Genomic DNA, 529,523 nt, shown 5'->3' on the forward strand with positions numbered 1-529,523 from the left:
TGCGCGAGGAGTGATGGGGTGCGTATCGATCTCGTCTGTAGACGACGCCACGTAACCTCTTGTTCTTTAGTAAGTCTTTTGTCTGGAGGGGGGAAAATTCTCCTCTCTAATTTAAAATGATTGGTGAGATCATGATATGTGATCATTGAGTCCTTCGTGAAATTCAGGGAGCCAGACTCATCCACTGCCCGGTCGACGAAACCTCGGGCTTTATTGTGGGCTGCCTCGTTCCCCGGATTCCCCGAATGGGCTGGGACCCATATCAATTCGGAATAATTTGGTGAGAATTTGGTTGCGTTAAGGATTCTAAGGGAGGTGTTTGTAATTCGCCCTTTAGCGAAATTATTGATACCCATTTTGGAATCGCTGAGGATGATGCTCCCTTGGGTATGTGCTAGGGCGAGGGCTATAGCCGCCTCTTCTGCCGTTTCAGAGGATTTCGTTTTGATTGTCGCCGAGACGATGTGGTCACCATTCTCGTTCACAACCACAATTGCAAAGGCATTGGTATTTTTGTATTCTGCCGCATCTACATAAAGTGTTGCAGCGCACTGTCTGTATTTCTTATGTAAGGCTTTGGCTCGTGCTTGTCTTCTACCCTCATGGTGTAAGGGGTGCATGTTTTTGGGGAGTGGTTTGATTAGTAGGGCCGTCCTATAGCCGCGGGGTAAGTCTACTTTAGCATCGTTATTCGTAGGTTGAAAGTTAATTCCGAGCCTGGTAAGAATACTCCTGCCAGTTCTGTAATTGGCTAATCGCGCGGTTTGAGCCATTAAATGGGCTTCTTTCAGTTCATTGTAGCGCGCTGTCACGTAGTATTTTTTTAAAATCCGCGGGCTTTCATGCGAAGCATACCAGCCGCACAACCGAGCTCTTCCTTGCTGCGCCGCGCGCGGCCGCGTAGCTACCACTTGACCTACATCGGCGCACCACGTGATATGACGTCACAACAGCTGTGAAAGCTGGGGCCCAACTCGTGCGCTCGCTTGCGGACGCGCAGCCTCCACCGGCGGCCTAACACCGCTCCTTCCGCTAGGGGCGCTGACGTCACAACAGCTGTGAAAGCTGGGGCTCAACTCGTGCGCTCGCTTGCGGACGCGCAGCCTCCGCCGGCGGTATGCTTCGCATCCTAGGCTTAACCATAAGCTAAGCCAGGCCATTTTATTGTTTCTCCCGAATAAAAACGGCCACGCTAAGTCTAGCTCGTAGGAAGTGCCTGGGTTGGACAATATTTGTAGAGGTCCACAACTTTCCTATTGACGCCTAAAACGTTTCAAGCTGTATTTAAAAAGTTAATTTATTTATCTCGACTAATTATTCAAATAGCAGGAGCGAAAAACATGGTACTGTAACTTTAGATAAACCTTATCAACATCTACGCGATTTCAGTTCTGAAGAACGCTTAGTTTTTTTTATAAACCTTGGTTCAAGTTAGTTGGGAAACCCTGTATATATATAAGCAAACAAGGGGTGGGAACGAGGGGTTCGTTATAAATATGAGAGAAGCCAACAGCCACAGAAACCAAGGGACACAGGGGATTTATAATTTATTTATTTTGTGCTGCTGTTCAATCTAGAATATTACATATTCATTACATATTTAGTAATATTCTAAATCGAACAGCACAAAATAAACCAATTAATTAAAAATCCCCTGTGTCCCTTCGTGTCTGTGACTGTTGGCTTCTCTCATATATATATATATATATATATATATACACATACACACACCAGGTGTCCCAGCTAAATGTAACCAAGCTTTTAAAAAACACGGGGTGTCCTAGCCGTCTGAAACTAAATGAGGGTTGTTTTGGAGTCGCGTGACCTAGTCTGCAGCATATTTTTCGTTCTTCAAAGTTGACTAAATAGTTAAGCTTAATTAACTAACTTTTTAATTATTGACTTGAGGAACAAAGTGTGAAAGGAAAAGTTGTAGATCGCTTTGAGAAACAGCTTACTGAGACATTTGCAGCAAAGTAATATTTACGTAAAGTAGTTTTTTTTACCGGCCTTCCGGACGGAGCCGATTCTAGTTTGTGCCAGAAGGTTCTAGTAACTTCCAAAGCTTCTCGAATGCTCGCTATCAGCTTTAAAAAGAGCGCGGCCGACAGCGGCGGTCATTCTGTTCGACGACCGCCGAGAACGCTTGTTGCTACGCCGCCGCCGAGTGATTCAGTTCTTTGCGGGCGCAAGTCAGCCCGAATAAAGAGTTTCGTTTCGAAGACGTTCTCGCTGTTTTCCTGTTCGCCGTACTGCAGTCTCCACTGCGTGACATCTGGTGGAGGAGCGGGGTAGACGTCCTTCTTTGTGATGTTGTTCAAGCGCCGGTAATCAACGCAGAATCGAAGTGCACCGTCTTTCTTTCGCACTAGAACAACAGGTGCCGCCCAGGGGCTCTTAGAAGGCTGGATAACGTCATCGCGCAGCATTTCTTCCACTTGGTCCCGGATGGCTTGTCGTTCTCGCGGCGACACTCGGTAGGGGCGCTGGCGGAGAGGTCGGGCATGCTGGTCGGTTATAATGCGATGCTTGGCAATCGGCGTTTCTCGGACTTTCGGCGATGACGAGAAGCACTCGCTGTAGCTTTGAAGGAGATTGCGGATCTGGTCTTGTCTGTTCCGGGGCAGGGCTGGATTTATGTCGAAAGTGGGCGAGTTCTCTTGGTCAGGCGAATCTGCGGATGGGTCGGAGAGGGCGAAGAAGTCTCGTACGTCGAATATTTTGTCGAGGAAAGCAATCCTCGTTCCTTTGCTAATGTGCCGGTATTCTTCGCTGAAGTTAGTCAGCAGTACTTCGGCTTGGCCTTTGCGGAAATGTGCGATGCCTCTTGCGATGCCGATTCCTCGGTCGAGAAGCAACTGCATGTTCCCCTCGATAATGGCTTCAGTGTCACTCGCTTCCGTGGCGCCTACGGTGATGATGAGGCTTGAGCGGGGTGGGACAATCACTTGTTCCTCCAGGACACTAAGCGCAACGGGATGTTCCGGAGTTCTCGTCGACGGGATGGCCTCGTCCGTGGAAAGTGTGATCATCTTGGATCGCAGGTCGATGATCGCTTGATGCTCATTAAGGAAATCCATGCCCAAGATCACTTCGCGGGAACATTGCCGTAGCACTACGAAGGTCGCGGGATAGGTATGTCCCTTGAGAGTCACTCGCGCTGTGCATCGTCCTGATGGCGTGATGAGGTGGCCCCCTGCGGTGCGAATCTGTGGGCCGTCCCAAGCGGTCGTTACTTTCCTCAGTTGCGCAGCGAATGGCCCGCTCATCACCGAATAATCGGCTCCTGTGTCGACTAGAGCGGTGACTTTCCGACCGTCGATAACCACTTCTAAGTCGGATGTCCTGGCTCTAGCGTTGCGCGTCGTCTTCGGCGTCGGGTCACGGCTTCGTCGGATATGTGAATTGTGGGTGGGGCGTGTGATCGAAGCTTTTACTGATGACGGCGTCGTTTTGAAAGCGGTTCGAGTTGTGGTCGAGGTTGTCGTATGCGGAGTCGGCGTAGTGGGTGCGACGTCTTCATACGGTGTGGTCGCTAGAGGATCTTCGTCGTTTCCTCGGCAAGCAACCTGACCTCCACAGGTTGCTTTGTTTAGTTTCGCCTACGTGGGCTAGGGGACCTTCCTCGGATAGCCGCGGCGTAGCTGCGGCCCGGTGATGCAAAACGTGCGGTGGACGGCGACGGCGAGCGGGAAAGACGGCTTGTCGACGCGTACTCCCCTCTGTGCAGGTAGTCGTCGATTTCCCGTGGTCACTGGCCGGGAAATGGTCGTGGGGCGTCGATGGCGAAACCACGCAGACCGATGCGTCTGTACGGGCAGTGGCGAAGTACATGACCGGCTTCGCCGCAATGGAAGCACAGCGGGCGGTTGTTGGAAGTCCTCCAGGCGTCGCACTTCCTGGGGCTTGGGCGTCGGTCGTAGGCTGGGCGGGCGGGGGCAGGGGGACGGCGTTCGGGAACAGCTGGTTCACGTCGAAGAGGCGGAATGCGGCTCTCGCGTTGGGGCTGAGGACTGCGTAGTGCAGCAGCGTAGGTTAAGGCTGGAGGTTCACCTGGAGGTGAAGATGACGGTGTGCCAAGCGTATGCTTCACTTCTTCGCGTACAATTTCCTCAAGGGTAGCTACTTGAGGCTGGTTGAGAGATGGTAGCAGGCGACGCAGCTCTTCCCGTACAATTTCGCGGATAACATCCCTCAGGTGGCCTCCGAATGCTGTGCCATCCGAGAGGGCAGACGAGGTCACTTGGGGCTGTCGAGGAAAATGACGGGCTCGTGCTTCCAAGGTTTTCTCAATGGCGGCTGCTTCAGTGGTGAATTCCGCGACCGTCGTCGGTGGGTTGCGGGTGAGACCGCCGAAAAGTGCCTCTTTAGCACCACGCATCAGAAGCTCCACCTTCTTCTCCTCCGCCATGTCAGGATCGACTCGTCGAAAAAGGCGCTTCATATCTTCTACATATGCGGTCGCTGACTCGTTCGGGTGTTGGATGCGTGACTGTAGGAGCAGCTGAGCTCTTTCTTTCCTGATGATGCTCGTGAAGGCCTTCAGGAACTCCTGTTTGAATAATTCCCACGTCGGTAGAGAAACTTCGTGGTGTTCGTACCATATTCTCGCTGGTCCTTCCAAGGCGAAGAAGACATGGCTCATTTTAGTCTGGTCGTCCCAACTGTTGAACACGGCGACTTGCTCAAACTGTTCTAGCCATTCCTCGGGATCCTCGCTCGGTGAAGCGTGGAACGTGGGCGGCAGTCGCGGCTAGTGTAAAATAACGGGGGCTGGTGTCGTAGCCATGGCTGAAGTCAAAATTGATGGGTCCTTTTTCGCTCGCGTGCGGTCCGGTAGCAGTCCGAATCCTGGTGGACACCTCTGGAGACGACGGCTGCTTCGCCCTTCGCCTTCGGGGGGGACGGCGCCGGCGGCTTTCGCGTGATCTTCTTCGAGACGGCTCGGGCTGCTCTGACGGCTCCCAGGGGGTGAGGGCGACAGGGACATCCGTTAGCACCACCACCAGATGTCACGCAGTGGAGACTGCAGTACGGCGAACAGGAAAACAGCGAGAACGTCTTCGAAACGAAACTCTTTATTCGGGCCGACTTGCGCCCGCAAAGAACTGAATCACTCGGCGGCGGCGTAGCAACAAGCGTGCTCGGCGGTCGTCGAACAGAATGACCGCCGCTGTCGGCCGTGCTCTTTTTTAAAGCTGATAGCGAGCATTCGAGAAGCTTAGGAAGTTACTAGAACCTTCTGGCACAAACTAGAATCGGCTCCGTCCGGATGCGATCAATCGAGATAATTCTAGGCGCGTCTTGCGTCACAAACGAAGCGATAAAGCGGCGTGCCGGCAGCCTTGAAGCATGAGCAAATAAACACAACAAACAAACGCTACAAAGATTCGCGGCAATATACGAGGTATAAATGAAATGAAATTTAAGCGCACACGAAAAACGCACACAAGAGGAGATACACACAGGACAGGCGCTATCTCCTCTTGTGTGCGTTTTTCGTGTGCGCTTAAATTTCATTTCATTTATAGCTATGCACCATCTAGCCCAAACAGAAGTTTTGTTAAATATACGAGGTCTGTTAGAAAAGTACCCGACTTTATTTTATTTTTTTTTGCGAACACCTGATGGATATGAAACAAGCGCGCTTACAGCAGCCGACCTTGAACCCTCGTGCGCATGCACGAATTTTTTCCCGCCTGCCGATAGCGTCAGTCGCTGGGAAGCAGCGTTTGAGTGAGGCAGTGCGCAGTGCTCTCGTCGGTTTTTTGTTGCAAGGAAAACGGCGGAGCGAGAGGAGCAGCGCTACTACCTCAAATTTTGCCAGAAACTTGGCGATAGCCAAGTGGAAACCATTCGAAATGTTCAGACGGCTTTCAGTGTTGATGCTATGAGCAGCACACAGATTAAGCAGTGGTGCAACTGGTTTAAAGACAGCCGCACATCCGTGGAGAGAGAGCCACGCTCCGGTCGGCCATCAACATGCCGAAATGACCAGGTAATTGCCGAAGTGAACGCTGTGGTGATGCGGGACTGTTGTGTGACTATCCGAGAAATTGCGGGAGAGGTGGACATCAGCAATTTTTCTGCACATTCCATTATCACCGAAGATTTGGCCATGGAGAGAGTGGCAGCGAAATTCGTGCCGAAGCTGCTGACGGTGGAGAAAAAGCAGCTTCGTGTTGAAGTCTCACAGGAGATGCTGGATTCCACAAACAGTTACCCTGACTTCACCGACGCCGTAATCACTAGTGACGAGTCTTGGGTGTACGGGTACGACCTGGAAACCAAATCCCAGTCGTCACAGAGGACGCATTCCACGTCACCAAGACCAAAGAAGGCCCGCCAAGTGCGCAGCAATGTCAAAGTGATGCTGACTGCTTTTTTGACTCCCTCTGTGTGGCACACCACGAGTACGCACCCCACAGGGTCAAAGAATGACTAAATAGTACTACAGGGATGTCCTCCACCGCCTACGTGGTGCTATGCGGCGCAAGAGACCGGAATTGAGGTCAACAAGAAATTGGCGCATCCCTCGCGGCATTGCTCCTGCACATTCCTCTCATTTGATTCAGACTTTTCTGGCGAAAAACCAGACTCCTGTAGTTCAACAGGCTCCTTACTCTCCTGATATGTCCCCCTACGACTTCTGGCTGTTTCCTAAAATGAAGAGGCCATTGAAAGGAGCGCCATTTCAGAAAAGAAAGGACATTATGGCTGCAACGACAGCAGAGCTAAATTCCATTCCGAAAAGGGCCTTTTCGGAATACTTCCAACAATGGCAGCACCGCTGCGAGATGTATATGGAGCCCCAAGGAGACTACTTTGAAGGTTATTAGGTTTCTAACGCTCCAGTTATGCCAGTCTTTTTTCTTCGGCCAAAGGTCGGATACTTTTCTAACAGACCTCGTATATAGTCGAACAAATATGTTTCCTTTAACGAAGCGTATACTTCGCTATATACTCTTGTAAGCAGTTAAGTACTTTATGATTTAACAACCTATATATATATATATATATAAGCTTTACCACTACAAGCCTTAGTAGAACGAAAGCTCGGTGGTAGCCAGCATCTGGATAAACGGAAAAATCGTTCACCTCGCGCGTGAAACTGCCAGCCTCTCGCGCTGTGCTTTGAATATTGTCATCTCCATCAGTCTTAAACTGAGCTGTAGTCGGTCCAAACACTACAGCATGCGGACAGTTGCCCGTGCGAGGCCAAGTTCGAACCGCGGTTGGTTTTGTGCGACCTCTTCCTAGTAGGGGGCCTCCCAGCTTCCAAGCTCAAGAAAGCTCCATCTGACGAGCGCGGAGTAAGTCACACAGAACGGCAGCAAGGAAGCGCCAAGCTCAGTGCTTACTTGCGTTTAGGAGTACGGAGTACTAACCCTCACCTAACCATCGTTCTTCCTCCCTTAAGCCTCATGCCATCCCTGTCAGTAAAGATTAATGAATGAATGGGCAAGGAAGAGCCATCTGACGAACACGGGGCAAGTCATGAACCACCACAGCAGGATCAACAAAAGTGCTCACGAAATCGGAACCCGCATGCTTCCACCTCCCCCCCCCCCCCATCAATCGTACTGAACGCCCGTGTTTTTGCGTGCGTGCGTGCGTGCGCGCGCGCGGGTTTGTCTGTCTCGGTCTGCTCTGTCTGTGTGGAGCGCTCTCTGTCCGTGTCTGTCTGTCTCTTTCTGTCTGTGTCTGTGTGTCTGTCTGTCTGTCTCTTTCTGTCTGTGTCTGTGTGTCTGTCTGCCTGTCTCTTTCTGTCTGTGTGTGTGTGCGCGCGTCTGTGCGCGTGTGTGCGCGCGCGTGTGCGCGAGTGTGTACGCGAGTGTGTGTGTGTGTGTGTGCGTGCGTGCGTATGTGTGCGTGCGTATGTGTGGCTGATTCAGAAGGAGAAGGAAAGAAAGGAGCCTGCCTACGTGAAGCCAACTTCGAATTGCCCCACACGGTTGATGCTGAGACGTGCCTTGCTTACATGGTTGGTAGATTGACTTCTTCAGCCCTGAGAACAATCTTTACCTTTTATAAGAGTGGCAAGGCGCGGAAAACGTGATGGCGGCATTTCGCCAGCTTGAAACGCCCCTGTAAGACACGAGAAATAGTAGGTCGCTGTCAGAAATGGTCAAATGCCCTCATTTTCGACCCTCCGCGGTGGCTCAGTGGTTAAGGAGCTCGTCTACTGAGCCGCAGTACGCGCTGTTATGACTCTACCCCCCCCCCCCCCCCCCTTTGTGCGTTCCTGCCTCAGTCGTCTATTCCCACAGGCAATACGGGGCTGTGCTACAGTGGTGCTTCTCTGAGTACGCGCTCCCATGCGACACCTGCAAAGAACAGTGGCGTCCGACACGACGGACGGAGTCTCTAGACGACTCCTTTCTTCCACTGCGGCGTCACTGCCACCCCGTACCCAATGCAGCGGCAATGACCCTTGCGACCATGTATGTACCACCGCCAGGGAGAGGGCACTCAACGCCTGCTGCGACGCACCGAGACGAGCGGCTGTCAATCTTCCGCGCTTCTCCCTTTGTCGACGGCGCGGGTGGCACCGCTGCCACTATTCGCCTTCGGGCGTCTCCCTGAACAAAGGCATGGGACCCTGGCCGGCTTCCTGAAGGGTCATCAGCTGACGGCTGCGTTTGGTTAGCTGCGCGTCCAATTGTGGGGGAGGAGTTGACCTGAGGAAAGGACCCCCCTCGGGAATGACTCAGCCGAGGAAGACGCTGGAGAGGGGAGCGCCGTTAATGAGTGCGCGATTTCGACGAAATGGCAAAGCCAGCCAATGAGCGTCGTTGGCTACATCCAAAGGCTGTGCCCAAGACGGAGTCCCAGCGATTGTACGAAAAAGGCGGGAAGACAGGGGGGGGGGGGGGGGGGGGGCTATTTAAAGCGCCCGACATGTTCATCGGGCAGCGATTCCTTGATACTCTTCTCGGTTTTTACTCCGTTTGTTGATGTTTGTAAATAATGTTGTAAATATGTGAATACAGTTTTCCCTTCTTTCTCCTACTCCTCGTCTCCGGCCCACCTTCTTTCCTCCATCGGCACAGCGGCGGTGTTCCTGGACCCGATGCCTGGTGAAACACGCTACTAGCGCGGCAAAACATACCAACTGGTGGCAGCGGTGGTAACGCCCACGCTTGGTCCTGGCTTCAGCAGTGGTGAGCGCTTGACTTTCTTTGAGAATCTGCCAGTCTGATAACTCTGCAAATTTTACCAGAACCTGTAGATTAATTTTCTGCACGTGCTCGCTAAAGCATTTCACGCAGCAGCTTGTTTTGAAAGTCCTCGTTCGCAAATTGCCATGGATTTGAGCAAACTAAAGAAGCCAGAGTTGATTTTGCTTTGTGAAGAACTGGGTATTGAGGTGAGGAAAAGTCACAAAAAGCCGCATCTGATTGAAGCTGTTGAGGAATGTGGTGCTGAGGATGACGAAATTTCGGAGACCTGGGAGGTCATTCAGGAGGGAATCAGGAAGGCTAAGTTGGAGGCCGACAGCGTTGAAAAAGAACGCCTTTACCTCAAGGAAGCCGCTAAAGAGGAAGCTGACAGCGTTGATAAAGAACGCCTTTACCTCAAGGAAGACGCTAAGGAGGAGGCCGACAGCGTTGAAAAAGAACGCCTTTACCTCAAGGAAGCCGCTAAAGAGGAAGCTGACAGCGTTGATAAAGAACGCCTTTACCTCAAGGAAGACGCTAAGGAGGAGGCCGACAGCGTTGAAAAAGAAAGCCTTTACCTCAAGAAAGTCGCTAAGGAGGAGGCCGACAGCATTGAAAAAGAACGCCTTTACCTCAAGGAAGCCGCTAAGGAGGAGGACGACAGCGTTGAAAAAGAACGCATTTACCTCAAAGAAGTCGCTATGGAGGAGGCCGACAGGGTTGAAAAAGAACGCCTTTGCCTCAAGGAAGCCGCTAAGGAGGAGGCCGACAGCGTTGAAAAAGAACGCCTTGACCTCAAGGAAGCTGCTAAGGAGGAGGCCGACAGGGTTGAAAAAGAACGCCTTTACCTCAAGGAAGCCGCTAAGGAGGAGGCCGACAGCGTTGAAAAAGAACTCCTTTACCTCAAGGAAGCCGCTATGGAGGAGGCCGACAGGGTTTAAAAAGAACGCCTTTATCTCAAAGAGGCCGATGAAAGGCAGCTTGCTCTAAAGCGTTTGGAGTTGCAAATTAGGCGAAGCGCGCCGAAAGTAATTCGGCATTAAATCACGAGGTTTCGGCGCAAAGAAAAATTAAAATCGAAGATCTTCTGCAGCCTTCCAATGTATCACGCGTTCGACCTATGGCTAATTCTTAGAAAGATAGTCGGGTGCGCTTTCCTGCAAACGAGAGCCACGGGCTCCGCGATAAACGCGTCGTCGATTAGCCCTCCTGCATTCGAAGACGAAGATGCTTGCAGCACAAAGGAAGAGGTTAGAAAGGAAAAAGCTTTTGAAGCTAAAAAGCCGATCGTCTGTTTCCGGTGCCGAGAGCCCGGACACCTTGCTACCGGCTGCCGTAAGCCTAGAGTTGTCTGTGCGTTTCCAGACAATGGGGACGAGAACTTGCAACTCTTGCAGCCCTCTCTCCGGGAACTAACAGTAAACGGAAAACTGTGCAATGTTCTCCGTGACTCGGCTGCCACCATCAACGTTGTCGACAGTGCAATAGTTAAGCCTGAAGATTTCACAGGAGAGTATGCCTGCATAAGGCGAATAGTGAATGAAACCAGCGTGTCTTTACCCATTGCCCGCGTCGCGATCGAGGACCCGCTCGGGGTGCTTCTGACCGAGGCAGACGTCTCTCAAAACCTGCCTAAGCAGTATCCTTACATTTTTTCAAATTGCTCGGATATGCTGCTCAAAGAAAAGGGCCTTTGTTTTGAAGACAACGCTGCGCAGGTCCTCACCATTTCGAAGGCTCGAGAATTCGCAGCAACAGCAGAGCACGTTGGTGAGAGGGCAAACATGACCCTGTAAGCCTGATAAATTCTCACAGTGGTGAGCTAGAGCAGGCTCTATTAAAAACTGTCGATGAGGCGAACGCCGGCGACTTAACCTGTGACGGTTCCGCGATTGCTAGTGATGCGCCAGGCAAATCAAGAGCGAGGGTTTCCACAGAGCGGCAGCCCACAGAGGTGGCCAAACAGGAAGTGTTCATGAAGGGGAAAGTGCGGCTCATGTTGACTGCTACCCTGAGAACCGAACAAACGTGTAACCACCCCAATTTGGCACCTCAGCGCTCAAGAGTTCGCACGCGCCGCATGTAAGAAACACAAGCTAAGAAGACGCCAGGCACGAACCAAATCCGAGAGAGGCGGATACGCTGGCACTGCCTTCACTCTCGTTCCTTCCCTTCTCGCGCTCTGCTTTGTAAGCGCCAGCCAAGCTTCGGAACCGCAAGACTTCGACTAGGAACAGTTCGGGGTAGCAAGCTGAAATTCCAAACAGTGTGTAATGTCTCATCTGCTGGAGCAGCTGTCGGACCGCGGCCGCGCAGGGGGCGGCTGAAGAATAGTAATTAGTACATTCCTTGAGTCGCAACGCTATTTGTCGGCGGATACGATGCATAATCTCATCTTGAGTTCAATGCTTGTTACTTTTTGTTCATTTAACTCTCCTGTACAAAAATGAGAGCAAAATTTTGGAGTTGGGCATTGCGGGAACATTCAGTTCACATGCGTTGCTGAATAGGGCGAGATAATGGACGCTGATGGCCTCAGCCGAAGCTTTCCCGTGTAATGCCCTTCCCTGACTCCCCAGTCGTTAATCGGCCAGGCAAATTTGTACTTTCTTTTTTGTTTAGCGTGAATCATTTTTTTTTTTTTGCCTGTATGTGTGTTCAGCAGCTCCACCTTCACTTTATGTTCTCACAGGAGGTGACTTTCTGTGACATAAACCATTGTATGGACGCCATCAAAATCTTAGGAAGGTTTTCCTTTTGGCTAAACATGCTCTCTGTATTCTTGTTTGGTCAAACTTGGTAACTTTCCGAGGAAGACGTAAATTTCACGCGGTAGCTTATTTTCTCGAAAGAGGCTTTGTTGACGAAGACAGCTTGGCAGTTCTTAAAGTCGTTTTGGCGCTTTCTGTTTGTTGGGCTTTGGACTTTGCTGGCTGAGACCGTTACACCTGTCAACGAAGCAAGAAGAACCTTTGAGCCCAGCTATGACCCGAAGCAGAACGGACACAGCTCCAGATCTCTGCGGGGAGCAGCGTTGGCTGCAACCACTGCGAGACCTCTTCGGGCGCCGGACGAGCTGTTGTGACTCCCCCCCCCCCCCTTTCTGCGTTCCTGCCTCAGTCGTCTTCATTTAAGCCATTTCCAGAGCAAAGTGTATTGCTGGGTGAGTTGGTTGGGGTACATCTTGAGAAAAACAGCGCTTGCAGACAAAGGACCAGAACGAGAAGGACACACAACTGCGCAGTTGTGTGTCCTTCTCGTTCTGGTCCTTTGTCTGCAAGCGCTGTTTTTCTCAAGTTTCCAGAGGCAGTGCGCAGTTGTGCTACAGCGGTGCTTCTCCGAGTACGCGCTCCCATGCGACACCTGCAAAGAACAGTGGCGCCCGACACGACGGACGGAGACTTTGAGTCTAGACGACTCCTTTCTTCCACTTCGGCGTCACTGCCACCCCGTTTTCCTTTCTTAAGGAGTTATCCTTAGGCAGTACCCAATGCAGCGGTAGTGACCCTGCGAACATGTATGTCGTTAGGGAGACAGCACTCAACACCTGCCGCCACGCACCGAGACGAGCGGCTGTCAATCTTCCGCGCTTCTCCCTTTGTCGACGGCGCGGGTGGCACCGCTGCCAGTATTCAGTTTCGGGCGTCTCCCTGAACAAAGGCATGGGACCCTGGCCGGCTTCCTGAAGGGTCATCAGCTGACGGCTGCGTTCGGTTAGCTGCGCGTCCAATTGTGGGGGAGGAGGTGACCTGAGGAAAGGTCCCCCTCGGGAGTGACTCAGCCGAGGAAGACGCTGGAGAGGGGAGCGCCGTTGATGAGTGCGCGATTTCGACGAAATGGCAAAGCCAGCCAATGAGCGTCGTTGGCTTCATCCAAAGGCGGTGCCCAAGACGGAGTCCAAGTGATTGGACGAAAAAGGCGGGAAGACAACGGGAAGAGCTATTTAAAGCGCCCGACATGTTCATTGGGCAGCGATTCCCTGAGACTCTTCTCGGTTTTTACTCCGTTTGTTGATGTTTGCAAATAATGTTGTAAATATGTGAATACAGCTTTCCCTTGTTTCTCCTACTCCCCGTCTCCGGCCCACCTTCCTTCCTCCATCGGCACAGCGGCGGTGTTCCTGGACCCGATCCCTGGGGAAACACGCTACTACCACGGCAAAACCTACCAGCGGGTCCGAACCTGACTGCAGCGGCCGCGTTTCGATGGAGGCGGAACGCAAAAGGCGTCCATGTGCTGTGCGATGTCAGTGCACGTTAAAGATCCCCAGGTGGTCGAAATTATTTCGGAGTCCTCTACTACGGTACCTCTTTGTCTCTATCTTCTTTCAATCCCTCCTTCCTCCCTTCCTTTACTGAGCGGTTCAGGTGTCCACCGATATATGCGAGACAGATACTGCGCCATTTCCTTTCCAAAAAAAAAAACAAGTTACCAAACCAATTTACTCATTTTCGCCTTTGCTCCCTTACCCTCAAAATTAAATCATTGGCCCTTAGCCACCCTCACCCTCATTTTGTAAAATTCTCTGGCCCTTCCTCACCCTTACTTCGTCGGTCGTCCATCACCCTGACTCTCACAAAGCAGTTTTAACATATGACATACTTTTGCTTATTGCCGAAAGTGCTCATGTTACTGAGTAGCACTAGGAGCAAACTATTGCTCACTGCGTCCGCTTTCGGCAGTGTCGAACCACATGGTTCTTGTAAAGAAGCTTCGCTCTCCGAAGTTACGAGTACCGAAGAATGGCCGCATGAAATAACAGAGGGGCTACACTAATGCTGCAGCCGATCCCTCACAAGAGTCGGGTCAGTCTGCTACTCCTCCAGGCAGCGACTAAATTGAACTGAGCCGCAGAATCGGGTCCAAGACAAGGACAGCAAAATTCATCTCACGACGACCTGAATAGCCAATCAAAGGCGAATTCAGGAACATTTAACCCAGTAAATTCTCCTGCTTGCCGGTAGAATAGACATAGCCGTAAGTAATCGGGTCAACGTGTTCGCCGCTGCATCCTGCGTAAGTTTGCAGAGGGAGGAGCGACAAACAATTCCACCCCACCGGCGTAAGGAGCATTTTTGGACTGCTTACCCAAGACAGGGGTCACACCTGAATAGCCAGGCCGCTGACGGAAGGCTTGGAATGCGCACGGCAGATTGGACAAGAAAACACTTCAATCTGCATGAAGCAAGTTCCAACAGAAAGCAACTGGGTACAGAGGTCGTAATAACGTGATTACTAAAAGGCGGGGCACTGAAGCGTACGACACTAAGGAGTTACAGAATTGCATAGATAATGCAAAAGACGGGGAAGGTTAAATTAACACGCTGGTAATACCGGCATTATGACCGAAAATATGACTGAAGGAAACAATTATAAAAGTACAAGAGGAGTTTCAGAGATCGAGCTACAAAGTGAAAGGAAGAGTTTGAGAGAGCAGAGGTAAGCGGTGGCTTATCTGTGAGGTGAAAAACCCGTCACAAGGAGAGCAGCCGGGCTACAGATGCTGGCTGCAAGCGACCCCAGCTTACGCCATTCCCGAGCTGAAGTTCTACAAGACTTGCCAACTCGAATCCCCTAGGAGCTCAACGGCTATAGAACTCGCGGGAGCTCACCTTGCGTCAGCTATCTTGGCCTACATCCCACCCGGCCGATTATCCGCCACTGTATGCGACTCCAGGTCAGCACTCTTGTCAGACAGCACGATACCACCTTCACAGCGACAACCCTCCAAAGTAAGCTCCATTCCCTGGAAGACCACGGCCGCAGGCTTTCTGCCCACTGGTTGCTATTGCACACTGGCGACCCTAGCAACTAGGAAGCCGACAAATGTGCATGCCAAAGAAGCTCACGGCCTTTATCGCCCCGACTACAAAGCAGAGATGGCCTTCGACTATTCTAGGGTTGGCAACAAGAAAGCCATCGTCAGTCAAAATACAGATTATCGTACCTCATCTTGTGGCCGCTTCGAATGGCTACCTGAGAAGCTCGTCGAAAGGAATGCTTTCTCCTCCTCTGCCTGCGTATCACCTATTCTTGGACAGCGATCAGGCACCACCTAGCTCACAGCAAAGGCCTGTCTCCAGACTGTGGCCAGGACAAGACCATAGATCATCTGCTCCACTGTACAGCGCATGACCCACCTCCTGTTCCGCAGCCGCAACCACCTTCCAGAACATGGACTCCTAATGGAATACTTGGACATTATTAGGCTGGCGTTGATGTTTTTAGGCACCCCACAGTCAGCAAATCGCCAGGCTCCGAACTAGCTGGCTATTCAGTACCAGTTACGGTAGGTCACAACAGAAAACTAAGAAAGTGTTGGGACCAGGAACGTGGTGAGACAAAGGTGTCTTGGGAATTTAGTACAGCGACTGTGAGTTATGAGGCATTAATCCGCGAACTCAGACCCGCCGTTGCAAATAGGAAAGTTTGACCCCATAGGTAAGAGCGGCTGGCTAGCTTAGTGCCGTCTGCTCAGACTTATTACTCACTTTGGGCCATCGCTTCGTTAGGTAGGCTTTTCCACTGCAAGTAAGGACCCCGAAAACTTTTGAAACCGTAACAAGCAACTCTCTTTGCGAAACCATGCATAAACGGCACGAAGGTGTCGCGCTCTGGCTTCGCGAAGGTTAAGCAGCAGTTCCATTTCTACCTCAGCATGCGGAGCAGACTGCGCGGTCCTCTCGTTAATCCCAAAATTCAACCATAATGTGGCAGTCAAGTTTTTAGAACTGAACTTCCGCCCTCCGCGGTGGCTCAGTGGTTATGGTGCTCGGCTGCTGACTCGAAAGATGCGGGTTCGATCCCGGCCGCGGCGGTTGAATTTATATGGAGGCGAAATTCTGTGCGATGACAGCGCGCGTTAAAAACCCCAGGTGGTCGTAATTTCCGGAGCCTTTCACTACGGCGTCTCTCATAGCCCGAGTCGCTTTGGTACGTTAAACCCCATAAACTAAACTAGAAGTTTCTGCTCATGGCCCAGTCATTCAACTTCGGCGTTACTTTTTGTTTCGACTGTACGATTTTCTTCAGGAAAGACACCTCCTAATGGGACTGCGAAAAACATCCTCATTGCATTGCTTTGCCTGTTGATTGCAAGGAATAAGGTAGAGCGAAGCTATTAGCTTTGGTCGCACCGCGTATATTCCGGTTTTTAATATTTTAATTATCTTGCAAAAACAAATTCACGGCGGTGATGGTGTCACCCCAGCGGTTTTCTACAGTAGATGTGACATCAGCGGGTGTGAGCTTGATGATTGGACCAGCAGGGAATGTACTGAAAGTTGGGTTAATAAATGAAGATATCTTTTGTCAAGTTTTTGGGTTTTATATTATATCAACAAAATCAACACGTCTGCCTTACGTAAAAGCACTTCAAAGGAAGCAAAACAAAAAACACCATCAGAGGCTCTGGCTATTGATCTGGATCGAAGGACTTAGCACCTCTCTCTACATATCTATAACCTAGCACACAGCACTTAAGGCACTATGTATCTCAGAACGGCTTGGCGGAATCGACCTGATCGAGCCATTGCATTCTACAAGCGTTCGTTTCGGTCCCAAGGTTGGACACAAAGAAAAACACTTTGGCTTCACATTTACAAGTGCGCATCGTCAGCTTGAGGAGGATCATCGGGCGCGGCGCCAGATGGCGCCACGTTCCCGTCATCAGCGCGCAGTAGTGGCAGGGCACGCAACGCAGGGGCGGTAGAGGCCCGCGCTATGCTAAACAGTATCCGCGCGCGAGTTCGGATAAGTCAGGGAAGGCCATTGAATGTAACCTTCTGCTTCTTCGCCGTTGACGTGACGATGAGGCATCGCTGGGCCACCTGGGCGTCCACATGAATGTTGCAACCATGGGAACGCCGCTGTCAGCCTTGGCAAGAATGAGTTGAGTTATAGCGAACAGGCAACCATGATGTGCAAACTTCCGCGGCGTGCTCAGATAGGCTATTTGATTGGTCCCACCTAATGTAGTCCAATAAAACGGAGAGTTGGGCTAGTTGGTCCGTACTGCTAGGAAAAAAACAGCGCTTAGACGAGGGACAAAGAAAGAGGAGGACAACAGGACCGGCGCTGACTATCAACTGAAAGCTTTATTAGAAACAACACGCACCGACAACCAAGAGCGCATGGCAACACAGGTGACTGATGTATCACTATAGCTTTTGGTGTTGTCATGCGCCCTTAATTGTCGATGGAGTACATATTGCGTGTTGTTTCTAATAAAGCTTTCAATTGATTGTCAGCGCCGGTCCTGTTGTCCTCCTCTTTCTTTGTCCCTCGTCTCAGCGCTGTTTTTTTTCCCAGCCTAATGTAGTCATTGGGAGAGTGAAATGGGAATGAAAATGCCCGCCAAAATCGAGTTCAGGGCAGCATTTTCTTTGCTTGTGTTTTGAAATTTCTTCACTGAATAACTCGAGTTCCTATGGATCGACTCCTGTAATTCTTTTTGAGTCAGCATCAATGTGACATAAAGACTCCGCCCCAAGTACAGCCGGCATCCCTTCAAGCAGTGTTTCGAAGTCCCTTTAAGATGTTCATTTATAGGGTCCGTACTGCTACATGAGCGGCTGGTTACAAAAAAAAGGTTTAATGTACACTGTACGAGACCCTTGACCGCACTGGGACACCATATATTTCACCGATAAAAACCGAAAATTATTATCTAGAAAATATTATTCGCCGATGAAAAAAAAATCGAAAGTGGCGTTCTGAAATGAAAAATTGTGGCGAACTTTCGAAAAAAAAACAATAACCCGAAAGGTCAACCCCTATATATATATAACAGTTATTTTTCTGGTTCTTGATTTCGATTCTCTATTGCTGTCTAGAAATTAGGTTCTCCAAAATCCGGGGTGGGCAGTTTGCGATGAGGTCACAATGTCACGGGACCGCTCTCGTCCAATCAGTGAATTTCGTTTCGGACATCGGCGGGGTTTTGGTGTACATGACGAAAGCTTTACTGTTTCCATATTAAAAACAACAAAAGCACTGGGCGAAATCTCACACGAGTGGCACGCCTCCTAAAGCGTCTGCGGCGAGTAAACGCGGCCCATGAGCAATGCACCCTCAGGAAATATGTATGGAAGGTGCGGAGGGCAAAAAGTGAGCACACCGGACGGATTCCACAAATGAATGGACGCCAAGCAAAACGGAGGAAGAACAAAGACCTAAGGAAGGCTGGGTTCAAACAAATTTTGTTGCGACCACATCCGCGAAGGGCTTGGAAGGGGGTGGGGGGGGGGGGGGGGGGGGGGGGGATCAGGTGGAAAAAAGACTTCTAAAAAAACTGAAAGAATAACGGGGAAGAAGCCCAACACCAAAAGAAACACAATCTTATAAACGCTAGAACAGCCCCCCTACAGTGACAACAAGGACTGAGGAAGGAAAAAAACAACGCTCGGAAGACGGGAACAGAAGAAAGAAAAACCTGTAGTCTATGACCATCGCCGCTAGCAGAAAGGTAGGCCTTTTATCTTTCAGTGAGGGCGATCGAAGGGGCTGTTAATTTTGAAGGCTTCTATTTTCAACCCAGAGTATTCGCTCTCACACTCGGAGCCTGCAAGGCGATCGATGAAGCACTGTTCCTTTACCCCCTGTTTCAGTAACACAAAACGAAACGGTGAACAAATGGGAACCCCAAGACCCAACAATTCCTGCACTGTAGCAGAAGAAATGCGAAAGGAAGCGCCCGTCCTCTAAATGAACAGCGACCCAGCAGGGTGCCGCGGGGTTCGACACAAAGCTGCCAAGCGTCCTGTTCTTTGAAGTGATCGCCACAACGCAGCTGCGTGAATATCCCCTGTCGCCAGCATGTGTAGCAGTATCGACCGCAGCGGTGGCCTAGTCGTTTCAGCATCCACCTCACATGCGGGAGGTGTGGGGCTCGATCCCAGTGCCGCCAGTTACCCACCAGTGATACAATGGATAGAAGCTTTCCCCTGCCTGGTACTCGGCTTCCTTAGGGGGAAACGCTTAGGAAATGGGTCTTTGACCCAACCTTGAGAAGAAAAAAACACCTTGTGCCATGGCGCTCTTTGCCCACATATGACCTTGCGCCATAAAAACCCATCATCATCATCATGTGCACCAGTATCCGCGGTCAGGCGCGCGTACGGGGGCGTTTGAGCGGGTAAGGAGGCATAAGGAGGACCGTCCGTGGATACAGTCGTCCAAAGAAAGTGTTCGTACCCTAGCTCGTCTTTAGACAGTTCTTGTTTCGTTATTTTCCTTAAGTCTTCTTCCACGCGTTTTCTGGAATCGGAATGACAACCTGCACTTAAAACACCGACCCTTTCCACCACGTTTTAAGCGAGCATGTCTTTCTCGTTCTTTCCTTTTCTCCACTTATTGGTGCCTCATCTAAACAGAGCTTGGTTCTAATAACAGCTTCTTACGTACGTATATAGCAGCTGCATGGCCACATATAAACTAAGACAAGGAATTAGAGATTTCGGTTTAAACCGAAAAAAATACGGCAAAAGTACAGCGAATTAAGTATTCGAAATTTAGTTTTAACCCATAAATGTCAGTATCCTTCAGTATCTGGTCAGTATCCAAGGAAGTTGCACTCAGAGAAAAAGGAAATAATAATGTGCGGAAGCCATGGGCGAGGTGCAATGCTGTACCGTTTAATTAAGAAGCAAATTTGTGCATTTTGAGGCGTCGATCCGCCACCTCAGATGATTCTGGAGACTGGGAGACTCCCCCGTAGTTTTAGCGTTGTGCACGTTATTCGGCCGCTTAGAGTAGTCACTCGGTTAAGCACGTTTCTGCGTTGCATGCGAAAACTCTTGAAGTCATGTGTAAGTGTCGCGAAAGTGTGTCATGTTCTGGCTACCGCGACGATCCAGCGTCAGTTCCATCACTGTAGTGAATACGCAGACCACGTGATTCTCCACATTTTGGCTCATCAGCCCAGAGATAACATGGCAACCCATGTTTTAGAAATGAGCTCCCACTTGTGTCTCTGTATTACAGTTGCATCAAATCATTCACGGCACTTCCCTTACTGGAGATAGCATTTCCTACTGCAACTAAGCACTGCTCTAAGTGTTCTTCCAGTGATCCCCGACCATTTGTCCATTTGTGTGCTAATTACTGTTAGATAGAGTGCCCAGGGCAATCCATTGCACTGCACAGGAACACCAAATTATTACCCCTCCCCCCCCCCCCCCCCCCTCAAAAAAAAAAAGAACCAGTAATCCATGTGTAGGAAATATTCCAGTAATATGCATTGTGGGGCTAGTTGGTTCATTCTCAGAATTCTTTTTTGCGCACACAAAGACGACACAATAAGACAAGGGAGACAGGACGGAGCGCAAAATTTCAACTGTTTTATTCCGGAAAAGTACACGCCATTAATACAAAAAAAAATGGATAATCATCGATGCCACGTGCAAGCTAAATACCCGGGAAAAGCACATAGAAAGGACACAGGTGACTCTTATCTAATTTATCTAAAAAGGCAAAATCTTTGTCATACATTGTCTCAGATGGTGTACTAATACATGAAGTACCGCTTTTCCTAATATGGTAGGCCTCAGCCACTTCTCGCGCAAGCGTGTCAGTGCTCCTGCTCAAGACGCTAGTGCCACACACAGTTTTTTCGCTTTCTGTTTTTTGTCATTATCTTTTCCGCACTCACTGTGTACAAAATTCCGTTGAAGTCTGGGATGGTGTACACTGGGCAGTCGGGCCGATGTGTTAATGAGCGGTTACGGGAACACAATTTGTCCTTGAGGAACGGTACCGGTTCGCACCTGCCGGCGCACGTCAGTTAGTGTGGAAAAGATATGGACAAAAAACAGAAAGCAAAAAACTCTGTGATGCAACGCTCCAAGGCACTAGCACCTTGTGCAGGAGCACTGACAGGCTTGCGCGAGAATTGGCTGAGGCCTACCATATTAGGAAAAGCGGTAGTTCATGTATTAGCACACCATCTGTGACAATGTATGACAAAGATTTTGCCTTTTTAGATAAATTAGATAAGAGGTGAGTCACCTGTGCCCTTCCTATGGGCTTTTCCCGGGGCATGGATCATTATCTACTTTTTTTGGTAGAAATGTCGTGTACTTTTCTTGAATAAAACAGTTGCGCTCCGTCCTGTCTCCCTTGTCTTATTGTCTCGTCTTTGTGTGCGCAAAAAAGAATTCTGAGGAAATATTCACCGAAAAAAAAAAACGAAAATGCGTTCTCATCTAAACACCGAAAAAAGTTCGCCGAATTTTCAAAACAGAAAGCCGGAAAAGTCCAACCACACACAATCACTTATCAGACTATTCTGACAATTATCACCACGGGAGTCCGACGTACATGTGATAGTCCCATAGTCAAGCTGAGGAAAAGCGAAGGTGTCCTTAAATTAAAAGAAAAAAAAGTCGGAACATTTGGTTAATAGATGTTTACGTGCCAAGGAAATACTTTGGGCTGTGAGAGAAGTAGTAGTGGAGAGCTTCGGACTGATTTCAACCACTTGAGCTTCTTGAACGAGCGAAGGGAAAGAAAAATTAAACACATTTTCTTGAATTTAAATACCAAATAGTTTTCTTTTTTTCAGCGTCACGAAAATGTACGACATCCAGTGCGTTTATCACGCAAAGGAAGCCCGCATAGGAAACGACGCACGATGATATGATGGCGTTTAAGGCTGAAAGCACAATGAAGCGTGTATTTCAGAATCGCTGTCGACAACGACAGGAAACGACCGTTTCCTCTGGCTGTATCATGAGAAATTCCGCTCACTCTTGCCGAGGAGCAGGCGCTACCATTTAGCTTCGCAACTGAAATATAGGTATTACACAAGCGCTAAATTTAGCAGTGCGTATGCCAGCTTTTATTGCGCAAAAATAAAATTCAGGTGAAAATAAAAACAAGCACCTCGTATGATTCACTTTACGCTGCTGCCAACCCCCCGGTGTCGTTCAGCTGCTAAGCACGAGGGCGCGGGATCGATTCCATGCCACGGAGGCCGCACTTCAGTGTCCGTGGGACGCAGAAAAAAAAAAAAAAACGGTCATGAGGTGAGCTGTATCACTGCGCGGTAAATAACTCCAGATGGCTGAAACTATCCCGAAGTCCTCTACTACGGCTACTCTCTCTCTCTCATTCCGACCTTTTGCTCATGTTCCTTAATACCAACTCGTCCAAATTTCCGTATTGCCGAACTTCATCCCTTCCATCACGGCATGGTTCGATTGTCCACCGCGCATCAGAGAGTTACCTCACCTCATAACCGCCCCAACCAACCCACAACACCACTGCCAGCTTATCAGGACCAAAAGGGAGGGGAAGCCTAATGAGCTAGACAGTAGTCGCTTTTGTACGTGCTTGGAAGCACGTGACTATGTACGTATACCGCCAAAAAGCAATCTCCTATTTTTTTGCAGCATTCTGATAAAGATCTGGCCAATTCTAACTGCTCAATAGTAGGCTGTTCTGAATTTGATGACGTTGAAGGTCCAGAGCTCTGTGCTTGCTACTATCGCAAGTTACCTTGATTCTTTTCCTTATCAGAGACTTTCCATTTATTTACGGTTTTTTTCATTATTTATGTTATACTTTTGACGTTGTTGTAGCCCGCATTTTGAACTACATTTTACTGCGTTGCTTCGGTGGGGTAGGCGAGGCTCCCTCCTATCGTCATTGTTTTTTGACGATGCCAGGCCACTTTATGTAGCCTTTGGAACTACACTGTGTTGACGCGTGCTCATTCTTTTTTTTAAACAGGAGAGCTTAAGTTACAGGTAAACACCGCTCGTTGAACCAGTAATATGCGATCACATTTTGCGAGCTCTTAATCATCAGGCTTTACATACAGCTCCCGCTATCCTTAGAAAGAAAAGGGTGAGTAGGGATCGATTTCTCATTGAATCAATAACGAGAAAAAATCAATAGCGAGAAAACAAGAAAAAAAGAAGTGAATGAAAACCCCACTACAGATCCGCATGAAAAGTTGTCAGCTGGAAGCCGTAACGCATTTTCGCGGAACGCAGCCAAAAAGTCTCAGATTGTAGCACTGCTGCTTCATAAGGCGAAATATTGGGCTTATTAGGTTTTCATCGCCCTGTCTCTTTTGCACAACGTGCACTGCAGACGAGCCAGCATGGATGAAAACTGACAAGGATGAAGCACTCCGTCTGTGTCTGCTTTTTGACTTACTGTATTTTAATGTCTGGCTACAGAACAGCCTAGAACGCTACCTCAACTGTACGGCAGCTGTTGAAGAATTCGTGTCTGGGAAGTGCTTCTTCATCATCCCGAGCTGGAGAGGTAACCGTCAACAAGCGCTGCATAATGTTATTCACCTTAGCTGCAGAGTAGTAGAAACCTAAGCTTGACAAACTGAGAAAAGCATTATAATTTGTCTTGCGTTAAAACTCGAAGAACCGAAGAAGTGTTGGAAGATTTTATTCAAGTTTTATTTTTCTTCTGTAACTTTGCAAAACTGCTTCATGACATCGAAGTCCGCATACGCGAGCCGTGGCGAAATACGCGTCTGATCTAGAAACAGTCCTTTCAAAAAACAGGGACGCCAAACAGCAAAATGTTAATTGAAATTGACGTTTCGGCCCCCTGAACGGGGCCTTGTTCACAGTCTTTGCTGGTCGGCGTCTCTGTTTTTTGAAATGTATCCCCCCTGCCAGATTGAATTCCGTCACCCTCTCGACTTCAGAGAGTCCTGAATATAACGTTGTCAGGGCGCATTATCAGTGAATACGCATATTACGAGGTTGGAGAAAAGGGCTGCCCTGAGTGAATGATGTCGCTGTGGGGATAGCAGGGCCCCCTCGCTACTCAGCACGCCTTTTTCTGGCAGTTCGCTCACGCTTTCTCACATGCCGAGCAGATCGGAGCTTCCCGCCTTGTGCGAAGGCGAACGCTCCGGAAGCGTCGCGCACTGGGCTCTCCCCACAAATAAGGCCGCGCGGCGGGCGGACGCGGAAGATGCGGACGTCCGAAGCGCACGGCCACGCGGCAGAGCGGATAGGGAATCAATCCTTGCGTCTCGGAAAAGTGGCTTCCTTGGCATGGCCCAGGCGGACGCCTCTCTTATTGGTGCTTCCCCCGGATCCTGATCACACGGGGTGGAAGACGCCGCGCGTCGGCGGGCCCTCGGCGGCAAAGCAGTCGTGCCGCAGGAGTGCCGAGTGCATATAACCATCATGGGCGCCCGGTGGTTCACCATTCAGCGACCGTCGCTCGCAAGCCGCACTTGCCCCACCGCCAATAGCCATGGCCAGCGAACACGAACGTGTGGCGAGGGGACTCGCCTGGACCGCACTGCTCGTCTTGTGCACGTGCTTCGCCGTGGGACTGTGCCTGCCGCGCCAGGCACACGGCAACGCCCAATCCGGGAACGCCAGTCAGCACCTCGAGATGGTGCGGCTAAAGGCGAACTGCAGTCTTCCCCAGCAGAGGACCATCTGCGTCCAGGAGATCTACCCAAACAAGTCCAAAGTGAGTGCCCTACCGGGATAGTTTGCATTGCGAGCCTGTCACTGCTTCATTTATTGCTAGGCAACTTCGCACATAGAAGAGGGGGAGGTGAAAGTTTATTGTTTGAATTTTATTCCCCGCATAGCTGCAGGCAAAGATTAGACAGACAGACAGACAGACAGACAGACAGACAGACAGACAGACAGACAGACAGACAGACAGACAGACAGACAGACAGGCAGGCAGGCAGGCGGGCGGGCTGGCTGGCGGGCGGACGGGCGGGCGGGCAGGCAGGCAGGCAGGCGGGCAGGCAGGCAGGCAGGCAGGCAGGCAGGCAGGCAGGCAGGCAGGCAGGCAGGCAGGCAGGCAGATAGATAGATAGATAGATAGATAGATAGATAGATAGATAGATAGATAGATAGATAGATAGATAGATAGATAGATAGATAGATAGATAGATAGATAGATAGATAGATAGATAGATAGATAGATAGATAGATAGATAGATTGATAGATAGATAGATAGATAGATAGACAGACAGACAGACAGACAGACAGACAGACAGACAGACAGACAGACAGACAGACAGACAGACAGACAGATAGACAGATAGATAGATAGATAGATAGATAGATAGATAGATAGATAGATAGATAGATAGATAGATAGATAGATAGATAGATAGATAGATAGATAGATAGATAGATAGATAGATAGATAGATAGATAGATAGATAGATAGATAGATAGATAGATAGATAGATAGATAGATAGATAGATAGATAGATAGATAGATAGATAGATAGATAGATAGATAGATAGATAGATAGATAGATAGATAGATAGATAGGTAGGTAGGTAGGTAGATAGATAGATAGATAGATAGATAGATAGATAGATAGATAGATAGATAGATAGATAGATAGATAGATAGATAGATAGATAGATAGATAGATAGATAGATAGATAGATAGATAGATAGATAGATAGATAGATAGATAGATAGATAGATAGATAGATAGATAGATAGATAGATAGATAGATAGATAGATAGATAGATAGATAGAACTTTTATTCATGTCAATTCTCATACACCATAAATCAGGGCTACCCAAGCCTCGAGATATTTGAGTAGCTGCGCCTGGCAGAAAGCGAACATTGGCAAAAAAAGGAAAATGGAGACGTTGTAATCAACTTGGCAAAAAAATTTAGCCCAGAGAAAAACATACAGATATAGAAACAGATATAGAGATGTAATTATTACAACATGAAGAGGAATGAAAGTAATTAGAAATGAAGACAGTAAGGTTAGATGGAATAGTTATGGGGGAGGAAGAAACGCGGAGGCATGCCGCAAAATTTTTTCAGGGTGTATCTTGTTTTCATGCGGATTATACTAGGTTGCAAACTATCGAAACAGGCAGGTACAGCCTTTGTCAAAAGTAACCAGGCTGCATGTTTTTCTTCTCAGTCGTATATGAAAGCTGTTATGCCAGCCCTCAAGCTCTAAATCTCTGTATGGTGAGGAGAATCCCTGTTCTCACCTTCAAAGAACTTTTTGATCTTTAGGGAAGCCGTGAGGGCACTACTGGACGAATGAGAAGCAAACCATGCAGCCTGGTTACTTTTGACAAAGACTGTATATAGTGATCTGAAGTACATGAGAAATCGTGGAGCAGTTTTTTCGTTTCGCAAATTTCATTTAATTTCATTTTATTACGTTAAAGGCCCCTTAAAAGGGGTGTTACATAAGGGGTGGCAAGAATAAAATACATATTCACAGTAACAGGAAAATTTCTACATTATCAGTGAAAAGACTTGGGCAAGTGATGATGGCAACGTTGTTTGGAAGGCCGTTCCAGTCTGCGGCTGCACGAGGAAAGAAGTGATTAGAAAAGTGACGGTGCGTGGGCGTGGACGGGCAACTTGTTGGTGATGGCTGGTGCGGTGAGATATGCGTGCGGGTGGAAGAATATAAGGTGCGATGTGCATAAGGCTGTGGAAGAATTTGTGAAATAAAGACATGCTGGCAATGCGACGGCGAAGCGCTAAGGGTGACAAACCGGATGCTGTTTTTAAGGACGGAAAACTGATGTCACAAGAGTAGGATGAATGAATGAAACGAGCAGCGCGATTCTGAACAGATTCGAGGACATTGATGAGATATGCTTGATTAGAATTCCAGATGGCCGACGCAAATTCTAGTTTGGACCTGACGAATGATTTATAAGCTAATAACTTGACATGATGGGGAGCATGATAAAGATGGCGCTTTAGGAAACCTAACGTCTTGTTTGCTGACGATATTATATTAGTAACATGCAGGCTCCAAGAAAGATCGCAATAAATATTTATGCCTAGATACTTGTATGACTTAACTAGTTGTACGGGAACTTCAGATATTCCGTAAGAGAAGGTTAGAGGATTACGGCGACGGCTAATGGACAAAAGATTACACTTACGTGGGTTAAGTTCCATTAGCCCTTTATTACACCACTCCTGAACAGCATTAAGATCATTCTGGAGAGAAGATTGGTCAGCAGTGGTGAAAATAGCACGATAAAGTACACAGTCGTCATTGAACATGCGTATGTTAGATGTTATGTTTGAAGGCAAATCATTAATGTATATGAGAAACAGTAGTGGGTCAAGCCAAGATCGCTGTATGACGCCCGACGGTACTAAGAGTGAGTTAGAGTTCTTATTGTTAGCGGAGACAAACTGCGAACGATTAGTAAAAAAAATCTTGAATCCACTTCAAAAGATGAGGGTTCAAATTTAATCGAGAAAGTTTTATCAGCAGGCGTTTATGGGGTACTTTCTCAAAGGCTTTGGCAAAATCTAGAGAAATGATGTCAGTCTGTAGATTAGAATCAAGGTTAGCATGCAGATCATGAATGAATGTGGCAAGTTGGGTCCCGCAGGAGTAACCCCGGCGAAACCAGTGCCGAGCAGGATGGAAAAAGTTATTGGAATCAAGGAATGTCATGATGTGGGTATAGATGACGTGTTCCATGATTTTGCGGGGAATACTAGTTAGAGAGATGGGGCGGTAATTAAGCGGCGAGTTCTTGTTACCTGATTTGTAGACTGGAACGACCTTCCCATTTTTCCAGTCTATGGGCAGTTGACCTGTGAAGAGTAACTGAGCGAATAACAAGCTAAACAGAGATGAACATATATCTTTGGTATTAATCAGTATTTTAGCGTTGATATTGTCAATTCCAGCAGAGGATGATATTTTAATGTTTTCTATTAGTGACAAAATCCCTGCAGAAGAAAATATAAGACGAGCCATAGTATCTTGAATAACTAGAGGGTTTGGAGGAACTGTCGGATATGTTTCATTAGTAAACACGGATGAAAAGGCTGTGTTGAACATGTTGGCGCATTCAGTTTCACAGACAGTTGCACCCGAGGCATCGGTGAGGGAAACAGTGCGTGTGTGCTGGGGGTTAATGACTTGCCAGAGCCTACGGGGGTTAGTTGACAACATTATAGGCAGATCGGAGTTAAAAAAAAGTGCGTTTGGCTTCTCGAATACTTGATAAATAAATTTTTTCGGCTGCATAATATTTGTTCCAAGCGTTCTAACTAGGAAGCAACTTGGCCGATCGGAAAAGACGCTTCTTTTTATTTTCAAGACGTTTGAGTGTATTTGTAAACCATGGGTTTTGAGGGTTATTTCGTATATATATGTTAGGAATAAACCTGTCGACCAAACCCTCGATTCTCCTCTTAAACAAGGACCAGTTATCATGGATGGATCTTTGATGAAAGCTGGATTGAAATCCTGGTAAAAATGTGCGAAGTTCATTATTTATTGCTGTATAGTTTCCTTTATCGTACAGTCGGATAGTTCGTTTAGTTGTTGCGCGTAAAGATGGTTTAACCGTGAAGTCGGCATGTATGACGTGGTGATCGCTGACGCCTGGTAGATGCGTGGTTGAATGAACGCATTCAGGATTATTCGTTAATATTAGGTCTAGGATATTAGCGCAGTCTTCGGTTACACGGGTTGGTTCGGATATAGTTTGAACGAGGTTAAAATTCAGGCAGACTTCTAGAAATTCATTAGCATCCTTATTACCTGTAGCGGTTAGATTATGCCCGTCAATAGTCGGAAAATTGAAATCTCCGAATAGGAGAGTGCAGGTGTCAGGGGGCTTAGCTTTACTTTCATTTAATGCGTTATTAAGTTTTCGAGGGAAGTCTGGGCTGCTAGGAGGCCTGTAGCAAACGCCAATCACAACTGATTTAGGTGAAGCGTGGCATAAAACCCATATTTCTATATCTGATGAAAGGTGAACGGCTGAGCATGATAGATCCCGAGCTGCTGCAATCAGTACCCCTCCTCCCCTTCGATCTGGGCGATCTTTGCGAAAAACACTGAAATTAGGCAAGTCAGCAAGGACTTCACTATCATAAATATCACTGTTTAGCCACGTTTCCGTCAAGACTAATATGTTGCTAGCAGATAAATATGGGAAACAATGCCGCGCTTGGAATGAAACTTCGCACGTTAGTAAAGACTGCTGACAATGAAAGTGCTTCTTGTTGTACATGCTTCGAACGATCTGTTGATAGGTGCTGAGATGGTTGCTATTTCTTTTACTATTTGTGATGATTAATGGAATATGTAGCGTTTGGAACCAATATGTAATGTTTTGAAGCGCAAAGAGAACTTATCGGATACTGATTTGGCAAAGGCTACAAGATGTTTGCGGGCGTTACGAACGGGAAGGGAGAAGTCTTCGCCAATACTGTAGTGGGTGCCTTTAAGCTTAGTACCTAATGAATGGATACTTTCTTTAGTTTTCGATTAGGTGAATTTAACGATGATTGGCTTAGTGCGATAAGTTGAGTGGCGCCCGAGGTGGTGAGCACGCTCGATTAGATTGGGTTCGATGGCAAAATCTAGTTGAGTGGAGCAATGAAGAATGACTCTTTCTTCCGAGTCTGCATACGTTTCAGTGGGGTTAGTGTCAGGATTATTGTAAAATATGAGATTGTTACTGTGAGAGTGATTTCCTGCATCGTCCATGCGGGCTTCAAGTTTGTCGATCTTGCAGGTAAGTTTGGTGTTCAAAGTTTTCAGGGCGTCTATTTCCGAATGGAGAGTAGAAAGTGTGGCGTAGTGTGATTCTAGGGTGTCCATGCGCTTGTTTAAGTCGGTCAAGGTTGTTTCGAAAGTTTTAAGTTCATCTTTAATGTCCTGTAGATCGGAAATTAGCTTGCCCGGAAAGTATGCAGTCGTAACGGCCGGGGCCTGGGTTAGTTTAGACATCGCCTGACAATAGTAAAAGAAAACAGAGAACACATGAACACTCGGCAACAATACTACAGCAGCCCTGAGTGATCGGCAGCTGCATTAAAAAGTAGTTACTGTTTTTTTTAGCAAATAGGGAAAACTTGTTACTAACCTGCATTGCGAAAAAGCAGAGGATTAGTAGTCTTTTCTGACACACAGCTACCGAGCCCGCAGAGCGGTGGCGATGACAGCACGGGCTTTATATGCCTGATAGGATTATCGGATGCTGATGTTCCTGGCGATGGGGCTGGCCACTGATGGTCCAGGATGACGTACTCTGGCGGCGATGAGGGCAACTGATGGTGTAGCAATGGTGATGGGGCAGGCGGATGAACACAGTCTTTTTCATGATACTTCAGGGCGGCCTTAGACACTGATGAACAGGAGGCAGACGGTAGAGCGGCGAAAAGCAGTTTCAGGGCGAGGGTAAACACCTTCATTGCGAAAAGCAGAGGATTAGTAGTCTGTGCTGACACACAGCTACCGAGTCCAATAATGAAAGCGCGTATGCATATCGATCTGGGGCAAATGTTTAATTTCCTTTCTCACGTTTGCTTTTTTAACTTCTTTCTTGACAAGACGTAATGATCCACCTCTTTGGTGGCAAATATTACGTTTTGAATTTTACGTTGAAGTTGAATTCATCGACCGAACTTAAAGCTATCAAATGCATCAAGGGTTTTTTTTCTTTTTTTTTTATGAGGGTCTCTAACTCGTGCACTTGCTAAAGCGCCTGGATAGTAGAGAATAGCTATATAGGCACTGAATACATATATTCTGACTTCGTATCAGTATATTTATTTCCCAGTTATGTAATATGTCAATTCCCAGTTCTTCGCAACAGCGCAAAAGAAGGAATTAGTAGCATTTGCTACCTAAGATTTCAAATACAAAATAAAAAAGAATGTGAGGGTGTTTCGCAACATAGATGCGATTTTTCGCCTTCCTTTCCTTGATTCATTGTCAACGTCTATTTCCAGAAGCGGTCGGAGAGCGACACCAACTTTGTAGTTTCAGTGCGCTAATGTGTACTCCACTGCGGCGCCGTCAGTGACAGAGACGCGGGGGGCCCCGCCGTGGGTCTCCAAAACGCGGTCGCCATTTCACCTGAAACATGCGCTTGTCACTGCACGAGAGTGCATGGCTTGCCTAACCACCACCTCCGTTTTTATTGCGTGTGTTTCTGCAGCGCTACGTGCCACACTGCACCGTGGTGCACTGGTGTGCCCCGTACACCGGCTGCTGCGTCCACGAGGACCAGCACTGCCAGCCCAAGGCCATCCAACAGGTGCAGCGCTGGTTCCATGTGTTCGAGCTGCATGACAGCGGGGAGCTCCGCAAAAAGGAGGACGAGCGGCTGGCCTTCGACAACCACACCGAGTGCGAGTGCCGATCCTAGTACGACCACATTCGGTGATGCAGTGCGCCGCCTGGAGATGGACAAGCGACCCCGCTCTGCACGCAAACGCACCGTAGTACCTCGACTCGCCCGGCGGCGGCACGAGAGGCCGTCGCGCCTCCTGCTGTCTCCATCCTGGCCGGACAGGGCCGGCCCGTGATGGTTTCTTCACCTCACTCGGCGCGGGTGCATTCGTACCCTATTTATTGACTGTGCTTCGTCCGTCATTGTTGCACGTTATTTATTGCGACCAAGAACCATTCTCTCAGAATCTGTTTCATATATAGTAGCCGACGTGCTCCTAGTCAGATCATCCGGTATTTATTTGCAAATAAATATACGTATTTTTACAACACAAGTCACTTTGTGGTCACTGCTTTGCGCTGGAGGGAGTCTACATGCTCCAGTCAAAGTTTCGATGAACCTTGCATTCTCTGCCAAAATAGAGAACAATTTGAACGGAAGCTGGAAATGATGGGAATGGGTGGATGGTGCGATGGGGGCAAGATTTATTTTGCGGTAATGAAGAATTGCACCCATCTTCCGACCTGGGGCGCTATGCCGGAAGGCCCGAGTTTGGCGCTCGCCCGAGTTTCATCCGAGTTTGCGATGACGGCAGTCAGTGAACGAAGATAGCGCGGAACGTGCGCAGGCAGCGGACAATAAAATGTAGAGATAAAGCCACGTAAAGGCGATACAAGCGCACCCTGCGCGCCTGTTTCACACTTCAAACACAATACACAGCACAATACCAGGCCGCAGCGCTACCTGAAGTTATCAGCGCCATGTCAGCAATCGCGAAATCGTGACTTCTCTGCTATCTATCCGCACACTCGCCGCTAGCTGTTTGACACGCCTTTTCGGGCGCGTCAAAGGCGTGTCTTCTCTTTCAGGCTCTATCTGTCTCTCCATTTCCGAAGACGAACAGTGCGCACTAGGTGCACTCTTGTATCAACCCTTTCTCTTCTCTCGAATACGTTAAAAGGCAACAGATAGTATTATGAACATTTTGTTCATTTCCAAATTTATTTTAAAATCTGAATCCAATAAAGTGTTGTTGAAAAGCATAGCTTTAGGAAATTAACAAAGATTTGACACTTTCTGCCGCTAGTGGCGATAGTGAGGCCATTGCTTGCAGCGTGGCTTGCATGCGAACTAGAGTGGCAGCCCACCGTGCCGAAAATGAGAGCTCCTGCGCTGACACGCCGCCGGTAGCGCTGCCTTCGACTGGAAAGACTGGGCAACTACTACACGCTGAATCTGTCTTATTTTTCGGCCATTGCCATAATATATTTTATTGTGTCGTATATCAAAAGTTAACAGTCATGCATCTTCTGGCTTGCATAATACACAACAGCACTGCACTGAACTGCACTGCAACCCCCCCCCCCCCCCCCCCCCCCCCCGCGTCACTGCTGCTCTCTGCAGTGACCTCAGGTGGAGTTCTCCGCTGCTACGGCCAATGCCGCACCCTGCTATGGCCAACCATTGCTTTTAGTACGCTCTTGGCGAATCTCGGCGGTAGAAATTGGCCGTGCGAGCGGCTGTGATGCGGTGTGAGAAAAAAATTGCTGTTTGGCTGTATTCAATAATTCATTACGTATGCCTGTTGTGTGTGACGCCTCTTTAGTGCACTGCGGATGCGAAGAGCGTGCTACCCAGCGACACAACTCATCCTATGTCAACAGACGCTGACTAAAAGCTGTGAAGGTGGTGGCGCGCGTATCTGCGTAGTATTGGTTTACGTCGCGCACTTCAAGGTTTTGCGGACTGGTTTTGTCACTAACGTCGATCGCCGTTGTATACTGCAGTAACATCGCAATAATATCGTTCGGGCCAGTGAGGGATCCTGTTTCTAATAATGGAATCGGACTTATAACAGAGAAAGGTGTTACGGTTGTGAAGTACGCAGTGCTTGCGTGCTGGAAATTACAAACTCTTTATTGCACTGGGTCTAGAGCAGCGACCGTTTGTCGATCCCGGATGTGTTTGACACATTGATGCTGAGCTTTATCACCGATGAAAGCACGGCCATGTTGTTGGAGTGCGACGTGCTCCAAGCACCGTTTCGTCGTCGTGGTCCCTGTTTGACGCCTTGCAAACAGGCGTGACGCGCCGTCAGCGTTGTGCTGTGTCTTAGGCGGTTGCAACAGGCTATAGTGTTGTGCAATCTTGGTATGCGAGCGAAGAAATCGGCGGCTGTCGCCATGTTGCGTGTCCTTCGCAGAGGTGCTTAGATCAATCAGCGATGACGTCCGTTTTGTCTGTTATATTTCGATGGTCAACATCGTCGATGTCTGTCAGCAATCAGCACAGCCGCGCAGCATACCTGTAGCCGGCAGGGATTTTGGGAGTGGCCCACCCATAGCGCGTACGCCTATAATTTATGTACGGCACGCCGGGGGCGTGAACAATAGTTTTGATTGACAGTTGAACTCGGAGCTAAACTCGTGAACGGTGAAGTGCCCCGAATTCATCTCGGGACTGTCATGGCGGCAATAGCAGCAGCCTGGGTCATCGCTTCCTCTGATGGCAAATGTCAGTACGGCCGGCTGGACCCGTTTACTGCCATGGCCGACGACGAATTCCAGCGACATTTTCGCCTCTCCAAAACATCGGTACGATGGTTGTGTAAAGAGTTAGGCGACGACCCACGCCTGCGGATAGTGCGTACCGGGCCTCATTCGCTTTCGGTCGAAGAGCAAGTCCTCCGCGACCTCCGGTTGTTCGCGACCGGCAGCTTCCAGGGGAGCGTCGGCGCAGACCGCTTTATTGGACGCCACCAAAGCGCTGTGAGCCGCTGTGTGAGGGACGTCTCCGACGCGCTTATCGACGCGGCTGTGCAGAAGCGGTGGCTAGCTTTCCCCACGACTGCGGCCGAGCGTGCGTATGTTAATTAAGGAGCGTTTCCTTCTGCGCGGGGGCATCACAGACGTCGTGGGATGCGTCGACGGGATCTACATTGGCGTAAAGGCTCCTTCAAAGTCCATCCCTGACGTGGCGAAGGCCAACTATTTCACGAGGAAGGCACATTATGTATTGAACACAATGGTTGTAAGAATGCTCTGTTTTTGCTTTCATGCATGTCACGGTTAATGGTGTGTTCTTCCATTTATTAGTGATAGTGGTCCGTGTACTGTGCAGTGTCAGTGGATGGTAAGGAACCCCATGTGGTTGAAGTTATTGGTAGCCCTTACCATGGCATGCCTCATCGCTTGAGTTACTTTGGGGCATTAAACCTCAAAAACAGCTTCTGTTTATCTGTAACTGAGCAGTTTTATACAGTGTGTAGATAATTTTTTGTTTTACCTCATGTTTACGCACATAATAGGTGCATGGATTTTTCCAGCAATTTCATGCATGCATTTTTTAAACGGTAGCATTTCTGTCATTTGGAAGATTGCATTCGTATGCAATATTCATAGTCGCAAGTCGCAATAAATGTTTCACTTTTTCTGAAATGGAAAAGCTCCTACCGTAAGCACTGGCGTCTGTAAGCCAGGAAAACTGGCAAAACTCTTGTGTTCATTTGGAGCAAGTTGAGGCTGAAGCATGGCAAAGCGATATGATTGTTGACGCTGAAATTGAACCGGTTGTCTTGACTTGAGTGGCATCGAGGAACTTGTCTGACTTCGAATTGGTGTGTAATACACATGCTACCGAGGAAAAAGAGAGGACTCATCGGCTTGCTGTGATCACCTTTGTGCGTGTGCGGGCGGAAATTTGAAATATGTGTGCATGTGGGTGTGTGTGTTGATCAATCTACCGAGGAAATTGTAAGATTTCCATCAAATCATTGCATCATTGCAATTCGTTGCATCAAATTGTATCGGGCAGTAACTTGTAGTGTAGGTGGTGAGGTGGTCTTATTAATAGTGTCTGTATAGAAGTAGAATTTTTAAGGGAGTGCAAATAGTACTTTTTCCAATTAGAATACGTATACTGGTACACGTCGTCAATGTCCGCAGTTTTTGGAAGATTAACTGCAGAAAAATACGGTGGAGCTTAATGAAGCATTGTGTCAATTATTCGGAAAGTATCTGAAAATTTGAGAGCAAATTGGATTCATTTAAAATAATTTTGAACATGTACTCTTTGATTCGTTCGACTAACTGAACAGAAATTTATTCAATTATGCTGTCCAAAAAGTTCAAACATTCACAAACCCCTAGGCATTGGCCTCATTTTGTGTGTGTGGGTGTGGAATAGTATGTATGGGTGTCTGATCTTCATGTCCTGAAAAGGAATTCCTGGTTTGGCGTTGTCTTGCATTACTGCCAATCTCTGGTCGTTTTGACATGTTATGCAGTACCAGTGTTGAGGTAGCCAGTACTGTATGTTTTGTCCTTAATTTTTTGGAGGTGTGAATGATTTCAAGCTGGCGCTTGCTCATTTGAGTGTGAATTTGTTTCGAGTCATGTCTTTGTTAGTACATTGGTCAGGTTTTCGTTTTATCGGATAGTGTTGTTCGATGGCTCCACATTTTTTTTTCAGTTTTGGAGCACTTGACTGATTGTGTGTTGGTGTACATGCACTGCACGTGTCCTTTAATTTGTATGCACTGTAATCCATGCCACTGGCTATTTCCAGAATAAACCATTTCTCGCAAACACTGCGGGGTCAGCATTCTCTATTGTCGTGTCTCTTTTATTGTTTGCCCTTTCCAAATATTTTTTCGTAGAGTTGTACAACTTTTTCTGCATTCTTACTTGACGCTCCCACAGCTTGAAACTCTTTTTACCTGGATGCATGAAAATCCTGCCTGAGCAGCTTCTGCTCTTCTAGGAGAGCAGGGAAATCGAGCCAAGCTGACTCTTCAGGCAGTACTATTTTCTGTCACTGTGGGAATCAACACTATGTTCAAAATTTAACACTTAACACGGGAAAACAGGCCATATCGAGGTGGTGTATGCGGTATGCATCAATTGAACAGATGCATGCTGTTCATTTCAGAACACGGCATAATATTCAAGCGATTCTGAACAAAACGAGTTTTCTCATTCAAGTCACGGGAAATGCAACTTGCGATGAAAAAAAAAATGTGCGAAAAAAAGTTTGTCATGAGGAATTTGAACCCACGCACTCCCATTGCCTGTCGACTCTCCGGAGCGGCGCGTTAGACCACACGGCCACGAAACAGCGCGGAGTGACACACCTCTTTATTTTTTTTTTGCGGACTACTTCCGTAGCCTTCACAGCGTTTCACATGATGTAGCGTTGGTAGCGTTCCCTCGCGGTACAAAGCAAAATTTAACAATGCATGAATCACTCTAAAGCGCATCAAATCCAAATCTTGCACACTCTAAAATGCTTATAAAGGTGTACTAAGTGCATTATAAAATTCAACAAACCTCGTTTGTCGAATTGCACAGGCAATGCACTTGGTGGAGCGACACACAAATGAAAAGTGCACCGGCGGTTGGCTCACGTGACCCGTTCTTTGTAGACCGCCCAAGAAGCCCATGAGGTGGCGCCGACGTGATGATAAAGCACGGAATATATGCAGATAACCCAATGAAGCTGGAGGCGTGACGAGGGTGGGATTTTGTCTTGCTACCATTAGTTCGCTCATCTGAGGGCGTCGCCAGAACTCGGGAAGATTCCGAGTTTCAGCAAACTCGGGCCTTCCAGCATAGCGCCCCTGTTCACGGGTGGTACGTACGATAGGGAGTGCGTCGTCAAAAGTGGATTCCTGGACCTCCAGTTTGATGAAGGAGATTCAATCATAGCTGACAAGGGCTTCCTGATAGAAGACCTTATGCAAGGGAAAGGTGTGGTAGAGAACATCCCACCTTTCTTTAGATCTAGGCAGTTCACTGCAGAGGAAGTTGAAAAAACCCAAGCAATTGCAGCGCTTTGAAGTCATGTTGAAACGAGGATTCAGCGCATCAAAGGGTTTCACATCTTTGATCGTTTCCTTCCTATTTCGCTGGTTCCATTAGCGAACCAAATGTGGACGATTTGTGCAATACTGACAAACTTTCAGGGAGCTCTCATAGCGGGAAGTGACGGCACTTAGAATTGCAAAAGTCTGAGGAAGTCATCCTGCATTGTAGCAGTGCACAGCAGTGGACATTTATTCATCATTCTCCAAATACGCATGAGTGTGTTGAAATAAAAATCATTTAGTTTCGCCTTCATGACTTGCCATTCACTCTCACTCATTCTAACTCTCTCAATTAGAATGAATTCTTCACTGAAAACAACAAAATCCCCCCAACTTAACCCAGAAACACCCATCTGTCCAAGGAGCTGTGCATAATAAAAATGGTCCCTCTTCTGTTTTGGGCCATTTTCGCTCACTTCAGTACAAAAGCCGAATGCAGTAAGCTCGCTTCCCTTCTTCTCCCTTAATGTGTACGGACACTTGATCTCTACTACCCCGTAGGATGATTTTACGGGATCAAATGCTTGCCTGTCTGGAGAGGCACCGAGCCAAGGAAATGCTAGGTTCACTATTAGGCCACAGCCAGCGATGGCAACGTCGTGTCCAACATTTCGGAGCACCTCCTGGCAGCGCTGAGCAGCCAGCGGCTCATTGGAAATCCCATACCTGCATACAAAATACAAATACCAGTTACAATGCTGCAGTCAAGAAAACTATGCATACATACACAGCAGCACAATGTTATCTCTCACAATGTTGTTTACAAAACATGATACACGTACTTGCTCTAATTCTACAATGGCTCTACTCAAGTTGCTGGATTTGTAAATTCGATACTTTGGAAGTATCTCTGATTATGATTATTGCCAAGGATGTTTAGATGTCTAAGGGGCCACAAAAGCAGCTACACACTGGTGAATGAAAGTTTCTCTCAAGAACCTGCACTTCTGTGCTATACAAGTGTTCAATACTTACGGACAATATTAACAACTTAGATGTGTCCAGCATTACTACAAGTGAAATAGACTAAGCTAATTGCCTCTGAGGTTGCACTCCGTGTAGTGGCTACACTATTATGCTTTCTTCTGAAAAAATAACAAACTTGATGCACTATTCTGTTGACCCCTTTTATCCCAGCAACCACATATGGCCAGCATGAGCAGAGTACCATTCACGTCTTCTGTAGAGGAGATATGAGTGTGTCTTCGGTTCATACGCGAACGGGCCAGTGACGTGTGCTAAGCTGTGTAAGAAGTACCTCCTAATTTGCGTTAGGTGCTCCGCAATATTATGGCTGGGACTGTACATTGACGCATAGAAAATGTTACCATTCGCATTCCTGCTAAAGGTACCTTAGGCACCTTTTGCGTTACAATGGCATTAGCACCTCTGCATCAAACATGCACCTTGATCAGCATCGCCAGTACATGATCATGTAGCATACTTGGTTCTGCAAAGATTGTAGTGGCGTCAAAAATTGTGTCATTGCTTTTTGTCTCATAACTTGCCCCTCCCCCTCTCTCTCACACATACACATACAAAACTTTAACATTCATCATTTTCAATATTGGTTCGCACTTCTGCAAGCAAAAAATTGAGGGGGGCACTTTGTTGACCTAAAGTGCGGTGAGGCGAAAGCCTTAACTCGCCTCTAAGAGTGGAACGTGACAGCGTCTTGCAACGCTGCCAGAGTGTCCACAGAACGCCATCGGCCGTTCGGCTATACGCCTTGCTCGCCGGTAAATTGGTTTTTGAGGAAAGGAAATGTATCTGTCTTGCATATCTCGGCGGACACCTGAACCTTGCCGTAAGGGGAAGGGAGGAAGACGGGAGTGAACGAAGACACCGTAGTCACTAGATGCGCCTTTGTTCATTCCAAACCATCGAGCTGGCATGGCGGAGTGGTTAGCGTGCTGGTCTCGCACTGCGGAGGCCCTGGTTCGATTCCCAGCTCGACCAATTTCCTACTCGATTTTATTTATTTGTCTGGTCTGACTGGAAATATTAATTAGGGTAATTGGTTAATTAACTAATTGAATAATCTTAGTCCCACTTACTTGGAGCATCACTATACCATTCCTTTAATTGGTTGCATGGTTACTAGCCAAAGTACAATTGGCCCCGTTTGAACTTCGCGCACTGTGACGTCACGAGCATTTCGACCAATTGAAAAGTGACATTTTTGTTGACAACTCCTGCTTACAACGATGAGGCATAAAGGCTTCCGCCTTAAAAATTGCCTAGGATAAATTTTGCACATCCTCTTAAAGTAGGAAAACATGAAGTAAGCAACTGGGGTTGTCCAAATGTGCGAAAAATGCACCATGTCACTGGGGCTTGAAGAAAAACTATTCAGCAATTGCCATACTTAATAGCAGGAACCCTTGAAAGGTCCTTGCTGCTGCCACTGCTGCCTGGTTGCCGCACACCGAAGTTTGATGACGTCAACCGGATGCTGCGCTCCTTTTCCCAGAGAGTACTGTTAGCCTGCTGCCGTGTGTTACGCTCAAGTGCCAACGATGCCTCTAGTGTCAGGCACACTTCCTGCGAAAAAAAGAAAGCATAGCCCTCATTCCTGAATTTTTAACCAGATATATACAAGGAGGACAAAATTAAATCTTTTTTTTTTTGTATTTGTCTGTTGAAGTAAAAGTTTCACTCAGCTAATGGCATTCATCTTCAAAAACAAGTAAATAAATATTCTCAAATGTAAACATACCAAGAGTGTCAATTTATACCGTCATGTTCTGTTTGATAATGCATATGACGATGCAATGAACGTGCATAAAATTCCTAACACGTTAAGTTTTCGTGCATGCTATCATTGAAACCTTGCTTATCCCAATAAAAAGTAACATCTGTGGACCTTCAAGTATTCACAACTTTAAAACAGCCTACAGACAACTGCTTTCAGTCAATTCTGTGTTTCAATAGCAACGTTAAGTTCTTGATTGCACTGTCTATGCAAGAAAATGTCACCCACCTGCAAAATTCTCCTTCCTTGCAAGTGAGCTGGTGGAACCCATGCTGTGGTGTCCTCAAATAATTTTATAGGTTGTATACGCAGTGTCGAGGTCGAAGCAGCTGGAAATATTCCAGCCAGATACACGCTGAAACCATGCGGCATAATCGCCTGCTGGTAGCTGAGCGGTGCAGACATTGGCGCAGAGCAATATTTTGTCTTTTTGCATGGTTGCTCCGCGTCATGAGCAATGCTTCTGCAAATGCATTTTTTGGATTTGCAGGCAGCGGCTTCTTGGCCAGTGCTTTTTTTGCTTGTCCTTGTTCCTCGTCACTTCGAGGGCAGTGCCTGCGCTCCTTCGGCCTGGCAAACTTTGGCATGCATGAACCGCCTTCTCTGACACTCCTCCAATCTACTGCTGTATGGAGGTCCCCCTGATACTTGTACCACGGGGCACCCTCCATTGTTGGGGCATATCTGTGCAAGAAACCTCATCAGGCGCTTCCTTAAATCTCTTTGAATGAAAAAGTGTAACGGTCCGCAGCATGGACATCAAGGATTGCAGGCTAGTTTGCCAGCTGGGCAGTCGCAACTGCCGTCCATCAGCTTTCCCTACATGTCGACAATTGCGATTACTGTATACGGTGAAGAGTTTTTCTTTTTGCTGCGGTAGCAGGCTCCCTTGACGAAGTGGAGTCCTGCGCTGGAAAATGAAGGTTTTTATATCAGCAGAAGGCGATACACATCAGCACACATGTGATGTATAGTCATCATTTAAAGGAATACACATACCACAACACTGGACATACTCTACTTCTCAGGCACTTATGCAACACTTGCAGAGGAAATCCATTTTTTGCCGTAGCAGCAGAGAAACAGCTTTTCATAACTTCGCCACTCGGTACACATGCCAAGTCTTACACACGAAGGTGATGCGCGAGACAAGACTCGGAGGAAGGCCCCCAACATAACTATGCACAGATCAGTTCACATTGCAGTAATGCACTGTTCGGCAATGAAAACATTCATTCGTTCATTTACGTGACGCGCCCATTAAAAAAAAAAAAGTCTGAGGCACCTGTACATGACTGCAGAAAACGAGATCTCCCCTCGAAGCGTCATCTGTCAAGCGATTTTACGCTGGCACCATGCCACGCTCAACAGCAGTCCCGACGGTCAGCAGCGAAAATCTTTTTTTAAAAGTACCACGCTATGCTGCATATGACCGTACGAAACTCGATGCAAGCAGCATCTGCAACCATGCGGTCCATTGCAACCCAACAGCGACATCAGCGACGCGCATCACTTGCTTTCACCCACATGTGATTATCGAAGAGGCGCTTTAAAACCCGCACTGCATTCCAACGACCAGAACTCATAGTTCACCTAATTCGCGAGTGTCAGAGAGAAATCTTACCTCTGCTTGCTGCTGTTGGTCTTGATGGACGATGGCACAAGGTTGGACTCGACAATGAAGTTATAGCTTCGAACGAGGCAGCGTTCAGTGCCAAACCTATCGTAATAAAAGTCCAACACATTACTTTCTGTGCGAGGCGGTAGCACGCTCAAGTTGTTGTCCCAGCCCGTTATGGGAAACACAACGTTCTGCGCTGGGCCGGCCATTACAAACAGATGAAGAAGCGGTAGAACAGAGTGCAGCCAGCGTCGCACTTACTTCTGTAGCTCCTTCACTATGGCGGCGGCACACTGTTGAAAGAATGGCACGCCGTCTTTCCGACGACGGTTTTCTGCAAGCCACCTATAGGGGTTTAGTGTGCCAAAGCGACTCAGGCTGTGAAGGTGGGTTCAGACGAGCGGACCGGATCGCGGATGGTCCGCGCGCGTTATTGTGACGCGTGACCAAGCTCCGGGAGACGGTCCGGACGTCGAGCATTCACACGAACGCAGCGGACAATCCGCGCGTTCTCTCGCCCACAGCGTGCTTGCGCTGTTTGCGTGGCTTCGAAAACTCAGCTGCCGATAGTTTCAACATGAACGCCGAGAGAAAACATCGTCTCGCCGCACTGGCTGTAGCCATTGAAGCGTCTGAGGGCGAGGAGGAAGCTTTCGTGGCTAAAAACTGTTATGTTGGGCAAAGTCATGGTTGGCAAAAAAGTGCTTGGGCATGCAGGACCTGTGTTACGAGGACCTACTTGAATGCGACCCGGAGAGTACAAACGCTTGCTGCGGCTGAGTCCAGAGCAGTTCTACCAGATACTGGCTCACTGAGCGCCTTCTTTTGAAATTCACTCAAATTAGAAGAAACAGCAAAGCAAAGCGGGCATTTACGCACACGCTCAAATACAGCACGACGCAGTGCCGCATACGCGGAGTGAACAGCGCACTGAGCGAAACACGAAAAGCAGGACACACAATGCCGCACTCGAGCTGCAAATTCGGCGAAAAGTGCGCCAAAACGAAAGGCGCCAGCACGGAGCAAAGCAGACTTCATTCAGGATAGCTAGCCAGACGAGCGCGCCTAGAAGCAAAAAAGAGCAAAAACAATCCCGGTCCGCGGCGGAGGCTCGGTCTGCGCGGATTGAAAAAGGCGCTCGCCTTTTTCACTCGGTCCGCGATCCGGGCCCGGAAAAGTCTGCGCCACCCGCTCAAGGTCGCTCAGAGCCGTGACGTTCCCGTCACGTGGCGCGCGGAGAGCGCTGACGCGCCCGGACCATCCGCGATCCCGTCCTCTCGTCTGAACCCACCTTGAGGGGCGCCGTAGTGAAGGGCTCCGGAACTTTCGACCAGCTGGGGTTCTTTGCCGTGCACTGATATCGCACAGTACACAAGCAAATTCGATAGCCACGGCCATAACTGCTGAGCCACGACGGCGGCCATATATATATATATATATATTGTTACGCCCAGGGTTTATTGAGACTGGGACGGAGGACTGAAAGCAGCTGGGTCCGCTTGCCGAGCACGAGACACCACCAACCTCGTTCTCCTCATCTTCGGCTTAGTCAGCAGCGCCGACCATGTAGAATAATAATAGGTAGAATTGGCCTTTTCATGGGCGTCAGAATATATATATATATATATATATATATATATATATATATATATATATAAGTATGAGAGAAGCCAACAGCCGCTGGATATGTTACCGCTGAACTGAATATGTTATCACTTAAAGCTAATTGATTAGAAAAGCAGACGAAAAAAACAACATGCCGCCGATGGGAACCGAACCCTCGACCTCCGAATTACACGCCCGGTGCGCTACCAACTGAGCTACGGCGGCGGCTGTGAAATCTTCTGCTTTCGGGGGTATTTATGTTTAAAAGTGACCTAACCTTTGAGAGTGTTCATCAGCGCCACCCACGTTCATAAGCGGCGGACGTAGTACGTCCTGAGTCACCGCTGGTGTGACGTGGAACCTCATCGAACGACGAGGGTGGAAGCTGTGTGAGAATCTTCTTATGCTTCCTATGGCGTCAAGGCTGCCAGAACCGCGGCCCTTGCTAAGCAATTAAGCAAACAAGGGAAGGGGAATGAGGGGCTCGTTATAAGTATTGGAGAAGCCAGCAGCCACAGAAACCAAGGGACACAGGGGATTTTAATTTGTGTATTTATTTTGTGGTGTTGATCAATTTAGAATATTACTGAATATGTTATCACTTAACGCTAATTGATTAGAAAAGCAGAAGAAAAACAACCACATGCCACCGGCGGGAACCGACTCTACCAACCGAGCTACGGCGGCGGCTGTGAACTCTTCTGCTTTCGGGGGTATTTATGTTTTGGCTTCTCTCATACTTATAACGAGCTCCTCATTCCCCTTCCTTTGTTTGCTTAATTGCTTAGCGAGGGCCTCGGTTCTTGCAGCCTTGACGCCATAGGGAGCCCCGTCACGTGTTGAGAGACAGAGAAGGATGCTATCTACGTCACACAGACTCCGGAATGTCGACGAGCGGCGTTCCCACGCTTTTCGCGTGGTCGCACGTGCAGGGCCCAGGCTACGTGCAAGTCCACGCGCGGTAGGGAAAACGCTTGTTGTCAACCTTTTCTTGGAAGGCGTATGCCGCTGTCAAACTTGATGACTGGCCCCAGTGACCCCCCGGTGATCGAGCTTAGGCTTTAAACACAGCGCCTTTACCCTCTATTTCAGTAACACAAAAGGAAACAGCGAACAAACGGGAGCCCCAAGTCCCAACAACAATCCCTGCACTCTAGCCGAAGAAACGCGAAAGAATGCGCCTGTCCTCCTAATGAACAGCGACCCAGCAGGGTGCCGCGGAGTTCGACACAAAGCTGCCAAGCATCCTGCTCCTTGAAGTTATCGCCACCACGCAGCTGCGTGAATATCCCCTGTCGGCAGCATGTGTAGCAGTATCCACCGCAGCGGTGGCCTAGTCGTTTGAGCATCCGCCTCGCATGCGGGAGGTGCGGGCTTCGATCCCCCGTTTCTAACGTCTTTCACGGTACAAAGGCAAGACGAAAACATGAAGAGATCATCAGTATTCGAATCACGCAGCGTCGGATTCCTGTATTATTCCAGACCCTTAAATTACAAGATAAATCTAATTCATACAGCTGTCTTATTAAGAGCGCTTCACAATTAAAAGCTTCTTCTTTTCGCCTTGGATAGAATGACGACCTGCACATAAAACACCGAGCCCTTTCCTCCACGTTTTAGAGAAGCATGTATTTCTCGTTCCCTCCTCTTCTCCGTTTGTTTGTGCCATCGACGGAGATCTTGGTTCTACTAACGTAGGTATATTGCTGCTGCATAGTAAACTATGACAAGAGGTTTGAGATTTCTGTTTAAACGTAAAAAAAAAAACGACAAAAGTACAACGAATTAAGTATTCGAGATTTATATTTAACCGACAAATGCCAGTACCTTTCAGTATCAGGTCAGTATCCGAGGAAGTTACACTCAGTGAAAAAAGAGCAATAATAATGTGCGGAACCTCTGGGCGAGGTGCAGCGGTGTACGGTTTGATTAAGCAGCGCATTCGGGCATTTTGAGGCACCGATCCGCTGCCTTAGATGCATCTGGAGACTAGGAGACTCCACCCGTCCCGCTAGCGTAGTGTTGTGCACGTTGATCGGCCGCTTAGGGTAGTCACTCGGTTAAGCACCTTTCTGCGCCGCATGCGAAAACGCTTGAAGTCATGCGTAAGTGTCGCGAAATCGTGTCATGTTCTGGCTACCCCGACGATCCCGCGTAAGTTCCATCTCTGTCGTCAACACGCAGGCCACGCGATTCTCCACACTCTTGCTCATCAGCCCCATGGCAAATTATGTTTGAGAAATCAACTCCCACTTGTGTCTCCGTATTACAGTTGCATCAATTCATTCATGGAACTTTCCTTATTGGCGATAGCATTTCCCTCTGCAACTAAACACTGCTATAAGTGTTGTTCCAGTGATTAACGACCATTTGTGTGTTAATTATTGGTAGATAGAATGTCCAGGCTGACACAAAGACGGATAAATTCGTAATGGCTTTTCAGTGGACATGAATATCACATTATATACCCCCCCCCCCAAAAAAAAAAAAGAAAAAAAAGAAACAGTAATCCATGCGCAGGAAATATTCACCGAAAAAAAAAACCGAAAATACGTTCTCATATGACTTGTTCTACGACTTGTTCTAGAACTCCGTTTGTCGGGTGCTTGAATGTATGTTTCCTTCTGAATATTTATCTGTCCTTGGAGCATCTGGAATAATAGCTTCAGCCGATTTTTTCATCTGCGTGTTTTTAATAAATCCAGGTTACAGGAAGAGAGAATATCTGCAACTGAGTCTACTTTACACTATTTTACTGCGTTGCTTCGGTGGGTAGGCGAGGCTCCCTCCTACCGTCATTGTTTTTTGACGAGGCCAGGTCACTTTATGTAGCCTTTGGAACTACACTGTGTTGACGCGTTCTCATTCTTATTTTAAACACGCGACCTTAAGCTCTAGTTAAACATGCATCGCTCGTTCAACCAGGAATATGCGACCACATTTAGGGAGCTCTTAATAACGAGGCATTACATAGAGCTCCAGCTATCCTTAGAAAGAAAAGGATTAGTAGGAATCGATTCCTCACTGAATTAATAACCAGGCAACAAGAAAAATTGAAGAGAACGAAAACAATACTACAGAAGCGCAGAAAAGTTGTCAGGCGGAAGCCGTAACGCATCTTCGCGGAACGCCGCCAAAAAGACAGCTGTTCCATACGGCAAAAAATTGGGTCTACTGGCTTTTCATCCCCTTGCCTCTTTTGCACATTGGCACTGCGGACGAGCCAGCATTGATGAAAACGGACACGGATGAAGCACTCCGTCTGTGTCTGCATTCTGACTTACTGTATTTTAATGTCTCCCGACAGAACAGTCTAGAATGCTGCCTCTACTGTACCACAGCTGTTGAAGAATTCATGTATGGAAAATGCTACTTCACCATCCCGAGCTGCAGCTGTGACCATCAACAAACGCTGCTTGATGTTATACACCTTAGATGCAGAGTAGAAGAAACCTAAGCTTGACAAATTGAGAGGAGTATTATAATTTATCTTTGTTGAAACCCGAAGAATTATAATTTATCTTTGTTGAAACCCGAAGAAGTGCTGGAAGTTGGGCATTCGAATTTTATTTTTCTTTCGTAACTTTTCAAAGCAGCTCCATGACGTCGATGTTTGCACACGCGAGCCGTGACAAAATGTGTGGCTCATCTGCAAACAGTCCTGACGATAACGTTGTCTAGGCGCGTTATCAGTGAATACGCATATTACGAGGTTGGAGAAAAGGGCTGCCCTGTCTGAGCAATCTCGCCGTGGTGATAGCAGGGCCCCCTCGCTACTCAGCACTCCCTTTCCTTGAAGTTCGCTCACGCTTTCGCACATGCAGAGCAGATCGCAGCTTTCCGCCTTGTGCAAAAGAGAAAGCTCAGGAAGCGTGGAGCACTGGGCTCTCCCCCAAAAAAAGCCCGCGCGGCGGGCGGACGTGGAAGATGTGGACGTCCGAACCGCGCGACCACGCGGGAAAGTTCAGGCTGTGTCGCGCACTGGGCTCTCCCCACAAAAAAGCCCGCGTGGCGGGCGGACGCGGAAGATGCAGACGTCCGAGTCGCGCGACCACGCGGGAAAGCTCAGCAAGTGTCGCGCACTGGGCTCTCCCCACAAAAAAGCCCGCGCGGCGGGCGGACGCGGAAGATGCGGATATCCGAACCGCGCGACCACGCGGTAAAGTTCAGGCAGTGTCGCGCACTGGGCTCTCCCCACAAAAAAGCCCGCGTGGCGGGCGGACGCGGAAGATGCGGACGTCCGAACCGCCGCGGCGGGCGGGCCCCGGTCCCGTTCCAAGCGCGCCGACCTCCGGCTTTTCCTATCAACCTTTGAGCATTTGCCAGCGGTGGTTGCCCTCCAAGAGCCAGGGAAAGGCGCCACACTAACAAATTATACGACGTTCCAGCAGGACCCCTCGTCTTGTCTGTGCGTTCATAGAAATTATACAGCCAACCAGGTCGACTTAGACATACAACTTGAATACTCCTATGTAATGGTGACCCTCCCCCCACTCCGCAAGCAGGACCCACCGTTACACATACTCAATATATACTGCAATCCGAAATTGCCGAATGTATCATTCGCGGACCTCTTTAGCCGCGCGCTGAGAGTTGCGGGTCGGGTCCCCCTCTTGATTGTGGGCGATTTCAACGCTCCCTCTCGGATGTGGGGTTACTGCCGTGAAGAGAAGCGGGGACGCAAGTTGGCGGAGCTTGCGTCAACGCTGGGCCTCACTCTTCACACTGACCCCATCCATCCAACTCGTATAGGCAACTCCGTGACAAGGGATACGTGTCCGGACTTGACCTTCACCCACAACATTCAGTATGCAGACTGGGTCAACACCGAGGAAACCCTCGGCAGCGATCACTGCCTCCTGAACATTACGATTATGACCTATCCTTTCGCGCGACCAACACCACAAGCCCGACTCCCAGATTGGACCAAGTTCAGGCAAAATTATAACACTGCCACACCAATACAAGAACAAGGCTACCAGTCTTGGTCAGAACAATTGGTCTCTAGCGTTCGCTTCTCCGAAACTCAAATTCAGCTCTCAGAGGCGGTTTCTGATGTGGACAACCACCTGCTTCACCTCTGGGAGGCCCGGCATTGCCTCGTCCGTCGGTGGCGCCGGCAGAAGCACAACCGGAAACTTAAAGCTCGCATCGCCGAGTTCACTCAACGAGCGGCTGAGTATGCGGCCCAACTCGCCGACTCCAACTGGGTGGCACGATGCAACCCGGCCGCGCGGCAGATGTCAAGCCGGAACACGTGGCGACTTTTTCGCGCCCTAATTGACCCCACGCAAACACGCACGGAAACTCAAAAACACCTCCAAAGAGCCATACACAGCTTTCAGGGCAACACAACTCAGTTGGCGCACATGCTCCGGGACCAGTACTTGTGCACCACCCAGGACCCCCGCGGGCCGGCGTACTCTTATGCAGGTTCTGAGAACGTTGAGCTGGATCAACCGTTCCAGCTCCATGACCTGAGGGCGGCCCTGGCAAAAATGAAACGTGGCACCGCTCCGGGTCGGGACAAAATTACAGTCAAATTGTTAGCCAACCTCCCCGACCCGACATACTTGTCTTTACTGAATTACATTAACTCAATCTGGCTTGGGGAAGTACCACTCCCCATCGACTGGAAGACCGCCCTGGTCACCTTCATTCCTAAAGCTGGAAAGGCCATCAACACGGACAACCTCCGCCCCATCTCTCTGACTTCTTGTGTGGGCAAACTTATGGAGACGATGGTACGCGACAGGCTGTCCGAGTTCATGGAATCCACACATCTTTTCGCAGACACCATGTTCGGGTTTCGCACACACAGATCTGCACAGGATGTCCTGCTACAACTCAATCGGGCTGTCCTCGGCCCCGTCGAATGCCCTCACAATGACAAGGTCGTACTCGCCTTGGATTTGAAGGGAGCATTCGACGACGTTACCCACGAGATCATTCTCACCCACCTCTCTCAAACTAACTGCGGCAGAAACGCCTTTCAATACATTCGGCAATTTTTGACAGACAGACAATCTTACTTTCGAATCCAGGATAAGGAACATGGCCCTTTTCATTTAGGAACCAGGGGTACACCACAGGGCGCGGTGCTCTCTCCCCTTTTATTCAATCTGGTTATGATGCGCCTACCAGCCCAGCTGGGCGCTGTCGCCGGTGTACAGCATGCGCTGTACGCCGATGTCATCACCCTGTGGGCCACGCAGGGTTGCCTTGGAGACATTGAGGCCAACCTGCAGGAGGCGGCGACCATAGTGGACCGTTATGCTCGCCGCTGCGGCCTCCAATGCTCCACCCAAAAGTCTGAATATGTGCACATACGCCCCTCACCAAAGTGCACAGCCAAAATTTCATTGTCTCTTGAGACAGGTCCAATCCCTGAAAAAATCGAAGTCCGGGTACTGGGGCTCTTTATACATCAAGACAGACGGTCAGAAACAACATTGTCCAAACTCCGTCAGGTGGGGGACCAGGTGGGCCGCTTAGTCCGCCGGGTTTCTAACAAGCGCGGGGGGTTACGATGTAAGGACGCCTTGCGGCTGGCGCATGCATTTGTAACCAGTCGAATTCTATATTTGACTCCATACCTCCACCTGCGGAAGCAAGACGAGGATTCACTCGAAGTCATCCTCCGCAAAATTATTAAGTGGGCTCTGGACCTCCCCGTGACCACCTCCAACAAGCGCCTCCTGGGGCTGGGCATGGTGAACACATTTCGGGAGCTCCGGGAAGTTCACTTGACCAACCAATACACACGTCTCTCGAAGACATCGTCGGGTCGCCGCCTTCTTGCCCGACTACACATCAAACACACCACTCTCATGGAAGAGCGCGTACGTATTCCATCCCAGTGGAGATGCGCCCTCCACGTGCGCCCTCTTCCCGCGAACATGAACCGTGAGGACCATAATGGCCGGCGCCTGGCGCGGTCGGAAGCCCTGGCCCGCCACTATGGATCGAAACCCGGCGTATTCTACGTGGAAGCCTCCGGCCCCCACCATGGGGGATGCTTCACGGCCGCAGTCGTCCACGAATCCAAAACAGTGAACGGCCTTACTTTCCGAGCCCGTGACATAACACACGCGGAGGAGGTCGCCATTGCGTTGGCTGCATCTCATTCCAATTCAAAAACAATTATTTCCGACTCGCGAGGGGCATGTCGGAACGTCGAGCAGGGCTGGGTACCGTATCTAGCCTACCGCATTCTCCAAAACAGCGTCTATACCGGGGACCCCGCTCACCGGCGTATCGTTTGGGCTCCTGCTCACATGGGCCTTGAGGGAAATGAGGCAGCTGACGCCGCCGCCCGCGCGCTCTCTCACCGGACATTCCCCTCCGACCCCGACGATCAGGAACTCGAATTAACTCCAGCTTACCCGTTTAAAGACATTTCTTTACTTTATCAATCTGGTCATAGTCTTTATCCCCGCCCGTGTAAAGGTCTCTCAAAGGCGGAGGAGCGGCTTCTGCTCCGCCTATATACAAATACTTTGCTGTGCCCGGCAGCTCTCAAACACTTTGACCCTTCTTTCTCTGGCAGCTGTCCGCACTGTGCGGAGAAGTCTTCGGACATCTACCACATGGTGTGGGCCTGCCCCTCCAACCCTGCTATCCCCCCTCACCCCAATCCAACCCGGGAGGACTGGGAGGCGACCCTGCTCGGCTGCTCTGACCTGCAGGCCCAACGGGCCCTGGTCGCGCGAGCCCGGGCACCGGCCGACGCCACTGGGGTCCCGAACTAGGGACCTCCACCTTGTACTTGTGAGAGCTGGCCCCCTCTGGGTCAGCTCATACCTCACCTCCCGAAGTTTATCTGTAAATAAATGTTTTCCACCACCACCGGCGGGCGGACGCGGAAGATGCGGACGTCCGAACCGCGCGACCACGCGGGAAAGCTCAGGAAGTGTCGCGCACTGGGCTCTCCCCACAAAAAAGCCCGCGCGGCGGGCGGACGCGGAAGATGCGGACGTCCAAACCGCGCGACCACGCGGGAAAGTTCAGGCAGTGTCGCGCACTGGGCTCTCCCCACAAAAAAAGCCCGCGAGGCGGGCGGACGCGGAAGATGCGGACGTCCGAATCGCGCGACCAAGAGGAAGGGCGGCTGAGGGAATCAATCTTTGCGTCCCGGAAAACTGGATTCCGTGGCATGGCCCATAAAGACGCCTCTCTCATTAGTGCTTCCCCGGGATCCTGACGTCACGCGTCGGAAGACGACGCGCGCCGGCGGAAGACGCCGTGCTTCGGCGGGGCCTTGGCGGCCAAGCAGTCTGCCGCACGAGCGCCGTGTGCAATCACGGTAACGCGGGGGCATATAACCATCATGGGCGCCCGGTAGTTCACCATTCGACAACCGTTGCTCGCAAGCCGCACTTGCCCCACCGCCAATAGCCATGGCCAGCGAACACGAACGAGTGGCGAGGGGACTCGCCTGGACCGCACTGCTCGTCTTGTGCACGTGCTTCGCCGTGGGACAGTGCCTGCCGCGCCAGACAAACAGCAACGCCCAATCTGGGAACGCCAGTGTGCACCTCGAGATGGTGTGGCGGGAGGCGCGCTGCAGGTTTCCGCAGCCCAGGACAGTCTGCGTGGAAGACATCTATCCAAACATGAGCAAAGTGAGTGCCCTGCCGGAATAGTTTGCCTTGTGAGCCTGTCACTGCTGCATTTATTGTCAGTAGACTTCACACACCGAAGAGGGTGAGGTGAAAGTTTATTGTTCGAATTATATTCGCCGCACAGCTGCGGAAGAGGATGCTTCATATGTATTTCCGATATAAGCATAGGATACGCAGAGATCGATGCCATAGCAGGAGCGATTCAAGTGCTGCAGAGTCCCACAAAGTGACCGCATGCACCGCCACGTCCCTTTGCACATACATACCATTAGTGTACTCCGAGGAACACATGCTCGTACTGTACATGTACTTTTCAACTTGGACGCATGCGAGAGTGCAGCCGTTTTCCTCCAAGTGCCGTCAAAACGAACTGGTCGGAAAGACCGCGCGTATCACACCTGTAGCTCGGGTGTGCCTTGCGATTGCTGAATATGCGCCACTAGGGGGAAACGTGAGTGGTCGAAAGAGAACCGCTCAGGGTAGCTTCGCCACCAGATCAATACAGTGCGAAGGGAATTACACGTGCCACAGGGGACAGAACTGCCCTAACGCATGATATAAAACATGTACAGCAGCGCTTTCCGCACTCTGTCCCCGTTTCTATTCGCGTGTTCGTACAACCTCGTCTCGCTGCACGGTCTGATACACAGTTAAGGCAACCTTGCATAGCAAGGAGCGTTTTAACGAAAATGTATTGCATTTTTTGGGGCCAAGGTCGCCATTATTACTTTTTTTTTATTTTAAAGAAGCACTTTTAGCTAGCTCCCATCTCGCCGCCAAAACATGGTTGACGCATGACGGCTGGAATTATCATGCGCCGACGCTTCCTGGCGGAAACTCAGGTGCTTCAAAATTGCGCAGCTTGATAACCACACTGGGGATACAGCAAGGACCTTTCTAATTGTTATGGCAGGCACGTGTGCCCATGCGTGCAAGAGGCAGGCTTTGTACATTTGCACACACGTGGCCCGCTAGTGTGATGTCGGAATATGTGTATGATTGCAACGCGACCCACGTCGGTGGCCTCTTGGCAAAAAGTGTCTCATATATAGTAAGCAGAGGTGCGAAGGCTTCCTGGTCCCACTAAGTTGGCATATGGTGTTACAGAAGTGTTCAGGAAACATTAACAACAAAAACGCGTATTGATAAAAAATAAAAAGGATTGTGACTTGTAAATAAAAAGGATTGTGATGGATGTTTCGCATCACGGATGCGATTTTTCGCCTACCTTTCCTAGATTCATTGTCAACGCCTATTTCCAGACACCAACCTTGTAGCCTTTGAGAGCGCTAATGTGTACTCCACTGCGGCGCCATTAGCGACAGTGACGCGGGGGCCCCTCCGTGGGTCTCCAAAACACGGTCGCCGTTTCACCAGAAACACGGGCATGGCACTGCACCAGAGTGCGCGGCTTGCCTAACCACCGCCTCCGTTTTTTTTGTGTGTGTGTTTCTGCAGTCCTACTTCCCACGCTGCACCGTGGTGCACCGGTGTGCCCCGGACATGGCCTGCTGCGACAGAAAGGACGACTACTGCCAACCCAAGGACACCCAAAATGTGGAGCTCTGGTTCCATGTGCAGGTGATGGACTCCAGCGGGAACTGGAGTCCATCACAGGACGAGCGGCTGACCTTCAACAACCACACCGAGTGCGAGTGCCGATCCAGACCTCACGAGGTGAAGCAGTGCGTCGCCTGGAGATGGACAAGCGACCCCGCTCTGCACGCAAACGCACCGTAGTACCTCGACTCGCCCGGCGGCGGCACGAGAGGCCGTCGCGCCTCCTGCTGTCTCCATCCTGGCCGGACAGGGCCGGCCCGTGATGGTTTCTTCACCTCACTCGGCGCGGGTGCATTCGCACCCTATTTATTGACTGTGCTTCGTCCGTCATTGCTGCGTGTTATTTATTGCGACCATGAACCATTCTCTCAGGATCTGTTTCATATATAGAATCCGACGCGCTCCAAATGAGATCATACGTTATTTATTTGCAAATAAATATACGTATTTTTACAACGCACGTCTCTTTGTGGTAGCTGCTTTCCTTTGGAGAGAGGCTGCATGCTCCAGTAAAAGTTTCGATGGACACGGTACTTGCATTCTCTGCCTCAATTGAGAACAATTTGGACTGGAAGCTGGAAAAGATGGGGATGAGTTGGAGGGTGTGGTGAGGGCAAGATATATTTTTCGGTACTGAAGAATTTTGCCCGTCCTTCACGCACGAAGCGGTGCTATTGTCTCGCCACGCGCGTCACTTCTGTCAACAACGCTCCGTCAGCTTTTATCGCGCAGCACGAGAAAGCAGACTTGATAAAGCCTTCATAAAAAGCGTTGCTTTACTTTCTTTTTTAAAATCTGTACAGAGCGTCGAATCAGATTGAGCGTCATATTCCAATCTCGACCGATCGTCGCACGGCTGATAAAAAAAGCAAAAGGAAAGAGAAAGAGAAGTTACCCCGCAGACGCTTCTCCGAGGCAAAAGAAGGATATCGTAATGGTGACTTCGTGAAGTTCATATATAGGTGCTTGTACCCTGCTAGCATTGCGACTCGAACGTAAGTGGCATTGCCTCTGGTTTGCTTTCAGAGTGCTGCTGTCAAACACAGATATGGCGTCTGTAAACCGCCTACAGACCGGTTTATACGCATGGGAGAAGCTGTTGCCTGGGTCCGCTGTAGCGACCCTCCAGCAGTTCGCCTGAAGCACGGAAGTTTTAAAATCAAGTGAGCTGGTCTTTACGCTTCAAAGCTACATTAGACTCTGAGTCGTAATGGAGGGCTGCGCTTTAATTTTGACCATCGCAGGTTTACACGGTGTGCTGCAACATCAGTGCACAATAGTGCTTTTGCATTTCGTCTCCATCGCAATTCCGTAAGCTCGTGCCCACTACCGCGCGCGTACGAAGGCAAGTGACCGGCGCGGTAACGGCAGCGGTAGATAGCGGTAGCGTGGTACGGTACGTGAGAACTTTTGTGGTCACGTGAATGTGCCGGATAGCGCACGTATGCTGCGCCGCAGCACATAGTACCGCAGCGATCATAGATAGCGGATATGCTTTTTGCGCCCTTAGCGTCAAAAAATGTTTGGAGTTATGAATTCTCATTTATATCCGCAGCCTCCAATCGCGTTTTATCGCTCTACGTCTGATACTGATTGCTGTCTTTAATATTCGTTATTTTTGCCAAGCACATAAAGGTGTGAGTATGATAAAAATATACTACGTAAACACGTACAAATTTGCGGGAAAAATACGACCCACAGTAAAATAGATGGTACAGTTTGCTCGAATAGAACCAACTGTTGCCTATTAGGAATATCAGTCTAAAAACTTAAATTAATTTTATTCATAAATTCGTTTCATGACCAATATATCAACTACAAAGCTGTTAGAAGCAAAGAGGTTGCGACATTAAAGTGTTTCTCCAAACGTAGGACGAATACACGCGAGCCTTGAGAAAAAAAAGCATCGGCCGCTTTGCGCGAAAGATGAGACTGCATTAGGCAACTTTGCGCAGGCATCGGTTTGGCTTTCACGCGAAACCTATATGCTCGAGCTGTGGACCGAAAATGCCTTCTACTCCGTCGGAGAAAACTCACTATACATAGTAGGACTCAAGGAAGAAGCGGCGAATGCCCCTCAAAGAAGGCCCTCCAGCTAATGGCGTAGACTGATTCTCATAATGTCTCAGCTAATCCCTTTGGACCTGCTAGCCTGCATTCGCAGGGTGCGGAAGATCGGCTTGGTCGGCGATGCCAATGGGTGGAAGGCCTCCTTTAAGGGGCGCCTGCCGCTTCATTCTTGAGTTCCACCCGACTACAGAGGAGAGCGACCCTGGTTAGACTAGAATGCCAAGTCAGTATCACGACGGTGCAACGAAAGCAGCCTAAGTTTACACAGTTCAGGGGGGCAATTTATTGCTCAAATTGTTCTGTTCAGGAAATTAAGCGAACTCATGAAAAGCCTTCTGATTTGTGTTTTTCGCTGAAGGAAACCACGTGCGAAGTGTGCTTGGCCACCTCAAGAGTACTGTGTAGGCAGTAATGACTGCAGGCTGTACTTGTGCTGAGCAGTATTGTCCTACCCTTCCTCACAAGATGCCGAACCTTAGACAGACGATCTTTCCGTCTGTTTTGCAGACTTTCTGATTCGAATCTCTGTAAATGTTCGGAAGTAACCACCAATCTTTGTCTTCTTTCAGGCTTCTCTGCGTCTGGATTGTTGTAGAAGAAGAATAATAGTGGAATCATGTGCTCAGGAGTAGAAATAAATCAATTTCCCAGTGTCTGATGGCGTTCATTTTATGAGCTCCGTCATATCCTCTTGGAGCTGCTGCCAAACGCATGCCAGGCTACACGATTTGTGGCAAAAGAACATACTATTTGTGGAGTTTATTTTGAGCTCATATCAAGCATTCCAAACAAGCACTTTTTGTCTAACGGGGTACCACGCAGGGCGTAGAACTAGAATCGTAAGTGAACCAAAATTAATCAGAACCGAAGCGGCATATTTCCTGGAACCGGAGCAGAGCCGAAACCTCCGCTGCTTATGAACGTGGGCGGCGCTGATGAACACTCTCAAGGTTAGGTGAATTGCAAACATAAATACCCCCGAAAGCAGAAGATCTGACAGCCGTCGCCATAGCTCAGTGTGTAGAGCACCGGACGCGTAATTCAGCGGTCGTGGGTTCGGTTCCCACCGGCGGCTTGTGGTTATTTTTTCTTCTGCTTTTCTAATCAATTCTCTTTAAGCGATAACATATTTAGCAATATGCCGCCGCGGTGGCTCAGTGGATATGGTGCTCAGCTGCTGACCCAAAAGACGCGGGTTCGATCCCGGCCGCGGCGGCTAGAATTTCTTTGGAGGAGAAATTATAGAGGCCCGTGTACTGTGCGGTGTCAGTGCACGTTAAAGAACCCCAGGTGGACGAAATTTCCGGAGCCCTCCACTACGGCGTCTCTCATAGCCTTAGTCGCTTTGGGACGTTAAGCCCCATAAACCAAACCAAACCATATTTAGCAATATTCTCCACTGATCAACAGCACAAAAAAAAAATAAATGAAAAAATCCCTGTGTTCCTTGGTTTCTGTGGCTGTTGGCTTCTCTCAAATGTATAACGAGCGCCTCATTCAACCTCCCTTGTCTGCTTAATTGTTTAACGAGAGCCTCAGTTCTGGCATCCTTGTTGCCATAGGCAGCATAAGAGGGTTCTAACACAGCTTCCACCCTCGCCGTTCGATGACGTTCCACGTCACCTCAGCGGTAACTCAGGACGTACTACGTCCGCCGCTTATGAACGTCGGTGGCGCTGATGAACACTCTCAAGGTTAGGTCACCTGTAAACATACATACCACTGAAAGTAGATCTGACAGCCGTCGCCGTAGCTCATTTGGTAGAGCACCGGAAGCGTAATTCGGAGGTCGTGGGTTCGGTTCCCACCGGCGGCTTGTGGTTGTTTTTCTTCTGTTTTTCTAATCAATTATCTTTAAGCGATAACATATTTAGTAATATTCTCTATTGATCAACAGCACAAAATGAATAAAAAATCCCCGTGTTCCTTGGTTTCTGTGGCTGTTGGCTTCTCTCATATGTACAACGAGCCCCTCATTCGCCCTCCCTTGTCTGCTTAACCGCTTAACGAGAGCCTCGGTTCTGGCAGCCTTGATGCCATAGAAAGCATAAGAGGGTTCTGATACAGCTTCCACGCTCGTCCTGTCTACTTCTTCCCTGTGTATCGTCCTTTGCGTGGTTTTCGTTCTAAGTTCCACACTCGCCGTTCGATGACGTTCCACGCCATACCAGCGGTAACTCAGGACGCATACGTCCGCCGCTTATGAACGTGGGTGGCGCTGATGAAAGCTCTCAAGGTTAGGTGAATTGTGAACATAAATTCCCCCGAAAGCAGATCTGACGGCCGTCGCCGCAGCTCAGTTGGTAGAGCACCACACGCGTAATTCGGGGGTCATGGGTTCGGTTCCCATCGGCGCCATGTGGTTGTTTTTTATTTTGCTTTTCTAATTAATAATCCTTAAGCGATAGCTAAATCTGCAATATTCTTCATTGCATTTTCTGTGAGTACAAATTATTAACTAAACAAACTATTGCGTTCATCTGTTTTCATCTGACCTTTAACTTCGTTTTTTGGTCTAATTTATCGCCTGTTTTGTCTCGTCGTTCCTTTCATGGTCATATTCCTGGACTTTGTGGGGACGCCTTCGTCCCCTGCGTTCACTTTCCCGCATTGCACCCCACTGTTGTTAGCTGCCCCCGAAAAACACTCCTCTCGGTTCGGTTACTTTTAACTAACAGGGGAGGGCGCTCGCGTCGCAGCGACACCAGCGCCACGGATGGCGTTTTGCTGCGCGCGCGCGAGGGATAGCTGGCTCTCTTCTCCCTAGGACTGGGAAGCGACCGGACGTTTCGCTCTTCGTCGGCGGGCGGCCTCGTGTGGAAACGTGTTCCCCTCAGCTCGTCCCGTCCGGCCTCGGAGTTATTCCCTCTGCCCTACCGCGGGCGAACGTTCGCTCGTAACCTTGCTGGTGAGTCGGACATCCTCGATTCCTCAGTGTATTTTGTTGCTAGCTGGCGTTATAGTTGTTATAGCAATAAATGCCTTGTTTGTGTCAGCCAGAGTGTCGTTCCTTTGTTCCCGTAGAGCAAGGCACGCCGTGGTCGGCGTGCGCTCGGTAGCGTACGCGACCACGGGGTGGGGTCCGCGCGGCTTTGAACTGTGTCAGCCGCGGTTAAACGGGGAGAACGGGTTTATCTCCCCCAATTTAAACCCCATATCTGGCAGCCCAACGTGGGGCCTGCTCTTGGAACATTGGACGACTGTCAGTTCGGTTCGAGGAACGCTCTTGGTCCGGACTTGACAAGTGGTAGGCCTAGTGTGAATTTTGATCGCTAGGACCTGCGGCATGCTTTCTTGAGTGCGAGGTGTATTGCGCTGCAACATGTTTGAACTTTTCGACATGCTCAGCATGTTTTTTTGTGAAGTTTTCTTCCTGGAGTCGCTTCAAGAACCACTAGGTCCGCATCGAGGGTGCGCGAGGCCTAGCGCCCGCGGAGTTGCCGAGCCCGAAGCGAGTGAGTACGGAAGCCGCGTGGGTGGTCCGAGTTTTCTGTATATATTTTCTCGCTGTCTCCTTTTCGACTCTGGGAGTCGCGGCTCCGGGAGCCGGGTGGCCTGAGGCCACGGGTGCCTCTACGAGCTCGCTGGTATTGCAGCTCGGCACCGGGCGTTCCGACACCGTCCGATACGGTGGGCGCCGATCGCTCAGAAGCTGCTTTGTGCAGTGAGCGGGGAGGACCACCCCACAAAGCTGATGTCTCCTCGCGGCTGCGCGCACGAAACCCGTTTCGGGTCTTTCTTTTGTTGGGGGTCATCGACCGTCACTATGGTAGTGAGGCCTAAAGCTATTCATAGCTGCCTGCACCTTGTCAAAAGTGACACGACCACCGGACCGTGGTGTTGAGAGGGGGCGCACTTTGCTGGCCGCCCGTTTTTTTTTAACTTCGCATGAACCGAGCATTCTCGTTCAACTCAAGAAAGGGCTTTGTTCACTCGAACTTTGCGTTGCACGGCCGCCCGACACCTTTTGCTAGCGAGTTGAGCATTGAGCCACGAGGCTCTTGTGTACGCCGTTTCCCCTCCCGTGACCTACGTTAAAGGTGCCCTGCGACGTAGATAAAGCACGGGGTCTTTATTCTTTGTATGCAGAGTAAGGGACATTGTGAGTCCCGAACGCGCAATGAGATCACCGAAATCATAATATTTGATATTTTAATCTTCGCTATAAATGCTTGTTTCGAGCCGATGGTGTCGCAACGCGGCGGCCATTTGCGGCAGCGGAAATGAGGTGGCATCTAGATAGGGCGCTGCCTTTCTCATTGGTTGGGCGTCCAGTTTGCATATTGTTCCTTTATACTTGCGAAATGAATCCAAACTATTATGTCACTGAGTACTGAAAGCTTTTCGCATGCCACAAAAACTGGAAAGAAGCAGGGAAAGCGAACGAAAACTAACAAGAATACAGCTAGGGGCGTCATTTCCATTCCGCTTCAAACCTCCGTGGCGGCCAGCGCTGCTCAAAAAACGTTGGCTCAAACCAGAAAGCGCGCGCGTTGAGACCGGCCGTGACCATACCAAGACGGCAGCGAAAAAAAAAAAGCCAGTCGACACACCTTGCCCAGAATTGGGAAGAGAAAGGCCGGACAGGAGACGGGAGTCGAGTTTGGGGGGGAGGGGGGCTACTGCCCACAGCCTTCCAGTCCGACTAAAAAAGAAACTTCGGGGAGCTTCCTTTGTTGTTAGTCACCCCTGCCCAGACTACGGCGTCGCGTACACAGGGGGAAGATGCCGTCAAAATGCGCGGCTGTCTACAGCCCCGACAAAGCAACAACTGCATGCGCGCTTCCGCTGCGTGGGCGCTAGGAGCGGTTCTGATTGGTAGCGCCCAATCTCGGTACTGGGTGAGTGAAATGGGCGAGCGAAGTGCGTTTTCGTCTGTGCTTTTCATTTCGAATTTTCAGAGTGGAATAACTTTCGTTTGCATGCTCCGATTTCAATAATTCTTTTTGCTCTGGTCTCTGGAAAGCATGATGAATCTATTTAATGACATTAACTGGTACTGAGAAAATCATCGCGGTGCCCCTTTAAAGGCGTGCGGAGTGTGTTTCGGAAATTTTTCAGATCCAGCGGAGCCACTCCGGCTTGCTGTCTGGTGCACATCGTCTCGCTGCAGCCTGCTGCGACGGAGCGGCTTGTATCCTGTTCGCCGCATCCATCCGGGGCAGCCGTGGCGAGACCAGACAGCAGCCACCTCCGGCTGCTGTTGCCCTGGCGACTACTGCGGAATCTTGGACTGCAGTGGTCAACCGGCCCCCTCTTCGCGGGCCTGCGGGCACATAGTCCGCGGGTCATGCGAGTCGTCCCAGCGGAGACCTTCACGCCGCCTTCGGAATACTGCGGAAGACTGCGTGCACTCTGTCGGCGTGACCTCCGCTGCACGACCTGCCTCAAGTGCATGAAGACCAGGAGACTCCTCCATAGCATGTAACTTGCAGGCGCGTGGGTCTATTTAAGGTTGGGGGGATGTGGGGACGCCTTCGTCCCCTGCGTTCACTTTCCCGCATTGCACCCCACTGTTGTTAGCTGCCCCCGAAAAGCACTCCTCTCGGTTCGGTTACTTTTAACTAACAGGGGAGGGCGCTCGCGTCGCAGCGACACCAGCGCCACGGATGGCGTTTTGCTGCGCGCGCGCGAGGGATAGCTGGCTCTCTTCTCCCTGGGACTGGGAAGCGACCGGACGTTTCGCTCTTCGTCGGCGGGCGGCCTCGTGTGGAAACGTATTCCCCTCAGCTCGTCGCGTCCGGCCTCGGAGTTATTCCCTCTGCCCTACCGCGGGCGAACGTTCGCTCGTAACCTTGCTGGTGAGTCGGACATCCTCGATTCCTCAGTGTATTTTGTTGCTAGCTGGCGTTATTGTTGTTATAGCAATAAATGCCTTGTTTGTGTCAGCCAGAGTGTCGTTCCTATGTTCCCGCAGAGCACGGCCCGCCGTGGTCGGCGTGCGCTCTGTAGCGTACGCGACCACGGGGTGGGGTCCGCGCGGCTTTGAACTCTGTCAGCCGCGGTTAAACGGGGAGAACGTGTTTATCTCCCCACCCCACAACTTTCATCGCCTACATTGTCTGATATACATTTGTTGTTGATGTAGTTTAGTGGATTCAGCGTTTTTTCCAGTTAACTGTGAAGTGTGATGTGTTTCAACGTTTTTTTGCTGTTCCTATTTTTCCATTGCTTTCTGCTAATCTTAGTTTGTAAAGCGCCGCACGCGACTTGCCGCTACCTGCCAGGCGCTGCCATACAAGCTCAATGAGGTTTCGGCAGGCCTGAATCTGTAAAATGTCTTTGCAGTGCAGAATAAACTGATTGATTGATGAAAACAACACAATAAATAAATATGAAAAAATATTCCGTGTCTTCCTTGCTTTCTGTGGCTGTTGGCTTCTCTAGTATGTATAACGGGCCCCCAAGCCCCTTCCATTATATATATATATATATATATATATATATATATATATATATATATATATATATATATATATATATATATATATATATATATATATATATTGTTACGTGGCAGGAGGCGTTCACGCCACGAAGAACACTGGTGCACTCACGCTGAACAGAACACAAGCACAGGGCGCACCGGATGCCAAAACACAGGCCACCGTCCAGGATTCGGAGCCCGAGCACGCGCCAAGCGCCCTCTCACTTCGTCGGCCTCATCTTCTCTGAGTCGACCCGTAGCATGACCCCCGGGCGCAAAAGCACCGTCGCGGTGCTGCTTAGCAAGTGTCAGAAGAAGGTAGGTGGTAGGGCTTGAGGCGCGACACGTGCACAATATCGGAGGGTGGAGTACGGGAAGTGCACTCGGGGAAGGCAGGCTCAATCTCGTATGTGACGGCTGTGACTTGGCGCAGCACACGATACGGGCCCACATATCGAGAAAGAAGCTTTTCCGAGAGCCCTACACGGCGAGAAGGCACCCAGAGCAATACAAGGGACCCAGGCAAGAAGGCACTGTCCAGGTGGCGGCGGTTATAGTGCTGTTGCTGAGAAGCTTGGGAGGCTTGCAAGCGGGAACGGGCGACTTGGCGAGCATGGTCGGCATGGGCAATGGCTTCACGGGCGTATTCAGAATGTGGGGGACGAGATGTTCGATACAATGTGTCAAGCGGCAGTTGAGGCTCGCGGCCGTACAGGAGGTAAAACGGAGAGTAGCCGGCAGTGTCGTGGCGGGATGAATTATATGCAAATGTAACGTATGGGAGTGCGACGTCCCAGTCTCGGTGATCAGAGGAGACGTACATGGCGAGCATGTCGGTAAGCGTGCGATTGAGTCGCTCAGTGAGGCCATTAGTTTGGGGGTGGTAAGCGGTCGTCAACTTGTGCTTAGTTGAGCACGCGCGAAGAATGTCGTTTACCACTGCTGAAAGGAAGGTGCGGCCTCGGTCGGTGAGCAGTTGGTGGGGTGCTCCATGATGAAGAATGACATCCTGAAGAAGAAAGTCGGCGACATCAGCGGCAGTACTCGTGGGGAGCGCACGTGTTATCGCGTACCGGGTGGCATAGTCTGTGGCTACTGCAACCCATCTGTTCCCAGAAGTGGACTCAGGAAAGGGGCCGAGAAGATCCAAGCCGACACGGTAGAACGGCTCCGGAGGGATGTCAATGGGCTGAAGATAGCCAGCGGGAGCAGATGCAGGGCGCTTGCGACGCTGACACTCATCGCAAGAACCAACGTAACGGCGCACTGAGCGGTAGAGGCCAGGCCAGAAGAACCGACGGCGGATGCGGTCGTACGTGCGAGTAACGCCTAGATGGCCAGCAGTCGGGAGGTCATGGAGTTCGTGGGGAACGACTGTTCGTAAGTGCTTCGGGACGACGAGGAGAAGGTCAGGACCAGTTGGTTGAAGATTCCGGCGGTATAAAATACCATCAACGAGAGCAAAGCGGTTCAGTGAAGGGTCGGTGTGGGCGGACGTTAGGCGATCGATGATGGAGAGAAGCTCCGCATCCCGACGCTGTTCTTCGCCGATAGTTGTAAACGGCGATAGAGAGAACAGGTCAATAGCGCTTGCGCTCGTCACAGTATTAGTGTGGGCAACAGGGTAACGAGAGAGGCAGTCGGCATCTTTGTGCAACCGTCCGGACTTGTAGATCACAACGTAGTCATATTCTTGGAGTCGTAGCGCCCAACGACCGAGGCGACCGATAGGATCCTTCAGAGAAGAGAGCCAGCACAGTGCGTGATGATCTGTAACAACTGTGAATGGCCTGTCATATAGGTAGGGTCGAAATTTGCCAACAGCCCAGACGAGGGCCAAGCACTCTCTTTCGGTAATAGAGTAGTTCTTCTCGGAAGGGGATAGGAGGCGGCTAGCATAGGCAATTACGCGATGTGTGCCGGATTGACGCTGGGAAAGGATTGCCCCGATTCCATGGCCACTAGCATCAGTACGGACTTCCGTAGGAGCTGACACATCAAAGTGTGCCAAGACCGGTGCAGTGGTAAGCTTCCTTATAAGGTGGGCAAAGGCGTGGTCTTGAGAGGACCCCCAGGAAAAACTGACATCCTTTTTAAGAATATCGGTGAGCGGCTGAGCAATGTCGGCAAAATCTTGAATAAATCTACGAAAGTAAGAACAAAGACCCAAAAAACTTCGAACGTCGTTGCTCGTACGGGGTACTGGGAAGTCCTTTACTGCTCGGATCTTGTCTGGATCGGGACGAACCCCTGTAGCATCGACGACATGGCCTAGTATAGTGAGCTGACGACGCGCGAAACGGCATTTTGAAGAGTTGAGCTGCAGCCCGGCATGACGGAAGAGGGAAAGAACTTGTGAGAGGTGGTCCATGTGGGACGAAAACGAGGGAGAAAACACAATTACATCGTCTAAATAGCAGAGGCAAGTGGACCACTTAAATCCTTGCAGCAAGGAGTCCATCATGCGCTCGAAAGTGGCTGGGGCGTTACATAAGCCGAAAGGCATAACCTTAAACTGATATAATCCATCAGGAGTAACAAAAGCAGTCTTCTCCCGATCCTGGTCATCCACAGCAATTTGCCAATAGCCAGAGCGTAGGTCTATGGAGGAGAAGAATTTGGCTCCGTAGAGGCAGTCTAAGGCATCGTCGATTCGAGGAAGCGGATAGACATCTTTTTTAGTGATCTTGTTCAGGTGACGGTAATCCACACAGAAGCGCCACGAGCCATCTTTCTTCTTGACCAAGACGACGGGCGAAGCCCAAGGACTGTGAGAGGGCTCAATGATGTTCTTCTCGAGCATTTTTGCCACTTCCGCCTGGATTACCTGTCGTTCTGCATGGGAGACCCGGTATGGTCGGCGGCGGATCGGAGGAGCGTCGCCGGTGTCGATGCGGTGCGTAACGGTAAGAGCTTGGCCAAGGGCGCTGTTATGGAGGTCGAAGATGTCGGAATAGGACTCGAGAAGCGCACGCAACTGACAAGATTGAGCAGGGAGCAAATCGGAGGGCATCATTGCCGTGATCGCGTCAGTCGAAGTAGGAGCGTGAACAGGGTCTGCAGGAGCTGATGCATGGGCAGGGTCCAATGGGGTAACTGGGCAGGAGCCAATAGGGGAGAACGTTGCCACGCATATGCCAGGTGGAAGGACTTGGGCTGAATAGCTGAAATTAATTAACGGTAGTGACACGCTGTTTCCCCGGATTGTAGCGACAGTATGGGGCAGTGCAACGTTGCGGTGCAGCAAGACATCTGAAATAGGGGCGACTAAGTAGTCACCATCGGCCACTGATGAGGTAGGACGAAGGGTAACGAATAAGGCGGCTAGTGAGGGCAGAGAAACTTGGTTGGGCGAATACAGTCGGGGAGAATGCAAGGGTTCAGGATCGATGGTTGGGAGATCGAGGTGTAGGACGCCTTGCGAGCAGTCGATCAGGGCGGAGTGTTCTGACAGGAAATCGAGGCCGAGGATGAGGTCATGAGCACAAGGGTTCAAAACAGTGAACTGCACCGGAAGGTCATGGCCAGCAACACTAACGCGTGCAGTGCAGAGTCCGTCAACACTAACTGTTCCACCGTCCGCGACACGCACTCGAGACCGAGCCGGCGTGAGAACTTTACGTAAACGACGACGAAGTTGTGCACTCATGACAGAGATATGCGCACCAGTGTCGATAAGCGCACGCACGGGGACACCATCAACACAAACGTCTAGTTGGTTCAAGTGGGAGGTCTGTAGAGGATTTGTGGGCCTGGTCGTGGATGCAGCGTCACCTCCGGGAGCTGCATCAGCTAGTTTTCCAAGTCAGAGCGGTCGTATGAGGCTGCCGAGGATCGAAGGTGCTGCGGGGATCGGAAACGCCGGCCTCGGGGAGATGGAGAGCGGGAAGAACGACGTGGTCGGGAGCTGGCGAGATCATTGGCCGAATCTGATTGGTCATGAGGTGGTCGGGGCGGAAAACGGGGGGGCATATCTGAACGGTTGGCATAGGAAAGCTCGGTGCGAGGAGTCGGAAACCATCTATTGCGACAGTGCCGGGAAATGTGGCCGACACAGGAACAATTGAAACATATTGGGCGATCATCAGGCGTCCGCCACTCTGCTGGATTACGGTAGCGACGAAAGTACGGAGCCCTTGGACGAAAAACATTCCTGGTTGGTGGTCGGACGCTAGAGTTCCCGATGGAACAGATAGCATGTGAGAGGTCCAAATTTGCGAGTTCCTCTCGCACGACGGCTTGAATGAGGGAGACATCGGGCAAGGGGTGACTGGGGGTGGTAGGTTGAGGGGCCGCAGGTGCACAGGCCTCCATTTCGCGGCGAACGATCCGGGTGACTGCGTCGGTGATATTGAGAGGCGAAGTGGGAGGTGGGCTAGGTGGTGGCTGCTGCAAAACACACGTAGATGTGGCGGCCGTATGGGGAAGTCGTTCAAACTGTGGAAATATGCGCCGGCTCTTGACTTGCTCGAAGAGACGGCACTCCTTAATAACGGCATCCACGGTATCACATCCTTTGCACAGAAGCAAATGGAAAGCGTCGTCCGCGATCCCCTTCAGGATGTGGCCCACCTTTTTGTTTTCCGACATGGAGGTGTCAACCTGGTGGCATAAGGCAAGGACGTCTTGTATGTACGTGACGTAACCTTCACTGGAGGACTGAGCACGCGACTCAAGGTGTTTTTGGGTTGCGAGCTTCGAAGCATCCGGAGGTCCGAACAGAGCGCGAAGCTTTTCCTTGAAGATGTCCCAACTCGTTAGTTCGTCCTCGTTGGTGTCGTACCATTGCCGTGCTGTGCCAGATAAATAGAAAATTACGTTTGCCAGCATGACGGTGGGGTCCCACCTGTTATGGGTGCTGACACGTTCGTACATGGAGATCCATCTCTCGACGTTTTCAGTTGAGGCACCGGAAAAGATGTCGGGGTCACGGGGATGAGCCATGACCATGAATCTAGTGGCAGTGGCAGTGGAGGTACCCAGCACCTCCACCAAGATGTTACGTGGCAGGAGGCGTTCACGCCACGAAGAACACTGGTGCACTCACGCTGAACAGAACACAAGCACAGGGCGCACCGGATGCCAAAACACAGGCAACCGTCCAGGATTCGGAGCCCGAGCACGCGCCAAGCGCCCTCTCACTTCGTCGGCCTCATCTTCTCTGAGTCGACCCGTAGCAATATATATACATATATATACATATATATATATATATATTGCGAGAGCCTCCTGCTGTCTCCATTCTGGCCGGACAGGGCCGGCCAGGTGATGGCTTCTTCAGCTCATTCAGCGCGGGTGCCGTCGCACCCACCTGCTCGTTATCACTGAGTGTTCGTCCGTGATTACTGCGTGTTATTTATCGCGACCATGAACCGTTCTCTCACAATTTGTTTCATATATAGAATCTGACGCGCTCCTAGTCAGATCATACGTTATTTATTTGCAAATAAATATACGTATTTTTACAACGCACGTCTCTTCGTGGTCACTGCATTTCTTTGGAGAGAGTCTTGATGCTCCAGTCAAAGTTTCGATGGACACGGTACTTGCATTATCTGACTCAATTGAGAACAATTTGGACTGGAAGCTGGAAAAGATGGGAATGGGTTGGAGGGTGTGGTGAGGGCAAGATATATTTTTCGGTACTGAAGAATTGTGTCCGTCCTTCACGCACGATGCGGTGCGACTGTCTCGCGGCGCGCGTCACTTCTGTCGACAACGCTCCGACAGCTTCTCTCGCGCAGCACGAGAACGCAGACTCAAGTCTTGATAAAAAGCTTTGCTTTACTTTTTTCATCTGCGCAGAGCGTCGAGTCACATTGAGCTTCATATTCGAACCTCGACCGGCCATCGCTCGGCTGACAAAAACCAAAGGGAAAGGAAAAGAGTAGTACCCCGCAGACGCTTCTCCGAAGCAAAGAACGATGTCGTAACTATGGCTTCCTGAAGTTCATATACAGATGCTTGTTTCCTGCTAGCGTTGCGACTCGAACGTAAGTGGCACTGTCTTAGGTCAGTTTTCAGTGTGCAGCTGACAAACACAGATATAGCGTCTCTAAAAACCGCCTACATACCGGTTTACGCATGTGAAAAGCTGTTGCCTAGGCCCGCTGCACGCACCCTGCAGGAGTTGTGCGCCAGAAGCAAGGAAGATTTGAAATCAAGTGAGCTGATTTGAACGCTTCAAAGCTACATGCGACTATGAGTCGTAATGGAGGGCTGCGCATTAATTTTGGACCATCGCAGGTTTTACACGTTGCGCCCAAACGTCACTACACAATAGTGCTTTTGCATTTCGCCTCCATCGAAATTCGACCGTAGCGACCAGAATAAAGTCCGTAAGCAGGTGCCCAGTACCACGCGCGTATACGAAGTGACCGGCGCGGTGATGGCAGTTGTAGCGTGGTACGGTACGCGAGAACTTCTGTGGTCACGTGAATGTGCCGGATAGCGCACGTACGGTGCGCCGCAGCACATAGTACCGGAGCGATCATAGATAGCGGCTAGGCTTTTCGCGCCACTAGCATCAAAAAATGTTTGGAGTTAAGGACTCACAGTTATCCCCGCAATCTCCTCCCGCGTTGTATCGCTCTACGTTTGCTACTGATTGCTGTCTTTAATATCCGTTACTTTTGCCGACTACATAAAGGTGTGAGTGGGATAAAAGTATATTACGTAAACACGTACAAGTTTTGCCTGAAAAATACGAGCCGCAGAAAATAGATGGAAGGTTTTCCACGAATAGAACCAATTGCTGGCTATTCGGAGTGTTAAACTAAAACTTAAACTAATTTTGTTCATTAACTAGATTCATGACCAAGATAACAACTAGAAATGTGCGAGAAGCAACGAGGTTACTACATTAAAGTGTTTGTGTAAACGTAGGATGAATGCCCGCGAGCCTTATGAAAAAAAGAACAGCCGCTTTGCTCGAGGGATGAGACAGCATTAGGCAACTTTGCGCAGACATCAGTTTGGCTTCCACGCGAAACCGATATTTTTTATTTCAAACAAAAATCCATTTACAACTGTACAGTACGCATAATGGTCTAGGATCCATAGCCAGAAGCTAGTTTCGGGTCCATCTCAATAACGTACAATTTAAATGCGGCACGCGAAGACGACTCATGCATTCATAAAGAAAAGTCACATTCTCAACAATTTAGAGATAAACAAGAACAAGCGCACACAATACACACATCCTCACAAAAAGAAAAACAATACACCATAACTTTACATATTCATGAGGAACGTTTTCAAAGATTGCACAAAGTTTCTTTTCAGTTTAATATCGTCAGGTATACCATTCCAAATCAAAACTCCACTGAATTCAATTAGTCTTTGCCCGTAACTATTGCGACACACTGGTAAGTTGAAATGTTTGGCACTTCTTAAACACTGAAACGAATTTTATTCATAAATCCGTTTCATGACCAAGATATCAACTACGAAGCTGTGAGAAGCAAAGAAGTTGCAACATTAAAGTGTTTCTGTAAGTGTAGGACGAATGCACGCGAGCCTTGAGAAAAAAAAATCGGGCGCGGTTTACGCGAAAGATGAGACTGCATTAGGCAACTTTGCGCCGACAACAACCGATATGCTCGAGCTGTGGACCAAAAACTCCTTCTACTTCGTCGATGAAAACTGACTATAGTAGGACACAACTCAAGAATGAAGTGAGGAATGGCCCTCAAAGAAGGCCCTCCAGCTAATGGCTTCTGTTAATCGCCTTGCACCTGCTAGCCTGACATCGCAGTGTTCGGAAGATGAAAGGGGTTTAACCGCGGCTTAATCGGATTAACGGCGGTGTCATGATAACTGGTCGATGCCATTGGCTGGAAGGCCTCCTTTGAGAGGCGTCTGGCGCTTCATTCTCGAGTTGCGCCCGGCTACAGAGGACACCGACGCAGGATATACCAGAATGGATTGCCACGCCAAGTCAGAATTGCGACGGTGCTACGAAACAACCTATGTTGACACAGTTCAGAGGCAATTTATTCCTCAAATTGTTCTGTTCAAACAATTAAGCTCACTTATGGAAAGTCGATTGCGATTTTTGCTCAAGGAAACCACGTGCGAAGTGTGCTTTGCCACCTCAAGAGTGCTGTGTATACTGCGGGCAGTACTTGTGCTTAGCAGTATTGTCATACCCTTCCTCAGAAGTTGCCGAACCTCAGACAGACGATCTTTCCTTCTCTGTTGTAGTCTCTCTGATTCGAATCTCACTGTTTCGAAGTAACCGCCAATCTTTCTCTTCCTTCAGGCTTCTCTGCGACAGGTTTGTCGTAGAAGGTGGCAGTCTTACAAGAATAAAAGTAGAAGGATGTTTTGCTCAGGAGAAGAAATAAATCAGTTGGTCAGCGTCACATGGGATTAATTTTATGAGTTCCGTCATATCCACTTGGAGCTGCTGCCAAACGCACGCCAAGATACCCGTAATGTGGCAAAAGAACACACTTTCCGTTGAGTTGATTTTGTGCTCATATCAAGCATTCCAAACAAATGCTTTTCGTCTGACGGGGCACTATGCATGGTGTAGACCCCGAATCAGAAGTAAACCAAAATCAATCAGAACCAAACCGGTATTTTTCCTGGAACCGGAACAAAACCGAAACTATAGACGCTTTACAACGCGCGAGCATGAGCGCCGCCATATTTGGTCACGTGACCATTCCGCCATCGCCGGCCTTCGGGCCTTCTCGTTTCGACGGCTGCCGGCGCGCTGGTGCCCGGCTGCAAGACGCTTCTCCGCCTCTCACTGTGGATAACGAGCTGCTGGATGGCACAAAATCTTAGTGTGAGTCCGCACAGAACGTGTTGGTGCTGAAAAAATGTTTGCTTCAACCAAATTATTTACTCGTCCCTTTTAGACTGCCCGCATCGGCTCGAGTGTGCCAACAGACCGCGGTCAGCTACCTGCGCGTTCATATTTATTCAGACAGTTCACCTTCTAACACTATTGGTGGACTGCAAAACTTGTGTAACTGCCGATTAAAAGCGGGCCAATGCCTTAAAGCTTGCGTTTTAGAGCTCGATATTTTTGCCGAAGGGAGGGATATTTGTTCACCGCTATCAAGAATGTTCGCTGCTCAGCACTGCACGCGACCTACAACCAAACGACCGCGTGCGTGCGATCGCCGACCGATTATTCAGATATTTACTTTATCCTCCGTTAACATTCCGGCTTCCAAAGAAAGAGTATGGATGTTCTTCGAGGACTCTTTCAGAAGCTCGGCGACCTTCAACCATATGCTCCCTCGCTAAGTAAAACTGAAAACAGCTCCGGAGTTCAGCCCCGCAGATGTAGCCAGCCGAAATAAGCGAAAATATGCAATGTCTGGTCATGATAAATTTCCCCGCTGTCCCATGCATTAGCGCACTTCTGTAGAGATTTGCACTGGGCGACAGAATTGCATGTCGAAGCGCCTTCTTTGCGGACTTTTACAAAAGCTCAGTTGCCGCTTCCGCCGCGCTAGTGTCAAGTACGATGACACTTTTTTTTAGTGAGCACTGTGCCGACGCCAAGGAAGCACCGATCATTCGATGTATTGGATCAGTGTTTGTCAACGGTGAGAAACGTGACAGGCATGTACTGATGTTCTGCTATTCCCGCAGCTAATGCTGGCGCTGAAGTAAACTGGCTCGCGGCGTTTGTGTTATGTTTATTTTTCCGTGGAACAACACATTAACGTTCTGTTCTGCTTGGAAGCAGCATGAACTGGCAAGACAGCTAATCCAAGAACGACACCAATTGTGTAGCGGTTTCCTTTATGTAACAAGCGCGTCTATTTTTCGACACTGCACCACACGGATATTAGCTCTAGATATTAATTCAACAAACAGCAAAATTCATTTGCAGGTAAATTAATTCAATAATGCGCATGATATTCGTATCACAGCTGGGTTAAGAGTCACTTCACGTTCGTACACAAGCTGCGCAGCAGCGTTTCGCACTGCGCGCCGGTGCTGCTAAAGCCGGCTGCGAAGGCCAGAAGTGGTGGACCTCCTAGTGGCGCCATCTGTCGAGTACAAAGGTAACTGCGCTCTGTAAACTGTCTACATATCTTTTTCAAGAGATCGGTCGTGCGATCGAAACTTCGAGTTAAAATAGTTGTTTCCTTTAATGAAGCGCATACTTCGTTATATGCTGTTTTAAGCAGTCAAGTACTTCATGCTATCGCAACCTATGTATATATATATATATATATATATATATATATATATATATATATATATATATATGGGATGCGATAGTATGAAATACTTGACTGCTTACAAGAATATATAGCGAAGTATACGCTTCGTTAAAGGAAACATATTTATTCGACTCGACGTTTCGACCGGAAGACCGATCTTCTTCAGGAGTGATTTTACTTTGTTAATGCATCCCCTTTTATAGGGGTGGGTACAGAACAGGGTCGAGTCGAATAAATGTTTCCTTTAACGAAGCGTATACTTCGCTATCAACATATATATATATATATATATATATATATATATATATATATATATATATATATATATATATATATATATATATATATATATATATATATATATAGCTTAGCGAGGGCCTCGGTTCTGGCAGCCTTGACGCCATAGGAAGCATAGGGTTCTCCCACAGCTTCCACCCTCGCCGTTCGATGACGTTCTACGTCACATCAGCGGTAAGGCGCTGATGAACACTCTCAAGGTTAGGTGAATTGCAAACATAAATACCCCCGAAAGCAGAAGATTTGACAGCCGTCGCCGCAGCTCAGCGGTAGAGCACTAGACGCGTAATTCGGAGGTCGTGGGTTCGGATCCCACCGGCGGCATGTGGTTGTTTTTTCTTATGCTTTTCTAATCAATTAGCTTTAAGCGCTAACATATTCAGTAATATTCTAAATCGAACAAAAGCACAAAATAAATTTAAAAAAAATCTCTGCCTCTCCCGTAACCGAGAGTAGAGTAAGCATAAAATGTTTACGGGCATAACACATGGGTTGTAGATGGTACTAGCCAAAATCTTAAAATGGGTCTAGTTGTCAACACACCACACCACACCACACTCTTCTGGCTGCGTCGAAGCGATCGCCTGCAGTACTGCGGGCTTAGGCAGGCAGCCGCGAACCGTGGTGGCCTTGTCGCTTTCGGGAGCGGCCGCATAATCATGGCGTTGTCGGCAGGGGCGAACAGTCTTCCGCTGTGGCGTGAAGGCGCAGCGGCCAGTCTTTTACATGCGTGAGTGTGGGACCGCAGCGCCATCCTTGGGGACGGCGCGGAAGAATTTTTTCAGCCCCAAGGCCCACCTCGCCCTGGAGCTCCCCTCTTGCTCTAAGCGGCCCTCTCTCAAAGCCCCTAACAGATCACGTATGAGTCTCGTTAAATCTCGTACGTTGACCGGATGTCCTCATGAGTGGAATTCAGTGCCCGGATGTTGGCTCTCGGTCTCGGCGTGACGTCACCACACTGCCGACAACTGGAGCTAAAAGCATTTCATGCTTAAAAAAATCCCCTGAGTTTAACGTCCCAAAGCGACTCAGGCTGTGTGATATCGCACGTACACGCGCAAATTCGACCACCACGGCCATAACCGCGGCGGCCATATATATATATATATATATATATATATATATATATATATATATATATATATATATATATATATATATATATATATATATATATATATATATATATATATATATATATATCGCGAAGAAAAACTTTCTCGACTGCTGTTTATAAGTTCAGTAAAAGGAGAACATCGCTTCGTATCGAAACATTTATTAGGCCGACGTTTCAGCCAGAAGCTGACTTTCATAAGGACTGAGTATGAAGGTATTGCACATGGGTTTAAAACGGTTGGGGCAAGAAAGAGGGGGAAGAGAAGGAAGAAAAGCGGGGGGGGGGGGATAGGGGTTGAAAGCAGGAGAGAAAAATATACATGAAAAAAGCCCCGTTGGCCAAGTTTGGACAGCTATGTTCCCTTGTGGCCGGACCAGGAGGGGAAAAAAAAAGAACGCGGTGGGTTTGGGCCCCAACTTTCCGTCCTCGACTGGTCAGGTGAAAAGGAGGAAAAAAAGAGAGGCGAAAGCCGGCACGTACAGGCACGTAATTTGGCATGACCTGAGGCGACGCAGGCAGGTGGCTTTCTTTTGCGTATGGAGGCTGTTGCTTCGAGAAAGTGAGGTGAATGGTATTTGTTGGGGGAAGTGTTGGCGCCGCGATGCGGGGGCGGAATTTCATCAGGTCTCTGGCCTCTGAAGGGCGGACAGGATGCCGAGGTTTTCATTTATCCTGGCCTGGAGTATATTAAATTTAAAAATAAAATATTACTGCCGTTTCTCCCGCTCACGGGAGCTGTGAAAACCGCTCTGTAGTAGCGTAACCCTCAGCTTGTCGAACTCGTGATTTTTTTGGCTAAGGTGCTTCGACAGAGGGAGGTCAGGAAGGGATTTCGCGTGAGCGCGATGGTTAATAAATCTAATTCGGAATGAATTCTCAGTTTGAACCATGTATTGCATTTGACACCTGCTACACTCAAGCATGTACACAACGTTGCTACTGCCACAATTCAAATTTCCACGAATGGAGAGCTTGAAGTTGGAATGTGTGCTATGAGCTAGCGTTGTCTGCATGTACTTGCAAACTTGACACCGATTCTTTCCGCAAGGTAGGCAGCCTGCATACTTTCATCCACTGATAGCAGAGTGGACTACCCAATTTTGTACATTTTTTGTTTGCTTGTACGTAACCCGCGGAACTGTTTGGAAAATTTTGGAGAGCCGATCACTTTGCTCGATGACGTTGAAGTGTTTTCTTAAAATTTTGTTGATGTTCGGAAGGCTACTTGCCAAAGTTAAGCGCTGGTCGTTTGGGGTTGCTGACCCAGGCTCATTAAAGAGTTCATTACGATTTATTGTGCCAGCCTTTCTAATGGCGTCATCAATAATAGAGGGCGGATAGCGTTGATGTTGCAGAACCGCCCGAATACCATCAGAATTTTCCACAAAGTCCTCCGAACGTGAGCACATTCGTTTGAACCTGGTGGCCTGGGAATATGGAATTGAAGTTTTGCAGTGGCGTGGGCGACATCTATTGAAATGAAGGTACTGCTGCCGGTCAGTTGGTTTTCTGTTCACACTGGTGATTAAGGTACCCTCCTCTATTCGAATTAATACGTCGAGAAAGCTAACCTGATTGGCGGAGTACGTGCGGGTGAAGCTAATGTTTGGATGTACGTTGTTGATGGAGGTAATAAATTGGGTGAGTTGGTCCTCGGTTTCTGTCCATATCATGAATATATCATTTAAGAAGCGTTTGTAGAAAGCCGGTTTTATCAGATATGAAGAAATTGGGATTCAGTGCTATGCATGAATATGTTGACATAATTTGGTGCCATTTTTGTGCCCATAGCTGTACCACTCGTTAGTAAATAATAAGAGTTGTTGATTCGAATGAGTTGAATTTGAGGACGAGATTTGTAAGTGCCACTATGGTGCTTTGGCTAGGCGAGTCTCGAGCTTTGTATTGTTCATAGGACGGAACAAGAGCTCGGATTCCGTCATCATGCGGTATGTTAGTGTACAGCGAAACCACGTCAAGGGTAACTAAGAGAGCGCCTTTTGAAGGAGTAAATTCAGATAATTCTCTAAGAAATGATTAGTATCACGTATTTAAGATGTATATTTTGGAGGGATATGTTTGATGAGGGAATGAATATAGCTTGAGATCGGTTCTGTCAGTGTGCCGATGCCAGAAACTATCGGCCGACCAGAATGGTTTTCTTTGCGTATTTTTGGGAGCATGTAGAAGCGCCCTGGAGGCGGATTTATTGCCGTCAACGCCTTATTTACTCGTGCAGGTATTTCGCCTTCATCGGTGAGCTGTTTTAACGTTTTTGCTGCGATTTGTTGGTGTTCGGTGGTGGAATCAGATGGGAGTCGCCTATAAAAATTTGTCGTTGAACTGCCGATATCCCTCCCGAATGTAATTTTCTTTGTCTAAGATTACTGTGCCACCTCCCTTGTCGGCGGGTTCCGTTCGTTCGCTGAGTGACTCTGAGGGCATTGCATTCTTTTCATGAAAGATTGGGCGGCCCAGGTTTATGGCTCTCGAAGGCGTGAAGGATATCTCGTTGTATTGCTTTTATATACATGTCGAGATACTTATCCCTGCCGGACTTCGGTGCCCACTGTACCTGAGACGTGGGGAAAGGGTTATAAGTTTGATTTGGTTTGTTCGCAAAGTGTTCCCGGAGTCTGAGGGTTCGAGAAAAATTGTCGAGATCCTTCAATAATTGGTATTCGTCATATCGGCTCGTATTGGGCAAAATTTCAAGCCTCGTGACAGTACGAATTTTTCTTCTTTGCTTAGTGGTGCCTTTGAGAGGTTAATGTTGTTTTCTTTGACTTCTAACCTGCCTAATGTTTAAAATGGTTAGATAATTTCCTCTGTTCTGAAGGGTAAGGCTGCGTTGACGTACATTGTTACTTGGTTGTGATGCCGCGGTAGGCCCTATTTTTTTTATCTAGAGGGATGTTATCTCGCGAGAATTTCTTACACTTCTTAGCCCAGATTTCTGCAGTTTTGTTGGACTGGAAGACCTCAAGCTCGTCAGGCTCTGTTGTTGAAAGCATGACGTTGTGATGAGTCCGCCTCTCCTCCCGACTGAGTGATGCCAGCATCTCTTCTCAATGATCTATAATTATTTTTAGAAGGTTTAGGGACGCGTTAAGAAGTTCCTGGCTGCAGGCTAATCTATGGGGTTTCTAAAAGTTATTCATCGACGGTGTTAAAGACACAGAAAGGCCTTTGGGTTCCGTGTTTGATTATAGTTATATCTTAAGGGACTTTATATGGAGCTCGTGCCGGATCAGTTTGTCGATCATTTTTCTAAATTTTAAGAAATTTGGAGAGTGTATGGCATCAGTTGAGGGGGAAGCAGTAGGCGGGTGAGCTCGGCCAGCCCATTCCTGTTTCAGCCGCTGGGCTGAGCCACAACGTCGCCTCAGGCAAGTCATACCTTGCTTTCGGTGTGGTAAGGCTCTCCGTGCACGGTTGTTTCCCACGGGTGATGTCTGCTGGTGTCCAGCCGGAGGGGTTGAGGATGTTTTTGGAGCCACCAATGCACCGGCGGCTGAACTTCAGGTTGTCGCTGGAGCATCCGATGTGGGCTTCTTTGCTTCGCTTGAGTTCTTCTTTAGTCGAGATTTTGGCGTTGCAGAGTATTCCAGATTGTTGCCCACCGTGGGGGAAGGTAGCTGTTGCGATGAATCAGATGGGCCTCGAGCGGAGTAGGATATTGCTGGAAATATGGCATCCATTGCGCTTCCCCCGTACAGGGTTGGTGTTGGCCGAATATCTGTTTTTTTTTTTTTTTCCGTTAGGGGCGTTCGACAGAAGAGTCTTGTGGGAGCCCTCGGTCCCTCGTCCCTGTCTCGTGCTTCCGCGAGGGTAGGAAAATCATTCCTCTCCGGGGTCGTGGCAGTACCTGGATCAATGACGGCCCCGGCGTAGGAAGGAGGTACTGGTCCACTGTTTTCCAGCTTGGAAAGTTGTACATTGTCTTTAAGGTCCAGAAGGAGGTCGCGACTAGGCGTTTTTTTTAGCTTGTAACCCGTGCCCAAGGCATCGGTCAGGCTTTTTGATACCAAGAACGGAGATATCGTTCGGGCAGCTTTATCTCGCTGTGGAGAACATGGAATTTGGCGAAAGTTTCTTTAGATTTCTGGATGTACTGTGCTGTCACATAGGTCCGCACTCTTTTTTGAGGGCGATCATTTTTTTGGGAAGGGGGAGCCATAAAATATGTTTATTGTTCGGCCACGGTGCCAGCCGGCCACCACAGAACCCAACGAGGGGACGGGACAGGTACTTGCAAGCAAGTCCTGCCCACGCCAGCTGTACACCCCACCTATAACCTAATATGACTCAACTCAGGGTAGTTGGCCACACAAGGTTAACCCACGCCACCAGGGAAAAAAAAGAAGAACCAAGAAGTGAGTAGGAGATAGGAGAGTTGTGGGAAAGAGATAGGAAAGTAAAAGATGGAGAGGAGCATTCTGGGTTTTTTGCGCAAAAGACACGACACAAAAGAAACGAGGTAGACAGGACAAGCGCTTACTAACAACTCAGGTGTTTATTAACGGAACATTTGCTTAAATACAGCAGCTGCTCTTATCAAACAAGAAGAGGGAAAGAAGAGACTTCGCATGCATATATATCAGATCAGCACAGATCCCATCATCGCACGAGTGAATGCATGTTTTGAGCTCTAATTCTGCGCAAGATAACTGATTTCTTTTTTTGAGAGCAAAATTGAAGGATTGCTGACACACGAGTTACCCGATTTTCCTATCTCATTAGCCTCAATTATCTCTCTTCCAAGTTGTGTCTTGCACCGGCGCAGTACTGACGTTTTTTCGAGCGCGGGAGTGCAGTTGCGGCAATTCCGAATATGGTCAATCATTTTGCTACCTGACTTGTTCTTGACATCTCTTGCGTGCTCCCTCAGCTTTTCATTAAGGCACCTGCCAGTTTGGCCAATGTACTGCTTACCACAGGCAAGTGGTATCGAGTACACAACGCTCTTTTTACAGGCCACGAATCGCTGCTGGTGCCGCTTCGAACGAGCGACGGCCGCATCCTCCGCATTCACTCTCTTGCATATCCTGGAGAGTTTTTCAGGAGCGTTAAAAACCACTCTAACACCAGCCCTAGCACCGATCTTCTTAATATTATGCGAGATTCCGTGAATGTACGGAATAACCGCCACTTTTGCGCAAAAAACTCAGAATGCTTAGGCACCAACTAACCTGCAAAAACATACTCGCATGGAGAGGAGGACTGGAAAAGGCGCGCCTGCCGATTTCCCCCGGTCGGGTCTAGAGTCACTGGACAAGTGACTCTAGTCGGGTCAGGCCGGAGGTGCCGTCTACAGGAAGCTGGGGCCAAAGTGTTGTGTGGCCTTAAAGGTCCAAACACTCGGCATCGGCTCAACCACCAGGATCCCCTTTTCCCCGGGCACGGTGATGCCATGTACGGGTGCTCGGGTCCGTGGTGGCGCACTGCTCACCATCAACTAAGAACGAAAACCGCGCAAAGGACGATACACAGGGAAGAATTAGACAGGACGAGCGCGGACTTGCAACTGTTTATTGAAACACATCTTCCTTCCATCACCAACCCTACGCATGCGCAACAAGCAATCTCTATCTAATCGAGTTCAGGAACTTCAGTTCCTTCTTGTACAAATGGACCGAAGCCTCGCTTACACACTTTTCGGGCCCATATCTGTCAATCTGCCAGGCTTCGATGACCTCACGGGTTTTCTGGTCTTTTGCCCTTCCGATTATCTTTGTGCGCTCAAAGAGTGGCGTGCATTTATTGTCACACGAAAGACAGTGTTTTGGCAAATGCATGCCGCTGTGAGAGCCCAACGAATTTTTATGTTCTTGTAGGCGCTTATTAATGCAGCGTCCCGTTTGCCCAACGTAAACTGAGCCGCAACTAAGCGGGATTTCGTACACTACTCCCATTCTACAGGACACAAACTTGATTTTGTGGTTAACACCACAGCCTGCTTTTGTTCTTGATTCATTGTTAGTTAGCGCGCACAAACGGGACAGCTTACAAGGCGCCGAAAAGAAGATTTCCACACCGAATTTCCCTGCCACTCTCTTCAGGCCATGCGAGGTCTTATGTACATAGGGCAGTACTTCAAACTTCCGCCTCTCACGAATGACAGGTTCTCGAGCACTAGAAGTTGGGACGAGGGTTTTCAACAGAGACCCGGCAGCGGCCTGCAGAAGCGACGAGGGAAACCCAGCAGAACTTAGGCGTGCAACTTGAGCGGAAAAGCTGAGTGAAATCTTGTGAAAACAGGACTTAAATAACGATGACCTCAAGCAGGATGAAGCAATTCCTCTCTTAATAAGCTTGGAGTGACAGGAGTCATAGGGTAAAAGGGCCTTTTTTGTTCTAGGCATGTACATCCAACACAAGTGGTCCGGTTCACTGAAAAACAATCTCAAGTCCAAGAACTGTAAGCAAGAGTTCTCAGGCAATTCTACAGTAAAATTCAAACTGGAAGCCTTGGATTTAAAAGACGATAAAACTTCATTAGTGACCTCTTGTGGGTTGTCATTGGGATTCATTTTTAAGAGTATTAAAAAATCGTCCACGTATCGGAAAACTCGCGCGATGCGGTCGTCAGTTAGCGCCTGTGAGAGTGAACAGTCAACTTCCGCTAAATATATTTCAGTGAGAACTGGTGCCACACTCGACCCTATACAAATGCCTCGTTTTTGCACATAGAATTTATCCTCAAAACTCACTATCGTTGAGGATAAATTCTATGTGCAAAAACGAGGCATTTGTATAGGGTCGAGTGTGGCACCAGTTCTCACTGAAATATATTTAGCGGAAGTTGACTGTTCACTCTCACAGGCGCTAACTGACGACCGCATCGCGCGAGTTTTCCGATACGTGGACGATTTTTTAATACTCTTAAAAATGAATCCCAATGACAACCCACAAGAGGTCACTAATGAAGTTTTATCGTCTTTTAAATCCAAGGCTTCCAGTTTGAATTTTACTGTAGAATTGCCTGAGAACTCTTGCTTACAGTTCTTGGACTTGAGATTGTTTTTCAGTGAACCGGACCACTTGTGTTGGATGTACATGCCTAGAACAAAAAAGGCCCTTTTACCCTATGACTCCTGTCACTCCAAGCTTATTAAGAGAGGAATTGCTTCATCCTGCTTGAGGTCATCGTTATTTAAGTCCTGTTTTCACAAGATTTCACTCAGCTTTTCCGCTCAAGTTGCACGCCTAAGTTCTGCTGGGTTTCCCTCGTCGCTTCTGCAGGCCGCTGCCGGGTCTCTGTTGAAAACCCTCGTCCCAACTTCTAGTGCTCGAGAACCTGTCATTCGTGAGAGGCGGAAGTTTGAAGTACTGCCCTATGTACATAAGACCTCGCATGGCCTGAAGAGAGTGGCAGGGAAATTCGGTGTGGAAATCTTCTTTTCGGCGCCTTGTAAGCTGTCCCGTTTGTGCGCGCTAACTAACAATGAATCAAGAACAAAAGCAGGCTGTGGTGTTAACCACAAAATCAAGTTTGTGTCCTGTAGAATGGGAGTAGTGTACGAAATCCCGCTTAGTTGCGGCTCAGTTTACGTTGGGCAAACGGGACGCTGCATTAATAAGCGCCTACAAGAACATAAAAATTCGTTGGGCTCTCACAGCGGCATGCATTTGCCAAAACACTGTCTTTCGTGTGACAATAAATGCACGCCACTCTTTGAGCGCACAAAGATAATCGGAAGGGCAAAAGACCAGAAAACCCGTGAGGTCATCGAAGCCTGGCAGATTGACAGATATGGGCCCGAAAAGTGTGTAAGCGAGGCTTCGGTCCATTTGTACAAGAAGGAACTGAAGTTCCTGAACTCGATTAGATAGAGATTGCTTGTTGCGCATGCGTAGGGTTGGTGATGGAAGGAAGATGTGTTTCAATAAACAGTTGCAAGTCCGCGCTCGTCCTGTCTAATTCTTCCCTGTGTATCGTCCTTTGCGCGGTTTTCGTTCTTAGTTCATGGATTACCAACTAGCCCCCCATCGTACACTCCTTCTGCTCACCATCATCCCCCTGCGGAGATGTCCCTGCGGATGCTCAGGAACCCGCGTGGTGTCGCAACTCACCAACATCTGAATGAAGCAGATGCCCCTGCTGGCAGTGCATAATAAAGGATTTGTGGGATCACCGGAGGCGATCAGGTGTGTTCACAGGCAGATCAGAGTCTCTCGCAACAAGTTGACGTGCTGAAGAAAAACTCGAGGCGTTCCATGATGGATAAAAAAAATAAAGAAGAGTGCCTCCTAGCAGCGAGTGAACGTTCGCTGAAATTCGAAAAGTCTATCCTTCTCGATACCTTTCAAGCGAAGCGAAGAGTCAAATATATTGGAATTTTGGGAGAAGGAAAAGTCAAGGCGCCCAGAGCTTTTATTTTTGCCCCGATAGCAATTGCGGTGGCGGTCGACCAAATAAGCTCATAGAGGTAGCATTTTCAGGACTGAAATAATTTTGTTTGGAAATGACTAACCCCAAGCTGCTTTAGTGCCACCGCGTTGGCTCTGCTGACCCGAAAGACGCGGGTTCGATCCCGGCCGCGGCGGTCGCATTTCGATGGAGGCGAAATGCTAGAGACCTGTGTGTTGTGCGAAGTAAGTGCACGTTAAACAAAATCCAGGTAGTCTAAATTATTTGCAGTCCACCGCTACGGCGTCCCTCATAGCCTGAGTCGCTTTGGGACATTAAGCCCCATAAACATGCAACCAAACCAAGCTGCTTTACTTAGCTCTGGGGGTCAGTAGCTTCGGAATAGCAATAAAAAATAATGCACGGGACACAGGTATATGCCGCCATTTACGACCGGCCACCACCTTTTATTCTAGCCAAGCACTGCACTGAACGTGCGCAGTAAACAAAAGCTCTGATTACAGGCAATATTTCCTCTATGCATGTAAATTCGGAATTCAACAGGTTGTCATTACTGATGCAAATGCAAAATGAGCCACATTGCATGGGCTACCTGGTCGGCTTCCATATGTTTCCTTAATGCTTTTGTTTGTTTGTATTTAAAACAAACTGGGAGTTAAATTTTGAACACCATGCTTACAAACTGTTCCCCTGTTCACTGGGTTACCCTGTTTACAAGGTGTTTAAAATTAGGCATTCAGTATTTAAAAAACAAACAAGGGAAGAATTAGTAGTACGAAAGCCCCTTTTTGCACGTAGGTTATGGAATCAGGCGAGACATGAAATGAGAGGATAATACCAGTTAACTGAAATCAATGAATTCTTTTCAAGTCAGTGCGGTTAGCGTGCATGGCTGTAATTACTGGTTATGAGGAAAGAACAGAACTTTCGATGGATGCCTCAACCGCGCCGTGAGGGAAGGGACAAAGAAGGAGAGAAAGAGGCACCGTAGTGGAGGACTCCGGGTTAGTTTCAACAGCTTGGGGTTCTTTGGCGTGGGCTCACATCGCACGGCTGTCTTTTGCTTTTCACCTCCATCGAAACGCGGCCGCTGCGGCCGGGATTTTATCCTAAGTCCTGGGATCAACGACCGCCTCATCAGTTTCCAATTATTGGGTTTCAGTTAATGTTTCCATGATCATCAGGGCTCATCAGTCGAATGCATAACTGAGCCACCACAGTGGGTTGTTCATACTGGAAATAGAAACGGTCGTATTCATGGACTATTCCAATTAGCATAATTATCCACTTACAAATTTTCAACTCAGTCATAGTTACGCATGCAGGGCAATGACGATTGACGCAAAACTCCTCCCGGCGGGACGCAACTTTTGCGTATGGCGCCTCTTCTGCCAATGGAGTGGAACAATAGGTGCGCTTGACAACTGTTCCGCTTTCACTTCCAGCTACCAAAATCATATAAACGTCACACGCATAACACAGATCGTACAGATTCGCGTGTGACGCAGTCTTTACTCTCTTGAACAATCTCAACGCTGTGAAAAAGAAAACTGTCTTAATGCAAAAATTCTTTCTTGGGGTACATCTGGTACAACGCAATTTGGGCGTCCGGCGCCTCAGCTAGAGAGAGAGAGAGAGTTTCGGGGGTGTCGTCCCCCTCCTCTATAGTTATTTGTTTTCAATCCTTCCGCCTCCGTCCTTCCCTGCCCTGTATTTTGGTATTTATTTCTATTCGGAAAAATGGTGGAAGCTGAGGGAAAAACTGCACAGAAAGCACAGATCACCTTGAAAGCCCTCAACCAATACACCTGGCTGTTGTTCCCCTTCATTCTACCCCGCATCTCAGCTCCCCGACCAGGCTCGCGTTCGCTTGGCACTTATGTGGGGCTTCTCCCCGCGTTTGTTGTTGCGGTTGTTTTTGTTACTGTTTCGTTCTTGTACAATGAGCGCTCACGTTTGTGGACCTTCGTCTCCCTCCCCGTTCCTGCTCCTCGCTGCTCAGTTGAATGCCATCGCTCGTCCGTGTCTCCCCCTCACTGTATCACATGACTATACGGCATAACGTCGCGCTTTACTATGGAATCCACTTTTCAATTGGACGAAGACGCTTCCGCTAGGTGTCCAGATTTATCAGCTATGGACCAAGTGCAGGATTCTTAGAAAAAAAATGAATATTGCAATATTGTAAAGTACTGTTATGGATGGTTCATTCTTCAGATGCGTAGCAAAATCTTTCTTTTAAAATATGTCCATCGCTCGCATCGAGTAGTTAAAATTGCCATTGAAAACCAATGGGGAACGTTTTTGACGAGAGTAAAGATGTTAACAATAAAAAAAAAATGCAAGCCTGCCGAGGGGAGATCTGCGGATATATTGATTATATAGTGAAATCGCACCACGTATAGTTTGGTTTGGTTTGTTAAGATTTAACGTCCCAAAGCGACTCAGGCTATGAGGGACGCCGTAGTGGAGGGCTCCGGAAATTTCGACCACCTGGGGTTCTTTAACGTGCACTGACATCGCACAGCACACGGGCCTCTGGAATTTCGCCTCCATTGAAATTCGGTCTCCACGGCCGGGATCGAACCCGCGTCTTTCGGGTCAGCAGCCGAGCACCGTAACCACTGAGGCACCGCGGCGGGTCGTACCACGTACGAAAAGACTGCGTTCATAAGCTATTTACCGTTGAAAATTGCGCTGGTCCAGAATTTCTGGGCACGAGAAAGCGCCGTGCAGCTGTACGAAAACGACGACCTCGTGCATCAAAGCAAGCCACAATAGGAGATGTTTTGCAGTGACCCAGGAACGGAAAAAACAGGGGCGGCCAAAGAAAAGGAGCGCTAACGTGTAAGAAAGAATAGGCAGAGGGCGCAACAATGTCGCTTTAACAAAAACAAATTGGAAGCAGGACCTTCGACGGCGTTCCAGACGTTTCAACGCCCCAGCCTGTATGACAGTGCGGACACTCGGTTCAAACAAAAGTTCTTATAGTTAAGGAGTATATATGCATAGACTACGTCTTCGTCGCGACCAGACTGGCTTCCAAAGTGATGGTGTGCATTTTTTACGTCACTTACCATATTGCCTTGCAAAATGCAGGTTGAATTGCAATGAAAAAAAAAATGAAGAAAATGGACTCGCCGATGTCTTGTGTGTCAGCGTTCTAAGGTTTAGCGTCCCACTGTGACACCGTTGGAGGAGTCCCAAGACCAGATTATCGATTCGGCCACATTCATGTGGACTTTGTCGGACCGTTGACACCTTGCCAAGGCCAAATGTACTTGATGGCTTGTGTCGACTGCTTCACGCGTTGGGTGGAAGCTATTCCGATTCCAGACATTACAGCCGAAACTGCTGCTCGCGCTTTCGTCAGCCAAATGGCTATGTCGTTTTTGGTGTGCCTTCATCCATTACAATAGACAAAGGAAGCCATCTGAGTCTGCGTTGTACGCCAGTCTGACAAAACTCATCTGTACCTCGCGCCTCAGGACTATATATGGCCTACCACCCGATGAGCAATGGAATGGTTGAGAGATTTCACCGGCAGATGAAAACATGGACAGCGAGCAGCACTTTTGAGTGGAAGTATTGCCCATCGTGCTCTTGGGCATACGCACGGCGTTCGAGGTAGACATCGGCTGCAGCGCTCCGGAACTTGTCTATGGCACGACGCTATACGTCTGCCCGGCGAGTTCTTTGCGTCTGGCCAACAGCATTTCCGCCGGCGACTGCGCATATTGCCTCTGTGACATCATGAACAAGCTCCGAGGTACACCTCCGCGACAGCCCATGGAGAGGAGGACACACGTGAGCAACGAACTTGTCATGTAGTCACGTATTTCTGCGGAACGACGTAGTACGACGTATGATGGGCCATTCAATGAAGGTTCTCTGTCGTGGGCGGAAGACGCTCACTATCAAAGTGCAAGGCCGGCGGGAAGTTGTCTCGTTGGACGGAGCGAAACCTGCGTTCATGGAAACCCAGTCCACTACAGGCACCTCCACCTCGTCGCCTGGAATCCGTACAGAAGCGCCTCGTTCCACGGCAGCGGATTCCACCACGGCAGAGACTGCACCCACTCATGTGATTGGCACTTACCACACGCGCAATGGCAGAAATCGCCTCAGCCTCTAGCCGCGCCAGTGTTTCGTTTCATTCGTTGTGATAGTGTTCTCACTAGGGGTAAAGTGTACTAGAATATTGCTGGGGAGGGGAGTGCCGGTCGGTGCTGTGGTGAACACAAAATATGCCGCGGCTAAGCCGTGGCGCTGCCAGCGCGTGAACCTAGTTGACAGTTCACGTTGACAGTTGACAGCCGTGCTGTGCGGACGTGCGTTTTTGGTGCTCTTCGGATCACGCGTGGAGACCGGGACCGGACAGACTGCGAGAGCGTCTGCGTAAAATAGATGAGTACTTTCCTTTAATAGTTTTAAAAGTGCGTTTAGTTTTTTAGGCTGTTAGGGGAAGTGCAGGTTAAGGAATAGAATTTAGGTCAGTGACCTAATTTCGGCCGGGACTATTTGGCCGACAGTTGTCTCAGTGTTTTTTTTTTGTGTGTGTGCGTTAACTTTTAGAGAGATAGCTATTTTTTTCCAAGTGATTGATCGGCATTTGCGGTAGCCAGACTTTTATTTGATTTTGCACGTGTTTTGAAGTGTTTTCGTCTTGAGCGTGTAGATATCTGGGCATTTGGTGCAAGCAATAATCGAGTGTTGCTACGATGGTTAAGTTACTGAAGGTTAGATGTATGGAGTGTGAGGAATCGGTGAATTTAAAAGAAACGCGGTTCGATTCAGTGGAGGAGGCCGAAGGCGCAGATTTTATGTGCAAATTCTGCGTATTAGGTGCACGCCTGGACAGGGCTGAACAGGCGAACAGCGAACTAGTGCTAAGGATGGATGCTCTAGAAACAGAGTTACAGATAGAGAGGGCAGAGAAGCGTAAGCTTCAAGTACAGCTATCTCAGATCGAGTCAAAAACGGCTGACACCGCCATTGGAAGCCACAATGGCGGGCATTCCAGCGCCAGCCACGTGGATGGGGCTTGCACTGACATGGACAGCGAGGGGCCAGTAGGTCAGACATGTTCAGGCAGGAACAGCTATGCACAGGTGGCAGCTGGGAATTCGAGAGGCGGTACTGAGAAGGGGTCCGGGCTACTTCCAGGAAATGAGGGCACAGTCGCTGATAAGAGGCAGCGAGATCCGGAAGTTAGGAGGGAGTGGCAGAGTACCCTAGTGCTTATCGCTGGTGACTCAAACATGGGGCGCTGCAAAAGAGCTATTCTGGACCGGGTGAAGGGTGATAGGCGGGTAGCAGTCGGGGTGTTTCCAGGAAAGACAATGGACGATGTCCTGACAGCGACTAAAAGTGAACTTTCCGAGAAGGCTGCAAGGCGTAACTTGGTAGTGGTAGCGGCGGGGCTAAATGATGTCCTGAATGGTAACGCCGCACAAGTAGGGAAAACATTAGCTGAGGGAGTTGACGGTACAAGGGCGATAGCACAGCAAGCGCAGATCGTGGTGTGTACAGTGCCTGAGGTACAAGGAAGGAATGCAGAGGTTGCTAAAGACGTTGTGAATCTTAATCGCGAGATAAGGCAGTTAGGTCTCGAGAAAGGCTTTGAGGTGGTAGAAATAAACAAGGAAGTGCACAGGGCAGGTTCGGGCAGAGACTTTGGACGAGATGGCATCCATTTCAGTGGAAGGGTAGGAGAAGAGATAGGCAGGCGCCTGGGAGGCCGAGCGGTAGCTTTTTTAGGGGGTCCACGGTGGCTCAGGGCGTAGGGGTAGGTAGAAGCGATGTAAATGTAACAATGGCGGCTGATCCCAACAAAATGGCCACTAGGAGGCCCAGAAAGAAAACTACGAAAAAGAAATTTAACGCCAGGATCAGTTACATAAACATGCAAGGGGGTAGAAAGAGAGCGAAATGGCTAGAAATAGAACAGCAGTTAAAGGACGAAGCAGTAGGTGTGTACGCTCTATGCGAGACACATCTGAGGGATCTAGAAGATCCACCTTTCATCGATGGCTATGTCTGGGAAGGGTGCAACAGAACAACAACGGAGAAGAAGGGAGGAGGAGTAGGTATGCTGATACATCAAGGAACAAATTGGCAAAGAATAAAATCAACTTGCAAAGAACATGTCTGGGTATCAGGTACAATTGCTGGCAAAAGGACATGGCTAGGGGTAGTTTATTTAGGGACCGGGGACAAATGCAGGCAAGAAAACAAGGATCTAGTTAAGTGCCTCAATGACGATATAAAGCAGATTGGAGACGGTGTCGATATTATTTTGCTTGGAGACATGAACGGCCACATCGAGGATCTGGATGGATACACAGATTGTAACGGGAAGTTAATGCTAGACTTGTGTGAGCGGCACAACTTAGTTATTGTCAATAGAGAAACTAAATGTGAGGGACAAATCACGTGGGAATCCCGTAACAGGCAAACAACCATTGACTACTGTCTAATGTCGCAGGGCATCTATAGCAAGCTCGCAATAATGGAAATAGACGAAGAGGGGAAGGACAGCCTAGGAAGTGATCATAAACGTATTAGTCTACAGTTGGGAGCCCTAGTCAAAAGAGAAATGCAACGAAGTCCAAAAGACAACGCAAAATTAAATGATGAACAAATAGCGCTAATATCAGCCGATATAGAAGAAATAATTGAGAAACGCCACATGGAAAATTGGGATTATAATCAGTTGGAACTGCTCATCGCTACAAAAATGAAACAAGTGAAAGGAGTTAACCGCTGGAGAGGAAAGAGGAAGCCACGAAGCTGGTGGAATATGGAAATTAAGGAGGCCATCGAACAACGACGGGTGGCTTCAAGGGAACACAGAGAAGCAAAGAGGGCGCAGTTATCTGTAGAGGAAATAGGAAAAAAATGGGAATCTTATCGTCAAAAGAAACAGCAAGTTCAGGTCCTAGTCCAGGCTAAAATAAAGCAGTCCTCTGATAAATGGCTGGCTGAAGTTCGCGAGGCAAACAAAGGGGGGCCAAGAAAATTCTGGAACCATATAAGCTGGTTGGGAAAAACAAATCAAAGAAAGCAGGAACAGATTATAGATGCTGAGGGAAAATGTTTGGAGGGAGACGATGCTGTGGACTACATTACGTCATTTATAGCTGCGTCTTTTAGCGACGCCAATGGGGTAATCTCCCCAAGTGAGGCGGCAACACAGGACAGCACAAAAGAGAACAGCTTAGAACTGACTAGTCTTAACTGGGAAAAGGCGGAAGCGAATATTCCTAAAACCACATCCGCAGGGATAGACGAAATTCCAATTAAGCTGATTAATGAACTTGGCCCAAGAAGCAAGGACGCGCTGATAAAAGCATTGGAGGCAGTCATAACAAATCAGCAAATTCCGCACAGCTGGAGACAGAGTAAAATGAATTTGATTTATAAAGGGAAAGGAGATAAGATGAACATAAAATCCTTCCGTCCGATTACGATAACATCTGTTATGTACAGGCTGGCAATGCAGGCGGTGAAATTAAAAATGCAGTCATGGGTAGAAGGGAATAGGATACTCGGAGAACTTCAGAATGGGTTCAGAAGGGGTAGGCGGTTAGATGATAGCCTGTTCGTGCTTACCCAATGCATAGAAATAGCTAAGGCGGAAAATAGACCTCTGTTTATAGCCTTTCTAGACATAAGCGGTGCATACGATAACGTGAACAGGGAACTCCTGTGGATCATATTGAAAGATTTAGGTATTGGTGATGAGGTAATTGATTTTCTACAGGAAATCTACCGAGATAATGAAGTTGAAATTACATGGGAAGGGAAAAAAAGTACCACAACTGTAGGGGTGCACAAAGGATTAAGGCAAGGTTGCCCTCTATCACCGCTGCTGTTCATGCTTTACGTGATAAATATGGAAAGAAGGCTAGAAGAAAGTAATCTGGGTTATAATCTATCGTACAGATTAGGCGGAAATGTAGTTGAGCAGCGACTCCCGGGTTTAATGTATGCGGACGATATTGTACTGTTAGCAGATAGCCAGGAAGATTTACAAACTTTGGTTAATTGCTGTGGAGACGAAGGAGACGCTCTAGGATTCAGTTTTAGTGCAACTAAATCAGGTGTGATGATTTTTAACGATACAACTGATCAGGTGCTTACAATACAAGGCCACGAAATACCCAAAGTGGCCGAATACAAATACCTCGGGATATGGCTAAACGAAGGGCAGATATACACGGAAAAGCATGAACAGGCTCTTAGGGCAAAAGGACGAAGAGACGCCGGGATAATGAAACATAGGGCATTATGGGGGTACAACAAATATGAAGTACTAAGAGGTATTTGGAAAGGAATAATGGTGCCGGGACTTACTTTCGGCAATGCGGTTCTGTGCTTAAGGGCAGAAGTTCAGTCGAGATTAGACGTAAATCAGAGAGCTGTTGGAAGATTAGCACTAGGTGCCCACGGCAAAACCACAAACGAGGCAGTACAAGGGGATATGGGCTGGGCATCGTTTGAGGCACGGGAAGCTAAGAGTAAAATACTATATGAAGAACGCCTGAGGAAATTGGACGGTAACAGATGGGCAGCTAAGGTATTTAAATATTTATACAGAAAGAACGTTGACTCACAGTGGCGGAAAAGAACTAGAAAACTAACCAGTAAGTATGCCGGTCATGAGGACGGAGAAAGAAAGAGCATTAAACGACAGGTTAAAAACGCGGAAGTTAAAAATTGGATGAATTCAATGGAAAAGAAACATAGTGTAGAACTATATCGATTCTGGAAAAGGCAGATCAGGAAAGAATTTTTCTATGATAACTCAAGAGGCAGTGCCCTACTTTTTGAAGCTAGATCAGGGTGTCTTAGAACGCGCAGCTACAAAAAGAAATTTAACGAAGAAGATGACACATGTGCAGTGTGTGGTAGATCTGTGGAAACAATTGAACACCTCATAATCAAATGTGATGGTATCCATCCGGATGTCGATGCAGGCACAGTCACTCTTTCTGAGGCCCTAGGGTTTAAAGATAACAATGGTCATGTAAATAGATCTGCAGTGGAAGTCAGCAAAAAGCGATTGGAGGATTGGTGGTTGAAAAGCAGAGATGTGGCATAAGGTTAGAATAGTAGGAAACCGTAGGCAAAGTTGATGGAGAATCTTAATGAGAATTGCCAACACAGTAAACAAAAAAAATAATAAATAAAGAAAAGCTGAGCATGGTGGCAATTGCCACCACCCCGTTTCAAAGGGGGCGCTCCTATCCATCCATCCATCCATCCATCCATCCTAGTCGACCGTAGCCAACCGGTCACCTGAGAAGGGGCTGGCATACAAAAGACTAAAACTAGCTGGCACCGTGACTCCAAGCTCCACGCTTCGCCTCTGCTTTCGTCGCGTGCGCCAACAGCAGCAGTGTCTGATTTCGCTCCGCGACATAGAGCTCCGTGGCTGCTAATAAAGAAGGAAAATTCTGTGCTGCGCAGCCGACGTGGTTGTAGTAAAATTCATGCCTCCAGTAAGGCCCTAAATAATAAGCACACCTGAATAACAACAGCTAAATGCATGGAGTTCATGAAATGCAGTATGTACGTTCGTTTTAAATTCCCGCACTATGGCACATTGGCGCAGCTTTCGTTTCTCGTTAGTGGCGCTGCTGCGGCTTATGGGGCACATGCAAACAGACAAAAATTTAGGGACAAAGTTTAAATGAAAGAGAATATTTAGCTGCTTTTTAAATACACACTGTATGGTCTTGCAACCATATCGATGCAAAATTTTGCAAGCCCATTGGAAAAAAAAGAAAGAGAAGAAAATAGCACCCAGTGCTATTTTGACAGCCGGCGTTATATCGACCAACCAAGGCACCGAGCGCACATGGGCGCGTCGCGTATGAACGCACTGTTTCTTACTTCTGGTTGGAGCTAATTTAAGAGCGAATACGTACAATTTCAGTGGATGCAGCAGCCTATCACTTCTGGAACGTATATACACTTCAGGGTACTGTGAATCGGTCAGAAAAGCTGTTTGTGATGGACAGCGTAGTAAGCGTTATTTTGCCAGCGGCAGGAACTGGCGAAAGGATGAAGATAAAAATGCCCAAGCAGTTCTGTGAGGTGCAAGGAAAACCAGTAATCTGTCACACAATTGATGCGTTTCTGCAATACAGTTGGATATCGGAAATAGTTGTTGTGTATCCTCCAGATAAGTACTCGCTAGTAGTTAATACCTTGAATACTGCCGATTTGCTGGAAAAAGTTACGCTCGTGCCTGGTGGTGGAACTAGGCACAGGTCAATAATGAACGGTATGAAGCATCTTGAGCAAGATCCTCCGGACATCGTGATCATTCACGACGCCGTGCGACCCATCGTACCAAAACACGTAAGAGTGTTGACGCTTGCTAGGGCGCAGTAACTGATGTGTGGTTCCGCATTAAAATGAATAAAACATATATGTTTGTGGCTTTTCTTGCAGGTCTTGGAGGAAGTTGTACAGGAAGCGAAGCTGCACGGTGGAGCAGGGCCGGTAGTACCCCTTGTGTCGACAGTACTGAAGATAGACGACAAAGGATTTCTCGAAGAGTCACTAGATCGGTCCAGATATGTTGCGAGCGAGACGCCGCAAGCATTTCAGTACCCATTATTGATGAAAGCATATCAGAGGTCTACAGAAGAAGATTACTCTAATGGTACAGAATGTCTTGCACTTTTGCACAGGCACTGCGGAGTGGCACCCAAGTTAGTACCAGGGACTGATGAGCTGTTTAAGGTTACATACCGAAAAGATTTGTATTCTGCTGCAGGAATGATCCAGGATGCACAAAGCGCAGCCATACCTCAAGTGGCTGAATGATTGTAATTTCTTCTGCTACAAGAGGTGCATGCGAAGGCACCTATCGCAGCACCTATTGTCTATGACATTCTGCAAAACCATGCCTCATCGTCATTTGCTGTCATTGCTGGGGTAAAGAAAAAAAAAAAGCACGAACCTACCATACTAACTGTTGCATATTGTACATGAGAGGCTTGCTGTACCCAGCTTTCTCACATTCATATTGTTCAAACATAATGAAACCAGTGAAAAAAATGAAAACACAAGAGGAAGTACACAAGACAGCACTGCCCTGTGTACTTCCTCTCCTTGTGTTCCCGTATTTGTTGCTAGTTTCATTATGTTTCATTACTCCGCAGCGGTGGCCTAGTGGTCTGAGCATCAGCGGGAGGTGTGGGGTTCGATCCCGAGTGCCACCGGGTACCCACCGGTGATACAGTGGGCACAAGCTTTCCCCTGGTCTGGTGCTCGGCTTCTTTAGGGTGAAATGTACTTGGGAAATGGGCCTTTGACCTCACCTTGAGTAGAAGCAAATACCTTGTGCCAAGGCTTTCTTTGGCCACAGATGCCCTTGCGCCATAAAAATTCATCATCATCGTCATGTTTGATTCACACCAACTAGCCCGCATGGTTGCCCTGTTGCTGTTCATATTTTTTGTGCGTCCAGTTTTCTTAGTGTGAATTTTTAATGTCCAACTTGATGTAAACTGTCAAACATTTTTGCCACTTCTGTGCAGCTATGGTGTGTACATGATGCAGCTGTGTATTGCATCAGTGCAACTTTGTTGATGTTGCAGTGCAACGTGCTCTGTCATGATTTACTCGGAAAATACCCAAGGTAGCAGCCGGCTTTGCTGTGCTTATGTGCTTTGAGGTATGCAATTTTGCATTCGTAAAGGAATACATCTGAAGCAGATCTGTGGATAGATATACTCGGCTCATTGAAACTGCACAAAAACGTTTGCATTACCCATGACCACTTTTATGCCTGGCATTGTTGCTACGTCACCAAGAATGCCTTCTACTTTACTGACTTTAAATAGGAGTGATGCAGGCTCGAATTCAATCCTATTATGCTCAGTGCATGACAAGTGTGATAACGATCAAAATTTTGGTATGGGCTAGTCGGTGGCTCATCTTAAGGAAAGTGATATACAGCGCAAAAAACAGGGACAGCAGAGAGACACAAACAGCAGGACTGGCGCTGAACTAACGACTGAAATTTTATTGAAAACGGCAGAGCTTTAAATACAAACAGGCCATCACAATCCCAAGAAGCTAATGACTCGCCATAAGATTATAATGCAGTGCAATTATAATCTTATAATTATTATTATTATTATAATCTGCTGTCCCTGTTTTTTGCGCTGTATATTACTTTCCTTAAGTGGGATAACCTTTGTGATGAAGCTGTACTCACTTATTGCACTGTAAATGAAAATGTGTGTTGAAGCACTGCTGCCACCAAGGTGTATGTTTTAGCATCATGCAACACTTGTGGCTGTCCTCCCTAATTCTTATTTGAGAGGAGGCATTCTTATTGTGGACCGCATATTTGCAGTACCAATCGGGGCATGTTGTACCCATATTGTTCATTTTCATGTAACATCAGCTTTAATGCCTGGGTTAACCCATCAACTCATTTAACATGCTTATTCAAATAATTAGTTTGGTAGGCAGTGTTAAGCAGCTCCCAGCCCAATGAGACTATCGAGCAAGTAGTCTCGGTCTGCAGTGGTCGCACTCAAAAACTGTGCTTATCATGTGACTGCAATGCATCATTTACAAACTTATTTGATGGAAGTGATAGTATAGAAATCGATGTCAAAGACTGTCTGTTCACTCATATACCTATAGAGAGTTCATTCATTATAAGAGCTTGTTCACTGTGGGAGTAAATACAGTATGCTATGATCGTCCTGTTTTCATTTTCACTTTCAGTCCTATGCACACTGCCAATGATATGCTTATCCTATGATAAGCCAAAATATTTTAGTTCGATTGCTCAATAAGTATTCTAAGCACACTGCCGCAAAACTGACTTTTTTCTGAAGCAAGGAAAGAGTTAGTGCCCAGTGTTCCAAATTAGCGGCGGTTCAAATGTGGGCCAAATTCTCATTTATAAACAGAGCTTGGGGACAGATTTCCATGTCGATATGTTCTTGTAAGGAGCGTTTTTTAATAAATAGGCATGTATGGCACCATTTTAAAGAAGCTGTGTGGACCAAGAGGAGGCATGCATGCACAAGTGCCAGCCAGCATACTACGATTCGTTTCCCATCCAGTGGAAACTGTTGCTAAAGAATAAGGCAAGATTTAACGCACGAAAAATTGCTTGTGCTCCTGAAGGATGTTTTGACTATCTTACCGGTTTCTTGTCAGTAGTGAAACCATGACAGTGGGCATTTCTGCCACTTGTTCTCTCGTTCAGAAAACTTACTGAAATTCGCTGTGCTGGAAAAACATTTGCATTTCGCCTAATGAAATAATTATGGCCACAAGATGTTACGGATCCAGATGGCTGCAGATATGCGTTTTGCCAGAAATGGGGTGACAACTGCTGTCCAAGTGAAAGCAACAATGATGGTCTAGCCTGCATGTGCATTTAAAGCACCTTGACCAGTGCAAAGTAGACAAGCACACAGAGAAGGGCAGGCACATGCTAAACTTGCAACTGATATTTTACCACGAAACGGAAGTATTTACACAAACTCGCTTGCGCCGCTTGGTGCCACCTACCAGCTGCAGTCATGTCACATGATAATTCTGTAGAATCTTGTTGATACAAATTCCCAATCTCCTGTGGCACTTCGGGTGATAGGAACGCGTGAGCTGTGACTGCACCCTTCAGCACCAAGTGCTGTTGACACATCGCCAATGCGCGATGGCCAGCCACGTGGTACGCACCGCAAGTAGTGAGCGTGGTGCGTGGCCCCTACATCATCAATGTCGCGATTGCAGTCACGTGGCACCTCGCACAGTAAGCGGTGGCACAGCGCCATAAATAAATCCTCTCAGCCATAAACAGATCTGCGTGAATGCATTTCCCATGCTTCTGCATACGGATTCTGCTCATTTTGGATTATACGAATATTTTTAGAGACCCCTTGAGATTCGCAACATAGAGATTTCTACTGTAATGGTACACAATAAAATTAAAAACGACGGTTCATCAAGAAGAAACACGATATTGCATGCAAACATGAGTAAAGCGGATAAAAAGGCAACAGTGGAAATTGAGTAATACCGCAACATGTTTCTTCTAGATGACCTGTCATTTTTCATTATTATCACATGATATGACTGTAGCTGAGAGGTGGCACCAGCAGCGCAAGATAGTGCATGCAAAAAATACTTCTGTTCTGTAGTAAAACATCAGTTGCAAGCCTAGTGTGTGTACCACGCTTCTGTTTTGTGCATCGAAATGCCTCAAATATAACCAACTGGTGTAATTAAGTTCCTTGGCTGCATGTGCGCTTTACAAAGGGATGAGTCATTGAATAAGGCAGTTGTAGCACCAGGGAGGGCTGAGACGAAATTGGAGGGGCACTTAAGCCCTGCTGTAAGGATATGATGCGATAGCGTTAATGAGTTAAAGTCCATATATGCGAAATTGGTCATTCTCAACTCTACATTCATAGGTCTCTGAGAGTCCTCGTACCACTCCTTTCACCATGGTGCAGCGGTTAAGGGATGCACCTCTGCGCCGCGATGGCAGGTGCTGCCACCGGTGGGGCTTGTGAGACTCGGGTTGCTTTTCCCGAGCAACCTCTCGCGATCAACCATTAATCTAACCGCTACCTTCCAGGATGGTTAGTTTGCTCACAATCCGTTGGAAGGTCACGTGACCTAGGTTGCTTCTCCGGGGGTTGGCCACCTAGGCCGTCCTGTGCCATCCTGTTTATTGCTCACAACGCAGACGACACCGGGTTTTTTACACAACTGGAACCTTAATGCTGTCACGTTAAAAGCCAATATGCCACTGTTTGGTTTTCGCACTATCTGGAAAAGAATGTCTAGAGCAGACTGCTCAGAGACCTTCGAAGTGCCACTGTAGCAAGTTGCAAGCGATTGCTTTGCAGTGGCCAAGTAGATTTCAGTTATTACTAATGCAATGTGCACCTCTGTCTAAGCAAGTACAACACACCAATTTGCAAGATATTCATTAAAAATGAAACCCTAATTGTTGGTCCTCTTCATAACCAGTGCTAGTTGTGAGAAATGGACTTGATGCCCAGTGTCGCGAGTACACTACTCACAGATTTCCAAAATAAAATGGCAGCAAGGAATTTGAGTTTAGGTTTTCGGTATTGCTGCATTAGCTTTTATAATGTGGTAGTTGTGTTCTTACTCTCATAATTTGGTCATTATAGGGTTAGTGTAACAACTGCCTAATTGTGAAACTGCATAAACCCAGCGCATTTGAATGAATTTTGTACAAGCTTTGCAAGAGGTTCACACACACACACAAAAAAAAAGGTTTGGGGTACAACAGATGCACAACATGGAAAGCCATCTTCAATTTCTGGCCAACTGTAATTCTTTACTGAAACAGACACCAAAGTTTTCGTTTTTTCCTTTGGAATGATGCATGTTACAGTAACAAGGGTTACCACGTGGAATTTGCGTGTCCTCGGTAAATAATTCATAATCAAATTTCTATCATGCACTTTCAGTTATGGTTTTTAGCATCTGGTGGTTGCGACATTACAAGCAGGTATGAGTAGAGATGTAAAATTTCAAGAAATTTTGAATGGCGTGAAAAAAACCATTTTTTTCGGGTTTTTTTCAAGAAAAAATGGAAATTTTGCAAAACGTATCAAAAACCGATTTATTTGCAACAGCACAATCAATAATAGTTCTCCGAAGTTCAGTCGAATATGCAGTTATAGATGTCATATTGTGAAACGAACTTCTTGTTCTATTGCACCGAGAAGATAATGATTTGCGCTTCAGGCGAATATGGAGATAAAAATATCATATTTGTGGAACGAACTTCTTGTTCTATTGCACTGAGAAAGGGAACATGAAAACTGATCTATAAGTCACTCCATATCAGACTCAGAGTCACTGTCGCTGGATGCGGCACTACGCGCAGCAGCATGGCCTGAAGTTGTGTCCACAGCTAGGTTCGAGTGCCCATACACAAGCTTTCGAACGCGTTCCCCTGAAAGCCTGTTGAGAATCCTTGTTGGCACGTTTCCAAAACGTGACCAGTTTCGTTCGCAGCTGGCGGTTGATTCTGGTATCTGCAGCAGTCGGCAAGCCAGACGAGTTAGCGGCTGGTTGGTGCAAAGGCCTTGCCACCAGGTAGATGGGGCCACGTGCATCGCTGAGTCCCAGACCCCCGTCCTGGATCAAATTCCTGCGGATGTCCTCTACTCTGCTACGTTGGAAATCAAGAAGCTAGGCTTGTATTTGGCTAAAACCGCTTACGCGCACACCAGCCTATGTTATATATGCCGTGTGTGCCGCGCTGTAGAATTTGCAGCTATTTTGTTCTACTTGAGCCGTGAGTTCAAGTATTAGTGTGTTTTTAAGTCAAGCCTGGATCTTATATGTGACCTGGCCTTCAACCTGCGTTCTCGCAGCGCGAACGTTTTAAAAGCCCTACCTGGCACCGGCGATGACGACTGCTCTCCAATCGTTCAGCTATGCACACTGCAATGGTTTTCAAAGCAAAATCAAAAGCCTAAACTAAAAGCAAGCAATTATAAATCCTTGAAATTGCATTGTGAAATTTTAGATGTTTCTTTCCATTTTTCCTCGTCTGAAAAAAACGAAAAAAACCGGTTTTTTTCCAAAATTGCAGTTTTTTTTTCAGGCCTTCACATCTCTAGGTATGAGATCACACTGGCCACTCAAAAACTGAAGTATAATCACTGCTTTGTCGTTTTATTTCACTCCAACTCTTATGCTAGCCTACTGCAGAAGTCTGCATGGCAGTGAGTGAACAAATATCTATTACATTAGCTTTTGTGTGCCTCTTGTGATGTAGAAACCACCAGTTAACTGCTGAAACTGGAACTAACACTACATGGGAGAAGAAATTTAATTGCAGATTATTTACCGAGTGCGGGTGCATTTCAGATGGTGATCAAGCGCTTGCGTTGTTCGTGTCTTCTTGTGTCCTGTCCTGTATTCTCTCGCAATGTTTAGTAATATTTCATGCATCATCTGAAAGCAAGAACACACTGAAAAAATGTAGCCTTAACTGTATACAGTAAAATCCCTTTAAGGTAGACTTGACGGGACCAGAATATATGTTCATTTTATCAGAAACTCACCTCCACAGAAGTGCCCGCAAAAAAGTTATGCGAGCATGCTAGGTGTGTCCATATACAAGTTACTTGAAAACAATAAAATAGCCTTTCAAAGGGATAATAGCAAATAGAGCATTTATTGCACTATGCGTGAAGTGAGCGTTTCGAAGGTGCCCAACAGGGTAGCCGTGCATCTCGCTCCTTCTGCAGCAGGCGTCTTAGCGCCCTTCCCTCTCCTCGTCCCTTTATATGCTCGAAGGTCGGTGAGGGCAGAGCTACCTGACCTTCTGGGGCGATGCTGCTGATTGGCCACGGCCATGGTAGCTGCCTGACGCCTGAAAGAATCTCTCCAATAGCATCTCTGAACAGAATTACGCAGAAACGGGCAACGGAGGAGGGTGCGAGCATGAAAAAGCCACCGGAAAGGACTCTCCAACTTTTGCGCGCAATTGTGGGTTCTCAGCTGCATGTAGAAGTGTATTATTTGGCTCAGCTGTTCATGACGAGAGAATGTAGTGACTGAGCAAATTTGCGTACTCTCCTCAGAAGGTGTTTCAGAGCCCCTTTGATGGGAGTCTACTGTATATATGAACAGTTTTATGAATTCTTCAGTAGTTCAAGTCATAGCACACGACAGCATTCGTAATGCAGGTTTAATACTAGTATTGCGTCTGCAGAAGCACATGATACAGGAATGCACAATGACAAGACAATGTCGAGCAGGCTCCTGTACAAATTGCAAGCCTGGATTACACGTAAAATTTATGCACAAATAAAGCTTTAAGAGGCTTGCACAGAAGTGCAATGTGATAGTTAAAAACGTGCACAACAGCTAGACAATACGACATTGGTATGCTCTACAGACAAAATGGTCTGCGTACATTATATATAAGGTTCTTTTTAGTTCACAGGTATAAACATATAAAAAACAACTGGAATGCAAACCATAAGGCTGCATACGTCTAAATCTTTGCTCATAAGAAAACATGCATCCACTTTTAAGTTCTGAATAGTGTACCTACACATCTCCACATTCACAGCAGTAAGCTCTGTGGCTGTAAATATATACATGAGCTACAGTTATGGTTGTACTGGGCAGTAACCACTAAAAACATTCAGGCAAAGCAAGCTTGGCAAGACGGTACCGGTAAAATAATACCAATCAACAGTAAAACATAAAACATGCCCATTTCATGTAGTGTAAAATCAAGGATGCTTAAAATGATATATGCACAGGTATTATGTACGACTACACTATATATATCAGAGCAAAGCATGACCTTGAGCAAATATGCAGCGATGACAGGCACAATGATGCACACAATAGAAGGACACAATTGTAAAGCAGTGGTTAAGTTTCTACAGCGTACTCAAACACAGCAGGATTGTTCAAGCATTGGCACATTTAGAGATCAAAGCTGGTATGCATACACATAGCTGGTTCTATGAACACTGTCATTTGTGCCATGCAATTATTTATATCAATGTAATGTAGCAGCAACTTTCCGAACAAAATTCCCCACAATAGTAAGTAACTAAAATCAAGCCTGCCTAAATAAAAATTAAGCTTCTGGACTTCACATGGATGCCTAGTAATGTAGTCTTGCCATCACACACAAACCTTTAAAAAATCTGGTTCACACAGTATGCCAACAATGATGTTTGTCAAAAAATGCAGTGAGTTCTCTGAAATTAGCACATCACAAGGGGAGCATACTGAGCCCACTTCCCTCTGCACACAGAAGTCAACCTTCTGTGGCCTCAGATGCGGTTCGTGTCATCTTTTTTGTGACGTCCTGGGGGAAGCTTAAATTTCGATTTGTAGGTGGCCTTTCAGGTTTCTTCGGCAATACTGGTGTTCCCTCCTTACTACCCTCCTTGGCAGGCAGAGGGGGCTGTGGCTGAAACAAAAAGTTTTAATATGCATTTTTATGTTTGTTGTGTCACCATCAGCACAGATCATAGCAGCACTTGCAGGAGCAGCAAGAATTTTTATTGCAAGGGAAGCTTTGGCCAAAGAGCACCACGACATAAGGTGTTTTCGTCTACTCAATGCAGGGTCAAAGACCCATCTCCCCAGCATTTCAGCTCCAGAGAAGCGGAGCACCAGGCTAGGGGAAAGCTTGTACCCACTGTGTCACCAGTGTGTACCTAAAAGCGCAGCATGAAAATACCGTATAAACGTGTGTAAGGGCCGCACCCGTGTATGGGCCGCACCCCGTTTTCCCGAAGGAAATGTTTAAAAAAAAAAATAAATCCATGTAAGGGCCGCACCCGAACTTTCCATGACCCAGGCGGGTATAGCCTTCTAAATGCACGCGCCATGGTCTCTGCGATCGGCTTCGGCTGCAAACAACGGTGCGCTCGATCGCGGAGCGCTTGATCGTGGAGGCCAAGCACGCGCACAAGAGCTTCCAAAAACCGTCCATGGATGGCGCCCGAGGCCAAAGCCATCATCATCATCGTCAATTTTTTTCTGCCGTGCGACTTCCCGCTATCCACATCGGCGTCAGTATCGCCAGCTCCAGACTTTTATGGCGTGTGGGCGCGGTCGCCGTAGCTGTTGTGGCTTTCGCGTGCTGCCGCCGAGTAATGTAGTTTTAGCACGATGGGCAAGCACGTTATCAGCTACACGGCTGGGAGTTAACTCTCGAACGCGGCAAGCGTGCGGCGGACAGGGAATTCGATGTGGCCGAGAAGTGCGTCCGATGATCGTGCTATCAAAAGGGTGCATTGAGGAACACAAGCTGCAAAAAGCGCGCTTTACGAGGCGAGCCGTGCGAGTTTCCCGAACTGCAAGAAGAGCTGCTCTGCTATGTGATGGAAATGCGGAGCAACGGCTACGCGTTGACAGCGGACATGCTGCGCGGCTTCTTAGAGATGAGCGTGCACCAAAGCACAGCACCAGCTCAGAGTCGAAATACTTCGCGAGTGACGATTGAACATAGAATAAATGCTGCTCATTCCCTGATTGGTGTGTTTTTGCTTTAAAAATTTTTTTTTTTTTTCGTACGTCGTGTGTATGGGCCGCACCCCGAAAATTGGCCCCTGAATCTCGAAAAAAAAGTGCGGCCCTTACACCCGTTTATACGGTACATTTGCACTTGCTTATACCATGCTCTCTGCCTGGATACAAGGGTTTGAGATTCAATAGAAGTATGAAATGAACATGTCCTGCTCACTCTATTTTTGGTCATGCCAGGAATGCTCAGGGAAGGCTTGCGTGCTGGTAACACTGGAGTATCTTCAGTCACATTGGTGTAATCAGCGTAAGCCTGCTTCTGAGGAAGAGGTGGTGGCCTGTCAACCTCCTGCGGAGGTTCTGGCGAGCAAGCTGGCCCAATGGAGCTGGCTGGAAACATGGGGAAGCTTATAGCAGTAGCCAAGCTTGGTGTAGTCGCTCCTCCAGTTCCTGCTACAGAATGCACATCACAAGCAGACAGACAGTCAATCCACACAGTGCATGGGCAAGCATTTCACAACTCGACCATCATTCACTAAGTGTCGTGAACGTGAGCTGCAAAAAGGTGAACCCCAAATGTCGAGCAGTGTGTACAGAAATGGAAGGTCACGAATGCTAGCTTGCTTTCTTTGTTTCCCTGCATTGCTGAGTACTAAGGTGGGTACTTAAGTGCCCAAAGTCTGCAACAATCCCTAGTTTTCGGCAACTTGAGGGGAGGTGTGATGCAAGAAATTAAAATATTCAGCGAAAAAATATGTTATCACTTTTATAACAGTTTTGAGTTCCTTAAGCATTCAATAATTTGCAAGCACAATTCATAACCATGACCTAACGAAGCAGAAATTCGTGTTTTTTTTTTTTAACAAGTCATCACATGCCCACTGGAAGCACTGAAAACTCGATTTACCCAAAGCACTCGCAATATAAGACAAATATGCCAACAGCAGTGTCACTACCATCATTAGGACGGTGGTTTCCCAAACTGCCATGAGCAACACAAACATTATACTCCTCCTAAAATGTAATCAGCATGAGGCTCTGGTGCCCACAAAAATGGGACCAACTTGACTGTGTTCGCATAAATGTGCTGCTTCAACAGGTGCACCAGCAAAGCTGGTCATGGATGCAGATAAGTAATGTGAAAAACAACACAAAGTGTCACATGGGCATGAGCAGTAGCAAGTAGCATTGCAAAGTGGTGAAGGAAGAGCAAAAACAAAGCTACCACCCCGGAAAAACATAGAAAAAGAAGCCCTGATATGGGCTCCTTTGAGTAGCGCACCTGAAATAGAAACAGTACTAATATAGGTCACTTCTGAAGCTCTAAACCTCGTTTTAGTCATTTTGCACTCCTTCTGTAAGCGTTCAAGTTAGGGAACACTTTTTTTTTTTCCATTTCAGACAAGACAGACTGAATATTATTGAGATCTTGGGGGTGAAACTTTTATACAGCACACAACTCTTCACTCAGATTTTGAATTTTAACTTTCTTTGAATGGAGACTGCAATATTTAAGGTGACATGCAGGTAGCAAAATGGTAGTGCAGCTTCTACACTACTGTTTCTTATTAAAAAAACATTGAAATAAAAGAAAATGGCTGCACAGCTGCAAATCCTACTCTGCGGCCACACTAAAAACACAACAGTGCATTTCTATAATTTCCAAACAAAACTTTTTGTAACTAACCATGCACACTAAATAGTAACTTGTATATGTGTTAGCCTACAGTGATGATGTTGAATTTTAATGGCACAAGGGCAGCTTTGACCAAAGGGCGCCATGGCACAAGGTATTTTTAATACACAAGGTGGGGTCAAAGACCCATTTCCCAAGTACTTCACCCCACAGAAGCCAAGCACCAGGCCTGGGGATAGCTTGTATCCACTGTACCACTGGTGGGTACCGAGTGGCACTGGGGATTGAACCCTGCACTTCCTGCATGCAAGGCAGACGCTCGAACGAACCACTAGGCCACTGCTGTGATCTACGTATTCATCTGCAGCACGGCATTTGTCTCCAGGGGTTTTAGTGCCAATACTATAAGCAGCCTCTCCAAATTTCACTAAGATCGTGCAAGATGTACAGAAATTTACTTTTTTGGACAATCTGGGAAGACTGGCTTGCCATATTTTTTCATCATCATGATCATCATCAGCCTGACTACGCCCACTGCAGGGCAAAGGCCTCTCCCATGTCTCTCCAATTAACCCTGTCCTTCGCCATTTGCGGCCACCGTATTTCCGCAAACTTCTTAACCTCATCCGCCCACCTAACTTTCTGCCGCCCCCTGCAACGCTTGCCTTCTCTTGGAATCCACTCCGTTACCCTTAAGGACCAGCAGTTATCTTGCCTTTGCAGCATGGCATTTGTCTCTAGGGGTTATAGTGCCAATACTATAAGCGGCCTCTCCAAATTTCACTAGGATCATGCAAGAGGTACAGAAATTTACTTTTTGGGAGAATCTGGGAAGACTTGTCTTACCACATTTTTGCATTCTGAATAAATGAATTTGCAGGTTTATGGCACCAGGGTGACCAAAGGGCAAAGGGTACAAAAACTAAGATGTTTACTGTAAGTGAGGTTTAAAAACTATGCTAGTGAGTGGAAATAAATACTATCTTGCAGTAAGGGGATGGGTACATATTAAAGCATCTAGAAGCTTTAAATTTCAATTTGTTTAACTATTCGAACCAAATATTTGTAACCTGAACAGTTCCTGTTACTGTGACATGCCACATTTTTCCTAGTGACTTCATGAGAGAGAGACACAAGCACTGAGCACGCATATACGCACACATCACAAAGGATATCTACATGGTGGTCATTTCACTAGATTTGAATCAAAATAAACACGCCTGAAAACATGGGTGCTAACTGATGCAATGCTGAATTTCGCTGCCAAAAAAAGCAGTTTTTGAGTTCACAATAAGTGCAATAAGATTGAACGATATCATCTGCTATTTTGTATGACAGAGAGGTGGTAATGTGCCTCATGTGTGTCTTGGCTTAGAAGACTGTCAGTAAAGTTGTGAATGCTTTAATTTATCAAAAAAAAAAAAAAGAAAGCCTTTAAAAGTAACCTTGGTTCAAAATTTGTGTGTGGTATTAAATTTTGTGCACAAGGTTAGCAAGGTGTCGTTAACATCAACTATGAATCAGACTTTCGTTCCCCACGTAGTAACACATCACCAAACAATATGTCATATGTCAAGAGCCAATGTACAGTACGGTCCACTGTTAAAGGGAACATGCGATCGCATGGCCTCCGCGCTTCACGAAGCCCTGCTGCCTAGATGCAGCGAGAACAGACGGCATGAAGCGCATGTGTGGAAAGACCAGCCTTCATGCTTACTGCGCATGCATCTTGTGCTGACAACTCCCACAAATTCTCGGTGGCAGAGCTCCGCGAAGCACGGAGGCCACGCGATCGCATGTTCCCTTTAACAGTGGACCGTACTGTACACTAGCTGAGAGTGACACTAGATTTTCCCAGAGGGCTTTCGTATCGATGCTTGAAGAATATGGTGCTAGGCATGAAAACAACAAAAACTAAGAGAAAAGAAGTGCTAGTGCTGCTGCTACGTGGCTGGCCGCATGATGCTGCATATCCATACACTGTCACTGATGGTGCACATTTAATTGTCATAGCACAAAAGATAAATATGTTCATTTGTTTGCGAGTTTCCTGGCTAAATAAACACCTTTCAATACCACACAAGCACATGCATAATAGGTGATGGTGGCACCTCTTGTACTGGCAGGCTCTGTTTTTGTTATGAAATTCTGGGGGAAAGCTTTTTACCTGTCGGATGATATGAAACAACCCCACGTCGCTAAACTAACAAAAAGCTATGCATGCCACGCACATGACTGTGGCCTCAACAGAGTGATGACGCCTTGCACAGAGCCTACTGTCCCAAATCCTTCCATTACCTTGAGATGGTGGTGTTGAAGGGGGCAGTTTGAACTGGCCACTGGATGGTCTACTGTGCCTCTTTTCAGCCTCAGACCTCAAGGGGCGATGGGGAGTCAGCTGGTGAGCACAATAAGAAAGCATGCTTAGAAGTGTGCCATCGGGTACATGACAAAATCATTTTTGGTTGCCTTGTAGTGTAAGGCTGTAAGGCTATACGTATGATCATCGCTCAATCATCTACAGACCATCTCTTTATACACGGCCATGCATAGAGAATTAACGTTCTACTGCACAAGTGATGCCTTTTTTTTTTAGAACGAATGATGACCAGAATGTTCCATAATCACGACAGGTGAACAAGTTACTGTACAGCACTGAGTTCACTGCAAAATTACCACGGGACAGTGAGGCACTACTACTACAGCCTGGATAAGGAAATGGATCTCAAGATTTAGTTCCGAATGCCTGTGTTGCCTCCTGGTTGTTTCTAACAGATTTCATCGTCGTCTTGCACTGCAGCACTTGTGTACACTGAAGTCTCCAGGTAGTATTATCCTAATGGGTGTGAACTGTCCATTTATGTATGTCACTATTTTAAGGCAATCGATTAAAGGTCCCCTGCAACAGAGACTGTGCACATACATTTTGTTTGCTGGTTGCTTAGAGGGGGATGTGGTAATGCTATTAGCTTCAGTCCTAGCAATAATGCTGATGTATTTAACATTTTAATTACCTGAAGAAATCAACATCCAACAACTGACAATGTCAAGGCCCCTAGTTTAACATGATGCCGCGAAAAATAGCAGATTTCAGCATTTTTCGCGCAACTGTGTGTCAGCAGTCACATTCTCTCCTTTTTTTTAATGATACTGCGTTTGGACACGAGTAGGAATGATAGAATGATGGCAATGTGTTTAATTTAATAGTCTGAATTCTCTAGAAACGTAAAATCTATTAAAGAACAAAGCTCTGCTGATGCCTTGACATGTCTGTTCCCTCATCTGTTCAAGCAAGCAATCGCACGAGGCAGCACACTCGTGCTTATAACAAGCATGGGATGAACCATGATAGTGGCGCCTCTCGAAAGCAATATTACCATATTTGTATGCATATAAAGAGTTGTTTCTTTGAATCATCTGCTTCAGAGAGCACCTTGCATTATATATGGAACCAAGCTACGAATGTAGCGCAAATTAAATTTTTGTTTCTTGCTGTTCTTTCTGATAACCACAACAAGCTCACCCACCAGGCTCGTAAGCTGTGACGAAAAGCCAACTTCTCAACTACCTTGGTCACCGAGTTGAAGTGCGCGGCACGCACTGCTGAGAAAGGGCTGCTACAAATATGGAGACAAGGCCGCGCGGGCTGTTGTGAAAGAGCCGTAAAGAGCAGGGAAGGGAAGAAAAGGGCTAACAGGCACAGAAATGTGCAGCGGGGCAAGAAAAAGCGGAACGGCAACCGCTGCTACATGAAAGGCTGTACATTTTAAGAGGCTTCCCGCAAAATATTGCAGATTTTTCGTTCTAAATTCAAGCGAACTGAAAATTTCCCACTGCAGAAAATTAGGGTCCTTAGTCATCACTGTCACCAAAATCACAAACAAACCATTCCCTGAACCCAAGAGCATAACATATGACTGAAAGCCTTTGCAAATAACCTGGTATACCAACTCCTGTGGCTACTTCTTTCTTTTATTTCCATTGTTATGTTGAAGTAAATATCAGAATTCATACTACCACTACAATGTGCGTGCAAACGCAAGTATAATATAGTACTGTTTCTTGCAAGCTCTATCGCATCACGTTTTAACTACTCACATATTTAATTCATCAATTATTATAAATCTACGGCATTTTTCGTGAATCACACAAACAAGCGTTACACGAAACTGTTGACAATGCTTCCAAAAACATTTACTACTACATAATTTTTATCCCTTCAACACAGCTGACATATTCACACAAAGATATTACCTGTTAGTCACTGATGGGCTGTATGTGACAGAGGCATAAGTCAGAAAGTTACTAGCCTTGTTTTGCCTTACATTGTAGCCACTGGGCAATGTTCACAAGTGAACTAAATAAATATTCTCAAAATGGAAGTTTATACTAAGCGGCATTTTTTTCTTTCTTCATCTTGCTCAACATTGAGCACAGCACTTCAGAATCCAAACAATCCTTACTGCTGTATACGATCCATGTAAAATTTGTCACCAGAAGATGGCATTCATTACCTCCCAAAAGTTAAATTAATGTGGCAGTGAAAAGTTTAATAGGTCATTCATTTCATACAATGATTTCATAGTGAAACAGTACACAGTTTAGTCATGTTGCTATGAGCCGTTTCTGCAAAACTCACTCAGTACACTTGTCTGCTACCTAATTACTAAAGACAGCATTAACATCTATAATGACGACGCAATCTACCCCAAAACAGTGTCGCAAATTTTGATTCAAAACTTAGTCATCTGCCATTTTCAGCAGACAACTAAGGGCACAAATCAAGATCAACTATGTGAGCATGAGATTACCTGTTCATTCAGCTCAATAATGGGTGCCTCTGAACCTTTCTCAGTTGTCAATGGCAGGTCGTACCACTGGGACTGGGACGGCCTCTCCTCATGTTGCGAACTTAAAGACACAGCCGAGCTGCGCCTCAACGTGAGACCTGTGCTGTCACGGCTCTTCTTCCCATGTGCTTTGTGTGGCGACACAACTGAGTTTTGCTTCACAAAAGGCACGTGTGCTCTCTGTGGCTTTCCAGGTACACCTGGAAGGCTGAGGTAAAAAAAAAAAAAGAAAAGAAAGACACAACTAGTCAATATGCGACACTGTATCAGCAACAGCACACCATGACCCCGTGACAAAGACAGTAAAGCTACCATGAAGCAGCTGCAACCAACACATTCGATTATCTGTTATCTGTTATGGCAAACAGACCGCTACCTTATGTGCAATTTCCATTTGGAGTAAGTTTCCAACTTACATTACAGAGTCCAGTTCACTAAGCCTGTTTAAAAATACTAGTTTGTTTTCTTCTTCACACTTAATTCTAGATACTTGATTGCCCATTTGTTTCTGTTAATAATCGATGTCAATTTTTTAATTGTTTTTTCATGCCAAGATTGCTGTTCTTTCACTTGACCGTTTTTATTTAATAATTATACAGGTCCCTCCAACACTCATTGGCTCTGGAAACCTTTCTGAATTCTGAACATGCACTGCAACATCGTTCATGCCATAAAAAAACTCAAACCAGAGCTAATGATTCCGAGATCAGAGTTGTTCTGAACAAATGAATACAGCATTTGGACAAAGAGTACCAAATTGATGACAAGAAATGGAAGATGGAAGGCTTCCCAGACGTGAAAAGAAGATGGGCATGGTGAGAATGGTGCACTAAACATAACCTTATAAAAGGCGCACTACAGCCATTTAACATAAAATACAGCAATGCCTATATGTTCAAAAACGGATGCCAATATGAAATTCGTGCTTTTGCAAGACTGCTACATGCTTACGTGATCACTTTGGTGAGCCTGGCTGCAACATACAAGAACAGTAAAGTGCTGACATACACTTCCTTGCTGCTTTCAAACCCACACATAATGTTGTGAAAAAGTTGTAAATATCCAGCTCTAACATGTTCAATCTTTGACTTTGGGTAATATGAACCTTCTGGACAACCATTAAAAGCACGACACGAAGAATCAATTTCTTGCCCGATCATTTCCTCTGTTCTCAACACGTCTATGAGTTGATACGACCATAAAGCCACAAACATGGTAAGTAAGGCCTTTATGTGTGCATTTATATCCTAAAAGTAACTGAAGAGTCACAATACCATTTCAAGCAAGATTAAAAACATGTACAATGTAAACTCCCCCAAGCCGTAATTTATGACTACTACTCCCATTAACTGCCGATGAACTGCAGCTTGAGCTATGCATAAATGTGCAACACAGCACTGAAGGGACATAGTAGTAATTAAGTAAATTTCTAGAAAAATTACAGTCAGCTCGCTATTTTTTATTTTGCCACATGCATTACACCAGTCTTTTTCTTCACTGATATTCACCAGCCGACTGAACTTCTTTTCAGAATCTGCACCAGCATAACACATATAATACAAGATGACAAGGCTGCGCATGTACTGACCACTAGCTCAATGCTGTACACGCACGCAGTAAGAGCTTACTCTCAATGCATAGCAAGCCTCCTGGCACTGTACCTAGCTCGTGGCAGGGGTGGCAATACACAAGCTTATGTATTGTTGCCTTGGACTCACTCTTACAAAGCTGCAAGTTTACTCGGCACATGCAACTACAGTAGAACCCCTCTAAAGTAACTTGGACCGGCAAAAATCTTTACTATGTCAGGGAGGGTCTTTATAATTGGTGGTGGCATGGCTCTGAGGATGCTCTTGGGCTACTTGCTAAACACGGAGTGTTGATTTATAAAAGACACTCAGAAATACCTTCCATTCTGCTCTTATCGTCTCTTTATGCGATAATTATTTATTTTCTGTTATGAGATTTTGTGTTATGTTTTCGTTTACATCTTGTGGAAGTACTGCATTTGCACGAATACAAAGCGGCTATGAATATAAATGAGTTTGATTCCACATGAAAACGAAAGCTTTGCGTGAACACGGCACCGCCTCTGGCAACCTTAGCATAATATAAGAGGCAACAGCTAAGAAACATGCGCTACACAGTCGAGTGTAGCAAAACCACCCACGCAGTGTCGCCACCTCCCGGTGCTTCGCACTGCCGTGCTGCAAACGTTCGCCCCTTTTCTTCCTTTCCCTACACCTCATTGCACTTTTACTGGCTCTCCTTTCTCAGCTAGCTGCACTGCCTTCTTTCAACATTCTTAGCCAGCTTTACATTTTTTGTGTGTGCCGAGCGCTTTGTTTCATGACCTCAAGGCCTTCCAAAAGTTGGCTTCTCCACGCAGCTTTACAGCTTGGTGGTGAAGCCACCTAAAAAAAAAAAAGAAAACGCAGTCTTACCCTCTTTGGTATCTATTTGACTCCGAATGTTTGCCTCGCGATCCTAGACTTCGCGCATGCCGCCATGTCATTATTCCGCAAAAATATGTCGCCACAGCCCGACGCTCTTTACTATAAGTGTTTTATGACTCAATAACTTTGTAGATGTAGCGGGCATCACGAATATGTGATGTAATTAAGAGCACGAGTAAAATGCAGACCTACAACATGAAATCTGCGATGCTGCCAGGAGAAAAGAACATCCTTTCAGTCAAGGTCGGTCGGTCACTGGGTGTGCTCGTCGCGAACATGGACGGCGCTGAGCAGCAGCTTTGTCTCGTCTTCTACAGCGTTGCCACCAGCGATGGTGCGCGTTTTAGTACTGGCGGCCACCGAATGCCGGCGCCACTACACCAATCAGTTGTGCCAAGCTGCCATGCCAGCTGAACAATCTGGGATTTTAAAGCGATGGCTTTTCGCTCATGGCCAACACACAGCCAACGCTGATGACGCTGGATTTTCTGCATAACGGGCTCCTTTAAGCTATTGCTTTAAAATTTTTACCATAATCAAAAAAGAAAGTACAGTCATATATGGAAGGTGAAATGGGACCGCAGTTTCACTGTACTATTTTGGAGTTTATTACAACAGGGTTCTACTGTACTAATCCCACTTTCCATCTCCTTTGTCACTTTTGTTATGTATACTTGAAGATAAACATAAGGCAGTGGCACTTTTACTAATTGCTTTTACTAATTACCAATTACAGTGCAATAACATTAAAACATAATTAGCTTGTAATGAATGCCTTTTTCACTCACTCAGCATTATAGTCATAACCCAGAGCAAAAGTTTCGCCAGTCAGCGTTAATCGAAATAACATATTTAAAGGCTTGGTGGTCCCGTGAATGTGCATAGAAAAGTTTGCAGCCATAGGTCCAACAGTTTCTCTATGCTCACTGTGGGCCTCTGGGCCTACATAAACACGCAACAACATCTTATGATGTATATTTAGTTAAACACCGGCATGATGGAAAGCATATTTCGATCAAAATTAGAAAAAAACCTCATGGAAAAGCACGGGAGACTAGGGAGCTGTTTGACCGCTCGCAGCAGAAATCTGGTTTGACAAATCAACCCACTTGGAAGGCTGCTCAGAGCACTGTTACTGTTACACAGTTCTTGAAAAGCTGACTATGTGGGAGCGCAGTGCGTAAGTGATGCATTTTTTAAGGATTCCGTAAAAGACAAATGTGCATTGTATTGTATGCGGGGTCTGAAGAAAAAAAAAATTAAAAAAATTCTTCAAAGGATAGTTGCATCCAACTATAGCAAACTACAAAAAGATCAAATATGCAGTACCTGGAGATAGAGGCTGTTTTCTTGTTACTGCTACAAAAGAAAAAAAAAAAGGCAAAACAAGTGTTAGTAAATAAGAATTAGAGGGAACACAAGCCCTGCATCTGACCGTGAACATCAACACAATTCACCTCCTCCTCACTGTCTGCAGCTAGAAGCAAAGCTTGTGCAACAACTGTACGCATTTAGCGCACAAAAAGGTCTATAACGTCTACACTGCTAGGACAAGTAAGGTGAGAAAAGCGCACCAAAAATAGCAGGGCTGCAGTTATCAAGGAGAGCCAAATATGTACAAATTCTACTGAATATGGTCACATTAAATAAATCTTAATGAGTACTGCCAGGCAAAGAACAAATAGCATAAAGTGCCCCGTTTTGAGCTGTATCAGGTAAGTTTAAGGCACAATGACACCAGACAGTGAGCTTTAGTGTATTATGTACAGCACATGCAATATTAAGAGGCCCTTCAGAGGACTGCAGGAACATTATCGCAATACGCAAGTTGCATAATGGGCTCCTGTGTCTGGCTACTACACTGTGCTACTTCAGTATCCAAACTCTATGCCAGAAGTATTCCACAGGACTCTCTAGAAGCAAGGGTTCTCAAATAACTGAAGTTAGAAGTTTACGGTTTAAAACCAGTAGGCATCTTTCAAAATGGCTTTAGAAACACTATGACCTCATCCATAAAAATGCAATGTAAAGCCTCTAATTACAATTTCTAGCTTTGCAACCCAAACCTTCGTTTAAAACCACAACTGTGTAAAGCCACATCTGAATGTGCACTTTAAAAGTCAAAAACCTGTTCAGATTCATGTATGATACGAGAACAAATTCCATGTGCCAGAGCCTGAAAAACATCCTCTTTTACATGCAGGCCTACAAGGTATAATTTCACAGCCCATCTATTCTTGGCACATTTCAAGATGAATATCCCTTAACAGATGCAACAAAAGCTTTGAATAAACATTCAAATCCCGTAGGTAAGCTGCCAAAAATACTGACTATCAAGACTCAATCTCACTCAAGCATTTCTTACCTCTCTGGTGCAAAAACAGAACTGTCAGTACGTTCAGTACGAGACGACTGAGTAGACATGGGCACAACCTTGTATCGCCTAATAAGTATGGGGTGTTCGTTCAGCTCTGGAGGAGGGGGCTGCAGAGAAATGAGGCACCCAGGTTTTGAAATTAAAATGCAGACTTTGAAATGGTGATAGTACACGTTTCTACACTCGCAACAGATACTGCACTTTCTTTTTAAAGGCATAAAACAAAGAAAGCGTTCTGATCTAGTGAACAAATCTTACAGACACAGGCAAGCGCACACAAATATCTAGACTAATCAGCTTTCCACTTGAAGGCAAGTTGTTTCGACATTTCCCAGCTTTACTTACCACTTTGCCGTAAGTTTTTTCAATGTGTGCCTTAAGCTTCAGATACTTCTCCTGCATGTGTGAGTGGTAGGGCTGAAGGCTTTCAGGGGCCTTATCCCTGTGAATTTCAATGCCAGCTTCGAGAAGTGGTATCTGCAGCAAAGACACACAATGCCTTACAAAGGTGAAATCAAGAATGAATGTATTGCAACCACTGGGTAACCTACAGAATGAATGTTTTCGAAGGATTCTGCAGAAAGATATCAGTACACAGCCATTTAATTCACATATTGTAAGCACAGCACACAACTACCAAACCTCATTATGGATGATCCTTCCAACGATGGTCTTAGAAACAATCAGGTACAATCAGGTAATGCAACTAGTTATAGTTTAATTACCCCACTGGGCAATTTTCCAGCACAGAATTCATGTGAAAATGCTAAAGTTCTAAGCATGCCACAGGTCGAATTTGCTGGCCAAGAAAAAAAAGCAAAGCTTAACTTCTAAAACCTTTAATAAGAAGGCGCTTCTTTCAATTTTTCGAATGAATAAGTGGAAGTGAAAGTGAACGACCACTGCAAGTGACAGCACATATTTTGAGGAATACTAAATTATGCAAGTTTTACCTACAAAAGTTTCTGTGTACATACATCAAGCATTTAGTGCAGCAGATAAGATGGAGACAATAGGCAAAGGTTATACAGAAACAACAAAGTGTTAACAAAAGACAATTGTTTGAAAGCATGGACAGTCCTGCAATCGGAGGCATTTATAAAGCAAAGAGAAAAGATGATCAGAAAAGGCATGATTTGGCCACAAGCCGTTTTCAGAGGCTATACATACTGGAAGAAATAAAAAAACGACAAAATGAAAACTGGAAAAAAAAAAAGAGAAATGAGAATGACAGAAAAAAAAAATAATTGCGTAGAGACATACAAGAAAGGATGTATACAGCACTGTCACAGCACTTAGCTCGAAACTAAGTGGCAGACGAACATAAATATATGCAGTGCCTCAGATTGCATCATAGCTGAGGACTGCTAGACAAACCTCTCTCCCGCACACACCCACCCCAACCCACATAGAGAGGGAGAGAGAGATGGTGCTCATTTTCTCACCACGGGCATGAGTCTGATATGACAGACTATCAGCTATTTCCATGAGAAGTGAAAATTTTTTCTCAAGAGCAATGCTAAGCCACACAGCAGGGTCACTTCACGTCAACAGATCACCTAGGAGATTTCCTGAGTGTTTCCTCGCAAACCAGGATCCCTACATAACTCAGGATTAGTAGCTCTTGTTTTGTGACCTGCTGCAAAATATCTACGAAAACTGAAAAGAATCTAAAAGCACCAAACTTTTCAAGCTGCATAATAACTAATCACGAGCAAGTATATGCCACATTTACTTCTACACAAAAAAATCGATATTTTTCCCAAGAAACTATGAAAGCTTTGGAGGGTGCATTCATTATATGGAGTAAGATCTTAGTAAAAATTCACATTTTGACAAACAGAAAAATGTGCGACCTTACTATAGGAGTGAATACAGTATACAAGCAGACTTTTCTATATGTCACACTTAGAGCTCAATATATATATAAGCATCTACTCAATTACAACTAGATGCTGTTTGTGCCAAGATAGTGCCCATAATGATGCAATTGCGTTTGGAAGTTAGCACCAAAGGAGAAAGCACATAAAGATAAGCTAAAATGCTAGCGTGTAACACGAGTATTATAGAAAAATTAATGCCCTGAAGCATTACAATGGCAGTGACAACTGAGCTAGTTGGTTCATACTTCAGGGTGGTTGCAGCAGAAGTACAAACCCAGAAACACATTTTGGAAACATTAAATATAAACCTGCTCAACTGTTAGACCCGAAGACCATCTGAAGCAAATAAAGCAGTAAACCTACAATCTGGTGCCTAAGACTGCTTGTTAATTACTGCACCTATAGCAAAGTCATTGGGACCACGAAAGATTTTCGAATGAACCGAGCACAGCAAAAAAATGGGCTGGGACAAAAAATTCCGTTGCAGGAACGCGCTATCTGTATCGGAAAAACTGTGATTTCCATATACCACGTAAAAGTCTACCCTCCCAATTCGTACTACCGGCTAACCACAAAAAAGAAAAAAAAAAAGCCGACTCCAAATACAGGCCGACAATACACTTTAGAATCCGGTCTTACCTGGCAGGCAATGAGCTCCTTCAGTCTATTAATTCCATCAGTTGCTGACCTGTTTGCGTCCAGAAACTCCTGAGTGAAGAATGCCTGAAAATTTTATTGTTGATAGCTATTGTTAACAACACTCACAGGTTTCCCAAATTACACGTTCTCCTGCTCATGCCAAGCAAGCACACATTTTTGTGTGTCATGAATAGCAATTCTTTGTAAACAGACACAGCAAGGAACTCTTTCCATGATACCATTTTGTGCAGTTTCCTTTTTGAGAAAATGCATAGAATATCCAATATATTAGCCAATCCCGGACATTTGTTTGAAGGCTGAAGCCATCTTATTGCAAGAGAAGCGATCGACCAGTTATTTATAATCGTCATAGAAAACCAATCACTCAAAGCCTAAAAAAGGATAAAGTCATGACATACAGCTTACTACCATTAAGTTAACACCAGGTGTTCATGCTTTTTATGATAAAAATACATTGTTTATTCGAAAATGAAGAATATGAACTAGAACAGCTACCAGTGGGCAGGGTACAAGTGCTACTGGTCATTGCAAAGGCACCAAGAAAGAAATACGCAGTCGATGATATGGGGACTGCTTTCATAAACACAGTAAACTTGAACCACATGCTCTCAAGCATATTTGTTACCTGCCACACCTGTAAACCACAACAAAAAAAAAGTGACCAAGTGGAGTACAGGAGCAGTTGAGAGGACATGATAAGGATATTGCTATATACTGAAAAATGGCACAGCTCACTAAGGCCAGCAGGATAGCAGAGGCCATTTCCAGCAGTAGCTAATGAGCAGTTGAATTCACAAAGCCACCCACAAATAAAAATGGTGAGTAACGAGTCGTTATAGGTAGCTAACGATGTGACTACTGGCCAGTGTAAGGGCTCTGATGAGACATCCACTATTCTTAAGTGCAAACAGGTTTGAAAGCTCAACCCCTGATCAGCTGATGCAAGCTTTAGAATCAGCAGAGCTGCATGGTTTTAGTAAGACATCAGCAGTGAAGTGGCAATGGCAATGTTCAAGAATCGTAACTGACTGCACCTGAAGCGCAAGCATGAACAGTTCTTTCTGCACTGTGAACTCGTCTCTATGGTCTCTACTCAGAGAAAGTATGAACCACCATAGCAAAAGAGAGAAACCTTGCTGATACAAAAAAAAAATGAAAGGAAAAAAATTGTCCGGGAAAACGAACCATCCAACCACCTAATTTTGAAAAATGTATCTGTTGAATGAGGTACAAAGGCACCTATTGACAATTTCAATGCATGAAAATGTCGATTAGCATTTTTGGCACAAGGTCCGAACAGCTCCATTTTTAGTGCTCGCAGAATTTAGTCCACATTTGCGTTGCTCTGAGTGCGGAAGTAACTCCAAAACAAATTATGGCCCCAGATCCCAGCGGACCAGAATACGGAACGCTCCCAGCCTGAATACAGTCCCAAAACACGTGGTAAGGGCCGACCAATAGGAGCGGGGCTTTGAGGGCGTTTTGAGACTGTCTTCAGATTGAGGGCATTCCGTAATTTGGTCCCTGTTCCTCATTTTCAGAAGCTTCAGCCCCTTGTAACAATGCAGAGTGAAAAAGCCACCATGGCGGCTGACTATTGCAGTGCTCTAACTCTTCATGCTGTGTACTCAAGATCTGGCCTGCTCATATGTAAGCACATTGTAGTAATTCTCAGATGCTTCACCCCTTGACCTTGGGCACTGTGAAGAAGCCACTGTTTCTCCTCTTTCAGTCATGTCTCCGCGAGAATGACCCGCTCATCTTAGCACATTTTTTTTAAGCTTCGCCCATTTGCACCTAGGCACAACAGAGAAGCCACCATGGTGAGAGATTGCCACTGCATTCCAGCACTTCAAACGTCGTGTGCCCCCAGGTTCAGCCCACTCGCATGTTTCCACATGTGCGGTCGGCCGCTAAGCGTAACATACAACCAGAATTTGTCCAAATTTTGAATGCTGTAGCCGGGAAATAATGTTATCCAAAAATGTATTAACCACAAGAAAAATAATGTAACTATGGGAAATTATTACAGCCCGCAATTTTCACCATTTCAAACCAAAAAATCATATGAAATGGGAACATATCAACAAGGTTTCACAGTACTTTGACTGAACAAAGGGTTAGAAATTTGTTGCAAATTTCCAACACATCCGTCAATATGACCAGTGGGTAACTGGAGGTGATTTTGCTTGTACCGGCTCCAATTAATTATAGTACACTGCACTAAAAAATTTTAAAAATTACACTACATGTTACACGTAATTACACTACATGTTGCCAATGTGATAGCATCAGAATCTGTGCATCCCTTTACAGGAAGTGCCTTTTGTTGAATGAACATGATGCATGCAATTTTAGGTTTAGTTTACGGGATTAAATGTCCCAGAGTGACTCAGGCTATGAGGGACGCCATAGTGAAGGGCTCCAGAATTTTTTTTTTTTTGCAATTTTAAAATTTGCAGTGCACTTTGTAATGGCACAAGACAAAAGATGACAACCTGTTGACTTTAAGCCCATACCTTCTCGTAATTGCCAATGCCTCCATTGACAGCCGCATCAACAATGCCTCCCAGCAACATGCTCAGTGGATTTAGTGGAAGGCTTGCGTCAGCCCTGTACTGCAGCACCATGTCCCTAATCTTGGTGTTGGTGGCTTCCATGGTCTCAATGGCATTTTGCAGTGGGCTGACCTCAACAGTGTGTGTCTTGACCACCACAAACCAGCGAAGAATACCAGGCAGCTTATGAGCAGTCTCAAGGGTGGTCCGCTCAAGCCAGATGTTGCCAATGTCGCTGTCGGAGTCCTTCTCACCTCGCCGCAAAGGGCGCGAGTAGGTGAACTTGTTCACCTCATTCACCTAAACAAGAAAGAGGCCTTAGTGATGCTTCTCAACAACCAAACATAGGAAAGACACTAAAGCAACAGTGAAATATAATGTGTGCTCAGGACAGCAGTCATCCTCATGAATATACTGAATGTAAAGCAAGAAAGCTCATTTCCATGTTTCAAGACAGCACAATTTCAGAAACACAAAAACAAACTCAATTTATACATTTTCCTTCCCACAGACCTGGTTCCTATTTGTAAACAAATGTATGTAACATCACGGTAAGCAAAGATTGGTGAGGCACATTTGGGCAGAGCACATGGTGCATGTTCCATAGCCTCGTTTACATGAACTCCATACCAGTCAGGCAACAGTCACGGCATGCCCCAGGAAGGCCTGACCGCCTGGGTGGTAAACAGACTCCTGCCAGCTGCTACACTTCTGCTCTACCCTGCAGAAAATCCCTTCTTCAGGTGTGAAAGGGAATCAAGTGCAATTTGCAGAGGGGGTCTGTGAGTCAACCCACCCCTTGCCGTCAAGTTGACTGGACTTGAACTACGACTCCCAGACTCAACAGCGTTTGCATGGACCCGCTAACCGCTTCTCTACCTGACAAACTCAACTTGTCAAGTTCATGTATATGCTGCTCATGTTTCACTCACACTCATTCCATCTACACTACTGCGGAAGGATGCACATAAGCATGTACTGGTAAACATGCTGTCAACAACAGCACTGCCATGCATTCCTGATGTTGGGGCTTGAAAGAGGTCTATTAACAGTTCTAAAAGACAAACAGCATTCATATCACTTCATTAGCTTTCAGTCTTCCAACTTTTTATGTTCCACCATGACTGCGCAACGCTACATAGCGTAAGGCTGTTACATTTAAAAAATACGTCACAGGAAAAAAACAAAGAGAGAGAGAGAATGCTATTTACAGGGCATGCATGGCTGCACTACTGCAAATGCATCTACCTATTTGCAAACCTTAATGTCTACATTTTGTGAACGGATTACAAGACCCAAAGAACACATTAGCTATAAGACTCCCTTCATCCCACACACCCTTCAACAGAAGCCTTACCCTGTAGTACTTGAGGATCTGCTCATGCACAGGCTTATTCTGGAAGCGGTGAGGATTGTTCATCACAGGGTCCACTTTGTTTATCTGAAGGTACTGGGCCTGTGACTCAGTGACATCTTTGCCAGGAATGGTCAACTTGGTCAGCAGCAGTGCATTGGGAAACTGGTTGAGCAGCCTGGTGCTGAAGTCGCTCAATCGCTCGTACTCCTTCCCTCTGTACACAAAAACCTGGTAGGCAAGCATTTGGGACATGTATGTTAGCGCTACAGAAAATGAAACCTTTAGCATACACAGCCTATAACATTACACTACAGTAATATGACCTGGTGTGCACTTATTTAAAGCCAGGTGAGTGGCCACAAAATTAGGGGTGTGTGATCCAAACTGAATCGAATACTGTAGCTCGAAACTTCAGAATGTTTGCACACTCCTATACAAAATGAAAAAAAAAAAAAAAAAACCAACATGCACTGAAAAACACTGTTACCTGTTCTACTTGTTGTCAATCTATTCTATTAGGATCCCGTGTGAATTCCACTGAGTTAAGTAGGAGTTACCCCGGCCAAACAGGCTGCTGCCTTCATAATAGACTGCAACAGCATGCAACATTAACAAAAGCTAACTGCCTACAGTAATGAATGCAGCTACATGTCAATTTCTGGCCATGTTTCACCATGCGGAAGGGACATGGGCACCAAAAGAAATTCTAGAAGGGCAGCAATTCATATAGCAAGGCAACATAGGCATTACCATCTTTTTGTGCACTTCACAAAGGAATAGGTCAGCAACCTAACTGATGGCCAACATTATATTTAACACTGTCCATAAGAATTTTGGATGCATCCAATGTTCTTGCTATTTTAGTTTGCAGATTGCAGACTACTGCCCTGCTCATGCAAGAGTAGACAGTTGAGCTTGTTGGTTATCTTGCGACAGGTAACAAAAAATAAAACGAAATAAATGGGACAGTTGTATACACTAGACTCTCATAAATTCATCAAGGGGCCTGAGATTTTTGCTTGAATCATCAGAAGCTTGAATTATCAGTAGTACACCTTAATAAAATCCAAAACTAAATGAGATTTGCTTTATGGATATCAATGCATAGAAGTAGTACTATTTTGGATCTATTTCTTTCAGCAAATGTAGCTAAAAGCTTTAACTCAACATAAAATATGGGTGAAAGGCAGTGATATATGTTTACGCAAGCGCAGTTGAAAAAAAAGTAATCAATAATGTGCTGGTTTCCCAATACAGTAAAACCACATTAATTAAGACCTCAAGGGGGTGAAAAAAAGGTCCGAATTATCTGAAGGTCGAATAGTCGAATGGCTACAAAAAAACTTTCAGAAACAGTTCCACGCCGCAGCAAATTTAATTGATAAAATAATAGGCAATGGTTGTCTACTTTTAAGAGAAAACTGCGTGGAAATGACAATTTTTTGCAATTCTGTCACGGTGTATTGCACGCCCACTGTCGCAAACATCAAAGCAGAGCTCTTCCAAAATAGTACGGCCTTCCGCGGCCTCCACTGGCGCGGTGCAGTAGCGGTGGAGCCTCCTCAAAAGCGGGGGTGTCCATGTAAGGAGGCTTCACCACACAACGAGCAGCTTGTGATGAGCACACATTATAGACGCGCTGTAGGCAGCAGATAGTGGATGGAAGCGAGGGGAACAGACATTTGCGCCCGAACAGCGAGATGCCTTCTAAAAGAAAAAAAGAAGACCAGTGACGTGCCAGTTAGCATCTGAACTGGCGCACAGCTGGGCTTGGTTTGCTAAAGTACGGTCGACAGCCGCAATAGTCATGGGCTGGTAAAAAAGCTCAGAAAATGAAACTACAGGGCAACGGGGCGACTACAATCTGCACAGCCCTCCTTCGTACCGAGTCTGAGTTAAATGGTTGGAAGGGCTACATTTTTCAGCTCGCGCGGCGCTGGTAACCTTCCGAATCTGACCTCGGTCGCCGCTGTTTCGCGTGCCAGGAGCGTAGGAACAAGACAAAAAGTCTGAATTATCCAAATATAAGAATCCAAATGTACGAATTAAGCGGCTTTAAAATACATTGGAAATATAGCTAGCCAAACCAAAACTGAAATTTATTTGAATTAACCAAAAGTATGAATTATCATGAGTGAATTATCGCGAGTCTACTGTATATGCATTGAACATGCCTTTCCACATAAAGGCACTAGAAGTTCACTGCATTCTGAGTATCATCTCCATTATGTCGCGATATTTTCGCATTGCCTGTCTCAGGCTGCTCATGAGGGTCCCTGTGACTTGTGCTGGCACTGCATATGAGTGCAGTTCTTGTTCTGCTCGTTCCAATAACTGCAGGTGTAGTGGTTGCCTTGACTACTTGTGTACCTGATTTGCATCTTCATTACTTCTAAACAGTGATCCTAGATCAACCAGCACTACATCCTGCCACTCCAGCACAGGTGGGACACTTCTGAGTGCCAAATGCAAACAAACCCTGCTCAAGACAGTTTTTAATATACTGAGACTCAGCACTGACCAAAAGCAGCTCACCTTGTTTTGCAGGAAGGCAGGGAAGTTGCGGCCATAATAGGCAACCCGGAAGTACTCGGGTTCAGGCCGTAGCTGACGCATGATGTTCTCATAAAAGGTGGCAATGCGCGCATGCAGCTCGCTCAGTTGCGCATAGTCAAAGGTCTCATTCTCGTACTGAGACAGCAGCTCCTTGCTGAGCGTGACACCGGCTTCCCAAAGTTTGCCCTTGTCAAAATAGTAGAGAATTTCATGGTACAGGCGCTCCTTCAGTTCACGGTTTGTCTCACACTGTGGGTATTTGGCACTGCGTAGTAGGCTTGGCAAACTCTCATCTGACCAGCACAGCAGCTTGGCATGTAGCTGCAGTGTAAAGGCTGCCTCTATGTAGTTGTCACACTCCAAATGCAGGTCACAGAGTTTGTGCAAGTATCGAATGTACATTTCCTGCCGGCTGATCTCATGGTAGAAGTCCTGCAAAGATCCAAAAGTAAAGTCTTCAAAGTGTTCCCACCTCACACGCACAACGCTTGCACACCAAGTAAAAATAAAACTGGGGAACCAATTCACACTGTCATTAACTGTTCTTCAGAGACAGAGATGCACAAAAATGGAGCTTTATGCTTTAAAAACCAAGATGCTAACAGACAGCCAAAAAAATATATTTTGGCCAAACACCCCACGGTAGTTTGCTTCATATATATTCTATCTGTAAATTGCTTTCTCATAAAAGCAGCTCAGAACTACTTAGTCACTTCATTATTGCCATGGTCAATAATTCTGCTTTCAATGTACAGTCTTCATCAACAGTATACAGCCCAAGGGGTCTGCTTCTGAGCCCTGCATCGCGGTCCCTTTTGCATACACAGGAACCCTAACCTCACATATGCCGGAACAACTTAAGTCCTCAACTTTCCCAAGCTTTGGACTGTCAAATGTGCTAAATATCTCCACTACGTGACTTGGAAGCCCTTGGGCTGTATATTTTTGACAAAGACTGTACATATACTGTTTCCACAGCCATGCTATAACAATAATCTGAATACAGGCTGGTCACAACCATATGTCAAACCCTTGAATTAGATCCCACGTCACGGTAAAAAGCATTATTTGGATATAGGCTGACTTCTGTATATAGGTGAAGAAAAAAACATTTAAAGACAAGAGTCTGTAAACATTTTATTGTACAAAATGCAGTACTTGCTTTAGCTTTAACTACAACTGACGGATGTTATATACTAGGTGTACTGCTTGGGCATCATAACCTTGTAGCAAGAGTGAACAGCCTAAAACAGCGGAAGTTTCTGCCAAACAATCCCAAACAAGACTCGAAAGTGCTTTTAGTGCTGTTTAAACAGCAGATCATTGACAGACCTAAAAGTGAACACTTATAAGCAAAAAACAGCCTAAACGAACAAACATTGAAAGAAACGGAGGGAATGCTTTGATGCTTCCATCAGATAACCGACTACAAATACCTGAACAGAGTTCAAGAAACTTAAGGAAACAATTGACCCTTGAGGATATAATGAAAATGCCAGCAGGATGAACATGCAAGACAGGCTACCTTATCATTATGGTCCCAGGCACATGTTGAAAGCCAATGCTGCCCTACCTGAATGTGCACAGTCTACCCCTGAACAGAGCTGTTGTGCGCCGGTTGTCACCAGGGCCATGCATCCATTATAAGGGTTTAAGCCACTTATTTACAAGTGGCAAGCAGTTGCATCAACAAAACTGCAGTTCCTGTACCTGCAGCAGGATTCTGGAGCTGGCTTCAAAACTGTACAAAAATGCTTCCCCCCCCCCCCCACATAACACTTGACTGAATGAATGCAGTAAAGCCCTCCTGCCTGCTCTCTCCCAGCCTCTTCTCCAATCCCACTGTGCAAGTGGCTTGCAATGTTGCACAGTGGAAACACAATCATTCCAGTGGAAAATATGTTCGACATAAACACTTTCCAGCCATACACTATGTAAAAACAGCATGAAACTTCATTTACGGACCACTATGGTATCAATTACTCTCATTCCATTTTTGAGCAGCTTCAACTTCCTAACCCTTTAAAGAAAGAAAAGTCACTTAATGCTGAAGTATATACAAAGGCCTTGCTTTGTCATGTTCAAACACACCACTGTCCCTTCACTCTCTATGTTACTACACTGCAAGCATGACAAAATGGCGTAGCCGCTACATCTAAGACCACATTCAATTATGTGCCTCACACAAGCCAAACACAAGCAGACAGATTCACCTCTTCCACCTCAAACAGCCTCGTAATGCAAGGATCTAAAGCAAGCCTACCAAATCACACCAAGGTCATTCATACGGTCATTTGGACAAGAAGGTAGAAAACATTATCTGGTAGACACTTTTATACAGCAAAATATTAATTTTCACCATGCTAAGAATGTTAGAACATGCAGCAAGAATTAGCAATTTTCAGTAACCATGCACACTGCCAGCAACCAATCAACTCTTACCAGCAGGCTCACGGTGCAGCTCATCCGGTTTTCTTTGTTCTCATCTGTAATAATGGTGCGGTACTCCAGGAGGCGTTTCATTAGTTCGACCACAGTGTTGATAAACTTCTCACAAGCATCACGAAGTGTGGCATGGTTTTCACACAAGCTGAACAGGCTGAAAAAGCAAAAACAAAAATTTTCTTACATACTACACAGCGTGGGCTGGACCAGATTTTGCACCATATAAAACACATAAAACTGAGCTGTCAACGCACAAGGGATGCATTCTCTGCGGATCCCGTGAGTTTATTTTGGTTTGGGCTAGTTGGTTCATGGTGCACTTGTAGAAACAGTCCAAAAAAGACAAGGATGAATGAAAGGAACACTTACAAGCAAGACTGATTCAGGCCTTTTTTGTCTTTTTTAAGGCGAAAGCCTTCAGTGCCTCATCGTTGTCGACAGAAGGCTGTCAGCAGAAGCTTGTCAGCAGAGGTGTCACGCTTTTGACGGGTGTCCACCGTGATATGTGAGATAGTTACTGCGTAATTTCCTTTCCTCAAATACAGTTTTCATTTTATTCATTATGGCCCCTCTTTCTCTTTCTTCTTTCACTCCCACTTCCTCCCTTCCTCTACAAACGGATGACGGGTGTCCACCGAAACATGCGAGACAGTTACTGCGTAATTTCCTTTCTCAAAAAGCGTTGCGTTCAAAGGGCAAGGCATCGTGCCGAACGGGTGGTGGCGTTCCGTGGACCCCCTGGCAGCGCTACAACACGCTGCTGCGTTCCACTCTTAAAGGCAAAGCTTAAGCATCATTATTAGTAATTAATTAGTATTTAGCCATTAATAAGTAATTAGACATTGCTTAGTAATTAGTCATTAATTATGTGTGACGTCATCCAGTGTTAGCGTCACCAGTGCCACAGAGGCAAAGTGGTGCAGAAAACGCTTTCACCTCTATGCACTTTAGACAGTCAAAGTGCCCCTGAATTTTTTGTGCAATGTTTCTACATGCTTACATACATACAGGGTGTTTCACCTAAGACTTTCTGCAATTTTTAAAAATAAGCTATTTGAATTAGATGCGCGCTTTTTCTGGCATAGCATTGTCAGTGGTGTAGTACATCATAATGCAGCTAAGACATGCTAACTAGCACGCTTGTTAACCAATATTTAATAGTTAACTTTTAAACTATTACCGTTGGGCTCCTTAATTATTGAGAGGCATGTAGCCCACCGTAAGTAATGTCCATATCCGTTTTTAGAATTTCGAGAACGCGATTATCCTCGGCGCTGTGGCCCAACAAATTTTGGCTATCTCGACGAGTTAGGTTCACTGGAGAGGTTGCTTTGCCTGCAAGCTTCTCAAACTGCATGTATTTTGGCGCGATGTAGGCGAAATTTATTGGGCCACAGCGCCGAGGATAATTGCGTTCTCGAAATTCTAAAAACGGATATGGACATTACTTACGGTGGGCTACATGCCTCTCAGAAATTAAGGAGCCCAACGGTAATAGTTTAAAAGTTAACTATTAAATATTGGTTAACAAGCCTGCTAGTTAGCACGTCTTAGCTGCATTATGATGTACTACACCACTGACAATGCTATGCCAGAAAAAGCGCGCATCTAATACAAATAGATTATTTTTAAAAATTGCAGAAAGACTTAGGTGAAACACCCTGTATATACACAATGCCCATGGAACTCAAGATAATGAAAAAAATAAAAATAAAAATGGGACACTCATCAAGAGCAAGCTTACATTTGCTTGAGAAACTCCTGATATTGCTGGTCCCCTCGTCCTCCTTCGACTAGAACATCTAACTTGGTGATCATCTCATTTTCAAACTGCGAAAAAAAAAAAGGGGGGGGGGGGGGGAGGGGGGGGATAAGAGAAAATACTATAGTCATAGTCCTTCAATGTTTTTTCTGGTCACGAAACTCCGGCCAAAGTTTCATATAGGGACAGCGCACGCCGCTAGTGGCGCAGCTGTCGGCGAGGGGGCAGAAGTCGCTGCGCGAGCCCTGCTCGCAGCGGCTGTTTTCCGGCCAACAGGCCCATATTCGCTGGGTAGTTGTGCTTTCTGGGGACCGGTACTTGGGCTTAGGATGAAGGCTACTTTACTAGTTATCACCTGAAAGTTTGGCTGCAACATCGAGACACTAAAAACCCTGTGCGATCGACGACGGCCGCCAGTAAACCTTGTTAGCGGCCGTTTTCTGGAAAACAATTAAAGCACTTACTGTCTCTCGTTGCTTTTTACAAAAAAGCGATTTTTGTACATTGGTCCAGCCTTCGCATTCATTTTTACCGCAACTTGCCTACAACGTCATCCTGGAAGATCTAGCATAGCGATCAGTAACATGTCTATATGTGTCTGGGTTGCGCCTGTCTCGACCGAGTCCTCGCTTTCATCGAAGTGCACAAGGCTGCTTAAGGCTGGCGTTTACCTTGTGAGAAATACTGCAATCTCAATAATGCTGAAAACAAGACGTTATGGCGGCATTTTAAGAAGTGGAGTGCGCGCTACAAAAGCGATCACATGACGAATGTACCAGTAGTTTAATGGTGCTATCTAAATTTTTTTTTTTTTGCTGACACTTTCGGAGGTGGCAAAGCCAGCTTCTGAAGGCTTTTGCTACATAAGCCATTTATTTACACTTTGTCACGCTGTGATTACGGAGGCGCAGGCGAGTGCAAGAAAACTGTGAATTTTTGTTGTTCATTGCTCATGTGGTGGCTTCGCGCTACCAAAATAAGAGACAAGCGGTGAGTGGTCACGCAATAAACCAACAACGAGCAATGATAGAAATCACGGAGAAACATGTACAAAAAATAAAAAGCGCTAGGGGTTCAACGTGGTTAAACCGAGCAGACGTGCGAACGCATGTGTTTAGCCTCTTTGGCTCATGGTTTTGCTTTGCTGGGTCGTTGGCACGTCTGGCGACGATGAAGTTGAGCTCTGATCGAGGTTAAGCTGGTCTGATGTGTTCGTTCCGAAGGTGGACGTTGATGAAGACTGTGTACAATGCGTGCAGCGAGAGAGTGTGTTGCAGTTCAGTTTTTTCCTGTTTGGGTCTGCACAAAACCCTGGTCAATCTCCTAACGAGGGTATGTGCCATCGTTTTTGAGGCAACAACAACAACAACACGAGGCGTGATCAGCTGCTGCGATAGCACAGTGCTCTCGCGATAGCACGTGCTCTTGTGCCAGCGAAGCTGATCCGTTCGCGCTGCCGGGAGTTCGAAATTTCCAGTTGCGGCATTATTTATTTTATTTCTGCACCCTTAAATTCAGGGACGCCACAAGATTCTAGCTTGGGTTTGACCCCATAAAGTAGTGCTTTCGCACCAAAAGCCATCAGCACATTGAAGAGTAAAGCTGTCTGAAATGCAACATCGTCACAGATTCATGCCCAAGTATGCTGGTAAGCCTTCGAATATCTGTGGGACGGCGCCGGGCCTGAGTTTCAGTTTCTCGCATTGCAGCGACACTGCTCCCCGTTGATCACAAACTCGTGAGACGGAATCCGTGGGGCAAAACGCCTCTCGCAGAAAAGAATACGTTTAGAGTCGAAGCTAAATCGACCACTTTCCTGTCGGGGTATCGGCCGCTTCCATATTTTACGCTGCTCGGCGTCGCTCGGCAGACAGAACAGCGAGGCCTTTTCCTGCGTACCTCCGTAGCCAGAGCGGTAGCCCGTCACGCAGCAAGTATTCGGCATCGCAGGCTTGACGTCACATGCACTGTACGTATTTTGCAAACGAAGGCAAGGTGAAAAGAAAAAATAGTTGGTGCCGTACCGCCGGCGACCCATTCGCAGCTGTTGAGACGCTCGCTTCCTCGCGTCGCTGCCTCCACACTTTAGCCCCCACAGGACTCTTAGCGCCGCTTTGTGGAAGGCGCGGTCAACATATGAAGCTCTTCCACAGCGTTACGGAGAAGTTTCATGACCATAAAAGAATTGAAGGACTATGCTACAGTCTAATAAATGTGATGAAACCACAGCAGAGAATAAAAAAAAAAGTTTTTGGCATTCGATGCATACAGTGAAGGAGTCCAATTAAAACATGCTCTTTGTATGTGGCAGCAGTTCACTGCAGCACTTCGCTTTTACCTCACAGTTCAACATGTACAGCCTTTGCCAAAAGTAACCAGGCTGCATGGTTTGCTTCTCATTCGTATAGCATAGAGCCCTTGCTGCTTCCCTAATGATCAAAATGTTTTTTGTAAGGCGAGGACAAGGGTTCCCCTTACCATACAGAGATTTAGAGTTTGATGGCTGGCATAATAGCTTCCATGTCGACTGAGAAACAAACCGTCCTGCCTGGTTACTTTTGGCAAAGACTGTAGATATACAATCTAGGTTTTGCAGTGAGCTCTTTTAATGCTGAAAGCAGAAAGTAAAGCTTTTGCGGGTGGCGCCAAATTTCAGGCTTGATATTTTCAGCATGTCAAAGACCAAGAACAACTTACACAAACTGTCTACATTTGCCAATATTACTGGAAAGACTTTATATACTATTCACATACAGCCACATCTACTGTATTAGCGCTACTGCCATTGCAAGAAGTTGCTCCAATTCATTTTATGGTCTGGACTATTCAGAACACCATGTCTGTGTAATTTATGAAATTAACAGGTCCAAACTAACTAGCTGAACTGCAACAAGATCAACACACCTCTTGGAAGTTGCCCTTGATCTCCAGGTTGTGCACGTAGCAGTCATCCTGGTGGTAGGAGACCGCCTTGCGTGGGGAGTAGAACTCACATTGCATCATGTCGAAGAAAATGGGAATAGTAGCCTTGCGTAGCTCTGCTTCGGGGATCATGGTCATCTCAAGGAATGGGCCCACCATGCCGGGAACAAAGCGAATCTTGTGCTGGCCTGCATTTTGCAGTTACATGGAAGATATACAATAAGGTCAAAGCAAGCATAGCATAGCTGCTGGTCTGCTTTACCTATCAAGAAAATACCTACACACATCATCCCTCATTAATCATTCTTCAACACGTAAACATGAGAGCAAACTATACAATGCAGGCACAACATTATCCTCCACAGCTTCTATACTGACACTGTACTGAGCATGCTATGGTCATGACGCACTAGTACGTATTGCATTACTGTGATAAATAGGCCACCGATTAATTGTGCTGTATTTTGTTACATATGACATCACAAAAATGCAAGTGACAAGCAAAAAATTTATATGCCTCATTCTACCAGCCATGTTAACATCCAAGTTCCGGTCTCTTCAATCTCAACCTTTTGATGCCTTCTATGTACTAAACCTAGAACCTTAAAGAATGGTCACTTTTCAGGGGCAACAACACTAAAAAAATAAGGTGGTGTCAACATATGCATATGCTGCCCAAAACGGTCAATTTCTGCTGGAGTGTTTCACATATCTTTGATGTTTACATTGCAGATTTTGTTTTCAACTCACTGATAACTTAGTTATCAAATACAGGTTTCAAGAAATTAAACTAAGAATGCTACGGTAAAGCACGGACATTCTTCGTTTGCATTTCTACCTGAATTAATAAAACCTGTGCTTTCAAAAGTCACTACTGCTTCACTGAAAGTACTGCAAACAGAGAAATTTGATCCCCAAGATAAGATAGTTAGTTATATGGGGTTTTATGGCGCATAAGCAACTATGGCTATCATGCGCCAAACACAAGGTTAGATGATGTTATGTCAAGTGTATAGAGGTTACATTATAATAGATTTAAAACATTGGCTTTCTTTAGAAACTTACAAACAAGTGAAAACTCGACAAGTGTTTGCTCGCCTAAAAGCAATGCGGGATAAAATGGAATGTGTTCGTTGTAAAATACCGTAAAAATTTTTTTTCTAAGTTCTTCGAGACGCGAACAAGAAATTAAAATGTGATTTACTGCGAGCTCCTCACCACACATTTCACACAGAGGTTTGTCTTTTTTTGTTAATAAGAAGTCATGGGTGATGCGTGTGTGACCTATGCGTAAACGACATAAAATTACTTCGATAAAACGCTCTTTATGGCGGCATGATTTCCATTCTTTTAAAATGGGCTTTATGGTATGCAGCTTGTTGTGTCCTTCATTTTCCCCAAGAAGCTTGCCACTTGGCTCTTAGTCTGCTATGCACTAACTTCATGTAATCTCTAGGAGGCAAATTCACATGTTTTATTTCCATGGTTCTGGTTTGTGCAGCGCACATGTCGGCTCTCTCATTGTCCCTAATGCCAATGTGCCAAGATAAGAGATATGTGACATACCGCAACAGCACGTGTTTTAGTATGCAGCAAGCATGGGCCCAATACCAGTTATGTGAAGTAAAAAGTTCATGCCAAACAGTGTTAGCTGGTTTCTAGTAGTTGCGGCAAGTAGTATACCACTTCTTAAGCAGAACAGAGGTGCTAAAGTGATGTTTGGTCATGATCATAGGGAAGAGTGCTTGGCACTTGGCCTTTGAGTAAGAATGTGAAAGGATTCCTGAAATCCTGACAATTTTTACTGCATTTTGTGTGTTCTCACTCGTTGAAAATCAAGCAGGCAAGTTGTATCATCTGTTGACTATGAAGCAGCACCGCTTGTGGAACCTCTAACCTCAAGAATCATTTGAAGGCAACTTGCATCAGCAGAATTTGTTTGGTTTATAGTTTATGGGGGTTTAACGTCCCAAAGCGACTCACGCTATGAGGAACGCCGTAGTGAAGAGCTCCCGAAATTAACCAGAATTAACCACCATTAGAAAAAAATTGCCTACTTGTGCCCCCAAGGCTTTCCCTGTCCTCTTATTCCTACGATGCCAGCGCCGTGAAGTGCTCGTGATGCTCTGACCAGTGACTGGAGCATGCCATGCTTTACATATTTCTTCCTGTGCGTGTACGGTGGTTGCTGCTGATGCAAGCATGTGGCTAAGTGTTTTCTTAGCTCGCTCTCTCTGCTGGCCTACTCCTATTGGCTCCTGCTATTTCTGACACTGAAGGGATCTGACTAATAACTCATCTGCTTGCGACTACATGCAAGAAGCAGAAATAATGTGCAAGAGGCATGAAGGCAATCATCCACGTGAAAAGGCAGGTTGTCCCCTGTGCAGAGAACAGTCATGTCTGGCTTGGATGTTCATCAGTACACAACCTACAAATCAGGGTAATTGAATTTCTATACTGAAAATATGCTTCAGAGGCACTTTTAAATTCCAAAGCAAATCACTCCTCTGTGCAAAATATCAGGGCAGATTTTTAGGCTCTTTTTTTTTAAACGGTTTACTCTGTGCGTTCCATTAGTGATGAGCAGCTAAAAGACGACAAGTCAAGACAACGAAAGTAACGCCATACCAAGGTTGAACCACATCTTCCGTATCTCAAAGGCCGTTTCTCGTCTCATGTCTTTGTACCTGAAAAAAAATGCCTAGTTTATAGGAGGCAGACAGCACCTAGTAGACCCAAGGAAAGATCAAAGTGAAATGACAGCGGCCAGATACAAACCTTGCAATAATCTTGTTTCGCTTGTTGTGCGAGAAGTTCTCCAGCTGCAGTGCCTCTTGAGTGAGAAAGGCTATGGCACAATGGAAGTAGTTGTTCCACACCTGTCGCAAGAACGAAATCAGAACTGCTCATTCTGAAACATGACAACATTGTTGCCAGAAAAACAGATACAGACCTGGTAATCAAAGGGGTTGGTGAAGCGGTCTCGAATGATACATGAAAAGTGACGCAAAGCCTTCAGCATGACACTAGCAAAGAAGAGACATGTATAAGTTCCCAGAAGACACAGTTGAGATGCTTGCGGATTGTAAAGCACAAGTTGCAAGCTGCAAGTACCTGTTCTGAAGCATTATCATGTCATTCCAGTCCCTGGGGTAAACATTCTTACTGACCAGATCTTTAAAGACTAGCAGAATTTCCATTAGGAAGTCAAGGAGGTCAGTAGATGTCGGGAAATGGTCGAGGTAGCTGTGGTAGTGGTACTTGGCCATTTGCCTCAGTATTGCAATCATAAGAGCCACTATGTTGCCCTTGATAGAAAGAAAAAAAGAGTAATCTCAAGGTACACAATTCTGAAATGTAACCATGAGAAACAGGTTTGCAGTTGACGTGTACATACCACAATAAGTGAAGACCGGTCAGTCCGAATTACAGTCTGGATCACAGTCCTCAGCACCGAGTGCATGACCACTGATATGTCTTCAACAGTCTGGGCCCGGTCGTGGCCATGAAGGACCACCATGATGTCACTTAGTATCTTGACACACAACTCTAGCTCCTCCCCTTTCTCCATGAGAAGTTGCACATGCTGGTTGATCACGGGCAGAAGAATGGCACGGCACTCTATGTGGAACAGAATTATCAAATATGTTAATGTCTTGTGAATACAGAATTCATTTTGCCTTTAACCCTTTAAGAGGCTTTGTACACAATTGTGTACATTGAGAACTCGCAGTTTTTTCTTAGAGTGTGCTCTACTTAAGCCCCGATTCCTTTGTTTCAGGCAAAATTAGCATCGTTCATATTTCAAACAGGATGCATTTTTAGCTAGTGAGCACCACAAATAATTTGAATCAGGACTTTTGTCTGGGCCAGTTGGTGCATTGCTAATTGACAGAAAAAAACACAAAAGAACGTGGACAAGAGGGAACACACAAGACAGGATGGATGCTGTAACCCCATCCCCAGCCATAACCCTGGTGTGTTACGGCTGCCATGAGCTGCTGCAGCCCTGGTTAACCTCACTGTCGTAATGACCTGCCAGTCAAGCAGTGCCCGTCCTGTCTTGTGTATTCCCTTTTGTTCATGTTCTTTTACGCTGTGTTTTCAGTCAGCGCAAATAATATTGCTCAAAACAGTCAGCGTAATAGCACATCCTCTTTTATTTGCTTGCAGACAGATTTCGAAATAAGCACCAATGTCAATCTTTTTTTCTTCTGAATTTCTAGCATCATGTGCACCTTCAAGAATGTAAATGATTCCGCTATCCCAAAGGTGTTAATTTCACAAATCCTTGTATTTTATTACTGGCTTTCATACAATCTCATCATCATCATCAGCCCGACTACGCCCACTGCAGGGCAAAGGCCTCTCCCATGTCTCTACAATTAACCCTGTCCTTCGCCAGCCGCGGCCACCATATTCCCGCAAATTTCTTAATCTCATCCGCCCACCTAATTTTATGCCGCTACCTGCTACGCTTGCCTTCTCTTGGAATCCACTCCGTTACCCTTAAGGACCAGCGGTTATCTTGCCTTTACATTACATGCCCTGCCCAAGCCCACTTCTTCCTCTTGATTTCAACTAGGATATCATTAACGCGCGTTTATTCTCTCACCCACTCCGCCCGCTTCCGATCTCTTAACGTTACACCTATCATTTTTATTTCCATAGCTCGCTGCATTGTCCTTAACTTAAGCTGAACCCTCTTTGTTAGCCTCCACGTTTCTGCCCCATAGGTGAGTACCGGTAAGATACACCTGTTGTATACTTTTCTCTTAAGGAATATTGGTAAACTGCCATTCATGATCTGAGATAACCTGCCATATGAGCTCCACCCCATTCTTATTCTTCTAGTTATTTCCCTCTCATGATCTGGATCAGCTGTCACTACCTGCCCTAAATAGACATATTCTCTCACTACTTCCAGCACCTGGCTACCAATTCCGAACTGCAGTTCCCTTGCTAGGCTGTTGAACATTACTTTGGTTTTCTGCATGTTACAAGCTAACAGTTTGTAAAAAATTTTCTATAATCACGTGAAAAATTAGCCACTGGTGTGCTCCGTTGGAAAACAAATGCTTTCTTGAGGGCTGGACATACTATTTAGGCAGAAAAAAAAATGTTTTAGACAAATGATAAATGGAGCTTGAAAGGTCTAAACACAGAAAGAAACGCAATGTGGTCTTCAAAAGCTTTTTGAATTCCTAAATAAACAAAGGCAACAGCTAAGTCTGCAGCCCATATTTGCCAAAACTTTTCACTGACAATACTGTAGGTGGTAGCCAATGGGAAAAATACCCAAGCGAAATCATTTGCCCGAGATTGTCTCCACAATTTAAAATTTAGGCCAGACTTTCAAAACTGCCCTACCCTCTTTGCTGACCAAGAGTCTCCAATGAAAGACTAAGTACAGCAACACCAAAGGCCTGGAGTTGGAATATTGAATAGATGATGAGTGCGAAGAAAAAAAAAAAGAATAAAATAAAAAAATAAGTGATGTCAGTGCTTTTCTTTCTATTGACAACCTGGGCTTGCTCCCAAAATTAAGTTGTCCCGCTACTCCCAAAGATGTTTGGTTTAGGGTTTGGTTTAGGGTTTGTTTTATGGTGTTTTACGTCCCAAAGCGACTCGGGCTATGAGGGACGCCGTAGTGAAGGGCTCCGGAAAAGAACCACCTGGGGTTCTTTAGCGTGCACTGACATCGCACAGTACACAAGCCTCGTGAATTTCGCCTCCATAGAAATTCAACCTCCACAGCCGGGATGAAACCCACGTCTTTCAGGTCAGCAGCCGAGCACCATTACCACTTAGTCATCACGGCGGGTGCCGACTTCAATGTTTTGAGATCCATCGACTCGCTCCCTGCTTTGCGTGCCGATAGCAGTGGCTGCATATGATATGGTTGTAGAGTTCTTGTGCAATGCTCGAAGCAGCCGTTCAGCAATATGTGCAAAGTAACCGAACCAGCGCGCACCAAGGCTACCTCGAGGGTACATTTCAGCGGTTCCCTTGAGCTGAGAGGGTTGGCTCGCAGCGCCCCCGGAGAGTTGCGGCGATAGGTGGCAACTGCCCCTCATGCACAGGCCGTAAGAGAGAGTGAGCACGCACGTCGAGACCGGCCGTGCCACAGTATCACAAAGGGGATTGTACTGAAAACTAGGCAGTGGCAATAAAGCTTCAAAATCCGCCATGACAGTGCCAGATGATGCCCTGTGCCAGTAGGCTGGGTGCAGCACAGCAGACGCATTTTTACCAACCAGCGTGTGAGCACTGATGGCGCATGATACAGTAGTGGGAACTGTACGCAATATGCTAATAGTAGTCTCTATTATGCTTGTGCCAAAGCTAGTGATCTGGTTTCTTCGCTGCCTAGTACTTCATTCCTTGCCTCAAGGCACTCTTCCATGGCCAGTCCACCGCTTGTGCTTATTCCATGACACTCCCTCGACACATGCTCTGCACCTGTCCAGCAGGGTGTCCGCACGGGACACGCTCTTTGCAAATGTGCGCTGGTTGCCTGCACTCCCATTTGTCGCAATTTCCCCAGATTTCACCTGGCATTTGAGAAAGAAGACCCATTTTGACTTGTCTCTGAAAATTTCACACATAAACTGTGTTGCCGTGATCTAAGAACATGGGTCACCACGCATGCATTCCCGCATTGGCGTAGTCTAGGCGTAGCATGAGTGACATCGCTACTTATTTTTTCTTTTGGAGTCTCATGAATAGAGACCGGATTTTAGGCAAATGCCTATTTTTTTCAACGCTTCGTAGGCGCACCATTTTTACATATGAGCACGAATTAGGTGTTAACAATATGTTTAATACTCTTTTTATAGTGCCTATAAATGCCTATTTTGGGTGTCAGTGCCTATAAATGCCTATTTCCGACGTTGGTGCCTAAAAATGCCCTATTTTACAGAAAAGGGGCCTGAAATACGCTGTGGTTTTGCTTTCAGATTCTGTTTACTTTCGAATCCATTTCGGTTTTGAGTGGAACACACACGTGGCAACATTAGATGACCTCGTCAGTTGGCTGTGGTGAACACTGCACCTACGCCGGCTGCGTGCACGATACCAACCACATCAGCCGAAAATATCAAAGCAACCTTTTTCCTATTTTCTGCCATTTTATCGTGGCAGCTTGTTGATGGCTTTGGCTGTTATAGTGGTAGTTCCTATCAAACCAAAAACCTCTCAGAGACGTCTAGCTAGACGTCTCTGAGAGGTTTTTGGTTTGCTGGGTTGACCAGATGGCACCACATTTCGGAAAGTATACGGAGTAAGTTATAGGTTCGTCCAAATATTCCGAGTTGGTTCTAATTGAAACCAACTGTACAATGTTCCATAAACCTGTTGAAACAGTTTAACTGGTTAAAATTTCCACCTGGGTAACCTGCCTTATTTTCGTTCCTTGTGCCCCAGCTGCATGCCATCTTCATCAAATGGCATTTGGTGGTAATCTTGTTTGAGCAGGCCACACTAGACAGCTGGCAGTCGTGCGTGCATATGAAAACGCATTCATGCACGCACGCATTCGTGCTTGTCTGCTACTGCTTCCATAGCTTTAACAGTGATTTCTAGATGGAGGATGTTTACTTTACCATGGATCCTCGTGGATATCCGCAGGCCCGTGCAGAACAATGATTCTTTTCGGCATATTTCGCATCAAGCAGCACTGTGTGTAACATTTTCTAACATCTTCTATTTATGGTTTCCAGACTCTTCTAGTGGCAAGCACCATTTGATAGTAGCGTGGCTCCAGACACGTGAAGCCACAAACTATAAAACGCTGTTTACACAAATGACAACATATTTATTTATGTTGAAACATCGTGTATGCCTGCAATAAATAAGTTCAATTCCTGTGTGAGTGAAGACTGAACCCATTTGTCAGATGCTTTGAATTGACAATGTTTCTATCAATTTCTAAATACATGGCCTCCTGTTAAGGTGTTCATTGCTTCTGCTTTTGTACACGACAAGCAAATTGTTTCTTCCGAGGTATACCAAAGTGTTATAAAAGGGTTGGTAACCGTCCCTTTTGCTCTGCTGAAGCATGTGTATTGTACGTAAAGTAGCGCGACAGCCTTAAAAAAATACGGCTTCTAATGTTCACACCTTGCTTTGTTTTATTTTACGGCAGATATTGCGCGCTGAAGTTCGGAACTGTGTGCACTTTTGATAAAGTTTATAGTGCCTATTTTTCTCCGTTTGGTGCCTAAAATGAAATTTTAGCCGCCTATTTATGGCGCCTAAAACGTGCTTTTTAGTGCCTAAAAATCTGGCCTCTACTCATGAAACAAGAAGAAAAACCAAACTTTCGCTCAGAGAATGCTCCCAATGCTCCAGATATGCTTGAAACTAATTTGAACTCACACAAGTGCTCGTGCTAACAAAAGTTAGCTTGACAAGGTGGCAATGCCCAAAAAACATGAAAATTTAGTTTAGTTTATGGGGGTTCAACGTCCCAAAGCGACTCAGTCTATGAAGGACGCTGTAGTGAAGGGCTCCGGAAATTTCGACCACCTGGGGTTCTTTAATGTGCACCGAAATTGCACAGTACATGGGCCTCTACAATTTTGCCTCCATCGAAATTCGACCGCTGCGGCCAGGGTCGAACCCACGTCTCTCAGGTCAGCAGCCGAGCACCATAATCACTGAGCCAGTGAGGCAGCTGAACATGAAAATTGGTAAATATGTGAGGTGCATAAGCGAGAAAAACGAAAGTGTCAGTTGGAGTTGTCAACTTGTGGGCTAAGCTTACTCAGGTGAGTGGCAACACAGAACCAGTGCAGCATTCATTCACAATGGGACTCTTTGGGGTCCCAACCAATTATCGACATTGCATTATCTGGTCAGCGGTGCACTGATTGCTCAAATAATTCAGTAAAATTAGCATGATAAATTTTGGGGCAGCCTAAAATCTGCAAATAAGAAGAGGGTTCAAATAAGCGGATTTTTAATTATGGACATTTTATTGTCTACATTTGCCTTTATCCCAGCAGAAAATGAAACCAGCTTTACAACTTCGTTGTTCTGCGAATCCCAAGGGAACATTATTTGAAGTTAGCAGATTCAAAAAATAAATATGTTTGCTTTGGTTTTATGGGGTTTAAAGTCCCAAAAGCGACTCAGGTCATGAGGGACGCTGCAAGTCCCAAAAGCGACTCAGGTCATGAGGGACGCTGCAGTGGAGACCTCCAAATAATTTCGACCGCCCAGGGTTCTTTATCGTGGATTAGTATCACACAATACGTGGGCTTCTAACATTTCGCCTCCGTAGAAATGTGACCGCTGCTACCAGGATCGAGCCCATGTCCTTCATGTCAACAGCCGAGCACCATAACTAAAAAATAAATATAGCTTACCTGGAAACTTGAACAGCTCACTATGGACAATGTCATTTACACACATCATCTTCTGCTTTGTGAGCCTTTCAGGTGGCAGATTGTTGAGCAGCTCTGTGACAATATGGCTGGAAAATAACAGTGCAGATGAAGCAGCAATCTCGCATGCCAAGCACTGCTCACCTCAGCTGCTCAGCATTGAAGACATGCAGGATGTCTGGGATAGTGGCGGGAAAGTACTTCAGACAAGCACCCTGAATCAGCAGCACAGTGTCAGCTTTATACAGCATCATCCCAGTGATGGACTTCAGCAGCTGCTCTAGAGAGAGCTCAAACTGCTGAGTTCCTTTGCCTTCATTCAAGCTGAAAACAGAAGCGAAATTGTGTTACCCTCTCACGTAAGCACCTATGTAAGCTTTATCTCACATGCGATGAACGAATACATAAAGGGTAAAAATTGCAAATGAAGTACTCATTCTTCCCCCATATGCACCCCTATGCAGTCATTTTTATGGGCGGTGATCCTCCCAGCTCTCAGAAAATGGGAGCAATTTAATGAAAATGAAACCAATTGGTCCACCGATCAGACAACCCTTTATTAGGATATTTATCAACAGATGGCACAATCATACTGTTTACCACCTCTCAATATGCTGCAAACCATTCTCCCAAGACACCACAGTCCCAACATTCAGAAAAAGCACGAATGACCCTGAGTGCGCGTGCTTGGCTTGCGATTTTGAAGATGTGTATGATGGCGTCATGCAGGCATAGAGCAGAATATAACAAAAATTTTCCTACAGTTCCAATACACTTAGATGATGCCGATCAGCTAAGACACTGCAGTCCATTGTTACTATTAGAAGAGGATTTGAAAGCTTTCACAGGAGTGAAATGTTAACCTTTTACAAATTACCTGACGCTTCACACTTCAAACAACTATAGCCACATTTTCCTGTTTTCGGTGTATAAGCCTCTGTTTCCTTCCGACTTTTTGGCCTATGCGTCTTAAATACAACCAAAAAACTATGTGCCACCATGTGTCACATTTTGCTGTGCCCAGTAACTATCTTTGAAAATAAAATGGATTTGTAAAGAAGAAAAGATCAAACTATTTTACGATGTTATCTTATGGGCAGAATCACAACCTCACCACAGCTGGACTGAATATGGCAGCTGCTACACCCAGTCCAGTCCAGCCATTAATTAAAAAGTTTCGATTTCAGCATCAATTCCATCAACGTCGCTTCCGTATCGTGCATTGCTCTCGCTCAACATAACGCCGCATACGAGTTTAAGGAGTTCCAATGAAAAACTAAAGTTGGGTGCCGTTGAATATGTGCTGAAGAATGGAAACTGGACAGCAGGGAACAGTTTGACGCGAGTTAAAAAATGATCCTGGACTGCTGCAAAGCTGCAACAGTGCTGCAGCTCATGAAGCCAACAGAAAAGTGTGAGCGTGAAACAGTGTGTGAAATTTGTGCTCCATGTTTTGTTAACCTCTCTGTGACCCCCCCCCCCCCCTGCTGTAATGCCTGCAAAGGTAATGCAGGTATTTAATAAATTAAAGAGAGACCGCAGGATGAAGGCACGTTAGCCAGAGGTCTAGGATAGTCTGCACCCAGCAGCTGCCGCAAGCTAGTATTCTTTTCTTGCTCTAACAAAGGGACCCTCAACGCATTTTTACAGCACTTACCAAATAAACAAGTGTGACATAAGTGCAATTTTTTTTTTTTTTTCAGAAAAACTGCCATTTCGAGGGGGGCGCAACTTACACACAGGTGCGACTTTACAGCAAGAATACGGTATGCGAGTGCTACAACAGTGCACCACGTTTTACAGCGCATCTTGTTGAGCCAGTACGTCACCGTTTACATGCACCACTCACTAAAGGGTCAGCCACTGCCATGCCGTGCGCTGTCTGCTTCTGCTATCCAATGACTGGGGCACTGCGACCAGTGAAGATAGCAGGCAGGCTCTGCTCCCTGTAATCCAACTGGCTACACTTCACCGCCTAACATGCTCCATGAAAGTTGACTTGCCCTTTCCGACTTAACCCTGCTTAGCAGATCACCGTAACACGCTCTCCTGCTGCATCAGCCCCGTTTACATGAGTGCGATATGCCAGAAAGTTCGATATATGCTGCTGTCACACTCATGTAAACACAGCTTACTTCTTTATAACAACAACAAAAAAACTACGCTAAAAATTATAACTAGACACTGAGTTAATCAGACAAGAGATCACAAATACCCAGACATAAAGATATGAGGCCCTATCCAAAAGCTTTGGGACTGGTGTATTATCTGCAGAGGATTTGCAGCAGCACTTTGAAACAATAGATCGAAGCAATACAACATCTGGAAACCATGAAAAATTTCAGTCAACCAGGCCCACACACAGTGATGTCTTTTAAATGTTCATTTATCATACCTAAAATATCCTACAGCCAGACTTTGCACATGCTCTGCACATGCCATGTTGCAATTATTATTATGAATTCTAGAAAAGAACACCCCTTGTACAGAAGAACATCCCTTGTAAAATCGCAAACAGAAGTAAATGAACTATGCTTTGGCAGTCAAAGTCTTCCCATGCACCACCTAATGAAAAACAATCTATGTTTTATGCATATGCAAGTAATACCTACTTTTGCCCCTGCACATCAAGTCCGCAAACATTTTTATTTTCGTTAGGCAAAGCGACAGAAGAATTTTAATGTGGAAGCATGGTCAATATTGTTCCGTCCGCGACCGTACATCAAATTTAGTGCACCAGTAAGAAATTAATGTGATGAAGATAGTGGTAATGACTCAACAAGTGCTTGGGGCACAGAGCACTAGCCATCAACAGTGCTTGAATAGTACACTTCTTGAAAGTTTTGTACAGAGACACGCCAATCACCGAACACCTATTTTTACAAGAATTTTGCCACAGTGCTCATAGGACTGCACTCTGCAGAAAGAACCAGTCATAAACAGTACTGACTGCTGCATCCCAATGATGTACTCTCTTGTTTAGCAGGAGGTTCACAGCAAAAACAGCATCTCCACTCACTGCATTCACCTACCGTATTTACATGATTGTAAGTAGACCTATTTTCTTTTAATTCGAAAATCCTAAATGGGGGTGGGGGGTTGACTTACAATCAAAACCAAAGCAAGGCCCTATAAATAAAAGTGAGACAAAAGAGAGATCAGGGATACTAGCACACGCTTGAAATTTTATGCTTGCTCTACAGCTCTACCCAGTAGCATGTGGATAGTCTGCGCGCTTTTTCGGAAGGATTTTTCATTTTTTCTTTTTTTACTTTTAACCATGTCCATGGGAGTGTCGATTGCTGATGGAAGGGTTGCTGTTCCAATCGCGGCAGCACCCCAAACCAGAAGTTGCAGCGCTTCCGGGGAATGCCGGTAGCTGATGGAAGAGCCGACGCCGCTTACGCATAGTTTCTCTTTGGCTTTGTTTGACGCATTTCACCATGGTTATCAAGATAGTATACTAATGTCATGCGCATTATTTCAATGAAGAAAAAATGTAGCCAAAGATTAAAAAACTGGAACAGTTTTACACAATTCAGAGGATATAAATAAAAATGAAGGTAGGGCATGGCATCCTCACCAGTGACAGCTTATAGGATACATTGACAAATGGCACACACGCTGGGACTAAGGTATACGTGCAGCTGGCAACTACTTCAAAAGTGATTGCTGCCAAACAGACCCAAGACAATTTTCTGTAAAAAGGACAGCACAAGTCGCAGAAATTTTGGATACCACGTGGCAAGTCTTGTACTCGAACAAAGAGTTGTCCTCAAGTCGAGGCCGGCAGAGTATCAAAATTTCCTCTTTGCTATAATAGTAGTATAGTCGCTTACCTAGCAAACAACTTCCTCGAGTGAACAATGAACTTGAAGATGTATTCTATACTCTTCATTGCACGAAACAGGAGGCTGCCTTCAGTTTCTTGAGTGTTGGTGTTGATATTGTCAATGTAGTACTTCAAGACAACAATGAGTTTGCTGCAAGGCAAAAGCACCATGCATTATAAACAAGAATACGCTTACAAGGTGGCTAGAAAAGTAAACAAGATAAAAGAAACCAGAAACTACAGTCAAGCCTACTTGCCTGCATGGCTATACAGTAGAATCTCGATGACACAAGCACAGTTGATATGAATTTATAAAGTTCCCTGGCCAGAGTGCACTGTGCACAATGTGCAGAATTTCAGATGTTCCAGTCTCTCGTGCCATTACGGATGATACGAACACGAGCTGCAACCACACCCTTGAGCACTGAGCGCTGCCCGTACCTCGCCAACGTCATGATTGTGAATTGAGCGGTACACACCGCGAGTAATGAGCAGTGTCCGTGTAGCCCTAGATAAATCCCTTCAGCCGTAAACAGATCTGCATGAATAGATTTCTCATGCCTCTGCATATAGATTTTGTTTATCTTTGATGATATGAATTTCAGATGATACGAATATTTTTTGTGACTCCATGAGATTCATATCATCGAGATTCCATTGCATTAAACTGCTCACACAGCCCTGCTTGCAAGAAAAAGGAAAGGAAACTGCCACAACAAGCTTTATAGCAATGATGCTGACTATCAAGTAAACCAAATATTCACAAGCAGTAAATACACAAGTGCCATCAACTACAATATCGCAGTAGCAGGCTTTCCGGCACATAAGAGCTAGGGTGCTACAAACCATCAAAACTGCAATGTCTAACATTCTTTTTCTACACAGAGCCGGAAGGGAAAAGGAGGACGCCAGTACACCTAAAGGAGGAACACATTTGCTGTTTGCCAGCACCTTCGTGGCTGGCACACCTCAAAGACACAGTGCATGCCCATTTTGAGATGTCACAGCAAGACACGCAAGCCATTGAATGGTACATGAGTTTGTAAAGGCAACACTTGTGGATGTTCACCTAAACCTGAATGGGCTACTAGAACATACCTGCATGGCTACTTTTTATGAGGTATACGCTGAAAAGGATAGCACTGAAGCTGAGCTGAACTAAAGAATGCAATAAGTTCTAGCGCAACTACATTTATCAGTCCGGCTGTAAGGCACTATTTTTCTAATTTTACAGCCCACCCTAACAAATGCTATCTGAGGTATGCCCTGCTGCTAAGTTATAGGAAATTCATGCAAATGACAAACATTGTAAAATGGAATGGATATAAATTCAGCCTAAATGTTATCAACTTGGTTAAAGGGAAGTTAATATGGTTTTTTGAGAATTCGACGACATTCAAGGATTCAGATGTAAGCAGCTTCTGTGTTAAATCATGCCAAGTAGTTTTGCACTAGCATTTAAAATAGCGACGCAATTGCCAATTAAGACTGCGACGAGGTTCTGGCTTCTCACTGTGTCGAAGAAGTGCAGAGAAACTGATGAGGATGTCATTGTTGCCTAAATTTCAGACTTTTGCTTCCTTCACCCACATGCTGCTAGTCCAATGCAGCTAAACAATGCTTCATGGGCTTTACCTTCAGTGGCATAGGTTTTCTTCTTCAGGCAACTGTTTCATTGCTGAAAACGTAGCGCCGCCATACTTGAAATCACTGCAGCCCCTGCCCAGTGCTGTGCACTGCAGAGAAGTCTGAACGACTACATGACTTTGTTTGGAGGTTACGTCACCATTTCAAATGTTACCACAAATTGACTTCACATTCTTTACCTGCAAGTTCCGCACATTTGACCCCTTTAAGCTCGTCGAATTATAAAACCGCTGCAGTTGCCCTTTAAGAGCAAGCAAGCAGTTCTTTTGACACACCACATTCACAAATTTACCGCTCTGACATTGCTGCTGAGCACAGCTGTAGGTCTGGAAAGGTAATAATAGTACAAGCCAACAAATACTATACACAAGGAGCTTTTCCCTTTGGTACGTGCCTTGCCCACTGAACCATTCTCAAGAATTCTCAAGCAAGCAGGCCAACCATGTTTGCTACACCTGTAAATATGACAAGTTCTGCTAACAGGAGCAAACTCAACTTTTGCCATGAACCATAAAGAGGCCAAGAACAATGCTATGGCATGTCCACATGGAGTGAATTCTAATGCATAACAGATTTTTGAGTGGCTTAATTGCATGGCGCATTGTAAATTTTTGTTGTATTTGCAACCTGCATGGCACAGACCACAAAAATAACTCCTTTTTTATGTTTTGCCAAAAAGGGCTGTACAAAACTACCATACTACTGCACTACCAAGTCATCGTACACAACCCTTTCACTAACCTATAGGAAATTAATTGACTGAGCCAAAAACATTGCAACCAGCGCTGTGCTGATTCAATATTTAAAGGACCACAGATGAGGCATCAAAGCTAACCTCTGCAAAATACCAGAGCCATGCGCGTCCCGAGAAGCTGTAAAAATTCCAATCAAAGCCTATTCGCTCTTTCCTTTGAGAAGCAAACATCCTCATCCTCTACTCTGGCTCCCGAGCCTTCAAGCTGACGTCATCTTGAAAACCTTCGCAAAAGGCATTCCATTGGTGCATCGTTCTCACTGACAGGCTAAGGGTGGGCGTAGCCGGTTCGTCGCGTCGTCTGCTCATTGCAAGCGCGTATTCCGTAGCACCTTCCTTTTTCATACCCGCATGCCTCCCCAAAACAAGGTTTTTAGTTACTCGTGCTAGTTCATGTACCTTCAGTGTGTTCTGTGCGTGTGCCATGTCATGTGTCGTACAGCACTCGTTCACACACTCGACCGCTATGCACACACACTGCTTCTCACTCGTCCATCTTGTCTACACTGTCAAGACAGGAACTTAGGAGCAGAGAAAAAAACACAAACACACATGGAGAAGCGCAAACGTGCATTCCAAGAAATGCCGGACGGTTCCCGGGTGCGCGTGCGTTTCGAACAAAGGAGACTCCTGCCCCTCCTAAAACGGTGGGGAGGCCTCACAGGAAAAAAAAAAAGAAAAGAAAAGAAAAGAAAAAGAAAAACTACATGCATGAAAAGGAGGCTCGCTAACTAGGAATGTTACTGACAAAAACAAACAGATATATGAAAAGATGCGCTCGCTAACATGTTGAGGTGGTCGAGGCAATCAAGTCACTTGATTGTTCAGTGAGTGGAAAAAAAAATAGCCGACGATTACGTTACTTCCTAATGCGAAATTTGAGCGCAGCTTATCAGCTGCTTCAGCTTTTCGATAGATTGAGGCAAAGAATTCGAGCAAGACATGTATGTACAATTACAGACAATTTGTTACTTTTCACATATATATTCCTTCTTCAAGAAGCACTCTACTAACAGTTCTTGATTGTTGATTGTCATAAAGGAAGCTTTGTGGATGGAGAAATAGATCGATATGTGCTCGACTTGCTGCAATAAATTCCTGGTTCTCAAAGACGAGGTCTGCGCAAGTATTTCGCGAGGTTGTCACAGCTGTGGGAGCCGTTACGAGCGAGAAGAACGGTATGTTCTCCTGTATAAGTGGTAAGAAATTCCCGCTTGTCTTTATATCTACATTAAAGTACCCACCCACCCTGCCACCCTGGCAGGTGGCAGCGTTTCTGGCACAACGTTGTCAATGCCAAAGCATGCAGCGCACATCTGTCACTGCCGTCAATAGCTTAAAGCACGATTGAGGTGTCCACTGTTCCAAGAGGGCAGTTATGAGCTTTCCCTCTGGTTCAAGTGTCCACCGAGACATGTGAGACAGATACTGCGCATTTCCTTTCCTCAAAAACCAATTTACAAATTTTATCCCCTGCTTTCCAAGCCCCCACTCTATTGGTTTTGTGGCTGTGGGAGAGAGATACTGCGCATTTCCTTTCCTCAAAAAAATACCGAAAACACTTTGGAAATTCTGAAGTGTTCTTGGCGAAAGCCTTGCGGTCAACCCACTGCCACTTCTCTGAACCGCTTGGCGCGGAATCACTGGGCCGCTTCGAAGCCATGCGTCTCACTCACTCGACAGCAACGAGACGTCTGGCGAAGAAGCGGCAGTGTAGCTGCCACCATTGACACGCGTGCGCTCATTCTACTGCTACTGTGCGACGTCACGGTTGCTATGCACAGCTGCGCCCCCCACTGGCGCAGCCGGTTGCTAAGGAGGGGAGAAGGTTGCGCTTTTACTTTCTCCTTTCCAAGCTCCCGCTCCATTGCTTTCGCAGCTTAGGGTGTACACTGCTGGTTACAACGGACAACGGCGACGGCGACGCAGCGAAAAGCAGAAATGGGTGCCTAAGAGCTGCGCTCTAAAATGCAACGACGCTGCTTCGTCCTTGGATGAGCACACAGCGACTGGAATCAAACCATGATCCAGCACAGATTGCCATAAGATTATGCCTCGAGTCGTGGTTGGCTCCAAAGCATCGGCCTTCCAGACACAACGGTCAAGAATGTGGTGGCTTGTGGAAGACACTTCAGTGCAGATGACTACGTCCATGGTCCAATTCAGGCAATGAACAGCCTCAAAAAGCAAGAAAAGAATTCTTTTCAAGGCGGGGGCCCTGACGTAGACATGTGATGTACTCCACCAGACACCACGCCTCCCACTAACATTGGAGGAGGAAGGGGGAATTTCCCTTGTGGAGCCTACTCGACGAGGCACAAGAGAGAAAAAACTAGGGGAGGGGACAGAAGGAGAGGCGAAGTAGTTTGACTGCGATGGCTATAACTACGCTATTAATGAGTCTTTTAAAAAAATATTTGCGGCCACGCCTTCTGAGGACGATACCTCGCTACCGGAGAAGTAGAAAATATTTTCGACCAGAGGGTGGTCAGTGGCCCTTTAAAGAAACACACAAGATTACACCTTCACAAAGTGGAGTTTATGAAAGTAAAACATGGTTAACTATAAAATCATCTGATGCAAGGGCACAAAACAATGCTTCATAATCTGACAGAATCTGACTTGCACTTGACATATAAAAAGTTTCAGTGTGCAAGCAGTTGGCTGCACTGACAAACTATGGCAGGTATCCTTTCTCCACCCACTCCTGACGTCTTCTCATTATGCTCACTCAACTCTCTTCACCTCCACAATGTACGCTTCCCACACAGTTCCATTATTTTGCTGCGTTTTAACTCCACACCATTACAATCAGCCTTTCTCTAGCTCAGTTTCACCATGGCCGACAAAGTGTACTAGGGCTGCACTGCCACTGCAAAGCATTAATCTGTTTTGTGAGGCGCCTTGCTAGAGCTGCATTGCCTCCACTCCTACAGCTGTGTTTGCTGCCAGCACCGTGCCAGCCAGGAATGCAAACACCTGCAGTCAGCACACGACTGGCAACACACTGGTGCATGCTCCCCTGTCACCGAAGGTGTTGAGTCATGCAGACTGTTCTTTTCTAATCACTACTCCACACCACCCTATTTTACCACATGAATACATCACCGACACCAAGCGATTCCTCTCCAGATGCCCTTTCCACAGATGCCACACGTGCAATACTCAGATGCATCATGTGGGGCAGAAAACTGCGGACACATTTCCATCCCCAAAAACTGGTGCACAGAAAATGAAGTGATGCAGCCATAGAAGGCATAGCTGCATTAGTATCTCCAAATAAAAATGCAGAGAGCTTACTTGTAAGCTAGTGTTGCACTGAATGTTTCCTCAATATACAAGTCTAGCACTGGCTTGAAGTGCTGGTACTTCCGATCAGAAATGAGACCAATGATGAAAACCTGAAAGAAGACGAAACAAATTTTGCTTGAAGGTTTAGATCAACAAACACAATTTAATTTAAAATAGGATGACACTACCAAAATAACACTTACCAGAGCTTCAAAAACAAGGTTATCATACAGCTCTGAATCGGAGTTCTTCATCAAAATGTCAAACAAGGCATCCAAGATGTCCTGCAGGAACTGGAAAACGAGACGACACGTGCTAGTGAGTACAGTTCTCGGCAAGCATGGTAAACAGATACGTTCTGCAGGAACAGAATTAGTGCACTACAAGAATTATATTGTCCTAAAGGTTACACACCTACCCTGTTACAAATAATGGGAGCTGATTACCTCTTAAGCAAGGGGCAACAGTGAAGCATGGGCTGTGTGTTGAACACTCCACTTCTTTCAAATGAACATGCCAGAACACAAGCAAAGCATGACCCAGCAAGCAGCAGCTGTGTGTCTCTGGCAGACCAACCTCTATATACGTCACACATACCACTCAAATCATCGAGCAATAGCTACTAGCAAGAACACTATTTCTGGAAGAGTTACAAATGTTATATATGACAATTTCCCATCCGATGTCACCAAGTATACAGTGCTTTCCTCTGCTATGTCAGAACCTTTTGCAGGAGCCAGGGCAATCAGCAAAATGTCACATGAGATGATGAAGTCACAGCCTTACAAAATTCATGTACACCTGTGTAATCAATGCATAGGGCAGATGAGATGCATGTGCCATCGAGGAGGTGGTGTGCTGCCAGGCACAGTTTTTGCCAGAAGTAACCAGGCAGCATGGCTTCTCATTTGAGCATGTACGGCCTGCCTCCCAAGCTCTAAATCTCTGGAAGGCAAGAACTTTTTGCCTTCCCCTTTCAATTTCAAGACCTTTTGATCTTTAGGGAAGTCATAAGAGCTCCACTGTACGAGTGACAAGCAAATCATGCTGTCTGGTGACTTTTGGCAAAGACTTGGTTACTTTTGACACAGACAGTACACAGCATATATGAAGCGAGGCACTATTATTGAAAAACACCTGTAAAGAAGTTTCATTAAATTTTAAATTTAGACATTTCTCTGAGAGCAAATTTGAACTGCATGTGCAAGATTTGTAACCTATTCACTTCTGAATAAAGTTTCTTTTAAGCAGTGTGCCACAAATGTGCTTTATCTACGAGAGGCATAATATTTTGATATGCCAAGACAAACCTCTTAAACTGCATGACAAGAGGTGCTGGAAATGAAGCCGCAACCTACAAGGGTGTCTGTAAAGCTGTCAACCAAGAGCAATGACAAACATGACAGCAATGACAAAGTGTTTCCTTAGAACTACTATGCAGCAAAAATATCTAAGTAGCGTTCGAATGCATACACAAAAGGTGTTCACATGAATAATACCTTCACAACTTCTTCTCCATCAACTTTCATTAATGCATGGAGGTTTTTTTCCAGGTTATCAGGGAGAGTCCACCACTTCAACAGGCCAAGAAGGTCAACTGTTATTTAAAAAAAAAAAAATGAAACAAATACTGCGTGACATATACTGTCAAATAGTGTTCATGAACAGCACAGCTTGAAGCCGAAGAAAAATCCAAATAGAATATAAACTACTAATTTCTTAGTACCCTAGTGCAAGAGCAGCTTTTAAATGACCTTTAAACTCATGATCCTTTCACATTAATCATTCTTGTTGTTTATATCTTACGTATCATCGATAAAATGTGAATGAAATTTCTACTTCGTTGCCACAGTTGATGAAAAACATTCATATCAACTTTCACAATGCAAACGAACACTAGCTCCCTCCTCCCATTTCATCCACAATTTCGTGTAGCAGCTGCCTCAACAATGCAATGCAAACAAAACAAGTTGTATAGGCAGCTTGTGCCAAAACAAGCACAAAATCCTAATAAGTGCATTGTTTCTTGCTTTCTCTGCACATTTTACCTATTCACATACTTTAGAGGCCCTTGAAGGTCTCACATAAGGGGTAAACAAAATAAGACTGATTGACTGAAAGATAAGCGGTGGAAGCTTTCCAATCCTACCAAAGCCAAAGAGATTACAATGAAGCATTGGGGAGCACCCTTTGTTGAGTTAGACACCCTTGATTTGTCTGCAAAGTGTACGTGGAACAACAATGCCATCATAATGCGTAGCTGTGGGCCACCCTGGGAAGGCAACAATTGCACACAAACTTCCGCTGCATGTGTGTAAGGTGTGTCTCCAATTGCAGTGCCCGATCTCAGCATGGGGCAGGTGAAATGGGCAAGTGAAATGAAATCTCATCCAATATTTTTACTCTGAATTTTCAAAGTGGAATAGACTGATCTGCATGTTCAGATTTGAATATAATTCTTTTCGCACTAGTTTCTGGAATGTATGAGCAGTCTCTATAACCAGAAAGGTCTGGCAGCGGAAAAAAAAACATTGCCGTGCCCCTTTAAAACTTTGGGGCTCATCGATAATTGTGGGGACCTTGAGGCCACTAGCAATTGGCAATAGCAGCTTGATACAGATGCATACTGCCAGCACTAATGTTGGAGATATATAAAGCTATCATGCAGGCTACAAAACAAGAGTTTGCCACCAAGTGCTACAGAAAGCAGGATGGTCCATTACAGACAAATCAAACACCACATAGTTAGGAGACTAGCAACAAAATATATGTGCCGCAATTATTCAGACATTGCAGGAATGTCACTACCAGTATAACAGACACTGCAGCAGTCAAGATATTACTGTGACAGAGTCTCTCAATTTTTTTGTTCTTTCATAACAAGTTGGAACATTACAACTTCACCCATATTCAGCACTGATCTCTGGAACTACAATGCTTTCAACTCTTAATGCATGCCCATATAAAAAGGTGGGATGCCAGAACAATTTTCAACCCCAGCAAGTTCACTGTCACAATGCTCAGCTGCAACCAAAAATAACTTCTGCTGCTTTTACCAAGGCAAACTCCACAGCCATAGTCCCCAGTTGTGTCCTCACCGTTCTGTGTGAGCTTGGTGGAGCACACCAGAGTGGAGATTTGGAAAGAATCCTTGATTGCAAGACTAATTCCTCCCGTCTGGAATGATGCCAGCTGGGACTTGTTAGGCTGTGCGTTGGGTGTTGACGAGTTCTGCATTATGGAGTTGAACTCGGCCCGAGTTGCTGGCAAAGTGAGGTAGCTGGTATCCATTTCCACATGCCGCTTGTGGTCCAGCTGTGGCGAGTTCATTTCTTATTGCAGCAGAACTGAGTGCACCACACAAAACATTCACAAAAATGCATGCACTAAGGAAGGCACTTGGGGAAATCAGAATGCAAAATAGGGCAGCTTGGCATGATACTTAAAGTACACATACCAAGGGCACACATCCTATCTGCAGATTTCTCTCGTTTCATCTCTGTTCCGGTAATACTACTGCTGATACCAGACAGCCTGGCTATGAAATGGAAGTAACGCTGGTTGCAAAGCCAAATAGCCAAAAAATAATAAAAGCAGTGCTTATTTCTACTTACTGACTGTGCGTAACATTCAATATCCTTAAGTAATGCGCAAGCCATGAATACTGAACAGGATGGCTCAACACAAATGATGACATATGAGACCCTCCAGTATGTAAACATGATCACTCAGCATTTTGCCCTTTGCTCCAACCTGGCTGCTCCAACTGGAAGTCAACACATTTGCTCAGACCCAGCATCAGCATAAAAATCATGCCATGCGCAATCCTTGGTGCCTGAAGTCCAATGATAACCGTTAGTACTTTTGCAGCTGATGCCACAAGTCAAGATTTAACGCGATCAAGCGCAGCCACCATGAAAATGCTCACAAACTACTAAAGACTTCTTAAAAGAACATAATTTCTTTGTGAGTTCACTACGTAGTCAAAACCATACAAATCTTCAATGCCTGACACTCTGAAGCGTGATTTGCAACATTTCTAAAGCTATAGCAGTACTTTGTCTGACAGAAAGCTGTAAGTTACTTAATACAGGATGTAGCAACAAACAAAACAAACATGCTGTTCTACATTATGCAGAATCAGTTGAAGTAAATTTATTAAATTGTATAGGATATTACATGTCATCCCTGTAGCAACACGAAAGTGCAGTAACACTATATAGGTGCTATGCAAATGTCATTTTTTGGACAGGTTGAACATGGATATAAACAAACCATTGCACAAACACGAGATGAGGAGAAAGACTTAAATATAAAACCCACTAGAATTTTTTACACACAGCAAAAAGCTTCTTAGCCTACACAGGCTTCATGTTGAAACTTCCAGACCATTGTAAGGCATTTAGCTTGCCTCGTACATGTTAACAAAATAACTGGTTATTAACACAACTATATGCCAACCTTAGACAGGGTGTTTCACCTAAGACCGTTAGCAATTTTTCAAAATAGGCTTCTTTAGTTAGGACAAAGCTTTTCTTGCTATAGCACTGTCAGCAGTTGTGTTAACTAGTAGGCTGGTTAGCTGATATTAAATAGAGTAGATGCCTGTTAAAATGAACTCAGTTAAGACGAATTCTCGGATAAGATGAACGATGCGAGACCATTTGGTTAGTTCCCCATAGGTTTCAATGTACAAAATATCCACTTAAAATGAACTGTTTTACAAGTACTTCAGTTAAAATAAACTTTCACAGTGACCCCATGCAATGGCACTTGTGGAGCATCTGCATGGCTCTATCAAGGAAAAAAAAAATAGCGGTGTAATCCATGCTATGCCTAGACTACCCCACTGCAGGAGTGCATGCACGCTAACCCTCGTTCTAAGATCATAGCAACACAATTTGCGAGTAAAATTTTTAGAGGAGAGTAAAAATGGTCCTTCCATCTCATGTGCTGGATGAAATCTGGGGGCAGATGCAACCAGCAGGAGTGTAGGCAACGAGTGCATGTTTCCAAAGAGCACATCACGTGCAGACAACCCGCAGGACAGAAGCAGAGCATGTGCTGAGAGTGTCATGGAATGCACAAACGAGGAGGGGGCTGGCATGGAATGATGCCATGAGGCAAGGGATGAAACAGGCCGTGAAAAAAACGAGGACACTAGTGCTGGCACAAGCATAATAGAGAGTTATAGCACACCATGATCACCATGATCAGTGATCCGCTACTGTGATCTGCTTCCACGCGCTGGAAGCTCCTCTGAACTTGGAAGGTATATGGCTGCCACTGCCTAGTGTTTTCAGTACAACAATCCTCTTTGTGATTCTGTGTGTATCTGCCTTCACAATGTCGCTATTGTGGGTGATAAGTTAAAGCCCTGAGTAGTTGGAACATGCTCAAAATGACAATATCGTGAACTCACATTTACAAGAAACAAGAAATGAGACCTTCTGAGCCTGGACGGACTGACAAAATTTGCGCACAAAGAGACGCGACCACCTAGCTGTTAAATACATTCCTGCATTAAAACTACAAAACGCAACACAAAGAGACGCAACCACCTAGCTGTTAAATACATTCCTGCATTAAAACTACAAAACGCTTCCACATAAGAAAGCGCACACTCCCGAGATGGCTTCCAAGCACCTTCAAGCAAAAGTGCAAGGAAGCTGGCTTGCAGGAGTGTGCTTTTTTGGGGGGGGAAGCTTTCTTTATGGTGCAAAAAAGAAGGCACCTTACGCCTTTCTGCACTCGGAACAGAGATCCAACATGGCCAGATCTCGGCATCACGCACAGGTCACATGCCGCGCGTTACCTCCGGCAGACTAATGGGCATGTAAGCGCGGAATGCACCCGCTCGTTGACTTGGGGCTTGAAATATTGGTGTCGAATTTTCAACTAACGCAGCGTTGCAGAATTCATTATCGCAGTGCGGAGATGGCCAGATATTGGCACCACGTGAGCATTGTCTGCGGCGGACTTTAAAGGCGCATGGTGCACCTTCTCTTAGAATTAAGGTGGGGTGAGACCTCAAAAGTGGTTTTCAAAATTGGCTACAGAGTAGTTGTAACACAAGCTATGGCTTTGAAGTTTGCTAGCAACCTTCTACATGTATGCAGCTTGCATTAGAGCTCAAAACTAGATTAAAATTTTGCCTAGTATTGTTTTTGTTCATTTTTCCACTCACGTGCCTTTTTTATTTCAATCTACTGAATGCAAAATTTTGTGTGAGAGTAGAAGTGGCTATTCTGAATGACCAGGATTAAGATAATGCTCTGAGCAAAGATCAGACTTGTTACATTTGTTTCTTTCGGTGCGATAAATATACCACCTGTGAATAGTTTTTCTAGCCATAAAAATATAAATTGACTTAGGCTATTCATTCTATAGTTCCAGTCATGTATAAGGTATTGACTGAAATCTGTGGAAAGTTTTGTTGGCTTACACATCATAGTTACCAAGAAAAAGGTATACAGACCTTCAAAAAAAGCTGTTTTGAGATAAAATACAAATAAGCACTCTGAAAACTTCCAATTTTGAAATCTGCAAATTCCCACTCCCATGATGAAAAAGGAACAAAAAGCATTTCTGAAGTCGCAAAACCCAAAAATAACATTTTTTGAAAGCTAAAAAAATTCTCTACAAAGTCACAATATCTAGAAACTGATTTTTAAAGAAACAAAGTCTCACCTCACCTTAATAGCTACACAGCAGACGGCATCAGATTGGTTTTTTGGTTTGGTTTGGTTTATGGGGGTTTAACATACCAAAGCAACTCAGGCTATGGGGGACGCCGTAGTGAAGGGCTCCAGAAATTTCGACCACCTGGGGTTCTTTAACGTGCACTGACATCGCACAGTACACGGGCCTCTAGAATTTCGCCTCCATCGAAATTCGACCGCCGCGGCCGGGATCGAGCCCGCATCTTTTGGGTCAGCAGCCGAGCGCCAATAACCACTGAGCCACCACAGCGGTAGGGACGGCGTGAGAGAAACATATGGCTACCAAGTTGCTTGAAGATGAAGAAAAAGCAAAAATCAGTAAAAAAAACAAACAAATAAATAATGGTCGCTGCAGAAGAGAGGAAAAAAGCTGGTGAAAGAAAAATGAAACGACCCAAGTCATTTTCAAGTAGTATATGTATAATGAGACCTTGTTTTATGCCTAGTGTAATAAATGCACTAGGTATTATTTCAAACAGCGCATTTATTATCCTCTCACTGAAAGCCCATTTTATTCTATGCTTTCATGTTACATATTATTTGGATACATCTAGCATGCTCACATATCTTTTTCTGAGGCACTTCTATCAAGATCAACTTCTGATAAGACAAACATTTTCATGGTCCCTTCAAGTTCGTCTTAAAGGGAGTCCACTGTAGCTAACTTTTAAACTCTTGCAGCCACGCTCCTCATTTATTGAGAAATTTGTAGCCCACTGTAAGTGACATCCCTGTCAGTTTTTAAATTTTCAAAAATGTCATTCTCATCGCTGCTGCAGCACAAGAAATTCTGGGGCTGCACACAGGCGAAACTGGAACCACTCAGCCAGAGACAGTGCTAGCCATGACTCAAGGGCACATCACACAACAGCGTGCCTCTGATGTGCTGTCTGCCCACTTGTCGCTCCTACCTGAGCACCGTGAAAAGAGCATGCGACACCTGTGCCACTGTGTGACGCACGTTCGTAGGCATGGCTAGCACTCTCTCCGGCTGAGCAGTTCCCCTTTAGCCAGTGTGCGGCCCCAAAATTCCTTGCGGTTCAACAGTGATAAGAATGGCATTTTCAAAAATAAAAAAAACTCATGGATATTCCTTACAATGGGCTACAAATGTCTCAATAAATGAAGACCCTAACTGTAACAGTTAACAAGTTAACTGTTCAATATTAGTTACTAGCCTGCCAGTTAACACATCTCAGCTCTATTATGATGCACACCAACCGTGACAGTGCTATGTCAAAGAGAGCGCTCTAAACCCAAGATTTGGTTTGGTATGGCTTGGTTCAGTGTTATGAGGTTTAATGTCCCAAAGCGACTAAGGCTATGAGGGATGCCGTAGTCCGCCGCGGAATTTTTTAACATGCACTGACTTTGCACAGCACATGGGCCTCTAGAATTTCACTTTCATCAAAATGCGACCCCTGCGGCCAGGTTTGAAGCTGCATCTTTCGGGTCTAAAAAGCCTATTTTTAAAAAACTGGTAACAGTCTTAGTTGAAACACCCTGTATATATGACCACCCAGCTGTTATGTCGCAGGCATAACTTCAATGAAACAGATCCTCTAAAGCCATTATAGCACTTACAAAATTAACCTGAATCTTTTGTGAGATGAAGCGATGGGTTGGAAAATGGATATGTGAACGCATGAAGCCTTATGTGCCCACGTCATATCGCAGAGGCCACACTTTAGCGAAAGAGGATGTTTAAGGTTGCGCAAGGTGTAAATGTCATGCAAATGGAGTAATACTGAGCAAAGCATTCCTCTTACCCTATACACCAGCAGCTCATGAACTTCATCATTCAGTGTGGTGCCATTTTCTTGCATCAGTTTGACAAACGACATAGCAAATGGTTTCTCAACTCTGTCTTTGGCTGCATCAAACAAAAGAAACAAGACATACTGTAGAATTTCACAACTACATTCACTCTGGAATAGGCTGAAGACATCGCATTAAAATCACTCACCTTCATTTGATGACCTGTGTTTAAAAGTGAACAGCAAGTGAGCCTTGTAAAATGCCTCTATAGGAACTGCAACCTGGAAAAGAGAAAAGAAGCCACAAGACACTCACAAATACGTGAGGATAAGCTAAAAAAAATTCGGGGGACATTTAAGCCCTGCCTTAAGAGTATGACGGGATTGTATTAATGGCTCCCTTCAGTAGCCTGGGGTCCTCTTTGCACATCAGTTCGCAGAGACCGACACTGTCTGACAACACACAAGGCTCCCTTTAACGAAGTCAAACGAATGTGCCTCGGCGGACTAGGGATAGCTTGTCTCACTCTGAATCCAAGGGGCATGAGTTCAATTTACATCTCACCCCAATTCTCCTTTCAGCGCAATTAATTTACTTTACGTTCTTACATGTCATAATGACGTTTGGGTCATGCTGCGACCGTATATTCACAACTTATGTGCTGTTTTAATCACTTTTTAAATCCGCCGTTCCACATGTGACGTCAGTAACTTTTCGAACAATCTGCAATTTCTCGCACACCCCCGGGTTCTCTTCTGAATGGGAGCCTTATTGCTGTCACATTAATATTCAAACACTGAGAGTAGGATTACAAAATACAAACCATTATGCTGCTCCACTGAAAACTGTTCCTCTATTAGGCAGTATGCCAGTCCATTGCCAAGTGCTTCCTTATAGCATGCATGTGCCAGTGCATACTTACCATTACCACACATATAATAGCTGGCTATCCATATTCTGACAGTTCATTTTTGAAGGCCAAAAATAAGCAATATGAGAGAATGCAAGCCCACAGTTCAGCAGTTGGGTGCGCTGAAAGTATGACGTAGCCACGCGACTGCTTTCAATGCATTCTTGCAGGTACAGGATTTGTCAAAAGTATACAGCCCTAGGGGTCTGCTTGTGAGCCCTGCAGTGCGGCTCTCCTTGCATACTCAGGGACCCTAATCTCACGAAGAAGGGAGAAACTTAAGTCCTCAACCCTCCCAAGCATAGCCCTGTTAAACGTACTAAAGAGCCCCGCTACATGGCTTAGAAACAAACCCTTTGGGCTGCATATTTTTGACAAAGACTGTACATACGGAAAGATGTTCCTGAGAATAGGAAAATCTGTGAACTAAGAACGAAAACCACGCAAAGGACGATACACAGGGAAGAAGTAGACAGGACGAGCGCGGACTTGCAACTGTTTATTGAAACACATCTTCCTTCCATCACCAACCCTACGCATGCGCAACAAGCAATCTCTATCTAATCGAGTTCAGGAACTTCAGTTCCTTCTTGTACAGATGGACCGAAGCCTCGCTTACACACTTTTTGGGCCCATATCTATCAATCTGCCAGGCTTCGATGACCTCACGTGTTTTCTGGTCTTTGGCCCTTCCGATTATCTTTGTGCACTCAAAGAGTGGCGTGCATTTATTGTCACACAAAAGACAGTGTTTTGGCAAATGCATGCTGCTGTGAAAGCCCAACGAATTTTTATGTTCTTGTAGGCGCTTATTAATGCAGCGTCCCGTTTGTCCCACGTAAACTGAGCCGCAACTAAGCGGGATTTCGTACACTACTCCCATTCTACAGTACACAAACTTGATTTTGTGGTTAACACCACAGCCTGCTTTTGTTCTTGATTCATTGTTAGTTAGCGCGCACAAACGGGACAGCTTACAAGGCGCCGAAAACAAGATTTCCACACCGAATTTCCTTGCCACTCTCTTCAGGCCATACGAGGTCTTATGTACAAAGGGCAGTACTTCAAACTTCCGCCTCTCACGAATGACAGGTTCTCGAGCACTAGAAGTTGGGACGAGGGTTTTCAACAGAGACCCGGCAGCGGCCTGCAGAAGCGACGAGGGAAACCCAGCAGAACTTAGGCGTGCAACTTGAGCGGAAAAGCTGAGTGAAATCTTGTGAAAACAGGACTTAAATAATGATGACCTCAAGCAGGATGAAGCAATTCCTCTCTTAATAAGCTTGGAGTGACAGGAGTCATAGGGCAAAAGGGCGTTTTTTGTTCTAGGCATGTACATCCAACACAAGTGGTCCGGTTCACTGAAAAACAATCTCAAGTCCAAGAACTGTAAGCAAGAGTTCTCAGGCAATTCTACAGTAAAATTCAAACTGGAAGCCTTGGATTTAAAAGACGATAAAACTTCATTAGTGACCTCTTGTGGGTTGTCATTGGGATTCATTTTTAACAGTATTAAAAAATCGTCTACGTATCGGAAAACTCGCGCGATGCGGTCGTCAGTTAGCGCCCGTGAGAGTGAACAGTCAATTTCCGCTAAATATATTTCAGTGAGAACTGGTGCCACACTCGACCCTATACATATGCCTCGTTTTTGCACATAGAATTTATCCTCAAAACTCACTAGCGTTGAAGAGAGGTACACATTCAACAGTTCCATGAAACCTTCTATCGAAATGCCGCAGGCATTTTGGAACCCCACACCCCCAAACGCTCTATACAGTTGCTGACCGCCATGAGCAGTTCATTGTGAGGAACCGAGTAAAACAGCGCCTCAATGTCAACCGAGAAGCCGTAATTGACACCTGGCATGCCTTCTTTGAAAATTTTCACCATTTCGTCCGAGCTGGTGATCTTGTAGGGGTCTTCAGGCGACAGACTCTTCAGGTGTCTTTGAAGGTATCGGCTAACAACTGCTTGCCAGGTTCCTCACTCCGTTACGATTGCTCTAAAGGGGCATTCCAGCTTATGACTCTTTGCACTAAAAAACACAGTGAGCACATGCACCTTGTTACTCATCACTTCATTCTTCATCCGCTCAAGCTTCGAATCATCTAAAAGCGCAACCGCTTTGGTCTTCGCCTTCGTCGGCTTCACATCCGCAACTCGGAAGTTCTTGTTGATCGCTGTTAGTGCCTTCTCCCCGAATAGTTTCCGCGGTAGGACCACGAAGCCGCCTTCTTTGTCGGACAAAAGAACCCGCAGCCCAGAATCCCAAATTGAGCCAGCCACTCTTCTCAGCAGGGAAGTGCAGTCCTTTTTCTGAAAGGTGTTGCTCACTGAATCAACTCCTTCCGAAAGGCAGCATCCTTTCTTTTCCCCTTCTACCTTGTCAGCGATCCTGTGAACCGAAGCCAAAAGCTCAGGTTTGCTGTCTACTTCTTCCCTGTGTATCGTCCTTTGCGTGGTTTTCGTTCTTAGTTCATGGATTACCAACTAGCCCCCCATCGTACACTCCTTTAGGAACATCTCAGCCCCTAAAACTGCAGGGGGTCAAAATAATGCTGCTTCTGAAGTATGGTCACAGTGAAACAGATTATAACTGCGAACAACTCTATTTTCCCTGGCTCAACACAGCAGTTCACAAACCAAGCTTCCCTACTAGCGTGTGTACAGCCGCACTTTTAAAGCGAAAGCTTTACTACTTGCACTTTCAAGCCTTCGCCGTGCGACGGCGGTGCACATGAAATGACCTTTCGCATGACCTCTGTGTGACGTCACGCCGAAGAGCTGGGCGACCATCTCGCGCCGTCTGCGAGTAGTGGCGGTGCCACCACCGGCGGCCTTACATTAGATTGGAATAGATTAGATTGCATTAGATTGGATTTGATTGGATTAAATTAGATTACATTAGATTAAATTACATTATATTAGATTAGATGATTAGATTACATTAGATTAGATTACATTACATTGGATTGGATTGTATATAACCGATACATCACCACAAGTCTAACCACAAGCACCACCACCAGCTACACTACCAGCTACACTACCAGCTGAACCATCGCGTAGGTACGGATATTGCTTTCGCAATTACCGGGCTTAACCAAGCTAAGCCACAGCGAATTTTTTTCTCACTAGCGTTAGCTGCCAAACACGATACTTCCTCGAAATGCTTAGATGGCGCTGCAGGCGCCCATTTATTATAGCTTCATGTAAGAAGTTAAAAAATCTTTATTTCAAGGGGAGCATTGGACAATTTTTTATTATTGTACCTGGTCAAACACTCATGATAAAGGGCAAGGAGATGAAAAATACAGCACACGAATTCTGCACAAAAAAAGCCGCGAAGATTGCACAAGTTTGTTCAGCCATTCCCATTACTGCTTCTATGTGACACTGTTCTCATGCACAAAAGTTATCTTCAAAAGCAAGTTAATAGAAAGCATGATGAAAGTGATATACAGGCTGCCACTTCAAGTGGAAGATGCCTTTAATAAATAGCATGAGCATAAACAAAGCAGCCTCTCTAATACCTTGAAGGTCTCCATCCAACGTGGCTTGTCTTCATGGTAGTAAATCACACTGTGGTATTCATCCAAGCTTTCCGAACCTGATCCGATGCTTATGACACCCTACATGAAAAGAAATAGTACCCCATGAGATTAGTCCAAGCCTTACTTTTGTCCAACAAAGAGCGACTTATGCAAATGACACCACACCTTTAAAAAAAAGAAACAACAAAATGCTTGTCAATTCCATTGCATCCTTTTTAAAACAAGGTTATTACAAATGTAGAATGCGGACACTTCGTGAAACCACTTTTAAAATACATTACCAAACAGCACACTGCATCAACTAAGAGTGTTCAATAAAATTTTGCCTGTTCATGCAATGCTTTCAATTTCATATGGACTCTTAACTACCCCCTCATGTTATATATGTGGTCGCATTACATTTGTGCAAATACGATGCTTCCACAAGTGTTCAACAAAATCAAAAACGTGATAGCATAAAATGTGGTAACTGAAAATAAACTATTAGCAGATAATGGAGTCATTAGAGCTGAATGTAGGTGTTCCACTAACACAGTGTTTAGTAGCCAAATTACCAGACAGCATCCATCCTTAAAACAATGCCATTGCGAACAACTGATATGGTAAAGATACTGATATACCGCATATACTCGTGTAATGAACTCACTTTTTTTCCAGAAAAGTTGACATCAATATGGGGGGAGGGTTCATTACGCAGGAAAAGAAAAAAGTGAACAGATCTTTTGGGAGAGTCGAAATTTCATACACGTCCGTCCATTATCAACCAACACACGTGGTCAGAAGCGCTCGTGTCGTCGGTGTTTAGTATCGTTCACTTCGACGCCATCAGACGATTATGTGGCAGGTGGCAGCGCTGGCCAATAGCGGGGAGACTAAGACAATGTTCTGAACACTGGCTTCGAAGGTCAGGTGCACATTTTTTATGCAAGGTTTGAAAAGCTTGCATGGCAGTTACGAGTGTGTGTAATGCAAATGTTTAAGCTTTAGCTTTTCGCTCCCGATCTCGAGCTCATCACATCACTTGGGGATCCAAAGGTCCTGCTTCCTCCATAGCATTTCAGTGTAGAGAATGCTTTACAGGGCTCTGGCTTAAACTGTTACGCTCCTCTCCAACGCTCAAGCACTAGCCGGCTCTCTAAGCACACAGTGGAGCAGCCAGGAGGGCAGCAAGCCACTGCCGCTTCTGTCGAGGGCAGCAACGTCTTGGTGCTCTGCCAAGTTCACAGAGTGTGCCGCGCCATGCCACCCCCCTCCCTGTCAAGAGCTCTCCTCAAAAGATAAAACAAACAGGCGGTGATGTAATCGGCTGGTAGCATCTTGGTGCACTCTGTGGAGAGTACGAAAACTGAGGATCGCGCTACAAAAAGCCAACAGTGTAAAAAAAGTAAATTCTACACGACAAAAGTGGGGGATGGGTTCTCTATGCAAGTGGGTTCATTACGCGAGCATATATGGTAGTAAAGATTTCCGCTGGTGCATGCGACTTTACTATTGAAGGGTTCTACTGTTTCTTATATAATTCTGAGAGACAGCTCAATGTAATAAATCAAACACACAGCCCCACTATGTGTTTGTACTCTGTGAAACAATATATAAAAAAAATAACTTGAAAAAACAAAAACCAGAAATCAAAGAAGTTACCAACAAGATACCCCACACACTTTCTTCATCAGACGAAAGAGATACCTTTGACCAGCTTCCCACAGATGAAATGTAAAAAGGTCGGGTTAGAACAAGCTATCACACTTGTGCACATCAGTAAACAGAAACTTGAGCAATAACACTAATTAGCATCTCAAAACAACAAGTGTGCAATAAGCTTCTGTGATGGCGTTGCACTGAGTACGGAAAGAATGCAAGGAAGGGATTTAAAAATGACGGCAGCACACATGAAGGGGCTCGTGCATACTGTATTTACTCTCCAAGGTGAACTTTACTGTAAGTCCACCCGAAAAAAACTGTTAAGCCAAAAAAAAATGACATCCCCAGACTTAGACAGGCAAAAAAAACTAGTCAAAACAGGAACAACACATTTATTGGGCTGTGCAAATACTTCTCATGAGTCCAGCAGAATGTTTATTCGCGATCATCGCTTGATATTTCTCACTTTCTCATCAGTCCTCTGCGCTTTGCAACCCCGCTGCTTTGACTTTTACAGCATAAAGGCCTCAGTGATGCACTGGAAACGCGAGTTTTGCTGCAGCACAGCTGAACAGGTGCACTCTTTTGTCTTCTCTAACAACATCAGTCATACTGTCATACTCTTGCTGCGCTAGAGTTTCTGAGAGCTGTCTGCTGCCAGAGTATAGGCTCAATACACGGTAGGCGCCACCGCTTCACTGAACAACGCGCAGTACAAGTGCAGTCAAACACGGTTATAATGACCAGCATAATTCAATGAGATTTGTTTGATATATGGAATAATTCAATACACCCGAACATGCTTATAACAAATTTCAGTACCAGATTTATTATACACGAGGTTGAAAAAAAAAAAGCCACTCACCGCGATTAATCTATTCCAAAAGTAACTTATTGGAGAGAAATGTACGCCTATTTGCAGTAGCCAGTGATTTTTGCCTGAACGCTGCATTTAGCTGCATTGATAAGAATCGACATGCGACCCCAATTCAACGAACTCCAGTCTGTTCCTCACTAAAGCTTGTCATATAAATTTACCTTTGGTGCGTATACGCTCTCAGAGAACGCGATATTTACCTTGCTCCTGCAGCAGAAATGATGCTGTTGAAGTCTCGTTATCTATGATCACCTAGTTAAGGCAAGAAAATACTTCTAAGGTGTTCCTCGTCACTTCCAGCCTAGATACGTATTGTCCACAAGGCTCTGAGAAAGTGCATCCATGCATGTACAGACATGGACAAAAGTTTACGGGATGCGGATTTGAGGAAAAAAAAAAAATTTATTTCTGTGTGGGCGGGCAAAGCAGGTCAAGGGCGGACACTACCCTAAATACCTAGTGAACTTTTGAACTGCTTGCTCGATTCATTGAAACCTGAGGGGCTACTTTATATCACTGTTGGGACCAACTTTGCCAAATTACATTATTCTAGAATACGTATGAAGCACATCATGCAACCCTCATGACAAGGATGACTATGCTTGCTTAGGAAAATTATCATTTGCAAAATAAAGATAATTTCCAAACTTTTTGTGTTATGTGCCCTCAGGAATGTTCAGAGTACACAACTGTGAAATTATTGTACTTGGTTTTGCTATATTTTGAAATAATGCTAACATATAAAGAATGACATTGGTTTTTCATTTTGCACCATTTTTCTTAACTCACTTTTTGGTATGAAAAAAAAGAAGACATTTGAAGAAAAGGAAAAAAAATTTAAAAAAAGGAATAAATGTTTTTTATACAAACTGAGCACACTGTTGTGTTCCCCACAAAATTTCGCTCCAGAAAGCCTGCTACATTACTAATATTATCAAGTAATATTGGAACAATAGTTTTCCTAAGCTGAGGGTTTACTGAAAAAGACAGGAAGTGAGAAAAATGAATTCACAAGGTTGAAAATCACCCTACTTTATTTTCAGCACTCCAATGTTCAAGGAAACCTCAAGCCTAATAATGAAATTTGGCAGAGATGGTCCCAGCAGTGACACAAACCAGCCCCGCAAGTTTCTGTGAAATCGAGCAAGCGGTTCAAAAGTTCACTATTTAGAATAGTGTCCTCCCTTAATGAAAAGTACTAAATAATCTCTAGGGGACATGGGTGCTCCATTCACAAGGAAAATGTCAGCTGACTGACTAGCGAGGCAATGCAGAAATAAATTTTTTCCCCCGAATCCACATCCCACCAACTTTTGTCCATGACTGTTCGCTTATTCTACTCAAAAAAGGTGTTTCCAGTCTTCTACATGTATCAGCAAACCATCAGCAATACTGCTTCAGTCTGACTCTAAAAAAACACAACACTCCTGTTTAAATCTTTTGCTCAACGTAACATAAGAATCACACGAAATCAAGAACCAGGCTTACAGGAATGACGACTCCTTGATCATTGCACACCTTCACTGTGACCTCAATGTTTCTATCTGAAGTCTTGGCACCTTTGGAGAACTCAGCCTGGACAAGTGTCAAGTACAAGTCATTGCGCACATCACCTGCAACAGAGCAAGAGTAAATACAATCGTTATAACACAAAATACTACTATTTATTCAAAACACTACACACTTTACCATACTATGCAAGTAAACTTTAGCCAACAGACCTACTGCAAAACCAATATCTTCGAAAGTAACTGCCATACTGCATTCTGTCCAGCATGGTAGTCAGAAGAGATGTCCCCCTTTTTCAAAGCGTTTAGACCAGATGCTGCGTTATCCACTGCTGCGACTGTTAAATAACCAAGAACTAATCGCATAACAGTGGTAATTTGCAACTCGCGTTACATGAAATATCATTTGCCCTCAACCAATGTGCAGCATGAGGTGCTGGGCTTTCATGGCATTCCAACCATTTTGAAACACAACAGCAGTAGAGGCACTGACGTCACTTACGCTTGCACGCTTGTTAGATGGGCACTGCAGAACAAAGCGGTCACAAGCAGTGTTTACCCAAGATATGCGAGGTGCTCATGAACAATAACGGCACCTCAATGTTGATACCACTTCACACTATACTGAAGGCTGTGTGTACCATCAGCTTTGGAACAGCATACCGCAAAAAGAAATTGCCCAGGCAATCATACAATGTGACGCGACAAATCTGCTTTAGCAGTATACTGGTTGTACAGCCGTCCATTTTTTAAACAATATTTTAACAATTTTTTTAACAATAACAAGCTTAATTTTATCCGGCTGCCCCATACAGTGCAGAGTCTTACCATGAAACAAGTATGGTTGTGATAAATAGCGAACAAAATATAAGAGTTGGAATTGTGACGAATAAAAAATAATCACTACACTTGCACCCGTGTTCTGTGCGAAGTCAATGCACGGAAAGAACCCCAGGTGGTCGAAATTAATCTGTAGTCCTTCCTCCACTACAGCATGCCTTGTAACCTATGTGTTGATTCGAGATGTTAACTCAGAGAGATTTTAAAATTTACAATTTACTATGCTGGCGTTATGCTGCGTAAACCCAGCGAGAGCACACGTAAATGCTTTGGTTCGAAAACTCTCCCCTTTCACCCATTCCTTCATTTCTTCATTTGCGGTGCCTGATCCAGGTGTCCACCCATAGTTAAGTCTGCTTCCACGCCTTTCCTTTTAACTACCTTATAATCTCTATACAGAAGTGCACAGAGCGTCAGAGTGGTTGTGAAGCATATTGGCAGCGTCCTACATCCGCGCGCCATATAGGATGCCTCACACGCCCCACCCGATGGCAATAAAGTTATCAACAGAAGCGAGGCACGAGTTGCACGCAAGAGGTGACCACCTGGTTGTGGCATAGAGCTCCATGCGTAATTGGTGACTGAATGTGCGTCATATGGAGCTCATGCTTTAAAACAAACTCTGGAAGATCTTTGATGCCAGCGCTTTAACAACTTAAGGCCGAACGCTCTCAAGACAGTGCCTTCAAACGCAGCCGAGGTGGAGTGCCGTACTTGGAACGTGGCATATATGTGGGCAGTCAGAGCTAGAAACGCGCAGTGGAAACAGCAATAAAACTCAAACATGCTACTCGTAATGCGCCATAGAGGGGTTTATGCGCACCAAGAAGAACAGCCTAGCAGATTCCTCTTGCAGCAGGGTTTCTTCCGCTAGGGGCACTGGGGGCTTCACATCGACGCACAAACCATGGCTTTTTCACCGAAAGAGGGCAATACTGCTAACACAGGAAGTGAATTTAAGAGGCAAAAGAGTAGAAAGGAAAACCTTTCTTCTGAAGAGAGCATTACGTAGTTTGAAGGGAAATTGAAGCCTCAGCTAGCAAAGCAAACAGGCAGGCATCTCACCAGGCAGGATAACTTCCGGGAAGCCCATCTTGCGTGCAACAGCTGTGGTCCCAGAAACAAGATGCGGGTTCTCCTCCCGCACTTGCTTGTTGTCACCATGCAGCAGCTTGAGGCAAATCCAGAGGCCCTGGCCCTTGTGCTCCTTCTGGGTCACTTCCTTGGCAGCCAAGGCCTTCTTGATGGCAGTGTCCAAGAAGTCTCGCTCCCCACACCTGCCAAACACAAGCCCTCAAAGCATGAGCATAAAGTCGCCACGTTCCAAGTGCCTGCACAAGCTTTGATACAAAACAAGATTTTAACCCTGTCTGACTGCATGCAAACACTTGACTGCATGCAGTCAAGTGTCACCACCTGGAAGAGCATAGTGAGCTCCAGTCCATTAGTGCCTCCTCCTCCCTCCACACGAATGTACTACTACACTGTAACAGGCAAGCAAGCTCCAGTGTACCCTGGCAAAGAGCATTTGGGTTGCAGCCTGAGCAGTAGCCATTCATAATGACTACCACACTTGCCTTAGTCATGGTCATAACTACAGCCATATAGCAATTTTATTTCCATGAAGTAGCAAAGAGGGCATTGTTTTTGAAGTGACATAGAGTTTTTGCTTCAAATGCCAATATTGAACGCTAAACTTAAGTAGAAAATTGCAGCATTTCATCTAAGGTGGCAAGTACAAAATGCATGCATGTAATTTCCTACATTATTCCTACATTCACCGTAATGTGTTTGAGTTTCGCTTTTCGTTCTGTTTATTCCGATGTTTTTATTTTTTTTTGTTTTTTTTTTGCGTCTTGTTGTTCCGCCACATTTCAATTGTTGCTGACTACCAGTTATTGCTCTTTTCTTGCTTCTTTTTTGCCCTGTTACTCATGTTAAATGTTCTTTTTATGTATACAATTTGTACTTTTTACCACCCCCTATGTAATACCCTCGTGAAAGAGGGCCTTTAGGGGTATCTTGAAATAAAATAAATAAATAAATAAATGAAAGAAAGAAAAGCCTCAGGGAATCATTTGAATGTCTTATATTTACATTTGTTCAACTAAATAAGTCACTTGCTTCATATCATACTTGCTTCAGTTGAAAAAGCTTCAGCAAATATTTTCTTAAGGTCATCTGAAGTTTGTTCAGGTGGTGCATCATCGTATACTTTGTAAGACAAATGTAGCCAGTATCCTCTACGCCCCAAGATGCAGCCATGATACAGCCTCACCCACTCATGCACAGTCCCAGAACCTCCACATGGTCTGGCACTCTTTAGTAAGCTGATTTGTCCCAGAAAACTACAAGAGCTAGCGCAAATTAAATTTTGGACAAATATATTCCTCGAAATGTAGCAATCTTAAGGGTATAATTCAATACTGTTCTTGTTACAACCCAAGCAGCACCAAAAAAAAAAAACTTTATGGATGAACTACCACCACTAGCAACATAAATGCCTATGAAAAAACTGAACTGCATAAACAGAATTTCAAAATTAAACTTCCCCACGAATACATTATTTGTGACCTCTTTGTAGAAAGAACAGGAATTCACCTTACTTACTTGTGAAGCATATGAAACTGCAATGGTACAGTGCATAATATGTTACAATGAATAATACCACGTCAGCTTTCAGAAACACCAGTTTAGAACTTAACTAATATGTTAGACAAGGACAAAACAAAAAGGCCCTTTCATAGCTTTCCTAGAATGCCTCATGAAACCATAGGCAAAGTGCAACACCTCAAAAACACAGAAATCAACAATGTGCTGTAACTTTTAAAACTGGTCATATTGCTTTAGACTGGTTGGCATGTGCTCATGTCCATTTTCTAGTGGGTCAGTGAGTATGCAGACGATTATGACACCAGAATGACAAGCTCGTATATCTACACGGAACTTAACCCACCGATCTGCTTTTCTGTGTTTGTCCACCTAGTCTCACCAACAGTACTGCCTGGCACACAGTATACACAGAAAATCCTCATGTCTATGTGAGTAACATTACTATAAATTGATCAATAAAATGAAAAAAAAATTTTGTTTCGCAGGCATACATCACACTTTTATTGCAGTAGAACACTGCTATAGTAAACACAGATATAGTAAAGTGAAGCTGTGGTCCCATTTTGCCTTTCATAGGCGACTGTACATTTTTTTTTTACAATAATAAAGACTTTTTGAACCCTTTGTAGCACATCACTGCCCAGCAAACTGTCAACGGTGCCCCTACATACCATATGTTTGCGTGCTGAACCCTACCAAAATGAAAAAGCCATTCAGCATGTTTTTACCTTTAATCTATAGGCTTCCTTGGAGTTCTGTGCATTTTCACAAACACAGGTGTACAGTGTGATAAGGCTCATTATGGCAGGAAAAACAAAATTTGAACAACTTTAACTTTTGAGCCTTTTCCATCAGCCAACTGCCTCATAATACTTCTTGAAGCAATTTCCAATCTTAATGCAAGTTTTCTTACACATCCATAAGACTAAGGCACGGATATATACCCCATTTGAGGTCGTTTTACGAAGTCATTGTTACAAATGTGTACCCCTTTTTTCTTTAAAAACCAGAGGTTGGAACAGTTTCAAAGTGATGTCACTCAATTTCTCGAGTCATTCTGAGAGCCATTTTACCATCTGTATGCTTGTGAGATATGCATACAGCTCGCGCATTATAAAGGGTTAAAACAAAGGAACAGTTATAGTAAAGGGCATCTTGCCATGGCGACGTACTTTCCACAGAAAATGACATTGCCGCAAATGCAAAGTCTACGATGTCTCAGAGCCACAGACAAGTAATGGCACAACTGCAAAGCCAACAGCCTGAGGCAAATGAATATAAAAAACAAAAAAAACTGCGCTCTTTAAGGTGGCTTAACCACATGGCTCATGAGCTGCGTGGATAGGCCAACTTTTTGAAGGCCCTTGGGGTCGTCGGGCAAAGCACGTGGTGCACATGAAAAGAAGGTGGCACGGGCCACTAGAAAAAAAAGGCAGCAAAAGTGCACTGAGGAGTAGGGAAGGGGGAAAAAAAGGGGTGAATGGTCTCAGCACTTGACAGCATGAAGCAGAAATCAGCTACGGCAAGAAGCGGAGGCGTGGCGGCACACTGTGGGCGGTTTAGCCGCGCTCGACTGTCATGCGTGTTTCTCAACTATTGCCTCCTAAAAAACTGAGGTCGCAGAAGATGACTACCCCCTCCAGGTTATAATAATCATTGCGCCGTTATACTCATGCATATACGTCCGTGACGAAATTGAAAATGGTAATGGAAAATGTGATAACTGAAAATAAATATATATGGGGTGATAAAAGCAGGATGGAAGGTATTTCTAAGCATTTCTTTTACAAACCAACACTAAGTGTTTAGCAAGTAGCCGAATTACTAGACAGCATCCTGACAGCCATGCCATCACCAACAACAGATATAGTAAAGATCATTGCTGATCTGAGCAACTTTACTGTAGAGGGGCTCTACTGCTTAGTTGGTACATATCACAATAGAAGTTAGTTTATTTGTAAAAAAAATAAAAGGATGTTTCATAAAGAAAAGAATTTATTGAGTCGTCTTATTCGTAAGGCTGTTAGATTAATGCCGTCCTGTGGACCTATCACACATTTATCCTCACAACTTTATCCTCATACAGGCAGTTGAGGTAAGTTGGCTATGTTTCAATGTGAGTAACGATCAAGTATGCCCACACCTAACACATGCTGGTTCAATCAATTATACTTACTGAACATAGGGGACGAAATGTTGCTTCTCTTCGTCACTGTCAATCTTCCCACTGATGATATCAGTAATGTCCATGGCTGGAAATGATCAACATGCTTGTGAACAACAAAGCTTATGTACTGAGTGCAACATCATTACTACAGGCTAGTATAGACCTTTCCAATAAGGATTCCCTGGGCGTCGCCACATTGTTCACTGGGCTGTTGTGTGCATGCCATGCTAGTGCAGTGGAAGCGGCAGTGGAACTGGTTTGCAACAGCCCGGACAGGAGGCGTTTTGATATCCTCCTCGCCCGATGGAAAGGTCTATTAAGGCATTTACTGCCTAAACCACTGACCTGCTGGCGTTAAAATTTTACACCGAGGTGGCATGAGGCGACAGAAGTTGCACAATACCAAAAGCAAAATTAATAACGACACATACTGAAAACAAATCAAAATAAGACATTCCACAAACCGGTTAATCCAAAACTGCATAAATTCACAAAGCTGAGTGCAGTGATTCCAAATGTCCAGGAAATGCTCACAGAGATACAAAAGTAAATTTCAAACATGCTTTTGCTCTGTGAATCAAGGGGCATGGGATACTGCTCAGCCATTTGGCCATGTTCCAACCATTTTTGTGTGCCAGAAATATTCAAAATATTTGCTTCGAAATTATTCAAAGAAAATTACTATTCACTTCGAATTCGCTTCGAACCAAAAGTCTACTATTTGCACATGCCTAGTAAAAATCCCGTTAAGAAAAAAAAATTTATGCCGTTCTCCTTTGCCGATGCAAATGCCAGTGCGGTACTCCACCAGTGTTTTTTATTTAGAGAGACGGCTAAAAATAATAATCCTTTGGCTGAAAGAGGTAAAATTATACAACACTAACATGCACAACGCTACTCACCAGCAACGCCAAATGGACGACGCATGCCTTCAGACTCAGGTACCTTTTTCGAATACAATGTTGACCTTTTGTGTTCATTTTCCTTGAGCTCCATAGCACCTTTAGAGAAAAAGCAAGGTCATTATTCTGAAACAACTGAACAAAACACTGTCAAGGCAAAAAAACGTCTTCAGTTAGTGGTTCAGATATGAAACTTGTGTATCTTACCAATGCGAATGATCTGGCATATGAAGTACACTCGTTCACGACTGAGATCTCGGCTTCCCAGGTCCTAAAATAAATTTATTAACAGCTAAAAGATTGCATCCGCACTGACCACACACAAAAAAATCGGCAAGGTGAACACCTGCGAACTTACAGTGAACAGCACTCTCAAGTTGTTGAGCTGGTCCAAGTCTTTAATAAGACCACACTTGGCCCATTGGACATAGTAGTTCTCGCTGCAAAAAAATATTACACGATTCTTTGCTACTACATTTTACTTCACATTAAATGATGAAAACGTGGCAGCAGCTATGTACAGTACCTCTCCTGACCAATAACTATAAGCCCACACTCCTCACCTATGGCCCCATTCACCTGTTCACAACTTTTACATACAGATGCTACTGGCAAATTCTGATTTGAAGCAATTTTGGCAGAGTAAAGGTCACATTCTGGAGCACCCAAAAACTGGATATGGTGCACATTGGGGCACCCAAATTTTGAAGTCTGGAGTACATTGGAGCAGAAAAATATTTTTAATGCTCATTTTGAAAAAAATGTCAACACAAATATGGTGACACAAATGTGTTCAAAGAGGCAAACCTAAGACTACTATATATGGCCCGCATCGTTATAAATGTTAAAGTGATTTAATTTTTTTGTCCTTCCCACGCTTTCTGACTGTGTCAAAACGGCCATGGCCACAATGCCTTACGAGATTTCTCTTTCTAGTGTAAAGATTCATAGAGAAACGTTTGTTTTTCCAAGGCGTTCTTGCACAGATATGCTTCAAAACTGGTCTTTGTGAAAGTTGGGAACATGCAGCATTCACTGGCAGCAAGAGGCAACTTCAGCGCAATGACAGTGTGGGGCCTAAGAAAGCGAGGAAGTGCGTAAGGTTGTCTATGTGGCATTGCAAACCCTCTGATTACCCTGGTACAGGCCAACTATTGCAGTGGAGATTAGTTAAGCACTCATAAATGCACCACCACATAGAAGGAGCCTCTTGCAATGCCAGCAATGCACCTCATGATGATGATGCGATGTAAGCATGCTAGGGCATTTTATACCTATGCTGCACACATGGTGGCCAATTTTCAAGCGCTGCATTAATACCCCTGCCACACGGCAAATTTAATGTCATTCCCATCGAATGACGTTCGTTCAAAATGTCATTATTTTGCTGCCACATGAGAAAATATAACGTCATTCGATGAAAACGACATTAGGTATCGAATGAGTTTACAGAACTCATTAGCCAGAGATCTCCAAGCTAATGTGTTATCTCGACACCAGAGGCTTGGTGAGAATATACACCGGAAAACACGATTTCAAAAGCGTAACAAGCACTGTAATATTTCCGCGTCCGTATTATTGTGCGGTCGTTCATTTATGTATATAAAAATGCTAAATAGAATTGGAAAAAAAAAAAAAACTCACTCTCGCTACCAGCCTTGCGTGGCTTGTGTGGTTAACATTCACATGGCGACGCCCCGCCTGCCCGCTTCGGACAGAATACTGCGTCGCCGCTGCATTTTTCGACGCGATAGCTTGCTCTAAACGGTTGTATTCACTTTTATTTTGTGCACTCTCATCCCTCCTTAACAATATATGGGTGAAATATTAATCGTTTTTGAGGTAAAGTTAAGAATTTCTTGATACTAGGCTTAAATATGTACGGCATACACTGTCATCATAGCAACGACCGCGGACGAAATATTTCTCCAACTTTGCACCAGAATCTACATTTTCATTTCATCCAATTGATTTACATGTAAAAAAAAAACAAAGCCTTCGAATCCATTCATTACTGCCGTTAATAAAAGAGAGAAACGTTTACAGTTCAGGAGGTTTGACTTGCTGTCATCTAGATGGCGCCACAGTGTGTTATGCTTCTCGCGCGCTACGCTAGTCACTCGCAACCACCGTGCTCCCAACTAAAACTGTGTTGAAGACGGGCGGCAGTGCGCGCAAGGTGCGCCCGTAGCATGCGCAAAGCTTTTGCGGACGCACAGCTAATACTGTCTAATTTCACCATAGAGAGCATTTCACAGAATGACGTCCGCTTTTGCCTGCCGCCGCTGGCTGAGCTTTGGCTTGGCTTGGACTCGTGGTGGATAGAAGCGATCAACACGTTATTGAAAGGAGGATTAGTATTTTCAAATCGGTATCCATTAGCAAACTTTCAATACTTTTCAATACTTTTGGCAACGTATTGAAGCATACATCGAGATTTTTGTATGCTGTACTCTCTTTCCATCGCAATCGCCGTCATTTGCAAATGACATTAGTTTTTGCAGTGTAGCAGCACGCAGAAAAAATGACATTAAGTCGAACAAATGTCATTTGATGAGAATGACATTAAATTTGCCGTGTGGCAGGGGCATAAGTCTTATTTCAATAACTGAGCAGTCTCACAGAAGTCAGGGATCTCGCAAGGTTACTAGTGGGCAGAAAACTGACGTTTAAGGCTTTATCATCACTAAAATGTGTATTTTCAAATCCCTGCAATGCATACACCGTAATAGCAGCACAAAACTGCTCTGGCCACGTACATGAAGGACTGAGTAGGATTACGCAGATTAGGCTCACACTCAAAACCATGTAGCTGTTGCCATGTTACAGGATTCTTTTAAGCCCAGAACACCGAAGAAAGGCATTGACATCAAATAAAAAGCTAGAATAACAAGGATAAACCCAAGAAATAGCTGCTGAAAATACAATCACTGAAAAAATTATCACTTGAGCATTAAATGTGCCAAGTGATAACTACAAGCTAAACAAAGCCTAACATGGCCGACCTCAGTGAGTTAAGAGCTCTGTGAGTTAAGTGCTCTATAAGTGCTCTGTGAGTAAGAGCTCTGTGAAACTGTGCAAAAGCCTACCTGACAGACTACAAGGCACAGCAAAAGCTGCCTCTCAGAACTATTAGGGGCACTTAAAACTCATAACAGAGAAGTGAAGCGAAGTTTGATAAAAAAAAAAAGTGCCAGCATGTAAGAACAGGAAATCCCTGCGTGCATTTCTATTTCCTTACTGATTTAAACAGGTGCTGCTAGATGTCAAGTTTTGTTGTAGCAGAGGTTACATCCTTCGCCACTGGCCAAACATAAAGAATGCCTAGTCAGATGTTTTACGAGGGCAGTAAGATTAGTCTTGGTTACAATATGTAGCAGATGATGCTACCCAACTCCAAGATACACTAGCTGCCTTTGCACTACAGTGAATGTGAGGCTGAACTGCAAAGGGCTAAAGTGATTAACTAGGGCTCTGATAATACTTTCCTATATTGCAAAGCAAAGACATTAGGGCACTGTGCATGGTAGCCCCCACAGAATGTAGTTTACAATCCTTATTATGTGGCACCTTTGGAAGCATTCTGCAGCCTATGCTTTCACGTTATGCAATAGAAAAACAAACACAAGAAGCCTCTCCATTTGTGGGCGTCAAACCAACTCGTAGAAGCTTAGAAGGCTGTCCTGAAGACACAACCCAAACTAAACTACAAGTCAGTGACACCTGTGGCTCAACAGAAGCTTTGGAAGCTGCAGAAGCCGAAGCCACAAGTTGCTGGCAGCATCTTAATAGAAACTTTGGAAGGTAAGGCAGCACTCGCTCTCCGATTGGCAGGGAAGCCTGTCAGAACGGACACCATGAAATGCCCTCTTTCATCATGATAAAGTGCCACACACAAGACTAACACCGTGTAAAGAGCTTCAAACTGTCACTTAACACTCTGCGTGCAATGTTACGGGCTGCGGAAGACAGTGTGATGACCAGACCTGATGAACTTCTGTTCTTTAGCATCGTAGAGAGTCATCAGAAGATCTGCATCATCTCCGATGCGGCAGACAAAGTTCTTCACAACAACAAACAGATTGTGGCAGTAATGGCTGGATGCCTTTGGAGACCCAATGTCCAGCTGTGCCTGGAAAAAAAAAAAGAAATGTAAGCAAGCCAGCATGTGGGTTGAAATTGGCTAAGACCCACCAGATTTGCCCATTTAGCCCGCGAGGTAAAGACTTAACTCCTTACCTTTTTTTTTTCTCATTCATTTACTTTATAAAATTTCCCCTTAAGGATAGACACGGCTTTCAACTCCAACTTTCTTACTTGTTGATAGATTTTTAAGAAACGTTTTTTGCATGTTATAATGCTTTCAGGATTAAGTGCACAAAATTTCTGCATTATATGGAGAACTTTCTTTTATACAAATTTTTTTCTCTTCTACACCTTGTGAAATGCCTGCAGACTCAACAAAATGTGGTATAATAGGAAAGAACTTTAAAAAGAAAAGCAGCTTGTAACAATGGGCCACTGTCCGCAGTGTCCTTCCGGTATTACTTACCTAGCCAATCACAACGGCAAACGAATTCATCTTTTAGATGTTTGACTACTATTACCAGGCTTCAAAATTCTAGAGCTTTTACATTTTCTTGTGGTTAGCTTCTTGTTCAGGTAACAAGAGGAGTTTTAACAGCGTACTACTTTTTTGCTGTGGGGGAATTCTGTATGGCGGTGCTGCATGTGGGCGGAGCTTCACTGCAGGCTTAAGCTGTATCAGACTATAGAAGACTGGTTCAACATTCGCTGCACTTCTGACAGCTACACGAGATAACATTTTTATATCTTTTTTTCCAAGACTTTTCTTCTCATTTTTTTACAAAGCAGTTGGCATATACATGCCTAAGCTGTAATCAAGATGTCACACCAAAAACCTACAATTCATCAAAATAACAATGTCATCACATAGAGCGAAGTTCTGTGAGTGCAAAACAAATGGGGTCAAAAAAGACAAAACAGACATGAGCATCTAGTCAGAAAACCAGAATGGAGAAAAACGAACATTTTTCAAAAATTTTCTTCATATGCAGTGTCACTGCGGTGCATAAAACAATTTTTTTAGGGTACTTCCCAGTAGATTTCAGTAAAGAAACTTCGGGACAGCATAGAAAACGAGGCGTACGAGCAGATACAGTGATTTAATTTTTTTTTTCGCCATTTTTCACGACCTGAAATCTGTGTCTCCCCTTAAATGTGCAGTTACAGCTGTGTGCAACCGAAATTCCCCAAATTTTGATGACACAAGTGCACTTTGGTGAACAGAAGTATGTGACCCCTTCCTAAATTCAAAATATGCACACTCCACAAAGGCACTCTTTATGTTGTTTGTTATTCAAAGTGAACAGCAAAACTGGAACACAAAAGTAGTTTTGAATGAGGAAGTTCCTTACTTTTGCTTCCCAGTGGCATAAATCAACATATGTGCACGGCGAAGAGTCTAAGCTGATGCTAGGATGATTATGCTAGTCATAATGTACCATGGCAAGAGTAAGCAAGATATCCACTTGCACAGTATTCCCCTTATATTCAGCACAGGTATTAAATTATGAAAACTGTTTACAGGTATGTAAAAACAGGCCGTGTTTCACCTGAACAGAAGCTCAGATGGGATGCCACAGGCATCATGCTGGCACATTATTTGTAACTTCTACTGCACTTTCAAGATCAGCAGATTAGACTAGTTCACAACCTTTTCCTGTACTCAAGGTTCAACACCACAGCTACCATAATAACATTAGTTCAATGTACATAATTTTTAAATGAAATACACGAGGTGTGGGTTGGTTTCACACATTCTTAAGTGAAAATTTTTATACGCTGAATTGTAACTCTCAATATGAATTTCAGAGCTACCACATAAAAGAAGCAAAATCTTGCGAAGTACAGCTAAATGTAACGTTTGAAACTGCTTCAACATTATATCTCACAGTCTTTGTTGAACAATCAAGTATGCCCACACCATTAAGAACACACAAATGAAAACATTCCAAAAACATAATCTAATGAATAGTTGGTCCTGGCCACATGTGACCCGAAAGGGCTTTGGCTGACAAGTTTACCCGAAATGAAAGAGGTGAAAGTTCACGCACGCACTCACAGAGTTTGAATATGATATTTCAAGTTCACTGATGCTGGAGGAGTGCACTGAGGTCTTTGCACTCCTCCATAATCCCCCAAAAATGAGAGCTACCAGCATTCTTTACTTACTGAAGACATCTGTTTTATCCTTTTTGTGGCATCCACGTGTGCACGGTAAAGGTCAATGGTACTAGTCACATCTGGGTTTAAAATATTGCCGCTACTGTGTCGGACAACCAAATCCAGGTCGAGGATCCTGCAAACAGTCAAGGTAAGCATTGGTACATGAAAAAACAGCCACGAGAAAGAAAACAGATTTTGTAAGGTGCCTTTCTGAACTTACGCATTTCCCATTTCAATCTTTGCAGTCACTTTCTGCTTGAGTTCTCTCAGTTCATCCTGATGGTAAACAAAACAACAACTATCAACACTTCTCAGGTCACTTTTGTTATTCTCATTGTCCCAGTACCTAGCGTATCAGTCCCCCCATTATGTGATGGTAAAAAAACTACGATCCACCGCACCGCCTAATAACGATCTAACATTTTTGCGATATGTGCGTTACCAAGGATCTTCAACACTTCAAATAACAATTGGCAACTATTTTTAAATTATAAGTTATGGTGTTTAGCGTTCCGAATGACATATAGGCATGAGGGATGCCGCATGGGGCGGCTCTGGATTAATTTTGACCACCCGGGGTTCTATAACACGCGCTGACATCGCACAAAAGGCATTATTTGTATTTCACCTCTATCGAAATATGGCCGCCGCGGCCGAAATCGAACCTGCAAGCTTGGGCTCAGCAGCTGAATGCCAAAGCCACTGGGCCACTGCAATGGACAGCAACCAATTCAATGTAAATTGTTTCATTCATAAGTTTACACAAGCGGAGACCCCAGAAATAGGCAACAGATATTTTAGTAGGAAGTCAATGTTATCAAATAATGCAAGGCGATAACTGCGAGACAGGCAAAAACAAGAAAACACATACCACAGGTAAAGTCCCAGACATGATCTTCCTTCTTGAGTCCATTAGCTCATACATCATGTTCCGAACAGAATCAAACTCTGCCCTGTTCGTCTGAAGAAACATGATGTGTTAGTAAGGTTCATGTGTTAATAATGAAGCTTGCCACACCAGAAATTAATACATCACCCAATTAACAGCAATGAAGCTAATCTGACTCACACACATTCACCATGAATGTAACAGATCACTAGAACACTAAATTTAAGTATGCAGCAAACTACAGGTAAACACAACATTCCAATATTTTTCGCAGAAAAAAGAGGCAACCGCTAAATGTAATATTAAATAAATGTAAGCTCTTCAATTATAATTATTTTCATTTTAAAAAGAAAAAATGCATACAAGGTACAACTGCTTCCAAATGGGGCCCCATTCCCGAAGAACAGCAGTGATCTCCTTGATGATGGACGGCTCCTTAGGAATGACCACTTCATGGGGGCTGGCAAAAAAACACACGTGTTAGACGAAGCGAAGAAGCGAGAAGTACGCCCTGAATGAGTGAAGCTAAGAGAGTACCCTGTCTTGTCAATGATGGAGTCCTTGACAGCAATGTAGGCTTTTGGAAATATTCCCTTTTTTGTTTTGCTATTGCTGCAGCAGCCATAGTACCAGTCTAAAAGGGAAGGAAGGAGGGGTATGGGGAATTAAGCACCTTGACTGGCAAATCACTGACATGAAATGACAATTCTCGAGATTGAATAGATTAAAGCTGAGGCATTTAACAAGGTTATAACAATGTGGACGACCATCTGCATAAGTATGGTCAACAATTACTAAATTACCACCAACATGCAGAAGTACTCGATAAAACTTTTATGAAACTCCCACTTTTTTTTTTTTTTACAAGCACCCAGGTATTAAGCGTGCAGATTAAAAAGAAAAAAGCTACACATCAGGGATTAAGAAACTTAAGACGGATACTAGAAAAAGGTAAGAAAAACTCCCATCTATACCTTCGAGTTCCTCGTAGATGTACACAGAATCGCCGACATTCAGCCGAAGTCTATGGACACCTTCCTCTGTGAAGTTGGCAATTGCTGTGTGAAAAAGACGAGAAAACGAAAGCACGAATTTGTGAACATGACATCACGTACTTACTCACCCTTGAATTAGGAGGACACAGCAAAGCCTCCATCACCCCCAAGACGTCGTTAAGTGCACCACCTGAGCCGCCTCACCTCTGTGTAAGCTTATAAAGTTGCGTTACGAATCAAGAGCAGAATCTTGACTAATAAAATAGAAGTGCCCACTTGATAAGCGATATCGAGCAAGAGACCGAACTACCTGTTGCCGCGCGCAAATTAAAGTGAAACTTCGATCTCGATGACTCATTTGGGGCAAGATTAACTTCCACACACGACCAGACGACATGCCAAACAAGTAGGACGTATCAAAATACACGTTCACGCGCGTCAAATATCTCGCAGACGCAGTGGACAGTACCGAGGTTAGCTCACTGGGCGGTTTAGGCGAAAGAGGATGTTTCAGGACAGCAGCCTTACCCACTCCATATTTTGCTTTATCCGATACGGGTGTCCACTTGGTCATAGTGGCGAAGCACTTAACAACAGTCACATAACATGAATACTTCAGCAGCACAGAAAACAGAGAGCGTCATTTCCATACCCCGACGATTCATTCGTCACCCATAGCAGCATCCGCTGCTGTGCCGCTGAGTTTCCGTGCGGCGGCTTACCGCACCGAGAGGGCGCGTGAATGTTTCCGCCAGGAAACTATTTCCGGTTGCTGCCACTTACAAAACAACAAAATACAAATCAAGCAATACAAACTGCGTTATTTTGGTTTAGTAGAGAACGACACAAAGTGCAAACCACTCATTAGTGCTTTGCTATTTATTTTTTTAGCTTCGCAATCTAGGATTTTGTCTCGAAAACATATAAAAGCAAAATCACGCAAGAAATTCGCAGGGCTCAGCGTGGTCAGCGCGGCGGCTTGACGGCTGCGCGTTGCGGCCCGCTCTTGTTGCGTAGGCGCGCTCTTTGAATTTATAACACAGCTAGCTTCTTCTTTATTTTCCTCTGAGTTTTTAATTTCGGCTCTGTCTCTCAGATGTTCCGTCTCGTGGCTTCCATGAGGCGCGCGAGCGCGCTGTGCGCGGAAGCAGTGCGCCTACATCTTAAGAACGCTCCAGACGCGTGAGGTAAGGCCAACTTTTGTGCTGTCACAATCGAAATTGCTGCTATGAATAGCTGAGGTATCGCTAACATCTTACTGGACAAGCAGGTGTTGACACCTCCAGCGCAGCTTCAGTTTGAATTGTGATAGCGTTAAATGCTCAGGGCGCTTGCCAATTCCGTACCTAGAGGAAGTGGGTCGCATGTTGCATCTGCGAGGCAGCAGTCGTCGGAAGTCGCAAGACGTTTGTATTGCAAGGGACTCATATTTGCGTGCCTTGTGTGGCGTGTACTTGTTTTCACTTGACCGCTACGGCCGCCGCGGAGGCTCAGTGGTTGCGGTGCTCGGCTGCTGACCCGAAAGGCGCGGGGTCGATCCCAGCCGCGGCGGTTGCATTTCGGTGGAGTCAAAATGCTTGGCCGCGGTGGCTCAGTGGTTGAGGCGCTCGTCTACTGAGCCGGAGTACTCGGGTTCGAACCCGACCCTGCGGCCGCGTTTTGATGGAGGTGAAAAGGCGCCTGTGTGCTGTGCAATATCAGCGCACATTAAAGATCCCCAGGTGGTCGAAATTAATCCGGAGACCTCCACTACGGCACCTCTTCCTTTCTTCTTTAACTCCCTCCTTTATCCCTTTCCTCACGGCGCGGTTCGGGTATCCACCGAACCGAGATATGTGAGACAGTTTCTGCGTCATTTTCTTTCATCAAAAACCAAACCAAAAACAGCGTACTGTGCGATGTCAGTACATGTTAAAGAACCTCAGGTGGTCGATGTTTTCTGGAGCCCTCCACTACGGCGTCCCTCATAGCCTGAGCCATTTAGGGACGTTAAACTTCACAAACTAAACCAAACCACTTGACCAATACGTTAGCATCTGCACATCGTCAATAAAACGCTAGGCACAGCGGCAGCTTCAAAACAGCCTTCCCCTTGCTTGCACTTATCACATACTTGCAGCTGTTTTACATATCCTGCTTAGCAACACGCTCGACCTCACGCCTTATATTTTTAAAAAGGAAGTGTCAAAAGGTATGCCTGTTTTTTGTGCTACTGACTGCTTTGGGCATGAGCGCTGTTTGTTTGTTCTGTGAAAATGTTTGGGTGTTTGTGCAAAATTTTAGAAGGCTACACTTTGCGCATTGCTAAAAACTTCAGTCTGCAGACTGATTTTTTTCTCCATGCCTGGAAGTGGGGTGTGGCACGCACGAGGTACCGAGGTCTACATTGGCGAGAGCTGCACAATAAAAATTTAATTAAATCTGAGGCTATGATAATACAATTTGCCCCTACTTTCCTTATGGAGATACTTGTGCATGCATATGCTTTCACTGTGTATAAACAGCTATAGTTGAAAGCACGAACTGATGGGCGAGTTGGTTGTACATGATATGATTGAAACAGCGCAAGGCCGAAGGCCAAAGAAGAGAGCGGAAGAAAGGAGGAAATGGTAGAGAGGCTTACTGCTTGTGGCTATCCGCTTCACGTGCTTTCCTCTGTGGCCGAAGTTTTGTTGAAGAAACTGAAATGCTCCGCCAGTCCTGAATGTCAAACAAGTAAGCGAGTAGCAGCCATTCTCTATATCCACAAGATATCACATAATTTGAAAAGTGTTGGTAAAAGAGTCGGAGTGGATGTTTTTTCGGCCCCCGTTAAGTTATCAAGCTTGTGTACGCGTGTCAACAACCCAGGGAAAACTACCCCCGATTGCCCCAAAAACCATGAGTGCAAATTTGTGAAGTGTAAAAAAAATGTCGTGTATTCCATTCCTCTCACTTGTAATAGGTTTTATATTGGCCAGACAGGACAGTGCTTAAATGATAGGCTCAGGTAGCACCGCAACAATGTAGATAACAAAGAGTCTCGTAACCTTAGCATGCATTGCCGTGAGTGTGATTGCACCCCACAGTTTAATTTTTGCTGAGTTGCTGCTAGGAACAAAGACCAGCTGTGCCGGGAAATAATCGAGGCTTCGAATATCAAGAAGTATGGTGATACATGTGTAAGTGCTGCATGAGTGTCTTTATCGCAAAAAGAACTTCGCTTCCTGAATTGCACATCTTAGTTTGTGTTTGCTTGCAGGGATCCGGGTGCATGAATGAGCTCTATGCGTTGTTTTCTATTTTGATGCCTGAATGTATTTATACGCGCAGAGTGCCAAATAAATTTCAGTTGCTAGTTCAGCGCTGTGTTGTCCATTTCCTCCATTCTTCCGCTCTCTTCTTTGGCCTTCGGCCTTGCGCTGTTTCAATCATATCAAGCTGTAGTTGGCTCAGGTATTGCTTGATCGATTGATTGGGAAGGTTTGCTTACCATATTAAAAGTATTCAGTGCCCCTTCTAGACTCACTTTGTGTGTGAAACTGTTTTTAACACTTTTGTCTGCTGCAATGTTTTACAGACTACGTCAACAATGGCCACAAGCTCACCTCCAGCAGATGGGGACCTGATTGAAATGATAGTTGATGATGAAGTACTTTCATTCAGCAAGGCTCTCCTAATGCAGTCCAGCCCCTTCTTTCAACACACGTTTACAGATGGACAACTGAAAAAGAAACGGGTGCGTTTTTTGTGTGTACATTTTATTGAATTCATTTTGTTCAAAGCTTATGTCTTGCTGCAAAAAGCTTAGCATTTAGACGAGGGTAGATTTATGGGCCCCTCTTGGACAGGCAGGTTGGATGTGGGGATAGTCTTTTTTTGCCAAGTCCTTTTCTTGGAACTTCTTCTTCGAAGAAATGGGATCCAATGTGGTTTTCATCTTGAAAAATTTTTTCCTCAGAGGGCAGGGTGGCTCCCACCTCTCTAAAGCTGCTAAACGAAAAGTGACTGCAATTATTTTTGCATGGTTACCGAACATGTGTGTGGACTCTTTATGTGCAGGTAGTCATCTCTGGAGTGAGCGGCCAGACGTTTAAACATCTTCTGGGGTATATGAAGTCTGGAAAGCTGGAATTATCTTGCAACAATATAGCAGATATATTCCATGCTGCCTGTAAGCTTCAAATGCCAGATATCATTCGTTCATGTATTGAGGTGAGTGCAGGAGTGCAGGAGTTTTATATGTGTGCCAGTCCTTACATGCTTCTAGTTGACAATGACAAATTTAGATTAAGGTTATGCAAAACTCGTAATGTCCGTTTTCTTTGCGAAGAGGATCAGGGCCCACCTCTATAATGGCCCCAACCAGAGGGTCTGATAATATATTTCATTTGAACAAGCAAAACTCAAGGGAGTAAGGGTACATGATTATAGGTGCCACTGTAATGTTCTTTTGACCATATATTGTATATGGCTTTCAAGCAGTTTGTCTTTCCACCATAGGTGTGCGCAGAGAGGGCGCTAGATGGGCAGTGGCCCCCCTTTAGTAGACAAGGAGAAGAGGGGGGGGGGGGGGGGGGGGCACATTCTGTACCATATTGTTCCCTACGACTCAGAAAATATGAGCAGGCTCTACCGTGAACTTCAGCCACCACCTCTATGGAGAAATCTGCGCACATCTATGCTTTCCACTTCTACTATTGTCATAGCTGAAAGTTTTAGTTGACTGAAAAACTTTGTGCACTTAGCAGGGCTAATTGATGCTTTCCCTTCTTCTAGAAGCTAACTTCTAGGTGCTTTTTCTACCTTACATTTACACCTCTATGCCTCATGTTGCAGAAGATTTGCATAGGAATTTCACTGAAGCTGAAATGGTTGTAACTACTATATCTACATGTTTGATGGTATTTCCTTTTACCTCTACTAAATATTTCTTCTGTAATCATACTGTGCTTATTCATTGTTAGCATAGTTGTGACGGATCTACAAGGTGCCTTTTCTTGCAAGAAATGAGTGCAGGCATCACAAACACCTTTTTTATACTTTACTTGTTATAGGTAGGCTGTAAGGTGGTACAATGCAGGCTTGTTTCTAAAAAGGGCAGTAATGCCAGGCTTATTTTTCACAAGAGCCGCAGTTGTTGGCAACTTTAGTTAGTGCACGCTAATTAAACTGTTCCCAGATATTTCTTCTGAACAGCAGATGAGAGTTATTTCCAGAGATGTCAGGCACAGAGAAGCAATATATTCATCTAAATGTTCCAATAAAAAAAGAAAAGACTGCACCTGTTGCATGGGTTTGTGAGGTGCACACAAATAGATGGCATTAATGGAGTTAGCATTGTCAGGTAATTTTCTGCTTTGTAACTGCCATTCTAAATCATCCTGGCTCTAATGATGCTGTGAGCTTATTTAAATGGTTTAAGCCTCTTTGCCACTAGTATGCATCTTTTTTGTTGTCACGGGAAGTTTCTTTGCAGATTGAATGCTGTACACTTCCAGAACATGGTGCATTGTGTAACTTTTTCCCTCTTCTTTGTTCACAGATGGAAGCACGCTCAAGTGCAGTTGGAAGACAAATTATTTTGTACAAGGCAGCAAAGCGCGTGAATAATGTGGAAGAAATGAATGCTGCATTGTACCGTATGGTTTCAAATTTCACGCTAGTCACACAATCAGACGAGTTTCTGGAGCTTGACGCTAAAGATGTGTGCGAACTGCTATCATGTGATGTATTAAGTTGTGAAAGGTAAGTGTTCATTTGTCTGTTTAATTGTATTTTACTTCAAAACTGGAGAGATGTACCAGTGCACTTTCGGATTCGTTTATTTATTTCCGAGTGCAAATTTGATTACTCTGTAGTGCAGGACGTCTTCCAAGGCGCTGCATCGCGAACGATTAACTGAACAGTTCAGGTACAGACCAGAGGCAGCGGTCAGTCCAGAGCACGCACGAGCATCGGAACGTTGTTTCACTCTTCATCGTCTTCTGCCTTAAGCGCCAGCCACCAATGGTTTGGGAGCCAAAGGCCTGTCTTACAGCTTTCTCCGGGCGAAAAGGCGCCATCTTGGCAGCCTAGGGTGATGTGACGACGGCGGGATCGTAGTATGGTTTGAGACGGTCCATGTGGACAATTTCATGGCCTCGGTGACGATGATCAGTGGAAGGAGTAAGGGGTTCGATGAGGTAATTGATGGGGGAGGTCTGCTTAAGAACACGGTACTGGTACTTGCTGAGAAGTTTGGAGGAAAGGCTGGGACTTGAGGAAGGCACCCAGAGCCAGACCAAAGAGTCAGGAAGATAAATGAGAAGTGCAGAGGGATCACGGGTGCTTTTCTGCTGCTGCTGGGCGTGGGAAGTGAAAGACTGGGCAAGCTGGCGGCATTCTTCGGCATAAGTGGTGGCTTCAGAAGGAGTCGTAAATTCAGAAGCATCAGGGCAGTATGGGAGAATGGTGTCCATTGTGCAAGAAGGCTCACGGCCGTAGAGGAGAAAGTATGGAGAGAATCCGGTGGTGGCCTGAGCAGCGGAGTTATAGGTGACGAAAGGTAGAACGCGGTCCCAGTTGCAGTGATCGGAAGCTAAATACATGGCCAGCATGTCGCCAACAGTGCAGTTAAAACGCTCAACCAGGCCATTTGTCTGTGGGTGGTAGGCGGAGGTGGTGCGGTGAACGATGTTGCATTCCTGAAGGAGAGCTTCTACAGCTTCAGATAGAAAGGCCGGACCTCTGTCACTCAGCAACTCTTTGGGAGCACCATGGCGAAGAATGATGCGATGGAGGATGAAGGATGCAATGTCGTGGGCTGTAGCAGATGGTAAAGGCGACATTTCGGCATAGCGGGTAAGATGATCGATGGCAACGATGATCCAGCGGTTGCTGGCTGATGTGCTGGGAAGGGGACCTTAGAAGTCAATGCCAACATGCTCGAAGGACTGCGCTGGGCAAAGCAGCGGTTGCAGAGGAGCGGCGGAGCGGCGAGGTGGGTTTTTTCGGTGCTGGCATGCGGTGCAGTACTGAACGAACTTGCACACATAACGGTACATCCCACGCCAGTAGCACTGATGTCGTAGACAGGTGAAGGTCTTCAAGAAGCCGGCATGGGCGCTCTGAATGCTGTAGTGGAGGGCTCCTGATTAATTTGGGCCACTTGGATTTCTTCAACATACGCTGACATTGCACATCACATGGACACCTTTTGCGTTTCACCTCCACTGAAATGCGAGATTGCAGTTACTAAGACTGGGTCCTGCGGCTCAGAAGCTAGGTGCCCTAGCCACTGAGCCAATGCGGTGGGATAAAGAGCCCTGTATCGAAAGCGATTTTAATATCTGAGTATTAGTTGTTGTTCTTGCATGCTTAGCTGATTTTTAGAGATTCATTGCCTATAAGCCATAGAAGTACCATCCGACATGCTTTGAATGGTCATTATCATTTAAAGTATCGTAAAACCGCGTTGATGCGTTTTAAAAAAATGTGGGGAGATCGTATTATCCGGAATAACGTATGATCCAAACCGCTTAGTTTTGAAAAATGTAGCTTTTGAATGAGGAACAAAGGCATTTATTGACATTTTCACTGCATAAAAATCTCGATTAGCATTCCGAGGTACAAGTTGTGAACAGTTTCATTTCTAGTGCTTGCAGAATTCAGTTAGTATTTGAGCTGTCCTTGGCCGGGAAAAAATTCACAACCCATCCGGTCCGTTTACTGCAATGGCAAAATTGGCGGTTTCTTCCTAGTTTATAGATGCTTCGTCCTCTAGCACCTATGCACTGCAGGGAAGCCGCTGCAGCGGCTGACTCGAATCATTCTTGCTCTATGTTCCCCAGAACCAGCCTGCTGATATGTAAGCGCATTGTTTTAGTTCTAGGATTCTTCACCTCCTAGCCGTAAAGCTTTCCGAAGAAGTCTCGTTTCTCCCCTTAATGTCGCGTCTTCGCGGTACGACATATGTAAATGCACTTTTTTTTTTATGCTTTTCCCCTTTGCACCCAGGTGCTGCAGAGAAGCCACTATGGCGAATGACTGCCGTTGCATTTAACCTCGTTTAGTTGCGCGCCCCCAAGTTCCGCTCACTAGTATGTTTGCACATGTGCGTTTGTCACTAAAGTTATTGTACTACCAGGATTTGTCGAAATTTTGAATGTACTCACTGGGAAATCATGTTATCCGAGAAGAAAAATGCTGTAACTTTATGAGACAGTTGTATCGCCAGCGATTTTGAGCACATGAACCGGGGACGTATCAATGAGGTTTACTACTACATAGGTGTGCCTTGTCGAGCAATGCTCTGTACAAGCTGAAGGTGCAATTTCATGGCATGCTGCTACTCCACAGAGAACTGGACGTGTTCAATGCGGCCCGCCGCTGGCTAAACTACAAGGTAGACACAAGACTGGCTCTAACTTCAAAGCTGATGTACTGCGTACGGTTCCCTCTGATGAGTTTGATGGAGCTCAGTCATTGTGTTGAAGCAGACACTCCACCTGGCCTTCAAGATGACCACAACGTTCGTGTCATGATTCTCAGCGCGGTGTGGTGAGATAGCATATTCCTTATTTATTGAAGGCTTTGCTTTTTAATGTGATATATGTGTCATGTTTAATAAGATACAATTCTTAGCTTGTAGGTTTATTCTAACTTAATCACAGTTTTACTTTCCTTGAACCTAACGTCCTTCTTTTTTACTCAGCTTCTGGGTCGCCAAGGCAGCTGGCAAAGAAGCGGAGGTTGAGCATCTATCTTGCATGCCACGCCATTACATCAAAAAGGATCCTGAAGTGCGTACCTTTACTGCTTGCTTTACACTGTTCTTTTATTGACTGAACGGTGAACACCTTCTCATTTCAAAACATGAAGATAGTTTGGTAATTGGAGGCTACGAAAAAAATAAGGCAGATTAGCTGGAGTTAATTTGTATTTTTGGTTGAATGCAAAGAGGCTTTTGATGTTTACAGGGATGTAAATTTCATTAAAATAAAGCAGATGGTTTAGCATGGCTAAATGCGGAATGTCATGCGGTAGCACTAGTTACAGTGGGCATTTCAGGTCCTTATGTACTAAAGGCATTTGACCTAAAAGCTTTTACCACAAAGGCCTTTATCTGGAAGGGCTTTACCTTGAAGGCATTTACCTTGAAGGCCTTCAGTCAGGTGAAGGCTTGCGAGGTAGGTTGACAACAACTCTGTGGGCAGGTGGGCCTCTTACCACAAAGCAGGCTTCAGGGATGTACGTGCATATGTACGTATGTATGCTCAAAATCGGAAAATGTGCTAGTAGTGCTACTGCACTAAAAAATAAAATAAGTGCAGTAAGTATTCACATAGCAATGAATTAGCTTATGCGTTACAAAAGTATGAGTTATTATTGATGGAAGCAATATTTGCGGGAAGTTGGTTCCACTCAGTGGGTATTCAAAGCAACAAGGACTGCAAGAAAGCGTACGATTACACCTATCGATGCCAACTTTATGTTGATGATCGATGTGGTGTGAAACAAAGTGGTCGAAGAACGAATTTGTTACACAGGGTAGAGTGGTGATACAGCTTGTGGAACAAGACAGAGAGAAATATTTTGAGGTGCGATGCTAAGGATGGAGGTTGGTCAGATTTCAAGGCTGTAATGCTTTCAGTTCACCTGTAATTCGAATAAATGAATTGAGCAGAGTTACTCTGGACAAGCTCTACTGCGGTAATTTTATTTTTTAGCCTGGATCCCATGAAGAAGATGCATACTCTTGTTTTGAACATATTAGTCTTATACATGAATCATTTTAACGAGGATGGAGCATTGCAAAAGTTCCAGCATAAATAACCAAGCTTGCATTTAGCATTGTTAATTACGTATTCAATGTAGGTTGTTCAGCTGAGGTTAGATGAAATAAATATGACCAGGTACTTCTATGAATTTACTGAGTCTAAGGTAACATTATTAGTGTGAAAGCACTATTCCGATGGGTAAACCCCGAGCAAGATCTTGCGATGTATGTCCGTTTGCTTGCAATGTTTGGGGATTTGTGCCAAGTGAAAGAAAGAAATAAAAAGGAATCAAATAAATATCCGTGACTGGGATTCGAACCCGCGGCAGCGCGAACAGTTCAGCTTCTCAGGCCGCTGCGCAAGAGCACTGTACCATCGCCGCAGCCGATCACGCCTCGTGTTAAACTGCAACACACTCTCGCGCTGTGCGTTGCACATTGTCTTCATCAACTAATACTGCTATCAAGCTAATATTCATGCTTTGAGCTATGGGGCGGTAGTGACAGAGAGACGTGTGCTGCATTCGTTGGCGTGGACAACGTTGTGGCACAAGCACGGCACTGGAGTTGACGTTGATAGCATTGCTGTAGAAACAAGGCACTGTAGCATAGGCCGCCGGCATACATTGGGTAAATTGGCACTAATTATGAAAAAGACGCGCATAACTGGCTCCCTGAGTCAGTGGACACCTCAATCGCACTTTCAAGTACGTGGCAGCGGTGTCCACCTGCAAAAAACTGCGCTTTCGCACAATATTTCATGCTTGGCAATGCTGAACCGCCAGCCATTTATTCAACTAGTATACATGTGGGGTGTTAGTAATCCTGGTTGTGCACATTAATTTCCACTTATTAGTATTAAGTTCTATCAGCCATAGTTCACACCATTTAAAGGTGCATTAAAGAACATTGTGGAAAACTTCGCTTTTGCTTTTATTTTGTTTTTTCGGTTTCCATGAATAAATAGTTTCAGTCGCAGTCAACATAGCTGCATATTAAGTCCACGAAAATAAAAGTACCCGAGGACTGTTTTCTTTTGCGAGACTGCTGCCGCAGGGTGATGCGCCCCACCGCCTGCTCTGGTGGAAGCGCACGCCTCCCTTCTGTCCTTGTGGTGAATCGGTGATCACGATTCCCCTTTCTCAAAGTACGTGTCTGCCCACTCCCCAGTTTTACAATCCCGTGACGTCCATGGATCTATGCTTTTTCTTGTGATCTGTGGGACGCCATTGCATTTTGTTGCATGTGTTGTTTGGTTCGCGAGCAAACCACACATTTTTGAAGATCACTTCGCGTATTACTACATATTACTCCGCTGATTGCTTGCGAACCGAACAACATTTGCAACAAAACACGGCATCCCACAAATCACACGAAAAAGTATAGATTCATGAATGTTGTGGGACTGCAACAGTGGGGAGTGGGGCAGACATGTGACCTTCAAGAAAGGGGAACCGTGATCGCGGCCACACCACAAGGAATGAAGTGAGGCGTGCGCTTGAGCCGAAGCAGGCGGTGGGACGCATGCCCTTGCAGTAGCAGTCTCACGAAAGCAAAGAGACCTCGGGTATTTTTATTTCCGTGGACTTAATTTGCAGCTACATGTTAGCTAGCGCGAATAAAACGGCGGACAAAAACAGAGAAACAGACGGGACACTACTGTCTGTTTCTCTGCGTGTGTCCCGTCTGTTTCTCTGTCTCTCTCCGCTGTTTTATTTGCGCTAGCTAACATGCCGCAGCCAGTGTCCCAGCACCAACTAGCCCAACTTTCTTGTTTAATTTGCAGCTATTTGTCTGCAACTGAAACTATTTATTCATGGAAGCCCAAAAACAAAATAAAAGCGAAAATGAAGTTTTCCAGAACGTTCTTTGTGCACCTTTAACAATTTCAGTGAGATTTGCCTGAAGACATTTAGTGTCATAAATTTTTAGCTTTGCAAAACATACCGTAATCATTTGCAAAGAGGTGAAGGTTAAAAGATATTCGAGAGAAGGAGGACGTTAATTTCATTTGAAACGGGTAGAGGCCCTTGTACAGATCCCGGAGGTGCTCTAGAGTGCGCATCAGAGAGTAGAGCATTATGTCTGTTGACCGTGGCAAATTGTGAACAATAAGCCATTCAGTCCATTTTAACAACGATAAGACAAATAAGCTTAGAAAGTAGTAATTGATGACAAACCTTGTCGAAAGTTTCGGGAAATCTAAAATTATGCAATCAGTATATGGTAGTTGGTCCAGAATGCGGTGTAGTTTATGGGTGAAAAATATGAGCTGTGTTTCACATGAGCACAACTTACGGCAGCCATGCTGTGTCAGTTAAAGAACAAGTTAGATTCAAGAAATTTTTTTCATGCTGGTATCTTAAAACATGTATTTGTTACAGAACTGACAAACTTAAATAACGTTTTTTCTGGGGTAAACGCTGTTTGGAACACTTCACACTGGTAAGCAAGGTCTACAGCTCACTGCCACTTCATGTTTTCCTGTTTTTCTCCTCTTTTTTTTTTGCAACAGGCATCCACAGATGGACTGGAGAGAGCGATGACTTGTGGGGAATCTGAGCAGCCAACACTTCTTTCAGTGACTCTTGGAGCAGCTAAGGCCAGGCTATTGCCAGCAGCATCTTCAAGCATTGAAGAAGGCACTCAAGAGCTTCATATTGCAAATGTGCTGGAGCCTAGGCATCTCATTGGGCCTGAACACAGTGTTGAGCAAGAAGCAAGCCTATCATTGCTCTCTTCCATTGCAGAGTGTGACAGTTCCATGGACAGTGTTGCACCAACTGTATGTGACTCCAGAGTCAGCAACATACTCTCATCAGATGCCCAGACCACATGCCTATCCACACAAAGTGATGGAGCAAGTGTAACACAAGACACACAGTGCACTTATTCTCCAAGTGACTTTTGCTCTCCAAGTGATGATGACAAAGATCAGCTATCGAGTCAGTCGGTTGACTCTGTCATCTTGCATGGGTTCAGTGGTGGTGACATAGTTCACCGAGACTATGTTGCTAATTTGAAGACTAAGCTACTGCTTGGCAGCCAAAGAGGCATTGAGCATGAAGCTTTGTTCTCAAGGTCACCACTGCTCTCTGAGCAGCCAAAGGCTGACTTTTTGGTGTTTAGTGAAAAACCAGAGAACTCAGCCATACTGTCAGCCTCTGCGTCTGTGGGAGTGGAACACAACTTCGGTGAACCTCCATGCAAGGTATGTTAGCGCGAAATGCTGTCTCTAGTTCAGTTCACCTGACATTGCTACATTCTGCTCTCTTATGAATGCTTGCTGAAATAGATAGGCAGTTGGGGCCTAGCACTGTACAAACTTAGTCATACATTGTGATAGTTGGCCATAGTCATTGAAGTCCTTAAAGGTGCACTGAAGAGGAATCTGAACTCCTCTTTTTGCCGCGGGAACTCGATCTACACGTTCCTAGCATTCTTAGAAACTGCGACTTATTGCCCGGTGTGGCCGATTTCCCTAATTAAATCGAATTAACGTCCGGCTCCCGCCTTTATTTTTTGAATTCTGCCTCGTACGGTGGGCGGAGTCGACCGACGCGGGGAGTGCCTTTCACCCAGTCCAGTGGCGGCTTGCTGCTCTGCCATCGGCGGAGTAATACGTAGTAGTCCGTAGAAGGAAATAGTCCGCGCGTATTTTTACTTTTGCGGGCTTATTTTGCGGTTATATTATCTGCAAATCAAACTATTTATTCACGGAAACCTAAAAAACAAAATGAAGCGAAAGCAAAGCCTCCACGGAGCTGGCTGAAAGGCACTCCCCGTGTCGGTCGACTCCGCCCACCGTACGAGGCAGAATTAAAAAAAAAAGGCGGGAGCCGGACGTAAAATTCGATTTAATTAGGGAAATCGGCCACACAGGGCAATAAATCGATGTTTCTAAGAATGCTCGGAACGAGTAGATTGAGTTCCCGCGGCAAAAAGACGAGTTCAGATTCCTCTTCAGTGCACCTTTAATGTAAGTTTTCTGCCACAAAATTCTCATGTGCTGAATGTTATATCAAAAGCAGCTGTCACAGCTGTGTGTTTTATCATGGCATATGCACAGTTCATATGAGCAGTTAAAATGGTAGGAGCTTATTAAAACACCAATCTCCAATGCAAATTATAATTACCAATTAATGTTGCCGAGGCAGGTTCTTTTACTCTGCAAAACAATTTTGTGGGTACTGCTAACTACAGTGGAACCTCATTTCAACCAGGCAGCAACCAAAGCAAGGATGTGATTGTTATATATAATACTATTTCTTAAAGCAGAAGCAGGGATGATTGAAACTAATCGGCAAGCACACGTATGCAAAAGATAAGACGAGGATAATGCTCTGGTTTCTGAACTTGCTAATGTGAAACAGTGCTCCAGTATAAACATTTGTGTCCTTTTTGCATACCTTTAGGTTAATTAGCATAGTGAAAGTTAGTAGGGTTTTCATTTTTATAGCGCAGCTTTTGGCCTGTTTCTATGTAGAACAGTGTTGTTGGTGTAACCGACAGAGCGAACGAAAAGCACAGAGAAGGGTGAAAATGTGGTGATAGCGAAGAGAACGTCAGGGGGAAAGCGAAGGAAGAGGGTACAGTGGGAGCATGAGGAGAAAAGCAAGATGAGGTTATGTTGAAAATACGCAAGAGCGATGCTGCAATGGAGGAGGGTATTGCAAGAGCAGTGTTCAGTCTGCAGCAGCGGCTTCAATGAAACGCACCGCCCGAGGAGAGGCTCAGTGGTGGTGGATCGCTGTGCGCACTGCCAAAGTCAAAACCCAGAGTCGCCTCCGTTTGGCACTGTGTGTTCCATCTGCGGTCTCCTACAGTTCAAATATCGCAGCAGCTGCGCTAAAAAATCACATTACCGAGAAGCATCATTGTCTGCCGATTTTTTTCACCCGACAACCCTGGTGGTTTTTTCACTGGTCGAAGTTAATCCAGAGCCTTCCACTAAAGCATTTCTCATAGCCCCCCCAAGTATACCTGCAGGTTGTTAAACCCTGCATATTGTACCATACCATACCATACTATACAATACCACGCCACACTGTACTGCGCCATACTACACCATCAGAGTTCATTTTACAGCTGCTTTTTCGAACCCTATGCTGTTGCCAGAGTGGCTGCAGTAGCAGTGGCATCTTATCATTAATTAAAATTATGGTTGCTCATTGCCTATGGCTGTGCATGAGATAAAGCTCATTGATTTTGTGGTTCACTCATTGGCAATGAATAACCTGTATTTTTTTTCAATACAATGCATTAAAATACCTTATTTCTCCCGAAATGAAAACTGCCGACAAGAAATTAGTCTGCAGAATCTTTTCCATGCTAATAATTGAGTTATTGAATTCAGCTCTGAATTATTAAATTATGAATTCCAGTATTCATAGGGGTGTCAAAATAGCAGTTTTTCGAAATAGTGCAACTTTGCTACAGAACCAAATATGAATAATGCAGCTAAGAACCAAATCGAATATGAGTTCAATACTTATGCAAATATTCAATTCAACCTGTGGCGAAGAACGAAAACAGCAGCAGTGCCATAATTCATGAAGTTATAGCTGGAAAAAACAAAACCCAAAAACAAAATAAATGCGAAAACGAAGCTTTCCAGAATGCTCTTTAGTGCACCCTTAATTCCTCCTTCCAAGGTAATCCGTGTCGATCGTCACCCCACTTGTTCACGAATATCGGATGCATGTAGGCATCGCCAGCTGAAAAAAAAATAAAGCGGCTAATGGGTAGCATGAAAAAATTCAGCAGACGCGCTTAAGACTGCTTACTTGTGACAATACGAAAGCATTATTAAAGTGCTGAGTCATGCTACGTTGGTGAATGAGTATGAGTCATAAGTACGCATTCTTTCTACTAACTGTATGCACATTGCGTTATGGTAAAAGTGCTGAGTCTTGATACTTGCAGAATAACTGAGTCATGACTATGACAAGTCATGACTTACTCTGTACACCTTACATTATGTTACTTCTAAAAGGCTGAGTCATGTGTCATGACTATGACTACATGTCATGGCTATGCTACTTATAAAATGCTGAGTCATGCTACATTGCAGAATGATTGAGTTATTACTATGACTACGCATACATTTACAAGTTCTGTAGGCCTTCCATTATGTTACTTGTAAAGTGCTGAGTCATGATATGCTGCAGAATGACTCAGTCTGAGTCACAACTTTTATAGTTGATAGTACAGGTACCTTACGTTTCATCATTCATGACTATACATGTTCACTTACATGTGTTGTGACATCGTACACCGGCGTTCTGACATCCTCCAAATTTCTTGCTACAGACGGCAGATGCCGGTTTTTGTGCTGATGGGACGTATGTTTTTGCATTAAAATCGCATTTGCATAGCACGACATGAATGAAAGAGGCAGCACTTACTTTTTACCCAACTGCCAGGGACGGCACCAGGGAATTTGTGGTGGATGGCGCAGAGAAGGTGGAGGAGGGTTGAGAGAATTTTAGGTAGGTATGACGCCTCTGTGTCATTGCTGCTTATAATGAAAGAAAAATTACAAAATGCAGCGGTACGAGCTTCATGAACTCGCTCTCCAGCCAGGGGGCCTAATACGGCTGGGCTGCTTTACCAGGTAGAGCCTTTCTTTCAGGTAACGCTGCACTCTGCTGCTTTTTATGTGGCCTGGCATAATTTTGGGGCAGTGGCCGCCACCCCTCGCCTTCCCTTGGTGCCGTCACTGCCAACTGCAATATGCACAAAAACACAGTGACGCCAATTAAGAAAAAGAAAGAACACACTGCATGCACAGGGCGATAAACTCTGTCATGCTCTAAGAGCACATCGAATGCTTTGTAAATGGTCCACTCAGACCATGTATAGCCGCACCAGACTGTGAACACAGGCTTGGAAATTCAGCCTCCAAGCGGTAACAGCATTACTTTAACATACTAACCATCAGTCCGTGTAATTACACAAACTTCGGTATTTGTGAACCTGTGAGCGCTGGCGGAGGCAGCTTGAATCGCTTCTAGTATGAACAGCGTGAGCGGCAGTAGTGACTGAATTTCAGTTTCATCGCACGTGCCGCTGTGAACAAACATTCAGATGTGGATCAGTTTCAGTCACATAGCTCGTTATTGTCTCTAATGTTGAATTTGCGGATGGTTTGACTCCGTCTTAAGCTCTGCAGTCTAAATTACCGCAGTCACCATGGTCAATCAGGCAGCGAGAGCGTTCATGAGAAACAGCTCTCAACTCAGCTGTTCGATCACACTCACCAATGTCGAGTTTCAAAACACTTTTGATTTTGCTTTTCGATCCATGCAACATGTCACATTCGCCCTGCAGACAACCGGTGACAAAAATGTGCATGCAAATCCGAACATGGCATACTCACCAATGCAAATCGTTCGCTCCGTCGAAGCATGGTCGCATGCTCCTTGTTGGTTGCTGCAGGTGTTAATGGCATAGAACACACGCGTATGAACACGGGTTAACCCCCTTGCAAAAATTCTAAGCTTGGCACGAATACAGTGAGCGAATGGCATTATCAAAGATCACATGTTGCTCCTTCAGCAGCCTACGGGCTGTTAATGATCAGCCCAAGATGGCATCGGCGGGACTCGGGTAGAATGAACATGGCGGCACCCACCTGTCGAAACTAAAATTGTTTTATGATCAATGTGATCCATGTGGCAGAGTATGCGTTAGCATTATTATTCCCCCCGGACAGAGAAGCTGCTGCCGCTGACGGGTCAGAGCCGTACCAGCGGGTGACCCGACCCAGTCTGTCAATCACCGTGTCACTTTGTACCCGTGCGCTACTCTCAGGATCTAATCTAGCAATCGCAGTGCAACATGTTACGAGTTTTCAGACGGACAGACATATTTTTCTGATGTGGGGGGTTCTTATGCGAACGCATTAAAATGGCCATGTGATGCATGTAGTAAAATTTTCAGCTTCTGCTGACGACAGTGTATGAACTGGCGCCACATTTCAGTACTTGAGAGGGGCATGAACTACAGTGAAATCCCGCTAAAGTAAACTCGCGTGTAGTAAAGAGAAACTGCGGTCCTGTTTAGCCTTCTGTTGACAACTACATTTTTTTTTCGTTTATGTAAAGACACCTTTAGTAATGAAACAGTTATAGCGAAGAGCGTTTGGCCGTGACGACATACTTTTTGCGGAAGGATGACATCGCGGCACGCGCACAGTTCAGAATATCTCAGAACAACAGACACTTAATGGCTCAATCAGTCGGTGAAGAAGATTAAAACAGCGCTCGTTGATATGGCTTAACCACTGGGCTAGTGAGTTGCAAGAGAAGCAAACTTTCTGAAGAGGCAAAACACGCGGCGCGCCCGGGGAAAAAAATAAAAGTGAAAGCTGGAAATGAACTTGAAAAGAAAGTGGCGCAGACCGTTGGGGAAGGGAAGGTAGTAAAAGTGCGGTGGGAAGTATGGAAGGGAGAAAAAGCGGCGAACGATTGCAGCATGGCACAGCCAGGAAAAAATAGAGGAGACAGTATTTCCACAAGACTTCAATGAAAACGAAACTATGATAACATAAAATATGATTACTGAATATGGATTGTTATTGCAAAATGGGATGATTAGAGCAGTATGGTAGGTATTTCATAGTGTTTGTTTTCTAAGCCAAAGCTACGTGTTTATTAAAGCCAAATTGCCAGAAAGCATCCTTGGAGCCATGCCATCACCAACAACTGGTATAACACTGATGTAGTTAAGATTCTTCTGACCAAGCAAGTTTACTATAGAGGGGTTCTACTGTATGTATCGCATCCTCAGAGGTCGGGCATTGTGAGCAGGGTTAGCTAAACCTGGCTGAACATGCTGTAGCACCCAGTCTTGGAGGCCATGCATGTACGAGCAGTATGAATGCTGCCTCACGAACACAATGGGCTACAGTGCTGAACCTTCCTGCCCTCGTAGACCAGTTGCGGCAGCATGCAGTTACAGCATCAGAGTGGCTGTTTTCAAAACAGCCATAGAAAAAAAAACTATGGGTTTATTTTGTTTCTGTTATTCGAAAGCTATTCAAATATTTCAAAACATATTCAATTTGTTTTGAATAATTTAGAATGTGCACTATTTGATTCATTCAGCAAATTGAATAGGACGGTACTCATTTGCTATTCGGAAAACTTTGACATTCACACATCCCTAAATATTCAATTCAAAACGATTTGTTGCTTCTGTGTACATGGCCACACCCATGTGTGTTGAAAGATGCTTCCACTTCAGAAAACTGCCTTCAGTTAATCTCAGAAATGCTATGCATAGTATGAAGCAGCTGTTCATAAAGGGGTGCTAGCACATAGAGTGAGCTCTTCTCATATCAGACAATTAAAATTAATGCTCACAAGATTGCTCTTATAACTAGTGACAATGTGTACAAGCATAACTGCTTCACTCTTGCTAATACTGCATCTGCTCTTTCATGTTTGATTTTACTGTGCTAGTATAACCGCCCAACCTGCGCATCTAAGCTGCTGTTTTCTTTTCTTGGTTTGCTATATCAGTGCTTTGGTAGTATTGTTTAACTGCAGTTTTTGCTTTAATGACAGCTTTTGACATGCTTCACTTGAGGCCCTATTATTGTTGAACAAAGTACAAGGAACGTTGTTCCAAAGCTTTGTACAAGTTTTGGAAGTGCATGTGTCAGGTCCATGTGTCAGGTCCATTGCCTGAACTTTCTTTCAGGATGGTGAGCAAGGCACATTGTTCTTGATTGGTGGAATTGAGGCTGATGAAAGCCCATCGATGTGTCCTATTCTAAGCTATAGCATTAAAGGGAATTCTTGGAGCCCAAGAAAAACACTTCCAGTTCACCGCTATGGACACAAAGCTGTCTTTTTAGATGGCTGCATATACATTATAGGTAAGTTCCATCACAGTCGCGTAATTTCTGTTTAAAATTTTCATGAGTAACAGACAACCTGCTTTCCCCAGGTGGTTTCGAGAACTTCAGCCCTGTAAACTTGGAAAAAGCATCTAGCCGCTGCTGCTTTTGGTTTGAGGTGAGCTCAGGCAAGTGGGGAATCATGGCCCCCCTCAACAATACCAGAGCACACCATGGTCTTGCTGTCTTGGATAACACCATCTATGCCATTGGTGGAGTGGACAGCAACAACAGGTAAGCAGTATCAAATAATGGGAGGATATTTTTGGCTTAGTCCTTTGCTTTGCACTGGTATGCTGGTCTCGGATAATGAGGCATGAACAACCTATTGTTGCTACGAAACAGTCTTGATGGCATTGGCTGAGTGTGTTGGTCTTGTCTGCAGGAGAGGGAGGCAGTGAGTGGTTGAGGCTGGCCAAGGAAGCTCATGCAAGCTGTCTCTAAGGGTTATAAAATTGTGCAATCTAGGGTAGTACTCGTTGTCTTGAGGCATAAAATAACAGATGTCTTTCATAGCATATTGAAAGCTGTGATATTTGCAGATAAATAATAGAAAAATTACATTAAAGTAGTATTATAGTAAATTTAGCAGTGTATGAAGATGTCTAACGGCACATAGTTGAAACTTTGTGGCTAAATTGCAAATTTGGTTAACTTGGTGATCAAGACAGTGCAGTGTTTCATATTCGGTCAACTTGATCTGCCTGCACCTGCAAAATATTCTCTAGGCAGTGCAATCGACACTTTCTTTGGTGAAAAGTGCAGCACTTGTGCAGACATCGAGTATTGCTCACATCACTTCCTCAGAAGTGCTGGCTTTTCTGCTAATGTGTTTGTTTCTCGTGCAACAGTTACCATTCTTCATTGCTTCTGACTTTACTGTCACTCTGCCACTCCAGTCAGTTTCAAGATATGCATTTCAATTCAATTTTCATTATTTGAAATGCAGAGCAGATGTACTTAAATCTCGAACTGCTGGAGAATTATTGGCTGTAGGCAACCCTTTGGGTATTGCAGTGACAAGTTCAAAGCGGTAACTGCTAGGTCAGCATCATCTATTTCATTTGCTGCCCTGTGTGCACTTTTTATTAAATGGCCAGCGAGCTACGTACTGCCTGTATGGAGAGGTAACATGAATTCGTGATCAGTTTAACCTGGCAAGGTGAATTTTGTAATTCGCGGTGTATCTGTTTGCTGCCTCACGTTTAACACGGGCTGGACGATCTGCAATATATTTTCAAATAATATTTCTAGCCTCTGTTACTGTAGGCCAACTCAGTGATGCACATGTATTGCATTGTGTAGAAAGCATGCACACTGAATTGCACTTTCAGGCTTTTGGGTTGCCTTGAACGCTACGACAAAGAAAAGGACGAATGGACAAAGCTGAGTGGTGAGCTTTATTCCCCAAGAATGGCCATGGGTTTCTGCAGCCACAAGCGACAGCTCTGGGTTGCCGGTGGAATTGTTCAGATTGGTCGGAGAACATGTTCCACTGCCTACGTGGAAGTCTACAACCCTGAAACAGAAAGGTAAAGGCTGTGGTTGGTAGCCTGAAAATGGCAAACTAGCCTTTTTTGTTTTTAAGTTCTTGTGTTCCGAAGGAGGGCAAAAGTGTGCCTGCCATGGCTAAGGAAGTAGTAGTGTCGTAAGCTGTAGTGTGTGAGCGTCTCTCCGTTGCTCTAATGGCAGTTTGCAGATCCTCGATTGTGCATCGCTCTTAGGCTCTCTTACTTTTGAAGCGATAGCTTCACTCTGCTAGGTAAAGCCGGGTATCACCATGTGTGCAACATGACCTTCGGGAGAGCTGATTGGTCTTTCGGGAAGACCAATCTGGGCCGCACAGAGTACACCGCTGGGAGCACCTGCCATCATAGGCAGTGATACATCGTTTAAGCTCTGCAGCACTGCGCCAGGAGTGGTATGAGGACTCCCAGGGATCTATGAATGTAAAGTAGAGAATGACCTTCTGCATATGTGGGAATTAATTTCACTATCACGTCATACCCTTGAGGGGGAGCTTAAGTGTCCCCTGTAGTTTTTTGCACTTTTTATTCCAGGAATGTCATTTTCTTCCCTCATTGTTCACAAATTTTGGCACTCCAGCTTCCATTCTTCCAGAGCCGCACCCTGCAAAAGTGCAGAACGTGCTGCTTAAACGATGTTCAAAATTATCGTTTCCTCTTTTTTAGTCAGTGTTTAGCTTACGATATCGTCGATTTCAGCTCGGCCAACTACCCAGTGTTTTAAATTATCACCTACGATAAAGACATCACGAAGGCAGACACTCACGCATCCCAAAAGGAAATTGTTGAAACATCAGGCATTGGCAGGCCAGAGGAGCTTCCAGCGCGTGCGCACAGCGGCGTGCAGTACATGGATCTCTGCAAAAGAATCGCTGTGAGGGCCCCAGATGCCTCGCCCTCACATATTTTATGGTGCCAATCCTCCCTCACCCTTACCTCACTGAGTGAGCGCAGTGGTTCAACGATGCGCCACTGCACCGGGTAACGACTGCTTCAAACGCAGCCTATGGTGGGACTTGAGTCCTAGGTTGCTCTCGGTCTCACAAACAGAGAAGGCATAGCTCCCACAAGCCTCACTGTTGCTCATATAGTTCTCCGGGAGGCTGTCTATTCTGCACGTAGGCCTGATGTTGTCGGAGTCGTTTTGTTCTTAGTCATTTTAATTTTTGTTGAGTCATTTTTAGTCCGGCCTCTCTCGTGTGCCCTGCAAGTGGAGAGGCAGCAGACTTCCCTGTCTCCACATGTCACCTGTCAACCGCGGCAACCTCCCTCAGGTTGCGTATTCCTCAGCTCATGCCAGAACTTCCGCCGTCGCGCTAGCCACACTCTGGATTTTTCCCGTGGCTACCACCTTCCAACTTCTTCACTCCTCTGCCCTACAAATGGAAAGGAGGATTTTTCTTTTAGTGCGCGAGCACTAAGGCTTGAAATCTCGAAAAAACTCGTCTGTTTGTCTGAAGTCAGCTAGACCTGTAGATATTAAATATAAATATAAATATATATATGGCCGCGACTGCGTCGCGCCTCGGTTTCAAACCCGCGGTGACTCGAACAGATCAGCTTCGCTGGCCACTGCACGAAAGCGGTATATGCTACCACTGCAATCAATCACCCCTCGCGTTTAACTGACACACTCTCGCGCTGTGCATTGCATGTCATCGCCTTCATCAACTTCATCCATGCGCAATGGATCCATAACACATCGCTATCGCAGTGCTCCCTTAAGGTGCGCTAAGTGGTCGCAGAATTTTGTAGTGCGTTGCAGCTAATGTTCTCAATCACCGATTTCGCCGATCTTTGCCTGATGCCTGAACTTCGAACACTTGCGTCGAACCGCAAGCGAAATGAGACGCAACGTGGTAGAGCACGTACTTCGCATTTGGCCATGTAATGTAAATCGGCTGCAATTTTTTCACCTGCCATCCGTGGCAGGTGGAGAGACGGCAATCACACTAAATATCACACTCCATCTGCCGTGCTTGGAAGATGGAGGCTTTCCACAGACGCCGACGCCGGTCAGTTTTCGCCTTCATGGCCTCCTAATGCATTAAAAAATTCGGCAGAGACACTGAAGACTGCTTACGTATGAGGATGCTAAGCATTACAGTGCTGAGTAACGCTACATTGCAGAATGACTATGGGTATTGAGTCATCACTTTGGCTACGAGGCATGACTGTGCATACTATGACTGCGAGTCAGCCTTCTGGTGAAACGGGTGATGCAATTGTAGTCAACCGTCGAGGGTATGAAAGCGAACCCGGAAGTCGGAGAGAGAAAGCAGACAGCGAGATCGTTCAAGGGTTCGAGTGAGCCCTTCTCGAGACGCCGTTATGCTGTCGGCCCTAGTGTCGCACCTTTATGCTGCCGTGTTAATAGTGTACATAAAGCCCTTTTTGTCTGCTCCAACATCGATTTCTTCGGCCGGCCTGCCCTTGCGTGGACGCCGCGCTTACTGCCAGGGAACTCGGCCGCACTACCGTGACAACCGCAACGTCACAACACGCTACAACAGCACCGTATATACTTGGCCTCAGAGTTGTTGAGTCCGCTTTCCATGGTTTTCATCAAGATGATACCGAAATGAAAATTAGCATTGAGAGTTCGGTTAATTGGTGTGACTGGTATCTGCCGTTTGACGCAGACAGGACGCCCGTATTGCTAGCGAAAATAAAATTTTGCACCGTAGGAGCACCACAACATTTCGTTATTTATGGGCACGTTTGAACGACTGGTACAACACGTATTGAAGGCTTTAGATATGAGTGCAGCAAAGGAATGAAGGTTGGCTGTGGAAACCATTTCTTCCGTTTAGGACTAGTTGGAAGGGCAGGGGTGGGTTCCGCTTCGCTGCATAATGACATACTTTGCAAGGAAGCGAGCTTGCCGGTAGTCCTGCCGTCTGTAGATTTTTATTCAATAAAATTAGGGCTATTTTCATCCCTCCATCCCGGTGCAGTCAATCTTTGTTTAAATACCGATTTTCAGACAAAGCGAATTGATTTTGAATTGAATGAATGCGAGTTGAATGCATTGCCTGCACCGCAGCAATTGAGATGATGCTGCTTGCATTGATTAAATGGGTTCACCTTGTCCTGTTGGAAATTTCGTGAGTGAATCTTTACTTTTTAGCTGCCAGTAATGTATGAGCTTACGCAGCGGACAAAACTGGCCGACACTTTATAAAGTCAGCAGATATCCCTATATGGTCGCAACACAAGCTAACGAGGAACGGGGTGTTTCCTGCTTAAAACACCTTAATTATGCTGCTTTTAACTTTAAAGTGCCTGTAGGTGCACTGATTTCCATGGTGGTTGAGTGTGAATGCGGTCAATGGGAAGAGACATAGTGAGTTGTTATCATCTCCCCAAAAAATCGGTCGACGAGTAAATGTAGGCAAAAATTAATGCACTCCTACCGCACGTAGCATAAAAGTTTAAAATTTGTCTCGCATCGGACCTCTGAAAATTTGGAAGGCTGTCTGGCGCATCGCTTTCCAAGCTACGCAGAACCGCCGAATTCCAGCCCTAAACGAAGTATCTAAAACTAGATCCGTCATTCGCAGTTCATTCTCATTAAAGATAAAGCTACGCGCTCTTCTCCACAAAACACTGCACATTCCAGCTGAGTAAACAATCTCGTAATCTGTCTACTCGATATGCTGGTAATTTAAGCAAGCTCTCACTAGCATTTGTGCCTCTGGCGATTGTGCACCCAACGCAGCAGTACACTTACCGGGTATCGAGATGTTTGTTGCGCCGGGTACCCGGCACAACAAACATCTCGCCCATCCGTCCGTAATACGTAAGAAATATTATGCTAGCCCTTCTTTACTGGCAAATCTATCGTTCATCTTTCAAATTTTAAGATTCTACTTCACAGCCATGCAAAAGCAATAAAGGCATGGAATTTATGGAATTGGCATCGTAACACCCAAAATGTACATTCTAGATTTTTATTCTCCTATTTTCCAACAGACAAGGAAAGGGGAATGAGGGGCTCGTTATAAATATGAGAGAAGCCAACAGCCACAGAAACCAAGGGGCACTAGGAGTTTTTAATTAATTTATTTATTTTGTGGTGTTGATAAATTTATAATATTACTGAATATGTTGTCGCTTAAAGCTAATTGATTAGAAAAGCAGAAGAAAAAACAACCACATGCCGCCGGTGGGATCCGAACCCACGACCTCCGAATTACGCGTCCGGTGCTCTACCTCTGAGCTACGGCGACGGCTGTCAAACCTTCTGCTTTCGGGGGTATTTATGTCTACAAATAACCTAACTTTGTGAGTGTTCACCAGCGCCACCCACGTTCTTAAGCGGCGGACGTAGCACGTCCTGAGTTACCGCTGATGTGACGTAGAACGTCATCGAACCGCGAGGGTGGAAGCTATATTACAGGATATATTTAATACTTTATGAAGTTTTCTGTGAGCCCGAAATTTTGCGAATCAAAGTTTTATTTTGTAGACAACTGATATTCCGTCTTTTTTGTGTGTCATTGAAGAGAAAAGTCAATTATCTATACTATGACATGCGTAGTAAAGAAATTTTAAAACAATTGGTGAAAAAAATGGCTGGCGGTTTAGCATTGCTAAGCACGAAGTATTGTGCGAAAGCACGGTTTTTTGCAGGTAGACACCACGGACACGTACCTCAAAGCGCGACTGAAGTGTCCACTGACCCAGGGAGCCAGTTATGCGCTCAAAATCAACGGAGTCTAAACCTTGCTCTTTTAGAAAAGTAAAGGCTCATAGCTGCCTCAATTTGTAGGTGGTCGCAACCGCCTGCTCACAGCGCGATTGAGGTGTCCTCTGACCCAGTTACACTTGCTATATACTCAGAGGCTTTACACAGACACACACCGCTGAAACCCGGGGAGTGCGGCTATAGGAGTGCTTCCAGACTAAAAAATTGCTAGGCACACCACCGTGAAATTTCTTGTTTTCCCGCGGTAAGGAAAGAGTTAAGCCACCGTGGGTTCGAGCTTGGTGTTAGCCGAGAGGCCACCGCTCAGTCATCGGCACACGTGTATTTGGAGCGCCGCGCACTCGACCTATTGGAGAACAGCGACTCACCGTAAGGTAACAAGCTTCCAAGTTCATGAAACGAACTCCGGCACACGGAAGATGTGCCCACATTGGCATGGAAATAGCCAGGAGTAATTTTGCTAGCTGGAAGACTGGGTACGCGTTCAGGGCTGGTCGTTGCGGCGCAGGTGGGCGTTCGCGGTGAACTTCCTGCCGTCTCCGCGGAGTTGCCTGACGCTCGTGGAGTGCGGCGGCACCATGTACGCCATCGGGGGCCTGCTCAGCCACCGGTGCGGCAAGAAGCGCAACTTCACCACGGTCGAGGACACGCTTGCGTTCGTGGACGAGCGCAAGACTTGGGTCCACCGGGCGCCCATGCCCAACGCGCGCCACACCACCGTCGCAGCCGCGCATGGTGAGCACACGGGGTGGCCTCTGAGAGCGCTGAACTGAGGCCGAAGCCGCGAAAGTCGTTTATTAAAAGAATACAACGAGGAAAGAAAAGGTGCTGCCGGCCGCCGTGATTGCTGTCTAATAACACCCGAGCTGCGGCTGACGGAAACAAAAGGGACGGGGCGAGGATAGCATGCTGAAGTAGAGAGATGAGCGATAGCGAGAAAGGAACTGGGGGGAGCCATTTACAAACTTAAAATGTAAAGATTGCGCGCGAATTTCCTGGCACTGTCCGAGATATAACTACAGTGCTCTAGAACCTTGTTCTAGAGCACTGTAATGTAACTGCGCGCCGGTGGCCACTGCCCAGTGTTGTAGGCGTTACTGAAAAAAAGTCGCTAAATACGTTACTCGTTACGCTAAAAAAAATGAACGCGTTAGCGCCCTACGTTACCTACAAAAAATGGTAACGCGTTACCGTTACCGAAAAAAAGTATCGCACGTTACTTTGCCGTTACTCCATGGCCATAAATTTTAATCAGTGCGTCTTCGCTGTAACTGTAACCTGTAACTCGTCTTCTCTCCAAGGTTTGTTTTCCAACCAAAAGATCTCAAACCCCGACGACACGCTCATATATTTTTCAAGAGAATGAAAACTTCGGATGGTCGCACTCTGCTTGCAACAGAGTCTAGGCAGGAAAAGGCAGTCCTTTATCACACAGTGCTGTGGGAAGTGGGTTGTTCCTTGTTCTGGCTACGGGAGAAAAGGGGGTGGTATGACTATGAAGGGAGAAAGTTGGAGGGACAGTGTTGTTGAGCAGAAAATGTTTAGAAAGTTGAGGTAGCTCACTACTGCCGGCACAGGAACAAAGGCCCATTTCCTTCTTTTTCCTCTACTTCGGTGCTACAGCCGGTTGACTGCAATCCCCTTTTCTGTGCTGTACCATTGTAATCTTTCGACGGCTCTCTTGGGGCCATTTTGAAGTAAACTGGCGACATTCCTGAGTTTACTCAGAAGAGGGAACTGCTTCCACAGAGAATGCGAGAGTGTCGCCTGGGAACGAGACCTTTTGGTTGGAAAACAAGCTTACGGAGAAACGGACTTAGATTTCTGCAAATGGTCCATTGGTGGCTCGGCATGCGTCCAGTCTTTAGAGAGTTGTGTGTGTGTGTGAGTGGTTTGGGGGGGAAGGCAAGTGTGTGAATGCGTGTTCGTGCTTTTTTTTTAGTTGAGTACGTCGTCAAGGGCAGCTGTTTTCTGGCATGCATGCGAGCCGCAACAAGGGTCGTCGAGAGCACCTGAAGGTTTTGTTTATTTGCAACATCATTTGCGGCGTTTTTTTTTTTTAAAAAAAAGAGGCGGAGAGGGACAATTGAAATAAAAGTAACTGGTAACGTGACACCTCACGTTACCGGAAAATGTTAACGTTACCCGTTACAGTTCCGAAATGGTAACGAGTACGTTACTAAGTTACCAAAAAAAGTAACGCGTTACCGGTAACGCCGTTATTTGTTGCGCGTTACCGACAACACTGCCACTGCCCATGCTTAAAAAAAAGAAAGCACTTTATATACGAAGCCGCGCGCATGTAGCGTCCTGTCGCTAATTAATCGCGCGAGTGGCACATTGCGTAAGCGGCCAGGGTGGGGCCACAGGAGCGTCGTGAGATTATCCGGGATGATCCCCAGCGCCCTGGCCGCGGGCACCTCGCGATGCGGCTCTGCGAAAGCGGCACAGTGGACGAGAGAAGAATAACTTTTCTGCTGTAACGGAATTCAGCAATACTGAGAGCTACAGTGCGTGGGAAATAAAGATGTAACCTCTGCCTGACATTGGCTGGGACGCCGTGTATACGTGGCACTGATTTTTGCCAAATTGGGCGGTGCGTTCGCGCCGATAGGCAGTCGTAAAATATGTATGCGGTCGCGATGTGTCTCTGGAGCAGGTAACTTCCTATAGCTGCAGACGTGCAAAACCACATTACAGCACCAGCTGTATTAGCTTAATTATCCCGGTTTCCCGTCGTCGTCCCGTCCGCATGTCCCATTCCGTAGCAAAAAAAAAATAGTCAACTGTACACGCATGTACAGAGCTGCCGGCTCGGGCACGGCCACCCTACTAAGGGCTGCACCCTCCGGCGAAGACAAACTTGGGCAACCGAACTCGGACCGGAGGCTCTGACCCCGACCGCGATGCAGGGTCCACTTGCCCTCAGCCACTAATCCGCCCAATCAGTCATAGGCTACTGCGGCTATTCGTGTTTCCTCAGTGACTATTCAGTAGCAGTCGAGCGTGGCGTCCTCAATGTGTCCTTTCTCGAACCAGCAAGCGCTGATCATTCATCGTAGTCTGAGGGTAGGGGGTAGGCGCCTGTCATTTTTTTTAAGCTTTCTCTTGCCAGCTTTGGCGGCTGTCTAAAAGATCAGTGTTCGCTCATTAATAGTCCGATGACGCTGACATGTCAGGAGACCTCGTCGCCGCCTGGCATGCTGTTAGGTCGGGTACCGGGTTCTAACGCGCGGTCTTTCCTTGATGCTTCTCCAGACGGTGTCATCTTCATCATCGGGGGCCGGCAGGCGGAGAGACCGCACTATCACTTCGACAACATCTTGGCCTACGACACCAAGCTGGACAAGTGGATGACGCTGGGAAACCTGCCGGGGAACGTGACGGACTACCACTGTGTGCTGGCGCCCCCCGAAAAGCCGTCGGACAACTTGCGAGAACTACTGACGAGCCGCGGAGACCACAGGTCGCCCACCAAGATGGCCAACAGATTCCCGGTTGCAGCTCCGGACGTCAAGTCCTACTCTCAGGGAGACATTGCTGTCCAGCAGCAGAACAAATAGCGCGCCTTCTCGAAGCTAAACATAAATTTTTTTTTTCATGCGAAGGTTGTCTTTTCCAGTTTATCGCTGTCAGTACGGTGTTTAACACTATATATCAAGGAAATCGGAGCGTAAGACATCGCGTCTTTCGTGGTTCGATCGCTCACGTTTTCGAAAGCGAATTGAACAGGGTCAGCTTTGCTACCGAATCAAATACGAATAGTGTCGCTAAAAACTAAAATGTGCGAATATTCGTACAAACCGAGTATCACATTCAGCAATTCTGGACAAAAGAGTTTTTGAGCGGGAAACCGTTTATGAACGCCATTTTTTCATATATAATGGAAGTATCTTACAATTTTCCGGTTTTAAAAATTTTTGTCCGGGAAAGTTGTACATGTCATGCCAAATAGTCATTATGGGCTAGCGGCAGCACTTTAGGCCATGGAAATAAAGCTGAACTCGTCTCCACCAGGGGACTGTAACACGAAGTCAGCATGGTTTGATGTTAAGTACCGATATCGGCACTTCACATCAAACCGCAGACAGTTAAAAGACGAGTTGTGAAGAGAGAGAGAAAAACTTTATTGAGGCAAGTGTGTTAGACCCCCCTTGGGTCCCTGGACCACCGCGCGGTCCCACTATACGTCGAAACGTTCATTTGGCGTTTGTTCATGACATCGGCACCCCGAATAACCGCAGCAAGCTGCGATGAAGACATGAAGAGACTAAACACACCGCAGTACAGAATCCAATAGAACAAAGAAAAGACATGATTTTCAAGGTACTCGTCAAGAACGGCTGCCCCCCAAATTTTAGTTTGATAGCCATTTAACCAAACAACCGCAATGAACCCCACCAAAAAAATACGCCACTCAAGCCGCCGCGGTGGCTTTCGATGGAGGCGAAATTCTAGAGGCACGTGTACTGTGCGCTGTACGTTAAAGAACCCCAGGTGGTCGAAATTTCCTGAGCTCTTCACTATGGCGTCCCTCATAGCCTGGGTCGCTTTGGGACGTTAAACCCACATAAACAAAACCAGCAGATATCGGCCTATGTCAGATAGGAATCGGGTATAGATCAGATAAGGATGAGTCATCTGTGGACACACCTCCCTCGCTGCATTGGTCTGTATAATCTGTGAATAAAAGAGGCTGGCGAGCGTCACCGCGTCTTCTTTCTCGGGGCCGTTATGTGAGGGGACTACGCGTGCTTCTGCGAGGGCCTAGACGATACTGGCACTCTACCTATTTATTGTTCCGATGTCCGTCGCGTTAACTGCGGAAACGTCGTTTGTGGACGAACACGTGCAGCGAACTCGTCCCCTATCTTCACCTGCCATAGTCGGCAAAAATGGCGGACGAGGAGGCTACCTTTCCTTGGTCATGTGCCGTTGCGCTGGAAAACTATGAACTTAACAGTCGTCGGTGTACCTGAGGAAAATATTTGATTCTAGCTGAATTGAGTTGAAAGCTTGTTCCTCGATGTTTTCCATAGTTAGATTTGGAGGCCCCATTTGGTGTTCCTTTTACCTGCCTGCAGAATTCTTCTTTAGAAGAGAAATGAGTGTTTGATAGGCACAGTTCCAGGAGGGGGCACACTTCGTCTACACCAAGTGGTGTTCGGACGCTGAGTGTGTCGTCCCTATGCAGGGCATCTAGAGTAGCTTTAGGAGGGGGGGGGGGGGGGGGGGGGGGGGCATTCGTCGGCCTCAGGGTTCACCTGAGAGACCATTTCGATGACGGACATGGGTCGCTGTTTCTCCTGTGATTGGTGTTATGAGCCTCTGAAAGTATTCCGACAACGATCGAAGGGTGGGAACACCTGAGCTCCGCAATCGGGCGGAGAGGAATATCAAGTTCGCGGACTCTAGGAAGGCCGTAGGTTTGTGGAGCCTATCCGTTGGTGCTCGATAACTGCAGGTATAACTTTCGTCAATTGGGGTGTTTTTGGAACACCGTTTTTCGATGTTTTGTTCAGGTTTGGTTCGGTATCTTGGGAGGTCCTTCAGTTTCTCATATTATTGACTGTTGAGCAAAGGTAGATCTTTCCATTCATCCAGTGGTTTGTTCTTTTCTTTTCGACCAGCTTCAATGGAGCTCAGCACAGCGATTGTTTTTTAGTCGTGGGGTACCGTCTTTAAGCGCAGTTGGGATTTTGGGGAGAAGAGGCTTTCTCACCTGTATGATCGTGGACCTTGACCGTAACTGAAGCTTCGGAAGCTGTAAGTTGTTGTTTGGTTGTTGCGTTGGGTTGAGCGGGAGGGCGAGGCATCACGTGAGTTGCTTGTCGACGGCAGCGATGCATGGAACTGTCGCTAAAGCGTCGTGGTAGCCAAAATATGACGCTCTTAGCGCGATAGCGTTAACGCTCCCGTTCTGCAGAAAATTCAGCGTCAGCGTTGAGGGCGGACAAGCAGGTGGCCCTCCTGCCACCTAGGTCACGTGACCTTGTGACGTCATCACAACCTGCTCACCGCAGGCGGCAACCTGCCCACAAAATTGTGAGCGAACTGCCCATCGTGGCAGGTGGCAGTTGAATTAATGATTGGTCCCGAGGTTGCTCGAGGAGAGCAACCTGGGTGTCACAAGCCCCGCCGGTGGCTGTGTTTGAAATAGCCACCTACCGGGGCAGTGGCGCAACGCTTAACCGATGCGCCACTGCGCCAGGAGTGGTATGAGGACTCCCCGTGATCTATGAATGTAAAGTAAAGAACGACCAATTCCGCATATATGGGCATGTAGACAGAACTTAGGCGAAGAGATACGCAAAGAGGACCCCAGACCGCTGAAGGGAGTCGTAACATTATCGCGTCATACAGCTCAATTGTCCCCTCAAGTCCTCCGACGTGGTGGCTCAGTGGTTATGGTGCTCAGCTGCTGACCCGAAAGACGCGGGTTCGATCCCGGCTGCGGCTGTCGAATTCGATGGAGGCGAAATTGTAGAGGCCCGTGTACTGTGCGATGTCAGTGCAAAGAACCCCAGGTGGTCGAAATTCCCGGAGCCCTTCACTACGGCGTCTCTCGTAGCCTGAGTCGCTCTGGGCCGTTAAACCCCATAAACCGTTTAGCCGTTGCCTACCTGCCTGCCTTTGGCGACAGCGTAGGAATGCGTAACCGGAGGGTGGTTACACGGGAACTAGAGTTACTGTATATGCTGCCAAAGGTTAACGGGAACCATCCAGAGGGTGGTTAGTGGGGAAGGGGGAGGGAGGGTATGGTGAGACGGGAGAAATGTAGCATTGGTCCATCTGCGGCAGCTACTGCGAAACGTGCTACCCGAGGAGAGTGTATGATATGAGGTCGCTCTCGTATTCTCTACCTCAAAATATTTGTAAAATGGAAATACCTTAACGGATGTCACTGAATCTCGCGTTACGCAGTGGTATAATGGTAAATATATATATGGTTTGGTTTATGGGGTTTAACGTCCCAAAGCGACTAAGGCTATGAGAGACGCCGTAGTGGAGGGCTCCGGAAATTTCGACCACCTGGGGTTCTTTAACGTGCACTGACATCGCACAGTACACGGGCCTCGAATTTCTCCTCCAAAGAAATTCAGCCGCAGCGGCCGGGATCGAACCCGCGTCTTTCGGGCCAGCAGCCGAGCACCATAGCCACTGAGCCACCGCGGCGGCAAATATATATATATATCCCTATTGGAAAAAAAGGCAATGATGGGAATATTGGAAACCAACACTGGAAACCTTGGTGGATTATGGTAATGGAAAATATGTTGGAATGACTGGGCATGTTGGAATGACTGGGCATGTTGGAATGACGGGGCATGTTGGAATGACTGGGCATGTTGGAATGACTGGGCATGTTGGAATGACTGGGCATGTTGGAATGACTGGGCATGTTGGAATGACTGGGCATGTTGGGATGATCGGGATTGCCAGCGTAATAAACAAATGATAATGACGTGAAAACGGTTGGTGTCGGTACGCTGGATGTTCAAAAGTTAAGCTTGTACACGTTGGTATTGATGACAGCCCCAAAAATTGACTGGAATCTTAGAATGGCAGTAGTCCTTCCTTATTTTTGGCAACCTGAACATTGTCTGTAGCTGGCATGCACTGCATATGTTTAAAAAAAACACCATCGCGTTTGAATTGCTTAAGGTGAACCCTCTTTATTGGGGGATTCCAGATCTCTCTGGTTTCTTCTTTGTACGCTCTCCACGCCGGGCGGCTTCTACGAAGAAGCTTCGCAGGTACTTTCTTACAGCAGCCACCCTCACTTCCGCTGGTGGCGCTGGAGCCGGATGTGTAGCCACAAACTTGGTGAAGTAGTCTGAAAGACAAATAACAAATATATATGCTTCTTTGTTTGTCTCAATGGTAACACCAACATTAATGATTTAAAAACCTGTTGAATATTTAACTGCAACAAATTAATTAGATCTAGATACTTTAAGGAGTACAGCCATCAATTTCACTTGCATGTTTTCTTTGCTGAGATTACTATACATGGACCATCGCACCATATTCACTGCAATTTAATTTATAGTCGAGCCCATTTATAATGGCCGCAATTACAACAAACACTTCGTAATGCAAAAGAGGCAAAAAAAAGATAAGTAAAATATTTGCCCGTCTTCTTTTGCCTCTCAGTGGTGAATACAACTCGTCGAATTTGTGTTTGTCACCTTTGGCCATGTCATAGCTCACAATGCCCGACACGTTCGCGGCAACTTGCACCGTCACGCTTGCAGACTGGCTCGCGCGGGCGCCGCAACACCGTTGACACATCGACCTGCCCGCGCAGTGAGGTCGTCGCGCCTTGCCAGCAGCTGATTTTGTTCACTCAAGCCACGGTCGAGAGCAGCACAATCGTGCCGTGCGAATGCGCTAATCACGTGATTTTTTATTTGTATTTCGCGGGTTTTCTTTGGAGCTCGGAAAAAAGATACACGTGAGGTTTTCTTTACCGCAAATAGATGGAATGGGGGTTTCTGAAGGTGCTCTCCAACTTTGCCATTCACAATTTCTGCCTAAAGTCAATATTTATGTATTTAGAAAAATTATCTTAATTGCTAATTAATTGCAAAACAAAAAATTGTCCATGATGCGTAAGCCTGTTGGTTGATATATGTAAGTGGTTTCCCTGGCCTACCTCAAATATGTTATTTTTTAACCCTCGGCCAAAGTTAGCATGGACACCCTGTAAAAGAGCATTGGTACTGTGTCTCAGTCACAATGAACGACCATGGCCGCACCACTCGGTTATGCCATACAAGGTGCCAACTCCACATGCTGAATGGAAAAATCACACTTCCCGGAACTGAACGGAGAAATTACGTGTACAGACATAGAAAATGAGCACTGGCAACAGAATGGCAAGGCGCCTTCAAAAAGCATGAACGACAAGCTAGTCAGCATTGTAAACAGCACTAGGTTGGCTCGGATCACTAGCTGAGAAGCTTCAAAGACTAAGCATATCAAGAAACAAACATTCGCCATAGTCATACAAAAAGAAAACACAAAAGTATTGATGTTTCAGCACAGCACAACTACAGTGGTGCTGAAATGTCAATGCTTTTATGTTCTTTTTTTTTCTTGTATGACTATGGAGTGTGTTTCTTGATATGCTGAATTTCCCTCACCAGATGGGTTTCTGTCGAACCCTCAACTATGCTCTAAAGATGAAACTACAAAACTGCACTCTTTCTTAGCTGATCGACATGCTTGCCAGAGGTCCATGAGGAACAATGTAATATGCAACTCAGGCCCGAGGTTGAATACATGGCACACTCAATTGTCAAGGAGGTCACACTTAGACATGGCGTCTTTGGGAGCTGTCCAAATCAACTGTTCCAAGACCCGCAGTGTCTGAATTTGCAAACATCCTATCCCACAGACTTTATGAGCATCGGCCAGGACACCTGCAGCAGTCCAAATTTTCTGAATCTGAGAACTCAGAAAATTTTACAGCACTCCCATTTCTGAGGTTTGCTGTTAGAAACAATGTTTACTCGACTAGTTTGTTTTCAATTTCGTGACCCATGCATTTCAATGACGTTTTGTCTGTTGTTGCACTACCACTGTGGTAACCAATAAAGCATGTCTTTCACTGTGATGCAGGCTTCCATGAGACGAAGTATAAAATTCAGACGCTACGCAAAAAGCTGTGCCTTGTAGAGGAAGTCAGCAAGCCTAGCATTTTATAAAAAACCAGAGCATCAAAAAACGTTACACCTCTAGGGATGAGTGCAGCCCATTTTTTCACTAACGGGGCTACTTTATTGTTATGACTAGGTCAATAGCCTAGTAGTGATGCTTGGTCTGAAGTGCAGCACTGGATGGTCTTCAAACTTGCCACAGGCTAAGACTAGCCACAGGCTAAGACTAGCGCCTATCGCTTCTCGTTCTTCCCTCGAACTATTGCAGAGTGGAATGCTCTACCCCAAGAAGTCGCCAGTCTGACCTCGGTCGAATCCTTTGCGTCTGCCGTGCACTCTTTGCAATGAAGCGCGTTAGTTTTAGAGTGTCCAGTTCTCCTGTATTTGCAGTTTGCAGATGTGTGTTTTTTTGTTCTTTTCAATGACGTCAGTGTCCGTCTTTTTGTAATTTTGTATAAGCTGAATTTACTCACGCAGTAGTCTGTATTGCAAGCCATTTCCTTATGCTTTCTTGCCACTCACATTCTTGTTTACCTTGATTTGTAGTGCCGACTTTGACTTTGTCTTTCCTGTACTTACTCACTCCTGCCTGGACTGCCAAGAGGCAGTTGGCAGTATCAAATAAATAAATAAATAAAATAAAATAAACTTCATGGCAATATGCATCCGACCTAGTCAAGCTGTCAAAAATTGGAACACAAGGCCTCCATTGCTTCAGAGGTGTTTTTTGTTAACATTGGAAACTTTCTATGCTGACACTATGCACGAAAGACGTGACACCGAAAGACTAGAAATGAAATAAAAGAGAACAAAACAAGGAAGCATATAACAGTACTTTTGGTTTTGATACCAGAAAGCCCCGCTAGGTTTAACTTTTAAATATTAATGCAGTCTTCCAGTAACGTTTGCTTACTTGTCAATGCCTGCACTTTTTCAGGCGTTGCTGGCACTTTTGCTGAAGCGCCGAGTATAGTCCGGCAGGCCTGGCCGGTAAGGCTGCGCACGGCTGCCTCTTCCGTGCTCCACAGCTGCCTTGCGATTTCCAGGCAGCACTTGCTGTCCGATGTATTACGCATAATCCATGCCAACTTCTCGGGGGGAATGGCCATGGCCTGCACAATGCATGCAACAAAATATTAATGCTACCAATTTCTCCTGAAACAGCATCTCAAAATCAGGCTTCAGGAAAAAAACATGGTATACACTTTATAGCAGGAAGTGTGTCTTCAGTCCTAAGCTTGGCAAACCTTGCTGAGAAAATCTGGTGATGACAAAAGGAACTGTATCATGCTGTGTTAATATTCAACTTCGGTAGGCACATCCATGTGCATTCATATATTTACTAAACTTAAGGCTGCTGAACTACTTTGAAGAAACTATTTCTTGTATGATGAGCAACACAGCTTACTGCTGCAATTTCTTGCAGGTCACTCGCACTTATGTAGTTTCGAAATTAAAATGCATAACTGCAAAGTAATACCCTATAATCTCATGTAAGTGCTGCACCCGTATACGCCGCATCCTGTTTTGGACTAGATTTCTGCATAGGCTGCACCTTCAAAATTTACATCGGAAGTAAAAAATACCTTGCAGCCCTTACACAAGTTTATACGGTACTTTAAATAGAAATGCTTTAGAAGCTATGAATATGCATCCGTTAATTGAAAATAAAATGCATTATTATTCACTTATGTATAGCACGTAAAATACCAACTACTATTCAGGATCACCTGCGCATTGGCTGCCTGCAAATAGCTGGGCGATGGCCCAGATGAAATGCCATCAGGGCTGTGGGACCCGCCACCTACGGATCCATGTTCCTCTGAAAGAATTCAACATGAAGAACATGACTTCATGCACCATTCACACTTCATGAACGCTACATAAACACAGAGATTAGATTAATTTTTGCCTCAGGGAGGGGGGTTGCAGACAAAACCCATTCAGAATGTGTGTGTGATACTCAGTCATGCCACTCCTCCACTTGACAAAATGTTAATACCGTATTTACCCAATTCCAACGCGCCCCCGATTCCAACGCGCACCCAATTTACGGCACCAAAAAAAAAAAAAAAAATTTTCAAGCCCCGATTCTAACGCGCGCCCTATATTGGTAATAAAAAAAAAAAACTACAAGCCCCGCTTCTAACGTGCATGTGACTTCCACGAATGAAAATAATTTGCAACCGTTTTTATATTTTAAGGGGAGATGCGGGTGAAAAAACCGCGATTTTTTTCGATAAAGTCGATTTTGTATTCCCCCAAGCCTCTTCTTTTATGTGTAAAAAAATCAAAGCCGATAATCAATGGGAAGTTAGTAAAAAATACAATTAAAGCACTCGCCGTGGCTCGCGAAAGTGCGAATTTGACCGAATTTCGGGAACGCGGCATTTCGCTCCACGGCGTCGCCCGCTCTTGAATATTCGCGGGGAAGTAGGCCTACCCATCGTCTACGAGAAGCCACTTCGGCAGCGGCGCATTCTTGATAAAAAATACGAAAAAAAAAGATCGTTTCCCGCCCGAGTCTAGCGTCGCGACTGGCCCTTCAAATCACGTGGTACGATCGGAGCCGTTCCATTGGCTACGAGCATTCCACCGCACGGTCGGACGCAGACGCTCTTTCTTCGTTCTGCCGCCACCGAGACGTGAACCAACGCTTCTGCCCGGGTTTTTCTCCTATCTCCGCTATGGATGTGACTGAGAAACGAGATTTTCGCTCACGCAATTTCCTGACAAAGCATCAGTATAAAGGAAGACGCCCCAAGCGCAAGCGGAGAGCTCCGGTTACGGGAGGTTCGTCTGCTGCTAGGCGTAACTGCGGCAACGGCGATGCTTCTTGCGGAGCATCGATGACTTCGTCAGTGCGTCTGAGCGAAAGATAAAGATCTTCGACTGTAAAAACGGGCGCGGGAGCGCTGTTATCTGTGAGATCGGCATGATGCACGACCTCGTCAGCGGCGCGGCGTGCCCCGCCTGCGGACGATGTAATCTCTGTCAGAGAGTCGGCCGCAAAACAGAAAGGAGTCTCATCGTTTTTGGAACTTTACCGCCGAAATGACGTGTTTCCGATAACCGTTGTTTCATCAACATATTCTTCGATCCGCGTATCTTGATCGTGCAACGGCAGTGATGAGGCGTCCGCCCGCGGCAGTGCACGGGATACCGTCGCCGTGAACGCGGTCCGTGGTCGCTGAGCACGCGACCAATAACAAGCGCCACACCGGTTGAAAACGGCTCCTGCGACGCAGAAAACGACGAGCAAACGTGCTCCCATGTTTCCAGCAGTTAGTGAGCTCCCACATCGTATAATGGCGATGACGATGGGCAGCTATGGGGCAGTTTCGGTTTGCACTCGAATCCAACGCGCATGCGATTTTGAGACGTATTTTCCCCGAAAAAAGGTGCGCGTTGGAATTGGGTAAATACGGTACTTGCATAATCAGCAGGAAACATAGCCTGGTCCGAGCAGCACGAACAAGTATATGAACACAAAGTACAATGCAACACATTCTGTCACTGACTGGGTAGTAACAGCAAAGTAAGGAACTGTCGGTTCGGACAAAAGCCATAACATGCCAGTACTACAGTAAAACCTCAATAATCTCATCCCTGTTGAATTCAGAAAACTGGTATGGTCCTTGATAACACCCATGTCAGGCTTGGCGCCAGAGGCTTGATTCAGGCACTGAACAGCTGATCTAACCAAGCCCAGCTGCACGTTGTTTCGTATAAAGATTCGCATTTCCCACATGATTTGGCATTCTCTGGGTAGTGCATGAACACTCAACTATTCCCCAAAAAAAGTGGTTGAAAACAAGTGCACATTGGTGACACAGGCATGATTCAGCTCCACAAGGTGCCAAGTGCATATGCAAAGTGGCAGGTATGCACCGTCTACAGCTTGAGCGTGTCACTAATAAGAACTGCATGAACCGCGCAAGCATAGTTCATCTTCAAATAGTGAAGCCAGGAGGAGGCAAAGGTGGAATGGTGTGCATGCACAAAGCAGCAGTTTGGAAATTACGAATTTACCGTATTTACTCGCATAATAGGCGCACTTTTTTTCCAGAAAACCCGGCTCAAAATTAGCTGCAGCCATAGCAGTCAGCCTATACGTCATGCCACGGCGTAGTGATTTAGAAATGTCACCTGTTTTCAGTAATTGTCATGCCAAAATGCTTCAAGGGAAGACTGAAACCATGCCTGAAGTCGCCACCAGTAAGTTATTGGACTAGGATGCTGCCAAAAAGCACGCTCATTGGTTTGGCAGTTTGCTTCTTGGGCTCGGAAGGCAGGAAATTTAAGGGGGGACATGGGTCTTAGAAATTTTTTTTTATTTACAGACCAAATGCAATGAAACTGCACAGCCTTATTCAGTTTTTTTCTGCTGATTTCAAATATACAATTTGTATATTTCTAGGCCAATTAGTTCCTGAGATATTAATATATATCATGCCATTGTCTGCTGAAACAATAGGAAAAAAATGGGCTACCAGAAATTTAATTTTAATATGTGGGTAGATACTACAATGTGTGAGGAATGCAACGCTGGAAGCAGTTTTCAGTTTTTTGTCCATGTGGACAAATGGGCTTATAGTTAGTTTCATGTGTGTCGTGTGTTTTCTGGCACTGTATGTCTGGTTAACTCACTTGAAAACTAACTACTAAGCCCATTTGTCCACACGGACAAAGAACTGAAAACTGCTTTCAGCGTTGCATTCCTCACACATTGTAGTGTCTACCCACATATTAAAATTAAATTTCTGGTGGCCCATTTTTTTTCTATTGTTTCAGCAGACAATGGCATGATATATATTAATATCTCAGGAACTAAATGGCCTAGAAATAAACAAATTGCATATTTGAAATCATCAGAAAAAACTGAATAAGTCTGCAGTTTCATTGCATTTGGTCTGTAAATAAAAAAAAAATTTCTAAGACACATGTCCCCCCTTAAGTAAAGTAGGTGCGGCCGTTCTGGCAACTTTCACTTTTCAGCCTAAACGTTTTGTTGCACAACCTCTCAAACTCGCAAGTGTGAATTTGCAAATCCCCTCTCTTCAGGTGTGATGAAGAGTGGCGCCTCTTCGGTACTGAAGACAAAGAAGAGACCTTCCAATAAGTTCGGGCTTTAGAACAGTAGGTGTTGGCCGTTGCCTTCAGGGAAAAAAGTTAATGCAGTGAAAACAGGTGCTTTGTGCTGCAGCATGACACAAAAAAATTAAGAAAAGTATCATGTTCCCAAAGTCTTTTCACCATTGTGCTCGCCATCACTATATATATTTTTGGCAAACTTCTAACATAAAAATGTGTTTGCGAGATGTTTGAATTGGCATACACTGTCTATTGAAAAAATATGGTCGATATGGCATTATTTTTCAAATGTCCGTCATGATGTTTAAGGGGGGACAATGGTCTTGAAAAAAAAATTTTTATTAATGAAGTTACAGTTACGAAATCTTCCAAGGAATATGTATTTTTGTGTGCTGGTTCTAAATATGTCATTTAATTTCATGTAAAACAATTCTTTGAGCACTTATGCACTTTTTATGCTAATATTTTGCGGAGAGTTTTGAAGAAAATTTGCTGCGGGAAACTCGCTGAAATGTGTGCCATTGGGTTCTCTTGATGCCAAGGAATACAATAAGGGTGAAATTGTCTTCCTGCCTATCATAGAACTTAAGTTATAGAGTTTTCAAGTTGTCGCTTCAGAAATGAGAAGGAAAGTGTGTATTCCTGTTTCTGAAGTGGCAGCTTCAGTACCCTATTACTCAAGTTCTATGAGAGCCAGGATGATAATTTTACCCTTACTGTATTCCTTGGTGTGAAGAGAACCCAATGGCATGCATTTCAGCGAGTTTCCTGCAGCAAATTTTCTTCAAAACTCTCCGCAAGATACTTGCATAAAAAGTGCATAAGTGCTCAAGGAAATGTTTTACATGAAATTAAATGACATATCTAGAATCAGCGCACAAAAATACACGTGCCCTGAAAATTTCATAACTATGACTAAATTAATAAAATTTTCTTTTCAAGACCAGTGTCCCCCCTTAAGTGATGACATTGGAGTACACATGTAAATACAGGCTGAACTTAGCAAAAGCTGACCTTGGAGCATGACTGAACAAATAAAGTGTAACTCACGAACAGAATCTTCGAGCACTGCTCCATCAACATCTTCGGCAGGAAAAGCTGCCTTTTCTGTGATCAAGGAAACCAAATGGTGAATCAGTCAACTGATAAACTGGACTATTTTAACTGTTAGAAACAACTCAGTCACAGGGGCAATCCTCCTAGCAAACCAAGGTGGCTCGCCTCCATCCAAGAGGTTCATTTATATAAATACTGCTTAAATAATTTTCAAAACAAATCAACTGCACACTGTTCCTTACATAACTATAAATAAGTGTACGACTTTTGAAAATTTTAATGGTACATGTTAAAAATAATTTAGTAGATTCCTCACCAAGTCCGTTAACGTTACATGAGTGCTGCTTGCATCCCTGCTGATGAAACGAAATAAGTGCTTTTTTTTACTTTACCATTTATATTACTTTTCAACATTTTACTGCTGTACATGCAGGTAATAAAGTTTGAAATGTTTTGTCTTTCAGTACTGAGTATGCTGGTTGTTAATAATGAAGATATCAGAAAGGTCCTACTGTTGCATGCTGGCCACTTATATATGTCAAAGAAAATTTTAGCCCAGTCTTACAACGATGACAAGCTTCTGCAATGCAGCAGGATGGTGAATCAGAGGTTTCAATTATGCACTACCCTGCTAACCACCTACTGCAATGCAAGGGCACACCTCTCACATGCGCAGGACTACTACGAGCCAGCTTGTTTGGCAACATTTAACTACGTTTCATCCTCAGAAGTGCCTTTGTTTACCTAATGGCCTTGAACTGCGGTGCAGGTGGGCACAGTGCAAAGATATGATACATGGCTAAAAGCAGCTTGTTTTTATTGAAATCGGTGGCAATGAGAGTAGTTGGAATTGCAGATCTGCAACCTCAGCATGGCATCCAACTAGTGGAACATGCAGTATTTTAGGTGGAAAACAGTGTACTTCATGAATGAAATTTAAGGACTGCATGCGACTAAAAGATGATGTTGGGAACAAACTGCAAGAATGAACATCAGTGTGTTTGTAATCTAGGCTTCAACAGCATTTCGGTGGGAAAAAGTAAATGTAATCAGAGCAGTACACAAACTGTGAACTATAACATTATGATCAAACAAGCCTGGTTGTTATGTATGCATGTGGCAGGGTACCGCGATTGAAGTGAACAAAAAATAAATACTGGTTTGGTTTGGTTTTTATGGGGTTTAACGTCCCAAAGCGACTGAGGCTATGAGGGACGCCGTAGTGAAGGGCTCTGGAAATTTCGACCACCTGGGGTTCCTTAACGTGCACTGACATGGCACAGCACACACTAAAATTGCCATGAATGCGAACCACAAGCAAGCTCTGTGAAAGTATCTGGCAGGTAATTTTGCGTTTGGAAAAATGAAGCAATTAGTCTTTTAAGAATGGGACACTGGCAACAAAAGTCAACCTTCAGCACACACCTGTTTCAGTTTGTGGCACCATTTCTGTGGATCTTGTGCCCTCTGCCACATGTGACAATGGGTCTGCTGCAGCATCAGGTGGCCCTGACAGAGATAATGTGCAAAAAAAAACCTCAATACATGTCACGATAGCATACCATTGCAGTAATTTAAGATACCTGAAAAACAAAAACCAATTACCTGCACTAATCGGTGCTGGCATAATGAATTCAGCAATCACTTCGCCCCTCTGGCAGTCTCTGCGAGCTATTTCTGCAGTTTCGAAACAACAAAAAAACAAATAACGTTACATGCACTCAAAACAAAATTAAACAACTGACAGCTCTCACCAAGTAATGAACAAGACCCGATTCACTGATAATGCACAAGCAACAGTAAACAGAACGTGACTGCAACACAAAGGAGGCAAACTGCGGCTACAGTCAACATAACTAAGCAGCAGCCAACATAACAGGACCTGCAGCAGTCTCGCAGTCTGGCTGCGGGCAGAGCAATGTGAAGATGATGGTGCCTATTAGTCCCTGTGGACAAAGGTGCACTGTGTCACTATAATGTGGCAAGGACATCGGCTAAATGCTGCTTGACTTTTCAGCTGCAGGCTACTGACAAAGCTTTCCTCAGACGATCAGTGCTATTGTCGTAGTGGGACTAGGGCACAGACAATGCAGACATCGCGTTGGCAGACTGCAGAGTGAGATTAGCCAAAACCAGCCAAATGGTTTTAAGTATACCATGTAATTTTTGGTAGCTTGCTTTCTTTTTTATAATGATAATGATACACAAACATGTTAGTATACACAGATAACCACATAGTATTCCCCTAGAACTGCTTAATAATTTATAACTGAACTTCTCACATGCTATTTCAGTTTCAACGTTGAATGATGTCACCATAGGCCACGTGCAGCATGAAAAAACTGTGATAAAATCATTGTTTCATCATTTCAGTTCACTACAACGCTAAAGACAGCCTGCCTCAAGATTTGTAATGAGAACATATGAAAGAGCAGCGATTATATTGCAATTTTTTCATGCCTCACGTGACCTATACTGACCTCTGAAGTTACAGCACTGTAGGAACTTAAATTGGAACTGCATGAGAGAAGAAACTGAATAGTAAATTGTTTAGCGGACTCAGGTAAACACTACGTGGTGATCAATGCACAGTAATGTGACAAGGAATGCAATAAGGGTAAAATTGTCTTCCTGCCTATCACAGAACTTAAGTTATAGAGTTTTGAAGTTGTCGCTTCAGAAATGAGAAGGAAAGTGTGTAGTATTCCTGTTTCTGAAGTGGCAGCTTCAGTACCCTATTACTCAAGTCCTTTGAGAGCCAGGATGATAATTTTACCCTTATTGTATTCCTTGGTCTCAAGAGAAGCCAATGGCATGCATTTCAGCGAGTTTCCTGCAGCAAATTTTCTTCAAAACTCTCCGCAAGATACTTGCATAAAAAGTGCATAAGTGCTCAAGGAAATGTTTTACATGAAATTAAATGACATATCTAGAATCAGCGCACAAAAATACACGTGCCCTGAAAATTTCATAACTATGACTAAATTAATAAAATTTTCTTTTCAAGACCACTGTCCCCCCTTAAGAAGTCGGCACCGTCCCTCGCATGCTTAGGTTTTCTAAGCGTATATGCTTATTGGCCAAGTCTGCTGGCATTTTGAGAGGCGCTGGCATGCACAGTATGTGTGTGACGGCAGACAACATAGCAGTCTATGTGCCATAACTTCTGAGGCCCATGTGTTAGGGTTGCTGCTCTTCCATGGTTCCGACGTCACAGCACAGCTCAAAGTTCAGCAACTGAAACTAAAATTGCTCAATAGATTTTAAATAATGCAGTTATAAATTACTTACTGCACATGTATGAATCCTAGAGCATGTATCATACATACTGGAGCAATACGCAATGTTTGAAAGAAAGAAAGCTGAAACCAAAAACTCTGGTCCACCCTTTCAGCTATATATATGCCGTCACATTCTAACCTTAAATCCATTTGAAAGCCTGCTTAAACAGCCAGTTTGCCAGAGCCAACAGTTTCTGCCTTACGGACATTAATGACTATTCAGTTATTACTACATCTTGAAGTACTAGCAGTAAGTGGGATGCTTGCACAACGCACTAAAGCAACACTGAAGAAAATAAAACAAAGGAGGTTAGATGCTGCTTTCATGCTCCACTTCAATATACCAATATGAGTACATGTCTGAGAGGCACACCACAGAAGATATATAACAGCTTGCCGAAGTACTCAAAGCCTCAATACAAAATACTGGCTCCCAGACAAATAAATAATATTGTGCTTACCTATTTTGTCAAGAAGCACATCTGTAAGGCGACTGTTCCTGAGCTGGAGCTCATCATTCTCTTCCTTGAGCCGCCTTACCTCTTCCTCTTTCAGTGAAAGAGCGCTTTGAAGTTTAAAAATCACATCAGCATCTGTGTTGGCTGGTTCATCGAGCTAAAAAGGAATGTATACTACAATGAAATCAAAATACATACAGAAATATACAAATAGCGAGGCCCTACCCATCTTTAATGCATTCAAAAAATAAGGCAAAAACCTCCTTTGCGCACATCAGTTCCACGAATGCCTGCAAGCAGCACATTAATCACTAGATGTAGTGCACAGTGGCAAGGCTGAGCAATTGAGAACAGCGTCATTGATACTAGGGGCCACCACTCCTTTTGCGCTTACCGCAAACTTTACCAATACACAAACGTCACGTTTGTAAACAAAAGCAGTGCTGCGCCCAGCAGAGACGCTGAGTGTAAACAAAAATGCAGCGGTGCCTTTGAAACCAGCTCACTTGAGCAAATATTTTAACGCATGCGCTTTGCTTGTAGTTAGAGGCATTTATGTTTATGGCTGGAGAATAAATTTGCACTTTTTCAACTTGTTTGCCAGATCAAATTACTAAACAGGGCACTGCATCGCCTTCCTTCTGAGCTGCTACTTGGAAACAAGTAACAGCATAGCTTTGGCGGGTGGCTATATTGACTGCTTAAATGAAACTGAGAAAGCACAAGGTAAAGAGAAAAACTAATTGACCAGTTCTCAACTTCCAGGCCGATACAGCATACTCGATTGGTACTGCATGAACGACGACGCTAACCAGCCGCTTTCACATGACGAACCTCATAACATGCTTCCCATTTTTTTAGAGCCACTTCACTACGCAGAACAAGGAAAATTACTAGACACCTAAGTCATACAGTAACTATGACTAAAGCAACTGCGATCTCTGTGTTCTTTGGATATTTGGCTTTTTTTTTTTGCCGAACCACAACCAAGTGAGGAGTCAAGTGACACAAGCAAAACAGTTCACGTGACAGCGCTGCTCGTTGCTTGCCATCATCACTCAGGCCTTCGCGTAAAAGGTAGTACAAAAGGAGCGAAACCTTAAAAAAGAAAAATGGGCAAAATGGGCTGCGACAGAATAAGCAACGTCACGGCCTGAGCTAAGTTTCCCTTCCTCTGCAAACAAATTTAGCAAAGTCGGCAATGCTCTCCATGACAATGGGAAACAAACTGAAGAAACACAAACCTCACAGTTTTCTTCGTCTTCATCGTACTGGCTAATTATGCTCTCATGCAGAGCTGCAGATGCTGCCATTTTTCTTTTTTTCGTCTCTCTAGTTGACGGCAGATTCTGCAAAGCAAGTATCACATGCTGGTAAATTATGACCCACCTAGTGAAGTGGTTCACTCTGATCAGTGTCTAAACTCATTGTTTTCATTCATGTGTTGACATATTATTAAGTTCATACCACAAGAAGAAAAGCACTTGTGATATGCTGCACACCTTATTAAATGGCAGTGAAAGAAGCTGAAGGAGAAAAGAAGAGAAAAAAAAATCAATCAGACAAGTGGCCAGGTCAACTTACGTACTAAGCCTGGCCAGCCCGTTTCCACATTTATAATTTTCTTCACGATCATTGTCTGAAGCCTGAAACCTCGGTGCTAGCGCAACTAATTTACATCTGGCCTAACAATGCCAAATAGACCATCACTTTTTTTTAATACACACAAACTAACTTAATGTGTAACAAATACAAATGAGCAAAACCTCGTACCATGAACATTAATGCAAATTTTTTCATGCAACAAAGAGAATGCTGCAAGTGTCCAATAATTTGATTGTTTTCGCGAATATCCCCCGTACCAGTTTTTTTTCTTACAAACTTAAAGGCCGCAACATTTAAAAATTGATACATGCCTGTGCTCCTGCGTCATGATGTTAGCACACTCAAACATGCTCCGAATGAACAAACTCTGTTAGGGAAAGCCAGGGTGAATTAACAGGCCACTGGTCACAGCAATCATTTTTGGATGGGTGCAGCCACTTTGCTTAGAGTTATGCTGCAGCAGGAGCGTAAGCCTTTTATCATGCGTGCGCAATCCTCCTGTCCAGGAGCAGAGTTGAAAATTTTGGCAGCTTTTTTGCTCTTCACCATCAACATGATATTACTTTTATGATCCACAAACACAGCAAATACATTATCATGCGAGGAGATAAGGCCAAGTTGGTCAGAGCAACAAGGGTGCGTGGCAACAGGACAGTCTGGCTTTGGGAAGCAACTTCCCCTTTTCACCTCCTCCCATGTCATCCTGTGCAATTTATCAATGCTACAGAGACAACACGAAATTATCCATGTATCAGAAGCAAACAGCCAAAACTGAACACTAACCCTTTTCTTGCATGGCGCACCAGGGGTAGGATTCAATAGCCTCGGGAAAGGCTCTCTGGCAGACTTCAGCTTCTGCCTCATGGAGTCCACAGTGTCTAAAAGTTGGATAACATTAGGATGGCCACACATACAAATGCACCTTCCCTGTTACATAAGAAAAACCATGGAATGGTCAACAGAAATTCACAGATAAAATTGTACCTTTGTGGTAGTTTTTTTAAAGGGGTGCAGACATAAATTCACAGATAAAATTGTAGCTTTGTGGTAGTTTTTTAAAGGGGTGCAGACAGATAGTTTTGGGGTGTCTGTTTTTTTGCTTTCAAAGAAGAGGTGTATGGGCCTGCTAATTATGAAAATAAGCTCAGAACTCCGAAGCGCAGCGTTAACAGCTATTTACAAACAATTCTGTACCAGCAGTTTGGGTATGAACCAGCGCCCGCGCTGAAGTGCACCTTGATGTCACATTCGACCAGCCAACCAGAACTACCACATTCCTAGCACCGTCAGCGTTACCGGCAAGTACTGGTTGTTACTGTGATCAACCAATGGGCTCAATGACGTCACAATAATTGGGGCAAATGCACTTTGACGTCACCCGATCCAGATCGGAATGCCAAGTGGCTCCTCAGGCAACATTCATATTAATTTAAAATATGTTCCATCCACCCAAAGCCTGCAACTTCAACTTGATAGAAGGCATCTTCTTACGTCAATAAAACAGATCACTGTTCGCTTACGTTCGAAATTTTGTGTCTGTATCCTTTTAACTGCACTTCCTATAATTCCTACTCACGTACCCCATTCATCAGACGCAAAAAAAAAAAAAAATACCTATGCACACCGCCTACGGCCCAAACAAACAACTGCGTGCTTTAAAACATACGGCTATTACCAAACTCCCATAAAAAAAAAAATATTTACTCACCAGCAAGCGCAAGGACAAAGGCCGGGTAGTAGCCCTCTACTGCGCCGTCTTCACTAGCCCAAAAGGCTTGCACTTTTTTAGCAGCGTCGAAGTCCAGCTCGTTCAACGGATCGAAGTTTTTTATAAGCCGAACCGGCAGTATCGCCCGATAATGGTCCTGGTATTTCACGCAAGCAAGCATGATGCTCTATTTAGCTGATTAAAGAAACGGAGAACGATACACACAGATGCAAAAACGTGCGACAACAAATGGCTAGCTAGACCGGATTACGACTTCGGCTAGAGACGACACCGACAGTGTCGTTAGTTTCGGTTTCGAGTCGTGGAATTTTGCTCTATCGTGTAAATATGTATACATTTTCCTACTTCAATTAAAGTGGCATAAGGTCTGTCCGTGAAGAAAAAGGAACGCAACATGTCAGGTGGAAAGTTTGGCTAGTTGACGGTGAATTATGCTGACATACATTTTCAGCACATGTAGAATGGAAACGTAGCATTACTTTGTTATTCTTCCCTTCAGTGTCTTCTTCAGAAGCAGTACATTTTTTGCATTGATATGTGCTTTCAGGTGCTACCTTTAGAGGGGCAATAACTTTCGAATGATGCAAACGCTGCTTGCTGATGAAACCTTTCGGTGCACATATCATGACGGTTTTGAAGCAACTCGATCTGTACTCAGCAGTTAGCATGCATGTGGGGCGACAGTGGTGCGACAAGTGGGACAAGCTAGAAATAACAAAAGTACTGAATGGCTAAAGGGTGCGAATACAGATACATATATACGAGAAGCTTTCAGAACCACCGGGCATCCTCATTACAAGTACACGCGTGCATGCGAGCTGGCTCATTGCAACCTCGGTCCAGAGACAAAAGAACTAGGGAGATATATGAGAAGCACGTTTCGTTGCTCAGCGAAGACTAAAATGTATAAACGCCCCGTCTATAGCTATGGGATAACTTCAATCAATCATATACAGTAATCGTCGAAAAAGTGGCCCCAATGGATTTTCTTCAATGAGGCTGCAGCGTCCGCGGAGTGCTACGTATGGTTCGGATGCGTAACGCTCGGCTCTACATGTACTTTTGACAAAGGCTGCACGTCCCGTCTCACAAGAATAATAATAAAAAAAACGGATACCCGTTACTCCATTTCAATATCCACTGTACGTATAAGCTGTGGCGAGTCAATCCTCACGTATTCATTGTGCGGATACTTGGCACTCTTCTGAAATAATATATATATAAATGATATGTTTTTTCGTGTTTCAAGATGTGATAGTGTACTTGGTCTTTGCATAGTGTGTCTGATGTCTCATGCACGATATGCGGGTGCGCCACGCAAAGCTGGCGCATGAATGAGCTCTGATCAAACAATCAGCTTTCACTGCTTTCACCCCTCCGCACAAGATAGCAAGAGCTTCTTTCGCCTTCCTTGCTATAGCAATAATTATTGCCCCTCTGTCGCCACGAAGGTGCATTTTAACGAAACTTGCAGAAATGACCGACCATGCACATTTTTTTCTTTAGAAATAAACAAAATAAGTTATTTTCTTGTTTATTGCTATTAACACCCTGCTTCAGGAAAAAGATCAACAACATTTGTCTTTGCATTCCTGCATACAGCTCTATATCGGTCCTTTATTGCTTCTTTCCTTGGATGCTTCTTTCCATGCTTCTTTCGAACGTCGCATGTGCTTGTTCGAGTCGTCGCCGATCCTGAATCTTATCCTGCTGCATCGGATATTTTAGTACGGATATCTAGAGAAGCTCGAGTCGTCGCCGATCCTGTATCTTATCCTGCTGCATCGGATATTTTAGTTTAAACGCATGTGCGGAGTGCTGCGCGTCTGATGATGTCAGACCCGCCGGACCGTCAGCCGGAAAACAGGCGCAAACGGTACCTCGAGCGCGACAGCTATTTCAATTTGCCGCCGTCGACTTTCTACCGACGCGGAAAGGTTTATGCCTCCCCTGGAGCCGCCGGCACTGCGTCTGCATTGCCTGGAAGCGATGTGCGCGTAGCTGGCCCGCATGATCCGCCGGGAACATTCGTGCAGCACGACGTGGGTGCTGCGCCGGACAGTGCCAGCGACGACGCGGTCGACGCGACTGCAGGCAGCTATGCTTCGTTTGACGAGTCCGGTGACTGCAGTGAAAGTAACTCTGGTTACTATGATCTCGATGACAGCCACGACGACGATGGTGACGACGAAGACGACGACGATGGTGACGACGAAGAAAATTGCCCGCCTCCGCAGTGGTTTGAGCAGGCGGACGATGAGAGGCTGCCAAATTCGCCGGTTACAAAGACTGGTGCGATTGCTGCTGTTATGGCATTCGCCATCTCGCACGGGCTGACGTGGAGCGCCCTTGGCGATCTGTCCAAGTTGATAAACTTTTTGTTTGGGACAAACGTATTGCCTCAGAGCAAGTACGCTTTTCGGAAGCTGTGGTCCCAGCAAAAGCAAGAAATTGCACAGTACCACTATGTCTGCGAGCCCTGTGGTACCGTAATGCAACAGCAGCAGAACTCTGCGCAGTGCCCTACCTGCATGCAGGTTGAAAGCCTTCAACTGCTCAGAGTGCGTGGGCTTTTCTTCATCACGATGGATATTGAGGAACAGCTGCGATTCTTGATTGAGAGAAACAAAGCAGATCTGCACACAAATTTAAGAAGGCTTGAAGGACAGCGAGGCAAGGAAACTGAAGAGCCGTCAGCCCAGGTCACAGATATCACAGATGCTGAGAGCTACAAACTGCTGCGGCGTTCAAGGCGGCTGGGCAGAGACGACGTCACGTTAACCATAAATACGGACGGAAGTCCTGTATGGAAGTCCTCGAAAACATCAGTTTGGCCACTTCAGTTCATCATTAATGAATTGCCACCACAGCTGAGATTTAAACAACCAGTTGTGGCAGGACTTTGGTTCGGTCGAACACACCCAAACATGCAGCTTTTCCTGGAGAAGTTTGTGTCTGAATTCAACAAGGCAAAGGCTGTGAAATGGACATACGATTCTCAAGAGCACATGTCAAAGCCTTTCGTGCTGTGCTGTTCAGTGGATACGCCAGCAAGGGCAGCTGTGCTCAACATGGTGAATTTCAATGGATATTTTGGGTGTCCGTGGTGCTTGATCCCTGGTACATATGCTGAAGGTAAGGAAGAGCTTTGTGTTCTTGCTTTGCTTTTACAATTTTGGCTTACAGTATTTGAAATAAGAATTGCACCGTGCAGCTATAGCTTATTATGCACATATTCAAATACACTGCTAGGATTTTGTGAGTGGTGGGCATGATGACATTAATCACTTTATGCTCTGCATATAAACTTGTATAATTCAGTGTCGAAATGCTCAAATTTGTCTGCAGAACCATTTCAAAGCAGGCATGCGAAATGAACTAAAAAAAATCGTTTTTGTGATGAATGCCACTGCATTTTATGGTAGCTATGGTGAGACAGGTCAGTGTACATTTTCTTGTGTATGTCTTGCAAGGATGAGTGCTTTAAAATGCTTAAATTGTGTTTTCTTTATACAATGAGTTCTTATGACATTATGACAAGAGTGAGTAAAAAGCAGTGTAATTGATACCCTGAGGCTTTTATGGTGTCACACTGTAAGTACGCCGCCGCGGTGGCTCAGTGGCTATGGTGCTCGGCTGCTGACCCAAAGGACGCGGGTTCGATCCCGGCCGCGGCGGCTGGAATTTCTTTGGAGGAGAAATTCTAGAGGCCCGTGTACTGTGCGATGTCAGTGCACGTTAAAGAACCCCAGGTGGTCGAAATTTCCGGAGCCCTCCACTACGGCGTCTCTCATAGCCTTAGTCGCTTTGGGACGTTAAACCCCATAAACCAAACCAAACACTGTAAGTACGAAGTTTTGACAAATCAATAATTAAGCATCTGGAGAATGGAAATTTTTTTGTGCAATTGGGCATCTTCTGCAAAAAGATTGCCTAATTTTAACATTTTTTCTTCCTTTCGGTAATAATTTGTGCCTGTACAGGTTAATGCGATCCTTAAGTATTTGCACTTTGTACAAGCATAAATATTTTTTACATTTGCTTCTTGTGTTATGATTTGTTTTAAGGGAGTATGCGGTATGTTTCACAAGACCCACCAGAAGCCAGGACATCCAAGATGAATGTGAAAGACATGAAGGATGCTGTCAAATATGACGACACTATCAATGGCTTCAAAGGGCCATCTGCTCTAATGAACTTGCGAGGTAAGCTTTCATTTTGTTGTTCAGTTGCATTATTCTATGAAGTATTATCTCTGCATTTCTTGACTGTCTCAGAATTAGTTGTAATTATTACTGCTCATATGTGTAGCATGTTGCAAAACTTGAGCCTATAGTCACTGGCTGTGGCTAACCACTCATGAACAGTTATCTGTGTAACTATGATTGGCAGGTAATGAGTAATACTAAACTATTTAACATGCCCGAGGAAGGTACTAAGTATGATTTTGGCTTATCTGTGTATGGCTGATAAAAGATGTGTGTTAGGGCTTGTTTTCCACTTTACCAATGAGTGATACAAAATGATTGCTTTGTTTGGATGGAGCAAGTGAGGTTATTCGTGAGATTACAAGTGTGATTAAAAAACAATTATTTTCAGTCTCAATTCATGTGTGTGAACTTGCAGCAAGTGCAACATACGGTGACACTAAGATGCAAAGTGAATGCTTATTTCTTCCATTTCTTCCCAGGGCTCCTCCCAATGCACGTACATGTTTGAAATCTTAGAAATAACCACCCTCACTGACCGTTATAAATATAGGCGTTGTTTTACTGACAGACCTGTTGTGGATATCTTTTTGTAATGTGGGATATTACTATTGATGCCGGCACTTTACAGAAATTGAAATTAAGTGGCATTCTTGCTGTGTGAGATGTAGTACAAGGCTGACACATACTTGTGCCAATATTGCTGTGTTGGTATGCTGTGAACACTTGCTGTTCAATGATAGAATGAAGTTAATACATGTTTCTGCATGATTTTGAGCTGAAGTACATGCAGGCAGAGCAGTGATACTCAAGAGTGGAAGAATGTGGTAGTTGTGACATTACACGTGTGCATGGCCTTATATGCGATGCCACTTCTGATCCAGATTTTGCATTGTATGCATCTGGGCAATAATGGTACTAATTGTCTTTCTTTTGGATTGGTTTAGTGTGTTGCATCTGACTGGGAAAGAGGCAGGGTTTGAGAAAAAGTTGTGCAGCTCTTCAATTCACCTGAATGTACCAAAGCAAGCTTTGTCTTGAATAAGAATTAACTGATTATGCAGCTTTTGTTTCTGTGCCACAGAGGAATGCCGTATAGCTGTGCTGTAGTCCTCAGCATTGTTGTCATAGGTTACTTAAAGGTGCACTTAAGAGGATTCTGAGCTCATTTTACCGTGGGAACTCGATCTGCACGCTCTGAGCATTCTTGGAAACGTCAATTATTGTCCTGTGCTGCTGACTTCTCTATTTAATCGAAATAAATGTCCCAGCTCTCGCCTTTTTTTTTATTCACCTCCAAAAAGAGGAGGAGTCAGCCAACGCATGGAGTGCCTTTCAACCAGCTGCGTGGCGGCTTGCTGCTCTGCCATTGGCAGAGTGATACGTAGCGATCAGCAAAAGGAAAGATTCCATGCGTATTTTTATTTCATGGGCCTAATTTGCAATGTAGTCTGAGACTGAAACTATTCGTGGCAAGCTAACAAAATAAAAGTAAAAGCTAAGCAGCCGTGTGACTGGCTGATAAGGGACTCCACGTGTTGGCTGACTCCTCTTTTCGGAGGTGAGTTAAAAAAAAAAGGCAGGACCCGGGACGTTTCATTAAATTTAATAGGGAAATCGGACACACACGACAGTAATTCAAAGTTTATAAGAATTCTTGGAGAGTGTAGATAGAGTTCCCGTGTTAAAAAGATGATTTCGGTTCCTCTTTAGTGCAATTTTAAGGAAATCAACAACGTAGTATTGGTCAGTCTAGCATAATACTTAGTTCTCATAAAATAAAGATTTTGAATTATTGGCATTGACTTCAAGCTCTGTAGAAGGTCCACAGTGCTAAGATTTATCTTTCAGGGTATTTTAGCACCCTTTAATCATGGCCAGCATTTCAGGGTAGCTACTACTGTGCTTCATGCCCTGCGGTGACATGTGGTTACACCACAATAAATTGTAACGGTGGAGTGAGGCGAAGGTTGTGCAGGTGCACATGTCTTTTTGTGCAGTTTAATATAAAACGTACGTTTTTTCCATAGGTCTTGACCTTGTCAATGGGATTAGTGTGGAGTACATGCATAGTGTTCTGCAAGGCGTTGTGAAACAGCTGACTGACACAATCATGTCTACTTCGAACTGTGCTCAGCGCTTCTACATTGGTAATGTACTGCTTTTAAATATTGCATGCTCTGCATGGAATAGGTAGTAGTGTAATTAAGTTAGTGTGGTCATCATCATCATCAGCCTGACTACGCCCACTGCAGGGCAAAGGCCTCTCCCATGTCTCTCTCCAATTAACCCTGTCCTTCGCCAGCCGCGGCCACCATATTCCCGCAAATTTCTTAATCTCATCCGCCCACCTAATTTTCTGCTGCCCCTGCTACGTTTGCCTTCTCTTGGAGTCCACTCCGTTACCCTTAAGGACCAGCGGTTATATTGCCTTCGCATTACATGCCCTGCCCAAGCCCATTTCTTCCTCTTGATTTCAACTAGGATATCATTAACACGCGCTTGTTCTCTCACCCACTCTGCCCGCTTCCAATCTCTTAACGTTACACCTATCATTTTTCTTTCCATAGCTCGCTGCGTTGTCCTTAACTTAAGCTGAGCCCTCTTTGTTAGCCTCCACGTTCCTGCCCCGTAGGTGAGTACCGGTAAGAAACATCTGTTGTATACTTTTCTCTTGAGGGATATTGGTAAACTGCCATTCATGATCTGAGAGAACCTGCTGAGATAACTTGCCATATGCGCTCCACCCCATTCTTATTCTTCTAGTTATTTCCCTCTCATGATCCGGATCTGCGGTCACTACCTACCCTAAGTAGACATATTCTCTTACTACTTCCAGCACCTGGCTACTAACTGCGAACTGCTGTTCCCTTGCTAGGCTGTTGAACATTACTTTGGCTTTCTGCATGTTAATTTTTAGCCCCACCGTTCTGCTCTGCCTGTCTAATTCATTGAACATGCTTTGCAGTTCATGTCCTGAGTGACTTAGCAAGGCAATGTCATCAGCGAATCGCAAATTACTTAGGTATTCTCCAGTAACTCTTATCCCCAACTGTTCCCATTTCAGGCCCCGGAATACCTCCTGTAAACAGGCAGTGAATAGCATAGGCGAGATCGTGTCTCTCTGCCTGTCAAGGAAACTAAACTAAAAGGAGTTGCAGATAGCTTGGTTATACTTCGTTTGTGCGCATGGCATTATTGAATATATGTTTATAACGTGGTTATCAAAGGCTAGCAGTGCACACAACTTATACTAAAGGAGACTGGAGCTTTTTGTGACATTTTTCGGTACGCTGTCTTGATTTGTTATTGTACAGTGGAATCTTGCTAATTCGGGCTTTTCTTTTACTCAAAATGCCACCTCAGTCTTATCAATACCACGCTTATTTCAGTGGGAGAATGCTCGCAGAAATGAGAATGCACAAGCATAATTGCAGCTGATTCAATCTGGCAGCACAGCTGGCCTGCTACGGCTAGTGAAGCACAACAGTGCAGTGGCTTGCCTTTAGCCAAACACCAAGAATATGTGCGCCAGTAACTGTGGCAGCCAGTCATACTGAGTGCCATAAGTTCACCGTTATCAATGTGCTGGTGGTGCTGCATGCATGCACAGCTTGCCATTATCTGCCATGCTCATCTGCTATCAGCTCATGCTGCTTACCACCAAAGTGCTGGTGGTGCTGCATGTACGCACAGCTTGTCATTAACTGCCATGCCCATCTGCTATCAGCACATGCTGCTTATCACCAGCTCTGTTCCAGCTGTGCATGTGTTATACATGCTGCTTTTTCACCTTTATTGAAAGTCATGGTAGTGTTCGTTGCTCAGCTTTCTTTGCACAATAGTTGCTGCAGCACTGCTCTGGTATACATTTACAGCCATGGGAGAATGGCTGACAAGATGTATCGATGTGTTACTGGCACTGACAGGTGCCTTGCTACCACTTGCTCTTATTGATGAGAGGACATGTACACACGAAACTGCCAGACTTGTTGAGACATGTCTGCAGTGTGGTTATTCACACAGTGTAGTCAATCACCTCTCGTTACTGGTCAGGCTTGCTTTAGTACGAACTTTATAATTCAAAGAAATTGTCACTTCCCTTCAGGTTTCAGTTATCCAGATTAAGCTGTAGAGCTTTTGAGTAAATTATGTCATATCTACTGTGTTCAGCTGTTCATAGTGAAGAATGGGGGATTTTCTTTAGTGGCATTTGTAGTGGTTGAAATTCTTACTGCCGTTCACTTCGGTTCCTACATGTGCCTCTGGAAGGGACATGGCTAAGGTCCTAAGCTTAGCCAGGGGGCAGGAACACTATGTTGATATCACTATACGTGGGTATGAAGCATTAGCATATTAGGGTATGAAGCATTAGCATATATGCATACTGAACCATGGACACAGAACGGCAACTTTACCAAGCTCTTGACATGGAAAGCAGCAGCTAAGGTGCATCTTGCTTTTGTGCAAAAGACTACCTTAACACCTGTCTGCCCTCATTGGAGGCTAACTTATACTTTACCTTGACGTGTATTTTACATTGCCAAATATTGCATAGATGAGCACAAGGCATGAGAATGAATAGATATGTTCATTTACTTATGCATTAATTACTGCTTTTAAGTGGGAAGAATAGAGAACTTGTAATAAAAGAGGCCGAATACCTGCGAATAGAATGAAATGTTGTGGTATTTTCATCTCTTAGGTGCCCCATCAGCAGTGTCAAGAATAGATTCTAGACTGCTGGCTATAAAACCTCCACACTGCATCACGAGATTGCCACGAGCCATCACAGAGCGGTCTCACTGGAAGGCGTCGGAGTGGAGGCATTGGATTTTATTTTATGCCCTGCCTTGCCTGGAAGGCATTCTTCAGGCTGAATACTGGAGGCACCTTGCCAAACTTTCAGAGGCCCTGCACATCCTTCTACGGGAAGACATCACCTTCTCAGAAATTGACAAAGCAGGTGAGGTACAATGGAGGACGCAGTGCTAAGTGGCATGGAAAGTGATAGCAGACTTTTTTTTGCAATTTTGCTTTACATTTGGCTCACTGTTGCCAGAATTGAGCTGACACAGCATAAAATATTTAAAGTGTATTATTTTTATGCCAGGTACTTTGATACAAAAGTGCTATTAAATATGTCAGTTCAGTTTCTAGGTCACTTTCTAGTTGCCGCGCATAAATGAAGCATTGAAAATTCTGACATTTGCTTTTAGTGATTTATAGAAGTAGCTTACTTTGTCCTTGATTTATTAGTTTAGCGTAAAAAAACAACTTATCAGAAGTTGTAAGTCCATATTGTCCAACTACAGTACAAGAGTGTCAGGATTGCTTTTTTAGGGTTATATGGTCAGACTGCTAGATATCACTGAAGAAGGGAGGTTATGGTGAATTAGCTTTGAACTGCTTTTGGAGGGAGACAATGATGGTGCAGGCATCATTTATGGCATAGACCTGGTTGCTTCTTTCATGAGTGATTTTTCTTTTTTGCATAATTTGTATTACTTTAAGTATTACAAAATGTTCTATTTGCTGAACCTATAAATAATTATGTAGTAAGCAGATGGTGAAGTTGTGATGCAGTGCAATTTGTGAAGACTGTTTTTATTATTTTTCAATTAGTGAGTCTGACTTAACTTTTCATTTCAGAGTCCCTGTTGGAGCACTTTGTAATTCGGTGCCATTCCTTATATGGCATTGCATCTATGACATTCAATATGCATGCTTTGCTTCATCTGGCAAACTGCGTCCGGTCACTTGGACCTTTGTGGGCCCATTCGGCCTTCGTTTTTGAAGGTGGTAATGGAGCCATTGTACGTCAAGTATCTGCTGCAAATGGGATGCCTCAGCAAGTTGTGGAGAGGGTGGTCATGCACCAGCAGCTACAGCAACTGATTGGGAGCACCCATCTGCCTCTGATGGAAAAGAGGTTTTGTGAGGAACTGATTAGCTTTTCGCCGGTGAACAACGCAAAGCACATCAGTGATCTCTGCCTTTTAGGGGCTGGAAAAGAGATTGCTTTGAACATCACTGAGCAGCATTCACTGCACCTTCACTGTGGAGTAAAGACGTCAGTTGCCGTAGAGTATGAGCGCTTTGTGCTGTCAAAACAAATCATACACAGCACTGCGTACAAAAGGCCATCGAAATCCGACACTACTTTTGTGAGGACAAAAGGCGGCAATTACAAACGTCTTGAAAAGATTCTGTTTTTGCAAGAAAGTGCAACGTGCATTTTAATCTGTCGGCCTGTAATTATTGCGGACGTGATTCATTCACCTCCGCACATAAAGGAATGCTTCCTATCTTTTGATACAGCATGGGATGTTGTGCTTCCGGGAGATGTGGCTGACAGTTGTTTGTTTCTAGAGGTTCCAGATATTGACAGAACATTCATCTGCGATCTGCCAAATAAGGTAGAAAGAGACTAAAGCTAGATGAACAATTTATGGGCATTGCTGGCAACCAGTTGTAAACATGGCCTTTGTAGATTGCTAACATACTGCTTGGTTAGGCCTTATGTCTCGTTTTTCACATGTTTACAGAAGGTGCTCAGAGATCTGGACTGGGAAGAGCTGAGGATAGATGTTAATCGAAAGTACCTTTGTAATCTGCGATTTGCTGATGACATTGACTCAGGGTATGAATTCCTGAGTATGACTGTGGACCTGGGCAGGACAGTTTAATATGAAGAAATTTAATGTCATGTTCAACATCTTTTGAAGGAAACAACAGTTTATGATAGGGAAGCAAGCGTTGGAAGTTCAAAGAGAATATAACTTAGGCCGCAGTTTCGGTTCACTAGAGCAGGGGTTCTCAAACTGGGTTCCGCGGAACATGGGTTCCGCGGGCTGTCTTGTGTTCCGCGAGAACCCTCACCGGCCCTGACCCGGCAGCTGATATGAGACTGGCTCTGAGTGCTACTGAGCCACGCTTTGACTTGCTCTTAAAAGGGAAGCAGTACCACCCATCGCACATCACATATTAGTATTTGCATTAATCTGTGCAGTAAACATTTAACCTCTGCAACTTTCCCTTTGCAAAAATGCACTCGACAACATTGCTGGTAAGTGAAAGCGAGGGGGGGGATTCCCTGGAACTTATTGAAGGATTTTGGGGTTCCTCCAAGCAAAAAAGTTTGAGAACCCCTGCACTAGAGTATAATAACTTTGAGATTAAGATTGGAGTGCAGTGCATTTAGCGGTTACTCGCAGATCATAAATGCCAGGTTACCACTAGCCCCCAAGAGGAAAATGTATAATAGCTACAATAGACGAAAGTGTATAACCAATGCGTTGACGGGCCAGTGATTCATTACGCCGTCAAACAACCCTAAATCTGCCTTGTGCAGTGAAAGCCCACATGCAACCCTTTTTTAACTCAAGGTGGGTTCAAAGACCCATTTCCTAAGCATTTCACCCTAAAGAAGCCGAGCACCAGGAAGGGGAAAGCTTGTACCCATTGTATCACCGGTGCGTACCTGGCGGCACTGGGGGTTGAACCCCATACCTCCCGCATGCAAGAAGGGTGTGTATGCATGCGAGACGGCAAGTACCTTACCAGTACTTGCCTTCAGTCAGAAATGTAGAGGATAATGAAAAGGGTTGAACCTGAATTGAGCTCAGCCCAAGAACATCGAAGACACGTTTAGCCACATAGAGTAGGTACATGGGAAAAACCATTCATAGTTCCATATGCGAATAGAAGTTGGTTAGCCAGCCATTTATCACATTTCAGTGCGAAGAAATATTTTCGGATACATTATAGTCATTTTGTTAGGGAGTGCAGTGGTGTTTTGGAGTTGAATGTCATGGCATTTCGGAGTTGCAAGGCTTTCCAAGGAAAAACTCATATCTATACCAATGAACATGGCAGATTTGTTCTCGCCGTGTGTACTTTTTTAGCCAGGTCCACAGGTTTAGTTTGCAAAACAGTACAATATATGTATAGATGTTTGATTTGATTTAGTGGGGTTCAACGTCCCAAAGCGACTCAGGCTATGAGGGATGCCGTAGGGCAGAGCTCTGGAATGATTTCGACCAGCTGGGGTTCTTTAACGTGCACTGACATCGCACAGTACACGGGCCTCTATAATTTCGCCTCCATGGAAATTCAGCTGGCGTGGTCAGGATCCAAACCCGCGTCTTACGGGTCAGCAGCTGAGCGCCATAACCACTGAACCACCGCGGCCGGTCATATGTATGGACAGCTATCATTTTTGGTGGGTTATCAGCCAGACAACAGCTATGCTTTCTTGAGACTACAGTGAAGGTGTGTGTTTGCTATAGTGGAGTTCTCTCATCCAATGTGAAAACCAAATCAATTCTTAGTGTAATTAGATCCTCATATTGTGTGTATATTGCACACGCAAATCGGATGCAGCGTATCTGATACTGTCGCTGCCTCTCTCTGTCCGGGTATCGTCGGCTCGAGGGTTCCGCGATGGAGGATCTTGACACGTCCCGACGTCAGCGGCCTTGCCTCCAGAGGTCGCTGGTGTTAGTTTTCCCGACGCGGACTCGGCGAGCGGCGGCCAGCAGAGCTACTCTGGCGGCCAGGGCTGGAAGAGCGATAACGGAGAGGCGAAGGGGAACGGGACTCGCGCCTTCCAGAGTAGGCAGGGTTCTGGCGTGCCCAGAGATGCTGTGCAATCTCATGCGGTCGTTCGCCGTTCTGAGGGCAGGGTGCGTCGGGATGGAAACCGCGAAGGCCCACTTGGCGGTACGGACAGGCGCGGTAGAGGTGACCAGGCTCCCCACAGTGGTAGCAGAGAGGCCTGCGGTCCGGTGTACGCCACAAATCCGACTTGCGAGGGCGTGGCCCAGCTGTAGCAGATGCGGTTGCAGAATACGTGGCGATGTTACTCACGGAGGTCGACGGGGTCACACCGTAGCCAGGCACGCTTGCGTGACATGTGCCGATGTTGCTCACGCCAGGCGTTGGGGTAATGGGACCGTAGCCTGTCGTGCGACGTACAACAGATGCGTACGTGGGTCGGTCATCGAACCGGGATGGCGCTTCGGGGACAGGAGGTGCCTGCGCAGCCTGTCGCACCTCGTCCCTGACAACTTCGGACAGCGCTGCCAGCGGCGCAGGTGCAACCTGAGGCAGATGGATCCGTTGCAGTTCCTCCCGGACAACGGAGCGAATTAGTTCACGCAAGGTGTCTACACTGCCGCCGAGACACGACGAAAAGCCTTCGGGCACCATGCAGTTGATGTCCCGGTTGTACTGGCGGGCCCGTTGTTGCAGCGTCGTCTCCATCGTGGTCGCCTCGGTTAGAAATTCCGCCACCGTGCGGGGTGGGCTGCGCACGAGGCCCGCGAACAGCTCCTGCTTAACCCCACGCATGAGATGGCGCAGCTTCTTCTCCTCTGTCATGCTGGGGTCGGCGCGCTTGAAAAGACGGGCCATGTCTTCGGTGTACATGCGCACGCTTTCGTTCGTGCGCTGATTTCGGGAGTGCAGCGCAGCTTCGGCCTTCTCCCAGCGGTCAGCGTTGGGGAACGTAGCCAGGAGACTCCGGCAAAACGTCTCCCAGGTGGGAAGTGTAGCCTCGTGGTTTTCAAACCACGTCCGAGCAGACTCTTCCAGGGCAAAGTAGACGTTATTCAGCTTGCGCTCGTCGCACCAGCCGTTGTAGCGTGCGACCCGCTCGAACGTCTCCAGCCAGTCCTCAGCATCTTCGAACACGTCACCGTGAAAAGATGGCGGTGTTCGCGGTGGGTGGCAAAGGATCGGCGCCAGGGGCCTGGTGTCAGCGGCCATGGCAGTTGGACTCGACGGTAGAGGCTGGATCGGCGGCTGGGTCCTGGTGTCAGTGGCCATGTCAGTTGGACTCGGCGGTCGAGGCTGCGTCGTCCTTGTTGGCGGGGGAAGGGGCCCAAATTCAGGCGACTCTCCGCGGAGACGGCGGCTGGGTCGCTGGTGAACCGGTGTGAGGTCCGTAGTGACGCTGTACGGAGTTTGCAGGTCGGGAAGCGTACCCAGCACCTCCACCAAACTGTAGCGTGCAACGCCAAAAAGAACACCCACGCAGAGACGAAAAACCTGCGGCGGTCTCCTAGTGGTTCGAGCGCGCGCGAGAGAGCCAACTAACTTCTTCCTCTTCTAGCGCATGCGCTACTTCTGTCTCTTCTTCGAATGCATGTATCAATATATTGTCACGTTGTAGTGACGGCAGTCCAGCGGTCAGGAAGACACCAACCAGTCTTGGAAACGAAGCTCTTTGTTTGGGCTGACTTGCGCCTGCAAAATAACTGAATCACTCGGCGGCGCCGTAAGCAGCAAGCGTGCTCGTCGGTCGTTGAACTACGAATGCCCACTGCTCGCGGCATCGCTCAATTTAAAGCCGGCAAGGAAACTTCGAGATAACAGGCCGAGATCATCTAGAGTAATCTGGAAACACGTAGATGCAGCTGTTCATGGCTGTGAACAATCAAGATTAGACCGGTCGCTTCTAGCGTCACTAACAAAAATGATAACACCCTTTTTCTGCGGCCTTGTGCGAACAAACGGATGCTACAATGATACGTGGCATTACCCCCCTCCCAAAGAGGCATCGTCTCGATGCTTAAAAATGAAAATAAACACGGAGAATGCAAACCTCGAGTCCTTTAGCGTTCATAATATGGCTTCAGGCGTACGACATGTACGACTTCCGGCCGTGTGCGGCGTCGCTGAGATGCTGTCGTGCCGTCGGGGATGACCTCCTAGTCGAGGTCACCGATGCGACGCAGAACCCTGTACGGGCCAAAGTAGCGTTGCAGCAACTTTTCACTCAATCCACAGCGGCGAACTGGCGTCCATATCCAAACACGATCACCTGGCGTGTAATGCGTGTCTCGTCGGCGCAGATTGTAGCGTCGGGCGTCGGTGTGCTGCTGGTCTTGAATGCGAAGCCGCGCAAGTCTTCGGGCTTCCTTGGCGCGATGAAGGTAGGCGGCGACGTCGAGGTTGTCGTCGTCGGAAACGTGCGGGAGCATTGCGTCGACTGTTGTCGTGGGCTTCCTGCCGTATACAAGCTCGAATGGGGTAGATCTGGCTGTCTCCTGGACGGCAGTGTTATAGGCGAAGATCACGTAGGGCAGAATGGAGTCCCACATCTTGTGTTCGGCGTCGATGTACATGGAGAGCATGTCTGCGATGGCCTTGTTCAGATGGTTCTACGGGTTGGTCGGCTAGGGCAAATATATCTCTGATGTCTGCCAGCTCGTCGTGGAAAGCGATCGTCGTACCTTTGTTTAGATGCCGGTATTCTTCGGTGAAGTTGGTTAGCAGCACCTGGGCTTGGCCATTTCGGATTTGGGCGACTCCCCTTGCGACGCCCAGTGCTCGATCAAGGAGTAACTGGGTGTTCCCCTCGACGAGGCCTTCGGCAGTTTCGATGTCTCCTGTACCTACGCAGGCGATGACACTTGATCGGGCGGCACGCTCAGTGCTTCGTCGAGGACGTTTAAGGCAACGTGATGAGTCGCTGTCGTCGCTGCAGATATGGCTTTGTCCGTGGAAAGCTTGATCGACTTGTATCGAAGGTCGATGATCGCCCGATGCTTATTCAGGAAGTCCATTCCCAAAATCACGTCTCGCGAGCATTTCTGTAGGACCAGGAAGGTTGTGGCATAGGTTCGCCCATTTACTGTAACTCTCGTGGTGCAGCGTCCTGACGGCGTAATAAGGTTACCACCTGCGGTGCGGATCAGCGGGCCATCCCAAGTTGTCACTTTCCGTAGTCGGACAGCGAATGGCCCGCTCATGACAGAGTAGTCAGCTCCTGTGTCGACCAAAGCAGTAACCGCGTGACTGTCGACCGTAACTTCAAGGTCACTTGTTCGCGTTTTCGTGCTACACGTGGTCTTCGGTGTACGATCTCAGCTTCGTCGGGTAGTGAGGCTGCGGTGGGCGTACTCCGACGTTACTTCACTGGGCAGCGGTAAAAGTTTCAAGTCTGGCCGCATCGTCGTCGTCGTTGTCGTCGGTGTTGTCGTCGTAGTCGAGGCATGGACTTGGGTTTTTGTCGAGGAGGATCTTTGTACTTGCGCTCGGAAGCAACCTCACCTCCAGAAGCTGCTTTATTCAGTTTAATTTTCGGGGGCTGGGGGAGCGTCCACGCACTGCGTAGCCCCGGCTAGGAAATACAAAGCGCGGTGACGATGGCGACGGGGAACGTGATAGGCGGCTGGGCGGTGAGCATTCTTCCCGACGCAAAAACTCCTCGATTTCGGCTGGTCGCTGGCCGGGTCGGGGTCGTGGGGCGTCGTAAGAACACCCTTGGATGCCCATTCTCCTGTATGGGCAGTACCCGAGAATGTGACTGCCTTCGCCGCAGTGGAAGCATAGTGGGCGGCGCTGGTCGGGAGTTCTCCACTCGTCGCATTTTCTTGGCTGTGCACGTCGCTCGTAGGACGGGCGGATTGGGGTGAAAGGGCGGCGGTCCAACGCAGCTGGCTGAGGGCGATAGGGGCTTGGGTCCCGTCGTCGAGGGGCAGGACGGCGCACAGCTGCGGTGTAAGTCATGGCTGTGGGCTGTGGAGGTTGTGTGGGTGTCGGCGTCACACCCAAGGCCTGTTGAACCTCGTCCCGGACGACGTCAGTGAGTGATGAAAGCTGCGGCTGCGTTCCCGTTGGCAGCAATCGGCGGAGCTCCTCTCGCACAACTTGACGGATAACTTCCCGCAGGTTATCGTTGTTAGCGGTGTCCAGGCAGTTTGCTGAGAAAATTCGCTGCTGGCGGTCATACTGGCGGGCTCGGGCGTCGAGAGTTTTCTCCATTGTGGATGCCTCTTCGACGAATTCCGCAACGGTTTTCGGTGGGTTTCGTACGAGGACCGCAAAGAGTTGCTCTTTAACTCCTCGCATAAGCAGCTTGACCTTTTCTTCCTCCTTCATGCTCGAGTCGGCACGCCGGAAGAGACGCTTCATCTCCTCAGTGTATACTGCAACGGTCTCGTTTGGGTGTTGTATGCGAGACTGTAGCAGCTGCTGGGCTCTCTCCTTTCTCACGACGTTTGTGAAGGTCTTGAGAAGCTGCTCCTTGAAGGTTTCCCAATCCGTAAGGATAGCTTCCTCATTCTTAAACCAGATTCTTGCTGGTCCCTCCAAGGCAAAGAAGACGTACCTAATTTTCATGGCATCGTCCCAGTTGTTAAAGACAGCCACACGGTCGAACTGTTCAGACATTCTTCGGGGTCGGCGCCAGGCGAAGCGTCGAAGGTTGGTGGCACTTGGGGCTGCTGAAGAATGACTGGAGTGGTCGTCTGGGGCAAGCTCATGGTGGACGTTCCTGCTGGCTTCCGCTTCCGGGTAGGGTCCGGCAGAATCCCGAACTCTGGTGCGTCCCCTTGCAGGCGTCAGCTTGCGCTGTGAACTGGACTCGGGTCCTGCGGTAGATGACTCAGAGGGCTGGCGTCACGACTTGTAGGGGGTGTCCGGAACATGAAAGGCTACTTAGCACCTCCACCAGATGTCACGTTGTAGTGACGGCATTCCAGCGGTCAGGAAGACACCAACCAGTCTTGGAAACGAAGCTCTTTATTTGGGCTGACTTGCGCCCGCAAAAGAACTGAATCACTCGGCGGCGGCGTAAGCAACAAGCGTGCTCGTCGGTCGTCGAACTACAAATGCCCACTGCTCGCGGCATCGCTCAATTTAAAGCCGTCAAGGAAACTTCGAGATAACAGGCCGAGATCATCTAGAGTAATCTGGAAACATGTAGATGCAGCTGTTCATGGCTGTAAACAATCGAGATTAGACCGATCGCTTCTGGCGTCACGAACAAAAATGATAACACCCTTTTTCTGCGGCCTTGTGTGAACGAACGGACGCTACAATGATACGTGGCAATATATATATATACGAGGTCTGTTAGAAAAGTATCCGACTTTATTTTTTTTTACGAAAACCTTATGGATTTGAAACAAGCACGCTTGCACCAGCCTACCTCGAACCTTCGTGCGCATGCACAAATTTTTTCTCGCCTGCCGATGGCGTCAGTCACTGGCACGTAGCGTTTGAGTGAGGCAGTGCGCAGTGCTCTCGTCGGTTTTTTATTGCAAGGAAAATGGCGGAGCGACAGGAGCAACGCTGCTGCATCAAATTTTGCCAGAAACTAGGCGACAGCCAAGTGGAAACCATTCGGAATATTCAGACGGCTTTCGGTGACCATGCTATGAGCAGCACACAGATTAGGCAATGGTACAATTGGTTTAAAGACGGCCGCACATCAGTGCACAGGGAGCCACGCTCCGGTCGGCCATCAACATGCCGAAATGGCCAGGTCATTGCCGAAGTGAGCGCTGTGGTGACGCGGGACCATCGTGTGACTATCCGAGAAATTGTGGAAGAGGTGGACATCACCAATTTTTCTGAACATTCCATTATCACCGAAAATTTGGCCATGGAGAAAGATGCAGCGATATTCGCGCCGAAGCTGCTTACGGTGGAGCAGAAGCAGCTTCGTGTTGAAGACTCACAGGATATGCTGGATTCCAGAAACAGTGACCCCGACTTCATCAACACCATAATCGCTGGTGACGAGTCTTGGGTGTACAGGTACGACCCGGAAACCAAATCCCAGTCGTCATAATGGCAGCATTCCACGTCACCAACACCAAAGAAGGCCTGCCAAGTGCGCAGCAATGTCAGAGTGATGCTGACTGCTTTCTTTGACTCCCTCTGTGTGGCACACCACGCGTACGCACCCCACAAAGTAAACATTGACCAAAAGAATACTACAGGGATGTCCTCCGTCGCCTGCGTAGTGCTGTGCGGCGCAAGAGGCTGAAGCTGAGGTCAACAGGAAATTGGCGCATCCATCATGACAATGCTCCTGCACATTCCTCGCACTAAATTCACACTTTTTTCGACAAAAACCAGACTGCTGTAGTTCAACAGACTCCTTACTCTCCTAATATGGCCCCCTGTGACTTGTGGCTGCTTCCCAAAATCAAGAGGCCATTGAAGGAGCGCGATTTCAGACGAGAGGACATTATGGATGCAACGACAGCTGAGCTAAACTCCATTCCGAAAGGGGCCTTTTCGGAATACTTCCAACAATGGCTGCACCACTGGAAGAAGTATGTGGAGTCCCAAGGAGACTACTTTGAAGGTGATTAGGTTTCCAACGCTCCACTTATGCCAGTTTTTTTTCTCCGGCAAAAGGTCGGATACTTTTCTAGCAGACCTCGTATATATCTGCATTTCTGTTTTGAAAAAGTGTTGTACTGATAATTGTGTACCAAGGTGCGTGTATAAGTGTGCTGTGCAATCAACCTTGTAGAAATATTCTGTGTATATATTTGTATTCAAAACCCTTGTACAAAGCAGCTATGTGGCCAGTTATGTGCTTAACAATTTGTTAATTGAATTGGGAATGTCTTGAAAATCACGCTCAATAAAATTTTCTGAATGAAATTGTGTTTGGATTCAGGCATGCAGGGCTCTGTAAACAAAATGAAGTTTAACTTCATTTTGTAAAAAATTAAGTTAAACTTTTTCACAAATATTTTACTAATGGTACTCTAAGCCCCAGTATATAAATCGTTAGTTTTGAAATATTTGTGAAATTGTCAAGTCAACATATGCACATGTAAAAAAAGAATTTTGTCATGCAGTATTTATTCTAACAGCATAGAGTGCCAAGTGTACATTTGATGGATCTGACCCACTGAGATTGTTAGTGCATTTATGAGTTTCATTTTGTCAACCATATAAGCACATGCATGCAGTATCTGCTGCCCAGCATCAGCCATTCAAATGCAGCCATGGTTTGTGCCATGCCCAACAAGTAGGTACATATCCATAGCCTCCCACCGTGGTTTCCACACAGTCCAGTGTTGCCTGCCAGGCCCATCGAGATAACCACGATGGATACCACCAAGCCCATCCTGTCCCATCGTGTTCACTGAAGTGTCCAGTGTGGTTTCCATTCAGCCCAATATTATGTACTGGAGGTGCCAGTGCAACCACCACAATTTCCACTCCATCCAGCGTGGCCTAACGCCGCCATTAGTGCATCCACCATCTCTCCCATTCGCTCCACCAGCACCCACCGTGGAAACCAACACTTCCAATCGGCCCACCGTTTTCTCCAACATGGAAACCAACACTTCAAATCGGCCCACCGTTTTCTCCAACGTGACCAGCGTAAAATCCAGCAAGACTTTTGCTGGAATTTTCAACAGGGATATATATATATATATATATATATATATATATATATATATATTTCTCCTTAAACCGAAATGTCCAACCCCCAAAATATGTGTAATACGCACGAACTGTGAATCGACTGTACCCCACACAATTGTAAGCGGACAAGGCGCTGGCGTGACATCGCTGGCCGGCAGCGAGCCCGTCTGCTAATATGAGCAAAGGTCATTATTTCACTGCGACAGCAGTGCCAGTGACTTGACGAAGACTCCGGCTTCATCTGCATCTGTGTGAAGCCTCGGCGATTGAGGCCTCCGTCCTGAAACGCCACCCACCACTTACCCACCAACCTCACCTTCCACAAGGCCTCCATCCACTAGAAGCCCACGCAGCAGCGGAACGAAAAATGTTCTCGGCAGTAACTAGGCTACGGCTTAGTAATACTATTCAGCGAGAGCACGGAGGCGACGGCTGCTTAGCGCTGACGATTCCTGCGCTCTCACTACTGCACGGCCTTCGAAGCACGAACCTCGTCCGCGATGACAGTTCAAGGTACGCCCCATCGGCGAAGAAGCCGTGGTCGCTCTCTCTGTCTGTGTATGTGCGAGCAAGTGTGCGTGGGCACGCATGCGTGCGTGCGTAGAATCTGGCACCGATCAAAACGGCCAAGCTGGTGGGAAGGGAGGTGGCTGGGCAGCACACAACTTAGGGATCCGGAAGGTTCCCGGAGGTGCCCCACCAAGGCGAGCTCCGGAGGACGCACCTTCTGGGCCCGGACGGCCGCAGCACCCTCTTTCAGTTCAAAAATGTCTAGAACCTCAGGTCTACCGCACATTGTATCTGCTGCACTTAAGCTTTCAGCGCCTGATATGCAGCTTCAAAGCATTCTCTGCAACTAATCGTCAGGTATCAAGAAAAATGTTCGCAACTGGGGTATGCTACGCAAGGAAGATGGAGTGCATCAGTTTTCTATGCAGATATACATGCAGTATAATTTCACAAAGGCCGATATGCTGCCATATGATGGTAGCTTGGAGGGGGGTGTGTGAACATATCTGGAAAATCACTCATCCGTTTTATTGATACCCTTTCCTTACTGTTCGATGTTCACTGAATTTTTACTTGGGCGTGTATCACATCCGTGAAATAACCTACAACTAAACTCGGTGCGAGACGGATGAAAGGTGTATATTCGTATAGAAAGGGCATTAAAGATAATAAGTTTGGAAACTGAGCTCATCCTTTAGGTTTCAGTATTAACATCGGCCACACAGATGAACTGACGATTTCAATATTTTAGCCACTTAACCCAAATTTCCTTTTGTTTCAATAAGGGCAGGCTAATTCCAAATACGACGTGTGTACGTGTAAGTACATTATTCTCCACTACTTCGGTAGCTGAGGTGTGAATCTCATGTAAGCTGTTTTTTTTCTGGTAGAGGGTTCTGCTTGATAGACCACAGCCAGACAGCTAGGCATCGTGGCATTCTTGTGTATGGAAGGAAGAAATAGTGTAATGAGAAAGTTGCCACTGGGATTAAAACGAATTAACTTTATCCACTCAGTACATTCGTACTTAGCTGCAACCTGCAGCAACTCGACCTCCATTTGCTACGAAGATGTTTTGGGCTCTGGCGCACTTTTCCAGCAATTACGAAACCAAAGCGTTCTGCAGAACCTGACTCTTTCATTACCATTTGGTCCAAAAAATTAATATATTCATCAAAGGGCTTTTCAGTCGGCTTCTTTTTAGGCGTTGAATTGGGAACGATTCCATTTCTGCCGCTCTGACTTGATGCGGCCGCACCATCAAGTCGTGCTGCCGCACGACTTGGGGTATCCGTCGCAGAGGGTGGAATCTCTGCCTGTACCCCTCTTTCTTCGTATTGCTCTTGTACTGCACATGATTCTGTAGCTGTGTCGTCGCGGATGCCTTCAAGAGGAGTTTCTGAAGGAGAACAGCCATTTCTCCTGCGTAAAGTATAAAAATACCAATGGAATGACGACTGCAGCGTTAACTCTTCCCTACCGCGCCCATCTACCATCGTTGGCCCGCTATAACGATGGATGCGAACGCCAATTTCAAACACTTCCGCGCCGTTATTGAACACACGGTGCAATCCTACTTGCAGCTAGAAACCTTGTTTATTTTTATTTCAGTTTGTCTTTCTTTCTGCACTGCGGCGATTTTTGAACTGTTTGTGAAAACATCAGAGCGCAAACGTTGAGAATGGCCGGCTCCGCCAGCATGACATACGCCCCGAAACGTGGAAAATGACGTGATTCAGCTTGGTCCACGGTTTATTTTGTCGACGATCCAGGTAGAGTGACTCCACGTGGATGCTGCCTCATCATCTAGCTTTGCCCAGAAGGAGTCCAGAGGGCGAAGAAGACTAGAGCAAGAAGCCCATGGGCATTGGTGGCAGCGTCTATGTCAGTTTCTTTTTTGCGCCCGTTCTGCTAGAATCAGCGGCCGTTTTCAGTAGGGTATTGCCATTACCGATGTTGTTTGTCTCATTTGTAGAGTGTCAAAATCATTTGGGTAGGATTTGGTATACCACATGCGCTGCGAAGGGTTCGCCCGACTGTTTCGCCTAATGGCGTTCCCAGCTACAGTGCCTAAAGTGATTGCATTCTAGCCGGGAAAATTTGCAAGATAGAACTTACTTTTTCAGAAATATTTTCTATTATATAGTGTGGGGACGCCTCCGTCCCCTGCGTTCACTTTCCCGCACTGCACCCCACTGTTGTTAGCTGCCACCGAAAAGCACTCCCTTTAGTTTGGTTACTCTAGCTAACAGGGGAGGGCGCTCGCGTCGCAGCGACAGCAGCGCCACGGATGGCGTGTTTGGTCGCTCGCGCGCAGGGGAAGGCTAGGTCTCTTCTCTCTGGGATCGGGAAGCGAGCAGACGTTTCGCTCGCAGCTTCGCTCTTCGTCGATGGGCGCCTCTCGGTCGGAACTTACTCCCGCCGAGCCCGTCCCGCTCGACCTCGGAGTTCCCTTTGCCCTACCGTGGGCGGACGTTCGCTCGTAGCCGTGCTGGTGAGTCGGACATCCTAGATTCCTCAGTGTATTTTGTTGCTAGCTGGCGTTATTGTTGCTATAGCAATAAATGCCTTGTTTGTGTCAGCCAGTGTGTCGTTCCTTTGTTCCCGCAGAGCAAGGCCTGCCGTGGTCGGCGTGCGCTCAGTAGCGTACGCGACCACGGGGTGGGGTAAGCGCGGTTTTGAACTGTGTCAGCCGCGCTTAAACGGGGAATACGTGTTTAACCCCCCTTTTAAACCCCACATCTGGCAGCCCAACGTGGGGCCTGCTCTTGGAACATTGGACGACAGTCTGTTCGGTTCGAGGAACGCTCTTTGTCCGGACTTGACAAGTGCTAGGCCTAGAGTGAATTTTGATCGCTAGGACCTGCGGCATGCTTTCTTGAGTGCGAGGTGTATTGCGCTGCAGCATGTTTGAACTTTTCGACATGCTCAGCATGTTTTTTTTGTGAAGTTTTCTTCCTGGAGTTTCTTCAAGAACCACTTGGTCCGCATCGAGGGAGCGCGAGGCCTAGCGCCCGCGGAGTTGCCGAGCCCGAAGCGAGTGAGTACGGAAGCCGCGTGGGTGGTCCGAGTTTTCTGTATATATTTTCTCGCTGTCTCTTTTTCGACTCTGGGAGTCGCGGCTCTGGGAGCCGGGTGGCCTGGGGCCACGGGTGCCGTAACGAGCTCGCTGGTATTGCAGCTCGGCACCGGGCGTTCCGACACCGTCCGATACGGTGGGCGCCGATCACTCAGCAGCTGCTTCGTGCAGTGAGCGGGGAGGACCACCCCACAACGCTGATGTCTCCTCGCGGCTGCGCGCACGAAACCCGTTTCGGGTCTTTCTTTTGTTGGGGGTCGTCGACCTTCACAGTGGTAGTGAGGCCTAAGGCTATTCATAGCTGCCTGCACCTTGTCAAAAGTGACACGACCACCGGACCGTGGTATTGAGAGGGGGCGCACTTTGCTGGCCCACCCGTTTTTTTAACCTCGCATGAACCGAGCATTCTCGTTCAACTCAAGAAAGGGCTTTGTTCACACGAACTTTGCGTTGCACAGCCGCCCGACACGTTTTGCTAGCGAGTTGAGCATTGAGCCACCAGGCCTTTGTGTACGTCGTTGCCCCTCCCGTGACCTACGTTAAAGGCATGCGGAGTGTGTTTTGGCAATCTTTCAGATCCAGTGGAGCCACTCCGGCTTGCTGGCGTGTGCACATCGTCTCGCTGCCGCCTGCTGCGACGGAGCGGCCTGTATCCTGTTCGCCGCATCCATCCGGGGCAGCCGTGGCGAGACCAGACAGCAGCCACCTCTGGCTGCTGTTCCCCTGGCGACTACTGCGGAATCTTGGCCTGCAGTGGTCAACCGGCCCTCCTCTTCGCGGGCCTGCGGGCACGTAGTCCGCGGGCCATGCGAGTCGTCCCAGCGGAGACCTTCACGCCGCCTTCGGAATACCGCGGAAGACTGCGTGCACTCTGTCGGCGTGACCTCCGCTGCACGACCTGCCTCAAGTGCATGAAGACCAGGAGACTCCTCCATAGCATGTAACTTGCAGGCGCGTGGGTCTATTTAAGGTTGGGGGGATGTGGGGACGCCTTCGTCCCCTGCGTTCACTTTCCCGCACTGCACCCCACTGTTGTTAGCTGCCCCCGAAAAGCACTCCCTTTAGTTTGGTTACTCTAGCTAACAGGGGAGGGCGCTCGCGTCGCAGCGACAGCAGCGCCACGGATGGCGTGTTTGGTCGCTCGCGCGCAGGGGAAGGCTAGGTCTCTTCTCTCTGGGATCGGGAAGCGAGCAGACGTTTCGCTCGCAGCTTCGCTCTTCGTCGACGGGCGCCTCTCGGTCGGAACTTACTCCCGCCGAACCCGTCCCGCTCGACCTCGGAGTTCCCTTTGCCCTACCGTGGGCGGACGTTCGCTCGTAGCCGTGCTGGTGAGTCGGACATCCTAGATTCCTCAGTGTATTTTGTTGCTAGCTGGCGTTATTGTTGCTATAGCAATAAATGCCTTGTTTGTGTCAGCCAGTGTGTCGTTCCTTTGTTCCCGCAGAGCAAGGCCTGCCGTGGTCGGCGTGCGCTCAGTAGCGTACGCGACCACGGGGTGGGGTAAGCGCGGTTTTGAACTGTGTCAGCCGCGCTTACACGGGGAGAACGGATTTATCTCCCCCGATTTTAAACCCCACAATAGGCAGTCATTTTGTACACTTGAAAGTTTCTTTGAACTGCTTTTCTTTTTGGCTACAAGCATATCTGCGCAAGTTTTGTTCAAATTTTATTTAAAAACCTTGATTTCGCAAATAAAATTTTATAGCAAGGCATACAACACTTCAACGAAGCTTACTAAAAAATGTGTTTAATTGACTTGTTTTGATGTATTTCAATAAATTTTAAACCTTGTAGTTCTTGGGCGAAAAGAAATATAATGAGAACCCACAAAATACGACTGCTTTTCCCAAGATAAAGAAATAGCTAAAATGATCGCTGTGATGTTGAATGAACGTTGTCGAAGTGCACAAAGGCAGGCAGGCCTCGCAAGGGCTGCACAGAAGATAATGTACACCCTGCGAAATAATCGTAATAAGTAAGAAAAACAAGAAGGAATATCTGATTTTGTGAAGGTTTTGCAGTGCAACCTGCCCTTTCCATACTGTTTACAAAATAATGTGCATAAAATAGTTTTTCCGCACAGAAACGAGCGAATATACTGAATTGTCCGCTGCTGCAAAGTATGACCTGCTGAAGCCCGAATTACGGAACTTTTTTCTGAATAACCCGATTTGTACATCCTTTTCAACTAAAGAAAGATCGCCCTAATTTTAACCCCCCCTCCCCGAATTCCACAAAAATAAAACCCAGAAAAGAAGCGCCGTGGGTATATGTGGTATGTATCGTAATTGGGGGGCTAATGCCCCAAAGTTTCACATTGGCTATTAGAGACGCCGTAGTTGTAAGCCACGGATTGATTTCGTCCACCCGGGTTCTTTAACGTACACTGACATCGCACAGAACACGCGCGTGTTTGCATTTCTCCTCCACCCAAATGTGGACCTGCCGAAAGCAATTTCCACCAAGCCACCGCGGAGGGTTGATCTGTTATTCCCTTCCTGCAATGCATTTCAGTGCTGTCGATGACGAGTTATAGAATAAATTTTCTCTGCATTTCAGAACGGGAATAAAATAGACGCTCCTATGTTCACAAACACTTACCTGCACAAAGATTGCTCGCATTCCTCAACAGTACGGTCGGTTTCGAGATAGCAGAGAGCGTCGGCAGGCAGTGCGCATTTTTGCTGCATGCCTGAATCTGTAGGTGCACGCCACCGCCTACTCACAGCGAGATTGACGTGTCCACTGACCCAGTTACACTTGCTACTCAGAGCCTTCACAGACATCACAGACACACACCGCTGAATCCTGGGGAGTACGGCTGCAAGTGCTTTCGCACTAAAAGCACTACAGGAAAATGAGAATAGGCTATATATACATATAGACTGCGGTACCATATAGCGCATTCAAGAGGAACGATTAGCTTACGGCAATGCATCTGTGATTTAAGCGCTTTCGCATTCCATCAGTTCTCTGTAATGCTTAGTTCACCGCAGTGAAATACAATGAACTATTACGGGTGCGTTGGCGTATGCGCCCGCATTTGTGCACAGAACTCACTGGTATAAAGCTGCATTTGCTACATTTTAAGTCTGAGGGGAGACTCCCAGTGAATAACCCGAAATCGGCCTGTTTATTCCTTTCGGGTCCATAGAGACTCAAACCGGGAAGCTCTCATTTATTTCCGCAATTATCGTTGTTTAATGTCATCTGGCATAAAATTTAGCACCGAAATACGAAAAAATTAAATCCTTAAATGCGAGAATGAATGTGTGGTTTTGGCCTATATAGAATGAACTGCCACCACAGCAGAAATTAAAGATGCATCAAGTGAGAGGAAACACAGTCTTGGGTATGAAAAAATGAAAAGCAGTTTCTTTCGCATGGTGAAACACAGGTCATACTTCTCGCAGCGCGCAAGAAACCTTGGAATGCCATCCTGGAAGTCCTAAAGTGGTCTTCCTTTTTGTGAAGGGATGAGAGGCGCCATTTTGGTCGTTTTCTCGGACTAGCGAGACAGGTTTATATTTTTAAAGCCTCGCAGACGTATGGCATAGCGTTAGGGTAATTTTTTTTTGGTGTGTGTGTGTGGGGGGGGGGGGGGGGTGAGGGGAGGGGGGGACTCGCACGTTTTGGTGGGCAGGGCCCAAGAGGGTTGTGCTATCAGACCTCTGCGACACGAGAGAAACAACAAGAATGACTTCGGTTTCAGTAACGATCTTTGGGTCACGACCCGAAAAGGAGACTCTACGGCGTCCCCGTCGAGGCGCATCGAAAATTGTTTGGCTTCGAAGGAACTGTAATGAATTTCTGTACCAATATGCGAAATGCGCAGCGCCATCTCTCGGCGCTCCGAGAACTAAGTCCTCCATGTTGGTACGGTACAGAAAACGAAACCGCTGCCCAGCGTTGCGTTAAAACGGCTGCGCTTCGTTTGAAAAGTAAAATGCCGATGCAGTGTTGCGCTACCCTCTCCACTGTGAAAAGACACTACGATGCGTGCCAGAACTAGGTGCGTTCCAGCTTTTCGATTTTCTACTTTTTTACTCCGTCCCAACGTTTTAGTAACACAAAACGCCATGCGAGATATCATGTGTCAGCACGCGGATCAGTGCGCAGCTTTCGCTTTCTGCGCTGATTTTTGACAAATCTCTTGACGTGATTTGCGTTTAAATTAAGATAGGGACCACAGCCTTTGTTGTCTCTGATCAAAATTAGAAGCCGATTTCGTGCATTTATCAACTCTTCGGTCGGGCGTGAATATATATATAGGCGCATACTTGAACAACGTAATAGAGAAGGCAATTTTTTTGAGCGGGCCAATCGCTCGTGCCGTGGCGAAATAAGTTCACTCGAAGAACCATATGCCGATTACTGCTTAGTTTGCTACGTGTTCAGTTAAGTTTTTCCCGTGTTCAATTAGTTTTAGAAGGGCGAGCAAACTTTCTGGACCATACGCATATATTACGCGCGTTAAGGAGTCTTTGTGAAGCAATACACCCTACGTATAAAAACTGAGGTGCGAATGCTTTATTTCTTGAGGATTCCTATACCTTCGATCTCTGCGGCGACGAAAATCTAAAACAGAAAGAAGCGAATAATATAGCTACTTTATTATGAAGGAGGGACGCATTTCTAAGCTAGAAAGTACGTGCAACAGTGTTCTGAAAACGCTTCAGGCCATCAGATTTTATTATCGTTGTGGTAAGCTCCAACAGCTTGCTTCGCAACAAAGCCATTTTTCTAAGTTTGGGAGTAAGCTAATTAAGTTTCGGAAGCAACCGAACCTGCTAATTTCGCCCCTGCACACACAGCTTGACCAGCGTATCGAGTCCGTGCATGCACCTACAGCTGTAGCATCTTTCTCTAATCAAGCCGCCGCGGTGGCTCAGTGCTTATCTGAAAAAAAAAAGCTGCGTCTTTGCTTACAATATTTTGAATTATATGTGCATGCCTACTTTCCTCTTGTTAATGTCGACTGACCGACTGGCTGTGTCTTAGGCAGGACGCGGTTTCAACGAATTGTGGCGAAAATCAACCGACGCCGGGCTCTTAAACGGTGACGTTGAAAACCGCGGATGCGCATTGCACATTACAGTAAAGGAATCGAATTACGCAGCTGGTCGAGGGTCTTGTGTGATTATACTGCAATGCACGAAGCTCCTGGCGTCGGCGCGAACGAAAGTTCGCACTGTCACAGAAGTTTGTCAACACACGTGCGCATTCACCGCAAAATAACCGCTCGCTACCCTACCAGATGAATTCGTGTCCACCTGGGAATAAAACAGCCATGATAATGCGTGATGCTTGAACTGGTGCTTTAATGCGAGCATTAAAACGACAACAGCACACGGTCACGGTTCGACTTTCCAGCCCACTTTCGAGTGCCGATTATTGCGATCATCAGCGCCAGACTTCAAGCGAAGCTGAGGACGCGGTAGGAGTAAGCTGGCGCTTATTGAAAGCACCTACATTTGGTCAAAGATCAGCTGTGAAAACAACGCAGCAGCTGAAGCTTGCTTCTTGAAATTCCACTCGCAAGAAGAAAGCGCGCATAGAAAACGATGCACCAGCTCGACGAGCTCGACCGACCCAAGATGGAAACCGGAAGTTGTGGGCGCGCTGTTGCCAGACCGCCAAGCAATTTCGCATATCGTCTATTAAGGCAAGTTTAGTGTGTAGAACAAGTTCAGATTGGTTGCACGACTGATGAAATTTCCACTGAAATGGTCCGATCACTGTAGCTGCGATCGAGTTCATGACGAAATGGATGATGTCAAGATGAACAACGCGTCTTGAGCACCCATATACTTGGACTGAAGCCAATTTGGAATAAGTGGTAGAAGCCATGCCATGGTTGAAGACCTCGGCTGTCGCATGTGAAGCCGATGGCGCTCCCATCGGTCGGCTGTGGTAACAAATTTTAGGCTGAGGTCAAAGACTGGCGTGGCGACCGCGGAAGTTTACACCGATGTCGAATCCTCTGGTTAATTCGACCGCGTGACGCGTATCATTACTTCAGCTCACTTTAGTATTAGTTCGCAGAGACTCTGCCAACGTCACCTTCAGCAATGTGTGTTGCTGGGCGAGTTCAAACCCGATCAACTGCAAAATGGACACTTCCACGAGCTAGAACTAACTATGGTAAACAAGCACTTAACTTCCTTATACCTAATGTTCTAAACAGCTACGAATCTAACCAGCTGTGCATGTATAACCTCCGACCTCATGATTTAAAAGTGTACTTTGTAAATAATATTCCATAACTTCTTTTCATATATTGTAGTTTGTGTATGTATGGGTGTCATTTTCCCCTTTGTAATCAACCCAGCAGTGTATAACTTTCAAATGAATTTGTTCAGTTTTAATTGTTTTTTTTTCTAGTTTCAAACTACATCGCTGTGTACCCATCAGTTCAATCGTAAATATTATAAATTCTTTCTACAGTGTACTCGTATGCGATCTGCCACCGTTGTATGCATGTGTTTATTTTATTATTTTGTAATTGCTCTTAGATGAGCCACAGGCATTTTCAAGCTATTTTCTTTAGCTTTTGGCCTGTGGCTCACCTAAAGACTGTATTCACATTTGTAAATAAATAAAGTTTGGTTTGGTTTGGTTTTGGTTTGGAGTTGGTTGAGGTACTGTTACGACCCATCTCATCGATGCGCAAAAAAAAACCCGGAACGAATCAGTGGAAGCCGGCGCAGCTGCGGCTGCGACGTCATCAGGCCACACCTGTGTTCAATGGACGCGAGCTGACAACATTATGGTTGCCTCGCAGTGCGACAGAGATGCGGACTTACGCTCCTCCTCGCCAGTTCCCACGTGTGGGCTCTCAACAGGTGTCTTCGTTGGCTGTGACGTGTGGTGCCGATCTTTTGTGTCACGATGAATTGTTCCCACGTGTGGGCTCTCAACAGGTGTCTTCGTTGGCTGTGTGGTGTAGTGCCGATCTTTTGTGTCGCGATGAATTGCCGCCTGGTGAAAGGGCGGAGCCTTGGGCTATTTAACCTGCGACCAAAGTGAGCACGAACGCTCTGAACCTTGGGTAATAGGTTCATCCAGTGTGGCTCTGAACCTTGGGTAATAGGTTCATCCAGTGTGGCTCTGAACCTTGGGTAATAGGTTCATCCAGTGTGGCTCTGAACCTTGGGTAATAGGTTCATCCATTGGCTCTGGGCCCTGGGTAAAAGGCTCATCCAGTCGTTCGACGTCATGAACTCTTAAATTTTGAATCCTTGCTCTTCTTTTGTAAATTTATGTAAATAAGTGTCTTAGTTTCTTGCCATTAAATCTGCTTGTTTTCGTATTTCCCCAACCTTCGAAGTTCAGACCGTTTCCTCATCCCGGACGAGCCCCCTTGGTGTTGCAACAACTGGCCACGCTACCTCGAGCCGTAACAGTACACCTTCAGACACAAATCTTGATGGGCCTCTTTTTCTCGAGCGCCGGGGGAGACCTGCAGATGAAGTTTGGCAGGCCCAGACAACACTTCCTATACACCTTTACAGGCCTGCACGTCCTGCAAGTCACGCCCAGTAGGCTATCTTCCCCGCCGGCGCATGTATGCCGGCGCCGATGGGCGCCGCAAGCGAATACACAAAGCGCGTAGCGTCGCCTCCGACCGTACAGAACATTCCGGACCAGCTTTTCGCACTGGCAGTTCTTTTATATCGACTATTCTCAGAATGCCACGATTTGATGGCGCAGTCTGATACAATAAGAAGGCACTTTTTTTTTGTTTCTGCGCGATCTCGGTATCACGCAGAACATTAGAGACGACACATTCAGAAAAATAAGGGGTATCCGAAAAAAACATGTAATGCTACGCTGCTTTTCTTTTTTTAGAATTAGCCGACGGCTGATGTATTTTAAAAGTAAATAGCAGCTGCAAAGGCTTTCTGTTCCAATCATTCCAAGACAAGCTCTGAATACAAAACACGCAGTGAAAAATAAGAAGGTATAGCAATTCATATAATCTACACGGTACGGGGGAATCATGTTTTTGCAGTACTCAGGAAAAGGCGCAGGGAAAAGGGGAATATGGAATTTAGGGTGCAACTATGGGAATTTTCGGTTTCGGCGAGGAACCTCAGTGAGAATACCCAACAAATGGTTGCTATTTAAGGTGTGGCATTGCAGGTGAATGAAGCCACGTGTAAAGAGGAAGTGACACTGAAAGAAAATGCCCCTTCGTTAATAACATGGCGTATGGTTCGCCCAAACGAATGGCTTCAGGACTTGCTTTTCGCGAATTAATTTAGTTTCTTTAATTATCCACACCATGCCCCCCAAATAAAGTCCCACCTGCCACAGATTTCGCCCAACGGAGTAGATGATACACTGCAGAAGACAGTTCCTGCGCACAGCTGGAACAACGGCTTCTGAAGCTTAGGACAGGGTTCGCAAAAAAAAAAAGGCAATAAGACGACCACCGCCAGCCATCTGTTTCAAAGAGAATGCTCATCCGATCCATTAGCTCGTCCGCACGTCCATAACTAAGAACCGACTTAGTGATACAGATCTTCCTGGAACTTTCTGATTTTGAGTACAAATATGGCGAAGAGTATTTCTGCTCTCACTGTCAAGTTCGCCGGGCATCTAACGCGTGTGTTCTATGCTGCTGCTTCGTGCGCGGGGTTGCCATTGCCAGAGATTGACGCCGTGCAGCAGTAACCAGAGTGTCCAGTGGGCTCTGATGGAACGGATGACATCCTCAGAGCTCGCACCAGCATTTCCTTTGGTGCAGGAGACAAATTTTGAGCGTCCAGGTGAAAAAAAAAAATAAAAACACTCCAACGTGGGTCAACATACAAGGCTATCTTGTCAAACCACCACAAGATTCACCAGTTCAACACACACTTCACAGAAGTCTATCATTCTATGTGAGACAGCGGCTCAGACGTGAGTCGCTTCAGCAGATCCTTTCTCTGCTTCCTATAATCCGTATTTTGTTGCTGGCATAGGCCCTGGCATGAAGTACCGATTTCGTCGCGTAGTTGTGCACAAAACGCTCGTTCCTCGTCTATAGTTCTTTACGCACACCAGGTATCACGATCTTTCGAAAACAGCATGTGACAGGTATCTGTGTCAGTAACAAACATGAGGAAATGTATGACCCCAACAGCCTGACGTATGTTTTCTAAGTCTAACCAAAAGCAAAAAAAATGTTCAAAATAATCACACAATCACGCGCCTTGCACGCACTGAGACGAGTATGCAGCAAAACGTACCAGCGCCAATAAAACCCACCATGTACCTATTTCTCTTTGCTTGACAGCTGTTGAAAAATGAGCTCACCTTAGACAAGTAGCCAGTTTTGCTCTCGACATTCTTTCTTCACCGCATAAATGCAAGTGAGTGCAAGATCCGCTGGAATCGGGTGTGCACACTCGCCCCTTCGTTCCTCAAACTGAGCTGTTCTGGTTCTACTAAAGGGTTAGAAAGATGTCCTTCATAGAATGATGCTAAAGAACGTTTCGGCATTGGAGACTGCTAGAAATCCACATGCCGTTTTTTTTAGCCTACCCTGCGTCTTTAAACACATAAAATTGTACCGGCTAGGCTACCTATATACCTGCGCCTAGACAACTTCCAGTGCTATATCGTCCCACACAATATTTTGTCTTTGAGGCGAGGTGACGTAGAAAAGAAAAAAACGTTGTTTCGTGTAGGGCTGCAATCTCGCAAATATCTTAAAAGTGCTACCTGTTACGAATAGTTTACAACCAGAAAGGTACCGTGCTTGCAGAAAAAGAAGATTTACAGTCAAGGTCTGAATACGAAGTGCTTTTTTTTATTTCCATCGCCTATTCCTTCGCCATAATTAATAGCCATCCAAAGCCTCTTCAAACAATGATTTCCTAAAGGCAACAAATACTTAAATTACAGAAGAAATATGCTTCGGCCAGGATATTAACAGGAATCGGACGTCTGGTCGCCCAGCATCGTTCCCTACCTAGAAGAAAGAGGCATTAAAACAAAAGTAGTTGACACACATTCGCTCGGAGAGATACGTCAGTGCTTCCTGAAAGCAGCCATGAAACAACACCAGACAGGAGAAGCGGTGGCTCCCTGTAAAATACCAGTCCAAGGCACGTATGAATTTTCAGTGCGGATTTGGGCATCGAGGGGGAGCATAGATAACATAAGAAGTGGTAGATCGTTGCAGTTAACCGAGTCTATAGGAGACGTTGTAATATGTATCTGCAGATTGAGAGCAGCGAGGCTTCCGAAAGCACTTGCTTGTGATTCTTAACATGATGCGTTTCAAAGGTATCGTAGTGTAATAACGAGGACAGATGATTCGCCTCAGCTAGGTATTATGGGGATTGGGATAGAAGGTCATTCCTTGAAGCCGCAAAGTTGTGCGCGAGTGGCCGTAAAGCAGCTCAGCCGAGTGCCGCTTGCTGCTGAGAAAAGGTGTCGAGCAAATGAGTATACTTTTCTCAATAAGCAAATATGCAAATATATGCAAGAACTGCGCATAAATTATGTGGACATACATTCCCGTGTCATCTACCCAAGACATATCATTAAACTTTTAACTCACAAAATGCTATAGCCTCTGATGACCCTAACAGCCCTTGCAAGAGCTTGGTGTTGGATGCAGGGGAAAGCATATAAGGTAGAAACGTCGATGTGGACTTAAAACGCAAATGCTCCAACCACCGCGGAAAATGAACATCAAGCTACTTAAAAACGATTGTTGTGTGCTCATTATCTGATTACACTGGCGATAAACAACTATAAGTTGGCTGTGATCAGATGTGGATGCGCTCTTAGGACGAAGTTTTGTTCGATGGTAAACTGTGAACGACCCGCCGTAAATGGAAGAGACCTCCACGTGAGGAGAGAGTGGAAAGACGAAGCTGCGCTTTCAGGGCAGACGCCTATACATTGAAAACGACTCGAGACTGCAATAAGCATGAACTGGTGGAACCAATGCGGCGTGCTATTACAAAATGAGCAAAGAGACCGCAAGCGTCAGTGACTTACGCGTTCTTCCTACAGCTAATGGCAATAATTGCACCTTGGATGGCACTTCACGCCGCCCACGCCGCATCTGCAACCGCCACTGATGTCTCCTTGACCCTGCGAGGAAGTAGGCACGGAATTTTCCCGTGTACTTAAATCACCCATAGGTTTATTCGTATTTAACCATTCTACCACGGATAAAGGTACCACCTGGGCATCCATGAAAATGATAATGTACGGCAACTGCTACTCGGAGCAAGGAGCGTATTATGACACAAACAGTACGGATAGTGCAGCTAGGGGGGGGGGGGGGGGGGCTGCTAAATGAACGTGTTTTGTTTACATGCAAGTATGATTTTCGAAGGCAGCACAGCTATGGTTCACTGATTCGTGGTGCGCTTAAGTTTGTACATCTGCGGTTGTATTAACATTTCTCACGCAAGCGGGCTAACGTGACTGGTCAGGGTACGAGCGCTCGTCATTCTTGAAAACCAGCAAAAATTTCACCTGGCCAGTTTATGAACTGCGGCTACAGAAAAGAAATTCGATGAACCTCAGCCTTATATTTAGATCAGTGTTTTTTAATGCACACGCCTGAAAGAAAAAAAATATAGCAAGCTAATATGACGCTCCGGAACCCGACTCGTTTCTGGCGGTTCCATCTGTCGCTGTCATACAGCGATAAACGATATCGGACTTCAATGAATAGCTTCGCTGATAGCAAATATGTCATCGCGGACCTGCGTTTTGGAACCATCAGTCGGATTTACTCACAACTTGAGCTAAAAAATGCGTGCACCACTTCTTGCTTCGCTGTAGTAGCGTTCATATATTTCTTCATAACATCTAGGAGTCTCTTGGCTCCCGATTCAATGCAAAGCTGGCTTCTCTTGCTGCAATGTCAAAGTTACGACACTGTCACAGATGCCTTCCATGAAGTTTAAAAAGGCTCAGGCTGCTTCGACCAGAACCAAAGTGGCCTGTGTATTTAGGCAAAGGCTCTTATTGTAAACGGATTAGGTTCTTACTCTGACACCACCGCCCTCTATCAGTTTGCCCATGGACACATGAACCTCGAAGATAAAAAACTCACATGGACTTCTGCACTTCTAAGCGCAGGACAACCTCTCCCTCTCCCGTCATACGTTGCAGTGCTACTCCCTTGGGTGATGCGCGTATAATATAGTGCACTTCAATGAACTTGTTAAAGGGACACTGAAGACAATCATAAATCGGTCTGTGCAGATAGGGTACCGCGTTCTAATTGCAAAGGGACCACTCTCGCCGAAAATGGAGCATTTGTAAGCAAAAAAAGAGAGCAAGGAACAGGATGTAGGTGTCGCTACCACCCGTCAATTTCGCAATTAAAATGCGTGCGTTGACACCGATGTTAAAGCGCGGATCCCAGAGGCTAAGCTGCACCGCCATTTACTTTAAAATGGTGGCAAGCTGTCCTTGCCGGTATGGGCGTCACGAATTTAAATCGACTGGCGTGCAGGAAGATTTTTAAATCGAATTTAAATACAATAAATGCGCGTTTTGCTGGCGGACAAACGACAATAAAGCCATGAAGAGCCAGATAATAATTTTTTACTGATAACAGTAATTGGGTGGAGCTGTCTTCAATGTCCCTCTAATCGTGAGCGCTGTGTTTCGTCATTCGCGCGCTCCGTGCACATTTCAACTTCCACACGACAAACTAAGCGCTGATATGCCGGCAATGAGGAAGGTGGTGAATGCACTGACCCTAGGGCCCCATCGAGCTCCTTTAGTGGCCCAGCACAGCTGCGTGTTGCACGAGATGCACGTCATCCCATCGCACCCCTCCCGTTTGATGATCACCACACGACACTGGGGACACCGCATCGCTTGCTGGGTCCTCAGCATCTCCTGCGACCAGCAAAGAATTAAGTGTAATTCGCTGGTCCACATAGGCCTGTGACGTGACAAACTGGCACCTTCGGTTGGGAGACACTTGAGTAACTGACCTGTATGCTGAGCACAACTTCATGAGGTAAATCGCTGCACGGTCGATGTCATTTCAATCATTGCTGAGTTCAAAGCAAGCACTGAATAAACTTTTTAAATCGAAAGCTACACAATGTAAGCCAAGGTAGCGGACCGGTGGACTATGATCTTTATTTGACCTTCAGATAAAGCAAAGGGAAGGTGCATAACTATCCCCCTGGGACAGTGGACACCTTAGTCGCGCTTCAAGCTACGTGGCAGTAGTGACAGATGTGCGCTGCATGCTTTGCCATTCACAACGTTGTGCCAGAAACGCGGCACTGAAGCCATAGGCCGTCGGCGTTCATTGTGCTCATTGCCGTTCGCGTTGACAACGTTTTAGACTCCAATCATTTTAAGGAAAGGAACTGGCTCCCTTGGTCAGTGGACGCCTGAATCGCGCTTTAAGGTACGTGGGGTGGCGAGAGAGAGACATGGGCTGCATGCGTTAGCGCTGACAACGTTATGGCAGGCGGGCGGCACTAGGACGCAACGTTCATTGGGTGAGCGAACTCTCGCGATCAACTCTAACTGCCACCTGCCAGAGTGGCAGGGTGGGCGCGCTGCCTATCCAGTGTCCGGAACGCACTCAGCGTTACGGATGCCAAGCGGCGTATAGTTGCCCGATACGTCATAGCTTTCGCTCTCTAACCAGGTTCAAGAGTAGTTAAACCACGTTTAATTTTTTTAGTATAAAACGATGTTTTAAGCAAGTACGCTTAAGCTTTCGAAAAGCATGTGCATGCAGAGTAGCGGCAGCTATGGATCCAGAAAGGAACTTAGTCGCATCTGTCTTACGCCAGTTCGATCAAATGGGTTCATTAAATACTTCGAAGACTGATCGCTGTCATGAATGATCGCTGCCTATGTGGCCAATGTGAGTTTCCAAAATGAATCCAAATGGAAAGAATGAAGTCCTGCTATGTATAAGGGAATCCGCAGAACTTTTTCCAGGGGGCTGCACCCGATGGCAGGGTATGGGGGAAGCGGTAGGTTAGCACCAAAAATGAACTACGTGTGGTCTAAACTGCGCACATGAAACAAAAATTGGAAGCAGAAAATTAGTGCTAGGCTTGGAGAACAAACATTAGAATTGAACTCAATAAGCAAAATCCGATAACTTAATATCACCTAAGCATGCTAATCAAGCTGCGTAGTTGTTTTAGTGCATAAATAATATCCGTAATTCCAGGGGTGGGCAACCGCCCCCCTATGTATCAGCGCAATGCATTTATCGCACAGTAAAAATCGTGTTCTTAATGGGTTTGCAGAAAGTAATAAAAAAACGGATTTTATCATCCCCGTGGCCAAGCCAGAAATGTCGGAATACTCAGCGACGCTAGTGAAATTGGCTTCTTTTTTCATGTCATTTATGTGATCGCCAGGAGGCTTCAGTGGTAACCAGTGGTGCATGCAAAACTTTTTCACAACTGAACGCATATCGTAACGGACGTAACAGTAGAAAAGATATAAAAAACAGCATCAAGAGCATGCATTCTTCCTATGGAGGACAAGCAAGAGGGCCACCTCGAGAAAGTTGAGCGAGGCCCTGGCCGCCGCGTCGTTCTCAGCTCTGCGCTTCAGGTCGGCCTGGTAATCGGCGCAACTCATGTTCTTGTGGATGGCCTCGCAACGGAGGCAGTTTCTCTGTCGGCAGACAGGGCAGTCAAAGGCCTCGACGTCACGCCCGTGCAGGCACCAGCCCTTGCAGTCGGGCGTCTTGCAATGGAAGGACGGCTCTTTGCTGGTGTTCTCGGCCTCTCGTAGGCCCCGCTCCTGCAGCGCGGCGTAGTCCGCCGCCGACAGGCACTGTAACAGAAGGAACAGACCTCGGCACTTTGTCATATTAAACGTACACGCATGCTCACGCTTGCACTAAGCTAACGAGAGCATTACAGAAATTTAAATATGTCCTCCGCCTAATTTAAAAACATTTGGAAATTGCAACCGCAATAACTAAAAAAATTAGCTGTGGCTTAGCTCTGGTTAAGCCTGAGGGATTGCGAAAGCAATAGCTCCCTGGCTGCGCTTGGCTCTGCTGGTGGTTTGGCATGGCTTCGCCTTTTGAGCAACTAAAGGATTTACTCTGGACACAACATGGTTTCTACAGCTTGTTTATTCCAATGAACACACTTTGGTGGTCCGTAAAATAGTGACTCTTGGTCTGAACACTGGTAATTACATAGTCGTCCGAATGTCCGAATGTCTATACACCACCAAGTCTAGACTGCTACCCCATTGGGTAGTACTCATCAGCCTTCGGATTTGCATAAACGATTCTTCGGCATTCAGAGAGTCCATGAAACTAATCTCGCTCACTGAACTTGTAGAACGCCGCCGGGCTCGTCATTCTGCGTCATAGGCGCGTTGCTTAGCCAACCGCTCTTGCCTTTCTTCGTGTCTCCTCGGCACGGCGCCGGCGTTTGCGCGCAGCACGTCGCTCCAGCGACGCCTTGTACAACTCCTAAGGAGCGCGCCTGCGGCGCCCCGGTTATCCTCTCCTAGCGAGCGCCCTCACGCGGCGGGCCGAGGAGGCCGTCACGTGGTAGCCGCCGCGCCGAGCGAAGGAACGACTACGGCCGAAGAGACGAGTTGGGGCCCCTGCTCTCCTCTGGTCGTGACGTCACGCTGTCACGTGGTCGTGCGCCGCAGCTGCGCCGGAGCGAAGGAACGACCTCCACCGACGGTAGAAAAGTGCTAGCAGCATTGCTTTCGCAATAAAAAAGAAGCAAAGGCACCTTATTTGGTAAGTGTTCCATCACAAACACTTGAGTGGCCGCAGCGGTAGCACGCCAGTCTCTTGAAGATTAAACACGTTAATTACTTTGCAGGATCATTTGCGTAATTGCAGCATTCCTCTGCTCTCCCTGTATTTGGAGCAGTTCGTCAGTGTTTATTTTGCGTGGTTGTGCATTATGGCGCATAAGCGACAAGGCTTCATACATCAAAGGCAAGGTTGATTTTGTCTGGTTTGTACGAAAGCTAAAATAATTTTAAAATTTTGCAGCCTGTTGAGAAGTGTGTTTCTTTTAAAAAATATATAAACAGAAGAAATGTCTACCAGTGCATGTCATCCTAGGAGTAAACTGGGGTGAAAAGGTATGCGTTCAGAATAAAATCGTAAGAAATGTTTCTTCCTTAGTTTCTCGAGGTTTGTGCATGAACAAAAAATGTGGTTTATAGTGACTTCTTCTCCGCATAACTCGCTTGTTAATTTATCTTCTTTTGCAAGAATAAAACTGTGTAAGGTGTGTGCATGTGCCCAATGAGAAGGTGACGCAAAATTACTTCATAGAGACATTCTTGGTGTGTGCATCACTTGCATTCTCCCACGATGTGCCTTATAAGGTGTAGCTTAATATCAATTTCAATACTGCATATAGTCTGCCATTCATCTCTCAGCTTGCACTTAAAGGAGTATAGACACCTACTTTGGGTGGCATGTTTTATTCTCTACAATTATTCGGAAGACACTACTATGCATGAATCACCACATGGTATTCGCCTATGACCGCTAAATAATCTATAATCGAATTTTTCTGTCACGCTGTTTCGGTTTATCTTTCAACAGTCGAACGATGGCTTTGACGTTAAGAGCGACAATAGGTCACGTGAGGCACGGAAAAACTGCGATATAATCTATGTTTAATCGTTTTAATGCACTATAGTGCTGATGGCAGCCTTCCTGAAGAACTGGAGTGACAACGAAAGTAGAAGCAGTGATTATATTGCATTTTTTTGCATGCCTCACTTTACCTATAACCACACCTTGACGTCACAGTCATCGTTCGGACCGGGGCTCGGCTGTTGTAAGCGAGACCGAAACAGCACGAGAAAGAAATTTGATTATAAATTATTTAGCGCTCGTAGGAGAATACAACGTGGTAATCCATGTATAATAATGCCTTCCTCGTAATTACAAGGAATAAAACACGCGCGCAAAACTTACGTGTCTGAACTCCTTTAACTTCATGCAATCTTTGTAGGGAAAGTTACTGTCTTGGTTTCTCTGTACCGAGGTTGCGCAGCGCAGGCATCTTCCTCTCCCATTGTAACTAATTCTGGCGTGGCTCAGTGCCCATCAAAATTTTATTTGTGTACGAAGTCGCCAAGTATAGATGTAGCTGATTTTCTAGGGTTAATTGCTATGAGCATATTAAGAAAATTTGTCTAAGTAATGCTGTTCTCATCTATTATTTATTCTACGGCCATACAGATAGCATAACATTCAGCGGTAAAAACTGTTGCGCACTGTGGAAGCGTCGCTGTTTCCTCCCAGTGATTTCGTACTACGGCGATTCCGATGTAAAAAGCTGTCTACGAACCATCTAAAACAACTGAAAGATAAATCTATACAATACATTTTTCCTGAGCTCGGAGCACAGTACGTGTACTTGTCTGTACAAGTGTGCGTTAAATTATCCAGCTAGTAGGTACGGCCTTAGTACCTGCTCTTGCTGAGGGTCCTCAAACTCACGGAGCCTGCAGGGTTATTTAAGGTGTGGATCGAGATATACAGAACACACTGCAATGGTTTTGTATGCAAGCAGAATGGCTTCTAGTGCTTCGAACCTAGTTTGAAGTTTAAGTTCACGAGATGAGACGCCTCTTCGAACCATGATGGCAGTGCCACCCGAGAGCCTGCTTGCCAGCTCTCGGTCATGAGACTGTGTTTCCTGAGCATATTCGTGGGCTGGGGACCTAAGTTTGTTCCCTTAAACGCAAAGCAACAGGTAAGAGTGCAGCTAAGATTTCTTTTATGGCACTTCAGTTTTTTTTTTAAGTCCCCTACAAAACCAGTGTACTATGAATTCCATTTTATCCGATATATGAAAAGTGGAAAACCTATGTTGTGAACCGTGATTCGGGGTTTGTCTTCTCGGGGCCATTCCAAAAAGCCACCCCACCAAAGTCGTTGGCATAGGAATGCATTGTCTGTTGTCCATCGCCTCTTCAGAGGGGTGGGAGGGTCGTGAAGAACGCAGGTATGCATTAGAGTGAGACCTCGGCTTGTGCCGAGAAGCCTTGAGACCCGCTGACCGCTCTACGTATCCTGATTTTAAAGTAGCGGGGTAGCATACTCACCAGATGCGTCTATGGATTTTCCACATGCTCATTACGTGTGGTCTGGGCAGGTGCTGGAAGCCGGTAGGGGGCACCACCCCGGCAAAATTTGTTTGGAGTCAGCGAAAATGTGTTCTCGGTGAGAAAAAATCGTCTGAGTGGTTCTTTAAATTTGATGTTGTCTTTGGTCTTTTGGTTTAAGATCTCTTTTTTAATTTCTGTTGGATGGACATGACCCGGAGCAAGCGGGGTGCTCCCCGTCACATTTTCGCAGCGTGGCGCTGCTTCAAAGTTATCAGAAGGGCGGTCCTTTGAAACATATTTCGCGCAGGTTTGACAGCCACGGCTACTCTGTGAGTCATGTTCGTACCCTTGCCATTTGAAACATCGTCGAGAGCTCGGTATATAATGTTGGACATTGAATTTTATGCACCCCACTTCTATCGAGTCAGGGAGTGTGCAGTTGTTGGAAGTGATAACCAGGTGTGGGCATCTCTTTTTTATCCTTTCGGATTTTGATTCTGTGTACACTGATTTTACTTTGTTTTTTCATGTTATTCTAACGTTTTTTTTTACTTACGACATGACTAAAATTCTCTCATAACATGTCCGAAAAAGTCATTTCCGTAGGTTACACCACGGACGGTGTTCAAATATCAGTGGGGATTGATGAAGACAAGGACGTCGCGGAACGGTACAATTTTTGTGAAGTTCGAGCATTGAACTTTCAGAGCGTTCGCTCTACTGTAGCCTTTCGAGCCTCCGAGTTATGCTGCTTCCACAGATAGCATCTGAGATGGCGGCCTCCGTATATCAACGACATTGTATCCCAGTGGTTACCATCGTTACATAATGGAATGCGTGATGCCCGAGCATCACAAGTGGAGACGAAACTATATCGATCCGGTATAGTATCCGGTACCCGGTGGTGTGCTTTTCACTGGTGCACAAAATGCTACTCTCGCGGCTAGGAGAGTGACCATCTAACATGTGTTCGGCAGCAAAACGCAGTGGCCGCTGATACCGTTAAGAGCTTCGTTAGGCGAATTCGAACACGGACACGGTAAAGGTAGCAAGCCGAGTCATACTTTGATAGTCGCCATGTAGTTTCGAATAATATGCAGGAAGACTGAAGACGAAAAATTAAGACATATCGCAGACGCAGGGAGTTGCATTATGAACCGAAATATATATATATAGATATATATATATATATATATATATATATATATATATATATATATATATATATATATATATATATATATATATATATATATATATATATATATAAAGCCTACTCCGACCCAGAGCTCAAATCTGTGTCTCACCACCCTCATTTCGCTGTCCAGGACGGGCATCTGGCAGTCTGCGTCATCGCTCTTGCAAGGGCACAGAACTTCAGCAGCTGGGGAGTTCTTGGCGGTGTCCGCCAGGCATTGTCTGAACAGCGAACACGCAGAGAAAGCGAAGCTTAGGATAGAGACCCCCATAGGCAAGCGGTTGCTTTGGAGAACTTATTTATGAACATATTTTGTGTAATTACTGCTGATGAAGATGAATAAAACACTTGAGTATGTAGCGTCTGTAATATATTCAACAAGGGGAAGCTTTGGGCCCCGTGATATTGCACGTGGTTAGCTTTTGTGTTGACGGAGGGGAATCTTTGTGATCGATCCTTTCCAGCTTCCTAATGGAATTAAAAAAAAAAAACTATACTCCGGCATGGTATATGACGATGTAATCGTGCGCGTTTAACAAGTGCTGGTCCCTCGAGGCGCGTATACTTACTCGCAAATCTGGTGGTGGCAGTTCCTGAGTACGATGCCCCTGCCAGGTTCAACTTCGACTAGGCAAATGGGGCATTCAAACTCTTCAGCCGTAGGCAGGGTGTCTTGCTCATAAAGCGCCATTAGCTCCTCAAGCCGCTTCCTTTTTTCTTCAGGATCCTGGTGGGAAAACAAAAGACGAGCTATTGAGAACACGCGAAGGGCAGGGATGTTTATCAGATTCCGCTTAAACCACTGAAATCCATGAAAGCGTGCCAACGCACAGTTAAGAAACGCTGAATCACGCGACTGATTTTTTGCTGTGCCCTGACGGCTGTGCTGACTGCCGGGTAACAGGAGCTCCGCTGTAATGCGGGCTTTAGTCGCCTTTTGCACCGCCCATATAGTGCACAATGCTTTCATATCATGGTTTCCCTAGGTTAACGATTGGGCGTGAAAACTTTGTTGTGCTCAGATGCATCTCATTTCGTTTTTCTTCCATCTTGTGAAGATTCAGCGTTATGCAGGGCGCAGCAAAAGTCATTGTCACCATTTTCAGTCTAACCAGAAGGCATCAATTTTTTTTCGTCCACCGTACACTACCACGATTGGTAATTCCTGTTAGTTTTAAGTGGTGACGTATCCGAAGCAAAGCACTCGAATCCTTCTCCGCAACTGAACCTAAGTGATCGCACTGTGCTGGTCTATTGAATGTTTGTTCAATATAGAGCCTTTGTCAAACGCGCAGCTATTGTGCAGGCCTTAACCAAGAGATTCTGACGACGAAGCATTCTTTGGGAATGCTGAAGGCGCCTTGCGCATTACTGCATTGATCAACTATAGTTTCTGCGACAAGACTGCTCGTGTTAAGTCCGTCTTATGAAAGTGGAGTTGCGTTTAATGAGCTACCAAACCTGGCGCGGGATTTAACCACCTTACTGAGGCATTTTAATGCAAAAGTACTCATGCATTTACCAACATCGACAAAGAATCTTGTCAACCGTCCGACTTTCTTTCTTGTGCCGTTGCCTAGCAACCGCGACGCCGCTTACCCGGGCTTACCCGATTTACTCGGGTAAGCTCGGGTAGTAACTCGGGTAAGCTCGGCTAGCAACTCGGGCAAGCTCGGGTAATTTCGGAGCACCGCACCAGCTACGCGAGCAGTTGCTTGGGAAGAACACATGGGTCGCACACTTCCTGCCAGTGTAGTGGCGCATCGCTTAACCGCGGAGCCACTGCGCTGGTAGTGGTATCAGGACTCGCCGTCATCTATGAATGTCAAGTAGAGAATGACCGATTCCGCATATATGCCACCTCGATGGACACTTCCGAGGCGTGCGGGCGAAGCGCCTACGCGCACGGGCGTACGATGGAGCCTGTCTGCACATGCGCGAGGCGCGTCGGAAGCGGGGCGCGGTTGACAACAATCGGAGGACCGCGGGGCTCTCGGGGACTCTTTTCTTCATGGCTGGAAGCTCTTTCAGCTTCCCCAAATTTTCTTGGAACCCTTGCAGCTCCCCAACCATCTTCTGTACACGGCTTGATATTTTTTTCAACCGGCTCGCGAGGGGAAGCGAGCCAGCACCAGAGCACGGCCACCTGTATCGAGCGCGCGGCGGCGGCAGTGACAAGAGCATGGAGGTGCACGCCACTTTTCGACGCCCGTCGCGGCGCGTGCTGGGCGAGCAGGCGCTTCGCGTGTACGCCTCGGAAGTGTACATCGAGGTGGGGCTTAAGCGCCCCTTCCAATTGAAGTATGAACACCTGCTTTTGCGCGTCTACTCCGTTTAACTACATTAAAACCCTACTAATTTTTGTTCCTAGTAGTACATATTTAACAAAAGCATAAATCAGCTTTAAAACAAATGCAATGGATAAACATGAAACGAGACTTTTACTTAACTATGAGTGTTCTTAATGCAAGACATAGCTGGCATAAATTTCGGTTTGGGAAGTGTTATAATTAACGGAAGCACATAGATGCCGTTAAACCCCTACCACTTTTTTTTTTCAAAATGGTACCAAAATGGCCATTTAGTACCCGCGCTGCCATCGGTCGGCAAACCAAGAAATGCTATAGATGAGCCTTACTCGTCTTAAACAGGACACAGAGCACCATAAAACACACAATCTGGATTCGTCATGAGCCAGAAATGACCGTCGGCTTATGACGTGCCTGGCTCGTCCAAGTCCGCTAGGGGGTTGAACGCTGTGGCGAAAGCTGCCGTCGTGACACCGCCTCCTCGACTCCTGAGTCTGTTCTTGTGCAGCCGCCCAAGGGGTGTTTCCAGAACCATCTCGCGAGCAAGGTGTTGGTCGGGTTATCAATCATATCAGGGGATAGGGGGATATTCGGTGAAGAGGGAGAATCGCTGGACCCTATTGGCTGGAGGAGCTCCTTTGTGGGGCATTTGCCGCTTTGTTCTTGAGTTGTATCTGACTAAAGCGTTTCTTACTGCTGCCGCGATTTGCACTTTTCCACAGTGACAAAGGCGAGTTGATGCAGCGTTTGTTAGAACTTACCTCGAGCTTCCCGGAATCCAAGTCGGCTACATACTTCTGAATGTACTGTGCACAGGTCATGCCTTCGTGAATGGCGTGACAATCTACGCAGTTTTCACGCCGGCACATGGGGCAGATGAAGAACTGCACTCCCTTCTTTCTGCGGAAGACGTGTGAACACTTCTTGTGGAAACATTGAGAGTCGCACCAGTTGCTCTTCTTAAGCAGCTTTTTCAAAATGTCCCGCGGAACAGACTGCATGGAAGAAAAACGGGCATTGATTATTTCATGTATTATTTCAGCATATCGTGAATGTGATCACTGCAAGAGAAAAGCTTGAAACAACGAACAGTGAAATTTTACAGCCAAGCACCACAGATCGGCAGGTAAGAATCCCGGTAGTTCTAACCTTGAATGCTACTGCGAAGTCAGAGGCTGTAGAAAGAGAAGAAGAAACATTCATGCCACTTAGAGAAATGGAGTGAAATATAAGAGCCTTGCGCAGCGGATTGGTATAGCGACAAACAAAAGAAGGTTAAGTTCTCCTTCTTTAGTTTCGACATTCTTAGCAATTGAATGATGTCGACAGATGGACGGCAAAACTTCTTTACGAGTATATATTTATTGCTTCATGCCACTGGACTCTCCCTTATGGTTTCAGAGCCACGGAATAAAAGCAAGGCAGCGACTACAAAAAGTGACTACTCCTCCCACTGTTCTAACTATGCTCAAAATACGACCGATAGTCTGCATTTTGAGCATGGCCGCATAAAAGTTTGCGGAGGACTCTCTGCTCGCATGCGCCGGGCACTTCTGATTAACTTCTCTCAAAATAGACAATTGAACAGACGGAGCAAGATAGCTCTACAGCACAAAGTTGAGCAAGGTTACGGAGAGAAGCCTCGGTCTGCCGACCTGAGTGTCGACCCTTTGTCGAAACATTAGAAGGTTCCTTCTCTGCCGTTTATGCTGCGTACGAAATGCACACACAGAAACCGAACTGCACTTCCTTCTCGTTAAGTCTGCATTCATCGGGGTTTCTGATCTGTTGCCGCTGAAAGGCCGAGATTATTTCCATTCTATCTTGCTCGAGCGAAAGAAGCTCCGCAGCGTTGAACCATCGCCCGTAGTGTACCCTGTATAACGAGCGAGAACTAAGGGGATGAGAGGATGGTTATTTGTATAAACAAACTGTCACAAGTCATTGAATTCGCGGGGAAATTGTATACTTAAATAAAAGGACGCATATTAGATGACGCTCATTATAATGCGAAGGGTAAAGTCAAGAGAAAACGAACGAATAAAGGGAAAAACGGTAACCACGGGAATCTGAACTCGGCAGAAAGCTTCCATTGAAAGCTGTTGGCTGTGAAGTTTAGGCTGGTCTGTCACCTTTACGGGCTGGTAGACAACGAATTTAATTGTCATGCGAACAAAAAAGTTACAGACCCAACGAGAAAGGGAAGGAACAGATAGCAACTGTCACTTGAAGCAGCGCAGTAGGTGCCTGATTGATGGAGGATTCATGTTAAACCAGAGAATTATCGGTCCAAAATCCCAAAGCTTCTCGTTCGTACGTTGGGCTTGTGTTTGGCCAAAACTTTTGCACAGGGCAATCCCCGTAGCCAGAGCAGACCCTCTCTAAATCCTTCCAATCCCGAACAATTCGTACGTACGAAAATACTGATCGAATCCTGATCTAGTTTTCAATTACAGTTAAGATGAATGCATTAGACAATGGAAAGCGTGAAATGAGAATGTGAAATGGGAAGCTTTTCAGTAAATCCATCACTTAAAGTCAAGCATTGTTGTACGGTCTGTAATGTGGGCTGTTGGCAGACAGCACTCAAGTAGAAAGACATGCACTGTGATCAGGCATTCGTTGCGACAGTAGTGTATTTTAGAAGGAAGTGAAAGCACAAGAAATTACTCAGCTGGATGCTTACTTGGACCTCTTTTTCATGTAGATGGCCCATGCATGGTTGCGAAATTTCCGTCCATGCCGGGCATGGCACGCTCCCGTAGACTGTGGCTTTTTCAACAGACTTCTGGATGCACTGGCTTGGAACGTGGAAGCAAGCAGGGAAAACGAAGTGCAAATAAGCAGCCACCCTCGTAAAGTTCTCTATAATGCACAAAAGCCGGAGCTCCTCTGTCACGTCGCCACTGTAGCCGTTCGCCACTGTAGCCGTTCGCCACCGACGCAAAGCGCGCTCCCTACCGGGATTCATCTGCGGAAAGGCTAAACCTCGAGAACAAAAGCCTGCTTTGCAACTTTTCATCCGGCCTGTAGGTAGCAACGCTGTCACACAGCGCTCGGTGTCTAAACCGCAGGTTGCTTCTGCACCCTGCACAACGCTGCGCACATCTCATGCAAATGAAGCAGGTGGCTTTTCGCGTGGACTTCACACCTCATGGTACCTCAGATTTGTTGACTTGCACTCAGAAAATATGTCCACACAAACAGCAAGCCCACCTCACGCCGATGTCCACGTTTATCCCGACAAAAAAAAAAAAAAAACACTGATGCCGACCAGCTAAGTCGGCATCCATGTTTTACTCAATTTATACCGCTCTGGCCTGACGAGATTCCGTCAATCTCTCGACTTTGTTCATCACGCGCCCTGCGCAGAAGTACCAGGATGCAGGGATGTCCGCGGGCGCAGGGTTCGGAATTTTATACATTTTTCTCGGCCCTTTCACAATAATGGCAATCTATTCGTAAAGCGCTCCTTGCACACTGGTTCTCTTGCCATCGCAGGCGCTGCAGTATTCTTATATGTACCGCTAAGAATATTAGGTCTGTCACAGATGTAGAGCAACAGGCGTGTGTTATATGAGACAAACTTCGTCGTGCTCCCACGATCCCGACTTCCTTTTTCTCGATAATATCACTCACAAGCTAATGTGCAGTAGCATGCCTTTTCATTCATAAGCACTTACTTGCATAAAGCGTGCTCGCACTCGTCAACAATGCAGTCAGACTCAGGACGCCCGCACGCATCGCAAGGAAGTATGTCACCGCCCTGTAGAGGAACAGAAAGTAACGAATGTTTAACTAGCTTTGTTGCTACTACCACTCACTGCGATACAATAAGTGAAGATTGGTATCACTCGCACTGGTTTACTACGCTTTTTTTTTTGTTACTTCCACGCGTCAATGCATGCCCGCAAAAATACCATGAAGCAGTCGTTTACCGTGTCCTGAAGCCCCCGCAGTGGTGAAGCGGGATGGCTTCCTGCCGACCTTGAGAAAAACTATCAGTTTTTTAAATATACATATGCACATATGCACATATGCATGCGCCAGACACAAATGATGACAAGTAGCAGTCAAAGACGAGGGAGGAGCAGAAACAGAAACAGCCGCTAACTCGCAACTGTACTCAAGGGGAGCACGATTCCCCGAAAAAATATATATATCACGACGTTTCCGGCGTTTCTGTTTACAACGCCTCTGTGGTTTCCTCTTGAACTGTTTGGAATGTGTTTGCGAGTGCAGACCATGCGAGACACACGGCTGTCAAAAAGAGCACGACCTGAAGCAATTTTATTATGGTGTTGTTGCTGAACTACCATGCACAGTCAAAAAAAAATTTGCATCCTTAAAGGTGTAAAGCTAATGACGGCACCATTTTCACACCCTTATTTTTTCCTCTTTTTTTGAACAAGGGGGTGCTCAGCACGTTAGCACTTTTAATGCACACATGCAGCCTTTAAAGGTGCATGTGTGCGAGGTTGTTTTAGCTCCTTCGGGTGTAAGGGTGCGTAAGGGTGTACGGGTGTTCTTTGACTTGTTTAACAGTAGTTCAATCAAGCGTGCTCTTAAAATGATGTGAGCTATTCCAGCTTTATATTAAATAACAGCTGCAGCATTGATGCGAGCAGCTAAGACTGCGATTTGCTTCTCCATAATATGATAATTAAATTAATTATTTTAGCTGAAGTGCTAAGCATCACTGACTCCAAATAGGGGCTCGCTGAAATGCATATATAAACTTGGAGAAAGTACGCGCGTCGTGGCAAGTATTGCGCGCAGCAGTGATGTCTACTGTGTTGAACTCTGTCACCTCAGTAGCTTTGTATGACTCATTCAATTAACGCTTATGCCTGTTTATGTTCCTTTGGCAAAGATACATGGCACATTATAGCATCGTGTTACTGTACGAGCGATTTTTCTGAAAGTTGGCCTCATTTAGCAAGCTTTATTCTTTTTTAGTACGTTCAGAAAAATCCCGCGATGAACATCATGCAGACATCAAAAATGTGACTCCACAGCAAACAGGTTCACAAACACCGTTACGACACATCTGGGTTGAATGATTGTTGCTGGGGATGCCGTAACTGTAGTACAAATTTAGACAAGTCGTCGGCATCTTTTTGTAGGGAAGCTTCAGCTTCCTTCCAAGAGTGCACAATAAAAAAAAAAGATCAGCGTCTTTTAAAGCATTCAGAACCTCAGAAATTGTAAAGCAGTCGGAAAAAGGGTGCTACTGTAACGATCTCACCCTTACAATGGGTGTGACAAGCATACTTTGTGACCTTTTGGGAGGGTGCGAGATACAGACACGGAAATGCACCCTTAAAGGTGCAAATTATTTTGCAGAGTAGGCCGCTTGATGATGCCGGTGAGGGGATGTTGCAGGAAGATTTATTCAAGAATGTTTTGTGTCTCAGCGGCTGTAGGTGACAGCATACACATTTGGGGTGTTAGACTATTTCTTCTTTTGGTACAACTGTTACAACTGGTGGTGATGCCTTCATTGAACCAGCCATGCCTATTAGGTGTCATGGAAGCGTTTCACAGGCGACAGAAAAAACTTACGCTTCAGCTACCCTTCGGTAGGTTTTCCAGAAAGAGGAATATAGTTTTAGTTTCTGCGTCTCACCGTTCAGGTATAATTATATCAGCAGATGCGGAACTCCTTCACGCGTTTTTTTATGCGTGCTGCTAAATATTGTTTGTTCTTTCTCTCTTTACTTGCGCTTTCGGAGCAGCGCATTTAATATTTTTCGAGCCTTCAAAAAAAAAAATCATTTCAGAGGCTAGCGTCTATTTTGAGTGTTTCAGTTTATGTCTCGCCTTTAGCTCGCGCTCCTTTTCGTCATAAGCGTTAAATAACTCAACCCGTTTTCTTAATATAGTATTATTCTGCTACTTACCGGCCGGTTCATATTCCATAAGGTTAATTAACGACAACACGCAAAACAATTGCACTAACAAAATCACTGTTGCGTTTTCGCCAGCTTCTAGCAGCCGAAACATTAAGTGTTTATTTGCGAAGGCCGTAAGCTGTGGCATTTTACACAAAACGTTGGTACCATAAGAAATGGCGCCCAAAGGGGCGCACTGCGCGCCTTTCTCGCACAACTCCTGATGTCGACACCTTTACGTCTGTCAAATGAGGGGAACCTTCGCGTTCTCTTAGGCTCCAATACTGGTCACCTGAATAAGCGCGAGTTCAAGCCGATGATGCGAAACTCCGCATACACGAGACAACCGTCACTAAACTCAGCAGAAGTGTACCTATATTTATTATTAGAATGTGCTCCACGAAAGCGAAACTGAACTTGACATAAAGAAGCGATCTTGCGAACAAAAAACTAATACATATCTCTCACGGCCTAATGTGGCGCGAGTCCAGTTATCTCTCCATTTTTTTTATTGAATTAAAATATTGTACAAGTTGGGAACATCCTACGAATCAGACACGTAAATGTTCCTCGAATTGGAGCATCACAAGATGGTCGATGAGATGGTGAAATCTCCAAAGAGCTTAACACCCTCGGTGAAGCGTGCGAAACATAGCATTAGAGTGCAACGCAGTGCCATTCATGCCATCTTCAATCAACTGCGACTGCGCGAGACCGGCCACTATCATTACGCGAGCGCAGCCAAACGCAGTTGACATCATGCGGGCACCGCCTGCCGAAAAATCTCGGCGTGCTTTCCGCTAGCACTGCGAAAAAACAAAAAAAAAATGGCTGGTGGTTTAGCGTTACTGAGCACGAAAGTTTGTGCGAAAGCACGGTTTTTTGCAGCTGGACACCTCCGCCACGTACCTCAAAGCATGATTGAGATGCCCACTGAAAAAGGAAAACAGTTATTCGCCTTTTCCTTTCCTTTCCTTTCCTTTCCCTTCCCTTCCCTTCCCTTCCTTCCCTTCCTTGCGATCTAAGAGGCTTCACGTCCACATGTGGATTTTGCGGGGTAGGAGACTATATAGTTCGTTCGCGCTAAAAATGTTTTCGCGGTAAATGAGGCGTGAAGCTGCTTACACTCCTAGCCTTTGTCATGAAAAAATTCACGTGTCTACACTATCTAAACGACAACTAAACCCTGCTAGCTTAATTTTTAAGTGGTATACACCTAACTGCTGGACAAGACCCGTCTGTTCACGCGAGAAGGCCTCCTCCTTGAAATTTCGTTACGTAAAATGTTTACAGAACTTGCGGGACAAAGCAAGGTTCTAACAAGGTCAACACATAACACTTGAGGCGCAATCTAGCGAAGTTGTTGGTTTGTCTGGTGACTTTTGTAAACTTTTCACGCATCGAAGTTTGGAACTTCAGTGACACACCTACTAGCCCACCATAAAGCTCCTGAATCAGCGTATACGTATATACTATACGTATAATCATTAGGGTGGATTAACTCGTCTCCTTAAAGGGTCCCTGACCAGGTTTAGATATTTCAAATATACAAGCCCACAACGCAGATCGAGCCGTTGTGATCGCCTTTGCAAAATATTACGGCTATGCGTGTCCCGAATACGGCTAAAATTCAAATCAGATTGTTCGCTATTTCTCTGCTAGCATCCAAGGCACGGCTGTTGAGACAACGCCACTGGACATTTAATTGATTTTTCTTTCTGATCCACAGCCGAATGGCTCACTATGTCTCGTCACCTGGTAGATCATCCTATTCTTTGTTTTACTGTTGATATCCGTGCAAAATCCTGCATTTTAGTTCCTTGCCCTGGTATATTTGTCTTTGAGTAGCCTGGGTGACGTGGCGTTCGTTTATCCTCTACCTCGTTTATTTATTAATTTTTTATTGAACGCGCTCGCGGGCACATCGCCTCCCACAGTAAGTTGCTCGCACGTTGCTGTTCCCACGCCCTCGAATTTTGATAATCGCATTCGACGCATAGCTCGATGGAACGTGGTGCAATGTCTCCCTTACAAAAAATTCTTTGGAAAGTCTATAGATTATTCGTAGACTTTTGTCTGTAAATTCTGAACTTTCTATAGACAAATCCTATAGACTAGTCTTTAGGCAATACAAATCCTACTGACAGTCGTAGACAATCTATAGTATCATGGCCATGCACTTTTAGTAGACCTTTTCTATGACAGCCATTAGACTATGAATAGACAAAAGAAAATATCTATAAGAAGGCAACCGAATATATAAAAAGTCTATAGATAAGTCTATAGACCATTTTTACTAGGGATAAGCTCGTGGAAGCGCAAGGAAAAAAATGGCCTGGCTTAGCTTATGGTTAAGCCTAGGATGCGAAGCATACCGCCGGTGGAGGTTGCGCGTCCGCAAGCGAGCGCACGAGTTGAGCTTCAGCTTTCAAAGCTGTTGTGACGTCAGCGCCCCAGCGGAAGGAGCGGGAGTTAGGCCGCCGGCGGAGGCTGCGCGTCCGCAAGCGAGCGCACGAGTTGAGCCCCAGCTTTCACAGCTGTTGTAACGTCATATCACGTGGTGCGCCGATGTAGGTCAAGTGGGAGCTACGCGGCCGCGCGCGGCGCAGCAAGGAAGAGCTCGGTTGTGCGGCTAGTATGCTTCGCATAAAAAAAAGAAACCCTGCCAAGGCGGGCTCATGACGTAAGCATCCGAAGCTCTCCGCTGCTCCTCCTGACGGGCGGGAGGAAACACCTCGCAGAGAGCCGCCAGAGAGAGGAGTGGCGAAATCGTTTAACTGCGACGGCTGTAACGCCGCTGTATACACGAGTCTCCTCTAACGATTGCTGGCCACGCGTTCCAGGGATGACGACTGACAACTGCTGACGTATAGAGATTTTTCGACTGACGGGTGGCCAAGGACCCTTTCAGGGTACTCATGTTCTTCTGTGACTTCAAAAGGCCTTGCCTTTCTCAGCCCGCAAAGACACTGAAGTACTATTTGCTGGAGAGGAAACACACGCGTGGTTCATCAATTAACATAATAGAGAGCAGACATCGCATCTTCGAAGAGAAAATAAATTTATTCTTTATTTATTTGTCAAACCACCGTACCATATGTGGCGTTTCGGGAGAAGGGGGAGGGGGTATACAGTAAATGAGAAAAGAAAAGCAGTTTACAAGAATGCAAACGCTTTGTTTTCAAGAATAACACAAAAGTGTTCAGTCTCTCTCTACTCTTACTTTTTTAGCCTGAGTTGATTTTGGACGTTAAACCCCCCAAAACCAATGATTACTTTACTTATTTTTCTCTCGTTTCAATTCTCTCGCTCGCATTTAATTTCATGCTTACTGTACAAAGCCATTCTTCATCGTATTAATGTTTTCTTTCCTGCTCAACTCTGGACATTCCGGCGAGCGCTTCCTTGAAATTTATTGCACCAAGCTGGTGCTCTTTATATCACACATCCCGCATCACAACTCCGCAGACAGAGTGTAGTTGAGTCTAATTGGAGCAGACTCCCCGCACCATTAATGTATCGCGGGTAACTCCGCAGACAAAGAATAGGTTGGGGCAACCGAAAATGAAATAAAAATAATAAGCCCCTGCCTGCACCACATACGTACAGCAGGCTTAACCCAATTCGAAAATAAAAGAATAGGCCCGTGGGCAAATTTTAATTTCACCAACCGCAGGTGGAAAAGTAAAATAAAAGGGAAAAGCTACTATAGCGACTTGCCGCCGGGGGAGCGGGCCCGGGGAGACTCCCCTGATCTCCCCTGGGAAGTAGCGGAAGGGATGGGCAAACGGATGGAAGAGTGGTGTCGTGGGGGGGCCCCAGGTATCTGTTGACCCCGTGTTGGGTTTTCCTGTATCCGACGGTCGAAGCCCGCTGCGTATGGTGGGTGGTCGGGCATCCCGTGAGTGGGGCCGCACCATTGGGCAATCGATGATCTCCCTGCCCTGGCCAGGCAGGCCAGCAATGGAGCCGAGATAATCGAAGGATCTGAACAAAAACTTCGCTGTCCACATTCCCAACCCTTGTCCCAGACAGCGGGACTTCGCAGTATCTCAGCTTCCATGTGGCCATCCGCAAAATGGCATGCGCACTGTGTTCTCTCAGTAAAGCAAAAGCTGCGCCTCTATTTAGAGGGCTGCTTGCGCAGCCGGGAGAAAATGATTTTCCCGAGATTGAAATGAGATTGCGCGATTTTTTTAAGCAGACAGGCGTTGCCTCTACAAAAATTAGCTTTGAGTTTCCGTTTATATTTTGGTTAGGCTTTGTTGACTGAAAGGTTCAAAGGTCAACAGGCCTTGAATCTACGCAACAACACCTCAACCAAATTTTCGTTGAGCACTTCGCAACAAAGTATTTGTTGAGTAATAGTCGTAAAATGGAGTTGTGAAGGCGGTGTCAGCAAAATTGCTAAGCTTGGCCAATAGATAATTTGTTTACTAACTTCTCTCGAATCCATACTGAACCGTGCCTCATGGCAAGCAGTGTGACTAAGCCTAACTTAAATAAACTAGGCCTGATCTAGAAATGCCTGGTGTAACAATAACTTAAGCATGCACTTTATGCTGAGAACGCAGCGCCTGTTACGATTTTAGTAAGCCGCTCAAACTCCTCTCTTCGCACGGGAGAAAAGTGTTGATGCTACAACGCTCTCTGAGGCCTAATTTTTGTAGGGTTTCTTACATGCGTTTATAAAAATGCGACTCTTACTACTGGCTTTATTTTCTATGTTCTGGAAAAAAATGAAAGCGTTTGGCTAACAGAACTTCGCAAGTGAACCTGATTAATTGTATGGCACACAGAAGAAATAAATAACCACAATAATAATATAGATCATTTTGTTGACTGGCAGTCCATCACTTGCACCCATCGGGACACCCTTGTGGAGGAGAATATAACGATGGAGGTGAGGTAGCATCAATGAATTTTCAGTCATTCCATTATTCACAGGCTCGAGTGCTAACTGTTCCATGCTCTGTAATGTGAGGGCTCTGGTTTATGTGGTTACGGGGCGACTCAGGCTATAAGGGACGCCGTAGTGAAGGGCTCTGGAAAATTTCGACCACCTGGGGTCCTTTGACGTGCATTGACATCTCACAGTACATGTGCCTCTAGAATTTCTCCTCCCTAGAAATGCGACCGCCGCGGCCAGAATCGAATCGAAGAATCGAATCCGCGTCATTCGGGTCAGTAGCCGAGCGCCATAACCACTGAGCCACCGTGGCGGCCCTGTGTGCGCGTATATGTTAAAGGTTCTGTGGATGGTGGCGTTGTTACGTTCTTCTCTTCCTCTGTAAACGCCCGGACAGATTAGAGTGACTAGAAAAACGTTCAGAGTACCGCAATCCAGCTCTACCCGTCAACAAATCTGGAAGGTTTATCGCTACCGCTGCCTGACGCTTCGAGCATGAGAATCAAATCTGTGGTGTCCTGTGTATCTGCCTTGACAACGTTACTACAAAGAACAAAATGAACTTCTGCGTAGTTGGCAGAGCTAGCTTCACTAATATAAGAACAAACACTGAGAAGAAATTTGAAACAATTATTTTTGTACTCACGCATGTATATAGCTCCTACAGAAGAGCCCAAAGACTTTGGAAGCCTGCCGCTCTGTGTAATTTCCTAAAAAAAACTGTGCTCGCTCTTCAGGCAACATTGCGCCACGGTGGCCATATTACTTGTAAGCCTGGCGGCGCAGGTGAAAGGAAGCGATGCTGCGCAAATTTTCCAGTGACTCTAGGCCGGTTGTCCTGGCCTCTGCTCCTGGTGCCCGGCGGGTCAGGTCTCGGGTGAGCGCGTGGGTGCGGCTCGTTGCCAAGTGGGGAAGCGTGGCCTGATGTCCAGACAGTTCAAATCATGGGAAGTTTCCGTGGAACTAATGACGGATGCGTCGCACTTTATTTCATAACAGACCAGAGGCCTGACATACCGCTGGTGAGTCGGTTATGATGGTCCGGATTTCGATGTCCTCATTCTCCGGTTAGACAGAGATGCAATGGATGGCAAGGGCAATAGCTGCCTCTTCTACTATCCTGCTCTAACGCGTGTATATTGAGCCTTGCGCTCGTCATGTTTCTCTGCTTACACAGCATAGTGTAACCAGTTTTGCACAAAGCATTGCAGTAAACGTCCAGGAAGTTCCCGACTTGGAGGCAACTGGCATGTTTCATGATATTGCATAGTATGTTGGTCAGACAAGGGGCACGAAAATTAAGAAAAATAGTTCCCTGGTATTTAGATTCGAATGGCCTTCCCCACTCTTCATGCAGTCGGGAAGACTCCTATAGCGAATGAATGCGTGGATACCATCGTTGCTTTTATGGCAGGCAAGCTGGACGGAATGTCCTCAGCACGCCGAGCAAGACAAACCCCTCAGAAAAGAGTCAAGTAGACCTTTTATTCCAAATGATGCAAATTCAGCGTCCAGTAGGCGCGCCCGGCCTGGTCCCTCAGTCAGCGAATACCTCGATCTGCAAACAAACCAGGTACACCACTGAAACACGGAATTTACATCATCTGGATCAGTTTTTTTCCCTTATTTGTTGTGGAAGGGTTCTCTCGTGTAGGGCACCTCTCCTTGAACGTATCTGCCATTCTGCTAATACCCACATCGGTTCATCATTAAAGGCCCAATATAGAACATAGATAATAAAATTGGGCATCTAAGGTGACCGTGCGCGAAGTAAATGCTGTGATTAGAGCTTTCGGCTCAACTCCATTAGTTTGCATGAAAAGTTTCTCAGCGTAAACACTTTATTGCGGCAGTACCCTAATGCCGTATACGGCAAACAACTTTCAAATGCTAGAGATGTATGCGTGCGCCATCGGAAAAAAATTTGTTTGCAGCACTACAATGTTCTTCATCATCGCCCGAGGAGCCTCACAAGTTGGCGGCAACTTCATTAAGAGAAGCTACACAAACAATAAGATAAAAGAACACTACAAACGCAAACTGGGGGAAAATGCTGAGGGCACAATTGGAGAAACTGCCGTACCACAACTGCACTTAACAGCGCTTTGTGGCGCCCATTGTAAGCATCGGTGTAACCCATGCGTGGAAATCTGGCGTCGGCCGGCCGTTCGTGTCTGCTGAGCTTTCGCGGTCACCCCCATGCTGATAAACATTGAGAAAGAAGCTCCCGCAGAACGGTACCTTGTCTCTAACTTTAGTCGAAAAAAAAAAAACGCACACACCTGCACTTTCTTGGACTCAGTGTGACCCCGAGCACCGGAAACCGTGGCAGGATCGAATCGGTAGTTGTCAGCCGGGCGACCGCGGTGAGATATCTGCACTGGGGGCTCTTCCACCGAGCTGGGTCCGGACTGAAGAGAGCAGACAAAATATGCGATATCAGGTGCAGGTAGGAGTATGCGAAGGAAGACTAAGGCTGGATGGCACACACCCCAGAAACAGGAAAGTTATCCGATTACAATTGCTTTAGAGTATATTTCAGTCAAGAACTAGTATTGACTGGAGCCAAAATATTTTGAACCTCGATTATGTTTCATTACGGATAGATCATTCACTTGAGGTTAAGGAATACACGTGCAGAGCTGACCTCCTAAATTTTTTTTTCCAAAAATTATTTCCGACTATACAAGACGACCGAGAAGGTAGAGTCCACGTTATCCAATGATGCATTTTCCTCCTCGCTGTGATACTTCACCCATCAGGATAGTGTGTTTTCATGGTCGCTTTCATTATTTCTGTGTAATGTTATGTTGCTTCTCTCGCACACAGCTTCCACGCAAAGCTCAGCACCGCGTACGGTATTGGACGCATTATATGTTATGACAACTAAAGGTACGTTCGTCAAACAGGACAGAGCTTGTCGCACTAGCAACGTCTGGCGTTTTGGCGCTGAATGACAGCTTCACGGTAGGCTGGCTCATCGCACTAAACATGAAGACCGACTGCACCTTCCCGTTCACCGAGAAGGCTTGCTACCGCAATGCGACGGTTCCTCATGTATGAGCACTATGCCCTCGCTCGAAGCAAACCTGGCAAGCGCTGTTGAAAAAAAATAAGCATGAATTTTCAGGAACCGCAGAAGGCCACTTGCTAGTTGGCCGTACACAGTACATCTTCAGTTTCAGTCTCAGTCTCAAAGAAGCCACTCACACCACCGAACACTTTCTTCCACATCCCCGAAAGGTATCCGCCATGCTCCGTACTGTCGGCTCTGTTCGATTTTTGTCCGCGATTACGCCCACGCCTCTGGTTGTCGCTCACCTGCAAAATTAGGAGAGAAAAGGAAGAACAAATTACTGCAGCTCTGTGCCTGTATCTGATCTGAGTCCAGAGGAGCAGAGAATTATGCCATTATAATAGTAAAATTCATAGTACTGCAAAATATCCAAACGCAGTCACCACTGTAAACGAAACCAAAGGCAAGGTTCAGTTGTCGTTAATTTCGACCCATTGAAAGAGCTGTATTCCTACTTTAGTGCAGCTAAGATTGTTTTTCCTATGTGTCGCAGTGCATGGTCCCGTAGGGGTAGCTCCAGTTACCATTGTCAGCATTACATTGGACGCCGGTACAGAGGATCACATTTAAATTTCGCCGGCCCACGGGACATGTCCTTGTTCCAACGCTTTCAGGCGATGTATGCCAGACAGTTCTGTTGCATCTGTGCTGAGTTAGCGGGGCTCTGAAAGACCCTCAATAAATTTGCATTATACCTGCGATCTTAAAGGACATCGCTTCACGAATATCCTACAGCAAGGATTTTTTTAATGCGTTTTAGAGGTTGAGTTATCTGTAGTCAAAATTTGAATTTCAATGCCTTCGTGCTTTTCTCTCTGTTAACTTCTTGCACGTTCAAAGCTCGGCGCTGCTCCGCCGGCCGCACCGACTCGACCCCACGGCCGGCTGCCGGCGCGCACGGGAATAGACATCTCCCTGTTTGCAAACGACGTGGTGTCAGAGAAGAATAAGGTTGGGCAAGTTGGGGGTGCATACTTAAAAGAAATAATAGCGCGCAAATGAAGACAGGTCGAACGGATCTTAAGACTGCAAATGTTATTCGTTCTGTGGATGGGTTTCTAATTATTTTATACATGTGTGCTTTCACTGACTGTTGTTAGAAGGGGTAGTTCTCTTGATTTTAATGACCCCATTGTCACGCGCATTTAGACAACTTTCCTGGCTGTTTTAACCTTTTAATGTTCACGTGTGAGATGATTGAATAGGAGAGCATTTGGCTTTTTGACTTGTGGCTGCGGTTTAATAGTCATCATGTGTGTTGTGTATATGAACTTAGACACTTCCGCACACTCGAAGTTCGTGAAGAGAAATATTGTGCTTTCGTTCTTGTACAGTGCTCTCGACAAGTCATGCCGGCATATAATTGAAGAAAGTATTGGCATGTAGGTTCCACGTTTGGAGGCGGCGGGCTATCCGAAACACCTGATAGCTACATTAGCATCAAAGCCTGCATCGAAAAGGAAGGAAGCGTCATGTTTGAACGATGAACAAAGACCCGAGGACAGGAGAACGAAGAAAGAAAATAATGGAGAAGGAAAAGTTTGAAGCGCTCGAACGCGGTATGTTACAATTCGGGGTTGGAATACGGCTGTAATTGAGTGGTCGGGGTGCTAGTATAGCCTGGCGAGCTGTCTCGTAACACAAGCTAGCTCCTTGAACACGACCTGCGGCACTAGAATAAATTGGTTTAACGTCCCAAAGCGACTCAGGCTATGAGGGTCGCCGTAGTGAAGGGCTCAGGAAATTTCGACCACCTGGGGTTCTTTAACGTGTACTGACATCGCACAGTACACGGGCCTCAAGAATTTCGCCTCCATCGAAATTCGACCGCTGCGGCCGGGATCGAATCAGCGTCTTTCGGGTCAGCAGCCGAGCGCCGTAACCACTGAGCCACAGCGGAGGCTCGCTCATATAGGTACTATATAGGTATTATATGAGCGAGTATACTATATTACTCATTCATGCTCATATAGAATAAACTAAACTAGAATAAACTAAATGCCCAACAACGAGTTATTAGATTGCTTGGAGCGCTCACAAGCCTTCCGGACCCATCAGTGCTCGATCGGTCATGACTGCGGTGAGATTAGTTCGGAAGGATAATAAAGTAAACTAAGTGTCTGCATGTGGACCCAAAAATACATGACGCATGAGTATACCCGAATAATCTGCTTACAATCAAGCGCCTGTCGCAGATCCTGGCAGCGCTTGACGTTTGGTCTTTGAGCCGCTCCAAATGCCATTTTTTTCTGCTTTTCGCTATTTGAAGAGCAGAAGAAATATATATGTCGCCGGTCTTCCTCGGTTGATAAACGCATTCTACATCGCAGAAACTAGACTGCATGGAGACAAACGCAACAAATTGTCACCACAGGCGATCAAATCCACTGCACCACGCCGCCAGCAGCGGAATGTTTTGCCAACCACGCTAAGCCTCGCCCTTCGCCCCTCCCTCGAAAACGTCATCCGTGACGTAAACCCCGAGAGGTGCGGAGTTTCCCGACCCAGTGGAGCGAAGTGACTGACAGCCGCGGCCATGGTAGCTGGTGACGTCTGGAAGAATCAACTAATAACCACCTGTTAACCGCTGTACGTAGGAGCGTGAGACGGAGGAGGGAGCGAGTCTAAAAAAGTCGCCGGAAAGGGCTCGCCAACTTTCGCGCGCGACTGTGGCTTCTCTGCTGCGTGGACAAGTATTATTTGGCCCAGGTGTTCATGAGAACACAATGTAGTGACTGGGCGAGTGTATGCACTTTCCTCAGAAGGTGCTTCAGGGCCTCTTTACGGATGAGCTTTCATCCTATTGCAACACTGATACGGATAGCAGACTGAACATATCGACTTCCTCATTAGGAGATTCAAACTTGTCAGTGATTAAAGTATGCGTTGTTTTGCGTACGACCAGTCAATAATGAGTGTTTTTTGTTCAGCGCACTGTAAAATGGCTTTAGTAGAATACTGAACGCATTTTAAAGTAAGTGCAATTAGCCGTGTCTTGAACACAGAGGTAATAACGCCGTCCTTCAATGAACGAGGTTACATTTCTCATCACACTAATTCAGTGGCGGTCCCAGAGCGTGGTTTTAGCGGAGGCGGTGTGGAGGGGGGGGGGGGGGGGGGGAGAGGCAGATTTTTGTATATAAAAAAAAATAGAAAGAACGATTTTTTATTTTATTTAAAAAAAATTGTGCGCTTTGATGTTAAAAAAATAAATGGCGAACGGTACTGATGTTATAACACTGCTCAATCTTTGAATGTTAACGTTTACGCGAGCAATATTCATTTCGATACAAAAGGAAAGAAGCCGAGCGACAGCTGAGATATCCCGCCACGGCGTGTCCACGAAGGTCAAAGCACCTTCCCGGACATGTCACCAGTGGGATTAGCGGCCTTCATTACTCAGTTCTGGGAAGTGGCTTTGTTCCGCCCTCAGTACCCTCCTTCAAGGCGGCTGGTCGGCGCTCCTTGTCAAGCCAAAAAGGGATGATCCCTTCCCTGGCGTCGCTGTGTCCCATGGTGGAATAATGGTATGAATGGGTGGCTCCTTTCCGCCCGACGAGGTTGCTGGCCACCGCAACCGCAGGTGAATGGCACCGCCGTCGTCGCCGCGCCGGCGCCAAGGCAAGACAACGGTGGGGGGAACGGCACGACCACGGTGCCTCGACAATCACTGCCGATTGCGCTCGTATAACTACCAACGTGTAGAACATAGAATTGTGTGAAATAAGGCAGCCGCTATACAAAGTAGGGGACTACTTGACGCATCACGGAGGAAAAAGCTTTCCAGTTCTACGTCAAAAATTACATCTCGCCTTATGAAGCCCGAAAACGGACGTTCGGGAAAATGTGCAAAGGCTTTTGGGGGGGAGGGGGCGACCGCCCCCCCCCCCCCCCTTAGGACCACCACTGCACTAATTACCTTACAGAGCCCTGATGAACAGACAAAGGGTTGAGGTAATGCTATAAAGCCTGGTGATGTGCTATGCAAGTGTCGCTGTATCTACGCCTGAGTCACATTTCATGCATACCGTGGGTTCTGGCACTGCACTTTCCTCCGGGACATCGATGCCCTTGTATTGGGCGCAAGACTGGGACTCGTGACACGCCTTGCACGAGACGCAAGTCCAGTGTTTGCAAAGCTCGCATTGAGCCGCCGTCGCCGTCTTGAACACGTATGCGTATCCGCTGCAGTCGTTGTAGCGGCACTCCACGATCATCCCTTCTGCATCGTCGTCTGCAGCCGGCTGCTCCCCTTCATCATCATCCTCATCGCTATCTTCCTGCAACAGAATCAAAAGCCGGTTGATTGCAAAACATTTTATTCGCCGAAAAGAGCTTGGTAAGAGGTCGCGTTAAGTGGTCGAGAGTACGCAGCCCTCGACGACTTTGTCAGCCCACTCCACCGCCAAAACTTTCGTTCTGGGGTCAGAGCTAGCCAGCACGGTCTCCCGCCGCTCGAGGGAAGGAGCGGTAACTAGATCAGCCGGAGGTGGCTCTATTTTGCAGTCCCACAGGATGTGATCGTAGGTGGCTCGTTGGCCACAGTGTTTACAGGTTGGGTTGTAAAGATATGGATAAATGTGCGCGAGGAGTGATGGGGTGCGTATCGATCTCGTCTGTAGACGACGCCACGTAACCTCTTGTTCTTTAGCCAGGCTTTTGTCCGGAGGGGGCAAAATTCTCCTCTGCAGTTTAAAATGATTGGTGAGATCATGATATGTGATCATGGAGTCCTTCGTTAAATTCAGGGAGCCAGACTCATCCACTGCCCGGTCAACGAAACCTCGGGCTATTGTGGGTTGCCTGGTTCCCCGGATTCCCCGAATGGGATGGGACCCATATCAATTCGGAATAATTTGGTGAGAATTTGGTTGCGTTAAGGATTCTAAGAGAGGTGTTTGTAATTCGCCCTTTTGCGAAATTATTGATACCCATTTTGGAATAGCTGAGGATGATGCTCTCTTGGGTATGCGCTAGGGGCAAGGGCCGGTGTACGCCACAGATTTTTTTTTTTTCATATATACCGCTAATGCATAACACCGGCAAAGCTAAATATCTTTGTCTGCTTTCGTTTTGGCGGTTCGTTTGTAATCGATCGCTAACTAGCGCTTTATTTCTAAACACTTTTGCCATGCCGTTATCTAGCTATACAGCAAGAACTGAGACTACACCATATTTCCCTACTTGTAGGGCACTGTGTGCCATGCACTGCCCAGGCCGCAAGCAAAACATGTTCACCAGCTGGCCTACGCAACTTCGGCGATAGCGCTCGTCGCTGCCCTACATTTTAAAGATGAATACGCCTATATGGGAATAAAAATGGATTAAATTGTCCTCTAATGCACAAAGAGTGTGCGCTAGCAGCTTACCCCCTTTTTACAACTTTCGGTTTAGAGTGTACTTGTGGTGCACTCTTCCTTGTTGCCCTGTAAACGTAATGGCAACTACTGCTCGACCCATCAGGAGAGTCGGCATCGGAAGGAATGGTGGTCCTAGTTTTTACATATCATTCATGCAAGACTTTCGCCTTCCACGGGGCCCAAGCGGCCATCATGACTTACCGCGGCCCGTTTCCCTGTGGGCGAAAGATATCTTGCTCTTGCAGCACGCTCAATACTACAGGATAGGAAGTTCGCGCGGCTGTTTTTAGCGCGTACGCGTGAGCGCAGAATACGTGGACACATCTGGTGTAACTGCTGTGCAGCCAGGAGTGCGTCGCATGAGCAAGTGTCCGCAAGTCTCTTACACGGCTATCCGCTACCATCTGTCTACTGAAGCCTTTTTTAAGCACGTTAAACAATTATTCAATTAAAACATTTTTTGCAAAACCTGAAGGCGCGTGATCAACCGAAGAATTTGCGTGAAATTTATGCGACCTCAGGGCAGCGCTACTGACCCAGATTATTTCTAATTTGGTAATAGGAAAAATTCGTGTCTGAAAACACTTCCTGCTTTCAGAGAGTGTGGAATGAACTCAAGAAAAGGGGACACTGTGTCTAGAATCGCTTACCTCTGACTGCTTCCTCGGCTTGTGGACAGGTGGAGCTACGTTGTCTTTGTTCTCCTGGTATTGCGCACACGTCATAGATTCATGCACGGCCTCACACTTCACGCAGGTGTAGCGGCTACAAAGAGGGCAACGAAACAGAGCGGCTTCCTTGTCGACGAACGCCTGACCATCACATCCGACAACCTTGCATTGAACGAGCTTTTCAGAGGAGTCGTCGTCAGTCGCAACAGCCTGCAGAAGTAGTAAAGAAAACTAATGAATTTTCGTATAAAACCAGCAACATAATAAGGCCTACCATTCTGAACATCTAGAAAGCGGCTCCGCCATTCTCAGCGGCTATCCTATCCCAGCACTCATCAAAGCACATGGTAGTATGATACGTACTTAGCAAGCCTGATTCTGCATTTTAAATTGCGTTGCCCTACATAAGCCCGCCTGTTTTGCCGATAACGTTCCCTTGTGAGGAATTTGGAACATCCCTTGTCTGCGTTCAACTCCCAAGAAATAACCTTGGAATGCCTGAGCAATGCAAAACGTTGGTACGAGCCCACAGGATTTCATCGCTAATGGTCCCTTTATTCAAGACACCTAAAAAACAGATTAATTATGAAAAAGATCATTACTGCATAATTAAGTTGACTTTTGTTTCCGAGAAATGTGCCATGCGGCATAAGTTGAGAAAGGGGAATGGGATGTAGTAGAACATTCTCGCGGAATAGGAGGCAGGAGATAAAGTTATAAGGGGTGAAGACCAGTTTCGCTGAGGTAGTCGCAGAGGTTTCCGGTGAAGTGATTGTCCATAGTCCACTTCTAATAATCGCATTCGCGGTTCTACTGCAGGCCCACCTCCATGAGGAGCCGTTTTCTCATAGGCGCCGTTGCTGGGCACGTCCAGAAATCGGCCGCACAAGAACAATAATTCAAAGTTTACAAAAATGTTTGGAGCGTGAAAATCGAGTTCCCGCGGTAAAAAGACGAGCTCAGAATCCTCTTTAGTGCACCTTTAAGGACGATGACACTGCGAGCAAATGCACAGGCGTACGCAGGAAATCAAGAGCAAAACTCAAACTTCTCCATCACCAGCCCATACGGCATTAGGGCCAAAGAGATTTTAGGCTGTTTAGCCCTAAGAGTTAGGCTTTGGAAATTTCCTTTCAGGAGACCTCGTTTATTTCTGGCAGCTGTCAGTTTGACCCGTCTGCGATAATTGCTTTGCAAAACGACTGCTCCTGCGATTGTGTTATGAATTCGTATGGTTCTGCGAGCTAAAATGAAAATTATTCACATTTTTACGCTCTGTACCAGAAGTGAATTATGGGGCATTACAGAGTCAAGTAGAGCCCATTAGTGATGTGCTCAGAGTTAAGTGGCAGCGGGCTCAAAAGTGTTGATTTCGGCATGGGCTGTGTACGGGTGTTCGTTCATTTCTCCTATGACTGGGAAGTTGTCTCTTACAGACACTGACCAGAGTCCCCAGCGCGCTCCAACGTATATCGTTGGAGCGCGTTGTATCACGAAAGCACCTCCTTGCGCGTCTACAAGAGTGAGAACGAAATGATGGGTGCACAATAAAAAACAGTATTTTTAGTTGTTTGGTTTTTAGCAGTTAGAAATATATGAAGGGAAGAGAACGCCGGGCCCTATACAGCCCCGAACTTTAAAAATACAGGCGAATGGCAACATGGCGAACAGACCTCCCTGGTCTGGAATAAACACAGCTTTACGTCCGACTCGCATATTTCTTTTCCGAGAAAAAAAAAGAAAATTTTTTTTACATTCCATGTCGGATGCCTCTTTCCTAAAATGTCAACAAGGTGCATGCTCAGAGTGATAGATCTCGTAAGTACTGGATTAATAACAATGCAGTTCTTTTCTGCTTGGTGGGCTAGACGGCGCATTGTCAGCAAAAGTAAGTTACGAACAAAAGGGGTACTCAACCCAGACTACACGACGAGCGGAAATGGACTGATTATTTTGAGAAACGACACAGGGGATTCATACAGTGCTTCTCAAATGCGAAGGAAAGAATATTCTTGACAACACACACCCCCCAAAAAAATAAACAAGAAGCGGTAGGGGAGCCTCAGTACGCTGGCCAAACTTTTGGACCAGAGAACTTGTCTGTCGAAACGTTGGCTTGTGGTGTGAGGGTCCTGTTACGTCTCGCCTTCGTCGTGGGGAAGACAACGACATGGCAGCAGCGAAACGCCGACAAACCCCGAGACGCGCGTTGGGTGAGCGCCTGGATTGCCACGGAAGCCGCGTCCGTCTGCCCGGTTGAGCGAGCGTTTCCCGTACACCGAGTGTGAACGCGCGTTCGAAATGCGCGCGAACGCCGCTCATGGACATTCCGGCGTCTGCGCTACGTGGATGGCATCGTTCCCCTCTCCCAGCGCGTGAGGACGGCGTGATCTCTCGGGAGTGAGTGAGTGCGTGTGTGTCTGTGATTGGTGCCAGTGAAACCCGGCCCCCATCTAGGGACCCTAGGGAAGGGAACTCTTAAAAAGCCCGGCAGCAGCACGGCCGAGGAGCTCTTTGTCATCATGGTCTTCTGATGAGCTGTCGTGATGCAGCGTTCCTGCAGCTCACTTGTAAAAGTGTAAATATTGTATAAAGTCCTCTCTAATTGTCTTTTTCCAGCAGCCTCGTCTCAGACGTCCCTCAATTCTCTCTCCCGCACACGACCATGCTACCTCGTCTGTAACAAACTGGTGGCAGCGGTGGGGTGCTGCTACCTCGTCCCTAACAGTCCCCTCGCCCATCATTCATTTCCTTTCACGCATGCTGGCTCACTGCCAGCTCACTGCGCCCTAATCTACCTCAAACTGCACCGAGATATCGCGCTTCCGGTGCATACCAAGAGGCTGAAGTATCACGGGAACAAACCGGACAAGAGTCTCTATCACGACGTGCAAATACGCTCCTATACCCATGGGGTGTGGAATATATCGTTGCGTTCGTGATAAGAGTTCCCACGTATGCGATGAACTGGCCGCGCACATGCATGCTGCGCCTGCGCGGAGCTGTGGTTTCAAATGCCTATTTGTCAGACAAACGGCGATTACAATGCTGATTACAACCGAAGCATGAAAAAGATATTCCATAAATGCTCGCTCGTTCATTAGGTCACTAACACCGCACACGTATTATGTCTGTTGTGGGTTCAGTTCAAATTGGAACGTTATCTATACTGACAGTAATTTTAAGATGTAAGCCTTACTTGCCCCGTTGAGCGAAAACCTGCGTGTGCGTGCCCACATGAGTGCGTGCGTGGGTGTACATACATGTGTATGATAACACTAGATGGTACCTATAAACAAATGTCGTCCTCGTGCAACTGATATATGGCGGTTAAATTAATTATTCGTCACGCGAGGTTGCTTGGGACAACCTTGATCGCACAAGCCCCGCCGGTGGCAGCACCTGCCCTCGCAGGGCAGTAGCGCATCGTTTAACCGCTGCACCACTGCGCCAGGAGTGATATATGAGGACTCCCACGGATCTGAATGCTATGTAGAGAAAGACCAATTCTGCATATATGGGAATTAACCCATTAGCTATCGCGTCATATCCTTAGGCGGAGCGCGGGCCGTGGTACGGCGGCGACTGCCTTCACGAAGTTAGCGCGCACATAAGGGGCGCGGCGGCGTCGCGGCGGCGGCTACATAGAGCCACGCAGAGGTAGAATTGCCAGCTGCGTGGCGTCGGGTTACATCACGTCGCAGCGCGTGGTGACTGCGTTCGCTAAGTGAGCGGGCGATCTTAGGCCTTCTCACACGTAAGCAGTCTTAAGTTACTCTGCCTACCTTTTATCATTCTCTTGCTTACTGAGCACTCATATAGGAATACACTTCAAACTCACAGGCGGTGCCGCAGGAGCAGAGGCTTGTCGTGGTGACTTGTCCGATCCCGCAGCGCGAGGTGATGAAAACGCCGTGTTGTTCTGGGCCTGCAGTTAGAATGTTAGCAGCTTTCAGAAAGCAGCCTAGCCACAGACCTTCAAGGAGTATAGACACCTAACTTTTCGATGCGTGTTTTCTTCTTTTTGTAATGATGCGTAAGGCACAATCATACATCCATTACCACGCGGTATGCTCCTACGACCGCTAAATAATTTACAATCGAATTTCTTTCTCGTGTTGTTTCGGTTTCTGTTTAAACAGCCTAACGATGGTTGTGACGTCAAAGACAGGTTATAAGTCACGAGAGACTTGAAAAACTGCAATTTTATCGGCGCTTCTACATTCGTTGTCTTTCCGGCTCTTGAGCAAGGCTGGCTTCAGCACTGTAGTGAATTGAAATGATGAAGCTGCAATTATGTCTAAGTTTTTCCGTGCCTCACGTGACCTATAACCTCTCTGACGTCAGTCATCATTCGGTTGTTGAAACCGAAACTGCATGACAGAAAAATTTGATTATATATTATTTAGCGGTCGTAGGCGAATACGACATGAATACGGCATTGAAACATTGCTTAAATGTGTGGTGAGCTCATTACCCACAATATACACATGGCCGCAACGCATTGCTTGGTAACGCAAAGGCCGCGTTAGCTGGCGGCACTCATTGAATTAGCGCTACAAGTATATCGTTTGCCTGGCTTCGGTGGACACGACTGCAGGTTTAACACCACGCTGCGTTTAGTGCGGTACGTTGAACAGCAATAGCCGGCGGGGGATTTCATGATGGAGGGTTTAATGCATGGCAAGGCGTCTGCGATTGTAGCCGACGAACGCGGCAAAGCGTCGCACTGGCTGTTGCTACGCACGGCCCAGGGCGTTCACCTTTCGGAAGCGCAGTGCATTCGATTCGGCTCGCGATAGTTAAGCAGCGGGAGGTACCTTCTGTTCATCTCTTGAGCTTATTAATGTAGCATTTCGGGACCGTTCAGTTATTCATATCATTGTCATTCATATCACTCAGTTAAATCTAAATTCCTAAAATATAGCTGCGCGCATCGTTCAATTATACTAACAAAACTCAACGGCCGCTCCACACATCTATCCCTCCCACTGACTGGAAAGTTGAGAAGGTGCATGTGCCACTTCACGAGCCCTGTGGTAACTATTCCCTAAATTGTCATACCCTATCACTCAGTAACACATACAGCGAATTCTCAAGAACTCAGGTCCCTTGGTCTTTGCGTCTGCTCTACATTGTTTCCGCAAAACTTACTCATGTGAAACTAAGCTGCATTCATTCACTCGTAAGTTACACGGCATATAGACAAATCATCTTGCGCAGACTGCATTTTTTTTATTTGGCGAAGGCTTTTGATGAATTATGCCATAAATTATTACTTTATAAGCTACACAACGCACCTTAATCTAGATGGCTGCGTGTTTATATTAACTGAATCTTTTCTTCTTAACTTTTTCGCTAATGACGCCAACTCAGCACTTCCCAAAGAATTATCTGCCTTACCATAAGGCAAAATGCCTGCACAACTCTTATGCACAATTTAAATAAATTATTTTCCGTCCACTGTATCTTCCAACATCTATCTTTTTTTCAGACGACTGTGCAATTTTCCGAGGAATAAGTCGCGATAACGAAGTTAACCCTTTATAAGGCATTCGAATGAGACTGGTGCGTGCGCTGGCTTGGGCTAGTTATCGTGTCTGAACGGATAGACCTGTATCCATAGAGCACGCACGATGGTTTGGTGCGAAGCGGCAATGAAAGCAACATTAAAAACAATAGCGTGTCCGTAAGCTAGGCGCCGTCAGGAAGCCACTGACGTGCATTTCTATTTTTTAAAAATCTCGATAGCTTACAGGCGTGCACACAGGGTTACAAAGAGAACAAGGAGGGCTGTTCATGACAGGAAAGGCAGCGCAGGTAACGACAAGGGAGATGTAAAAGCAGGAAGAGATGAGGAGTTCGTATCGCATGTCGTCCTTCCCTTGAAGGCGATGTGGTGCCGAAAGGCTGGGTGCAAAGGGCGCTCTCGCTGCTTACCGCTGTTTTTCCTGGGGAGCTGCCTTTCGGCTGGATGCTGTTCTGGTACTGCCTGCACGACTGGTTCTCGTGAATTGCGCTGCACTTCAGACAGTTTGGCGAGCGGCACTCCGGACAAATGGCGAATTGTACGGTGCCGTTTGGCTGGATTCGGCCTCTGCAGCCGACCCTCTTGCAATCCATGGCTTCCTGGATGGAAAAAAAAAGTCAGCAGGTACTTCAGCCAACGAAAAGAGCTTTACACTGGGAGCTCAGCTGAGCTCTACACTGAGCTCTACACGGACCGAAATACTTGGCACTGCAAAGAAATTATTCATCGGAAACCAGCATGACGCACAAATAACAGGTTTTTGTCTGCTGCATCGAAATTTAAGGGCACTGATTACTCCTGCACTGCACGTCAGCCAAGGAGCAGGCTAACTACGTATGCCCAGGAACTAAACGCTAAATATAGTCTTTGTTAAAGATATACAGCCCGAGGGATTTGCTTCCAAGCCGTGTAGCGAGGTTCTTAAAAACATTTGACAGTTCTAAGCTTGGGAGGGTTGAGGACTTCAGTTCCTCGTGCCTTCGTGAAATTAGAGTGAGTACGCAAGAGGAGCCGCGCTACAGGGCTCACAAGCAGACCCCTTGGGCTGTATACTTTTGACAAAGACCGTAAGTGTTAAAGTACGCAGTCCAGAGTTCGACAAAAACTCGTCTGGCGAGGAAATGATATCATTCTGAAAAACTTAACACTCGCCAAGACCTGAGCGTCGAGTGACCACGCGCCGCAGGAGGTGAGTTACAGAGTGGCAGGTGGTGACAGCGCGGTGAAGGGATTGCACATTCTTAGCCGCATGCAAAGGGAAGCCAAGAACTTTGCACTGTGTGACGACAGGAATGGGAGAGCCAGAAAGGTGGAGAGAGACGAAGTGGTTGTGTGAGCGCTGGTAGGAGGAATGGTTGAGAAGGAGAAGCTCGGATTTCTCAGGAGCAGGAGAGAGGCCAGCGGTGGTGTGAAAGGAGTCGATGAGATTTAGGCAACGTTGCATGGTGTCCTGTACGTGACCGGGAGAGCCAGATGAACACCAGAGAGTGATGTCATCGGCGTAAAATATATGATGCAGGTCGGGAATTTCAGCTAGCTGGGAGGCGAGAGGGGCCATAGCGAGATTGAAAAGGGTAGGAGAGAGAACAGCACCTTGAGGAGTACCACGGGTGAGGTGGTGTGGGTTAGACAAGTGGCTATCTACTCGAAAGCGAGCCACACGTTTAGAGAGGAATGAGCGGATATAGGAGTACATGCGGGAGCCACAATCCAAAGAGGCGAGTTGAGAAAGGATGTGATCGTGGCAAACACCGTCAAAGGCCTTGCGAACATCGAAGGTCTCCACGAGGCTCACGCGTGCCGAGTTGCCCACGCGCTGGCCCTCAACAAGTTCTTGTACTTTGCACCCTACGCTTCCTTCACTCAGACTCAACTTAACGCTCTCGAGACTGCCCTTGTGGGCCTCTACAAGGCAGCTCTCAACCTTCCTATCACTACCTCTACCACTAAGCTCTTTGCCACAGGCCTCTTCCATCCTCTTCGTTCTCTTCTCAGTCTCCATCGTGACTCGCAGCTTGCCCGGCTTTCCCTTACCCGTCAGGGTCAGTGGTTATTGACTCAAGCGGGTATCTCGCCCATTCCAATCTCCCCGTTTACCTCTCCTATTCCCACCCCCGCCCCCAATCTTCGTATCCTTCCCCTCCCGACCAACATGTCCCCCGTCCTGCACGCCGGACGTCGTCATGCGGCCGCACAGCACCATTCCCCTCTCTTTGATACCCAGGGTGTAGCTTACACGGATGCCTCCTTCGTGGCTCCTCGAGGTTCCTGCGGCTACGCACTGTACCATCCACACCTCCATGCTCCTGAAACCCACACCAGCGGGCCGTATCTACACCCTCCAGACGCATTGTCCCTCAAGGTCCTCGCCATTGCGCATGCCCTCCAGTCATTTTCCCTCCTTCCCTCTCTCCAAGAGTACACAGTTTATTCGGACTCACAAGCCACTATACACCACATACAGAAACGCACCCTGACCCCTTCTCTCCAACAGGAGGTCGAACGAGCGGTCTCCGCACTGCAGCCTTCCATCGTTTTCCTCCGCTAGGTCCCTGGGCATTCAGGGATTGACGGCAATGAGCTGGCCCATCAGCTCGCCCGCGACACACTTTTCCGGGCACCGTTGATCCCCTGGCCCAAGCCCTCGGAGGACGGTGGGAGACTCACCCTTCGCCGCACCATAAAAGAGGTCTACCTTGAGCTCCGCCTCGACAAACGCCTTTACCCTCCCCCTCATTCATCACTCACGGTGCCGGAGTCTCGCCTTCTTCGGCACATTCAGATGAATGCAGTTATCACCCCGTCCCGCCTCTTCCTCTATCGCTATCGATCGGACCCTTTCTGTCCCAACTGCCCCTGTATCTATGCGGACCTGGCCCATTGCCTCTTCTATTGCCCGGCTGCTCAGCAGTCGGGTTCCTTCCCCCCACCCTCTCTATCCATCACCACCTGGCTCGACTGGCTTGGCGCTGAAGGGGAAGAACAGCGGCTTCTGGTCGCCCAGGCGGTCGAAATGCTCGGCCTGTAAATTATGGTCGATTAAAAGTCTTTTACTACTACTACTACTACTACTACTCGCCAAGAAAAGAAAGTACAATAGGGTAAAAAAAAACAAATGACGTTTCGGGACCCCTACGGATCCCTTGTTCGCATATGAAAACGAAAAACGGATCAGCCATGTTTATACGAATGATGGTCGCTGCAATGAGCATGCGTATGCTGCAGGCATGGGTCTACGTGTCGGATTAAGTGTGTGCGGAGTTGATTGGAAATGGAATGACTCTAGGAGTAGGTGGTATGATAATGATTTCTCGGTTGATATGACACTGGCTGTGTCCTAGACAATAATGTTATCGGTGCATTTATGGTGATCTGCCAAGGCGTTTTCCTCGGTGCGCCCCTTGGCAACGTCATTTTTATGCTCCCTGAACCATCTCCTGTAATCCCCAGTTTCGCCGATGTAAGCTGCGTCGCAATCCTGGAAAGGAATCTTGTGCACAACCCCGGGGTATCTAGTGCTTTCTGACTTGTCTTTCACTCGCACAAGTTGCTGTCTGAGCTTGTTTGTAGGCACGTGGCAGATTTGAACATCGTAATCACTGAAGATTCTTGCGAGTGTTTCGCTCACACCAACCGCGTAGGGAATGGCGGCTCGGTTCCACTCTTTCTTCGGTGCCGTGGGTGGATTTGAAGATCGGCGTTGCTGCGAGTTTAGAATTTGCCTTGGGTAGCCATTTCTGGAGAGTTCTTATATCCTTTTTTCTTTCCTTCGCGCTTGTGGGGATGAGCATAGGCGTTGCACACAAGGTTAGATGATGTTATGCCAAGTGTACAGAGGTTACATTATAATAGATTTAAAACATTGGCTTTCTTTAGAAACTTACAAACAAGTGAAAACTCGACAAGTGTTTGCTCGCCTAAAAGCAATGCGGGATGAAATGGAATGTGTTCATTGTAAAATACCGTAAAAAATTTTTTTCTAAGTTCTTCGAGATGCGAACAAGAAATTAAAATGTGATTTACCGTCAGCTCCTCACCACACATTTCACACACAGGCTTGTCTTTTTTTGTTAATAAGAAGTTATGGGTGATGTGTGTGTGACCTATGCGTAAACGACATAAAATTACTTCGATAAAACGCTCTTTATGGCGGCATGATTTCCATTCTTTTAAAATGGGCTTTATGGTATGCAGCTTGCTGTGTCCTTCATTTTCCCAAGAAGCTTGCCACTTGACTCTTAGTCTGCTATGCACTAACTTCATGTAATCCCTAGGAGGCAAATTCACATTTTTTATTTCCATGGTTCTGGTTTCTACAGAACACATGTCGACTCTCTCATTGTCCCTAATGCCAACGTGACTGGGAACCCAGCAGAATTTTATAACATGTTTTTGTGTTGTGACCTTTACTATATTGTGTATGATGCTTCCAATCAGTGGCTCCGTGGCATTTTTGGAGTTTAATGCTGTAAGGACGCTCAGTGAATCGGTATAAATGATGCTGTTTTTGATGTTTTCATTTGTTATTTTCTGTACCGCAACACTAATAGCATAACACTCCGCGGTGAAAACTGTAGTACATGAGGGAAGTCGTACTGCATGTTCATTTTTTCCTTGTATTACTGCACTTCCCACATGAGCATGAGTTTTTGACCCGTCAGTATAAAATGCAGTGTAATTTCTGTATTTTTCTTGTAGTGCTAGACATTCTTGTATTATATGGTCATGTGGTGTACAGGTTTTCCTGAGGCGTGTTAGTGTGACGTCACACACTGTGGGGAGAGTGTACCACGGTGGTAACGCTTCGTGTCTTGGGGCAATATTTTTAATTTCATTTAGTATGTTCAGGGCTTGGCATTTTTCTTCGAAGCGCAAGAGCAACGGCTTAACTGCATGAGGCTTGTTGTTGAAGAGTATTCGGGATGGGCATTTCGTGACAATTGGATAACAAAGATGTTTGGGCTGAGAAAGGATTTTGAGGATGTATGTACAAGTTAGTGCAGTTCTTCGATCTTCTAAGGAAGGTTCATTCGTTTCCACATACAGACTTGCTATTGGTGAAGTTCTGTAAGCACCGGAAGACAACCTTAAACCAAGATTGTGGATAGGATCCAGTCGTTTTATGTAGGACGGTCTTGCTGAGCCATATACTATGGACCCATAGTCTAACTTAGAGCGAACCAGAGAACGATATATATGTAACAGGCATGCCCTATCAGACCGCCAGCGTTTTCTTGACAGTAGTTTCAGTACATTGAGGGCCTGAGAACCTTTTTTCTTTAAGCTGTTTATATGTGGCAATAATGTGAGCTTTTTATCGAAAGTTATCCCTAGAAATGTATGCTCTTGTTTGACAGGTAATTGGGTTTGGTTTAGATATAGTGTGGGGTCGGCCTGTAGGCCTCGTCTCAAAGAGAACAGAACAGCTACTGTTTTCTGAGGGGAAAATCTAAATCCGTTTCTATGTGCCCAGGTAGCCAGTTTATTTATTGTTATTTGTATCTGTCGCTCACAGGTAGGTATGCTGGATGACGTGCATGCTATTTGGAGGTCGTCTACGTAATCTGAGTACATTATGGATTTTGGGATTACTTTTCATATGGAGTTCATTTTGATGATGAATAAGGTTTTGCTGAGGATGCACCCCTGGGGTACGCCAGTTTCTTGAATAAAAGTGTTGGAGAAGGTTGCACCTAGGCGGACTCTGAATGTACGGTTGCTTAGGAAGTCGCTCAAACAGCCCAGCATCCTGCCGCGGATACCTAGGTCCCCTAGGTCACGGAGGATACCGAACCTCCACGTGGTATCGTAAGCCTTCTCCATGTCGAAGAAGACCCCGATACAGTGTTGGTTGTGGATGAACGCTTCCCGAACTGTGTTCTCAAAGCGAACGAGGTGATCGGTTGTGGAACATGTCTTTTTAAAACCGCACTGGTGTATATCTAAAAGTTGCTGGGACTGAAGTATGAAGGTTAGTCTGATGTTTAGTATGCTTTCGAATGATTTTGCTATACAGCTAGTGAGTGCTATTGGCCTGTAGCTGGTGGGACTAGTTGGTGGTTTGCCAGGTTTTAGGAAGGGTACTATGATTGCTTCTTTCCATACCTGGGGGATTTCTCCACTCATCCATATTTTATTGAAAAATTTTAGGAGAGCCTCTATGGCAGTCTCAGAGAGGTGAGCAAGCATGGCATAATGTATATTGTCTGGGCCTGGTGCTGTCATTTTACCGGATGTTAGTACTGTGTTCAGTTCCTTCATTGTAATAAGCTGATTGTAGTCTTCGTGTATGCATGTTCCAAAGGGAAGTTTTTGTTTTTCTACTATTGTTTTGTGCTTTTGAAATGTTTGTGTGTAGTTGGATGAACTTGAAACTGTGGAAAAATGCTCACCCAATATGTTGGCCTGTTCTTCTAATGTTGTTTGAGTACCGGGTGTTGTTAGCATTGGAAATGTGAATGGGGTAAAATTTCCAGTGAATTTCCGCACCTGCTCCCACATTTTCTTTGATGATATTGAGCTGTTTATGGAGGATATGGCACTCGGTCTTTCCGGAAAATATTATATTTTTTAAAGATGTTTGTGTGCTGTGGCCCAAGGTTTGTTTCCTGCAGGCACACAGCTGTAGGTGCCATTGTTTTCAGCATTTCGGTTATGTCTGTGTAGTTTGTAGACCTCTACAGTTCGATTGTATTATATACGCGATTGTGATAAGCTGGGGATTGGGGAAAATTATTTATTCTCAGGAGCAGTGATTCGTGGTTTCCCTTTCTTCTCTAGGGAGTCTCGCCGCCGCTGCAGCGGTGGCGAGCCAGGAGTTGAATCCATCGCCACTTTCGTGGCGCTGGATTTCCGCGGAGACGCCGCGGATGCGTGTGTTTTAGATGTCGGCGCACTTTCGCTGACATCCATTTCCTCCACGGTGGACGTGGAGGATGCTTCTTGGTTGCGATGGCCCGTGGCCTTCGCATTCGTCTTTTTTGTTGGCACCGCTGAACCAGTCCCTACTCCAGCGGCAGTCTCTCTTGGTCCAGCAGTTGCCTTCTTAGAGGGGTGGGGCGACAGGTCCAGTTCAGCAGAGCTGTTCTGGGTGTCTGTCGCCGAGGATGTCGCTGCTGAAAGTGGGGCCTGAGGGCCTCCGGCGAGGATCGCGTGGTCTTCCTGCGAAATTTTCAGTCGTGTGGACTGTGTCACCGACTTCTGTGGTGGGGACTTGGTTGTCGACCCCAGGTCCTTCGGATCGACCTGTGTGCCGACAGAAACTGAAGGCGGCGACTGTCCCCGCGTCACCGCTTCAGAGTATGTCCCTTTCTGTTGGAAAGAGACGCGTTTTTTTGCTTCAAGGTAGGACAGGTTTTCTGTGGTCTTCAAAGTTATGATTTGTTTTTCTGTTTTCCAGACTGGGCACGACCTGGAGTACGCGCCATGTGCGCCATTGCAGTTGATGCATTTTGGTGTGCGTTCGCATCTTTCCTCTGTATGTGCGCCTTGTGCGCATGTGACACAAGTTGGTTTACCGCGGCAAGCCAACATGCTGTGTCCAAAGCGCTGGCACTTGAAGCATCGTCTCGGGTTCGGTATGTATGGGCGGACTTTACAATGGAGGTATGCGGCGTGGATGGAGTCAGGCAGAGTTGTGGTATTGAAGGTTAAGACAATGTGTTTTGTCTTGATTTCAACAATGTTTCTCCTGATGGTTATTCGTCTGGCTGCTATAACTCCTTGTTCAGATAGTTCTTCCATTTCCGCATCGGTACTCTGTAGGAGTTCATATTCAGATGTGACGCCCTTTGAGTGGTTCAGGGTGCGGTGCGGGGTTACCTGTACACTTGTTTCTCCAAGATTCTGTAACGACATCAGTTTGGTGCTCTGTTCTTTTGTGTTAATTTCTACAAGGAGATCTCCGGTTCGCTGCTTTTTTGCTTTGTAGTCTTTGCCTACACACCTTTTTAGGGTGTTGGCGATCACAAATGCATACAAGTTTGCTACAGGTTCATCTGTATTTGAGTGAACCATGAAAAACTTTGGAAACGTTTCTGGTTTCTGTGGCATCAATTTTTTCGCATCGGTGCGACCCCTTTTTTGGGGGCCGATCAGATTTTTTTGCAAATTTTTCCATACGGCATGTACTGGCTAAGGGTTCCTCATACTTTGTCGCCTCTGATTCACCCTTATACACAGAGGAAGGTCCCGGGACTCCCCGCCTGGTAAACAGACGAGGAGCCCATCGGCCGAGGATTGACCACTTCCTCGACCGCCACCGTTCAAGGTTTCTTCCCTCCACCTTTCAACCTATCGCCACGGTACGGATGACAGCTTCGGTATAGGGGCTAAAGGTCCGTGGTGGCGCCAAGCACCAACACCTCGTTACACAAGGTGCCCTTGCGGGTGCAAGTACAAAGCGGATGACGAAAGAATTGCGAAATCATGGATCTTTGAGTCTCACAAATGGTTTGGTTTATGGCGGTTTAACGTCCCAAAGAAACGCAGGCTATGCGGGACGCCGTAGTGAAGGGCTCCGGAAGTTTCGACCACCCGGGGTTCTTTCACGTGCACTGACACCGCACAGTACACGGGCCTCTAGAATTTCGCCTCCATCGAAATTCGACCGCCGCGGCCGGGATCGAAGCCTTTCGGGTCAGTAGCCGAGCGCCATAACCACTGAGCCACCGTGGCGGCGAATATAAAGCATGTGTTGTGCTGTTTAAGCATTCGAGTTCAGCGGTTGTGCTATTTCTGCAGCATTAACCAGCATCGCTTTCTAGCTCTATAATCACAGCCTCATGGTTCCTTTATTTTGGCTCTTAGGAGACGTGGGACCGCGATGGTGGAAGGGAAATCGAACCGGCAGTTTTAGGATACTAAAAGTGACGGTGGCAGACATTGCTGAATCTTTACTTATTTCCTTCTAAACAGCAAAAAAGAAAGACGATAGCCAGCTGAGATGAAGTACTTTTATGCATGCCGCCAAGGCGAGAGTCGGATCTGTCAGCGCCTGTCTCGGGAACTGTTAAAACGCTCGCCAGGCCTGAACAAGGGAAAGACTCCGAAGAAAGCGATGCCAACCCTCGAGATGCGCAGGACTACTCTTCAACATCCGTCTCAATCCCAGTTTGACTCGATGCTAGAAAAGCAGAGGCCTGAAGTTAAATACAATCACACTTAGTCATGGCATGCTCTTTGATTGCTGGCAGACTGTAATTATGAGAGCACTGTTTTGTGACCATCTGATTCTGCTGAGCCATTCTAAAGAAGGGGGGAGGCCTCCTCTTTCTCGTGGCTTCCACGTGTTGCGTGTGCTGCTCGCATCATTCGATGCCTACCCCGTAGTCCCGGAACGGAGGCGGACGCTCGCATGCTGTGTCCCCACCCTAAGCGAAGGGGGGCCAGGACCCCTCTGTCCCCCTCACTATTTACGCAACTGCATTGTCATGTTCGTTACAGTCGAAGTGACCTCTACGGCAGAAAAATATTGTTCGTCTGTTTTAGACAAAACGAACCTTCAAATCGCGCTAGACTATATATACTCTCTAGAAAACCATTCATGTACAACATTTTTGGACAAAAGTTTTGAACACTGGAAAAATTTGGGGTACCGTTATTGAAATATCGAAGGCAGTGGTCCATTCTTCCGTGCTCGCATGGAGCAGTTAGCACTGTCATAGAAAACCAACGGGGAACGCTTCTGACGATCGCAAAAATGTTAATAGCGAAAAAATGCAAGCCTGTGTACGGGAGATATGCGGACTTACTGATTGTCATAGTGAAATCTTACAATCTATAAAACTGCTTCTCGTTCAAAAATTCTTTTGTCCGGTACCGTTGGGTATGGGGTTCCCGGTGGCACTGGCGATCGACCGTAGCGCCTCCTGAATGCGAGGCGGATGCTCTGGCCACTAGGCTACCGCTCCGGCCGTCCGGTGACACAGATATTCACCGAGTTCTTCAAATTGGTACACAAGCCATGGCCCGGCCTGTTGCTAGGCTTTCCTAGGTGCCTGGCTGGGAGATTAGCCTGCGCTTTCAAATCACGGCACTCTGAGCGACCCTCGTGCCTCATGGATGTTTCAGCTTTTGGCACACTGCCAGCTTTCTCAAAATATCCTATCAAGCCGCCGATCGGGCACGACAGTCAGAGGAAACCAGTTGAAAAAAAAAAAAAAAGCTCGCATTATTTTGCGCGCGTTTGTCTAGCAGAGCACGATTCAGCTGCAAAAAAATTCTCCGCCAACACTGCCTCAGTGTTCGACTTAAGTGCGTTAGCTACGGGGCTTCAAGTTGGAGAAGACCAAATCCAAACATCTGCGGATGTTTGGAAATCGCCATAGCACCATCTTTTCATTCCGCGCAATTTCTGACGCCTAATTAGCATATTTATATTTAGCTTTATTTTTTAAGTTACTATAACATCAGCACACATGCTCAACACACTTTAGCGCTGTACACACGACAACGAGTTCACTTGATGCCCCTCTAACACGTTTCAACCAAAGAAACAGGCAATGAAGAAAAAAAAAACACTATGGCATATGCGTTGCTTGCGAGCGTGGCACGCACAGGGCCTGGGCTCGTACCCCAATGCCGACGAATCCACTTTTTAATTTGAGCTTCTGGGAATATTTCCGTCACGATTCTGAGGCCTTCCTGGCAATCCTAGGTCACGGCAACGGCTTTTCGACCGAACGAACTGTATACGCTATCGCGTGAAAACCCGACACGATAGCGCAGCTCCTCATGTGCGGCTCGCTCGCTATTGTGCTACTATCGGCGTCAAATGGAATGCGAACAGTGCAGCGCGTGGCCAAAGGTCCATTTTATGCAGTCTTCCCGTCGTCACCAAGTGTAGGCGCGTTCTTCCAGTTGTCGATAGTTTTACTTCAGTTTTCTTAGACGCTCATTTTCTTTGCCACTGGAGTGCCCCATTTCTGGTTGCGGTACGGCGAAATTCTGCTCACAGCCAAGCAAGCGATTCAGCAACGGTCTCGTTAGAGCTAAGAGCGCTCGCTTCACTCACGCGGGCTACAGCCGCCCAGCGAATCGGCTGTGGGCAAGTTACGATCGGCGGAAAGAACGAACGTGGGACTCCAGTGTTCAAAGCGAGAAAACGAACGCCAACGAAAATAAGCAAAACAATCGCAAACTGGATGAGCGCGCCTATCTCTGAAGGCGATAGGCAGACGGCGCAAACTGGACCTTTGGCCGTGCGCTCCGCTGTTCGCATTTCATTTGACGCCGATATTATACAAGCTACCAGGCATGCAAGGCCCAGCTGCCGGCATGTGTGCACAGCTACGAGGTGGGAGCACGAGTGTGCATACGTTATATTTCTGTCCTCTCCTCCTGCGCATACACGGAGAGAGAGAGAGAGAGAGTCACTGTTGCTGCTGACCTCTTCACGAGGAAACGTGGGAACATTAGCGACTTTGTTAAGTAGCGCGGGAAGACGGGACACACGAAAGACACCCAACACAAGCGCTGGCTCGCAACTGATTTTTATTCGGAGAAAGGGTCCTTATAAGTTTTCCTTTAAGAAAAAAAAACACCAAACGTAAAAAGAAAAACCAATACTACTCATCCTAACAAGACGATGAAAAACGCTCAATGATAAGTAAATCCCCTATTAATACGGAAAAGACATCCAAGTTTCACGCGCGCTTGCACCAGCGCGATGTGGTGTGTGTTTTTCACCGTCTTGTACGATGAGTAGTATTAGTCATCTTTTTACGTTTGGTGTCTTGTGTTTTTTCTGCAAAGGAAAACTTATCAGCACCGTTTCTCCGAATAAAAGTCAGTTGCGAGTCAGCGCTTTTGTCGCGCGTCTTTCTTCCGCGTGTCCCGTCTTTCCGCGCAGTTTAACAATGAATCATCACCAACTCGCCCATATCACAGCCTTAATTTACGTTACCGACGGAAACGTCGAAAAACAACTCTTGGAAATTATCGACTAACAAAATATCGCGCAGTTAGGCCGCAGTGTAGTCAACTGCAGTGAGAGTAATTTTGTTATGAGAATAAAACTTGGAAGGCTAGTAACGCAAGAGTAACCGATTGTTTTTGTGTAATTGTTACTTTTCCGGGGCTGTAACTGTCCATTGTAATCAGTTACATTTCAGATGGAGTAATTGCAGTCGTAATCGGTTACTTATTTTCTGTAACGTGTACGAGATTGCTGATAACGGTCTCAAAAGCAAGTGGGGTTGGTTCCGTTATCCGGAACAGCCTGGCAGAGGACTCCTGCGCCGGCCTGTTCATCGTGTGCTCGCGCCGCGTATTTTCGCACATTTCGCCGCTGTGAGCCGTGAAACGGAGTTAAAAATTGTGAAAAAATTATGCAAAAAATTATGTTAAAAACTTGTTTGAAAAATTGCAAACGTGTACATCACTGATGTTAGGCCAGTTCTTGAATATGAATGCCTAGCTTCGGGTCCGTTCTCGAATATTAAAAGAAAAATTACAGCGACTCCAGATGAGTGCGGGAAATTTGCAACTGCGAAAGATAATTTTCATGTTAGAAGTTCTGAACTTCGAGAAGCGCTGGGGCAGAAGCTGTTATCGCAGCGAAGAACACAATTGAGATTAAAATTATTGCTGATATCTACAATAAAACCGGAATTGATAGAAACGACTACTTAACAAAGTCTCACTATGCATCAAGTAGAAGGCACAATGATATGAACATTCGAAATATGACTACTGGATTAATACGGTGGAATCTTCATTTTTTCCGAACACGATAAATGACTGGCATCTGTTGCCGCATGAAACATTTGCCCGAGCGAACGCCCAGGCTGCTTTAGAAAATGTCGTATCAGTTTGATATTTACTATTCTCGGAGTTGGTTGCGCGTTAACATAATTGATTTTGAGAAGCGTTCCAGTTCAACATAGTAAAGTACTCTGTACTGAAAGTTCGTTAACATTTCTCTTGATTGATGATTTTTGTGTTGTCAGGTTGGTTGCTGCACTTGATCTACATATGCCATTATTGCAGTTAATACTTTTTCTTATCTGTTGTTTTGTTCAGTAGATGAATTTTCTCTACTTTCTGTTGATGTAGTTAGCACCCCTACAATACGTTCTTCTAGGCTCTGTAAAGGTATTCTTAATAAATAAAAAATACTCCGCCGCGAAGGCGGACTTTCATGCAGTTAATTTAGCTTTAGGCACTACTATAGACCAGTTATTAGGCATAAATGTTTGGTTTGGTTTATTGGGGTTTAACGTCCCAAAGCGACTAAGGCTATGAGGTACGCCGTAGTGAACGGTTCCGGAAATTTCGACTACCTGCGGTTCTTTAACGTGCACTGAAATCGCACAGTACACGAGCCTCTAGAATTTCGCCTTCATCGAAATTCAGCCGCCGCAGCCGGAATCGAACCCGCGTCTTTCGGGTCAGCCGCCGAACGCCGTAACCACTGAGCCACCGCGGTGGGGCATTAGGCATAAATGTCGTAATATCTAGGCTTAGGAGTGCACAGCAGTAACTAAACTAAAAAATGACGACACCTTGGCATAAAGGGAAGGCGTCCCATGAACGGCATGACGACTTTAAAGTGGCGGGCGGCTGTCACGCTCACTTAGTTTTTCACTACAAACAGCAACTATCTAGACGGCCGTGTAAGTACATTGCACTGCACAAGAGAAACACGAATTGTTCTGCAGTGCGGCTGACGTCACATTCCTGGCTGTTTTTCATTTTTATTTTCTCGCTGAAGGGGCGCAGCGCGGTTATCTATACCGTTCGCGACAAGCGCTCCGTGCCGTGCGCAAAGCAGCCGTTTTGTAGAGCTAACAAGAAACGAACGCATCAAACTGAGCAAAATGCCGATATTAAGATATGACAGCCGTGTCTGTTTGCGCTTATATCTGTTTCCCCGAAGCTTCCAAAGGAACCGAAAAGAATTCAGACCTGCCAATTTCGTAAATAAGCTCCAACTCGCGACAGACACGAAACACACTATTTAGCATTCATCAGTCAATTGAGGTCAATTAGGCAATATACCACGCTTTTCGCTCTCATTTCGGCATCCCCGTTAGTAGATTCACAGTGCAAAGCGGTCATAGATCAGTGATGCAGGCTGTTTAAGCTTGCATTACGGAACTATGGCCGCTTGTAAGAAAACACGTACTGCGACAAGGGAAAGTGCACAGCGTAGGCTTTTAAACGTGCAAGGATTCTAGTGCACGCACGAAACCGCTCTGCTCCAGTCTACAAAATTCGCCATTAGAATGAAGCTCGAAAGAGAGAAAAACGAACGTTTTTTGTCACATCTACTCACCTTCAACCGGACGACTTCTGTCGCGAGCTGCACTCGGGCGTCGCTCGGCGGCGGAACTGTTTCCGTGCGATATCTCGGTTGCCGTTGACGACGAGGACAAAGATAGCCACGAGTCAGGCGTCACTGGAAAGATTAACCTACGTGGCGTTCCGGGTCGGGAGAATCGGAGCGGCGGCTAGCGAAGTACGCCGAGCAATAACAGCTGCCTGGTATCGTGCGCTCGCTTGTTAACGGTGAAATTGACGGCAGCGATGAAAGACATGGAACGAGCTCAAAAGAATACACGCCCGCACAATCAGTCTGGCGGTGATGACTAAGCTCGCCAACAACATGGCGGCGTGAGCAGAACGGTCTTCAAGAAACACAGTTAAGAGTTCTGCTATACTTGGTGCTTGTCTTGCTGTTTGGTGCTGACTCCTTCATGGTGACTAGCTCGAGAAACAGGGCAAGCAAGACGGTGTTCAAGCGACACAGCGCTACACGTTGACTGAAGCAGAGCTGCTACGGGAGAAAGTTGACACGCATCCGTGAATCAAAGCTGCGCGCAATTACGCGGAACGCATGGACAAAGCTCGAGAAGAAAAGACAGGTGCAGTGAACTGAAGTTAAGCAGGACTTTTTGTTGGGCTAGTTGGTTCATTGCACTGAAGTTTACTGGATAGAGTACAGAAAAATAGCAAAAAAGCCTACGCGTGTACGCTGCAGAAGGTTTTTCCTTTATTTTTTTTTTATCAGCACACCGAGCAATTTTAGCAGATTGATGCAACTGCTTTTCTCGGGGTATATAACCTACCGTCTTGTTCGTGAGGGTCATGACAAGGTGTTCACGAACTCCTGCGAGAAAAGTTGCCTGTCGTTTTCTCAGCGCCCCAAAAGCTGCCAGAGATGTTCCGCATGAACACCCACACAAAAATAAAAATGTCTGTGGTAAAAAGCACGCCACATGGTTCGTCGACTGCTGTATCGCCTAATTTAACCGGGAACGAGGTAGGGCGATGCGCTACCTAAGAGTGGACGCAGCATGAAATGACTGTGGACGTCTAACGTTGCTGGATTCATTGTCACCTTGTACGAAGTCTCACAGAGGAAGAACAGGCTGAGATAGTGGCAGTATGATGCCTAATGTAGCGCAAGCCATGAACGTACACGTACGCTTCGAATTAGAAAAAAACTTGCCTTCTGTCTTGTAGCTAGGCATCTCTTGCGTAGTAATTGGCTCGACATCTGCCAACACGTTTGGAGAGAAACTGGGCTAGTGATGATCCTTGCAGCCTCCAGTTCAGCATTTCGAGTTTACCCAACTGAGCACTGCTTAAATGCTGAAACTGAGATGATCAAGCGATGAATAGAAGCCCATTTCGGCTTGTGCTATGTGACTGTTGAGAGGGCTAAGATTGGAGCCAGCCTCAACGTGTCTTGCTTTCTAACCTGGGTGATCCAAGAACGCCTCTTCTAGACTGGTGGACGGTCAAGGTCAGAATCTCAGCCCTTGGGCGCTGCGCTGCGCCTTAATTGGCAATCCTGAGCTGAACACTCGAAGGAAAGCATACACTGGTGCGCATCGCAAGACGACGAAGTTAAATGGCTCGAATTGACATTTTAAATTCACCCGTTGAAACATAGACCATGTATAGCTGCTCCAACTTCTGAAAACAAACTGATTCCGGCAAGTATACGTGCACAAAAGCTCGTTCCTCATCTGGCCCTTGTACACTACGCCAAGTATCGCGATCTTTCGAACACTGCATGTGATAGGCATCTCTGTTAGTAGCTAACATGTGAAAACGCTCTTCCCCACCAACCTGTCTATGTTTTCGACGTCTATAACGAAAAGCAAAAGAAAATATACAAAATAACCCCACAGGAGTGAAGAAATGGCGCGCCTCGCACGAGGTATCACAATCACGGAGCAAAAGGTGCGAGCGCCGATACAACACACTATACGTACCGTCTTTGTCAAAAGTAACCAGGCTGCATGGTTTGCTTCTAGCTTGTATAGTGGAGCCCTTGTGGCTTTCCTAAAGATCAAAAGGTGTTGGAAGGTAAGAAGACCCCCCGTACTTACCTTTAACGACTATTTCAGCTTGAGGGAAGCTGTAGGGGCTCCACTGTACAAGATAGAAGTAAACCATGCAGCCTGGTTACTTTTGACAAAGACTGTACCTATCTCACTTTGCCTGACAGCTCTTAAAGAATCAGCTTAGCTTAGGCAAACTGCCAGTTTGCTTTCGACATCCTTTCTTTCTCGCGGAAATGTGAGAGTGCAAGCTCCGATGAAAGCGATCATGCCCATTCGCCACATGGTTTCGAAAACCGGGCTGTTCTGACTCTATTAAAGGAAGTCACTGAATGCTTAGCAACGTTGCTGCATTGTAGAATGCTAGAAATACAAAAATCATTTCTATTGCTTAGCCACCTCGCCTCGTGACAATGTCAACCTCTCCTCGTAACGTTGTAAAACGGCGCGCCGGCGCTCGCTCGCCAAGAGGGCAGCCTCGCTCGACGGGTCCGCAGCTGGACCAATCGAAGTTCCGGGCGCCCGGCTAGCCGGCGCTCGCTTGACGAGCGAGAGGCCAGCCGCCCCACTGCACCGCTTCCGTACCGATACTAGGGAGTTTTCGAATAGGGGGCCCCAACGCTTGGGGGCCGCAAGGAAATAGCGGGCCCCAGCGCTACGTACGAGTGCGCCGGTGAGTTTTAGAATAGGAGTCTCCCCTACGCAGCGGAGCCAGGCTTGCGTTTATCGACTGCAGCGCCACTACGGCAAACCAAAAAGATACTCATAAAAAAGTTTTGGTTTGGTTTATGGGGTTTAACGTCCCAAAGCGACTAAGGCTATGAGAGACGCCGTAGTGGAGGGCTCCGGAAATTTCGACCACCTGGGGTTCTTTAACGTGCACTGACATCGCACAGTACACGGGCCTCTAGAATTTCTCCTCCAAAGAAATTCTAGCCGCCGCGGCCGGGATCGAACCCGCGTCTTTTGGGTCAGCAGCCGAGCACCATACCCGCTGAGCCACCGCGGCGGCCATAAAAAAGTTTTAAAATATGCGTTCATTTCATCGTCAGAGACTGTTATTATTGCAGACATACGATTTAAGAGTAAAATTATAAGTGTGTGTTTTTACTGAGGCGGGAAACTCCATTCGAACGTCCCACCAAGTCATCTCTACGGCAACCAAACGATGCGTACTCGCTAAGCCTAGCAGCTTTGTAAACACAGAAGCAATCTGAAAAACTGGGGTGTTTTATCGCTAAAATTTTGTGGTTGAGGCAAGTTCAGACAAAGCGAAAGCTTCGTGCGCATTTAGTTTGCCGTGAACGTGGGGCACAGCGCAGCGACAACGAATCGGTGGTGTAGTGAGAGGCTCCGCTACGACGGGCGCCGCCATGTTGCCTGAACGTAGAGCAGCGTTTGGGCGCACGCTATTTTGGCGAAATAGCGTTCGCCGCTAACGTTAACCCAAGACGCAGGGCGGGGCTTGCGTTCTGCGCATGCGCACTTCGACGCCCCAAACTTCTTGGGGCCCCCAAAGCTCGGGGCCCCCTATTCTAAAACTCCCGATTAGAGAGATTTAGAATAGGGGGCCCCAAGGCTTGGGGGCCCCAAGGAAATAGAGGGCCCCAGTGCTATGTACTTAGGTTAGCGTTTATCGATTGCAGCGCCACTATGGGAAACCAAAAAGATACTCTTGAAAGAGATTTTAAAATATGCGTATATTTCTTCATCAGACACTGATAATATTGCAGACATACGATTTAAGAGTCAAAATTATAAGTGTGCGTTTTTGCTGAGGCGGGAAACCCTATTCGAACGTCCCACCAAGTCATCTCTATGGCGGCCAAACAATGCGTACTCGCTAGCTAAGCCTAGCAGCTTTGTAAACGCGTAAGCAATCTGAAAATATGGCGCATTTCATCGCTAAAATTTTGTGAAGTGAAGTGAAGTTTATTTTTGACATCGATTTGTCAGAGGTGACGGGACAAAAGGCAATTCATTTTTTGCCTGACGTGGCCCCGTCACCCGTTACATTGCTAAGGGGGGTGGCAAATTACACAGCAAAGTACACAAAGCAAAACAAGAAAAGTAACAACATCGTATACGTACTACATGAATTATATGTAACGATCAATGAGTTACACATAATTAACCCAGATGCAATGGAAAATGAAGGAAACAACAACGCATAGTTAAATGTCTGTAGGACAAAACAAAAAAATGAAATAGCAAACAATGAGATACACAGAATTAACATACAGGCAAGGGGAGAAATAGCACGCAAACCAAGAACAATGAAAACCGCATTGCATACCTCCTACGTCTTTAGGACAACAAAACCAAAATAGCGAACCTGGACATACACCCAGCGAGTAAAAAAAAAACTAGAAACTGGACACTTTATGGGGGAGATAGGGACAGAATGTACATTTTAACATTGTTCTTGAAGTTACGGGGGGAACGAAGCTACTGCAGAAGTTCCATAATACGTGGGTGTTTATTAAGTAAATCAGGAATTAAGTAATCAATGTGCTGCATACCATAATTCGTTCTCATCAGAGGCATTTGAAAATGACTATACCTGAAATCATAAGGTTTCTTGTTAGGGAAGTATAAAGCATAAAAGGAACTGGGTCACGGGTGGCTTCATGATAAATATGATATGCAAGCTTTAGTTGAAACAGTCCGTTTATCTTCAGTAAATTATGTTTTAAGAATAATGGGTATGTATGTTCTAGCGGACCTACATCTTCTATGCAACGCAGAGCTCGTTTTTGCAATATCTAAAGCCTGCGCAAGTTTGCCTTGGTAGTGGTGCCCCAGATTAACAGACAGTAATGTAAATGAGACTGTACTAAAGCAAAATACAACTGACGTTTAATAGAGCTGGGAACCAAATATCTCACTTTATACAAAATGCCTAGAGATCTAGAGATATTTGTGTGAACCTTATTTATATGAGAAGTCCAGCTTAAGTTTTGCTCAAATGGGACACCGAAGAACTTATAAATGGAAACGCGTTCAAGGGCTGAGTCTTGGTGCTTGACCTGGATATTAAAATTTTCAGGTTTATTTCGCGGCTTAAACATTATGTACTTTGTTTTCCGAACGTTCAATTGCATTTGGTTTATCCGGAGCCAGCATGAAAACTCATGTAGCCAGGTGTTCGCGAAGGTTTCTAGTGTAGATAACTGTTTTCCTGAAAAAAACACACTGGTGTCATCTGCATAAAGTATAATATCGGATGTATTTGGTATGAGGACAATATCATTAATATAAATTATAAACAGCAAGGGTCCCAGGATTGAACCTTGTGGAACACCATATGCAATCGGTTCTAGAAAAGAAGAATGTCCATTAAGGCTTGTAAATTGGTATCTGTCCGTCAGGTAGCTACGAATGAGATTGAGAGCAACGCCACGGATTCCATAAAACGGAAGTTTATAAAATAATATTTGATGTTTAATAGAATCAAACGCTTTTTGAAATCAAGGAACAGACCTAGCGTGAATCGGTTATTTTCAAAATTATTGATTAACCTTGTTTTTAATATTCAGAAGGGCTATTTCAGTTGAGCTATTTGGACGGAAACCATATTGCTGCCCCACAAGAAGCTCTCTTTCAATACAGAACTTACTTTGGCATGATTTTATCACTTTCTCAAGCACTTTAGAAAATAATGGCAGTACTGAAATAGGTCTGTAATTGTTAATATCATCATGCGCACCACCTTTATGCAAAACCACCACCTTTGCAATTTTCATTGTTTGGAAAGATTCCTGTAGCTAACGAGCTATTGCATATATGCTGCAGAGGAAGAGATAAGAGGTCAACAACAGATGCTATAGGCAGAGCCTTGATATCATCGTTCCCTGGGGCAGCATTTTTACTTAAAGAGCTAAGACAGCAAATAATTTCAAGCTCACTGCATCCATGGAGTCAGGAACAATGAATCAACCACACTAGGAGATATGTATTTCTCAAGTCCATCAATATCTACCACCTGTTGTGTCGTAGCCCCGGAGTTTACAAAATGAGTGTTAAATTTATTGGCCAAACAAGTGTCCTTATACTCAACACCATCAATTTTAAGTGGTGTGGACATCCTCAGATAAAGCGAAAACTTCGTGCGTCTTTGGTTTTCCGTGAACTTAATACACAGAGTAGCGGCGACAACGAATCGGTGGTGAAGCGAGAGGCCCCGCTTCGACGGGCGCCGCCATCTTGCCTGAACGTAGAGCGGCGTTGGGGCGCACGTCTGTTTGAACCTCGCGCGCTTTCTCACGTCAAACGACTCATACTCCCGAAGCTTAGCAGCACCGTAAACACAGAAGCAATCTGAAAATCTGGGGTGTTTTATCGCTAAAATTTTGTGCTTAAAGGTTCGTGCGCATTTAGTTTGCCGTGAACGTGCGGCACAGCTTAGCGAAAACAACGAATCGGTGGTGAAGCGAGAGGCCCCGCTTGGACGGGCGCCGCCATGCTGCCTGAACGTAGAGCAGCGTTCGCCGCTAACGTTAACCCAAGACGCAAGTCGGGCCTTGCGTTCTGCGCATGCATCCTTCGACGCCCCAAACTTCTTGGGGCCCCCTATTCTAACGCGCAAGCGACCACCTCCGACAGAAGAGGAGCGCCTTGGAAGAAAACGTTGACATGCAGCCGCCGAGCGCTGTCGACACGCAGCAACGCGACAGCGCTTGCAAAACCGCCGAGGAACACGATGCGAGGCTCGAAATGAAGCATAAAGTTACTTTTTGTGCAAGAACAACCAACTACTGCCGGGGCCGATGCCTACTTGGCGAAGCACTTCATGAAAGACAGGTTTGGAGTGTCTCGCAGCGTATGAGATGTACTACTTTTTCCATCGGATCTCACGCGTGCACAAGATCGACACCAAGAGATACTCCCATTGTGTGGTTCTGTTCATAGTGAGGTACGCCGTATCACGACGAATTCTCTCGCACTTCATAGACAACCAGCGTAATGGTTTCCGCAACATTATGAATGATGTTTCATTTCTCTTTTTCTTTAACTTCAGCATATCCTCTGTTCTTAAGCAGGTAGAAATTGTATCGGCTAGGCCACCTATATATCTGCGCCCCGTCAACTTTCTTTGCTACCTTTCGCACACGCAACATTTTGTCATTCAGACAAGGACACATACACAGCAAAAATTCTATTTCGTGCAGGGCTCAGTCTCGCAGACATCACGAGGTGCTATTTTTTACAAGCATTTTACAAACAGAAAAGCACCATGAAAGCTGGAAAAAAATAAAGAAGAGAAAGAAAAAAGAAAGAAAATAAACAAGACTGGACTTGAACACGAAGTTCTTTTTTATCCTAATTTTTTCTTTCGTCACAGTTAGCAGGCATGTACAATCAATCGTCGAGAACTGTTTTATTACAGCCAGCAGATTTTGAATTATAATAGAAACATCTTTCGGCCAGGATATTAACAGGAATGGGACGCCTGGTCGCACAGCACCGTTTCCTACCTAGAAGAAACAAGCATAAAACAGAAGTAGTTGATACATATTCGCTCGGAGAGATGCATGATGCTTCCTAAAAACGGCCATTAAACAACACCACACAAGAGAGCGCGAGGCTTCCTCTATGAACGGAAGTTGTATTCGCTAGATGCAATAATATCGATGCAATGCATGTATGAATTCTCATTGAAGATCTGGACATCGAGGAGGAGCATGATAACGTGGTTTGATTTATTGGGGTTTAACGTCCCAAAGCGACTCAGACTACGAGGGACGCCGTAGTGAAGGGCTCCGGAAATTTCGACCACCTGGGGTTCTTTAACGTGCACTGACATCGAACAGTACACGGGCCTCTAGAATTTCGCCTCCATCGAAATTCAGCCACCGCGGCCGGGGTCGAACCCGCGTCTTTCGGGCCAGCACCCGAGCGCCATAACCACTGAGCTACCGCGGCGGGTGTATGATAACGTAAGAAGCGGTGCATGCAGTCAGTGCATGATTGAATCCGCAATACTTGCCCCTGCAAATCAATGACTCCTCCTGCATCTTTGTGTGACGGAGAAGGCTAACTGAGAGGCTACGAAAAGTGCCGTAAGGAGTCTCCGCATCTCGAGAGCAGCGAGAGCTCTGAAAGCACTTGCTTGTGATTCTTCTCAAAGGTACCGCAGTGTAGTAACGAGGAAATAAGAAAGTACAGACGTAAAGGTATACACTGTCGGAGCTTCACTTCACCTCTTCGTTACCAGCGTCCTCATTTGTTGCGAAAATTTAGAAGCACCGTACGGTCAAGCGAGTCGTTCAGCAGCATTCAAATGTCGCTATGCTAGAAGAGGAAGTCATGGTTAAGCTGCTGTCCGAGAGCTGTCACCTGCTGCCCACTCGAGCAGTTGTTTAAAGGAGCACTGAGGAGAAATTGAAGTTGACTTGAATGATAGAACACAAGGACCTAATCACAAAACAGACAACTCTTACAGAAAACAAAGCTCAGATAAGGTAGAAAAGAGCAAGAACTAAAACACAGGTACCGCCGCAATTGGTCAATCTCGCAAGTGCAAACGGGATGACGAAAGCACCTCAAAATCACGGATCTCTGAGTCTGACAGATGGTTTGGTTTATGGGGGTTTAACGTCCCAAAGCAACTCAGTCTATGAAGGACGCTGTAGTGAAGGGCTCCGGAAATTGCGACCGCCTGAGGTTCTTTAACATTCACCGATATCGCACTGCACACGGGCCTCTAGAATTTTGGTTCCACCGAAATGCAACCGCCAAGGCCGGGATCGAACCCGCGTCTTTTATGTCAGCAGCCAAGCACCATTACCACTGAGCCACCGCGACGGCCGCTTGGCATATTTAAAAGGAAAGACGACAAGAAAAGTTAAATTAGGAAAGATTTGCCTCACCGGCCTCTACTGTCGCCTCAGGAGTATTTCTGAAAGTATTTTCCCCTGGAATTCTCCAAAGGAGTAGCAGACCAGCTTGTACTCCCCACAAAAGCGCGACCATCCTCCAGTGAAAACCGACACCCTAGAAGTTAGAAAGCTTGCTGTCATTCACCTCTAGGTAGACAGACGTGGTGAGCCTTTCACAAGTTCGCCGATACTTGTCGCGATCTACCCGAAAAACTCTCATTGCGGATAATATGACTGGAAACAGATTCTGTGAGATACACCGTCACCAGCATCTTATGGATTCCTCTGCCATTACGGATGTGCGAAGAGAGGACAAATTGCGTCTCGTGCGTCCAATTGACGTTTCCAAACTGCCTGCTTTTCACTGCCACAGTCAAAGGAAGTCCATCACCCAGCAAATGACTCCAGTTTTCGACAGGTATGCTTTCAGGTCCTACCTTCCTTCAAAACCTAACTCACTCGGATTGAAAAACTTCGTTATGGCTTTACCAGACGGTCTGGACTTTGTCTTCTTGTTTACACTAGAAAGGACACAGTCCCCTTGAACGACATGAAAACGTATGGCTTGAGAAGTGCAGTAGTAAGGAAGCTCATAGAGGCTATAACTGAAGAAAACACGCATCTTTTCACGACAGATATTTCGCAGGTGTGGCCGTTATTGACTTTCCTCTCAAACGTGCACAGTTCCTGGCAGGAACCGTGAATGCGAACTGCAAAGAAGCGGCTGCTGTAAAGATTCCAAATGAAAACGCAATGAACCGCAATGACTCAGCTTCTCACGTGCGTGTGGGTGGAAAGCTGTGCCTTGTTAAGAGGAAGGACAGCAAGGCTGTTATGTTCTTATCCAGCGTCGTCGGAACTAATCCGATGGGCTCGTACAAGAGACTTCGAACGTTGGGAGAAGAAAAACTGTCGTTGCCTAGACAGCTATTTTTTTTTTTTCACAACATAACCGGGGCATGGGAGGTGAGGATTTCACGCACAGGTAGGTTTCGCAGGAAAGAACTAAAATCTAAACCAGTAGGTGGACCGTTAGGTTCTGAGCACAGTTTATTGATACGGCCGGCAGCAACGCACGGATTCAATTCCGCCGTTATGCTAGAGCCATGAATGTGCCGGACAACCTAATCGCCTCGCTCCTTGAATTCAAGCAAGACATATATCGGAAAGAATGATAAAAGCGGTTCCAGCTCACAACTCCAGAGCTGTGAGAAGCGGCAGTAGACCTGCGCAACACAACGCAAGGCCAGTACATCTCCCTGACCAAGGCGCCCGCGAAGATCGTTTCGAAAATTTTTCAGAACTTTGAAAATTCCAGAACGCGATGCGGTACAGGAACAAGAACTGCCCAGAAAGAAACTAGGGTGCGATGCACCAAATGTAATTCCACGCGCCTCCATGCCAAAACCTGCCTTCATGAATGACATTGTGTTCGCAACTAGTTTAGTTAGTTTATGGGGTTTAACGTCCCAAAGCGACTAAGGCTATGAGAGACGCCGTAGTGGAGGGCTCCGGAAATTTCGACCACCTGGGGTTCTTTAACGTGCACTGACATCGCACAGCACACGGGCCTCTAGAATTTCTCCTCCAAAGAAATTCTAGCCGCCGCGGCCGCGATCGAACCCGCGTCTTTTGGGTCAGCAGCCGAGCACCATAACTGCTGAGCCACCGCGGCGGCTGTGTTCGCAACTGATGTCCACATTTGTGGATACAATTTTTCTACATGAAAATGATAAATTTTCAGCATAATTTTTTATGTATGTTGACGAGGTCTGCAATAAACTTCTAAGAAAAAGTGTGGTTTTCTTGCCTCCGCCTTCGCCGGTAGTGAAGAGGTTAAGGCGGGATTGGGGATGGATGTCTATTCCTCGCGACGGCACAGTTGTGCGCACGTGGTCTTAAGGTCGCTTAGTCACGTACCTGTTGCGAATAAGTTTCGAGCAAATTACTATACTTTTCTTAATCAGCCAAGGTATGCAAGGCCTGCGAAAATTATGTCGACATATATCTCCGCCTTCTCTATCCACGATATATTGGATACATCAGTAACCTTTTAGCTTACAAAATGCTATAGCCTCACAAGACCTTCGCAGCCGTTGCAAGTTCGTGGTGCTAAATTTCGAGTACCTTTACTATGGAACGACATGAGGAGGAATGGTCGATGCGGACTTAAAATGGGAATGTTCGAACCCTCTCGTGACATGAACAGAAAGCTAGATTGTCTTTTTCTGTGCGTAAGCAAAACGCTTGCTCTGTGCTCATTATATGAGTACGTTGGTGATATGCACTTTAGGTTGTATGTGATGAGATGTGGATGCGTTAGTAGGACGAAGTTGCTGTCCGGTGATGAATTGTTCACAACCGTTCGTAGGTGGAAGAGACTTCGTCGTGAGGTGAGGGTGGATAGATGAAGCTGCTCTTTCAGGGCAGACGCTTACGTGACGGGAACGACTGTAGACAAGGTGCACAAATTGGTAGAACTATTGTGGCGTCCTATTACAAAAATAGCGATGTGGCCACAAGAGTCTGCTACTTACGCGTTGTTCCTGCATCTAGTGACAAGTTGTGCACTTTGGATGGCATTTCACGCCGCCCACGCCGCATCTGCAACCGCCACTGGTGTCTCCTTGACCCTGCGAGGAAGTAGGCACGGAATTTTCCCATGTACTTTGAGCACCCCATTAGGTTTAGTGTCTTTTTTTAACCATCCCACCACCACAGGTGTGGCTACCCCTTGTTTATCGGTTAAAATGATAATGGATGAAAACAGTTACTGGGAGTGAGGAGCGTATTACAGTAGTAAAAGTACGAATGGTGCACCTAGTGGGGCGTGCTAAATCAATTAGTTTTGCTCACGTGCAAGTACGAAACACCCACGAAGGGCAACATTGGTAGTCTAATGATTCGCGGTGCGATGAAGTTTGTACATCTGCGGTCATGTTCACTTTTCTCACGCAAGCTACCTAACATGACAGGCCAGGGCCCGAGCACTAGTCATTAACAACAAAGTTGTGGCTGGCCAGTTATGAACTGCGGCTACAGAAGAGTTATTCGGTGAATGTCACCCTGATATTTAGTTTAACGGTTTTTAAAGAACCCGCCCGAAAAAAAAAATAGCCAGTTAATAAGACGGTTAGGAATCCGACCCGTTGCTGGCGTTTCCATCTGTCTGTCATACAGCGATAAAGGCTATTGGCATTCATTGCATAGCTACGCAGACAGCAAATGCCATCGCGGACCTGCTTTTCAAACCATCGGCCGGCTTTACGCACAACTTGAGCTAAAAAATGCGCACACCACTGCTTGATTCGGTATCTTGCTTTAGAATACCTAGGAGGCTCTTGGAGCTCCTAAGCTCCAGTTAGTGAATGGAGCTGTCTTATTTCTGCATTGTCAAAGCTGCAACACTGCCACAAATGCCCTCTATGGATGCTCGACCGTCTGAGGCTAGTCTGACCGAGAGCGAAGCGATCTGCGTATTTAGGCAAAGGATCTTAACGTAAGCGGATTAAGTTCTTATGCTCACTTCACCTGCCTCTATCAGTTTGACCAGCGGACACAAGAACCGCGAAGATAACAAAGTCACATTGACATCTGGCCTTATAAGCACAGGACAAGCCCTCCCTCTCCAATCATGCTTGTACAGTATGACTTCCTTGGGTGATGAGTGCACACCGTGTCAAGGAACTCAAACATGAGGTCTGTGTTTTATCAATCACTCGTTCGCCGCATACACATATTTCATCTTGCATGCATCGTACTGAGCGTTGCGAAGGCGATAATGAGAAAGGAAGAGAAGTCACTGACCCCAGGTCCCCATCGGGCTCCTTTAGTGGCCCAGCACAGCTGCGTCTTGCACGAGGTGCACACCATGAAATCGCACCCGGACCGTTTGATGATCACCACACGACACTGGGGACATCGCATCGCTTGCTCGGTCTTCAGCATCTCCTGCGACCAGCAGAGAATTAAGTGTCATTCACTGGTCCACATAAGCCTGCGACGTGACAAACTGGCGCCTTCAGTTGGGAGACACTAGAATAACTGACCTATGTATTGAGCATAACTTCGTGAAGTATATAGAGGCATCATCTACGTAATTCCAGTCGTCGCCAAGTTCAAAGCATGCACTAAAATTTTTTCTTTTTCTTTTAGAATAGAAGGACGTCTTAAGCAAGTAAGCTGAATCTTTTAAAAAGCGGGTGCACCCAGAGCTGCGGCAGAGACGCGGTCAGAACGGAACTTTGTCGCATCTGCCTTAATCAGCGCCACGAATGATAGCAGCCTCAGTGACCAGTAAGAGTTTCTGAAATGGGCCCAAATGGTAAGAATGAAGTCCTGCTACGCATCAGCAGAGGGTACTAGTGCACAGGAAAGATCGTGGTCCTGTCCTGGTATGCACAAAGTAATAGAAACCGAATTTTATCACCCCACTAGCCAAGCCAGAAACGTCTTAATACTCAGCTGTGTTATGAAATTTGTCTCTTTTTTATGTCATTTATGTGATTGCCAGAAGGCTGCAGTGTGGTTACCAGTGGCGCACGTAGAACTTTTAGAGCATTAATCTCTACTTCTCCCGTTTCGGGCCTAAGTGTTATGCGTTATAACGCAAACCATAACCCAGTGGTTGTCATGGTAACCGAGGTGGTTACATAATGGAATAAAATAACAGGCGGCAGCGTGATGCTAGAGCACCACAACTGGAAATTAAGGTACGTCGATCCGGTATATATACCCTGTCTGGCAGGCACCTAAGTCGGGGCACTTAGTTCCGACATTCGTGTAAAATTTCTAGGCCAACCGTTTGCCGCAGATTGTTCCGGATGGTCTCATACGATTCCGCGTTTCGTGTAGCATGAACATGCTAGTTAAGTTAGAGCCCAGCTTACAGAGGGATTCGAACCGGCGACCTATGTACCCCAAATTCCACGTCTTTACGAATATTCATATGAAAACTGCGGCTCAATAGTTTTTTCCGGAGTGTTCAGGGTGATGGCATACGATTTTGCGTTCCGTGCAGCATAGCAAGTTAGAGTCTATAGCTCTTGGCAATTCGAAACGGCGACCTATGTTAGGTGTAGCTCGATATTCGATCGCTGCCTCAGCGTCGGCTCATTTTTCACGTTGAACGTATCGTAACGGACGTAATAGTATCAAAAAGGTACAGAAATAAATCACCAATAGCATTGTTCCTATGGAGGACAAGCAAGAGAGCCACCTCGAGGAAGTTCAGCGATGCCCTGGCCGCCGCGTCGTTCTCGGCTCTGCGCTTCAGGTCGGTCTGGTAGTCGGCGCAGCTCATGTCCTTGTGGATGGCCTCGCAGCGAAGGCAGTTTTGCTGTGCGCAGACAGGGCAGTCGAAGACCTCGACGTCACGCCCGTGCAGACACCAGCCCTTGCAGTCGGGCGTCTTGCAATGGAAGGACGGCTCTTTGCTGGTGTTCTCGGCCTCTCGTAGGCCCCGCTCCTGCAGCGCGGCGTAGTCCGCCTCCGACAGGCACTGGAACGGAAGGAGCACACCTCGGCACTTTGTCATAATAAACGTGCATGCTCACGCATGCATGCTCACGCTTTTACTGAGCTAAAGAGAGCATTAAGGAAATTTAATTATGTATTCCGCTTAATTTGAGCACCTTTGGAAATTGCGAGCATAATGCGTTAAAAAAAAAAGTTTTTTTTTGCGCCTTATGTCGGAACAGTTCCATTGCAAAGAGCCGATCTCTTGAAGAACTGAATCCACTCGTTTGTTCGCGCGACCCTGAGCGCCATTGTGGCATTCCTCCACTGTTATTCGTCAGTGTATCTCTATGCGTATTACAGCCAGAAGCGTGTCAGCATCGTAAATTTCCCAACACACCCAATTTAGGTCTGAGCCACGAGGCAAGGCATAGTGGATGGCTCCGGATTAAGAGAGGACTCCATGTGCGCAAGAAAGAGTGACGCGACAGGTTGACGCAAAAGCACCGTCTCTCGCTGCGTCACTTAGTGGACAAGCCCCATGCAAGCAACAGCAAGCGGTGACATGTACAGAGGGCAAAACACATGCCTAGAACAAACAAACTGTGTTCTGCCGCTGCCAAAGCCGCTGCGACCAAGAAGGCAAAAATTAACGATTAAATTCTATGAGTTTAACTGCCCATGTTTACATCCAGTCCATTTTTTACCAAATCTTATCGCTAGCTATCGCGTGTTGAGCCCGAAACACGCTCGGAACGTGTTCTAGACATGCGTTTTGCCCTCTGTACGTACACGACGTGCAGCAGCGCAGATGTGCTCTCGCGGGGTGCCTGCGCACCTCAGCCTATTTGAGAAAGCAAACTATGCAAGTGTGCATCTGCGCCGCCGGTAATGTTCCACCCACCGCTGCAGACGAGTGGCCCTATAGGGAACGAGCCCACCGGCAGCCCACCCGGGATGTGCTTACACCTTCGCTTTCGACAAACAATGGATCTCGCAGCTATAGGCCAGGGGTAGTGAACTGTGGTTAGTTTCGGTTTCAACTACTTCAGCGCACCAGGCGACTGGAGGTGAACTGGTGCTTAAAATTGAATTATTCCTGCCCACTCACATAACGCGATAAGGTTGCTGCCGTGGCCGAATTGTGTGAATGACCGCGATACGAAGCTGCTTTCTTTTTCGATGGTGGTGGTTCGAATCCCGCTCGGGGGGTGTTTTTTTCTGTTGGATACCGTTGCCATGACGACGATAGGGTGCTCTAGCTGGCTTTCCTCCGGCCGCTATGGGAGGAATTGGCGCTGATATCTGTGTCTGCTGGACAGTGGTGTATATGGAAGTTGCCTACCCTTGGCAAACCCTCACAGCCACTGCAAAACGAATATTTCCTCTATCCTACAGTGAAGCGGCAGTTGCGTTGCCCGATCCGGCGCACCTGCTGGGTGCTATGACAGACCAGAAGCGTGAACGGCCAGGAACGGTATGATTGACTATAGCCTCGCGGACAAGGGAATGGAAAGAGGTGTTCGTTATGTCATACGTGACGGAAGCCAACAGTTCATTTCTTTATCTGCTGAACAGTTCATCGACGGCCTCGAATCTGGCAGTCTTGATGCCACCGGTAGCGTAAGAGGGTGCTCGCACAGCTTCCACCCTCACCGTTCGACCACGTTCCTACGTGGCACTAGCGGTAATGCAGGACGTACTATGTCCGCTGCTATGGACGAGGGTGGCGCTGGTGAACACTCTCAAGGTTAGGTTACACTACACATAAATACCCCCGAAAGCAGAAGATACAACAGCCATCGCTGTAGCTCAATTGATAGAGCACCGGACGCGAAATACACCGGTCGTAGGTTCGGATCGCACCGGCTGCATGTGTTTTTTTCTACTTTCATTAATTTCCAATTGATGAAAACTACACATTAAAGAAAAAACAAAAAGATATCCTCTATGCTCCTTGGTTTCAGTGACTGCTGGCTTCCGCAAACACTGTGACTGTTGGTTCGCGCGAGGCAGTTCCAGGCGAGAAGCGAAATTTTTCGCGAATCCAGAAGCGACGACGCAAGCGACTGTTAGATGTGGGGCTTTGGTTCGCCTGTATCATCTATAGGACAGGTTGAGATCCAGGAGTCCCGTCTCGAAAAGCTGATGCTGTGATGTGGCGAGGAGGGACGGCTTCGAGGAGAGGAGTTTACAAAGGGGTTAATGTTACATAGTCATAGGAGTACGTGAGATACAAGTAGAAATGAGAAGACTTTTGCACACATGCCGTCCGGCTGCTTAAATACGGTTGGTCGTCCCCATACCCCTAGGTGGGGAAGCTTTGCACTTCATCACTGTCCAATCAAGTGGCCACTCTTGATGCCTTGGGAAGCCGCCCACCGTTGAAGGTGGCACCTTTTCCCTCTCGCAGCGGTTCCGGTGACGAGGGCGCGCACTTCCGATGGCGATGTCCATCCTATCACGGTCTTCAAGCTTTGCTGGTGTTGGCGGAGAGAAATGCAGCACCATGAATAACCGGCCCTGGATGCATCGGTCGTCGACCAGGATTAACTTTAAGCACCGCGTCCAGCAAGGCCACCAACTCAAACCCCGGCGCGAATTCTAGGAATAGAAGAGGGCACAGTCGTTTCGAGACCGGTCGGTCCATCGTGGTATATCCGCCCGTCCGTCTGTCCGCGCGTCCGTCCATCTACATTCCATGCGGTGTACTGTCACACCTTTTCACCGCCGCCGTTCCAACCAGGGAAGAAGCCTTCTTCCCCCAGCGACGCCCCGAGTGGCCACGCAACGCAGCGTACGGTCCGCCATGGATGCTGGTCGGCGAACCCTTTCTCCCGCGGACAGAACAAATTAGTCTCTTCCGGGGTTGGTGTAGGCGCCGTATCGACGCTCAAGATGATGACTCCAGGCTGGTGCCTCTTTGAAGCGATTTATATTTGAAGGTGATCAGTGTTGGTGATCGAAGATCGATTGTTTTGATACTGAAGTCTTCTGACGGCTCGGTGATCCGGTGACAACTTGCGGAACAGACTGGACAACTTCTTCGGGACAATATGTACTATCGGGAGAAAAAATAACAGACCCCTGCCAGCGCGTGCCGATCCGCGCCAAACTAGAGTACAGGAAAATTTTATAGTACAGCAAAGGTGCTAGTTCTGCTGGCAACAACAGCCGGCAGTCGCCATTTTTCATCCAGGCCACCGGACCGGCGCTTTCGGAATAGCAAGTGACCGTCGCCGTCGCCTTGGAACTAGTTTTAAGTCCAGCTAAACAGGAATATTTCGTGATTTTTGTTCAGAACAGTACCAGCCGGTATCGTGTGGTGAGCGGAAAGTGAGAAAGTGTGTTAGTGAAGCAGCGAAAAGTGCAAGGCGCTCATAGTCGCACATCCTTGTTTCGATCGCCTCGTCTTCTACCTGGAATGGTGTTTACAAGTGACTGGCTGTGAAAAGCAGAAAAGGCCGTGTGGCCTTCCGGTAAACAGGAGGGGCGCGTAAAGGTGCCTTCCGTGGAGTCTTTGGTTTTCGAAGTGCAAAGATGCTTGGAACTGCCCTCGATTTCGGTTTCTTTTTAACATCGACCCTGGGCTTCTCAATATCACTCGCCACGAAATGTTTCATAAACAAAAATAAGTAGAAGGCATTAATGCAAAAGACATCACTAATTCTTAGTGTCCATAATTTTTAAAGGAAGTGATGTGTTTGCAAAGGATGCATAGTCGCGAACACAAAACAAATCTATAGTCGGATACAACTTAAGTCTGCAGCGAAGCTCCGCCCACATTCAGCCTCCGTGCACAGATTTCCACTACGACGTAAAAGTAGTACGCTGCTTAAACGTTTCTTGCTACCTAAACATGAAGCTTATCACAAGAAAAAAATTATGAGCTTGAGAATTTTCATACGTGGATTTTTCGATATAGTCAAGCATTAAAAAGCTGATTTCATTTACTGTTGCGATTTGCCAGCGGAGTAATACAAGACGAGTGTTAGTAACTGCTGTTTTTTTAAGTGGTATCCTACTATAGTTGGCCAGTTATTCTAGTCAAAAACGGCATCGACTTTAACAAGTCTGCTAGGAACTGCAGGAACAGTTAACTAAAATTACTAATATTTAAAATGTGTCGCTTCGGGTCGTTGAGCCCCGATGCACCTATAAACCCATAAAATGTGTAGGTAAATTTCAGATATATCCACATTAACAATAAAAAGCCAACAGCGAAGAAGCGCGGTTGCACACTCGTGCGCACATGCAACCACGCGCGTGCACATTGTATGTATTTTTGCATAACTGAATACAGGCGGATCTGTAACCGGCTGGCTAGATAGTTCTCTTAATTTGTGGGTTTCGCACAATACCACAAGCAAAAAGGACGCGGCTTGTTCCCGCGCGCGTGTGGCATACTGCGCTAAAATGTGAACATCTGTTTCAATTATGCGCACCATGAGCACCTTGCGTATTTGCTACCCTTATTTTGCGGCTAAACAAGCAGAATGTGTAACAAATTATTCAACCAGCTTACCTAGCACAAGCGGGTGTTCTTTGATGGCACGAAATTTTCCCGCCCCTTTCACCGCCGTTGCCGATCAATTTTTCCTTCAGGAATGCAAAAAAAAACGCTTTTCCCGACTCAGACCTGTTGCTGTAACCCAAAGGCACAGCAGCCAGGCATGACGCCTTGGAATTTTTTCGCATTTACACGTCCACGAACAGACCCAAAAAACGAACTCCCGCAGAAGGCATGTATTCCGCCCGCGCGCTTGGAAGGGATATGGCAGCGCAAAGTCACGTGACCCGCATCAGCCAGTCGCCGCGCCGGCGGCACGCAGGAAAGGATTGCGATACTATAAAAATTTTCCAGTGACTCTACGCCAAACTGCATGCGAGCGCCGCCTGACGAAGCACTCCTGGTGCCGAGACCGGCGCAGCGCGCTCATTGTGTAGCTTTGCTCGAGAGCGGCGTGCACCAGTGCGCCGGTCTCGGCACCAGGAGTGCTTCGTCAGGTGGCGCTCGCATGCAGTTTGGCGAGGATCGACACGCGCTGGCAGGGGTCTGTTATTTTTTCTCTCGATAGTACATTATTGCATGGGCGCTCACCAGCGACCTGCCCTGGGATCTCCATTTTGCGCCAAAAACTCGCTCTCAAATCCACTTGCCCAGCATTCTGGGGACCCATTTTGTAGCCAATAGGAAATGAGCTCGTCAGAGCCAATCAGGAGAATTTCGTTACAACTGAAGGAGCCAATAGCACGCCGGTGCTCACGGGGTTGTTGTCTCGCCAGCACCGCGCGAATTCCATGTAGACATTACCCGTTTCCGTTTGGTTATAGCACAGTGACACAAACGCACAAAAACGCCAGCGGAAGCACAGGGAAGGCGAACACCCAGTCCGAACGGCGCGCACTGCCCTGATCGCGCTTCCCTCCTTCGCTGTTCGCATCTGGGACATACGGTCCGTCATGGGCTGTCTTGTCGAAACCAATAAATTTACACGCACCCCCCTCAAAACCCCAGGGGTCCGCGCATCGGCCGCGTCTGGCGGCCCGAATGCGACCTTGCAAGGATGGTGTTGCGGGCTAGTTGGTTGAACATTGTTAAAAGGGAAGAGCGCAAACACAAGACACATGAACGTACAACACAGCGCCTGTGTTCTGTATATACGTTCCTGTGTCCTGTGTTTGCGCTGTTCCCTTTTAACAGCGACCTTGCGGGCCTCCTCACTGCCGGTTAACCGTCGTTGCCGCCATCTGCCACGTTTATTTCATAACAAACCGATTTTGGAGGTGCCGGGATGACGGCTGCTCGAGGAGCCCATACAAAAAGCTAATGCACACAAAACCAAGGCGGCCAAGCTAACGGCTTCGGGGTGCGTGCGCGATGTGTCCCTGAGCAACAACCCGGCAACTCAACTAAGCGCGTCTGTTGACAGGTCGCGGGAAATTCCTCCCGGGTTGTACTCGTAACACGACACACGCAAAACACTTCAGGCAAAAGCACCGCTCGTCGTTGGTAGTCGCCGCCGCCCCTGGGGAATCCGCGAGAGAGTTCGCGCGCATGGAGCACAGCCTACACAGGATAAATAATCTTTCGCACTGCACATGTGAACAAAAGCGGACATCGCGACTAGGAGACGAACCCTCGAACGTAAATGTTCGGCAGCGAAACCCCATGGACGCTGAGTTACTGCGGTGTGTAGCTGAAAATTAATAGATCCCCTAGCCTTCCAGCAAAGACACGATACATTGCTATTTGCCATACACTTCTAAAAATCGTGCAGGCTGACTGAAGACGAAAAGTTAAGACATCAGCTGCAGCGAACTGCACGACAGACAGAAGCTTAAAAAGAAGCCCACTCCGATCTCAGAGCTCAAAGCTGCGTCTCACCGCTCTTAGGTCGCTGTCCAGGACGGGCATCTGGCAGTCTGCATCGCCGCTCTTGCAAGGGCACAGAACTTCCGCAACTGGGGAGTTCTTGGCGGTGTCCGCCAGGCATTGTCTGAACAGCGAACATGCACAGAAAGCGAAGCTTAGGATAGTGACCCCAATAGGCAAGCGGTTGCTTTGGAGAATTTAGATATTTATGAACATATTTTGCGTAGTTGCTGGCGATAGAGATGAATAAAAACTTGAGTATGCAGCACAACCTGTAATATATTGCACATGGTTAGCTTCTGTGTTGACAGAGGGAAATCTTTTTGTGATTGACCCTTTCCACCTTCCTAACAGAATAAAAAAAACTTACTCCTGCATGGTAACGATGTGATCGTGCGCGTTTCACAACTGCCATTCCCTGACGGCAAATACTTACTCGCAAATCTGGTGGTGGCAGTTCTTGAGTACGATGCCCTTGCCAGGTTCAACTTCAACTAGGCAAATGGTGCATTCAAATTCTTCAGTCGTTTGTATGGAGGGTCGCTCATAAAGTGCAATTTGTTCCTGTAATCGCTTCTTTTTTTCTTCAGGGTTCTGGTGAGAAAAATAGGAGAGTCATTGAAAACACGTGAAAGGCGGGGATGTTTAGCCGATTCAGCTTAAGCCACTTAAATCCATGTAAGCCCGCCAGTGCAGTTAGGAAACGCTGACCCATGCGGGCTAATTTCTTTCTGTGCCCTGACGGCAGCGCTGGCTACCGGGTGACAGGAGCTCCGCTGTAATGCAGGCTTTGGTCGTCTTTGCCACCGTCCATAGTGAACGATGATGCCATCCTATGGCTTTCTGAGTTTAGCGAATTGGCGTGAAAACTATCCGCTCGGCTGCACCTCAATTCGTTTTTCTTCTGTCCTGTGAAAATTCTACGTTGTGCAGGGGCCAGCAAAAGCCGTTGCCAGCATTTTCAGTTTGACAACAATGCATCCATTTTCTATCCAGCGGATACTACCGCGACTGGTGCTTCTTAAAAGTCTTCCAGTGGTCACGTGTCCGAAGCACCGAAGTCTTACTGCTTGCAGCATGAATATTCCGCATGAATATTCCGGCGGTTTACCCAAGAAAAGCATTTTACAGTGTGCATTTAGCACTGCAACACTCAAGCAAGTGAAGGATTTGGCCGAGTATGCGTGCTGCAATTAATGCCGAAGGCACCTTGCGCATTGTGATGAATCTCAATGGGAGAACTAACGTATTACTAAAGTCCGATGCTGACAAGTCTTTGAAACTTGTTATATTGCAAAAGCAAGAAGTAAGATTCAGAATCTCCCTCAACACAGCTAACATCGGATTGCGTAACATCGTAGTTTAGCGCAACATAGTAGTTAAAGGGTCAGTCTACTGACTTTTATCGACCATATTTTCTTTGCGGCAACCGATAGCTCTTAACTCAAATTACCGTTTAGCCAGCTGTGGCGCCAAGGAGTGCGGTAGAACGTTTTAAAATAGAATTTATTAATGTGGGAACACATCTGTATGAGATGGTAGTCTCATCTGGCAACCATCTGGATTTCCGCCGCGCGGCGACAAACATGGCGGCGCCCGTCGAAGCCGGACCTCTCGCTTCGGACTGAATTCTCGTTGTTGTTGCCTTTTTCAGTGCGTTCACTGGTCATAAATGGGGCGCCTGTCTTTCGATTCGTCTCATCTCGCCTACAAAAAAACATATAAGAGATAAATTTGCTTTATTTTAATAATTAGAGTGACGATTCTGCCGCTCCTAGGCTTAAGTGGAGAGTCGGTTTGTTTACAGCAATGGTTCCCGTCCTGACGACCAGATGGCGCCACCATAGGCTGAGTTAATTTTTGCGTCTCTGCTAGCATACGCTGAACTAAAAGTGGGAATGTGCCTGCCTTTTTACGTGTGCCTGACCCTTTCAGGGTCAGTCTACTCACCGAGATGAGTGTATAAATAATGGCATATTCTGGTATTTGGCACCCTATAACATCAATAACGAGGGGTCTGCGCCCGGTTTAGGCAGGAATTTATATTTTATTTCGGCTTTAAAAGTCGCGTAAAAAGGCATGGTGGCGACCCCAAACGTTCATTTTGTTCAAGAAAGTGGTAGTCTTTTTTTGTAGAAGCATAAGTGAATATACTACGTACCATTTGTATGCCCCAATGTCAGAGAAACGCACGTTTTGTTCTAGTAAACTGTAGAAGGCGTACCGCTCGCTTTTTCTGTAAATCACATGAATATTTATAGTTACACGTACGTAAAAAGGCAGGCACATTCCCACTTTTAGTTCAGCGTATGCTAGCAGAGACGCAAAAATAAACTCAGCCTATAGTGGCGCCATCTGGTCGTCAGGACGGGAACCATTGCTGTAAACAAACCGACTCTCCACTTAAGCCTAGGAGCGGCAGAATCGTCACTCTTTAATTATTAAAATAAAGCAAATTTATCTCTTATATGTTTTTTTTATAGGCGAGATGAGACGAAGCGAAAGACAGGCGCCCCATTTACGGCCAGTGAACGCACTGAAAAAGGCAGCAACAACGAGAATTCAGTCCGAAGCGAGAGGTCCGGCATCGACGGGCGCCGCCATGTTTGTCGTCGCGCGGCGGAAATCCAGATGGTTGCCAGATGAGACTACAATCTCATACAGATGTGTTCCCACATTAATAAATTCTATTTTAAAAGGTTCTACCGCACTGCTTGGCACCACAGCTGGCTAAACGATAATTTGAGTAAAGAGCTATCGGTTGCCGCAAAAAAAATATGGTCGATAAAAGTCAGTAGACCGACCCTTTAAGCGTAATATAGCAGTTTAGTGTAACATAGTAGCTAGCTTTCCATTGATCTTGCAATCACGAAGATTAATTGCCCTAGTCTGCTTATTTCACAAGATAGTCTATAGCACTAATCATTCGACTCTCCCTCTTGCCCAACCTCACCGCACCTCGCGCCGTTTAAACAACCATCTCAGCTTCCAACGCCTTTCAGGTAAAACCGTTGCATTCAATTCATCCGCTTTGCCGCAGGCTATTGTTCACTGGAATGGTCTTCCGGAACACATCGTCAATATTCGTGATCCAGCTTCTTTTAGGACCGAAATAACAGCCATTTTTTTCTAATTACTGACGCGTCAATAACTATTGTATAATGTTCTTATTGTTTGATGGTGAGTACTAACAGTCAGTTGTCATTGTGTAATGATGTTCTTATTGTTTTATGGTGAGTACTAACAGTCAGTTGGCATTGTGTAATGATGTTCTTACTGTTTAATGAGTACTAACAGTCAATCAGCATTATATAATCATGTCATTCATGCTCCTGTTATTACCCCTATTTATGTAATCCCCCCCTCACACAATACTCCATGTTTGGAGCCTGTGAGGCAACGTGAATAAATAAATAAATAAATAAATAAAATAAATTTTGGGTAACATTGCATTGATCTGCTAGTTTTTACACTCTTGTCACCACTCTGCCATTTAATGGTTCCTGGCATTGAAGGAAAAATGAAGAAGCACAAAGCGCTGCTATGTAAATTATTTTTGCGGCCCCTAAACTTCTTGTCCTCAGCGATGGCCTTCCAGGAAAATGGTGGCGGGGCTTATGAGTGTGCTGTGCGTTTCAGGTACTTTTTTCCCCTCATTATTTTGCAACCGCTGTACGAGACAGCTGGTGCAAAGTCCGTCTTATGAGAGTGGGGTTGCGTCTATCGAGATACCAAGCCTGACGCATGTTTTAAACGCTGTGGTGAAAACTGCCACCGTGCCACCGCCACCTCGACTACTCAGCCCGTTCTTGAGCTGCCGCCTCGTTCGTGAGGGCGCAGCTGGTCGGATTCTCAGTGTTCGCGGAGTAAAATGATGCACAAAGTGGATAGTTCCTAGTGCTGCATGCTTTCTTGGACAAGAGCAGCATTCAGCGAAGAGCTCGCCTGGACCGCACCATGGGACCTCACGGCACGACAGGCTACCGCCATTAATACATATGCTTGCACGCGCTAGCGTTCCTTACTGCTGCTGAAAAGGGCACTTTTCCACCGCGACAAAGACGAGTTGATGCAGCGCTTGTTAAAACTTACCTCGAGCTTCCCGGAGTCCAAGTCGGCTACAAACTTCTGAATGTACTGTGCACAGGTCATCCCTACGTGAACGGCCTGGCACTCGGCACAGTTTTGACGCCGGCACATGGGGCAGATGAAGGACTGTACTCCCTTCTTTCTGCGGAAGGCGTGGGAACACCTCTTGTCGAAACATTTAGAGTCGCACCAGTCGCCCTTCTTACGCAGATTTTTCAAAATCCTCGGTGGAACGGTCTGCGCGGAAAGAAAACGCACTGATTATTTGATATACCTACATACTGCTGATCGTGAATGTGACCGTACTGAGAGAAAAGCTTGAGACAACCGACTAGTGAAAAACTGTAGCCAAACACCACAGATCGGTAAGCAAGAGGCCCGGACGTTTTACACTGGAATGCTACTGCTAACCCAGAGGCTATATAGAAAGAAAAAAAAAGATTGCAGCCGATTGAGGTTACTTGGCCAAATGCGATGCATGTGTGCTGCGTCGCTTTAGTTCGCTTTCGTTTCGAGGCTAGGATTTCAAGGTCAGGCTCCATGCAAAGATCGCCGAAATCAGTGGTCGGGGACCTTTTTGGTAGCAGACTACAAAATTTCGCGATCGCTTAACGCAGCTTTTGAGGGCACTGCAATAAGCGTTGCGTTGTGGATCAATTGCGCACTGATGAAAGTTGATGAAGACGACAGGTAGAGTCACGGGAAACTTTTTCAGAGTACGGCAATTGTTTTCCCCCTGCCGCCGGCGTTGGAAGGTATGTGGCTACCACATCCCGTGTTGCCACAGCAGGCGGAACGATCCATAAAAGGTATACTGCACAGAGCGGCGCCCTTCTAACGGCTCTGGGCTGTCCTCTAGAGCCTGCATAAGTGCACAAGTTGCCGCTTAAACAGTCTTTAAAAATTCTCGTTTCCTGTTTAATGTAAGTGTTAGTCCACGATATTGTCGGTTGGAGCGTTTAAAACTATGCAGGGTTCTAGATTATCCCCTGAAACGACCCCTCCGTTGTGGTTTCCGAGCCAAGGAATTTGCACACAAGTTTGGGGCACGCTCTGCTCACATGAGCCGGGAAACTAATGAACTCCTTTCAAAATATTGAGTGGACATAAGACAGGGCAAGACGGTTCTCGAAGTGCAAACTTGAGCAAGGTGAGGGAGAGAAGCCTCGGTCTGCTGGCCACCGTTTCGACTCCTTGTCGAAACGTTAATCACCGCACTGAGGCTTTCTTCTTTACACGTGTTGTTGTGATGCGTACGAATTGTACACACAGAAACAAAACTGCACTGTCTTCTCGTTCAGTCTGCATTCATTAGGGTTTCTATTCTGTTGCCGCTGAAAGGCCGAGATTCTTTCCATTCTATCTTGCTCGAACGAAAGAAGCTCCGCAGCGTTGAACCATCGCCCGTAGTGTACCCTAGCTGTATAGAGTACGATGAGCGAGAACTAAAGGGATGAGAAGCTGGTTATTTGTATAAACAACCTGTCACAAGTCAGTGAAATCGCGGGGAAACGGTACACGTAATTAATACGGTGCGTATTACAGAAGGCTAATCATAAAGCGAAGGGTAAAGTGCAAAAAAAAATGAAAGAAGAAAGGGCAAAACGACGTCCGCGGGAATCGAACATCGGCAGAAGGCTTCCATTGAAAGCTGTTTGCTGTGAAGCTTAGGCTGGCCTCTGGCACCTTTACCGGCTAAAAGGCAAGAATTTATTCGTCATGAGAACAGCAAAAAAAGCAAAAACGAGACCCAATAACAAGGGTAAGGAACAGGCTAGCTACTGTCAATTGAAGCAGCGCAGCATGTGCCAGACTGATGGAGGTGTTCTTGCTAAACCAGCGACCAACGCCTCTCGGTCCTAGATCCAAAAGCTTCTCGTTCGTATGTTCGCCTTGTGACTAGCCAGAACCCCTGCACTAGACAATCCCGAAAGCCACAGCCGGCTCTCCTCCACTCCTTCCGTTCACGAACAATTCGTACGTAAAAAAAAAGCTTTGCGAATCTTGGTCTATAGTTTTCCAATACGGTTAAATGCAAAGCTTGACTGGTTCCATACTCGGTTTGTTTATTTTAAGCTGCTGAATAAAGAGATAAACTCCAAAGTTTTACCATACACTTCGTAGTAACATGGATGCATAAGCGTGAGACGTGAATGGGAAACGAAGCTTTGCAGTAGATACATAATCAAGTCGCGCGGCGTTGTTGCATCCCTTGAAATGTGAGTCTGCAGACTGCGCTCATGCAGAAGGATATGCACCGCGAACAATCATTCTTTACCACCGTAGCTGGAGTTTAAAATGAAGTAAAAAAAAGGCTGAGAGGCAGCACAAGTTCGTTACTGAGCTGGACGCTTACTTTATTGAGTTCTTCCTCCTGTAGAAGGCCTATGCATGGTTTCGAATCCGTCCGTGCCGGACATGACATGCCCCCGTAGACTGTGGCTTTTTCAAGATGCTCCTGGATGCATTGGCTTGGAACGCACATGCAAGCAGGCAAACGAAGTGCAAATAAGCAGTCACACCCTGTTAAAGTTCGCTACATTAAAGAAAAAGCTGGTGCGCCTCCATCACGTGGCCGCTGTAGCCGTTTGACACCGACTAAAAGCGCGTTCCCTATCGAAATTCATTTGCGGTAAGGCTAAATCTCGAGAAGAGCAGGCTGTAGTGTGGCCCTACAGTGGCCTTACACTCTCCTAACAGCTTATCATATGGCTTTCGGCAGCAACGCTGTTACACTGCGCTCGGTGTCTAATCACAGGTCTCTTTTGCACCCTCCACCGCGCTGCGCACAAGTAGTCTCATGCAAGCAGCCGGATCTCTTTCGGCTTAAACTTCATGCCTCTTCGCGCCTCTGATCTATTTATGTACCCTAAAAAAAAATTTGTCCACAAAAGAAGCAAGCCCATCGCACGGCGAAGTAAATGTCCATCACTACTCTGTAGGTGGGCTCTGGACAGATGTTCTCGGATGCAGGGATGCTCGCGGGCGCAGGGATTCGAAATTTTCGAGTCTTTTTTCGGCCTTTTCACAATAGCGGTATCTTTTTGTAGAGCGCGCCTTGCACACAGCCTCACCTGCCATCGCATGCTCCGCAGGATGCCGTTATGCGGTGATAAATTTACTAGTTTACCACAGATGTACAGCGTCAGGCGAGTTTTATGAAACTTCAAGGTGGTTATGGGGCCATGCTCCTGACTTTCTCGATATTGCACACATGCAGTGTAACGCAGCATTCAGAAGCACTTACCTGCACAAAGCGTGCTCGCACTCCTGAGCAATGTGGTCAGACTCTCGACGGAAGCACGCGTCGCAAAGAGGTATGTCCTTTGCCTGGAGCAGAAAATCAAAGGAAACGAAAGTTACTCTCATTTGTTGTCATTACCACGTGCTTAGAGATGTAAAATTTCCGTCAAATTTTGAGTGCTGGAAAAAAGCGCGGAAGAAAAAATTTATCGGAGGTTCTCGAAACATTAGGATGATACTAAAAACAAGAAAATTCAGATAATTATATCCACATACTCTGAAGTTGGACACCGAAAAGACGTTTTCATAGACTCTTGTTCACGTGCGACGTTCGCTCCGTCGCTTAGTGGCCAACCTCCAAGCAAGCGAAGGCGGCAGACGACGTGCACCAGCGACGCGCACAGCGGTCTCCGTGCTTGCGCACTCGAGCTTAGTAAACACGCCCGTAACCCGTTCTCTCTCTTAACATTTTGCGGGTGTGCTTCATAGCCAGGGCAAAAGAAACATTTTCTCTACGGCGGCGGTGTAGCGGCAGCAACGATGACCAAGCCGGCGTGCTTGCGGAGATTAAGTCACATCACGGATGCCTGCGCTCTCCGGCTCAGTAGAAACGCTCCCGTAACCTGTCACCGCGATCTACTTTGTAAGTGAGCAAACCATGATATGCAAGTGAGAACACGCGCCGCGAGTGTTTCTACACGTATATACATTTGGAGAGTAGCGGCACGGTGGATCGAGCGCCGGTATATACCTGAATAACACCATCTGCCGGGCTAGTTGGCTGCGATTCATATGTATCAGCAGCGCGAACACAATACAGGAAGATGAAGGAGAAGATAGTACAGAGCGCTGAACAAGAAATGTACTTGAATAACACCATGTGCGGGCTAGTTGGCTGCGATTCATATGTATCAGCAGCGCGAACACAATACAGGAAGATGAAGGAGAAGATAGTACAGAGCGCTGAACAAGAAATGTACTTGAATAACACCATCTGCGGGCTAGTTTGCTGTGATTCATATGTATCAGCAGCGCGAACACAACACAGGAAGATGAAGGAGAAGATAGTACAGAGCGCTGAACAAGAAATGTACTTGAATAACACCATCTGCCGGGCAGCGCTCTGTACTATCTTCTTCTCCTTCTTCCTGTGCGATGTCAGTGCACGTTAAAGATCCCCAGGTGGTCGAAATTTCCGGAGCCCTTCACTACGGCGTCCCTCATAGCCTGAGTTGCTTAGGGACGTTAAACCCCATAAACCAAACCAACCTTCTTCCTGTGTTGTGTTCGCGCTGCTGATACATATGGATCGCAACCAACTAGCCCGGCAGATGGTGTTATTCAAGTACATTTCTTGTTCAGTGCTCTGTACTATCGTCTCCTTCTTCCTGTGTTGTGTTGGCGCTGCTGATACATACGGCTCGAAGCGCACCTCTCCCTGCAGTGCGCCCGCTCCAAATGTTGTTAGCCCTCCGCAACCGACAAGCATATTGTTGCGGGTCTGCCTCACAGCTACAGCAAAGCAAATATTTTCTCTACGGCGGCCATGACCAAGACGATGCGCTTGTTGAGGCGAAGACATATCTCGGCTGTCTCGGAGGAGAAGCTATGTGACAAACCGGAAGCGGTCAGTGGAGCCTGATTGGCTAATCGGGGGGGACTTCTGGGTGACAAGCGAAATTTTCTGTTGGTGCAGTTTCGAGCGGCGAGGCAAGCGACGCGGCAAAAATGCTTCGCGCGACGGCGTTGCTCGTCGCCGTCGCCTTCCATGAGTTTTCGCGAACATGGAGCTAAGCCTTCATCTTGCCTTAGACCACTCGGACACAAAACAAGCGGGGAGTAATACACCTCCCTTCATTTCATGTGGACTACTTCCGTAACTCTCTCAGCGTTGCACCCACCTGGCGTACGAAACGGAGTATAGCTGCCGTCAATTGCGCTCACTAAGCGGGCTACTGTTGGCGGTATAGAATACGACATTGTGATAAGGCAAGCAGTAGAAAAAATCGTAAAAGATCATAAAGGACACTCACGTGGTCACTGCACACGTTGCGATGAAGTAGAGTATTCTGATCTAATTGCACTTCGTGTCTGTATCATCTCTTAGGGGCTATGAATATTTTCACACATGAGAAATAATAAGTGTTGCAATGTCGCCAAGGCCAGAAAGGGCTAAGAGCTCTTTTTCTTGAGCAAGCAATCCTTAGGCATATATGTGGGGTAGCAAATAAATAGCAGCTGTTTAGAAAAATCCAGTTTTTAATTTTTTTAAAACAGAAAGAAAAAATCAAAAACAGAAACACGCAACATTTTTCGTTTAGTGCTTCCTTACCAGCTGAAAGGTGTGCATGATGTAATGGATCAAAATGTTTTAAAACAGACTTCATATTACATTAAGCGCACTTTTTTCGGTTTCTGGTTTCGTTTATGGTGTTTAACGTCTGGTAGAGAGTCGGGCGAAGATCCGGGCGGAGGTCCGGTGGTGTACCGGCCCTACTCATGCCGTCGAGGGGGGGGGGGGGGTTGTGTGGATTATCGGGGGATAACGTCCCAAAGCGACTCAGACCATGAGGGACGCCGTAGTGAAGGGAGTAACGCAGGCAGAACTCTTGTTCGGGTCTGACGAAGAGACACAGAAACCCATACACACCCACAAACACCTACGCCCACACACAACCACACACTTGGCACAACAGACACCTGCCAGAAGCAGGCTTCAGACAAACACAACGGCTAAATGCGGAGAATGGCCGCTAAAGGTGCTAGCGCTCTAGAAGTACTCTCACACACCCCTAGCACAGGGCCATTTTCATTGTATCGATTTTGTTTTTGCTGAACCACATTTCAACGAGAACTTTGTTGCAATATAATGTAATATACTGGCGCGCCCTATGCGGCACACACGATGTCACAACCCCAGGCGCAGTGGGACCTGCGCAATATAGAAGTTGTCTTGCGGACTGGATGCTCAGCCAAAAAATGGCAGGTGCTTTGCTGTCCCTTCCACAGCAAAGCGGAAGTCGAGGCGAAGGTTGCGTGGCACATTGTTCGACACAACATTGCGCGAATTTTCTGAAGACACTGTCGTGGCCCAAACACCGACGCCACGAGTACGCGTGATTTTTTTTTCCCCCTCATTTGTAGCGTCTTATGGGTGCGCGTTTGAATCATCGAATGCCACCTTTCTGCACAAATCATTACAGAAAGTGTCCAGTAACTTTCAGACTTGAGAGTAAATGGTGTGTTGCACGATCTTATATGACACGCTGGTTAAAGGGTGCAGTAATTAAGAGCATGTAATGCCATAACTGAACGCAGGTATTTTCTCAGCATGAGACCTTTGACGAAATAAATAAATTACCTGATTTGGTGACCTTGACGACTCTCCATTCGTCCGGGCAGTTTCCTGCAGCAAGTGAACGTGTGAAAGCTGTGACCCGTATTCGGCATTGCCTTTATGGCAGGTAAGCCGGACGTACCGTCCTGAGCACGCCGACCAAGACAGACCCAAGAAAGAGTTAAGTAAGCCTTTTATTGCAAATTACGCAAATTCCGCGTCCAGTAGGCGCACCCGGCCTGGTCCCCTCAGTCAGTGAATACCTCAATCTGCAAACAAACCAGGTACACCACTGAATCGTGGAATTTACGTCACCTGGATCACTTTTCTTTTGTTAAAAAACCCTAGTTAGGCATCTATGCTTAATGGTTTATGGGGTTTAACATCCCAAAGCGACTCACGCTATGAGGGACGCTGCAGTGGACGGCTCCGGACAATTTCGACCACCTGGGTTTCTTTAACGTGCACCGACATCGGACAGTAAAATAATCTCTAGCATTTCGCCTCCACAGCATTACAACCGTCACGGCCGGAATCTAACCCACGTCTTTCGGGTCAGCAACCGAACACCATAACTACTGAGCCACTGCGGCTGCTGCCGCTATGCTCAACCATTGCATCACTGGCGTTATAGCCATTTCAGCCTATCAATGGCTCAAGACAGCAATAAACGCAGCTGTAAAAAGGTCACGTCTAGAGCTACTGAGTACGACGTAAACGTTGCAACGATTTCAGCTTTCGCCTCTAACAAATTACCGTGAAAAGGGAATTACACGTGAAAAATTTGTCCCCACTTCCGCACATGTGTATATACGTCGGAGCGTAAAACAAGCGCGGTAGAGCGCTTTTAGGCCCAGCTGTGGTGTGCATATTTCTACACCTGAGTCGTCAATATTTTGGCTTTTTTAGCGTTTGCAGAGTTTTTTTTTATCTTATTGTTCGTACAGCTTGCCCTCATTTGTCACCAACTTCTGATGCTCTCCTTATGTGACCACAAAGCACCTCGTGCTCCGAACGATTTTTTCTTTCTGATCCACATCTAGCCACTGCAAGTTGTCACTTGTGCATTACAGAAATGTCACAGAATTTTGTTGACCTGCAGTAAACTATTAGTGGGAGAAATCTATAACATTCTTATAATTTATTCGGAGCATAACATGGCGCTTTGTCGTCACACGAAGACAGCTTCACAAGTTCGCGACAAATCCAATCAGAGCAAGCTGCACAAACAATATGATGAAAGAAAGGTACAAACGCAAAAATTAACGAAAATAATGAGGGTGCAGAAGTCGAAACAGTCGTGCCGCAGCTGTGCTTAAAAGCAGTTTACCCCGCCAATTATAAGCATCTGTGGCGTCGGCCGCCAGTGTGTCTGCTCAGCTTTCGCGGTCACCCAATGCTGATGAACATTGAGAAAGAGGTTCCCGCGAAATATATGCCTTGGCCCTAAAGTTCAGACGAAAAAAAGAAAACGCACACACCTGCACTTTCTTGGATTGAGTGTGGCCTCGAGCACCGGAAACCGCGCCAGGATGCAATCGGTAGTCGCCAGCCGAACGACCGCTCTGGGGCATGTGCTCTGAGGGCTCTTCCACTGTGCCGGATCCGAACTGAAGAGAGCGACGAAAATACGCCATTACATGCGCAGGTAAAAGAACGCGAAAGAAGACTAAGGCTGGACGGTACATACTCGAGAAACATAGGAAAGTTCGTTTAAATTTCATCATCAGACCGGCTACGCCCTCTGCAGGGCAAAGGCCTCTTCTATATTTTGCCAATTAACCCTGTCCTCTGCCAGTTGCGGCCACCCTATCCCCGCAAACTTCTTAATCTCACCCGCCCGCTCAACTTTCTGCTGCACGCTGCTACGCTTCCCTTCCCTTGGAATCCACTCCGTTACCCTTAAGGACCGTCGGTTATCTTTCCTTCTCATTACATGCCCTGTCCAGGCCCATTTCTTCTTGATTTCGGCTGAAAGTCATCAACCCGTGTTTGTCCCCTGACCCACTCTGCCCTCTTCCTGTCTCTTAACGTTACACCTATCGTTTTTTTTTTTTCCATAGCTCGCTGCAGTGTCCTCTTCTGGTCACCGAGATCAGGCTGCACCCCAGGCCTGTTTGTGCGATTCAAGTTGAGCCCTTTTCATTAGCCTCCTCGTTCCTGCACCATATGTGAACACTGGTATGATGCAGCGGCTATATACTTTTGTCTGTGAGGTATATTGGTAAATTGCAATTAATGATCTGACTGAACCTGCCAAATGTGCTCCACACCATTCTTATTCCAGTTATTTCGCTCTCGTGATTCGGATCTGCGGCCACTACCAAATTAGACGTATTCGCTGACAACTTCCAGCACCTCGCTACCAGTTGTAAACTGCTGTTACATTCCGAGACTGTTGAACATTACTTTGGTTTTCAGCACATTAATTTTTAGACCCGCAGTACTTCTCTGCCTAACTCATTGATAATGTTTTGCAGTGCATCTCATGAGTGACTTGGCAAGGCAATGTCATCAGCGAATCCCAAATTACTAGGTATTCTCCATTAACTATTATCGCCTAATGTTTCCAATCCAGGCCTCTGAATACGTCCTGTAATCAGGCTGTGAATATCATTGGTGAAATCTTGTCTCGATGCCAGACACCTTTCTTATTGAAATTTTGTTGCTGACTTTCTGGAGCACGACGGTAGCTGTGCACCCGCTATAGATATCTTCCAGTATTTGTACATAATGCGCTTCTACACCCCAACTCCGCAATGCCTGCATGACTGCTGAAGTTTCTACTGAGTCAAATGCATCCTCGTATTCCATAAAACCTAATATATATGCGCATATCTCTACCATCTGATTGATAGTGTGAATACTGTCGAGTGCCCTTTAAGAAAGCCTGCCTGGTCATTTTGTTGATTGCAGTTTAAGCTTGTCCTGACTCTGTTAGCGATTACCTTAGTAAATTCCTAATAGGCAATGGACAGTAAATTGATCAGTCTGTAATTTTTCATGTCCTTGACGTCTCCTTTCTTATGGATTAAGATGATGGTAGCATTTTTCCAAGCTTCTGGCACGCTCGAGGTCACAAGGCACTGCGTATACAGTGTGGCTAGTTTTCCTAGTACAATCTCCCCTCCGTCCTTCAGCAGATCTGCTGTTACCTGATCCTCACCAGCTGCTTTCCCCCTTTTAATTGCTCCTAAAGCTTTCTTCTTTCTTCGTTACTGGCGGGATATCCCGTTGTTGTGAGCTACTTTCTCTCTCATTAACGTCCTGATTACATTTGCTACTGTATAGATTTGTGTGGAACTCTTTGGCTACTTTAACTATCATCCATATTGCTCATATTTCCCTCTTTGTCTCTTGATGATTACATCTGATTTTCGTCTATGCCTAGTTCCCTCTTCACGGCTTTTAGGCTACCTTTGTTCTTTAAAACGTGCTTGAGTTCCTCAGTCTTAAATTTCCCTGTTTCGGCTACCTTGCCCTTACTGACTTCGCAGTTTTTTAATGAGATTTTTCGTCTCCTTAGATGGCTTGCCGGTATCCTGTCAAACCATCCTACCGTCTACTTTTACTGCGCATTCCGTAATGACAATTGAGATTATCGTGCATTGCTTGAATGTCGTCGTCGTCCTCCTCCTCAGTTAAAGCCGAATATCTGTTCTGCAACGATATCCTGCATTCCTCTACTGTCCCTCTAACCACCAACTCGTTAATGGGCTCCCGCTTGACTAGTTTCTTCCGTTCCCTCTTCAAGTCTAGGCTAATTCGAGACCATCCTGTGGTCGCTACAGCCGCACCTTTCCTAGAACCTCCACGTCATGCACGGTGCCAGGGTGAGTGCACAGTATGAACTCTATTTCATTTTTAGTCTCGCCATTGGTCTCTTCCGAGTCAATTTCCTGTTTTCTCGTTTGCGGAAGGCATTCATGAGCCAAAAATTATTTGTATCAGCGAACTCTACTAATAACCTAGCACCGGGCCTCAGCTGCATCGCAGGTCTGTCCGCCGCCTAGGTCAGCTGATCCGCAGCCGCTGAGGAGTGAGGGCCGAGGGTTAATTGGTTTGTTCATGTTGTAGGTTGTAGCCAAGTACTACACCAGGGTGGTCAAATCCTGTTCTGCTAAGGGGAGTGCGTTGTCTGTTCTGGTCACCGAGATCAGGCTGCACCCCAGGCCTGTTTGTACGATTCCATCAATATGCGCAGATTTTTAACCCGGTGGAGAACTGCGCGTCACCGGGATTAGAGCCCCGGTCCTCTTGAACGCGAGATGGATGCTCTACCTCTACCCCATCGGCGCCCCTCCCGTTTAAATTTGCTTTACAATAAATTTCATTCGAGAAAAATATACTGACGGGACCAAATATATTTTGAACCTCGATTACGTGTCATTAGGGAGAGATTCACTTAAGGTTAAGGAATACATGTGCATAACTGAGCTCTTTAAATCGCGTTTTTCCCCAAAATTAATTCCGAATAGTATAAGATGACCGATAAGGTAGTGTTCACATTATACAATGATGCATTTCCCTCCACGCTGTGATACCTTACCTATCATGATATTGCTTTGGTTTGGTTGGTTTATTGGGGTTTAACGTCCCAAAGTGACTCGGGCAACGGGGGACGCCGTAGTGAAGGGCTCCGAAAATTTCGACCGCCTGGGGTTCTTTAACGTGCACTGACATCGCACAGTACACGGGCCTCTAGAATTTCACCTCCATCGAAATTCGCCCCCCGCAGCCGAGATCGAACCCGCGTCTTTCAGGTCAGCAGCCGAGCGCCGTAACCACTGAGCCACCGCGGCGGGTATCATAATATTGCTTTGTCAAGATCGCTTTTATCATTCCTATGTAATGTTATGTTGTTTGTAGGTTACTTCTATTTTCTTCACCACCTGTGGTGGTATTACGCATGCCTTTCCGTTTTCTACTCTCCCCCCGCCCTGCCCCCCCCCCCCCCCCCTCTAATATAAGAGACTATAATAAATAGCTTCTACTGGACTCGACATTTTTAATTATTTTTTGCTTACAAATATTTTTAAGTGCATATCAATGTACAGCAACGGTATTTTCCCGATTTGTTTCCCACGTCAAGGGCTCTCTTCTGAACAAAATGAAAAATTCGCTTTGCTGCTATTTTGCGATAATTCCACTTGTCCCATTTTTGTGCTTCCTGTGAAGAAATAATTAAAAATAAAAACTCGTGCAAACGCAGATGTTTTGGTTCACTATATAGAGCAAGCACGTAGTCAAATTTTGTGTGAGGAACCCGGGTGAGAGGTTTATTGGTTGAGAAGAAAATGTTGCATGGCGCCTCGAAAACACTGCTCTCAGAAACTGCAGTTCGAGGCTGGCGTTGAAGTTTGGTCGCGCAGTCGCAATCCTAAGATTTGCGTCGTATTTCTTTACACAGCAAGACTGAACAATTGCTTTCATCATAAAGATTACCCAACATCCTCTCCTGTCAACACCCCCCCCCCCCCCCCTCACTTTATCAATACGAGTCCCTTTGAAAACCAGCAAACGTCATGAGCAATACTCGAACTGTAGCCATAATGCCTCGAGAACAAGGTGATAAATGTAAACATAGGTGTCAGAAAAGGACTGCAATATCAACCTTTGGTTAAAATGAAAAGCCAGGAATGAAACAAAACATTGTCTTTTTGTCATCCATGAGGCGTAATTCCTTTGGCAAAGAACCAGCGCTCGGCTTCTGTGCAAAGCACCGTACCGCACAAGGTGCAGCCAGCTTTTTGTTTGACATGCATTAGATGCTATGGATAAAGATACGTGCGGCGAACAGAAAAGAGCTTATCATACTGGCAACGTCTGGCGTTCCGGCGCTCAATGACAGCTTCACGGTAGGCCCGCTCATCACCTTAAACATGAACAGCGACTGCACCTGCCCGTTCACCAAGAAGGCTTGCTACCGCAATGCGACGGTTCCTCATGTATGAGCACTATGCCCTCGCTCGAAGCAAACCTGGCAAGCGCTGTTGAAAAAAAGGCGCATGAATTTTCAGGAAGCGCAGAAGGCCACTTGCCAGTTGGTCATATACAGTACATCTTCCGTTTCAGTCTCAGTCGTAAAGAAGTCACTCACACCAGCGATCAACTTTCCGAGAATTTTCCGCGCCCCCGAAATGTAACCGCCAGGCTCCATGCTGCCGGCGCTGTTCGATTTTTGTTCGCGGTTACGCCCACGCCTCTCGTTCTTGCTCACCTGCAGATTAGGAGAGAAAGGAAAACAGAAGTTACTGTAGCCCATGTGCCTTTTATATGATTTTTATTGCACAGCCCACAGGAGCAGATAATTATACCATTTTCAATGTAAAATTCATAATACTGCAAGATATCCGAACGCGGTCACCACTGTAAACGAGACCAAAGGCAAGGTTTATTTGCCATTAATTTCGACCCACTTAAAGAGCCCCATCCCACTAAAGTGTAGCTGAGATTGTTTTTTCTCCGTGTCGCAGTACATGGTCCCGAAGGCATAGCTCCACTTACCATTGTCAGCATTACATGGACGATGTCGTTATACTCACGTGGTATCGGGCGTTTTAAATATAGTGGAAACTTGTCTGTCTAAACAAATGTAACATATAATTGGCTCTTTCCTATTAAATGGCGGTAGCCGTGCTCAGGGATGATACTGCGCTTGGCGACTGTTGCGTAGTGGTACCTCTTTCGACTCGTCCATCTCCCAGACAATCGGAAGAAAGGGCCGTATTCAAAGCGAACTTGGAATTGGCATGGTCAATACACAGTGCAAGCCAATGACAAAATGAAAAGTGCCCGCGTGTGTCTTTCATGTCCTTTTGTCATTGTGCCACGCGCTGTATATTCACCATGTAGAACCAGCTAACCTCGCTCTTGGAATTTGCCCGCTGACTAGCACTTCCAGCATAGCGAATATATTCTAGTCCATGAGGTTACGTCGCGCTCTTCGGCAAATTAACTTCAGGGTGACTGGAGTTAGCGCGCAGCGCGTTCCAAACTGCAGATAACATGGACTTCTGCAAGGTGTGGCTAGCACTCTGAACAGCTACAACGTATTCCAAAAACTGCCGGCACAGAAGACCAAATTCAAATTTGGCGGGCAGCACATTGGATAAGTCTTTGTTGCAATGCTCTCAGGCAGTGTATGTGACAGTTTAATTCACGCATTTCTCCGCTGGATTAATAAGAGCTTTCATCTCATTAGGGGACATATGGAGTCGATTGAACGTATCACGTTGCTCTTAAAGGTACACTGAAGAGGAATCTGAACTCGTCTTTTTGCCGTGGGAACTCGATCTACACCTTCCCAGCATCCTCAGAAACTTCGATTTATTGCCCTGTGCGGCCTATTTCCCTAATAAAATAGGATTAACGTCCGGCTCCCGCCTTTTTTTTTTTTAATTCCCCGCATACGGTAGGAGGAGCCGACCAACGCATGGAGTGCCTGTCAGTCGCGTGGTGACTTTGCTTTCGTTTTTATTTTGTTTCTTTTAGGTTTCCGTGAACAAATAGATCCAGACAGAGACTACATAGCTGCAAATTAGGCCCATGGAAACAAAAATACGCGTGTTCTCTTTGCTTTTGCCGATCACTTCGTAACACTCCGCCGATGGCAGAGCAGCAAGCCGCCACGGGACTGGGTGTCTCGTTCCCTGTGTCCCGTCTTAAGCGCCCTTACATCCTCCTCGTCAATACATACCAACTAGCCATCAGCCTTCTGAAAATATGTCGTTTTGTGCTCGAGCAGACCGAGAAAAAGCATGTTCAGAAAAATAACTTTACAAGGGACGTAAGTGGCGTTACTGAGTCTCGTGTCCACGCTATTTATCTCAAAGTGATCTATAGCACCAGCTACCCCAGTTACAACCAGCAAAGAAAACGCCGTTCCGTGTGCCCAACTTGCGCTCTCATTAATATTTTAAAGTAAGTACAATTAGCCGTGTCTTGAACACAGAGGTAATAACGCTGTCCTTCAATGAACGAGGTTACATTTCTCATCACACTGGCGACCTTACAGAGCCCTGATGAACAGACAAAGGGTCAACGTAGTGATATACAGCCTGGCGATCTATTACGCGAGTGCCGCGGTAATTACTCCCAAGTCGCATTTCATACCGTGGGTTCCGGCGCTGCACTTTCCTCCGGGACATCGATGCCCTTGTATTGGGCGCAAGACTGGGACTCGTGACACGCCTTGCACGAGACGCAAGTCCAGTGTTTGCAAAGCTCGCATTGAGCCGCCGTCGCCGTCTTGAACACGTATGCGTATCCGCTGCATACATTGAAGCGACACTCCACGATCATCCCTTCTGCATCGTCGCCTGCAGCCGGCTGCTCCTGCTCCTCAACCTCAGCTTCCTCGCTGTCCTCCTGCAACACAAATTACAGCCGTTGTAGACCGCAGAAATTCTCCTGCACGTACGGCGCCATTGTACGGCACCGGCAAAGCGCTGATCCTTATCTGCTCTCCTTTTGGCGTCTGGAAACGGCCACAAACCAGCCTGTTATTTTTCACTGCAGTCCTGCTACGCCTAGCGCAATCGCGTGAACAGCAAACTTGTCTTACTTTATCTCCTCTGCGCACTGTCCCTCGATACCAGGCACTTCCTGGGGCATATATGCGACGTATACGCATGTTGCGGATGTCTGCTACACATCTGTCGATTGCCGTCTGACTTCCAATGTTTTGGGAAAGTCAGTGCAATCAGTAAAATTCAAGTAAAAGAAAGAGGTGCACGATCAAATGAAGAATTTGCGTGAGATATATGCGACCTCAAGGCCAACGTTACTGCTCGAAGTGACTGGGATATTGTGCCTGCAGTCGCTTACCTCCGATTGCCTCCTCGGCTTGTGGACAGGTGGAGCTACGTTGTCTTTGTTCTCCTGGTATTGCGCACACGTCATAGATTCGTGCACGGCCTCGCAGTTAATGCAGGTGTAGTGGCCACAAAGAGGGCAACGAAACAGCGCATCTGTCTTGTCGACAAACGCCTGACCATTACATCCGACAACCTTGCACTGAACCAGCTTTTCAGAGGACTCGTCGTCAGTTGTAACAGCCTGCAAAAATAAGAAAAAAACAGATGAACTGCCGCGTAACGCCAGCAACATAAAAAAAAGCCTACCACTTTGAGTATCAAGAAAATTCCAGTATAGTTATCGAAGCGTATGGTAGTACGATGCTTGGAGAGCTTAATTCTGCACTATAAATTCCGCCGCTCTTCATGTGCTCGCCTATGTCCCTGGTAACGGTGTAGATTGAGACTCGTTCCTTTCACCTATGTGGGAGGTTGTCTCTAGACGCTAATCGGAGTCCCTGACGCGTACCGGAGCATATCATTAGCATGCTGTATGCGCAAGTTCGACTGAATCTGAGCACTTTAACCAGAACGTCAAAGCGGCGCAAGCAGCAGCTGATGAGGAATCCACACTGTATGACAGACAGTGTATCTATGCGTGTTCAGTGCAGCGCCGGCTAAATTCTCTGCATTTCATTAAAGAGTCTCTCTCTCTCTCTCTCTCCCACATATGTAACCAATGATCCGAAACAGATCACTCAAACGGCACTTTCTCGTCACCCCGCACGAGTCATCAGCTCAAAACAATTTGGCATAAGTGTATGTGCTTAACATGCACTGCATGAGTGCACAAGCAAAATGGGTTCTTTGTATAATGCAAAGGCAATATTGACTGAGCGAGGCATACGGCTACCTCTACAAGCAGAGCTGCCGATCATATCCGCCATATGCTTCTGAACTTCACTGCAAAAAGCTGTATCGAGCAAGCGCCACCTTGGACGTCCACATGAGTGGGGAGGACGTGTTGGATGCAGTATGAAATATTTTGTCTTCCTTCTTTTAAAACTGAAAATTACCCGAGGATTTGGTTTGGTTTGTGGGGCACTTAACGTTTCAAAGCGACTCGGGCTAAAAGGGACGCCGTAGTGGAGGGCTCCGGATAATTTCGACCACCTGGGGTTCTTTAACATGCGCTGACGTCGCACAGTACCCGAGTCTAGCATTTCGCTTCCATCAAAATGAGACCGCCGAGATCTGGATTGAACCCGCGTCTTTCGGGTCAGCAGCCGAGCCCCATAACCGCTGAGCCATCGCGGTTGCTAAAATATTTGAAGGCAAAAGAATGCCAGGCTCAGAAGATAGAGCCCCGACTCTTACAAATACAGGATAATGGAAATATGGCGAACGGACCTCCCTGCCGCGGACTGAACACATCATTATGTCCGACTCATATGTCTCTTTTCTACAAAAAAAAAAGCTATGTTGTTTCGGAAGCCTTTTTCAAAAATGACATGTACAGGGTCTGTTCTGAAAGTAGTAGGACTGGTTTTTTCCTGGGCGAACGGGCGACGAGAGGTGGTCTTCGCGTGCAGGATCGTTGAAGGGGGATATTGGGAATGCTGGGGAAAATCGGCAGTCGGCTCTCGGCCGTTGAAGAGAGGAGGTCGCTTGTACTGTGAACCCCTGTCGAAACGTCTCGTCACGCAGAATCGTCGAGTGTTTACTGGATCAGCGATACGCGATCAAATTTTGAGTAAATCTTCGTAAAACGGGCAAAGAGACTCACAACATGATTAAAGGGAGACTGAGGCGGTTTTCGAATCAGCTAATTTTTTAGGGTTTTGAAGTAGTGTCATTGCTGATCACGTCTGTGAAATTATTTTTTCGATTTTGGCCAAAACAGTGACGCAATCACCAATTAAAAACGCGATGTTTAAATCTCCCGCGCCGCGCGAGACCGCAGGAGAGGAGAACAGCGGAGAGGGAAACCTCGTCCATGTCGGCCAACGTGACGTCACGTTGAGGAGCCGGGGATACTTCGGCGCACCCGAGAGAGCTTTCAGCGCGCGTTGTTTCTCGTGCTGCATGCGTTGTTCCTCGTACTGCGTGCGTTGTGACGTACAAAGCGTGTCAGCCGACCTTGAGAATCAGATTCAACTCGAGGTACTACTCTGCTTTCGTGTCCACGAACAACTACGCCCGCGACTGTGTCGTCTTCCACTGTTTTCCGCAAGATCATACGCTCGCAGCGCAAGCGCTCGCTGCTTTGACGAAGAATTCAAGCCAACCAAAGCAAGCGTACTCTGCTCGAAGCACTTTCGTGAGACCGGCTACATGCAGAGCTTGTCCCTAATGTGATCTCTGGAGATTTTGGTCGCGGCTGAACCATGACGCAGTTCCTTTCATTTCCTCCCGCATGAGAGGCGTGTCACCATTTCGAAGAAGCGCCTCTTTTAAAAGCAGAAACATGCTCACTAGAAACATGCCCCTGCAGAAACCTAATAGAGGCTCAAGCATGTGTTGCTCTTCTCAGCTTATAGGTGCGGCCAGACCACCTGAGGCGTGCTCAGCAAGGCCCGGTTAGTGATTTTATACTCGGTTCGACGTGTCCAAGCAAGCAAGCAAAGCAAAACACAATAAAGCAAAGCGAGCATCGAAGCTCTTCATATGCGGCATCTCGTTTAATCGTATCTAAGCGATTAAAATGAAAGCGTTCGACGTTCTGATTTCGGATGCAAATTTAACAGAGAAATGAATGCCAACCAAGTTTTTGCAAGAAAACATCAGAAACCGATCGGTTTCTTCTTCAAGTTGTGGCAGCGAACGAGTTGCAGCTAGCTTGGCTTTTAAACACACATGTAGTTGGCCACTACTTCACTGAACCTAAACTGCAAATCTAGGAAGGGCGAACGTTTCCGAGGCAGCGATTAATATCTTCTGGCATCTGCTGAACGCGCCACGAGTGAAGCAGCAGCCTTGTGCTCGTATTTAGCTTGGTTTACAGCGCACAATGATTCCTTCAATATCCTGTGGTCACATGCCTCGCAGTGCTTGGCCACTGCGCTTCGCTAATTTTGACATCAGCTTTGTGCTGCTTCATCGTTGCCTTGAAATACTTTCTTGCCCCAACCTACGCCGGCCGGGTAGTGGGAATAGGATTTTTTGTACACAGCGCTTTGGGTCTTTTCTTTAGGATGACGCTCTTTCGGGCGAGCCAGGAGGCGTCCGGTGGTGGTAATTGACTTGAGTATTGTTCGCACCCCTTCCTTTCCGAGAATACCAGCCGAGGTTGTGCTGGCACCTTTTACGAATGGTCTGCGTACTTGTCTTTCACGCTAGCGTATGCTTGTGCTAGGCGTAGAATTTTTTGCTCGTATCTTTTTTGCTTTCAGGTGATACGTGGAATGAACAAACTGTAGTATCCTTTTCTTTGGAGGTCAGTAAAAAAATAGTCGCCATATTCGCTTTTACAACGCCACGGAAAGCTGCGATCTGCATTCAGCGCAGCGCCGGATCCGCATCGGCAGCTTCTCCAGTCCTCAAAGTGACGTCACGACCTCTCTTGACCAATCACGGGCGGCGGCGCGCCGCGCGGCGTGCCCCGCGGCACAGGCCGCATATTTCTGCTAAAAAAGGCAATTCGCGCTTGTTTTTGCCTTATTTGGATGCGATATTCGAGCATACAGCATGAAAAACTATAGGACGCCGCTGCCAGCCGGATTTTCAAAAAAAGTGCTTCAGTCTCCCTTTAAGGAGGCCTACGGTGACGCTTCCATGGGTAGATCAGGGGTTTTTTGAGTGGCACAAGCTTTTCCGAGAAGGTAAGGAAAGTGTGGAGGAAGACGACCGCTCCAGACGCCCTTCGACCAGAAAGACCAACGAAAATGTGTAGCGAGTGAAACATTTACTTAACAGTGATCGTAGAATGAGTATCAGAATGATTGCTGATGACTTGAGCATTCCTCAAACCCAAATTTTTGAGATCGTGACAGAAAACTTATCCATGAGGAAAGCGTGCGCGAAGTTGGTGCCGGGAGTGTTGTCAGAGGAGGAAAAGGCCAACCGGTAGAATCTTCTTCATCATGTGAATGAGGACCCCGATATTTTGCCCAGCACAAGGCGGCAACGCTGCCTCAGCCCCCCTACAGCCTCGACTTGGCCCCGCCAGACTTTTTTCTATTCCCGAGAACAAAATCGACGCTCGAGGGGGAACATCACGGATCGGTAGAGGTGGTTCAACAGGCCGTGACGAGGGAACTAAACAGCATTCCGGTCCAGGCGGTCCTGGAGGCGAACGAAAACTGTAAAACTCATTGGCAGCAGCGTGTACGTGCGGAAGGGGTCTACCTTGAAAAATTGTAATCGTTTGTAGTATTCTCTTGAATAAATTTTGTTTAAGAAAATGAGTCCTACTACTTTCAGAACAGACCATGTATGCTCATCAGCGGTAGACCTCACAAGTCATGGCGTAATAACAATGCAGATTTTTTTTTTTTTTTGCAGTCTGTTTGCTTAGTGAGTTAATTTTCAGATAAAGCAAGTTTCGCACAAAGAGGCCTTCCACCAAGACCTCAGGATAAGTGAACAACGGCTGATTATTTTGAAAACGACACAGCGAATTCATCGAGTTCAAGCAGGCCCGGCACACCTTAAAAAATACAGGATTCTCAAAAAAAGAACTGCACAAGGGTCGGGAGAGGCCTCAGGCCGCTACCCAACGTTTCGACAAGAAGAATTGTCTTGTTTCAAGAGGACGTTGGCTGGCGGATCGAGAGTCCCATTCCCTTATTCACTTCCTTTCGAGCAGGCACAACAGGTATGTACGAGGGTAATCTTAAAAGTAAGGTCTCCGAAGGGCTGCGGCCGCAGGGAAACTATTTGCGTGGCTGCTCGCCATACTGCTGTGTTCATTGTTCCCCGTCTTCCAAACAAGCCATGACTCAGCGCGGAAGGGACTGCGAGTCTTGGCACGGCAGCCATTTGAATTGGACCTCCCGTTTGTCGCTACCGCCAGGTGCGAAGTTCGCGCAGTTATTCGATTTTTGAACGCAAAAGGCGTTACACCAATCGAAATTCATCGCCAGCTGACGAAAGTGTATGGAGAGTCGTGCATGCATGTTAAAAACGTCCGCAAGTGATGTAGGGAGTTCGCAGCTGGGCGTACTGAAATTCACGAGGAAGAAAGAAGCGGGAGACCGTCAATTCCTGAAGAGACAGTCACGGAGATCGAAGAAATGATGCGGCAAGATCGGAGGATCACACTCGACGAACTCTGCATTTTGGTTCCTGGCGTTTCTAGAAGCACTAGTCATAGGATTTTGACAGCAAAGTTGAAATATCTGAAGGTGTGCGCAAGAAGGGTTCTGCGAATGCTCACAGACGACTATCAACGGCAACGCGTTGACTCCTCCCGCGAATTTCTTCTCCCTTACGGAGATGAAAAGGAGACCTTTTTGGATTCTTTCTTACGGGTGACGAAACCTGGGCATTCCACTTCACACCTGAGACCAAACAAGAATCACGTGAGTAGCGGCACTCCTCTTCGCCCAAGCTGCGAAAATTCAAGCGAAAACAGTCTGCCGGCAAAGTCAGTCTGCGGGTCAAACGCTTCCTCAATGGCATGGCGGCGAGCTGGTATGAAATGGGCGCACAAAAACTGCCCCAGCGTCTGCAAAAATGCCTAGACCATAACGGCGATTATGTGGAAAAGTAGAAGAATGGTCTGCCTTTTAGGTGATTTGTAAATTGCTTAAAATAAACATTTTTTTTTTCGATTTATAAAAGAACTGGAGACCTTAATTTTGGGAAGACCCTCGTACTTGCCAGCTCAATGAGAGGAAAGTTTATCACAAATGGCACCGGCATATCGCGCTTCTGGTGGTACAAAGATGCTAAAGTATCGCTGTAACATCACGAAAGTAAACCAGTAGAGAATCACTATCAGTGACTGGCAAATATACCCTAAAAAGCACGGGATGCGAATATATCGTTGCGTTTGTAATAAGAGTGCCCGTGTACGAGACGAGCTGGCCACGGGTATACGTGCTGTGCCTGCGCGAAGCTGCGTTTTCAAACGCCTTATAAGTCAAGCGGTGATTACGGTGAAGATTAGAATCCAAACCTGAAAAAAAAACAGCCATAACATAAATGCTTGCTAATCCGCTAGCACAGTGCGAGCAATAAGTATGCTATGGGAAGAGTTTAAAGAGAGGAACATTATTTATATTGACAGTAATTCTTAATGTTCATTTGCGCCTGCACTGAAAAGAGGTACACAGTTCAAACTCACAGGCAATGCCGCTGTATGAGATGCTTGTCTTGGTGACTTGTCCAGCTCCGCAGCGCGAGGGGTTGAAAACGTGTTTTTCTGGGCCTGCAATGAAAGTGTTTGCACGTATCAGAAAGCAGCATAACTAGGTATGCAGCTGTCATATTACGCCTTTTGCAGCCCATATTCTCAGTCGACAGGCACCCAGTTTTTGTGTACAGTGCTGAAACTTGCGTAAAACAGCGTTCACTAATGCATTATTAGCACCATTCAGAACGGCTATCCAGCCGCCGCGGTGGCTGAGTGGTTATGGTGCTCGGCTGCTGAGCCGAAAGACGCGGGTTCGATCCGGCCGCGGCGGTTGAATTTCTTTGGAGGAGAAATTCTAGAGGCCCGTGTACTGTGCGATGTCAGTGCACGTTAAAGAACTCCAGGTGGTCGAAATCTCCGGAGCCCTCCACTACGGCGTCTCTCATAGCCTTAGTCGCTTTGGGACGTTAAACCCCATAAACCAAACCAGAACGGCTATCCAGCAGGAAAGAACATTTATACCGCCTCGCTAAGTTTTCACCGTCTAACGCGCGATGGTACGTATAAGTTAGCTTTGACGATTATGTGACTGCCTTACAAGTAGGATTGACTGTCTTTATGTTACCACCTATTCTAAAAAATTATGTTACAAAACTGACGTGTTATACACCCAAAAAATGACCCTTCTATTACAATATTCATCCGGTAACCATATGCCTAACGATCTTTGTGCAATTGTTTTGAATTCGTTCGTTGAAAGCTTTTTCTCGAGTTTGACTTTTGTTTCCCGACATACCGCACCATTGATTTTACATCCCGGTGCATAGAAATAATTAGTGGTATTTGAGGATAGGAAATGGCGCAACAACTGCCTCATCTCGATGGACACCTCAACCGGGCCGTAAGGGAAAGAAGGAAGGTGGGAGTGGAAGAATAAAGAGAAAGACATTCTGTAGTGGAGGGCTGCGGAATAATGTCAACCACTTCGAGATCTTTAATGCGAATCTACAACTGTTGATGTCCCTGGCGTAACTAAATTAATAGAATCTTTGAAAAACGAATCTTCCCTCAGGATGTGATTCAATTAGCACTAAGCTCTTCAACAATACTCGCGCTTAGTACACAATTATACTAGCAAAATTCTCTCAATAGACACTCTACCAACTAGTCTCACCATTGACTTGAAAACTGGGAAGTGCCCGGTGGTAAGCTCTCGTCTCTAAATTTCAGTACCATTTCACTCACAGCACAAACCGCACACGGTCAAGCATGTAATTTTCAAGAATCGAGGTCCCTTCTTCGAAGACAATTAATGTTTTGCGTCTGCTAGGCATAGTTTGCGTACAACTTATTCATATGAAACTCACATTCATTCACTGGCAAGTTACACAACACACTGGGCAAGTAATCTAGCGCAGACTGCGTTTCACAGCACAGCGATTGGTTGAAGGCTCCCGTTCGGCGTGAAATGCGGCGTCCCGTCGGCGGCGTCCAGCTTTGAGTAGCGAAACTCCGGATTTGTCGGAAAGGCTTGATACCACACGTGGAGCGGCTGAACTGATGGTTTGGTTTGGTTTATGGGGTTTAACGTCCCAAAGCGACTAAGGCTATGAGAGACGCCGTAGTGGAGGGCTCCGGAAATTTCGACCACCTGGGGTTCTTTAACGTGCACTGACATCGCACAGTACACGGGCCTCGAATTTCTCCTCCAAAGAAATTCAACCGCCGCGGCCGGGATCGAACCCGCGTCTTTCGGGACAGCAGCCGAGCACCATAGCCACTGAGCCACCGCGGCTGAACTGAGAAGTGATTAACATTACATAAACTGCGATTACGAGGTCGCAGCTTGACTCAGATGTCATTACGAAATATAAGTATGTACTATAGGAAATGAATTTCGCTGAAAAGAAAATTTAGGTAATTAGGATTAGAACCCCTGACCCTTCGAATGCGAGCAGAACATGTTGCCCCTAGGCTACGCATGCACATTCGGAAGGCTTCGTTAAAGCGGGGTTTTATTTGTCTGTCGTGTGGAATTTCACATAATATTGTAACGTGGCGGCCAGCCGAAGAATGAGGCGTGGTGAACGATGGACAAGAGATGATTTAATGGCCGCTGGCCTAGCGCGAGCGCTCCGTCCCGCGCCACTGCCAGCTTCGTCTTCTTCGTAACATTACCCGGAACCACCGAGCGATCGTCCCGATCGTAAACAGAAGAAGAAGTCGATGAAGGCATGGGCGAAACGATGATGGGCTTCCAGATGAGAAAGAAGTGGCAAGGTGATGAAATGCTGGCCGCCACGGTGAATGAGAGGATCAAAGAATGAGTCCCGGTCCACGAAGCATCCGGGCCGGAGGGTGCCAGGAGCTGACGGCCGAGGTCCGTGGACGCACCGGACGGCAGGGGCAGGGGGGCGGTGTCTTCACGTGTGGGTCTTGGGTCGGTCGGGTCTCGGGTCGTCGTGTCTTGTGGTCCGGGCGGGGGACGGGGCTGGGGTGAGCGGCGAGGTCGGTTCAGGTCGGGCGGGCTGGGGCCGGGCGGGCGCGGACCAGGCACGCACGGCCGACGTCCACGGCAGGCGCAGGACACCGAAGCTCCGGGACCAGGATGGCGATGAAGGGACCCCAGCACCTCACACCAAATGTAACGTGGAGGCCAGCCGAAGAATGAGGCGTGGTGAACGATGGACAAGAGATGATTTAATGGCCGCTGGCCTAGCGCGAGCGCTCCGTCCCGCGCCACTGCCAGCTTCGTCTTCTTCGTAACAATATGGTAGCTTACGACTATATGCTAATTAGTATGCGTGCGATTACAGAGGCACTAATTAAGGGAATAGTGATTGAGCGAGCAGAAGAGTGCATGTTGTTGAGGGGGTGACTATACGAGAACGAATATATGCTTGTGTAACGTAATACTGATGTATCACGAGATCTGGAAACGTTAGTGCAACATGTGATCAATTGATATGCTAATGAGATCAAGTGGAGTCATTAACGGGACCCATTAACTTATGTTAATGACCTTCCTGCTACAGTATATTAAAGCCCATCTTTCTGCAGACAACTGTGTGAATTTATGAGAAATAAGACTCAGTAATGAAGTCAACATTCTTCGAACTGATCTGAATCTTCTCTAACTGGCGCAGAACGTGACAAATGAAATTAAATATCAATAAATGTAAAACGATGTACAACAGGACGGGTGCTACACTTACAACTGAATGAAAACGAATAACGAAAGAAACGCAAAAAGGTCCCATCAATAAGCAACAAAACGCATGCTCAAATCTTGATAGAATGAAAAAAAAAACACCAACAATGATAACCTAAAGATCAATCAGCAAAAGAAAAAGAAAGAAAGAAGGAGAAAAGAGAAAGAGTGAACGCTCAAGAACACTGGTGTGCAAACTTAAAGGGGCCCTGCACCATAATCTGAGTGCATTGTTTTGCTTCCTTGTTGTAATTGTTGAGTTATGGCGACGCTATTACCACCGGTCATAACGCGCTTATTTCTGTATTTAATATTTTAATTTGCTCGAGAACCAAAATCACGGCACTGACGGCGTCGGCACACAGCGGTGGTCTTTTGCATTTTTGCAGCGGATATGACTTCAGCTGGCGGGCGATTATGATTGGATGAACAACTAATAACAAGCTAAATTGTGTTCGTGAGCAAAAATATGTTATGTTTTGTTGTGTCCTTTTATATTAAATTGAAAAAAACTAGCATCTTTTCTTACGCAAAAGCATTTCAAACCTTGTTAGAAAAAAATTACCGACGATTACGTTACTTCCTAATGCGAAATTTGAGCGCAGCAAATAAGCTGTTTCACCTTTTCGATAGTGAGTCAACCCCAGCTGCGGAGTTGGTTTCAGGGACAACGCCGCCGATGCCGATACCCTCTTCCGCAGCGCTAAGAACCAGGTCTAGCCGTGGGAAGGTGGTCACGTATTCGTCGACGTGCCGGGGCCTACGTGAAATAACCGGCGCGTCGGCAACTGAAGAGCACCCTATCCGCCACACAAGAACAGGGGGGGGGGGGGGGGGCCTTTCCTCCTCTTTCTGCATGGCGGCGACGGTGTTCTATGCAGTCACGTTATCTTGACTCTCTAGCGGCGTCAGCGGCATCCAGCGGTATCAGTCGGTCGCTGCTAGCGCTGGGGGGATGAAAGGGGGGCGGAGCTGGTTACGAGGCCGACGACAACGCCGACGACGACGCGAAACCCAGGAAAGGACGCCAAAGAGCTGCGCTCTAAAAAAGCCCCAGCAGAGGCGCTGGCTATTACTTTGCATCAAAGAACTTCGTGGCCTCCTGCTGCGCCGCTCTGCCCAAGCTCCGCTCACAACCGGTGTCGCACTTCGGCGCCGTGCAGCAGTGCCTGAGCTTGGTATACAAATATCGCAAGGAAAGACAAGATCGCCTTGTTATCAGAAAGACTGCCAGCTATACTCGAGCAGCGACAAAGCATGCCTGCTTATGTTGCGAGCTTACGGCAACGGCACCGCTCGCGGGCGCTCCGGGCGACGAGCTCTGCTGCTGCCTGGCTGCCGTGGTCGTCACTAGGCCTATAGCTCGTTTCGCGTCGAAGCCGCAGCGGCCGGCGCTTTGGAAGGCGCCTGCGCTATAATAAAAGGCCTACTCTTCACACCACTTTTCTGTCAACAGCATTATCTCGCAATAAAATAATAGCGTGGTCAATTTCCGCTACGCCCTCAGCAGCGGAGCTAGCGGGCGCCAGTCGAGCCGGACCCCGTCGGGTCAGAGGCAGCTGCGAGGCGGTTCTCGCAACAAATTCGCTTGTGCCACAGTTGTCCCTTTTACCAGCAACTCGGTATTGGCCAGTGACCCAGAAAAATGATATATTTCTCATTTTCCTATCCCAGGCTTTATTACTTACGTCAAGAACACTCTTTAGCTCGTTTTCATGACGCCGGCAGACGGGATCCCGTCTGCCGGCGTCCAGGCTGGCCGGCCGGCAGGCTCGGCTTACTTCACGTTCGCACAAGAAAATACAAAAACAGCCATGCTACCTGAAAGGATGCTTTCTAGATTCGAGCAACGACAGCATGCCTGTACTAGAGTTGAGCTTTCGGCTCCTTCGCTCCGTCTCAGACTAGCGCCCACGTGCTTGTAACCATGGAAACGACGCCGTCAGCGTCAGCGGAAACGTGTTACAGCGACCAGGAAACCATGAGAAGCTATCTTCCGGGACGTTGTGGTGACGTGGTCGTGCGCGCTGTTTCGATTGGTCTCGCCGCGTGTCGTCATTGAAGACCGGGAAAATTTGAGTCGGGGGCAATTTTTTGTTTGCTTGTATTTTGAAAATTCATTCCTTAAATTCCTTAATAACTCCCGTTCTAGTGCACCGATTCCAGTAATTCTTTTTGATTCGGTATCTGCGTGTCATGAAGACATCATCTAAAGCATATGAAAAAAAGCGTTGCTGGGCCCCTTTAAGTGCACCTCTGTCATTGCTTATCAGTTCCCTCTCCGCTGTGGGAGTATGTACAGCCTTTGTCAGAAGTTTAGAACTCATGGGGTTTGTTTCTAAGCCATGTAGATGGTGCTCCTCTAGCATTCGAGGGAGTCCACCCTAACGCAGGGGGCAGGACCAGAAATATCCTTACCTTCAGGCGGTTCTCATTGGTGGGGATGCATTACAAGCCACACTCTGTGGCTCGGAAGCAAAGCCCATGGGCTCCAAATTTTTGGCAAAGAGTCACATTGGGCAGACGGGCAGATGTCTAAACGTAAGGATGGGTGAGCATGCCTCTTCACTTCCTCTACAAACTGGTGAACACTTGCCGGAGCATGGCAAGAACTGCAAAGGTTCATTTCCCTTTCTAGACCGTACTCATATTTTAGGACGTGGTAAAGATCACTTGGCGAGGGAAATCTTAGAAGCCCTTGAAATCGCGAAAAGCAGTCGTGACAAGTGCATTAACACACCACCTGTTAATATTTCGGACAAAGAACCCGCAGTTGTGGCCTATCTTCTGTTTACCTTTTGGAAAGTTTTTAAAATGCACTTAAGCTTGCACAACAGCCTTCTTGAGCTTTCGCTCTTTCTTTTCTTTCTTTTTCTTTGTTTTTGCTGACTGATCTTTAGGTTATCTTTGTTGGAATTTTTTTAATTCTTTCCTTTCAAGATTTGCGCATGCGTGTTGTCGCTTAGTGATGGGACGTTTTTTTCATTGTTCGCGTTCATTTGGTTGGAAGTGTAGCACCCATCCTGTTCTCGCCTTTCTTTGTCCTGTCCAAACGCTACGTTTTTCGTTGAGCATAATGTCGGACCAACTGGTCCTTCATTATATTCTGTTAAATTTCTCGTATCTTTAGCATTTCTATCATTTTTCCCTTCGTCCCAATCTCTCCGTCACTCGTCTTTGCTAAAGCTTTTAATTTATGAAGTTCTTATATTTCTCTAACTAGAATACGGGGTACCAATATGACACCCCTCGCATGAAAACCTTATAACTTCTCTTTGAACTCGTGCAGATTTACTCTGTTCACCTCATCATTTCAAAATACCGCCGTGAGAGAAACGTTGCCATGAGACGTACTCTTCCCCTCCCGTCGTTAAAATCTCGACGATGAGTTAGCCGCTTAACTGTTTCACAATAGGTGCCATTTCATAACGCTACGCGGGGATTTCATTTCCCGTCCAGAATACATTTCATATTATAACGATCATCGTAATGATTTTGTCACCGTCAAATTTAACATCGAAGCTTTTAACGCGACAGCGTTGAAGTCCCCGTTCGGCGGAAAGCCAGGCGTCGGCGTCGTTGTGACTAAAATACTGATTGTTCGAGAGGGTAAGGACGCAGGCAAGTGGTCTCGCTGGAAAGGGGGGAAAAAAAGGATGGTCACGCGGAATCGAACAGCCGCTCTTTGCATCGTGAGCCGACATGCTGCCTCTACATCACTGAGGAACTTTTTTTTCTTTATTGCATGGAAGTAGCCTTAAGTAACCATGTCGCATTCCGCAAACCCGCCATACATAGTCACACTAGCATCCTGCATCCCTCTGCTCGCGCACATCAAAGTTCCGGGAGACACACACATGCATCGAGGTCGATCTTGTGTAGCATGTACCCCCCGCACCAAAGCACTGCTCTCTGAACAGAGACTGATGAACGTAGCGACTTAGCGTGGCTATCTATCATTCAGCTCTTCCACAGGCTAAACAGTCACATGGAACCTTAGAACCTTCCATTGTAGGCAAAAATGTTACACTAGAGGACGTGATCTTAAAGTCTTTTTTGAGAGTCCGCTGAAGAATGTCCCGAAAAACATCGCATAAGGACAGAACACAAAGCAATGTTCAATAGTATCTGTCTGCTGACATAGGCAGCAGTTTACCGACCATCGCACAAACGTCCTATTGGCACGAAGCCACGTTTTGGCAGGAAAGGTCAATGTGTGAAGGTTCTTCGCGTCCGATTGAACACATGCGTTGCACCCGCTTTAATACACTTGTCTAGAAAGGCGAAGTGAGGCTGCCAATACATCGGTACAAGAAATAATGTCTCAATCAGAACTTTTATCATGCGTTTTCTGGAGAGACTGCATTGGTGCTCCAAGGAAAAACGCACAGTGAGGAAATTGAATGAGTAAGCAATTTCCTTAAGAAAACCCCATAAAGGTTCCTCATGTCTGTGACCACGGGCGCAAACAGAATAGGAGAATGGGCACTTAATCGTGTGTTAAGCACAGATACGAGGAAGGTGATGGTTTGCAGTTTGAAAAACGTAAAATCTTGAAACAAGCTGATGGACAAACAAGTGCTGAAGACCAGCTCCACCAGACTCCGGAGGCAGAAAAAAATTGTCTCGACGCACAGCTCCCATTGAGAACGCCACACAAAAGTCGGAAAATTTCTGTGCATCGCCTATACTTTTTTCCTAGCACAATGCAACATTTGCATAACGCATATAAGATTCGGAACCAAGAAGATTTGCATACTTGTTGTCGTGCTAACACAGACAGCTCCTTACCCATCCAAGCATGGGTTTGTCACCTTACTTTTGATGTGTGAGAATTCGAGTGAGGAACACTACTGCGATTCTCACGCAAGGGAACCCTCAAGTACTGAGTCTTCAGAGTCCCACCTAATGCCTCCGAAAAGGCTTGACTTTGTACCCCAGTATCCTAGCCAACACCTCTGATTTATCAAGGTTAAGAGCCGCACCCGAGCTCACAAAACTACTCAGTTACATGCAAGATCTCGAGCACACTCTTTACCAGTACAGAAAATAAAAACGTCGTCAACATAAGTGAAAATTTTTGAATTCACATTGCGAGAGCGAAAAGCCGTTAATTGCTGTGTTTCTGATGATACAAAGGCATAGGGGCTCAAAATATAAAGCGAATAACAAAGGCAATAGTCTGCAGCCCTGTTGATATGATATGATTGATATGATTTAAGTGGAATAGGTTTGGCAAGCTTTTGCTGAACAATCAGTCTTGTAGCGGACGCTTTAGAATATATTTCTATGCCTTGTAGCATCGCATCATCGTAGCGTGCTCTCTCCTTGACTGCAAGCAAAAAATCAGAACCCACCTTATCAATCTGAATAAGAGCCACTTGGCTAAACTCCTTTGACACTGTCTCCAAGACTGAACGTGCGATATGGATATCGTTGTGAATACTACGGCCTGTGATTTCACACGCTTGGTGCGACCCTGATAAATCTAATGCCACAAGCCGCAGACAAGAAGAAAAAACCTTCTTCTGACGCTGTAAAATAGAAGTGGCCGATCTGACCTCGACTAAAGTAATAGGCCCCCCAATGACTGCACGCGACTCATCTTGAAGTCGAGGAACCGCTTCTTTGAAGAAGACTGAAATCTGACCCATTGATCCGGTTACTTACCCTTAAGGAGCCGCATATAATATTAAAATAAAGCACTAAGAATACAGTGTATGTATCGCTTCAGTAGCAAATTTCTAAAACCACCTTGAAAATGGTTTATGGTTTATGGGGTTTAACGTCCCAAAGCGACTAAGGCTATGAGAGACGCCGTAGTGGAGGGCTCCGGAAATTTCGACCACCTGGCGTTCTTTAACGTGCACTGACATCGCACAGTACACGGGCCTCTAGAATTTCTCCTCCAAAGAAATTCTAGCCGCCGCGGCCGGGATCGAACCCGCGTCTTTTGGGTCAGCAGCCGAGCACCATAGCCGCTGAGCCACCGCGGCGGCAAAACCACCTTGAGAAGAGCAGCCAACCTTTCATCATTAAACGCGCGGCGAGATGGTTTCTCATTAACAAAACCTCCGTGTCCGTGACCGGCATTTTTCTGCGCAAAACTTTTGTACCTGTGCTTTAATAATGATGTCATCAATATACGATCCCGGAGAAATCCTATCCAGCTCACACAGTTCAAATTAGGTTGCGACAAATTCACGAAGATGAAGACGCTTCAGGAATGAGATGTGTGATGATGCTTCAATAGCCAAATTCCTAACCTCACGCTAAAAGGATGCTACCTTGGAAACACAGATCTGCACGTGCCCACAACAAGGAGCAACAGCGCCCGGAAAACTCTCATCTGAGACGAGAAAATTATTTAGCTTCTATAGATTCCACCATGGTTGGAGCAGACGCCGAGTGTTCCTACCTGACACTGTGCAGTGGCCACTGAAAAATATCGGCCTCACCCAATAGCCATGCACACCAGTCAGTGTGCCAGCAGAAACGCAGAACTTTTTATGCAGAGCATTAGAAAAGGATCGGAAATGCGTGATATATACACTATAGCTTTATAGTCGGCCAATGTCAGCAAAGTTGTGTTCAAAAACTAAGCCAGCGAGAACAGCAGAACTGGAGTCACAACGTCCATGATATACTGATCGGTCCTCATTGTTACGAACTCAACTGAATTCGCCCAGCAGTAAAATTTCCCGGTCCGTGCTCAGGTCTGCCAATGACAAGAAAAGCACTTCTCTACCTCGCTACAGGCGCGCACACACAAATAACTCGCCACTGGTGACCCGAAATGGCGAGTTCACAACATTCGAGCCACCTCTCATCAACGCACTACGACAGGGCAGTCATATCCAGTGTATTACTCAAAAAGACAGCATACACCTTCCAAATAAGCCTTTTGAAAGGCTAACAATAATATTGTGCTCAGGTACAAACAGATCAAAAATTTGTCGCCTCATAAGTATACTGCTAGCAAAAAAACACCCAAAAGGGAGTAAATGGCTTGTCCTCTAACGCACACCTAAAAGGAGTTTTTTTACTCCATATGTATGGTGTTTTTTATTTCCTCCCTTACATAAGGGAGTTATTTTGGAGTATAAAGGGAGTTATTTTGGAGTGAAAAGGGAGTAAATTTTTTACTACCTAGAAAGATGGAGCCCAAAAATGGCGTCATGTTTATTTATCCTCATTCAGGCTCATTCTTACAGCAGTGACAGCAGCGGAAACGGGCAGTAGCTCTGCGGGCCGCCGGCAACCCAACTTGGGAAACTGCGCTGCCCTAATGTGACCCCGCGTCACGCATTCTTTCCGCCGTCTGCTAGCCCAGCGGCGGCGTACGCGGCAGGAGTCGTCTGCTTGTCGTCTCCTTTTGCTGTACGAGCTCGTTTGGTTGGCCATGTTCGTGGAACAAGGGATGTAACATTATAATCAGTAGTTCAAAACTGAAAAGGAGACGCTGAGTAGTTTTCACGGTCATGCACAACGCTATATTTCACCCAAAACCAGAGCAGAAAAGATGAAAATACACCTGATGGTAGTTTGGAATGGCAGTGTTTGCTTTCATATTCACTTCATTAAGGCTTGGATTTTAAACATGGCTGAGGAAAAATGTGGCCTCATGAGCTCAATCAAGAGCTCAGCGTTGACACTATGTTCTATCACAGTTCCATGTTCATGCAACACATAATCTGCTGCAACACATTGCGAGAACCACACTGAAAAAAATACTGTGAGAATTAGGCCTAAGCTTGTGCTGTAACGGGGTGGCGGCACAAACAAAGGAAAGTCAGGTATCAGAGCACTGGAGGCTTCACAGCAGCGATTAAATTATGTAACGTACTGTAGCGGAAAACGGCGACAAGTCGATACCTTGTACCGCGGCAGGCGCCCGTGAAGAGCAGAAGTCAGCAGATTTCCAGCGACGATGGTAACCAAGCGGTCGTCACTCACCGCCATTATCCGACAACTGACCAGAAGCAGACGAGACGCTAGGCGGCGGGGCGGATTGCACAAAATGGTGTTTTTTACTCCATTTCGGCACTGATGGAGTATTTGGCTCAATTAACTCCCTTTCTAGACTGGAGTAAATGCTGGTAAATCCTTATTTTTACTCCATTACTCCCTCATGGGAGTAAAATGGAGGACAGTCCACCTTTTTACTCCCCACTCATGGAGTAAATGTTTCCACAAATGGAGTAAAAAGGGTGGCGGCCACCCTTTTTACTCCCTTTTGGGTAAATTTTTGTTTACAGTGTAGCTAGTTTAGTTTCCCGAATTGCTGCTACATTCACAGACATCTTTCAAACTGGCCGGTGCTTTGACTGATTCTACGGCAGCAGTACAATTAGCCTCTAACGTTAAGGGTAGCGACATTAAAAACCGCGGGATCTCCGACGTTTCCCGCTTTGTGTGAGTACCTTATTTAACTCCGTCCGCCGGGGCGGGGAGAACCGCCGGTGGATTGGTGGCCTTTTGAGGGTATCTGTTCCCTCTTTTTGGAAACTCCTTCCTTTCCCCACTGAATCGAGAACATTGCACGGATCTCCGCTGACATTTGGTTCCTCATCCGCGGAACGCTTCAGAGGCGTGCTGCTGCCTGTGGAGATATCCGCAGTGACTACGGTTTCCGACCAGGAGGTTTGGAGCACCACCTCACTTGCAACTCGATAGTCGGCCGACAGCTCTTTACAGACGCCAGTGGCTGACTCCAGAAGCTTTTCTCTGCACTGCAGCGAAGTACCACCGACGGAGCAACCTGAATGCACATCCACCGACGCTTCGGCAGCCTTTGGTGACCAGAACAGGTGCACCATGCTCAAATGAACTACAGTCTGGAGGGTTGGACTCGACGGGTTCAGAAGGTGGCGGCTCAATGTCTTGTGAATGGTCAGTGGTCATTTCTTCACGTGGAATCACAGTGCTGAGTTATCCGGAAGCATCCAGAAAGTCGGAAATATCCGTGATGTCCTGTAATACTACATCGTCTTCCTTAGGCCAGTGGTCTTGACGCAACCTAACGGCATAGCCAGCCCGAACCGGCGGCTGCATCCGCCGGTTCGGGCTGGTGACAGTGCGTCTAAACCACTGATCTCCACTAGGGGAGCTGGATGCCGCATCGGGCACCCGAAAGTGAAGCCACCGGAAGTAAGTGGCCTTGTCCCGGAAGTCAGCCTTTGGCGGTGCATGACATCGGACCTCAGCACGGTTTTTCAGTTCCAGTTTTGTTTTCCTACTTAGCATTTCGTCTTTTCGTCGTTCTCGTCTTTTTACATGACAATGCCTACCTGTTGCGCCATCAACTGAGTGAGGAGACCAGCGAAGTCTTCGGGAAAGACGTTTCGAAAATAAGGGCCCATTGCACCTCAATGGGACTACACTAGCAGACGACAGGACGTCGCTACACGCAGCAAGTATGGAGCCTCGTTTACTCGGCTCGGTGTCGTCCCGTTTGCCTAGCTTCGCCAACTCTGCTCTTTACTGTGATGCTTGTTCCCACGCTCAAGCCCAAGTTATGCTTTCAATGGGGGATAAATATAAGAAAGAATAGGTTGAAACATTCACCAGGCAGCTTACTTCGCAGCGACCATTTTACCGAATTATATTTAGCGAAGGAGCGAGGGCTAGGCTACTTATCTTGTGAGGTGTCGACGGTGTTCGGTTGGTTCACATTAGCGCCTCCAAAAGGTATGGTACTGCTTTTTCGACGGAGCATGTCATGTACTGATTCGTATTGGAGCAAGTTAAGCCTGAATGGGCTTTAATTCGTGGTGCTTGGTGCATTTGACTTCTAACAGCGCTTCTCACGCGCACTGCAGCATTCGTCTTTCTTGTCAGTCATTCCTCTCGCGCTGTGCCTTTTCTTTGCTGCACGAAAATTCGGTTTTAAGAAGACCTAGCCTCATCATCATTCCACAACTTTCCTTTACGCTCGGAAGACAGGAACCAGGCAAGAACATAGTGTTCAATGCACGTACCCCTTTGCCGAGGCAGGGTGAGACCTGCATGCCTGTTTTCTTCGCTTTCGCAGAAATTACAGGGTTCTGCACACAATGCTCACATTTCTCGCGTTCAGCTTACTTGTTCTTTTCATATAACAGCAGACATTACTCGACAACAGCGCAAAAAACTGAGAACGAAAGGTCGAAAGTCGCGACTTTTTGCATTGAAATACACAGCAGACACCCGACTTCCGGGACAAGCGGTCCAACTTCCGGTGGCTTCACTCGCGCTCGTCTTGGAAAGCGGGAATGCGGCATCCAGCCACCTAGTGGAGATCAGTGGTCTAAACGGACGGAGCTATTTTCACAGAGCCCTCACGACGCTTGTATGTCAAGTGCCAACAAAAGCAAAAACATTAACAAGCAATAGCGTACCCGTAAATGCAGCCGCAGGCAGCGTCAAGAAGCCACTGACGGGTATATATATATTTTAAAAAAGGCAATCGATAGCTTACAGACGAGCACACCGGTTTACAAAGAGTATAAGGACAGCTGTTTATGATGGGAAAGGCAGCGCAGGTAATGACAAGGGAGATGTAAAAGCAGGAAGACGTATCGCATGTCGTCCTTCCCATGAAGGCGATGTGGCGCCGAAAGGCTGGGTGCAAAAGGGCGCTCTCGCTGCTTACCGCTGTTTTTCCTGGGGAGCTGTCTTTCGTCTGGATGCTTTTCTGGTACTGCCTGCACGACTGTTTCTCGTGAATTGCGCTGCACTTCAGACAGTTTGGCGAGCGGCACTCCGGACAAATGGCGAATTGTACGGTGCCGTTTGGCTGGATTCGGCCAATGCAGCCGACCCTATTGCAGTCCATGGCTTCCTGGATGGAAAAAAGAAAAGTCAGCAAGTACTTCAGCCAACGAAAAGAGCTCTACATTGAGAGCATCCTGACGGAAATAGGTGGCACAACAAAGAAATTATTCACCGGAAGTGTGGACGCTCGCTGTAACGAAATTCGGATGTCACGGTATGCGTCTAGATTAACCGCTTGTAAAATTTTTCAACCCCGCATACTCCGCCGCGAAGGCGGCCTTTCGTGCATTTAGATTTAGTTTTAGGCACTACTATTGCAGGTTATTATGGATAAATAAATGTGTTTAAGCTTAGGAGTGCACAAGTGCTAATAAAAAAAAACAGGCTGGCAACTGGGCATAGAGGAGATGTTTCCCAGGAACGCGCACGATTACACTTTACTTCTTCCACTACAAACTGCAACACTTTAGATGGCCGTGCACACTGCAATCAACAAGAACAACGCGAGCGACGCTGCTGTGTGGCTGACGCCACATTCCTGGCTGCTTTCCGTTTCATTTTCTCGCTGAAAAGTCACAGCGGGTTTATCAATAGGCCGAAACAATCACTTCGTGCCGTGTGCAAAGCGGCCACTTCCTTCCCACTATCAAGAAATGAACGAATCAAACTGAGCAAAATGCACTCATTAGATGCATTTTTCGACAGCCGTGTCTGTTTGCCTAATACCTGTTTCCCCGAAGCTTCAAAAGAAACAAAACAAAACCTGCCAATTTCTTAAGTAAGCTGCATCTAGTAACCGACGCGAAACGCGCCATGTAGCATTCATCGCCCGGTTTAAGTCAAGAGGGCAATGCCACGTTTTTCGCTCTCATTTCGACAGTCTCTTTAGCAGATTCACAGTGCAAAGCTGTCAGATTAGTGATGCAAGCTGTTTTAGCTTGCGTCATGCATTATGTATTTAGCCTGCATTATGCGAGCATTATGCGTTCTGCAAGTTCCATAATGCAAGCTGTTTTAGCTTGCATTATGGAACTATGGCCGCTTGTAAGAAAACACGTACTGAGACCCGAGAAAGTGCACAACGCAGGTTTTCAAGCCTAAACTCTTGCGTACGCACGCAAGCGCTCCGCACGAATCGGGGAAACTCATTAGAATCAAGCTCGAAAGAGAGGAAAATAAATGTTTTGTGTCGCATCTACTCACCGTCAACCGGACGACTTCTGCCGCTAGCTGCACTCGGGCGTCGCTCGGCGGAGGAACTGTTTCCAGGCGATATCGCGGTTGCCGTTGGCGACGACAAAGATAGCCACGAGTCAGGCGTCACTGGAAAGATTAGCCTTCGTGGCGTTCCGGGCACGGCGAGTAGGGGCGGCGGCCAGCGAAGTACGCCGAGCAATAACAGCTGCCTGGTATACTGCGCTTGCTTGTTAACAGTGAAACGGACGGCAGCGGAAGGAGTGAAAAGGGAAATATGCCAGCGCCATCAACCAAGTGGAGATGACAAAGCTCGCCACGATCACGACAGCGCGAGCAGACCGATGTTGAAGCACACGTAAGCGAGTTGGGCTATTCGATGCTTTCTGAATAGCTCCGTCATGGGGACTAGCGGGAGAAACGTAAAGGACCAGCAACAAGGTTTTTCAAGGACACAGCGCCGTACGTCGACTGAAGCTGAGTTGCAGGCGAGGAAGTTGGTATATATCCGTGAAGCTGCGCACAACCGAACGGAACGAGCGCGCAATGAATGCCAGAGAACAGACAACTCCGCGTACTGGATATAAGGTACTGCGAAATACCACAAAATCTGTGGGCGAACCGCCGCCCGCATACTTAACACGAATGCTCGAGCACGTGGCTTAGACTGACATTATCGCCGCTTAGCGTTGGTGTGTAGATCCGTGAGCATTTTAGGGTGGCAGCAGCCCACCAGCTATCAACAGCCGCCGCAAGCATACCGTGCAACATGGTCTCGCACCCAGCAGCCATCGATCAGCGGCGCTAATGTTGGTATACAAGCCGCGAACTCGAGTGTCCGTGTTAAGTCCGTGGGTGGCAGAACGCGCTGAATATTTTCGCTTACTTTTTCTTATTGAACACACCAAAAAATTATACAAAATTCATGGAAGCGTTTTCCTCAAAGTTTACTACACCTTCTTGTTCGTGAAGGCCACGACAGGGTGCTGACAGAATCCTGGGAGGAATTGCGGCATTCATGTCGTTTTCTCGGATCCCCAAAAGCTGTCAAAGATGTGCCGCATTGTCTACCACTGAAAAAAAAGGGGGGAGGGGGGGGGGGGCGTGAGAAAAACACGCTACACGGTTCATCGACAGCAAAGTCGAGGTGCTTTATTTCATTCCATTGTGTTCTGGTAAGTGCTTCATCAGTAAAGCAAGTCTGCGTTAAAATGAGCATATGGTCTCGTGGCTGGCCACTGCCGCAGGTGCACTTGTCCCGTACCTTTCGTTAGCACTCAAGTACTCAGGCGGCGTAGCAGGCAGGCTGAGAGGGATATTTTTGAAGAGTTTTCGAGAGCATCCCGACTGCGGTCCTCGCCAGCAAGGACATGACATACCGGCTGTTTCACCTTAGATGTACTGCAATTTTTGAAATAGGCTTTTTGAGTTAGAAGAGCGCTTTTTTGGCATAGCGTAGTGCATCAAAATACAGATAATACGTGCTAACTAGTAGACTGGTTAATTAATACTGAATAGTTAACTTTTTAGCTATTACTATTAGTTCCCTTAGGTATTTGAGAGGTGTAGCCCACCATAATTAATATGCATATCCGTTTTTAGAGCTTCGAAAGCGCAGTTGCCCTCACAACTATGGCTAAATTCTGCCTACATTGCGACAAAATACACGCGCTTTCGAAAAGCTTGCAGGCAAAGCAGCCCCTGCAGTGGACGGGACTCGCCCAGATTATCCAAAACTTGTTGGGCCACAGCGCCGACAAAAACTGCGTTTTCTATATATATATATATATATATATATATATATATATATATATATGAGAGAAGCCAACAGCCTCAGAAACCAAGGGGCACAGGGGATTTTTACTTGTATTTATTTATTTTGTGGTGTTGATCAATTTATATTACTGAATATGTTATCGCTTAAAGCTAATTGATTAGAAAAGCAGAAGAAAAAACAACCGCATGCCGCCGGTGGGATCCGAGACGCGGGTTCGATCCCGACCGTGGCGAATTAATTTCTTTGGAGGAGAAATTCTAGAGGCCCGTATACTGTGCGATGTCAGTGCACGTTAAAGAATCCCAGGTGGTCGAAATTTCCGGAGCCCTCCACTACGGCGTCTCTCATAGCCTTAGTCGCTTTGGGACGTTAAACCCCATAAACCAAACCAAACCATATATAATAAAGATCGGTCCTCGGATCGAAACATCGAGGTCGAGTCAAATGTCTCCTTTAACGAAGCACATACTTCGTTATATACTCTTTTAAGCAGTCAAGCACTTCATGCTCTCGCAACCTATAGTATATATATACTTTACTATATTGATCAACACCCCAAAATAAATAAATATAAAAATTTCCCTGTCTTCCTTGGTTTCTGTGGCTGTTGGCTTCTTTAATATATATAGATATCTATATATATATATTAGAGAATCGTATGTCTATATATATTACAGAAGCCAACAGCCACAGAAACCAATGAAGACAGGGGAATTTTTATATTTATTTATTTATTTTGTGGTGTTGATCAATGAAGAATATTACTGAATACGTTTCCGCTTAAAGCACCGCACGCGTAATTCGGAGGTCGTGGGTTCGGTTCCCACCGACGGCATGTGGTTGTTTCTTCTTCTGCTTTTCTAATAAATTATCTTTAAGCGAAAACGTATCCAGTAATATTCTGCATTATTCTGTATTATATATATACCGGGTGTTTCAGCGAACACTTTCAAAAATTCTCATAAGTAGAATTTTCTTCCTAAATATATGGCTTTGCAGCATAGTATTACTAATGTTGGCGGACACCAGAAAACCGGTAAATCATATTAGATAGTAAACTGCTTCACTAATTTTTAATAATTAACTTTTTAACTATTACAGTTAGGCGCCTAGTTGCAATTAGATATTTGTAGCCGGTCGTTAGTAATAGCCATATCAGTTTTTAGAATTGCGAAAATGCGATTATCCTCGGCGCTGTGGCTCGACAAAATTTGGCTTTTTCGACTAGTTCCGTGCACTGGAGGGGATGCTTTGCCTGCATGCTTTCGATAGCGCATGTATTTTTCGCACGAAAAATGTATTTTTCGTATTTTTTCGCATGTATTTTTCGCACTTTGTCGAGCCACAGCGGTGAGGGTAATTGCGTTTTCGAAGTTCTAAAACCTGATATGGCTATTACTAACGACCGGCTACAAATATCTAATTGCAACTAGGCACCTAACTGTAATAGTTAAAAAGTTAATTATTAAAAATTAGTGAACCAGTTTACTACCTAATATGATTTACCGGTTTTCTGGTGTCCGCCAACATTGGTAATACTATGCTGCAAAAGCCATATCTTTACCAAGAAAATTCTACTTATGAGAAATTTTGAAAGTGTTCGCTGAAACACCCGGTATATATAATACTTATGGTGGGCTAGCGACCTCTCAATAAATAAGGAGACTAACGGTAATAGTTAAAAAGTTCTCTTTAATATATATTTAACGAGCTAGCACTTCTCAGCTCTATTCTGATGTACTGAACCACTGATAATGATACGCTGAAATAAGCTCTCTTGTAACTCAAAAAAGCCTATCTTTCAAAATTGCAGAACATCTTGGGTGAAACATCCGGTATGTGAGGCAAAACACTGGCATACGTGCCGTAATTATTCGCGCGCTTAATAAGAAGAAACAAAATGCAGAAAAAACGTATTTAGCGTGAGCGCTTCAGGGTTGCTTGTCTGCTCCGCTGCACTCCGTCTATATTAATTTTCAAAGGGAACTATCGGTTCTAAACACGGCACGGTGAAGGAAGACGAAAGACAACGCTTTGAGCTGAATTTATTGAGCACGCTGCTCTACTGAAAAGCGCTCCGACCTGCCACCTGCATAGCCACCAATTGCCAGTGCGACGTTAGTCTGGAAGGTGTTACTGCGGTGAAGACGAGCAGCGACAGGTTTTTGCTCGAAATCATGGAGGTACTACCATCGATGATAGCGGGCAGTTGTATCTCAGTAGTTTATTCATTGCTTTGACTGATAAATCACCCGCGATACATCAGTGGTGCGGGAGAGGCAAATTTTCTTATTCATTTTTTACGCCTCGATTTATATTCTGATAAAAAGGGAATTTCTGCGCTATGCGTACTACGGATCAGCACAAATACATTCGCTTTGGTTCCCCATCAATGTTACTTCCGTGTTGTGAATAAATTTCGTTGGAAGTCAGCGCTGTCTTTCGCCTTTCTTCCTCGTGCCCAGTTTGCAGCTGACAATTCCCATTGAAATGTACCATTTGCTCAGCACCAAGATATTCTGCAGCTGCGCTGCGTCCCGTGTAAACAGATTTGCATGTCATTTGTTTCCCTACCGTTAGTCACTATGTAGAATCGTTTCAAGCACACGTTTCATCCCGGTCCATAGCCACCCTTCGTTCACGCTGTACGGGCTTACGGGAGCCTGAACGCCAGTATTGCGACAGGACGGAAACTTGAGCGAGTTGGTTAAACTTCATTGTTGACAATGGAGAACTGCGACGCTGGACCGCGGTAGTCTCACGCTTTCTAAACTTTATCTGATAACACCCCGTAAACAAGCTCCGTCAGCCGCAATCTGTTTTCGCCTTGCCATTTTCAACATTGATAAAATGGCCGGCTATGTCCTGCGGGAAGACAGCACAAATAGAAAGCAGATGCTCAGAACAAACGTTTCGTTTGCGCTGCCAACTCGCGCACCGGAGCGCCTTACTGTCAGCCTGACGAAAATCAACGCGTATAAACAGGACAATGTAGAGACGACACACGCAAGCCGCTTTGTGTGTCTTCTCTATCTCGTTTTGCTTCTACGCGCTGATTTTTGCGTTTTGTCTTATTATCAAGTCGCTCAACTACAGACAGTTGGGCTGGCTATGCTACGTATTTCACTTCTTGCACTTGTTTTCCAAGTCTGGAAATTCTAGTACGAAAAATGCGCATTTACTATTGATGCACAAATACATTCTGGGGTTTACACTCAAATTATAAGCCCTTGTGGCCACCACGTCGGAGAACTCACCTGAACAGCAGTAAATACCACCCTCGTATTTAACAGCGTACATTGATACACGTTCAGCGTGCAATGCGTACGTGGCCGTCTGGGCAATATATGATAGGTACTATATGATCATATAGGTACTTGGTTTATGGAGATTTAACGTCCAAAAGCAACTCAGGCTATGAGGGACGCCGTAGTGGAGGGCTCCGGAAATTTCGACCACCTGGGGTTCTTTAACCTGCGCTGACATCGCACAGTACACGGGCCTCTAGAATTTCGCCTCCATCGAAATTCAACCGCCGTGGCCGGGATCGAACCCGCGTCTTTCGGGACAGCAGCCGAGCGCCACAACCACTGAGCCAACGCGGCGGCTCGCTCATATAGGTACTATATGAGAATGAAAATTAGGAGGATGACCAGCAAGAAAAAGTGCAAGACAGGGAAAAAAATTGCCTCGATAGCATACAGGGGCTTCTGTGGGCAGCCGGAGTGAATTATTACGAGCAGCAATTTGGGCCTTTCTGTCCACCTCCAAGTTCAGCAAGAAAGCCTTTATTTTGACAAGGGTGTGCAGAGGGGCTACGGGTGATATTTTTGTTTCTATTACTTACTGCATGTACTATCTATCCTGTCCAAAATGCATTTTGCCAAATAACGTTTTCTTTTCGGTTTGTATTGATTTGAAATTTTGTTTGCCCCGCTCTATTTTCATTGCATTTTAAAGCTGCTTAATTCGGTCCATGGTTTTTCTTAAATGCGCTAGTTCAAGCTTTTTGTCTTGCTACAACGCTACCGGCGCACGAAATAGCGGAGGCCGAGGTCCGAGGTTTGCAGCTCCGCATGAGCTGCAACTTCGGCCACTCCAACCGGTGAACTCGGACGCGGCCGTGTTAAATTCCGATCAGCACTCCAAGCGATCGGAGGCGCCCCATCGTCGCATAGTTTCGTTATGAGCTTCGCTGTCAGCCCGCGGCGATAGCGGCTATCTACGCTCATCAGCAAGCCTAGCCCAGCTGCGCGCCGTTTCGGACTGAGACTGGTGCGTTGTGGGCCTTTTTTTCCTTTTTGAAGGCATCTCGCCGTTCTGGCGCAAATGTGTGTTACGCTTTCTTCCGTCGTCTTGGTCCTGTGCGCAGAAAATGCGCGCTCATCACTAGCTGTTAGCGTTTGTGTGGCGAAGCCTCCCTACATGGGCACCACCACTTGTGAGGAGGCTCCACCGCAATCACGTCGCACCTGCGAAGGAGGCCAAGGAAGGCCTTACTATTTTGTAATAGTTCTGCTTTAATGTTCCCGAGAGCGGGCGTGCTGCACATTACATATGCAACTTTATTTCCGATGTCCTTGTTCTAAAGCCGCTAAATGTTAAATAATAAAGGCCTATGGAAGCGGCCGAAATTACACGCTGTTTTTGAGGACACGCTGCAGCTGGACGATGAAAAAAACAAACTTCCAGGAGATCTGTATGTTACGGGGCGGTTAAAGAGTGCCGGCACTTCGATTTTGACTGGTATACAAGCACTTATCGTTTGAGCGACTACAACTGCTTTCTAAATCCTTTCTTAAACGCGTCAGTGACACTCGTTGCAAGCATACATCAATAAGCCGAGGCGTACCACCGGCACCCGATGCCAGCCGTCGCCGAGTGCTCTAATCGCTCGTTCTAACAGCATGCAGCGCTGAATCATCAGGGGAGCTTTTCAAAGCGCGCTTGCTCTTTTATTTTATGCGAAGTTCGATGTCTCCCTCTTCCTTTTTTTTGTTTTTTGTCTTTTCTGGAAGGGCAGCTTGCCGCAGCTCGTACTGATAAAAAAACCTCCAGGATCGCTGATTACATTTGTTTGTTTGTTTGTTTGTTTGCTTGCTTGCTTGCTTGCTTGCTTGCTTGTTTGATTGTTTGCTTGTTTGATTGTTTGCTTGTTTACTGCTCACCTCAAATGCTATTACATGAGGGGGAAATGCTTGGAAAATTGAAGACGTTAGGAACGCGTGTGACGTGAGAAGGTTGCAAGTGCAAGTGTACTTGCGCCATTGCTTGCGCTTACCGGTGCATGTCGAAATCTCGCGAAAAGCGCTGTCTAACCCGGGTGGACCTCAGTAGGCTTTCCAAGCTCACGAAGCGTTCAGCTGTGCATGCTCGCAAAACGCTATAACGGTAGCTGCTTACAATGCTGCCAGGCGAAACTCGCGAAGTTCTGCTCGCCAACAGAGTATAGGGATGAGGCGTCTGTAAATATGCGCCAGCCGGTGCGCTGAGAGTCAAAGTTATCAGTCCGGCCCGCAATCATCCCGACTGCTGAGGCCGTGTACAAAGCGTCAGAAACTGCCGGCTCTGAGTCGACGCAGCATGGGCCCACCTTGCCTTTCTCTTGCGTCTCGGGCTCGATCATTCTTCAGTTCTCTCATCGTGCTCACCTTCCGTTGGCTGTACCTGATGCTGGTAAACCTAGTTCAAAAGAATCATGCTGGTAAAAAGTAGAGTACTGCTGTTACTTCGTCGCCATGAAAACCGCTTTCCATCGGAATCACTGCATCGTCCTTTAGTGTACTTAATTAAGCTGGATACAATGAACAAATATTGTTAACAGCGACTCTCAGTTTTGAGCTCTCATTTTTATATACAGTGGCAAATAATTTCCGAACGTATTGCACTACGCGATTGACTGTGTGATGTAAGTTCTTATGGACGAGGGCGTTTTCGTCTTTCTTTTCCTCTGGCGTTAAATTAAATCGCCTCTGCTCTAATCTCTTGAAAACTGTTTTTGTTTTTCGCTTCAGAGGCTTTCTCGTTTTTCTGGGCATTGCAACAGAGGCACATGCAGCGCGTAAGACCGCTCAACACGTACGGAACCGCAACGGCAGTTTTCATTCAAATGTGGAGTCGTTGCTATCCAACTCACCGAATAGATGAGCGCAAAGCAAGCATTAAATTGTACCATGCTACGAAGTGGCAGAACCTGAATTAAAAACTAATGGGGAAATTTTGCAACTTCCATTTGAATCTTTCATTGGATGCATAACGCGATGTATTCGCCCAGGTGCAGCTTTTCTTTATGAAGTCTTGTTCATTCCTATGCTGCCAATAACGTAAGCACGCTTATCTATCCATTGCACAAGGCGAGCTACTAGCCACTGGGTGACTCACCGGCACTATCGCCGGACGGAGTGTGATAGACAGCGGAATGGCGCGCACAAGGGCACACTGAGAAGATAAAACGGCTGAAAAAAAATAACTGCATCCTGCATGCGTTGTGTGACTGTCGCACAAGCGGCGTGTGTCGAAAACGCTGCGGCTGTGCAAAAGTCAGCTGTCCCGCCATGTGATCTGAGCATTTGGGTCGCTTCTGAAAAAGCCCGTTATTTTAGAGTGAAAAATAAAGGCAGTAAATTCCGATTTTCTACAGCTTAGTGATGACTGCAGCCGCTAAAACTGGTCGGAATCCAGCTATACCACGATACTCCGGTCCCTTGCTGTCGTAGCCTTTCCTATTCTCAAGCTATAATTAGATTCACGAACAAAATATTTACGGCTGCTTGCAATAAGCAAGTTAGGAAGTCGCTTATGATGGCGTCTAGTTTACTGACCCCATCGAACACGTACAGTGTTCTTTCATTCGGAGCAGTGACACAATCACCCTATAGTGTATGCGAAGTCATCTCAATGAAGATTCCTCAATCATGTGGCGCTTTTAAGCGGAATTACCAAAACAAGGACCAAGCTGTCGGCTGAATATGAACGAAATGCTGCCGAAAGGCCGCCGGAGAATGGTTCATCCGCGGGCAGAAAAAGTAATTACGGGACGATCAGAGATCTCATGCGATAATTCACTGAAAGCTGTTAGACTTTCTCTCGCTCATTAATTTGATGTTTTTACTCTAATGAATGCTTCTGCTCTACACCAAAGCTACACACATGCGACAGAATTTTTCTGGAGGTTGAAGATGGGTTGACGTTGGATGGGAGGGAGAATTGGTTGATGCTTCTGGTGGGAGGAAGCTTCACTCTCCGAGGCTGCGTACAGACAGACGGTGGCATCTTCGCAAGTTGGTACTGATACTGCTTTCGCATTGACATCGAGTACAATGAATTCGCGCAGCAGACCTAAAGTTGTACATTCGCACTCAAGGTATGGAATAATTTGTGCTTGCGTGCGAGGGCCAGGGAGAAGTGAGCCGCGTGTCGCATTCTCAACGACGGTTGTGATGAGGGGTACTGCGAAAGCCCTTATTCAAATTTTACAGCTAAGTTCGGACTAACGGCTCCACAGAGCCTCTAATCTTAGTTACAGCCTCACGCAGTAATGTGTTTACGGCGTTCAAAGTTCCTATTCCAGGAGTTTACCTTTCTTTCATACTTGCTTTCTTCTCAAGGGTACTGTTGCGGGCTATAGTTGGTTCTACATGACAGAAAGCGACAGCGCGGACACAGGATAAAAAAGGTGAACGACACAGGCGCTGTGTCGCTTACCTTCTTTTGTGTCGGCGCTGTTCCTTTATGTCTTGTGTACTTCTTTTCCTTGTTTTTTTCCTGCCCCAATATTTCTCTACGCCTTCTCTGTCAGTTGTGGCTTCATGCTCTGCTTCTTCCCGTTTGTGAATTGATTTTTACAGCTTTCATTTGTGCCGCAAATCTTGCATTTGGTGCCCAGTTTTTGACCGGTCATCCAGAGGGTACGTAATGTACTGACCTTGAGCACAACCATCTTTCTCTAAAGGGCTTCAGCGACTGGTTAAATAGTGTGAACAGAGCACAGCCTTATAGACGACTCCTGAACACGGAGGAACTCGAACCCCCATCGTGGCTTCTTCTGCCACTTGTTGTGAGGGCAACAACGCGCAATGCTCGCAGCTTCCTTTCAAAATATGAAGACGTCGCCAAAAGAGGATTATAAAGATGATTAAACAAACCTCGGGAAGGGACGTGCAATTCACCACCACATTCAGCGTCAGAAGGGCAACGGTGGTAATGACTGCAGTATACTTCAGATGACCACTCAGTTATAAGGACGAGGGAGCGTCTAGCGCTAGTTGCGTTGTTCAGTTTCAAAGTAAACGGTGCCTTATTTATGTGATGGCGGTATTGCAATATCCCAGTGTTCCCAACGAATGTGTTTTCTGGCGGGAAGATCGAGACGTCTTTAACTGTTTTCTATTTTCACTCGCTTAGAAGACGATATGAGCACCCAGAAATCGGTGCGGGGGCAGTGGTTATCCGCAGTATTTCAGCTTATCATTTCGCATCTGGGCTAGGCTTTCATAAATGGCTGCAAGAAAACCACGCAACAGATCCCAAGGACTACATCATTGAAGCTACTTCAATGTCCATATATTCCGAATTTCGTTCAGAGACATTTATGTGTTCAATAAAACGGAAAAAAAAAAGTTTGGGAAAAACACCACCCATGTCGTAAGCTCTTATATAAGGCGAAAAAGGTTTTCTATCGCATATTTTGCAATGCTTATACCGCACTGACATGGACAAGCAAGACACCAAACTTTATAACCATTTATACTTTATTTTTTTTTCAGTAACAGAAGACAGTATAAACGGAGTATTGATCATGAATACTTTGCACGTAGAATAAAATGACATGGTTCACAATGTATATCTCCCTTCGCCACCAACAAATCTTGACATTTTCCAGACAGTGGTAAAGTGTCTGTCACACGCAAAGCACATACAGGTACATCTTTGGCTCTAGCAAACTTGTTTTTCGCCTTCGCAATCACTGAAAGCGTGCTCCTGGGTGATATGGTACCTAGACGCCACTCTACTCTTTTTCATCTCATTCACCATCATCTACCGGAGCCAGTTCCTTATGCACAAACAGTACGTCGTTTTTCCTGCCACTACCTGCAACACCTTCACTGGCAATCGGAGCGGTATATCACGTGCAACATTGTTATAGTGCATGACCTCCGGCTTCGAATTCCAGCTTTGACACGCTTTGACATCACATTCTTCACACGCACTGATACCGTTCACCGACGTTACAGAGGCAGTGTTTGCCTCTCTGCAAGCGGCATCGTTATGCCTGCTTCCAGTGGGGCGGAAGAGCGAGGTAGGAAGAGTAAAAGGAAATAAAAGGCAAAATGGAAATATAAGATAAAAAATCTAAAAGCGACCTACAAATCAATGCTAAGCTAAAGCTCACAAATGCGCATACATCGACAGAACAAAAGCTGTATCTATATATATGCATATGTATGTATATAAAAAGATCAGAATACTAGTTAAACACACGTAATACAAAAGCCTTCTAACAAAAGCATTAAAGCATGCAGATGAACACAATATTGTTGACTCGTAATGACAGAGTACACATACCAGCTGTCTGGTTTCTGCAATTTTCTTTGCCACATTAGTTTAGAGGTACGCTTCCGTGCCTACAAGCTGCTGAATCCGCCTCTTTCTTTTTGTCTCACATCAATAACCACAAATCCGTTCATTTCCCCGGTATCGAGAGCGCGAAGACAGCAAACAGAGATGCTTTCAATGAGCAACATTCACTGACTCAGCCCCTCCAGCCAACCGGGAAGTGCAGCAGTCGGAGTGCAGGCAGCTTGTATGCTAGGTTTGCGAGCAGGCTGCAGAGCGGGTTGGGTATTGACTATAGGGATGCTTAGGGAAAGTTAAAGGCACTGTTCTATGTGGCCGCTGGACGCGCGCCATACAGGAAGTAGGAAGGTATAAAAAAAGATCTTCCAGCTGCCATGTTTAAAAGGACGAATGTTAGTTATCCCATTTTCCTCAGTTGAGATCGTCCTTGTACTCGTTGATGTCAAGAATAAGAAACCGCAATTCAGATCACTCCCTCACGTTGGCTGCCCTCAGATGATTTTGTGGCCGTGGATTTCGACGCCACACACGAATCACAACTAATAGTGATTAGAAGCACCTTCCAGAAGGCCTGGGCCTAATTATGGTTTACAGTTTATGGTTTACGAGGGTTTAACGTCCCAAAGCGACTCAGGCTGTGAGGGACGCCGTAGTGAAGGACTCCGGAAATTTTGACCACCTGGGGTTCTTTAGCGTGCACTGACATCGTACAGTACACGGGCCTCTAGAATTTCGCCTCCATCGAAATTCGACCGCCGCGGCCGGGATCAAATCCGTGTCTTTCGGGTCAGCAGCCGAGCGCCATAACCACTGAGCCACCGCGGCGGCATGCCCAATAATGACTAACAATGTGGAACTTATGCGGCCAAAAGAGGCCGTGGCCGAAATAGCGCCGCAGCATCGCACTGCACACAGTCCGCCGCGAGCATGACTGCCCGAAATCGCACTGTCCGCATGAGCGGCACGTTGCGAAATAGGGCGAGCTTTTGGCACGAACTTTCAGGCATCGGCGAACCACCGCTAGCTAGCCTAATAAGGAATCACCAAAGATTTAATATTTACACAGAATATGGCAAAATTAAGTTTTGTACTTCTGGCGTGTTTCAGAAACGGAACACGAAGAAAGACGTGGTACTATAGAAAGAGCGCCATCTATGTCAAGAAATCAGCCTGAAGATCATGCGCTCCAATACCAAAGGGCTGATAATATCCTCTGCCAATACCCTCTGCCCATAGCTCGGAACACACTCACGGAGTCGTTGGACAGGCGGACAGGACATGAGAAGAGATGAACACAACATGAGCGCGCGGACGATCAGCTGAGGTTTACTTCTCAGGTCACCAAATATAAAGCCGGAAGGCAAGTAATCATACAAAAAAAAGAGAACGAGCGTACATACGCAAGGGTTGAATTCAAGACAGAGTTTTATAAAAACCCACCTTCATAACCAGCCCAGCAGAAATGGTCACGGTCCTTCATAAATCGCCCACTGCAGTGCGTCGCCCGCGCAAACAAGCTCAGGGAGCTGACGAACTGAATGCGCTCAAAACGATTACAGGTGGTTTAGTAAGTGAGAGGGACGCTGAGGCTAAGCTCAAGTTGCCTCTGTCGATAAAAATGTGCCGTTCTAACGACAAGGACGCTGCTTTCGCTGAAAACAGAGCTTTTATAAGGAAGAAAAAGTAAGAAAAAAATGCAGGTTCCGCTATCACCGGCTGATTTCGCGAGCAAAATGCGATGCATCGGCACGTTTTTTTTTCTTTTTTGGGGGGGTGGGGGGGGGGGGGGCTGCTGCTGGGTAGAAAGGGAAGAAGAATGGGATCTTAAGAGCAGGATATGGAGGGTGTTGGCAGCAGTTCCCCACACTAAGAACAAATAATAAAACTAAAAGGGGGGGGGGGGGGGGGGGATGTTACCAGTGATGGAGGGGGTAACGAAAACAAGCAAAATGTAGTTATTTTCGAAGAATGGCTTGTGATCTGTCTTCAACCCCTGCATATGCCCGTTCCCTTCTCCTTGTATGATTTCTTGTACATTTTGACGTGTTCTAAAAAAGTGTGAGTTGTCAGCAGGCGCTCGTATTGAGTCAACGCCTACCCCGCCTTGTCTCCACGCAGTTATTTTTTAACATGACCTGGCGTCAAGTAGCCCAGCTCCGAATTGTCGTCAAGCTCTCAGTTTGATGACTCTCAGATGACATTGGCACAACGCTTGCTATATCCACTGCAATTACGCAGAAGTTGAAGCAAAAATGCTGTATATGACTGGACGATAACGTCCTAAATGCTCGTTGTTCCCATGTTGGGGTGTGAGATGTGAAAACTTGTGGCACCGCTTTGCCAGTGAGAGGCCAGCGAAGCGGCGATGCTTGAAAGAACTAGACTTGTGGCCGGGCTCAGCCATGGCTAGCGTCGCTTTCTGCGAGCTTCCGCGCTCTATAAGGCACGAAATTGTCTGAACGTCGTTCCATGACAGTTTCTGAGGGCAAAAACACCGACAATAAACGCAAGATATGAGCAAGAGAAGGGCGCGGGCGACATCTGCGTTCTTTACAACGCCCCTATGCTTTACCAGTGCGTTTTGTCAGTGTTTTTCCTTTTTAGACGTTTCATGCCAACTACTATAGCTGCTTCCATTTCAGCCTTTTCCCTTTCTGACGCGAGATCCCCAAGGACGGAGCCAGCTTAATCACAGGTTCGCAGGAACAAAAACACGTACACAGAAACTGAGTCACAGCACTGAGTCACAGCACTGAGTCACAGCCAAAGCCTCTTCGAAGTGGCCTTTACTTCTCAACCTGCACGGTGGTCGACTGCGGCTCGTCGGTAATCAAGCGCTCCGATTCCACGTTAGCCGGCAGAGATTCCTTTGGCTCGGTGTCGGTGTGCACCACTTCGGCGTACTCGGGGGGCTCCTCAGCCTGCCCGATCATGACCGCCTCGTAGGGGGGTGGTGGACCCAAGAAAGGGTCGCTGGCGTCCGCGCCCGAGACCGCAACCATGGGCAAGAGGCGCCGGCGAAAGCACGTCCGGTAGATGCTGTAGGAGGCGCAGGTAATCACGATCAGCATGATACAGCCGATGCTGATGAAGTAGTAGCCCTGGTGCACCAGCGATCCCAAGATGACGGACACGGCGACCAGCGAGAGCCACAGGATGTTGAATGTGTACATGAAGGCACGCGGCAGCCCCGGGTTCGGGCCGCCCAGCATGAAGTAGCAGCATTCTGCAAAAAGGCGCGAAAATGACTGCGATTAGGCGACCAGTTATAAACAGGTACACCGTGTTGTTAATTGTGCCAAAAAGAAATGTGTGTCAGAAAAAAAAATTATCATCGGCGAGAGATAGGAACATCTGGGCGATCCAGTGACTGCCTTCGTGTTCATCTCGCTGGAAAACAAGCGTGGCTGTATCTTTATTATTGTGAGCCGCGAGAAGTATCCACGAGAGCAAAGGCCTGCTTTCTTTCGCATGTCAAGATGAAACAAGCGGTTGGTGTTAATTTTAGTTTCTGAGACACGATAACCATCAGCGAAAGTAATCATTTGCAAGTTCGGCTCACGCTCGAGCCGCAACGGAGGCGCTGATATATTTTGCCGAGCTAGTAGCGTGTTCCACCAGGCGTCGGGTCCAGGAGCACCGCAGCTGTGCCGACGGAGGAAGGAACGTGGGCCGGAGACAGGGAGTAGGGGAAGTGAAGGGAAACTGTATTCACATATTTACATGATTATTTACAAAAATGACAAACAAGGTAAAAACTGAGAAGTCTCAGGGAAACGCTGAAGGAATCGCTCAGGGAATCGCTCCGGGAATCGCCTCCTTGATGAACGTGTCGAGCGCTTTTAAATAGACCCTCCCGAGATCTTCCTGCCTTTTCTGACCAATCGTAGGGACTTCGTCCGGGTGCTCCAAGGTCGTTCACCGCTTCGTCGTCTTCCTCGGCTGAGGCCCTTGGATACCCGGAAGTGGCCCGTCAGGCCAGGAGGATTCCATATCTTGTTTCGAGGAAACGCCAAGGGCGAACACCTGCAGCGTCGTCACCTCGCTTCATCCGCTGAGGCACTTGGATACTCGGAAGTGTCCATAAGTGCTTGTTGTCGGGCTAGTCGTTTCCGGCCAGGTGGATTCCATAACTTGTTTCAAGGAAACGTCCAAAGGCGAACACCTGCAGCGTCGTCACCCCGCTGTTGACAAAAGAGCGAGGCGCGGTTGAATGGCAGACGCTTGTCTCCGCACGTGACAGCAGGCGTTTGAGTCATGTCACCCTGGCAGATGCACACACAAGGTCGCAGGGTCAATACTGCTGCGTTGGGTGCCGTTTAAGGGGAACTCCGGAAAACACGTCGTGGCAGTTAGGCAGAAGTGGTGGTACGAGGAATCCAGGAGTCGAATGCGTCCCTCGTGTTCGGTTCCACCTGTCAGGAGGTTGCATGGGAGCGCGTGCATGAAGAAAGACCACTTTCGCAGAACCACACACTGCCTCTGGGAATGGCCTATGTGGATACAGGTGTCACGGGAACACACAAAGAGAGTTAGGGGGGGGGGGGGGGGGGGTAGAAACACAACAGCGCCGACAACCCTTGTGATGTCGGTCGCGTGGAGAGGAGGAAGTATCCAGGCATTGTCTATCTAGGTGGCGTTTGTTCACCTGAGTGATGTATGCTCTGACACCGTATACGTCAATGGGAGCTGCTACCAATGGCAGAGGACCAAATAGAATGGACAGGAAATGGATCGTTACAGGATACGGCCCCAGTAAGTCGATTTGGCTGTCTAGAGAGTGATAGTGAAAGAGGTCAGAAAACCGCTTCGGGGCTTACTGGGGACGAGAAAGTCAACTTCACTTTCCGCTATACCCCGTATGCACGATGAAGCGTCGATAGGTTCTACATCGCTATACCTAAGTTGGAATAATCTAGCAGTGTTATTCTTATCATATGCCTTCTTAGCTGGCTCAAATGCAACGCTATGGCTCATCATCAATGCCATCTCGGAGCAGCGGATGGTGAAAGCCGAATGGAGTGGAAGGAAACAACTGTACGTATTATAATGGGCCTAAACCTACGCCAAAGTAACTGTGCTAATTTTGTTTAGCGCCATAGTTTTCAGGGTTGCGTGCTCTTACCCAGAGGCATATGAATTTATTTGGGGCAGGAGAAGGGTGTGCTGACCCTCCTTTTTCGTGAACGCATCTGAAGAACCACTGCCTAAAGAGCCTTCCGAAATGCATTTTTCCTTTCTTTTTCGGACCGGAAAAAGTGGACAAAACAGCGAATGTCGAAGATTATTTCTGGGACAAGGTTTTCCTTTCAGTGCAAACAGAATATATTAAAAATAAAGGAAAACCATCGGAACGATATTTTCAGACACACGTGGGTTCGCGTCATTTCTTGCTTTTCTGCTTGTAAGTCACACATGTCGAAGGCACCTGCGTTGACTGAAAATCTGTCGCCTCTTTCTACATAGGCGCACTCAGGCACTGTGCTTTAAAATCGGGGCTCCATGTAATGGTGGTCTGCGAGTAGACCGAACACTTGCGCCCTGGAAGCCCGCTTTCGTCGCGTTAAGTGTACACCGACGATCACAAACAGAGAACGTTCTCGGTTTGAGAAAGGCGCAGTAAAACAATACTGTTTAGAGCAAGGCCTTTTTGCTCCCACATTGCCTAAAAAAAAGAGTTTTATAGCACGTTGTGACTACCTGGTATTACGACCCCTGCATGTGAGAAGGAGAAAAAAAACGTTAGAGGTCACTGCGGCACCCGCATTGGAGAAATGCGTAAGCGCTTACGTAATAAGTACGTAATAAATTCTTGTTGCCAGAAAGGTGTTGCAAGCCTGGGCTCGACCAAAAATTGAAAGCCGATGCGGGACAAACGTCTGAGCATAACCTCAACGGCCGGAACTCGCTCTCTCCAGTAATGCGCACTTGATTTGAAGGAATGAAGTGAAACACCAAGATATTTAGGAGGCACACAAGACCAGTCTATTCCAGCGTACAGGGGCGGAGTTGTGCCCCATGAACCAAACCATAGGCCAGAACTTTTGGAGCGATTCATTTGAGCACCAGAAACGATGCCAAACCTATCTATCGTGGACAACACATCATCAATGCTAGGCTTGTCAATGCAGAAAAATGCAAGATCGTCAGCATATGCTAACAATTTGACTTCATTACCCAAAACAAGGAACCCATGGATGTTACGGTTACGCAGAACACTCAAACAAAGCGGTTCCAGGTAAAGAGCAAAAAGCAGAGGAGACATCGGACAGCCTTGCTTCACGGAAGACCGGATTGGCACAGGGTTCGAGAGCTGGCCATTAATAATTAATTGTGTTGAACAGTTGCTGTAGCAAAGTTGCACCCCCTTTAGTACAGTAGACCCCACGTTTGCTCGCTCTAGAAGTGAAAACAAAAATAAATGGCGAACACGGTCAAATGCTATCGCAAGGTCGATCTGAAGCGGAGCAAGCTGCTCATGAGAGCTGGAGGAATGTTCAAGAATTGTACGCGCACTTTGAACGTTACTTTGAATGGAGCGGTCTCTCAAACCGCACGTCTGGTGAGATCCAATGAGTACCGACATTGCGAATTGCAGGCGATTTGACAAGACTTTAGCAAAAATTTTGCAATCCAGGTTTGCCAATGTAATGGGCCTATAACCTTTTACGGAGCGCAGTCTCCCTTCATCAGTAGTTATCAGAATTAGCACTGTGTGACTTTTTGTAAAAGACTGAGGAAGGGCTCCTATATCCCCTTACAAAAAAAGTTTTAGACAGTCTATAGAGTGTCTATAGACTTCTGTCCATAAAGTGTATAGACTGTCTATAGACAAATCGTAGAGAACAGTCTATGGGCAATACAAATGTCATAGACAGTCTATAGACAATCTATAGATTTATGGCCATACACTTTTAGTAGACTTTTGTTTACAGACAGTCTATAGACTATGAATATATACAGAAAGCAATATCTATAGGAAGTCAATAGCGTCAATAAGAAGTCTATAGACTGTCTATAGACGATTTTTATAAGGGATCGAACCCCACCGTGAAGACCCGCAGCAGGACAGGAGTGAGAATAGATTTAAAAGCCTTGTAAAATTCGCCTGAACTTCCGTCAGGACCAGGCGTTTTAGACTGGTAACTGATCGTTTGCATGTTCTACCTCTTCCTGCGTGAAAGAGCCGCTAATAATAGAACAATCGTCTTTTGATAAAGGGCTCACTAAGGTGCTGAAATACGCCAAAATTTCCGAATTATGCGCATCAGGAGAAGCACTAAACAAACGTGTGTAATAATCCACAAATACCGACATCACCTCATTTGTACTGGTCCCTAGCTTGCCATTGGACATCATCCCCGAAATAAACTTTGCAGTCGCATGACGGCGCTCATCGAGCAAAGCCTGTCGTGTTGGATGCTCACATTGCAAATCAAGCTTGGTAAGAGGTCGAACACAGGCACCCCTGTAGAATTCTGCATCAAATCTTTGTAACTCCCTTTTGAGACTAGCAAATTCATCCGTACATAAGCCAGGTACTTCGCGTTCCAATTCATACAGGCTGTACAAATTTTTCCTGAGTGTCTGCTCCTGATATTTTCTGTAAAACGACCTCACGGAACCATTTCTATACCTGTAGCACGCACGTCCTGCTTAAACATTTCCCAAGCGGCGAACAACGGCGTCAGAAACAGGATTCCAGTTGCAAGCGGACACGAATGACAAATTCTTCATCATTAATTAGTGATGACGACCACTGAGAACCGTTCGTTCGATTTGGTTACAGGGAGACCTTGTGTGCATTGTGGTAAATTTAAACTGATAATAAAAAATAATATAAAGAGCAGTGTTCGTGTCTGTCTGCGGAGTTACGTGCAAAGAGGATCTCATGTCGCTGAAGGGACGCATTGACGCTATACCCTCTATCGCGTCGTACCCTTAGAGCGGAGCTTAATTGTCCCCCAGACTTTTTCCACCTCCTACTACTCTCCTCTCTGCTTTCCAATTTGAGTCATTGTAGATGTGTTTTCATCCAGGCCACCTTGAGAAGAGTAATTTCGAGAAGAGCAACACAACCGCTGTTTCCAGCAAGCCAACGAAAGTGAAATGAGGTGAAAACAAACGCTAGCCTTGTAGCGATCACCAACACACTGCGCAAGCACTTTTCATCGACGAAAATAAAAGGCCGACAGCCGGCTGTAAGCGTTGACGCCGCTGTCTGTCACAGTCAGTGCTCGATGTGTTTGATCAGTTAATGAAAATACAGTGACTACCAATTTCGCTCATAATTTTGATATACTGTACATCGGCCGTAAGGTTGATCAATTGCGCGCGTGCACAAAGTACGTGTACGGAGCTTAACTCAGCAATGGTCAGCTGTGTACTTCTCCTCCTTGTGAATGCGTCATTTTCGCTGGTTTCTACATACCATGCACCAACTGGCCCAACAAGCTACGCTTCTTCAATACTCAGCTTATCACTTTCGATGCACAGGGTAGAGATGACAATTTAGTTGTGTTCGCAAGAGATTATCCCATCCTCCCAGCATTCCCAAAACCGCATTGCGCAACAAATGTATCAAAGCAAAGAGCAAATGCCAGCCGCCAAAGAGGTGGGGAGAGTGCTCGAGAATCACTATCTGCAAAAGTTAACTTTGTACCGGCAAATATAGTGAAAATTTTAACGGCCGCACTGCTACATCGGAGCTTTATGGAGCGTCGCTGTTGATTTATTGTGTGAGTCTCAGTACTTATGCGCAGGTTTATAGTTCTTAGATGTTAGAAGAATAATTTTATCTGTGAAATTCATAATCACAGTGCCATTTTTTATAATTATGCAAGATTTTTTATATGCAAACTATAGGGGCCAGAATTAACGAAATACTGAAAGTTCAGATCTTTTATCAGACGTTTTAATTACCGAGGCATCAGAAAATTAGCTGCTCGAAGCTGCACGTGGGCTATGAGAAACAACGTAGTCGAGGCCTCCAGATTAGTTTCGACCACCTAGGGCTCTCTAGTCTGCAGTGAGATCGCACAAGCACACGGAAGTGTTTTGCATTTCGCCTCCATCGCAATGTGGAAACCGCTACCGCATGTGTGTGTGTGTGTGTGTGTGTGTGTGTGTGTGTGTGTGTGTGTGTGTGTGTGTGTGTGTGTGTGTGTGTGTGTGTGTGCGTGCGTGCGTGCGTGTGTGTGTGTGTGTGTGTGTGTGTGTGTGCGTGCGTGCGTGCGTGTGTGTGTGTGTGTTGCGTGCGTGCGTGCGTGCGTGCGTGCGTGGGGGGGCTGCTTTTGAGTGAAACTGAACTTTCACTAATTTTAGTGCCAGAAGCAAGTTGCATAAAGATAGGGTTAAACGTAATACAAACCTGAAAAAACGTCTTCACTAAATGTATCCAGCCAATGCACACAGCTGAAGGTACAGTGCATGAAAAACGGCAGCTATATTGAACGTACGCTTTTTTTGGTAACTGCGGCAGCGGTGGCCAGGTGATTTTATCATCCGCCTCGTATGCGGAAGGTGCGGAGTTCGGTGCCCAGTGGCACCGGGTACCGTGCGACCTTTCCCCTGATCTGGTGCTCGGCTTCCTCGGGGAGAAACGTTTGGAGAATGGGTCTTTGACATTACCTTGTGTACTATAAAACACCTTGTGTGATGGCAAAGCCAGCCTTGCGCCATTAAAACTCATCATTATCTTCATCGTCATCCTTTTTTTATTTTTTTGCAGCCACATTGCTCCTCAAACCAGGGTTTGGTTGAACAGTTCGTGCTAAGTGAGAGCATTGTACGAAGAAGCTGGGGTGGCGGAGCTGATCCAGTTCACCCGCGAGAGAGAAAACTGCATTGCAGCCGCGAAGTAGGGTGCTTTCGAGCTGGGATGAGAGTCAGGGGATTGAGAGAGGACACTCTGGGCGTGTGGCCAGTCCCAGGACAGTACGAGAGCGATCAGGACAGCTTCAAAAGCATTTGCAGGTTTTCATTTTTTCATGGCACACAAGGCCAGGGTCGATGACATGATAAAAATTAAAGAACATAAAACGAACGAAGGGGGAGACGTGCAAGTCGCCAATCCACGCGCAGCCTACAAATATCTGAAACCGTTGCAACCTATCATTCATCGTTTCCGAAGTGTGACAACTGATGTCCCACGGCAGCGCTAACGTCGAATTCAGGCGCGGGTAAACCAGCCGGAGGCTGATCCTTTGTACAGGCTCGAGAATTATCAGGTAGGCAACTCGGACAAGAACGCTCCCAACATAGGCTTTTTTCGCTGTGAAAAAGGCTTGCTAAACGCTGCAGATGCAGGCTCGCGCTGAAAGTGACTGCGACGGCGCCAATCTTGGTGTACCAAGGCGACCAAGGGCACCGCACAGCGTGGTGGTCAAACCAGGCGAGAGAGCGCGATTGCCTATAATTTCGCGCGCCTAGTTAAGAGCGGCTAAATAGCTTTCATAACAAATCTACCAGGCAGAACGCATTGAGTTATAGAGGTAATAAAAATAAACATGCTTTCACGAGACAGGTGCCAAATATACATTGGCATGTACTCTACTGTGACACATACGGTGGATACCTGAGTGGGTGTGTGTGTCAAGTTCGCAAGATGAGAAAAAGATACTCTGCGTTACCCCAGAAGATGACGGCACGCACAGCATGGGGTTATCACGCCCGTTATCGAGATGGAACCAGAGCCCGCAGAAGGAGCAGGACGAAAGCAATTCAAGGGACGCGTCGCCACCGCGCTCTTTCCTGTCTCCCTTATCTCTGCATGGCATGTCCGGCCGCGCGTCTACGCGCGCCAGCGCTGGAGCGCCGAGGGCAGCTTTCGCTGTGAATCGCCTTGCTTCTACCAGGCGTCGCTGCCTGTCAGGCGTGCGGCGATGTGCGGCGACAAAGCTGCAAGCGGCTGCAACCAACAAAAGATGCCACTGGTGGCAGCGACCGTGCCACAGGAAGAGTGCGTTGAGAGCATAGCGTGGCGCATGGCGTGACGCTAGCGTGCAGCCAAGAGAAAGCATCTTTTTGTCAAGTGGAAGTAAACTGATGGGCACTAGGCCCCAAGGCGGCAGATTCGCGTGAAAACACTGTAGGCAAATCCGTGCGCACCTTTTTTTCTTCATCTATTTTTCATTTTTGACCTCTAGGAGCAACGCAGAAGAAGCCATGAAACTTCTAACAAATGCGGGCAAGCGCTGATTGGCTCAGAGGTTCGAAAAATAGCTCCTAGGCTGAACAATACCTATGCTTGCCGAGCACAAACCAAATGGCAGCAATATAACATCAGAACGCGATGAAAATATCCGCGAAATTTAGAGATAAGCTGCACGAAAGAGATGACTGAACAGAGCGAGCGTAATTTGGACGCTGAATCGAAAGCAGCAGAAAAAGCAAGCAATTCCTGTCATAAGACATTGTGCTGCATTGTAAGCTTATTTGCATTGTCTCAAAACAAATGACTTTAAAAGAAGTCGAGATGTGCGCGCAGCCACAGTCATATGACGCCACCGAGCTGGAGTCCTTTTCTAAATAGGCAATACGTTCGTAGCAGAAGCTAGGAAGCCAGGACTGCAGACTGGCTATACTCAAAGCAGAAATGGACAGCATAGAATTCGTAGAATTATGGCACGAATATGATTTGCATTTATTATCATTTATGATAAAACACCAACTGCCTCGTGTATTGAGGCATGGCAGACCATCTACTTGCCTGTAAACCACGAAATAATAGTAGCAATAACAATAAGTATTTATCACGAAAAGAAAGGCGCAGTAACTGTATTACTCAGGGTGGATCCCCGAATCCCGCCATGAGAGAAAGGAGAGGTGAACGAAGGGAGAAAAAAAGCGACGCCTTACACAGGAGGACTCCGGATTAACTTCGACCACATGGGGTTCTATAACATGCACTGACATCGACCAGAACACAATCCTCTTTTGCATTTCAACTGCATCGAAATATCGCAAAAATGAGCACCGAACTAAGAACGAACTCACCTTTACCGGCCGTGTGCATTTAGCACGACCAGTTCATATTAATATCGTGCACAAAGCGCAAAACCTAATTGTCTCTGAGAACAGAAACTTCTGCTCTACATCTCTTTGAAGCTGGCCTCGGGCTAAGCGACGTCGAAGTCCACGCTTTGCAAGCGAAAGCCTCCAGCACAGCCCGAAGCTTCGTCGGAAGGACGAGTATACTCCGCATACGCTACGCACGCGCCACAGATCGTTTTTTTTTTTTTTTTTTCCCATCGCACACTCTCCTCCTCCGGCCCTGGTCATCTTTCTCTATGCCTGGTCGTCGCGGTCGCTGGCACTCGGCTGTCAGCGGCCTCAGCCAACGCCGCATGCGCGCGAAGCGTGTTTTCTATACCGCTGCGTAATCACAGAGGCGCGAGAAGTTTCTGGCTCTTCCTCTCTCCGCGACATCTCCTCGCCTCCCCGCGCGTCTGCACGCAAGCCTCAGGTGTCAGGGGGAAAAAAAAAAATGCGCTTGCTCCGCAGCGCGGCTGGCGAGTTTGTCCAAGCGTTGCGTCGTAAGTAGCACAATCAAACCGCGTCCACGAAATCGACAGGCGCCGATGATTGTTTCATTTTACTACGAACTTCGTTACATCGAGAACTCAGTACAGCTTTGAACAAAAAAAGAACTTTTTGGGAGGAATAAAGGGCTGCAATTTTTTTACTCGCCTTCAACGAACCGCGCGATGATAGGTCAGAGAAAAATTGACAACACAGGCGATTCTCGAACTTCCCTGTCCTTGGACTAATTGGTCCAAGGACAGGGAAGGTAACCGTGAGCTTTTGTCGGCATCAAATCCGAGAATGCGTGGTTGCCGTGGAGTCATTCAGCGACGAATACACGCGGGTGGAAGTAGAGGAGGAAGAACCTAAGGTGAGCCGCCACGTGCGGAAGCGCGCAATGCAGCCGCAGCCTGCCGTGCAAGCCTGATGACCTGAAGAGTCGGAACGGGCCTCCTACGGACGTCCAGGCCTGCCCTCAGCGAGCGATCTAGGCGGTAAGCGGCGGCTCACGCCCTAGGCGACATTCTAGATGTCACGACTGCGGCCTCACAAACCGCGCCTAGAATGCGGGATATAGCGTTCCGCCCGTTGCTTTGTGCGCAGTATTAATTGTAAAGAAATTCATTTCACCAACTCAAATGCTTCTCAGAAAATATCATAAAAGGCCACTATTTACGCATGACTGCTGCACGCAGAGACACGAACGCGCAGTGCAGCGACAGCAGCTTCACCGCAACTGATTTCCATCGCTTGCCACTAAAAGACAAAAAAAAAATCGGCAAAACGATCAAAAGGTGAGCGCTAATGTGCCGTCCAGAGTTTCTGATAACGCATTACAAGTCACCTAGCATGGTTCGGACACTCACTCACCCACAGGTTAACAGGCACTTGCATGGCCACTGATCCCCTATTGAGAAACACAGGCATGCGCCCACCTAGGCCCATTTACCCAACAATGTTTTTCGGCCGCAAACACATACACTCATGTATACACCACCCGCAGACTCAACACTAACTCTTGCGCGCGCGGCCTGAACCGACATCTGCGCCGCTGAGCGTCGGCCGCATGATCGGCGACCACGTTAGGGCGACATCTGCGCCGCTGAGCGTCGGCTGCATGATCGGCGACCACGTTAGGGCAGGCTCCAGGGCAGCCGCTACCGTCAGCCGTCGCAAACACACCGTGCAGCATGTCTCTGATCAAGCGGCCAACGCTCCGCTGTCCTAACGTCAGTCAGAGCAACGCTACACAAGAAAACGGCCAACGGTACTCAGATTAACTGGTTACAGCTGAAAGAAAGAACACCTGCACACTAAGGTAACTAACGCCGATGAAATAATAAAACAAAATTAAACATCAGAGCATTGCATTATGAAGCGCGAATGTGGAAGCGGTCACAGTAGGATTTAGAGGAGAATCTAGGAAACGGAGTCTGGGGGGGGGACATTTTCTGCGGATAAAATTTGGGGCCCATGCAATTTTCCCTTGAAACATCTCTGGCTCGAGAGGAGCGATCTCCTCCCTCTTAACCTTTAAATGCGTCGCTGCCAGCAGCTTCGGTGTTGGGTAGCTACAAAACGCTTGTAAGCAGTTTTCTTTAATGCTAACTTCTCATTTGAGGTTTCTTATTGCACTTTGCCACCGGGACCTGTGGTTTGCGACCAAGACAAGCGCAGTATTATTAAAAAGAAAGACTACGTAGACGTGAAATCTGCACAGACACAGAGGGTGATTGGACCTGTTATCATGCGAGCTCTCTACACTAGAAAAAAAAAAGGAAGCTAAAAAAATTGTATAATCATGAAATTTCAGATATGATTCGATGAGACTCTTAGAACTTTTAGAAGACCCTAAATCCCCATACCTCTTATGTTCTTCCGTGTCTGGGTTCAGATGACAAGCCGCTTGCTACATCTATGCTGGCGGGTCAATTCAATACACTTTTCAGCTCGGTTTTCACTGATGAAGATCCTATACTAGGAACTGGTTCATCGCAGTGTACTTGGCTGCAGCCTGAAAGACGCGGGTTCGATCACGGTCACGGCAGCACATTTTAATGGAGGCGAAATTTTAGAGGCCTGGGCTCTGTGCGATTTCAGTGCACTTTAAAGAACCCCACGTAATCGAAATTATCCGGAGCCCTCCACTACGGCGTCCCTCATGGCCTAAGTCATTTTGGGACTTTAAACCTGATAAACCAAACCAATCATAGCAGTGCAGATTTGAACACTTCATGGCTGACACAACAATTTCTTGTTGTAGGGCTGAGTTCGCTATAGACCGTATGTCTGTCAACTCAAGCCCTGGACCCGGTGGAATCTCAACTAAGCAGCTGAAAGTCACCGTAGCATTAACTGCCCCTCTGCTGAGCAAGTTGTTCCAATAGCCTCTTTCGACCGTCGACTTACCAGACGATTTTAAAAACGCTTATGGTCTTTTTTAAGCGACTTCAAAGCATTCCTGTTTTCATGTCAGGTGATAAAAAATACGTGCTATAATTACAGGCCGATTTCTCTCGCCTGTGTTTCATCTAAGCGACTAGAGCATATCATTTCATTGAATATCATGAGATACCTTGCCACATTTCACCAAGTTTTCCTTAATCAGTAATGTTTTGAGAGTGGGCTTTCATGTTAGACACAGCTGTTTGAATTACAAACAGATCTACATCAGTTTGTTCGCTGACATTTTCCAATCGATGCCGTCTTCATAGATACTCGTAAACGTTTAATCACGTCTCTCACAATAGATTAACTTACAAGCTTATTAATTAATTTACCCCCCCCCCGTCATTAAATGCATCAATTTTTTATATAACCGCGTTCTATCTGTCTGCATGCATCTACACTCCGGTGTGTCAGTTAAATCTGGCGTCTCGAAGGGCTCCGATGTGTGGAAGATTTAAATGCTGTCTGAGATTGGTTCCCAAGGTGGCTAATTAATATTAATACTAGCAAGACAAAAGCCACAACATTCACTACAAAACACCATGTCTACATACGCAATTACATCAATAATAACACCATTGAAAACATATCCGGCGCTAAATGCCTCAGAGTGTATACATAATGTTGGAGCTAACATGCAGCACACACGTTCACTGTACATCTAGAACCCTTGGTTTTCTTAAAAGAACTCTCCACCAAGCCAACGCTGAAACTAAACTTACTGCTTACACCACGCTTGTAAGATCCCAACTGGAGTATGGATCCATCATTTGGCATCCCCATCAGGCATATATAGCCGATTCCATTGAATCACTGCGAAACAAAGCAGTTAGATTCACACCCGTCTAGCGTAACAACTTGAAACGCCGTTTAATTTTATTACCCCTTCATACCAGAAAACGGATGCGGAAGGCGAACAGCGCGATAAGGACCGCGCGGCATCCTAACAGTGCCGTCATTCCCAAACATGCGCGATTTCTTGGCTCGGATCACGGCGCCTATTGACCCCCACTGTTCGACATCCGCGCAACTGTGCCTGTTGACGATCATTGCAAGCTCAAGCTCTTATCCTGCAGACGTGCACGCAAACACGGAGCGCAGAAACCTTTTGTGTGACAAGAACAACAGCAAACAAACAAGCCGGCGATATGCTGGCGCGACCACAGCCAGTGTTCCCGGGCTAAAGAGGCAATGCAGGGTGCCCGCTGCGAGAGGAGAAACGAGGGCTAGAATAAACAAACAAAATCAGCGAGCAGCGCAACCGTTGCGCATCGGCTGGCTCTGGCCTTCACGGGCACTGCTCCCGGGTAGAATTTTACCAACTCATCGAGAACGGTGCGACTCTGCTCCGGCTATCATAGACTCGATCACGGCGCCAGCCAGTATCCCTTCCCCGATTACAGGGGTAGTGTGACTCACGGTCAGCCCTGTTTTAGAACCGGATGTATCTGAGGCGCGTGCCAGCAGTATCGTTATCAGGATAGTTTCATTTCTACTCACGACAACCTCAAGCCTTGAACCCTGTTTCTAAGAAAGAGAAGAAAAATATTACTGAGCTGATAATTGCAATCATAAGAAAAAAGAGTGGGGCTAGCTGGTATTCTATCTTAAAACTGAAATAGCACTAAATTGCGCAAAACGACAAGGGACAGACGAAGGACACACGAAACTATTGAACGCAGCGCTACTTATAAAGCAGCACTGTGTTCAGTGGTTTCGTGCTTCTTTCCTGTGTTCCAGGTCCCGTGGTGCAATTTAACGCTTTTTCTGTTCTAAGATGATGATTGCGAACACAGATCAGCTGAACTAGAAGATGCTCCTATCGATACTGTGCGGTTCGGCCAAGAGCTTGGCAAGCAGCTATGAAGCTTATTTTGTAGCGTTAAAATGCAGCCAGTCGAGTAGCTGCGTCTGAATGAGTATTCGCGTTTCTGAGAGAGAGAGAGAGAGAGATTGGCCCCTTATTGATTACTTGAACGCGACTTTTCGCTGAGCTTAACCATGATAAACGTTTCTATAGTCATCACGCGGCCCTTCATACATTTTCCCATATTGCTCCATGGCACGAACCAGCCGCATCATCGCCCAAACATCCTCTCTCGCGTCTCCCTCCCCCTAATAGCTAGCATATAGTGGACGCGCGAAAGTAAACTAAAGCCAGGCAGGCCGAAAATAACGGACGCAGGTTAAAACACAAGACAGCGTAGTACCCAGGGCTCGTAAGGGCCGTCCGCGTCGCTTCGCTGTGTTTGCTCTGTTATATCGCTTGTTTTGCTTCTGTTTGGCGCTCCAGTTAGATGCGGCCAGTGCGGCCGATAACAGTGCCGCGTCGGCCGACACAGGCACGTGAGGCGCGACTCGCAACGTTCAAGAGCAGCGAAGGAGGGCCTCGACATGAGTCGAAGCTGCCCGTCATGCCTCCTCGTCATAAATGCGCAAACCGCGACACGCTTGTCCCGTCCTATGACTTCGTCCGTGTCTTGGTTTGTGCGCATCTTTTTCATAAACCAACAAGCCCAGCAGCAAGTCCTCTCATAATGCTTGCGCTCAAGTGCACGTTCGGTCACGTTCGGTCCGAAAACAAAGGCATCGCTTCGCAGTCATGCACTTGCGAGTATGCGGCAAGCAGACGACGATGTGCAGAAGGTTTAGCACAGGCATCACCCCCCCCCCCTCCCTTATGGGTTGAGGGACGTAGCTTGCATTACATTGCGACACCCACTGAACTGAAATAACGCGTCGGCTCATTCACCGATGCGATCTGCTTCTTTTTCAAACAATTTTTAGAGACTGCTCAAGTGCCTTTGCCGTGACACCCCATAGATATTACTGGTACCCCCTTTGTACCGGGGTAGTGGCGAGAGCCACCTTGCCTAGTGAATTAAAGTGCCTGCGTAATTTATTTCGTACTCCCTCTTCTTTTTTTTTTTTTTACTCTGAATTCTATTCCCTCTTCAGTATAACAACCTATTTTCTAAGTTCTAAGCTATATTATTTTGGTGCCTGCGACTGTTCGTCAGATTTTCCCCCACTGTTTTTACGCCACCAGTGCTCTATAGCCTTCTCTTGCGCGTCTCTACCTAAGATTTCTTATTTTGCTTTCACCATCCCTAAAACCCAAGAGTACTGGAAGGGTCACTATGTTTCCTTTGATATCCAGACGTATAGCTTTACAGTCTACCGGAACATGTTTAGTGTTTTCTAAACTGCTCCCTCATACTACACAAATGGCATGCTGCACAAATACCATCTTCCTCTTCATATTTGCTTCCATATTGCCTCGTTCTAAGGTAACCTGATCTAGCCTTAAACATAAGGGCACTGCCTCTTGAGTTACACATCGTTTCCTTCCGGATTTCGCTCTTTCCAGCTCTGCATTCACGCAATTATTCTTTTGTCCCCATTTTTTTTGCGCCCAGTTAGCAGCCTCGGTTTCGCAGACATTCTTTTTCATGTTTGTGATAACTTCCTTTTTTTCTGTTGTTGCTTGTGTAGCCTGTCGTAAGCTTTGTAGTCATTTTCCTCCATCGCACGTGCGCATTTTTGCTGTTTAAGTACCTGACGACTCTGGATGCCTTCCTCTTCTCCTCCATTTTTCGCAGTCTTTCCTCAAACAATATTTTGCTCTGCACTTCTCTCGCCTCAAAGGACGACCAACCCATATCTCCATGCATAGCTTGGCTTGTTGTCGTTCCATGAGCCCATAAAGCTAATCTGCCCACCGCTCTTTCTCTAATCTCTAGTCTTTGTAGCACATCGAATTTCGAGCACTGTGCCACTAAAGCCTTATGCAATAGCACCTTGTGCCTCCTATTGTTTACACCCCTAGATAATCTGCTTCTTCCCGCAAACAGAGTAATGCTGCACGCGCACACTGGCGGTGAATCAGGTGAAGATGCATAATTCTAGGCAATATCGGCGAAAGAGGGACTAAGTGCTAGGTAGCCTGTGGTGCCCGCAGAATGCTGGCACCACAGCTCAAGGCCGGAACGCTGCAAATACTTCCATGTTTCTCCTTTCGTTCAATTGGACGACGATCGCCGGACAACGCTCGCGTAGATGTACTGCGTAGCCTGAGAGTATTGTGGGTTCGAAGAACTTTCGAAGCTCCCGGCCGCATGAGAGCAAGCGTAATACATGCGCGTCGTTATAATTAAGGTATATACCATTATTTGCTCTTAGCTAAAAGGAAACTAGTTAGAAAGACATAAGCACGTTGTGCTCAGACTTCGTTCTTATCATTGATGCTCACGTATACCAACAAGGCGGAGTTTTTATCACTTATAAAATTCAATACAACAACAAAGTAAACAATCGCTCGACGCGCTGACTCAGTGTCATGTAGTACTCATGACATTTATTGTGTCGCGGAACTCGTCACCGTTTAAAATCGCAGGGACAGCGCTGAGCTCTTGTTTTTGTTTATTTATGAAGACTACCGTCATGACGCTGTGGACATTAATAATGTCCAGAAAACAAATGAACTGGGAACATTGCAGCGCACTCCAAATAGCGTCCCTTATTAGCCTGATAACAGAAGTATTAGTTACACCTATTGTACACAACATCATATTTTCTTAGCCTTAGTCGAATACCAAATCTGCTGGGAAATGATTCCAGTCCAGTGATGGTGCTGGAATGAAAGAATTTAAGTGGCAACATAGCGCACTAGAATGCCGACTGTGCGTGGATGATCAATGGTGCATTAAACATATGGGTAGGCGGAACGAGCAAAGTTTTTTTTTTTTTTAACGGCATTAGGTACTGGACATTAAATAAATGACAGGCGCGATATTTTTCTACGCAGTGAAAGGGGTCTTACAGTGACAACGTGTGTTTTCATGACTGATGCACTTGATTTGCGGTTATAGTTAAGAAATATAAAACTTGCTGCACGGCTGTTAACATTTCTAAAGTGGATTTGTGAGTTATTTGGTTTGGGGGTCCCAGATTGACGCAAATTATAATAATTAAAAAAAAGTATCGATATGTCCAGATGTACCATGTTTTATGCAGGCTCTACTCTCCTTGAACTTCCCCTTCGCAAAAGAAAGAAAGAATCGCTCTCATTACAAGCCTAAAGAACTTTCGATTTTTCGGCGTAAAACTAAATTACATGAGCTCTTTGGACTTCACTTTCTCGGTTCCGTTTCCATTTTGGTGATAATAAAAAAGCTTATATCATCGCTTCGAGTTCGATAAGCGCTGCCTCAATATGAATAAACGCCTAGTGTAATTAAGAGAGATGAACTGTGCTGCGAAGTTTTTCTTGCACTGGGATAGGTTTCTAATAGTCTTATTTATGTCATGGAAGCCTAAGAATACAAAAAAAAATCATATTTGCAAAAAGTCAGCAACGCCATACGATTCTTTCCTTTGTTGTACACCGAACATTATACGCATAACAAGGCCGTAAGTAAACAAGGGAAGGGAAATGAGGGGCTCGTTATAAATATGAAAGAAGCCAACAGCCACAGAAACCAAGGGGCACAGGGGATTTTTTTTTTAAATTAATTTATTTATTTTGTGATGTTGATGAATTTAGAATATTACTGAATATGTTATCGCTTAAAGCTAATTGATTAGAAAAGCAGAAGAAAAAAAACAACCACATGCCGCCGGTGGGATCCGAACCCACGACCTCCGAATTACGCGTCCGGTGCTCTACCTCTGAGCTACGGCGACGGCTGTCAAATCTTCTGCTTTCGGGGGTATTTATGTTTACAATTAACCTAATCTTGAGAGTGTTCATCAGCGCCACCCACGTTCATAAGCGGCGGACGTAAAACGTCCTGAGTTACCGCAGGTGTGACGTAGAACGTCATCGAACGGAGAGGGTGGAAGCTGCGTGAGAACCCTCTTATGCTGCCGATGGCGCCAGGGCTGCCAGTGGAATTTTAACAAGCACGTTACATTTGATTTAAATCGCGCCAGCCAGCCGGCCAGCCAGCCAATTACCTGAAAAGTGACGGAAACGAATAAAAGAATGTATCTGACCCCTCCTGCGAACAATGAGGAAAATCTGCGGCCTCTAGTAAAAAAATGCTGCGCTTCGCACGATGGCATCCGGCAGGCCGACGCGGCGTCAACAGTGTGATCATCTGGCACGCTGCGTATACCACAAATACCAGAACATACAAACAATGGATCCGTAGCATAGCAGTCAATAGATCGCATGTCTGCGAGTCCGTTCACAAGCGTTGCCGGCAGAGCCGCAGCAAGAGGAAATCGCTGCTATCGTCGCAGTTCCAGAGCGCTGTAATCTGCGGCGCTCCGCCTTTCTCGTAAAGATGACGCCCTGTTTTGCTCGCTGTGGTGAGCTCCCCTCCCAGCGCCTCCTCCTCTGGCGGCGCCAGCTTCTCCCAGATGCCCGGATCTTTATCGTCCGTTGTCCAGCTCATTTCAGCCCGCAACCGGATAAGTCTGGTTCCGGGCACAAAAATACCAGCAGCAAAGAGCATTGTTTATTATGTCCTAGCACACAGCAGACCTCAAAAAGCAACCGAAGCGGCGCAAATAGAGCTTGCCAGCAAGCGTGCCTCAATAACTGCCTTCCTGAAGTCAAGCACGAGGTGAGTGCCGAGCAGCGATTTGATTTGTAGATTTCTACTTGCCGAAGCAACGCGGCGGCCTGTGGGGGACGGCGTTCTGGAGGGCTCTAGATTAATTTCGAACTCATAGGGTCCTTTAGCATGTGCTGACATCGCACAGCACACGGGCGACTTTACATCTATTTTCACTGAAAGCCAGGATGCTGCAGGAGTGCAAGGATGTGAACGGCCTCTGCTACCATCCCGCATGTGTCGCATATGTTAAGTTTTCTTTGGATGTGACCGCATGTGAAGCGCACTTACAGCATCGGTAAGCGCTGTTCAGTCTGTCGTCTAACTGGCATTCTTTTCTGGGCTGCATGGTTCACGTCCAGAACGTGTTTGCCTACTTTCAACGACTATGAACCTTATGAGCCCATGGCAGTTAAAGGCGAGTCAATATGTTCCGGGGTGCAACACCGTTGAAGTGATCATATCCAAACCTCCAACCCACCGCTGGGGATCAGTGGCTATGGCGTTCGGCTTCCGTGCCCGAAAATGCGTAATCTGATCCTGACTACGACAGCGACATTTCAAAGGGGAAGAAATACAAAACGCCCGTGTGCTGTGCGATGTCAGTGCAAATTACTGAACCCCAGCTAGTCGAAATTAATCCGAAGTACTCCACTGCGGCATCTCTTGCAGCCCAAGTGCAGCTTGGGGACATCGAACCCGAAGCCAACCTTTCCTTCCTTCCTTCCTTCCTTCCTTCCTTCCTTCCTTCCTTCCTTCCTTCCTTCCTTCCTTCCTTCCTTCCTTCCTTCCTTCCTTCCTTCCTTCCTTCCTTCCTTCCTTCCTTCCTTCCTTCCTTCCTTCCTTCCTTCCTTCCTTCCTTCCTTCCTTCCTTCCTTCCTTCCTTCCTTCCTTCCTTCCTTCCTTCCTTCCTTCCTTCCTTCCTTCCTTCCTTCCTTCCTTCCTTCCTTCCTTCCTTCCTTCCTTCCTTCCTTCCTTCCTTCCTTCCTTCCTTCCTTCCTTCCTTCCTTCCTTCCTTCCTTCCTTCCTTCCTTCCTTCCTTCCTTCCTTCCTTCCTTCCTTCCTTCCTTCCTTCCTTCCTTCCTTCCTTCCTTCCTTCCTTCCTTCCTTCCTTCCCGAGCTCAAGAAGACAGAAACCTTCACCAACTCTCCTGTCTACTTAGCAGCCATTCTGGAACAATGCAAGTTAGCAGAAATTTATTTGTTTGTTCGCACCAAGGCAAGAAAGCAACGCTCTTAATATATGAGGAAAGCCTTTATGGAGGAGACTGGTTTAAGTGCGAACACGGGGGGTTCTTCAATGTGCACCGAAATCTCAGTGCACGGGCGTTTCTGCCTTTCGCTTTCATCGAAAGGCGACAGCCGGAGCCGGGATCGAACCCGCAAATCCCGCGGCTTACACTTCTCGCCGTTTTGACATCTGTTGTTGCAGAAACCACTGAGCCGCCGCGCTGGCTGAGAGGTTACGGCGCTCGGCTGCTGAGCCGAAACACGCGGGTTTGATCCGGGGCCGCGGCGGTCGCATTTCCATGGAGGCGAAAAGCCAGAGGCCCGTGTATTGAGCGATGTCAGTGCAAGATGAAGAATCCCAGGTGGCCGAAATTACCGAAGCCCTCCACTACGGCGTCCCTCATAGCCTGAGTCGCTTTGGGACGCTAAATCCCGATAAACCGAACCAAACCAATCAATTTGCAGCCTCAACTGAAGTTCTATATAACTGGCTATCGGCAGTGAAGACTCCCTTTAGAATTTAGACCTTGCTTTTAGTCGTGGGTCTCACCTGATAGCGCTCGGCAACATACGTCATGGCACACTAAGCCGACGTTCTTCGCGGTAGCGTATTTGATCGGGCTCTAACTTTATTCAAAGACTAGTGCTCACAAAATGCCTCCCCTTAGCTAAAGCATCACAACCACCGTTTCAGATGATTAAAAGACACAATGCGCTTTGGTTTAAACCCGTGCCGAACATCATTATGTTTGTGAAATGTTAAAAAGAAAAAAGTTTAGGAGCCTTTTTTTTTTTTCAGAATCGAATTATCCGAGCGTTCAGCTAGACCACGATGAAATTACAGTAGATTCAAACAGCATGCAGGTACAAAGATGTCTCAGCATTTCAGAAGGACAACAAGTTTTTTTCATCTTTTGCTTTGCGACGCACTCGTGAAAGATCTCCCTCCTCTTGCCTTAGGTGACAGGTCAATGGTGGCGTTCTTTATGTCGTAACGGAACACAAGTCCACCTAACTAAACAGCGCGCGATTAAAAGAAAAGTGGAGGCTAGACGAAATGCTGAAAGGAGCAGAGGGGATGCCTTCAGGGTCCTTTAATCACGTTTAAAGTAAATAGGCAGTTTTAGCAAAGCGGATACGTATTAGAGAAGACGAATACCGAATTATCGGACTCCTCCTGCGCAGTGGCAGGGACGGGGTCAGGTGGGGCCACTGCGCATGCGCAGCCGGCATACGTTAATCCGGTATCCGTATACGCTATTGGATATCTGCTATACTAAACTTGCAGATAAAAGATAGCTCTGAGATTTAACTTCATTGACGCGCCAGTTTGTGGACTTTGGTGTGTATACGTTGCTCATGTGCAATAGTTTCAGCGCCATATTAGTGCGCCAAAACACTACTGGCGCCAAAGAGCGTCCAATTGTTCAAAGAACCGTCTTCCGCTTATTTCTGACGCGGCTCGCGGGTTTTATTACGTAAAATCGTCAGCACTACTACTTCACCTTGGTTAACGCTGCATAGCAAGAGCATAAGCGAATAGTTCTAAGCGCAGGTCAATCGATAACGAAATTCACGAAACAAGCTAAAAAATAAACTGAGCAATGTCTATTTCGCCACCTACAAGTGGTCTAAACGGTGATTCAATACAGAATGCATTTCAGGAACCACGTGGACAATAAAAAGGCTGCAGTATAATGGGAGCAAAAAGTGTGGCGCTCGCCAATTTGGCTGGTTAATAGGATGTTACTGCAAGTGATATGCGTGCTGATTCTAGATTTTGTGCATTAGGTTGCGCCGCTTTGTGATGTTTGCCGTCCTATAGTCGAATAGTAAACTTTCGCGGCGCCTTTTCTCGTATGTTTCGTCCACGACATTGCCCGCTGTTTCTTTCTTCTATGACGATCCTCACACAAATTCAGACCCCACGAATATGAGGGACGATTTAAACCGCCAGCTCGTGACCGTCCTGCAAACTCATGCGCCAAGCCGGGGGCTTGGTGCATGAGCGAGCTGCGTGGCCTGCAGTTTGACCTCGCTAAGACGGTCACGGTTGCCCGCAAACAATAAACACTGGGCGCGTCCAGAAGTAAACCGACATCCCGCACACCACCAATACCCGAAGCAGATAAGGGCCCGCCGGCGTTTCGTCGCGCGATATCCTGCACCAGAGAAAGAGAGCCGCTGAGCAGCAACGCTGCATCCTCGGACGTGAACGCCGCCGCGCTCTCCTCTCTCTCTTACCGCCATTCTCGACCTTGCGGCGGTCTTCCAGCCAGACCCTGCTGTTTCATTTTCTCTGTCTTCGTATCACGCCGTAATGGGTAGCAGTAGAGCGCGCTTCGCAGAGTCGGTGTTACGCGATGGGAGAAAGCCCAGTGTCTTCTTCGCGGCGGATGCCCGACGCACATGCAGCGCTAGTTCCGTAGTGGCCTCTGGGGGAGCGGTTTCATTTCGGTCACGCTTCCATATCGCGCGCCGCGGTCTAGACGGCAACGTGGTTCTCTATACGCTCGCCACGGCACGAGCGCAGCGGGAAAGTTGTGCAACTCCCTGTCGCGTCATCCGAGACGGGAACAGCGTGCCTCGCGCGTGTCGCTGGCAGTCCGACGACTAGGCGCGGGGAGCTCTGCTGCGACACTTTTAAAGAACCTGCACGGAAGGCGCCTACCTATACCAGTATAAAAAATACGCACAAATGGCGCACAAACGTTACGCAAACTTGTTAGAACAGGTCGTAATTATCAGTCCTGCCAAAATTCGCGTCAGCACAAAACGAGACCGACACAAAATGGCGATGACAGAGAGTCCTGCCTTCCCTGTCTCTGTGTCTCCTTTTTTTTTTTTCGTGCGCACACGTTTCATGGTGACCTTCACCAACTAGCCCAACATTAAGGGGTATTAAACTAAATTTGAATTTTATTTTTTTTTGTAAATTATGCGGCTTCAATTCGCCATCTTGAACACTAGGTCAAGATCCCACCTGCATTTATTACCTTGTAGCCATACCTAAAATCAAAATCAATTTAGGGGCGTCAGCTTCATGTGTTATCACGTCTCACGTTTCATACAAACGTTCAGTTCGCCACCTGTGGGCCAATGAACGCACGTCAACATCCACATTAAGTTCTCTCCCTCCCTCCACATTCGCGGCAATCTCTATCGGTCTTGAATTTATTGACTGTCTATCATTAATAGCCTTTCACACAGTAGCGTTGTGGTTCTTCTACGTCAGCATAACGGCTTTTCAGGCCGCAACGTTCTTGGCTGCAGTGTAGCAATAATGCCTCAAGTTAGTCAGCAGCCTCCTTTCGATTGCGTCTGCAAAAATTCACAATCCTACAGCAACCCAAATAAGTTTCGTTCCAGTAACAATTTCAATTGTCATAATAAGGGAGTAATTACTCATTGGCATCCACCCAAGCGCAGCCATACGGCTACAAAGGAAAGCTATACAGCTTTCCTTCTGTTGCCTTCTGTTTTAAACCGTTCGTGATTACAAAAAAAAAAACAAATCTCCAGGACTTTTGACCATGCAGTGGGATGAAGACTTTGCAGCGGTAGCTGTAGCACACAAACCCTCCGCTCCTCATTCCTCGGCAGCATGAGTAGCAAATCTCCCGTGGGATAAGCCCTGTTAAACCACGTGACCGCCCAGGAGAGAGAAACGGGGCTACAGGCCGGGCAGCCTAAGTAACATACTCGTCAGCAGGCGAACGCAGCACACGACGCCATTTAACCAAAAGAAACTTCCTTGTAGACGACACCTCGCCGTGTCAGCGCCTCTATTTAATGTCTTACTGTGAAACAACTGACCTTGTCTTCCAAAGTGAACGAATTTATATGAGTGCACGTCGAGGGACCCAAGATCGGCTGAAATTAAAGAACCCCAGGTGGTTTAGATTTTTTGAAGCCCTCCACAAAGGCGTCCCTCATAGCATGAGTCGCTCTGGAACGTTAAACCTCATAAACCAAACCAACCAACCATTTTTTTTTTACCTAACTCCAAAGCTCCCATTGTTTTTCTCCTTCAAAATACTTATAATAAGGGAGTAATTACTCATTGACATCCACCCGAGCGCAGCCATACGGCTACAAAGGAAAGCTATACAGCTTTCTAAGAAACTCCGTAGTTAAAGAAAAATTCGTCCTGGTCCGGGGTTCGAACCCAGGACCAGGCAAGCTTATGGTAGGGCGAGATCGAATTGATCAATAACTCGAAGTGTTATTGATCACTTCGAGTTATTGATCAATTCGATCTCGCCCTACCATAAGCTTTGCCGTCCTGGTTAGCTCAATTGGTAAAGCGACTGCTACGGTGTAGCGGTGGTCCTGGGTTCGAACCCCGGACCAGGACGAATTTTTCTTTAACTACGGAGTTTCTTAGAAAGCTGTATAGCTTTCCTTTGTAGCCGTATGGCTGCGCTCGGGTGGATGCCAATGAGTAATTCCTCCCTTATTACAAATCTACTCCACCTTGGGGGATTCCCCTAAACATTTGACCAACAAAATACTTATCTAACTCCCAAATATATATTTTTCTCCTTAAATTTGTTCACTGACGAAAAATAGCAAATTTAACGCGCGCGACCTTCTCTAGTAGTAAAATACAACTTGAAAAAACAGCAGTGGATAACAATGGGCCACAGTCCGTGACGTCCTGTATTACTCCGCTGGCCAATCACAACAGTAAACGAATTCAGCTTTTAATGTCTGACTCTGTTAGACAAGCAAGGCGTCAGAATTGTGGAGCTTGTAATTTGTTTTTCTTGTGATTAGCTTCTTGTTTAGCTAACGAGAGAAGTTTTAACAATGGAGTACATTTTTGTACGGGAGGAATTCTGTGCGGCGGTCCTGAATGTGGGCGGGGCTTCACTGCAGACTTATCTTCTACTACAGCATACATAAACACGGCGTCAAAAGTTTACGGGGCATGCGATTCACTGATAAAGGCTATTTCTGTGTAGCCTTGGCTCACAGTTCGAAAATTATAGGTGGTTTGGTTGTACGCACTGAAGCGCTGTCTGCACTTTTTAATTGAAGTGTACTTACAACAGATACGAAATTCGCCTTTCACGCGATTCGCGTCCCCATAAAGTTTTGACGCCGGCTGTACGTGTCTGTGTGATTTATTTTCATATGCAGCGTTTGATACCTGGTTTGTTTAATTAGTCAAACATTAAAAAGTTGATTTCGTTTACTATTGCGATTGGCCAGCGGAGTAATACAGGACGCCGCGGACCATGGCCAAGTGTTAGCAACTGCTGTTTTTTAAAGTTGTATCCTACTATAGCTTTACTTTCGAGTTGTTTTATTCTTTACGTTTGCTCTTACTCAGCTACTGATTTTATTTTTAGTGCATTGCGTTGTGTATTTTTTCCCATTTTTCTTGCTTGCCGTATTCGCTATGCAGTGTATCTATGTATTTTATTTCCTGCTGTGTGTTGAATTTTTGTTGTTTTTCTGTGATATTACCTGTGTACAGTTCTTCATTTTGTCTATTTTCATTTCATCAGCGGTAGCCTTTTGCGGCTGTTTATCTCGAACGCTAAATGGCGTCGAATCGTAACCGAACCTCGGTATCGGCGTCTCTTATAGCCTTAGTCGCTTTGGGACGTTAAACCCCATAAACCTAAACCGAACCTCGGTATCCCTCAAGGTAACCAAAGGGAAATTTGCTGCGCCAACCTTCTTAGTATAGAAAATGTGTTACAGTCACGTGACGAAAGAGTGGACGAAAGGTTCGAAAGCAATTTAGTCAAAACAAGCGCGCGAAACAAGTCATCAGGAGTGTCTGTTGTCGGGCTATCCCCTCTCCACATCAATTACACAGCACGTTTGTCTTTTTTTTTTGCTGGTTCATAATTGCAACGTTAAGCCTTATATTTAACCACCGAGAGCCGTGTGTCGTGCACCCTTGGCACTCTGAGACTCCGGCCGCCGCATTATTATTATCGCTACAGACATTGTTGAAACCGAATGAACTTTTTTTTTCTTAAAATGCGGGATAGAAATGGTGCTCTCGCAAGACGCCTTTGCCCAATAAGAAAAGTGCGTGCTCTGCCGCGCCTCTAACCAGCATGCTGTCAGTGGCAGCTTTATCTGCCTTGTGGTACGCTTCGATCCGTTATCGTTTTCGAGAACTGCTTGAGATACTTCCGCATACAAGCGAGGCCAATCCACGATAGAGTGTTTTTTAAAAGATAAACACGCAGTTATTTGTAAAGCAAACAACTTTTTCGCGCCGCTACTAGACGGTAAAATTCAATCAGGCAGTCATTAATTCATCACAGAGCCAGCGCTAGATGTGCGGTGAAAAAAATTGAAGCGCGACATTTTACCACTACTGAGTGGCCTCTCGGCACGCGGCCGTGAGTGGCCGTGCGGCACGCGGCGTATATGCCTTGCGCAGAGCAAGTTGCCCATAAAAAGTGCCTTGAAATAACGTAAACAACGTAAGTACCACCTGTGTATAGTCTCGTGAGAACTGCTAAAATGCGTACGCGGCAGCGAAAGCTATCAATCGTCTGATCGTCCTGATCTGAGATAAACTTTACTAGTGTGTACAAGTAGAAGCAAGCCAGTGTGTAGTGTGTAGCCGGCCATGCTTACTGGGCATGCGACTGTTGCCGCCCATTTTCGTCGGCTGTCGGCGGCAGTGCTTCGCGAAGCGTGGTGGCCGCGCGTTCTAGTGTTCTCTGCCACATTGCTTCTACATGCACACCGAGCCGAGCGGCAGGAGCATTTACACGCGCGCAAATTCATATTTTGTGCGGGACAGTCAGTGCTCCTTGACAGCGCCCTTCGAAGTAGCGTCGAACAGCAGACACTGCCGATATTATTGAGGGTCCCCGTTTCCTTAGTACGACAGAGCCGCCACGGTGGCTCAGTAGTTATGGTGCTCGAAAGACACGGGTTCGACCCCGGCAGTGGCGGTCGCATTGCGATCGAAGCGAAATGCTAGAGACCCGTGTACTGTGCGATGCAAGTGCACGATAAAGAATCCCAGGTGGTCGAATTTCCGGAGCCCTCCACTACGGCGTCCCTGATAGCCCGAGTCGCTTTGGGACGTTAAACCTTATAAACGATATACCATAAACCTTACTACGCAAGGCTAATCCTCTCCCGAAGATGCGCCGAAAAGCCCCCAAGGGACCTTTGGGAAGGATGGATAACTGGGCGAGTTTGTACTGATACATCGTGGGAGGGAACAGCGCGAAACAAAACGACGGACAAAGGAAGAGGACACAAAGACGAGCGCTGACTCGAAACTGAATTTTTTATTGAAAAACGAAAACATATATACATCACAATCACGTGAACACACAGAGCAACGAGCATTGGTCTAGCGGAATCAAGATCATCAAACGTACAAAATGCCACGTGGTGAATTCCGAACAAAAGCACTTGTGCTCTTGTTGTTGGTGCTTTTGTTCGGAATTCACCACGTGGCATTTTGTACGTTTGATGATCTTGATTCCGCTAGACCAATGCTCGTTGCTCTGTTTGTTCACGTGATTGTGATGTATATATGTTTTCGTTTTTCAATAAAAAATTCAATTTCGATTCAGCGCTCGTCTTTGTGTCCTCTTACTTTGTCCGTCGTTTTGTTTCGCGCTGTTCCCTCCCACGATGGACCTTTGGGAGTGCGCTACTAAGTCTCAGACGGTTTGCATCACTCCAGAGTATCTGTTACGTGTCAGGCGTAGGCTGCAACCGCATCTTCGTTCCTTTACGTTGGAAGCCACTCACTGACCGGTCAGCAGAACAGGCGCCTTCGTATGGCGCGGTAGAGATATCAGGTTGTGACTAGGTTTTATCGCATCGACCCCACAAACTTGTTCGAACTTTTGCCCGATTTCGCTTTGGCAAGTCATCCTTGTCTTGTGAGCAGCAGCAGCAGCCCCGGAGGAGCAACCTTTCTCCTATGTTCACGAACGCCGATGGTGGCGGGTCTCGCGCAGTCACATGGCGTCCGCTTACCCGCCAGCCGTGTCAGAGGCGCGGCGCCCGCGACGTCGTCTCTCGCAAGGGTTGCCGACGGCCCCGCGAAGATCTCGGGCCGGCTATCTGTGACTGAGGAGGAGGGGGAGCGCTCGCACGCGCTTCGGGGGCGCCCTTTAAAACAATCTCCCTTGCCGTCCTTACGGGGTCTAGTTGGAACTGGCGTGCTATCACCGGCCCGCTCTGGTGCGGCCTGCGCCATGTGCTCCCGCCGCGTATATAGCCCAGCCGCCGGGCGACCGCGAGACAGACCCCATCAGCGACCGACGCTGTGCTCGTGCACGCATGTTCCGCCTGCACTACGACCGCCGCTTCTGCCGGTGACAAAGGCCGCCGCCGCCGCCTTCGAGGTCAGTCGCTGCTGTATACAACCGGCGCGTGGGATATTATTAATGAGCTAGTTTACCTCGCGCTACACAGCTGCGGGCGAATTCGTGCCGTCTGAAGCTTTTTTCTTTCTCCACATGGCCGAGAAGCTGTCAGCTGTCCATTTACATCCAACTGTTGACGATTTCTTAGCGCTGAGAATTTCCTTTTTCTCTTGTACTGTTCGTAGTTCTCATGTGGATTGTTTGGGGAGGAGTTATTGGTTCGCTTACACCAGATGCCCGGCTTAAGCTGTATCACGTGTACAGTATGCGGTTGCAACTGAGACGCTCGCATCTCAAAGTCCCGTCTAGTTTGAAGACATTCCAGTATCATAGTTAGCTAGCGCACCCGACTCATTGCAGCTGTTTTCGTTATTGCGATTTTGTTGCTGCTCTCGCGTCAAGCATAACGGACGTGATAACGAACTATAGAAAAGAACACCGCAAGTGCAAACTGTATATATTTGAGTCGTGCTGTATTTGCTTACGCTGATTCATGCTCCCGACCTGGATAACGCCTATGATCCGGAAATATTTATACAAAGCTGGACTAAGAGACGGGTTTCTGCGGTCTGACAAGCCTCGTCTGTTCTTTGTCCACCTTTGTTCTTTGTGCATTACTGTGCTACACAAATAATGTCTCCCGTGAGCAATGTCCGCTGGTGCGCCGAGGATAGGTTTCGCTTTGAAAGCTGCATGCTGCCGAGTTTCTTTTTCTTTTTTCTTCTCTCAGCATATCCTAGCAGCATGGCCATAGTTGTGGTCACATAGCAGTTAAATCCTCTGGGCTCAGAGCCGACCACGCGGTCGTATGGATAGAAGTAGGCTGTGACTTTTTTTTTTTTTGCTTCCAGTGGTCAGTTTATTAGCTGGTGTTAATTATCACTTCAAAGGATGTAAATCGCACCTTGGTGTACTGCAGCTGTTTGCGCATTCTGACAGCATCCAACGCATTTGCGCGATGTATGGGCCGCTCGAATGATCGTAGTTTGCCTTTGTTCGCGAAAAAAAATGGAATCAAAAGACAGGCATCCTTTCTTTTTTTTCGGGAAGTTATGTCAGTTGGTTTTAAATACGAACCACACTTTGTTTATAAAATTGGAAATACTCTGGTATCGGACGAGCTAGACCATCAACTTATTTAGGCGCAGCAAAGGATAAGAAAAGCTGTATATTGCTTGCTGCGCCTGCTCTGGAGACAGTTAACCTCGAACGCGATAAGAACTGGTCTACGATTGGCCAGCCTGAAATTCATGGTCATGTGACTGCTTTCCTTTTAAGTGCTTACTGAGCGACCGCTCACTCTGGTCTCAGTTCCGAAGAGCGGGATATCGAGGCAGGCTGCCAGCAGCGGCAGTCTGCCCGCGCAAACTACCGTCGCGCGCGCGCCAACCCTCGGGAGCGGCCAGCATGAAGCGAAGCTGCGCGCTCGTCGGCAGCCTCTCGACCTCGACGGTGACCGGTCGCCCTGTCCCGTTTTTCCAGACGCCCCTTCTCATGGCGAGCGAAGCGAAGCAGAGCAGCCCGTCCACATGGGCCGTGCTCGGTGCCGGCGCCCTGGCCACGCTGGCCGTGCTCGGCACCTACCTGACGGTGGCGGTGCACCCGGCCTTCCTGCCAGTGCTCATCCTGCCCCTGTTCGGCCTGTGCCACGTGCTCGTCTACCCCAAGGCGGCCAAGCGGGGCTTCGTCGGTCCCCCAGTCATCCGCTACGCCATGCCCGAGGAGTTCCGCTGCACCGTGTTGGTGGCCAAACCGCAGCCCGACTACCAGACCATCCCGGTGGAGAAGGTGCAGCCGCCGCCCCCCGCCGTCCCCGTGCGACCGGCGACCCACTGCGCCGCCTACTGCGCGCCCATCGTGCCGGCCTTCCACGCGCCCCCGCCAGTCATCGCTGTCATGTAGCGGCGCCGCCCAGACGCTCTTTCCACGACTCTTCCGCGCGCTGGTTACGCGGCCCCTCCGAACAGCAACCGCCACATGGCCGGAGCGATCTCCTCACGGCGCCGAAGAAGGCGCACGCTCCTCGGACAGTGCTTGTGTGGCGGCAGAGTGTGTCGCCCGAGGTGAACTCTAGCTGCTCTCCAGCAATCTCGCCCTGCTGCAGCTTCGCCCACGTCGCTCGGGAAGCGACAACAGGGCACTGCGCGCTACTGTGATCTGTTTCATGACATCTGCATAACGTACGGTGCCTGTAAATACCTATTTATGATGTAAATAAAGTAACGCTGCACCGGTTTTGCGCGTTACTTCGTCTTTGCCGGCGGGCGCGCATGCTGTTGCGTGCTTTTTCAACGCAAGGTCATGCTGTGTGCCGAGCGGTCTGTATAGTGGTATGGCGCTAATCGCGATACGCTCTTCTGAAGACGTCAATGCTTCAGAGTGGCCTTTTATGGCACGATGAACTCTTAGTTATGTAACATGCCAGCTGCCCTTCCGCTTTTAATGCCAGTATCCGCGCGGGTGTACCTCGCACTTGTCGACCGCCTAGCTTGAGGCCTTCTGCGCTCTTAAGTCGGCGATGTCCTGTACTTTGCCGCTCTCAAATTCGGTGAAATCGCGCAAATGCACTCAGAGTTGATTTGAGCGGAAAATTGAAAAATAGTTTAAACATTTCAGCAATGAAGCTGAGATGATTTTTGGAGAAAACAAACATCCCAGGTCTTGTACGTATATGAACCTCCCAAGATATCCCGGCAGACTGCGTGATAAACGCGGATAGCTAACGAGCACGTTACGGCAGTGATGAAGTACCACGAAAAGCAGCCGCTCAGGGTTAAAACATACGCCCTCAAAGCAAAAAAAAAAAATGCAGCGACATGGGTGAGAAGCATGGCGAGCCGTCGATCGTCGAAACTAACGGCATCACCTTTGGCTGACCGCCGCTCGAGCGTCGCCACACCTTTCGTGTGCAGAACCGCCGGATTTCGGTTTCCAGAGCGTACGGCTATATGGTCTCCGCCATGAAATGCCAGGTAACGCGTGACTGAAACGGGATAACACACCCAGTCTACGGCGCCAACAACAAGAAAAAAGTTGCTATCTCTTCCCGGACACCTTGATCGCTGACGGGCTAATTCATGCTTTGCCAAGACACGGCTCAGCAATCTTTTGCCAAGTGACGAGCTTGAACTGGTCGCCTTATATGGGCATATGAAGTACAGCCAACGCTGAGATGACAGAATGGCGCGGACGGATGGATTTGGAAGCAAGTTTCCGTATAGGTTTCGACCTTCCGAGCGTATTAAACTGTTTTTAGATGAAAAGCTCTAAGGGTGACGCTGCCGGAGAGAGTTGAAAGCATTCTGTTATACACAAACGCAAGGCACACGGCATATTCGCGCGTACAGGCTTTCGTGTCGAAGCCCGTCTAAATAAGTCTTCTCAAGGCTGCGCCAGTCATATCTATAGATGAAAAGAATAATACAAGTAAGGCAGTAACATCAACGTTCTAGGGGTCTTTACTGAGGGTGCAATACCTCGCCTAATTCAAACAGCTTTTAGCGCAAATCACCTTTTTTCTGCGATTTGATATAATACCGCCGCCTCTGGAAGCTGCAGATGTGAGATCACAATACCCCTCGCTGCTCCCGCGCGATTCAATTCGCTACACACGCGTGGCTGACGGAGTAGAGATATCTGTGTGCACACCTTGTCCAACCCTCCGCTCTTCCGCTGTCGACCTTTGCAGTCCAGCCTTCAGCACGGCTAAACAGGTTGACGAGGCACTGCTACTCCCAAAACAATCGTAAGAGCCGTTGCTCGAGGCACAGCTTCACATACACTTCTGTGAGACGAGAAGCTCAGGCAGCGCTAAAGAAGACCGGATCATCGTAGGTGACATCGTGGTACAATGTTTAGCTAACTGCAATGCTTAATTCAACGCAGAGTTGAATAGTACGCGTTCGCTTAGTTACGTGCAGCGCTCAATTCACCGTAGTACAGCACAGTGACCAATTATTGGTGTTTTCGCGCTTGCAAACTGACAAAACTTCCTTCATGTTCCGTGATGGGTGACACGTTAAAACCCTAGGGTAATCCTAGGGACTCTTCGGACAACTCTAAGCGACCAACAATCTAATGACGCTTTGATAAGGCAGCGTAATAAGCATGCCTTCCTGTCTCGGCTCCACCATGAATCCATTTACTTAAAGGCTAACTGCGACAAAAATCTTGCCCAGTATAAAGAACTTATTTTCGCACAGTGTCAAGAGAGAGCCGTAAAAACGAGAGATTGCAAAGAGAGATTGAGATTGAAGTGAATGCGTCAGAAATCGCTCGAAAAAAACGCGATTTTTCAATCCGAAACTCGAGCAAGAGCCGCCATTATCAAGTGGCGGAAGCGCCACAAAAACAGGATACCCGTCCCAAGGAGGTTGGAGGCTCACTGCTTCCCGTACAAACCACAGCGAGCGGGCACATGTCCCAAGCGTGCATTGTTAGGGACGCGAACGCCGATTTCAAGAATTTACAGCGTTGCGAACGAATGCACCTGAGCCTGAGGCCACTTTTTGTTTCAGGGGTGTCTACAATGTACAATTGCAAAAATAGACGAAATTCCAGCCAGTCTAATTAATTACCTTGATCCAAGCAGAAAGAAAACGTCGTTAAAGGCTTTGGAAACAGTCACGTCAGATAAGCAAATTTAGGACATTTGCTAGCAGAGTAGAATGAATTATATCTATAAAGAGAAAGGATATAGGACCAACATGAAATCAGACCAGTTATGATAACTTCGGTTATATACAGGATGGCAATGTAGGCAGTGAAATTAAAAAAAAATGCAGGCATAGATAGAAAGAAATAACATACTGGGATAACTTCAGAACGGGTTCAGAAGCGGTAGGCGCTTAGATGATAGCATGTCCGTGCTTAACCAATGCATAAAAATAGCTAGGCGGAAAATAGGCCTAAGCGATGCGTACGACAACGTAAATGGGGAGCTCCTCTGCAGCGTACCCACAGATGAAGATACTGGTCATGACATAATAGAACGGCTAAAGGAATTATACCGACATGATAGAGTTGAAGTTGTATTAGAAGGGATAAGTGCGAGAACAGTCTACGTAGACAAAGGATTAAGGCATGGTTGTCCGTTACCATCGCTGCTGTCCATTAGCCCCTCTTGGCTTTACTCCCAGCGTCATTAAGTCAGGTTTGACAATATTCAGTGATTCCACTGATCAAGGGCTGACAATACAAGGCCATAAGATACCCAGGCTGGCGGTATACAAATATCTCGCAGCATGGTTAAACGAAGGACAAATATACATGGAAAAGAACGCAAACATAACTAGGGCAAAAGGGCGAAGAGGTTCCAGAATAATGAAACACCGGGCATTTTGGGGGTACAACAGGTATGAACTACTGAGCGTTATTTGGAAAGGAACAAAGGTACCAGGGCTTACTTTTGCGCATGCGGTTTTGTGTCAGAAGTTTATAGTCTGGCCAGAAATAAATTACAGAGCTGTTGGCAGGTTAGTACTACGTGCAAAAACACGAATAAGACAGTAGAGGGGGGCACGGGCTGGGTATCTTTTGAAGCACAGGAAGCTCGCAGTAGCATGTTTCATGAAGAACGCCTGAGAAAATTGTACGATAATAGGTAGGCAGCTAAAGCGTTTAAAAACTTTACAGAAAGCGCCTTTGCTCGCAGTGGCGAAAAAGGACAAGGAAACTGGCTAATAAGTATTCAGGAAACCAAAAGAAAACATTTGACAGAGGCCTGTCTGGTTGAGAAATGGAATTTAGTTTAAATGAGAAAAAGAGACAACCAAAAAATTAAAAAATGACTTTTCAGAACATACTCGGTTCCTCAATTAGGTATGACTGCGGGGAGTTGCAGCCTGCCTTTTTAAGCCTTCGTTTAGTCATCCGCCGGATCACTGCACGTAGAGCGTGGATGCACGTAAGAGAAGAGAACGTAGACATCCACGGACTACGTTCAGTGACCCGGCGGATGACTCAACGAGGGCTTAAAAAGGCAGGCTGCAACTCGCCCGCAGTCACACCTCATGAAGGAACAGAGTTGGCTCTGAAACTTCGCGTTTCCTACTAATCATCATCCTCATCATCAGCCTGACTACGCCCACTGAAGGGCAAATGCCTCTCCCATGTCTCTCCAATTAACCCTGTTCCTTGCCAGTTGCGGCCCCCGTATCCTCGCACACTTCTTAATCCCATCCGCCCACCTAACTTTCTGCCGCCCCCTGCTACACTTGCCGTATCTTGGAATCCACTTCGTTACGCTTAAGGACCAACTGTTATCTCGCCTTCGCATTACATGCCCTGCTCAAGCCCATTTCTTCCTCTTGATTTCGACTAGAATGCCATTAACCCGCGTTTGTTCCCTCACCCACTCCGCCCGCTTCCGATTTCTTAACGTTACACGTATGATTTTTCTTTCCATAGCTAGCTGCGTTGTCCTTAACCTAAGCTGAACCCTCTTCGTTAGCCTCCACGTTTCTTCCGCATAGATGAGTACCGGTAAGATACAGCTGTTGTATACTTTTCTCTTGAGGGATATTGGTAAACTGCCATTCATGATCTGAGAGAACCTGTCTTGAGCGCTCCACCCCATTCTTATCCTTACTGGTTATTTCCCTCTCATGATCCGGATCAGCGGTAACTAGTTTACCTAAGAAGACATATTCCCTTACTACTTCCATCCCCTCGCTACCAACTGCGAACTGCTATTTCCTTGCTAGACTGTTGAACATTACTTTGGTTTTCTGCATGTTAACTTTTAGACCCACTGTTCCGCTCTGCCTGTCTAGCTCATTAAACATGCTTTGCAGTTCATGTCCTAAGTGACTTAGCAAGGCAATGTCATTAGCGAATCGCAGATTACTTAAGTATTCTCCATTAACTCTTATCCCCAACTGTTCCCATTTCAGGCACCGAAATACCTCCCGTAAACAGGCGGTGAATAGCATTGGCGAGATCGTGCCTCCCTGCCTGACATCTTTCCTTATTGGAATTTTATTGCTGACTTTATGGAGGACTATGGTAGCTGTGCAGTCATTATAGATATCTTCCAATATTTGCACATAACACTCTTTTGCACCCTGATTCCGCAATGCCTGCATGACAGCTGAGGTTTCCTCTGAGTCAAATGCACTCTCATATTCAATGAACACTATATATAGGGGTCGGTTATATTCTGCGCATTTCTCTGTTACTACTAATTTAAATTAAATGAAAGAAACCAGAGCGCAGAAATAAAGAGCTTTAAACGACAGGCCAAAACACAGATAATAAGAAATGAATTAATTCAATGAAAAAAAGAACTGACTCTAGACCTGTATAGAGAATGGAAAAGGCAAATCAAGAAGGAATTGTCCTACGATATTGCAAGAGACAACGCCCTACTCTTTGAAGCGAAACCAGGGTGTCTCAGAATGCCAAGCTACAAAAAGAAATTTAACCAATACGACGGTACATGTGCAGTGCTTGGTTGATCCGTAGAATCAATTGAACATATTTTACTAGAATGGGACAATATCCGTCCAGATATCGATACAGGCATAGTCCCTCTCCCTGAGGCTAGGGTTTAGAGAACAAACAAATATAATGTGAATGAATCTGCGGTAGACATTAACAAAAAGAAATAAAAGCGATTAGAAGGTTGATGTCTCAAAAGCAGGGCGGTGACATAAGGATACAGGGTCAGGATTAAAAACTGGTCAAGCGTAAAAGTCAATAGAATTTGTATTTAAAGAAAACCCAGGCACTTCCTACGAGCTAGACTTAGCGTGGCCGTTTTTATTCGGGAGAAACAATAAAATGGCCTGGCTTAGCTTATGGTTAAGCCTAGGATGCGAAGTATACCGCCGGCGGAGGCTGCGCGTCCGCAAGCGAGCGCACGAGTTGAGCCCCAGCTTTCACAGCTGTTGTGACGTCAGCGCCCCTAGCGGAAGGAGCGGGAGTTAGGCCGCCGGTGGAGGTTGCGCGTCCGCAAGCGAGCGCACGAGTTGAGCCCCAGCTTTCACAGCTGTTGTGACGTCATATCACGTGGTGCGCCGATGTAGGTCAAGTGGTAGCTACGCGGCCGCGCGCGGCGCAGCAAGGAAGAGCTCGGTTGTGCGGCTAGTATGCTTCGCATAAAAGAATGCAGAGCATGATGGCGCCTTCCACCAGCCCATTTCACAGGGGACGCTCCTAACAACCATGAACCTGCGCAAGCGTCGAGCCATGTCTCAAGCTTTCCTCGACTGTGGCTGCCCTGGCCGTCGCTGGGCCTAGCCTGCTTCGCATCGAAGCCACAGAGGACGGCGCTTCGGAAGTGGCCAGGGCGATAATAAACGGCCTACTCTTGTCACCGCTTTACTGACAAGCCCATCACCCCATAATAAAATAAAGATACGGTCGATTTCCGTGACGCCTTCAGCAGCGGAGCTTGCGAACGCCAGGCGAGCCGCACCGCAACGGCTGCCTGCTCGTGCCCCCCCCCCGCCACCGGATACTGGCCGGTGTAGTTTCGGCTACTAGGCTTTGTTTCGGTGCAATGCCAGCAGTGGGGATGGGATGGCCGGGACCCATCCTCTGGGGATGCAAACCCCCAATGGGAGTGGCAGCGACTCCCAGACGACTGTGAGGGTCAGTCGTGCACGTGAGGTCCGATGCCTGAGCGGAGGCAGGCCTGGGTTTATACTCAGGTTGGACCCACGAAATCCGGCCCGGAAGGCATGTCAAAACGCCAAAAGGTTTTCAAATACATGCTACCTTCCTTCCTCTGCGCGCGGGGGCGTGCAAGTCTGGCTACCGACGCGTCGGTTTCTGGTTACGGAGAAACCAGGTCCGCGCGGGGGTTCATAGTGGCCAGGCTCTGAGGACCGCCGCCTCGGGGAAGTGGCCTTACGGCCGGCCGCAGGCTTAACCGCCTGCGGGATGCCGGGGGATGAGGGCTTAGTACTAGACACTTTTAGTTGGCCGTACGTAACGGACTTACGTACGCAACGCACACTACGTTGCGTACGGTACGAATGGCGCGTCCATCACACTTTTAGTTAGCCGTACGTTAGCGTCCTTCCGAGTGGACGTACCAAGCGCATCCTAAAATTATCCGCTGTAGAGTCCGCTGTGCTTCTCCGCGCCATCTGGCGCAAGAAATAAGAACTGATGCTTGAAAAGTTTTTGACATCAGCCAAGCCAAGCCTCTCGCCAATCCTCCTCCAGCCATTCTCGCTGTTTTGTTTGCTTCAGGTTGTGATTTTCGTGTGCTCCGCGACTACCACAGCAGCTATCGAAATGCCTAGAAGCATTTAATTACTGGTAACGAAGCTGGCTGCATCGCGAGTCTTTTTTTTTTGTTCCAAGAAAAACTATGCAAACAGAAGAAAATGAAATAATTGACTAAAAGCCAGAGAAGTGCTCCGCCAGGTGTCGTTGCTACGAGGTAAACACAGTTAGGCCTACAGCTTGAAAATCGCCAAATTATTTGAAAAACAGAGGCTAGTTATCGCTTATACTTCTGCGTGTGGGCGAGAGTGTGCAAAATAAAAGCTAACCGCTACCATTTGAGCGAGCTATCCCGCCGGAGAATGCAGCGGCGACATGTTTTTATTTCGAAGCGGGCGAGCTGGGCGCCGCCATCTTGTAAACGCAACCCGTAACGTATCCGTAGCGCACGCACGCAACGGCACGATGCGTGCGTACGTACGCAAGCGGCCCAGCGGTACGGAACGTTCTGCGCATGCGCACTCGCGACCCGCAACGCTCCTGCGTACGTAACGCCGTTCCGTACGGCCAACTAAAAGTGTCTACTGCCTCGTAAGAGTCTGGCGAAAACCGAAGATGTGTGGAGTACCGGTGGAGTAGGCCCGGGTCATCTCATCCTAAGCCACGTTCTTGGTTAGTGGCCCGGTCGCCCAGCCTTGAACACTCTCTCCTCAGTAGGAGAAGAGTAAGCTAGGAGAGGAAATAAGTGCATGGATGGTTGGAGGAAGCACAGATGGGTCCCCCCGGAGCGACCAGTTCTGAGGCCGCGAGGCCGTTGATGTTCTGGACCTCCACTGGCCGGGACTATCACACATACTTCCGGTGTCCGAAAAACCGCGAAAAACCTTCGACGGCTAGTAGCCGGCAGGTGGGAAAAGCCCTCTAGTGAGCGATGAGGAGCCCCAGGTAGCTACTGACCCCGTGTTAGGTTTTCCTGTCTCCGACGGTCGGAGCCCGTTGCGTATGGTGGGTGGTCGGGCATCCCGTGAGTGGGGCCGCACCATTGGGCAATCTCGATGCTCTCCCTGTCCTGGCTAGGCGGGCCAGTAATGGAGTCGAGATAATTGAAGGATCAGAGCAAAAAACACGCTGTCCCCATTCCCTTCCCACGTCCCACTTCCCTTTCCGCTACTTCCCAGGGGAGGTCAGGGGAGCCTCCCCGGGCCCGCTCTCTCGGCTGTGGGTCGCTAATGTAGCATTTTCCCTATTATTTTATTTTTCCACCCACGGGTGGTCAAATTACAACTTGCCTACGGGCCTCCTCTTTTATTTTTCAATTGGGTTAAGCCTGTTGTGTGTAAGCGGTGCAGGCAGGGGCCTATTATTTTTATTTCCTTTTGGTTGCCCCAACCTATTCAATGTAAAGCCACTCTGCTCCCTGGTACTGCATAACGTGCAAGTTGGTTACCACGTCTACAGCTGCCCGAGAGTGATCTGTCTGCTGCAATGAATGCGGACAGTTCGGTTAAGTAAAAACGGCGGCATTTCGTCGTGGACGAGAGCTCGCTCAATTGCACAAAACGTTGAAAAGAGACCCGGCATTATTTCCAAGGCGATCGCGAGGGCAGAAGTTCGCCCCGGACCACCTCGCATTAAAATGGCGTGAGCCCGAGCTGCGCATACTGCTGCAGGAGTGCGGCCCACACAATATTTAATGCAGGTTGAACAGCACCCTTCCATGGCATGCAGCTGCCATAAATAAAGTTGAGCCTGAAGGGAGGAACAGGCAAAAAGCCCAAGCCCATGCCCTTTTTCGACAACTCAGCACGTAAAGAACGAAGGTTCAACGCAGCCGTGATGTTTCAAGGGCGCCCGTCTTGTTCGCGCAGAATAGATCACCAGTAAACTTACATGACGGCACACTTGCTGTGAGCCTCGCTCCTAAATGTGAGGATGAAGTGCCTTCACGATCGCAAGATTGCGCTTATTTATTTCATTACCCACTACGTCAAGCGACACTAAAAGAGGGAGGGGTATACAAAAAAAATACGGATGTCATAAAAGCGATGTCAGCCACATAACTCCTCATCATTATCAGCAGCAGCAGCAGCCTGACTACTCCCACTGCAGGGCAAAGGCCTCTCCCATGTCTCTACAAATTAACTATGTCCTTTGCCAGTTGCGGCCACCGTATCCCAGCAAAGTTCTTGACCTCATCCGCCCACCTAACTTTCTGCCGCCCCCTGCTACGTTTGCCTTCTCTTGGAATCCACTCCGTTACTTAAGGACAAACGGTTATCTCGCCTTTGCAATTACATACCATGCCCAAGCCCACTTCTTCCTCTTGATTTCGACTAGGATGTCATTAACCCGCGTTTGTTCCCTCACCCACTCCTCCCGCTTCCGATCTCTTAACGTTACGCCTATCATTTATACCTAACATAACTACTTCACATCAAGCCAAGAATCAAAAACCAAACAAAAATGAATACACGCCACAAAAGCACTTATAGCACTATGCCACCAAAACGCAGTTATTTTAACATAGAAAAAAAAGATGTCAGTGGATAAAATGTAGGCAGTGTTTTGAAGGGAATTTGTTCCACTCGCGAATTTTTCTCTGCCAATATGGCCGGATTTCAAGCGCAGAAAAACGAGGACAAAGATTTGAAGCGGACAGGACACAGCGCCTCAGTGTTTCGGTCGCAAACTTTGGACCGAAGCAGATGACCTGTCGGTCATCCTTCGGAATCGTCACATTTCCTATCGTGGGGACCCCGTTTTCTGGGGCGGCGGCTTTATCCGCAACACATCGCCGAAGAACTGGAAGGGCTTTTTGCCACAGAAACGTTGTGGTTCCCTCGATGATCGTGCAGAGCTGACGCCACTGCGCCGACGCAGTGGGGGGTCGCGAGGACTCCTGTAGCCCGAGAAAGAGCAGTTCTGTGTACAGCCGGCACTGTCACTGATATTACGACCGCAGAATTTTGCACACACTGCGCCCGTGCCCAGGCGACGGTCTACATCCATCAAACAGGACTAGTACTTCGGCAGGAAACACCTTCCTCCGGATACAGAAGCCAAGTTCTCTAGACTTGCAGGACACTAAGGCGTTGAGGGAACAAGGCGACAAGGATTTGAAGTGTAGAATAAAGGAATGCCTGCGGAACGAGAAATGCATCGTGAAAGAACATTCCTGCAGGCTAGTTGATACATATTTGGCCGAATTTCACGGCCACGAATTCATGGTCGACGACATCCTCCACATCACAGGAAGTTGAAGGAAGCTCGTGAGGATGACACGGCAGTGAAGACGAGGACTCGTGAGGGTATCGGACCATTTGGCTCTGGGCAGTTGTTTCTGGCGTCACTGTCAGGAACTCCGACCGAGCACTCTGTCAGACTCGACAAAGCCACGTTGGCGGCACTTGCAACGACCATAAATCGCTCCAATAAATATCTACCTGTGTACTAGCTGATAAGTTGGCCACTTTTTCTATAAAATGTACTGTTTTCCTTGAATAAATTTCAGTTGTGAGTCAGCGCTTGTCCTGTGTTTTCTTCCACTCTGTCTGCGTCGTTGCGCTGTTTGCCTTCAATATGTACCACCAACTCACCCGTTTGGCTATAGTGTTGACTACCTTTTTGTTTAGTAAACATTCTACAACGACCCTTAAAGTTAGCATTCTTTTATAACGTACTATTCTTCATAACTGGTAACTGTGTAACTATAAGGCACGCGATGTTTTTTTTTTTTTTTCAAACTATACGGCTCGTAAAACGGAATACATTAGCGATTAAGCCCATTCCGTTACAACGGCTTTCGCGACAAGTATCCTTGGCTCGGCGCGGCCATTGCTTTATCGTAAAGGTATGTGTCAAGCTCACAGTGCTTATCAGTCACAATGAAGCTGAGCTATAAATTACCGCACAAAGGACTTCATCGGGCTTTCGTGCCTGAAATATCGCTTGGAAACCGCGACGTACCCAAGAAAATGCCGATGCGCGTGGAGGGAAGCGTGCTCAAGGTTGGCGCAAGACCGTCGCGCAGTTGCGAACTCGACACAACGGGAGTCGGCGGAGAGCAGACGACGCGCGTCTACGGCGAGGGGGCGCCACATGCTGCCGGACGCGCACCCAAGGTGCCCGGGGCCCCCAAGGCGACCGCGCGTCGGTACGACGCGAGCCGGGCAGCCTCGTGACGCGAAGCTCGTCGCCGCAGCCGTCTCGTGACGTTGTTTCCCTTCTCTTTTCACTCTTTGCTTGAATTTGCGCCGCTCGCGATTGCGCCCAGGGCGGGAAACAACGAGGAACTTTTTTTGCGTTGCTGTGTGAGCGCCTCTGTAACGCATTTCTTGTTCGCCCTTGTTAGAGAAAAAGAAACTGTAAAGTGCTGCTATGATGTCCCCTGGTACGTGGGCAGAAGAAAAATCTACTGCTTTGGGGAAAGTAACTTTTTTGATTGACGTAAAACGCAGCGCGAAAGAACGTGGACAAGAGGGAACACACAAAGGGCGGGCGCCCGCCCTGTATTGAGTTCCCCCTTGTTCCCATCTTTCGCGCTTTGTTTTCCATCAATTAGCAATGCACCAATTACCCCAGACAAAAGTCCTGGCTCAAATTTTTTTTATTTAATGTCATCTTTTGGGAACACGAACGAGTGTTTCTTACAACGCCTATTTGTGTTCAGAACCGCAGCGCGGTCGGTTTTCCCCAACAGAGTGTAGAACTTTGCTTCTTAATTATTTGTAGGGTTCAACCTGTGAACCAGAGGGTTCTTAGTAATAATACTGGTATCAGTTTTACATTTTGACATTTTCTTCTTCTATCACAGGGGGGAAAAGTAAAGTTGTGAATTTTTTATTAAATTTGTTATCAAGCTGGTACACTGCCAATTCGTGCAAGCGAACGTGGAATGAAGACGCAAAAGGTGATTGCTTTCGAAGTACCTTGGTGGTCGATGTCCGCATGTTTTCGAATCTCTGTGCTGCCGCAAGCACCTCCACGACAAGTTGAGTTATCCTGCTCAGAGCACGTTCCTTTGAACTTGACAGCGCGCATGCGCGGCCCATTGCTGCTGACTGCGCGGACTCTCTCGTTTTCAGGGCCGATGGCACAGTGCATTTCAAACAAGCTGTGTGCAATTCAAGCTCTCACAACGACGTACGTTCAAGCACTGCGATTTTTGCTTAATTCAGGGAAAAGACGACTGCGCAATCGACTGGAACCCTCGCGGAAAAGTCCGCCGTTGTTTACGTGGCTCTGCGACTTAATGACGTATCTTCGCCCTCCGTTCGATTAATCATCGACTATTCCGCGCAGCCCCTCTAATATGATACGATGCAGTGTCAGGAAAAGCGTCTTTTGTTTTTCCTGCCGCATAAATATATAAATACGACGCGATACAAAAGCAGTTAAAGAGTACATCTATCTTAGCTGACTAATCATGGCATACCTAGATCTTGAGAAAGGAAGCAGCAGAAAAATAACAATTCAGTGGACTGCATAGCGCCGTCACCTCCACATTGTGAATAGCAGTTTACCCATATCCCCGAAAAGAAAAGTATATAAGCGGTGCACCAGGCCGCTACTCACCTATGGGACTGAAACTTGCAGGGCAGCTATACTACGTTTCAGACATCAGGTGCAACGCTGTCAAAGCTAGCACTCTTGTTTGCGCTGTCTGCATCCGCCACCAAAAAGTAGTGCGTTGCTTGTGGTGAGCAAAACATAGTAAATGATTTGCCTGCAGGCTTACTACATGACAGTTTTCTCATGAGCTTGATTAAATGCACTCTTATTGCTGACGACACGCTGTCGCTTTCTCGTGCCTTAGACCGATCCGCCTCAAGACAATCGCGGAGTACTACGCCCTTTATTTTTCCGTGCGGACTACTTCCGTACATTTCACGGCGCTGCCAGTGATGTATGAATAAACATCAGCAGGAGCGGCGCCGAGAGCGATGGGAAGGTAAATGATGAGACAGAAAGAAAACAGCGTGGATTAGAGAGCTAATTGGAGTAGAGGACATCTCAGATGAAATTTAGAAGAGGAAATGTACAGCCTTTGTCAAAAGTTTGGAGCCCAGGGGGTGTGCTTCTGAAGCACGCTGTCTGGTTCGTAATGCATCTCCAGCGCTCTAAATTTGCAGAAGGTAAGCAGATTTCTGATCCTGCCTCCTCCAATGGGTAGGACTACCACGAATGTTGCAGGAGACCCACTGCGAGGCTTAGTAGCAAACCCCCTGGGCTCTAAACTATTGACAAAGACTGTACGTTAGCAGAACATGTAATGCAGGGAACCGATGACCGGTATGGTCTGTTGAGTGTCAGGATGGACACCAGCGGAAGGAAAGCGTAACTGAAGGCGGCCAAAAGTCAGCTAAAGGGCAAACTTGGTAAAAGTGCCGGAATAAACTGGCCAGGCAGCGCTGAAGACGGCACACGGGCGAATGGGACAGACGCAGCGCAGTGCAGCGCTTATGCCCTTGTCCCGCCTTCCACGCTCTTTCTTCAAATACCAAGTGACCATGTGCACTGCGTTCTCCACAGTTACTAATGTGCTCCCCAGCCCATAAAGTTAGTTGGCAATTTTGAACATATATATATATATATATATATATATATATATATATATATATATATATATATATATATATATATATATATATATATATATATATATATATATATATATATATATATATATATATATATATATATATATATATATATTGTTTAGCCGCCGCGGTGGCTCAGTGGCTATGGTGCTCGGCTGCTGTCCCAAAAGACGCGGGTTCGATCCCGGCCGCGGCGGCTGGAATTTCTTTGGAGGAGAAATTCTAGAGGCCCGTGTACTGTGCGATGTCAGTGCACGTTAAAGAACCCCAGGTGGTCGAAATTTCCGGAGCCCTTCACTACGGCGTCTCTCATAGCCTCAGTCGCTTTGGGACGTTAAACCCCATAAACCAAACCATATATTGTTTATTTTATTTCCAGTATACTGCAGGCTAAGTGCCCAAGCCTGTCATGGCTTCGATATATAGCAGGTGTTTCAGGGAAGATTAAAAATAGGCTTTTTGGGGTAAAAGTATGGCTTTGAAACAATAGCATTAGCAGTTTAGAAGAACTTCTATTTGGGCTAGATAGTTCATTGTACTTGAGAAAGGAAAAAACAGTAGCGCCGAAAAACACACACAGTTGAAGAACGACGTAGCACAAGCGCTCACTTCATCTGACTTTAATCTCTGAAAAGCGAGCATATATTACAGAAACCTAGGCATGCGAAGAAAGTAACCTCATGTGCAATCAACAGAACCGTTCAAGATATGAAATCATATAACGCAGAGATTTCATATCTTGAAAAGCGCTCTTGATTGCACATGAGGTTACTTTCTTCGCATGCCTAGGTTTCTGTAATATATGCTCGCTTTTCAGAGATTAAAGTCAGATGAAGTGAGTGCTTGTCCCACGTCGTTCTTCAGCTGTGTGTGCGTTTTTCGGCGCTATTGTTTTTCCTTTCTCAAGTATTAACAGTGTTAGTGGACACCGGAAAGCGGGTGAATTGTGTTAAGTAGTAAGATGGTCAACTAATTTCTGATAACTAACTTTTGAACTACCACAGATAGGCAACTGGTTGCAGTTAGAGATTTGTAGCCGGTCGTTAGTAATAGCCATATCAGTTTCATAATTTCGGAAACGCGGTTACCCTTGGCGCTGTGGCTCGACAAAATTTGGCTGCACCGTGCGAAAATACATGCGCTTTCGAAAACATGCAGGCAAAGCCACCCCTCCAGTGCACGCAATTAGCCGAAAAAGCATATATATATATATATATATATATATATATATATATATATATATATATATATATATATATATATATATATATATATATATATATATATATATAGCGAAGTATACGCTTCGTTAAAGGAAACATATTTATTCGACTCGACGTTTCGATCAAGATCGAAACGTCGAGTCGAATAAATATGTTTTCTTCAACGAAGCGTATACTTCGCTATATACTCCTGTAAGCAGTCAAGTACTTCATGCTCTCGCAACCTATATATATAAACAGTGTAAATGTTGAGTGAACACAGAGATCCTCGTATTTACAGCACCGAATGGTGAGGTGGAACTCTCTCATCTTTGCGGAAGAAAAAAAAAACCACGAAGCAGAAGACAAGAGTGCCCCCGTCTATTAAGGGGAGGAGAGGAGGGTTGTAAAACAAGCAAATGAAAAACGGTGGTAAGAGAGATGTAGCGGAGGCGGAGACGGGCGAGTTTTCTCCGAAAAGACGCCAGCAGAAATAGTGCTGGGAGAGGCGCCCTTCGGCGGGAGCGAGAAGTTCGAACACAAGGTAAGAAATTAACAGCAATAAGAAAACACGAGAAAAGGCCAAGACTCAGAAAGAAGAAAAAACCACACCAGCGCGCGTAGCATGAGCCGCATCCCAGCGGTGCAGGTGTTGAGGACCGTTGAAATGTAATTTACGGTATGTTGTCAAGACCGCGTCATTTCGCACTCCTCAAGAGCAGCCATTGATCGGTTAGACGACGGCGCGTGGCCGAGTGGCGAAGAAGCGGCCGACAAAAATTCTAGGAGGCTTTGGTCGTCCAGCCACCGTGCCGAAACCCGATCCTGCAGCGGGGCGCTAGAGGGAGCAAGCACTAGCCGTTCGTCAGTGGCCCATTTCCGCCGCGCGTCCGATCGCGATGACATCCACTGCTGTACAAAAAGGCCCCTTCCGAGAAGATGTCTAGAAAGCACTGGAGGAAAAAGGGAACCAACAGAGAGAAAGAAAAGGAGGAAGGGGGAGGGGGGGGGGGGGGGGGGGGCATGGTGCACACGATAAGTAAAAAAAGAAATAATGGGAGCTTCGTTCGCCTCTTTCAATTAGGTGGGTTTTTGAGAAAGGCCAAATTACTCAAGTTTTCATTAATGCCATGGATCAGTTTACAAAATTTGCGCATGAAATATGACTCTCATTGTTCTCTTTGGCGGCTTGCTTGAAAGCCCGTCAGGAGGAGGACGACCCGGATGTTTTCGAAAGTATGTCGCATTAGGCATGAAAAGGACAGGTTTGCCAGTGCGTAAATGTGGGCCTTGTGGTTGTCAAACCGCAACCTGAATGGCGTTTCTGTCTGGCCGATGTACTGCATACTGCATACCACAGAGAAGCATGTAGACCACATTCGCACGTTCGCAATTTAGTTTCTTTAATCCTGCAGGTAAAGTCAGAGTAGGTACCTTGTCTGTATGTTTGCTGTCTGTGCATGACTGCAAACCTTGCAGCGTGGTTTTCGGCGCCGTTGAGAACTGAGGTTCGGGTTAGTATTGGGCGTCGTTTTCGATTTAACTAAAATGTCCTTGATGCTCCTACTCCGCCGGTATACCCCTCTTGGTATCTGTTTAAAAATGAGGGACAAGTGACGGCTTTCCTGGATAATGTAAAAAGGCTTCGAGAGGATATTCTTCACGCGTGCTATCTATGATGAATGTGTGAGAACGAGGTTGGTTGACCTTCCACTATGCTGCGATTTCTGTGAACTGAATATTTTATTCCTGTTTACACCACGAACTTTCAGGGTAGCGTCCTCGACGATGGAAGCGGAATATTCCTTCAGCAAAACATTTGTCTACTCTGTGACTGCCCTCGTTTTGAGCGAGAGCGCGCCTTCCTGGCTCTGATCGAAAATTTCAAGGATAGATGCCTCTATCAGGAAGTTATTTGTGTCCTCAATGTAGGCGGCGATTATAATGTCCTCTAATATGCAGTCGCTGGAAATTCTTTCAATGAGTTTGCCGTTACTTGAGACAACGGGACGGTCGGGATGGTTGGGTTTCTGAATTTTCAGGACGAGGTAGAACCACCCGAGGACTGATCTGTCCGACTTCATTGCTTTAAACATGTCGGATAACTTGTTTTTGAAGGAGAGATTTTATCTGATTGTTAATTCGATTTTGAAGTCTCCTGCGGGGTCGCTACACTGTAAACAAGAATCAACCCAATTGATAGTTTAAATGGTTGGCGTCGCTCTTTATACTCCATATGCGGAAACCCTTGCTCCATCAATATGGAGCAACATTGTATTGAATGACCGATTTTACTCCCTGCACTGAATAATGGGGCATAAAGGAAGATTCGCCTCCTTATAACTCCCATTTTGAAATGGAATTTCTTGGCCTCAATGCGCCCCAAGGCCCCAATGGAATAAAAAGAACAATATTTTTCGCCGCCCGCACCGCCATCTAGCGTCTCGTCTGCTTCTAGTCATTCGTGTGATAATGGCGGGGAGTGACGACTCTTTGGTTACCATCGTCCCAGGATTTCTGCTCACTTCTGCTCCTTCACGGGTGCCTACCCGGTACAATATATCGGCTTGGCGCCGTTTTCCGCTACAGTAAGCTACATGACTGAACTGTTCCTGTTAGGCCTCCATCGCTATAACCGTACCTGACCTTCGTTTGTTAGCGTCGCCACCCCGTTAGAGCCCCCGCTTAGGTCTCATTCTCACTCCTTTTTTCGGTGTGTTTCTCGCGGTGCATTGCAGCAGACTATAATGTGTTGCATCCACATGGAACTGTGATAGAACATAGTATCAACGCCGAGTTCTTGATTGAGCTGATGACGCTACATTTTTCGTCAGTCATGTTAAGAATCCAAACATTAAAGAAGTGAAGATGAAAGCAAACACTGCCATACCAAACTACCTTCAGGGGTGATTTCATTTACAGCTTATTCTTCTCTGGTTTCTCTGGTGGAGCACCGGAGGCTTCACAAGAGCAGTTCAGTTATGTAGCTTACTGTAGCGGAAAGCAGCGACAAGCCGATATCGTGTACCCCGGCAGACGCCCGTGAAGTAGCAGAAGTGAGCAGATATCCTGCGACGATTTTAACAAAAGAGTCGTTCCTCACCGCCATTATCACACGAATGACTAGAATCAGACGAGACGCTAGGTGGCGAGGCGGATGACGCAAAATGGTGTTTCTTTTACTCCATTGGGGACGGGGGGCGCATTGAGACCAAGAAATTTTATTTAAAAATGGGAGTTATAAGGAGGATAATCCTCCTTTATGCCCCGTTATTGAATGCAGGGAGTAAAATAGGTCATTTAGCACATATTCGCTTCATATTGATGGAGCAAATGTTTCTGCATATGAATTTTAAAGGGTGACGCCAACAATTTAAACTTCCATTTGGGTTGATTCTTGTTTACAGTGTAACCAAGTGATCTAGATCCTGGTATAATTGAAGTTCATTGGATTTTCCAGTCGTGCGGCAGAAGGTTAAAGCTTTAGAACCACCAAGAGCGGTATACTGGCACAGTAAGAACCTCAAGGACATTTTAGTTAAATCCAAAACAACGCACAGTGCTCACCCGAACCCCTGATTTCAACCGCGCCGAAAACCTTCCCTGACTTTACCTTCAGGATTAAAGAAGCTCTAAATTGCGACAGCGCAAATGTGGTCAACATGCCTCACTGCGGTGTGTGCGGCATGCAGTGGATCGGCCAGAGAGAAATGCCGTTCAGGTTACGGTTATACATTCGAAAGCATCCGGGTCGTCCTCGTCCAGTCGGGCTTTCAGACAAGCCGCCAAAGAGAACAAAGAGAGTCATATTTCATGCACATATTTCGGGCTCTAACCCAAGGCATTAATGAAAACTTGGCCAATTTTGCCCTTCTCAAAAACCTACCTAATTGAAAGGTGAAAGAAGCTCGTATTTGTTTTCTTTTTCATTTATCCTGCTCACCATGCGCCACCCCCCCCCCCCCTCCCTCTTTCCTCATTTTCTTTCTGTTGGTTCCCTTTTTCTGCCAGCCTTTCTAGCCATCTTTTCGGAAGGGGTCCTTTTCTATAGCAGTCGATGTCTTCGTGATGGGATGGCCCACTGACGAACGGCTAGTGATTGCTCTCTGGAGGGCCCGGCTGCAGGATCGGGTGTCCGTACGGCGCCTGGTCGGCCGCTTCTCCGCCACTCGGCCACGCGCCGTCGTCTAACCGACCCACTGGCTGCTCTTGAGGAGTGCGAAATGACGCGGTCTTGACAACATACCGTAAATTACATTTCAACGGTCCTCAACACCTGCACCGCTGGGATGCGGCTCATGCTACGCGCGCTGGTGTGGTTTTTTTCTTCTTTCTGAGTCTTGGCCTTTTCTCGTGTTTTCTTATTGCTGTTAATTTCTTACCTTGTGTTCGAACTTCTCGCTCCCGCCGAAGGACGCCTCTCCCAGCGCTATTCCTTGCTGGCGTCTTCTCTGAGAAAACTCGCCACTTTCCGCCTCCGCTACATCTCTCTTAGGTTCTTCGGAGCAATAGCGCAAACAGGACAAGGGACAAAAGAACGAGTAGACACACACAGCACATCTCTCTTAGCTCCGTCCTTTTCTAATTTGCTTGATTTACAACCCTCCTCTCTTTCCCCTAATAGACGAGAGCACACTTGTCTTCTGCTTCGTGATGTTTTCTTCTTCCTCAAGGAAGAAAAAGAGAGGGGTCCCCTCCCCCATTCAGTACTGTAACTAGGCGGATCTCTGTGTTCATCCAACTTTTACCCTGATGAAGGATGGTCCACTGTCGGAAACCGTTAGATAAACTCTAGATAGATAATTGTACCAGTTGTGACCTCATTGTGCAAGTCTTCAGTGGCCCATGCTGACTTAATTTCGACGCTGTAAACGCCCGTGGGACAAAAGCGAAACTTCAGTGTGCCCCGTGAAGCATCTGACGTATAGCGGTGGTCAACCGCTTGACGACTTCAACAGCGTCTCCATAGCCCATGCGGTGCATTTTCGACTCCAGGTGCGATAGTGAAACTGATTTAAGAAAAATTTCAAAGCACGAGATGAACTGCACCAGTAGTTTAATATATCCGAAACCTGCACATGAACTTTTTAATTAATCCTTAAATATGTGCACAAAGAAAAAACACAGCGGTACCACTAGTGACGTCAATTTCAGCGACAGCTCAGGATCGGAAGTCAACAAGATTACACAGTGAAAGTCGCGCGCGTGTAACCAGAAAGACCTGATAATATTCCGTGTCCTCCAAGACAGGGAATGGGGCTCGCGTAGTTGGTGTATACACCGCCACGCCTGTTCTAAAAGCTGTGTTGACGAGGCGGCAGCACGCGTTCTCGCCCACTGCGGCGGTGATAACGCTCGCTCTCGCTTCAATCCTCGCCATTTCCTTACTCTCCCCTCAGCCCGCTCTTCTCTTTTCCCAACTCTCCCTTCTCTCCGCTCCACTTCCTCACGCTCGTTTTCGCCCTCGCCGCTTTCTACCTATTCGCTCGTCGCGCCTTCTTTCCTCAATTCTCCACCTCTCGCTCATTCCGTGTGCGGATCATGCCGTCCTGCGGCAACGTGGTCTCACCAGCTTTTTCAACTCTGTCCTCTCCAATGCACTTCCATTCTTTACCACATCCCCATCTCTCAGGTCGAACCCCTTCCCTTCCATAACGATCTCAAGCTCACCCTCTGGGGACGAGGCACTGACAGGCGTCGCTGTAAAAGCGGAGAAAATATGTAAAATCACATTTATGTCCGTGATTGCTAGAAGACTAATATAGCTTGCATTCGCCTTTCCTCACCGCATAGCCTCCTCCTCATCAAATGCTAAGTTTCAACCGAGCAGCTGTGCCCGAGCTGCTTCCCTCTCACTCTCAGTCAATCACAAGGCAGCCAATCGTGGGGAGAAACGAACACTATAGCGTTTAGGAGGTGGCAGCACGGTGCTAGAAATACTTCCACCACAGTGGAGGCAATATATCCTCCGAGAACTTCTTATCCAAAGCGCATCTCTATGTAAATAATTTATTGCAGCACGGTAGCCTCCAGGTAGTTGCGGGTGCTCGATATAGGGCACTGTTCTTTATATCCAGATCATTATGGGCTCGTTCTACCGTACTATTGCTAATTTTGGTATAGTAGTACTGCTATAGTGTCGGCCCTCGTTCAAGCTGAAAAATAAAAGATTATATATATATATATATATATATATATATATATATATATATATATATATATATATATATATATATATATATATTTCCTCAACTGTAATGTTCATAACTTCCGTTGACGAAGCGGCGCGCACTGAATAGTGATCTCAGCAATGTGCTACTGACAAGCAAGATGAGAACCTCCGTTCAGCAATACAGAGTGCCAGCTGCGCAGAGGAGTAGCAGCGTCGATGTATGCCAGATTACTGGATACCTGCCGCGCACGCGCAGTAGCAGGAGCGTGCCCCTCCTGCCCCCACGCCTGCCACTGTGTGTGTGCCGCAGGACACACACACAGTGACATTCAATAGGTTGGGGCAGCCAAAATTAATGAAAAATAATAGCCCCTGCCTGCACCACTTACGTAAAACAGGCTTAAACCAATTTTAAACTAAAAGAGGAAGCCCTAGGGCAATATTAAGTTTTCTCACCCGAGGGTGAAAAAATAAAATAAAAATTGCGAGGACACTTTGGCAACTAAAGTGTTGAGAGGCGAAAGCCGAGGACACTATGCCGTGACGACTTCCGGTGGATGTGACGTCACATCGTTCCCGTGGCTATATCGATGCCCAAATTATACATCATTTGGGGATCTTAACTGTTAATTGCGCTTAATTATGCATTTTACATCAAATTTGACAAATTCGACGTTTTTCCGACCATTCTGTGACAATTTTCACTATGCCGTGACGACTTCCGGTGGATGTGACGTCACACGTTCCCGTGCCTATATAGACGTCTACGCTATTTCGACATTTTTGCCTATAATTAATTAACTAACTAATCTACAGTCATCAAACTTGGCTTCTAGGTTCAATTTTTCCTCCTCTATCTGAAGCAACCATTGGTTTTCTTCTACCTTTTTCAGTTCTCGAATTAAGCGCGTGTGACACGCTTTGTTAACGGACGATAGTACGAGCCATTAAAAGTCTTTCGCCTTAAAAGGGGAAGGGGGGGGGGGGGAGCTACCAAACAGACCCACAGACGGGCAGACGGGGGAGCGGTCGAAGGGAGACGCCCCTGATCCCCCCTGGAAGTAGCGGTAAGTATGGGTTGTAAGGGTGCGATGTAAGATTGTCAGGAAATTGGTTATGGGAATTTGGGCGGGAATGAGCACGTTTACGTGCAAAAACGTTTCAAATATCTTGAAGCTGAGAGGAACTCTCGTCATCACCCCTTCTGAGGGTTAGGACTTCAGCGGATGCTACAAGAGCCCCACTACGCGGATCAGAGGCAAAACCCCTTACTTTTGACAAAGACTGTATGTGTCAACTTTGCTAAATCTCTCCATCTTTTTTTCCCCCCTGCCAAACGGAGTGAGTCGCAGGCCAGTGTGTTTTTCACTAAGAACCACTCTTCTGGCGCATGACAAGGGGCAAAAATCGGTGAATGAGATCGGCCCATCAACCTCTACTTTTGACGCTGATCGTCAGTCACCGTCCGGCGTGTTACGACCGGATGCTTAATGATATCGGAGCGCAAGGTGATATCTTGCCGGAAAGCATATGAAACCCGCCGAGGCTGCCGCTGCTGCTGCGAGATGTCCCGTCCGGCGACGTGTAGACGTAGGAAAGGACCGGCTCGCAGCCGCCGCCACCTGCCCCTGCCAAGAGTCGCAGGCGAGAATGTAGCAACACTGGGGAGCAAAGTAGAGCATCTTTAGCGAGCAGCAATAGAGATCTTGCCGCAGACAATGAGGCGAGAAAAGCAGGCAAGCTGTGCGGCTCGATTCAATGTGAATGATTGTCTCTGCAGCTGCTGTCGCAAATTCGTTAGGCGTGGTTACACTGTCGCCACTGCGTAGCGGCACGCGTACTGATTACCTTAAACAAGACTGTGCGTCTAAAACGATTTGCTCACAAGGCGCTTCCTGTACGCTCCGTGGAACGTACAAAAAGTGCAATGTCGCGCAAATATTTTAAGACCGGCAGGAGGCAGTCTGAGAGCACGGCTATTCATAACTAACTCTTTGCCAAATGTCCTTTTCAGCGGCTACAACTTGATTTTTTTTAAAAGTCTTCTAGCCAGTTGTGGTTCACTTCTCAGCAAACATTCAGTTACACAAGCACCATTTTCGGCACTTCTTTTTTTTTTTGCCCAGTAATCCGCATTAATATGTAATCTGAAATTCTCTAAATATAGGCACATCATTTTTATTTGAGTTAGCGCTGAAAGGCAGTCGCGGGCGACAATAGAAAAAGCTAGAAATAATAATTAAATGCATTGTATTTAATGCCGTCAATCAGCATGCTCTGTCCCGGATAGGTTTCATTAAATTGGGGTATTAAGTACCCGCAAATATCAGTCATAAACTGAGTGTTCTTCTCGGAAAACTGAACAAAGCGCTCATTATCTTGTTAAGTTGCAACTTTCGAGACAGCTTTCTTTTCGCAGTGGCACTGAAGAAAGCCCTCAATATAGCACGAATTGCTCTGTTGTGATCGCTGTCAAAGTTTATTTCGCAACCCGCAAATTATGCAAAAAACACGGACGCATGCGGATCATGCGGAGATCGGAAAACAGTTGAAACCAAGCATCGCGGCCTGTCAGAGGCTACTAAGGGAGCTTGTATTCGTCGAGTTAGGCGCCGCATAGTCGTTTACGCTGAGTGAAGATCTAAGTGCAGGGGGCCTTCGTGAAAGTCATGAAACGCAGCGAATCTGCCCTTCGCTGCCCGCGTTTACCTAGTTTCGATATTCGCGGCGGCCGCCGGCTGAAAACGAACAAGTGCCGGCATCGGCCCACATGCTCGAGCAGGAGGAGGCGAGCGTATACGTACCTGCATTGGAGATGTCCATCGTGGAGGGAGAGCGGTGTGAAGCGGTCGCGCACCTCTCGGGAAATGAGCAGCGACGGCGCGGCGGGGCTTCTTTTGACGCGATGCATGACTAATAGCGCGCGCCGCACGCGACCACTGGCGGCTGCGCGTTCGACGACACGCTGCCACAGCGCGGCCGATGGACGAGTTGCGCGCGAAACAGAAACCGAAACTAAGAAAAGAAAAATAAGGAATTAAAGAAACTAAAGTAAACGAAGGAGACAAAGCGGAAGCAGATAAAAGGAGTCAAACAAAACGCGTCCAAACGACGACCGCGGATCGCAGCCGTGAACCAGAAGCGGAAATCGGTAGCGCTTCCGACACAGGCGCGCTGTTGTCGCTTTTGTTGTAGCGGTAGCGTCCCGTACACTGCGCCGCTCGCCGTGGTGGCTCAGTGCTCGTGGCAGAGCGCGAGGTCGTGGGTTCGGTTCTCGGCCACCACGTCCTCAGTTCTATAGAGGTGAAATGCATTAACGTCTGTCTAAGAAAATTTAGGTTCGCGTTGAAGAATTTCAGGAGCATTGAAAATTAATCCGAAGACCTCGCAGTGTTTCTCCGTGTCAATCAATCCGTGTCAATCAATCAATCAATCATACAATCAATCAGTCAGTCAGTCAACCAATATATTCCGTAATGCGGCCTATTTGTTGTCGACAGTTTTCAGAAGAACATTTTCGGGCAACGCGCTGCTCTTTGAGGAGCAGCTGGCGAAGGGGGGCGGTGCTACTTTCACAACGCATTTCGAGAACTTCCTTCGTAAGGAATATGGAGGCCCGCAGTGCTGCGGTTTCCCCATTGAAAAATTCTAGTTAGGAGGGCGGTCACCCCTATCCTGTCTCCTATTCAATCAGCGCCTGACTCCCGCAGGTCTTCATTGCGATTTGCTGCTGCTTCGTGATAACGCGAGAGTCGTAGTACATCGATCACGCTTGCCTAGAGCGCTCGAGCGGTGTGCTGTGGAGCAAATGAAGCGAAATCTTATCGCAGCTGTTTTGCTGGGGGTAAGGCGCTGATGCCTGCGTGGTGCACATGTCTATTAGGCTTCTCCCCAGCGCAAGTATTATCAGTGAAAGTCAATGCCTTCTTTAGAATTTCGCATTATTTCCACCGGACGGCACCGCTCGAGCGCTGTAGACAAGTGTGATCGACTCTGTACACACGTCTCCATTTATCAGGCCGTTCAAACACGACGAGGCGATGTCGTCGATTCGCTCCACCAGACGCGCGCGCATGCAACACGGAAGTCCGGACGCAGAAAAAAAAAAGAGAAAATAAACGTCCAGAATGTTTGCCGCCGGATGCCGCCTTCTGTGGACGCACGTGATGATAATGCGCAGACGCTCCGGACCAGTGGCACTTTCCGAAAGGCACCAGAGGGGACTCACCACACATGATGAGCGCGTGCCGATGATTCGGTGCAGGTGTCAGGCAGCTTACAGCGTTGCTTCACACCGGCAGCGGTGACATCATATCGGACGCGGCCGGAGCATAGCAGGAGCGGCCGAGCAGACGGCGCGCGAACGGGGAGCACGAGTGCCGCCGCCCACTTGTTTGGGGCCCAAGGACTTCGTCCGCGTCAAATGGCCTCTCCGTGCTCTGAAGCTCCCGTCAGAAGGTCGGCGCCTTATCGGCGATGCTTTCCCCCGCCCGAGCACTGTTTCTCGTATTTATTTCACGCAAGGGTGCTTTACATTCAGTCGACGGCCCGGGCAATATATTTCCGCAACGCGGCGGACAGCATGCTGCGGCCTCGCCAAAAGCTGGCGAGAAGAAAGCGAGAGTGCACCCTCGCCTCGTGAAAGGGTTGAGCGGCAGCCAGGACTATCAGCAGCCGACGCTCGGAGTCGGGACCGGTGACTTGGGGCAGCGCGCCGCGCGAGAGTTGCCCGGCGTGTTTGGCCCGATGCGCATAGGAGGAAGGAAGGAGGCGAGTTTGACGACCTGAAGGGGACGCCATTGTGAGCGCGACTGGGCTGTGCTTTCTCTTTTGCGCTTTTCCGGCGAACCAAGTGCAGACAGAGCAAGATGTTGCATGACGGAAACGTGGTGCCAGAACAGGAGACGACATTGACAGCGGCTCGACTTGGAAATACACGGTTAGTATTCGAGTTCAAAGTTACGCGCTAATACACGTCACCTTTGAGCGACTCTTGTAGCCGCGTTTACATGAATGCGACAGCAGCGCATCGCATCAACTTTTTAGCGCATCGTATTCATTTAAACGGTGACAATGCGCTAGGAAAGTGCATCGCATCAATGCGCCAGATGGGGGTAGATCTAGAAGGGCAAGTCGACTTCAGCGGTGAATGGAAACAGGCTTGGAGATGTCCCTCCTCCTCCTCGTCGTGACTACAAAATACCCTCCCCCCCCCCCCCCCCCCGCCGGATAACAAAGCAGACTTGGCTCAAGATGGGGGTCACTGGACCCCTCTGCCGCGTGCAATGGGCGAAGGGTCACGGTCCCACCGGACTTGATGCTGTACGTGTAACCAGTAGCGCATCGGCTCCACGGGATACGCTAGGAAATGCGATGCGCTGCTGTCGCATTCATGTAAACGCGCCTTCTGTGTGCACTGGCAACCGCAAAGGAATCGCCCACTTGACAACGTCTGAAATATATAACAGCCTGGAAGGCAAGCTAATGAACAGTGGGGCAAACCGTCTTCTTTAGCAAACCTTGCTCATTGCTCATGTGTCTCTTGTTGAAGAGGGAGCGAAAAGGGGACAGAACTATTGCTAGCGGAGTTTTTATGACCTTTAAGTCTGGCGTTTTGACGGGTGACGGAAGGCACTTGCTCGTGTTGAGTGTTGCCTGTTGTCGGTCGGTTCTTGGCAACATGCAGAACGATCAACGACCGATGCTGAGAAGCAAGCTCTCCCGAAGGACCGAGCGAAGCTGATCCACGCAGCGAAAGAAATACGAAATCTGCAGGATCTGGATACTTCGGATGCGGGCCTCGCAGGGCATAGCTACGTGTTTTTTGTTCGTGGTAGGGCATCGCTGATAAGGCTGTTATGGCAAGGCATCGCTCCTCATCATGTGAGGAGTGCATGGGCACCGCCGTGCGCGGACCTCGATATCGCAGCTCGTGAGCACTGCACAGCCCCATGAATGTAGGGTTTTCCATCTCCTTCCGCGGCCTAAGGCCTGATTCATGGACGCCGCACTGGAACTGGGAGGGAGAGAAGGCGGTGAGCGGTGTCGCTACAGGTGCACCAAACGAACAGCACTGAGCGTCGAACGCGGCAGGTGACACAGAAATTATTGCAGTAAACGATCAGTTTACGGGGCGTGCCGCCTTTTACTTGACCGACTGAAAATGCTTCGACTGTTAAATATAAGATTAGCCCCCCCCCCCCCCCCCCCCCCCTCAGCGCCGAAGTGCTCTGCGTGCGCAAGGTGTCAGAGCTGGCTCGTGATAGCTACTTCGTTCTGTACGATCGATGGTTTACTATCTGTCCCAGTTGTTTTATTTATTTATTTATTTATTTATTTATTTATTTATTTATTTATTATAATAAACTAAGTTGCTATTTGCGCCCTCTCCCCTAACCGCCATGCAAAATTTTATTGCCGTCAAACTTCTTATCTCCTGAGTTTGAACATAGATAATTAACGACAACACTCATCACCCGTGATGGGAGCCAAAACGGCGCAAGAAGTCAAGAAGCAAAGCACAGCAGACAGAGACAAAAACCTCACTGACATTGTCGCTACAATATTTAGGCGGTTATTAGAAATTCTTACTCTCTCAGCATTAAGAAAGGTGACACGTCCGATCTTCTGGCAGATTAGCAGTAGCTCGCTGCCAGGGTCAACCAGGTTTGAGCCCTGGCTACACTGAACCTCGGCTAAGCGTGGCCCGTCATCAATCAGCAAGCAATTCCGCAAGAACTGTACACTACCTTTGGAGCAGTTGACTTCTCGATAATACCAACGACGGCGGCATTTTTATTTAATTTCGGCCATGAAACTGTCAGTTCTGACATGCGTTCCGAAGTGTAATGCTGTTAACGTAGCGAGTGGAGCCCTCGTGCATCGCAGTGATAAACACTACTTTGGTGACAACCGCGCAGTGGATCTTCGATGATATTGTTCATGCATATCATGCATCATGTATTGCCCGTCACTTTTGTACCACCTCTGCACTAATTACATATTTCCAAGTTGTTGAACCCTTCCTCTGCAATATACATGCATGTATACTGTGTGCCCGTTTTGTTCTTCCCGATATTGCACGATGGCCACAGTGTATTTGTGATTGTTCATAGTTTCGTTATTAAATGACCTTTTAAGATTTCTTTGTCTTCTTCATTGTTATGTTCCAAATATTCATATTGCTTGTGCTGTTGATTTTGCTCCCCCTTATGTAATGCCCCGCCAAGGGGTCCTTAAGGGAAAATAAATTCTGATGATGATGATCTTACAGCTTCATTCTTAGCTTCCTAATGCGACGGCATTTAGGCTGTCATCTAACGAAAAATCCCAGCTTCTCCGTAACGAAATTCCCTGATGACGTCATCAGGGTCACGTGACACCAACTGACTAACCATTATACCGCGATATTTGAAATTCCCCATTAAAGGCCCCTATTGATCAAGAGGTCACATGGCCTTGTGACGTCATCACTACCTGCCCACCGTGGAAGGTGGCAAACTGCCAACCGCATTGTGAGCAAACTGCAAACCGCCAAAGTTTAAAATCGGAGGGTACCCAAACTCTGAAGTTAAATCAACCCCCAAAAATGCTTAAGGAGCCCAAAAATTTTGGAAGCCAGGCCCACAAAATGAATTCAAGTGGATTATTGAGTGTGGCTAGTATAATCCCATATGATAATTTAATGGAAGGTACTCGAACGTTCTAGATCGTGATGACTAATGCGTACCATATAAGGATAATAGAACCGCTACCAACCGGAGTTTTGGCGCGAAAATCGCCGGAAGAACATTGAACACTCGTTGTAGATGCCACAGTTTTCAATTTCTGCCACGGGATATAAGCTACATTTTATTGTTGCAACTGTCATCAGCGGTCAACCGATACTTCAGAAATAACCAATGTGCTTCAAGCGCAATATCCCAATACGCACGTAAGGTAATGCTAGCTTGTTCATTAATCTAACGCACTTGCAGATTGATAGAAAGCGGGTGCAGAACCTGGCGCGTTAATCTCGACTTGAAAGGCATCCTGGTACACCTGTAGCCGTCAAGAATCGGTTTGCATGGTCGGCCGATAACAACCGACTGTGCTTTTCTAGACGGCGCGTAAAGCAAACAAACGGTGCAGGTTCTTTAGCTGTAGTATAGTGAATATTACACTGTAGCTGTAGCTGCCACTCCTCACCATGTTGGTGAAACGTCCTGTCACAAAAACGACATTCTCAATTATAAATCTCATAAACTTTATTTCGTTCACATTTTTTATATTCGAGCAATACGCCGAGGTAAAAGAGATAATGCCCAACTTGTTACGTAAAAATCAATTATATGTGACTCACCTGAGCGAGGGTGTTACCCGTTTGAACATCAACGTGTTTATCTCAGTGGCGACCGAACTGCGAGTCGTTGTAATCCTACGCAACTGTCGAAATCTGGAAGCAATCTTCAAGCTTGCGACGTCTTATGGCTGGAACTACCATACCATGTGGCATAAGTCAGCCACTTCATCGCACAATGCGCAATGCAGATCGGACGAATTTGGAAACATATAGCTGAATTTGACTGGGTTTATGCAAGTATTTGATTGCGATTTCCTCAGGATAGCCTCATGCTGCCTGTTTAGATTTTTGTGTGGTTCGGCATACATATTTTTTTGGCAAATGTTGGAGTAAATCCCTAAATCTTAACAACGGTTCTGAATAATTATGTTCCTGTGAATGTTGGGAGACCCGAGGTAATAGCGCGCGGGCAGCGGCGTGAGCGCCTTCGTTTCCAACATCCGCAGAGTGTCCTGGAGCCCATGTGACTGTACACTTAAAGTCTGTGCCTTCTTTAGTTTTGAGTAGAAGGAGAAGAAGGATTGGTGAACACGGAAGCAGAAAGAAGGGAGTTTAAGCGAAGAGATGTGAGAGGATACCAAAAAAAAAATAATAAAGACTCGCGCCGCATCAACCTCGTCTGGCGAAGCGACGACTTCGGCAACAGATACCCAGTTCCCAATCCTCGCTCCATTGCGCTCATTTGGGTAAAAGTGAGCGCTGCACTCATAGCGGTGCTCCCTTTCATAGAGACCTTGCTGACATCGTTTCTCCCGGCCAATAAGGAATGGAGGGAGCCTTCCTTTGACCTAGTTTCCACGAACGGTAACACTATGGTTTAACGGCCGCTGCGTTCGCACTTGGCGCCCCTCGCTTCTTGCCGACGTGTTACAATCTGCCTTGGTCCACGGATTCAATACTGAACACAATCGTTAGCCCCTCTGCAGAACTGCATAAACGGCAGTTCGGGGGCAATCGAGCGTTTACTACCGCTGTTTAGCTGCGGCCAATGGGGCGGTTTCGGCAGAAACGCATATATGTTGGAAGTCAACCCGCTAGCGCTTAGCGGGAAATGGTGGCTGCAACGCTCCATTATAAGGCACTGAGCTGGTCGAGGGAGCGGTCACGTGACCACCCCTACTCGCGCTTTTCGCTACCTTCGTCGTTTCCGACTGCGACGTGCACGCGTCCCGCGCTATCTATACGTCGTCTTCAGGCGCGGTGCGCTCATCCGCGATCCGGTGCACCGGCGTTTGCGGTTCATCGAAGGCGATCGCGGCTGAGCTCCCTGTATCAGTTTTTCAATGTAAAACGATCTGTACAACAATCAATTGCCGCCAACGTAAGACAACTTGCAGCCACAACGAACTGCTGGTGAAGTGAGCGGCCGCCTTTTCGACGGGCGCTGCATGCTATGTTTGCTCGCTTACACAATGAGCTTTTCTCATATTGAGCTTTAGTATCCAATGTTAACCAAGAAACCGAAACTCTCGAAGTCCCGCGCATGCGCACTGGTAACATGCTATCTTTTTTTTTTTTTTTGCGTCCCGAGCCCGTCGGGCCCTAGAGACATTCACCACCCTTCTATATCCCACTAGCATGGAAGTGTCTGCGGCCAAGACGCAGTTCTTGGCTATGCGCGGCACTCCGATTGAACGCGCTCGCATTCATCTTACTATGGAGGGGCAACCACTTCAACGCATCCCCGACGGCTGGTTACCCCTCCTGGGTGTGCCCATCCATGATAACGGAGGAGCCAAAGAGTCGCTTAAGCAGCTCAAAACATCGTGGCGACGACTATGCTGCACTCTGTTCTTCGCATCTCCACCTCGTTTGGCGGGGCTTTCTAAGACATCACCCTGGTCCTGGTTTCCAAGGCCAAGTACAGCGCTATTTGTTATGACCTGACCATGCATCAACTACCGCAGCTGTAAGTACTGTGCCCAGACGCTCAGAGAGCTATCATCGATCTTCTCCACTCGCAGGCCCAGGAACTGAATCGGTGCGCTGGGACACCCATGCGCATAACATCCGTTCGCGTATGGAGACAGGCAAGGAGCGTCGACAACTGACCATACAGGGCCATCGTCTAAACCTCACTTGTGAGCGCTTTGTAGTTTCACTTTATGGTGGTACAAGAAGCCTGAACTTTGGAGCCACGGTGCCTGCAGACATCGCACATTGACATGCTGTCCCGCAAGCGTCTTACGCGTCAGGCTCAATCTCGCAAACTCTACATGGCGCTGTTTGCTTTGTTACTACTACGTAATGTTGCTGAACTCGATTCGTTATGCTGGTGCCCGAGACGGGACAGACCAGACCAGACTGGACCAGCCTGTTCAGGCTGTATATTAGGTATAGTCTAGAAATCCACCCTAAGCCACGCGAAGTGAATGTGCGCGTCCTTTAAATGCAAACGTTAAAAAAGAAATGGTATGCCCAGGTCAGTTCGGTACCATTTCAGCGATAGGTCTTTCTGATACAATCCCCATCGCTTGTCTCGAAAACAGTGCATACGCTCCACTCTTCTAATGAACGAACACTTTAAATATGTGCTCGGCAGGTAGGGGTGGGGTGTACGTAAACATGAAAAATAATTCTTTCGTCAGAGGGCCCGTATCTGTGCCTTTTCACCAGACTGATCGTACTATTCATCAGCGACAATTAACTTACTCTGTTTCAAATAATTTGACCATTTCGCTTTCACACGTTAATTGTGCTTTGGAAGCTGCAGAACACTCGACGAGCTCGCGTGAGTTAAAATACAACCGTCAACATTGCTTCTCGTGATCAATGCAGTGGCACATGTGAAAGCAAAGCTGTATCATTTTAGTTCAGCAACAAATACATGGTTATCAACCACGAATATCGACAATTAATTCTGCTTGCGAATATCAAGTGCAATTGTTTTCCCCGCTTTATACCGCTGCCTATCACAAGCCCACGATTGTCTGTGTCTGAATTTATCGCAAATCCGACGCCACTGCTTCAACCGACGACAAATCTACACTTCCAGTGTAAACAATGCAAACTAGTTCGCATAACGAACAAATGAGAAGATTTCTCATCAGGTAAAAGCCTGTCGGCATCATACATGCACTCATAACGGAGGCGGCATACTGTGATTAGCTGCTCGTCCAGTAAGGCTCGGCGACGCTCGTATGCGGCAAACACTGTCGCCCCCTGTGAAATGTAGCGTCAGGTATACGTGTCCACTTTCATGCAGTGTGATTCCCTTGCGCGTGCTTTCGCTGCACAATTAACTGAACGTGGGATGTGCGCGAGCAGAAAACAACGCGCGCCCATCTCCGCCATGCTTGCAGTGGCGGCAGAAGCCCGCGGCGAGCGGCCCGCCTATGGTTCCAACGGCTGCCGCCAGGGGGCTGTAAAACAAAAGCACTGGAAAGAAAACACCCAGCCTGTTTACTGCGTTGCACCACCGACGGTGAAACGCCTGCATGGGTCGCTGCAGCAGTGCGGCGAGTACTCGCAGGATATTTCCCCCTTCATTAGATAACTTTCGAGTAACACGCTGTAATTTTATCACTCATCAGATCACGCGTAATTCTCTGCACATCTCAACGACCTCGCCTGCGAAGCTGCCAGTCAACTTGCGAAAGAGCGCACGCTATTCTGATACCGTTATCAAGAACCGGCGTCGAGAGTAAACTAAGCCTTTTGGCGCGTAGTATCACTTTTGTTGTGCGGAATCGTCCACGTATGCCGCCTTGTCTGCACATCCCTGACCTCATTCTTAGAACTACGACTTCTACCCGCCCTCGCCCGCTGCGATGCAGTTGTGTTGCCTGAGGCCGGTGGTCGCCTTGCGCCTGCCATTTAGTCGCGAAGGCGACAACCCTATAGCTACGGATGAGAGGAAACATTCCAACATATCCTCCACTGCCTCGCTGGACGAAAATTTTCAAGTCCTGTGGTTGTGCGGAATCGTCCAAGGAACACGCTCCTGCAAAAAAAGTCTGCAAAGTCTCCCTGTATGCATATGTGTGGTGTAACAGTGCTATGAATGAATGAATGAATGAATGAATGAATGAATGAATGAATGAATGAATGAATGAATGAATGAACTTTCATTGAGGCAGACGAAAGCCCGCGGCCATGGTTGGAGGATGGGGAAGAAGAGGATCCATTATATGAAGTAACAGTTCAGTTTCAGGTCAGGGCTACAAGACGGCAAGACGGTATGAGTAACCCACTAAGTGGGGTGAGAAGCCCCGCCTCACACTGCTCGTATAAGGCCACTTTGCCTACCATAGAGAGCAAGGTCCTAATGCTGTGGAGGCCGAATGAAAGCAGTTGACTGAAGGCATTACATTGAAATTACAGCCGCCACAATCGAGCAATCTCCCCGCATTAATATCGCCTCAACAGCGCAACAAAAACGGAACGAAGCGGAAACAGCAGCCAGGCGCTGACTTGTTGCTCAATCCATGTTACGCTGTTGAGGCAATATGGCTGCATACTAATTCGCCCAAGTTTCAGCTTTACTCAATATCGCCGAGCTTATATCAGCCCGGCCCTCTCCCAATGCGGTTTCTCTCGCCAGCAGGAGCGGCAGGGGCGACTGGTCTCCGCAGGTGAAATTTTCCGTTCTCCTCCTCTCAAGGGACGCACGAAGGTACGTTGGAAGGATACGTCATGCGCCCCGTCTAGGTGTGCGTCGAGGGCTATCACCCGAGCGCTGGAGAGCACAGTGCTCCCAGTGTCATGCTAATGCTAAGACACTATTATCACAACAGAGGCCGAGGTAACTTGCGAGCAGCGGACCTAGAGTGCACCCTCGGCAAGACGCTCGGACAAGCGCTACAGAGTTGCGACACCAGAAACAAACAAATTGCCGAAGTGAGAACAGGACACAATACACAGACCGCAATAAATAAAAAATTCAGGGGGGCACTTTGTTGACCTAAAGTGCGGTGAGGCGAAAGCCTTAAGCGCAGTGTTGCTGCTTGTGTCACTGATGTGTGATTAAGATGAAGCTTCGCCTCTAAGAGTGGAACGCGACAGCGTCTTGCAATGCTGCCAGGGAGTCCACAGAATGCCATCGCCCATTCAACTCTGCGCCTTGCTCGGCGGTAAATTGGTTTTTGAGGAAAGGAAATGTATCTCTCTCGCATATCTCGGTGGACGCCTGAACCTCGCCGTAAGGGAAGGGAGGAAGATGGGAGTGAACGAAGATGCCGTATTAGCTAGACGCGCCTTTGTTCATTCCAAACCATCGAGCTGGCATGGCGGAGTGGTTAGGGTACTCGTCTCGCACGCCGGAGACCCTCGTTCGATTCCCTAACTCGACTAATGCCCGACTCGGTTTTATTTATTTATATGGTCCGACTAGAAAGGTTAATTAGACTAACTGGTCTTTACCATTGTTCTAATGCCATCCATCAAGCCCTGTCACTCACCTGTCAAGTGATCGAACTCTCTAGAATGTTCGACACGATGTCTATGTCACGTCTAGAAACGTCAAACTATTAGTGATGGTTAATGATAGTTAAGCATGACTTGCACATTCCGTGCTACTAGTTAATGTATGGTCAGTGATAGTTAACGTGACCTTAACTAGTATACTGAATAATTCGTGTTAGTTAAGGTACAGGCGCAGTGCACAGTCCCACATGCCACTTCTTAACTACTACTAATTACCAATTAGTCATTTAGTCATTAAATACAATGATATAATCATGAAATCCCTTTATATCATGTTCCGATGTCTTTCGATTGCGCCCAATTAAGTATCGATTAGACTTACATGCTAGGTGACTACGAGCACCCTGCTCGGACGACAAAAGGTGATAAGTTGTCGCAGCTTCTACGGCTTGGATGCAACGCTAGCGCTAAAGTAAATCCCCATAGGCTTGCAAGCTAGGTGATTACAACCACTTTGCTAGGAAAAGCGACACTTTGTCGCAGCTTCTACGGATTAGGGGCAACGCTGGCATGAAAGTTGAGTCCCATAGACTTAAAAGCTAGGTGATTACGAGCACCCTGCTCGGAAGCCAAAAGGTGACAAGTTGTCGCAGCTTCTATACGGCTTGGATGCGACGCTAGCGCTCAAGTAAATCCCGATAGACTTGCAAGTTATCTGCTTATAAGCACTTTGCTCGGAAACCATGGGCTGCTTTCTAATTTTATTTTTTTTTCGGCACGTAGCACACTGCTCGAGCGCTCTACACAAGGGAGGCGTAGGCTGTATGTATCCGAAAAAAAAGCACTCCTCTGTGCTGCCATGAGGGCTGCCGCCGTTTCGCCATTCCGCACAGAACGATAAGAACGTAGCACCATTTCACAACCCCTTTAGAGCAAAAGATGCCCCGAGGAAAGCGTAAACGCCGATCAAATATAAAAAAGCACATTTGTTATTTATCAAAAAAAAAAATACGATATAATTAGCAGCAGTTTGATGGTGGCGGTGTTGATGATGATCTGGATTGTAATACAAGCGGTTTCCCCTAAAGGCGTTTGTATTATTCAAAAAGGCTCTTTACGTTAAAAAAAAAAAACGTTTCTGTGAGCACAGTGTCGCCGTCGGTGGTGTTGAAAGCAGCAAAGTCGTGCTAGATCGTTTTGTAGTTCTGGCATGGGTAACTTAGCGCGAGAAACGCAACGGATAGGCGAAGGGGTTTTCACAGGACACAGTGGTGGAACACCCCTATTTGCTTGATCTTTGTGTTTCTCGCGCTATCTTCTTCAGTTACGCGTTAACTACAGCAAGGTTGGTTTTGGTTTTGGGGAGTTTAACGTCCCAAAGCGACTAAGGCTATGAGAGACGCCGCAGTGAAGGACTCCGGAAATTTCGACCACCTGGGGTTCTTTAACGTGCACTGACATCGCACAGTACACGGGCCTCTAGAATTTCTCCTCCAAAGAAATTCTAGCCGCTGCGGCCGGGATCGAACCCGCGTCTTTTGGGTCAGCAGCCGAGCACCATAGCCACTGAGCCACCGCGGCGGCTACAGCAAGGTGGTAAACTAAAATGTAATAGTAATTTTTTTTTAACTGTAACAGTTAAGTTCCTTATTGCGATCGAAGATTTGTAGCATGTCGTAGTAATAGCAATTTCAAATGTGCAACGGGATTGTTGCTCTCCGGGCGCGGAAAGCCTAAGCCAGGCTGGCCGAAGCGTGAACGCAGCCTCGCCCTCAAGAACGTGCAAGCTACGTGCTCTCTGTCGCGGCGTCCGGACGGCCGGGAGCGGAGAGATCGCGTAACACCCACGCCCTCGCCGAGTTGCGGGCGTTTGTGGTTGTGGTAGCGCGGTGAAGCAGCCGGCGCGGCCACTGCGGAATGCCGCTTAGCCTCGATTTACGGGATTTTCTGATCCGATATAAAACTACATTTTCTGTTTGAAACTGGTGTATTATCCTTGATTCTGTAGGACCAGAAGGAAAGGCCTTCTGACACGAACGTAACCTCATTTCACATTTTGTTCACTTGTTAGTGCCTTCTGGCCATCCTCTTCCTCCGATCCTGCCATTTTTCCTTTCCACACCTTTTTTTTTCTTTTACGAACGAACTCTGGTCATGGCTGTCAAAATCTACTGGAGTCTCCGTTTTAGTCCATCATAGCATAGTGTTCAGATGCCGCAGCGTAAAGCTTATAGCAAAAGGGAACTTCTTTACACTGTCTACGACATCTAATCCACCTTTCCCTCATTAAAATTCCTTTCTCTCTGTCTGTGCGACATCTAAAGTGACGAAAAATTCCAAGCACATGCTTGTTTCGCTCACTTGCCTGCCTGAGACACATGCAGCCTTACTCGTGTCAAAATCATTTGCATAGGTGTGTATTTGAAAAGCCGGCGGCCCGGAGCTTGTCCGACTGCTGTCGATACACGTAGCGAGGAAGTATCAACCTTAGCACAGTCGTCCTTTTCACAGTGTTTCCTTTGTGCTCCCGTTTCGCACCGGAGTACCTGCAGTGCGGACGTCTGGTGTAGGATTGTCGCGACAGGCTTCATCTGTCTCCGTCGGAAACGTGTCTCTCTTTCTTCCTGCGCCGGCGTCCATTGTGCGCCGTCACACTCTAGCGTTACATCGGCTGCGGATGCGGCGTGCAGGATGGCATGACGTGCCACTGCGCGCACCATACTCCGATTCATCACTTCCTTTCAGCACCGCCTACGCTCTGAAGCGTGCTGAGGCGAAGTTCTTGCGCTGCGGAAAATAGTGCCAGATTAAAGGGCTCCTCCTTGATTACAGCGTAATGAGATGCGGGGCTGGAATTTGTTTTTGCATAGTACTGATTTATACGTGCTCAGAAAAGATGCAGTTTTAACCCATTCAGCCCTGAATTTTTGTGTGTGATCCTGGAATTTTCTTGTTGGCTTATTTCGCTTATTTACTAGCCATGTAACCGAAAAAGTATAAAGACACCGCGTGCGCGCACATATGCTGAATAATGCGACCGCGTCCTCGTATGAGAACGCCAGGGCCGAGTATTCGCTTGCAGTAGGCATGAACTCGGCTCGTGATCTTGTACCCATGCCCCCTCGGTGCCTAGATACTAATACGAAAGCATTACTAGTTCCAGTATGAGAAAAGTCGCCGGCGTGCGTCAGTTTATTGGTGCGCTGATGGTACAGCAAATCCCAGCGATGGCAAGAAAAATAGGCTGACGTCATCAAGCGGCCGTTGGACACACACAGCAAGCTGAACACCGCGATTTCAGACATATAAATATTCGTTCGTCAGTATACACTCCCACTGACTGACCTCAATGTGGCCGTAATTTTCCCGACTGCATTCGTTCCAAAATTGTGAGCAACCGTTTGTGGTGCTACGTTCGCATTCAATGCGAGCAGGCCCATGAAGTTACTGATGATGATGATGATGTCCTCAGGCTTAATGGCACATACCCACGGCGGGTGATTGGTCAGGTTTCTTGACTTTTCACCTTACTTCTTCTTCTTCTTCTTCTTCTTCTTCACCCACGAGGGGTGATTGGCCAAGGTATGGTGGTGTTTACCTTACTTAACCGGTCTTCCTTTGCACCTGCTTCTTTTGCTATCTCTACGCCTTCTACCCGTTCGGCATGTACTTCAACTTATACTTCCGGAAACCCACCCCAGGAAGTTTTCGCCTCAATAAAAAGTAATGAAGTGCAGTTTCACTGCTTCAAAATAAAAGAAGAAAGCTGAAACCGTTTCATAAACAAGCCTTTCCGAGCTTTAATTGCGCAACACGCTAGCCGCCAAGCCCTGACACTACATTTATTAAAATTGTCAGGGCAAAAAGTTCTTAGTGGGATTATCACCGGGAGTAAAATTAAAAAAGTGCACAAAATAATCAGCACACCCAAGCATGTAGTTCTGGAATAAAAACCGCCAGAAGATGCACCCCTTCTAACATTCTTGATTTGTGTAGAGCGCCAACTTACTGGTCGTTTTCAACCGGAATGAAAAGCAAGAAAGTGTGAAACGTAGAACTCATTCAAAAGGCAGCATGCTCTTTGCTGGGTCGCCTTTGGGGTTGTTTCGACAACAAACTCCGTGACTGCGGGCTGTTTTTCTCGTCTTGAGGCGCTTGGGGTGTTCCGTATATGCTTTACAACCTCCAGACCCAAGACGCCGCAATAAACGTAGGCAAAACAAGTGGCAAAACGTCGGCTGAAAACCGAAGTCGGAAATACGTACGCGTGCTTTTCACATGCTTTGTGTGTGATTAGATGCTAGAAATCAGCCTGAACGACAAATGAGCTACGCTACACACTATCTACGCACCGGTCTCGCATAGGAAAGGCGAATGCACATTTTCAGCCCATTGCTCTTCCTGTTGGTCGCATAGAATGAGTTATAGTGATGCTATTAGCATCGGTCGTACAGCGTACATTCCGGTTTTTAATATTTTAATTAGTTCGCAAAAACAAATTCATGGCGTTGACGGTGTCACCACACAGTGGCGGTTTTCAGCATTGGATATGACATCATCAGGTGGTAGCTTGATTGCTGGACAAACAGAAAATATACTGCGAACTGTGTTAATAAATGAACGTGCGTTTTGTCACGTTTTTCTGGTTTTATAGTAGATAAACAAAATCAACACATTTGCCTCGCGTAAAAACACTGCAAAGCAAGCAAAACAAAAAAAAGCACCACCAGAGTGTCTGGCTAATGTTTTGTATCGAAGGGCTCTGTACACAGGCATCTATGACCTATGGCGGAGTCGATGTGATCGACCCATTGCATTCTACAAGCGTTCGTTCCGGTTCCAAGGAAGAGCACTAACAAAAAAGCCATTCGTTTCACAGCGGCGGCTTCAGATGGCGCCACGTTCCCGTCGACACCGCGCAGTGGCAAGGTACGGTGCGCAGGTAGGCGATGGCGGCAGCGGTACGCGCTATGCTCAAAAGTATCTCGCGCAGGTTGTCACTCCGTCGCAGTCTAACTCTATGATTGCAGTATTTCGCGCTCGAGTTCGGATAAGTCAGGGGAGGCCATTGATCAACGTTCTCTTCTCCATCGGAGGGGGGTCCCTACTGATTCGTGCACAGGCGGAGAGGGGAACAGAGGGAGAGAGAGAAAACGGCTGGCAGCCTGTTTTACGCATTGTTTTATACAAAGAGGAGAAATAAATTGAAGGGTGTTTTTTTTTTTTTTTTGCTCAGTTTATAACATAGTTTTATACAAAGTGCATGGAGAAATCAATCCCCACGCTCTGCTAGCTCTGCCAGAGTGTTCGATGGTATCTGAAGTGAAACAACTTGCAAAAACGCTTGCAAAAAAAAAAAAAAGAGAGAGATCGCTGTGTGCAAATTCCGATTCGCCAATACTCAAACACAATGAAGGTGAGGGAGGTCTCAGACCCCTCATCAGTATTGGAGGGAGGTCTGAGACCCCCGAGACGCCCCTGACTTTAAGCCCTGCGTGACGGTGAAGCATCGCTGGGCCTGCTGGGTGTTCAGATGGTTGTTGTAACCACGGAAACGACGCTGCCAGCCTTGGCAAGAACGAGTTAAAACAGGCAACCATTGTGAGCAAACTTCCGCGACGTGCTCAGATATGCTGTTTTGATTGGTCGCACCCAATGCCGTCATTGGGAAAGGGAAATGGGAAGCGCCGCGAAAATCGAGTTGAGGGCAGCATTTTGTTTGCTTGTATTTTAAAGTCTGCTCACTGAATAACTCCTGTTCCTATGCGCCGATTCCTGTGATTCTTTTTGAGTCCGCATCTATGTGGCAAAAAGAATCACCTGAAGTATAGGCGGCATCCCTTCAAGCATTGTTTCAGCGCCCTTTTAAGCTCCTTGGTCGTCGCCATATTGCTCACTCGACAGTTGCGCGCGCCTGGTGCTAGCGTGGTGTTAGTGGCAGCGAAACCGGTTTGCAGCAGCTCTCAGAAGACACGTTTCAACGTCTGTCTCGCCCGATGAAAAAGTATATAGACCAGTACACGCTTCATCTGCACTGCAAGCAGGAACCAATCCTTATCGGCGCTTAATTGGCTGATGTCTCTCTTTAAACTCCATATGACAAATCATTTACTCTCTCAATACACAGCAAAAATGAGAAAATTACGCTCTTTCGCTCCCTTTACAGAATGACAGATCAAAATGAAGGACTCTCTTTTTTATAACTCTCATTTTGGAATAGAGTTTCTTGGTGTCAACACTCCCCAAATCCCAAATAGTATAATGAAAAACTCCATTTTGAGCCGTCCGCGTCGCTACCTAGCGTTCTGCTTATGCGTTTAATAATAGCGCTTACCATCTTCACATTCGTCGCTGGCTCGCCGTTCGTTTGTGCGGCGTCCCGGGCGCTTGCTCTGAAACATCAGGTCCAGTTGTCACTGTTTTACGTAACAGTCACATTTAACTCTTCCTCAGAAGCCTGCAGCGCGCTCCCACGATACCTCATTTCCCTTTGTACGCGCCATGATCCCTAGGAGCTCCCGCTTGGGCCTTATTCTGACAACATTTTTTGGCGCGGTTCCCGCTGCAGTCAACTTCAGCGTGGGGCATCGAAGTGGAGCTGTGATGGAGCAGTTTTTATACCGAGCTCTTAATAAAGCTTTGTGAAGGTTGGAGTTGAAGGTTTTATCGCACAAATATTAGTATAGGTACATACCAATAAAGTCAGAAACTGAAGGACCTCCATCAGAGACTCCATTGTCCCTTCGTCATGCCGCCATATTAAGAAACCAAGCTTTAAAGGGACACTGAGGAGAAATTGAAGTTGGCTTGTATGACAGAATACCAGCTCCTAAGCACAAAAACATCACTCTTACAGAAAAAAAAAGCTCTTATAAGGTAGAGAAGAGCGAGAAATAAAATACAGGTATCGGCGCCACAGGCCAATGTCGCAAGCACAAGCAGTGATGAAGAAATAGGATAGAAGTTTACGGATCTCTGAGGCTGACAAACATGCATGAAGGTTAGGCGTTTGATCGATGCTGAAGTATATAGGTTTTGTTTTGAAACCGCTAGCACACTTTTACCACGCGAGGAAGACGGAAAAAAGACAGCCTGCATGTTGGAAGTCAAAGAAAGCCTGTAACCACGGCGGCGCAACAGGCGGCCAGCTGAGTTTCTGTATGTTTTGGGATGCTTCGCGGCTATGCGTTTTGCATGCCCACAGGGTTTCGTTACGTGCCTCGATTTACGGGAGCGGAGCAGCAGAGGACCTCTAAGTGCCTTTCTAAGTGCTTCTCAGACCAAGTTCGTGCAACGGCACACACCTGCGACAAGGAAAAAAGAGCTGTGTATAGCTGATGCTTCACGCGCCTCCACGTTAGCAAACGCATCGCTCGGCGTGTTCGCTTCGTCAATGTACCGAGTCGCTGGGCTGGGTCAAGCCTACGGGGACTATTACAAAATTTAAATATGAACGCACGTACGAGTCTCTACACATCAGTCGTGACGGTGGCTCGGCGGTGACAGCGACGCTGCCGACACCTCGGCGCTCGGTTTTCTTTGCCAGACCCGCGCCTCCTCCGTCCTCAAAAGCATCGCACGCTGTGTGGGGGTTAAGGTCGCTGAAGTACAGGTCGAAGTTCTTTGCGAGAAATTCTTTATCCGAATCGGGAATGGGATCCATCGTAACGTTGGTGCAAATGTAAACAAAGAGACGACGGCTGATAGAAGCCTTCAACGTCCGACCGGCAGTATAGTTTTCCTTTCGGCTGCTGGGCGGCAGCGCAGCGCTCGCCGGCAGCAATCACGGAGTCCCCATTTCCGCCACTTTACGTCACTTTTCTTCTATTTCGTCATCAGAGAATCCCAAGTTTGAATCGTGCCGGTGGGAAGAAGTTCTTCAGCCTCGAATCCAAATTTCTTAGCACTAAATGCACCTTTCGCTGACGGACAAGCGCCAACAAAGCCACGAAATGCCGAACTATCAGATTTTACTAACAAAAAATTTGATAGCGTTGTCCTCCGTGTCCCTTTGAAGACACGAAGATGAAAGTAAGCACTGTCATGCCAGATTACCTCCGATGATGTCCTCATTTTCAACTTATTCAGCGCTGGTGTTTAGTCAGCGATAGCGTGATGAATGCCCCAAAAACTAGTGAAATCCCGTCTCTGCTCTGAACTTTTATGAAGCTTGTAGGGTTACATTATTCCATCTGCTATAATAGACAACCAAACGAGCTTCCAAAGCACAGGCAAACGACTCCTGCTGCCACCGCGCTTGCAGACGGTAAAAAGAACTCGTGACGTAGGGTCACGTAAGAGAAACGCAGTCGCCCAAACTTGTTCGTCGCTAGCCGTGCTACTTCCTGTTTCCGTCGAAGGCGCGGCTGATGAGATATGGCGACTAAATACGGCACCGCACATGCTAGCGCTGTAAAGCGACTGAGCAACTGAGCTGCTCCGACGCGGACGCGGCCCGAGCTATACCGCACCGTATTCTTTTACCGTACCGCTAGCAGCAGCGCCACTTCTTCCTGACGGCAACGGCGCGCAATGGGGTCACGCGCGGCGGAAGGAAAGCTCGGCGGTCTTCACACCTCTTCATTCTAGCCTCCGTAGCCCTGGCAGAACTTCACTCAATTTCCAGTCCAGCAAATAACAGATTTACATGTACAGCTTGCGTAACTATGGCAGCTTTTTTCAGTAGGTTCGTAGAACTTGATCTCGACGTCTCTGTGCTCGAAACTTTTAGCGCTTGCAAAGGAGGACGAACATGAAGCGCACGTGTTGTCTTTATGTTCGTCCTCGTTTGCAAGCGCGAAAAGTTTTGTCATGACATACCAACTCGCCTGAACATCCAAGCCACTATGATCTCTGTACTCGATTATTAGCAAAGATCTGTCGTGAGAAAATAAGGCCGGCCATTGATAAAGCTACCTGGACCGAAGAATGCTTCGTGATTGGCCGACATTTGCGCACAAGCAAACTAACGATTCGATGAGGATAGTGCCGGCCAGTCGCGAACCTTTTCACACACCTTTTCAAATTTGCCCATCTGGGCGCAGCCATATTTCCGCTCGGCTGTGACAGCAGCGTTCCGATTGGCGGATTTTATAGAGCCAGTTTACTGCGCATGCGCGGTACATTCCGGAATTCCCGTGAGCTTTGTGACGCAGTAGACAGTTAAAAGGGCGATCCGTGCGAGCAGCTTTGTGAATTCAGTCTTCGATCGTTCGAGAGGGTGGTTATACTGAAGATTGGTTCAACCTATAGGTGTAGTTTTCAGACTTGATCATGGTGCAATGAGGATTAGAAAATGCACACGTTAATACACCCTTAAACAAGTAGTGAAAGCTCGGCTATGAAAATTCTCTCGACGCTCTGTCTGTCTGTGTAGTTTCTTACGTCCCTTGTTGCTGTCGTAACCTAGCATAGCATACTGAGGAGACAAGTTAAGAAAAACCAACTAGGCCGATTAACAGATTTACTGGCTAATAACTAGCATGATGTGGGTGGCGTATTTTGGTTTTGGAAATAGGACCTCGCGCAGCTTCGATGGCTTTTAGGGCGTTGAGAAGCCCTGGATCGTCGTTTTCTATTTACTCTGTTTTGTTTTGTTCTTTTTTTCTGATAGAAACGGTCAGTACAACCTTACAACAGCTCGTAGGGAGCGAGTTGGTGCAATCGTGGAAATTACAACCATTGGTAGCTTCTTCGAGTCGTTCGACGCGGTTTTCCTAATACGACACTATCACATCTAAAATAGACTTCCGCATTGCCAGCTTGTGCATAAAAACTGCAGTTGCCATACAAAGACGAATATGAACACAATTACGGTCAACGGTCGGCCTGCAAAAAGCTAATGGCATTGTGTCAGCCATTCTGCAATGTGTAAAAAATCTCTGCCCCGCCCTCCCGCCTCCATCAGCCAATCACATGACAAAGAAGGGATGTAGCGTTTCGGGAGGGTCCGTATGAGAGTCGAAAAGAAGAGCCCAATCCGTGCAGTCGGGTGCGTCCAAGGCTTGACGTGACGACCGCTGCACCCGATTCAACAAAGTTTTTCCGGGAATAAAAGGGGTAAATAAAAAAGACGATTTCTCACTTATTTCTCCCACAATGTCTCGCATCTCGTTGGCAGCGTGCCAGCAGTAACATCTAAGCGCCCAAGTCACGGCCCTGTTGTTTTTCTTTTCTTTTTTTTTTTTTATGGGGCTGCAAACAGCGACGCTGCGCGGAGCTAAGGACTCGGCAGTTGGCGGCGCTTCCCACCATGTCTTCAAATCCGTTTTACCAGATATGGCGCTTTCACGCACAAGCGAATTTGGCCGCTTTTGCGGACTTTTCATAGGCGCAGGCGCATGGTTGCCGGCAAACACGATCCCGCGGTAGCTTTCTGGCGCCGCTGCGTTACGATTTTATTTTTCGAAGGGCGGAAAAATGCATTCCTCGATTTTACCAATATAGCGATTTAACGAAATGATTAGTAGCAACTCTTCACTTCGTTAAATCCAGTTTTAACTGTAATGCCCACCTCAGTTTGATAGGTGCGAGGACCAGCCACGTTTTAATTTATATGGAATCGCTGAACAGTCGCGCCCAGCTTCTGCTCATCGCGACGTGCATATGTGCGCCGACATACACACTGCATCAAGTTGACGCTATACAGGCACGGTGTATACATAGTAACGCGATCAGCGCATCGACAGCCACCTTTCTTTTTCCTTTTTTTTTACTACCTATATTTTCAGGCTCACGTCCGTTGCAAGAATTTTAGAAACAAACAAACCCATCACGGTGGCCGTGTGCAGTGGTGTTCTAGTAGAGACCATAACCCACGGCCTCCAATCTGATCGCATTTCAATGGAAGCGAAATGAGAAACTGCGATTTCCGTACACGTCAACGATCACCGATTGGTCGGAATTATTGCAGAGCACTCAACTAAACGGTGTGCCACACAGCTGCTCCCTCATGTCCTACACGTAAAAGTTCATTAAGTTATTGTAACGAACTAGACAGCCTCTCGTACCATCCGCGGTGGCTTCCTCTGTACCGACCTCGCCACTGTCATAACCATTTCCTAACTCTCAACGAGTATAGTTTTTACGTACAGCACGCAGCTGCGAGGTTCGTTCATTCATTCATTCATTCATTGTTCTGTCATGGCCTTCAACTAAACGCAGACCTCTAAAGTGGACAACAAAAATATTTATTACCAGCTTTCCCGGGCACGGCTTTTTCAGGCCGCTGCAGTGAATATCTCTACAAAGAAAAAAATGCCGCCTTTAAGCTGAACTAGAGGCCATGACTTATTTTGCAAAACTTGCGCTCAGGTACTGCGTATCAACTTATCCCATTACGCACGCAGGATAACGAAACATGCATGTTGCACCACCACCGTTCGCCCTCTGTCCACTGATTGAATACTGCCATTCAGAACAAAGCTTATCCCGCTCACTGGCCGATAGCAAAGAGGAGCACGCCACTCCGTCCACTCGGGTGATGTGCTGCCTGTGAACGGTGTAACTAAGCTGTACACGCAGAGCATAATAGCTGCTCGCAGTTGGCTGTGGTTTCGGTGACAATGCCTCATGAGTCATAACCAGTTGCATTCAAACTTTCGTCTTTTTTTTTTTGAATACGGTATCATTTAGGTTGCCGTCCAACAAAAAAAAAATTTCAGTCTTCTCTGTCCCGAAATTCCATGATAGGCCGAAATAGTCGTGACGTAATGAACACCACGTGACCAGCAGTGGACCATCCATAGGGCGCCGCCAAATTTGAAAATTTCAGGACCTTCAAAATTTCCGCGCACATTTATCCGGATCGATAGAACCCGAACTGTAAACACTGTGGCCAAAGAGCCAACTACGATCACATCCTGTGGGATTGTAAAATAGAGCCACCTCCGGGTGATCTAGTTACCGCTCCTTCTCTCGAGCAGTGGGAGACCGTGCTGGCTATAGCTCTGACCCCAGAACGCAAGTTTTGGCGGTGGAGTGGGCTGACAAAGTCGTCGAGGGCTGCGTACTCTCGGCCACTTAACGCGACCTCTTACCAAGCTCTTTCCGGCGAATAAAATGTTTTACAATCAAAATTGGAAGTTGCGCCACCCTTTCATTTCTAAAAGACCCACATAATTTTGGAAGTGGGCCCACCCCATAAATTCGATTAAGATGAATTAGTGGGTAGATTAAGGTGGATTAAGGTGGCCACCGTCTGGCGCCATAAGTCATTTCTTAGCATTTCTCGGAAATATCTTTAGCTATGCATCATACGAATCTATAGATATGGTTTTAGGTGGTGACATCAACATAAATATGCTTTCAACTTCACAATCACAAAAAGAACTCCATTCTTTAATTGCAGTGAATGGATTCTTTAGCTTAATAACAAAGCCCACACGAGTGACTTTAGAAAGTACGTCTTTATTAGATGTCTTCATTACAAATATTGACACTAACTTAATAACCGCAGACGTTGTTTACACAGATATTAGTGATCACCTTGGAATCTTTATGCTAGTTAACAAGCCCGTGCGTTTTAATAAAAGGAAAAAGCGAATAATTTATACACAGTCTATAACTAACAAAAACCTTGATTCCTTTTGTCATGCTATTAGCCAACAGACTTGGAATAATGTTTTTGAGGCGGATAGTAGCAATACTGCTTACTACAATTTCATCACATCATTTAAAACTGTATATGACGCGCACTTTCCACTAAAAAAAGTAAACGCGCCATCTAGGGCTAGGAAACCTTGGGTAACGTCTGAGTTGCTCCAAATGATAAAACATAAAAATAAGTTGTACGCACAGTTTGTAAAAACTAAAGATGCAAATTTGTTTAGTCAATTCAAGAAGTACAGAAATAATCTTACATCAAAACTGAAGATCGCTCGAGAAGCTTATTTTACAAATATATTTTGGAGCTCGACTGAACAAAGATCGGATCTTATGTGGAGGAAATTAAATTCCTTATTACGGCCATCTAACCCTGATCTTCCTGATAACTTTCAGCATGAGGGAAAGCGTATTTGTGACACTGGCTTAGCTGATACTTTTAACAACTTTTTTATCCAGCAAGCTTCTCAGAATCAAATGGGAAGCAGTCGAGATTACACTGAATTCTTGAAAGGATGCAACAGTTCATCATCACTTTTCTTTGCTCCGACAAACTGCGCAGAAGTTTTCTCGTGTATAAGCACAATTAAAAATAGCAAGTCAGTGGACACAAATGGCCTCCAAATAGCGCCCGTTAAACATGTTCTTCACCTTATATGCCCAGCCATTACGCACATTTACAATTTAATATTATCTACCGCTGTATTTCCGAAAGAACTCCAAACTGCTCGAGTGATACCGGTTTTTAAAAGTGGCGACAAATCTTTGATCCAAAATTACCGCCCTATATCTATATTACCGGTATTCTCTAAAGGTATAGAGAAGTTACTACATGGCAGAGTCCTGTCATTTTTTAACAAGCATGATCTCCTCCTTGACTTTCAGCACGGTTTTCGAAAGAATCGATCCACAGAAACAGCGCTACTTACACAAAAAGAAATAATAATAGATAAATTTCAAAATAAGGAAATAGTTGCAGGTATCTACATAGATTTCACAAAAGCGTTTGATTTATTAAGTCACAAAATTCTCTTACATAAAATGGAAACCTACGGTATCCGTGGAAAAGCACTAGACTTAATGGAATCATACCTCTCCCATAGAACACAGTATGTAGACTTTAAAAGCTCCTTGTCCTCAGTACAGAATATCTGCACAGGAGTTCCCCAGGGAAGCATATTGGGTCCGCTTTTATTTTTAATTTATCTAAATGATATTGTGCATTGTGAACCTGATAGTACATTTGTATCTTACGCCGATGATACTTCAGTGTTCATTTCTGGGAAATCAGAAGATGATATTGAAGAAAAAGCAGGTAGAACAATTAATGCATTAAATACATGGGCACAAGCAAATTTTTTGAAGATTAATCCTAAAAAGACTAAAATAGTGTTGTACTTGCCGAAAGGGAAGGTATTGTTTAGGCCACTCAATGTATGTTTAAACCATGATCCTGTGGAGATAGTGGATTCTGTCAAAATCCTTGGTGTCGTGTTTTCAAAACACTTGACTTGGAATGATCATGTGGATTATATCAGATCCAAAATATCTTCAACTGTCGGAGTTTTGTCGCGCCTGCGCACCATTCTTCCTGTCAAAATTAGGCTGTTGCTGTATAACTCCTTAATTCTATCTCTCTTACAATACTGCATTATCGTTTGGGGTACCACTGGTATCACGAACATGACCAAGTTACATCTTCTCCAAAAAAGAGCTGTGAGATGCATTGCTGGTGTTCCGTATTGTTTCCCTACGAGTGACCTCTTTTTAAAATATGAAATCCTGCCAGTCTTAGCTTTACACGAACACAGACTTTTAATGAGTTTCAAAAGTGCTTCGCGGAGCAATGAAAATTATGTTGGTAATTTGGCAGAACTTGCAAAAAACACCCATATTCCACAAACCAGAAATAAAGAAATTTGGCTAGTTCCTACACCTAGAGCATATTACTCACAACAATCTATCTCGTATACGCTGCCAGTGCTATTAAATAACTTAAACAAAGAAATGTTTGACCCTTTCCAGCATTCAAATATCGTTATTAAGAAATTTTTTCTGAACAAGTTTGTGTCATGACGCTGCATGTATTTTTATGTTGGTACTTTTTGCTTTTTTTTTCAAGGTGTGTTATTTTCTTTTGTGCTATAATGTATAGCGCAGAATTTATTGCCGCTTGTCTGTTGCAATGCCACGTGAAAAAAGGGGGCAGGACCTCTGTCAAGCTTTCGAGCTTTTAGTCCTGTCTCCTTCTCTAATATAGAGAAAATAAAAGGCTGATTGATTGATTGATTGATTGATTGGATTAGTGGATCAGATTGCTGCCTCCTTGGCTAGCATACCATGCTTGGCTAGCATGGTATGCTAGCCAAGGAGGCAACTGGCTCGCGCTCTGTACTGCGCTGTCACCACTTAGGGAGCGCAGCCAATGCCCGGCGAGTGTGTGTGATGTAGCCATGCGTGGGCCGCGCTCAAGAAGCGCATTTGCCCGTACACTTGGCTTGCCGGGCGACTTATCCGGCAAGCAGGGCATTCGCCTCGTTTAATGTCGTAAGCGTAGAGAGGGAGCCGTCTCAGTGCGCACGCGCGACGTCGGAGAAAGACGGGATGAATATGATGATGATGATGATGTCCTCGGGCTGAATGGCACATACCCACGGCGGGGGATTGGCCAGGGTGGACCGGTGGGCCGCATGGCATCTTTTTTTTTTTGCACATCGCCGCCCTGTGCGTATTCGCGTGCCCAACAAAAACCGTCGCGTTGAATATGACGTGTTACCTGAGCGAAAGAGCTGGGAATTTTTGTTTCTCTTCTTTCAAAGCATGCTACTACAGGCGCCTTTGTACAGGCAACCATTGCGGGATTTTTTTTTTCCTCTTCTTTCAAAGCATGCTACTACAGCCGCCTTTGTACTGGCCACCATCGACTAACTGCGTTCATGTCGCGTAAATTACATCTGTTACTAAACCCACAGCGACCATGCAGAAAGTGCACTTCTGCGACAGTGAAAGGCAGAGAGAAAAATAAGAGAGGAGGGATGTATAAAATTTTATTACAAATGTCATGTCCAGTGCTTTCGAGGTGTTTGTATTGAATTCTCTTGCCCAGGACGTCTATGTCCACAACGGATGGGTGTTGTCAGAGCCGTCACCGAAGCGCCTGAGCGCGCAGTAATGGTTGGCATGTAGCATGGAGGAAAAAAAACTGAGGAGGGAGCGGCCGGAGACAACCTTGACGCCTAGTCTTAACAAGTAAAGATATAGTAAAAAAAAGATAGTGTCCCCCCCCCCCCCCCCCCGTGATCACGCCACGTGATAGCGTGCGGTAAAATCTAGCCCCGCTGCGCGCGCGCATGCGCCGATTAGCGCGGCAGACTGACTGTAGATCAACCTCCTTGCTGTAGACGTCCGCGCCGCGGGTCGCACATACGCGCGCACCAAAACATACCAGAATCAAAACATAAAGGACAGACTCGGAGAGCGAAAAACTGAGGGAGAAAACGGCTTCGTAAACACTCGGCTTGCGAACGCTGGCCGTGTGACGTCACGCTCCCTCCTTAGTTTTTTTTCCTCCATGGCATGTAGCATTGTTTATGCGTGTCCATGGAGAGGATGGTTTCCACACTCGTGAAGCTTAGAGGTGTGTTGCCTCGTTGCTCATGCCGTGTATTTACACAAATGAGACCCGAAAATAACTGACCGTTAAAGTATTTCGGACCAGATACGAAATAAACGGCACCTCGCGCAGCTAAAGAGCATTGCCAGAAATGTTAGCAACATTTTCTTTCTGGTTTCGTTCAAGGGTCTCTAGAGCAGCAGTGAGAGCGCAAGGAAATCACCACAATTTTTTTACTTTTCTGAACTCAGTAGCAGTATCTTGCAACTCGTAGTGCTAGCCGATTGAACTATGCATCGGGCAAACCAAGTTAACGGAGACCTCGCAAGGAAAACTGCGCTGCAGTGTACCACGCGCATCGTCCGTTTCTCCTGTTACGCGATGCGGTATACATGCTTCACAACACGTGAACTGTCAGCCCTCTCGTGCGCGCTGAACGCGCGGCGCTCGCGATTCGCACAGTGTCTGAACCCGGAACTATTTCGTGAGTGGTAGCGGGCGGTCGCTAGGAGGCGGTACCGACGTGAAGTACGAAAAAGTACGCGCTGACAAGCCGGTCGAGCCTGAGCTGCTTCAGTCAAGGCACCTTTACGGCTAGTGACGCACACGCAGTTCACTGGCACGTCAAGAAAGTTGTCGTGCTACCGGTCCACATCACACCACAGAAGCCAAGCTTGAACACGACACGTGCTCAGTGGCACGCTGAATGGAAACGGCGTCCTAGAGCTCGGTCACCATCTTAGGCGGATGGATATGGATGACAGGCAAGACCGCCTTGCCGTCGGGTGCCTTCGTCGCATTTGCCGGCCGCTCGGGCTTTACGACCTCGTGGCCAAAGCGCAGCGCCAGCACCACGCTGACCGCGTTGCCCAGCACGAGCAGAACCACGACGGCCGGGTGGAGGAAGATGCCGGCGAACACGCCGGCTGCCGTGGCCATTATCGACACCGCCGAGCAGCCCAGCAGCACCGCTTTGCGGGGACGCTCGATCGGAACACCCTCGTCGCAGCCGGCCTCCGTCGAATCCATCCTGCGGATCGAGAGGGATGCACAAGGCGCTCAACAAGCCGACCTTGCCTGCCGCTGCTGGACTGCCACAAATACTTCGGAACACCTACAATGTCGCGTAAACTAAGTGGCACGCTGGGTATGACGACTCCCGTTCCGTCTGACGACAAAGCACCAGGGTGACTTCTCAGCTTTGGTTAATACTTTATAATCCACACCTCTGAACTGTGCGAGCTTTGGCATGGACAGCAGATTCTTTTGCAGGCGCAAAAAAAGTGAAAATGCTGGCTTGCGGTCGCATTGCTACAAAATATCTCTACCCCCCCCCCCCCCCCGAGACACACAAACAGACGTCTCTAGGCACTTGGAGAATGCACAACAAACGCACGGTCTTGCATACTTCGACGAATGAGATGCTAAAATCCAAGGCGAATGACGAAAGCAATTCTCGTATAGCATGTACAGCCCCCCTCAAAAGTGTATAGGTTTGCTTCTAAACTGCTCAGCGGGGCCCCCTAGCACGTATAGAAGTCCAATTGAAGCTTGGGAATATTAAGGACGCGAAGCCATTCTTCTTTCGAGAGGTTACGTCGCTGAGGATGCACTACGAGGCAGGCTGCATGCGTCACAAACAAACCCCTTGGGTTGTATACTTTTGACGGGGGGTGTACCTCATGATGTAAGAACACTCCAAAACAAAACGCGGAAAGCCCTCCCGGAATAATAACGCTGTCGTGTCCGGTCGCTGTGTTGAATGCAGCGAAAGACGCACACGGTACTTTAAGACTTCGTTTATTTAAAGCCGATGAGGGTGCGACCAGCGTCGACCGAGGCAGGAGCCGAACTGGCCGCCCGAAGAAAGGAGGGAGCGGAGAAGCGTCCACGGGAGGGAGTGGCTTCCCAAAACAGGAGGAGGATGCGGGGGCGCACCATGGGGGGGCATCTGGCGATAGCGTGCGACGAGGGGCAAGTGGTCGTTAGGAGGAGGATGCGAGTGGTCGTTAGGAGGAGGATGCGGGGGCGCACACACACAAAAGCAATAAGGGGACACAACAAACGCTTATCCCGCTTTCATCAGCTTTGGGGTAACAGACTGCTGAAAACTTTCAAACAGGCTGCTCAATCTACCGTGATTACCCCAGAAATTAACTGCGTCACTTTACATATAAATATCCCTGCGCCTCTGCTATCTAGCGAGTAATGCTATAGTACAATGTGTGACAAAATAATGCGAAAACAACAAAAAAGAATGACGCATACTAACAGAACAAAGACATTAGGTGCACTGCAAAGGCATATTCATACCGGCACTAAGAGCTCACGTAACACGCGACACACATTTGCAAGTGGGCGCGAAAACGAGCTCGCTTAGCGGATGCCTTTTGCCAGCCGCACTTCTTAGCTGCTCATTGGCGTTTCTAGGTTACCTTATCGTGAAGCTCACGGCGGAAGATACGCTGAAGCGTCGACTCTCCTAGAAGACTCTCCTAGAAGCGTCGACTCTCCTATCTAGCGGTGAATTTGGCTTACCTTCGGCGTCGTAATACGCCTAGGTCTGCCTAGGTCGAGCTCTTCCGTGGTCTTCTTCCTCTCTTCTTCGTCGCGCCTTTGTCACGCGCTCGCTAAGCTTTCACTTTTCGCTAGCTTCGAGAGACCAATTTTCTCGTTTTTCGACACCTTGCATTGCAAACAGGCAGTAAAAAAAAATCACCCGTTCAAGCCCACCCGCGTCACATTATACACAGGCGGCACTTTCCACGGAGAGCCCACATATGGGGCTGATGGCCCGGGCCTACCCTCGGGCAGCAGGCGAAAGCGCCACCTTTCGGTTGCGACGCACAGCACTAACGCCGACTGTATCGCCAATTACCCTCCCATTGTCCCCTATGTCCTTACTTCTGCCAAAGGCCCCTCAGGGCGAGGAGCGATATAGCTGAACCTCCCACCCTCTTCTCGAGAGGGCGCAAGTAGGCGCGTTTTTCGCTTTGTCTTCTCCGTCGGCTCACATTCCCAGTTTGCAACAGCCACTGGCGGTATGACCCAGCAGAGGGCAGACTGGCGAAGAACAAGAATATTGCATACTGACGTCCAAGCGAGGCACACGACTGGTACGGCGCCAGGAAGGCAGTAACGGGGAGAACGTGGCGACTCAGCATGCGAGCGTCAAATTGTTCCGCTGGTCACGAAGGCACGAAGGTGCACCTCACGTAGGCGTCAGCCACACAGTTTTTTAACGCCTTTTTAAAGCTATAGAGCTGCGGTCACTCAGCTACCGTGAGAGTGCCGGCGAATGTCAAATACGTATCTACCTTGGATTTCGCTATGAATGTGATAGCTGCGGAATCATGGAACTTTGTTTCGAGTAAAACCTCCAGTGAATGTATGGTTGATTTCAAAAGACCATTCATATCAAAAGTTTACATGTATAAAATGATATACACAGAAATAAAAATGTCAGAGAAAAAATTAATCAGCGCACTGCGATAGTAAAACTTCTCACCTAGCGTTATAAAGTCAGAATCCAACACGAATATTTTGACTGAATGGCTGCAGAACTTTGCGTGTAAGTTAAGACCGTTTCGGAAACAAAACTTAAATTGTCCAGCCAAGCCTTGTCCGCGCTACACAAGATGCACTGATATTACCCGTTTCTATATGGTGTTAGCTGCGCCAGGCGCAATCTATATATAACCTTCGTCCCGTCATCAATTCTACTTTTGCTGCCAAATCCATGCATGCTTTCAGTCAAACCCAAGGCAAGCCAAATGCGAGGTTCATATTTCCCGGCATTACCAAGGCAGCTAAGAGCACTCATAAAAACGCAGACAGTGACGCCTGTCTTCCCTCCAAGCGATTTCCGTCAGAAAGTACATAGCGTCCACGTCTTATACCAGCAGAGTCACCACTCTTGTGACGGGTTTGGGCAACTTTGTTTTCTTCCGTCGGCGAGAGCGCATGCTGCTTGCATGTCAGTTCGTCATAGATATAGCATTATTCGCTGACCGATTCGGATCAAACAAAGCCGATTAAAAACAGAGTTGCTCCAAATCGACGAGTAGAAACCGCCACTATAGTAACCAATAACTATACCGAAGTTCTTGGGGTCTGGAGCTCTCATGGGGCCATAAAATGAAGGTCACGGACATACCTTGTAAGACCCTGGTGGAAGCATCGCTTGGACTCACGTGCTGAAATAATACTCCATAACCCAGCATGTCTTCCAAGCGCCTTAGCACTAGGGAAGGTTATCGAGCGCAGAAGGAAACTGACAGCACAGTGACACTCCGAGGCTGCGAGAAATTTCAACGCACCGCGTTACCCTCCGTCGCAAAAATAATAAAACAAGTGCTTACCGAATGCGTACAGCACCTCTTGAGCGCGAGACTGAATTATTTCGGCAATTTAAATTTAAAGCACTGCAGACGAGAAATTTTTGCTTGCGTGTTTTCGTCTTTCAGATGATGCGTTAGACATTAGAGTGCATGGATCATCGTGTGGTATTCGCCTTCGATCGCTGAATAATTTATAATTGATTTTTTTCTCGACGCCGTTTCAGTTTCATCAACCGAACGATGGCTGTGACGTGTAGTTCACACTTAGGTTACGGCACGAAAAAAGCAACGATGTAACGGCTGATTCGTCGTTTCTTGCCATTCCAGCTCTAGAAGGAGGCTTGTTTAAGTGTTGTTGTGAATTGAAACTACGTATCAGGGTTTATATTTTAGGTTTTTCGTGCCTCAGGTGACCTAAGAGTAAACTACACGTCACAGTCACCGTTCGGTTGATGGAATCGAGACTGAAACAGCGTCAAGAAGAAATTCAATTAAAATTGTTTTGCGGTCGTAGGCGAATACAAATCAAATCAAATCAAATCTTTATTTCCATCGGTGCTACAGATGGAGGGCTACGGAAAAAAAGCTGCCACTTGGCAACTTGACGAGTCCGCAGCCCCATATATAAGGCAGCGTGTAGACAGCACCAGATAATCAAAAAACAATAAACAAATCAAGACACTTCATCAGTGCATAACAAATAAAAAAAGTCCGGAGCTAGGTAAAACAATCATCAGAATAGATGAGATCAGGTTAGTCAATCGGCAAACATGTCTCTAAGTTTAACAGTGGAACAACTAAATAAATCAAAATTCAGTGACTGATAGTAGTTTAACAGAGATGGCAGAGAATAACACAATCGCTCCATACCAGAATTCAAGCGTGGTACAGCAACCTTCCAGTTTTCTCCATGTCTAGTCTGATAACATCTAGGATTTCCTTCTAAATGTGCCAAGGCATCCAGGCTATGAATATTTTTTTTCACTTCATATTTAAACCGAGCACTCAAACAGTAACGGTATAGCTTGTGGGCTGTGATAACATGAGCACTGTGAAAAAATTCTGCAGTGGTTGCATTGTAGCCAGCATTGTACACGTGCCGTAGATACCGTTTTTGCATATGGAATATTTTTTGTGTGTTAGAGAATGTAGTTGTGCCCCACACAAGCTGGCAGTAGTTGACGTGTGAACAGAAAAGATTGGTTTTATGGGGTTTAACGTCCCAAAGCGACTAAGGCTATGAGAGACGCCACAGAAAAGAGAATTATAGACCAATATTTTTGTTTTAGTAGAAAGCATATATCGGAGACGACCAACTACACCGGTTATTCGAGCAAGTTTCACTAATACAAAATTCACATGAGATTCCCAGGACATATTGGCAGTGAATATGACACCAAGACATTTGAAATGGTCAACAATGTCAACAGGATGAGAGTTTAAAACAATATCAGCATGAGGAGGAACAGGTTTACTTTTCGGCCGGAAGACAACTGCTTTTGTTTTATTTTCGTTAATCTTCATGTAATTGGATGAGGACCATTGCTGCAGCTGGACTATGGTGTCGTTACAATCAGTGATGAGTTTATCGATGTGATTACCAGAAAAAAATATGCTAGTATCATCTGCATAGATAATAAATTTGGCGTTCCGGTTAATATTAACAATGTCATTAATATAAAGGTTAAATAGCAAGGGGCCCAATATGCTGCCCTGTGGGACACCACAAAGCAGTGGCAGGACTGGTGATCGCGAGTTGTTTATTTGGACTACTTGACATCGATGGGATAAATATGATTGTAATAACTGTAATCCACACCCTCGTATACCGTAAAAGTTCAACTTCTGCAGCAGAACATCATGATTCACCAAGTCGAATGCCTTGGAAAAATCGATAAATAGGCGACTACTATTGCCTTGCTTTCAAACTGCGTTAAAATATACTCTTTCTGGTGAAGCAGAGCTAATTCAGTAGACATATTCTTCCTAAACCCAAACTGGTGTTTCGTTATTAATTCGCAGTGGTCAGCAAAACTTACAAGCCTACAGTGAATTATTTTTTCAAGAGGCTTAGAAAATATAGGTAAGATAGACACCGGACGGTAATTGCCCAATTCATTTCGGCTTCCCTTTTTAAAAAGCATTACTACTTTTGCAGTTTGCATTTTCACCGGAAATGTCGATGTCGTCAGACATTTATTAAAGATATGCGTTAGAACTGGTGCTATGACATCTGCGACATACTTTACTGGTTTTATTTGAATTTCGTCGATATCCCTACTGGTGCTGTTTTTTAAATTTTTTATTGTTGAAATTACTTCCTGTTCATTCACCGGCTGTAGAAATATTGATTTTTCATTCCGCGTGCTGATATACCGACATGCATTTGAGGAACTGCGTGGAGTACTCATACTTGTAAGAAATTTATTGAAAGCATCAGCCAGTTCCTCCTCATGTAAAACTTTGCCAATAATTGTTAGTTTAGAAATGCAGCTACGTTGGTTATCGCGACGCAGTAGCGTGTTTAATTTGTCCCACAGCAACTCACTCGGCACATTTTTGTCGTCCAAAAAACGCGAGAAGTACTCTTTACGTGCAGTGCCCAGCTTTTTCGTTAGCTGGTTCCGATCATCAGCGTTGCGGGTGTTTAAAAACTGTCTGTAGAGCTTATCTTTTGCTCTCATTTCTTGGTACAGTTCATGTGTAACCCATGGCTTTCGAATTTTTCTATTCTTTTTGCGTCGTTTAACAGGAAAAATGAGCATTGCATCTTTTGAAGGTATCTAAAAAAAAACATTGTAGGCGTTGTTAGCATCATGTATATTCAGAACTTCGCGCCAGTCTATTTGAAGCAGCTCACTTCTAAACGCATTGAGAGCCGTATGAGTTACTGGCTGGTAAAGACTGTCAGCCGACGAACAGTTTAGAGTGCGGGCAACTCGTAAACAAAGTAACTCGGGAAGATGATCACTGATGGAACACGATAGGGCACCAGCTTTTATATCTTGCGATGAAAGGTTTGTTATAAATATGTCTAGCACTGACTCACATTCAGTTGTTATTCTGGTGGGTGCATTAATAACGTTGTCAAACCCATATGAGATGAGAAGGTTGTTAAAATTTGTACTAATAGGAGTGTTAACGCCCATATCAATATTATAATCACCCGCGGCGATCAGCTTACACTTATTCTCTACAACAAATGAACGAAAGCCTTCATAAAAATAAAAAAATGTTGAAATATGACCATTTGGTGGTCGATAACAGACCGAATATATTACCTTATCTGCAATTAAAGTTAACACTTCATAGTCTGGAGTCACTATGCTAAATGAATCAAGCAGTTCACAGTCCATTTGTTCCAAAGTGAGGATTGCAATGCCACCTCCGCGACCACAAGGGCGGTTGACATAGTACGCATTGTAACCCTTCATTCTGAAAACGTCACTCTCAATCGTGCTCCATGTTTCGCTGAACATAATAACAGAAAAGCTAAAAGAAAATTTACTGAAGAATTCTTCTAAAGAAAAAGTTTTGTTGCGGACAGATCTTGCGTTTAGGTGTACACATTTTAGTGTGGAAGACCTAAAATTAGAAACCATAATGTTCAGCTCATCTGCCGAGTAAAAGGTGTGCTCATACATCTTTGCCCTCTTCACTTAAGTATAGCATTCAGTGCATACTTCATTCTAGCTTAAGGCGATCAAGATCCTTGAGGCATTTAATATGAATTGCGTTTGCCCCATCCATCATTCGCACAAGAACCTTTCCATGGGTGTACCATACATATTTGAACTCAGTCTCTTTCGCCCAATTTTTTGTTGCTAGAAGCAGTTCTCGGTTGTGCCTGGTTAGGTTTTCTTGGATGAAGATTTTTGCCTTACTGTCTTTTAGGTTGTTCTTCTTACTCAACCACGATTCCCTGATCGCCTGCCTTGTGAAGCGCACGATTATGCCGGGTGTCTTGTCTTTCTGAGCGGGCAGCCTGTGTGCCGAGACAATGTCTTGTTCGACGAGATGAGGCATGTCGAGCTTATCTGCAACCTCATTCAATATGGTGAGCAAGTTTTCATCTTTCCGAAAAGGAACACCATGAACTTCAAGATTAAGTTGCCTATTTCTAAACTCAAGCTCATTTACTTCTCGTTGAAGCTGAACCTGAGCTGATAGGTTGTTTTCTTCCCTTCCCTCCAGTTCTTGCACCTTCTTTCTGAGCACTTTTATCTCATTGTCTTGCACACCGATTGTCTTCTTCAAATCTTCAAAAATGGCAGACATGTGCGTTACAGATTCCTCTATGGCTTCCACTCGAGTTACGAGGGCTGGTAGGCTTTCAAGCTTCAGATTAATAGATGTAAGGATAGCCCTTATATCTCCATCGGTCTTACTTTCGTCACTGCAGCTACCATGGGACGTCGAACTCCGACAATCTTGGCATCGCCACGCTTTCTTGGCAGCGTCAGATTTTTCCCTGAAAGACTTTACCACGCAATGATCCATGTATGATCCACGCAATGATACCACGCAATGATCCATGTATTCTTATATCTAACGCATCATTTCAAGAAGAAAACACGCCACTAAAGTTAAGTGTCTATAGTCGTTTAAGCTCTTGCCGTGGTATTAGTAAACAGGTGCTTTATGTAAATCAAAGTAAAAAGTAAATCAAAGAAGATGTCCGTGTTGCAGTAATCTGAAGTCGTGCACTCTAAGAATAAACAGGGACCGAAATCACCCAGGGGATCGCCTTTTTCGGGACCGCCTGCTATGCCCCATCCATTCATCCTTTCTGGGATGAACCTCATGCAGTGTGATAAACAGCTCATAGAGAGTTCTTTAGCGGCGCCGCAGTTCATCCTTTGAGGCAGCATCAAAGAGCGTTTTCTCACTCTGTTCGGACAGCCTAACGCTCATTGAAGCAATAACGAAAACGTTGTGTTAAACAATAACGGAGCTTTAATTAAATCTCCACGTTTTATTTTTCTGGAGCAAGAAGAAAAAAGCTTAGGCGCTGGTCCTATAGGTCGCAACCAAGGGCTTCCGCAGAACTTTTTGAAAGAGGGGGGGAGGGGGGGGGGGGGTTAGCGCACATGAAACAAAAATGAGAAACAGCAAATTAGTGCTGGGCTTGGAGAACATACATTGGATTTTATAATTGCACAAAGAATTTAACTTAGTAATAAGCAAAATGCGAAAAGTTAATACAACCTAGGCGTGCTAATCAAGCTTTGTAGTTGTTTTCTGCTAGTGCATAAAAAATATCCGAAATTCCAGGAAGGGGGGGGGGGGGGGGCAACCACTCCTTCCCTTGTCCCCTCCCCTTCCGGACGCCCATGGTCGCAGCTACAAAGCACCTTCGTTTCATATTCCTGCGGTTACTTTCTTGAATGCCTCAAGTTCCAAGCAGAAATGACATGACGCACGACCCTGGGAAGCTATAGTGCGATCACACACGAAAACACCGATTATTCCTGAAACATGCTGGATGGAATAAAAATTCCAATTGAAACAACTTGACCTGTTCGGGTGCGGTGCGAGTTGTTATAGCAACAGCACTGCATCCGGCAGGTAGGAGTATTCTTTTTGTTTTTTCTCTTGAAAACGATATGGTCAACTCTTATACCCACTGTTATCTGCACCTTAGCGTCTCTCTGTCAAACTGCTGTTCCGCGAACAATGTCCAAATATGCAAAATGTTTTTCAGAAGGCCCAATGCGCTTTCAAAACGTCATAAAACTCTTCATCAAAGGAGAACCAAGCAGACGCTCCTTCAGTCCACTATCCTGCGCTGTAGCAGCGGCTCGGTGAGACAATCGTCAGAGACGATGCATAATAGCCTGAGCACGTCGGTCAGCGGAGGATAACTGACAAGAGCGCTCAAAAGTTCTTTTGAGAACTGGATACACATCACGTTAGATGAGTGTCAATGCCAATGGAGGCGCACAAACCATCCTCCGTCACGTTACGCATGAGAACATGGTCCGTAAATGCCAGAACTACGTCAGGGATCCGACGAACACTGTAAAATACCAGTGAGTGAAGCCCTATCAAGCGCGCTTTATCTCGCCAGTTCCCACCTTCCGTTCGTCCGTGCTATTGTTCCTGGGGAGATTATTCGCGCAAGGAAACGGCCTCTTCTCAGATGGTTGAGCGCTTGGTTATTATAACTCACAAGCGGTGGGCCCTGCGCTGACAGTAGGGAAAGATGCAACAAACGGAGTGCTTACCTGGTAAGGGCCGGAGCAGGCAGGCTACTGCTGCGAGCCGTTCTTCTGTGCTGGCGGAACGCCCACGCGTTGCGTACTTTACGGTCGACGGAGGAACGAGATAACCGGCAACCACGACAGGCACTTGCAAGCGACAACGGGCAGGGTTTCCCGGTGAGACCGCAAACAGGATCCTTCTGTGCGGATAGCCAGGTTATCAATTCCCGCGGCCAGACGAGCACAAAGGCCGGCGCTATCAGACCGAGATTTCGGAAGAGCAGCTAAGACAGCGCGATAGGGAATACTTCAGTTAGCGAGTGGAAAAGCTCGACGACATAGAGTTTTCCAACGAACGGTGCAGGTATCTGTGCCTTCGGTCCCTGAATTTACGGTTAGAAGTGTGGTTATGGGAAAGGGGAGTTAATACAAAAACTGGAGGGAAGGGAGGTTCGGCGGGAGTTGTGGAGGAAAGGAAAATAGGAGACCAGAGACGAGGATAGGCGGGCATGTCAGCGCCACCCCTCACACAATCGGGAAGCAACAAATAACACTGCAAACGTTCCTAAGTCTATAGTTTCATACCGACTACGCATCATGTACGCACACGACACGTATTCCCATACACGCGCAAACAGGTGAAATATGGCGATTATGATGAAGTGTATTAAGAAAAAGCTTTCTCTATGGATATCTTAGGAACCCTCTTTGTAGTACCATACAATTTCGTCCCTGTATGCTTAATTATGGCTTTGTTTCTGTTGGCGTGTCGTTGGATTTCCGTACACTTCTCAGGGATCACGCTCCTAACGCGGCGCCAGATCGCTTACTTATCATCACAAACTAGAGTGGCGACCTTATTTTAGCAAGAACTTTACAAGAGCTATAGAAGTTCTTACATTTACTCGCGAGTAGATCACGCGATCTTTAACTTTTAGGGCAAGCTAAGGTACTTTAGATGAAAATTCTTTGAGGTATCGACTTCCATGTCCCGCACTCACTGACTGGTTAGGTGCGCCGACCTGCAGGGCAACTATAGTATACTAATTATTTAACGACAGCTACGCGACCGTATCTTGCTTGTGTCACAATCTGCTGCACGATTGCATTTCTCACTTTCGGGCTATTTAAATCCCAATGATAAGCATAAAGGGCTATTAAGGTCATATTCCAGCATCCAAAAATCCCATGCACAAATGCGCTGTTTCCTACGGTGAACGACACTTTCGTGCACACGCAAGACAAGCTGGCGTGCGCGACGACAGAAAAAGCGGCCGTCGCGCACGCCAGCTAAAGATTTGACCGGCTGTACCTCCCGACGTCTCTTTCACGCGCCAAGACATTCAACTGCTCGTTGATGCCCTCAGAGCGGGTACTGCGCCGGGATTGGACGAACTCATTCCATCACTGGTTGTTGGCCTCTGGAATGCCCACCCACGCTTCTTCCTTTCACTATTTAGCGCCGCACTTCGATTAGGCCACTTTCCGTTCGTGTGGCGCCGGGGGCGAATCATTATTCTCCCCAAGCCCGGCCGTTCTCTTTCCCTGCCCACATCTTATCGGCCTATTGATATGAATTCGGTCCATAATAAATTACTCGAATGCCTCATACACCGTCGTTTTTGCTAATTACTACACTCCAGAGGCTACCTCTATTCCCAGCAGTTTGGATTCACCCGTTTGCGCAGTGCCGTCCACGCACTAGTCCCCCTGCGCACAAACCTTATTGTAACTTCCGAGCGGCACGCACCCGAGTAGTTCTGATTTCAATCGATTTAAAGGGAGCATTCGATAGTATCTGGCTCGTCCTGCACTATTTTCGCTGACACAGTCTTCCATCCAATCTCTACCACCTCCGCCGCACCTTCCTTTTACAAAGGTCGGTTGTCAACAGCGCTCGAACGGGCGAGGAGGTTTCGGCCAGTACTACTATCGGCAGCCCTCAAGGGTCTACCATTTTACCGCTACTTTGTGGAAATATTGGGGGACAGCCTTCCGCCCCACACTCCCAATCCGCGGACGCAGCGTTGCCGCTCGCTAACCGCGGAGGGGTTCGAGCTCGAGGGAACAAAGGGAGGGACGACAAAGCGTGAACATTCTATGCTATTTATTACATCTGAAATTAATACACAGAGCGAGCAGCTAGCTACAGAACATCAACGAGGCATTCCTGGGAAATAGCAGGCTACGTAAGAAGGGCTTCCGACTTACCGGCTGGGGCAGGGGCGGAACTTCGGAGGCATCGGCGGCGAACTTTTGTACGCGCCGACAATGGCGGCCGGGTCTTCCCCCTTTTTTATTAGGAAAGCAATGTCTAACCGCTCGTCGTGCGGTCCGTGGACCCCCCTGCTCGTCCAGGAGCCGCCGCCTCGCCTAACAGATGGTGTGACGTCAGCCTCTCCGTTGCTATGGCGACGCGCAACGTCAGCTTGCTCTCTCCACCGCAGCCAAGAGGAGCCGGTCGTGCCGCGCTCCTCGAGGAGCCTCGCCATGGAAGTCACGTTGCTTACTGCTTCTATTGCTTTCGCAACCCACCAGGTTTAACCAGAGCTAAACCACACCAATTTTTTTACTCTTTCATTGCTCCTCTCAGAAAATGTAAAAAAAAAACACATAAAGAGAGAGGGTGCCCGGCCCAACAACGCTTTGTCAGGCTTGAAGCCAATTCGAGATAAATGAAAAAGAGGTAAATGCTCCAACGAACGCAAAATTGCGCCCCAGCTGTGTGCGCACAACGACATCCATCAGTGAGCCGCCGCGGTGGCTCAGTGGTTACGGCGCTCGGCTGTTGACCCGAAAGACGCAGGTTCGATCCCGGTCGCGGAGGTCGAATTTCGATGGAGGCGAAATTCTAGAGGCCCATGTACTGTGCGATGGCAGAGCACGTTAAAGAAGCCCAGGTGGTCGAAATTTCCGGAGCCCTTCACTACGGCGTCCCCACAGCCTGAGTTGCTTTGGGACGTTAAACCCCCATAAACCATTAGACATCCATTCAATCGCGTCACTCCAAGGCACACGTGTCATGTGACGTCCAGCCCACGCTGCTCGCCGCTCCTGCCGAGGCGGGGACGAGAACGTCACGTGGAACATATGCGTCGCGGAGTGTCGTTCAGTGGTGAAAGTCACTTTGCGCGCCACGCGGCCGCGTGACTTAATTTAACTGCGCGAGAAATGGCCAAAGTTTGTTGAGCCACAGCTCCGAGGGTAATCGCGTTTTCGAAATCCTAAAAACTGACATGGCTGTTACTAATGGTCAGCTACGGATCCTCCGCCTTGTCACGAACACCATGATGTGCCCGGCCTCGCTAAAGCACTTTGACCCTGCCTTCTCCGGGGAGTGCCCGCACTGTGGGGAGAGGTCCTCGGACCTCTACCACATGGTGTGAGCGTGCCCCTCCAACCCTGCTTTTACTCCAAACCCAAACCCCACCCGGGAGGACTGGGAGGCGACCCTACTCGCCTGTTGCGACCTGAAAGCCCAAAAGGCGATGGTCGAACGAGCTATGGCGGCAGCGGAAGCCACTGGGGTCCCGTACTAGGGACTCCACCTAGTGTTTGTGAGGGGAAGGGCACTAAGCCTGACTCCAGAGCAACCTCCATGTAACTCCCTCTTTTCAGAGGAAATAAACGTTTTTACCACCACCACCCGATTGCCTCCAGATGCCCATTTATAGTTAAACAGTTAACTGCTAGAATTTACCTAGCCGGCTTGCTGGTTAGCGTGATTCACTTTTCTGACGTCCGACAACACTGGTATGCTTACGACGCAAACGCCATCTTTTTATCTCAAAAAGCTTATTTTTGACAACCAGCGGCGGGCTTCAAAACACTTGGTACAATAAGGTTCTCGCACAGCTGCCACCCTCGCCGTTGGATCATGTTCCACGTGGCACTTGCGGTATTACTTGTGGCACTTGCGGTGCCACAAGCATTCAGCAGCAGTGGCACCGCAGGACCTACTATCCGTGCCCTAAAAACATCACCTTAATTTACAGGAGCCGTTTGCGTACATCTGCCCCGGATGAGCTACCGCAGAATGACTGGCGATCGGAAACGTGGCTGGGAAACTGGCTGCTAACATCGACGTAGCTCGTGACGTCACCGCCCAACAGCTATAAAAGCAGCTTGCCACCGGGGATCTGCTTCACAAGCATTCAGCAGCAGTGGCACCGCAGGACCTACCATCCGTGCCCTAAAAACATCACCTTAATTTACAGGAGCCGTTTGCGTACATCTGCCCCGGATGAGCTACCGCAGAATGACTGGCGATCGGAAACGTGGCTGGGAAACTGGCTGCTAACATCGACGTAGCTCGTGACGTCACCGCCCAACAGCTATAAAAGCAGCTTGCCACCGGGGATCTGCTTCACAAGCATTCAGCAGCAGTGGCACCGCAGGACCTACTATCCGTGCCCTAAAAACATCACCTTAATTTACAGGTTGGTTTTTTTTTTCCTCCTTTTCCCCTTGAAATGCAACTTTAGCTATTTTTTTTCTGGTAGCCGCTGCTGCTGACTGCTCGGTCTGTCGTGACAAGTGAAAAATGGCTGACACATGTCTTGCATGCAACGAGCAGTTTTCTGAGGATGAAGCGTTTCTGACATGCTCAGAGTGTTGTTATGTGTATCATCTTGGCACATGTTCTGGGGTAAGTGAAGCCACATACAAGAAAAAGGCAGAAACTGCAAAAAAAGCATGGAAATGCCCAACATGCAAAACAGCTAAGGCTCGAAGCAACCATAGTGGCAAGAAAACAAGCGAGGAACCGGAAATGAATCTTGGAAGTGAAATTACAGATGTTCGTCTCGTGCTCACAGAAGTACTTGAGATCAAATCGAAAATCGACGCACTAGGAGAGATAAAGGCCACTGTGGATGGTATTGAGCAGTTTATGCAGGAAATGTCCACAAAATACGACGAAGTTTTGTCGAAAATGAAGCAACAGGATGCAGATATATCTGCCCTCGGAAAGCGAGTGGAAAAACTCGAGGTTCTGGTAGCAGAACAAGAAAACCAGGAATTAAGGCAACAAGTTAACGAACTAGAGCAGTACAGCAGACGCCAAAATTTAGAAATACTTGGGCTGCCCCATCATGAAAATGAAAACCTACTGGAAAAGCTTAATGTCTTGGCCACTGATCTCGAACTTCCGCTGCTTTCCGAGGCAGATGTTGAGGCTGTTCATCGATTGCCCTCACGGTCTATCAAGGAGAGCACTAACAACGCGAGTGCTAGTAGTGACAGTGAGGTCGGGGAGAGTTTTAAGAAGGTTACACCTGTTCTTGTACGCTTCCTATCCCGTTCAACCAGAGACGCATGGCTCGCAAAAAAGGGACAGCTAAAGGAAGCGAAATCTAAAATCTTCTTCAATGAAAACCTGACAGCACAGAACAAGGCGCTCTTTTGGAAAATGAAAAAAACGGCCAAGGAAAAAGAGTATGAGTTTGCCTGGTTGAAGAATGGAAAAATGTTTGTTCGTCGTGGCCCCCGCAGCCGAGTTATCAGGATTAGGACGACTAACGATCTGGATAAGATACGTTGAGTAACAGGCCGTATGCACAGCACGGTAACTGATAGCAGCACCCTTGAAAATGACAGCCTCGTTCGCATATTCTTATCATGATGCTGATTCGTTTAAACATTCCAAGCCTCTACGAGAAAAAAATCAACTTTCCTTATTCCATCTCAATGCGCAAAGCCTTCGGAATAAACAGGATTCTGTAAGAACCCTCCTAAATGCACTAGACCATAAATTTGAATTTTTAGCTTTCACTGAAACTTGGTTTACCAATGATTATGATGTCATACAATTTCCAGGATACAAATGCGCATCAGTTTCACGGAGTAATAAGAGAGGGGGAGGTGTGGCCATTTATGTAATGAACCACCTAAACTATGTCACCATTGAAGATTTCTGTGTCATAGATCAGCACTTTGAGTGTGTCATGTTAAAATGTGTTGGTACCATATTTGCCGTTATATACAGGCCGCCTTCTGGATCACAGGCAATGTTTTTAGTATTTCTTGAAAATATGTTAGAACAGTGCATGCAGTTTAAGTCGCCTGTAGTTATTTGTGGTGATTTCAATATCGATCTCTTATTGCCTGAATCTAATCAGCAAAGGATGCTTGATATTTTTTTCTCGTTTGGTTGTGAAAATGTGATACATATGCCAACTAGAGTGACTGATATGTGCCGTACTTTACTAGATGTGTGCTTCACAAGCTACAAAAAGGATGATGTGCAAGCAGGTGTACTGATAGCTGATGTTAGTGACCATTTGCCGATTTTCCTGTCATTTAAACCATACTTTACAACACAGAGTCATTCCAAAATCAGTGCACCGATTACATATAGAATCATTAATGAAGCAAAGACCACAATATTTAGAAACTTAGTAGCAGAAACAAGTTGGGCAGAGGTTTTTCAACTATCTGACCCCGTTACAGCATATGACGTCTTTATTAAAAAAGTTACCGAGCTTTATAATCAAGCCTTTCCTACAGTACAATTCAAAAAGTGCAAAAAAGCCAGAAAACCATGGATAAATGCTGAACTTCTGAAAAGAATTAGAAATCGTGACAGACTATTTGCCTCTTTTATCAGAACGAAAAATATAGACAGTTTGATTGAGTATAAACGAATTCGTAACAAGTTAAGCTCTGATATTAAAAAAGCCAGGACCAGTTATTACGAACATAAGTTTACTGATATCTGCAACAACCCTAAACAGGTATGGAATACCGTAAACAAGCTAATGTCCAAAAATGAAAGAGACGGCATCTCTGAACTTGTTATAAATGGTGTGCCTTACACAGGGGCGTCGCTTGCTGACAAACTTAATGAGCATTTTCTCATATCAGGGGCTTCAAGTAAATCTCAGGCAAGTAACTGTGATTTTACATCGTATCTCACATCCAACATCGAAAGCTCAATGTTCATGTTTCCAACTACAGAATTGGAAATCTGCACAGTAATCAAAAACTTAAAAAGTAGCAGTGCATGTGGTGCTGATGATATTAAAGTTCAACCTATAAAATCCGTTAGTCACATGATTAGTGAGCCACTTACGCATATATGCAACCTTATTTTGAGTAGCGGAATATTTCCAGACAAACTAAAAATTGCAAAAGTCTCCGTCATACACAAGGGAGGCGATAGAAATGATATAAATAACTATAGGCCAATTTCGGTACTACCAGTCCTCTCGAAAGTAATTGAACAGGTTATAAACATCAGACTACTAAACTTCTGCAAGCGAAACGATATCATCGCAGAACAGCAATATGGATTTCAGAAAGAGAAATCTACTGAAATGGCGCTAATAAAAATTAAGGATAAGATAATAGACAATTTTGAGCAGAAAATATATACAATAGGTGTTTTTCTTGACTTTAGGAAAGCATTCGATTCTATCAAGCACCCGATATTGTTATACAAGTTATATAAATATGGCATTAGAGGAACGGCTCTCACATTAATAAAGAATTACCTCTCAAATCGTCAACAGTACACGAACATTCCGAATGCAAAGTCCAGCTTAGGTCTGATACATTATGGAGTTCCGCAAGGATCAATCCTTGGGCCGCTGTTATTTCTTCTTTATATAAATGATGTAATTAACGTGCCCTCTACACCAGAAATAGTACTGTACGCTGACGATACCAATGTATTATTCTGCGGACAAGATCTGGAAGCCCTCCAAGTAGAAACCAATATATGGCTGCAAAACTTATCCACATGGCTCCGCACTAACGAACTGCAGTTAAACACTAAAAAAACTAAGTACATTATATTCCGCGCACGTAACAAGTGCATTAAACAAGAAATACTGATTCAATTTTGTGATGAATCTATTGAACGTGCAATATCTCATAAATTTCTTGGCGTCCTATTTCACGAACATCTCGACTGGTCCCCTCACATTGAAAAAGTTCGCACAGGTATCTCTAGGTCCATTGGTATCATGTATAAATTAAAGGACCTTTTGCCTATGTGGCTAAAGAAACAACTATACTACACACTGGTACATTCGCGTTTCCACTATTGTCTTCTTGTTTGGGGCACAGCACCTAAAACAAGCATAGAAAACATATACTTATTACAAAAGAAATTTCTGCGACTAATGGATAATGCACCATACCTTAGCCACACTGCCCCATTGTTTAGGAAACACCAATTGCTTACACTGTGGAATGTTATAAACAAAAAGATAGCGTTAGCCACTTACCAACAAATGCATTCTGATCCTGCCGCCTTTTGTCATAAGTATCTCACGAAACCACACAGCTACAACATACGGCACATAAGTTATAATAAGGAAAAAATACGTACTAACTACGGCGCCCAGAAACTTAGCTACAGAATTTCCAGTTTTTTAAACGATCACCATCCTGCTGTAAACATTATTCAAGAAAGCAAATCATTGAAAGCTTTCAAAAATTGCATCACCATGTATCTGTTGTCACTCCAGGCATAACCACTTCTTTTTTTCTTTTTTATTCTGTTGTCTCTCATAGTACTTCTCCAACTGTAGATAAATGTTTAAGATGAAATTACTTCAGTTCACTGTTAACCAATACTTTCTGTATTTTCATTTCGTTTTTATGTCTATTTTACTCGCTGAATGTCTTGTGCTCTCGAATGGGAGCAAGAAGGGCGTGGACTCTTTGTCAGGCATCCTTTTGCCTTTTAGTCTGCGCCCTAGGCAACTGTACCATTGAGTTGTCTAAATAAACACTTTGACTTTGACTTTGACTTTCTACGGACGCCACTACAGTCGATGGTGGCGCGGGTGATACTCTCAAGGTTAGGCTCTACGCGAAAAATACACTCAGAAGAGGTTGGGCAGCCGCCGCCGACCACTGTACGCGATATGTACGTGGAGCTCGTGGGTTCGAATCCCACCGACGGCATATTGAGTTGAGTTGAAAGTCCTCTGTTGGGTAAGGAAGGCGCATGGCCATGGAAGGGGGTAACAAGAAGTAGACAGAGTCTGCAGCTTTCACTATCTTCAGTCACTTCACATTGCTCCGATCAGGCCACTAAGTGAGCCATATCTTGCAGACACCATTTGGACATCAGGATCAGTTGCCAGAAGGGAGCGGTAGTTCATAACTTCATATGGTAGGGTCGGATCTCGGAACGCCCGGTGGCGAAGCCAGGGCGCTCCCATAGGAGGTGGGATATGCCACCGCGCGTTAGCATCGTGCAGTGATGGAACGTAATCATTTCCTCTGTGTAGCGACGCCAGCGAACACCACCCGCCCATGCAAGGTCACGTAAGTATGAGGCAAGGGGGTGGGGATATAAGCGTGGGCATCCTACCTGCCGAAGCAGCTGCGGCATGTGCTACCGCACTGCTCCCCGACTCGTCCGTGGGACCTGGAGTCCATTCAATGACGATGGTTTTGGTTGCGCGTTCATAGCGATGAATTGCCGCGGCAGCTGCGACTGCCGAACCAAGAGTAGCAGTCTCGTTGCAGGCTTCATGGAAATCGGTGAGGATAAAATAGATTCAGTACCTGTACAAGGCACCCCCGACAAGGCTCCCCAGATCGCGAGTTCGCATGAAAAGGTGTACCCTGAGGTAGGTGGCAGGCATAAGCGCCTGAGAAAGAAGAGTTTTCACAAACCCAGACCATAGAGGCAAAGTCGTTTGCGATTGCAGCGTCAGTATATATGTGTCATTTGTATCAGGGAGTCGCTGTTCTCGGTGACGGGCAGCGCGGAGTTCCCGAGGCGTGTCAAAGTCAAGGTATATAGGTCAGCGATGGAGGCGTGTGACCACTGACGTCTCCCAAGGAGGTGTCGTCGTTGCGCTCTTGATCCCAGGCCACTATAGACGCCGCCCTTGGAGAGTGTTTTCTTGCCTTATTTGATGACGACGGCATATAGTTTTAACTTCTTGTACCTTCTAATCAGCTATCTTTCAAGTAAAAAATGATTACACTACTAATATTCCATTAACCTCACAAATAAAAGAACACATTCCCCTATTATATCCTTGGTTCAGTCTGTTGGCTTCCTCAATGTTTTGCACCGTTGTGGCAACCCTTTGCAGCGCCGTCATTTTGAACAGTGGTTTGAAAGATTATCCTTGTACCTCTAAGCACCTAATCGTAAAAAATTAGCTAGAGTACGTGCTGGCTTTAAATTTTAGTTTCATGGTAATAAGTGCCATGTGAAAAGATCGATATTGCGGGATTAATAGGTCCTGCATTTGGTCAGCAGAGTAACGGCTGGCAAACAAGAGATGCAACAACAGCGGCTGCCAACACGGTTAGCAAAAGTGCGGAGTGCGCGCGCACGGAATTTAGTGCAATCACCGCTTTCATTCCTAAGGGCGCGTTCACACTTGTCCACAAATCCGGCGGCTCGCCGGAAAAACTGGGCCTCATCTGTTGACGCCCGGGCGAGGCGGAACCGCTGCGCCGCTGCTGTTTCTCGCTTTTCCACACACTTCTCGGCCACCACGTTACCGCTCGCGGAGTCCACAGATATGACTAGAAGAGAGGATAAATCAACTATGTATAGGAGGTATTCACATGACGTCATCCGCAAGGGGCGCTAGCGGCCGGCGCGGCATTCGCCATGTTGGTGGTCGCGCGCGCGGCCGCCGCAGCCAGCCGCAGCGTTTGAATAGCTGGTGATGGGTGAAATGTGAGTGTATTTCGCGTCTCGCCGCACGTAATTTCTGTCCGACCCGTGCCGCCGCGTGACTGAGTGAATATTCCGTGAACTGTGCGAAGCAGAAAAGAGCGGGCACGCTCAGAAGGTTCTACTTTGTCAAAAAGGTCGACCCCCGTAGGAATGCGGAGGCACCGACATGGTGTGCGACGTATACAAGACTGTTGCCGCGCGTTGAATTCACCGGTATCGAGGCCCACCTTGTGCACGGCTTAAGTTTGCTGGCAGGCCAAGGAATTAAAGGATATAAACCTATGAGAGGGTGCAATTACTTGACAAGCGGGTGAGTCCAAGAGTCATGCTGTGGGTGCCGAGCGACGTCCGCGGTGTCGACGGCCGAAGTGCCGTTTTTGAAGAGGTGAGTAATTCGAAGGGTCTGTTCACTTAGCTGTAGCTTAACTTGTCATCTCTACCTGCTGAAAGTGACGTGTTTCAACTGAATCTAGCGGAATGGCTGCACACTGCGTTGCTGCGAAAACGGTCTTGTGCATACGAAGCAGCGCTACGTAGCTACAATCAAAACTGCAAAACATTCTCGCTGTGTCTGCCGTTCGTGCTGCTAGCTGCTGCTATTTGTTTGGCCTATTTTTTGGCCTATGCTGCTATTTGTTTTGCTGCTATTTGTTTGGCCGTTCTGTCGGGTAAATAAGGCAGCTATGACGCTTTGCCTTTCTGCTGAAAGACCGTACGTCTGAGAAGCGTCAGCAGTTCGCGGACTACAGCTAGGCGCTTGAATTATCAATTTCTGCGGTGGCAGTTCTGGAATTTCGGTAATTAATCGTGCTGTTTAACCACGATGTGCCCTGCATGACTAGCTGACAGTTATCAACTGATATTAAAAGCTGCAAGTCGTGTACGTTCTTGCGTGCAGAGCAGCCAGCCAGTTTTGCTGCCGAGTTGAGGCAGCTCGGTTATATCACGGCGCAGAAGAATTCTGCTGCAGACTTCATGCACAATACGCGCTCCACAAAGATAAGTGGTCGCTGACGTATTCAACAACGTACAAATACATAGGTTGCACGTGTCGTCACTTCCGCCTCCATCAAACGCTTGCGGCCATGCTGCCGAACCATTCGGCCGTCCCCGCCCGTCTGCCCTGCGATGCCGGACCACTCCTCGGACACTTTGGATTATTTTCTTATCCTTAGAGTGCGAGAGACGAATGAACCATTCAGTGCAGGCTACTGGTCTGAATTTATTCGATCGGCGCGTGTACGCTACGCAGACAAAGTGAAAATTTGCGACGATACAGATCCGTACACGCTGCGACCGGGAGTTGACGCGACGATGGGCGTTGATGTGTTCCTCGAAGTGGCCCACGGGGGATATCGTGTACTCCTTCCAGCTTTGTGAAGTTGGAAGAAATGAAAGCCTTCGAATCAATGGGGCCACACAATGATTTCTACAGCAGGTGGGTGTGAAGCCTGTCTGCGATGCGCAAGCAACGAGACGAAAAGCTCGGCCTCGGCACGCCGCTTTCTCTGCAGTCATTGCTCGCTGCGGTCGTGGCGATCCGAACCGGCTTGCCTAGTGCTGTAGCTAGGTTGCAGCGACACGGGACCCAGTCTGGGTTTGTGTTTTCAGACAAATTGGATGGCGTTAATCAAAACAGCAACATTCAAGAGTGTAGCCATTGCTTCCCACGTTTTCGTTGAAAGGGGGTTTCTGCACAAATGGTACAAGGCGTGGTGTTGACAGCGGGCGACACAAAACGGCGAGCAGAACGGCGGCACTTCGTCTTTCAGCGACGCTTCGTCGTCGTCGGCGCTCCGGCAGCGATCGGCCTAGGCGGCGTCAGGCGCGACCGTCGTGGTTCGCTACATCGCAAACATTAAGTTGACGACACAAGCCTCTTACCTGTCACAAAGTGCACTCCGCACACAATTAAATTTGGGTTGTCGGGGTCCAAATCATCGCGCTTAATGCGAGCCAGCCACAGCTCGCGCAGATTCTTACTGTGTCATGGAGCGCTCGCACTTGCATGCCTACGATTATCTTACGAATGCAGATGAAGTTCGTGTTAAACGGCTTCTTCTTTCGCCTGGAGCTGCCGCTACGGTCGTAGCAGCCAAGGGTGGCACACAAAGCCATACCGAATCTACGGATGGACGAGAACCGACACGTTGCGAGAAAAAACAGCGCTTGCAGACAAAGGACCAGAACAAGAAGGACACACAACTGCGCTGTGTGTCCTGCGCGGACACACAACACTGCGCGGACACACACAACTGCGCGGACACACAACACACAACGTTGCGAGCTAACATAGGCAGCGGAAAGCTAGAGCGGTCTGGCAGTGGTTCGGCAGCATGGCCGACTCGCTACCGACGGCCACCGGATGTGACGTCGGTGCAAGCTATGTATATGTTACGGATCACTAACAGTTCAGGCCGGGTACCTCACGGCGCACCGTGACACTGCGCGAGCTGGCCTGAAACGACCGCACACATGGCGCGCCTGCCGCGACGACGCTCGCGCCGTCTGGTAGCGCGGCCTCAGTGAATACCTCCTATATGTGCTATAACCGTATGCCATTACCGTATGCATGCTTACGTACGTTAAAAGGAGGCATATTCCCACTTTCAGTTAGCGCGTGCAAAAATACACGCAACGATAGGCCCAGCCTAGTGGCGCCATCTGCTTGCCAGGAACGTAACCATTACTGACAACAAAGGGACACAACAAAGGGACACACACGACATGTACAGAGCGCTACTTCCAACTAGTTTCTTTTCGCAGAAGGCGGATACATTTATACCCGCGCTGGGAAATCACAAGATTAACAGGCAAATACACGCATTGTTCATGTCAGCATCCCGCCGCCAAGTGTGCCACCAGATAGCAACAAGTGTAAAATTGATATAGAATCCAATCAAATAAAAGAAAAGAAAATGACAAAGACAAAAGGAATGATGATGCACGAGGTGAACGCTGAACATCGCTTTAAAACAGCTCTTAGCAAAAGCAGTGTCAAAGTAAATAAAAACAATAAAGCGGTCGATGCGTAAAATTTAGTCGTCGCAGCAAAAACACTATCAATAAAGCAACAAACGTAACTAAAAACTGAAAGGCCAATAACAAGGTAAAAAAATTACCGACGATTACGTTACTTCCTAATGCGAAATTTGAGCGCAGCAAATAAGCTGTTTCACCTTTTCGATAGATTGAGGCAAAGAAATCGAGCAACACATGTATGCGCTATCACAGAATTTTTTTTTTTTTTTCACACGTATTCGCTATTTCGGCTCGGGCGGTGCACATATACAGATCCGCCGCCACCGATCTGGCTCTCTGATTGCCACCGCACAGGGGTTGCATTGGAGGAGGAGCGAAGAAAGGAATTAAGTTCGAGCCGGCGCTTTGACAACCGGAGACTCGCAGGAAGAGGGGGGAGGGGGGCGGCGTGTACACCCAGCGGCAAACGATGGGGGCAGAAGCGCGCGCAGCAAGCGGACAACACGATAAAGGGAGGAGGGAAGAGATAGCAGCGACTGACTGATGCCGCTGACGCCGATAGCGCTGGGGGGATGAAAGGGGGGCGGAGCTGGTTACGAGGCCGACGACGACGCGAAACCCAGGAACGGACGCCATAGAGCTGCGCTCTAAAACGGTGGAGAAAGGCTGATTTAAAGAAACACGAATCGAAGGGTAGGCCAACAGAAAACTACCAAGAAAACAAGGGACAAGAAAAGGAAATTACACGTGCCTATCTAAGAATGTTATCTCTTTATCAAGCAGTACAACATAAGCAGTGCTAATGCATTTGTCACCAGTGTTATAATATGAAGGGCTTCTATTATTTCTCTCCTAAGTTTAGTTTTTCCATGTGCCAGGATCGAGGTACTGCTCAACAAAGGCTTACATTTATGAGTCGCAACATGCTCTGGCAGTGGCGTCTTTCATTGTTTTGTACTGCCCTCTCATGTTGCCGCAGTCTGTCGTTGATGCATTTTCCCAATGTATACATGACCACAAGTTAAAAGAATGCTGTACACAACGTTGGTGGCGGAACCGACATATCTTTTTTTCATGCTTTTTTTTTTCACATAACTCCTGCTTCCTGGACAGAACAGAGAATACTAGACAGCCGATTTGGAGCGGAGAAAAGAACCTTCACATCATGTCTCTGGCCTATCTTCTTTAAAGGGTCAGTCTACCGAATTTTATCGGCCATATTTTCTTCTCGGCAACCGATAGCTCTTTACCCAAATTACCGCTTAGCCAGCGTGTGGTGCCAAGAAGTGCGGTGGTGGTGGTGTGATACTTTCATTAGAACATCGTTTCTATTAGGCGTTCAGTACGTCTTGGGCCAAGGCGACGAGGGCACGTTACAGCCTCAGATTCAGAGAGGCGAGCCAGATGGGCCACGGTGGGGGTGGGGGATAGGCAGGGGACTGGAAGTCTGCGTGGCACTGTGTAAGGCAGTGTTCTATGTCTGCATATGTGTGTGGACAGTTTGGGCACTGAGGTGTGGAATTGTACCGGTATAGATAAAGTTTGGCTGGTGTATGTAGGAGATTAAACTGTATTCGGCGAAGAATGCGAGCTTCACGGATCGATAAGGATGGGTGTGGTGTTGGTAAATCAGCGAAGTCCAATTTTCGCTGCGCGTAGTATTCGTCGACAGTGCGTTTGTAAGCCCTGACCGCCTGTAGAACATTTTAAAATAGAATTTATTGATGTGGGAACACACCTGTATGAGATGGTGAACTCATCTGGCAACCATGAAAATAAAAACGTCATAGCAATTTATAAAGCGCAATTTTCGAGTGCTAGGATGATTAAAATAAATCGGCACTGAAAGGACATCGGTTATATATGTTGCAATTATGAGAAGCCGCATTTTGTCATTAATAAAATACAGGAAAGTGAGCACCATGACCCTGAGAGGGTGCGGCAATCAATCCAATCCAAGACGAAGCGGCGTCGCGGTGCGTATGTTGTTTGACATTGCGGTCCAGAACCAAGTGCTAGCGACATCAAATTAGTGGTGGAACTAAAGCGCCAAAATGAAATGAGTGGACAAACACGACTAGAAGAGGAAAATAATTAGGACATATTTTGTGTTTCAAAAGCATTCGAAAACAATTGCACTGATTCCTTTTTAAAATGTTTTATTTGTGGGCATTTTATAGCGCTTGCTTTGTAAAAATTTTTATGACAGCGTTCGCTCAGAGCAGCGGCAATGGCAGCGGGACGATGCCAAGGTTGACGGTGTTCTGATGTCATACCCTTGTCATATCTTTTGACCATTCTGCTTGCTTTTGTTTGAAACTCGATTCTGCTAGCCCTACTTTTTCCTCGTTGCTTGTTGCTCGAGTTCTTGGTGTGCATCGTTCGTGTACAGTTTCCGCTTTTCCCTTTTGCTAGTGCTTCTGTGTAGTTTCGTTCGGTTGGGTGCGATTCTGTCGCTTTTGCCCCAAAAGGGCATCGTCTGTGGCCATGGGGCCCCCGTACGCAAAAAAGAGGTGTGCGGTTGCACGATGTGCGAGCGATAGCCTGTCTGGCGGCGTCACATTTCATCGCTACACCTGCGACATTCAGCGCGACACCCGAGGCGAGGACGAAGGAAAAAGGCACAACGAGAACTGACTACCTAAAAATAGCGTTGGTGGTCGGCACTCGTCGTGTCTTCTTTCTTCGTTCTCGTGTCGGGTGTCGCGCTGAAGCGTCGCGGCGTTCAGCAGTTTATTTTTCCCGCCAAGCAGCACGTGACGCTGACGTCACAAATATGACGTCACTAAAACACGTGACTTTAACGTCGCGTTTTTGTTTTAATTATGACGTCACTTTTTAGTTGTCCACGCATTTCGAAGACGGCGCTGGCTGCGCACCATGAGCCGCCATGTTTTGAACGTATGGGCTTCTATGTAGCCTACGCTACCATAGTACATCTACCTTGGGCAGTATGTCAAGATTGCAGGATCTGAGCGAAGTTGAAAAGAGAATATTGCCATGGATGAACGAACTTTGACTCATATGAGTCAACTCCACAGTGGAAGATATTCTTCCACCGAGTTCAACTCCGGATAAACGCGGTCGCGACAGCGGAAGTGATGACGAGTATCGACGATCCCGACGATTTCCGCCGCGCGGCGACAAACATGGCGGCACCCTTCGAAATCCCGCTTCGGACTGAATTGTCGTCGTTGCTGCCTTTTTCAGCGCTTTTACTGGCCTTAAATGGGGCGCCGGTCTTTCGCTTCGTCTCACCTCGCCTATAAGAAAACATGTGTGATAAATTTGCTTTATTTTTTTTTTAATTAGAGTGACGATTCTGCCGCTTCTAGGCTTAACAGGAGAGTCAGTTTGTTTACAATAATGGTTCCCGTCCTGACAACCAGATGGCGCCTCTATAGGCGAGTTTTTTGCGTTGCTGCTAGCATACGATGAACTAAAAGTGTGAATGCGCCTGCTTTTAGCGTACGTATAACTATAAATATTCATGTGATTTACAGAAAAAGCGAGCGGTACGCCTTTTACAGTTTACAAGAACAAAACGTACGTTTGTGACATTGGGGCATACTAACGATACGTAGTATATTTACCTATGCTTCTACAAAAGAAGTCTACCACCTGTTGCAACAAAATGAACGTTTGGTGTTGCCACCATGCATTTTTACGCGACTTTTAACGACAAATTAAAATATAAATTCCTGCCTAAACCGGGAGCAGTTTATTGACGTTATAGGGTGCCAACTACCAGAATATGCCATTTATAAAAAACTCGACTCCGTGAGTAGACTTACCCTTTAAGTTGTGGGAAATTTTATGGATATACGAAATAACCTTCATGCGTTGTCTGGGGACTGTGGGGCTCGAAGGCGTCTTGTCTACTTCTTTAACCTTCTGTAGAAGACTCTCTCTAACACTGCTGACGACGTCGTAGGAGTAGCCTGCTTTCCCGAGACTGGCAACCTGATTTCCTAAGCTGTTTTTCATGAGGTGCGGACAACTTCAGAAGAGTGCTGCTCGAAGAAGAGCTATACCTATATGCCACGTTTTATCAATTTCCACTTTCCAATTTCCATCAATTGCCACTTCAGTGTTTTCAATAGACGTCGAGGATCTGTACTATTCTGTCTCGCATGGAGGCCTAGTTCGGGAGAAGATAGTTAGCACAAATGAGATAAGCTTTCAAAATTCCTCCGGAATCAGCACAGACAACTTCATCACTCTCCTTGAATTTTACCTGCAGTCGACAGCGATATCCTTCGATGGAAAATCTTATGTGCAGAAAGATGGAATTTGCATTGGATCTGCAGTTGCACCGGCGCTCTGTGACATACTTTTCTTCCATGGAGAACCGGATCAAGAAAAACCTGGCAGGGACGGCAGTACTCAAAATTCTGAGGTATGCTGACTACATAGTTATTCTAGATGCTCCGTCAGGATGCAATATTGAAGATTTGGTATCCGAGATCGTCAATTTGTTCACCATTGAATCTAAAGGCCTGAAGTTTACCTGAGAATTCCCTCAAGGCAACTGCATCCAGTTCTTGGATATACTGATCATCTTTGGTGATTCCGGATGCCATCTGTGCTATAAATACAACCCACGCACAAAAATGAGTTTCCTTCCATATGAGAGTGCTCACTTTAAATTGATAACACGTCGCATAGTTATGGCTCTTCGAGAAGCGCTCTTCAAAAGTTGTCCGCACCTCATGAAAAACAGTTTCGGAAATCAGGTTGCCCTTACGATGTCATCAGCAGTGTTACAGTGAGTCTTTTACAGAAGATAAAAGAAGGAGACAAGAAGCATTCGAGCCACACAGACCCCAGACAACGTATGAAGGTTATTCGGTATATCCACAAAATTTCCCACAACTTAAAGATAGGCCAGAGACATGACGTGAAGGTTCTTTTCTCCGCTCCCAATCGGCTGTCTATAGTATTTGAATTGTCCTGCCCAGGAAGCGGGAGTCGTGAAAAAAAGCATGAAAAAGTTGTTGGTCACGCCACCAATGTTGTGTACAGCACTATTTTAACCTGTGGTCGTGTATACATTGGACAAACGGGAAAGTGCGTCAACGACAGACTGCGGGAACATGAGAGGACAGTACGAAACAATGAAAAACGCTGCCTGCCAGAGCATGTTGAGACTCATAAATGCAAGCCTTTGTTGAGCAGTACTTTGATCCTGGCACATGTAAAAACTAAACTTAGGAGAGAAATAATAGAAGCCCTTCATATTACTAACACTAGTGACAAATGTATTAGCACTGCTTCTGTTGTACTGCTGGACAGAGATAACATTTTTAGATGGACACGTGTGATTTCCTTTTCTTGTTCGCCTTACCTTGGTTTTCGTGGTAGTTTTCTGTTGGCCTACCCTTCGATTCCAGTTTCTTTAAATCAGCATTTCTCCATCGTTTTTACCTTGTTACTGGCCTTTCGGTTTTTAGTCATGTTTCTTGCTTTATTGATAGTGCTTTTGCTACGAGTAAATTTTACGCATTGACCGCTTTATTGTTTTTATTTACTTTGACACTGCTTTTGCTAAGAGATGTTTTAAAGCGATGTTCATCGTTCACCTCGTGCATCATCATTCTTTTTGTCTTTGTCAATGTTAATCGTTCACCTCGTGCATCATCTTTCCTTTTGTCTTTTTCTTTTCTTTTAAATGATTATGGTATTGAAGGGTTCTATATAAATTTTACACATGTTGCTATCTGGTGGCCCACTTGGCAGCAGGATGCTGACATGAGCAGTGCGTGTATTTGCCTGTTAACCTTGTGATTGCCCAGTGCGGGTACAAATGTATCTGCCCAGGTAGCACCGAACATTAGAATAGTGTTATAAAAATGTTATGTAAGTTGCATGTAACTATGCACATGTTGCATAGTAACTTTACATTAACATTAAAAATTAACATAATGCTATAAGTTACATAGGAAACGTTATTTTCACATTCTAAACAAACGTTGTTTTAATATAATCTTCTAAATTTTATTATAATGTTAGAGTCGCAACTATAAAACAACATTGCAAATATATTTCGAGCACGGATTTCTAGACATTTTCTCACTGTTCTTAGAGTAAAGATGTTTTTCAACTAACAGCGCCCTGTAACCACATCTCTTAGATAGTACTAGCCATAGATTACATGAAGAGCCCCATTATTTTGTCACGAAACTTTAGTTATTACCCATTCCCCACTGTCACTCATGGAACATCCCGCAGTAGCGAGTATATAAGCTCGGCGGTATGATATCCATTTGCAGGTGAGCGAATACGAGTTGCTGTGCTGTAGTGTAGTGGAGAAGGTGTCGCTCTTGTTGTTGGTTCTTGCAAAGTGTTGTAAGTTGTGTGCCGTCACCACTGGCAGGCCTGCATGCTTGTGCGGGGCTGCTTCACCATTTTCGAGAAAGTTCCATTTATGTTGCTTACATGTTTCATGAATGTTTGGGGAAGGTTATTCGAACATTTATATGTAACATTACAAAAACATTAGAAAAAAAGGACATTAAGGACATTGAAAAAACATTTGAGCGTAACAAAAATGTAACATTATCGCAATGTTTCAGTGCTACCTGGGTGCCTTCTATGAATATAAACTAGTTGGAAGTTGCTCTCTGTACATGCCGTGTGTGTTCCTTTGTTGTGTCCCATCTTCTTCGTGCAAGTACATACCCATTAAAAAAAAATTTTACGGCGGCGGAAATCGGCCTCGCCGCCCTTGTTGGCGGCAAAAGCGGCCGAATCCGCTTCGCTCACCGGATTTGTGGGAAAGTGTGAAGGGCCCTTCAGTAAGTGTATTATCGCTAGCATTTTGTGCTTTCAGAATATACCTATAAATGCCAAAAAATAACCCTTGAGGGGCTCTTTTTTCTGAACCTGTGAACACCGGAAAACCTCGAATATGAGCTGCTCCGGAAAAACAAAAGAACGCCTGCCTCACGTGAAGAAATCTACCTTAATATTTTTTCTCGCTGACCCAGAACACAGCTGCATTGTCCTAAGGGCACAGTTTAAGAATATGCTCGGGTATTAACACTTACCGTCCGCATGGCGAAGCGCGCTCAGATAATGTTCGCACTCTAGTACATGTGCAGACTGCTGCGGCATGTGGGCCCAACGGTTGAGGAATGCGGCGTGCCCAGCTTTTGGTGCATGAGTCGCAATGCACAGCCGTTAAATTCTCTGCTTTCACACTGCGGTGGGCACCAGGCACAAACTTCTACTAAAACTAGGCTCTTGTGTTGTGGTTTGGTACCTCCTGCGGTGATCGTTACGCAAGCTCCCGTAGTGGCGCGTTCAGAGACCATAGACTGTGTTCGAGGCCTACGTGCTTGATGGCTGTGATGTGTTCGTTGTGGTTCCGGCATACCTGCGAAGCCCAGCCGGGTCCAAAAGCCCACTTGCCGCGATTATAGATAATGCGTGCTTTGTACCCACTTGCGCACTTTGGGCTAGCAGACGCGTTGATCGAATGCCGCTTTTTAAAGCTTTTTCAATGCAAGATCACCTAGACCTGTTAGGTTTGATTTCAAGAGGTTTAACGTCCAAAAGCGACTCAGGCTACGAGGACACCATTGGGGGGGGGCTGCAAATAACTGCGACCATCTGAGGTTCTTTAAAGTGCAGATATCGCACAGTACACCAGTACACCACGGACCTCTAGCATTTTGCCTCCATCAAAATACGACCACCGCGGCCGGGATCGAAGCCACATCTTTCGGGACAGCAGCCGAGCACCACAACCACTGAGCCACCACGATGGTTTTGCCTGGACATGAGGCGCAGGATGATTCCAAGAGCAGGTACAGTATTGCAACCGAGAGACAATGCCTGTTAGGTAATCAGTTTGGCCTTGAGTTGATGCATGTTTCTAACGTAGTAATCGTCCAAGGAGACGGATGCAGTGACTGTCAAAGCTGCTGCCATGGTCAGGCCTCCTAGCTACCTGGAAATAGCCCATCAAGCTGCGACTAAATTTGTTTTGTGCCCAAACTTGTTAATACACAAAATCATATCTCCCAGCAAAGCTGTTTGTTGTAATGAATTTTTCTGCTGCACAGAATCGCTATTGAGGTCGCAAAGGATTAATTAATGAGAATTGTGCAGTTCACCGTCACGAAGCAACACATAAGCTATATGGGGGAGCCACGGTGGAGGGCTCTGGATTAATTCAGACCACCTGGGATTCTTCAGTCTCTGAAAAGGGCTTTCTAGCTTGGCTATAAAATCCTTGCGTTATGTAGAGTACAGGCCATCGAGCGTTCATGGCACGTACGAGACCTCAAAAGCTACAAGTGGGTGGTAATCATCCCGCCGCGGTGGCTCAGTAGTTAAGGCACTCGTCTGCTGAGCCGGAGTACCCGGGTTCGAACCCGACTGCGGCGGCCACGTTTTGGATGGAGGCGAAACGCGAAAGGCGCCTATGTGCTGAGTGATGTCAGTGCACGTTAAAGACCCCCGGGTGGTCGAATTAATCCGGAGACCTCTACAACGGCACCTCTTTCTTCTCATACTCCCTCTTTTATCCCTTCTGTTAGGGCGCAGTTCGAGTGTCCACCAATATATGTGAGACAGTCTACTGTGTCAAAATTTCCTTTCCTCAAAACCAATTTGAATTTTTTAGGAGGTCGTAAAATTTATTGATGAAGAGGTTTTAGGCACGGGTTGGGGTGGTGCTCCCCTCCCCGCAGGCCGGATGCCAGGTGGCCGACCGACGATGTCGTTTGGCGACCTCTTCGGCCCGCTTCGAGAATTGGAGTTGAACCTCCGGGTCCGAGCTGAGCAGTGCGGCCTCCTACTGCGATTGGGTAAAGAGCTGCAGACTCATTGATGGCTTGTCCTGATTACATAAGTATAAGACGTGTGGTGTGTCTGCCTATTGTTGTCCGCAGAGAGAACAGACGAGGCTGTACTGCTCTGGGAACCATTTGGAGTAAATGTACGGATTAAAGAAACTGTCCATTTGTAGCTGCAGATGGCTGCAGAGTGGGCCCTTCCTCTGGCAAAATTTCAAGTTGTGGTTTTAGAGTTGCTGATGATTTATCTGGCAGCGGTGGAAGTAATGGCTAAAGCTATGGCAGCTTCTTCGGCCTCCTCTGGGAATTTTTGTTTCATCGATCGTCGCTGTGCTAAGGGTGAACATCAGTGGTCGACGACTACCAGGGAAAAGGCGACTCTGTCCGCATGTTCTGCTACATGCACGTGCGCTGTCTTTGTGAACTGGAAATCCTTCATGAAGTTTTTGCATCCTAGCCTTTCTTCTGTCCTTATCATAGAGTGGATGTATGTTTTTGGGCAGAGGACGGACTATCAAGTGTCCATGCAAGCGTCTTGGAATTGGCAAGGTGTGTGTACAGATTCCTTTATATTGTATTCCTGCTTCTTTAGGATGGAACGGCCAGTTTCGGTGCCTGATAGTCTTTCGTATTGTGCGCTGAGGCATGCTTCTATCATTTCCACTAAGATATTATGAATCCTGACTGTAATAGTTTTTCATTCGACGTATGACGGGGCAGACTGGGTGCAATTTTTGTAGGACTATCTAATTACAGATCCAGTAGAAAATTTCAGTGCAGCGTTTCGTGGCAGAACATTATTAAGGGCAACATAGTCACTTTAGCAGGCGCACTGCAATGCTGCAGAACTGACATCCACGAAGTCCAGTTCGCAGCCTCAAGTATTTCATCTTTTCGCGTGCATGCCAGTCTTGCTTTCCTCGAGATTATCGGCCACTCTGCATCGTTGGTGTCGGCATAAAAGGAGCTCGGTGGGAGGAATGCCTGGGGCATTTTTGCAAATAATTTTTGCGTCACTTAGCTAAAAGTGCACAGCACTAGCTACTAAAAGGTCACAAATGTCGCCACTAAAGCGTTGTACTGGAGGTTTCTTTTTGCGCCCGGCGCTCGTATTTGTGACGCAAGCGAAATCCGCAAACGCCCTAGCAGATTTTTGTGCACATCAATGAACCTACGTCACCAAAGCTAACCATCTTCTCTGCACGGCGGGCTTCATATCGCCATGGCATCGGCTGATCACACTGCTGAACCAATGTTTGAGTTCAAGCGTATAGGCTCTTTGGCTCAAACATGGGAATGTGCACATTGTGGCTAACCATTTAAGAGGCGGAATGGTTGACCATGCTCTCAGCAGTCGTGTGGATGAACAAAAAAACCTTGCAATGGATGTATTTCAATGATGAGCTCCGAAGGATCACAGGGCCGCGTTCTCGCTGCTGTACCCATTCATGCAGTTCCAGCAAGTAGAATAAGAAGTAGCGTAAAATGACTTGGCGTCGACATGTTTCAATCCTTCTATGCACAGCCGTAGTTAACAACACACACACGCCGTGCCCCTGTATGATCCTGCAACACCTACAGTATGATTGCCGCAGCTCGGCGACTTGACAAGCCTATAGGTGCCTCGATGCAGCGTGCTACAAGCCTTCATCGCGTAGTGCCATCTATCCATGTTCAAAAGAAGCACGAGGAGCGGCGAACAAGATCTGGTTGCACTGTCAAGCAGAGTGTCAACACCTAAATATATTCTTACACCCTGCCTTAGGGTCGTTCCTTTCTACCAAACCCACATTCCTTGCCCAATTCATGACGGTTCTTAAGTATCTAGTCCGGGCACGTTTCCTGGAACAAGGAAGAAAAGAGGACACATTGGGCGTACGCATGCCACGGCATGGCTTAACCACCTTTTTGATATTGTAATGAAGCGAACCTCAAGACTGACGCCCACTGAGAACTTCGCTATAGCGTGCAGTTTCCCCACTTCGACCAAGCAAGAAAGTGAAAGTCAAAACCAGCATTTGTGAACGTTTGTGCCATCCGCATTCCCGGCGTGCCCTCCACACCATGGGATGACCAGAGCAAATCTGCATCCAGCATGATGCCTGCTCACCTATATATATCAAAGACTGATTAAAGGGTTCTCAGAAAAATTAGCTTTCTTGCCAGTGCCGCCGAATGCAGATATAGGATTACATGCATCACCCAATAATTTTTTCTGAAGTAAAATACAAACTTTTGGCACAGCGACTACCGGTGCAGTTCGTGGGAAACAAACATCCTGAAGTTTCACCACGGAAAGCTGACATACTGAGCAGACGAAGTGCGCCAAATTAGTTAAGGGTGGTTGGCCAATCACCTGGTGACAAAAGTATGCACTACTTGAAAAGAAAATTCCAGTCTTTGGTGTTGAAATCATAAAAAATTTGGTTTGGTTTGGTTTATGGGGTTTAACGTCCCAAAGCGACTAAGGCTATGAGAGACGCCGTAGTGGAGGGCTCCGGAAATTTCGTCCACCTGGGGTTCTTTAACGTGCACTGACATCGCACAGTACACGGGCCTCTAGAATTTCTCCTCCAAAGAAATTCTAGCCGCCGCGGCCGGGATCCAACCCGCGTCTTTCGGGACAGCAGCCGAGCACCATAACCGCTGAGCCACCGAGGCGGCCATAAAAAATTTAACTGTACTTTTAAAAGTACGCTGGGCGGTGATGGGTTAATGTGCACTGACATCACACAGTACATGAGCCTCTAGAATTTCGCCTCCATCGAAATTCGACTGCCACGGCCGGGATCAGTAGCCGAGCGCCATAACCACTGAGTTATTGTGGCGGCTGAACGGCCCACAGGACTCATGTGCACTGTACTCGGTGTAAATGGGGTTTGCTTCTCAGGCATGTAGTAAAGCCCATATGGCACCCCCAAAGACGAAAAGCTCTCAAAAGGTGACGACACGGTGTCTCCTTACCTGACACGGATTCAGAGCTTAAGGGGCGCCGCCATAAGTTCTTCACTACACAAATGAGAAGTGAGCCCCATTGCTTAGTTACTTTTGGCACTCTACATACACAATGTAATGCCACCACACAGTATGCTCTTTTTTTTTAACCAAAACTGGAAGCATCATCATCCTCCAAGGTCTTCGTTTGCAAGAGAATCAGTGGCACAATAAATTTCGTGGCATAATCTGGGCCTTCGGCAAACTTTTCGACGCCTTATTTCACAAACAGCTAACTCCTTCCTGTATTCCACTACCATAGGAACAACTGCACTACACCAAGTTACGAAAAGTCTGTCTTATGCGAACTAAAAGTCACACTTTTCCATATGAAGTAATGCGTGCAATGTAGAAATAGATGATGAAGATGAATTTTATGATGCAAGGGCAGCTTTGGCCAAAGAGTGCCATGGCACAAGGCATTTTTCGTCTAAACAGGGTGGGGTCAAGGACCCTTTTTGCAAGCTTTCACCCTGAAGAAGCTGAGCACCAGGCCGGAGGAAAGCTTGTAGCCATTGTTTTGCGTATGGGTCATTATCAAAATGTAGAAACAGAAAATGTGCCAGCTGGCAAGCCACATTGCTTTGCATGGTATGTAAAAATAAAGCATGAAATGATGCAAATATCAGAATGCACACGCATGATACGGAAAATACTGTAGCTGGCTGAATTCCGCAAGAAAAAGTGGCTTTAAAAGTGGCCTATAATTTGCAAATATTTGGTCGGGCAAACAAAGTGCGCTGCCACAAAGGGAAATTGGGTCACATTAGCACATACTAGCAACAGGACACTGCACAACAGCCTTTCAACCTTCTTTTGTAATGGTACTGTAGTTTCTATGATCGAATTTTAAGGAGTATAGACACCAACTTTTGGGTACGTGTTTTCTTGTTTGTAATGATGTGTAAGGCATTATTATACATGCATTACCACCTGGCATTTTCCTACAACTGCTAAATAATTTATAATCGAATTTCTTTCTTGTGCAGTTTCGGTTTCAGTTTCAACAGCTGAATGAGGACTGTGACATCAAAGTGTGGTTATAGGTCACGTGAGGCATGAAAAAACTGCAATATAATCTCTGCTTCCCCATTTACTGTCATTCCAGCTCTTGAGGAAGGCTGGCTTCAACATCGTAGTGAATTAAAACAATTAAGTAGCTACTGTATCGAGGTCTTTCCATGCCTCACGTGACATACAACCACTCTTTGACGTCACAGCCATCGTTCAGCTGTTGAAACCAAAACTAAAACAGCATGACAGAAGAATAAGATTCTAAATTATTTAGCGGTCGTAAGTGAATACCACATGGTGATTCAAGCGTAGTAGTGTGTTCCACATCATTGTGGAGAAGAAAACATGCCACCAAAATTAGGTGTCTACACTCCTTTAATGTAAAAGCCAGATTTATTGCTTACCTGAAGAACTTTAAAGGGATGCCAAAGTCAAATTGAAGTTGGCCTGTACCAAGAGATTACAGGAATATCTAACAACAAAGATACTACCTCACAAAAACAAAAATGTGCTTTTATAATCGAGAAAAAGCCAAAAAACGAAAAACAGGTGTTGCTATCACTGGTCGATTTTGCAAGTAAAGTGACTGCGTCAACAAAGATTTTTTGGGCATTCGCAGTTGAAAAGGCCATTCGCTTCAAAAGAGTGATCATAGAGTCCCTTTTCTGTGTAGACATCACAAATTTCGATCAGGTGGCAGAAAAATTTTGAAATACTATTTTTTAGGCAACAAATGCTTCTTTAACAGCTGGGGAAATATTAGCATACTAGAAAGCGCCACAAAATCGATTTTTAGTAAGAACACAAATTAGATATTAGATAGAGATCTCCTCAGTGCTGCTGGCACTTTTATACACTGGTCATCACCACTTCATTTGCTTATTAGTAACTACTAGCCACCTCGCTCCAATGGACTCACTAAATATAAATTATATTGAAATTTCAGCATGAAACTAAACTGCAAAAAAGAGTAACAACATAGTACATAGGAGCTCCCAGACGAACCAAGTAAAAGGAAAAAGTCTGTCAGAAGCTAAGCACGCTCAAGTTTAAACAGCATCTGATTTGTACGCATTAAGAAGGCACGACAGCAAAATTCCTGCATTAGTATGCTAAGACTAATTTCAAAACAAGTTGCACATCACCAGGGCATTAAATACAACCTGCTCACAGAAAGATGCAAGATACAATGGGACACAATTGCAGTTGCAGTGCATTAACAAATGCTAAAACACTGCAGTGAAACTAGTCGAGCCACAATTCACAACAGATGCGACTAGTGTTATCAGAAATGAGGATGTACGCTCACGCAGCACTCTCAATGCCAGAATGTGAGGTGCGACCCGTTGCCACCACACCGAAAGAAATACACGAGCTTACTTTCAGTTTCATTTATTAAAAAACTCTCCTTTGTAACTTCTCCATGACACTAACACCATTCCAACCAGTCATTAAGTTGATTTTCAATACCTTTGAGATTTCTTGATTAATAAGACCTCTTTTTGTGAGGTTTTTATAGTTAATTGTATGCTTGCTGCTATGAGCAGTATCCAGCACCGGTTTTTTTCCATCCAATACTTCCGCTGTGTGTTTGACAAAACAAAGACACACTTTCACAAACCAGAGACGTGAGATCGGCTGATAGGCAGCTGCAAAAAACTGGAACATCAATGTGGTCAGGTACTTCCTTTTTTCTTCAAAATACATCTCGACAATGGAAAATAAGTAACAAGCTATTGTACATTGCTTTACCAGGTTTAAAATGCACCGAATAAAATGATGAATGCCCAAATGCAAAGTGACGATGTTACATCATGTAGACATGAAGTAAAAAACACCTAATGGACAAAAAGCAGCATAAAAATGTAGCAGAAAAGTCAAACATACACTAGGACGCTATTGTGCTTTGGCATTCTTAGACCTCACTGCACATTTAAGAGATTGAGCTTATTGTTCATTACATTGCGCACAATGACATGCATAATGATACTCCATATCATCATGTGATAAAAAGTTCACAGTTCATTGATCCTTGTAGGTAAACACCTGCCTACACTAGGAACTTTTTTTTCTTTTAAATCCAGTCCTTTCAGGTACATACTGTCACAACTTCCCATTATAATTTCTAGCAGTTAAGCCCCTCTGTATGTGTGCGTCTTCTTTAGTGCGTTTCATTTTTGTGCTGCTTTACAATCTGAAGTGGGAAAGCTCGCTCACTTAACCACCTTAACAAAAATGGTCAAAAATGTATTTTTCACATGCAACAACAACAAACCAATGTTAATAATGGTCTCAATCGCATCCCAACAGATGAACAAATTTGTACCAAGAGCACACCTTCATAACCTAGCAAAACTCTTCACTTGGAGTCTTACTTCTCTTGAGAACAATCAAAAATTGCCCTAGGGCCTGTTTTTTTTTTCTTTCTCTCTCTCAAAACCACCAAGCTTCCAAGCCGACACAAAGCCTCCACCCTCATTGGGCTTGAAAGCAATGAAGCAGAGGCAACACAGGGCATGGTATCACTTAGCCAGTCATGAAAGTGAGAATGCAAAAGTAGAATACATAAAAAAGGGAATCACTATATTGTATCACCCCAGCACTGAGAATTTCATATATCAAAAAATCAAGTTTGCCATTATGTATTTGACACGATCGAGTTGAAATTATCACAATGTTGAACAAATGCCACAAAATGAGCCTAAACACAGTACCTGAGGTACAAACATGAAAAAAAAAATGCTAGTTTCACAAACAATGAAAAGACATAACAAATGAAAATGTACCTGAGGTACCAACATGAAAAAAAAAAGTTGCCAGGATTACAAACACTGAGCCCGTGACAACCAGATGTACCTGTGACTGGTTTATGACACGACATCCTTTTCGAGACGCACTGCAAGAGAAACAAAAAACATCATATAAATCAACTAAACCAAAGAAATCATCAGGCAAGTTGATAAAAGTATATCACTAAATCCAGCCTTCAGTTTTCCTTACAGTTACTGAGCAAAACTTTACATGAGCAAAACTTTACACAGGTAACATACGCCAAACATATTTTTGCTTTAGGCAACTCCTGGCAAGTTTTCAACACAATCTTCAACCTAGTGCTACCAGTCAAATGAACCAGAGGTTATTAGGCTTACTGAGAGACAGCTAGAGGATAGAATTCAAATAACAAGCAGAGAACAAGCCATTGTCAAGCAATACAGAGCACTTGTAGTGCATGAATATTAGAGATTTTCGAAAATCGAATAGGATCATCGTGTCTTTGATTCGGTGAACAAATCAAACAGTGAATGTTCAAAAGTATTTGCAATGAATCAGATTCATCCTAACGTTTTCGAACACTGGTTTGGTTTATAAGGGTTCAACATCCCAAAGCAACTCAGGCTATGAGGGACACCGTAGTGAGGGGCTCCGGAAATTTTGACCACCTGGAGTTCTTTCACGTGCACTGACATCATACAGTACACGGGCCTCTAGAATTTCGCCTTCATCGAAATTCGGCCGCTGCAGCCGGGATCGAACCCGCGTCTTTCGAGACAGCAGCCGAGCGCCACAACCGCTGAGCCACCGCGGCGGGGCACGTTTTCGAATAGTTTTCAAATAATTGGCACGCAGTTCAAATAATTCAATGACCTAATGACTGTTTCAAAAACAGGGCCTACTCCAACGTTGCACACCATTCATGTTGCCACGATCGGTCTGGGAGAAAAGGGTGATTAGCATCGTGATGTGGTCCAGTCACATGTTGATGTTCATTATGCGCATACACAGAAATGACTCTCAAATTAAGAGGTTTTCAACAGCTTCAAGCACCTCTGCTAACTCTGATGCAATTTAACTCGTGCACAAAGAAGTAGACTGACCCTCAACACATAGCTAAGCAAAGATATAACTTCCATGCCATTTGAGGAACAATCCATGCTTCAGCATATTGTGTAGATACTGCCAGAAGCAAGAGTGGTACATACATTACGTGGCTGCATGGCTTACTACTCTTTCAATGCCTCTTCCTATTTTGCCCAGATCGCAACGGCCTAACTGGCATGCCTCTCTAAACAAAAAAAAAAGGTCACTTCATCACCTGTCTCAACAAGAGGCACTGCTGAAAAATGGTGCAGCTATGCAGTCATTTAATATAAACAGTTAAGGTCACCAAGATCAGGTCACCAGTTGATTGAAAATATCCCTCTGGAATAAGCAGAGGACATCTCCAAATTTTTGCGCGGTGTCTTCAGCTTTGTGCACTGGAAAATATGTGCTCTCAGAAGGTGCGTTTTCAGGTAGAAATTAGGTTCACCCCAATTTTGTTATTCATGATGCTGCTTAATTTGTGAATAAGCTCGTACAGTATATTTCAGAAGCTAGAGGCCAAACACTGACACCGACCAGACATTTTATTGGCATCACTGTATCAAGCGCTATCCATGCTAACAATGTTCTACTCCCAGGGTCTTGGTGTTTTAAAACGACGATTTGATGTCACATCAATGTCTTCTCAGTGTACAAGACTGTGGAAAGTCTTGCACGAACACAGAAGTGCTGCTTAAGATACTGGTAATGTATATGACGAAATCACTGCATTACACCAGGAGAAAAAGTCCAATCTGGTACAGTTTTTTAGTACAGCCTGCCATTTCCACATTGCTTATGAGGTAATGAGCACAAAAAATAGCATTTTATGGCACATACTAAAACGAGCACAACAATTAAATGGTCTTTTGCTGCGAAAATGAATCCAAAAAAACTCAAATTATTGAAATTTTGCTGAATAGCCTAGGCTGATTTTGAGCTGAAAAAAACGTCGCACGATTTTTAACCCTTCAAATTCTGAGAAAATAAATAAGTAAACCTAAAAACTGAAGCATCTTACGTATGTGTAAACAGGCACCTCACTTTGCACTAAAACTGACTGCCACACTTTCACGACTACAAAAATTTTCTCCACTGAAACAGTTTCTTAAAAAACATTTGCGAGTGTGTCCTGAAATATTAAATTAAATCCCATGATTAGCAAACAACCCTATGAAGGGACACAGCAATTAAAGTTAATTCCGTTCTTTATGCTTGAAATGTAGCCAATTTGGCATAGACATGTAATTTCTTATTAGTGCATTTAAGAATGACATTTTAGGTCAGCTTGCATTTATATTTGCTGAGAAATTATAATTAACACCCTCATAAAGTCATCCTTGGGGCATTAAATCAGGAGCAAGTTCACAAGTTTTAACGCAATAGCGTTAAAAGTCCCCATTCTTCTGAACATACGGCGTCAGCACTGTGTCCAAAAAATAACAGGCATGGTGGTCCCCAGAGAGCAACTTAAGAGGCAGGTGGGTCACCTAGGTCATGTGACCTTGAGGCGTCGCCACAACCTGCCCACCGGATAGTGAGCAAACTGCCCACCATGACAGGTGGCAGTTAAATTAATCATTGGCTACTCAAGAGCAGCCTGGACCACACAACGCCCATCCACTTAACACAGCTTAACCGCTGCACCACTGCGCTAGGAGGGGTACGAGGACTCCCAGGGATCCATGAATGTAAAGTAGAGAATTATGACCTTCTGCATGTATGGGAATTAACCCACTATGCTATCGCGTCATACCCATAAGATGAAGCTTCAGTGTCCCTTCCAATGGTTTCTTATTCGTTCACAAAGCCCTGTTCTGCACAGTAAAGCTATTAGTTCTTTTTTTTAGATGCCCAACACTCATGAAAATAAAGGTTAAACTCTGGCATGCATATTTACATGAAAACGTTTCTCACATAAAATAAAAACTATTGCTGTATACACAGAAAAATAGAGTCTCAGGATTCATGCACAAAAAAAAAAAAAAACAATCATTCTATTGTCATTCGTTACGAAATGCCGAAGGGATGAATGATAGCAATGACAGAAAAAGTGAAAGCTGAGAAAATTAATCCTAAAGTTCATTCCCTCATTTGCCTGGTTTATCACCTCGTCTGCATTTGATTTCAGAGAAATGCAGCAGTGTAACGTTTGGAAGCTATAACATCTCTGCACGGCAATAAAGTGATCCACAGATGACAGCAAAAAGCCGTGGAATCCGCAATGTGTCAGGATCATCAGAAGCACTAATCTCTCACAGTATTCTTTCACCCCACATAAAAGTAGCATTTTTTTTATAAATTTCATTCACTACTTTTCTTTCTATGAGACATATCAAAGCTCAAGGAATAAGAAAAAAAAATGAACTGAAAAATAAAAAATTATAACCAAACTGACCACTTTATTTGCCATACATCCACTTAAGGGGAGATGTGGGTATTGAAATAGTACAAAAAAATGCAAAAATTTGCCTTTTGCAAAAATGGCATATCTGGCTTCAATATACTCTGAAGTACCTACCTACAAAGCTTCAAGGTCTAATTCGACCTCCAACTACTAAAAAATCTATATATATGATGCCTCTGAAGCACCAAAATGGTGATTTCGGAGCAAAATACGACAGACCGCACCCAACGCATCCCGCGACCGCATTCCCGATGGCCGCCATCTTGCTCTTGTTCGAAAGCTGGCACTGTTATTTAGATCCTGGAATTACAGACTACTGTGAAATCTTCTTGGAAGGTCCGCATTCCACTGTGTACTGAGGCCTCTACAACAGCCTCCAAATGGCCGGCACGCGCACTTCAAATGAGATTTTCTCAGCTTCGCATTTTTTTTTGCCAACATAACTAGTCTTATGGACGTTTTCATTAGGTTTTTATCGAGTAATTTCAATTATTCTTATATCATTGAATTCAGAAAGCACTAAACTATGAAGCTATACTACTTTTTTTATGGAGTAGAGAATAAATTTTGTGAACCATTACATCACTTAATTATATTTCATACTTCTGGTGCTTGGACGTAAATGAACATTTTTATATGTTGATGTACTCCAACAAGAATATAAATAGCACAGCTCCACATGGCAGGACTTTGACTACAGCTCCATTTCAATCACAACCAAAAAATGTTGCAGGAAAGCGTCTTAATGACCCATAAAAAAATTACCTAATTAAATTAAAATTACCTAACCTAAGAAATATACACATACCTAATTTCATTACTATATATTTAATAATAAAAGTTTTCATAGTAAGACATCTCCCCTTAAGCAAGAAGACAGCAATTCAAGTTTTGATGTTTCTATTTTTCTGAGCAAGTATAAACATGAAAAAAAAAAACACAAACCACAAGAAGGACTAAGACCAAAGACTGAAACACTGGATGCTTGCCCTGCTTATTTCTTCACTACTCTGTTTGCATTCAGCTATTTCTATTGCAGGACCATAAGGGACACGTCATTTGAGTATACTTTTTGTTTGATGCACACAGCTCCAAACTTCAGTGAGAAATGCTGGAGTATGTGGCTATTTATACTATTTCATGACAGCCATGAAGCATTACAGTTCAAACTATTTCATAGCAGACATGAAGCACCGCAGTTCAAATTAGTTTGTATCCACTTGGACTACATGATAATATGTACATGTGGAATATTCTCCTGTGATCTTTCTCATCATAACTTGTCAAATGATAGAGGTAAACTGACCTAATGAGAAAATGGTGATCAGCCATCTGACTACATTAGATGTAGTACTGTACTGCTGTGCTCAGCCGAAGCAGCTGTCGCCAGATTTCTTCAGATAGCTCATGCATGGTTAGTGCACAAACTGAAACACAATGCATCTCGACAATGCCACTTACATAAGTTTACTCGGTATTTAATGCTGTATAAATGAAGACGCATGAAAATGCACAAGTAATGGTTTGGTTCGGTTTATGGGAGTTTAACGTCCCAAAGCGACACAGGTTATGAGGGACGCCGTAATGAAGGGCTGCAAAAATTTCTCAACCACCTGGGGTTCTTTAACATGCACTGGCACCGCACAATAGCCTCTAGAATTTTGCCTCCATCTAAATTTGGCTGCCGCAGCCGGGATCGAATCCATGCCTTTCGGGTCAGTAGCTGAGCGCCATAACACTAAGCCACCGCGACGGCTCACAAGTAATGAAAGAAATGAGCTGCAGAGCAAACTTGAGGAATCAGTGCAGTTACATATTAAGCACCAGGTCATATCAATTCAAAAGACAGACCGCCACAGTGGCTGAGTGGTTATGACCCGAAAGACGTGGGTTCGATCCTGGCCACAGCGGTTTAATTTCGATGGAGCCGAAATTCTAGAGGCCCGGGTACTGTGCGATGGCAGTGCATGTTAAAGAACCCCAGGTGGTCAAAATTTCCGGAGTCCTTCACTATGGCGTCTCTCATAGCCTGGGTCGTTTTGGGACGTTAAACCCTCATAAATAGACAAGAATGTAATCCTAAGTACATACATCATCATCATCATCATTTATTTACCCTTAAGGGCCCCAGGGGGCATTACATAAGGGGGGGGGGTCGAACAGTAATCAAGTCACAAAGAACAAAGTTGGAACATAAACTTAGACACATGTAGATACAGCTGTGTAGATACAGATTGCAGATACATGTCAAGCATGACTGCAATCAGCAACGTTGCAATCTAAATTATGAAAAAAGATGCTTTTTTCTTGTGTCCTCTTTTTATGCCACATCTTTGCACTGTTTCAATAATGCTTTTAAAAGGAATGACAACCGATCCTTAGCCCTTTTCTGAGAAATGCTGCCTCCAGGAAACCAACTGTGCAACAGTTTTTATATGTTTTAAACGATTTGGTGCTGATGCAAATTTTGTTAACAAATCATCGGCCAACACTATTAGACTAAGTGAATCACAGAGCCGCACTGCATTAGACTATAAGCAAAAGACAAGAAAGAAGAAGTATGGAATTCAAAGAATAGCTTTTGAACTGGGGGCATTTAGTTTAACTTCTCAGCACTATGGTAAATGTTAGTATTTGTCATAACTCTTAGCACTTTTGGCTGAAGCTGTAACAGGGTTTCGGGTTGCATTTGTTCCAGCTTTTCCATCTCAAGTGGTCTCAAGACATAAGGCATTTATTTTCACTGTTTTGTCTGCAGGCAACATGATAGAGTTCCTGAAGTGAATGAACTAGCTTCTTCATGAGTCATATGTTTTCTTTGCTAAGAGGCCACACAGGTTACCTCGGAGGGAAGCAGTGGCAGCAAAGCTTTCTACATCACACAAGTTACAATTAATTCTTTGGTTTGGGTTAGTTTTTTCATTTTTTTAATGCACAGCAAAGCTTTCTACATCACACAAGTTACAATTAATTCTTTGGTTTGGGTTAGTTTTTTCATTTTTTTAATGCACAGCCTGGGTGAAAAGTGTCTGGCCCATTGGGTTCCCTGTTGAGCCATGTAGCGGGGCACTTCTGGCCCTTTGAAAAGTGAGTAGACCTCTACTCTTCAACCCTACGCAGCACTGGAGCTTCTAGGTTGCTGCAAGTGCCCTACACCATGGCTCAACAGCACAGCCTGAGGCCCGGGCACTTTTGACAATGGCTTTAAATTGCTCAGGCAAAACGAACACGGGCAAAAAAAACTGCCCTCATCCCCTTCTCAGAAGATATGTGCATTCATGCAAAGTTACAATGAGACAGTGTAAGAGAAATTTCTTGCAAAAGTACAGGTGCCCCAAAAGTAAAACAGAGCGTGCAAGCGGTGACAAACTCCTTCCAAGCACACTCTAGTAGCAGAAGCACATGCACAGAGTGAGGGCCCAGCAAACCCGTCCCACAGTTTCAATGCTCGCTTTACCGCCGGCACAAGCGAAGCCGTGCTGCTTCAATAGAATAATTCCTGCCAAGTGAAGCGCAAACGACACTGAGCCCACGAGCACACACCCTAGAAAGAGTCGCATTCTTGAAGAAGCGGAAAGCGCGGACACCAAAGACAAACTCTTTCAGTACAATGCTTGCCAGAGATAAATCCATGTATGAAGCATTCAAAGTGCCCCTGACGATCACTGATGAAAATAGCACGACTTCGCCCGTGCTGGCAATAAGGTGGGCAACAAAGTAGCAGGATGGGTCTGCTGAACCCTCGCTGTCTGCCCATGTTCACGCTGCTAGAGCGCACTGGGAACCAATTTGTCCGCCGTTCATGTACTCCATTTTAATTTTAGGGCACCGGTACGATTTTCGTTTAAACAAAGGTCATCACATAAGAGGGAATGAAATGTTGTGAAACAGTCACAGCAAGCAGTCTTCTCACAAGTCTTTCCGTACACCTTTCCAATTGAAACAAAAAATGACCACAAAAATCTTGACACGATCCAAAAGGGCCAGTCTATGGTAGGATACAACAGCCGGTAACAGTAGGACACGACTGACACGACCCGTGGCGTCCTGTATTACTCCACTGACCAAACAACAGTAAACGATATTAGCTTCCTAATGTTTCTCTATACCAAACGTTTCAGGGGCATCAAAATTCTTGCGCTTGTAATTTTGACTGGTGGTTAGCTTCTTGTTTAAGTAACAAGAAAAGCTTTAACAATAGACTACTTTTTCGTCTAAGAGGAATTCTGCGAGGCGGCCCTGAATGTGGAGACAGCTTCACTGATGACTTGAGCTGTATACGACTACAATGTCTTTTATCAACCATACTAGCCCGGCAGCAATCCACAGCAACTTGCCCTAATAAATGTATACCTGGCTCTGTGAGAATGAGAAAAACAACACAACAATTTAAAATTAATTTTTCTATCTGGGAATTTCACTTTTCCATAGCAGAAGGGGCCTCCAAACTCTTTATATTACGTTTGATGAGTGCTAGGCGGCGGGTAGCGGTAATAATGGGCATAACATTAACTGAGATGACATTAACTATAGTTTAAAGCACTAAGATGGTTTTAAAAACTACCGATTAAATAAGACTGATATCTATCACCAATATCTGCACGAGTAGCAATGCTGTCAATATCAGCAGCACTGTCAGCATAGTGACAGTCTGCGTTTTCAAACATTTTAAAAGAAGATTTTAAAAAACGCGACTTGTTGGGGGGAAAAAAATAAACGCATCTGAAGTTTCTTCCAGCAAAAATAGCCCTCAGTATTGTGCTCAGTCCTGTTCATAAAATGTAGCACATCCACTCTAAGTGATGTAACCTGACTGCATACAGATTGAAGTTTTAACCCAGCACAGTGCTGTGTGACTTTGTGCTGGCTTGACTTCATTAATTTAAAATATAAATAACTGCCAAAACAGTGAGTGTCAAGTATAACCCAATGTTTTATACTTGTCTTTAACAAGAATAAAACATTATTAATGTGGCGAACTGGGCGTGTTGGTACATAATTAAAAGACGTGGACAGAGCAGACAGACGAGGACGAGCCCTAACTGCAGCGCTCGTCCTTGTCTGTCTACTCTGTCCACGTCTTTTGTGCGCTGCTGTGCCTGTAATAAAACATTATCCCTTCAAGCACAGCCGATGTCATTCAGATCTCAATGCAAAGCAAACAGATACACATTCAACAACACCCATCACTCTTGACAGTTCATTTTGCATCGACGCGTATGACGCTTACATCTTAAACTTGCTCAAAATTGCTTTCCCATGTTGCACAGTTCAGCAACGATCGCAGAGCATTCAAAGCTGACCGTGTTTAAAAGCAAGATACTTTATGGGTACTACAGTGATAGCTAATATCAAGACAAAGATAACAAGTGCTCCTTATTCTTAGAGTGCTTGTATGTGCTTCCCCAACCACTCCAAGAGGTTATGGAACAAAACTGCGCGATAAATAGAGCTCAGCCTTACATAGCCTCGTGACGTGCAAACGTACCCTTACTTGCGTCTCAGTGGTGCCGCCTCCTCCCGTGGTAGTCGCGCCTGTGATCGGACCTTGAGTACCGCTGCTCTTCCTCGTACCGCCGGTCGTATCCGCTGGGCCCTCGGTGCGAGCTGCGCATGTCGGGATACCCCTTTTCACCCCGGAATTCTCTTTCATATCTTCCGTAGGGTTCAGGAGCCCTGGAGCGTCGGTCGTAGCGATCCTTATCCCGACCGTAACGATCGTAATCGCTGGCAGGCGGGAACCGGTGTGATGCGCTTCGGCTGTAGTCTGGTCCACCCCCACGCTCACGAAGGCGGTCTGGCTGGTAAGACACGGGCATGCCCACGGGCACATGCATTCTTGGCAGTCCTTGGGGCTCAGATGTAAAGGACGGACGCCGGGTGTCACCGTAGTCATACATGTTTGGCGGCTGTACTGCCCTGGGGTTCCTTAAGTCGCAGTATCTCGCCATCAAATCCACGTACGTGTTGTCAACTGCGGCTTGCGGCCTTCGCTGCAGTCGCATCGGCCGGCCGTACAGCGCTATTCCGTCCATAAGCGCTAGGGTATACCCTACCGATTCGGGATGGTCAAACGTGATGAAAGCAAAGCTTTTGGCCCGTCCGGTATTATCTTTCGGGATTTTCACGTCCTCAACTGGTCCCGCCTAACAGGCACGGAAAGGAGCACAATGAGCACACACGAAGCACTGCAGAAAACGCCAACACATACCTGGACAAATAGTTCCCGCAGAAGCTCCTCCGTAACTTGGGCGTCGAGATTCCCGCACCAGAGGGTCCGATCACGCCGTTCATCATCCATATTGACCTGTTTGGTAGCTAAACGTGCTCAAACCACGCGTCAGCGTTAGCGTCCGTGACAAAAACTCACGCTCGACCAACAACTAGCGCAGACGATTCTTTGAGCTGTTCTGGTTCAAATCAGAACTCTCGCGTATACCAGCATTGACAACAAATAAAAAATCGCTCCTTATTTACAGCTTAATCACACTAAACTATGCTTAACAGGACGCAGATCAAACGCTGGCAACGCAACATGCAGCATTAACACTCTTTTTCAAACGCACACTGCACACGGAAACAAAAGCAGCGGAAGTTCCCCCACAGGGGTATTTGATCAATTTGGTCCCTCTTTATTAAGTTCTAATAAATTTAGCTAATCATTATTATTAAAAAGAATTATTTTTATATTCTATAGCATTGCTTAGCTCGGCAATTTTTGAGTCAGACACATTGGCGATTTTCACGAAATCGACGTTACGTTGCGGCGGCGCCGCGAATCAGCCTACGATGAATCGGCGCGCGCAGAAATCTCGTAGTTTGATTTGCTCCGTTATGTGAGTAGTGCGCCGGTACTTCATTCAGGCGTTGTTGTCAAAGTTTTTAAGGCCAAAGCCTTTAATGCCTCATCGTTGTCGACAGACTGTCAGCAGAAGTGTCACGCTTTTGACGGGTGTCCACCGAGATATGTGAGACAGTTACTGCGTAATTCGATTTTCTTCATTACGGCACCTCTTTCATCTTTCACTGCCACTTCCTTCCTTTACGGTGCGGTTCACGTGTCCACCGAGATGGCAGAGAATTACTGCGCCATTTCTTTTCTCAAAATGCGTTGCGTTCAAAGGGCAAGTCAACGCGCCGAACGGGTGGTGGCGTTCCGCGGACTCCCTGGCAGCTCTACAACACGCTGTCGCGTTCCACTCCTAAAGGCGAAGCCTAAAGTCATTAATCAACGATTAATTAGTATTTAGTCATTAATCAGTAATTAGCCATTAATTAGTAATTAGTCATTACGTGTGACGTCATCCAGTGGTGACGTCACCAGTGCCCCAGAGGCAGTCAAAGTGGTGCGGAAAACGCTTTCGCCTCTACGCACTTTAGACAGTCAAAGTGCCCCCTGAATTTTTTTGCTGCATAAAGCGCTATTTCAAGGATGTTTGCTTGGCAGCGAGGTAGAAGAACCGCTAAGTGCCCCTTCGTGAGTTTTATGGAGTGGGGAGTTTCCACGCTGTAGTAGAATGCGCACAAAACCATGACAGCACAGTTATTATCAGGCCCCGATATTTCTTAAAAGATTTTTTCTCCAGGGCTTGAAGGGCCTATGCAAATACAAGACGCTATTTGATACAAACATCCCTGAGCACAGTAATGGGATGGGCATATTTCAAGCGCGAAAAGTTTTGTGCGTGCTCCATACGCTATTATTATTATTATTATTATTATTATTATTATTATTATTATTATTATTATTATTATTATTATTATTATAGTTATTATTATTATTATTAAGTCACGGTAGCTCAGTGGTTATGGTGCTCGACTGCTCAGCAAAAGGACATGGGCTCGATCCTGGCCGCGGTGGTCGCATTTCGATGGAGGCGAAATGCTAGAGGCCCGAGTATTGTGTGATTTCAGTGCATGTTAAAGAACCCCAAGTGGTCGAAATATCTGGAGCCCTCCACTACGGCGTCCCTCATAGCCTAGCTGAGTCGCTTTGGGACGTTAAACCCCGTAAACTATTATTATTAGCCTCTCCTTGGTATCGGAGTGGTGACAAGTGTCAACTAGTCATTAATTCCGAGCGTGCTCAATATCTTCGGATCAACTACTAATTTTCTTCCCAATTCTAAACTACTCTCTTACTTTCTCCACCAACCCTGTAATTGTCACTTGCTTCTTTTTGAAAATTGGGGACGTCCTGGCTATTCCGAAACCCTAGTGCTTCGCGGATTCCTGCGGCAGCATCGTGCACTTAGGGTTGGAGGGTCATGCGTACACTGGATAAGAATGTTCTATTTTTTCCCTGTCTCACATGCAGCAACGGTAAACGTCATCTATGGTGACGAATTTTTGCCGGTAACACTTAGTCCTCAAGCACACAGCCCTTGCCTCGAAAAGTAAACCACACCCTTTGGAATTGTCAAAAAAGTTTTTCCTTTTAATCTTAGATTTAGCCGTCCAATAGAGCTCCAGTGTTGGCTTGTCCAGCGTTTTATTTTGCCAGTGGGTATTGTCTAAAGATCATACTTTCTGTTTCAAGGTTTTCTTACTGTCAATTTCTTCCCTTTGACATTTGTAATTTAATTTGAAGGTCTTGAAGGTCTCTCGTGCCGTCTGTTAGAAGAACGATATGTCATCAGCATATATCAGTCCCAGTATGCGACTTTTCTCCAGTGGGCCCCTTCGCCACCACAACACAGTAAACCTTAATCCATTCATTTCTACCTTCTATTCAGTCTCCGAAAGTTGCCATAACAAGGCATGGTTTACATTGTTGTAAGCCTCTTTGATATCCAAAAACACCATCCAAAGTGGTCATTCCTCACTTGCAGTAATTTCGATCCATTGTGTGACTGTGAACAAGCTGTCGTCTAATCTCCATCTTTGTCTGAATCCACAATTATGCAGTTGTCCCGAAACCTCCGCCTCTTCAGTCCAGCCTTGTAGTTGATCCTTGATGCCTTGCATTGCTATTTGATACAATAACGATGTCACCGTTAGAGGCCTATTGGACTTAATGCGAGCTGTTTCAGATTTGCTCATTGTACTCTGTCACCAGCTTGCAGGTATTTCCTTAGTTCTCAATACATCACTTAAAGCAGCATACAAAGTCTTCTTGTTTCTATACCAAGCAATGGAATTAGTTGCATTGATATATGTTGTCCAAACCTGTTGCTACATTCAAAGGGACCCTTTTCTCCTTTTTTTCTATTCTCCACCTTTTCCCAATCTAACTGGTCTGTGTGTGCATCGAAATCCTCTATTAGCGGTATGTAGCTTGTATCAAGCTGCGTGTGGCTACCGCCATCACATGCTTTAAAAGCCGTGCAAATAAATTGCACGGCTGCTTCATTTTCAATATGTAACCATCGTCATCTTGTATGTGGCAACGCATTCAATTTTAATTGGTACCTAGAAAAGGTACAGAGAAAAGCTGTAAGGTTTATTTACTCTAAATTTTCCCCGTATGACTCACCCTCTGAAATAATGCAGGTTAATGGTATTCAATGTCTTGCACAACGAAGAAAAAATTTACGTTTGGAATTTCTTTACTTGCTTTGGAAACAAGAATTAGCTATTAACCCTGCCCCATATCTGTCGCTTTCAACATTGAGGTATACATGCCACCATCATCCTAATTCTCTGATGCCGTATTTTGCACGAACAGATTTATTCAAGTTTTCATTTTTTCCTCGCACAGTAATGGACTGGAATGATTCTTTATTGCCTTTCGCCACACTTTGATGCTTACTAACTTTGTTATTGTTTTGTTTGCCCTTTTACCCACCCTGCTTGGACCTGTATAATGTTTGCAGTATTGAATAAAGAAAAAAGAAAGTGCCTTCAGGCAGATTCAGAACTTTCTAGGTGCCTGCTTATCTCTTTTTCAAATATCTTCCACCCACTTATAGACTGTAGCTTTAATCTATTCCCGGACCATATTTTGGGGATGGTTCTTTTGTTAATGCGAGAGCATTACTTGGCTCATTGTGCGAAAGCCTCACGGTAGCCAGAAAGCCCTGGCAGGCACGGCAGAAGTGCATGGCAGAGGCGCCCACACAAGTGACGTCATCACCATCAATGCCACGTTCCCTCCCCCCCCCCCCCCCAAGAAGGGCAAGCAAACTTCCACGATGAATGGGAACAGCTTTGGGGACACCCCTCTTCCTCCCTTGCACTGTACAATATCCCCTCACTCGGATAACAAAGCAGACCAGGCACAAGATGGGAGCACCTGGCCCCCTCCACCACATGCACTGGGCAAGATGCCACTGTCCCGCCTGACTTGATGTGGTACATGTAAACAGTGACATGTTGGGATACACTAGGAAATACAATACACCACTGTTGTATTCATGTAAACCCGGCTAGAGAGTTGGTCACCAGCTTTTGGTGAATGAAGTTGCGGTGCATGGAGCCCTCAAAGTCCAAGTTGTATCGCTCGCGTCTACATCATCAGGCGAGACAGCAAAGTGTGGCTGGAGGCACCAGTTCACTGCCTTGAAGTATGTGACCATCGCAACGTAGTGAAACATGCGGAGTGAGCTGCTGGAGAGAAAGAGCGTTTAGCCCCCGACAACAACTCGGCGACACACTCAGTGACAAGCAATGCTCTCGCATTTACACATCATAAGAATTGCTTAGGTGCCCCCGTAGTTTTTTTTTTCAGTACTCGTCCCATTTCTCTTGAATTTCGGGCAAGAGTATTTTCCACAGCACCCAGTGCCACTCCCCGGCCGAGTCAAGCACATTGTGGATGCCTCCACACATGCGGGAGCCCCGTGAAGTGAACAGCATTTTATGCTTCATAGACTCAGGGGGCGCAAAATAGCAATTAATATTTCAAGTAACGATTTGCTGTGCCGTGGTGCCGCATACTCGTCTAATCACGCCTAAGATACGAAATATGCTGCAACTAGGGTCTAATCAGCTTCAGTGGTAGACAGATCCATCTGCATGCATTGCTCTGCCCCAGATGTTTCCTAATCTGCCAGAATTTTAATCGTGTTCACTGTGTACCAATTTTGTTTTGTGCACTGATTTCCTTTGACATTTATACAGTGCATCGGGCTCTATGTGATACCTTACTGCATATAAGTGGAGCAGCAGCTACGCAGGCACAAAGGAATGACTTTCAGACCGGTACAGTTTGTTCAAGAGCACCTGAAAACTGCACTGCTGTTTCGGCCATCACCTTGCTCTCGTAGCTGATTACTGGAGCGATATTATAATGTGCGCACTTTGGTGAGCACCTGTTTTTATTTACTTACTTCATCTGTAGGCAATACCGAGCTCTTCTGGAGTGCAGAAAGGCTGCTTTTAGATCCTTTCCGAAGTATTTATTAATTCATTGTTGTAACCTTATGCCTCGCTGAGGAGGATGCTAATGACTAATTATTCTCTCATTTATTACTTGTAAGTGCAGCTGCGGCTGTTGCACAGTCGCACAAGTGACATGCTGGCATATTGTGTTTTCTTCTTTCCATCAAAGTATAAGTATTTTTTGGCCTAGTACAATAATTCACGATGATGAATTTTTATGGCACAAGGGCATCTGTGGCCAAAGAGTGCCTTGGCACAAGGTATTTGCTTCTACTCAAGGTGGAGTCAAAGGCGCATTTCCCAAGCATTTCACCCTAAAGAAGCCGAGCACCAGGCAGGGGAAAGCTTGCACCTATTGCATCACCAGTGGGTACCCGGTGGCACTGGGGATGAACCCCGCCCCTCCTGCATGCGAGGCGGATACTCAAACGACTAGGCCACCGCTGCAGTCCCTAGTGCAATAATTGAAGATTCCCAATGCTTTTCTTGCTTTCAGATGCTATTGGCTTCTTTCGTACTTGTATATACCCCTAATGTGCTGCTTGTTTACAGTATCTCAGACTTCACTTCAAGGGGTAAACAGTCTACCGGGCTTTTTTTAAAGCTTTACCGGCCCTATTAAGCAAAATGCCTGTAAGCACAACAGAGCAATGACATTTTTTAAAGCGGTATTTGTATTCTTTAAGTACTCTTATAACCATGCCAATAACTTGAGGTATCTGGTGCTCAGTAGTAGTTTTTAGCACCAAAGGGTTGTGAATGGGAAACAAAACTTTCAAACAAAAGAAGGCACTAAAGGCGTTAATTTAAAATTTTGCACTGATTTTGCTGACTTGGTGTGACAAGTTTTTCGCTCTGTCATTTGAAAAATAAATAAAACAAGGACTTTTTTTTTTCCAGATTTCCTTGAGAAAAAATACTCGCATCATAATTGAGAAGGCTTTGGTATCGAGCAAGAAAGCAACCGTGCTCAGCTAGGTTTGCTAATTCCATGCATATTACAAGTCCCAGTTCATTTTATGTGCCTGTAAAAAGTAACAGGCGTAATTACAAAACGCGCATCATGTGCAGTGTACACGCCGCACTGATTTGTCGTATCCAAGTACTGCTTTCCGCGTAGACTGTGAAAACATAATTTGCAGCTTGGCACATTCGATGGCGTTCTGTCAATTTGCCTGTTGTACAAGAGTCTTTGTCATCGATGTCACTGATTTTAAATCCTCTCCAAAGCGCAGTGTCGACTGGCTGCCACTACACTTTCACGCCAGCTATTTTCAAATCCCAGATTTCTTTCTTGTCTCTTGATTATCCCTTTAAACCCTCAAGAAATGACTGTTTGTCAACAAAGCCGCCTCAGCGATGAAGAACGAGTTCGTGAAATTTTAAAACAAGTCTGATACCACTTATGCTAACCTCTGAAGCTGTCCTCTCAAGAGTTTCGGTGGTTTTGGTACATATCATTCTCGGTACCGATTTGATGGGTACAGAGTTAAGAGTCCACCTTGTAGCCACATAGCTCTGGAATCTAAGCTTATAGAATGCATTCAGGCTTGATAGATTCTTGTCTACATGTGAATTCAAATTTTATGGACCATGAGACTGCATAAAGAAAGCTGGCTTCCAAATCACCCTCTTATCAGTACCATTGGCCATTGCACTGGTAACATGGCTTAAAGCTGACAGAAGTTGGATGAGCTCCCGTCGTCACTGTCATCAGCTGAGTGGTGTCCAATGTAGAATCTTCATATAATAATGTCTTGTCCCAGCTACCTATCCCTCCAAATTTTTCACCCTTGCCGCTCCTCTGAATCATCTGACATCTGTGACTACCTTTCTTTTCTCTTGGTATCCATCCTGCTAGTAATAGGCAATTGGTTATCTGTTCTACACGTTAAATGCCTTGTCCCAGCTAGGGTATCATAAAATCACATTTGTTCTTGTTCATTTGTTCACGTCGTCCTTGTCTTTCAGTGTTCCACTTTTGACTTCTCTTTACAGTACTCTGTGCATTGTCCTCAGTCTCTTCATAGCTTCATCAGTACCCAAGTTTCAGTCCTATAAACTAGGACTGGTGGATATATACTGGTCATATGCTTTTCTCTCGTTAGGTATGAATGAGCTGCTGTTCATAACTGAGTGCTTGCTGAATGTGCAGCGGCCTAGGCACATTTAGCTGTTCACAAATTCTGCTACCTTGCCGCCTGACATAAATTGACGCCTCTTTGGCACACTACGGGGCAGTAAGTTTATTTTCTGTGTGCTAATTTTTTGGCCTGCCATTAAACTTTGCTTGTTGGTCATCAGTTGTCGGTATGTGGGGTTTAATGTCTCAAATCTGTGTATGGGCTCTGGGAGGTGCCATAGTCGGGAACTCTGGATTTAAGGGCACTCCAAGAGTTTTTTAAATATGTTGAACTATGGTCACATTATATTGCTTACAGTTCCTTTTGATTGTTACAATTGTTTTTTTTTTTCTTTTCAAAATTCCTAGTAAAACAGTTTTAGAAGAAAAACCTAAACCAGAACTGAAAGCGACTGCGTTGGTAGAGGCTTATACTTCACGTGGCTCATCAGTGCCGTCATAAACATTATTGATGTGACTTGTGTAAGCAGAGGTTGGCTGGCTAGTGACTCTTAATGATGGCTCTGTTCATGAAAGAGTTTAAATGGCCTAATATAAGCCTGAAAATTTTTTTCAGCTAACTGGGATTGGGTATTGGTGTGCAAGTAATATTTGTGATGTCACAAACGTAGAAATTTCATAACATGATTGTGTATACGGACCTCACTATCTGTCTCTCCTGGACTTCATTCGATCAGCCAACCTCTTTTCATTTATATAGCCATACCCCTTGTTTTATTCACATAACCATTTCCCTTTTATGCCTTGAGGCAATAAACACCACTGAAAAAAAAAAAAAAAATCCTGAACTGAGGTCACGAAAATGGAAATTATTTTTGCTGAAATAAAGCGCCACACAACTGCTAAATTTGGTGAAAATGATCAAGACGAGAACCTAGAGTAAAAGTTTCACTTGTGAACCTCGAAAAACCACCAGAGTTGCCCTTCACTTTCAACCATATGGGGTTCTTTAACATGCACTGACATTGCACAATGCATGGGCATTTCTGCATTTTAACACAGGTGAAATGAGGTTGCTGTGGCTGGGATTTGATCCTGTGACCTCAGCAGCAGATTGCCTTGGTCATCACAGTGGATGTATTTTGTTCACCAATTACTGTAATTACCTTCAAAGTTATATTAATTGGATAATGTAATCGTAAAATTGGACGTTACTGAGTTAATCCAGTGTGAACTTGAGATTTTTTCTTAGAGCACTTTTCATTGATGTGGCTTGGACAGAACTGTAATCGACGATTAATTTTGTGCTTCTTCTTAAAGTACTGGAGGAGTGCGGGGAAGTTAGGGTGACTTCATGGAAGGTATGATTTCAAATTACCGCTGTTGTTGGCCACACCCTGCCGTGCCTCATTGGATGCTGCCGAACAGCGTTCAGTAGGCTTTGCCGGTTTTTTTTCCTTCAGTAGTAGCAGTAGTAGTATAAAACTTTATTCCGCAAAATGGGATGGGGTTCAGGGGTTGGGGTCTTGAGCAGCAGGTGGTGTTCCTAGGTACAGGATCCCATTGGTTCTTGCTGCCTCCTCGGCAGCAAAACAGGTGTTTAATGTGCGTTGGAAATGTACCGATACCTCTGATGACGTCATCATGCTACCAACCCCCCCCCCCCCCCCCAC

General features: G+C 46.4%; 14 protein-coding genes, 1 long non-coding RNA gene and 2 pseudogenes across 32 annotated transcripts; 8 read left to right on the forward strand and 9 right to left on the reverse strand.

Moving 5' to 3' along the window:
- The first annotated feature begins 24,398 nt into the window (after positions 1-24,398).
- On the forward strand, positions 24,399-31,330 carry LOC149350024 (uncharacterized; annotated as a pseudogene).
- A 20,249-nt stretch (positions 31,331-51,579) lies between these two features.
- LOC149350025 (uncharacterized) lies at positions 51,580-53,544 on the forward strand. The gene is made up of 2 exons (XM_089575508.1): positions 51,580-51,804; positions 53,263-53,544. The coding sequence occupies exons 1-2, from the start codon at positions 51,580-51,582 to the stop codon at positions 53,542-53,544; spliced, it is 507 nt and encodes a 168-aa protein (XP_089431634.1).
- Positions 53,545-91,670: 38,126 nt separating this feature from the next.
- LOC149350026 (D-ribitol-5-phosphate cytidylyltransferase-like) lies at positions 91,671-94,580 on the forward strand. The gene is made up of 2 exons (XM_089579035.1): positions 91,671-92,216; positions 92,310-94,580. The coding sequence occupies exons 1-2, from the start codon at positions 91,866-91,868 to the stop codon at positions 92,685-92,687; spliced, it is 729 nt and encodes a 242-aa protein (XP_089435161.1). The 5' UTR covers positions 91,671-91,865; the 3' UTR covers positions 92,688-94,580.
- Positions 94,581-99,565: 4,985 nt separating this feature from the next.
- Positions 99,566-180,635, reverse strand: mbc (dedicator of cytokinesis protein myoblast city). Of its 2 annotated transcripts, none has more exons than XM_089579032.1 (43): positions 180,426-180,635; positions 179,877-179,960; positions 179,440-179,536; positions 179,266-179,362; positions 178,885-178,974; positions 178,234-178,289; positions 178,020-178,146; positions 175,751-175,896; positions 172,123-172,204; positions 171,972-172,035; positions 171,765-171,863; positions 170,872-170,947; positions 167,148-167,359; positions 165,223-165,347; positions 161,196-161,294; positions 156,958-157,030; positions 156,761-156,864; positions 151,368-151,584; positions 149,769-149,866; positions 148,473-148,562; positions 148,279-148,379; positions 142,585-142,728; positions 138,890-139,069; positions 138,728-138,834; positions 132,754-132,977; positions 132,471-132,664; positions 132,310-132,382; positions 132,135-132,235; positions 131,985-132,043; positions 129,336-129,541; positions 126,414-126,499; positions 124,667-124,823; positions 122,204-122,656; positions 119,669-119,896; positions 118,273-118,611; positions 115,733-115,816; positions 113,556-113,687; positions 113,199-113,317; positions 112,163-112,192; positions 108,339-108,585; positions 105,826-105,925; positions 102,112-102,344; positions 99,566-100,830 (listed from the first exon to the last, which is right to left on the reverse strand). In XM_089579032.1, the coding sequence occupies exons 1-43, from the start codon at positions 180,469-180,471 to the stop codon at positions 100,675-100,677; spliced, it is 5,835 nt and encodes a 1,944-aa protein (XP_089435158.1). In that variant the 5' UTR covers positions 180,472-180,635; the 3' UTR covers positions 99,566-100,674. The 2 variants fall into 2 exon arrangements, with proteins under 2 accessions (XP_089435158.1, XP_089435159.1); XM_089579033.1 differs by having other exon boundaries at positions 180,550-180,612.
- Positions 158,146-161,040, reverse strand: LOC149350028 (uncharacterized; annotated as a pseudogene).
- Positions 180,636-180,863: 228 nt separating the features above from the next.
- On the forward strand, positions 180,864-209,896 carry LOC149350029 (kelch-like protein 26). 4 transcript variants are annotated; one of them, XM_089579037.1, is made up of 13 exons: positions 180,864-181,084; positions 182,461-182,612; positions 183,457-183,615; positions 183,939-184,091; positions 185,422-185,624; positions 188,217-188,417; positions 188,572-188,659; positions 192,152-192,847; positions 199,345-199,522; positions 199,594-199,777; positions 200,878-201,075; positions 206,289-206,515; positions 209,039-209,387. In XM_089579037.1, the coding sequence occupies exons 3-13, from the start codon at positions 183,469-183,471 to the stop codon at positions 209,341-209,343; spliced, it is 2,580 nt and encodes an 859-aa protein (XP_089435163.1). In that variant the 5' UTR covers positions 180,864-181,084; positions 182,461-182,612; positions 183,457-183,468; the 3' UTR covers positions 209,344-209,387. The 4 variants fall into 4 exon arrangements, with proteins under 4 accessions (XP_089435163.1, XP_089435162.1, XP_089435164.1 ...); XM_089579036.1 differs by lacking the exon at positions 182,461-182,612; XM_089579038.1 differs by lacking the exons at positions 182,461-182,612; positions 206,289-206,515 and having other exon boundaries at positions 209,039-209,896.
- Positions 200,923-207,792, reverse strand: LOC149350030 (uncharacterized). Of its 3 annotated transcripts, XR_016290203.1 has the most exons (5): positions 206,149-207,792; positions 202,006-202,445; positions 201,836-201,927; positions 201,551-201,673; positions 200,923-201,062 (listed from the first exon to the last, which is right to left on the reverse strand). It is a non-coding gene; the product is annotated as an uncharacterized LOC149350030 (long non-coding RNA). The 3 variants fall into 3 exon arrangements; XR_016290204.1 differs by lacking the exon at positions 201,551-201,673; XR_016290202.1 differs by lacking the exon at positions 201,551-201,673 and having other exon boundaries at positions 201,836-202,445.
- Positions 209,897-213,436: 3,540 nt separating the features above from the next.
- LOC149350031 (uncharacterized) lies at positions 213,437-229,536 on the reverse strand. Its single transcript, XM_089579040.1, has 10 exons — positions 228,648-229,536; positions 227,723-227,817; positions 226,579-226,683; positions 225,338-225,491; positions 223,201-223,272; positions 223,021-223,104; positions 221,590-221,646; positions 217,176-217,267; positions 216,359-216,557; positions 213,437-213,617 (listed from the first exon to the last, which is right to left on the reverse strand). Exons 1-10 carry the CDS (start codon positions 228,826-228,828, stop codon positions 213,457-213,459), a joined length of 1,200 nt encoding a protein of 399 aa, XP_089435166.1. The 5' UTR covers positions 228,829-229,536; the 3' UTR covers positions 213,437-213,456.
- A 758-nt stretch (positions 229,537-230,294) lies between these two features.
- LOC149350032 (uncharacterized) lies at positions 230,295-231,955 on the forward strand. Its single transcript, XM_089579041.1, has one exon. It carries the CDS (start codon positions 230,498-230,500, stop codon positions 231,941-231,943), a length of 1,446 nt encoding a protein of 481 aa, XP_089435167.1. The 5' UTR covers positions 230,295-230,497; the 3' UTR covers positions 231,944-231,955.
- A 713-nt stretch (positions 231,956-232,668) lies between these two features.
- On the forward strand, positions 232,669-248,290 carry LOC149350033 (uncharacterized). The gene is made up of 4 exons (XM_089579042.1): positions 232,669-232,873; positions 234,907-235,026; positions 237,582-237,842; positions 238,529-248,290. The coding sequence occupies exons 1-4, from the start codon at positions 232,741-232,743 to the stop codon at positions 239,308-239,310; spliced, it is 1,296 nt and encodes a 431-aa protein (XP_089435168.1). The 5' UTR covers positions 232,669-232,740; the 3' UTR covers positions 239,311-248,290.
- Positions 248,291-262,435: 14,145 nt separating this feature from the next.
- LOC149350034 (uncharacterized) lies at positions 262,436-314,119 on the reverse strand. 2 transcript variants are annotated; one of them, XM_089579047.1, is made up of 16 exons: positions 313,957-314,094; positions 300,089-300,277; positions 297,990-298,076; positions 294,128-294,358; positions 292,146-292,397; positions 288,252-288,362; positions 287,324-287,452; positions 277,922-278,004; positions 276,925-277,039; positions 275,000-275,233; positions 272,499-272,656; positions 272,039-272,150; positions 267,171-267,452; positions 265,383-265,526; positions 263,658-263,753; positions 262,436-262,617 (listed from the first exon to the last, which is right to left on the reverse strand). In XM_089579047.1, the coding sequence occupies exons 2-15, from the start codon at positions 300,269-300,271 to the stop codon at positions 263,673-263,675; spliced, it is 2,202 nt and encodes a 733-aa protein (XP_089435173.1). In that variant the 5' UTR covers positions 300,272-300,277; positions 313,957-314,094; the 3' UTR covers positions 262,436-262,617; positions 263,658-263,672. The 2 variants fall into 2 exon arrangements, with proteins under 2 accessions (XP_089435173.1, XP_089435174.1); XM_089579048.1 differs by lacking the exon at positions 292,146-292,397 and having other exon boundaries at positions 313,957-314,119.
- A 7,219-nt stretch (positions 314,120-321,338) lies between these two features.
- Positions 321,339-376,685, reverse strand: LOC149350035 (uncharacterized). 3 transcript variants are annotated; one of them, XM_089579043.1, is made up of 18 exons: positions 376,569-376,685; positions 375,622-375,741; positions 374,297-374,485; positions 360,444-360,527; positions 354,186-354,416; positions 353,472-353,726; positions 351,457-351,576; positions 346,838-346,966; positions 345,381-345,425; positions 342,024-342,106; positions 341,133-341,247; positions 338,780-339,013; positions 335,124-335,281; positions 334,700-334,811; positions 328,073-328,354; positions 326,662-326,805; positions 325,392-325,487; positions 321,339-321,450 (listed from the first exon to the last, which is right to left on the reverse strand). In XM_089579043.1, the coding sequence occupies exons 3-17, from the start codon at positions 374,477-374,479 to the stop codon at positions 325,407-325,409; spliced, it is 2,256 nt and encodes a 751-aa protein (XP_089435169.1). In that variant the 5' UTR covers positions 374,480-374,485; positions 375,622-375,741; positions 376,569-376,685; the 3' UTR covers positions 321,339-321,450; positions 325,392-325,406. The 3 variants fall into 3 exon arrangements, with proteins under 3 accessions (XP_089435169.1, XP_089435172.1, XP_089435170.1); XM_089579046.1 differs by lacking the exon at positions 351,457-351,576 and having other exon boundaries at positions 376,569-376,680; XM_089579044.1 differs by lacking the exon at positions 376,569-376,685 and having other exon boundaries at positions 375,622-375,849.
- On the forward strand, positions 375,783-420,341 carry LOC149350036 (uncharacterized). Of its 4 annotated transcripts, none has more exons than XM_089579052.1 (2): positions 375,783-375,970; positions 419,589-420,341. In XM_089579052.1, the coding sequence occupies exon 2, from the start codon at positions 419,601-419,603 to the stop codon at positions 420,006-420,008; it is 408 nt and encodes a 135-aa protein (XP_089435178.1). In that variant the 5' UTR covers positions 375,783-375,970; positions 419,589-419,600; the 3' UTR covers positions 420,009-420,341. The 4 variants fall into 4 exon arrangements, with proteins under 4 accessions (XP_089435178.1, XP_089435177.1, XP_089435176.1 ...); XM_089579051.1 differs by lacking the exon at positions 375,783-375,970 and adding an exon at positions 376,002-376,200; XM_089579050.1 differs by lacking the exon at positions 375,783-375,970 and adding an exon at positions 408,229-408,510.
- LOC149350037 (uncharacterized) lies at positions 386,122-444,667 on the reverse strand. 5 transcript variants are annotated; one of them, XM_089579055.1, is made up of 3 exons: positions 444,061-444,665; positions 442,777-442,878; positions 386,122-390,191 (listed from the first exon to the last, which is right to left on the reverse strand). In XM_089579055.1, exons 1-3 carry the CDS (start codon positions 444,077-444,079, stop codon positions 389,752-389,754), a joined length of 561 nt encoding a protein of 186 aa, XP_089435181.1. In that variant the 5' UTR covers positions 444,080-444,665; the 3' UTR covers positions 386,122-389,751. The 5 variants fall into 5 exon arrangements, with proteins under 5 accessions (XP_089435181.1, XP_089435180.1, XP_089435179.1 ...); XM_089579054.1 differs by having other exon boundaries at positions 442,777-442,884; XM_089579053.1 differs by having other exon boundaries at positions 442,777-442,917.
- A 26,729-nt stretch (positions 444,668-471,396) lies between these two features.
- On the reverse strand, positions 471,397-481,918 carry LOC149350038 (uncharacterized). Its single transcript, XM_089579058.1, has 2 exons — positions 481,745-481,918; positions 471,397-472,207 (listed from the first exon to the last, which is right to left on the reverse strand). Exon 2 carries the CDS (start codon positions 472,204-472,206, stop codon positions 471,898-471,900), a length of 309 nt encoding a protein of 102 aa, XP_089435184.1. The 5' UTR covers position 472,207; positions 481,745-481,918; the 3' UTR covers positions 471,397-471,897.
- A 3,646-nt stretch (positions 481,919-485,564) lies between these two features.
- On the forward strand, positions 485,565-490,610 carry LOC149350039 (uncharacterized). The gene has a single exon (XM_089579060.1). The coding sequence runs from the start codon at positions 486,264-486,266 to the stop codon at positions 487,260-487,262; it is 999 nt and encodes a 332-aa protein (XP_089435186.1). The 5' UTR covers positions 485,565-486,263; the 3' UTR covers positions 487,263-490,610.
- An 18,943-nt stretch (positions 490,611-509,553) lies between these two features.
- Positions 509,554-521,044, reverse strand: LOC149350040 (uncharacterized). Of its 2 annotated transcripts, none has more exons than XM_089579075.1 (3): positions 520,657-521,044; positions 519,940-520,591; positions 509,554-511,073 (listed from the first exon to the last, which is right to left on the reverse strand). In XM_089579075.1, the coding sequence occupies exons 1-2, from the start codon at positions 520,744-520,746 to the stop codon at positions 519,947-519,949; spliced, it is 735 nt and encodes a 244-aa protein (XP_089435201.1). In that variant the 5' UTR covers positions 520,747-521,044; the 3' UTR covers positions 509,554-511,073; positions 519,940-519,946. The 2 variants fall into 2 exon arrangements, with proteins under 2 accessions (XP_089435201.1, XP_089435200.1); XM_089579074.1 differs by having other exon boundaries at positions 519,934-520,591.
- Between the last annotated feature and the right edge of the window lie 8,479 nt (positions 521,045-529,523).

Source organism: Amblyomma mixtum, chromosome 3, assembly GCF_055824585.1.
Source record: "Amblyomma mixtum isolate Tamu chromosome 3, ASM5582458v1, whole genome shotgun sequence".
Classification (NCBI taxonomy): Eukaryota; Metazoa; Arthropoda; class Arachnida; order Ixodida; family Ixodidae; genus Amblyomma; species Amblyomma mixtum.

Coding starts and splice junctions, on each gene's coding strand:
- LOC149350025 (XM_089575508.1), top strand. CDS start 51,580: ATGGCCAGCGAACACGAACGAGTGGCGAGGGGACTCGCCTGGACCGCA. Junction 51,805..53,262: donor TCTATCCAAACATGAGCAAA/GTGAGTGCCCTG, acceptor GTGTTTCTGCAG/TCCTACTTCCCACGCTGCAC.
- LOC149350026 (XM_089579035.1), top strand. CDS start 91,866: ATGGACAGCGTAGTAAGCGTTATTTTGCCAGCGGCAGGAACTGGCGAA. Junction 92,217..92,309: donor GACCCATCGTACCAAAACAC/GTAAGAGTGTTG, acceptor CTTTTCTTGCAG/GTCTTGGAGGAAGTTGTACA.
- mbc (XM_089579032.1), bottom strand. CDS start 180,471: ATGACCAAGTGGACACCCGTATCGGATAAAGCAAAATATGGAGTGG. Junction 156,865..156,957: donor ACACAGGTCATCAAATGAAG/GTGAGTGATTTT, acceptor TGTTTGATGCAG/CCAAAGACAGAGTTGAGAAA. Junction 113,318..113,555: donor AAAAAACTTACGGCAAAGTG/GTAAGTAAAGCT, acceptor ATTTCTCTGCAG/CCCCCTCCTCCAGAGCTGAA.
- LOC149350029 (XM_089579037.1), top strand. CDS start 183,469: ATGGCCACAAGCTCACCTCCAGCAGATGGGGACCTGATTGAAATGATA. Junction 192,848..199,344: donor TCGGTGAACCTCCATGCAAG/GTATGTTAGCGC, acceptor ACTTTCTTTCAG/GATGGTGAGCAAGGCACATT. Junction 199,778..200,877: donor GGAGTGGACAGCAACAACAG/GTAAGCAGTATC, acceptor TTGCACTTTCAG/GCTTTTGGGTTGCCTTGAAC.
- LOC149350031 (XM_089579040.1), bottom strand. CDS start 228,828: ATGCTTGCTTGCGTGAAATACCAGGACCATTATCGGGCGATACTGCCG. Junction 227,818..228,647: donor CTTTGTCCTTGCGCTTGCTG/GTGAGTAAATAT, acceptor TCCAACTTTTAG/ACACTGTGGACTCCATGAGG. Junction 223,105..223,200: donor GCCAGCACCGATTAGTGCAG/GTAATTGGTTTT, acceptor TATCTCTGTCAG/GGCCACCTGATGCTGCAGCA.
- LOC149350032 (XM_089579041.1), top strand. CDS start 230,498: ATGATGTCAGACCCGCCGGACCGTCAGCCGGAAAACAGGCGCAAACGG.
- LOC149350033 (XM_089579042.1), top strand. CDS start 232,741: ATGCGGTATGTTTCACAAGACCCACCAGAAGCCAGGACATCCAAGATG. Junction 232,874..234,906: donor TGCTCTAATGAACTTGCGAG/GTAAGCTTTCAT, acceptor TTTTTTCCATAG/GTCTTGACCTTGTCAATGGG. Junction 237,843..238,528: donor CTCAGAAATTGACAAAGCAG/GTGAGGTACAAT, acceptor TTTTCATTTCAG/AGTCCCTGTTGGAGCACTTT.
- LOC149350034 (XM_089579047.1), bottom strand. CDS start 300,271: ATGGATTGCAAGAGGGTCGGCTGCAGAGGCCGAATCCAGCCAAACGGC. Junction 277,040..277,921: donor TGCGAGCACGCTTTATGCAA/GTAAGTGCTTAT, acceptor CCACGTTCCAAG/CCAGTGCATCCAGAAGTCTG. Junction 272,657..274,999: donor TGGATTCCGGGAAGCTCGAG/GTAAGTTCTAAC, acceptor TTTTCCCACCAG/GATCCTGAAGAAAAAAGGAA.
- LOC149350035 (XM_089579043.1), bottom strand. CDS start 374,479: ATGGACTGCAATAGGGTCGGCTGCATTGGCCGAATCCAGCCAAACGGC. Junction 334,812..335,123: donor TGCCACCACCAGATTTGCGA/GTAAGTATTTGC, acceptor TTCGCTGTTCAG/ACAATGCCTGGCGGACACCG. Junction 328,355..334,699: donor TGGACAGCGACCTAAGAGCG/GTGAGACGCAGC, acceptor CTTCCGTTCCAG/TGCCTGTCGGAGGCGGACTA.
- LOC149350036 (XM_089579049.1), top strand. CDS start 417,675: ATGGTGGCGGGTCTCGCGCAGTCACATGGCGTCCGCTTACCCGCCAGC. Junction 418,086..419,588: donor CCGCCGCCGCCGCCTTCGAG/GTCAGTCGCTGC, acceptor CCGTTTTTCCAG/ACGCCCCTTCTCATGGCGAG.
- LOC149350037 (XM_089579053.1), bottom strand. Junction 390,192..442,776: donor CGGGTTTCATATGCTTTCCG/GCAAGATATCAC, acceptor GCCTTTTTGCAG/AATGCTGCTACTTCATGCTG.
- LOC149350038 (XM_089579058.1), bottom strand. CDS start 472,206: ATGGATTCGACGGAGGCCGGCTGCGACGAGGGTGTTCCGATCGAGCGT.
- LOC149350039 (XM_089579060.1), top strand. CDS start 486,264: ATGGCTGACACATGTCTTGCATGCAACGAGCAGTTTTCTGAGGATGAA.
- LOC149350040 (XM_089579075.1), bottom strand. CDS start 520,746: ATGGATGATGAACGGCGTGATCGGACCCTCTGGTGCGGGAATCTCGAC. Junction 520,592..520,656: donor TGCGGGAACTATTTGTCCAG/GTATGTGTTGGC, acceptor CGTGCCTGTTAG/GCGGGACCAGTTGAGGACGT.